The following is a 538,343-nucleotide window of genomic DNA, read 5'->3' on the forward strand; positions in this document are numbered from 1 at the left end:
CTCTGGAGAAACTAAATGTGCATAGAGTTACAAGAAAAGACATTTCGTGACAAGTACTATGAAAACGCTACTGGCATAACTAATGTCACAATAAGCACTTGAAGGGTAAAAGTTGATTGAAATTGTATACTGTGAAGAGTACTTTTTCATATACACGACTTTAAACTACTATACGGGAATTCTTGTGCATCACTGGACTTCAGGTGCATTAAACTCGTACAAATTTTGTGCAATTCATGGCATTGTGTGCCACTGGCAGCATATGCCAATCACATCTAGTTTCTTGATGAAAAATACAACATTAATGGCAAAGGCAGAGCTTTTGTGTTTACTGATCTGTGGCAATGGCACATCAGTAAAAATAGCTTTAGTGAATACTGAAGAATAAACTTCAATGCTTATGATTCTTTCAATATATCTGAAATACCAATGAAAGAATTTTTTCATTCCATTCAAATAAATTAGGTTTCCAAAGGTAAATGTTACAAAGATTTATATTACCATTTTTAAGGAAAGAAAGTATGCACAATACAGATTCTAAGATGTGTGTTAAAAAGGGAATACAACCAGTTCCAAGTCAGAGAGAGTGGAAAAATAAGAAAGGCATTGTAAATGTTTGAGATAAGCAAGTACAGAATACGAAATTAAAGACAAACATAATTGGTCCTTTATTTCCTCTTTTTACTCCAAATAAATTCAGTGTTGTCCCGAAGCCACTAGTTAGACAGGACAGGGTACTTGTTGCCTGTCAAGGCAATTTAAGTCTCATCTTTAGACACCTTCTTTACAAGTGAGGAAATTGTGAAGCATGCCATTGGTGCATTTCAAATAATGTTTGCCCTAACAATGAAAATTATGGGTAATGATGGCAAGATATGTCCAGAGCGCACATGTAGAGTGTTACTGTATACAATGCATTAAACTTCTGAGACTTCAGACAAAGACAAACCCAAAGAAGGGCAGGGTGCCACCTATGGCATTTTTTCCCCAGAGTGTTATATGGTTATAAATATGGCACTATGCATATATTACTATGTTCATTTGCATTAGATAAGTTTGGACAGTGTCAGTTTTCATCAAGAAAATACTGTTTGAAGGTTTTAACATATGCAACTGATAAACTCAGTTCAGACCGAGTTTAAGATACTAACAATGGAACAAAACGTTACACATCAAACGTTTGAATATTTGTACTCAAAAGAGAGAAATGAATAAGGGGCTTTACAAATGAATATTTTCAAGCATAAGCAACCTGAAGTTGTTCATTTTACATATAGCAACTATCTACAAACGGTTTACAACAAAAAATACAAAATCTTTGCATTTAAAACACCAATGAAACACTTTAGCATCTCTTCAATCAGTATTTATACATTTTCTATATAAAAAATTTAATTTTATAAAATAAAGCCAAAAGTGCTGAACTTATTGTTGTGGATTTTCTGCAGATTCCTGCTTAGCCTTCTCTTTCCTAATCTTTTTAACAGCTTCAGCAAATTCGTCAAAGTTGGTGTCTTCTAGGAGTTTTGTCACAACACCATACCCTAGGGTGCCTCCACCACTTCGGATTGTGAATCGCTGACCTTGTTCCAGTACCATTCTTTTGTTCATTGTAAAAATTACTTTTGCATCTTCGCCAGGCATGATCATGTCTTTGTCCGGAATCTCAAAGTGTACGGGGACGTCCCATGTTTTACAGAACATCTGTGCTTGGAAATAATTCAAGATTGGCTTTGGACGACCACCTTCATCCTTGCTCAGCAAATACAGCTGTGCCTCAATTTTGTTGTGCATTGACAATGAACCTGGTTTACCAATGACGAGCCCTCGTCGCAAGTCCTCTCTCTTCATGCCTCTCAGAAGCGCTCCCATTTGATCACCAGCTTCAGCACGCTCAAGTAGCTGATGAAACATCTCAATCCCCGTAATATTTGATTTCAATTTCTTGTCATAGCCCATGATTTCACACACATCTCCCTTGTTTATGACACCTCTCTCCAGTCGACCTGTAACCACTGTACCACGCCCTGGTATACTGAATACAGCCTCAATTGGAAAGTAGAAATCTTTATCAAGGTCTCTTACAGGCATTGGGATATATTCATCTACATTCTTAAGCAGCTCCAAAATTTTTGTTTCACCAATCTCTGGATTTCTATCTTCGAGGACACAGAGAGCAGACCCACACACTACTGGAGTATTAGCACCATCATATCCAAACTCACTCAGAAGCTCTCGTATCTCCATTTCAACTAATTCCAGCATCTCATTATCTGCTACATCAGCCTTGTTAATAAACACTACAATGTGTGAGATGCCAATTTGTTTCGCCAACAGAAGATGTTCCCTGGTCTGCGGCATAGTACCATCTGTGGCAGCTACAACAAGGATGCAACCATCCATCTGAGCAGTACCTACATGAAGAAAAAAAATTTAACATGAGATTCTGAAGGAAAAACAATCTGTTACAATCATTCTTATACCAGTTATGGAGGTCATGGTACCATGGGATACTAGCATATTCATTATTTTTTAAAATGCAGACCACAGTAACTATATTCACATTAACTTCACAATACAGAAAATTGTCATCAATTTTTTTTATTGGGAGTGCTAATCAATTGATCTAATTAGTCTGGAAAGCAGCACTTAATAGGTTTCAGCTCATACTGCAGTGATGTTTTTCACCGATGTCTTCCTCAAATGAACTTCACATGAACAAGGAGAACCATACCCCATTTTGGTTCTCACAATCCACCATGGTCACAGATAAATATCATCCATTGAAAATGACAAGAGCAGAAATGCCATATTTCACAAAGATATGGCAAGGAAGGTCCATCATGATCAAATCCACTGAAAACTTTTAAATGAAGACCCTAAGTGCTAACTACTTTTAAATTAAAACTTAATTTACCTACTACACTCAGAAAAGCCTGACAACATATTGGAAAGATTTCTTAATTCTGTTTACAAACAAATCCGATTCCCATTATTTGTGTATCTCCAAAAGATAAAGTGATAGTAAATCCCATGAGAACTTGCAAGGTTTTGCTTGAGGTAAGTCTCCTCAACTGATTCAAGGGTACTGAGAATCTATTAAAACAAAGCAATCACACTCCACCATATCTTTCACTGTCATGGCTATTAACTTAATACTTATTTTTCATACACCAGATGAATGGTGAGCATAGGGTGGCCATCAATGGAACTCAAGAATACTGGACACACCTTTGCACACATGTAAAAGACCATGATACGAAGGGGACAGACCGGATGAAAACCAAACTATCTGGTACAGAACTGAATGAATGGCCACCCTAGGTAAGCAATTTGCAATCTGATCATGTCAATACAACCCCATCTCTCTTTACCCTGTGATGGAGGTAAGTCTATAATACAGCTAGAGTATGATCATTGATTACATAGCTCATCTCTGTGATGCTTTCATTAGTCTCCAGCAGCCACTGTAAACATTAAATATCAAGCAACAAGTAACTTAACATCATTCTGACAATGAAATGCAGACTGTGACTGGGCATAATCATTATTTTCTAATTTATCAAACTAGCGGTACTATCATAAGTTGATACAAACCAACGTTATGGGTTTTGGGGGTGATCTTTTGGATCATATACTTGAAATCAACCTCAGGAACTATTATCTTTGTCCACATCTAGAAACCCGATTTTAGCAAAGAAAATTACAGGCTTTCAGCAACCTTGGACTGACTGCCAATTTGACCACTATGGGTTTCCAAGCTCTCTTCTTATCGTTAATTACCTTTGGGCATCAACAATGCAATTTGTAATTATTTCTTTTGTGTGGGTGGAGGTGGGAGACTAGATTACTATATAATCATGATTACATAGGCTTCTTCTCATACTCAGTAGATCATAGAATATTTCTAAGTAAGTCTCAGCTGTCTTTATTACATTTTATTAGATTTGTAATGTCGAATTCGAAAACTTAAATTCTTATGATGAAATTATTTTAAAACAATTGTAAAATTTGTTATCAAGATCACATACATGACAAACATGTACTTCAACTGAATTCTTTTAGTAAATACAAAAGTACTGAGATCTGTATTACTGGATAAAGAAATCTGACACATCTCAAACTGTTTGAAAAAAGTAGAAAACGAAATATTGTTCTGTCATAATTTTGCGGAAAACCACCTATTCAAAGTTCTCTTGTGCCTTAAAGGAAAGAGTTTTGAATCTATATTTAGATTGAATAATAATAATAATAATAATTTCATATCAAGCAGTGGTTAAATGATTAAAAGATATTTCAGTACTTTTTATATACTGATATCCATGTTAAAACAAGAGATGTTTAGAACTGACACAAAATGATATTTAACCTAAACAAGTTAATTCAATCTTCAGTAGTCATGAATAATTACTAGGTGTTTGCCTTTTTATTCTTTAAACAGAATTAATCCGAGACCGCTGTTACAGGCATATGCACTCGTAGCCATCAGTTTAGAAAAAAAGACTATTACAACAACCATTTGTCCTCTCCAAATTAACAACAGGCGATTAACATTCGTGATTTGAAATCTGCCCACGTCCCATCAATTCTATGCAAATTTTTTTATCCCATCAGCATGTTCAGATATTGATAACATATATCAACATTCCTCATGTATGATTTAAAAACCACTTTTGCATAAAGCTTCTCTGCTGCTTCTTATTTTGATGACTTGGATTGAATTAGAGGTCTACACTTCCAGTTGTCATGCAGTGAAATATGTTACATTTAATCCTGATTGGTGGTTATTGTCTGTTCACATCCAGAAAGAAAAAGAACCAATAACCACAATCAGAAATGTAGCTTATTCAATAGGGGCCATCCATTTAGCAAGTACATACATATCTGGCAAAGCTTGACCTCCCCCCACTCCCTGTATACAAGCATACTTTTTTTCACACCACCCCACCTGCGTATGTACGCTTGACCACCCCCGAATTCTGTAGAATAGCATATATTTAATCCAGGCAGAAACAATCAAGGATTAATAATATTAATGTGTTTAATAAAACAGATAGTCCACCAACGCTGAATGTCTGCCTGCATCAAAGAAATAAGCTGCGTAACTTTAAATATACTAAATGGGTGGCCCCCTACTTGACACATCAGAAGAATTGCATCAAAACTTGATTCAAATTGACACAACACAAAAGATAAGCTTCACACAAAAGGAACTATTAAATGATCACTGAAGTATTTAATCATAACATGGAAACAAATTTGGAAGGTCTCCTTTTACACTAATACATGTAATCAGCAAATGAACATGATGATGGGATAAAAAAAAACAAAATTCACACAGAATCAACAAGGGAACAGAGTCCAATCCACTCGAGTCATAGTCACCTTGTCTTAATTTGTTGAAGCGTTATTGGGTGTTGTTGGCAATTTCCATTTTCACCAACTGAATTAAATGCACTGGCCATGGCAGTCATTTTGTATCTACATTAAGTACTCTGTGATAGATTTTGTTGTCAGTCATCTTTGCTTCATACTCGGACTTGTTCCTAATAAGATTTTCCCTGCTGGAGGAAACTGCACAGTTTGTATGTCTTAACGAAAATACCATAATGCCTTCCAAAGTAGTGATAATATGTTTTTAAAGCATTTATGCAGTGGGTGTGAACAGCCTGAAATGACCAAAAAGGTTGTATTAAAAACACTAATAGCTTTTTTTAAATATAAATCTTATGAAGGATTAGATGACATGAACAAGTAATAAGTATATATATGTAACCTGTCTACAGGAAATACAACCATGCAGGACCTCCATTGAAAATCTTTTTCTTTACGCCATGAAATTCGCCAAATTTAAAAATATGGAGCCACTTTTCAGCAAAGGAGCCATTTTATGCCATGATGAAAAGCAAGAATGAATAAGAATGTTTCTTTATAAATGATAATACAAAATACCGCTTAGTCTTTATGAACAATGTCACTGACATTTCATCAATATCTGCCTCATTTTTTTCCAAGATCATTTCTTAAATGCCTTCCTGAAATCAAAATTATCAACACTGGGCCTATCAACAGAAATTCACATTAAATTTTTCAGAGTAGATAAACCCATAGAATTTTGTAAGTTTGTTTTTATCAGATTCTGGTGAATGAACCCCCTCGCACAGTCTACAGTAGAAATAGGGGTAACAAATAACCTGGTAGCTGCCTTAGATGCAGCAGGATATAAATCTTTGTTTTTCTGGGCTACATTAGCCATATTCTTTTTGCTGGATACAGACTTGTTTTACTAAGTAAATTTTTCATTGATATAAGCAACTCTTGCTCTTTACAGTCGATGACTGGCATCCTTGTAGCGGCATCCTGTGTTACTGTTAAGTTCAGACCACAAACATGTGTTATCTAAGTAAATAATCTCTAAAACACTAAGCAGTCTCAAGTGCATCTCGCGCTCAGTTTGCAATAAACATAAAACAAACAACACATGAAAATATCACAGAATCTTTTTACCAACCAGTTCAACAATAGAGTATATCCACTGGTCATTCCATATTTCCTACTAATCACATTTAATTGCTTTTCAAAACCAACAGGCAGCTTGCAGTTAGCTGCAATCATGTTCAAATAATGTCTTATTCATCATCTATCAACATGATCCACTGACTTCCACAAACAGAAGCCCAGGTCATTTTCATCAATGAAAAATTTACTTTATGAAAATTTGTCATCACCAACTTTCTCGTCAGAAAAAAATTGCCACTTTCAAAATTCAAGAATTATTTTCCCATTTTACATCTACAGAAATCATTTAAATTAAATAATAAAAAAGAGAAAATGCACCAACTGATTACAGTATTGTAAAACCCAATTTTTTTTGTTATTATGTGTAGGGTTCTTAAACTATTTCAAATGCTCTTCTTTCTCCCTGGATTAAATCGATTTTTTCAAGGTTCACAGACTGCCATGTCCATTGAATAGTTTCATTATTTTCCATTTATAGAAACTGTACAAGACACATTTCCAAGAAGACAGATGGGTTTCTTGAATTTGAAAGTATGTGTCATAGGTTCATTATATTCTGATATGCAGGTAGTGTACCCAATCTGATTAAAATCAGATTTCCACTGTTATATATGACGATCTGACAGTGACCCCATAAGGGTCATGTTCTGATAAACTATGTTATTACCATAATTCCTAATTTTATCAGCCAATCAGATGAAAGTCTTATATATTCTCGAAGGGAAACTGAGTGGTGTGGATGAAGAGCATGAATGTGTACCAAACGATTTGATTCACTTTCAGATTTTTGAAAGCTCATTTCCATTGGCAAATTCAAAGATCACCAGAACATGACCCCTAAGAAGTCGTCATCAGATCTTCACGTAGGACAATGGAGACCTGATTTTATTCAGAGTGATAGTGGACCAGTCTATACCGAAAAAAATAGCACCAAATATTAAGCAAAACATTCTTTATCGATGTGACTCATGAATGTTATATGACTGAAAAATGTATGAGGAGAGGGATTTTGTTCAACTGAAGAACATATTTACCTTAGGACAAGAACAAATTAAAAGCACTTTAAAAATTTTCAAAGAGGAATTTGTCAGTGATGTAATACACCATTCAGAATTTGTGGATTTGACTTTACAACCATCAACAACATCCTTTCTGCAATTGTTTTTATTGTCTGATTAATAGCTGGTAAAAGTCCAAGTCAACATGCTGTATTTAAAGTTGTCATGTAATTGTGCAAATAATGACTGGCTTGATTTACCTGGAGCAAAATATCTCATCTCTGCCAACATAAATATAAAAAATTAAAACATAGTCTGATTAGTCATTAACCTACAGTGTATTATAAGCATTATGGTTTCAAGACAATATGATATAAATGCAGCCATTAGAATTAGTGTTCCATATATGACTTGTTTAAATGCAAGACGAAGTGAATAACAAATCTGTAACAGAGATATTAGCCACCAATAAAGATGCCAGTGAGTATCCAGGTACTCACCCATTGATAGTACCCTGGGTTATAAAATGAGCCATAGGGTACCTGTTGACTGTATACAAGTTTTCTGTCAGTGCTTGTAAAGGCATCACTCACTTTGTTTTCAAGTTGACAATCCATTTGACTGAGCCACAAATACATCTACTTTTTCTGTGCAAAGCAAAGGTCTGCCTCTTCCTGAAAATAGCTGACTGTAATCCCACAACTTGTAGTCCCTTGTGAAAACTCTTTCATTGAGCTGCAAGTGTGGTACAGTAGCAAGTAACAGAGAGTGGTTATTTGATCTTGCTGCACAAGTGACATGTATTCAGTTGCAACCTTGAATAGATTTCACAAATTTTACAATCAAAGTATTACTTAGAAAGCTGAAGCTATGGAGGATTTCAGAACTTTTAACACAATGAGAATGAATACTTTGACTTTGTACCTGATGACATTAGCTAGTGACATTTATAAGATACTATGGATTTAAAAATTGTGGACTTAAACTACAATTTCCATTTGATCAGGTACGCAGGAGATAGATCATTAGGATTGACAATGACAGGTAACTGGTAGAAGTTTTTTAAAATCCCAATGGCTTTAGCACCAATATAACTAAATATGCATATTAAATTAATGTACTGTTGAAGAAGTACTATAAGCTTGTTTGTGTGTGTGTGTGTGTGTGAGTGATTGATTGATTTAGATTCTTAATGTAGCTTTTTAAAAAATTCAGTCATACTACTACCATATCTGCGATGTGACAGTTATAGCGATGACTAGCCTGGGACATCATGCTGCAGACATGTAGCATCATGTTCCACCCAGTTACATTATTCTGACACCAGGCTGACCAGTCCTAACACTAACCTCTTAATGCTGAGTGCATAGCAAGGCAACTGTTAGTACCATTTTTCTAAGTCTTTGGTAGGCCGGACTCGACCCCATGATCTCCCGCATCTGAGGCAGACACTCTGACCAATATGAAACTGGAGTGGTCATATAAACCTGTAACAGCTTTTATTGCTAGTTGTGTGATAGATACATCTGTATTTGGGAAATAATTGTTATTTTAATGTATTTTGCTTCTTTAATAACTGATAATAAACAATATTTGAAAATTTGATTTTGACAGTAAATGAAGGTAATCACCTTTACAGTGTAAACATTTATTCCCACCCCACCTCCAAAAATGTGCAGCATTGTGCCTTTACACATTCATTACTAAACATGACAATAAAAATGATTTTCCGTTATGACAAAAACATTACAAGACACCATGCATGAACTCAATAACTCTGCTCATAACTGTCAATTTATCAGAGAATGACTTCACAGGATGATTGGAATAGCAAAAAGACTTGATAACTCCACCCCTGGTCAATCAAATGAACAAGTTAATTATTTGCAGGTAGTAGAAATTACGAAACACACATAAAATCGGACAAATTCAAGTTATTTAAATTGTGGGCCATTGGATAAAATGGAATAAAAGAAATTGCTGAGCAGAATCAGTAAGTGGAAAATACAACTTGAATTTATGAAAATAATGAAATATCAGGCCTATGAAAATATATACTGTGTCATTATTGCTAGTTATGCGATACAACAGAAACATCAGAGCTGAATTGTGTATATGTTTAAGTATATTTAAATATATTTTGGTGTATTTAGGTAGTATCTGTATGTATTTTGGGAAGTAATTGGTTGTTCTATGACAATCTTTGGGTAAAATATGCACTGGAAGAAGTTGCCCATTTATGTTTTAAAAGATTTATTTCCATTGATCAATAGAAAAGGGATTATACTTATTGTCTTAATACAAATGTATTTGGCTTATGAAGAAAAAAATATGCACAGGTAATAATTAGACCCTGGTAACTCCAAAAGAGTACATATTACTCGTTGAAAATGTATTTTTCGAAATACCCCGAGCAAAGTTAATTAAGAAATATAGTCCAATTATTGTACTACTGCTAATGATTTATAATTATACTGATTTACATAATTAATTCCATCGATGATCATAATGTGTCAGTGCCTGTAAAACCTACCCGTGATCATATTCTTTATATAATCTGCATGACCCGGACAATCGACGTGCGCATAATGGCGTTTATCGGTCTGGTAATCAATAGTTGCATGGTTAATTGTGATACCACGGGCCCTTTCTTCTGGTGCATTGTCAATATCTTCATATTTATGATAACTAGCCTTCTTCTGCTTCGATAACACTTTGGTGATTGCAGCCGTCAAGGACGTCTTTCCGTGATCCACATGGCCTATGGTGCCAATGTTAACGTGGGGCTTGTCTCTCACGTAAGTTTTCTTGCCAGCTGTCGGGGGTTTCTGTGACAGAATACTGCATAGCGAGAAAGACCTAACTCCAAGCTGTTGACAGTCTGTAGCAACTCTGGATAACAGCACCTTCCTAGTTATAGCGTAAGAACCTTCAAGGCAATGCCGTACGAGTATGGACGCCATTTTAAGTTTTGATGATTCCTTGATATCAGATCAAAGAAGCTCAACTAAGAGCCAGATTCTATCCGATTTAGAACCAGTCAAATAAGACTTTACTAATAACGCGACTCGGACATGTGGCCCTAAGACCAACAAGGAACAACTGTTAAAACAAAAGACAACTCTGATTCTTTCTTTGTAATGAACTGTTTTTATATATTGAATTCGTGCGAGATTTCTTTATAGGTAATTTGTTTAAATGTTTCCTGCGAAGATAAAGGAATTTGGTAGGACATTAAATCTGTATGATCACAACAATAACAATTTTGTTAAGTTTTCAATCTATAGTGGCAATAGAACCTTTGTGGCATTATAGAAAGATGGTTTTACAATAAATGTAACCTTCTGCTGATAAACTATAAAAAGTGATGAGGATAAACCATAATTTACATATACTATTGCAGTTACATTAGACCATTTCTATGATACAATTTAATACTACTGCTACTACTACTAGTACTGCTACTAACAACAACAACAACAACAACAACAATAATAATAATAATAATAATAATAATAATAATAATAATTATATGGATTTCAAACTTACCAAAGAAAGTGCCTTGTAATAATGGTTTAAACATGATTTAAAGTATGTGATAAATTTGTAGCACAAGTTAAGGTTCTTTCAATTTCTGCCAAGTTTTCAACTCAGTCAGCATACAGTCATTAAAACTGTAATAATGATGACTATATATTTCAAAGAGATTTGATTATAAACAATTTTAATATATTTTACATCTTGCAAATATAATGACTTAAACGTTTACAACTGAGTTAAAGCTTGATTTGTTATGTTCTTATTGAAAGTGTTTTTAAATTTTTCAACAGTTAATGACTCATAAATGGTCTGAAACATCATTATTATTTTTAAAAAAGTTCATTATAAATAACACACTGGTCTAACATATTAATTGAACTAAATTGATAAGAAAAGTTTGAACGGCATGATCGTAAAATAAGAAGAAAGACAAAACTGTTGTCATGGTTCTGACATGTTAAATAGTTATGGCACTGTTCAAACGAAGTTATACAGACATAGTCCGATAAATCAATCCCTCAGATCTGTGTTAATACTGATATGTGGTTCTCATGCCACCTGTTTATTAAAATGTGATATTTATTTATTTATTTATTTATTTTCAAGAATCGTCTCAACTCACTCTCATCTAGTGATTTAAACAGAACCAGCTTTGAAGACTGGTTTACTAACAGTAACAATTTACACTAGTTGTAAATGCAATGTATACCGGTCTGTCTGGTATCCAAGAGCATAAACAAGATGGCGGACGACCAACTGTCCGATTACCAAAATAGAAATCTTACACCAATTATAGATGATGGATTTGTGCATGTCGGTGGGGAATCTCACGTCCTGAATTATGATGCAGATATTCTTAAATTAGATGGGGAAAGAGAGGTCACAAATCTGACGGAATACGACGACGGAGGTGATAGAAACCTAAGTGCCCAAGGAAGAACACCAAAAGAGTCCCCGGAAACCGAAGATGCTGACATCGAGGTTGCTAAGACAGTTTTGCTTTAAAGTTATTTATTTAAGATTTTATTTGAGGCACCATATATGTATCCATTTGATATGCAGCACATTTTATACAATGTTATGCTAAAATCTTTCAATCTGCGAGTTTTTGTCATATGTACATCTCCTGAGGATCTCCGGAGAGAAAATTCGTCTCCATTTATTTTTTGTCCCATTTCTCTAGGATATAAGTAATTGCTTTTCAGGTCGATGCATTTCAGCTAGAATACCCCTGTGCTTATCAACTCATCCAACATGGATGTAATCTGTCATCATTTTGTCATTTTACTATTGAAATGTGATATAGTGCTGCCAGGCCTAGCGTTTCCAAGTTATTACTTTTGTGAACATATTGTATAGATGATTTTATTTTCTTGTAGCTACCATGGCTATTCCTGAATAGCAGTAATTCAAATGTGATACAGGCCCAATGCTTGTGTACATCTAGTGAACGGAATTTTCATTTGTCTGCCTTTAGTTTTAGACATAAATGTAATCAAACGGCATTAGAAACTGACATTTTCTGCACATCAGAAGTTAGTAGTTTGGTGAAATATATAATTTTGCAGGGTGCATGAATGCCAGAAATTTTAGCTGCTTTTTCAACTTTTTCATTCTTTAAGTTGCCGTTGCTGTTCTTATGTTATGTCAGTGAATTGCTGAAAATTTGTATTTACTGCTGTATATACACGCTGATGTTAAATCAAATTTACTTTTTCTTCTCTTCTCATAAAAACAAAATATTTTTCTAATGTAATAATTGCTGTATGTGCAGAAGTGGTTTATTTCTACATCCATTTACCATATTTTATAAGTCCAGTCCAACAAAAAATAACATAGACCCAGATCTGAATCATATGATGCACTGCATAGACCCAGATCTGCATGTGTTTTATGCAACAGCAGATCTTCAACTATGGTTCTAACTAATGTGTGAGGATATTGGGTTTTATTTATAAATAAAAATCTTGGCATATTTGAAGCATAAATTCAGTTACACTTACTTTAGACTTCTTATTCACAGGAAATTCACCCACGAGGATATTATTGCACTATAATGTTTATTATTGTAGAAAGTTTAATAAGCAGTCCATATCTTATGACAAGTTTAACTTAATGGTATTTTACTAATATAAATTGTTACTTTCAGGCATTGATGTTTTATCAGTATTTCTTTTTATGATAATAGCTTTCACCTGGAGGTATTCTAGATGAAGAAACCATTGCCAGAGGTCTCTCAAATCTAGGACGATCTGCTAATGGAACTGGACAAGTGTACCTCAATGTGACCATACCAGTATGTACTCTTTATTTTAACAAAATTTATTTCTGTACTTGCTGAGCTTTAGATATGAATTTAATATATTGGGAATTTTTCTCCCTGCTTTGGAATTGATTGCATTTTTTAAAACTATGGATTGTGACTTTCTGCAACCACAAAACACAGACTTTTGATAGCAGACTATCTTAATCAACAAGAAATTTATAATGGCCTTTAAAAATCATCAGAAAGTAATATGTGATTAGAATTCATCAAAAAGGATTTGTGTCCAAGACTAATTCAGGATGTTTTTGATTATATAGTTCTATTGTAGTGATTTTTTAAATTTGTATTGACTACTTTCATTTATAATGTATATGGAACATCTGAAATTTATCACGGTAGCATAATTAATATTGATCCATTGCACTATGATAAAACATGGACAGTACATACAGTAGAAGCAAATACACTAATAGTTGTGGACTAAATGTTTGGATTAAAATGTTGTATGCAATTTAAACACATTTTAAATTTTTTATGTGTTTTCGGTAAATTTATTAGCATGACAGTCTGCTTATCGTGATACAGGGAATTTTGGTCAGTATTTTTAGAAAACAATTCTTTGGGTTTAGGGTAGATTTGTTAAATAGGTGGAACTAGTATCATTCACACATTGTGCTACATTTAGTTGCTTCAGCTGATATGCCCTTATTATTAATTCATACCTGGAGAGAATCAGAATAAGAAAAAACTGTAAATTTCAAAGATATTGTGCAAAAATGTTATTTTTTGTGAATTTAAAAAAAGTATTTTCAGCCATATTATGGCTGAATTTATACCTTAAAAAGAATATATATTCTTAGAATTCACTTTGTTTTCCTGATTGTAATAAGTTTTCAAACTCACAATCATGACCATTGATAATAACCCAATTCATCACCAGCACATACATGAGGTTTTATGTACAGTTTATTTGGTTTTGATGAATTGAATTTTACTGTGAAAAATATAGCATTTTGTTTAAAATACTGGTATGTAGTCTTGCAGGTTAATTTATCATAATATAAAGTAAAAATTTCATTTATTCAATCAACGATATAGCTTATTCAAACTAATGTTAATAAAAATAAGATTTTTTTAATTTAGTCATCATTTGCATATGCCCATTCAAATTTTTATGTTCAACGATTCTATTTGTTTTGATAATTTGAAACTTATTTTTAATATGAATGTGATATGTTTATGTTTTAGAACTGTTATTTGATTCATTAATTGATTGCAGGGTTTCAGCCTGATTGATATCAGTGCCCTGGGCAACTACATTCATCTGCAGAGGGTTGAGATTCCTTACAATGAACTCACAGGTAAGTTGATTACCTAAAAATCATACTATTATTCTCATTTATAAATTGAGCCAAACTGCAAACAAGGGCCTTACAGTGAGGAATAATTTCAGAACAACTTTCCATGCACTGGGACATCATGCTGCAGACATGTGACATCATGTCCCACACAGTCACATTATCCAGATACCAGGCTGACCAGTCCTAACACTATAACATCGTAATGCTGAGCACCAAGCGAGGGAGCTGCTAGTACCATTTTATAAATCTTTGGTATGACTCAGGAGGGGTTAAAACCCACAACCTCCTGCATCCAAGGTGTATGCTGTAACCACTAGGCCATCATAGCGGTCTAACCAGTAAGGATGTGGTACTTCTTTAGTTGTTGCCACTTGATATCAGTGACACTACTACACTGAGCTTTAAAGCATAGTACAGACATTCTTTGAGCACAATGCTGGCATTGATTCTTTATATCATAGTGGGAGTAGATAGGCCAACTGAAAATTAAAAGCCTTTTATGGACTAAATCAGTAACTATCATCTTAGACTTAGTGATACCCTTATTAGTGTCAACACCAGGTTGTTGAGTAGTGATAACAAGGCAGAACATTATATCTGAGTTGGCATTTTTCTTTGTTGGATATTGTAAATTAATTACTAAGAACAATTAACTGACTGGTGGTAAAGGTAGTTTGAATTCAGAATAGTTAGGATAACAAGAATTTATTATTTTTGTATATAGTGAAAAGAAATGGAAATCCCTTGATCATCGTGTGGTAGAATTTTGAACATCCTGGAGAAGAAAATAGGCGTACAAATTATTCCAGGATGTCTGTTAACTGAAGCCCAGTTGAACAATTTACATTTGTTTCGTGTAGATTTGAAACAGTATCTATGGGTGTTTATCATTGCCTTCTTTTTTATATACTAAAATTATTAACAATAAAAGTGGAGAGGATAAAATGAAAATCATTTGCTTGTATGATGGACAATTTTTTTGTTTCGTTTTAGTTGATCAGTAGGCTGACTGGGAACAGGGTTTATCCTGACTTCAAAGTCACATGGAAAATCACCTAGTGAAAAGCAAAGTTCTGTTTTGTCAAATAGGATTGCTTTCTCTTTTCAAGGGAATTATACAGTAGGATTTTACATGTTTTACATTATTCACAGATATATCAATTACCAAATCAGTGATTTTTTTAAAGCCAAAATTCTGATCTTCGTGAATCAATAATTTTTACATGTCCAGATAGTATTCCAGTTGAAGTCATACATATTTCAGTGAGTTTCCTGAAACTATTTTTTCTTTTATCAGGCTGTGACCACGTCAAAAAAGGCTTATTTATGACACTGACTTAATGAAAACCATTTTACTTTTGTTCTCCCATTTCTGGTACAAATTAAATATTTGCTTTTCAGATTTATCTCCCTTGAGTAATTTGCCATACCTCCTGCTGTTGGATGCCTCTCACAACAAGATCTCCAAGCTTCTGGATTTCACACCTCCCAAGAACCTCAAGGAAGTGGACCTTTCTTTCAACCTGATTACGGAGATGTCAGATTTGTCTGCACACCACTATTTGAGCAAGCTCAATCTTGACAGTATCCTTGTCTTATGATTTTTGCATGCTTCAGCTGCACACTGCCTTGCATCAGCTGTATCATAATTTGCCCCTGTCCCTCCTTCTTTGGATCTGTCTGCATCCATCACTCCAGTCACTGTTGATATAGACAAGTAAAATAAAATAAAATGTGGTAACATCTTTTTATTTAACCGATTCAGCCCCGATCCCGTCTGTAGGCGTGATGAGGCTGTACCCTACTTCAAAGCCCTGCAGCATCGAGGCCATTTAAGATAGACCAACGTGGGTGGTATTAAAAAAAAGCAGACAGATATAGCTCTAAAATGGTATCAAATAATCTGGAAGTTCTAGTTGCACTACAAAATACAGAGAGAAAAAGCTCATTTTTTGGACCCGGTTTTTTTTCACCCAAAATTCGCTCGAGATCGGAATGCGATTTTGTGTCCGGATTTTAGACTTTTTGGCCTCAGATCTAAGGCATACCGGTCTTAACTGAACACAGACAGGTGAACCTTTGCAAAAACTAGGATAAGGTGGGCATTTGGAATAAATTGCGGTCTCCATACGAAAATGATGGGTCTATTAAGCAAAAAAAAAAAAAAAAAAAAAAAAAAAAAACTCCAACTTTTACCCTTCTGCTCATGCGCAAGCAAAATAACCAATGGAAATTGATGTTTCTAATACAACTAGGCATTATTCTCATGGATAATCTGTTGAAAACCACTGTATTACGATGTGTTCAGAAATAGCACCCCAAATCTCGTTCCTACGCACATTTCAGACAAAAATGACAAAAACCTCTGGGGCCGAATGAGTTAAGTATAAGTGAACTAATTTTATGCCATTTCTCTACTTTGCATCATCTAAACCTTTTGAACTTTGGAGGAGTTTATCATTTTTTTTACTGTAATATAACATGTTTCACAAACATGATGCTGTGTTTGTATGTTTTTAATACTTTCTTCCTCTTCAATCCATGCATGCAGTCTGTTGACTTTCAAACATATTGTCTGTTCACTTTCATGCATTTAGTCTGTTCACTTTCATGCATTTAGTCTGTTCACTTTCATGCACATAGTCTATTGACTTTTATGCATATAGTCTGTTAACTTTCATGCATTAGTCTGTTGACTTTCATCATATAATCTGTTGACTTTCTTGCATATGGTCTGTTGACTTTCATGTATACAGTATATAGACTTTCATGCAGATAGTCTATTGACTTTCATGCTTAGAATCTGTTGACTTTCATGTTTAGAGTCTGTTGACTTTTATGCTTATAGTCTATTGACTTTCAAGCATATGGTCTGTTGACTTTCATGCATGTAGTCTACTGACTTTCATGCTTATAGTCTGTTGACTATCATGCATATAGTCTGTTGACTTTTATGCATATTGTCTATTGACTTTCCTGCATATAGTTTATTGTCTTTCATACATGTTTCATACTGTTAATAGTAATTGCTTGTAATCATTTAGAAAGTCATTAAATTCAGAGTGAAAAACTCTATTAATTTATGTAAAATAAAATCACACTATATTTCAGTGTGTTTTGGTTGTAATTTGGTGTAAATTCATATGATGTAACCTTTCATAACATAGATCATTTAAATGACTTTAGACAAAAGTTAAACAAACTATTATGTCGTCATTTACCACAAATATTTTCATTAATTATAATCAAGACAACCAAATCAGAGAGATTAATGGTCTCCATAATTGCCAACGCCTCACAGCTCTCAGTCTGGCTCATAACAAGGTTACAAAAATCCAGAGACTGGATAACCTGCCAATACAGTTTTTGAATCTGGTTAGTATCTAAGTATATGTTTATTTATTACCTTTCACAACTTATATTACTAACTTTATGTTACTATTGAAACCTGCTTTAATGGACAGATCCATGCAAAGGACTCATATATACTAAATGTTGATTTCATCATTTGTGAATGAAAATGTCCTTGATATAAAGAATTCGTGTCAGTTTATTTACATGATTCAGATGAAAGTATGCATGCAGGAATGCAATGTTTCTAATCTCTACAATCTTAGTTTTGATGTATTTGTTAACTGCATTGTTATGTATTCTCTTTCAGTGTCACAATGAAATAAAGAAAATTCAAAACTTGGAAACATTGAGGAAGTTGAAGGTAATAAAATAATTTACCAATATTGTTGTGAAAGTAATTTAGTAATTCTGTGTATTAAGTGCACTGATTTGCAAGAATGTTGAATAGTAATTAATCTACTGGAACCCCCAGACTACTCTGTTGTATTCATAATTAACCTACTGGAACCCCCCAAACTACTCTGTTGTATTCATAATTTGTTAGAAACCTAAGACAATGTATACATTACACTTCAATGAGTATGTAAATGTACTTTGTTCCAACCATAAATTTCTGTCCATCCAATTAAGAGACAACCACCGCTCTGGTGCCCTAGTGGTTAGAGCATCCGCCTCGGATGCAGGACATCGTGGGTTCGATCACCGGCCAAGTCATACCAAAGACTTACAAAAATGTTACTAACAGCTGCCTTGCTTGGTGCTCAGCATTAAGAGATTAGTGTTAGGACTGGTCGGCCTGGTGTCAGAATGATGTGACTGGGTGGGACATCGTGCTACATGTCTGCGGCATGATGCCTCAGTGCTAGACAACACTATAAACTGCCACACTGTAGATATTATAGCGAAATGACTGAAAAATTGTTAAAGCTACATTAAAAATCCAAATCACACACACACACCAATTAAGAGACAGGGTTACATAAAATACAGATAAAAGTGGAATGTCCATTTTGAAAATAACCATAGGCTAGGTGCTTCATATATCAATAATCACATCATCAAAATTGAAAAAGAGAAAGAGAAATGTTATACAGATTCCTGCAAACAAGTGAATTCCCAACTTGCACATCTGTGGCTCTGTGGTTAGAATCCAGAATTCATGCTAGAATTGTGCAAATTCACATACCACCCAAGCCAGGCCTAACCATTCACAATAATTTGTGTTTGTTTTATCTCACAGGTTAATAGCTATTACATATTTGACACAATTCTGATTTGGCTTTTAGGTCATCAATTTATCTGGAAACAAAATTCGCAGCTTGAAAGGCCTCCAGGATCATGACCTTTTGGAATCTGTTGATGTAGAAGACAATGAGGTGAGTTGTGAGAGAATGAGAAAAAGTAACACTTCATTAAATTAGATAAACTCTGTTCTTATTTATTGCCATATACATTTACTTTACAATATGAATGGAACAACTTGTAACCTACGAGATAACATTCTTGTTTATGACAATATCAGGTTATTCTTGATGGTTTTATTATCAAAATTTAGTTCTATTGGTGACATTTAGTGGAACTGGTAAAATAAACATTTGCAGTGGTAAGTCCATCAGGAATGTCCCTGAAGTGAGTTTTACCAGCAGCATATCAGTGGAGCCAGTAAAGCAGATTTTTAAATGGTAAAACCACCAAAAATATCCACAAATTTGAGTGACCTCTGTTATGAATGACCACCTGTCATTTACAACTTAAATCATTGTGCACTGATAAATTTTACTACATGTTTCAACACTGCTATGAAAGACTCATAAAACTAGATATAAACACTACTGACCTTTATTTCATCCTTTGTAACTATGATTGCATAGTGGAGTCTGCAGACAGAGTGCGGATTGTTCTGAACTATAACAAAAATTGAGGTAAAATGCAGAGTCCTGTTATTGGTTTCTAAAGTAAAGTTGTATGCTGTCAAAAATAAGTTTTTCTGATACTACTCTTTGTGTGAGTTATGATGTCACTGCTTTATATTTTGATTTTAAATCAGTCAGAAAAGTGAACTTCATTCGCAGGTGTAGTATAATTATATTTTAAAAACTTATATTGTGTGTTGGCATAGAATGATCTTTGAGGTATGGTAAACTAAAGAGCCTCAAGAAAACAAGGGTATGGAAGGGAAACCACATTCTTGAATGCACACAGTCAAGGACTGCAGAGTTGCAGAATATTTGTGTCACTGTTGAACTATCTAGGTCCATGTAATGACACTGCTGACCCATACACACAAATAGACCACTTCAATTTCTGACCAATACAGTATCCATTTTATCTTCTAACCAATAATGGCCTTTTTACCCTCTGACCAATACAAGGGTTACTTTACCTTCTGAAGAATACAAGTGCCTGTTTATCTTCTGGCCAATGCAAAAGCCACTTCACCTTGTAACCACTACAATGGCCATTTTACTTTCTGACCAGTACAAGGGTAGCTTTACCTTCTGACAAATACAAATGTCACTTTACTTTCTGACCAATGCAAGGGTTACTTTAACTTCTGACTAGTACAAGGGTCACTTTGCCTTCCATCCAATACAAGCATCACTTTATCTTCTGACCAAAAACAAGGGCTAGTTTACCTTCTGACCAATACAAGTGTCACTAGCTTTGCCTAGCAGAAGTGATTTCACAGTATGACATAATATAGGTGAATGCATGTGAGCAAAATCTGGCAAGGTCCCACAAAACTGACTAAATGTACAGTTAATTCTGGATATAACCAAGTCCATAAGATCCATAAAAAATATCATTATTTTGTTGTCCATTTGAGACAAATATAAAAACATCACCTAGCCTCTGATAACTCCAACCATAGCATGTGTTGTTATAACTTTCCTGCCAAACTCAGCTTGTTTATTAATTGCAAATGTCATTTGGCATGGCACAGCCTAGAGTGTTTTAAGTTGCCCATCAATGGATTTTATGTATAATATATGGACCAGAGTCCTGAACATAGAGATCAGTTGTTGTGAAAGCTTTGTTTTCTGGATCAAATGTGTTTGGCATTCATTGAAATGTATGGTAGGCACTTTCTTGATTTTGGAAGAATGTGTGTTTCTATTAGTCATAAAATGAAACAGTCACGATATGAGTTCATCTCAACAAGTATGGTAATAATGATTAAATTACAACTCTTCCTTATCAGAACATGCTTCATTATAATGTGATTAGTCACTACCTCCATTTACCCCATGACCAAACTTATCTAAAAATTGTAGTTGATTCATTCTGTCAAATGTATGACAATATGGATTGAAAGAAAACAACATGAAGGTTTGTACTATATCTGTATTTTCTTTGTAAAACATTTTTATTTAAAATTATTAATTGACCAACAACAGATAGTTGCAAAAATTAAAGTTAATTAAAATAAATTAATAATATGTTTACTTGACCCACCCACCTGCAAAGCTCATGTTATAATAAAAGAGCTGTATTGCATCAGCATTGTAATAAAATGCATTATGTTTGTATGATGAGCTATGGGAACAGTTTTGGACAGCTTTTAAATTAGAAGTCATGACTTTGTTCTGCTAATGCATTATGACTTAGAAATTTTCAAGTACAAAATAAACATTAGTAATAGCATTTCTGACAAACAAGTTATCTAAAAGTTTTCAACACTTTAGAATATTGTCATCAGAATATTATAAACTATAGTAAATTTGTTCCAAGGACCTCTTATTTCCCATCAAAACTAACAGTATTTTAATAAAAGTTTTCCAGCAAAATTTTACTCAGCAACACACTTTTTCCATATTCAGTTAGAGACTAAATAATCCATAATTGGGGTGGCTAACTGGTCTAAGGTGCTTCTCTTTGCAAACCACTGAATTTCACCTCTGTCTGCATGGTTTTGAGTCTTGGACATGGCCAACATGGGTATGTGAGAAAGCTTGCCAGAAGCTTCCAGTGTGTTGATGGTTCTTCCTGGGGTTTTCCCGGGTTCCTCCTCCAAAAGATATACTGGCTGCCATATATAACTTATCAGTTGCTGAAAAATGGCATTAAGCCCATAATAAAAAACAAAAGAAAATCCGTAATTGATTTTTAATTAACTACTATCTGTACTTGGTTTTATGTAGAGAGTCCAACAGCAAACTGCACAGACCCAGATCTGCTATTGCAGATCTGGGTCTATAGACCCTTTCAGTAACCTAGTTATCTCCCTCTCATATTAGGTATTTACAACATCCAGTAGGTAATTAAGCCGCTGGACAAGATAACTGCTATCATCACCAAGGAATCCATCTTTGAAAAGTGTTTAGTATTTAGTTCTGTTAACTACACAAAACCTAGTGTCTGAGGAGGGAAGTACATGTCATAAAAAATATTCTGGGAAAGAAAACAAAGGGACCAGCTCCAGGGACCATGTGAATATGACCCACAATAAAATAATAAAACTCAAATAGAATAGAGCAACTCCTGAACAAAAATAATGTATACTTTTTTCTTCCAATTTTTTATATATATTTGGCACATAAAAACAATCACCTACACTATGGAGAATACCAAAACAAATAAAGCCTTTAAATTTTTTGGATGACTGTTGGGTGGACACTTCAAAAGCAGATGGGTCAACATAGCTAAAGAAACGAGAAGTGCCCATAAATAAAATAGTATACGGTTCACCGTTTGTAAAAGAAATTTGATAAATATCTAGTTGTTGTGGAATGTGTTCGATGGATTATAGATCAATATTACTAAATTATGCAGTGAAAAGTGTAATGCAAAGGAAATAAAATACGCAATGGAAAAATGGAATGCAATGGAGATAAAATAAGCAATGGAAATTATTTTTGTTTGTTTTTAATTTTTTCATTAGAAAAATCAAAAGAAATTTTAATCATCAGATGCATACATTTCTGTTTGGATTGCACATTTAAAAATATAATAAGTTTTTAAAACTACTGCTAATAATTGTCTGAAACGTGTGCATTTGAGAAAAGTATGCAATCTCCGTATGTAATGGAAATGATCACTCATGAAAAAATGTTTATTGTCTAATTTTTTTGTAGTATAAAGCTTCAGTGCAATGGAAACAAAGTACACAGTGAAAATTATTTATTTGTATGTGATTGTTTTATAAAATTAAGGGATCTTAACAGAAGAATTTCATCATCAGATTTGCATAATAGAGAACATAATCATTAATGAAGGTTCATAATTGACTTTATGAAATAAAATGCTACTTTCAACATTCAGTTTCAATTAGATTTGTTTCTTTTTTTCTTTTATTTGTTTGTGCCCTTGTTGTTGCTGTTATTAATTAGCCAAAGAATTGTGTTTCACTATTTTATTATCTCCAAATTATTTCTTCTTTATTATTTTAAATTCATTTACAAGTACCTGCACAGGTTATACACATAGCGTTTGATATAGGATTATATATGTTGTGCCATTATTTACTTTATTGTGCATTTATTTAGGGTGTTTAATTGGAAAGTTTGCCCACGGTGAGAAATATAATATCATTCACTTCATTCTGTGTTGTAGTCGGTAAATATCAGCCAGCAGCAATACTTACTGGAAATGCTTCATACGCAACCTCCATGCACTACAGATAATCAGGTTACAGTTTGTTAAGATCTATGAGTAGAACTATCTACATATACCCTAATCTGCTTGAGCATTATGAAATGGCAGATCAGGGTATGTGTTGTTTGATTGTTGACTTGTCTTATGCATATATGGCATTTGATAGTTATTTGAAGGAAGATTTGTGATGGTGTCCAATTTCTGCAGTTCTTGTTATTATAATTCAGGTTATTGATATCAGTGAGATCAAGTACATCAGAGATCTTTCAATGTTGTGGCAATTAAACCTCCTACGAAATCCAATCCAAGAATTACCAGATTACCGACTCAATGTTTTATTCAGGATTCAGCGTCTGACCAGTCTGGACAGGCATAAAGTGGAAGTGGAAGAAAAGGTTACATTCTTCTTTTTATATTTTTCATTGTTAATTGAGAGCTTACTCATTTGATCATGACTTTTTGAAAATGTTTATAGTGCATGTTTTTACTTTGGACACATCAGTAGGACCATTAATTGCCAGGTCACAAACAGTAACCACACCCATACTGAAATCCTACAAAAAGAAGTCAACATTTTATTTGATTTCTTGCAGTTTATTTTAAAAAAATTAAATTTGTGTGTCTGTCATAAGGATCATCATGAAATTAGAATGGAATAAATGGCTTATTGTTTATTTTGTCATTATAAATATTGACATTCAGGCAGTCACTCAGCATCTTATGCTTGTTGATTTGATAAAGAATTTGTTCTTTAATTTAACACTGCTAAAACATGGCTCTGATTGTTAAATATGCTTTTGGCAAAAGGATGATGTATGAAAAGAGATGTACCTTGAAGTGGAGAATAGTGTCATATATTATATGAAAAATTTGCCTCTCATGTTAAATTTCTGTGTTTGCAAAATATAACCAGCTTATGCATATCTATGTAAAAGACATCAGTATGTTGTTGATTTCTTTAAAAAAATCCATAAATACAGTTAGATCTTCTTTGATAAGATAAGCAGAAGAAAATTATGCAGGTTAAATCTAAGTATTTCACATGCTTGCTAATATGTCATATCCAACTGTAAACTGCACAGACCCAGATCTGCCATCATATAATGCACCAGCAGATCATGTTCTATACACTTTGTCATGAGTAATCATTAGAGCAAACAACAGAGACTCTGATATGCTGGTGCATTATGCATTATGCGACAGCAGATCAGAGTCTATGTTGTTTACAGATTGACCCATCTTATGAGCAACTGTATATGGTTGCTGAGACATAAAGTTATACATGTATGTTTTCTATTTTGCATCCAGGTTGCTGCCACCAACATGTTTAATCCACCAGCAGAGGTAATAGCAGCCAGAGATCACATCATGCATGTTGTGTACTCATTTCTGCAAACCAGCAGAGTTTGGGACAGGTAATATGAACATCAAGCAGAGTTCTGGTGGGAGGTTGATTAGAATCATTTTTGTATTGGAACTTCAAGTTTGGTCAGCAAGGTTTTATAATGAGCATGCCTTTTTCATATTCAGATATATATGATCTTAAATTAGAGATGAAGTTGTACTGTGTTATTTGTGTATTGGACACACATACCTGACTCATGCATTCTGCTTGAAAGGTAGATCTCATCCAGAGTGCATATATCAATTAGTGACCAGTGACAGTAGAACACATACATGTCAAGTATATCAGCTTCCACCATGTGAGATAGAATTTTTAAAAAAACGTGAATTCAAATTTGGAATTTGATGATGAAACGCCAAAGAAATATTGGATTGTTTGAGAAATGCATTTTATATAACACATTTTGACCATATGTTTTTTTAATATTTTATAATTTTTTGCCCTTATAATTTATTTCATATACATTTTGAAAATGTTAACATCTGTACCTTTTTATTTTATTTTGTAGTACTTCATTTTTACATTTTTGGAAGGGTTTATCTTCCTTAAGTTTTGATGAAATTTTTCATTTTTACATATTTGGAACTTTACTTTTAATTGTCACCCTATAGTCATTATTATCCTGAGTTGCCATTAAACACTAATATATACTTACTTCAGTACTTATTTCAAACTAAATTTATTCAACAATTTGAATAACTTCTTTCATTTTCAAATTTTGGCAAGAAAAAGATTAAAATTGTTTGATGAGTTTGATAAATATTATTTGAACTGAGGACAGCTGCAAGATTATTTTTATCACTTTACAAAAATAATATGTATTATTTTATTCACTCATTAAAATGCGACTTTTAAATTAGATGCCTCACACATTATGCTATATCCTTACATTTCAGTTGGATACCTGACACATTATGCTATTACCTTATATGACTATTAGGTTGGATACCTGACACATTATGCTATATCCTTACTTTTAAATTGGATACCTGACACATTATGCTATATCTTTACTTTTAAGTTGGATACCTCACACATTATGCTATTTCCTTATATGACTTTTAAGTTGGATGCCTCAGTTATTATGCTATTTTTCATCTTTATAGTATACACTTGGAAAAAAAATTGTACATATTATACACTTAAAATTCCTTTGTATTACCCATCTTTATAGTGTACACATTGAAAACATTAAGTATTACCCACCATTATATTATACTCTTGGAAAACTTAATGTATTACCCATCGTTATATTATACACTGTGAAAACTTTTTGTATTACCCATCGTTATATTATACACTGTGAAAACTTTTTGTATTACTCATCGTTATATTATACACTGTGAAAACTTTTTGTATTACCCATCATTATAGTATACAATTGGAAAACTTGAGGTATTACCCATTATCTTAGTATACACATGGGAAACATATTCTTGCAAATTTTGTTTCTTTGCTAAATGTAGATAAATCTTACGATCATGAAAATTTTGTGGTTTACTTTTACATCCATATCATTGACTCCATTTGTCCCTTTCCAGCACATTGCCAAGCATTGAGACCCCATACCCAATGCTTGTTCTTGTTGGTCCTCAGGGGTCAGGAAAGAAAGACTTAGCCCTGAAACTTGTGGAGGAGTTTAATGATTACTTTGGATATGGGTAAGATTTGTATAACCTTCCTGTTTATTAGTACTGTTCTGTAGCATCAAGCAGTAGTCAGTCATTATAAATTGATTTCATTGGAGCTATAGAGTGATTGCCCTGTAGTGAGGCTGGCTCATAATCATGTACATAATACATATAATTATGCTACCACATAATGATAGTATATGCATTAACATACTTACCTTATAAAAGGAACTATGTTATAATGAAGGACTTTATAATAAGAGAATGCTGTATTTATCACTTTAGCACAAAAACTAATTGCATTAAAACAAATGTACTTGAATCTACCAGTAATATTATGAATTGAATCTTCACTTTATATTATTAAATATGAAATGTACAAAACCAGTTGATTGATGGATTATGCCATTAGCTCTTGCAATGTATTAATCAGAGACAGTGTCTCATGACCTCTTAAATAAGGTCCTGTATCAAGTTATGCACTGATTTCACACTGCTTTACTGCTACATTCATTGAAAACCATAAACCCATGTTCTACAGTAACATGAATCATTTCATTTCCTGGTTTCTCTATAGTGAAATATCCACATGCAAAAATGAAGTGTCACTTTGTGAATTAAAATAAGTATGTGTTTTCAGTTTGATCTTAAAATCTTACACTCTTGTAATTTATGTCATTATCATCATTTATTTTTATTTGTTTGCACATTCATATTTTTTAAATCTCCTTTTTGTCGCTTTTCTTCTACATTAATTTATTAATTCATTCCTTTCTTTTTATACTTACTTTTTCACCCTGCTCTTATTTTTTTGTTTGTGTATTCATTTGTTTGTATATTCCTTTTCTAAATTCATGTTAATTTTCAGGATGGCTGGTGTTAATTACATATCTGCCAAGTGGCCCATGCTTCCCATATTTGTTCAGTATATTGGACCTGATATGGGTGTACATTTTTATTGTTAAGAATCAGGTTTTTTAAATTTAAAAAAATTAAGTACAAAATTTTCTTGCTATTTTCTGTTTAGAACAGGCATCCAGTTCCATTCTGAGAGTAAATGTATCACATGTGTATAGAGATATAGAGTTCTAGAATTATGATTGGTTTATTTGAAATCAAAGCTACCATGGCAGTCTTCAACCACCATATTGGATTGTGCAAAGCAGTTTCCACTTTCAGTGTATCTCATCTTTGTAATATTCAACTAATGGTTATTTAAAAAAGGAAAGCAAAAGATTCAGAAATTTCTCCAGCAAAGGAAAGAAAACAGAACTGGAAGGACAATTATGCAGTTCTGTTTAGATTTGTGAAATCGTCTAGTGAAGGAGAAAAGTTTGCATGTTGCAGATTGTACAGTTGTGATTTAACTATTAGGCATAGAGGCACCCATGATGTAAAACAGCTTGAAAAATGAAATAAATGTCTCCGCCCCCATGATGATCTCTTGCAAAAAATGAGATGTTTGAGGAGGTAGTCAGTAATCTTGAGAAAGTCACAATATGGCTTGACAAAAATTGATTCATTTTTTTCTTTAACAGGATTTATATAACATTCATGTTCTTTATGGTAAAAAAACATGTTTTTTCTGTTTTAATTGACGGTCACACTGCTGATGAAGTGTCTCTTTAAAAGTTTCTTGCAAGTATGTTCTTCATCAAATATTATTGATACAAACAGCAGTGTTTACAGCCATTCATTACTATCACACATGTTGTTCATCATATTAAAGATAGATGATGTTTTCCAATGTTCTTTACATTACTGATGTGATATGAGCACAAGCATAAAATATTATTTTTCTTCAAAGTATCAAGTTTCATTTAGGTCTCAGAGTTGTAGGTTATGAAGGCAATTTGTTGGTTGGAACCCACTGGACCATGCTGACCTCCATGATAGATCACACTAGAGCATTGCCTTGTGGTACCAGTGACATCACACACATTCAGTGTGCTTGAATTTAATGAAAACTCATGATTTAGCCATGAGTAAAATACTGTGTAAAAAATGTTCAGTGAGCTCTGTTATTTTTTCAATCACACCATATCATGGAAAAATAAAATATTTACAGTCCAAAGAGCTCATATAAGACAGGTTGTATTTGGACTGAATTTCACTTTAAAGTACAGTTCAAAGAATTCATGTGCAAGTATGTTCCAGAGGAACCATACACATTATTGGTAGAAGCAGAAGATTCCAGTAATGTCAAAGTAAAGAGGGGTATACTATAAATAGGTCTGTGCCAATCTAAAAGGTGTCACTGTTTTTGCTTATAAAATATTTATTTTACATTTTTGATTCATAATAGTTAATTTCCTTGATTACCTATTGCTGAATTTTATATTAAAATTTTAAAAAATCTTCTGAAGTTATATAACTTGTCTCTTCATTTCCAATGTAATGCTTCATATCAAATTCGGTTTCAGTCCATAAAGTCCTTTAAAACTTTTTGTATGGGACTGCTTTTCATGATGAATATGATGTGATGAGATGGACATGGGCAATGCTAATGCATTCATCATGGATATGGCTTAGATGTAAAAAATCACAGAAATGATTGATCTCATGTAAATCTTCATGATGAATAGACTATGATGTGATGAGACGGACATGGGCAATGCTAATGCATTCATCATGGATATGGCTGAGATGTAAAAAATCACAAATGATTATCTCATGTAAATCTTCATGATGAATAGACTATGATGTGATGAGATGGACATGGGCAATGCTAATGCATTCATCATGGATATGGCTGAGATGTAAAAAATCACAGAAATGATTGATCTCATGTAAATCTTCATGATGAATAGACTATGATGTGATGAGACGGACATGGGCAATGCTAATGCATTCATCATGGATATGGCTGAGATGTAAAAATCACAGAAATGATTATCTCATGTAAATCTTCATGATGAATAGACTATGATGTGATGAGATGGACATGGGCAATGCTAATGCATTCATCATGGATATGGCTGAGATGTAAAAATCACAGAAATGATTATCTCATGTAAATCTTCATGATGAATAGACTATGATGTGATGAGATGGACATGGGCAATGCTAATGCATTCATCATGGATATGGCTGAGATGTAAAAAATCACAGAAATGATTGATCTCATGTAAATCTTCATGATGAATAGACTATGATGTGATGAGATGGACATGGGCAATGCTAATGCTTTCATCATGGATATGGCTGAGATGTAAAAAATCACAGAAATGATTATCTCATGTAAATCTTCATGATGAATAGACTATGATGTGATGAGATGGACATGGGCAATGCTAATGCATTCATCATGGATATGGCTTAGATGTAAAAAATCACAGAAATGATTGATCTCATGTAAATCTTCATGATGAATAGACTATGATGTGATGAGATGGACATGGGCAATGCTAATGCTTTCATCATGGATATGGCTGAGATGTAAAAAATCACAGAAATGATTGATCTCATGTAAATCTTCATGATGAATAGACTATGATATGATGAGATGGACATGAGCAATGCTAATGCTTTCATCATGGATATGGCTGAGATGTAAAAAATCACAGAAATGATTGATCTCATGTAAATCTTCATGATGAATAGACTATGATGTGATGAGACGGACATGGGCAATGCTAATGCATTCATCAATGATATGGCTGAGATGTAATTAATCACAGAAATGATTGATTTCATGTAAATCAATGCTTTTGTTGAACATAGTGGACAATAATTCATTGAAGCTTGACTACTATAAGTCAGTAGTTCAGCATCATTAAATTATTTTGAATGTGACATATATTTGACAGAAGAGTCTGATAAATCAACAATCAGTTGAATTTGCATCCATATATCAAGTCATTTTCAAGAACAATATGTCCCTAAAGTTGGTTTTCTCACTTTGTTTTGAACACTTCATGCTTTTCAGGATATCACATACAACCAGAAGGCCATTCCAAGAAGAGACCCCTGGCAAAGACTACCATTTTGTCACACTAGAAAAGTTTGAAATGGATATCAAAATGGTAAGATTTAAATAGTGGTAACTTGGATTAGAGTTTGAAATGGATATAAAAATGGTAAGATCTGAAAGGTGGTAATGTGAATTAGAGTTTGAAATGGATATTAAACTGATAAGATCTGAAAGGTGATATTGTGGATTAGAATTTGAAATGGATATCAAAATGGTAATATCTGAAAGGTGATATTGTGGATTAGAGTTTGAAATGAATATCAAAATGGCAAGATCTGAAAGTGGTAATTTGAATTAGAGTTTGAAATAGATATTAAACTGGTAAGATCTGAAAGGTGATAATGTGGATTAGAGTTTGAAATGGATATCAAAATGGTAAGATCTGAAAAGTATAATGTGGATTAAAGTTTGAAATGAATATCAAAATGGCATGAACTGAAAGGTCATAATGTGGATTAGAGTTTGAAATGAATATCAAAATGGCAAGATCTAAAAGGTGGTAATAGATATTAAACTGGTAAGATCTGAAAGGTGATAATGTGGATTAGAGTTTGAAATGGATATCAAAATGGTAATATCTGAAAGGTGTTAATGTGGATTAGAGTTTGAAATGGATATCAAAATGGTAAGATCTGAAAGGTGATAATGTGGATTAGAGTTTGAAATGAATATCAAAATGGCAAGATCTAAAAGGTGGTAATGTGAATTAGAGTTTGAAGTAGATATTAAACTGGTAAGATCTGAAAGGTGATAATGTGGATTAGAATTAAAATGGATATCAAAATGTTAAGATCTAAAAGGTGATAATGTGGATTAAAGTTTGAAATGAATATAAAAATGGTAAGAACTGAAAGGTGGTAATGTGAATTAGAGTCTGAAATGGATACTAACCTGGTAAGATCTGAACGGTGATAATATGGATTAGAGTTTGAAATGGATATCAAAATGGTAAGATCTCAAAGGTGTTAATGTGGATTAGAGTTTGAAATGGATATCAAAATGGTAAGATCTGAAAGGAAGTAATGTGGATTAGAGTTTGAAAGGGATATAAAAATGGTAAGGTCTGAAAGGTGGTAATGTGGATTAGAGTTTGAAAGGGATATCAAAATGGTAAGATCTGAAAGGAAGTAATGTGGATTAGAGTTTGAAAGGGGATATAAAAATGGTAAGGTCTGAAAGGTGGTAATGTGGATTAGAGTTTGAAAGGGATATCAAAATGGTAAGATCTGAAAGGAAGTAATGTGGATTAGAGTTTGAAAGGGATATAAAAATGGTAAGGTCTGAAAGGTGGTAATGTGGATTAGAGTTTGAAAGGGATATAAAAACTACTCAGGCTCAGAGGTGTAGCATAGTTTGAAAGAGGTATCAAATTTGTAATTAACAGCCTAGGTTGTATATAATAAAGTTTGGATTTTTTAAAATGTCAAACTGAGAAAAACCTATAGGTAGAGCCCAACTACAAACTGCATATCTATGCAGTTTCTTGGGAGTATTCAGTAGAACAAACAGCATAGATGCTAATCTGCAAGTGCATTATGCAATGGCAGATGAGAGTCTGTGTTGTTTGCAGTTGGACTCGACTTATTAGTCAGTATATATTGTAACTTGTATATCAATTCATCATTTGTCTTTAATGTACAATTTGAAATCATTGCCTTATTTAGCTATGGAGTTACCAATATGCATCAAAATCAACAATTTTTAAAATGTTCTTTAAATTTTTTGAAAACGAACACATCATATTCAGATAATTCAGCTGTACATTAGCCATTTGTCATAATGATATACTCAAGTACATCAAGTCAAAGGAGTTGAACGTTTGTTCCAATCAAACCAACAAACAGTTAAGAAAGAAATGAAATGATAGTATTAATAAATTCATTTTTTACAAGGAGTTTCACCCTTTTTTCAAATTCAGCTGTTGCCTCACTGCTATTCTTTTGCCACAGATTTGCATGGAGATTTTTAAAAAAAAACAATACATTATAGATTCAACAGACGCTATTGCACTTACACACAACTGTCAGATAACCATTAATCAAACAAATTAGCCTATTCTTTTCAGTAATACTCATTCAGAAACCTTTCTGCTAGAATCTGGAAAGTTCCTAAACTGTTTCCAAATTTTCTCTGAATTTAGCATGTCTGCTTAAGGCTGGTGATGTAGATATGTCTATGGAAACAAGCATGAGAAATGTTAAAACTGAATAATTGGAAATAGCACATATTTCCAGTTATTCAGTTTTAACATTTCTCATGCTTGTTTCCATTTGTTTGTCTATATATCCATTATCGATATTTTAGTTTTTTGAGACAAAACTCTAAAAGCATTTAAGTTATCTTGTTGAAATTTTGTAGACTTATTGAACTGTTGGTGCAGGTGTATCCTTTGCTGTTGATACTGCTTCATTTTCAGTATTTTTAACATTTTCATCCATTTATCTGCTCATCCATTAATCGAATGTCTCTTTGAATCCTAGTAAACATATTAGACTAGTGGTCTACATGTGCCATTCGCTATTTGGATGTCTCTATGAATCCTAGTACACATATTAGACTAGTGGTCTACATGTGCCATTCGCTATTTGGATGTCTCTATGAATCCTAGTACACATATTAGACTAGTGGTCTACATGTGCCATTTGCTATTTGGATGTCTCTATGAATCCTAGTACACATATTAGACTAGTGGTCTACATGTGCCATTCGCTTATTTGGATGTCTCTATGAATCCTAGTACACATATTAGACTAGTGGTCTACATGTGCCATTCGCTATTTGGATATCTCTATGAATCCTAGTACACATATTAGACTAGTGGTCTACATGTGCCATTCGCTATTTGGATATCTCTATGTATCCTAGTGCACATATTAGACTAGTGGTCCACATGTGCCATTTGCTATTTGGATGTCTCTATGAATCCTAGTACACATATTAGACTAGTGGTCCACATGTGCCATTCGCTATTTGAATGTCTCTATGAATCCTAGTACACATATTAGACTAGTGGTTCACATGTGCCTTTTGCTATTTGGATGTCTCTATGAATCCTAGTACACATCTTAGACTAGTGGTCCACATGTGCCATTCGCTATTTGGATGTCTCTATGAATCCTAGTACACATATTAGACTAGTGGTCTACATGTGCCTTTTGCTATTTGGATGTCTTTTTGAATCCTAGTACATATATTAGACTAGTGGTCCACATGTGCCCTTTGCTATTTGAATGTCTCTATGAATCCTAGTACACCTATTAGACTAGTTGTCCGCATGTGCCTTTCGCTGTTTGGATGTATTCAGCTTCTCCCTTAAATACTTGCGTGATCACATTAACATTCAAAACTTTTGCTCCCTTCCAAAAACCTACCTTCCAGAAAAAAAGACAAAACAATGATAATACCCATCTATGTATTATATAGACAATAACTATAGTATTTATGGGAAGAAGCTCTTCCAAGATTACATTATAATTATCTCCCCATTTACCACCAGTTGTTTATCACAAGAAGTTTTCACTTGGTATAGCAACATTATATCTGTCACCTCTTGAAATTCACTGGATTTCTCTGGACATAATAGCCATCCACTTCTAAAGTCTGTATTGTGTTATCAGTCTCTCTTTACTTTTGGTATTTATAGCTTTATGTTTTAATTTTCATCCATAGAGCTTAATGTATCTTTTTTTTTTGCCACCTTCCTGGACTTAATCTCTGACCATTTGTTGTTGTTATGCATAACTTGAATAACATTTCTTTGTGCAATCACTGCTTGAAGTTTGATTTAATTTTGTATTTTACTTCTTACTCTGTCTTAATAAGCAATAGTTTGTACCTTAAATAGTTTCATTGTCAATATAGTCACACACTAGTGCATGAAATATAAGGAGTTCAGGGCTGTCAGAGGACAAATAAGACTTGTCTTGGTTTGCAAATTGTACTTCTACCAACCCTTGTAGTGCCTGTGCAAGCTGCTCAAATATAACTTGGTCTACAGTCATTCAGAAATAGTTGAAAGACAGAGAAGTGTATGACAACAAAGTTTTCTGATGCAGAAGTCCTAAGCCTTTATCCAGGCTCTGAGTAGGACTATGGCCCCTCCCCATCCAAGATTTATCAGACTTTGCCATGTGCTAGAGTTAATTCTGGTCAAAAGGAAGAAGAAAAGGGAACTATCAATGCAAACCATTTGCCGCCTTCTCGATCTTTTTCTGAGTCACATAGGAGAATAATTATCCAAGATGATATTCCACAGCTGGGGATTTTCTTATCTCATCTTTTCTTCTGCCTTTGAAAAACTGCCATGAAAATTTGCTTTTTCTGCCCAGTGCCCAAAAGATATCCTGTAAGCCAAAATGGGATAAGAGTGCCTGTCAACTTATAGTATATAGAGTTTCTGATTGACCTCAGTGAAGTATTCTTGCTACTGCACCTACCATTATACTTTTGTGAGTCATTCCTGTTCCTCACCAGTCCATCCACATGGCATTACTTTGCCTGATCAGAGGTTGGTTGCTATAATCAGGCCTCAGACTGGCAAGAAATTCTGTCTTCCACGGGCTATTGGTGGGACCTATCAGGTCAGTCTGTAATAACTGTGCCACATTAGGTCTTTGCCACTGTAGGTTTGCAGGCGTAGAACTAAACTCCATAGATGACTCTACCTCTTCCCTTACAATGGGCATGATATCTGCAGCAATGGAAGGCTTACCAAATAAAGATAAGCATGATTTTTCAAGGGTTTTCAAACAGAGGGGTACTTCTTGCACTGACATTTCATAAAGGGAGATTTTCCATTTTTAAGGGGGATAGTTCAAGTTTCTGTTTATGAAGTTAGTAGAATGAATATAATACTTATATTTCCACAAACATGTGTCATAAATGACTTTTAATGAGAAAAGATATAATGTACAATTATTTATCCTATCATTTGCACAGTACCAAAGATCTGTGTTGTGACAATGACACTACATGATATGTACTGTGTTACAACAGTGACACTACATGAGATGAGTTGTGTCTTAGGACAATGGTATTACATGATATGAATTGTTTGTTACAACAATGGCACTACATGATGTAAACTGTGTGTTGTGAAAGTGACACTACATCATGTTAATTGTGTATTATGACAATGACGTGTGTGTGTGTGTGATTTGGATTTTTGACATGATAGCTTTAATACATTTCTAGTCATATTGCTACGATGTCTGCAGTGTGGCAGCTTATAGTGATGTCTAGCACCAGGGCATCATGTTGCAGACATGTAGCATTATGTCCCACCCAGTCACATTATCCTGACACCAGGCTGATCAGTCATAACACTAAGCTGGTAATGCTGAGCACCAAGCAAAGCAGGTGGAAGTACCATTTTTGTAAGTCTTGGTATGACTCGGCTGGGGTTTGAACCCATGACCTCCCGCATCCAAGGCAGATGCTCTAACCACATAAGCCACTGGAGCAGACAATGAATCTACATTACAAGGACCCTGTTGTTGGCATCTGTTAGTCTCGAGAGATGATGGAAGTGTGCCCATGAGAGATGTCCTGGTTGGTGGTTGTGCAGTGTATGTAGTCCAACACGGGAGTGACAGTCCTTGCTGCACATGAAGGTTGTGTCTGGTGTTGGTTGGAGCTGCTTCTTCTTCATCTGTGATCATTTTTCATCAGCTAGCAAGCATAGCTTGTCCTCGCCGGCTTTCAGACCAGTAATCAGAGCATGTCGCCAGCTTGATCTGTCTAGAGCAGGCTCTTCCCAGGTGTTGGCATCGATGTGAAGGGCTTTCATGTCACGCTTGCAGACATCCTTGAAGCGGAGATGTGGCCGTCCGATCGACCTTTTGCCAGAGGCGAGTTTCGAATAAAGAATGTCTTTGGGAATCTGTCCATCATCCATCCGATGTACATGGCCCAGCCATTTGATGCAACATTGGCGGAGGAGTATGACCATGCTGGGAATCTTGGCACATTCAAGCACCTGGTTGTTTGTTACTCAGTCGCTCCAGATGATCCCGGGTATGCGTCGGAGGCATCGCATGTGAAAGGCGCTTAGTCTTTTCTCTTGTGAGGCCTTTAGAGTCCAGGTTTCACTGGTGTATAGGAGAGTGCTTAGCACGCAGGCACGGTACACTGTGATCTTAGTGTTCAGGGTCAGCATGCTGTTGTTCCACACTCTCTGCGACAACCTTGAGAGAGTTGTTGATGCCTTTCCAATCCACTTGTTGAGCTCAGCATCGAGCAAGAGGTTGTTGGTGATGTTAAAGCCGAGGTACATGAACTGACTGACCACCTCAAATTTGTAGTTGTTGATGATGATGCTTGGGGAGTCCGCATGGGTGGCTAGAGCAGCATCGTCTGTGAAGAGCATGTCCCTGATGATGACTTCACACACTTTGCTCTTTGCCTTCAGTCGTGCCAGGTTGAACAGTCTGCTGTCTGATCACATGTGCAGGTAGATCTCTTCTGTGGACGTCCCAAAGGCGTGCTGGAGCAGGACTGAGAAGAAGATGCCGAAGAGCGTGGGGGCAAGGACGCAGCCCTGTTTCACTCCACTGTGGATGTCAAAGGGGTCAGATGTTGAGCCATCATACTGCACTGTGCCTTTCATGTCATAGTGGAAGGACTGGATCATGCTTAGCAGCTTTGGAGGGCATCCAATTTTCGCCAGAATTGTGAAGAGTCTGTCTCTGCTGACCAGATCGAACGCCTTGGTGAGGTCTATAAATAAAGGCCAGGAAGATGGGTCTGTGTTGTTCTCTGCATTTTTCCTGCAGTTGCCTGATGGAGAAGATCATGTCGATTGTGGACCTCTCTGCACGGAACCCGCACTGCGACTCTAGATACACTCCGTCAGCAAGTGTCTGCAGTCTGTTCAGGATGACACATGCAAAAACTTTACCCACGATGCTGAGAAGGGATATGCCCCTGTAGTTGTTGCAGTCGCTTCTGTTGCCCTTGTTCTTATACAGGGTTACGATGTTGGCGTCTCTCATGTCCTGAGGCACTGCACCCTCATCCCAGCACTGGCAGAAGAGGCCGTGCAGGTGTCTGAGCAGCACGCTACAGCCACACTTGATGACTTCTGCTGGGATGCCATCCTTCCCTGGGGCTTTACTTAAGGACAGTTTCTCTAAGGCCTTCTTTAGTTCAGCTACAGTAGGTTTCTCGTCTAGTTCAGCCATGAGAAGGAAGTTTTCAGTGGCATTGAGGGCATCATTGGTCACGTTTTCTCTGGAGTACAGTTCAGAGTAGTATTCCACCCAACACTCCAACTGCTTGCCCTTGTTGTGGATGGCATTGCCTGTGGCAGACTTCAGTGGTGCGTTCACTTTCTTCATGGGACCCAATGCTCTCTTTATGCCATCGTACATGCCTCTGATGTTTCCGATATCTGCATCTGACTGGATGCTCTGACAGAGCGGAAGCTAGTATTCATTGGCACACTGTTGTGCTAATCTCTGCACTTTGCTTCTGGTAGACCTGTATACCTGTAGTGTCTTCTGGCAGGGGGGTCGCTTGTATTTTAGGTGAGCACTGCGATGCTCTTCTATGGCTGGCATGAGTGTGGTGGAGTTAGCCTCAAACCAGTCATTGTTCTTCGATTGCTTCTCACCAAAGACCCATGTGGCTGTGCTGTACAGTCTCTCTGATGTGATCCCATTTTTTTTGGCACTGCCATTGGGAGGTTCTGAATCAAACATCTTGGAAAGAGCATAGGTGAATTCCTCAGCCTTGTCTGGATATGACGTTTTGCTGACATCTATGCGTGGTTTACCCTCTTGCCTAAAGCGGTGGATCTTCTGCGGCTGAAGCTTCATTTTGCAGCACACCAACGAGTGGTAAGTGTTGCAGTCAGCACTGTGGAAGGTATGGGTAAGAAGCACACCCTTCAAGGCTGACCGTCTTGTAATGATCAAGTCCAGCTGGTGCCAGTGTTTAGACCAGGGATGCCTCCAAGACACTTTATGCTGTGGCTTTGTCTGAAAGAATGAATTGGTAATGCTGAGGTCGTGGTAGGAGTACATCTCTAGAAGGCGCTGCCCATTCTCATTCATCTTCCCAATGCCAAACTTGCCAAGACAGGAGGGCCAAGAGTCATGGTCGGCACCCACCCTAGCATTGAAGTTGCCCAGCAAAATCAAATTCTCTTTCTTGGGAATTTTGTCGATGAGCGAGTTTAACTGGTTCTGTCATCCCCAGCAGAGTGTTCCTGACAACCAATCTGACACCAAGCTCTCTGGCTTCGTCGGTGCTCTTTCCTTGCCAGAAGAGTGTGTAGTTCTTTTCTCTGAGGGACCCGGAATCAGGTAGTCGTGTCTTCTTTCAAACATCGCTGATTGCCTGGAGATCATCTGAAAGCCCAGTCAGCATGGTCCGGACATTCCAGGTACCTAGCTTGAGGATTGGAGGTTTCCTTATTGGTTTTCTTTTCTTATTTCTGGGTGCAGTAGTTGCAGTCCGCTTGTCAGGTACTCATGTACCTTAGTCCTTATGCACCCAGCAAGGCAGGCAAACTGTGGCCGGACGGCACCTTATTGGCTGGGGGCTGCCCAGTTTGAGGCAGGCGGTAGCTCTCTAGTGAAACCTGCTGGTCTCTCCCACCATCAGAAGCAACCCCTGGCATCTGGTTCTACGCCAATCGAGCGGTGACTTATAACCGGTAAACTGCTGCTTCCCGTGTTGTGTTGATGCTGTGGAGCGAAGCTGAAGTGTCGTCTCCAGGGCACAAACCTGGGCAGGGTGATATGGAGAATCAACTGTTGCCCATGCAGTTGATCCTCCCTCTCCATGCAGCTGGTGGATCCAAGGGAAAGGGCAAGCCGATACGTGATAGCACCAGCTGCATCGCAGGAGTTGCAGAGATGACACTGAAAGCAATGCCAAGTCGCCTTAGGGACTCCGTCTTTGGATTTTCTGTTGTGGTTTACTCCCTTAGCCTTTCCCATGAGAGGGTATAGTCGCAAGGCAGCGAAAGTTTGAAATCGAAGTTTACCTTCTCCTAGATGGGTGACCACCCAAGGTTAACAAGTCCCATCTGCCCAAAGCATCTGGTTTTGAGGCGCCAGAAACTCACCTGTCATCCCTTCTCCAGTCAGTTTAAACAGGTTCCACCACTCGTGAAGGCCTGGAGCTGGATTTGGTTGTCAGAGGCTGTATCAGATGCAAGCCAATGGAAGATTTCCAAGGGAAGTGGGTGCTTATCTCCCACATCTGCCCCTGGCGATGACAACCCTTGGAACCCTATATGATATGAATTGTGCGTTATGACAATGGCACTACATGATATGAATTGTATGTTATGACAGTGATACTAAATGAGATGAATTATGTTACAACAAGGACCCTACATGATATGAATCGTGTGATATGACAAAGGCTCTACATGATATGAATTGTGTGTTATGACAATGATACCAAATTAAATGAATTGTGTATTACGACAGTGATGCTAAATTATATGAATTATATGTTATGACAGTGACACTATATGATATGAATTGTGCATTACAACAGTGCAACTTCATGATATTGATTGTTAGGACAATGGCACTACATTATATGAATTGTGTGTTACAACAAGGACACTACATGATAAGAATTGTGAGTTACGACAGTGGCACTACATGATATGAATTGTGTGTTATGACAATGACACTACATGACATGAATTGAGCTGTGTGTTACCACAGTGACTTTACGTGATATGAATTGTGTGTTATGACAATGACACTACATGATAAGAATTGTGAGTTATGACAGTGGCACTACATGATATGAATTGTGTGTTATGACAATGACACTACATGACATGAATTGAGCTGTGTGTTACCACAGTGACTTTACGTGATATGAATTGTGTGTTACAACAAGGACACTACATGATAAGAATTGTGAGTTACGATAGTGGCACTACATGATATGAATTGTGTGTTATGACAATGACACTACATGACATGAATTGAGCTGTGTGTTACCACAGTGACTTTACATGATATGAATTGTGTGTTATGACAATGACACTACATGATAAGAATTGTGAGTTATGACAGTGGCACTACATGATATGAATTGTGAGTTACGACAGTTGTACTCCATGATATGAATTGTGTGTTATGACAATGACACTACATGACACGAATTGAACTGTGTGTTACCACAGTGACTTTACATGATATGAATTGTGTGTTATGACAATGACACTACATGACATGAACTGAACTGTGTGTTACCACAATGACTTTACATGATATGAATTGTGTGTTTTGACAATGACACTACATGACATGAATTGAACTGTGTTACCACAATGACTTTACATGATATGAATTGTGTTACCACAATGACTTTACATGATAATGAATTGTGTGTTATGACAATGACAGCACATGACATGAATTGAACTGTGTGTTACCACAATGACTTTACATGATACGAATTGCATACTAAGTTTAACATAATGAAGTATATCCCATTTCCACATTAACAAATTGCAATTACTAAGTTTAACATAATGAAGTATATCCCATTTCCACATTAAATACACCAAAAGCCCCATTTCCACATTAAACACACCAATGGAGCCCCATTTCCATATTAAAGACAATAAACAGAGTCCTAAAACTTGTCTAGTTGTAAATCTAACTGAAAACTGCATGTGATGGTTTGCATATTTTAATCTTGACAGGGCCAGTTTATACAGACATACCAGTACAATGGGAACTGGTATGGATTGCAGATGGAATCCATAGAGTCTGTGGCAAGGGAGGGACTAGCATGTGTAATCCATATGGAGTTAGAGGTCAGTACAAAATAAACAAGTAATTTTTTCCTTGTAATATTTTCTTTTTGAGTTAAACATTAAGATGACAGTGTCTTAGTGGTAACAATCATGAAGTAGTCATTGTTTTGTTTTACCTAATGCTTATGTGTGCATCACTTACTGATTGGAATATGGGATATCATGTTTCATGTGTGCATCACCTAGTGGTTGGGATAAGGGATATAACCTTTCATGCCTGATTATGGTAGCTGCAAATAAACAGTTAGCAACTTTTGCATATATATATATATATATATATATATATATATATGGTTATACTGATATACATCTAGTTTTATCAGTGATGATGTAAGAGGGCAGAAAAAACATAAAGTTTGGCAGTATAAGTACAATATATAACTATCAAGTATTAGTCAAAATGCAAATTTTCCACATCAGTACATCAGAGACAGAGTACTGATATTTTGTCAGAGTTATGCATCATGGATTTTCCTGCCAGAAATTTGGACCTTCAGCCATACTAAAAGTGCAACCAATCAGAAAGTATGTTACATTTGATGATGTTTTAGAAATATGAAAAATAACCTGTTCTTGCAAAAGTATCTACATTTCTTGATTATAGGCTATGTTTTGTAAAATCAGTATAAAGAAAACATGATCACTGAAATTCTGTTGCAGTGTTTGTATATTATTTCCAGTCTGATGCAATGTATATTTTATCACATGGTATAAAAATACATTTTTCAATATTAGAAATGCATCAATTTCTGAAAATACAAAATTCATTGAAACTTGTTTCAAAACAACCTTATATTTAGCATATTTCCACTTTAAGAGTTTATTTCAATTTATGTTCTTGTGTTTATGTGACCTTAGTCTACATTACTGTTTGGTCTATATTACTATTTGGCCTGTTTCAAGTATACCTCTGTAGCAAAAACAATGAATTTTCTGGTCAGATTAGGAATAAGTTCCACAGCATTCTGTATTTTGCTGTGTATTTTCAGGGAGTTTTAACATTGAAAAATACGTACTTTGAGCCTCGCTATGTGCTGGTGATGCCACTGAATGAGGAGGCACATGAGAAGAGGTTACGAGCTCGAGGCATTTATTCTGAGACTCAGCTTGAGTACACTTTAAATCGGGCAGAAATGTACAAGCAACACAACAGAGATCATCCAGGTTTTTTTGACATGATGATCAATAGTGGTAAGTTTCTTTATTAATTCAGCAGACCTTCCAAAATAAAGAAAAATATAATAAGAATGTACTTGGGGTAAATATTGATTTTGAAAAATCATTACACCATATTGCAGTGTTTAACGAAACATTGCAGTAATGTTGCAATACAGTCAAATCTGTCTGTATGATCACCGTTATATGTGGTAACTTTGTCTCAATGGCCATTCTAATTTCCCTATGGCAAATTTCTCACTAAATTTCCTTACCAAATAATGATTTCTTATTGCTTTAAGTGATGACTGGAGCATATCTACAGTCACCATTCAGTGTATTATGCTTAATGAGGAATACAGTATTTAGATAAAGAAATATCTTGTAAATCAATGTGGAAACATTGCTCATCTCCCTTGTACATGTACTTATAATTCCAGTCATGTTGTCAGTCAAACTCAGTGGTGTCGGTTAGGCTTGAAGGTTGAAGCAATCCATCTGCTGGATGGTGGGAAAAGTAGTTGTGTTATTACAGCAGAAACAGAGGTCAACTTTTATACCATTTTGATAGATATAGTTCAATTTCTTCATCTTATTGCTTGCAAATTAAAGCTGTTTCTGATGTTTGGTAAGAAATATGAGTTACATCCTTTTAATAAGGGTCAGTTTTCGTTCAATATTTAAAACTTGTCAGTAAAGGCAGGCAAAGCTTTAGTTCATGTGTTTAAAAGAATATAGACAGATATGGCTTTTATTTATTCCCTACTTATTATAGGCCTTTTGTATAAGTTGATTATCTTTGGAGCTTGATGAGTTGAGCAACTGGCGAATCCAGATGTTATTTTTAAAGTGTGAACAGCTGTTTCTAAGTGTAATTTATATAAGATAGCCACCGAAGAGTCAGTCCTCTATTTTGTAGTGTGTGTGTGTGTGTGAGATTAGGATTTATAAAATAGCTTTAACAATTTTTCAGTCATATTGCTACGATGTCTGCAGTGTGGCAGTTTATAGTGATGTCTAGCACTGGGGCATCATGCCGCAGACATGAAGCATGATGTCCCACCCAGTCACATTATCCTGACACCATGCCAACCAGTCATAACACTAACCTGTTAATGCTGAGCATCTAGTGAGGCAGCTGTTAGTACCATTTTTGTAAATCTTTGGTATGACTCGGCTGGGGTTCGAACCCATGACCTCCCTCTTCCGAGGCGGACGCTCTAACCACTATTCCACCGGAGTGGTCCTCTATTTTATAGTCATGTTAGCTTATAATTAGTAGTGAAATCAGTGTTTTGTCATGGACCACAAACCAAATTAAGATTAGTGATTATTTTTAAAAAGTCAGTGATGATTTATTTATTATACAGGCTGGATTTAAGTGAACAGGTATATGTAATCTTGTGGAACATATATTTGGGAGAGAACAACATATATATGTATTTTATGATTTTCTTAAATAGTGTCCATAAAAGCTTATTGATGATAATAATAATAATAATAATAATAATAATAATAATAATAATTAGTGTGTGGTATTTGTTTGAAAACCAATTTTGAAATGTGAACATGTATACAGAGGTCACCTGTGTACAAAGACAAGTTTTGCCTTTTCCCATGGTGGCCACTATTGACAGATCTGACTGTATATTTATTCTTTTAGAAACAAGTAATGATGCTTTTTTGTTCGAATTAAATGAATGCAAACACAGTTCAAAGAGTCATTTGTATCTAGTGAATACTAAGCGGTCAAACAGGGCTATGTCTGTAATGTGTATTCAGTAGTGTTGCTTTAGAAAATTACTTAAGGCATTTGCTCTAAACTTTTCTTGTTTGCTTACTTCAAAATAGCATTTTGAACTTTCAGAGAAGACTAGACATTTAGGGATAGACATCTGAAGACTGAAAATTGTAAAATATGGTCAGAACAGTTTGCAATATTTAGTGCGTAAATAGAGGGGATGGGCCTCTGTTAGAGCATGGGATGTTATGAAAAAAATATGGTATGAGATGTTGTTTAGTATTATTTTATATGGTATGTGGTGTTTGGTATTATTTTAATGCTTTATTGTGATATATATAATCTACTCAGTTAAACCTAAGCAATGAGGAACAAAAATCTGAAACCTTCAGCTGTGCTTTTGAATGTAAAATTTCTCCTCGTGTTCTTTCATATGAACTTGGTAAACAACTTATGATACCTACATATCATGTCATGCATAATTTCCATTCACTTTCTATTATTCCTTTCTGTTTTACCAATAATTATTAATAAACATTATTACGTATAATTTTCATCCTATTCTTTATGAAATTTGCAAAGTTTTAATAATTAAAAGTCTTTAAAAAGTTACAATTTCAGCTGTGGTGTATAAAATATTAGAGGGTACAGACACAATGATAATTATTACATAACTATGTATATGTGTTCACTGTCTATATTGCCACAGTACTCAAGAATCTGCTTGTGATAGTACTGTAAAGCACCAAATTAAACCAAACTAATAGGAAATCTGCAAATATTAATGGAATCTTTTCCAAAGGTATAGAGAACTTTAAAACTAGATTTATACACAGTTACCAAATCTCTGTTTCAGATGACATCCAGGAGGCATACAAACACCTGCGGAGGCTTGTCATGGACTACCTGGGTATTGGAATGAATACACCACCTGCCAATGACCATGGGGATGCAGCCTTTGACACACAGGGTGGAAGTGACCAGAATGTTGCCCCACAGCTTGGTACCCGTACCTGGTCAAAGCCAAGCATTCCAGATTCAGTATCTCAGACATTCATGAGAGCTAAAGCAAACCAGTCCCCAATCATGTCTGGTAGAGGTATTGTGGTAAGTCCTGTTTTGCTTATCCAACACAATTGTTGCATCTCTAATGTCCAAGGTTTGATCCTGGCCTCCAGCACATACAAGTGCAAATGACCACCACTACCAACTTTCATTGGTTTTCTCAGGTTTATCCCATAATGCTTCACAATAAAAGACCACATGATTGATCCATAGAGTTTGTTTGTATAACTGTACAGTTGATTGTAAAATAGACTTTAAGAAACTTTGATGAACATTCTAGATATGCTTGTTAAATTCAACTATGTATTTTTATGCCACAGCATAGATTCATTGCATCTGTATATAGCTACATATATACTGTTACTGGGCTCAAATATGGTGATACAGAGCAACTGAATTCTTTACAGGCGGTGCAGGGGTCAGAGTTAGCTATTAATAATGGTCACCTGGTAGTGATAAGTCAAACAGTTTCTTAAAATAGATCATGTGACTTAGTTTTCTTCTTTTCTTTTTATTCTGTTCAGTAGCCAGTCTTAAGTTTAATTCCAGCACAGTACAGTTTTTACTTTTGTGAGTCAATTTGGCAAATTTATTTGTGCTGGTTTTGTTCTTCTTCTATACAGTCAAGTGCTGATTGATTCTTAGAAGTGTTTTTTTTACTTTAAGGAATTGTTTTAACTTGTTTGTGACCTCATGTGTTTCCCATGTTGTGTTGATCATTAACATTTTTAATTTTATTTTGAAATTCATTTGTTCTTGGTTATGTAGTGTCAAAATTCTATGTTAGAAGTTGGAATTTTGAGCATTTGTTCATTCAGTGTCTGGGTCACTTTCTGCAGATGCCCAATGGGCAGATGGGAGTTTTTATTTATCATCAAGAGAAATCTCAGTTTGAATCACATGCTGTTGGGATGCCAGAGTGGCTCACATTGAACACCTATATGTGTCTTGATCATTCAGGATTTCTCTTGTACAACAAAAAAGCTTTTCGATGTTTTAAACATATAAAGGTCTAAAATCTTAATTCTCAAAAGCCTTTTAAGAAGCACCTTTTCTCTTTAAACTTTTCAATCTCAATCTTGAATACCATTATCAAATGCAATTTTTCCTCATGGCTTTGTTTGAAAACTTCATTGTAGATATTAAAATAAAACTATATGCTGTATCTTTTATAAATTTCAGGAAGAGGCATCCCTAAAGCGTAGACAGAGTGCAGCAAAGGAAGCTGTAGCTGGCTACATTCCACCATTGTTTGAACAACTATTGACAAGGTATATTAATAATGTTCTGTGGAACTCTTTGTCTCAACTGCATTTATCTCTGTTGTTTTATTTGACTTTAGAAAATTATAAAAATAATCATTCCATAGTTCTTGATTCTGTGTCCTAGCAATGTTCTTGACTTTGTGGCTGAGTTTAGTTCTTACATTTGTGGCATAGCATAAGTTTTGACTTTGTGGTTCATCTTTGTTCTTGACTTTGTGGCTTGGTATTGTTCCTAACTTTGGCTGAGCATAGTCCATGATCTAAGACTTAGCACAGTTCTTGGCTTTGTGGCTTAGCACAAGTCTTGAAATTGTAGCATAGCATAGTTCTTGGCTTTCTGGCTCATCATAGTTCTTGGCTTTGTGGCTTAGCATAGTTTTTGACTCAAAGACATAGCATAATTCTTGATTCTAAGACTAAGCATAGTTCCTGACTTTGTGGCTTAACATAATTCTTAACTCATTGGCTTGGCTTAGTTCTTGACTTTATGGCTAATTAGCATAGTTCTTGATCTTATGGGTTAGTATTAGTTCTTGACTGGTTTATGACTTGGCATAGTTCTTAACTCTGACTGCAGTGTAACCAGTGCAAAATGGTACTACCATTTTGCCATTTTTAGTGCAGATGAGACAAAATATTTATTCATAGAAGATGTAATGTAGCTGTATTTGTGTAACAAATTGTTTGAGGACTGACACTTAGATTTAAATAAGACTTCTTACGATCTCTAGTTGGTATTGTGCCAATCTGGCATTGATCAGTATTGATAATCTTATTGCTGCACCTCCAGAATGGATGGCTGTATCGACTTTAGACATCCATTATCACTGCCTTAGTGGCCATTTTGAAAATCACATTGCTATTCCTCCTAAATGGAAGGTCATTTCAATATGGGGTTTTCAGTGAAAGACTTTTAATGATGTCTAGTTGGTTCTATATGAAAATAGTGCTGATCTGGCATCCAGTATGGCCACCATGGCATCCATCTTGAAAATCTTGTTAACTCAACTACTTCTGATTGTATTGTCATATCATGGGACTTTTGCTAAAGACTTCTTGTGATTTTTTTTGTCTGTCGTTATTGAAAATAGTACCTCTCAGACAACCAATGTGAAAATCTTATGGACATATGATTTTCACAAAACCTTCTCAACTCAAAACTGAATGATAACAGTGCTGATCTAACCTCCAACATTACTGCCAAACCCTGTTATCACTTCTTGATGGATTTTTATTCATTTAACTTGGTTTGTGGATATATCTGAAGAATACCCTGAGCAATATCACTTATTTGCTGTTTGCAGTGTTTGAGAGAAGCTGGATGCTAAAGCTTAGTGATGCATTCAAGTTATTCAGTGTAATCAAGCAGTTCATGTTTGAGTTTTCAAAGTTTTACTGTGGTTTGCAAATTTTTCAGCTTCCCCAAGACAGCTCCTCAGACGGTGGAAGGTCAGCAAGGTCTGGGAGTGCAACAGGGTAATGGCCAACGCTCATTCTCTGCGCCGGTTAACAAAGCCCAGAGACCAAGATCTGCAGATTCCAGCTCTGACAGCTCCAGATCCAGTTCAAGCTTGTCTGGCCTTACATCTGCCAGTGACATGCAGCAAGAGGGGTCTAATGAGGGTTCAGTGCATCAAGAAGGGAAAGGGATACATTTGCCAACAGAAACTGTAAATCCTCTTGAGTTAATGAGTGAACCTGGTGAACAAAATTCTAGATCAGGAATACATGAACCTCGTCCACCCTCAAATCCTAGATCCCATTCACGTGGCTCCAACCGACCTGGATCAGATCGACTTAAAGTACTGCCACCTATTGGAGCTAGTTAGACTCTAACTGGAATATTCATCTTTTTTGCAGAAGTGACATTTTTAACATTGCACAAGTGACATCAGTAATATTATACACCAAAAGATTAACTATTTTGCTATTTATATGATAATGTTTTAAGAATTTTCCTGAATTATCATCAGCAGTTATAAATAGTTACTGTATATACTAATTTGTAAGTCAGTTTCAATGGTAAACTGCACAGAGACAGATCTGTCATTGCATAACGAGTTGGTAAATCTGGTTGTTTAGTTTGTAAGGAGTAACCAGTAGAACAAAAAACACAGACCCTGATCTGCTGGTACATTATGCAATGGCAGATCAGGGTCTGTGTTGCTTACAGTTGAACTTGACTTATAAGGGAGTATATGCTCTACTACTTATATATATATTTAACTACCACTGATAAATATAATTTTTCTCTTATGGAAATATTGACCACAAATAAAACAATTTGCTGGAGGTGGATTAATCAATGGAAAAGGCTTTCTTTAATCAAATTTTGCAAAATATTTTGTGTAATGGAGGAGAGTCATATCAGCAGGTTTTGGATTCACATGGGATAATTACACTACTGTAAAAAAATTTAGCACAACTTAAGTCCTGCTCTTGACCTTCAAATACATTAGGGGCTGTTCCAGTAAAACATTCGTGACCCAGGGAAGGCGTTCTGAATGTGAAATAGTCATCCATAGATGCAATTTATAATTTTGTATCATTTTCCTGGCATATTTTTGTGAAAATCTGCCTTCCCTGTGTACCATATATCTTTAAATGGAATAGCCCTAACATGAAATAATCTCAAATAAACTCGTACACTTTCAGTCTTTAATAAGAATGCATATGCCAACATTTTAGGCTTTGATTTATAATAAAAAACTAAGCTTTAATGTCAAGTTCTCAAGTGGAATTAGAGAACAGACATTTGATCGTTATCATTTTGTGTTTTCTTCTTCCATTTTTACATCATGACTTCTGAATGTATATCTCAAAAGAGACTGGCATGTTTATTACCAAGATACTATTGAATAAATAATGTTAAATACCTGGCATTTTAAATTGCATTCTTTCACAACAGTATAGAATTGGCATTATATGATATTACTGAATTAAATTCAATGTTAAATAACTGGCATTTCAAATCATATTCTTTCATAACAGTACATAATCGGCATTGTGACAGTTAAATATTTGATGTAGATAAATACAGTAAGGCATTATTAAGTTGGTTTGGTGTCAAAGCTTAGAAAGGTTGGTGAAATTGCTACATTGGCATGCAAATCTAACCCGATTACCTACATATACAAACCTAATAAATTTCATTCATCTATTTCAATTGACTTTTCTTTGTCATGCTTGACAATGTTTTTGTTCACAAAACTCTAATTCTAAAAGACATACGAGATTGTTCAGTTGGCTGACATCCTCCTAAAACGAAATGCAGAAACATCAGCCAAGAAATCTTGGTTAATAAAATACTTTCTGATAATTTTAGGTTTTTAAACTTTTAGTAATAGCATCCATATTATATGGTAGATCAGCACCATTAATGCCAACTTATATTGTCAACTTGAATGAACTGGTGTTTGAGAAGTTGTTAAAAGGGTTTTCCTTTTGAGTAACAATGGCCAGTGGATCACAATCTGTGTACAATGTAAATACCATATACCATGAGCTCTCTCTCTCAAATTCAGTCAACTTCTGCAGAATAATTTTGGGGAAAATGTTGAGCAATTTTTTAAAAGTTACGTAAATGCTTTTTAAACATTTCTAGTAATGGCTGCCAATGCAGATTGGCATCATCTGTAGAAACCTGAAAGGCCTTCATGCCACAGTGCTTTGTGATATTTGATCCATTCTGTTCAGTTACTTCTGAGAAAAAGCTGTTGAAAGGGTTTTCTATTAGTAACAGAGGCCATTTTTGATGACATAGCAGTATCATTTATACAAAACCATGCCAATTCCATAAACAAAATATTAAGCTGCCATTAAACTGGTCAAAGTCCAATAATAATTAAGAAACATATGATGTGGAAATGAAAGTGGATGAGGTCTCACAATCAAGGGTTATAACTCCAATAAACAATGCAGAATGCTGACAATCAAACAGCCAGGGTCTCATGAAAACCACGCTCCATACCAGATTTGGTTCAAGTCCAATAACAATTAATGGAGTTGTGTGGAAATTAAAGTTGGTGGGTGAAACAATTAGAGGCTATAACTATGTAACCATTGACACAGAATGCTGACAACGAAACTCATTCAAGGTCTTATCAATATGCAGCATAACAAATTTAGTTGAAATGATGATAATACGTAGGAATTTATTCTGCAGAAAAAAGTGAGTGTGTCTAACAATCACGAGCAATTCTGAAAAACAAAGACACTTAAGACGAACAAACAAACTTGGCTAAGGTGTAATAAAATTCAAGCTGCATACTAGTTGTATATGAAATCCAATAATAGTTATTATGCAGAAACAAGAGCAAGGGATTCGTACAATCAGAGACAATTACTTATCGACACAATGGTGCAGAACAGTTATCATCGGATCCCTATCAAGCTCTATACCAGGTTGTAGTGATATCCAATAATAAAGGGATTCATTTAGCTTACAAGTAATGGGATGAGTCCATCAGGGGTTATAACTCTGCTAAACAAGGCTCAAAATAGTCACAACTGACCTCAGCCAAGGTTTCATCAGTCTAGCAGCATACAAAATTTGGTTGAAATCATATAATGACTAAGGGACACATTGTTTGGAAATAAAAGTTGGAAGTACCTACAGACAGAATGGACAGTTGGGCCTAATTTATAGTTTTTACAATGGAACAAGAGGCCTAATTCTCAAGATTATCTCACCTAGTTGGCAGCCTATATTAATGCTGTTGCATGGATCTAAGTCTAATGGCTTTATTTACACTGTACTTACTGTAATACCTTTTTCCGTAATTAAATATGTCCTAGCACAATCAAAATGTTGAGTTTTTTCAAACTTGTTCAGGTGCCATTTTAGATGGTGAGGAGTGAAGGCAACTGAGAAATGCTAATGTTTGTCAACTTTCTGGTTAATGTTTTTTGATGAAACAAAACTTTCTGATAACATTTGGCCAATCTTTTCAACAAAGAGGATAATATGGCTTTATATAGACTGAAGAAAGACAAAAACATACAAATTTATGTTGACAATTTTAATTATGTTGCACAGTGGAATCTTTAAATACGCAATTTTTTAAAATCATTTTCAAATGGATTTTCTGGATTTTTTTGGTCAAATTCATATGGTCACTCTTGAAGTCCTAATGCCACCAATATGTGCAAAAAACCTTGTATGACGAATCATCAGAATAATACTGAATATTCGAAGAATTTGGTCATAAACATCATTGGGTTCAATCAAAACCAGATAATATTGACGTTTCATGACATTTTGAGCCATGTAATTCCTTCCTTGAACTGAGAAACCCTGCCATTTTTCACATGTATGAATAAATCCAATGTTGATGACAACATCTGTGGATCACTTTTAGCTGAAAGTTGGAACACAAGATTTGACTATATCACCGTTGTAAACATGTGAAGCCAACATCATGCTATGTCCAATTGTCTTCAGCCCAAGCTCGTTCTTCAAAGTATTCAAATGCACCAATATTCACCCGAGTCTTATTTTTATCCAATGCACACTTCTTCTCAGATCCATTTAAGAAAGATGGCTTTCCTTTCTTCATTCCCTCTCAGATCAACTTGTGTGTCATGTGCAAATCTTGTTGTCATTAGATTAGCCACCAACAGAATTTGTTGAATGTATCACATCACTACTTTTATAGCACACCCAAAAAAGAATGGAATTACAAGTGACTTCAATGACTGAATCTAGAGGCAGCACCTTTCTTTCTAAGCTAACATCTGAACGCTGTTAAAACCTAACATCTTATTTCAGAGAACAGTTCACATTCAATAGATTTTATAATAAATCATTTCCTTCCTTCCAGATTTTAGTTAGACTGGAAGAATGATGACACTTATGACAAACAACGATACTGGTGCTTTAAAACTGCAGCTTCAAAATGAAATTACTTAAGTTTTAATAAAAAATTTGATGGATTCGTGGTGTAAAAGGCATCATTTAAATGAATGCTTGTAAATACCAATTTTATGAAAAGATCAGTGTCCTATTTCTTTCGCATCTAATTTCTCAAGTCTAAACAAATATTAGTGCTAAATGAATCTCAGTTCTTTTTATAATGAACAGTATATGTCATTTAGTGATAGCAGTATTTATTTCAAAACGAACTAAGCAGAGGAAGATCTAACACATGAAATAGCTTGTGCATCGGCTAGAAATAACCATGCCAACTGGCTGCACCTTGCTAGGATTATTTGACTCAGAAAAATGCATGGGCTAGTCAAGAAGTCGGTGTTTATTTCACTAGCTTTTAAACTGGTTGTCAGAACATTCTTGTGTCAGCCAATTGGCAAGGTTTCTCGAGCACGCCAATGAATAGCTAGCTTTATTCATGGTAATTTATGCACAATGCAACATCCTACATTGTTATTATTATTAGTGGAATATTTTAGATTTTATTGCCATAGGGGTTTAATATCAATTGGTTAAAAGTCTGTCATACTGGGGGTCCATATGTCACCTGTATATATCGATGGTGGAGGTAAACCTGAATGGTTTTAAGAGTCTTATGTTGAAAAATCCAATTGATTCCCATCCCACTGCAACATATAAATTTTCTCCTGAACATCATTCATTACTGTCATAATGTGTTAATGTTTATAAATTTAAGTGATGATACAAGTATTTCAGTCTAAACAAAATTTTCATGAGATATCATAAGCTTTTATAATTATCTTCTCATGATGAAGGATTATATCCTTGGAAGTAAATGTCATCTAACATAAATATTATATCTAAAGAACCATACACATTCATGTACATGTATAAACTGCACGACTCCAACTATAAACAACACTGACACTACAAACGATACTGATCAGCAACAGCAGATCATGGTCTACATCATTTGTTCTACTGACTGCTCATAAAGACTGCACTGATCCAGATCGGACAGTGCATTATGCAATGGAATATCCAAGTCGATACAGTGTGTACTTGGATCCAACTCATTTAATGGAGCATATATTGTATAAAACAAACTGATCGTGTGAAAAATTCTTCAATGTACAGATGTCTGTCTTTCAAACATTAAGTTTATTCTAAATGGTATATCAATTATACCTTATTCCTGTAGCCCAATCTATACAGATTATACTTAATTCATGTGGCCCAGTCTATGTAACTAATACTGTATACAAGTAGCTCAATCTAATATCTAAAAATTATTTTTATCCATGTTATGAGAAAATATTCCTATCAATACTCCTCAATGTGTATGTGTGTGTGTGTGAAAATAAACTTTGAATTTTTTGACTGAATTCAGTGACACCTGTTACAATCAAAGCAGGAATTTAAAAAAATGACATTAAATTTGGATCATTCTTACCTACTACTTTTAGATTTTTGCTGCAGTGAGCAAATATTAACTGAATTCTGTACAGCGCTAAATTTCAGACATTATTAACAATTTTCTCTGCATTCAGCTGTTGAGGGTTTGAATGTCACAGAGTTTAATGAAAAGTGAAATCATTTATTTTCATGTTGATCGATTTTTTTTTGTGGTATTGGGGGAAAATGAAATTTGTATTGGTATGAAATCTATGAATTGGGGTAGAGTTTCTATTGTTTCCACAACAGAACTGTTATTTGTTGCAACAAGAAATCTACAACTACTGATGCCTTACTAAAAACAGCGACTTCACAGTATGGTGTTTTCTTCGCACCTTAATATGGTGTAAACTGCACTAACTGAAAGAATTGTGGACAACTTCTATGTGCAAGTAGCAGGATTTGCATCAGCAGCTGTTACTCTAGTTAATGCTGTAGAGGGTTTACTCAAAAGAGGGCAGACACTTTCTTCAAGGGAGACAACTCTTCAAAGAAAGCATTTATAGTAATACTTGTTGAAGACAAAAAAAACGTTCTAGTCAAGTAGTACAGCTACATGTTCATTCACAGATATTGTGTGTAAAAAGAAAAACAACTGTACATCACATTTATATGTGCATTTTGATTTTATTGTTTGAAGAAAATGTCATTCAACCATTGATTCTGAATCACATGCGTGAACAGAAAACTTATTCAAATATACTGGCAAACAATTCAAAATACATACAGAAATATAACTGAAAAAAGAAAATATATCTTGAAAATCTTGACAGAATATTTTGAAAATTAAACCAGTTTACAAACTTTAATAAATTTAAATAAACACAACTACAATATATTATTCTGGCTGAATTGCAATAAATATCAAGAACAATATGATAAATATATCCTGAATACATACAAAATCATTTTTACATGATTTTAAAATGACAAAATCAGACAAATAACCCCGGTACGATATGGACATATTTTATTAAGCATATATTGTACAGTAAGACTGCACACCTACTGGAAGTGAAGATTTCATTTATATTCTGAACTGGATTATATACTATATAAACATGCTTACAAGTCAAGACCAACTGTAAACAACATCAACCCTGATCTGACATTGCACAATGCACTGGCAGTTCAGGGTCTATTTCGCTCAATCTACTGAAGACTCCTAACAAATATGCTTACACATTATATGATGGCAAATTTTCATCTGCACTGTTTGCATTTTGACTTTTAAGTTCGTATATACAGTATAAAAGAAATATGTATTGTGAATAATCATGAATGCATGTTTGATACATGTAATTACCGAACAGATTGATGAACATCAAGGCTATATAAGTGTTTCTTCTCAGTTCGAGGCCATACAAATTCCATGTGCCAGCTAAATAAGAACAGACAGCCTTTGACACCCCACCCACTAGCCACAAGATGTCACTCATCACTATCTCCTGATCACGTATGTGACTGGTTTAGACAACCCTCTACTCCTCACATATTCACTGTGACTTTACATTGCTAATCACTTCAGTATCTCATTAAACTTTCATTCTGCAACAACTTCAATTTTTCTGGGTTATTGTTTCATCCATAATGTAATTTTTTAACATGTTTCATTCTTAATGTTCTTTGTAAAGTATTTCATCTGTAATGTTATTTGTAATGTTGCATCTGTAATGTTATTCTCTAATGTGTTTCATTCTTAATGTTATTTGTAATGTGTTTCATTTTTAATATTACCTTTCTTTTAGCACAAAAAAAAACTCATAAATGCTATACTCAATCCAATGGCTGATATTATATACAAAATGAACAAAAGAAGTCATTTTACCAATAATGCTATTAGAACAAAAGCTTATACAATATTGCACATTTGGCAACTCATTTTATTCTGCCCCTCACAATTATTTTCTAATTTAAAACAATAATTACATCTGACATGTATATAACTGACCTAAAAACAATAACAAAATTTGAATAATAGGAGAATATTCCGTGTGATCTGCCACTTGATATATCAGATTTTGTTATAAACACTTCATCTGTTGCAGTAAAGTGCATCATAATAAAGTTATAACAGTAAACAGTGTTTTTTATTTTTGGCTTTGCACGTCGGCAGTCTGTGTTATTGTTTTTTAAAATATATAATGTGTAACCCATGTGTAACTTGAAAATCGATGACACTAAATTCCATGGCCAAAAGTTTTACTTTTAATGTATACATTACATAACTTTATACTATTCTGCAATTATATAATTGAAAAGCCATCCAAGTATAAATTTTCTGTAATAAATTAAACAGCATTTTGTTGCTATTACTTGAGTACAAAAATAAGCGAATCCTCTTAAAAAATGAACAAACTGTGCATGAATGAAAAGTGCGTGCCTTCTGGAATCTGATTCTGTAAGTTTCATACCGGTATATCCAAATGGCAAAACATATATTTGAGCATATCAGAGAAATCTGATTAGTCCTCATATCCTTCCTGATTATTTTAATTTTTACACTGAATGTTAAAAGGTTTTCCTCATTAAAGATGTCCATCAACACAGCTATGCAAGCCATTTTGCTATTAAAGACTGATAGTCCACCAACGTCTTTAATACTTATACATACACAATAAACCTAGCTCTTATCAACAAACTGGTGGGGGGGTCCCGAGTGGCCGAGTGGTCTAAAGCGCTCACCGTTCCGGATCACTGCCATCTCACCTCTGTCTGCGTGTGTTCGAGTCCAAGGCTCGGCTAGCGTGGATACATGGGGAAGCCTGCCAGTAGCTTCTCGTGGATCGGTGGTTCTTCCCTGGGTTTTCCAGGGTTCTTCCTCCACTAGTTATACTGGCCGCCATGTATAGCCTATCTTGTGCTGAAAAATGGTGTTAAACCCTATAACAACAACAACAACAACAACAAACTGGTGCAATAACCGCCTTTACATCGATTATTTTATGAAACTTGTCCACTTTCATCCGAATTTCTTTTTCCATTTTCCCCTCCATGTTTAAGGATGAGTTAGTAGTGCATTTACTGTAAAATACCATATTTACTGCTCTAGAATGCACAAAGAACTATACTTGCTTACAAGTTGACGGTTTTTACTGACAATTTGAATCATGCAGAATAAGGGTCATCTTAAAAGCATGACATTTAAATAATTTGATAAATCCAGGCATAACATTCGAAACTCTGTTTGCAGCATTTACAAATGCTGTCAAAAACACTTTTATGCTTCCATGCCACTATTCCCATTCAGAAGTGCAAATATGGTATGCACTGTTTTTTTTATCAGTTTCATGATGTCTGGACTGTAATAATCGGAAAACTGCCCACGAATTAAATATTATCCACTGCAAAGTGAAGTGTCTGTCAATGTTGATTACCATGGGTTTTTACGAGAAAGCATATTGCTTATATTTTCATGCAAGTCCAAACAATCTGTAATTTTAATGCATAATGCTTCTGATATTGTTCTGAGCCAATAACAGGGAGTGGTTATTTGAACCCCAGTGATCTTGCCACACAACTGACACATTTTCAGTTGCATCCTTTAATAGATTTCACAGACTATGATCAAGATGCCACTTACTAACCAAATTAAGTACCTGCATATGACAGGAAAGACAGTCAGACAATATTTACAATGACTAGACAATGATGGACGATTTCAAACTTTAGTTGGTCACTCAAGCGTTGAAAATGAATTTGTGGCCTTTGTACCAGATAACATTAGATACTAACAGTTATGTGGTAGGAGACTGTGAATAAAAAAAGAATGGGTTTCATTATTTATTAGTAAGACCTGTGGAATTAACATGTGGGATACTGTGAATCAGACCATTCTGAGCAACTATTTTTGTACCAGTAGGTGACCTATAATATAACTCATGCATTGATAATGTCAAGCCTAATGGATTTCTATGGATATTATGACACAAAGATAAACAAAATATAAATTGCCAGTTTATTTATTACATATTCCAGTCAATAATATAATTGTATCTTACAATGGTTCTGTCTTAATTTTCATTTTTATCTATCCAACTAGTTTGATTTATTTTTCCAAAGTGTAAACTTGGACTCACTGACAACAAGTCATCCCTTCTGATGGCTCTAACTTGCCAAATACACGCTGACTTATAGCAGGGTCAAAATGAAATTAGGTTTTGCAGCTATCAAATGGGTAACTGATATATAATTGGGTATATGTGATACATTTATCAGTTCGTGGTCACATCTCTTTATTTTTCTAATGATCATGAACAAGGATTCAGCCCAACCCTCAACACATCTATATACACCTGCCACCATTTTATCCAGTTGATGCCATGTAAAATAACTTATCAGTTCATTTTGCAAATACATTTGCAAAATTGCAGACATTTATACCATTGCAACAATGGTCAAAAACACCAGTTACAACACACAAACAACATTTAACAGTACAGTCAAATAATGCATTACGACATAACATTACTCTGAAAAGCACACACACACACAACTGGACTTTTACAATCTTGTGCTTCTAAAATCCACAGAGTTTAGGTTGCACAATTTCGATGTTATTCAAATGCTTTTGACACAATGTTTTCAGACACAACTGTATATTACATTACGTGAATTAAATATTATAGATACACACATAACTGACAGCAGGAACAGAGGCAAAAAAATTACACCTATTTTCATGGTGTTAAATTTTCAAGATATTCCCATTGTAGCAACATACTGTAACCACATGCAATTAAATAATACTTTTGTTTTTGTTGACTTAAAGCAATTTTCATGCATTGCTGGCCATATAATTCCAGGGAAATGGAATTTCCTAAACGATTTCTTTCATTGTACTCCAGGGATAAGAACCTATCTCTGGACTACAAAGAAAGTTGTTGTTGTTGTTGTGGGGGTTTAACACATTTTTCAGCACACGATAGGCTATGCATGGCGGCCAGTATTTATGGTGGAAGAAGAACCCAGGAAAGCCCCAGAAAGATCCACTGACCCATGAGAAGCTACTGGCAAGCTTTCTCACATATCCACATTGGCTGAATCCAAGACTCAAACCCATGCAGAGAGAGGTCAGATGCCAGTGATCCATAACGGAGAGTGCTTTAGACCACTCGGCCACTCGAGGCCCCCGACTACAATGAAAGAATCATTTAGGAAAATGCCAAATCACACAAATATAACATGCTATATTTTCAAATCAATAAATTCTGGTACCACAATTTTATTTCTACCAGTACTCTGCTTCTTTTAAATACAGCGCAGGTACCTTAATAAAATGTACAATTTTAACTAGAACTATGTGTATGATCTGACATGCATACCACCTAGATCATTTCTAAGGTAAAATTAAACATCTGCTGTAAAAAGGTCATCATGAGTATAAAATCTGCTCGAAGTTTGTTAGACAACTATGTTTTTATAAAAACTTAATCACATTAAAAGCAAAAGTTCCTCAAAATGCATACCATAAACTTGCAAAACATGTAAATGTTATATCCAAAAATGTTGAATTAAATGATTTACAAAAAACTTTATATGATGCTTGTTTCTGAAGTTAATTGTTTCCTCGATGAGAGTGCACTGAATTCCATAAAGGCACACTTATTTCTCCTCTATGGGTAAACCAGTATGGTGAACTTGATACAAAGATCCTTTTCGTACATGATGTTTTAATTCTTTAAAGTCTTCATAGAAAAAATGGTTTAAAAAAACAGTTTTATAGTGATCACAGTTTTACATTCTGGTCTCCAGTTGTAGCATGAAGAAAAAGCAACCTCTTCCTGGTTTATCTCCCTTGGTATTTTCATACTCTGACTAGACATATTTTTACCCTACCCATAGGTGTCACCTACTGTAGGGGAATTCACATATCACAACTGGAAAATCAACATTTAGTCTAGGAATGGTAAGTTCCACATCACCCTGGAAAGAAATCAGTGTCAAGGTTGAATTCATTATCTGTATGTTTCATCACATAAAAAAACAAACGACCCAAGATTTTATTTATAATTTTACTACAACAGTCATACTTTCCAACCGCTTCTGACACACACACACAGAGATATATATATATATATATATATATATATATATATATATATATATATATATATATATATATATATATATATATATATATATATATATATATATATAAGCAGATGGTAAGGACTTGAAAATACTAACATTTACCTATCAGACATGTTTTGCACAATCAGAATGGTGAATTAACTTTGCAAAGTAGGATTTTTTGAGTGATAATGAAGTTTGGTTTTTGCTTCTTTCTTTTCCGATGTTCTATTTAGGACCTGGACCATATGTTCATTCTTTCAAGATCTTGATTGTGCTGACTCACTGCTGCATATCTAATTTGAAAGGGGCTGATATAAGGGCTAAAGTTGCCACAGTACAAAGCCTGGAGCAATCATTCAGATATATCATTTTGGGAAGTATAATGATCAGAAGACAGACTTTCACCTCTGCACTGTCTTTTGGTTTTGAGCAGTAAGGTATTAAATTAATTACAAAAACACAATTACTGAATAATAATAATAATTTTATTTAATAAGAATAACTCAGTTATTTACATCTGAGGCCATCAGAAAGAATAAGCTATTGTAAATAAAAGAAATAAAAAAGACAGTAAACCATGCACAAGTACATAAGTATAAAAGCAAAAGGTGTATATGAAATGCATTAACAGAAAAAAATTGTAGTGCATTAATTTCAATATTTACAAATGAAAATTTCTTTTCAAGATATTGTCATACAATTTGTTTTGAACACATACTGATTTGTTTCTGATCTAATGGTTTTGTGAAGTTCCTTCCACCGAATAGCACCAGAGTAAGCAAATGATTTGTTAAAAGTATTTGTTGTTGGAAATGGTATTTTGAAATAATCATTTGTAATTGATCTCATTTTAGGTCCTCAATACTGTTCTTCTGACTTAAAATAAAACATACCATGCAAATATTGTGGACAAAGTTCATACTCTGAACATTAATATGGACTTTGGTTGGCTAATTGAATTTAAATTTCAGATATTTCAATAATAGAATTTTGGATGGTGTATCAAATAGTAACTTTAAGATCATTCTTGCTGCCATTTTTTAAGTTTGTAGATCATTTTAATAATACCATCAGTTGTATTTTCCCAAATTGTGCAGTGTAAATTTATGATAGTTGAGTGGTAAATAAGATTGTATTCCCTGTAAAAGATAAATTCTTGTGTTTGCTAAGAAAAATTTCACTTGCTTACAACATGCTAGATTCTTATCAACATGAGCTCCCAAAAGGTTTGCTGTCTCAACAATTTCAATTGGATACATGTATAGCTCAAGATTTGGATTTCTACCTAGATGCAAGCAATGCTTTCCTAGTTTTTAGGAGACTGAAAGACATGTTATTTAGAAAGCATCATCATTCAAACTTACATAAAACTTCACACAATTCTTTGTTCAAAGTTACAACATTAAAATCAGACTCAAGCAAAGTAATATCAGCAGCATGGATAGGTTTCTGAATGTTGTACATACAGGGGCAAATCATTTATAAACAATATGAATAATATAGGCCCTAAAACAGATCCCTGTGGAACTCATTTGCTGATGGACATCATCTCTGATTTAATGTTACAAACAACAACTTGTTAGCTTCTGTCAGAGAGGTATGATTTGAACCAAGAGAGAGATAACAGAGAACATTTGGACTTTTTAAGTTTCCATACAAGTTTATTAAGGTCTGCTAAGTCAAAGGCCTTTTTAAAGTCAAGCTATACAGTTCCAACAAATTCTCCATTGTCAACTGCAAGCAACCATTTATTGAGTTTTTTAGTGTAGAGTGATAGGATAGTTTCATGTAAATCTACATTAGGATGGGTGAATTAAATGGCACTTTGATAGGTAACTATGGAGATGTTCTGAAACATGTGTTTCATTTTAGATATTTTTGGCAGAAAAGATATTGTCTGGATTTGACTCTGAACCGTTTTATAAATGGGTATAACCTTGGTTGCCAGACATTGAGATGGGAAGATTTCCTTAGTGATGCTTTGATTAATTATGTAGGTAAGAGATGGAGCAATAATATCAGCACATTTGATAAGAGGAATCAAAATATGTGGTCCAATGTAGCTGAATTTATCATAAACAATGCAGGTTTCTGAGAGAGTTTTGCTCTTTTTCTTTTTAAAGGACTGTGTCTTAAAAGTTCATTTACTACATCTGCAAATGACATAAAAGGAAAAGTGAATTTTACATTTTCTGGAATTTTAGACTTAATAAAATCTTGTAACTTGTTATTTTTTACATTAGTATCTGAGATATTGGAATTCACACTTGTTACATTAATGAAATGCTCATTAAATCTTTTAATGCATATCATCAGTCATTATCACGTAAATTATCAATCAACTGATTTGGGATCTTACTGTTTCTATTTGGAGTGAAATCATTCAGAATTTTCCACATTTGCATTTTCCTCCTTTTCAAAATATTTCATAAACAATTATTTTAACAGACAATCATAGCAGTTCATCTGTTATGCCAGAGTCAGTAGTTGTGCCAATGCCTGATGTTATAAAAACAGTCTTTATTATGTCAGGCTTCATTCATTTCTGTCATAAACAATGCAGGTTTCTGAGGGAGTTTTGATCTTTTTCTTTTTAAAGGACTGTGTTGATCTAAAACAGTTCATAACAGTGTATCAGGTTTCAAGGGCAACAATTGGGTTCTACAATTTTTACACCACTGAGAGGGCAGTTTGCTAAATCAGATAAACATTATCAGCATTACAGGTATCAACAGGTACCTGGGGTACTAGCCTGTTCATAATTACCTGGGTAATACAATTACCTATAAGGTACATGTTTATTTAGTTCATGTAAAAAAAATAATAAACAACCCAAAACACCATATTTCCAAGTTCTGATCAAATATTATATCTGGCAACATCAGATAAGAGAGACACAGAATAATGAGTATAGTTTGAGGCTGGTGTTGTGTGACTATTTATTGGCTGCTGAGCATTTATCTATTATTGATGCGACTTGTGGATGTTGTATGACTATAAATGTTAGAGGAGAGGGAAATTGTTAAATTGAAGAACATGTTACATTGCAAAAAGGACAAATCAATAATGCTTTACAAATTTTTAAGGGGGCCCCGAGTGGCTGAGTGGTCTAAAGCGCTCTCCGTTACAGATCACTGCCATCTCACCTCTGTCTGCATGGGTTCGAGTCTCAGATTCGGCCAATGTGGATATGCGAGAAAGCTTGCCAGTAGCTTCTCGAGGGTCGGTGGTTCTTTCCGGGGATTTCCCGGGTTCTTCCTCCACCATTAATACTGGCCGCCATGTATAGCCTATCGTGTGCTGAAAAATGGCGTTAAACCCTACAACAACAACAACAACAAATTTTTACAGAGGAATTCAACAGTGATGTAACACAGCATTAAGAATTTGTGGCCTTGACTTTCAGTAAAAGGTAAACATGTGATGCACACTAGTTAAAGTGAATGTTATCCATAAATTATTTATCACTTTGTTTTTTGTCTGTATTCTTGTATTAATCCATAAGGATTTAGCCGATTTGTGACAAAAAAATTTAACTGCAGATCCAGGTAAGTAGCAAAAGTAAATGTATGGTTTTCTGTAAATATGGCATGTAAAATATAAATTATTCTTTTTATACTTTAATTTTTTTTTATTTGTCACTCATATTAGTGTGTGTGTGTGTGTTGTGTGTGATTTGGATTTTTAACATAGCTTTAACAATTTTTCAGTCATATCAACATGATGTCTGCAGTGTGACAGTTTATAGTGATGTCTAGCACTGAGGCATCATGCCACAGACATGTAGCATGATGTCCCACCCAGTCACATTATCCTGACACCAGGCCGACCAATCCTAACACTAACTCTTAATGCTGAGCGCCAAACGAGGCACCTGTTAGTACCATTTTTGTAAGTCACTGGTATAACTTGGCTGGGGATCGAACCCATGACCTTCTGCATCTGAGACGGACGCTCTAACCACTAGACCACTGGAGCGGTCCACTCATATTAGTAATAATTATGCTTATACCTCGGGGGGGGGGTGTCATGTATGAACTTACAACAATTTTTTAAAGCATCTATATGAGATGAACTAATGCTCTGCATGACATAAATCCTTAGTATTTACTTTATTTGTAATACAAATTGATAATGGTCACTTACTGAGAAATATGGGACCTGTACTTCTTCAATGATATTCTCTGATTTACTACAATAAGCATGACCAATTGGTGTACTTGATGTTTCAGTGACTCTTGTAGGTGAGGTAACATGCTGTGACAGCTGGCCAGCTTCAATCTCACATAGCCATCTTGCATTCTTACAATCTAAGTAGTCTATGTTGAAATCCCCCATCAAAATAACTTCTAGATTGTTATCTAAAAGCTATCTCAATTTCAGTTTCAAACTTCTCAAACCATGTGACAAGTGAATCAAGTGGACTGTAGGCACAACACATTATTATTGACTTTGATGAGGCAAGACAGATTTTTTCCATAATGTCTCAAGCTGACCAATCTCAAGGTCATTTCTTTGTTTGTAGAAAGCCTGTTATATACAATTAACCCCACCTTTCTTTATCAATAGTTTCTGTCTTTTCTTTCAATTTCATATTATTCTAAAACAAGATCATTATTTTGTACATCTATACCAAGGTTGCATATAAGCCTAACAATGAAATGATCTATTTCTGATTCAGTATCAGTTTTATCTTGTCTAATATTGAGACTTGCCATATAAAGTCCTTTTTTTGCCAGACCTAGTAAAGCAATCCAAGGTGTAGACCTTGAGGATTCATTTTTAACATTTATAATAATACATTTACTGACATTATTCGAATCAATAATAGTACAAGAATTAACACTAACATCACCATTTACATTTTCACAATGTCTGTAAACTAAATTTTGCAATTGTAAGGCCTCAGGGGAAGTTACAGTAGAATAACATCTGTGAATATCAACTTATGAAATTTGATTAGACTGTAATGTGACTCATCTACTGCTGTAGCAGAATAAGAACAACTGGATATTTGTGCAACTAACTTAGTACTTCAATTGTTGCATTCTGTTTTTATTTTAGTATCATAGTGTTGTTTTTGAAATTTTAAAATAGTGGACTGGTGTTGTGCATTTACACTTAGTTTGATTGCAGTCTGTGCCTATTTCTGATAAAACATTAAACTTGTCATAGTTTATTTTGTTAGTGGAAAGTAATATTCAGACACTAAATATTCTAAATCCCTAAAAATTATTATTTGTTGAACAGAGCTTTTGCTTGTGGTCAAGTTCATTCCAAATATAGCACCCGATGGTCTTGCCATTGTGGCAGGTTTCTGTTACATGGCTTGTTTCGCCATGAAAATGACAATCATTTGATATTTTCCTCAAAATACGGATATATCCATTTATATTTCTTATTAATAAAGCAGTTCCTTTTTCACACAGACGAATCTTGTCCACAGAGTACAATTTTAGATACACTATGATACTTGTTATTTCCCAAAAAGAATGAAGGATACTGGTCTATATAATGTAAAATGAACTGTTCACACACATCAATAAGTACTTTATTTATTTGGCTCACCTGTGCATCGATATGAATCCCAGACATGTTGCTGGTACATTGAGAATGCATCAATATGAATCCCAGACTATTATGTTGCTGGTACACTGAGAATGCTGAGTGTAAAGAAGACTTTCATAATCATCTTTGATTTCACCCATGCTATTATGGAAACCCTATCAAAAATGTCTGACATGCTGAATTAGCAACTGGTCATTTCATCAAAAGATGGGCATGTTCACATGCTTGTCTAATTTCTAAACGCAACAACAAAATAGACACCTGCTGCTTCTGGCCATGCCATGGCCCTGGCTACACATACATTCTTTAAATCTCCCCTATTTATTTCAAAAATGAATCACATCCCTGTGTCATGTTATAAATATATTTTAAACTGTTAAACATTTTTTAAAATATACCTGTGGTTTGAGATTTTTCCATTTTCTCCTCATGGTTCGGCCAAACTCATCTCCAACTTCTTCATAAAATTCGTGTGCCAAGTCACCATCCTCATCAAAATACATAGACCTGAACCAACAAAGAAACATAACACTAATAAAGGTTTTAATTCTCAGTGATTGAGGGAAAAAGTAGTGAATACTTGTACTTCTTGCTAGTAAATGTTCTGCCACTTTCAGTTCTGATACCAAGAATCTACAACCAGTTCAAAATTATGTGAAGAAAAAAAAAGCACATCCTACTGAAGGAGTCAAATCATAAATATGTCTTGGTGTGTGTTTTGCTATTGGAATGGAAAACAGTTTGTTTCAACTTTATATTTAGTACTCCAGTGCATTAATAGCCTCAGCTTTATGATAGAATTCAGCTGAACCTGTCGAAAAAACATCTGAAAGGTCATTTAGGTCAAACCATAATTCTGGTCATAAACACCTGAATACAGCCATACATACTGAGTGTACTTAGGTCTACATACCTGGCATTATTATGTCAATTGAAAAGAAAAACCACTTCATGAATAAGAAATAATCCCAGCTATGAGATCATGACCTAAAACAAGTTACTCTTTTAAGTTTTGACCCTAGAGATTTTGGGGTCAAGGGTCAAATGACTAGAACTTTGAAATCTACTGAAAACCCTGTATTAAACAAGAGTCCCTCGAATGCTCTACCATTTCCTGTGTTCAAGATAAGACCATTTTTACTTACAACTGCCGAATGTTGAAACAATCTCCGATATTTTCAGCAATAACAAGATTTAGTAGCTGCTACGGTGGTCACAATGAATGTCATGTTGACACTAGTTCTATTTAGGACAAAGTAGACATTAGAAATCTTTTGGTGAAAACATTTGGTTCCATAGAATCTTATAAAATTTCAATCACAGCAATTTGTATTATGCCCGCAAGACTTATTTAATTAATTTGAAAATCTGAATCAGAATCAATGAAATGAGTTATTTTCCTTGCCCATCATCATAACCAGATTAAAATAAATTTTAAAACCAAAATAAAATTGGAAATATTTCCAATAGTCTATGCTCTCTTTACAAAACTCAGTAGCAACTATATGTAATCTTTAATGGGAGTGTATTAAAAAGTATACTGATCAGGTTATTATTCATAAAGTGTAAAAAAATATCCGGATTTCGACTCGAAATGCATATGAAAATGTGATTCCAAATGTCAATATGAAGACCCACTCCATGACCTTCTTGAACCGGTAACCCAGAAAATCCGATTTACTATGTATCTTTTAGAATCATACAAATAAATACATTAAAGATGGAAATGTATACTTTAAAACAATACTGCATTTTAATCCAAGTATCCATTTTTGCAAGAAGTTCTCCCACACGTACAGAATCATCTGCTATCCAACGTGTCAACTTGCCACTAGAATACAAACTTTCAAGAAATTCACCGGCATATAGTCTGTTTCTAAATTCTCAAGTAATTTTTCCCCATCACCAAGACGTTCCAAACAAATTACATCCTATACATTGTTGTTTCTCTTCCACATAATAGATTATTTTTTACAAAATGTTGAACTTTACTAACTTTTTAACAAGATCGGTTTTGTTTGCTTAATATATACTAACTTTTTAACAAGATCGGTTTTGTTTGCTTAATATATCTTGCCATTTACTGGCATTATTGCGTTGACTTGTGTAAAACTAGCCATAAACCTGACCTAATTACTCGACTGAAATGCTGACAGAAACAGTCCAAAGTAATGCATTTCATTTCTATTGCCCGATTAATAAATATTACATCTTTTCAACGTTGTGCGCAGAATAGGCCGACATATCGCGAGTCAGGAAAACACGGGGGTGGTATCCCCGGTGTCCAAAATAAATATTATTTTGAACAAAATATTCAGGTGAACATTGCCTCTTTTCAAATGGCAAGCATCGCTGTATTTTATTTTCGTCAATCGGTCGAATTTGGTATGCGTTTTGCTTCAATATTGGAGACGAAAACCTTCAGTGCGCAGAAATGTCCGAAAGCATTGTAAATATCAGGGTCGAATAGTGACACCTATCATCGCTGCTATTTCGAGCCAAGCTTTACGTCGAGTAATGAATTTGGTACCAATTTTTAGCTCAGGCATTTGACCTGTTATGCCTACACAAAGTATGACTTACTACCTCATCTTTAGGAATGCCAGACCATTTTCCCCACCCTACCGGTTGACATGATCGAGCCCAAGCTACACAAAACTACACACTGCATATCGCTTGAAACTGCTTATTACCCTGTCCGTTTGAAAACGAATGGGGTTACTTCCATTCGTCCCATTTTATCTGTGTTTCCGCATTCTTCAACTTGTCCCATGAAAATGGAAGAAACTGATCTTGTAACTTTCCTGGCAGCACAAGACAAACTTTGTCCCATTGTCCGTCAAATTTTGGGCTATCATTCCTCCATCGTTGATGAAATAGACAACTACTCTACATTTTATATCAAATACTGTTAATGTAGGTTTATCAACAGTAAAGCGGTCTGGCAGGTTATACAACTCTTCAATTTTGTTACCTCCCCTATATCATTAGTATGACAATGGATTTTCGAGATTATTCCCATCATATTTAACCTCGGAGCGTGAAGGTCTCATTGGATAGTTTATCTGGTGAATTTTCATCCGACAAGGACCTATTGCAGAAAAATGAGAATAATTTTACACTTAAGATACAAATAAAAACAAACTAATGATTTTTGTAGAAAGCATGTATGTGAGGTTTTGTCTGCGGCAATCAGGTTAATTTCACATGGTGGCTTTTATACTGAACCAACACTGCCAGCAACCCATTTTTTTACATTCATTTCTGACAGCCAAGGGCTATATTGAATATTTTCCTGTAACAATGCAGCTAAAAGAATCAGTATGTGCTTTATGCATGAATAAAGTTCACAAGTTATCGTACTTTTCATCACCCGTCAACCATCTCGATTTTTTTTTAAATATTTACCTCTGTAGCAGACATACGTAAATACGTAACCCAAGATGGCAGCTCATTTGCAGCCAAAGTTACGCATTTGATCTCCGGTGCTAGTCTGTGACAGGCAGTCACCAAACAAGCCAGCCCATTTTCAAGCCTAACTCAAAGTAAATCTAAACCACATTACAGATTTAGTATCTGTGTGAATTTATAAATTCTAGGCTTATGATAATTAGGTTAATGCCTTCCAACTTAAATTTAAAGTGTTAAAATACGAAACTATCCAGTGAGACCAAATTATAACCAGTTTCAGGTTACTGTCGGAAAGAGTACTAAGATCCAATGAAGATCCAATGAAATTATATGATACCAATATATCGGTCAGAATTGTTTTACTTCCTTTCTTACTAACATATTTACTGACATAAACTTTATTATTTATTTATTTATTTATTTATTTATTTATTTATTTATTTATCTATTTATTGAAAGGAATTATTTGCACATTTTGAGAGTATTTTTTACATAGTAAGTTTGATCAGATAAACAAGCCCTTGAAATTGATTCAGAAAATGACAGAATATCGGGGAAAATACGGGGGAAAAAAGAAGCTATACAGACTAACCTGAGATCCAATAGAATATCAGATTCATGACACAGCTCTGTATTTTCTTCCATGCAAATGCATTATTGGAAATCCAGGGGAAGTTTGTACTCTACGACAGCAACGTTGTTCCACTAGGTGATGATGGTAAAATTGGATTTGTCAACCAAGGCATGAGGCATTGTTTAGTACCGCCAGTTATTTCATCGACAGAAAGGAAAACGAAGCGATTCTTCACAACGTCGACGTTATTGCATCACTCCTTGGATTCGCCCGTTACGGTTATGATTACGAAAAGTCTGCTGGCGCGTATATGTTCATCAAAGACACTAGCGACCGTCCTGATCCTATCCCGCTCGTTACTGGACAAGTAAGAAACGCGGCTGGAGATAGAGCGACTGCTCTCAATGTTCATTTCAACGTTGAGATGCACAGCGTCGAGCCCAGATTCACGCCAACTTTACCACTCTCAGACATGTTTGGATGTGGTAGAGAATTTCTTGATTTTATTTTCGGGTCCAAACACACGGTCAAATAAAACAGGAAGGACAAAGATAATGATGCAATTTGGCGTGATAATACGACAGCTGAAGGCAACGCTATCTAAATTTATACTTCCAGTGTCATCAATGTGTCCATCAGTGGCTAGACATATTGTTATGGCATCTGGCGGAACGTCTGTAATTGTATTTATCGCGATAAAGATAGATTGAGCTAGAGAAGCACGGCTGACATATTTTTATGGCATCTGGCGGAACGTCTGTAATTGTATTTATCGCGATGAACATATATTGAAAACAAAGCGGCAGCTAATGAGAATTCTAATGGCAAATAAGTACTCAGCAAGGTGTCAGCTCACCGTGTCACTTATTTACAGTATTTGAGGTCTTCTACAATCTGAACAACCAACTGGATAGTCTGGTGCCCTGCGTAGTATGTCCCTGCGTTGCACTCTGCTATACGAAGTCAGGTGAAAGCCGACGCCATATTGGAATAGGGTTGCTATTTCGATCCTAATATATGGCAAAGTCTGGGATGTCATGTACAACAAGATATCAATATCAATATAAAATTGATCAATGAATTTATTGCAGCTATAATATTTTAGATGACTTGGTTTTAAGTGTGCAATATTTGCAAAACAATCGTTACCCTCATCCCCTCGTTAAAGAGGGGTGACATTTTCGTCTTAATCTTAGGCTATATTTAGGCTTTCGTACATCACCTCATATCAATTTCAACATAAATTGTAGTAAGGAATCGATTGGAGAAGGAATTTCTTAAGATGACTTTGTGTAAAATGTGCAGCATTAACAAAATACCGTTGTGTGTACCCTTTTCCTTCATCTTCGCCTACTAGTACAAATATTTGCAAAACTAATTATATAACCGAATTGGTGGGCAAACTTGAACACAAGATAACGACTGCTATAGTTCAAATCGAAAGTATTAGTAATGTTCACATTGTGTCACTAACCAACAGAATATTAAAGGGATACATATTCCGCGGTTAGATTAACTAGATCGCTCCATATGAGGCCATTTGTATTTAACACGATTAATATGGCGTCGGTATTCACCTGACTTCGTACAGCGGAATGTAACGCAGTGAGCATGATAAGCAGGGGACCAGGCTACCAACTGGAAACTCCAATGGTTGCAAAACTGTCGGTAACTGAGGTCTTCCTGGGGTAAAACGGTCACCCATGAAACTCATTTTCATCGACTTTGACAACAATCAAGTCGCCCGTGTTGATTATCGGCTGTTGAAATATCTGGACCGAGATCAAACTGTTGACACCTGCTTGCATATTTCTCAGCAGGACTTCACTCATTTGTATCCAAATACCTAGACCTGATTAAACAGTACGTGGTGGACTTGTACTTCCATGCACGTGTAGGAGGAGCCCAAGATAACGCTGAGTACATATGTATTGATGTGATCCTTTCCCACAAGAGTAACTTGATGCAGGGGTTGAGTAACCGACGTGGGATATTAACGTACCTATAGAAAATTCATAAAATGTTCTCAACTTTGTAACTGAACCTGTTACCTTTTCAGCTAATAATTTCCTTTCACGAAGTTAAGATTTGCCCTTGCCCAAAGCAGCTTGCAAAAATAAAGATCGTAATAGGAAGCGATTGTGGTGTTATGCTGAGGATTTCTCAGACAAAGTCAGCTGGAACAGTACCCGTGTGGTTGACCCAAACATAGCTTATTCAGCCTTATGCTGCCAAACAAAAGAACACCTCGAAGATATAACAGTTATTCATGTCGCAGGTGGCACACGTGCAAGTCACTGGTGGAATATTTCTATTCCTCGCAGCCGTTCCAGTGCTGATATCAGCTGCTGCTCAAGCTATTGCAAATGCGGCTACGTTATGGGCCGTTGGAACTACATCCGTGTTGGCTCTAAAAAAAAGGCGGCTGGGGGACGCATAGCAGAATAAAAGAAAATGAATTTGATTATCCAGTCGTCGGAGCCATTGGTTCCCCAGTGGAAGAGGTTTTCGGTTTTGGCATCGCTGCTGACAAGGTCACTGACCATTGTCGATCTACTTGCGATGACAAAGCGAGTCTTACATGTCCGAGGTGTCCTAATGCCGGATGAATTTGCGTCGATGATTCTCCTGCACATGGGAAACTGACATCAACTTGGATTTAACAACATGATCCGGAGCGCATTTGGTAGCGTACGCGGTGACACCCAAATTTCGATTTTATTTTGACACGTACGGGCTTGCACCGCAACTTGAAGTTGTTGATTATTCAACCTGGGGAGCTGGACAACAATCGCTGTTTTAGTCAACGCTGACGTTACAAATTCTGCTAAACGGCTCAATTTGCAGACATCTTGTCCTTAAAGCACTGTACGCACTTGGTCGTTCACTATCCTTGCAAACACTGAATGATTTGACAGTATCACTTAAAAACAACATTTAAGGACTTTAAACGGAAACATGGCTCATTTGCAGCCAAAGTTACGCATTTGATCTCCGGTGCTAGTCTGTGACAGGCAGTCACCAAACAAGCCAGCCCATTTTCAAGCTTAACTCAAAGTAAATCTCAAAGTACACTCTGCGACACCGTGTTGGCGGAAATCGAAAACCACCGACGTCTCCGAGCGCAGATACGGTACCGGGATATTAATGACCTTGATTTACAGGCAGTGATAATCGAGTAAATGTTTCCTAGTGTAATGAGGCGCCTCATAAGAACTTCATTTATGGGGCTATACTCGTATGGTTTCGGGATTCGGAATCATAATCACCACTCGTGTGGTTTCGTAATCGAATGATCGATATTTTGTAGCCACAAAGTAGTATGATAGTATCTCTTTATTTGCTTACTGGTCTAGGTTTAAGTCTTCTACCCCACAAACGTTTACTCTCGCAAAGGCACCTCTTGGTAACTTTGGCGAGGTTGCACGCGGGCTTGCATGCAGTCACGTGTGATGTGAGGACGAATTCATACGGGCTAACGGACTTTTACTTAGATCAGTAACATGTCTCAAATCGCTATTCTCATCCTGCTGACGTATATAATGTCAGTGCTTTTCTATGTTGGCACCGGAATGTGCAGGTGGGCGTTTTTAGAATTGTATTATATTTCCAGAGGTGTTTAACGTCGTAAATTCAATATTTTATCTAACTTGTAGAGCAGGGATGGGGGCATTAAGGGTTATTTTCAAAATCCTAAGTTCCGTTTCAGTGTGGGTTCTTATATCAATAGTATAAGGACACGTTAATGAAACCTGGCATCCTTAAGATTTCTAAATGATACTTTCTAGACATGGGGCACACAATTCAACTTTACAGGGGTTATGGTTAATTGCAAATTTCCATATACTATGGAATAGATCGACAGTTCAGACCTTTTCATTTACTAGTTCCCTCTAGTGCATTATAGTGGCAATAAATGATGCTTTCACCATCAAATTTCTTATACTAGCACCAACTTCTTTTGATGAATAGTGAACAACATTTATTATATTGCCTCCGGGCTTACGTGTGTTTTCTCATAGCAAATATTTTGTTTCCAAAACCGCGAAATGATATTTTGGACATTTGTACAATGATGTATATAACAGAGGTGTGATCATCAGACTTGTTGACAACAATTTTAGTAGTGTTAAATAGTAAAACATAAATGTTCAGTTAACCGTGATTCACATTGTCTTTGGTTCAAATAATCCTAATTCCAAAACTAATCTTGTGCAAAAAAACAAAAAAAAAACAATAGTTAATGGTTAGCAAAATTGTTCATATGACGTATCGAAGTGGTAGCGATTTGACTAGTCAAATCAAGGTTCGGAACCAGACTTGGGTTTGTGTTTTAGATCTTAATGGTAAAGATGTTTTAATCTCACTTTAGATTTTCAATTGCAATTATTTCTTGATAATTATTCAGTTATATTTGTACTCTTTTGTGATAATTGTGCTGTTCTAGTTTTAGACGGCAGGCTAGCATAAGTCAACTGCTCAGTGCAACAAAGAGAGAAAATCACAGTAAATATTTGGGAGAAATTACTCAATTTTTGATGTCCTAGTTTCTTTATTTACAGTTTCCAAATAAAAGGCGTAGTTTGCCGTTAGGTTACGATCGTAATTTTTATTTTTTGGAAGTCTATTTATCGTAAATAGTACTATAGGTTTTTACTCTGGAGACCGCAATTTAAATGAACAATTATCAAATCTTGCACCCTCCACTGCCAATGAAATAAAGTCATCAATTGCTGTGTTGCTAGCATTGGTAGATGATGGTGCTTTAGAAGTACAGTACTGATACTCATTTGGCATTTTAGCTGCAACAGAGCATTGAAATTTTTCAAAAAATTTCATACCAGGAACATATAAGATGTTTGAAATATACCGTAACTGGGTAATACAGAAACCTTTGTATATTCTTACTGCCTCCAGGCTTCTGTATCCTGTCCGATTCATAATTAATTGTTCGTCCATACCAGCGTGAAGTAATAATGTTGCACAAGCTTGTTTTCCTTACTGGTTTGTGTGATTCCCCCCCCCCCCCTCCAGCCTTTCCAGCTTACGAACTCCTAGAACCTAAGAACCAAACCTGATCGGCTCGACTCTCGTGTGATGAAATAAACAGGTGCCGATTAGTGCTATATAATCCTGGTACACATTTATAGAATTTTCTCCATACTCATAAACATTTTTCTACTAGAAACTTGTCAACACCTATTTATATTATAGATCCAATGCAGCTACTTGCCCGAGGTGAAACACAAAATAGATTGCCATGTACAAAGTGTGACATTAAATATAGAGATGCATAACTATAATAAATCAGAAAGCACCCCCAATTATATGGCGCTTCTCAGTTTGTAGTTTAGGACTACGACCGTATCTACTTTTGTGTGAATCAATACAGTGTCTTCTGTTTTATGCTGTCTTGTCGTATCTTTTGATCATAGAATTTCTTGTGCCTGCTGCTTGTTTGTTTCCATCATTAGATTCTTTGCCTTTTCATGAATGTTCCATATTCGAGTAAGTAGATTTTTCTGAGTCATCCTCGGTTTCATGTTCCACTTTCAGGGGAAGTACAAACATTAGATCAACAAGTAGCTGAACTTCGCGTCCCATCATTAACATATTCGGATTTTGACCTGTGCTTTCATCTGTATGCAAGGTAGTTGAACTTCGCGTCCCATCATCATCATATTCGGATTTTGACCCGTGCTTTCATCTGTATGCAAGGTAGTTGAACTTCGCGTCCCATCATTAACATATTCGGATTTTGACCCGTGCTTTCCTCTGTATGCACTGTAGTTGAACTTCGCGTCCCATCATCATTATATTCGAATTTTGACCCGTGCTTTCATCTGTATGCAAGGTAGTTGAACTTCGCGTCCCATCATCATCATATTCGGATTTTGACCCGTGCTTTCATCTGTATCCAAGGCAGGTGAACTTCGCGTCCCATCATCATTATATTCGAATTTTGACCCGTGCTTTCATCTGTATGCAAGGTAGTTGAACTGCGCGTCCCATCATTATCATATTCGGATTTTGACCCGTGCTTTCATCTGTATGCAAGGTAGTTGAACTTCGCGTCCCATCATTAACATATTCGGATTTTGACCCGTGCTTTCCTCTGTATGCACGGTAGTTGAACTTCGCGTCCTATCATCATTATATTCGAATTTTGACCCGTGCTTTCATCTGTATGCAAGGTAGTTAAACTGCGCGTCCCATCATCATCATATTCGGATTTTGACTCGTGCTTCCATCTTTATGCAGGGTAGTTAAACTTCGCGTCCCATCATCATAATATTCGGATTTTGACCTGTGCTTTCATCTGTATGCAAGGTAGTTGAACTGCGCGTCCCATCATCATCATATTCGGATTTTGACCCGTGCTTTCATCTGTATGCAAGGTAGTTGAACTTCGCGTCCCATCATTAACATATTCGGGTTTTGACCCGTGCTTTCCTCTGTATGCACGGTAGTTGAACTTCGCGTCTCATCATCATTATATTCGAATTTTGACCCGTGCTTTCATCTGGATGCAAGGTAGTTGAACTGCGCGTCCCATCATCATCATATTCGGATTTTGACTCGTGCTTCCATCTTTATGCAGGGTAGTTAAACTTCGCGTTCCATCATCATAATATTCGGATTTTGACCCGTGCTTTCATCTGTATGCAAGGTAGTTGAACTTCGCGTCCCATCATTAACATATTCGGATTTCGACCCGTGCTTTCATCTGTATGCAAGGTAGTTGAACTTCGCGTCCCATCATTAATATATTCGGATTTTGACCCGTGCTTTCATCTGTATGCAAGGTAGTTGAACTTCGCGTCCCATCATTAATATATTCGGATTTTGACCCGTGCTTTCATCTGTATGCAAGGTAGTTGAACTTCGCGTCCATCGTTAACATATTCGGATTTTGACCCGTGCAAGCATAGCCAGATGAAGATGACAATTCCAGTCTCGCTGATCTGGTGAAATATACTTTCTGAATATGTCTTCAATGGTGAGAGTAAGCCTTTCAACAAGAGTCTTGTTAATTTGCAATCTAAAGCAAAACTCACTAATTAGCTTTGACTGAAACTCACCACCATCGTCAGTATTTGGAATGCAGATGAAGCTATTGTTATCTGCATGTATTTTCAATATTGGTTTTGGTGCTGAATTTCACCTGTAATGCAACCATTTATTAACAACGTGTTGATTAATGAATCATTATTCTTGACTGTTTGCTTTGGTTGTGTTTAAAGATTCCCGGTTCATAATATATTTAATCTATATTGTAAGTTACAAAACTTTTAATCATTTGCATTATTTATGGAATATTATGAATTTATTATGCATCATATTTTACAAAATTATCTGATTCGGGTAAGCAAATTTACATAATATATCAAGCAATTGTAAACTTAATTGTAATTTTCAATAACGTTTGATAGGACATTTTGTACTATTCAACGCTTTTCTCCAACAATATTTGTTTTTGGTGTAGTTTTCATTAAATTTTACCATCTAAATATTAATACTGCAATTACACGTTAATGACTCACATTTCTTTATTTACTTGATGCTCAAGCTTCATTCTGGTCTGAAACAGATTTTTCTTACTTACAGATGGATCAAGTAGCATATGGCAGTGAATGGTCCAATTTGTCAGACGGATTCTTAAGTTATATTGAAGCTGAAATAAATGATATTACGCTTTTGCAGAGAGAAAAAACTTTCCCAAATCCACAGCGAAAAGATAGCAAAAGATGAGGTCCATACATCACACACACACACGCGCGCGCGCGCGCGCGTTAAGATTCCATTACAGTCTACAAGTGCTATATATCTAGGGAAGAAACATTTGAAGAAAGTAAAGCCATTCTTATCAAGAGGACTCGAGGCAACCATCATAGTGCAGTTTACATAGATGCTGACTGGTATTTCTCTAGCAGAATTTAAAGGATGCTTCATAGATCAAATGGAAGGAATGAAAGCTCAAATTCAGACTCAAACGTTTATGAACAAGACAGAAAAGTAACAAATAAAAGCTAGAAATTGTGTGAAGAAATATATGAAGACAGTATCAAGCAGAGTGGACGATACCTTATAGTAGATTTTGACAGCAGTTATAGAACATTGCAACATTATTACCGCTTGTGGCCAAGTTGAAAATAGCCATAGCATGTTAAACAGCAGTAGCACATACCAACCTGTATATACGGAACAAAAGGGTGGTTTAAGTAATGCTATTGGGGATCCTACTAGAGGCACGTGTGGGGATCTATCAACAGAGGTGACTGATTCTTCAGTGACTGATTTGGGACCGACATTGTTTGCTAACCAAAAATCAAGAAGTTATAAACCCAATTTATGCATTGAAGAGAAGAAAATAAAAGTAAACGAAATCTAAACGTCTTTAGTTCAAAAGTACATCTTGCAACACTGAAAAGAAACTTTCCTCTGAAATGCAAAATAGCACATTAGCAAAAACAAAAACAAACACAGTAACGGTGACCACACTCCATTAAAATGTGATCTTCCTGCTACCAACTGAAATACAAATATGCAGAGTGACTATGGTTATCTCCCATCATAGATAACTATACACTAACAGATTTTGAAGTAAAAATGAAAATTAGTTGGAAACAGAACGAATACAAGCAGCACCCGAACATCCAAAGATAGAAACTGCAAAAGGTGAGGAATACGTGAAAACACAAACGATGACCCAAACAAAATTACAAAAAAAAGAGACCAAATTCAGCAGAACAATTATATCAACGGGACGGACAATCTTTGATTTACAAAAATATTCTGAAAACGATCAGTCAGAGGCTGATCCTTTGAATTGCTCTCACAATGATAAACCAGTGGAACTATCAAATGCAGGGATATCAGTGGCATGTCCCAGTTTGAAAATAATGCAAAGGAAGATACCGAGATCAAAATGAATTACAGTTCTGGTCTTTAGAAAGCAATATGGCAGAGTATGAAGGTAACAAAAGTTCTAGGTATGTTGCAGAAATATCACACCATCCACCTGGACAAGCTTGTGGTTGGTAATATGACGGACAGAAAGACGACTAACCCATATGGCAATTGTTTAAATAGCTACTGCTTTAGAAGATTTACATGTCACCCAAGGATCTGAGGACTAAAAAAACCCTAATATCTAGAGGATAATGTTATACATTATATGTGCTTTGTTACTTTTACTGAACTAATAAATGAAGAAGAACAAAGCAGATTAATTGAAATGAAGAAGAATGGAGAGTGGACTTCAGTTATGATGAACTTTGTACCACTATGAATGACAAACATTTAATCGTTCACCTTAAACATTTTCAGCAAAATGATAGACGAAGTGAAGAAAGATGGACAGTAGAATGTAGATATGATAGACTTGTACCACTATACACGCTAAACATCTTTAATCGTCCACTTTAAATAATTTTAAGTCAACCATTCAACCCAATATTGGATGTTTAACCAGATCTGGTAACACCATCATATACTGAACCAATTCCCAATGCACATATTACAAAAAAGGGTAGAGCTCGTTATAATTACGTGAAATGGAAAGAAGGATGCAAGACAAACAAAGGAGACAGATGTCCAAACCAGCATAATGACGTGATCTCATTCTGTAATATGCTACTGATCCAACATGTTCCAGTAGTCGATGAAAACTGACATAGATGGTATATGTATTTCATCAGTTGAAAACATTAAGTTGTGACCACCAAACTAGAAAGAAAATGTCCTGGCAAGAAAAAATTAAAGATAGGAAAAGGACCAAATGTAATACAACTTCACACTTTTAAGCATTTGACTTGCAAGCTGTCCTGACAACGCCTTATTGCTTAGTATGAGAATTATATTATAAGAGAAAACTTTCTGTTACAACTTAACATTCTACTCACTTAGAGATGGTAATACAAATTGCTTCCTATGAGACGAAGCACAAGAAGCTGGAAGTTCATGCGGAATTGGGACATGTTTTATCTGAATTCTCTTACGAGCAGGACTTCAAACATCAAAGAAGTAATTTATTATTCTAATACACGTGGAGGGCAAAATCAAAACCAATTTGTAGCGTGTGCATTGTTATATTCCATTCAAAGGGTTAAAAATATAACCAAGATTAATAAGGAATTTCCAGAAAGTAGACATTAAGAAATGCAATTTGATTCAATTCATGCCAACAATGAAAATGCAAGGATGATTACCAAGTGACCAAGTACAAACCAGATCAAACTTCGCTCGTTGTGATGTTATTTTTGAAAGGTGAGCGGGTTGAAAACATATTCATACTGCCCTTTTATCCTGTTATGATAGAACCGATGTACTCTTTTCTTGGCACAGTTGAGTGTCTGGCCAAATTTGTACAAGCAATCGATCATTTGTTTCTTTTTTGATGACATTAAAGATGCAGATCATTCAGTAATCATGATCGAATACTCGTTGTTTAAACTATATTAGTATTTAATTTTAGAACACCAAATATTATTTAATTTAATTTAATTTGAGCAAATACTCATACATGACAACGTTGACATACACTTTACTATAGCGATTATAACCGTCCGCCTCAGGTCCATCTTCAAAATTATTCAACTAGAACATTTACAGTCTAGCTGAGGATTATTTATGTTCTTTTAATCTTGCATATTTCAAACCAAACACCAAAAACGTCTTCCGTCAAGATAAACGTTTTTAATTTTGTACAAATTTACCGACATGACAGTAAAACAAACAAGATCTGCAAGACAAACAGCCACAGCATAATAATATATGGAGTACAGTTGGACAAAACACACAGCATAATACACATATGCAGTACAGTTAGACAAAACACACAGCATAATACATGTATGCAGTACAGTTGGACAATACACACATCATAATACATATATGCAGTACAGTTGGACAAAACACACAGCATAATACATATATGCAGTACAGTTGGACAAAACACAGCATAATACATATATGCAGTACAGTTGGAAAATACACACAACATAATACATATATGCAGTACAGTTGGACAATACACACAGCATAATACATATATGCAGTACAGTTGGACAATACACACAACATAATACATATATGCAGTACAGTTGGACAATACACACAGCATAATACATATATGCAGTACAGTTGGACAATACACACAACATAATACATATATGCAGTACAGTTGGACAATACACACAGCGCATAACTAAAAATGTACGCAAACTAAGCATATTAAAAAGCAATGATTAAGCATGAATCTACTGGGAGTGGGCCCCACTCAAGAACACCCCGCCGGTTTGGGTAATCATTTTTTACTAGTCCAGGATAAAATTAATAATCAAAATGAATTAAAATTTGATTGTTCTCTAAGTGATTAGGTGTATATACCTCATTCCATGTAATGCCAGCTGCATATTTTTTTTTCATATATAGCTGTTTTCATTCTTGGGCAATATAATATATTTGAATATCTAAAATTAATTTTATTTTGTTTTTAATGAATCAAAATCATCCAGAATGCACATCATAATATTATGATATAATTTCAAACGTTATAATTTTTAAATCTTTTAAATAGACTGTATGTAGATAAGCCTCACTGCACAACGACGAAGATACTTTTCAGTTCAGAAAGGTCAACGGATGTAGCACCTGTCATATATACATCCGGGGGATCAATCAGTGAGGCGCAAAAACCGGAAGTTGTTATTGGGGTTTTTAAATGGCGGAAAAGCGAAATAACTCGCTGTCTTTCAAGCATGCAAAGTGTCCGTAGTAAGAGACAGCCCAACCATAAAGGTAAATAATGTACTTTATATACGATACATATATTTTATTCAGGATAATTATCTAAACAATTGCAGGCTTTGGCTTTTGTAAAATTGTTGGTTGCCTAAGAAAAGATTCTTATCTTTTACATGGTTGTGTTGTGATTCATGCCATGATCGATAAGTTCACTCTGAGTCATGTCTTTTGTCCTCTAGTATTGCTTCTGCAGCTGATGTGTGTGCTAATTGCGTTCCTCTATGTAAGGAAGTGGGTGGGGTGGGTAACGGTTACCTGAAAGCTAACGGTAAGTTCGTCTCACAGTCTCTCGATTCTTTCATTTCAATTAAAAGAGGGAAGCTCGTGACAACATACTCCTCAACTCCCAATTAACACAAGGTAACTAACTCAAGCAATGTGAAAGCAAACCCCTCAATGACACCGTGCTAATTGTTTTATACTATTTGTGCATTTAGTCACTATTAACGGGTTACCAAAAATATCAAAATACGCTCAAAAACCGAAATACATTTTTTAACTCATAATATTTATGAGATAAATGTATTATGATTTATATGAGTTTGAATAATGATAGACAAATCAATATAAAAGTTAAGTGATTTTTTTTTAGGAATTAGTTACATTTTTCTGTGTTTGGCTCCATTGATGCAATGAAGTCACATGGTTGTACTTGATTGGACAGCTTTTGCATTGTTTTTTTTGTGTGTGTCAGCTATGTCATTATTTACTTTAAAAACATACAAGTGTATGATAATAACTCCACTGAAAATATGTAACTACACATTTGGATTCACACAAATATCATTTCACTGTTACATTTTAAGTTTGTACCAATTTGCAATTTATCATGTCTGTCCTGTTGAGTAGAATAATGTATGACTGAGTGACATCATTACTTGAATTGGACTAAATTGGTAAAAAGTCAATAATTCATATCAAAATCACTTAAATCATAGATTTGCTTATCATTATAATTAAAACATGTATCACAATATCAGGATGTACACCAATATATACGTATTTTGGTGTTTCTAATAAAACCAGCTCATAACTTATAACCACCATGAAGTTGTAATTCCAAAATTCCCCCCCATGTATGATTTAAGTACCATGCTGAATATTTAATGCCAACTTTTATTAGTGTTTCCATATTTGAACTTTCAAAATGAGAACACTCCAAAGAGTGGGTGTATCTGTATCAATTATCTTTATACATGTAAAAAAAGAAAAAGAGAATTTGTCCAGGAAAAGAGGACATATGGCAATCCTACTTTTATTTGAAGTCTCAAGTTCTTCATGTCTTATCTACTTTAACACTTGTCTGGAGTTCAAAACTTAAGTGTTCTTCAGAGTAAATGCAACTATTGGGGCATAAATGTATATCAAGCATGAATACCGGAAATAAAACAATGTAAAAAAAAGATTTGGAAAATAAAATTACGTATAGTTTTTAAAACTAATCTGTTCTTGTATGATGTACTATATTAAGTTTGTGGCCCTTATGTCATTTGGATGGAAGAGCTATTGCAGAAACAATCACATTCTAGGTACATTTACTCTGATGAAGTAGACCAGACATTTTGCCTGTAACTTCCTTGAATTGAATGCCTAGATAACATATTAATGCAGGAAAAAGATAAAACCATAATACAAAACAAACAGGTGACCACTATAATTTTTAATTGAACATGTTGAAATAACAAAACATTGTTAAGACAAAAAGGGGTATCATTGGTCACAGTTACTGCTTTATTCAAATAAATTTGCAAACATTTTTTTATCACATTTATAGAACTAGTTAATAATAGTATTTCTTAATTTTATTTATGGATGACACTTAGGTGCTGGTGTCATATACTTTGGACTGTATTACATTATGTGAAATTTTTGTGCTGATGTAGAATTGGGATTGTTTTTCCTCCAAATTATAAGCATGTTTAAACTGATTTTAAAAAATTTAATATTGATGTAGTTTTTAGAATTGTACAGGTTTTAGTCAACTTGAGATACTAATATAGGAATGTACCATCATCACTCACTAAGCAATCACCTGCACATACATGAAGAAAGGATTTGTATTAATATAACGATTTTTTTAAGTGAAATATAATTTTGAAGAGTTAAAAATGTCTGCAAAAAATGCCTTTTACAGCAGGACAGTATTTGAAGTTTTTTATGTAGATATATGTCTCCTGTATGTGTGTGTGCATGCAAGATAGAGATAGAATAAGTGGGAGTATAATTAAAATCAATTGATGAATTTTGTGAAATGTGTAAAAGTTGTATTGCTTCCTTTTTTGGTTTTGCTTAGTGGAAGGGCACATTTGGAGATTACTATTTGGACTTATAGCTGTGCTACACACTTTAAGTAAATTATTATTATTATTATTGCCCTTTCTCTTTATGGTTTCACATTTGATAGAGCATTTTTCTACTATAATATATGTATCATTCCAGAATATCTTATCCACATCAGTTAAAGGTAAAATGATATGCCAAATCAAATTATATTTCATTGACATTATAGGCATAATATGGAGATGAACTAATCCTTATAGAATGGAGAGAAGCTCAACATATTTGGTTTACATGGATGCAGCCATATTAACTTTTTTGTTGCTGCATGACCCTACATGAAAGATTATACTAATTTCTGGTATTTTAACATAAAATTAAGAAAACAAATTTCATCAGATCTTAAATTATCTGGTGCATTAAAATCATATTTGATTTATTGATATAGCCTGCACATAACTACTTTTATCTTTTTCTCTACACACTAAATGTGTTTATGATTTCTGTCATTAATCTTTATGATTGTTTCTTAAATGTTCCCATTGTGCCTGCTACTAAAGATGATTTTGTGTCAATATTTGTGACAAAATTGTCCACTGCACTGATTATATTCCAGCTGTAATTTGCCTATTGGAAATGTTTCTCATATATTTTTTTGAATGATTCATGCTGCTTTTTCAAGAAGGTTCACTTTTATGCTTCTGTTTTAGTCTTTCCACTTTTCTTTCTCTCATGTCCCACCGATGAAGTACTTGTAAAATGTCTAACCTGTATTCTCTTTAGATGATTAGCCACAACAGCTGATATTCTCTCTATATAAATGCATGCAAAAAACTGCTATTTTAACTGATAGTAAATAAATATATTTGTAAACCAGTCTGTATCATCAAATATGCTTGCTCAGTTTCTTGATGTTTTTCTCTAAATGGAAAGTTTTGAGCAACCATTCATTAAATTCAAATTATTGTGCTCTAAATATAGGAATTTTATGGGGTATTCCAGTGCTTGTGTAAATCTAATTCATGGATAATGACATTAAATTATTAAGCTATAATTAGATTATTATGTGTTTGGCTGATAGAGACTCATTACAAAATGGATATTTTTGTAAGAATAGAGTAGTGAACAACATTTCTATCAATTATGCTGTGATGGCTGCGATGACTACTAAAGACACAAAATTGCCATTGATTTGACCACATATTTCTTTCCCCATTTGTATTCAATAATTAGAATAATATTTATTTCTTATGGTTGGGCAAGTGTCTTGAAAAGGTCAGTAGACTTTTCTCACCTCTCAAATAAGAGTGGATGTACAGGTATACCATGTTGGTACATACAAAAGTACATATGCTTTTTAAGCAAGAGTAACAATTAAACTTAATTTGACAGTATTCTTTGTACTAGAGCATGATGTATTACATTATTTCTGCTTCTTTCATTGAAAACCTGTTAAAGCTACGTTAAAAATCCAAATCACACACACACACACACACACAATGTGCACACATTTCATTGAAATTCAGTCCACACTTGTTGCCTATTCAATTTGGAACTACCAATAATTGGGTCACTTGTTTTGTCACATTGTTGATTATTAGTCAGATAATTTGACAGAAACAACAACTTGTCATATTTTGATTTTGACCTAAACACTCTTGCATATCACTTGACATATCTCTTCTTGAAGAGATAATGTACAGAATGTAAATTCATTACCCCATATCAGTATTGTGTTCATTAGTATAATTGTAAGAAAATCTGTGGAAGCCATTGCCTGTCAGAATACAAAATGTGCATATAGTATGCAGGGTTTTCAGTAGATGTGTACCCACAACTTTTGATGCATTGAATTTAAATTTGAACCATTTCTGACGTATGGAAATTCCAGCCTGTGCATATTATGACACATTGATTTGGGCCATAGCATCACTTTAAATTACCCTTGATTTGTCCCTGGCGTAATTTACTAAAATATGACTAAAACCCAAATGACTCTTGTGATTTTCATTTTGACTCTTTAGATTTTGGTGTCAAGGATAAAATGACTCAACAGTTTTGAAATCTGGTGAGAACCCTGAAGGTATGTGTAAAAAAAAATCTACTTTATTGCCGTTTAGTCTTAGAAACAGCTGAAATCACAATGTATCCATTCTTCTTTGCTGAATATAGTTTGTATTGCTAATAATAGTAACACACTGTCTGGTTTCCCCAATATTAAAACAGTGAACAGCATCAAAATTGAAAACCACTGGGACCCAAATTTTTTGTTCTTAGTTTTGAGAAGTTTTTGGTTTATTGAGGTTTTTTGCAGACGTGAACAGAGTCTCTGAGCAGTTGTGTGATGAGTGAGAGAGGTAGAGAAAGCATTTATGTGTCTGTGTGTAAGAGTGCACATTATGAAGAAATATTAGTTTTTAAATTTTATTTAATGAAGAATTAGCTGGACACTGTACATTCCTACTGAAAATTATATCCTGTCGCATGAATAAATACAGTTGATCCAGATAGAAATACAGTCCTTGTGACAAAAAATATTTGAGGAATGAGATACAGTACTTTTATAACTTTATTCCATGTCCATTGGAATTATGAATGATACTCCACCATGTTTAAATAATTTGTACTGTTGATAATGTTCACAGTTCAAGAAGCTGGCATGAAGAAGACGTGGAGTGTTTGTTGTTTCTTTTATTATTCTCTTACTAATGTGTGTTGTGTTAATGACTCAATTTCTTGTGACCTGGCCAGATAACGATCATCCTTAGCTATCACGAAGTTTTAAAGTTCTTTATAATATCTAATACTTAATGTTATGTCAGGTCACTGCCAGGTGGATCAGAACATAAATTCATCATATTCGTTGATTTCATCATTGGCCTGGTTGCTTTCATGAAACCGCAACGCACGTTCACAGTCCCAGACATCAGAATTATTCTCAACAAGAGCATCATCAGATTATATATGCACTCACGGTCAGTGTCCATTTATAATTTATGAGCCAGTTGAGCCAAGGGAGTATTGTTCTCATTATCATCCTGAAGTGGTGTTATCAATGTCTGTATTAATAGTGAATGGGGCAGCTTCAGAGATGTTTATAATATTGCTTAGTCAGTCACTGTAGGCAAAGCGTAAAAATGTAGGCCTTGTGTATGGTTAATAAAGCCCTTATATTTAGTTTATAATACAATGTTCTATTGATCATGTAATCAGATGAATAGCTTTAATCACAGTTTGGGATAAACATAGTCTTTCTCAAATGGATTACCTGTAAATATTTAGTTATTAATCCATGTAACTATCCTTACAAGCTGACTCTTGTGCATGGTATAAAGACTTAGATTAGCCTGTTGTCATCCCTAATCCGTGTTGACATATAGTTTAACCTCTTGTGTCTTTCACTTTTCATCCCTAATCCGTGTTGACATAGTTTAACTTCTTGTGTCTTTCACACTTTTTCTCAATCCTTGTCTCATAGGTCAGTCCACTAAATTACTTATCTGCACTTAATCTGTTCTTGTGTCTATCAGGAATTTAGTATCTAAAATATGTTACCAAGTTTCAACTGAGTTTTATTATAATGAGATTTGTTAAATGTAAAATTGGTGTTTGCGATGAAAATTTGTTTTGGTGTTCAGAGTTGAAGGGTTTTGGTTTACTGGGGGAATAATGGTGATATTAAGAAAGGCAAAATATGGGCAACAAAATTGGTCTTGAGGAGATTCTGGTATGCTGATGTTTTGATTTTGATGAGTTTCACTATACAGTGTATATCTGAGATGCGCAGTATTGCCAGTATACTGGTTTACCATGTTTCTTCAGTGGTACATATTTTTTCACTGTACTGGTACTTCGGTCGTTTGTTTCCATCAGTAAGGGAGGTAGGGAAATTCCTGAGTAATCTTGTTACAAATTTTATGATATTCACAGCATGTTTCAAATTTTCATGACAAAATAATTAAAAAAAGGGGTTAAAAAGTTTTTGCTATACAATTTTGAAAGTTAAAACTAGAACTAGAATTTTTTAATCACATGTTTGATATTGTCACATATGCCACCATGGTGGCAGAATAGGATGTTGGGAAATATATTTGGACCAAAATCAACTTTTGGAAAATTTCACAATTTTAGATTAAAAATGCAAAAATTCTCATTTGTTCAGCATACCACAGTAATAAAAAAAAATTTGTGTCATAACCAACTCTTTAGTAGAGCCAATGAATATGTCAAGGGAGGCAACTACAATTTAGGTAATGCCAAGATTTAGGTAAATGCTTATAATATAGTAGTTATGTCCCTTGATGTTTCACAGGTAGTAATAATTAAAACAGAAGTAACAATAGTTAAAATGCTTTTAAAAGAAATCATATAAGTAACAACTAAAAATTCTCTAGCGACAAATAAAGAAAATAAAATTTGTAATTAAAATATGAAGATATTTACAGATTTGGTTGTTAAAAAAAAAGACTATGAACAGCTGTAACTAGTGTATTTGGTTTTCTTTTCTTCTATCTCATCTTACATGTAGTAGTATCATTTCATTTATCCAAAACCATCAGTGTTTTAAATATTCTGATTGCTAAAAAGTGACCACAGAGAACATACAAAGGTTTCATTGCTGTATTTTATTGCCTGGTAAAGTTAAAAATGTTCAAAAGTTATGTATTAAGTAGATAAATAGCACACACCGAAACTTTAAATCAGAGTACATTGTTCTGGAAGCCTTTAATAAAATGAAAAATAATAAAAGAAACAACTGGTTGTTTATACACTTTGAATAGTATGTTGTCAATAACAAACAAATGTGGCTCATTTTCATTGTCAAATTATGAGTCTTTAAAAAAATATGTTCAGAATTCATAGTTAATTGATGGTTACTAATTACATTTCAAAATGATGAGTACACTGTACTTATATGAGGAAAACAATTGCCAGGTAATTGGACCTCTGATTAGAGTCTGAAGAAAGTTTGTAGAATCTGCTTGACATGAGACCAGCAAGTACTGACACAAATAGCAAAGTTCTGTCAAATATTGTTGGTCATTTCTAAAAATTGCTGAGGTTAGGCTGGTACATGTACTCTGGTATATAAATTACGGAAACCATTTTTAACCTCAAACCTTTCCTTTTAGGCATTGTAATTATGGCTACTTTAAAATATGACAATTCCTTGGGAAGTTATCTTGTCCCTCAGGAGTGTATGTTATATATATCTATGTTGTGTCTGTAATTCTTGTCCATCGTTGAGGCTTGTGCATACCAGGTCATTTTGTCATGATTCTAAGAAGTAAGCAAGATGCTTTCTTGAATTTGAGTTCAAGACCTGGGTTTTTCTGTTGAAATAATTATTGCATTGCCGGTCAGGTGAAATATTTATATGTAGGGACTTTGTAAACAAGTATTCATTTCAGTCCTTTTTTATGATCAGTCTCTGGAATTGTTTGTAGTTGTGTTCAGATATAATTATTGAAGAATTATTTATTAACATTATTAATTAGAATTACAAAGGGCTTGTTGACTTTTTGGACTAAAACACTAGTTTGGGATTTTTCAAAACACATTCAAAACATTCTGGATTTCTTCATAGTGTTATGTCAGGAACATTCGAGATTATTGAAATTCATTAAAAATATTGTGTATTTCTGGACTTGTAATGAAACATTTAGGAATATTTGGGATTTAATTCACAATGCTGTTAAGTCTCTTGAATTTTCACTTTTGTATTGTAAATAAATAAATTGCCTGTTGATTTTTGTTGTTCGTGTCACTTTTTTCTGTTATATATCTTAAGACCTCGAGTCATAATACTTGATACATGGAGTACCATGACCCATAATAGTTATGCGGTTATTGTACTGTATGTCAAGACTGGACAGTGTGTCATTCGATAGACGTGTCTATTGTATGCCTGCAATTTTTACCAAAGTTTCTAAACTTCTACATTAAGTGGAATGATAAATTTCAGTGAAATAATTAGACCCCCCCCCAATGTATCTGCTAGGTTTGCTGCATATCTACTTTGATGTGCATGTCATACCTACCTCAGCTTGTGATTGCTTCATTTACTGTACGTCTTCTGCCTCTTATAACAGGATTTAGTTTGTAAGACATGTCTTGTTAAATATGTATATATGAAAATTTCGGTACATATCCAAAGATCATTGTGATATTGTTTCCATCTGATACATACAGTAAGTACATTAGAGGTGATTATTGCCAAGGAAAAAAAGCATTGCAGTATGGCACATGCATGTTTTTATTGTGATATGTAGCAATATAAAGTGACAACTCGGATTCATTGTAATGTTATCTCACATGAATTATTTTGTTATTTAAGTGGAAAACAGTCTTCATGTCATAAAATAAAATTGACCATATCCAGCCATTGGCTACAAAAAAAATTTATGTTAAAAAAGTTAGTCCTTTTAATCATATTTACTCAACTGTCAGTGTATCCCCTAGGGATGAAAGACTGAGAGTCAAAAATCCCCTTGATGTCAGAATAAGGGGGTCAAATTAACATTTTGGGGGTCCCTGAAACACACATTTGGGAAAAGGGAAACACTGACTGTGCATTAAAAATCATGTGAATGTACTCACTGCTGCGAGTACTTGTTACAGTAAATCAAGATCTTGTGGTTATGATTACCACATGGTGTTAATTAGCACTGACCGGCTACACAGTGTGTAGTCCATGCTTTGGGCACTAGTATACTGGCACTTGTGCTCATACAAAATTATTGAAAAGAAATCGAGTACATAAGCAACTGTTCATGTTTGCAGAAAATGTAAAGGAACACTGAGTGGAAATGCTGTGGAGAGCATTTTGTTGTCCTTTGTCGCTGTGCATGAATCATAGCATAGTGTTAATAAGTGGACACAAATGAATGGCCTGAGCTTTGGGCACAGGATGTATCCACTTATGTTCCTTGAAATTAAATCAAACATATAAGTGACTGATTTTGTTAGTGAGACAAAAACTGGTATTTCACAACTGAAGAAACAGTCAAGTTTTTTATATATAAGAAAAGGCCTGGCATAGGAATAATGCAGTATGGCACAATGCTGTCCTAAAATTGGAAATGCTGATAGCAGGGCTCAGTAAGAGCACTCAGCCACTCATCTAGGCTGGGTAAAAATTGGCTTGGCAGTGTAAAACTTGCCATGTACTTGTCCCTGGGTCAAGTGGATGCAGAATCACACCTTGAGAATACATCTGAGTATATTTTCTACCCTTAACAGGTGTCAGAGTTCAACATTGCTTAACATTTGATTTGTGTCAGCTGTCAGGTGTGAACATTTTGTGCCTAATCAGCATACTTGTTCTCAGTTTTCAACATGTTGCAAAGATAACTGATGTAGGGTTGATACTAAAATTGGTTTAATATCATGAACGTGTTATATCATTGTTGCTTCACAATTAGCTGTCATTTCTTAACAGTGTTTGCATTGAGAGTGATGACCAAGAAATGTTCTAATTCTTTGTGACAATCAGGAATCTTCCTTTTTATGGTACCTGCATGTAGCTCACTGGAACGAAGGTTTGATGGTTGGAATTTGTTTTTCAAATGCAAATTCCTGAGAAAAGTATTAAACATATGCTTGCATCTTTACCTTGATGTCACATTAACAAAGCCACACAATCTTGATATGGGGCAAGCATAAAATGTTTAACCAGATGAAAATCAGAAAGATGTGTAATCAGTTGTGAATAACCACAAAGATATTAAGGGCTATGTATTTAGTAAAATTTATTGAGTTAATGAATCATGTGTCTTAGTATATGTCTCTCTACAGCACTGTGTATTAGAACTACCCATTTTCAGTATTTTGACCAATTTAAGTACATGTACCAAGCTTGTATCAGGTACTTCTGGATCTTAAGTAAAATCACAAGCAGTGTAGTGAAGAAGTGTACTGTATCGAGCATAATCAGGACTGGGACGAGGAATTATTTCAGCTCACGCATTCCAGGGATGAGTGATTTGGAATTCTTTTTCTTGAGTCCTGGATAGATATGTAGATAAAAGAAAAGGATGGTTAAAATTGCATATATATAGTTACAAATGATATAGATATGGATAGATAGCTAAGGATAGTGGAGAAAAAAAACTCAGTTTTTAGGTAACTGAATGATTCGAGAACCCTTGTTTTGCTCTGGTTTTTTTTCAGCCAGTTAGTTGGTATGTACGTTTTTTTATAATTATTACATAAATGTATGATGATCATGGCTTGTGGTTGCTGGACTTTCACACTTTTAAAGAAATCCAGGTGGCTAATCATTGGAGACAGGTGTCTTTCATTTAACACATTTGTGAAAGACATCTCACTTGTGTTTTATTAACAGTTGTCACCAGGTCACTTGAAATTGGTAGCATGCATCAAAACAGTTTTTGATATGCCAAGAATTTGCAAGCTTAGCAAATTCAGAAGCCTACTCACTAACTGTCACAAGTTTGTTTAGGACACAGAAGCTGATAAGGCCAAATAAAAATGTCTGTGTGGTTCTGGTTAGCTGGCTGACCCTCTGTCAGCCCAACATTTTTTATTGGATAAAAGACCTACGAACTGTGGGAAAACAAAATTCACAAATGGATTTAACTATGATTGAAGTTAAATTCAGGAGTCAAATGACACTTCCCCCGCTCCATTACACTTCATGTAAATCTGTCCAGACCAACAAAAAAAAAATTTTTTTTACTGACCTACATATAAACCATTTTTTTCCCCAGTGTAACTTGAACAACACAGTTTTTCATTTGGCCTATGTTAAAATAATATTTATTCCCTATTTTGTCAAACATTTTGTTTCAAATTGTAAATATTCACAATATTATGTCTGTGGAAAATGGATACTTTGCTAGCATGATGTGAAACATTGGATCAGTAGATGAAAAAAAACTACTGGCATCAATGTAGCTGAAGAATGTGGTACACATAAACATAAAATTAAAGTTCTGATATACATGCTCTGCTGAGATTGCATCATATATGTATAAAACTTGCAGAACATTAAGTATTGCAAACTGATGCAATCAACTTTTTGCTGTCTCTGTCTTCAGTTTTATTTACTTGTTGAAAACTTGTCTGAGCCAAATTTGACCTTTTCCCAGCCTTGTTCTCTCCTTTTAAACTGGTTGACAGTTATCAAATTTATTGCCAATTATACTGTGTGGTAGTGCTGCATATTAGTAGTAAAAATTCTGAGTTGTTTCCCATAAACATGAAACTGTTCTTCAGACTTTCACTTTTGGTTTTACAGAAAATCATTTTCTGTTTGTTAAATTTTTTTTCCATGAATGTTGTAGACATTGCAAGAAGCTTATGATTTGATTGATTTGATATACCTAAATCAGGCTTTTATAAATTTGATCATATTCAGTCTGTGTAGGGCAAGCTGATTGAGAAATGGAACTTTCCCTTGGGAAATTATAGCTTGCTCCAAAGATCATATCCCAACACAAGTATTAAAATAAGATAAAATTTTTGGTATTTTTTTAAGGAAATTGTGTTATATTTATTTTAACTTAAAGTTGTCAAGAAATACATATGTGAATGATGTAGATATGTAGATAAGAAGGGATTTAAATGCAGATAAAGTTAGAAGATCGAAAAACATTTCATTGTTCCAGTCAACTTGCTGTGGGCAAGATGACTTTTATAAAAATTTCTATATTCCAATGATTAGGCCTAGAAACTACTTCAAGTGTCCTTTTCTTTGCTTCGATAAAACAGCAGACACAGCTCATGAGCTTGTGAACTACAGCAGCAATAATGAAAGCAAGACTTGGTCATTTTTATTATTAAGTCATGAACAGCCATTCAGTCATGTTTGACTATAAATACTGTTTGTATTAATTTATTTACACTCATACCAGAAGAATTTGTGATTACTTAATTTAATAATTTGCTTCACAGTTATCATTTAGTTGCCTTTGAAATTGGTGACATTCATCAAAATATTTGACAAGGCGTCTTTTGAGATTGAAAATTCCTGGTTAATTGTTTGCCACGCAGTAAGTAAGTACTGGACTCTTGTAATTATCATGTGAACAACAGATCATAAACACTTCTTGTGGGTGTTACACTATTCCTACATCAAACTTTGAAAGAAATCCTCCTCCTGGTTAATTGCTAGAGATGAATGACTTTTATTTTCCAGCACACCTGTTAAAGAAATCTCACAAGTTATTAACATTTAACACCTATAAAATTGGAGACATGCATCAAAACAATCTTTGACAAGCTGATTTTGTTAGAATTGTCCTCAGTAACTGCCCTAGACTGGAACTTGAAAGCCAGTCAATCCCAGATACATGCATATATTTGAATTAAAATGTAACTATTATGTCTGCATGAGAAAATGCTAGACATCAGTGACATCGACTACAAGACAGAAATGGCTTTCAGTAGATGAAAGAAGCTGTAACCAATTACATGTATATATTAGGAGAATGCCATATATATATAAACACCAAATAAAGGTGCTGATATATGTATGTGGTAAGATTGCATGGGTATACTGCATGCAGAACATAAAGCATTATCATCTCCCCCTCTCTCTCTCTCTCTCTCTGTTTTTGTATAACAATTTTTAGACACGATGTCAATTTGTTTTCAAACTTGGAACTAACCTGATCCAATTTTAACTTATCTGGAGGGGGAGTCAGGCTAGATGATTGGTGAATCCCAGTAAATGTATTTTCTGCTCTTCAGTTAATTTATTTGTTTAACTCTGATGATTGAAGATGGTTGGAAATATTAGATTCATTTATGTTTTGTTTTGTTCTTAGCTAAGAATATTTTCATGACATTTCATGTTTATTCCTTATATTCATTATATTAAAACAATTGTTACCTTCAAAAATTCAGTAGAGTGCCTAGTGGTCTAAAGCGCTCATCATTACGGATCATTGCTATCTCACCTCTGTCAGCATGGGTTAGAGTCTTGGTTTTGGCCAATGTGGGTATGTGAGAAAGCTTGCCAGTAGCTTCCCGTGGGTTTGTGGTTCTTTCCAGGGTTTTTCCTGGGTTGTTCCTCCACCATTTATACTGGCCACCATGTATAGCCTGTCTTGTGCTAACAAATACTGTTAAACCCTTCAACAACAACAACAAAATTCAATCATAAAATAGAAATCATTTAACATGTGGTATGCAATTTCATAAAATCTCAATACAGACTTCTTTCCCATGAGCAAAGAAAATTTGGATTTTGACCTTCAAGCGTTTGGTGGAAAAAGTTTTCCAACGTGTTAATTAAAAAAAATGTTCAAGTTTCTTCTGGTTTCTTCTGAATATTTTGTCATTTTGTAAGTACCATATATATATTTACTTATAAGTCAGTTCCAATTGTTAATTTTACCTAGTCAGATCTGCCGTCGCATAATCTGCGTGTAGATCTGAGTAATCAGTGCAACATAAAAATAGACCATGATCTACCAGTGGATTATGCAAACTCAGATTTGGGTCTATGATGTTTGCAGTTAGACTGGACTTGTAATTATGTATATACAGTAAAAAATTGAATGCTGTTCTTCAGCAGATTGGATGCTGTTCTTCAGCAGATTGGATGTAAATGCTTTATTTTTTAAACATTCTTTTGGAAAGAATCACCTTGAGATGTTTGGGTATTTTCTTTATTTTGCGAAATATTGCTTATTCAATAAAAAATTTGTGTGTAAACATGGCAGATATGTTTTAGGTAAATTAACTCACAATTTTAAGCTGTATTTACTACATTTTGTGATAATTGTGAAGTAGGTGACTTGATTTACTACATATATACTCACTTATAAGGCAGGTCCATCTGCAAACAATAAAGACCCTGATCTGCCATCATTTAATGCGCTGACGATCAGAGTCTATGTATTATGTATTATTTAATGCGCATTTTTTTCTCTGTTAACTTTACATTATCAGAATCGTTCAATATTTTATGATATTGCACACCTTCATATTGCACCCACGCACAGGACATGTGTGCCCAGTAGTGTATTAGGAACCACTTTGCAAACAAATCATGTACATTCGCATAGTAGATGCAATATGTTTTGTTTGATTAAATTTGTTTCTGAATAACTAAAGCAGATGTTTCGTGGACTGCAACATACCAACTGTTTTGCTACATTCCACATTAACTTTTTGATACAATGTTTCAGATTTTGGCGATAGATGCCAGATTTCATAAAATTGCTTGGTACATACAAATAACATGCAAGCTATAAAGGCATAAACTGTCTCCTTTAGCTGGTAATAAGAATGTCAAAAAAATATCCTTACAGTTTTACATCCAGAATTTCCACAAAATGTACTTTCTTAGTCCTGCAAATCCGGATTACATGAGCCATGTCATGAGTTCTCAAGCTTGATTACACATTTCGAAATTGTACTGTAATTTCGACTATATTCCAAGTGCAATTACATCTTCCTTACAGTACTCAAAATGAAATAAACATCAAATTCAATAGCGTCTTTTTGATAATTGCAATTGAAATACTTCATATTTTTCCCACATAATGATTTCAGATAGTCAATGACAGAACAAACACACTTGCAGATGTAAACACGCTTCTCCTGCGCCGCTTCAGTCCGACCTATTTCATGCGTAATTTGCACAGATGAATCCAGTCCAAAATCACGAACTTTCATCGAATCGAAACAAAATACCAAAATATATTCATTGCAGATCAGATGGAAAAGTTGTTGCAATGCGCATTCATTCACAATATGACTGCAAATTTCAATTTTAACTCGACATGCCATTTTCTTTCAAAAGTTATGTCGAGCATGCGACTAAGTTCAGATTTATCTGGCCGGAGTTATGTGCGAGTTTGTAATGATGTTGTGTAATGATAAAACTGCTCTTGTGTATTTAGTTTGGAATACCGGGCATTCATTCATTTACGTTCTTTCTTGTAGTGTATTTTGTTTATATTATTAAGCCTTAGGTAGAATAAGAAAATGAGCATTTAATAAAAGGGTTACTGCATTTGTATGGGAAAATATGAACTTGTTTTGTCGGATGGATATACTGCACTCCCAAGGTCATGCAGTATTCCAGCCAAAAAACTCCATATTTTTCCATACAAATGCAGTAACCTATAAATACAGATTGTAACTTATTAGCATTATGCAATGGCAGATGTGGGGTTGCAGTTGGACTGGACTTGTATATGAGTATATACAGTATTTTAACTTTTAAAAACTCACCCATTTGTGACATTTGATAGGAAATAAAAAGCAAACAACAAAGGAATGGAATATATTATCTTTATGGGTCAGATCAAAGCTAGACCTAAAGAATTGTTTAAATGTGTTATAGGTTTATCATATACACCAGACAGGAAAAAAAGATGATTAGATTTCAGAAGCATTGCTTATGATAATAAATAAGCAGGAAAATAATTTTTTTTTCGGTACTGTACCACTAATAAAACTTTTGCGTTATCTAAGACTATAGTTAATATTTTAAGAAATTCAGGTATATTATGTTGAACAATGAAGGTATACAAAATTTGGTCAAAATATGCATGGGTAAGGAATGATATGCTAATATTATGTTCTGTCACTGATACATATTTAATTAGGCATGTTACTTTATAACCTAATGGTGCACTACAAGTGTTTTGTATTTTGTGTTGTTGATCTGGCTGTAGAACCAAGGGAAATAATAGTATTTGTTTTTTGGGGTGGGGTGGGGGTTTGATCTATCTGGCTGTAGAATCAAGGGAACTAATAGTATCAATATTTTTTTTATTTTTTTTGATTGACTGGACTGTAGAACCAAGGGAGCTAATAGTATGGAAGTGCATCTGTTGTGTGTTGTGCTTCCGTTTGCCAACAACTGATTATTACCACTCTGGAGATAATATTTCTAGTCCAGTTTCAATCATACTTGGAATATGGTTTATCATACAATCAATATCGTGGATACGTTCGATAGCAAGAACCATGCATATTAATGAGTTGACCTTGCACCTGATTGACATTTCATGTTACCACTTTGGAGGCCATATTTCTGATTGTATTTTGATCAAACTTGGAATATATGCTTATATTATTAAGATTGTAAACAAGTTTAGTTTAGAGTGAAATCTCTTATATTAATGAGGTGATATTGCATTAGAGTGACTGGTCTTGCTGCCATTCTGGAGCCTTTATTTCAGATCTGACTTTGATCACCTTTGCTTTCATCATTAATGTAGTGGGTGAGTGTAATAATGAGTGATGTTTTTTTAGATGTGCAATGATTGATATATTGATGCATCAATACTTTTTTCAATACCAATACACATATCGATACAAGAGGTGGAGAATGGGCACAAAGTGATATTTACTGTCTAAAGGTTACTTTAATATTCAGCAGGCATGAATAATCATCAGTTGTGTACCTTTCTGTTCTTTAAATTGAGAATTGATCCAAGAAAAATGGCACAAGCATTCATTTTTGACAGTTTAAAAAAAAGCTATTGACAAAGTGACATGTTTCATTTAGCCACCCCCCTCACCTCCCCACTTACAAACTAATTATCTCATACAAGCTGCATTAAGAGGGTATGTGAGAAAGCTTGCCAGTAGCTTCTCGTGGGTCGGTGGTTCTTTCTGGGGTTTTCCTGGGTTCTTCCTCCACCATTAATACTGGTCGCCATGTATAGCCTATTGTGTGCTGAAAAATGGCGTTAAACCCTACAACAAAAACAACAACAAATGATTTCTTCTGATGCTATATTATGAATTACGTTACTCATTATTTAATAACCACTTTTACACTTCTTGACTAAATTCACTATAATTCCAAATTACACTGGTCAACAGTGAAATCATTACTGACTTGAAAAGGCCCTAATCTGTAGTATTTTGGTGTGCCGAACACGAATATAACCGTGAAAAATTTGTATTGGCTCTCGTTTTGAAGATATTCATATACCTCATTTTCTATGTTTCACTGTGTAAATTTCTCCAGTAGGACTGCAGCAACATCCGGAATAATGATGTAACATTGCATAATACCATCATGCTCACATCATCCACAGTTGATTGCATCATTTTCTGATGCAATGCAATACTAATGCCATGCGGCTGCTGAAGTAAGTTGACGTCAGCAGTGTACTATACATGTGTAGGCCTGTTATACTAATGCCAGGCGGCTGCTGAAGCTGACGTAAGCAGTGTACTATATAAAGCCCAATCAGATAGGTTCAGCATTTAAAATATTTTAGACGTTGTGCGAGACAGTTCAAGCTACTGTTACATAAAACTTATTATTTTATCCATTTACGTACAATAAAGAACAGTAATGCCTCGAAAGTGTGTTAATACCGCGGACAATTTTTGCTATATTTGTGGGGAAGTGACATTTGCCAACCAGAAGAAAAGTATCAATTCTCAAGTGAAGAAGGCATATTATCTTTACTTCGGATGCAAGGTTGGTGACCAAGACAAGCCTTGGGCTCCGCATATATGCTGTGCTACATGTACAACACAGCTTTCACAGTGGTTGAATTGCAAAAGGTCATCAATGCCGTTTGCAGTCCCAATGGTGTGGAGAGAGCCAAGCAACCACCTAAATGACTGTTACTTCTGCTTGGTTCCTCCTCTTTCCGGCGGAATAACGAAGCGAGAAGTCGAGAATAGTCTACCCAAACATTCCGTCTGCATTGAGACCAGTTCCACATGGTGAGGGACTTCCTATTCCAGAACCTCCAGCAGAATATTCTCTTGATTCATCTGACGAAGACAAATGTGAGTCGACCCGTTCTTCTCCTGGTCCATCAGCATGCAGTGATCCAGATTTTCACTGTGGTGCATCATCAACCCCACACAGAATAACACAGGAAGAACTAAATGACCTGATTCGTGATTTGGACTTATCAAAGAACAAGGCAGAATTGCTAGGATCAAGACTCCAACAATGGAATCTTCTAGAAGAAGATGTCACAATTACTGCATATCGAAAGCGCCACCAGCAATTGGAGCCTTTCTTCAGAAAGGAAAGTAATCTGATATTCTGTTCCGATATTGAGGGCCTCATGAATGCTTTAAAAATCACTCATGACCCACAAGAATGGAGACTATTTGTGGACTCTTCGAAACTGAGTCTCAAGGCTGTGCTTTTGCACAATGGAAACATTCTTCCATCTATTCCAGTAGCGTATGCTGTCCACATGAAAGAGACATACGATAACTTAAGGCAGCTACTGAATTCCATTGAGTATAACAAGTACAGCTGGCACCTCTGTGGTGATTTGAAGGTAGTTGCCCTTTTAATGGGACTGCAGCAAGGATATACAAAATACATGTGTTTCTTATGCGAGTGGGATAGCCGAGCAAGGGAAATGCACTACATGAGGAAGGAATGGACTCACAGGCAGAATGTAGCCATTGGAGAGAAGAATATCCAACACCCAGCTCTGGTTGAGGCTCAGAAAATCTTGCTACCACCCCTTCACATCAAACTAGGTTTGATGAAGAACTTCGTGAAAGCCATTGACCGGACTTTGCCAGCATTCCGATACCTGCATGAAAAATTCCCTCGACTCAGCGAAGCAAAGATTAAAGAGGGAGTTTTTGTGGGTCCTCAGATTCGAGAGCTTTTCAAAGATGACCGGTTCAACAACTTGCTGGAAGGTGACGCGAAACAAGCATGGAATGCTTTTCGCCTAGTTTCTACAAACTTCCTCGGAAATGTTAGGGCAGAAAACTATAAGGAACTAGTAGAAGACATGTTGATGAAGTATAAGAAACTTGGCTGCAATATGTCTCTAAAGATTCACTTCCTTCATTCCCATTTGGATTTCTTTCCTAGCAACTGTGGTATTGTTAGTGATGAACACGGCGAACGTTTTCATCAAGATATCGCAACAATGGAACAAAGATACCAGGGAAAATGGTCCACTACAATGCTGGCTGACTACTGCTGGACACTCCTCAGAGATGCTCCCGAACAGCTGTACAAGAGACAGGCGAAGAAATCTAAGATGTAGTCAATGACTTGATTTTTTATAGGTAGGCTATTACAGTTGACCTTTTACTATTGGAATGCATTTTGTTATGTAAACATTAATTTCTTGCAGATTACAAAAAAACTAGAGCCAATTTTGCAATTTGACTGTCATATTCGTGTTCAGCACATAAAAATTGATAAGAATTGACTAATTTTATTTCAGTAACATGACTTTTGTAAAAATTTGTTGTCCAGTGTTAATGATTTAGTCCAAGAAATATTAATAAGTACTTTGTAATTCCAGTTAATAATTTAAATAAATAAATCAATCCAGATTATAAATTGGACACACCAATTAGACTGATTCCACCTTGGATGTTAAGGTAATAATTAATAATTTTGTAAGTAAACAACATTGTCATAAAAAGATAATAATAGAGCCAGGATATAGGACAGTCTCCTCTAAAAACATTCAACGTTGTCGACAAGTTTTGGAATTTCCAAGTGAGAAACATACTTCCTTCCATTAATAATTATCTGAATATTTAATTTATAATCATAGAGAAATATTAGCTATGTATTATTATATTTACAAAAGAAATGTCACTAGTCAGTTACACCATTAACTTGATTTTGGACAAAGGTCACTTGCAAGATACAGATACAGAACATATAACCATTGACAAAGAACAACAAAGAGTACAAATTAAATATACTTAACAAATGATTTTTCTTTGTTGTAAATGAGTTTTCTTTATTGTCAGCTATATAGTTTACATAATGATGATCAATTCTGCTAATGGTACTTGACTTGTAGATCACTCTGATATATCACTCTTTTCATGATTGGTCTTCAGACATTGGCTGTTAATTACTCTGATATCTCAGTCCTTCCTTGAGTGGTCTTCAGACATTGGCTGTTAATCACTGTGATATCTTAGTCCTTCCTTGAGTGGTCTTCAGGCATTGGCTGTAAATCACTCTGATATCTCAGTCTTGCCAAGAGTGGTCTTCATGTGTTAGCTGTTCAGATGTCAGTAATGTCAGCCAAACTCCTCCAGGTGGAGAAACAGAAAATATGCCTGCCAAGTAATGATGGTGATTCCTTAGTATAGTAGAACCTATCTTGAAAGACCATCTCTTTTTCTGAAACATTATGGTCTCTCAAGACAGGTGGTCTCTCATAACAGGTCAAAATGCTATATAATCAATAAATTTGTGCATTAAAATTGTGGTCTTTCAGGACAGGTGGTCTCACATAGAAGTGGTCTTTCAAGACAGGTTTTAATTTATCTACCCCTCCAATGTAGCAGCTTGATCTTGGAGTGAGCATAGATGGTATTAACTCCCCACAGTACTGTGTGCATAAATGATGAATTGTGTATCAGCTGTATTGTATTGTTAGAGATTGAGTGCCGTAGCACAAGTCAAGCTATCTAGGACTCCCGGTACTAATTCAGTTTCCATAGTAAACCTATGCAGACACCATGATATTAAAAATTCAATAATTTAAAATTTTTGAGTGCTTATGGTCAAACCTAAATTTATCAGTATAGATGAAACCTGGAAGTCAGCTTCTGTGTTCTGTGTTGAGGAAAGGATATGAGCTGTGGCATTTTTGGGACCTGCATGTGTTTGAAACATGTGCTTCAAATTCTGCACCGAAGAGTCAGGTGCTAATTTTAGTAATGAGTGTTTCAAACTCAAGGCTGTTAAAGGACTAAAATTCCATCAATAAAACATTGTGTCTATTTTTTCTACTTACAACTAGGATAAGCTCTCAAAAGATTCTTTTTCCTAAAACATAACTTACATTATTAACCAATCCTGGTCAGCCAAACCCATATATATTTTATTTTATGTTCACCCATTTTTCCATATCATTAGTACTGTGTGTCCTCTAGGTGCTGCTTTGGAGTCTTAGAAATATGGATGTGACAAAACCATTTACAAGACTGCAAGAAAATGGGCAAAACAGTAACACCTGCTGACATTTAAAGTTCTACAAATTAAAAAACACATACAATACAAACACTGTTTAAGAAGCATATTTCTTTCCTTTTTTGTTACAAGAGAACAAACATAAATGCTTCCCCTAATACCCCTCTGTGCTATGTGCACGTTTCAGAATGACTCAGAAGAAAAGCCAGTCATAACAATTGCACATATTAAATTGTATTGTTATATTATGTTGCATTATGTTATATTATATTATATTATATTATATTATATTATATTATATTATATTATATTATATTATATTATATCATATCTTCAACCCCATGATGGTAAAACTAAGGCCTTGAAAGTGCTTGAATTTATAGATGATTAAATGAAGGCTTTGAAAGTGCTTGAAATCTTAACATCTTACCTCAGAAGTTCTTGAAAGCCCATGAAGTTTTAGACAGTGGTCAAAATTAACTTTTATTATATTCTGAAACAGTTGAAGCCATGTTGATTATTTGCACTGATTGAAACAAAAAGCACCATGTTCAAAACTAAATGTTTTGTACTTAAAATGCAAGTAAGGAAAATTGACACGTAACTATTTTATAGTTTGTTTTACAAGGATATAAAAAATGATGTATATGAAATCATTTCGTGACCTTTCATAAATGTTGTCCTTGAAAATCATTACAATAGCCTTATAATCATTTAATTGTTACTTTCAAAACTATGAACCCTATTATGAATGTAAGGAAACTAATATGTTTACTATATATACTCACATAAAAGTTTAGCAAACTGCACAAACCCATATCTGTCATCAGATAATGCACTGGCAGATTTGGTTCTGTGCATTTTTTAGAAGTAATGAGTAAAATAGGTAACATAGACCCAGATCTACAGGTGCATAATGTGACAGCAGATCAGGATAAGTGTTGACTTCAAGCAAATATATAAGGTATATGCACAGCAAGAAAATGTATAGTTACATTTGTAATGGTGTGCAAGCTGTTGCATTTGAATGCAGTATGCATGTACTTGTAGCTGTCACTTTCTCTGTCAGATACAAACATTTCAGATTGGTATTCACCTTGTGTAGCTTCTTAGGTTAAATCTTTATGATATAAAAGCAATAGAATTACACAGACTCCATACTTTATTTAAAGGCATTTGGAAAATTTCCATGAAACAAGGGCAGGAATCAGTGTCTTCACCACAGGAAATCATTCCTCAAAAATTGGCATGAAACAGTATCATATGAGAAGCTCCTGAAGACTGTTTAGATCTACCCTCTTACTGTTTATTATACCTTGCTGAATTGTATCAAGCAAAATGATTCAGTGGAATACAGAGCATAGATGTACAGTTACAGGCCCCACTGCATAGCCCGGTTTTGAACTGATTGCTGAAAAGTGTGTGTGTGTGTGCGTGTGTGTGAAGGTATTCATGCCATTTCATTTCACTAATCTTTCAGAAAGTTAGGGAGTCTCAATCTTGAGCCAGAACATGTATGTGTGTGTATTTGTGTGTGTGTGTGTGTGTGGTCACTTGTTGCATCCAAGATTTATATATTTAAGTAAGGAAAATGACAGATGTGAGCCCACTCAGAGCAAGCAAGAAGTGCTACTACTTAACAGTTCCTGCTACTGCTGTTGGTAGTGGAGTACAGAGTATAATTACATGACTACATCACCTTAAACAATGGGCCTTTTGAACCCATAACTGCTTGCTTAGCTTTTGAAAAATTGGGAGGAAAGGTATTGATGGATTCCAGTCAGCCATTCTGTCAGAATGTTACAGAGTTGAGCAAGAACATGTGGGAAGCCACTTGTTGCATTTCTGATTTATTCATCAGCATACACACTGTACTGTACAGTATGTGCCCATGGAATATGTATACATACAATAAAAAACTGTATAAACCCAGACCAGTGATTGCATAATGCGTTGGCATATTAGGATATAAAAGCTGTTTTTTTTCTATTTTTAATCCTGCTGCATTGACCCAGAGATATATTGGCCTGATATCTCTTGGCAGATCTTCTTTATTCTGTTCACAGTTGATTTTGTATTCTACAAAGATAAGTATGGTATAGAAGAGAATTGTAACCCATTGGATCCTTCATCCCTTTACATTTCATGTCTGAGGAGGCAGACTAGACATAGGCTTATTCAGGAAATGCTTCCCTATTGTACCTCAAAGACCTTGGAAGCATTGATGTGGCTAAAGATACTGCTACAATTATAAAAGAGAATTACCTACAGACCTACTGCACTAAATCCTTGGAATATTCACACAGATAACAGCCTTGTAATATAGAAGAATATTACTTCTCTTCATTGCATTGCCGTGTGAATTGGTACATTACTAACAGGAACAGGAATCAATAAAAATGAAATATTGTCAGCATTAATAATAGAACATTTACATGCATGGATTTTATATGGGAAAAATACAACCGTGTATAGGTATAACATGCCGAAACTAAAAGGAGATTCTGTAATCATTATCTCTACTGATAAGGAAACATTCATGTTCTGGCTATGCAACTATTGTCATCGTGGATATTATTCATAATCCATACCATTGATTTACAATGAGCAAGTTCCTGTAATTCATCGGCTAGAATTTGGACTCAGAAAGTGATAATTGATGTATTTCCATATATATAATATGTGTGCAGGTATATGTGTGTGAATTTCTTTAAGGTAACTAATAGATTTCTGTACTAATGGGTTTAATGAACATAGATGCGTAACCCTGAGAGTTTGTTTGGAAATGGAAACAGAAGATTTTCTGGATTGGAATAATAAGCACTTCTTGGAATTGTAAGACAACATTTCAAGAAGTGATTGATATGGTTTCCTCAAGTTCATGCAGGTTTTCTGCCCTTTCATAATGAGCTTTGAGGATTTTTATTATCATTACAGTTCCACTAGCCTGTCTTAACAATGGTTTATGGAATAATGGTTCACTTGGGTCATTTATATATTTACATTCATTTTTTGGGAAATTTCTTTAGACATTTTTGCTGTTACCCCAAAATACAAAACAAATGTATATGAATCTTGTGATGAAAATGATCAACATATCTGATATGAAAGCATTGTGGATATAAGTAAAATGATACACCAGTAATGTTGACGTGGCACAACTGTCTGAATGTCATTTAATATAAAATATCGATTTCAGTTTGTTTCACTCAACCCTTTTTTGGTGTGGACCATTTTTCTTGGACATTTGTTTGACGATGTAAATATGTTGTGACACATCTCAGTTTCGTCTTGAATATCAATAACTGTAGTTTGGATTAAATGGAACATGAAATAGATTTTATGACTAGAGAAAACATGGGTAGGTCTTTTTTTTTGAACCAGTCAAGCAACACTGGCATGAAATAATTGGAATGTGTAATCACATTTAATGACTTTTTAGGGCTTGGGCCTTTTTTTAGTACTACTCAGGCATGTTTGAAATGAATTTGTTAGAAAATCCAGCATGACTGTTTCACCCATACGTGCTATTAATTGGGAACATTAAAATTTATTTATAGTAGTCGGTGATATGAAAGAAAATAATTATTGCATTCATCCATGTTATACAGTACTTAAAAGTTGCCGGAGCTGGATTATACTTACATCACTAATGGGGCATTTTGGTCTACTTTTTGGGACTACTTTGGTTGGAGGCACGTGAGGACACAGTCATTCATAAATCTAACTTTTTTTTTATAAGGCTTCCAGGTAAGAGGAAAACCAAATTACAGTTGATTGGGCTAAAGTGTTCCTTGTGCTCTGCCAGTGTTGGAACAACATAACCACTGATATTGTTTTGTGAATAGGAAGATCTCGAAGGAAGAAAATGCACCAGGCACTATTATTTGGAGATTTACAACTTGAATTTGTGACCTGGCTAATATTACAATCAACAGTAATGGGTAATTGATCTAGTGACTGCTGTGTTTTTTATTTACTTAGCCTGGTGGGACCTAAAGTTGTCTCACCAAAGGTTTAAATGACATTTGGGGATTTGAATAGCAAATTATGCATACCTTGGATTTAGCTTTAGGTTCTTGTGTACAGTAACTTATTCCAATACTTATATACTTCTGCCTCTGTTGGAGGATACAGACTGGGATTGGCATCTTTGGAACTAAAGGTTACCAAAATTCCAGTATGTAGTTAGTGTTCTTTCCAAAAATCAAGGCAAATAACTACTCCAGAGTGCAATTACATAGCACCTTCAGTGTTCATACCTGTAGTCAGTGAAAATTATGTGATAATCTTTATGTGGGGTTAGAGGTCTAACTTAGGTATTACTTGCATTTTGAAACATTCCAGATCAGACTTTGTCGTCGTGATCTCTCTGTGGAATCATCTTTTCTGTGAGAAAATTAGACCAAATACTGTTTGGTGGATTTTGCGTTATTATGTATCTTCTGTCATCATATCAGAGAAAATGTGTTAAATAACCAATCTTCATAGGTAGTCGATATTTTCAGTGTTTAAGAATTTGGATGCAGAAAATAGAAAAAGAGCTGTCAGAAAGATATTTACTATAGATGAATCAAACAGTGAAATTTGACACATTTTGCCATTTTATGTAAATGTGCATATTAGCTGTAAAAATCTACCATATTTTTTCTAGTGTCTGTGATGTAAATGAATGAAAACCCATTGTAGATGTTCAAAATTGTAAGTTTTTTTTCTTCTACTGATTTTGTTTGTTCAATTGCAGTGATACAATAGCACTAGAAACCTAGTTGAAGACTGCTATTTGTTTTCACATATTTGATAATGGGCGAGAACTCTATGTCTAATTTGTCATTATGATTACAGACTTCCTGTGGTGCTCAGTGACTAGAGTGACATGACTAAGTTTGCATTTGTTTGAAGGTAAAAATAATTGAAACACTTATCCAGAAGGTGTGGTTTAGTGGGCAGTTCTTCTAGGCCTGTTTTTTGTCTTAAATACAGTGTGCTCATGTGGGTTGAAGTGCCGAAATGGATATGTAGGAAAAAGTTCTTCATTATTCTTAATATGCTTTGACTTGCATGATAACAGAGTTGGTGTCCTTTTTGAAACAAGTCAGTTGGAAAAATTGTTTCTTTTCAGCAATTTCGGGTTTGTTTTCCAACCAACAAAAAGTACATTTGATAACAGTGGCAGTGCAAAAAGACCAATATCAGCTTTTCAGATCAGTGGGTGTAAAAGCCATTGTTTTTTTCCCCTAGTACTTTCTGATTGTTCGACAAAGTTTCTCTTGTCAGTCATGATTATTCCATGGACAGATGACGTCTCAGATCAGCAGTCAGGAGTTACAAAGAGAAACAACTAATATTGCTTGATACTACCTGGTTTGGGTGAGAAATCAATTTCACCATAGAAATTTGCACTAAAAATCCAATAATTGGAGAGAGGAGGTGGATTTGTGACTGATATTCCCAGATTAATGTGATCCAAGATCAATATTGCATGTGCTTGTACCCAAGAGGAATATTAGCCAACAGTATGATGTGGAAATTTGGCTATAGAGTTATCCAGCTGGGGTGTGGAATCCCACTAGCTCTTACATGAAAATCAGCTGATATTGACAGTCTTTGGTTGTGGACTTGGACAATTTCAATAATGCACAGTGAATAGAAACGCTATCATTATAGAAACACTTCGTATGGATTATTTTTGTAAACACTGACTTCAAAATTCCATGACTGCAAAGGATTACCTTTAGTTGCAGTTTACTCTAAATATTAGGGAATGATTTTTCTGTAATTGCTTATTATATATAGACTGTTGCTGTTTACATGAATTTTATGAGCGAGTTTGTCCAAATTATAAATAATATATAGATTAATGTGTAAATGGTCTTGGTAATTCAGGAAAAAACTCAAGTATTACAGGAAAGTGCCCATCTTGTTTTTTTAGTAGTGATCAACATTAGCGGATGTTGATCAATCACTAAGTAAGTGCTTTTGATATATGTATGTATTCATTGAAAACAGTCTTTTGAGCAGAAAATAAAGGAGCTCTATGTATAGTCATTGCACTGATATTTGTGGAAAGGAGCATGCCTTGTGTGGAGGAACCTAATGTTATTTACTGAGAAGGAGGAAGTTTATTCATTGACTGTTTTGTTATGGATGATTCACCATCAGACACGGAGTTTGTGTATGTTTTAAATTTTAATGTGGCAACTTGGTTTCTGGAAGATATTAGCTGCAGGAAGTACTTTTGTGCAAGACGTTTTAATATTTACATATAAATATTTAGTTATGATTACATGAGATCAGTAATTGAGCTTCAGCAAAGAAAGAAAAAAATGTCTGCATCTGAAAAAATCAGTCGTAAAGTAGGATTTTCTGAAGATTCTAGGAGAAGTGTCCGACAGTCTCGTTCTAGAGAGCGAAGTAGAGTTAAAGAGCGTCGTGCCAAATCCGTCATGGATGTGAATTCAAATGGCAAGGAAAAAGACACTGTTCGCAAGCGGGATCATAGTCTTATTGGATTGGTTAGATCAGGATCTCGGAGATCTGTTCACAGTCTGGTGAAATTTTTTGAGACCAGTCCTTTTTATGTAAGTATACATGTATAACTATTTGGGATTGGATCAATAAGTGCTAAATAGTTAAAGTCATACATTTTTGTTGTTTTAGTCACAGTTGTGTTTCATTTTTGGATTTCTTAATAGTTATTGATAATTTTTACCTGTTGGTTGACAGAAAAAGTTTGGATGGTCAATAAATCAAATAAAAGTGCTCAAGTTTGGATGGTCAATATATCAAATAAAAGTGCTCTAACTAAGAAGGTTGTTTGCATGCAAGTTGACTAAAATTGTATAAGAATGTTCAGATGTGTTAAAATTTTGGCGTTTAGTCCTGTGTTGTTTGCATTTTGATCCTGCCATAAACATAGTCCATGTTTGATTGCTGATTTGATCAATATGCAGTTGGGTCAGATTATGAATGTTCGGTACATATTTGAGATGACAGTACTTGATTACTACCAGAACACTTGCTCAGAGTGGCAAGTGAAAGCATGTTAAATTACCATATATAATCATTTATAAGTCAAGTCAAACTGCAATCTACAAAGAGCCTGATCTGCCATATCATAATGTGCCTGCAGATTTGGGTCTATTTTGTTTGTTCTACTGGTTACTCCTAACAAACTGCACAGACCCTGATCTGCTGGTGCATTATGCGATGGCAGATCTGGCTCTGTGCAATTTGGAGTACGACTCATAAGTCGGTAGATATGGTAGTCTGGTCACTAAGCCATTTGGCATGTTCTCAGACTTCTTAATGACATCATTGTGAAGGTTTGGTCTGGTGTAGTAACTTAATTGTGTTCATAAACATCAAATTCATTAAACAAGTAATTCCAAACAGGGAGTAAAATGCCCAGTTTATTAAATTCTTATCTGGAGCTCTGAATAAATAAATGATTTTTGTACAGATATCTAATAACCAACCTGTTCATTAAAGCCATTATTTTTTCCAAAGGTAAAAACATGCTTCCTTGCTAATAAGAAACCTCTCAAATGCAAACTATGTAGGTAATGTCCACATATTATTAATCCAGTGATTGGTATGAACCCTCCACTCCTTCCCACAAATTCATTATGGTGAGACATCTGTTTGCTTGAATTGTTCCAGTCTTTTTTTGTGGTCACAAAGTGTGACTAAAATGGTGTATTTAAATTTCAGATTTCATTATAACTCAAAGCCCATCCCTGTATTGATTATAAATACTACACCAGGGTAATTTTCCATATTCAGAAAGCCCTCTTCAATTTACAGTATTTAGTCAGCATAAAAGCACACTCCACTGCGGGGCATAGTGACCAGATTTGCTGCCCCATGGTATACCCAAGATCAGTTTTGTATGATGTTCACCTGGGGAGCTCAATAGGTCAGGTGGTAGATTGTTGGAATTGTAATCCAAAGGTCACTGGTTAAAAACCTGCTTGGGTCAGATGCCTCACTGTGTCCTTGGAAAAGGAACTTAGTTTCCATTTCCTCAGCATGATATAATTGTGTCAAAAGTGCAGTTAAAAGCCAACCAGACAGTGGCCATTTTACTTGATATCATTAGGTCATTTGTTTTTGTTTTTTACTTTGAATACATTATTGGCTATATTATGCAGATGACATGGGAGTTTTAAGTACATTTTCCTTAGGAACCTAAGTTGACCTGGTCCGGCATGTATTTAAACACCCACATCTCTTAGATTACACATTGTAACACTCTACTACCAAATGGGCTACCATGGTTCCTAGAATCAACAGAGGAATGAACTGTATTGACCCTGATCTCTTGTTAGAATCACAGCTAAACTGTGATGTTGACAGGCACAAATTATACATTGTAACACATACCAATATGGCACAGTATCCCCCCCCCCCCCCCCCAATGGGGATAAGACAAGGGGAAAATTATTGTTGATTTGGGTTTAAGGTCATTTTTCAGTGCAAGATAGGCTATGTATGGTAGTCAGCATAACTAGTGAGGGAAGAACCTGGTAAAACCCTGGTAAGGACCACTGACCCACAGGAAGCTACTATGTTTTCTCACATACTCACATTTAACCAAGCCTGAGACTCAAACCCATGTGGACAGAGGTGAGATGGCAGTGATGGGTAAAGATGAGTGCTTTACACCGCTGAGCCATCTAGGGCATCCAGGGGTGCAGCAGAATAAGTATGTGAAAGAGTGTAAGTTGGGCTTATTATCAGACATTAATACTTGGAAAGATTTGTGAACATTTTTAAAGTACATGTAAGTGGGGAGGTAATGGGTTTATCAATAACAGTGAGCCAATCATCAGATAAAAATGTACCTATAGTTTTCTTGAGGTATTTAATATCCTAAGATATATTTCAAAACAATGAGAAATCTTACAGTTATTTGCGTGAATCTTGTACATTATATTTTCAAGCTTATTTTAATATCTTGATTAAATTCCTCCGGTATTAAAAAAAATTCATTTTTCTCTATACCCACCATAAGGTTGAGTATATTGTTTTTATAATGTCCATCTCTCAATCTGGCCACCAATCTATTACCAATTTATTTTCCATGCAATAACAGGAGTTGTCCCTGATCATCAGGTATTATGGGGTTAAAGATGGCTGGTACTTGGGTTGAGGAAGAATCTATGGATTTTGGGGTAAAAGGTCAAAGATCACTTATTGAAAGAAGAAAATGGTTTCCACACAGTGATTTGAGTTGTTCATAATCTACTGTTACCAAACTTGATGGTTGGCTTGCACTTGAGCTAAGGAAGAACCCTATTAATTTTGGGATCAAATGGGTCAGGTGTTAAGGTCACTGAGATATGTTTTTTTTAGCAGATGATTGTACAGAGTACTCTTTTGCTCGTCTTGATAAATTGGCTGCAGACATCGGAAAATGTGTCTGCTGGATGCTTGCAGCCTCTTGATGCCATCTCAGAAAAATGCACATATGTATCCACCTAGGCAGCAGGAACTAAACTGAACTGGTGGGCTAAAGGCCTTTTTATTTATACTACTATTTAAGTTACTGGAAAGTTCTAGAAAGTTACTCCAATTTTACTCAGCACTGAATTTATCTGGAATGGTTTGGAAAATAGGTTAATTTCAAAATATCACTGTCCTGGTCACAAAAGGAAAGTTTGTGTGGAATAATAGCCATTTTCTATATTTTTGAGGCATAAGCAATTAGGAAATAATAGTTATGAGTAACATTTACTACCCAGGAACCAGAAAAGGTTTTTTACACCGTGTAGGCTGTATATGCAGACCAGTATAATTGGGGGAAGAAGAACCCAGTTAGTACCACTGACTTTTCTGAAACTTGAACCTATGTGGACAGATTTTAGATGTCTGATTGTTAACACATTAACCCCTAGCGACGACTTTATGGGGCAGGAGGTAGTAGCCTACTGCCGAGCTCTGTAGCATCATGGTCATGCATGATACACTAAAGTGGGTGGTACTATAGATAGGTAGATAGATGTAGCTCTACAATGATACCAAATAATCTGGAATATCTAGTTGCACTACAAAATACAGATAGAAAAACCTCATTTTTTTTACCAGACTTTTTTTTACGCAAAATTCACCCGTGGTCGGAATCCGATTTTGTGTCTCGATTTTAGACTTTTTGTTCTCAGATCTAAGGCAGACTCGTATGAACTGCAAACAGACAGATGAGCCATTGCAAAAAGTAGGATAAGATGGGCATTTGGAATAAAGAGTGGTCTCCATACAAAAATAATGGCTCCGTTTAGCAAAAAAAAAACCCCAGAAAACCCATTTTACCCTTCTGCTCATGCGCGAGTCAAATAGCCAACAAAAAATGATGTTTCTAACACAACTAGGCAGTATGTTATTGAAAGATGACGGGGGATTTGGTGTTTTCGAGTCTATTCAGAAATAACTTTTAAAATGTGTTTCCTACTCGATTTTCAGGCGAAAATGACAAAAGCTCCAGGGGTTAATGTGTTAAGGTGAGCTCCTTAGACTAATCACCACCTGGGGCCTCTTGCTTGAAAAGTGCATGGAGAAAGTGTTGGAAGTATCTGGGTAGGCTTTACTAGCAAAGTCCATTTTTGACTTGAGAAGACTGTCCAAATAGCAAGGAAGGTCATTTATTTGTCACACATTTTGTTTTAAAACTGCTCTTTGTATAATTCAGCTGGTCACCTCATGCCCACTGTTATTACCCATGTAAAGAAAGGGGACAGGATATCATCAATAAAAATACTGTTGATCTTGTTGGGTATACTGTTATTTTTACATTGTGTATTCCAGGTATACGATTTTTCTATTATAGTCAGTTTTTTCTTGAATGTAGCTAACACAGCCCAGTAATTGTAGAGGACACACTACACTGTATGTTGTGTGTTGCATTTTCCTATTAGTCAACCTTCTTGTCATAACACTAGGGGCTCCTTTGTATGATGCAAGTCTGAGAGGGACCATACCAATAAATGAGAAAGGCAGCCCATTTAAAGGTACTTCAAAAAATAAAAAGTCAGGCCTTTTGATAAACTTGATAATAGTTGGATAAGCAGGTTACATTTTGATTGCCTTTGAAATATATTCCTATTCTTGTGTACAGTATTGAAGTAGTTGTGTAAATAGAGTTCTATTTACTGAGGCTAGACTCTGTTCTGAAATGTCCACATAGAAACAACTTGTGAAATATATAAAAACTTTGTGTAGCATCGGCAGCTACACGGGGATATCTTTTTTTGGTGTGTTAGCTCTGACAGAAAGAACATTGCTGAATCTGATAGAGGATGGGGTTTGAGCCTACATGATGTGATTTTGTGATACCTAAATGCAAATTTAAGTTAAAAAACTTCAGTTTCAACAAATAGATGTACCAGACCGCTTTGGTGGCCTTGTGGTTAGAGTGTCTGCCTCGGATGTGGGAGGTCTTGGTTTTGATCCCCGGTTGAGTCATACCAAAGACTTACAAAAATGGTACTAACAGCTTCCTCGCTTGGCGCTCAGCATTAAGAGGTTAGTGTTAGGACTGGTCGACCTGGTGTCAGGATAAAGTGACTGGGTGGGACATCATCCTACATGTCTTTGGGAAGATGCACCAGTGCTAGACATCACTATAAACTGTTACACTGCAGACATTGTAGCAATATGACTGAAAAATTGTTAAAGCTATGTTGAAAATCCAAATCACACACACACACACACGCACACAAATAGATGTACCTCTTCATGGAATGATGATGTCAATTGACAAGCTTCATTTGATCAAACCCACCTTAGGCAATTGGCTTCCTTCCTACAGAACCAAGCATAGATTCATTGCATGAATTATACTTGGTCATACTTATATGACCCACTCCTACGTGTTCAAGGGTGAAGACCCACATTAGTACATTTCTTGCAATGCAATGAACCCATCACCATGAAGCACTTTATGATAGATTGTTTTGATCTCCAATCTACACATGATTGTTACTACAATGTTTAGCACATAAAGAAACTCTTTGATATGGTAAATGTACTTGTATTTGAAATTTATTGAAATTAACATTTATTCTAAAATTTAGCTTGTGTGCAGCCCTATGTCCTTTTTTAGTACATTTAACTAACACGTACTGTTACTGGCACTACCAATAATTCATCTTTGATTATTTAATTACCCTTTATACAGACCATTTACGATCTACATTGATCAGAAACCTTCATATATTTTCACCATCTCATCATTGTTTGTTTTGTACCTTTATCGCTCATTGGTAGTAAACCTTTATGATATATACATTTTTATCATATAACCGCTTTTGTTGTGCTATATAGCCTTGCAGTGCTGGTGTGCAACAAAATCCACAGCCAACAAACCAACCAGCCATTGGCAAATCCTCATGCAAATCTTTTCACATCCTGACCCTCAACAGGAGGAGGACCTTAACATTATACCTCTTAGGCAGATCATTGTCACATGGATAACCTATGAACCATGTTTGATGAACTTCCTGCCAGCAATTTAGGAGGAGGTAGTGTGACCAACCAGCTGATGGATGGGTGGATAGGCAAACAATTTCATAATGCAGTCACCCACCCACATGCTGATTTGTTGGAATAGCAACAGTGCCAACACTTTGTGCCAATAGGCAGCAGGTAGAAAGTCAGTTACAGAATTAATAGTGGTTTTACCTCTGATAGGTCGGGATTAAATTGAATAGCTGGTGATTAAAGAGGTTGAGAGCCATATAAAATCTGACCTAGAGAAGAGAGCAGGTTCTGGTTTGAATAAACTGCATGAAGCTGAATACACAAGGCAGACTGAGGACTGCTTTATTCAACTGTTTATTGTTTCCACTCATTATTATAGGCAGGTGTTTTCACCAGTCTTTGATCAAAGCAACAACTTGCTTCCAATAGTGCTGATTGCAGTACTTCATTCCTCCAGTACTTCCCATCAGCATTGATTTTCAGCCTTCGGCAGTCTACACACAGACTTCAGGCTTTAATCAAACCACATGCTTAATATTTGTTCCATTTTGTACACAGTAGGGGCAAAACCAGTTATGGCATAGTGCATTAATCACTATAAAAATCTTGGCAAAAACAGAAAAGTGTACACCTTAATTATCTTTTCCTTTTTTTTAACTTTATTCTTCAGGAATTTTGCAAGAGTCTTGCTAAGTAGCCTGAAAATGACTGGTTTGAGCTCTGGCGACTTTTTTTTCTTGGCTGAGAACTTATCATATACTACCAGAAATATGTATATATGTAAGTTTTTAGTTAAATGATGAATCAGGCCATGTAGTGCTGATTAAGTTAAGGTATTCAAAAATGAAGGTAAAAGCAAGAACAGATAGAATTCTTGAAACAAAAAATCTGAATTGTAAGTCAGCTTCAAGTGAGCTTATGGTACATGTATGGTTCTATGTTCCATTGTTCATGGTGTAATCCATCTCCTGTCCTTCAGCATTGACTGCTACTAGTTTTTTGTCATATTTCTGATCTTATCTCAGTCAAATGTAGAATTTACCAAGGTCTTGGATGAGTTTGATAATAGGTGAGGGCCTCAGATATAAATGGTGTGACCCTTTGATTTGCTGACCCTGTTACTAGTCTGGAGACCATATTTCTGATCCAGTTTGGATTAAATTTAGAAAATATATCTTTATATCATTGTGGTCCTGGAAGAGTTCAGTAATGGAAGAGTTCAGTAATGAGCTGCATGCAGTACAAGCATAATAATAATAATAATAATAATAATGTGATTTTGTGCCTGATTGGATGAGTTTGTTGTTACTCTTGAGGTCATATTCAATCTTTCAAGTTGCCCTTGTTTTTCCTACAGGTACTTTTCATACTTTTCAATCAGATTCCCAATTGCTTAATTACTTTGCCCGAAATGACCATACTTTCTTACTTTATTTCAATTTTTTGTTGAAACTCTAACACACACTGCATGAATGGTCATGACAACACTGTTCATGAGGTCTCTGTGATGTGGAACTGGGTGGTAATGGTGTCTTGGACTAGAGTGTCAGCTATTATATGAGTAGGCGCACACTTTTTTTCCTCTCAAGTTTACAACGGCAAATCAAGTAAAATTCAGTTTTTTTCTTTGCAAAATGTCCCCTACTTTTTCACAACTTGTTTCTAAAAGTTGCCCTTTTTTTAATTCCTTTTCACACATAATTGCTGAAAGACTGCATTTTTACAATCTGATTTTGATTAGACTTGGATATATGAGCTAACAACTTTGATAATGAATGCAATTGATGTGTGGCAATCAGATAGGCTGAGCTTGTTGCCATATTTATGAACTGATTTCAGGAAAACCATGACAGTTCAGCTGTTAGAGCATTGGAATTGTCAGCCAAGGGGTCATGGCTTCAATACCCATGCAGTCCAGCCCTGGTCTGCTGCCTCTGAGTCATTGTTGTTGTTGTTCTAGGGTTTAATGCCATTTTTCAGCACAGGATAGGCTATACATGGTGGCCAGTATAACTGGTGGAGGAAGAACCCTGGAAAACCCAGGGAAGAACCACCAATACACGAGAAGCTACTGGCAGGCTTGCCCACGTACCCATGCTAGCCGAGCCTTGGACTCAAAACCCATGCAGACATAGGTGAGATGGCAGTGATCTGGAACGGTGAGCGCTTTAGACCACTCGGCCACTCGGGGCCCCTCTGAGTCATTGTGAGAGGCACACTTAGTTCCCATTTCCTCTGCATGTTGTATTCAGTAATGTGTTGAAAGTGCTGTTTCAACCAGCGAAATACGGATGTACAGAATACTGATCCATTTTCAGGAAAACTTAGAATATAGACCTTATTAACAGGATCTTCGACAAGTTGAACAGATATCAGGAGCTATGTGATTTATCAGGTCTTGCTGTTGATGGCTGAATTTTGTAACCACTCTAGAAGACATAATTTTGGTATAATTTAGATAAAACATGTAATGTATGCTTAAATCATCAAAATCTTGGACGCCTATAAAAGGCAAGATTCATGTATATTACAAAATGTTTTTACGTCTGATTGGCAGAGTGCTAGTAGAAAAAGTAAGGGAAGTAACCTGTGATAATTTTTAGAATGGTTTGGGGGTCATGCACAGTTCTTCCCCTTGTAATTTTTTTATACAAAAAAATAGATACAAAATTAATTTTGGACTAAACAATGCATACATTTTAGTAGAACAAGGTATCCAAAACTTATATGTTTTGGCTTTGTAATTAATAATTGGTTGTTAAAACTGAAGAAAAATATAAATTATCATTACAACAGGTGACAATTTGAGTATATATTTATATTTATAAAACTAGTTCATTAGATGTGAATGAGTTTTTATTTTAATTTTGCAGATAGTGTTTTTTGCAAACAAAAGTAGCTGTAAAGGAATTTAGTAATAATGCAATGTAGACAGAACAACTGAAAACATTTCAGATGTAAGCCAATAAATGTATCAAATTATCAGAATTTATTTTTTAAGCTATTTAGTGTCATGAAACATTGTTTTCAGAACCTTATTCTTATAAAAGCCATGCCCAAATTCTACATTTATTTGTAGAGAATTATTGCCAGAACTTGACCACATTTGAAATTCATGCATATATGGTTATATATCATTCTCTGAATCCATTTCTCTATTGTAGCTTCTTATTTATGATTTTATATGATGGGTCTCTTTTTCTGGTAATTATACATTCAAGTTGAGTCACATTTTATTCTTAAGGACAAGGCCAGACTTATGTATTTGTCCCAGTGTGGTTGAGTTTTGAATCCAAAACTTTGTTGAGAGGACAAAATCTCAAAGAACTGAGATTGAAAAAAATGTCATCTTATTTAATTTGTGACATTACTAGAGGAGTTTCCTCAACTTTAATGATTACTATAAAGCACATGGAGCATGTGTGACTTTTTTTTCTACCATTAAACACCACCATTTTATCGATATTGGTGTATTTCATAAATTATTTGACTGAACTCGGTACATAAGGCAAAATAGAAAACAATATTCTCTTTCCTGTAAGTTTAACAGGCTTGAAAAAAAATTGATAGGTAGTATGCATTTTTAAAAAGAGTTTTTCTCAAATGCATGGATTATTAAATTTTCGATTAGTTGCCGTTGTCAAGCTGAAGAACTGAAGTATTGTGAGTAATCAATATTAAGTAATGAAATAGCAAAAGATACTAAAACGGACCAGAAGTTAAATTTTTGGAAACAGCATTTGTTCAAAAATATTTCAACAACCAAAAAAAAACAAGTCTTCGGGATTTTAGAAGTTTTTAGGTTAAAGAAAGTGCATAGTTTATTTTACTTCACAGCCAGTGTTACATGAACTGCCAACCAATGCCAGATATTGTGTTCTGAATTGCCCATTGGTTAAAGCATAAGAATATTGCATCTGTGGTATTGGTATTGAAACCCAACAGTTATTTTTCTTTTTCTTAATTTTCTAATACATCATAAGTAGCATTCTATTTATCAAATATTGATAGGTAATTCTGAACCTGTGTAAAGTGAATTAATGTTGTAGGTCATTTACATGCAGATCTATTAATAATACTGATGGGTTAACTGGATGTTTATAATTGGGATGAGTGGACTCGGACAAACAATCAAGACAAAGCTGTCTCTTCAGATCTGTTTTTTTTGTGTGTAATTTGCTATGATTTTTTTCTTCTTCAGATCTATAGAAGCCAATAATTGACAATTTTCCCAAATGTTAAATACTTTAAATATCATATGGAATTGCACAGTTTTGCAACTTCTTTAATGATGGACCAAGATTTTTTATTCCCAATCATGCTAGCAAAGTCCCTGAAGTTTAAGTTACCACATGCAGCAGCACATGTACATAGCAGCAGATAAAGTACATGTAGTTCAGTAAACAAGCATCATGTCTGCCCAGCTTCCTTCTTGAATAATCAGGGAAGGTGGTCTTACTGGGTGGGCTTTTAATATTCTTATTAACTCTGACCACACCCTTTAAATTGCTTTTGTCTGGTTTTAATGATTTTTGCAAAACAGGTCAACGTGGCATGTGTATATTTTTCAAAAAACAATATCTGCAGATATTTTTTTCCCCTCATACAAGTAATAACAAAAGTTAAAAATTTGCAAAGTGGAAAAGGTCCCTACTGAATTATAATAATTTATAATTTTAGCATTTTGTTTATTATGACTGTTTCACAGAGGTAGAGAATGCTGAAATGAATTTAAGTAGAAATATAGAAGTTTTGTCTTTTCACCTCGTTGACCACATGAACCATACACATTGATGTTTGGTCTTTGAAAATATGGATCAGTTAAAACTCTATCAGCCCCTGACATTTTTGTCCTTGAAATCAGGGTAGGAAACACATTTTGCAGGTTTATTCTGAATACATCAAAATACATATGCTTCCAGAGAATTTTCTTTAGCAAGATGCCTAGTTGTGTTAGAAATATTTTTTTATTGGCTGTTTTGGTTGCGCATATGCAGAAGGGTAAAAGTTGGGCCTCTTTTTATTTTTTGGCTTATGGGACCCAGTATTCGAAGTTATCCTACTTTTGCAAGGTTTGCCTGTCTGTGTGCAGTTCAGGCCAATCTGCCTTAGATCTAAGGCCAAAAGGTCTTAAATCTGTACACAAAATCCGGTTCTGACAACCGGCAAAGTTTTGGTGTAAAAAAAAGTCAGGTCTGAAAACTAATATGTTATTCTTTGTATTTTGTAATCTGAGTAGGAAGTCCAGATTATTTGGTATCATTGTACATCAGTCTACTTTTCTGTAATACCACAAATTTTGTTGTATCTTAAATGGCTCTCAATGATACAGAGCTTGGAAGTAGGGTACACCTTCATCATGCCTAAAGCATTGGGGCTTAACCAGTTACGAAAAGAGGTGGTTTGGTATGGTTTAGTGCTTTATGGAACAACAAAACAAGCAAGTTATTTAGATGGAAGGTAATTGGAGCAGAGAACCTTACCCAGGGACAAACCACAGCAGCTGTCACCCAGGCTGATCTGATGGCAGGACTGCTAAAAACAGCCTTAAGTTGTGAGTCCAGGATGCTAACAACTGAAATTGTACACAAATTTTATATCATAATATGTGAATGAATGATGTGAATATTAAAAATTTGAATCATAAATATACGTTGCATTATATAACCTCAATATTTCTTAAATGGAGTAACGACATTACACAAAATTGTTGCATGCTTGTAAACACTGTATAATTTTCATTATTTAAAAGTTGAACTTCAAACATTCATTACAGACTTGCATTTGTTTACAGAAATTATATATACAGTAGTGTCAAGTTGCTCTTAAATAAAATTGGTTCCAGTTTGAAATTCAATTATGGCCACCAAAAATAATGCTATGCCTTCTCCTAATGAAAAGGCATATTGACAAAAGCTCTTGCCCAAAGACTTCTGCTGATCTCAACTTTGACGTAACTGTAATTGGTGCCGATATATTGCTTCCTATGAATTGATGAACTTACCAGCATTGGGTTTTCAGCAAAAGATTTCATGTGATAACTACCGGTAATTGGTCCTGAGTGAAAATGGTGCGAATCTGACATCCAATATGGCTGTCATGATGGCCTTCTTCAAGGTCTTTTTTGCTGTTTCTCCACATTAGATGGTTGTACTGGAATCAAGTTTTCACCAAAAAACTTCAAAATGTATACTTGGTTCTAAAAGAAAATAGTGCCTTAAAAATAGTGCCTTTCTTAACATTCCATATGGCCACTACATCAGCCAAATTAAATACCTTGTTATTTCTCAAAAATATCTGGTAAAATTTCAGTAAAAAGAAGAAAGTGTCATGGATTACTGGAAATTATTTTCAGTTTGCAGGGCATCGTTCCCTATGAGGGGCTTTTGTTTTCCAGCATTTTTGTTGAGTAAATTTGCTTCAGACAGTTTAATTACAGCTTGGTAGAGAGTAAGACCCATAATCCAAGGGATGTGGGTTCAATACCCACTCAGACCAGCCTGGCTTGGCTGCCACTGTATGTCCTTGGACAAGGCACTTAGCTCCCTCTTCAAAGGCATGATATAGCCAATCATGCTCGAGAAAGTGCCATTAAAACCAATGAACAAAACTTGACGTCTGGAGCCAGACACACTATATGTAAAGACTATAAGTGACCCACACATTAGGAACCAGTTGTTTATAGCATCTACATGTAATGTGAATTATACATATTTAGGGGGACACCAATTTTTGTGTATTTCATGCATGCTACAAATGACAGAATTTAAAGACCAACAAATAATGGTCTGTTTGTAGAAACATGTGGCCCATTCCCCAATTTCACCTTTAGCCAAACTCCATGGTAGCTTTGATGGTAGAGCATTGTAGTGTGTAATCAAAGGGAAAGGAGATAGATAGTGTTTGAATGGAAATGCCGAAGGTTGGTTTTAAAATGCAACATTAAAATATGCTGTGATCTTTTATCAATGATAGTTGACATTCCTGAGATTTCCTCATTTTTCATGCGATGCATAAATAAAAATACATCATCAACAGATTATGCAGCAGTCTCCTGCACATCAATGAAAATAAGCATTTATCAATCAATTAGTGACTGCTTGGAAGATGCGTGAAAGTGATTTAGATTTTTAATGTAGATTATACAATTTTCCAGTCATATCACTACAATGTCTGCAGTGTGGCAGTTTAAAGTGATGTCTAGCACTGGGGCATCATGCTGCAGACATATAGCATGATGTCCCACCCAGTCATATTAAACTGACACCAGGCCGACCAGTCCTAACACTAATATCTTAATGTTGAGTGCCTAGCAATGTAGCTGTTCGTACCATTTTTAGAAGTCTTTGGTATGACTTGGCTGGGGTTCAAACCCATGCTCTAACCACTTAGGCTGCCGGAGTGATTTTGTGCTCAGAAGAGAAACTTTTACTAATTCAAATAGCATGAAAGGTTATCTTGGTTCACAGTGGTGAGAAAATTGTACTCGTACTTGCAGTGATAGGTTAAACAAATTAATACAAAATATATGTATATGCAGTATACTTGTACTTGCATTAAAGTCCAGTCCAGTTGCAAACAACATTGACTCAGATCTGCTGTTGCATAATCAACTGGCAGATCAGGGTCTGTTTTGTTTTTTCTGTTTGTTAATATAAACAAACTGCATAGACCTAGATGTATTGGCACAATTTGCGACATATTTGGGTCTGTTGTATGAAATTAAACCCAAGTTACTTGCATAGGTAAGTATATATGGTAGTATGGAATACTTCTAGAGTTTTGAGCAAAGGAAAAGTGTTCACTTATTACAGCATGTACAAGTATTACGTTTAAGAATGGTATTTGGGAAGTACCAAATAATAACTATGTTGTTAATAAGGTCTTCCTTAATTATTCTAAATTAGATGTGGTGTTCCTGTTCAAGTAGCTCATCAATTTTAAAGTGATTTAAATTAACGTTCATTGTCTTTCTGTATCATGCTTAACGAGGTATCTAAGTTGGCGTTTAAGGACCTATTTCCTTTTGAAATTTAGAATCATCACTTCCTTGTGCCTTCGGCTGCTAATCAGATTTGTTGATGATGCTTGTTCTTGTGGATCACATTTTTTTCCAGGATGTTAAATGTGGCATAGGCTTCTCAAGTAGTAGTAGTAGTTTTGAAATGAACTCTTTTTGGAAATGTCTAGTGTTTACAGCTTTAAAAATTGTTTTATACATTAATTTATCCTCCTTTTCAACTTGCATGTTTGTACTACCACTAGTGTTGATATCCACACTTTTAATAATGTATGTGCAGCCTCACTGTGTCTTTGATATTCTTTTTTCTGCTCTGCTACTAATAAGCTATAAGAGCTTATGGGATTGTCTGTTGTCCATTGTCCGCCTATTATGAGGAGAATTGCTGTGAAACTTTGCACACACATTCATCCTCTGGTCTTGTTTGTCCTAAACAGTAATAATGCTGTTCAGAAGTTTGATATGGGTGTCGCAGCAGCCATCTTGAAAATCTTGATATCACTACTCTTTTTGACTGCACTGCCATATAAACATGGCGTTTTTACTAAGAGACTGGTAATGATGTCTAGTTATGCTAAATGATAAAGATGGTGATCAAATGCCCAATATGGCCAGCACAGCAGCCATCATGAAAATACTGTTAATGCTATTACTGAATGAAAAGTCATATTGACATGGGGTTTTCACCAGAAGACTATTTTAAGATATCTGATTGCTCCAAATTGAAAATGGCACTGCTAGCACATCCAGTATTGCTGCCAAATTGGTCATCTTGAAAATATTATCACTGACTCTTTAATGGATGGTTTCAGCATATGTTTTTACTGAAAGACTTCCTTTTTTATTTAGTAGGTCTTAATTGAAAATGATGCCAATCATATATCCAGTACGGCAGCCTCAGTGGTCATCTTGAAAGTTTTGTTGTCAATTTTCGAGAATGGATGGTCATACTGGCCTGGGGTTTTCAATAAACTTATTTGCCTAAAGACTTTTACTGATGCCTAATTTTGCCCAAGTAAAAGTGATGCCGATCTGGCATGTAATGTATCTACCACAGCAGCTAATTTGAAACTCTTCTTAATGCTGAAGTATATCAGAGATACTTTCAAATCTTGGCAGTAAGAAAAAGAAGAAATGGTCTTGTACTGAACTCTTGGAAATTCATTTCAGACAGAAGAACATAAGGTCTTTTAAAAAACTTGGTTTTCTGGGTTCAAGGCAATAGTTTGGAGTGGGTTTCATAGCTAAAGGAGGGTAACTTCATACATGTACATTGTACATACTTGACTCAATTCTGGGTTAAGTTTGCATTGATCTCATATTGATAAAACATTCTGCAGCCTGCATACAGTATAAACTGTTGTAAATAGAATGATGAAACTTGGTGACGGGATGCATTTCAATATATACTACACCCTTATTTACTGAACATTTGTTCTTGTGTCCTGGTCATTTTATATGTATTTTCTTATTGGATGCTACTGCTTCATTTCTTTTTTCTGTTTATGTTTTTCTCTACAAGGTTCAGTATAGCCTTTATATTGAGTTCAGAGCACATCTGGCTAACTTTTTCTGTGGAGAAGTAGCTGGATCTCAAAGGGAAAATAACCTTGGTCTTAATAATTTGTAGTTCTGCTTTATCAAAAAAGTAGGCTACTGTGACCATATTTCATGCCATGAAACTTAACTTTTGTGTTTGAAGTCATGGAACTTGATAATGGTATATGTATGCATATCTGTTCATCATTCTTACAATAGAGGTTGCTGATCTAGGGTTTGCATTTAGTTTATGACAACCGTTTTTTTTCTCGATTATTGTTGGCTTAGTTAGTACTACAACCTTACAATCACAGGTCACTCGTCTATATTTTACATTTTGCTGCCATTGGTTCATTTTTTTTTGTTGCATTTAGCTTATGACGACAGTTTTTTTTTACATATACTGTGTACATTGTTACCAGAGGCCCCTAGTGGCCGTGTGGTCTAAAGTGCTCTCCGTTATGGATCACTGCCATCTCACCTCTATCTGTGTGGGTTCGAGTCTCAGATTCAGCTAATGTGGGTATGTGAGAAACCTTGCCAGTAGCTTCTCGTGGGTCAGTGGTTCTTTCCAGGGTTTTCCCTGGTTCTTCCTCCACCATTAATACTGGCCGCCATGTATAGCCTATTGTGTGCTGAAAAATGGCATTAAACCCTACAACAACAACAACATTGTTACCAGAAGAGTGAAACTTGGTATGGGAATATATCTCAATAAGTACTTATGGCGATCAGCGTCGTGATATGGGGCATGGTCACGTGCTGGGTTTCCTGGTCTATTTCGCAGAAAGACAATAAGCTTACTCAATATTTGATGACTAACTGCAAGGTTGTCGAAAGAATTATGTCTCTCCTTCTGTAACTATCATTCAGTCTGACCCCATACTTTGGTTTAAAGTTGACAAAGCTGGTTCTGAAACTGACAAGGACATTTGTTTTTTTTTTACTGTTTTTTTTTATGTTCATCCATCAAATTCAATATTTTATACTAAAGATGAAATGAATATGTTTGCATCCTAAATTACTATCATGTGTACTTCAATAAGCGTGTTTTTAAAGGAAGATTTTAATTCCACAACTCATAAAATCAATAATTATTTGGTAAAAGTACCTTCTCAAACACATTGATTTTGGTGCCAAATAGGTTTAGTATTTTTTCAATGATACCACAAAAATTCTTGACGAGTATAAATTGCCTAAGATAAGTAATACTAAATTAGGAAATTAATACCACTTTGATGATACTGATAAACATATGTAAAACAATAATCTTATTATGCTAAATGGAATATTTTTGACTATTCAGTTGTTTCTAAAAACTCTCTAAAATATGATAATTTCTGCATCCATGAACGTGACCAACTTCTTAAGTTGGTCAACTCCTTGTTAATTTACTGCTTTTAGTTTCTGCCATAAAACTAAGCAAATTTTACCTGTTGATCACAATAGATTATAAAAAAAAACTGAGATGGCAAGAAAAAAAAATCCTGATTTTAATAAAAATATTGTACCATTGTACTGAAAGAGGTATTAAAGAATACTCCTAATGCACATAATCATATAATCTACATTTTAGAATGTTATCACTCTCCTATTTATAATAATAATAATAATAATAATAATAATAATAATAATAAATGGTTTGGAACTAAATACCAAAAGGCACACAGAAAATGTCACTATGCAAAAAATATACAGGACAATAACCAAACAAACAAGTAGGAAATTTTGACCATCTTGATTTGAGTTTATACAGTACCGGCAGTCATATATAATCTTTAATGCCATTTAACTTTTGCACATAGAGAGTATGTGCTTCATTTGGTAACACATTTGCATCATATTTTGTCTTGTGCCTTCATGTTTCTGCCAACCAAAGCTCTGCACATGCTAATTGTGACTCAGAGATTCTCTGACAATTCTTATACCATAATTATTATAAACAAGAATTCTCTTCTCTTTGATTTATATTTTCTGTACTATCCCTTCATGTTTGTTTTACCAATACCTGTCAATGTCTTTTGAATCTCGTGCTCTCTCTAACAAGGAGGTTTAAATATCATCCCAATTTTTTTTAAAAACATTTAATTTAAAATTGTTGAAGCATTATCCGAGTTAAGTATCAGTGTCAGAAATGGATATTGTGACATAAGAAAATCCTCATTATTTTTAAGGGGATGGGTGGGTGAGCTCAGGTTCCTTTGGGCCTTTCGAAGGCAAATTATATTTTTATGGGGATGGGTGGGTGAGCTCAGGTTCCTTGGGGCCTTTTGAAGGCAAATTAACAATAGATGTTTCTTTAAACTGGATTAGTATATATGGTAATCTGCCAGCTATGACCTAGACTTGGTATAAAAGTTGATAGTCACCAGATATGAGAGAGTTTTAAGATGGACCCTTAGGACCTCCATTGTTTTCTGCAGAATAGCGACATAATTTTCCTTAAAGCGAAGTAGTATAAATATGCCAGCTGTGCCCATGATCAGGAGTAAAATGTTGCTTGACTGAGACATGTATCATTTGTATGTGACACACTTTGAGATGACCCACATAAACAATCCGTGTAGTACTAATTGTGTTCTGTATACGGTATATAACTTCATAGATGTTACATCATAAACTCATAAACTTGGCCACACTAGGATTGGTAAACCAGACTTCTGTGCATTAATAATTTGATCCCTTGTGCATGATTTAAAACTAATCGGTTGTCAATACTGGTTCAGCTTAGGACACCAGTGAGTGGTGATCAAATGCACTAAGCAGATGTACTACTACTACTGTACATGAAACATTGTAGCCAGTGAAAGAAACTTACAAGTGTCAGTGAAAAGGGATCTTTGTGTTGGAAGATGTTTAACATTGGTGTCTGATGGAGCTTGCAGCATGTGTTCTTTTGGGATCAAGTAGACAAGGCCATTAAATTTCCGTGAGCTGTTAACATGTACAAAATTGAATAGGACAGATTTTATGGTCTTTGCATTATACAGGTCTAGTCTATGGCAGTATTGTATGGTTGCTTTTGGTAATCAATTTTACAGTGAACTAATTCTGCCAAAGAGAGAAAAAAAGGGGAAGGATCCATTTGTATTATATTACACTCTCAACAGAAGAAGACAGGGAAATTCTTAGGGTTTGATATGTAACTGTCACATTATATGGAATTGGCTATATTGGGGAATTATGGTACAGTAGAGTAATTGATTAATTTATAGCTCTTGTACAAGATTAAATAATGGATGTATGTACGTGTGCCGAGAGCCAACGACTTGGCAGCTGGTTGGATTTAGAGGCCATTGTTTTTCAAGGCTGACAGTGATATGATAGAATGACCACTCGCAAGATTCGTCGACGTCTGACTCAAATATGGGTATTATTATTATTATTATTATTATTATTCATTTGACTTGACAGTATTTTATAGAACTTGTACATGCATGTTATTGGTCATAAGTCTCAAGGATAGTTCATGTATGTACATTGTCAAGATTAATGTCAAAATAAATTGGTAAAATACAAACATAAAAATGGTCTCCAAAGGCTATTTCACATAAGTGTACTTGATCACTTGTCAAAATACACAATTATAATTATGTGTTTTGATTTGCCAGATGGGATTCTTTATTTAATTACATGAAAGCGGTTTATTAACTCCAGGAGGTAAATATTTTTGTTATATATATCTAATATGTATAATGGCGATCCAGTTGCAAGCAACATAGACCCAGGTCTTCAAACCTATAATGCACCAGCACATCGGGGTCTAAGGTGTTTTAATACTGACGATTTCAAGCAGACATCAAAGTAATCTATCAACTCATCACTGACAGATCTGGGTCTAAAATCTGAGTACTCTAGCCTAGGTTGTCAGTTTCTGTTATCCTAGTTACATGTTGAACCCAGAACCCTTGGATTACAAGTCAGTTGCTTTACCAGTTGAGCTACTCGTGATCACTTGCTTGATAGTAAACCTCTAAGAGTTTGACATATTTACAACTCATATGGTAAGCCAGGATCTGTTCTAGAAAAGAAACTTTATTGGGAGAAAGATCATACTCCACTTGAAAGAAAAGGGGAGGGGAGTTTTTGAAAATATGTGATTTAAGTGGGAAAAAATAAGGTAATACTTGAAAACATAATGCATAATTTTTGTGCATTCTGCTGATTTGGTTGGTTTGTACTTTGAAAAATTGGCATGAGCCATGCAACAGATTATTAATGGGTCAGGGATGGCACTATCACATTACATGATTAACTTTTAGGCTTCCTGTGTAATTTGTTGTTATCAATAATTATTCTTGTTTTGAAATAATTCTAATTTTTTAAACATGTTACGTAGTAGCACCGGTCTCCTAGTTCAGCACCGCAAGGTAACTCAGAGCATTCTGGTAAATTCTGAGTGATCCTAACAGTTGATTTGGCATACCTTTACCTTTCATGTGTTGATGTGCTTTTAAACACCAGTGATTCAGTCTGTGAGAGTTGAAAGCTTTTGCATTACAAAATAGTGTGTAGAATGATAAATTAATTATCATGTGAGTAAATCAGAAAGGCAGAGGAAACATTCTGGAAACTATTAATAGATTACAACAATGCACATGCATTGCATCTTTTGTTTCTGTTATATAATCTCTGCAGTAAGTACATATACTAGAATTGACCATGTATATATTTATATTTGTATATGATGTATGTAGTCTAAGTTTACAAATAGAGATTGTTAGAATTTTTTTGTTAAAGGGGAGATAGTTTTTAATAAGCTTGCAGATTTTACTGAATCCTCACATATTACTTAGTGTGTAATTGTATCTAGAGATGTTTTTAGGGTGCACAGGGAATTGAAATATGCACGAAAGTAAGCAAATTATTTTATGTCTTGCTTGGACATACAAAAACTGCAACAGCTGAGTCCTTGGTCATTTTGTCTGTGAAATTCTCATTCTTTGATCTGTTTTAACAAAGCAAGTACGATTCATTCATGTACCATTCCAGCTATCAAACAAAGTTAAAGCGATTGTAATGTGATTATGGGGCTGATACAATTTTCTTTTCATGCACTTGTCCAGGACTTGTGGTTGCAGAAATTCATTTGCCTCGCACATCTTTTCACTTGTCCAAAAATATCAAAAGCTTGCCTAGATTCTATGAAATATATGCACTTTAATCCATAGAAGAAGAAAAAAATAACATGTAATGTATTTGTTTCCTCAAATGGCATAATTTTTCAGTTTTTGATTTTCAAGGCATTTTTGTATACATTATTTTACCTGCACCAATAAAGTAGCATCAGTACTTAGTATTGTAAGAATGGAAAGGAATTGACAGCAGTTCAGACTTTACTAACATCTTCTCTGATATGACCCGATAAAAATGGCAGAACGAACGTTGCATGACCCAAGTCTGTTGTTGTGAAACTGTACACAGCATTACCATATCAGAGAGTGGTTTTCCATAACAGGGTATAGTGTATGCTTTGGTAAAGAGAGCTACAGTGTATCTTTAAAAAAAAAAAAAAAAAAAAATTCTTTTATATTTAGTTTTAAAATGTCCGTTCCTAGTGGAATGCCAGCAACACAAACATTGGCTTGTATCATACATGTATTGTGCTGCACAGTATACAAGTCCAGAGCTGTAATGAGACTTGATGGGTTCTATCATGAATTTGTCAGTTCCAATGATAAACACACCTTTGAATTTGCAACCTGTGCCAGTTTGGAATGTTGTTTGCAATAACTGCAATAACTTCAGTGATTCAAGCCATGTATAATTATCACTTCAATGTGACTGTGATTGAAAATCTCACTGGCATCATATTATGCATGTGTTGCTGCCACAGTGTCTAGCTTACGTCTCTTTGGAGAAATTAGTTATCTCTAAGTAGTGGTGTTATGTTTTATCTCTTCACTGTCTTGTGACAGTTTCTTCTCAAAACATTCCCTGCAACCTTCCTAACAAAAATAATAAAATAAACTCGTGTTATCCCTATAGTTAAAGATAAACTTGCTCATCATCTACTTCAAAAGTGACAGAGGATACATTTTTTGTTTTAAATATAAACACAGAAAGCAATTCAAATACCGAAATCACTTAGCTTCAAACGAAATATTGCATTGTAGAAGCTGATCCTGTGTATAATCAATTAAAAACTAAAGAATCATTACTGTTATTTAAACAGTTCATAAAGGAAACCCACACTAATGTTGGTAAAGTGCCTTTTATTAATTTAATTGCATTGACTCACTGGATTGAAATGAAAGGGTGATCTACTTGTATCTGGGTTGAGTAAATGCAGTATAACAAGGCCCTTTAAAACACTGCTAATTAACCATACCGGATTTGTTTTGTTTGAATTGTTTTGATTGGCTGACAATTCAAATGTTTAGCCGAGTATCCATTCAGGTGGTATGATAATGTGCACACATGGGACAGTTATTAATGACTGCTTACTGTAGTATATTGTAGGATATGAATGAATAAATGAGAGGTGGATTTATTGTTCTTGTTGTTGTTGTTGTTGTGGGGTTTAATGCCATTTTTCAGCACAAGATAGGCTATACATGGTGGCCAGTATTAATGGTGGAGGAAGAACCCGGAAAAACCCCGGAAAGAACCACCGACCCATGAGAAGCTACTGGCAGGCTTTCTCACATACCCATATAGGCCGAATCTGAGACTCGAACCCACGCAGACAGAGGTGAGATGGCAGTGATCCGTAATGGTGAGCGCTTTAGACCACTTGGCCACTCGGGGCCCCAGAGGTGGATTTAAGTATTCAGTATGCACAAGGGGCATGAATGACCAGATAAAGGTAGATAAAGCAGGAAAATTCACGTTTTCCCAGCTTGTTTTAAAATAGGAAATCAGTACTTGTCCCCGACTAGTGTCCTGCAAAAGTTTACTTGTCTAACCTCAGAAACGAATAGTCCAGGATGTTGGGCTGTAGGATTTAGTCAGTCCTGGATTAGATGAAGCCATATAGGTTAGATCTTAATGAACAAGGTGATTCAGACACTTATTGATTATTGTTGCTTAATGATCATTTTGACCAAAATGCTAATTATTCATTGTGGGCTTTGTCACCTCTTTGTTAAACATTATTCGGCCCAGTTTTAATTCATCATATAAATCTTCATGCAATATATGGAACACTAACATTTTAGGAAAATTATGCCAAAAATTTCGGGGGTCATGTACTGTTTGTCGAAATAATACAAACTGCACTTTTAACCATCTTAACTTTTCATGAAATTGAATGTTTTTTTGGTGTCGAGCAAAGATATGCTTCTTTTTTCAAGTGATTATCATACATGTACATGAGTCTTACTGCAAAGAAAAAAAAATCCTGATCTGCCAAAGCATAATGCACCTGCAGATCAGGGTCTGTGTTTGTTCTGCCGATTACTCTTAACAAGCTGCACAGACCCAGATCTGCTGGTGCATTATGTGGTGACAAATCGGGATATGTGCAGTTTGCAATTAGGCTTGTCCTTTAAGTGAGTATATATGTTAATTTTGTTTAAAGCTGATAATGAAAATGTGTGGGATGTGATATCCATGCAGAGGTTATTGTCTTGTGTTGTCTGAATGTGTCATTTTAGTGAAATTAGGGCCTGTACCAGAGAATAGAATAAGCAGACTTCAAATGAACGTTGAAAATTATAATTTTACCTCGAGGTCTTTATAACTTTAGGTATGGTAAAGAAAAACAATTAAAAATAGAGTTTCAACATGCAAGTATTCTAATTCCCCCCCCCCCAACCTCTGGAAACTTAATAAAAATAAAAAATATATTTTTCCTGTGTCAAGTTCCTTTTTAAATAGCTTAGTAAGATTTATCAGAGATACTTTTAGTTACATGTAGAGGAAAGTCAATTCACTTAAATGAAGTGGCAACTACTGGATTATTTGTAAATCTCTCAGTGCCAGTACTATCTGATTTTTAATCTGATGATTATATCAGTCAGATAGATTAAGTTCTATTACATTCAATGACCCATCCTACTCAGGTATGTTACTGTATGTGTTTATCATAATGGTATAATCAAATGACAGGCTTGTGGTTTTCTGGAATGTTAATGTTAAGGGTTTTTTATGGATACTGGCCACCTTTACACACAGGATTGCAATATAAAACCTGTAATTTATTTAATTCATCCATACAGTACCTGCTTGTCAAGCCCATACATGTAATGTTGGATAACTCACTTAGGAGTGGCTGCTCCCTGATATATAGCTTCCCCCAAAGGTTCCTCAAAAGGGAGGCCTCTATTCAGGTATCAACTTAAGTGATTTTTCCATTGGCCAGCAAGCCAGCTCACATAGAAACCAGCTATCCCAGAAGAAAAGCAACTGCCCCTCCCAATCAAAGGTAATAATGACACCCGAAAATTTAACTAGCCCTGCTGCTGCCAGTACTAACAGTATTAACTATAGACCCATGAGACCCTGGGCCAGCAGCTAAACCAATCTCTCCTCTTGGGGTAGCTGAATTTTCAGCCCATTTCCAATCCAAAAAATATTTGTATTTTACCATTTTTGATCTGAAAATTTGTAGTTTAGAGGAGCCAAAAGAGAGTTTCAGATAGCAAATGTTATGTTTAATTTCTATTATAACCCCATTTTCCCCACTTTCAGGATCCACCAACCTGAGCAAAATATTCATGCTATACCACAGAAGTTTTTCAAATATGTGTAAGTAATTGCAGAAGAAATTGGAAGTTTTACATGCATTAACCAAGTTTTTGTTTTTACAAAAATATTTTTTCTTTGTCTTGTGTATCTAAATTGGTAAAGAGGGCTGCTGGAAAATTTTTGGTGAGTGCTACTTCTGACATTGAGGACTACAAGACTAGAAAAACTTGTGGAATGGTCCATTGTCATCCTGTTATGTCCATTAGCTACTCCATATAAACTACTTGGAGGATTGCCATGAAACTTGGATCACACACATATCATCCCAGGGTCAAGTTGGTCCTAAATGAGGAGGGTGCGACTTAAGACATCCAGTATGGCCACCATGACCGACATCTTAAAAATCTTATCACTACTTCTCTGGAATGGATTCTCCCATCAACATGGGGTTTTCAAAGAAAGACTTCTTACAATATCTAGTTGGTCCAAATGAATATTATGCCAATCTTAGGTCCACTATGGCGGACAGAGCAACCATCTTGAAAATCTTGTTATTGCAACTTCTTAAATGAAAAGTCATATTGACATGGGGTTTTCCCAGATGACTTCTTATGATATTTAGTTGGTATCAAATGATAATGATGCCACCACAGCGGCCTTCTTGCAAATCTTATTGTTACTCATTCTGAATGAATGATCATATCAAGTTTTTTTTTAAACCAAAAGAGTTCTTAACATTTTTAGTTGGTCCTAAATGAAAATGGTATCACTCAAAATATGCAATATGATAACCACAATGACCATCTTAAAAAAAAACTAAAAAACTACTTCTCTGGAATGAAGGATCATATCAGCATGGAGTTCTTGAAAGACTTCTTGTGATGTCTAGTTGTTCATAAATGAAAATGGTTGCAATGTAGCCTCCAACACATGACCCATTTGGTCACATCAACATTGTGCTTTCACCAAAGCACTTCTTATAATGTCTAGTTCAGGTGTTGGCAAACTATGGTACTCATGCCAACTATGGCACATCAGACTTTTTGGAAAGGCACACAGTACAAGTTGTAGTTTTGTGTTGCATGTACTAAAAAGGATTGTTAAAAGGATGAACATGACCTGGCATGCAGTGCTGTTCATTTGAGAGTGGACATTGCACCGCAGTTCTAATGTGTTGCCAATGCTTGGTGTAGTTGGTCCTAAATGGAATGGTGTCAGTCCAATATCTACAATGGCCTCCTTGGAAGCCATCGTGAAAATCATTGGTGTTGCTCTAACAAAATGGAAAGTAATATCAGCATGGTTTTTTTATAACCAGAACATAATGTTTTCTTGATTCTAAATTAAAATGGTGCTGATTTGACACTCACTATAGTCACCATCATGGTGATCTTGAAAATCTTGATATTGTTACTTTTCAATACAAAAGTGATATAGACAAGGGGTTTTCATTAGAATTCTTATTGCATCTAGTTGGTCCTAAATCAATGACTATAGAAATATGGGTTTTCACCAAAAGACTTAAAATGATGTCTGCTTGGTCCTAGATGAAAATGGTGTCAATTGGACATGCAATATGTCAATCAATGCAGCTAATTTGAAAATCTTGTTACATGTATTGCTGAAGAATAACATAGAAGGTTTCAGTACTCTGCAGTTAAAATGAAGAAATTGTCTTATCTTGAAATCCAGGATTTTTATGTTCTCAACTGAGCATCATTTTCTTTGAGGGACTCTTGTTTGATCTTTGAAGATCTTTGTATGCTAAATCCATCTTTAAGAAATCTGTTCTATCATATTTTGTCAAGTACTAGACTTTTTACTCCCATGTGTTTAATTTCCCCAAACTAGTCTAGTTTATAGGGAAATGATAAAATGAGTGTCATGTTTTTAGACAACTTGATGGATGGTGTTTAAATGAAAATGTGTTGACAAACCAACATTTGATGAATGGTGTTGTGCATAATGTTAGGGGTTATGTGTCTATATTTTTGCCATAATATGACTTAAAAGATCACAGCAGAAACGATACATTCTAATTACAAACAGGTACAAATATTTAATCAGCTGTCACTTAAATAAGCACATTAACTTGTTTTACTTTTTAAAACTTCACCAGAGAATGAAAAAGGTAGAAAACATTTCAAAATTTTCCAAGATTATGTGACAATCCTTGATGGAATGACAAATAACAGGGAAATGGACTGGTATTGGTGAATAAATCAGTTATTTAAAAAACTCTTGAAAGCTTTGCTTATTTATCATTATAATGTAATGCCAAATTTGACAGTTAAAACATTATTTGAATCCATTAGAAAATTGATTTAATAGGTCTTGTTCAGTGTAGTTCAACAACATATTCTTCCATCTGTGTAATTGTCCAAATGACCAGTCATTTGGACATATTAAGTACTGTGTGAAACATTTAATATTGCAGTCAACAAAATGTTTTATGGAAAGTGTCAGGCACTATAAACATTACGTTTAAAGTACTTTTATGGCTGTAAATCATTGAAGTTAGCTTTCATATAACCTGTCAAGTCCTGTCTATCAAATTGAAACTTTTGCATGGTTGTTTTTTTAATGACATTTTCAACACTTTATTTGCCTATATTGGGCATATGCACCATATTGCCCACTGGCCTGATTTTATCCATTGGGTGTGACTTAAAAAAAATCGCGTATTCAGCCTGCACCTTGGAGGAAGTTGTACATACCTGGGCTATATCAAGGTGAGGATATATTAGGCAACAAACTCTAGTTGGCATAGGCAGATACTGAAGCCATGAGCATTGGACCAGGAGACTGACACTCTACCAACGGAGCTATCATGGCTTTCCTTGACAGAATGATAAATGAGTTTATAATCATTCATGGACTGAAGGAATTTGAGACATCTTCCTTTTGGCTTTGATCATGCAGATATTCTTTCTCAGAGGTGTATCTCCCATGTTTCAGGCAGTTTCACTAGTTACTTGGTGATAAGTTGATTTTATTGCTCAGAAAAAAGAGCTCATAAGTTGAGTTTATTGCTCTCAAAACAGCATTCTCTCATTTGCTGGAACACTAAAGGCAGACAGACCGCTAGTTGTTTAGATTGGAAAGTCAGGAAGGGTGACTGAAAACCATCAGCAGAAATCATAAACATGGAGGTGGTCACTGGCCACATGTATATGTGCTGTGGTCGTAGTCAACTCAGTGTATCGTATTAAAAGTCAACTCTGAAGTGTTAGTGCAGTTTAACATGGGAGTTGGTTTTAAGGATATTTTAGCCCACGTCCACCCCCAAAACAGGTCCAGACAAATGTAACCTTTATTTCAGAAAAATACTGAGTTCATTTTAAGTTATTCTTGGTTCGTGGGAATACAGAATGTAATTTTGAAACTTGAGGGGATTGGCTTGGCAGGTTAGACATCATAACATTCATCATCAGAAATTGATGGTCTAGGTTTGGCAGATGCATCATCCTCCTGAACTGAGAGATTACCATGAATTCTTTCATTTATTGTCTTAGCTTTTTCAGAAAAATTAATTGAAGTTGTTTCCTTTTCCAATATTAATTGGTCATTTTTCTTGTAAAGCTTAGTATCAGCTGATCATACTGCAAATGGATCATGATTACTGTTTCGTTGCAGAGCTTTCTGGGCATTTCTCATTTCTCCTTACAACCAGGCAAGGAATGCATTCAAGCCTGAATCAATCTCATTTTAGGGAATGTACAGCTCAGCTGCAGTCAGCATAAATCTAATAATCTGTTCATATAAACTAATTCACTGGATGAAACATGGAACTTGTTCGAGTTGACAATTTCATTTAAACTTACATTGCAAAAGTCACTAACTTTCCACTCTTTTGTCTCACTACTTCGTGGGGGCCCCGAGTGGTCTAAAGTGCTCTATGTTATGGATCACTGCCATCTCACCTCTGTCTGCGTGGGTTCAAATCTCAGATTCAGCCAGTGTGGGTATGTGAGAAAGCTTGCCAGTAGCTTCTCGTGGGTCGGTGATTCTTTCCGGGGTTTTCCCAGGTTCTTCCTCCACCATTAATACTGGCCACCATGTATAGCCTATTGTGTGGTGAAAAATGGCATTAAACACTACAACAACTCACTTCTTCATACTGTATATAACAATGTAGCTAGTTCGAGAATGTTCATTCAGATTTTGTTTATGCCCATATATAAATGTAGCTTATTATAAATTAAATGAGTGTGTGTGTGTGTGTGTGTGTGTGTGTGTGTGTGTGTGTGTGTCTAACTTTGTGAATTATTATTATTATTATTATTATTATTATTACTATTGATTGCACCGGTGGCCTAGTGGTTAGAGCATCCACCATGGATGCAGGAGGTAGCGGGGTTGAATCCTGGCTGAATCATACTAAAGACTTATAAATATGGTACTAACACTGCTGCTTCTCTAGGTGCTCGGTATTAAGAGGTTAGTGTTAGGACTGGTAAGCCTGGTGTCAGGATAACATGACTGGGTGGGACATGCCTGTGGCATGATACCTCAGTGCTAGAGATCACTATAAACTGGCGCACTGCAGACATCATAGTGATATGACTGAATTTTTTTAAAGCTACAATGAAAGAAAAAAATCACACACACAACATTATTATTATTATTATTATTATAAATGTATTCAGCAAATGTATAATTCATGGCTGATGTGCTCAAAATCATGCATTCACTCATACACCTGGAAAAACTTTGTGGATGCTTTTTAAGTATTCAGCGGGCAGGGTAAGGCATCTCAATGAAGTGAAAGAGCATCTGGAATGCAAACACAAGTCTTTACATGAACCAAGGTCAGGAAAATGCATATTAATAGCTCTGTTGAGTGCAAGGTCCATGTGACTATGCAGGGCATTTCAAGTCTCTCTTTTCAGTGTTCATGTATGTACAGAATACTACTTCAAGATAGCAATTTTCAAAGAGGTTATGTGCTTGGTGCTATTTTCTAGCTTCAATTGTAATAAAATGAGAGATGGATATTGATACATTTTTCATATTACAGTATGTTACCATTCAGTATAGTGTATTTAAAAAATAAGTAGAAAGTGCAAAATGATATTAAAGAGAAAAATATTAAATCAAAACGTTTCATATAACTTTAAATTCTGTTAAATCTTCTATTTGAACAAAGGCTGGGGAAACATCCATATGTGGGCTAGTCGAAAATTACCATGAGGATCTGGCTTAAATATGCATACACAGTATGGTGATACACGAGTAAAACCACCAAACTTTCATTAGCACATACATCAAAGTCGGAAGTATTGTACTTAAACCAGTTTTTACTGCCATGATTGCTTGCTTTTTTTACATGTCTGTGCTTTGTTTCATAACACAACTTTAAACTGAGCTTGTCATTATCTATACAGGGTAGACTTTTTTAATGCCTCCACCATGTCCATGGAGGAAGCACGGTTGTATGTTTACCTATATCTGTGTTCGTCTGTACCTTTCATGTTACATCACCTCAGGTCAATCAAACATTTATTTTCTGTTTGGTAAATTTTAAAGAACTTGGAATGAAATCAAAACTAGTATGAAATTTTACATAGGAAGACTGAAGTCCGGTTTAGTTTTAACCATTTGTTTTGGCAGGATTTAAACAGTTGTGTCCCCTTTCAATTTTGTACTTTGCCCTTCAGTTGCATTACATTGTCGGTAAAGTAGTATCTATGTCAGGCAAAAACATTTCTAGTTAAACAAAGGAAGATCTGCTGTGCAGGCTTGATTGGATTCAAAGAAATAATAATTAAGATTGGCAGGTAAAATGGTATTGGCGTTGCTTAATTATTGACTGTTATACTAGCTAATACTGAATATATTTTAAAGCTAATATCTCAACCAAAAATGAAATTTTAGCAAGTTGTTTCCTGCAGTTAACATCTCCTTGTATGTACGGTTGTATTATAATCTTGATGTATCATCAGAATTTGATGTTTTTTCTGTGTTTTTCAGTTCTTCAGTTTGTTTTTTGTTAGCTTGGTAGACATACTTACCTGATTATTGTGGGAAATGGCTCTATGCCCAATGTAGTTAGAAGACAGTTGGAGATGCGCAGCCAACATTATACTCCCAACAGATTCAACTTGTGTTGGATTTTTTTGGGTTCTTTTTTTCACCTTTAATATTTATCTTAAGTATTTACTAATTAACAATGTGATGAGAGCAGAAGTATGTCTGAATGTTGCAAAGGAATGGTAAACAAGAAATGGGGAAGGGGAACATTCAGTATGTTTGAATGTTGCAAAGGAATGGTAAACAAGAAATGGGGAAGGGGAACATTCAGAAAGCTAGTTTGCTTTTTTATTTTGATGCTGGCAGAACAGTATGAAATGTAATCCATGGAATTAGTGCATTATATGTTTGCTGTAAGAGAAAGCACTATCAAAATTTTTATATGGTATAAAAGTAAGTGTCAGTCACAATTCTATTAAAAATGTCTGAATTTTCAGTAATATACACCAATTCATAAAGCTGGTGCTTGTGTCATTTATAGTCAATAATGGGGAAAACATTGATATATGTAATTAATCCAAAGTAAAATAAATTGAATAACTAAAATTCCCAAAACAGAATGTTACAGATTTTATAATATCTGCAGTGAGAGTTTCATGATAAATTGAAGTCATAATGCTTTGTTGCTTATTAAGAGAACAGTCTTTGGCATTCAAATTACTGAGGGGCCCCTGAGTGGCCGAGTGGTCTAAAGCGCTCTCCGTTATGGATCACTGCCATCTCACCTCTCTGTGTGGGTTCGAGTCTCAGATTCAGCCAACGTGGGTATGTGAGAAGGCTTGCCAGTAGCTTCTCGTGGGTCGGTGGTTCTTTCCAGGGGTTTTCCCAGGTTCTTCCTCTACCGTTAATATTGGCCGCCATGTATAGCCTATCGTGTGCTGAAAAAAGGCGTTAAACCCTACAACAACAACAAATTACCGAGAGGGCTTAACTACATATATTTAGAATCATGCAGAAATTTCAAAACAAAAGAAATGTAAGAATGTCCTAAATTTTCTGTTTGTAACATTTGTGCAATAGGTTTTTGCACCAGATAAATATTGTGGCATTCTAAGTAGTTCTCAACTGTGTCTGACTTTGAGAGGGAAGTACATTTTATGACTGAATTCATGCAAACACAAGTTGTAAATAGATAATAACAGTAGAATAGAATTTACAACATACTTTGGAATTTTGTACATCATTTTGGCATCAGGATGTTATGTCTCAGATTCTGTGTTTATGTAGAATGCTCATTTAAATGAGATCTAGTAATTTCTCCTGGATGTTTGCACGGTGAGGGAATAAACTCATTGACATTTTGTAAGTGGGGATTTTCAGTTTTACAGGAACAGTTTTGAACGAGAACAGTATCTGTAAATAGACTTCTTACATTAGCTTCGGTAAATGTGTCATAAACAACTATTAATGATTGAAACTTATGTTGGTTTATCTTCATTGGCCTATTGGCAACAGTCGTGTGTTAAGACAATGGCAATATGTTAAATTCATTAGAGCTGCAGAAAACAGCTCTGAGACATTGAGATTCATTACTGAAAACGTCATGTCTGCCATTGTTCAAAGTTTCCAAGTGCAGATGGCAAAACACTTATAACAATTAGAAAAGTGATGAAAGTGTCTCAGTGCTCCGTTGCAGTGTTGGCTAGTTCACTGTACTGTAAGACATTTTGGTGTTGATGAGCTCAGTGATCTGAAGGCTTGGGTTTTCAGTTGGTAAAAGAAAAGGTTTCTGAATCATCTTTTCCAGTATAGAAGATGTTCTAAGCCAGTTCAGAATTTAAAATTTGCAACTTCCAGAAGGTTGCTGTTACTGGGTAGCTTAGAGCACATGATTCAGCTTGGTTTACACAAACGATTATAAACCTTGCTCATGGCGTACTGTATGTAGGGCCCTTATTTAGTGAGAATATGTTGTGTTGGAAGGGAATAATGGAACATAATTGCATGAAACATAATTTGGGTTTATTTCATTCTCACTGTAGTTAAAGTTAACTGCATCCAAGTTGAGCTTAATTAACATACATGTAGAGTATATTACTGTCTTGTTTCAAACCTTAGCATGTGCTGATTCCTGTGGACTGCAAACCATTACTGTCTCTGGAAAAGGTTTGAAGTATCATGTGATTACAGGTGCACTGGAAACTTGTCAGACAATCAGGCTTAATGTTTGCAACCTTGCCTACTGCCACTATACCATATAGTCTTATAAGTCCAATTGCAAACTGCACAGACCCAGATCTGCCATTGCTTAATGCATCAGCAGATCAGGGTCTGTGCAGTTTGATAGGAGTGATCAGTAGAACAATTAACATAGACCCAGATCTGCAGGTGCATTGTGCTATGCCAGATCAAAATCTTTGTTGTTTGCAGTTTGACTTGTAAGCAAGTATATACTATATATCATATTCATATTTATGTCATCATAACTTCAACATTTTTCAACCATTCTTCATGAAATTGTCAGTCTGCATCACAAAGTCTCACTGGGTAAATGTCAACATAAAATACTCTGAACTTATATAATGTGTTATCCTAATGAATAGGCATGGTTTTCTCTCCTGGTGATAGGTCAGTTTTGAAAAGACTTTGGTGGAAATATCCAGAGGATTGAATTTACTAATGGATCTTGAATGCCAACCACCATTCACTTACTAATTAGATTTGCATTATTCTTGTTACTGTAAATGCCAAACCTGCTTATGACTGTGATAGGTGGGAAGCTAATGAGTAAACCCTCTATGATGTAAGAGCAGTGCTCTATTTGCTGGGATAGCATTGGTTTTTCTGTATGATAACTATGTTGCAGACAGTTTGGGAAGAGTATTATAATCCCACATGACTTGGCCACAACCTCATGACTAGCTGTATAAAACAAATCTCTTTCAAGATATACAAGGCTGTTTCTGGAGACTTGTTTAAGAACACTATAAAAGACAATCTATCCCACGTTTGGATGAGCAGAAATAATCCATCAGTTCTTCATACTATAGGGATCTTACAGTGGATTGTTATTCTGGACTTCATTCCTGTTTTTGTTCTTTGAAATCATGGATTGCCTTTCATGGGATACTTTTTGTTGTCAGGTAGGTAGAGAAAAAGGCATGTATAAGACCCATGAAATATTAAAAGACTTAAATTTGGATCAAAGAGTACGTTGTTTTTGTCATTATGAAAGGTGAGACATCGGTACGTCTTTTCTGATGCAAATGGCAGCAGCATAAACTAAACACACACACACCACTTGCTGTATTTAACTGCAGCTTTTGGTAGACATTGCTATTTGCATAAAGTTTATACCTTATTTTGATAGTATTCCTGTCTGCATCAGCTGTAAGGTCCATCATCACAATACAAGATACAGTTGGAATAACTGGAAACTTTCCATTAACATGCTTGACTTTAAACATGGCCAATTTTTACTGCCCTTGTGTAAGGGGTTAGTACATTAACAGTCACAGTGTCTAATTAATGTGTCATCTCATACAGGAATGTTAGAAATAGTTTGAGGCTATCAAATTTTCATGATTTTTACATTTTTTAATTTAAAGTTTGCAGGTAAAATTAAAAATTTAACACTTTTTAATTAGGATATATTCTTCATACATCTTTGTGTTTGTTCACCCAAAAATTTGGGAAGGGTCACCATCATTGCATCATGATTACTTTCTGTGATTCTGGGTTATTCAACTCTTATTGGAAGAGACCAGGGTGTTCCAATTGAGGTACACTAACCCTTGTTTTGGATTGATTTGGTGTTTAATAGTGCATCAGCACATGAAAGTTAATATATTGTGCCAAGGCAGTTAGAATAAAGAATCGTGCACAGAGACAAATCATGGTGCTGACCAGGAAGGATTTGAACCTACAATTTTTCAGTTAGGAGTATGTAAAGCTAACCACAGAGTTGCCATGATCCCCTTGAAAATGTGTGCTTTCCTTGTCTGGCTGTAAAATATTAAATGTCAGACCGCAGGACTCTTCATTGGGTATAGAATGTCTGTACAGGTATGGAATAATAAAATTACATGAAGTAATTGTGCAAGGTTATAATTAGGCATTATTTTTATTATAATATCTTGTACCAGGAGCAGTAGATAATGTGTCAAATTAAATCATCTGGAAATAGTTCTGAAAAAAAGATATTGATGGAATAACCTTGAAGACTGAATTCATTAGAGTAGTACTTACTGTTTGCCAACCTTCCATATCCTAAATGAAACTGTATTGTCTGGCTGCAGTACATGCCAAACATTTTTTAGCATTGATGGGTACAAAGCTGACGAGCTTCCAAATGTAAAATAGTAACTGCAGTGTGCACAGTTACATACCATACATATACTCCCATAAAAGTCAGATCAACTAAAAACTGCATAGACTTAGATCATTGTCACAAAATGTTCCACCAAATCTGATTTGTCTTTGCAATCTGTTAGGATTAATAAGAACAAATAACATATACCCTATTCTGCTGGCATTTTTTATGACGGCAAATCTTTGTCTTGTTTGTAGTTGGACCTAACTTGTATGCTTGTATATATGATACAATCCAAGAAATTTGTTTCATTTTCTCCTGATGGTGTAATAGGCATGAGCAGGAAGGTTGAATTCCCAACTGACAACATTGCCAGAAATTTAATTACTACCTTTTTTTTTGAGGCTTCTCTGACAGTTTCCAGGGCCAGGTGTCAGGTTATGGAAAGTAATTTTAAAGGTCATATTACTAGGATTGCAATACATTCTGACCATTAATTGTTGCTACCATTTGGGATAATATGCAAGCTTTGGATATTTATTCACTGGAATTTATTTCTGTAGCATTGTTTGATGTCCTGGATTGTCTTGCATTGGGATGCCTTCTGTTAAGTAGGTACAGATTTTATACCATATTTGATAAAAGGTGGAAGAGCAAAACAAAGATCTTAAGCTTTGCTATTTCTGGCCACCAAATGTAAATTTGGCTTCATGTCAAATTCTTTGCCTGGTTACTTGACGAAATGTGGTCCCTCTTTTCATATGCTTGCTGTGAGGCAGAGCGTGTCATGTTGGGATGTCCATCTGTCAGTATTTCTATTGCCTTGTGGCTGTGCAGTCTAAGGTGCTCATATTTACAGTTCCTAGACGTCACACTTCTGTCCATGTAAGTTTTAGACCTTGTGCAACTGTCGTGAATATGTGAGAAAGCTTGCTAGTATCTTACCATGACTTGGTTGTTTTTCCTGGGTTCTTCCTTTACCAAATATACTGACAGTCCTGCATAGCCTGTCTTGTGCTGAAAAATGGCCTTTAAGCCCACAAACCCAAACCTGCCTGTTACCTATTTCACTTAAATGCCCAATAACTTGAGTTGTGTGCCATCTATAGTTGCCGCATTCTGCAGTAATATATTGTCCAACCTCAATAGCCAAGGTTCTGATGTGATAACCCTATCTACACCTTGGTGTATTGAGCAGATATTTCTGTGCTTCAGGTCTGTGAATTTTGTTGGATGTAGTGGCAAGCCACCACATCCAATCAAAATTAAGTTGTTCAAATTGGAACACTGTTCCTACATGATCAAAACAGGGGGAGCACACAACTTGAATGGACTGGTAAATAAGCAGTTTTCCACTGTCAGCCCATATCTCCACAAATACCTTTCACCCTACTAGACTTGTAATGGCTTTCCTTTGGTATGTAGCCATACCTTCGATGTTAAACTTGCAAAGTATCCATTTTAGGTCTATTGCCCCCACCATTTTCAGCCAGTGTACAATGCACCATGCTATTGGTTAGTTGGCATTAGATACTAAGGGAGGCGACTCATGAAATCCAACAGATGTTGCTAGTACAAACCACCAGTATATCTTTTCAATCTGCCAAGATGTAGATAGTGTTATCATATCAGAACCTTGGCTAGTGAAGATGGATATGGTCTGATTTTATAGTTACTTGCTTAGAGATCAATCAAAGCAGTATGAGGTAATCCTGTCATTGACAAGCTTGCAATGTGGTGATAGTTGATTAAATCAAAGGTTTTGCTGCCTTAATTGACTTGCCTAATAAGTCAGGACACAGAAAAATTTGCAAATCATATACGATATTTATGTGCCTTTAATGAAATGCACTTGATATTTACATATGCCCTTTATTATTTTACTGTGTTAAAGGGCAGATTGGCACAGCCTGCAGAAAACACACAGGCAAGTGGACATTTAGCCTAATATTGCAGGTAATGATGTGAATAAATTGACTGACAGCAGTTTTAAGAAATATTGAGAAATATGAAATACCTCATAGATTTTCAGTAAGCCAACTTAAAGCTGTACATGTACTGATTAATCGGCCATACTCATAATTGGGCCGATTACTGGAACAATCAGTATGATCGGTATCGGCTGAAATAATTGGTGATGATGTAAATAATTTCCAAAATATAAATTTAATCATAAGTCATCTTGACATGGCTTGAATTTTAAATCAGAATTAAATAGTGGAAATTAAGGAATAAACATTTGATTTGGGGGTTAATTGAAAGACAGTATATCTTAAAATTAAATACTTTTTAACATGCTTGCTGTAAACTACCACTGATTGTCTGCTCACAGCAAATTATCAATACCATGTATGCACTCATCCCAATCACAGTAGCCAGCCAGCCAATGAGGCCTCGTGTGGCTGTTGAACTTCCAGCATACACATTACACTGGGATGGTCCTGGCTTTTAAAAACTTGTTGCCAAAAAAAAAATCGCCAATCTCAATATTTTGTTGCCAGTTTTCAAAAAATGTCGCAAGAATAAGTAGTAAATATTTTTCAAAGACTATTAATGTAATAGGCAGTGAAAATTGAAAAAGATGGGATAGTTATTACTTTATTGACAACAAGCAATACAGCCATAATATTACAAAATAAATCATTACATGACTCTTTTGCACTACTTCCATGGTCTTTGCAGTGCATCACCATTAGTGCATAGGTCTAACTTTTGTCACCTGAAATAATTGCATTATCAAATGTGAAATTTCTAATTTCCTTCAGTCTCTCTTTTTTTAATAGAAACATCAGGTATTAAGCAAATCTATATTATGCATATTATTTTCCAAATAATAGTTTTGTAAGAAACTTTATTTAGATAATGACATTTTAATACTAAAACCCTATGATTGTACTTTGCAATGTAAGATAAGTGACGTATAATGTGACCATTTATTTCACGCATTCAGGAATTAAATACCCCTCCATCCCCTTTTACGGATAGCTTCACAAAGTACATCTCCGTCAACCATTAGTTCAGAAATGTATTTTTGCCGTGCTAAATCCCAGGAATGATCACTGAATGCTGTAGATTTTTTCTCAACAAGCAAATTATGATCTCCATTCCCACCAGTGAAACTTGCACGTGTCAACTTCACCTGGCATTACTGTACCGTATATATAAGCATTGATTACCATCATTAAATTAAAAGAAGGAATGAAGAAACATATCACAGAGCATATGTGCCGCCTAAAAAACTATTTCGGAATAAATATGTTATTTAGTAAAGAGTTTTATTTGCATATATGAGTTAACAATAAGAAATAAGGTGGGATATAAAATGTGGGAAATAGTTATCACATGTATGGTAGCTTGAGACCACATTTGAACTGTTAACATAAATTCGCACCCATATTAGGCATTGTTAGTTATAACAACAATAGGGCATGGTTTATTTGTCAATCAAATGCTAGTGCTTTAACTGTACAACAGGCAGTTTCTTGAAATAATTGGTCTCATAATCAGTATTGGCAATTTTAATAATCAGCTATACGCAGTATCGGCATAATTGGCAAAAAGTGACTTCGGTACAGCTTTAGTTATTACTGCTCCTCCTCAACTGTGGAGGATTGCCATAAAAGTTAATGTGCACATTCACCCCATGGTCTAGTTGGACCAAAGAACAATTCTGTAAAAAGCATACTACTGACTCCAATTTTTTGATAACTGCTCTTGCGTTTATTAGGCAAATATCATCAGGTGAGCATCTCAGGCTTATTGGGGCCTCTTGTTCTTAATTTGGTAGCTGTACTGGGTATTGGCTTCAGTAACAACTTTAGTGATTGCCATGTACAGTGTGTACAAGCATATGAAAGAGGTTGTAATTCCATAAAAATTTGCTTGAATTTGACTTACAGTTCCAGACTAATTGTTTGAGATATATCCATTTCCAAAGCCAATGGTTCATGAAGAGTAATAGAAAAGAAAATCAGACAAGAGTCATGATCAATATAGATAATGACAACCACCTTCTCTTTGCTATTGGTATACAGGCAGTGTTAGAAATTGAGTTCAGGAGGCTACTGGACTTTAACTATTAAAAGAAAGAGCAAGTATCTTTGAAAAGTCAGCTATGAAAATTGCTGGGTTTTAACATGTCATTCAGATATTGGTTTTGGACATCCTCCCCTTGAACAGATTGAATTTTACATGGATTATATATTGTCATGGATTGTCTTTCCTTGGATGCCTTTTGCTGTCAGGTAAACAAATCAAGCCTTTTTATGGTATGATGTGTTTATGAGCTTGTACAAAATCTTTAATAAGTGTTGACACAGCTGCTGCTGTTACTGGCACTGACATTTTTTTGTCTTGCTTATGCTGTGAGAAAGACGAGCCACAAGAGAATTATCAGAATCTGGAGCATATGATTTTCACAAACCAAATTTTAGCATGGACCAGTTCTTGGATCAGATAATGTTAATGTCTAAGTTAAATCTTAGCTATTTTCACACAGTTTTTTTTCTTTCTTTTCTCTTTCAGTTGGTATTAGATTTGGGTTTCATGTTCACAGATTTTTTCAAGTTTTATTGTTAGTAAGATATGGATTTGAAAATCTAATCATTTCATTATCCAGAAAGACATAACTGTTGTATGTCTGCTGATGTGAGTTAGCAGACCTGTATGAAACATTGGCCTGTATGTGTGTTGATTTATTGGTTTTTCACCCCAAGATGATCCATGGTGGTTTAGTATTAAGCAATGCAAGATTGATGACTGAAAGGGTGAGGTTTGAATCCTACCATTGACTCACACCAAGTTGACTAATGTGGTTTGTCCATGAGAAAGGCATTTCACTCAAATTGCCTTGTCAGTAAATAACCTACATGTTACTGTGCCCCAAAAATAATAAACCAAACTCTATCCTTCAGGAAATTGAATTTTTACCACATCATACAGCACAACCTGATTATTCAAGTGTCATTAATATAGGTAATTGGTTTATCCCAGTCTAAACCACTTGAATTTTTTTTTACCAATTAGCCATCATAAAAATACTTACATTGAGTATTTCAGCGTGAAATTGCTTTAAGATACAGGAAAAGTCCAATGCTGAAGTATATGCAAGTTGCAACAGTAGTACCATATGATTTCCTTGTAGCACAAATTAAATAAAATGGCGTCTGTGCTTTTTACCTTGTGAAATGTCTCACGCAATGATATTAGTTTCTAAAAATAGTCATTTGGACAAGGTGAACCGGCATAATGGTGTCGAGGTTCTTTTCCGTGTTGTTGTTCTTATTATTTTTCTTGCTGAAAACCACGTACCAGGCATTAAATTTGTTAATCTGAATATGGATGTGCATTCCAATATTTAGTTACAGCGGGGCTTCAGCCTGCAGACTGTATAAAACATATAATCAATTTTGATGAATCTTTCTATCACAGTATAATACACAAATTGCTTGCATTTCATCACCGATAGATATACCCTGAATATTTTGAGACGAAAATATCAAAGTAACTGCCCCCCCCCCCTTGAATAAGGTCGATGAAGTGATTCATGTTTTAAATAGAGAGGGGTTTATGTAGGAAAGTAACTATTTCTTATATTTTGCTTAATGCATAAAATTAAACTCTCCTTAGTTGAGGTGATATTGTGCATGTATAATCTAGAAATGTTGCATATATATTCCACATATTTAAAAATAGTGCATCAATATTTTTGGGTGTGTGTGTTTGTTTCTTTTTGTATTATGCAGTAATGATTTTATTAACCTTTCTGATTCTGATGTGTTAATCGGTAACAAAGTTAAGAAAAGAGGAGAGAAAATTTATGTTTATTTCAATGTCTGTTTTACAAACAAATCGTAATTTTGAATGACAGTTTAGAACATAAAAGAAAGCATTATGTTCATTAGAGTTACAGTGTTGAAAAAAGCAGTACTGGTTGATTATATTTATACTACGTGGATGATACATTTCCTTATTTAAAAGATATATACAATTATATATGCAAAAGATATATACAATTTACTAACTGAAAAGGAAACAAAGGATATATAAATGAATATTATTAGTTTCAACACATTCATTTGGGACACACACACACACACACACACATTCCTTGAATGTGTACATACAAGTTTTACTCAACGTAGATATGAAAACAGTTTAAAAGGATGACAAAGAAATGTACAAAAATTATTACTGTACATTCTCATATATTATAGTTGAATAGATCAAAACAATACACAAGTGAGGAAAGTGAAAATAAAAGCAACTTTATTTTTGCCTCTGTGTTGTGAATTACTATGTGTTACTAAGTGTCTCTCACTGCTTTGTCCAAAAACAATATGGTGGCAGCTGGGCACATTGATATTGTGGTCTTTTTTAGCACTTGGTAGATTTAATTACAAGCGCCATTCTACTTAGCTTGGCCTGGGAAAGAGAAGTTACTAGATGCTATGAAGAACAAGAAGAGATGACCCTAAATCGAGAGAATATGATGAATGCAGTGATGATATATGACATATAATTTCATTTAGCTATCATTGTGTACATTCACTGGCTGCTTTACTATTTCCAGTGGGGCCCTCGAGTGGCCAAGTGGTCTAAAGTGCACACCCTTACACTTACAGATCATTGCCATTTCACCTCTGTCATGTGGGTTTGATTCTCGGGTTCTGCCAATGTGGGTATGTGAGAAAGCTTGCCATTAGCTTATTGTGGGTTGGTGGTTCTTTCTGGAGTTTTCCCATGTTCTGTCTCCACCATTTACAAACGTTTTGTCTTTCGTCTGAAATTTGGATAAATCATGTTTCATTCATTGTCTTTTCCCTGCATTTTGGTTAACTCTAGTTTCACTCTGTCTTTCCCAAAACGTCTGGACAAATTGTGCTTCATTTTTTTTTCTTTTGCGTAAGTTTAGAGAAATCATGTTTCTTTCTTTGACTTTTGGTAATATTCATGTTTTTGAAAACTTCAGACCTATTGATAATTTATTTAGGGAATTTCATTTATTCTAAAATGTAGACCCAAGTTCTAAGTGTTTATTTGCACTGGATTGGCTTTCATTGTGTTTAGTATTTGGCATTGATTAACTGTATAAATGCTAGTTTATGTACAAGGTGATCAAGGTCAGGGTTTTTCAGTCAGTAATTTGAGAATGTCCTTTGTTCAGAAAGAGCTGAATCATTTACTATTAGTTACTTTTTAAAGCTCTTCAAAAGGTAATAATGTTTAATGGTGGTCATATTGTTCGCTGTATGATTAGTAATGGTTAAATGTCATTATGCATCTTAAAAGCATCTTTGTTTCGTTTTGCAGTCCTCATAAAACATTTCTATTATGCGTCCTGAAGATCTGTTAGAGCTTGTAATCCGTGTATTGTAGCCAGATGTGAAGGCAGATTTGGAGAAGTGTTGCTACTACTTCATTTTCTCGAAACTGTTACTTCTGATAGAAAGTAAAGCTGATCTTTAAAATCTTATTATCATTACTACTTTTCAATCGATGGTCATATGAACTTGGAATTTTATAACATTTACTAGATCTTAAAAGAAAATGGTGCAAATCTGAAATCCAGTATGGCTGTCATGACTTTTAACTCTGTTATGAAAATTTAATGAAAATGGAATCGAAATGACCAAATTATCAAGAGTTGAATTTGTACTTGTTATATAATAAATTCTCTATCATATAACAAAGTCTATGCCCATCTCAGTCCTGGAAGGTTTTCCACAGCCACTCAATTTACTGAATGATTCAGTCCTAACTGATGATCAGATAAAATTGGTTAGGGGTCCATTGGAATCTCAGTTGTATGATAGTGCTGTTCTCTGTGATGGGTCAGTTATGATTGACTGATAAGAGGGTCTGTTAGCTTCCCACATGCCACATACTGTAATAGAATCCTAGGGAATGTTTACTCTTGTTTTATAACCTATATCAGGTGTTTGAGGAACCTGTGACCTTGTATCTATGAGAAAATTTTGTGGAGAGTATGTATGTGGTACATCAAGTCATGTTTTACTATTGTCCCCAAATCAGAGTGCAAATCGGAAATCAGTCAAATGCATTAAAGAGATCACAAAAGAATTCAGAAAGAAAGAATTCTCAGCTCGATAATATAAACCCTGCATATTGATACTGTTAGTGACCGTCAAAATCACTCTTTGTAAGCACTAATTCCATTAGCTTTTAAGGCGTGTCTTTTATATATCATCAAATTACGACGTATTTTTAAGGGATCTGTTGGCCAGTAACTGATAAATTTATTCTGTTATGGAGTATATTTTAATGAGATTTCTTCTTTACATTGTAAGTTAGGATTTCATGTTATGTGCTGTGTAATTTTGGTCATTTCTGTCATGGCTTGCATTATGCAGTGTGTTGGCAAATGAAGAGGACAGTTTGAACCTGAACTATGGGTTTTCTATGAAAAGAAGGATGATAAAATGAAAATAACTTTTGGGTAATGCCAAACACCTGCTGGTCTTATTCATCTGTTTTTATGTGTACATGTTAGTTAAGTAGTTATGTGCTATACCAAATTAGCAGTGAAGCAATTAGTCGTAATTTATCCCAAGGTAAAAGATGGGTTTAAAAGAAAGGAAAAAACAGAACTTAAGAGAACTAGAAAATGATCATCTTCACATATTTTTGTAGCTTTCACAAATAGACAAACTGCATGAAGACATTTCTAAATGCATTAAATTTACACAAAGCAATTTAAGTTTTTTGCTTTTTATTCCATGGTTGAAAGCTTATTGCTCTTACTGTAAGCACGTCTGTGCTGGGATGTTTGCACAGTGCTGTCTGAGTTCAAGTTCTAGATGTTCCGTGCACATTTGGAATGATAGTGCTTGGTCACTGTGAGAACGATCAAATAGAGACACATATATGATCACATGCACCAATAATTAGCAACACATTAAAAACCTTTTTTAGCATCTTGATGATGAAGACTGTCTGGTAGCAAATGTTTTTTTAAAAGCACAATTTAAAAAAAATTATTGTTCATGAAATAACGTCATCCAATTTTAAAGAACGCACTTATTTCTAAACCAGTTAGTAAAATACATAATTTAGAGCTTTGGAATGCCCGAAGTTGTACTATCGCTTTCAAAATTGTGATGTGCCTAATGTATAACATTTTAGTCAGGATAACATTAAACACCAAAAAAGGAGAATATTGTGCTTTAATTTGAATTTTGATCATACTCTGTTTTGTATGCCCCCATGGACAGTACTCTTGTTTTATATTTCCCCATGAACTGTACTCAGTTTCCTATTTCCCATAGACTGTACTGCTGTTTTGTATGCCCCCATGGACAGTACTCGTTTTATATTTCCCCATGAACTGTACTGTATTACTGTTTTGTATTCCCCCATGGACAGTACTCTTGTTTTATATTTCCCCATGAACTGTACTCAGTTTCCTATTTCCCATAGACTGTACTGCTGTTTTGTATGCCCCCATGGACAGTACTCTTGTTTTATATTTCCCCATGAACTGTACTCAGTTTCCTATTTCCCATAAGACTGTACTGCTGTTTTTTATGCCCCCATGGACAGTACTCTTGTTTTATATTTCCCCATGAACTGTACTCAGTTTCCTATTTCCCATAAGACTGTATTACTGTTTTGTATTCCCCCATGGACAGTACTCTTGTTTTATATTTCCCCATGAACTGTACTCAGTTTCCTATTTCCCATAAGACTGTACTGCTGTTTTTTTATGCCCCCATGGACAGTACTCTTGTTTTATATTTCCCCATGAACTGTACTCAGTTTCCTATTTCCCATAAGACTGTACTGCTGTTTTTTTATGCCCCCATGGACAGTACTCTTGTTTTATATTTCCCCATGAACTGTACTCAGTTTCCTATTTCCCATAAGACTGTATTACTGTTTTGTATTCCCCCCATGGACAGTACTCTTGTTTTATATTTCCCCATGAACTGTACTCAGTTTCCTATTTCCCATAAGACTGTACTGCTGTTTTTTTATGCCCCCATGGACAGTACTCTTGTTTTATATTTCCCCATGAACTGTACTCAGTTTCCTATTTCCCATAAGACTGTACTGCTGTTTTTTTATGCCCCCATGGACAGTACTCTTGTTTTATATTTCCCCATGAACTGTACTTAGTTTCCTATTTCCCATAGACTTTACTACTGTTTTGTATTCCCCCAAATTTTTAAGCACATACCATGTTAGCATGAATAAAGATTAAACAACTTGATATAGGCAGTGGAATTTGATAGGAATATTTACATTTGATGTGTAGATGAATGTGATATTTTCAAGCCATGCCTTTGAGTTTTCCATTTTGTTGTTGTTGCACATTTATTAAATGTTTGGGCAGACTACTTTATAATTAAAATGTTGTTTGCACAATTAAGCAAAATCCATTCAACATCGATATATGAAATTTAGTTGGGTGTGTTTGCAATGTATACACATGTAATTGGTCTGATTAGATTTTCGTGTAATTATAGCAGTTTTTACAATTTCGAAATTTTGTACCAGTTTTTTTATACAACAGTTTTTGTGTGCATGTCTGCAGTAGTGTCTTATGTGTACGTATTAATAAATAATATAAAAATTCAGATATATATACATATGTACTCTCTTAAACTGCAAAAAACAAAGATCCTGATCAACCATAGTAGTATAATGCACCTGGAGATCAATATTCTATATTGTTTGTTCTACTGATTACTGCCACACACTGCAGACATCGTAGCGATATGACTGAAAAATTGTTAAAGCTACGTTAAAAATCCAAATCACACATACACATAACAAACTGCACAGACACAGATCTGCTGGCGCATTATGCGACTGCAGATCTGGGTCTGGGCATTTCGCAGTTCGACTGGACATCATAAGTGATCATATTAGGTATGTTGCATGAAATAAGAATAGTTACTTGTGATATTTGTACCTTCCACATAGCCACTAATGTACTGGGGTACCATGTAACCCCTACATATATGTTGTCTAGGAACCTTTAGGTGACAATATGGATTACGGAGCATGTTTATTTTATTGCAGATGAATGAAGGACGAAAGGGCCAAGTCATATTACCAGATGAACGACGATTGGATATATTAATACAGGTAAATTTACATCTGTAATCTTATAACTTCAGATATGCAGGTAGTTGTAGCTGTAGACCATCTGTTGAAGCATACAGTAGTAAAATCAACAAAATCAATAGCTGTTCAGCACATATCAACATTTTCTTTGAGAGATCAGTTTTTTATATATATTTGAATACTTGAAATACAGTTTAAATAAGTTAAGTCTTTGGTGAACAAAGAAGTCAATTCTGATTCAAAGAGATTGATAAATGTTGTGTGTATGAAATTAGTACAGGTGTCATATTCAATTGATCACATTACAAACAGGACTGCCTAGTTGAATGAACAGCAAAATAGTGTAGTGGAATGATTTTTGCAGTTAATGGATTGACTTAGTTGCGCAAGATAAAACAGCTAAGACGCAGAGATGCTAACAGTCCCAATTTTGGCCATGTCATTAACATTTTTGGCTGCAATTTGTACTATTACAATCACATGTCAGCGGGGGTAATTTTAGCCACTGTCCTGCTGGCCCATGGCCTGTGTTTTGAGGTGGGCCAGTTAATACTAACAGCTGCAGACCCACAGCACCATTTAAATTTTCCAAGTTATTACCAAAGAAATTACATCAATTTGTGTACTTTCATCTGACAGTATTTTCCATTGCAAAGTATGTTCCATTGTTTTGTCAAACATGTTTTCATAATACTGCAGTTTAATGCATTAATAATGACTTTTTTATTTGAATGGGAGGGTGCACTGATTTTCTGCAGGGTCAGTCAATTTTATATGAATTAGTGCTGGCTGATGGGAAAATTTGTTAAGTCAACCACTGTATCAGATATCAATTTTCTGGTCAGACAAAATGTTGTATAGGTGAAGTGCAACCGAAACACCCATCCATCTAAATCACTGAAATGCTTGTAATGTCTGATTGTAATTTATTTATGAAAGCCTACCACAAATCAACTTACTGCTCAAATTCACATGAGAAAATTCGATAAATGATAATGAAGTGAAAGGAAGCAATAAGGATCATACCCTGATGAAAGTACATGAACTACACAAAATTAAAAAACCCCGATACACTAAGTATCCAATCTTGATGAGTAGCATCCCTTTGCAGTCTTTTTCTTAATGGATTTCAGCATGGCAAATATTGGGAAAGAAGAAAGCAGGAAGTACATTTCATCCAAAACTCTTGAATCAATAAGGTTTAATGTTTAAATAGGTTGTTGGATAATCATACACTAAGTATCCAATCTTGATGAGTAGCATCCCTTTGCAGTCTTTTTTTCAATGGATTTCAGCATGGCAAATATTGGGAAAGAAGGAAGCAGGAAGTACATTTCATCCAAAACTCTTGAATCAATAAGGTTTAATGTTTAAGTAGGATGTTGGATAAAAACATAAATATTCCAGATTTTATGTTTCGATTCAGATTCTTCAATCTGAACAGTCCTTTTTGACGTAGGTAGGAGTTGGCATCTCAGAAATTGCCTGTCTTGTATGGCTTGACATCTTTTTGAGAGTGCTATTCTCAAGTAAACCATTTTAAATCCAGTCAGGTATTGGTCAGTATGTTAACACATTAACCCCTAGCGACGACTTAATGGGGCAGGAGGTAGTAGCTTACTGCCGAACTCTCTAGTGTCATGGTCATGCATGATACACTAAAGTGGGTGGTATTATAGATAGGTAGACAGAAGTAGCTCTCCAATGATACCAAATAATCTGGAATATCTAGTTGCACTACAAAATACAGATATAAAAAACTCATTTTTTGGACCTGACTTTTTCTACCCAAAATTCACCCATGGTTGGAATTCAATTTTGTGTCTGGATTTTAGACGTTTTGGTCTCAGATCTAAGGTAAACCGGTGTGAACTGCAAACAGACAGATGAGCCTTTGTAAAAAGTAGGATAAGATGGGCATTTGGAATAAAGAGTGGTCTCCATACAAAAATAATGGCTCCGTTTAGCAACAACAAAAAAATCAACAAAAAAAAATCAACTTTTACCCTTCTGCTCATGCGCGAGTCAAATAGCCAATGAAAAACAATGTTTCTATTACAACTAGGCAGTATGTTATTGAAAGATGACCAGGGATTTGGTGTTTTTGAGTCTATTCAGAAATAGCTTTTAAAATGAGTTTCCTACTTGATTTTCAGGCGAAAATGACAAAAAGCTCCAGGGGTTAATGTGTTAATGGATTTCAGCATGGCAGATATTGGGAAAGAAAAAAGCAGGAAGTACATTTCATCCAAAACTCTTGAATCATTAAGGTGTAATGTTTAAATAGGTTGTTGGAAAAAAATATAAATATTCCAGATTTTATGTTTAGATTCAGATTCTTCAATCTGAACAGTCCTTTTTGACATAGGTAGGAGTTGGCATCTCAGAAATTGCGTGTCTTGTATGGCTTGACATCTTTTGAGACTGTTTTTCTCAAGTCAGCCATTTTAAATCCAGTCAGGTATTGGTCAGTATGTTAATCAGTACACATGGCATTTATTTAAAATAGATGGATCTGATAAAAGTAAGGGTTGGTCCCAGGTCTCTTTATCGAACAGCTTTTATTAATGCAGTTTGACATTATCAGCAATCAAGAATATAATTAAGTTAGAGATCATGTCAGTTTGAAATTATTAGTGCACAAAAGAATGTTTAATGTTAGGGATCCAACACTGTATACACCTGCCATGTATATCCATCTCTCAATCCCAACCTGGGGCCCCGAGTGGTCTGAAGCACTCTCAGTTACGGATCACTGCCATCTCACCTCTGTCTGCATGGGTTCGAGTCTAGAATTCGGCCAATGTGGGTATGTGAGAAAGCTTGCCAGTAGCTTCTCGTGGGTCGGTGGTTCTTCCTGGGGTTTTTCCGGGTTCTTCCTCCACCATTAATACTAGCCGCCATGTATAGCCTATCATGTGCTGAAAAATGGCGTTAAACCCCACAACAACAACAACAATAATCCCAACCCATTCTGTCCTGTTCCTTTTGTCTCACACATTTAGTTTCTGGTTGTTATTTTGAAGAAAAAAATGATTGTAGATAAGGGTCTGTGTTGTTTATTCTACTTCTTGCTCCTAACAAACTGCACAGACCCAGCTCTGCCAGCTTTTTATGCAATGGCTGATCTGGGTCTGTGCAGTTGGATTCATCTTGTAAGCGAGTACAGATGGTAAGCCATTCAATTTTATTAAGTCAGATTTAGTAAAAGATTTACGTGAAGAAAACCTAGTAGAGATGATATGGTACTAATGTTAGGAATTAATTACAAAAGTGTAGTTTTTGCTGTACTCAAGTGGTCAAAACCCATGGTATAGTGGTCAACATGGTGACATCAGCTGTAAGGCTGATAAAAAATAGAAGGTTGGTCAGGTACTCTGTAATGGGAAGCATGTTTTCAAATGCAATTGCCATAAGCACTAAGGGATATATGACATGGTTATTATACACTGGGTAAGGAACCATGAGATAAACAAAGCCGTCTGTGTTTTGTTTGTCGAAAGGAAACCGACTCTGCACAATGGTTAATAGTTCTTGTAAGTGTCATGGGAAGAATGGAATGCATACAAAGAAGGAAATACTGACATCAGGAATGAATTCTGAATAAACGTTTTAGTTAAAGTTAAATAGCTTGAGTCAGAAACTAAGGCAAATGTGCTGCTAACTCCCAGACTGGTGTAGAGATGAATGCACCCCTACCCCATAAACACCTTGAAGCACCTTCAGCTATGATGTATTTATGTATGACTTGTTCACCAATAAATATTTCAGAGTTCTTGTCTAAGAATGAAAGTGCTCTGTCTGAACGTTTGTGGACACACCATAATTAAGATTCTTCCTAAGTGTATATGCATTAATTATAGTACTTAAAAATTAAATTTGTTTCCTTGAAAAATGCCTGAATTTCCTCATGAAATAGCTGTATGTTAGATTATGGGATAGGATGGATGGGGCTGAACTTGTATTGCATGCAGTCCAAGCCCTTTTTAAGCAAGTGAATACAGTAAATAGCTTCAATGCAAGAAGAGAAGGTTAGATTGAACCTGGGTCACACACAGTCCAACTCGGAAATCAAAGTCAGAAGCATAATGGTGAACAGGTTCATGAATGTAGTTCCTGCATCTTTTCATTGAATGTGTACTATCACAACCAGTCAAAGCTAATCTTTCAGGAAGGTGCTGTCTCATCTAATGATCATACCACTGCATCTAACAAAACTTCTGTTGCATTGCTTACACTGCATGTACTGTGTAATGGTGCAGTATTGGTGCAGCATTTTCTTAATCATCTTTTTTTAGTTGCTTAATTTTTTTTTAGATAAAAGAGAATGAAATAAATTGTCAAAATTGCTGACAATAATAACAATGACTTTATTTAAGGAAGAGCCTGGTTTAATCATTAAACCCTTCTTCGAGGTCATTACAGTTACCATACATGTATATGATATGACCTACAGTTTTATAACTTAGGGTGTCTTTAGACAGCAAAGCTATTAAAATAGATGATTGATATATAGCTACAATAAAACATGTACCAGATGTGTACCATCTTTACTCACTTAGAAGTCAAAGTCCAGCTTCAGACTGCACAGACCCAGATCTGCTGTCACATAATGCACTGACAGCTCTTAATCTGTTTAATTTGTTAGGAGTAATCTGTAGAACAAGAAAGATACACCCTTGTCTGCAGGTGCATTATGCTATGGCAGATCAGGCTGTTTGTTGTTTGCAGTTTGACATGACTTAAAAGCAAGTATATGGTACTTTATACAGTATTCATATAAATAATAGCAGTGAATAAGGCATTACTTGTGAGTACATGAAAGTACATTTATATTGTTTTAAAAAAGACCAATATTGAATTACACAGAATCATACAAACAGTTGTTTCTGTTGATGCTAACATACTTCTTGCAACCGTTGCATGAATCAGCTGACCGTATCTAAGGGAATTAAGTAGTTTTGATCAAGAAAACAAAAGTGAAATTCTTTGTATAAAATTAAGATGCTTTTTACTTATATAGATTTTTGTTGAAGATGGATCATTGTTCATATGTATATTACATATTCTACATATTTAAAATTACTTGTAAGTTCTTAAGTTCTTGTTTGAAATGGAAGACACCTAAAGGTTTGGTAAAGATTTGTTGATGGCACATATACATAAGCATCAAGAAACTATACAGTAGCTGCTTGTTCTCTTATGAAATTTCATTAGTCTTGATTTTCAGCAACATATTGCCTCTAACATTACAGCAGTAATATGTTGGCATTGTGGAATATCTTTATCTGTTCTTGAGAGAGATAAAAATTTATTCTCTTCAAGGGTCAAATCTGTGAATTTACTATTTTGTTGTACTGGTACTGACTGTTTTAGCTTGTTTTCCAGGTCAAGATATTGCCAGTCACAATGCCAAGCAGTTTTTCCACACTATTCTATATTCATTGCAGGATTACTTGGTAGTTTTCTTTCTCCACTTTTAATTGGGCTTGACTATTAAATATCATGACTTTTAACATAGCACCTTTTATCATTATACCAGGGTACTCACACCACCTGTTTATTTTAACCAATTTCTGACAATTTAGTGCTGGGCCAGAATGTAAATAATGTATTTTCTTCTTAGAATTCTTGGGTGTGCAGCTAACAATTGATTCATCTTTCCATGGACTGTCTTGAAACTTGGTAGATACTATTGACAGGGCACATATCATTCTGTCATCACACTTTGATACATGTTACCACAGTTGTGTCCCTTTTGGGTGTTAAATTTAGAGCAGATTATAGGGAAAGTTTTAGTCACATTATGCCTGGTAATTGAGAACATATTAAGTATTATTTTATACAAGTTTTGTTGAAAAATGAAATGATTATGTTAAATATGATCATTGTTGTTAATAGTACCATTCTTACACAAGGCTTACAAAGCGCTTAGATCTGCATTCCACATGTGTGTCACTAGGTATAAATATCTAACATAGTACAGGTATTTAGGGGCAGTGTTATATGACAAGGTGTCACATGTGTGCTTTATTAGTTAAAGAGCCTGCAGGCTGGTGGTAACTCTAGGTGCTCATCTAGGAAGTTTTAAATTTCATGTGGAGAAATAAATGACCAGGGCATACAAATCACACAATCCCACTAAAATAAGTCCTCATGGAAACTGGCTACCTGTAGTTAAGAAGCACAGTAATGCCTCCAACCCTAAGTTGAGTTGACAATCTGTCATTTTAATTGTAGACAGAAGTCTTAATCTGTCGATCAGTCAGTGTCGGTATAAGATTTGAAATATAGAGTTAGAACCAAGTCATATAGGATTAGTTAAATCGGTTAGTTCTGGAGCTGAGGTCTGTTCATCATAGTGATGTCATGGATGAAGTCTTCAGTGTATATTTGGGTAAAAAAGACTGTTAATGAGTTACAGAATGCAGACATGATGAAATTTTATGGAATGTACCAGCTATATTTTTAATTCCTTATGAATATGAGCATGCTGTAGACAGTTGATATACCCACAGTATGAAATGTTTATAAAGAAGTGCACTTAACCAAAAATGAAGAGTTCTGAGCTAATTTGTCCAGGGTAAACATGTGCACAGCCAAACACTAAGTCATAATCCAGAGTTTGATAATTCTTACAATTGCAGCAAGTTCTTCCAATATGTGATGAATTGCCCTGAAACATTGTAGAAATGAGGCCAACATAGACACGTCATTATGTCACCATCCTCTGATGTATTATTCCAGAGTTACACCCCTTTTTGAAGTTAAATACCATATTTGATCATTCCTGCTTGTGCAGCTGGTCCTACAGCTTTGTGCTGAAACTTGGCAGGCATTATTAACATCAGGCAAACATGTTTTATTGTAATACTCCATTGAGTTGTTTGGAGGTAAGCAATCTGTTCTTTTTGAAAATTGCAGTTTAAGTGTCTGTTGGTATGTTTATACATACTAGAGCTGGATATCCTGAAAAATTTGTATACTGTGATATTTCTGAACATATCATGATGAATGCCATGGTGTGTCTAAGTCATATTGGGGACCAGGAATTTAATCTTCTGGGGCATGTGCCTGACACTCTAAAAATATAACAATTCCATCGGCCAGTAGCTGGAAAAAGATATTTTGCTTTGATTTATTGCAAAACAACACCATATTGGATCAACTTTGTTATTTGAAATAAAATTAATTATCTTGAGATAAAATAAAAACAAAATATTTCAGCTCTAAAAGAAAATCACAGTCCCTCCCCCCCTCAATTATATGGTCAATTCATTATAGTTAATATGTGTGCTATGTCTGTGTTTGTTGTGTATGTTGTCAACTACAAACTGTAATTAAAATTGTATGATTAAACTTACACTATTACTTTTGTCATGTAAAATACATTGTGTTGAGACACTGAAGCTTACAATGTACAAGCTACATTAGTGATATTACATGCTGGGAAAATTTGAGTGGGATGCCAACATCTATGCAAGATATTTATCAGAGGGGCAGTAAATATAAAACACATTGACTCACCAAATGAGAACTTTTTTGTGGATTTGAGAAATTACATCAAATTTAAATAGACAACAAGTGCTCTCCTGAAAATCTTAGGATATTTTGGAGTCTTAAAAGGAATATATGTGCTTAATACATTAACATATGCAGGTAAAGAACTTTAAAAAGAAGACTTTTTTCCTATTAAAATTTTTTCCCAAAAATTTCAATTAGGCTCATAACTTTCAGAACATCTCATTTAGCCACCAATTTGAATGTATTTAAAGGATCATAAATATAATTATATTTGTAAGATTCATAATTAATTTGTGACAGATACAACTGTGTGGTAAAATAAATGTAATAATTATTAAAAATGACAACATCCTATTAACATCACTAAATTCATAAGGTTATTGGGAAATTTCTGTATATTCCATATTGATGGAAACTACCAAAGCACAGGTACGGTGAAAAAGTACCATGTTACATACCACTGGAAAAAAATACCATTGTAAACTGGTATGTACATTGGTAATACTGTGCAGCTCTAATGCGTACATTCTGCCAGCACAGTATTGCATGTTTTTGCTTGCACCACTAATTGAAGAAGAGGAAGGAGTGCATCCCTGTCCTTTGGACAAATGTCTGGTCTTAAAGTTAAGTCATTGTTTTATACTTGTTGTAAAGAGCCTGTCAGGATGTTTGCTATTTTATTTCAATGGGCATATTGCTATTAAAGTTTCTGTATTTAATTTTCATTTCAGCCCAGACTCTATGTTCATGAGCTTTTAGACATTGCAGCATCTTATTTCAAGTTGAAGGAAAAGGAATACTTTGGTCTTGCCATTCTGGATGAAACGTAAGTACATAACCAGAAATTAAACACAAATTCTCGTGTCCACTGACACCTACTGTATTGTCTAACATTTAATGAGAACTTGGGTATAATAAGTTATTTATAAACCCTCAACCCTCAAACCATTTTTTCTATAATGAAATGTATTACCAAATATTCAAAATATAAAGAGCTGGATACAACAAAATAACATGCTTTTTTTAAAAGCTCTTCTGGTCATTAGACCTAAAGAGCTTCTTGGATGGCCTGTTGTCTGTCGCTTGTTTGTACATTAGCAGAAGTTTGTTATTGTTACTCTTAAATTTCTTCGAGAATTGCCATGAAACTCAGGTACACACATTCATCTCAAGGTCTAGTTGGTCCTAAATGAAAATGGTGCTGATCAAACATTCAGTTTGAAAATCTTGTTATTGCTACTCCGCCAGAATTGATGGTCATATTGATATAGGATTTTCACCAAAAGACTTCTTACCTTTGGTTGATTCTAAATGTAAATGGTACCAACCTTTTATCAGATACGGCTGCCACAGTGGCTAATTTAATAATCTTGTCCCCCAAGAACATCGTGTATTAGTAGGAAAGTCAACAATTACATTTATTTGACATCATGTCATATTGATTTTAGTATGTAGTATTTAGTATTTCAGTATGCTAGGTTCAATGATTGCTCTCCTCGAATGGAATTTTAAAAAAAACCCAATCAAATATTACATTAAGATGTGAGACCTAGCAGGATCATAGTTGAGAACCGTGTGTCATGGAATGGTTATTTTATTGTGAAAAATAAAACATTGTGAGTAAAATTGAATCGGACTAGACATTCTTTCCAAATATCAGTACAATTTCTACCCATGGGCATGAATGTCTCAGTAGGAACCAAGGCATGTTTTTCTTGATCATGACCTGATCTTTTGACCTAAATTTATATGCCTGACCAAAATGTAGGATTCACATATTTCTCTCATGGTCCATTCTGTGATGTGTAGTTGAAGATTTTATGCCGATTTCTACAAAATCACACAGAAAAATCAACCAAATGGTTGAAAACTGGGCATTACCTGCATTATTTCATTAAATTTCCCCTTTTGTACTCTGAAAATTCTTCTGTTTTTCTCAAAAGGAATAGGGGAATTTTCCCCTAATATAAAATTGTAGAATAGACTTTGTTGTAAATACAGTAGACAGGCCTTCAAATCCAAGCAAGTGATCATTAGCTCTGACAGTCCACAGTTCCAAATAAGCTTAATTTAAGTCAAACCTGCCTTTTAAAGTTTCATAGATAAATGCTCATGACTATATGGCTATGGACAGACACACATCACTCATAAAAAAGTTAGTACAGTAGACATTATTTCAGTTTCACTGGACAGTTTATTTGGTTAATTTTCATCCAACAATGACCTATTGCAGAAAAATGAGAATAATTTTAGACTTAAGATACAAATAAAAACAAACTAATGAAATTTGTGTAGAAAGCATGAATGTGAGATTTTGACTGTGGCAATCAGGTTAATTCCTTATACAATTGGTGGCTTTTATACTGAACCAACACTGCCACCAACCTTTTTTATATTCATTTTTGACAGCAAAGAGTTATTTTGAATATTTTCCTGTGACAGCTAAAAGAATCAGCATGTGCCTTATGCATGAATAAAGTTCACTAGTACTATAAAAAATTAGCCTACTTTTCATCACCCCTCAGCCATCTCGATTTTTAGATATTTACTTCTGTAGCAGACATACGTAAATACATAAGTGAAGTCGGCTGTTCATCTGCAGCCCAAATTAACACATTCGATCTCCAGTACTAGTCTGTGAAAGGCAGTTTAGAGCGTCCGCCTCGGATGCGTGAGGTCGCGGGTTCAAACCCCGGCCAAGTCATACCAAAGACTTACAAAAACGGTACTAACAGCAGCCTCGCTTGGTGCTCAGCAGTTAGGACTGGTCAGCCTGGTGCCAGGATAATGTGACTGGGTGGGACATTATGCTACATGTCTGCGGCATGATGCCTCAGTGCTAGACAGCACTGTAAACTGTCACACTGCAGACATCGTAGCGATATGACTGAAAAATTGTTAAAGCTACGTTAAAAAATCTAAATCACACACACGCACACACAGTCTGCTCAGACCACATTTGTTGACTTTGCACTGAATAAAGTTTACCTCATTTGAAATGTTCTTCAGATACTAAATTTGCATTTGATAATGCATGCTTCTTTGGTGTTATTGCGTATCATCAAATGGTGTTTTTGAATCAGTGTCATATAATGTTCCCGTCCTGAAAGCATGTATTAAAATTTAATTTCATATTACCATGCTTCCATCATGAAAGCATGTACAGGTACTCCCTGATATATGTAAGGGTTATGTTCTGTTCGTGGGACCTCTATGTATATCAGTTTTGACCTAAGTTCTGCTACATATGGTTCTGGCATCATGGTGAAGGGTTACTTCAACAAAACACAATAAAAATCCTTAAGATTATGAAAAAATGAAACAGAAATGATTTACATTTACACAAGAGGGGAAGCACAACTATACACTGCAGTTGCACTCAATTTGAAGATCAAAAACAGTCTGTGCACATATTTATGGTTCATTTCATATTTACGAATGTATGTATGTTGCAGTTTACATACCTAGGAGAGGGGGCCCCGAGTGGTATATAGCGCTCTCTGTTACGGATCACTGCCATCTCACCTCTGTCTGCGTAGGTTCGAGTCTCGGATTCAGCCAATGTGGGTATGTGAGTAAGCTTGCCAGTAGCTTCTCGAGGGTCGGTGGTTCTTTCCATGGATTTCTCGGGTTCTTCCTCCACCATTAATACTGGCCGCCATGTATAGCCTATCGTGTGCTGAAAAATGGCATTAAACCCTACAACAACAACAACAACAATAACCTAGGAGAGTATCAGTACTCAATTTTAGTGTTTATAAAAAGTATATGGATAAAGTATATGGATACTACACTAAGCTTCCTGGGTACATCAGTGGTTTGAATCCAGTACCCAGCTGACTACTAAATGACTGCAAGCTTTTTATCAGTCAAGAACAAACTACTGTACTTTTATGATTGAAACTTTCAAAACGTCTGAGTATGAACATAGTTTATATTGCATATAGTCAGTATAATACAATAATATTTGCTGTGAATGTTTTAAATTTGTTTTCCCCCTGTTTATACTTGATATCCTTTGTAAGTTTCCTGAGGAATTAAATATAGTACAGAATTTGAATCATCAAGTAAGAATTATGTATGTAAAATTTGTCAGTATTTCCTGAAACAGTCAACAAAGCTTAAACCTAATGCCTAGGTTAAATGCAGTCAGCAGTAGAGAGAACAATGACTGTGTGATGTTTAAATGCCACCATAATGTCCAGCTACTGGGTATTTAATTCCTGGAGAGATCATCAGAACAATTAATAAAGAGCGAATTTATTCTTCACCTTCAACATTCGTATCACGAGTGTTATGCTCCGAAATCCATTATCTCAAGTTTTGACCTTGCAAGGAAAATAAATGTGTTGACCTAATTCATTGATACAGGCATAAAAAGATAGTACCAATAGAATCATTAATGTAGTTTTTCGAATTTTATAAATTGGTTTGGTGTTAGAATGTTAAATCTCGGATAATTGTGAAATATTAGCTGCAGTTGGAAAGATAGCAGACATTGTCTGCATCAAGCAGTATTTATTTAATGACATTTATATGCTACCCATTTACATATACCGGTATGTACGTATTTATGATATCCTGACATCCTACAAAGCACATGCTGTTTTGTTGATTGGCACACATGAAAAGGATGTATGCCTGCATTCTCATCATTTTGCGTCAATGTTAACCATTTGTGGATGGAATTTTGCATGGAAGAAATGGAAAAATGGTATAAATAGTTACAAATTTGCAAACGGGTTCAATTTACATGGTATTTTACTTTAAATCAATGTAAACACAGTTCAGTTGTCACAACTGATTTTCAAGAGCTTTAGTTTTTCCAGCCTCACTTGCTGCATGATAACCAGTTTTATTCATGTCCATGTTACATACTTTTTAAATCTGAAGTCTTAATGATACCTTTTCTTATTGGATTGAGGTTGATTTCATAATAGTGGTTTTTTCAGGATTAAAGGAAGAGTTGTAATGTGCAATCAGTTTGAAGAAAAAAACATTTCTAGGTTACTATTCCAGTTGTACTTATCTTTTCATTTCCAGATGTATGTTCACTATATTCAGTCTGTCTCTTGAAAGAAATGAAATAAAGGAAGAAAGCACACAGGGTGGTGGTATTATTAAAATCTGAAAATATTATTTCAAAAACCAATTTTTATTGTACGGAGATTAAAAGGCAGATGGCACTGAAGAGGCATGTGATGGCAGTGATGTCGATGCCAATTATGATGAAAATATAGACATTTTTGTGGATAAAAATGAAATTTTAGGTAGATGGGGATCATGATGTTGACTTGATAGCAATACATCTGTAAATGATAACTGGTTAATGAGTTTTATTTACTCAGATTTTACTGATGATAAAGTCTTGGAGGGTTTTCTAGATAACTGGACAGTGGAGAATTTAACTGCTGGTAATGTTTGCCCATATAACAAGGGAGGAGTAATGATTCATCACCCAAACCAAGCTTTATCATGTCATTATTTTGATCATATATGGGATCAAGATCTTTGGCAGCATTTAATCAGAGAAACGAACCTTTACGCAAGAAACCCCTCCACCCTCTGCAGCAAAATGGACATGAGTTGTCATATTCCGACTATGAGGGCATTTATGGGCTTTTTTTGTGTGCATGGGTCTCCTACCCAGGAATGAATGTTGGACTGAAAAGGTATAGCATCATGTTCCGTGATAATATTTCAATTGAATATGGCATTACTTGCACCTGCAGAAGAATGAAGCTACACCACCACCAAAACCTGACAAACTCCTGAAAATATGTACGTTCCAGAATATTTGAGTTGGGAAGTTCATGTCGCTGTATATGGGTTGTTTTCACAGGTGTCATGATTGAGTATGTAAATACCCAGAATGCAACACATGTACGCTGCCATTTTGATTCCCTAAGAAACCTTTGTCAACATCAGTCATCACATATATTCAAGATAAAAATCTGATCTAAGTGTTGATAACGATATTAACTTCATCGAAATGTTTGATATATGATACTTGAAATTAAGTGTTTCTTTAGAACGAATGACAAAGCTGGAAGTTCCCTGGCATATATCGAAAGAATGAACTGTGAAGTTTAATCGCAATCATAAATATTGCTATCAAATAGAAATGCAGTTACCTTTGACAAAAAGAATATTGCTGTTTTAAAAGAATCTATTTTTGTATGATGTCCCTAGGATTCTCATCTTGTAAGAGTATTTTCAGATTATTATCTTTGGGATGCATTATCAGTTACAGAATTAGAATTTCATAGCATGTGTATTTTGTCTGAACTTTTGTGTACAAGTACTTTTCACGAAAATAAGTACTTGTGCCAAAGACAGCTGACAAACCAGTTTTAATTAGTACACTAAGATATTGTATTTGTGGTGGAGATGATGGGTAGAGGATGATATTGAATGAAAGCATGAACTGTTCAAAGACGTTTCATCATCAGTGTGTTAAAATGAAATGTACCTAATGGAACCTGACTTTGTGTCAAATGTAAAAACTGAGTATTCTTGAAATACTTTTAGAAATGAAGTTATATATTAACGATTGGTCAGTAACCAAATGATTGATTTCAGCTCATGAAAATTGAAAATCATTACGTATTTCCATTTGTTTGTGTATCCATTTGTTTATGCATCTGTTTATTGATGGATCTCTTTGTTTATGAAAGATTAACAAAGATTATTGAAATTTCAATGTTTTATTTGAAGAAAAAAGGAGACAAGTCACACATTCAGTCTCATACAGTTGACATGCACAACAGAATGTAGCGTATTAAGATATTCTTATACATAAAATGAGATTTGCCTTCATACATATGTGGGAAGAATAATGTTGCTAGGTGCCAATTTGTATGGCTCAGGTATCAAAATGGCAGATAACGAAGTGCACACATTTTGTGACATGAAAAATAACAGCTACAATGGTGATGCTACTGTTGATGAAAATATGGAGAAATTCAATAGTAGATCTTCAGGCGTACCTGCAAAAACCCATAAAATTAGGATTCAAGGATCGATCCCATTGGTGAAAGTACCACAGGGTGATATGCACATATTTCAGGTGTACATAGCAAAAGAGGGGTACCATGCAGGAAATGGTTTGCACACAGTGGTTATTAGGACACTTACAACACCAGAACATTCGGGTCTTTTTGGTGAATTTCTATACAAGCCCACCTTGCTTACTAAACTCCACATGAGTGGCATATGTGTGTTGAACAGTTGGCCAAATTGTAAATGTTTTTCTACAGAGCTTTTGTTGAAAGAGTTAGTACTGCCAAGAAAGAGAAACTGTTGTATTGTACATGGATTAAGGATGGACACAACACCAGTCATAGTGCTGTCAATCTGTTCAGATTCTAGGTTCAGTCAGTCATGGAGCTAGTAATTGTAGGAGAAAAAAACATCTGTGAGAGTTCCTAAAAGTGTTGAGGATTTCTGACACACCTGAGAGTATAGATATTCCTGACTAGATGCAGGGATATTACATGATTTAGCTGTGATCTAAGACTGGTGAAGAGGTTTATTTTTGCACCTAATGATGGCAGTCATTGTTACATTTTTGAATTCTGTATCTGAAGTATGTGCATATTATAAAATCTTTCCTGGAAATAAACAATCCCCCCCTCCAAACAAAATGCTGGTATTTTTACTGATTATGGAATGGAAATACTTAAGCAAAACAAACTATCCAATGAAAAATATGTCTCTACTGACTCTCTGATTCTCACATAAGTAATTTTAATACAATAATACAACTCAAATTTTAACATTCTAAACATATTATGATAAATTTTTCACAATCATAAGCATAAAAAAAGGCCCTACATTTTATGTAATAAGAAATTGGGGATAAAATAAATATTTCAGAAAGAAATTTTGCATTGAAAGTAAGTTTAAATAATAACAAATTTAAAGTTTACTAGCTTACTTATCGTCATCTTAAAAATGTTTTTGAAATCTGAAAATTTCAAGTTAAAATAAAGCACAGATCTTTATAGAGAATTTCATTTTTTAAAATGGTATATAACTTTGAAAAAATTATTTGAAACACTTGTCCTGTAAAGTCAGATTGATCAATTACAGCATTCTCTAATATACCATGGTTTGAAAAAATGTACAGTTCTACACAGCCTTCTGTCTGATCAACATTACAGCATTCACTAATATACCATGGTCTAAAAAATGTACAGTTCTACACAGCCTTCTGTCTGATCAACATTACAGCATTCACTAATATACCATGGTCTAACAAATGTACAGTTCTACACAGCCTTCTGTCTGATTGATCAACATTACACCATTCACTAATATACCATCGTCTGAAAAAATGTACAGTTCTACACAGCCTTCTGTCAGATTGATCAACATTACAGCATTCACTAATATACCATCGTCTGAAAGAATGTACATTTCTGCACAGCCTTCTGTCAGATTGATCAACATTACAGCATTCACTAATATACCATGTCTAAAAAAAATGTAGTTTTACACAGCCTTCTATCAGATTGATCAACATTACAGCATTTACCAGGGTCTAAAAAAATGTACAGTTCTACACAGCCTTCCGTCTGACTTTTCAGTATGAAATAGTTATTATAAGGACATATTGTGTAAAGTTTGCAATGTTACATGTACCCCACTGATTGCTTCCAGGGAGTGATACTCTGTAAGTGGATTTGACATAATATTTCTCATATAAAAGAAATGTCACAATGACTTGTCTGTAAGAATGTCAGTGAATGGAGAACAAAATGCTCCATCATACATTAATTGTACCTGATGATGTAATAAGACCATGATCAGTTCCAGAAATGTGAATTGGGAATGTAAAATCATTTCATGGATTTAACAAGGGACACAGACAAACCAAATTAAGGGTATGAATCCAGTAAAACTGCATAATGAGGATGTAAAAACATTCTGTTAACTTGATTCTTTTAAGTCAATGATTATTCATTTTGGAGACTCCTTTGATGTATTTAATGATAGTAGTGAAAAAGATTGTATCCTGTTAATGATCAGTTTTCATATACTGATTAATCAATATAGTAAGTAAGATAGGTTATCTGCAGCCTCTGTTATCAGTCACAACATTATTTGGATATTTTTGGTGATATTACAGAAATGGAAAGACTAGATTTCATCAGTTTGCATTACATCTTTTGTGGAGCTTCAAAAAGCCATGGCTGTAACAAAGGAGATGACAGTTACAATGACCCAAATTAGGAATATGAGCACAATAAAACTGCAAAAGAAGGATATAAAAGAAATCTTTAAAATTGATTAATATTTATTTGAAGAGTCCTCTAATGTGTTTAAAATATTTGGTGTCAGAGCAAAAATGGTATCCTGTTACAGTTATGTCTCCAACCAATTAATGATTACAGTTCATATATTGATCGTAATGATCAATACAGCAAGTAAGATAGTTTTTTAGGTGTCTCTGTTAGCAACACAATCACAGATATCAATTGGATATTTGGAGAGATATTGAAAATATTATGGGACTAAGATCCTATTGGTTTCTAAAATTGAATCTCCATTCATATGGAAACAAATTGCCCTTAATCTGGTATTTCAAAATTAGGTAACAGGAGCTACTAAAATTAGAATGAATTTTTTTTTGTACAGTATTGCAGCCTTCATGGATATAGCAGCTCTCTCTAACTATTGATTGAACTGTCTTTTTAAAAAAAGCTAGTTTCTCATGTAAATCTGTTCAACTTCCCATTATAATAACTGGTAATGTTTCCTCAACTGCTATTATCAAAAGATGTAATGTTTCCTTTCATCATTTCTCTACAGTCTCAAGTAGGATTGTTGTGTGTAATACATGTACTTTTTACCCAATCAAGAGACCAGAAAGTGATGAAATATTTTATTTATCTGTGCACCACCATGTTTTGATTTGTCTTAAAATAAGTTTTGATTTATATAAGTAAGCAAATTTTTTATTTATTTGTGTAAATACACTTCTCATGCTGTTTTCTTCCTGTTATTACTTTAAGAGCAAGGGTCTCACAGCAGGATGGGTACAAGCTACAAAAAAGGTGAAATGTTCCAGATCATTTAAAGAGATATAGTTCCAAAATTAGCACATGTTGAAGATAAGCCTCACATTTGCTAGTGAACCCTTGCAGTGGTAATGGACTGCAAAAAATAATTCCATTTGTGTGAAGCACAAGTTTGCAAGAGTTAGTTTTCCATTTTCAGCATGACTTGGCACTCAAGAGTTGGTTCCCTTTTATCAGTGTGTGTAGATTTATTATAGTTATCTCCCTTTTCTATTTGGAAGGCGTGAGGGATGGAATGCCTTCTATATCACAATTATGGTTGATTATATCTTTTCATAGCATTTTTAAACTTAGGAGAGATTATTTTTGTTTATTAAGGTATTTCAGTTGGGCAACAGATTTCTGCTGAGTAGCTTCTTTCAATGGGGTAAAATTCTGCTACAAAACATTTGACTTGCTACTTATTAAAGGTTGTTTTTCGCTCTACGAGACTTGAAAGATTGGTTTTTGCTCTTTGTTGTTGTAGTTGTTGTTGTAGGGTTTAACGCCATTTTTCAGCACATGATAGGCTATACATGGGAAAATCCTGGAAAGAACCACCAATTCTCGAGAAGCTACTGACAAGCGTTCTCACATACCCACATTGGCGGAATCCGAGACTCGAACCTACGCAGACAGAGGTGAGATGGCAGTGATCTGTAACGGAGAGCGCTTTAGACCACTCTGCCACTCGGGGTCCCCGTTTTTTGCTCTGAGACTTAAACCAATTATATATTTCCTAGAATGAAAAATGAAAATAAATTGAAAGACAATTTTAAAAAATTCACCATATTGTTGAGAAATTAATTTAGTCAGATATCATTGGCTCACCAGGTTCACTAAATGAGCTATTCTGTTTATCCTCATAGTCAAGTGCACCTTTATCTTTCATCCATCGTACACTCCTCTTCTCTAAACCTCTTGAATAGAAACCAAATTTCACAGATGGCATCACTTGTGTATCACTTTAGTACAGGTGATAATGATTTGCAAGCAGATATGAGTACCATTACTTAAAATAGAAGAAAAACTTGAAATAATATCATCTCAAACACTGCTGAGAAAAAAAATTGACCATATTTTATAGAAAACATCTGGCCATAAAAGGCTTTTCAGATGTGTACAAATGGTGCTGATCCATAATCAGATTATTAAAAACAGGCTTTAAATGCCTTTTCCAAATACTGCATAACAGAATGTGACCGAATATAATTGAAAGCATCCTAGCATGACTGGTCTCAGTTTTTTAGAAATGCTGATCTTTCATCAAGTTTGGCTGCCATGGCTAAAATGGAAAGCCCCTCAAATTACTTCTTCTAAGCTACTTTACAGAATTTGACCAAATTTGACTGAAAACTTTTCAAATTTATTACAGTTATATCAATCTGCAATCATATATATCTACCATTGCTACAAATGTATAAACTATGAAAGCAAATTTGTCTTTAAAACTGTTTAGCAGAATTTGACCCCAGAAAAGCATTCTGGCATAAAGGGCTTTCAAATTTATACAATTGATGCTGATCCCATCTAATATAGATTTCATTGCTCACAATATACAAACATTTTAACAATTGTATCTGAAATAAAAGATAGCCCCAAAAATAATTGCTCAGTTAAATGTGACCAACTTCAATTGAAGCATCTTGGTATGGAAGTCTTTCAGTATTGAGAATGCTAATGTGCTTTCAGAAGAAGATAATAAATTGCCCCAATTTAGAAGCAGCTGTTTTGATAATAAATGCATATATAAGAGCATTGGAAGAATTCCTACAAAAAAAACATTCTGCTGACTCAGATTTGTTTGCCCACTATTCTTGTGTTTGGCTGTTAATCAAAGAAAGATAGGTCCATTTTTAGTTTCATGCATAAAACCAAAAAAACGGGGTCTGTCTATGTTGGAATCATCTTTGTTAGCCAAGGTTCCGATATGTCTAAACCCTATCTACACCTTGGCAGATTGATCAGATATTTCTGTGCTTTTGGTCTGTGAATTTCACTGGATGCAGTGGCTAGCCACCGTGTCCAATCAAAATCAAGTTGTTCAGATTTGAAAACTGTTCCTTCATGATCAAGACTAGGCAAGCACAAAACTAGGACTCATAAATAAACAATTTTCCACTGCTGGGCCATGTTTTCACTCAAATACACTTGTAACGGCTTGTCTTTGGTACGTAGTCATACTTTCAATGTTAAACTTAAAAAATATCCTTTCGAAGCGATTGCCTCCACCATTTTCAGCCCGTGTACAGTGCACCACTGTTACACATTATTGGTTAGTTGGCATTACGTACAAGGGAGGCAACTCATGAACTCCAATAGACGTCACTCGGACAAAGCACTGAAATATCTGATCGATCGTCCAAGTTGTAGATAGGGTTAATATAACCTTGGTTAGCAAAAGATGTTTTGGAATAAGATTCATATTTACTCAGTTTTAACAAAAGTGAAGGAAGATTGAATGACATATCGGTAATCTTGTTCCGTCAAGAAAAAGACCATGTCAGCATTGTTGAAATAGCATGATATAGTACATATAGGAATGTACGCTGTATATAACTATTTAAAAATTAGAATTTGGTTTTACAACTGATCATAATTTGTGAACAGTATGTAAAGGAAAGCATTATTGAATCATGCTTCTACACTGTGTCCAATAGGTAGATACAAATATTGAGAGAAATAATAAGCATTCTAATGAGTGTGACGTTAAATACTGTTACCATTAAACAAAGTGAAATGTGAGCAGATCAAAACATTTAGATCTTTTTTTTTAATTCCTTTTGTTTTGTTAGGAAAAATTTATTAGGGCAGCAGGCATAGAGTAGGACTGGATAGGAAACTTGAAACGAATCTGTTATTTGTAGTCTTTGGCAGATATCAGTCAGATGAGTGATTACAATTTAGAATATACAGTGACTAGTGTTTATTCATGAATCATTTTTGCCTTTGTACTATTTTGTTCTTGAATAAACTTTGATCTCTATAGGGTTGTTCTGTAAGCTATCAATACTTTATGATGTCATATACCCACTAGGCATTGCACCATTGACCATATTTTTTTTGTTGACAAACATGATACAGCATTATTGTTTTTATCTTTATCTAAGTGATAACTTTTGTGTGTTGTCCAAGAGAGACTTTAAACAATTGTTGTGAAACAATGTTGTTATGGAAATTGGACTGACTGTTCCTGCCTTTATGCATTGTTTAACCATGCAAAGATGATGATGATGATGATAACAGCAACTATTTTAAATATTATTATCATTATTATTTGTAATTTGATCATTGTATGATTCATTGCAAATCTTTGTAAGTGAATTACAAGAATAAATGACATTTTAATGATAAAAATTGTTTAACTCTGCCCATTTTTAGTAGTGAAAGAAAAAACAACCTAACCCTGTTAAAAATGTTTTCACCATAGAGCTCAAGCTATTTCATCAATGAATTGTCATTTTATTACAAAAGTGATACTAAGACCTGAGGGCCTGGAGTCATAAAAAGACTTTTAAGTTCACATAACCTTTTTACCATGCACTTAAAAATGATTAAACAATAATATGTTGACTAAAATTAGGGTGGAGGTGGGGCGGGGGTCCATATGTAATTTCCTAACCAGGATGTTTTATACCCAGCATTTGTAGACATGCTATTGTATTTTCCGTTAACATTAGTTGAATTTAGAAGAAAAGAGTTACTAATGTTTATATTAATGTATTGTTATTAAAAATGAAAAAGTTGAAATTTTAAAATTGTTGAAAGAACAATAAAACAATATAATAAGAAAATTTTATAATGAGTATAAATTGGATCTTAAAATAACAGTTTGTGTACATAAGTATTACAGTGCATTAAATCAGAAGAGTAAGTTTATAAATAGTGTTAAGGAGATGTATGAATAGAACAGAATATTCGTACATATAGGTTGTTAGGCAGCAAGAAAAGTATTTACAAAGCAATCAATCACATTAATTTCTGCTTCATTATTTTGACTTAAAGCTAATTCGCTTTATCCACTTCCTCAAAGTATGGTATTTTATAATTTCAAATATTATTTTCTGTTTTCCAAAACTGCAGCTACTTTATATTTATATTTTTTAGGTAGTCATTTGTGACATCACACAAGGGCCATAGCTAAACATCCCTGTTGGGTGGGATTGTTGCACATGTGCATGACCCTGCTATGTAAAATAGTCTTGCCAACCTGACTGCTTAAAAAATAATGACCTATTTATTCTATCTGTCCTGTGTCACACTTGGTTTTTCTGCCATTGGAGGATATAGATGTATGGTAAAATTTTGGAACTTTTACTTGACATCTACTTTGATAGATCTAGATGGGTGGTTCATGAGACTGGTGTTAGATGGGTGCATAAACAGGTAAATCAAACCCTATTTTCAGTGTTTTCAAATTAAACACTTTCATTTTTTATATAAAAAGACAATTGATGGACTCCAATCCATAATACCTTTTTGGTATGTTTTTTTCTCTCATGTATTTTATATATTTGCCTCTACATATATAGATAATTGAGGGCTATAAGAGAAATAAGCTTTTATACTGATTGTATCAGCCTCATAAAGTAAGGACTTTATTATTGTTATTATTACTATTATTATTATAAGTTAAGAGGGTACACATTGGAGTGGGGGGTGGGGTAGAGATTGCAATTTTAGGCAAGTTTTAAACACCCCTTCACAAATTAAACCTTCATAGAAAAAAGTCCAGAACGATTATTCTCCATAAATGGAATACTGGTATGCTATTATCTAGTTGGCACATAACTTTGGGAGGCTATGGATTCATGACCGTAACGATGTAAGTTTGTGTGTGTTTTTGGATTTTTAACATAGCTTTAACAATTGAGTCATATCACTACGACATCTGCATTGTGGCAGTTTATAGTGATGTCTAGAATTGGGGCATCATGCTGCAGACATCTGGCATCATGTTCCACTCAGTCACATTATCCTGACGCCAACCAATCCTATCACTAACCTCTTAACACATTAACCCCTGGAGGTTTTTGTCATTTTTGCCTGAAATTCAAGTAGGAAACACATTTTGATAGCTATTTCATAATACATCTGAAAACAACAACTTCCAGTTGATCATCCAATAACATACTGCATAGTTGTGTTAGAAACATCATTTTTCATTGGCAATTTGGCTCATGCATGAGCAGAAGGGTAAAAGTTGGATTTATTTTTTTTGCTAAACGGAACCATTATTTTTGTTTCGAGACCACTCTTCATTCCAAATGCCCATCTTATCCTACTGTTTGCAAAGGTTCATCTGTCTGTTTGCAGTTCATACCGGTTTGCCTTAGATCTGCATAGCTGCCAACCCTCACGAATTTGGTGTGAATTTCACGACTTTTTCAGCGATTCACGTATTCACGCCACAAGCCAAAAATTCACGAACTCTCCAATTCTCAATTATTTTAAATCTTTAATAAAATAACTGATTTCTTGTTAAGCGCTAGTCATGATATTCACATTTGCCGAAACGGTCTGGCACTGCTGGTCGCAATATTAGTAGAACTACAGCCGATTAGTACAGTTGGCCCGGTAGCAAGCATTTTAGCCTATTTTAATCTCTATGTATAAGAGCAGTTTTACAAATGCTTTTGGGGGCCCCGAGTGGCCGAGTGGTCTAAAGCGCTCTCTGTTACGGATCACTGCCATCTCACCTCTGTCTGCATGGGTTAAAGTCTCGGATTGGGCCAATGTGGGTATGTGAGAAAGCTTGCCAGTAGCTTCTCGAGGGTCGGTGGTTCTTTCTGGGGATTTCCCGGGTTCTTCCTCCACCATTAATACTGGCCGCCATGTTAAGCCTATCGTGTGCTGAAAAATGGAGTTAAACCCTACAACAACAACAACAACAAATGCTTTTGAGAGAAACTGGGGCCTAATCGGATTTTTGCTCCGCGCATGCGTCACCAACACTGATTTGAGTTACCGTTTGGCATTTCATGTAAGATCTTGAAAATGTCTTCACCACCAAGGAAAAAGAAATGTATTGCTCAAAAAGTGAAGTTTAATTTAGAATATACATGATATGGGATCAGTTTGTAGCCTCAACCACAACTAATCAAGTTGAGGCTACGACATCATAGCTAGGTTGCAGAGACGATATGAGGAAGCAAATCGGTTGCAAAAAACACGTAGAAGTTGGGAAAATTAAGAATTCGCAGATTTCAGCTCTGGAATATTTTAAGCCATTGGCGGAAGACCTGCAAGCTACCAACGCTGAAGCATTATTTGTGAGTTTTCGTGTTGAACACAATATACCTTTATCAGCTGGAAACCATGCTAAACATTTGTTCTGACCAATGTTCCCAGACTCGAAAATCTCTTCCAAATTTTCCTGTGGAAGAACCAAAAGTGCTGCAGCTCATGTGCATTCCTCACAGCAACGGTGACAGCGAAAGAGTATTTTCTCTAGTGAGGAAAAATAAGACAGACTTTAGGGCCTTCGTAGCTGCAGAAAATTTGTCAGCAATTTTAGTCACCAAGATCAACCAGCAGGCAAGAAGTCTGAACTGTTTAGAAAACAAATTTATGATCAAGCAGTTGAGGAAGTTCAAGTCTGCCACAGTATCATGTCTTGATAAATAACCACAAGAACAAGTGAAGTTTATGAATACCATAATAAATAGAAATGCAGATATATTTCTGCATATATGTAGTGTTTAGTTTTATATTGTGATCTTGATATATTGTAGTATTGACGGTCAGAGTGGATGGAGTTATTGTCATGGTAGTTTTCACTAATTCATGTCCAAATTCATGACTTTTTATCCCTGTTTTCACTGATTGTGAGCCTGGAAGGTTGGCAGCTATGGATCTGAGACCAAAAAGTCTAAAATCCGGACACAAAATCGATTCCGACCATGGGCAGATTTTGGGTATAAAAAAATCGGGTCCAAAAAATGAGGTTTTTCCCTCTGTATTTTGTAGTGCAACTAGATATTCCAGATTATTTGGTATCATTGTAGAGCTACATCTGTCTGCCTTTCTATAATACCACCCAATTTAGTGTATCTTGCATGACCATGATGCTACAGAGCTCGGCAATAGGCTACTACCTCCTGCCACGTTAACTCGTCTCCAGGGGTTAATGTGTTAATGATGAGCACCTAGCAAGGCAGCTGTTAATACAAGTCTTTGGTATGAGTCAGCCAAGGTTCAAACCTACTTCCTCATATATCCAAGGTAGACACTCTAACCACTTAGGTCACTGGTGCGGTCTGTGATGTAAGTAATAGGTAATAAAGGATAAAGCTATATGCTTGCAGATAGAAAGCAAGACTTGTCATGACCAAACAAAATGAAAAATTCAGCCATGATCCACTTTCCCAAAACTCAGAACTCTGGCTGCTTGACAATGTATTATTTTCCTCCTCAGTTTTGCCTTTCATTTAACCTTTTCACAACGGTGAGAGAGAGTTTATGATTTCATGATGACTCAGATGACCACATAAGTATTCAATACATTATGGTTGGGCAAATATGGTAAGTGAACCAGCAATCTGAAATGCAATTTTGCTTTAAAAAAGAGTAAACAAACATAATAAACCAATTTCCGATTGTACTTGTCCAGATGTATGGCAGGTTGGTGAGTAAAGTTGCAGAAATGTCACTTGCATGCATGTGCGTGCACATACACACACACACACACACACACACACACACACACACACACACATGCATGCACACACACACACACAGTGGCTTTCTCTGTCAAAAAGATGTATTGCAGATTTACCATTACAGTTTTATGTTGAGATTCATTTGTTCTGAAGTGTTGACCTTTACCCCTGTTACCTTTCAGAGCCTCTGGTGCTTTTGACTTGTTACAAATAATACAAACAGCTGTGTGCCCTGCCTACTTCAGGAATGTGAACCATGTGGACTGTTGTGTATTTAATGAGTCTCCTCATAGGCACTCTCTAACTACTTGTCCTCACAATATTGATTTAACCATACATTGGCATGCCAAGCTGAGATCTTAAACATTTCATCAATAATTCTGTTCTTAGCAAAAAGGCAAGCATAGGACACTGGACTATTATCAAACATGATACATTTTTAAGTTCACTGAATTATTAGGCATCACTGTTTATGACAGACACATAGGACTTTTTTCTAGTGAGGTATGTAAAAATATGCTTTCATACAGACATTTTTCTTCATTGTTTAAAACCACTCGTGTGCATATCAAGCAAGTTGATTATTGGGGATCTTGAGGATGCATCAGCATGATCATTCGGGGGTCTGCACTGGTGCATGGAAATGGTTACTTTTGATCGTTATTTGTTCCTTATTCAGTGCAGGACTTTTTGTAATGACAGAAGAAATGGATAACACATAATGTGAGGTTAATGATGCCCTTACAGCTAAAAAACAATGCTTCACAGAAGCAAGGAAGCAAAGATAAGAACAGATCATACTAGAAGTTTATTGGTTCCTTGCAGTAACTGGTGCAGATCTTTAAATGATGGAGAAGCTTTTCTTGCAAATTTATTCAATTTACAGTGTACCTTTTATGTACAATATGAAAGAATTTACATTTTTATGATCCATAATAGGTAATTATTAAGAATTAATTTTGTTGATTTTTGTACAAGTCTTTATATTTTTATTTGTACCATACAGCCAGTATTTTGCTGGCATGATGCTACTGCTACTACTACAATTTACAGAATTTTGACATCTTTACCATTTATCTTGCAGTATGTCATGTTTCCATTGATTTAGAATGGTTTGTCTTTGTAAGGTTTGTGTGCCATTCTTTGTTTTTAAATTTTTAGAAATTTTAACTTATTAATACTGAGAGCTTATTTTATTTTCATTTAAGATGGAATAGAAGACAGAGTTTCTTTGTAATGTACATGTATTTCCAGTTGATTCCAAGCATGTCCATTTGAGATACTTTTCTTCTTTTTTTTTCTTCAAGTTTTGCCTGGGCATGAGCACTTTGGTGAAATTTGGGGTTCTTTTATTTCAATTTTTTTTATATGTTTATTTGACCAGAGATTTTCACCGATTCATTCTCCTTTTTTTTTAGAGCTTCCAAATTAACTACCCAGAATTTTGCATAGGTTAGTCAGTCCTTGGCTAACGAAAAGAAGTAAAAAATTAGACAAAAATTCTGGTTCTGTCTGAATACATTCAATAGATACTCATATAGGAGAAATTGGTATTTTGTATTCATTTTCAGCTCTGATCATGAAGATAAGACAAATCTGTATATTCACTTGTCAGTCACAGAAAATTGTGTAATGTTTTTGGTTAAAACAGTTTCATTTGTTTATATTTCCTAAACCCTTTGAGAGATTCTTATTCTGTTTGGCATGAGTCTTATGATGCTGAGACAATTTGTTCAGTGACATGTTTTCTTGCCCTAATGACCATGGAGAGAAAATGTGGCCACTAACTCTTAATTTAAGTAAATACAAATATTAAGTAATTACTGATATTATTCAGGAGTAAAAGAAAATAATCAGTGCTTGGGAGATTGAGACAATTAAAAATTAATGACACTCAGCTAGTTTTCTCAACATGAAAGCCCAGTCTAACAGCAGAAAAATATTTCTTTAAAAATGATAATGTCCAAAATTGTGCTCTTTCTTGTCAGTTATATACCAGAAACAGAATAATCATCAAAAACATTATGAAATATGGAAAAGGTATTTTTAGATACAAGTGGTATTCTGTTTTTTTTTTTTTTTTAAATATCTTGTCCATGGGAGCCTGGAACAATAAAAAATAAATGCGGGGCAGCTGATTTTTCCACTTTAACATTTGAGTATGGTAACCAAAAAATATTAATTTTGAATAAATGATAGGGTTCAGAATTAATACTGGATTTGATTTATTTTTTACTGACAAATATTTTATGATTAAATTGGCCATTAGTTGAATGTTGGGTGATTGGTATTTGTAAGAAGCCCAATAATCTACAGAGTATTTGTAAGAAGCCAGACGAATCTACATAGTATTTGTACTATTATATAGAGTATTTGTAAGAAGCCAGACTAATCTTCATAGTATTTGTAAGAAGCCAGACTATTCTACAGAGTATTTGTAAGAAGCCAAATAATCTACAGAGTATTTGTAAGAAGCCAGACTAATCTACAGCGTATTTTTAAGAAGCCTGACTATTCTACAGAGTATTTGTAAGAAGCCAGGCTATTCTACAGAGTATTTCTAAGAAGCCAGACTAATCTACAGTGTATTTGTAAGAAGCCAGACTAATCTTCATAGTATTTGTAAGAAGCCAGACTATTCTACAGAGTATTTGTAAGAAGCCAGACTAATCTACAGCGTATTTGTAAGAAGCCAGACTATTCTGCAGCGTATTTGTAAGAAGCCTGACTAATCTACAGCATATTTGTAAGAAGCTTGACTATTCTACAGAGTATTTGTAAGAAGCCAGATATTCTACAGAGTATTTGTAAGAAGCCAGACTATTCTACAGCGTATTTGTAAGAAGCCAGACTATTCTACAGCGTATTTGTAAGAAGCCAGATATTCTATAGCGTATTTGTAAGAAGCCAGACTAATCTACAGCGTATTTGTAAGAAGCCAGACTAATCTACAGCGTATTTGTAAGAAGCCAGACTAATCTACAGTGTATTTGTAAGAAGCCAGATATTCTACAGCGTATTTGTAAGAAGCCAGACTAATCTACAGTGTATTTATAAGAAGCCAGATATTCTACAGCGTATTTGTAAGAAGCCAGACTAATCTACAGCGTATTTGTAAGAAGCCAGACTAATCTACAGCATATTTGTAAGAAGCCAGACTAATCTACAGTGTATTTGTAAGAAGCCAGATATTCTACAGCGTATTTGTAAGAAGCCAGACTAATCTACAGCGTATTTGTAAGAAGCCTGACTATTCTACAGAGTATTTGTAAGAAGCCAGACTAATCTACAGTGTATTTGTAAGAAGCCAGACTAATCTACAGCGTATTTGTAAGAAGCCAGACTAACCTACAGTGTATTTGTAAGAAGCCAGACTAATCTACAGTGTATTTGTAAGAAGCCAGACTAATCTACAGCGTATTTGTAAGAAGCCAGACTAATCTACAGTGTATTTGTAAGATTCACCCAGACTATTCTGCAGCGTATTTGTAAGAAGCCAGACTGATCTACAGCGTATTTGTAAGAAGCCAGACTAATCTACAGCATATTTATAAGAAGCCTGACTATTCTACAGAGTATTTGTAAGAAGCCAGACTAATCTACAGCATATTTATAAGAAGCCTGACTATTCTACCGAGTATTTGTAAGAAGCCAGACTATTCTACAGAGTATTTGTAAGAAGCCATACTAATCTACAGTGTATTTGTAAGAAGCCAGACTAATCCACAGATGTGAATGTTCAGAACTACAAACCCATTAGGATATATCCATAGAGAACAGACTAACTAATGTTCGTCTTTTGTCAACAGACCAGCATAAGGTAACAGTTTCTTTCATCTTCTAGAAACGTGAAGGTCTGTGGTCCATTTGCATACTTTTTTTTATTGGTCTGTTGAACAGATGGACATTTTGCTGTAAACATTGTGACAGTTCTTTCTGGATTCTGACTTGAACTAAATAAATACGGCTAGTTCGGACAGTTGAACCAACCAGAATTGTTTTTGCATACTATACTGGCATGTGGAGAAACAAAAATAAAAAAATGACAACCTGTTATTTTAGAAACAGGATTGATATTATTGAATTAAATATAATGTGAACTGTAATGGTGTAAAGAAGGATATGGCAAAGGGTGACCCAGCTACTAGAAAGCAAATGTATTACAACACCAAAGAATTTAAAAAAACAACAACCAGAAAATGTGCAGTTATCTATTATTTCCTGATCTCAAATAGAAGGAATAACTGTGCATACTTGTGAAACTTTCAGTTAGCTGGACTTATGACTGATGAATTTCAAGTATTGTGTGCAATTATGACTAACCTGTTTTGTTTGTGTTGATTGTCATCAAACTTAGATCTTCATCAATTACTCTGTAGACTTATACCACATTTTCCAGACACAGGACCAATAATTACTACATTAGTAATACTAATATGTAGAATTTGAACTGGTTGATTCTTTGAAGCTTTTCGTTGATAATTTTAAGTCTCAAATAATTAATTTGAAGAACTGTGTCGAATGTTTAATACCTTGAACCAGAGACCAGTATCATTGAAAAGATCTATTACTTTTTTTTTTTATTCTAATGAAATTTATAAAAACTTTAAAATGCCGAGAAGAAATGAATCATTGTTTCAGTGGAGATTTCTGCTTGAGGTTTCCTCCTCTGGTAGTGATTTATGCAACAGCACATGTACACAGACAGAAATATACACAGATACATACACATGCATACAAGTAAATCAAATAAAGAGATAAATCATTCATTATGAAAAGCATACAGGGTGTATTCTTAAACAATGTATGTCAAACTTTCCTCCAGAGCATGGGCCAGATAGTGACCTAAATGTACCTATATGATCTAAAAGTATCTGGATAGCCTGCAGGCCATAGTTGCACAAGCCTGTCTGTCACGATTATAGCAATCATGTGAGCAGTAGTTTACTGGGCAACCAGATTTTCAAAGCAGTGACATCCAGAATAACCATGGATTTTCAAAATATTTATACCCTGACTCTTAATAATCAATCTTTTTCACTGTCTGTCCACAGGGCTTTTTTTTTTGCCTTGTGTACTTATTGTCATTTTGACAGCAGCCAGGACACAGTGGCCAGAAGGTCATTGGGGTGCATGATACCATCAAAATAATTTGTCATTTTGTCACTTTTTTCTGCTATCCTAATTGAAAAAAGGTTTCATGGTCTTTCATTATCTAACCTGATGATATTTTGTGACAGCAACAGTTGACAGTTTGTAAATCAGAGTGACAGCATACAAAAAAAACCTAATATTTCTATGATGGGGTTAAACCTTTCATTTATGTAGAGATAGTTCTTGTCATCAGTCACATTTCTAACAAAGGAGTTTCTAAATTTGTATAGTCCTTTCAAGAGAAAACAGGAGAAAGGAGGCAATACAAGTTGTGTATGAAATATTACATTGGAGATTTTAGGAGAGTGCCAGTTATTAGTTATATGAAAGAGAATTCTGTAATTTACTGGGAAGTTTTGCAGTTGAACAGTCTGTGGATGTAAGTAATCAGTATTTCACTTCATATAATCCTGTAAAAAGAGAGTTCAACTTAAACTTTTATTTCATGTATTGAAATAATAATAAACACTGAAGTGCTCTTGGATGTTTGAAGGTATCATTGTAGACATGGTTGTAACAGAATAGATAGAGCTACAGATTGTAGAATTTATAACGATGATAAGAGAATGAATTTTATTTTCTGTTTTTCTGTCCAGCGTACCAATAGCTATATCAGAACTTAATAAAATTGTTGAAGTAACAGATTGTAGAATTTATAACGATGATAAGAGAATGAATTTTATTTTCCGTTTTTCTGTCCAGCGAACCAATAGCTATATCAGAACTTAATAAGAAAATTGTTAAAGGCACCCATTTATGCTTATATGTCTTCACTTGTGTGAAAGTTGCAATACAGATATTATAATTTCCTTTAAGTATATTTATGAAGCAGTTAATATCAGGAAGATATCATTTTGGGCAGGGGTCAGCAACCTATGGTACACATGCCACAAGGTGGCATGTTGAGAAATTTTGTGTTGAACACGAAGGGCAGCCAAAAATCTTGATTGTAACATTGTTACTCTCTTCTGGTGGCAGGCAATCGTTAATTTTTAATTAATCCGGAAAAAAGGGGCACGCTATATAAAATAGGTTGCCAACTCCTGATTTAAGGCCTAACTCATGATCCTGGAATATGTTTGAAAATTATAATATTTTACTATTTGTCCCACAGTTCTCAATATATATAGCCTTCTGTATACAAATTATTGGCAATAACATAACATAAATACATCTTTGTAAGTAATTTCATTTGAAAAAACCATCTGTTTGACGAGATAAAAATTATTTTATGTGGTGCCAATAAGACATCTAATGGCTGCCACATAGTCCTGTCTTGAAAATTTATGATGGATACTCCTAAATAGATGGTCATATCACCATGAGGTTTTCACTAAAAGACTTCTTATAATGTCTGCTGGTTCTAAATGAAAATGTTACTGATCTGACATCTAATATGGCCTCCATAGCTACCATCTATAAACCTTTATTGCTACTCCTGAACTGAAAGTCATATTGAAATGTGATTTTCACCAAAAGTCTTTTTATGGTGTCTGTTTGAGCCTAAATGAAACAGGTGCTGATTTCAGGTATAATATAGCTGCCAAAGTGGCCTGCTTGAAAATGTTTATATATTCCTGAATGAATGGTTATATTATCATGAGATTTTCACAGAAGACTTAAAATGTTTTGTTGATCTTAAATTAAAATGATACTTATCTGATGAACTATATGTGGCCATGGTGAAAATCTTGATTTAGCTACTCTTACTTGACATGTGGTTATGGTGTCTACTTGGTCCTAAATAAAAACGACTAACCTTCAATATGGCCACCATGGTAACTATCTTTAAAATATTGTTATCTCTACTCCTGAATGGATGGCTGTATCAGTATGGAGTTTCACCAATGGACATCTTATGATGTCTAGTTAGTCCTAAATGAAAGTGTTGTAAGTCATACATCCATGATGGATATTGTGAAAATCTTGTTTGTCATTACTCTCCCTGATGGATCATCATTATGACATGTTGTTGTTGTTGTAGGGTTTAACGCCATTTTTCACCACATGATAGGCTATCCATGGCAGCCAGTATTAATGGTGGAGGAAGAACCCGGGAAAACCCCGGAAAGAACCACCAACCCACGAGAAGCTAATGGCAAGCTTTCTCACATACCCACATTGGCTGAATCCGAGACTCGAACCCACACAGACAGAAGTGAGATGGCAATGATCCGTAACGGAGAGCACTTTAGATCACTTGGCCACTCGGGGCCCCCATTATGAAATGTGGTTGTGACCAAAATATTTATGTCTACTTTGTCCGAAATGAAAATATTGCCAAGCTGATATGCAATATGTCAGCCACAGCAGCTAATTTGAAAATCTTGTTATCGCTGAAGAATATCAGCATGGTTTCAGTATTCACGAGTTAAAAGGAAGAAATTTTCTTATCTTGAATACCTGGAGTGTCCAGTAATGTGTCAGTCTCTTAAGGGACTCTTGCTTTTGTATTAAATTGGAATATGGTGACAGATTTGTTAAAGTGGCTGTTTGTTTTTGATACTTGTATTTGTTGAAGTAAACATTATGCATGTATCCTGGGGCTATATCTGTTAATCTTCACATTTTATTAATGAAACTATCACAAACATAATTTGGTTTCAAAGTAAGGCTTTTTTGTTAACAAGGAATTTTAAGACCAAAAAATTGCAATTAATGACAATGACATTGCAGCAGTGATCTGTGATAGCAGTTTAGTTCCAATTAGTTCATTGTGCAATTTAAAGAACCACAAATTTACTTTTTGTACTTCACATAAACGTGTATCCCAAAATTAACAAGAGCACACAATTTCCTTTACATTTATTTCACCCATTTCAGTTCTTGAATCCAGTTTTATGTGTTAATGGGTTTGCCATTTCCTGTCAATTATCTTCATTGTATATATGTCAATTTTTAAAAGGTTTTTTAAGGGATAGATCTGGATGAAAAGTAAAATTAAATTTTTGGCATATTAGATGTCATGAATGTTTTAAGAGGTGAGATAGCAGTGTATTTTGCATCAGCAGGTTTCATTTGATCATGATTACAGAAAATTGTGAAAACTTGTGTAAGTCTGTTAAAGCATTTGATTTAAAATAGATAAACCTTGCTCAATTCCCCAGATGTTTTGAGTGACTGTCATATTGCTGAAATCAAGCCATTTTAATTTTTAAAGAAGAGAACTGTTATTAGGTTTTATTATTCATTTATTTCATATGTCTAAGCCATCTCCAGATGTCACGGTGAAGAGATTTTCATGGGCAATAGCTGTAGAACCAGTGTTTTATTTACCCATCTGTCATGTGTCAGATACGCAGACTTTTCTGATTTGACGCACAAAAGTCGTCGATGGTGCGTAAATTGATGTACCCCAATGTTATGTTTTGCTGATTAGCACAAAACAGAGGTTTGGTCTAAAAATCATCGCCAGTATGTAAATCGATGCACCTTAATGTTATGTTTTGCTGATTAACACAAAATAAAAGTTTGCTCTCACTACTTTATTGGCTAGATTACAACTCTCCCAAACAGGGAAAATACACACATATCAGTTTCTTATGCTGAATTTATCATAATACATAGGGTTACAAGCGAGTGTGGAGCCTGGAGCTGATCCATAACTTTCACATCATTTGTATCAACAGGATGTTAGAACCATATAATTACCACACACAAGAAAGAGGTGGAAAATAAACACGTGATTTTAAAGCGATTCTCATGAGAAACTATTATTTTATGCGCATTCTTGTCACGCAAAAAAGTAACAATTTCCATTCGCTCAATTGTATGCCTTGCATTGTTCCAAGATACTGTCAGTGTTTGACTTAAAATGGTGTCCAAGGCAAAAAAATTAAAACAGATCCGAAACAAACAAAATTATCATTTTGACTGTGATTGTACAACCAACCATCGATGATAGTATTGTTATCGAACCAGTGGAGCCTTCATCATCTAAAGATGAGGTATCAGTTACTTGTAAGAGAAAACACAAAATTTTATGCAGCAATAGATGAAACCATAAACCTGGCCACGTTTTCAAAAAGAAGTTAAGTGAAGAATGTGGCAGTGAAGACGCCTTTATGTTTTGCCATATATGTACAGAGGCTATAAAAAACCTCCATGACCAAATGTGCAAAATAAAATTACTTTCAGAACAGTACACTGGCATGGCATGTTTGGTTGCCAGAACACAAACTGCTGATTGAAGGTCCACAACACCAGGCAGATTTGAATGCAGTTTTACAAACAAGACATAGCAGTGAAAGTGCTGCTTAAGTGTGTACATTGGCTGAGTGTAGAAGAGGTCCCTTTTCTGAAATACAAATCTCTTCTTAATTTAATACACAATGTAATGGCTGAAGAAATTGATGCCATTGACACTTTGAAGAATTCCACTATTCAGTATGACTCTGCTACTACCTGTTCAGAGTTACTGGAGAGCCTATCAAATGTTGTTGAGGATAGTCTTATACGTGACATGCAGAAATCGTCATTTGTCACAGCAATGGCAGATGAAAGCACCGGCATATCCAACAATAAACGGCTTGTCATATGAGCTCATATTATTTCTGATGACATGAAACCATCAACATGATTTTTAACAAATATAGAATGTTCAGATGCTTTTGGCAAGGGAATTGCCTTATTGGCTTTAGTCACATTATATAACTAATATTTTAGTTGTGTATTTAAACAATATAATTGTTTTTAAAAACTACTGAAGACTGATCATCGGCTTGAATAGGACTCATAGGTTTGGATTTTGACTCAGTTCTTTGCATTGACGAGTCAAGTGACTTGGATGAAGCCTTTTGTAGATAAAACACGGAGAACTTTACGTAGTGTCTGTTGACCTTAATCCTTAGTGCAGAAAAGTGAAAATACAATTTTTTAAAGCCAAATATTTTAATTTTCAAATCATTTTGGTTATTACTTAATGTTTTTTTTTAACACATAATAATAATACAGCAAAGTAACAGTCTTGATGAATTTTAGTGAATTGTAACATTGAAAGAAATCATGAACACAAGTTGCTGCCATATGAAGTATGTTACCAAGTTGAGAGATAGGCAGGTTCAAATCTTGGATTTGTAGATTATATTTAGCAGTACAGTACCCAGTGGAGCAACAAAAATAAACCTTTAACTGGGTTAATGTTGTCAATGAATTCACATTGATGTCTGTGGTTATCTAAGATTTTATCACAGGAAAGAATAGGCATGGGAGGTAACCCTGCTGTGACTTTACTTCTTATCCACAGGTCTGTGCAACAGTTTCTGGTGTTACAGTTTATGTCCAGAAATCTGTTAGGAAGTATATGAAAGAAGCTTAGCTTGAGAGTATTGTATTAATTAGTATCAAATCTTTAATGACTGAGAGAATTTATGGGTGGGAGTGAATGCATTATCCTGTGGCTTTGGAATGTTTTTATTATTTTACCATTCAGACATTTTGAGTGCATAAAGGGTTTTACTCATAAGTTTGGTTTCTTTTTTATTAAGTTATCCTCTCAATATTTTGTTGATCCCACAATATCACAGATCCTATTTTACCTACTCATTGAAAATTGATATATAGAAGCATCTCAAGGATGTTAAACTCGAACACACCAAAACTAGATGCATGTGACCTGATTTGCATGCTTGAGTGACCTGAGCATTTTTGTTGTGTTTATTACATTCTCAATAACAGACCCTATTTCACCTATATTCATGACATTTCTAGTGTGGACACATCTTAGTAGGTGTAATTCCATCATGCCAACAATAGGTCATTTTGACCATGTATTCACTAAAGTAACTTTTGTATATTAAACCTGTTGTTCGTTACATCCTCAATAACTTGGCAGCTATTTTACCTTTACTTGGATTTGGATGCATGTCACCTTCAGTATTGTGTACTGTAATTTACCTATGCTCATGAAAACTCAATGTGGAGGCATCTCAGAGATGTTGACTAAGGAATACCATTGGTCTAGGTTTTAGTTTCAGCTTTAAAAAATTTAAATTTTATCAGTAGCATTAGCTTGTCAAAATATTAGGTTTTGTACAGTAGTGGTGTTGCTGGAAAAGATGAAGGCCAAATAAGTCAGAGCACCATGTTGGGACCAGGAATAGCCTGCACCATCCTCCACTTAGGAGCAAGAAAATGATGAACTGGCTAAAGGTGTTGGTACTTTCAGAGAGAGTTTTTTTTGTTTTGTTGTCATGGTTTGATCTGGGGGATCAGATTAGTGAAGCTGTGATCATGCCATGAAATGATGCAAGGAGGAGGGACAATTTACTCATTTAAATGGGTAATTTAGTGTGCTCATAGGTACAAAAGGGCTTTTGAACCAGGTTAATTACCCAGCTATGTTTAATTTACACCTGGCTACTTTAAAAAAACTATCCCCAACAGGGGAGGTACCCCCTCATACACACGTGCACTTTGGGAACTCATCCTACAACTTCAGAATATAATGAAAGGCCCTGCAAAAGGTATCTGTTAAGTTGATATTGAGGGGCAGCGTTGGGGTTCAAAATGAATACTACTTTGTTATTCATGCCTGAAATCAACAGGTCATCTGTACACTGTCCATCACAGTCCATAGTGACCGCTCCGGTGGCATAGTGGTTAGAGCATCCGTCTCGGATGCGGGAGGTCGTGGGTTCGATCCCCGGATGAGTCATACCAGAGACTTAAAAAATGGTACTAACAGCTGCCTTGCTTGGCGTTCAGCATTAAGAGGTTAGTGTTAGGACTGGTTGGCCTGGTGTCAGGATAATGTGACTGGGTGGGACATGATGCTACATGTCTGCGGCATGATGCCCCAGTGCTAGACATCACTATAAACTGCCACATGGCAGACATCATAGCGATATGACTGAAAAATTGTTAAAGCTACGTTAAAAAATCAAAATCACATCACATCACAGTCCATAGTGGCTACACATATACACTGAGGTCATACCATATGTTTGTCTGCCTCTTACCACATGTCTTAAGCAGTGAGGTGGAAATGTACAAAACTTCATAAATGCATTATTTGTATGGTAACCATGCAAGGAGGAATATTATTCTTGGCCCCCTAACTAGGGTCCTTAGATGGAGGCAAAAGGTCAGATTTACATATGAAAAGACATGTCAGTTACATTTTTTAAAAACCTTTTGGACCAAAGTGTATGTTTGCATTGAGGAAAATACCATTTGGAAGCAAGATATTAGGTCCGAGTAGTCTAAAGTGCACAAAGTTAAGATCACTGCCAACTCACCTCTGACTTCGTGGGCTCGAGTCTCAGGTTCAACCAGTGTGGGTACATGAGAAAGCTTGCTAGTAGTTTATCATAGGTTGGTGGTTCTTTCTGGGGGTTTTACTGGGTTCATCCTCCAACATTTATACTGGCCTCCATGTATAGCCTGTCTTGTGCTGAAAAATGGTGTTAAACCCTACAACAACAACAACAACAACAACAAGATATTAATAGTGTTGTGAAGGTATAGTGTTGTGTAATAAATGGTTGGGTAGATCTGCCACAGAGAGTAATGAAAGTAGGTCCAGTATCTTTTGGAGGTATGTCTGGTGCTTTAGTCATTCCATTTGATTGGTTTGCTTTGGTATAGTTTGATGTTTTACAGCACAGCAGCACAAGTAGGTTATTTATTACTAAAGTAATTAGAATAAAGTTCCTTGCGAACTCACACCGTTGTGGTCACAAGTCCAGAATGCTAAACACTGTACCACCACAGCCCCTGCCTTCATTACTCACATCTCACACAGCTCCAGTCTCCAGTAGTTACATCTCATGCAGCTCCTGCCTCTATTAGTCACATGTCATGCAGCACCTGTCTCCATTAGTCAAATCTCACACAGCTCCTGTCTCTATTACTCACATCTTGTGCAGGTCTTGTGACCAATAGTCAAATCTCACGCTGCTTCTGCCTCTATCAGTCACATGCAGGAGAACACATAAGGCCTAATTTACACCCAAGACTGCGGGGGTGGGGGGGTATTTCACTTGACAAGATTTTCATACACATTTGTTTTCAGCAACTCTTATAAATACATGTAAGTTGTTTCAGTATAGCTTCTGTTGGATTCCAGTTTAAATGTTGAGTACATTAAGAACACAAATGGTCTTGTTTTCTAATAACACTAAACAGATTTAATCACTGTTCATTTAGTAATTAGACATGTACTGGTACTCACTTTATAATTACAGAGGTCACTACAACTGGTTACAAAACGACAAGAAAATCTTGGAAAACGATCTTCCCCGTAAAACTGCTAGCAGTGTTCTTCTGATTTATTTTGCAGTCAGGTAAGATTATTATTTTAAATAGAATTTGATTATCCAGACTCATTAAGCAGAATAAAGTTCTGAAATGATAATTGATTGCTTATTGATTTTTTAAATGTTTTGTTTTACCATATACTATTTATACTTGCCTTTAAGATGAGTCCAAAATGCAAACTGCACAGACCCAGACCTGCAGTTGCATAATGCATGGTAGATCTGGATTTGTGCAGTATGTTAGGAGTAATCAGTAAAACAAACAACATAGACACTTGTCTGCAGGCGCATTATGCTATGGCAGATCAGGATCTATGTTGTTTGCAGTTGGACTTGACCTATAAACAAGTATAAACAGTATTTATGCTTGAGGATATTGTGTTGTTGTTGTCCACCGATCTGTTACCACTTTGGTTTTCACAATAATTTCAGTTCACCATGAATGAATGGTATACACTAATTCTCACTGTGAAGCACATGTGTACAACATGGTTCCAGATAGAATACTGTATGATTAAGGATCCAATTACACGAGCTAAATTTATTTTGAAATTGCGTGGAAATGTATCTAATTTAATTTGAGCTCTTGGTTTAATCCAGCCCATCATAATGTAAACTGACCAAAATTAATATGGTTCTGTACATGTTTCTTACTACATCATACATGCAGTGTTTCCCAGTTTAAAGTGTCCTCACTTACAACACAATACGCTAGTGTGGTTTCCGAAAACAGTGAGGACCCACAGCAGTGGTAGAATTAATATATTGATTTGAAAGGACACTGTTTATGCCATACTAATACCATCTTTTCGTTTCTTCAGGTTTTATGTAGACAGTATAATACAACTAAGAGATGTGGACACTGTCGAGCTTTTCTACTTAAATGCAAAGCAGGCTGTTTTCAAGGTAAGAACAAAAGTAATCTTATTGTACACAGCCATGTTCATTCATTGTTCAGGCTTAATTTAATGTAATTAAAAGCCAAGCTTTAATGAGTTCAGATTTTGACTTAGGTATTTTCCCTCATCCTGGAAAAGAAGACAGAAGGAAGTAAAGAAAGAAAGGAAAGTTTGACGCAGCATTTGGGTAGGAGGGGTTTGAACAAATAGGGTGTACACATTTATTGTCTGTCCACAACTGTTTTGGGGCTGGTTAAGGTTTTGAGTACAAAACTTTGTTAGGATTGACTGATGAGTAATAAACTTGATATGCTATCCTTCAACTTTTGAGTTTGCCAAATTAATGCATTCAAGTTTAAAGGTCTATTCATGAAAGTTGGAAATGACTAGGTTAGTTATTTGGCTACAAACAGGGTCAGTATGCTTTTCAAATCCAGCTCTGTAGTGGCTGACCTCAAACTGAAACTTCTTTGTCCACATACAAGATCTTTGAACTACTTCGATACAATATAAGATATAGTTTCTTCATGGCAGTTACCTGACCAGTTTCTGTCAGCTTGGGTGGTAGACCCAGTTCATCGCAGAACTTACCAGCATACAAAGTTAACAGTTTGTTCTAGGGCCCTAGGTGGCCAAGTGGTCTAAAGCACTCACTGTTATGGATCACTGCCTTCTCACCTCTGTGTGGGTTCGAGTCTCAGGCTCGGCCAATGTAGGTACATGAGAAAGCTTGCCAGTGGCTTCCCACAGGTTGATGGTTCTTCCTGGGTTTCCCAGGATTCATCCTCCACCAGTAATACTGGCTGCCATTTATAGCATATCATGTGCTGAAAAATTGAGTTAAACCCCACGGCAACAACAACAACAAGAGCTTGTTCTCCTTTTGCCAAGGTGTGGTTTGACACAGGTGTAAGAAAAAATAAATTTTTCTTCATATATTCATTTCATCCATGGTATCTAAACCTTTTCTGAACCTACAGCCTATCTGTTCAACAACAACAACAGCTTGTTCTTCTTTTGCCAAGGCGTGGTAAGACACAGGTGCAAGACAAAATAAATTTTTATTCTTCTTATATTCATTTCTTCTATTGCACTATGTTTGGAATATCTAGCCAAAATACACATAGACTGGCTGATTTAAAAAAAAGTATTGTGGTGGTCAGATTTTGTATTTGTGGACTCCATGACCACAGTAGTTTCCATGGCAATAAAGTATTACAGATGCTCAGATTTATTATTTTGTATGCTCACTTACACAGTTTATAAGAAATATCACCAGAAATGTATAGGGCATAACCGATTAGCATTTTTCTACTGATTTCCGATTCCGGATTTTGGGCATGAAATTTTTCCGATTCCGGATACGATTCAATTAATCGGAAATGCTAAATTAAAAGGTTTTTCAAATTAACTTTTTAAACCGTGTTACACACGTTTTGCATATCACACCGATGTCACAAGGGTCCCGCCTAATCATTTATGTCGACCAGCTGCCAGTTCTGACCCATTCTTTGTTCAACAATTAGTTGATCTTGCCGCCAGGCTTTAATTTTCCCGCCTTAATCATTTATGTCGGCAAGCGGCCAGTTCCATCCTGTACTTTATTCAACAGTTAGTTGATCTTGCCGCCATGCTTTAATGTCGCGGTCAAATAAAAATAAAACAGGCTTTTGTTTGGTCCTATAAAGTTGGCCTCTTGCGGCGACTTAAATAAAAGCAATGAAATCTGATCGATTCTTGCATTTTCCAAAGTGATCGGTGATTGAAACAAGTTTATTGTGCTGTGAAAGTTTCCTTATTAACTTTATTTATATTTACGATTGTAAGAATCATTTTCTTTTAATACCTCATTAGCATGTGTCAATGTATTCAATATTATGCCTTCATTATTGAGGATGTTGACATAAATGGGTAGGACTGTATTATATATTTTAATAAATTTAAATCTTTCGGTCTAACTCAAGTATTATCGTTTCACCCCGTTGTGTTGACCATATTGGACTTTTCTGACTTCTTATTTAACTTTATTAACGCACTATCGAATGACACGCAGTGTTAGACACGGTGCTATAGAAATTCAACTTTATTATTTTTATTATCCGAATCGGTCGTTCCTGCCTTGTCCAACTCCGATTAATCGGAAGTTCATACTATCCGGTGGAATCCGATTTCCGGATCAAAAGTCGGTTATGCCCTAGAAATGTATATACTTGCTTAGAAGTTCATTCCAACTGCAAACAGCATAGACCCTATTATACCATTGCTAATACACTGTCAAGTAAGGGTCTATATTGTTTGTTTTATTGAGTACTCCTGCCCAACTGGATATACCCAGGTCTGCCAGCATGTTATGCAACAGCAGATTTGGATCTATGGAGTTTGCATTTGGACCTGACTTATAAGCAGGTATATCCTGGGAACAAGAATTACACAAGGACTGGTATCTAAACCCTTTCTGAATCTATGTCAGTCTCCTGTTATATACAGATGAGGCCCCAGTCACTGATTTTGCACTTTGGTCAAAAAAATACTATCCAGGGAACAATGGTTTGTAACTATTCCAATGGGCTATTTCCCTGCCTCTTAATTACCTATAAATGAGGTTTCCAAGGTATATTTGGCATTGTGATAAAGGGATAATTTCTTTCTCTTATTGCAGAATAAAATTTAAAAGTTGCTTTAAATTAAAGTGATAGAATGTCAAATCACTGCTGTACATGTTGGTTTATATTTTAACAATTAGTGTCTGAAAATAAATATACGTCATGAAACCATCTCCAAATATGACTTGTCTTTTTTTTTTTTTTAGTTGGAAAAACCCAATGGATAATGTGAATAAATAAACATTCAAAGAAAGTCACAGCTTTACATTTTTTATGCTGGTAGATCACACGAGTATTAGATGAGTATTAGTTTCAACCTGATGTTAGAGATACAAAAAGTACAGTCTTTTTTTATACAAGAAAAGGTAATATGCTATTTAGGAACAAACTTTTTGAGCTAAAAGATCTTGACTTTCATCAAATTTTGGGGGGTGGGTGGGTGGGTTTGGTGTAACTAGCTTGCAAATTCAGCGTAACTTATATCTAGACATTTTCATATCTTTTACAAATATAAATATACTTGTACAATCTTTCTAAATAAATACAGACACAGGTACTGTTAAGTAATGTGCCCATTGCCTTGAAGCTTCATTGGTATCACAGAGATATTTGGTGAGGCAGAGGAGTGGTATATCCTGTTTTATTTTAGCCACAGATATCTTCAGTAGGTTGTTACTTATTTTATAATTCTCTTGTTGAGGTCAGAGGTCAGTGTTAGGTAACTGTTCAACCTAAATCATCTTCTGAATGATACATACACTTGATGTTTACACTGAAGTTAAGGTGGTCCCAGTTTGAAGAGTATCGGAGGAAGCTTGCCCATAATTTCTGGGTTGGTCAGTGGTTCTTCCTAGGGTTTTCCCTGGTTCTTCTTCCACCAAATATACTAGACTTTCATGTGTTGAAAAATTATGTTGAAACAACAAATTTAAGTTGGGGCATGGTAATTCACAGTAAGAACTTTTTTATATTCAGTTGCTTCATGGAATTCTTTTTTCTTAAAGTGTGATAACCTATTTCTGTAAACTGGACTAGATATCAAAGTGTGATCTTCTAAGACTCTGCTGTTTATGCGAAGATGCTGTATTTCTCCCATAATAACACCAGGAGGCCAGCTTAATAAATGTGTCACAAAATAGGGCAGGGATCTCGCATGCCACATGAGGCCTGCCAAGCCGTGTCATGTGACCTGCAAAATGATTGGCATCACAGGTGTCATGAAAGATAACAAAGGTGGTGTGGCCCATGGGCCATCACAAATGCCCTCATGTGGTCCTCATTGTGGTTTGAGTTTGATACCCCCAGAATAGGGGGTGGACTTATTATTAAATAAAGTTACCTATAGTAGATATTTGACAAAATTGTGACAATAAACTGTTTGGTGGAGGTGGGGGTTATTCATCAAGCCTGAGCTATCCACAGATAAATACAGTACATACTGTATATACTTGCTTATATAAGCAAGTCTCCAAACTGTAAACAACAAATAACCTAATCTGCCATAGCATAATGCACTTGCATATCAGGGTCTATGTTGTTTGTTCCACTGATTACTCTTAACAAACTGCATTGACCCATATCTGCTGCTGCATTATGCAGTGGCAGATCTGGGTCTGTGCATTTTGCATTTGGACTCCTCATATAACCAAGTATATATGGTGCCTAATTTAGAAGGTCCCTTTAAGATTTTTTAGTTTACACTATTTGTGGTTCCAATTACAATTGAACTGTGTTAGTGTAAGCAGTTGTAGATTTATTCTGTATCTGTCCTCTGATATCCAGCTTCCATTAGTATGTCTTTTTTATCGCTTCTTCTAGATTATTTGGAGGAAAGTCCTGAAACTTGGCACACACAGATTTACTTTGGATCAGAATAAAAGCTGTTGTCCTTTTGGGTATTTAATATGGCAGAAAAGGTCAAACGAAATATATCACTGTCTGCCTATAATTCAGATATTCTTTGCAGCAGCTACATTTGTGCTCAAGGTTAATGTATTGGTGGTTTTCACCTTCAGCTAAGATTGGACTTGTTAAGCATCAATGGCCTTGTATATTAGAACTGTAAGACTGCATCTGAATTTTACAATTTTGCAAACTGTCTCAATTAATTAAACTGTTAGTTTTATCTCAGTATATTTATCAAGAAGACATTTATTCAAACTTTTCATCATAATAGGACTAAACGTGGACTCGTATATCGTATGTACTCACTTGTAAGTTGAGTCAAACTGCAACAAGTAAGATCCTGATATGCCATAACATAATGTGCCTGCAGATCAGGGTCTGTGTTGTTCTACTGATTACTCCTAACAAACTGCACAGACCCAGATCTGCTGGTGCATTATGCGATGGACTGGGTCTGTGTAGTTTGCAGTTGGACTTGTCTTATAAGCAAGTACATATGATATTTAATTTATTGTACAGAAAATGATCAATTCATTGTGTAACTTTTGTTTTTGCGATCACTTATCCATTAGGACAAGTTCTCACAAAATTGACCGAACCTGACTTGTTACATTCCCACGCTTGAATGTATTCAGCTCAATAGGGAAAGGGAGGAAAACAAGAGCTTCATGAATTTATATAAATCATTTATTTAAATGTAAAATATACAATACTTTATTTCTGTTTTCTTTTCAGACACCTTGTTTTTGTTTTCTTACACAATGTTTTCTTTTTCTAAACTTTTCTGACAATTTTAAATGTAATTGATTTTATGTACTTTTTGAGAAGGGTAGAGATGACTTGCTTTTCATTTGAAAATAGCTTTTACAAGTCACAAGCCAAATTGTCATTAATTGGGAACAAAGCCTCTGTTGTAAACTTAATTTCTTGTGATCTTTTTTTAAGGCTACATCCATAAAGATTTTTTTTTCTCATTGTCCTTTCCTTGTGAGCATTAAGTGAAACTGGATTTGTCATATATGTATGGGTGCAGGATAAGTAACAGTCGTGAACAGGAAAGCCTCATTCTGACCTTTGGATGGGATTTCTCTATCCTACATAAGTGCGTAAGATTTAGGGGTGAAACGATACGCCTGTGCCACGTATCGATACGATACACGATACACAGCCTACGATACGATACATATCGATACATGTATCAGACTGAAAATGGGATTATCACAGTACATTTGATTAATCATGTGAATGTATATGTTGAATGGTATTTTCAAGTTCAAACAGTGTCAAATATGCAATGTATCAGCAGTGAGTCACCTTGTTAACCTGTTATGTATAATGATAACAGAAAAAACTGGATCAAGATACAATGTCACAACTACTAACATTGTTGTTCTGTGTAACCAAATAAAATATAACAAAATCTTTGATGTGTTTCTTTATCCTTCATTCAATAAAAGTGAAATGTTACAAGTTTTGTGTCTGATTCATCATGCAACAACATACTGGAACAAAATAATATATTAAAAAGTACACGTAACACAAAAATACAACAAAAATTTAAAATGCTTAGGATTAGGAAATCATAATTATGCAACCTTTTCTAAGCTGTATACTTTCCTCCTTTCTTCAGTTCAAGAAAGATCATCTTAGAAAACACAAATGATAAACTTCACTGCAGCAAACACTAATTAATTTCACATAAATTGCCATGTGTGTAATTGAAGTCTATAGATGAATTAAAGAAAGTTCCTAATAACTGAAGATGATATCCTCATCAACTTAAATGCATCTTCCAGCAAATGAATAAATCTTCTTAAGTCACAAACTCAGTGTTCTAAAACTAGCTGACAATTGTGATGACTGTAAATGGCATAAATGAACTGAATTAGATAATTCTGCCTAACAGATGCACAGGACTATTACAAGTTTTGTGTCTGATTCATCATGCAATAACATACTGCAACACAATAACACACTAAAAAGTACATGTAATACAAAAATACAAAATAAATTTAAAATTATTGGGATTCAGAAATAATAATTATGCAGTGTTAAACCTGAGATCTGTTATATCAATCTATATCACACAAACACCCAACTGCAGTGTAAAAACTGAGATCTGTTATATCTATCTATAACACATACAAGCACCCAACTGCAGTGTCAAACCTGAGATCGGCTATATCATTTTACAACTTGCAAGCACCTAACTGCAGTATTGAACCTGAGATCTGCTACATCCATCTTTATCACACAAGCACCCAACTGCAAACAACGTTGAGCCTGAGATCTGTTATATGAATCTATAATACACAGCACCTAACTGCAAATAATGTTGAACCTGATATATGCTATATCAGTCTATAACGCACAAGCACCTAACTGCAAACAGTGTTAAATGTAATTTCACATAAATTGTCATGTGTATTTGAATTCAGTAACTGAATTAAAGAAAAGTTCATGATGATTGAAAATGATATCCTCATCAACATAAATGCGTTTTCCAGAAAATGAATGAGTCTTCTTAAGTCACAAACTCATTGTTCTAAAACTATCTGGCAATTGTGATGACTCTGTAAAAAGCATAAATGAACTGAATTAGATCATTCTGCATAACATATGCACAAGACTGTCAGACTACTCGTCACAACTTCCAAAGTTTCATATTCTTCTTCAAAAATATCAAAATATCCACATTCTCCCCAGTCAGAGAGGCTCTTTGTGCTGATACAACATCTCCAGCAGTTGAAAGGACTCTTTCAGATGGCACTGATGTTGCTGGAATAGTCAACAACATCTTGGCTAGTTTGGCCAGCAAAGGGAATGATGTTTCATTGAATTTCCACCACATCACTGGGTTGTCACCAATATGTATACTAGATGTCTCATTCCTGTAACGTGTTATCTCTGTGTCAGCCCTCTGAAAGAGGGACTTTGATGGCTCCACCTTGACCACGTACACATCTCCAAAAAGATCTTCAAGTGCACCCTTTTTCACTGGAGGCTCATCAACTTCAACCTTCGCTGTTGCTGCTGGTCTGTTATCTCGTTCTGTAACTTGTACTGCAGGAAGCTGTGGTAGTGGGGGAAGACTAGATGGTAGTACATGAGTGAGTTCATCAGTCTTCTCTGTCTTCACTACTGTTTCACACTGTAATAAAAATCAAAATTATATAATATGTACTCCTTAAGTTAATACGAATCTCGCAATTTTATGTTAATTAACATTTTAGCATTAATTCACTGGCATTTAATATAAATAAAACAACATGATTTTATCAATATAAGATCAATATGAATATTAAGAAATATTTGTGTATATGAAGTTATGAACTTCAAACAGTGAAATTATGTAATAGTTTGTGTGTTTGCTCTATGTGTGTGTGTGTGTGTGTGTGTGTCACTGTTTCAGAGGGAGATGGAGAGAATCGGATGACATAAGAACTTTGAAGGTGACTCTGGGGCATACCAAGATCAGTGGTGCATCTAGGGTAACCTTTGGGGAAAAGTGTCCAATTTTAACTACCAAAAGAAATTTCATATATCCTTAAAATCTTGAAAGGGGACAATAATATTATGTTATACTTCAACTGCTGCACGTAGATAACACAACGATACTCATATGTAAATGTTTGACTTACCTCATTGACCTTCACTGTTTGCATGACAATGGAAGCATATATTTGGATCCTTGTAGCATCGTCTACATCAGTTAGAGCCCTAAATCTTGGATCTAGGGCACAACTGTGCAGCAGAAACTGCTGCGTGTCCTTGTCATTGTATCTTTTGTCTAGGTCTTGGGAGATTGCCACCTTGACTGCCTTCACAAGTGCAGAGTCACTTTCTTGCACTTCCATTGCACTAATAATACGATGTTTAAGAGGAAAAATCATTGATATGGTAGGTGCTGCTTCATCGCACAATATCGTTGTAATGGTTTTCATTGGTTTGAGCAGTTTGAGAATATCCTCAGCATTTGATACATCATCCTCTGATAAAGTGTTTAAGTCCGTCTCCCTCTGTCTGATTTCCTTACTTAATAGAGTAGCTACAATGGCAGGCTGCTGCTCTAAAAATCGATCAATCATGTCATAAGAACTATTCCAACGTGTCTGGACATCTTGGATAAGTTTGTGTTTAGGAAGCTGCAACAGCTCTTGTTTGGATTTCAGCAGGGTAGTAGCAGTTGTACTGCGATGGAAAAACGAGACAATGTGCCGGATCCTCCCAAGAAGGCGTGACATCTGATGAACTTGCAACCCTCTCTGGGTTGCTAGATTTATAGTATGTGCAAAGCACTTGATATGTGGTGTGAACTTTGCCTCTTGAATAGCAACATCCATGTTAGCAGCATTATCTGTTACTATGGGGAGTAACTTGTGGGGTCTTTCCAGTTGCCATTCCTTACTGGCATCAACTAGTACTGCTCCTATATTTTTACCAGTGTGAGACTCGTGTAAAGGTCTCGTCTGAAGAACAAAGCTTTTCATGCACCATTCCTTATCAATCAAGTGAGCTGTGATTGTTATGTAACTCTCTGTAGCCCTTGAAGTCCAACCATCTGTAGTAATGGCCACTGATTCTGCCTCTGATATGGTGCTTTGCACTTCTTGTTTGGTGTGAAGGTATAGGTCTGGGATAAATTTCTCTGCGAAGTGTGTTCTTGATGGGATGGTGTAGCGAGGTTCCAGGGTACGAATCAGATTTCTGAAACCTAGCGAATCAACCACTGAGAAAGGGCGCATATCATGTGCAATAAACATAGCTATATGCTTAGTGATTGTCTGTGATCTTTGCGATGATGGAATTAATGGAGACTGAAAAACTTCAGTCCATCTGAGCTGACCAGTGGTTGTTGGATGTGATGGCTTAGGAGTAGGAGAAACACTGACCTTGGGAGCTGATATCTTGTCATCTTTAAAAGGAATTCCAATGGCAATGGTTGGGTGGTGCCGTTTTAAATGTGTAGACATATTTGTGGTGTTTCCAGTATTCCTAAGAGCTGTAAAACACAGTTTGCAAACACACCTGGACTTGTCTACTTTTCTTACTCCATTCTCATACTCCACAGGATATCCAAAATAGTTCCAGGCCGATGATCTTCTAATCGCAGGTAACTCGAGTTCAATTTTTCGACCTTTTGCGTCTGCTCCATTTGACCGGATGTTGGAATCACCTTGGTCACCCCGCTGTTTGTAGTTCATTGCATGAAAGCATCCCAAATGTCTTAGTGATTAAGAATGATCATAAGTTCTATCACCGGTTCCACACCCATACCGATAGTTTAGTCCCACGCAAAGAGAAAAGAATTGACACTTACATTATTATAATAATTTTAAGAAAAAAAATTTTCCTTCAAAAACTATTATTAATTTATGTCTTTGATTATATTTTTAAATTATGGTATTATTTAAGAAACAAAAAATAATGTAATTTCCTAGTACAAGGAAACTCTTATCTATAGAACTGGTCCGGGTGCGGGAACGGAGATGACTAACTGAATCTCACACGCTATACTTCCTGTGTATACAAAACAACTACCGCGACAGTTTGGTCTAATGAGCTCCTAATTTAATTATCATAACTGCTGAAGATTTATGTAGTTATTATAAGGTAGATATCGTTTTGTATCGATTCTTCACTTTGTGTATCGATATGTGTATCGAAATGGCAAAAGTATCGATGCATCAATGTATCGATGAATCGTTTCACCCCTAGTAAGATTGATGTGGAATAGGGAAATTCTACAGTTGTATACAGAACTGTTCAAAGCCTCATTCCTGTTTAATTCTGACCCTTGGGTGGGATTTCCCTATCCTACACCAGCACATATGGATTCCATTCTTGTATATCAGACAGCTATTTTTTCACTTATCCTAAGGGTAGATCAGTTGACATGCTGCCTGTTAGGTCATTCTCATTCTAATGACTTTTTTGATGCATAGTTATTGTCGTGAGTAAATGGTACACAGACCTTTAGTATATTCTGCAATAATAATGATTTAGTAGGCAAGAAAGGAATCACCCCCATAAGTGCATTCAGGGTCGTGAAGTCTAACTGGTGGTGGATATGATTTGTACCAGGATATTGGCCAGTGACTTCATCCTTGTTAGAAATATTACCATATTTATTCACTAATAAGTCCAGTCCAACTGCAAGGAGCATAGACCCTGATCTTCTGCATAATGCATGGCAGATCAGAGTCTGTGTTCTACTGATTATTCCTAACAGAATACATAGACCCCCACATTATACGGGAAAAGATTTGATTAGTCTGTGCTTTTCTTCATTTTTGTATTGTGTACATTTTCATAAAATAAGAGATCCCTGTAGACATTAATTCCAATTCTCTTTCAAGAGTCTAACTAGATGTACTTGTGTGAGTGCACAGTATAATTGATACTACATGTATTTATATGTGATGCATATTTCAGGAGCCCATATTTACATCATTTTAATATATATATAGTGTACTCGTACCAAACACCCTTGCTTCCTGGACACTGTCTTTTTTTATGCCATGATTTTCAAAATGGGAAGGACTTTCAGGGACCATAACTCACTGCCTTTATCCATACAATAAAAACACAAAATGGGAAGGACTTTCAGCGACCATAACTTGATAAGTCAAACTGTTTTAGGAAAAAGGCTTTCCATATTTCATTCAAAACTGAAAAGAAAAAGTAAAATTCTTTCTTTGCAAAAAATTGTATAATGAAGTTTTTAATAATTGTAAATATTGAGTTATTTTAGTAGAATTAGTCTGAATATATTTAAATCAAGCCTATCAGCTTGCCATTGAAGTTGCCTCGTCAATTGTTTCTGTGCTACATTGTTGGCAAAATACTTTTTAATGTGTCTATGCATAAATGCCACTTTGTAATAGCATGAAGGATTGAATAGTTTGTATCCATTGTGTAAATCTTCTGTATATGAGAAACACTTGATATTATTTACACACTGTACGTATTACTGTATTTCTTAGTGATATCTCAAGAAGAACAGCCCATAGCCAGCTTTTTTTTTTTTTTTTACAAAGGTTAGGAAAATATTTTGTTGAAGGAAGTCATATATTTTAAGTTGACCTCTTGGGGTTATCTTGGGACTGACAAGTACTGTATAAATCTGCCTTGTAAGTTGTTTCTGCCCTATAATGGTTGCCTGCCCCCCTTTAAAAAAAAAAAATATATATTTTTCAACATGCATACATTCTATATTTTAATAATATGAAGACTGAGTAGGTTCTAAAAAACTCACCTGTATTTGAGAACCACTTTACATGATATACCTGTAAGTATTATCATATTTCTACATCCATGCTGAATTAAGTCCATATCCAGCTTTTACTTAGTTTGTCAGAGTTTTTGTTTAAGGAAGTTGTTGTGCATCATCATTCTAAGCCAATGATGAATCCAACTGCAAACTGCACAAACCAAGATCTAATAATGTGCCAGTAGGTCTTGGTCTGTGCAGTCTGTCAGTGTAATCATTTGTGCGAACAACATTGACCCCAGTCTGCAGGCACATTATGCTACAACAGATTATTATCTTTTTGACTCGACTTATAAATGAGTCCATATGGTGCAAAGAGAACCTTATGTGGTTACATTGGGACTGATAAGTACTGTATGAGATGGCCTTGTTAGTTAGTGCCTTGTTGGTTGTTCCTGTCCTAAATTTGTAGCACATATTTTTTCAATGTGGCCTTGCAGAAAGTCAATATTTTAATGATATGATTTCTTGGGATTACAGTAAAAGTAATTTCTTATGTTTTATAAGTCTATCTAGGGTTTGTGCATGTAGCAGAGAGTTAAATTCCATTGGCCTGATGAGCGAGTTTTTCTGCACCTTGAGACCTGTACATTTGACCTTATTCTATCCAAATTGGGGAATAAGTGCATACACCTATTGGTTTGGACATCAGTGCATAAAAGCTTTGTGATAGGTGCCATGGATTAGAGTCCAGCTTGGACTGAATTATAACTCTGTAATGTTGAATATTCTTATGTTACTTGTTTAGGCTTGAATAAACAGTAACTAAAGAAAACAACAAGCTTTGAAAAATTTAACAAATAATTTATTTCCCTGGAAAAACACTATGCAAATGAAAAAATTAAGAAGTTACGGTATTAAGACTCAAATCTAAAAATAATCCAAGAATAATCCACGAGTTAAATTTTAGAAGACCTAGTAATGAAATGTTTTAATGAATTCAAGTTCGAATGCTGACAAAAAATCCAAATTGGAGGACAATGGCGTATACTGTAGTCTTTATGGTGTTGTGTCATCTACAGTTCTTTTTTATTCCACAGAAAATGATATTCTGGTATTTGAATTTCCGAATAAAATTTAAATAAATGTCTTTGTCGAAGAATTCTGAATTCTGTATGAGCGCTCAAATGTTTCCAGGAAAAAGAATTAATCTTTTAGAATCCAAATAATATGAATACAAATTGTAACTCCAAACTGTCACAACAAAATGAACATCTTTACGTCTCAGTGTTTAGAAGCCCCACTGAGAAATATCTCTATAAACAAAGGTTATAAGTAACTTGAGACGTAAAACAGATTCCTGGATGAGGGTCATATGATCACATTCTAGAAAGGCTTGGAAGGAATCTTCAAGTCTAATGGCACATAAACCAGTACAGCCTCGATTCCACGATTATCATTCTTGCATTAAAAATGAATTTTAAAAAAGTTGTTTACGTGACCCTCAATCAAGACCAGGAACTAGTTCATATAAGATACAAAGATAGGTGTTTACAACTAACTCTTGGGTCAAACTAATTTCTGGAAAATATCAAATTCCTACTAAACAAAATTACATTACTTTGACAAGTAATTGAAAGTAAAAAGATTTTAAAACTTGCAATTGAATTAAATCAAATATACGTAACAATATATTCATGACATTCTATTTATATTCTCTACATACTGTATATGCTCTCTTACAAGTCAAATTGCAAACAGCAAAGATCGTGAAATGCTGTATCTTAGTTTGCCTGCAGACCAGGATATGTGTTGTTTGTTCTACTGATTACTCCTAACAAACTGAACAGATCAGATCTGCTGACACGTAATGCGATGGTACATCTGAGTCTATGCAGTTTGCAGATGGACTCGGCTTATAAGCTGGTATATACTGTACACACACATATACACACTCACAGACACACTCACTGTAAATATTAGTGTAAAAGGTTAAAAGGTCACAATACTTTAATCTTTTCATTTTTTAGGTGTATTTATGATAAAAGTAATAATTCATACAAAAATCCGCTTAATAAAAGAATTGCAGCGTCTTAGAGTTTATTGTAAAGATATGTTTTTATTATTATTTTCATATCATGGTGATAAATGGAAACTACATGGTTAGATTGTTCACGAAGACAAGGAAGACCCACACCCAGCTAACTCTCTCCACAGATATACATGCACACTTTCAAATGCTAGTTATCAATTGCCCTATGAATCAGTCCTTATCATGAAAGTTAAGATGATCATGTGCTTTTTTTTAGCTATACTAGTGTAGATGTAATTGTCTTATCCTGTTTAAATTTTTACAGGGGCAGATAGAGTGTGATAGTGAGACAGTGTTTGAATTGGCAGCTCATGTTTTACAGGCAACACATGGAGATTACACAGAGTAAGTTCTTATTTACATCTTGTTTGTATTTATCTTTGACACACCCGTCCATTACCACCCCCAAGGATGGGAGACATGTTGGTTTTGTGCTGCCTTTCCATTGATCTGATTGTCTGTTCATCCATCCATCCCAGTTTCTTGTAAGCCGCATAATTAAAAATCTATCGAGCCAAACCAGACCAAATTTGATACTTAGAGAAGGTAAATGAGTCCCAAGGCCTGAATATTGATAACTTAACTGGGTTCCAAGACCTGATTATTGATAAATGGGTCCCAAGGCCTGATTAGTTATAGCTTAAGTGAGACCCAATGCCTGGTTTGTGATAAATGAGTCACAAGGCCTGATTAGTGATAACTTAAATGGGTCCCAAGGCCTGATTAGTGATAACTTAAATGGGTCCCAAGGCCTGATTAGTGATAACTTAAATGAGTCCCAAAGCCTGATTACTGATAACTTAAATGGGTCCCAAGGCCTGAGAAATGATAACTTAAATGGGTCCCATGGGTTACGTTACTATGGCCTTACTTTTGTGTGTGTGAGTAGGGCTTGATTTAAGGTCTTTTAAGTTTTCTAAGTCCCGTAGAAAGCAGCTACCCTATATCTAGTCTGAGTTGTTTCAAAAAATTCCAGTTTTCAGTAGGCAATACAGTCTAAACTTCCACCCCAATATAAATGTCAAAATATCTAAAATGGGGTAGGAAAGGTCAGAGGAAACTCGGTTTGCAGTATTTGACATTCAACTTAACTTAAGAATCTAACACAATTGGTAGAGATTTATACAACATCATTTTGAAATTTGATTTGCAAAATCCTCATTTTTTCTAAACCTTTTTGGTGAGCAATTGAATCTTGGGAATTTTATTGAGTAGCTTCAAGACTTATCGTTGTTTACAGTTGTATCTGAATTATAAGCGAATATAAAAGGTAATTGAAATAAATTAATCTGCAGTCAAACGAAACTGAAACAATGGGATGCATGATCAAGCTTGTGTTATAAGAATGGCAACTGTATACTGGGGGATTCTATTGCTAGGGACCTCAATAATTTGTGAAAGCCATGAATATTTGTTAATATCATCATTTTTTTTTCTAAATTTGGTAATGCTAACCTCCCCTTTCTCAGAATCCTTGTTCTTGGCTTTCAAGTGAAATATTCAGGCAGATATGTAAAAAGTTTTTCTTTTCATTGCCTGTGCATTACTTTTGTATCTCATTACAATGCTTTAGGTGAAAAGTCATCATTGCATCGTTTGCTCTTACTTCAAACAGGAGATGCTTCTCATAAAGGTTGTCCAAGTGCACTTCCTGCTTGCATTATCACTGCTGTAGTTGCATCAAATATAGTTAGGATGGAGTTGTTTGCCAGCACTTTTAGCAATTTAGGTCAACCATTTTATCTTTGTGCAGTGTGCGAACACAAAGGAGTTCATTTCAGCATAGAGAACTTTTGTCTCAATTGAATGTACTTGTTGTTTATGCCAGGCAGCAGTTTTGTTTTATAAATCATAAAGATAAATGTCCTATTTCACCCTGCAATGAAAAGATGTTAATGAATTGTTGCCCATATTTATAAACTTGTTTCCCAGATATACATTTCAGGTACCATATTTGATGTGTTATCCACTCATGCCTTAGTAAATATACATCCTATTTTGGGTCAAAACTAATAAAAATGTAGAATGCTGACAGCATGTCATAATTCCAAACATGTGTTGTGGGAGGAAAGTGGCTGCTGAAACCTGTTAAGAGCATCATTTTTATTAAACTTGTCACCCTGTGTCTGGTGTCTCCATTACTAACTAATTTTGTTGGTATAATTAGTCAACAATTTTGATGTTATGTGTGCTTTATTCAGCACAACCACGTTGGAAGAGAAGATGAGACCTCAGGGGGCAAGGGACAGTTTTTATGCACAAATTTAATGCTGCAATCACTAGTATAGTATGAAATATCATAAAAAATAAAATACACAAGTGAGGTCAGCAAGGTCCAAATTTTAGGATACCTAAATTAAAACAAAGCATAAGATTATCCACTTGACCAGAGAAGCCAATGGCAGTTCATAGTAGAAGAAGTTTATGAACCCCAGCCTCAAATTTATACCTGTAATTTTCACTTCTGAAGGTCATTTTTGACACCATGTGATGCTCACAGTGTAAGCACAAGCCCTTTTCCAAGATGATGATTCTGCAAAACCATGTGTACTAAACAGTCTGATGCAGTTGATAACAGTTGTCATCCAAGCTGTTTTTGAGATATTCTACTTGCCCCAAACCCACATGTTTACTGCTATGGGAGGCCTGCTCTTCTTCCTAGCTGACTATTTGTATTTCACTATATACATACTGCAGAGTAACTATGGAAGGTGTACATGTCTGACATCAGTTTCAAGAACAACACAAGCCTGAAACACCTAGTTCACAAATATACCTGTATCTTTAATTAGTAAACAATAATAGCTGAAAAAGTCACACCATAGCCTTAAGTTAAGAAATATGCCATGGGGCCAATTTATGAAACTATCCTTTGCCACCTCAGTGGAGAGCTCTCGGGATATATAAAGGGAGCTAACTCTTCAAACATGTCAATACACATGATAATAACATTGTTTGTGAGTCATTTGTTGTGTGCCTATCAGGATGAGGTTAACTTGAAAAAATGAAAACACCAAAATGTTTAGCCTACTGGTTATAGACCAGAAGAGTTTGTGGAATGAATGGCCTGTGGTCTCACCTTTGTTGTCTGATGTCCATCCATCAGTTAGCACAAATTTGTTATTACTAATCCTTCAAAAGGGGCCTTGAGTGGCAGGGTGGTTGAAAGCAATCACCATTTCAGATCACTGCCATCTTGCCCCTGTCTTTGTGGGTTCAAGTCTTGCACTTGGCTAATGTGGGTATGTGAGAAAGCTTGACAGTAGGTTCTTGTGGGTCACTGGTTCTTCCCAGGGTTTTCCTAGGCTCTTCTGCCACCAGTTATACTGACCAACATGTATAGCCTATCCTATGCTGCAGAATGGCATTAAATCCCATAACAACAATAACTCCTCCAAAAATACTTGGAGAATTGCATTGAAACTTATACCCACATTCATCCCAAGTTGTAATTGGTCCGAAATGAAAATGATGCAGCACCGGCATCCAGTATAACCACCACAGCAGTCACCTAAAACATTTTGTTGTCAGTACTCCGGATGGATGGTCATATCAGCATGGGGTTTTCACGAAAGTACTTCTTGTGATATTTCGTTGATCATAAATGAAAATGGCATAGATTCTATGTCCAGTATATCATTGACAGCAGTCATCTTGAAAATCTTACTATTACAACTCCTGAAAGGAAATTCTTTTTTCACCAAAAGACCTGTGATGTCTAGTTAGTCCTAAATGAAAATGGTTCTGCTCAGACATCCAGTATGGCTGCCACACTGGCTATCATGGAAATCTTGTTACTGCTGCTACTCGTGAATGGATTGCCACATCAACATGAGTTTTTCCCAGAAGATTCATTGTTATATCTTCTTGATCCTAAATAGAAACTGTGCTGATTTTACTTGCAGTATGAACATGGGTGTTTTGTTGAAGGACATTTTGTGGCGTCAAGTCGGTCCTAAATTAAAATTTGGCAATATGATCTCTAATATGGCCACCATGACAGCCATCTTAAAATATTGTTATTGCTAAATCTTATGAATATTGAACTGGGCTTTTCACCAGAAAGCTGCACATGATGTCTTGTTGATCATAAATGAAAATTGTGCTGTCCAGACTTCCAATATGGCTACCACTGTGGCCATCATGAAAATCCTGTTATTGCTATACCTTTTGAATGAATAGTCGTATTAACATGGGGTTTTCACTAAAGACTTCTTATGATGTCTACTTGGTCCTAAATGAATATGGTCTGTTCATCTGACATCCAGTATGGCCTGATATCACAGCAGCCATTTAAAAATCTTATTGTTCCTCCTGAACAGAAAACATATCAGCAGGGGGTTTTCACAAAAGGATTTCTTATTATTGATACTAAGTAAAAATGTTGCTAAGTTGATATCCATTGTGACCACCATAGCAGCCATCTTGAAAATCTTTCTATTGCTAATCCTCCTAAATAAAACATATCAACACGGGTATTAATGAGAAAACTAATTGTGATGTCTTATTTAGTGCTGAATGAAAACAGTCTTGACCTGACTACAAATATGGTTACCACAATGAACATATTGAAAGCCTTGTCTAAAATTCTCCTGGATGGATATTTAGATAAACTTGGGATTTGACCAAAAGTCTTCTATTGGTGTCTGGTTTGTCATAAATGAAAATGATACTGATCTTACTTCACTTCCAAATATGGCTGCAACAAAAGCTGATTTGAAAATCTTATCACTCGAGAATATTATAGATGGTTTCACAGAAAAATGAGGAAAAATGTCTTATCTTGAATTCCTGGAAATTCTTCTCATGACTGTGTAGTGTCAGCCCCTTTGAGGGACTCTTACCTTAACATGGTGGGTATTTTGTCATATATTCACTAATTTCTGTTAGAGTTGGAGATACTGGAAGGTTGGAAATTGCACATAAAGACTTTTTAGTTTTTAAATTGAACATGTGAAAATCTTTTTGTTCTTGAATAAAAGAGCTGAGGAATTCCTTTGATGTAAGGAAATTTCCTCGGAAGTAAAGCAAGACTCTTGCCAGGACAATTTAGATGTTGTGACTGTAATCAGCGATGCCTGTTGAATGTTCTGTGACAGTTGCTTTGTTAACTAACAAGCAAAAAGAAAAACTTCAAGAATTTATTTAGAAAACCCAATTTGAGGAATACATTTTGAGATGCCTAATAAAACTAGGGCCAATATGTATCTTGATAACAGTCCCTATTTGACTATATCACTTTGTTTAACTCATTCTTGATCAACTGCTGCCCCATCCCAATCCCATCATTTAGCTGGATTTTGTTAAAAGTTTCTGCTGTTGCCTCACCTCTTCACTGTGTCAGCAATACCATATGTACTCATTAATAAGTTGAGTCAAAATGCAAACTGGACAGACCCATATCTTGTATCACATAGTGTGCCATCAGATCTGAGTCTGTGCAGTTTTGTTTGGAGGAATCAATAGAATAAACAACACAGACCCTGATCTGCAAGCGCGTTATGCTTCTGCAGATGAGGATCTTTGTCTCAACTTGTAAGTGAGTATATATGTAAGTTAAAAATTATCAGTGAGTTGAAACATTTGAGTCATTATGTGTAAGAATATAATTGGATGTAATTGCTTACTAACTGCAGAATTATTCTGCTAGGTGTTGTGGTTCTGCATCTTCAGTCATTGTTCTACCATACATACTCAAAAGTGTAAACTCAATGGCTGATATGAAAACTTCAATTACCAATATTTGATTTATAGAAGTTTCACTTTTTTGTATTTAAAAAATTCTGTATAAATTTGGGGTCTTATCTTGTTTAAGAAAAACACATACTGATATGAAAATTATTTAAAATAATCAAAAGATACTAACAGCTAGAGCAAATTAGCTTCTTGAACAGTGTTTGTTGCTGAACAATCCTTGTCACATTTCTTTGTTTGGGAAGTTTTACTATTGAATGCACATGAATGAAAATTCCTTGGCCAACCCAATGCATCATCTTCTGCTTTAACATAAGCACAAACACATACACATGCACACATGCACACACACACACACACACTTTCCCTAATTTGTTCCTCTTGAACACTTCATTATTTGCAGACTGACCACATATTATTGTCCCAATAAAGTCATTCATATTTAAATTGAACCGCTCTGATACTTGCCACTTACAACAGATGGTCAAAACATTTGGTTCCAAAAGTGTCTGGCTTAGGGAAGTTTATGCCTCCTTGTGTATATTTCTCTTTCATATTCTGGTAACCTTTGAACATTGTCTGTCAAGCTGCCTTCATGTGGGCTCTACAAGTTGGTATGTAAGGTACACAGAAAGAGAAGCTGTTAAAGATCTCCTGACTTGTAAGATATATCAGTCAAGTACAGTGGGCCAGAAACAAGTGGCCTTCTGTTAGCCTTTCTTTTATACTACTCCCCATTGTTGTACAGTCAGATTAGTGTGTATTCAGTGGATAAAGGAGACAAGGAATTCCATGGACAGGAATTTTACTGGTATAAAACAAGCATCAGATAAGATTTTCAGAACACCGAACAATGTAATTCATTCTTCATTATGAACTATTAAATTGTCTTTAGTATTGCAGAACTCTGTTTATAACAAAGCTATAGTATTGGATCCCATGTTTAGGAAATCTCTTATTTAAATATGGGACATACTTCAGTATAAGGTGAGCTTACTTAGAACACTACACTTTAACAGTTCCCTTGTATAGCAGTATAATGATTGTCAGTTTTTGACTGCATTAGTGATGTCTTTATTGTTACATTGGATATCTTGAGCAAATTTGATGCATTGAGGAAAGCTCTCTTTTGTTTAAGGATAACATTACTTCATTACATTATTTCTTCTATGAGAAAGCTGGATGTCAGCTTTGTAAATGTTGTGAAAGGTTGGGTTCATTTCACTGTTGTGCCAGGGTCAGAATTTTTAGGGGACATAGTGTCCTCCTTTCCAGTCTTTTAGGGAACATTGAAAATTTTGAGGGGACATAATAAATGTACCATAATAAAACATAATCTAATATCTGTTCTCAAGACTATGTTTACATTTCTTACCCCTTTTTCATCAAGTAACCTTTGGAAATTTTAATGTTCAATATTTGTGAAAATGTCTAAAGATAACATTTCATTTCCCATCAGTAGACACAGTTGAGTTATTCACAGAAACTTCTTTCTAAGAAAAGCATGCTGACTCTACTGTATCTAAAGTGTTTCCAGTTATTGGCTAATTTTCTGAAGGGCTTTTCTAAGCAGAATCATTTCATCATGCTGATTCTTGTAATGAGGTCACTCACTATACATTATAACACATGCATGCAGTGACTGAACCGCTAAAACTGTACCAAAATTGTACCAGTCAACTGATTGATTACTTGACAGTCAGCATATTGATTCCACGTGCAATTTTGGGGCTTGCAGCAGCGTTACAAAATAATGTTCAGAACCAGTCATAGGACTATCAGCTAGACTGAAAAGAAATATTATTATGAGGACATCAAAACAGGACATGCAGGCTAAAATCAGAACCAAAAATTCGAGCACATTGTGAACACTTTTAGGGGACATTGTAATGCTGGAGTGTTCCCATGATGGTGCAATCTAGGCACAATACTGTCAGCTTGTATTTGGACAAGATTACATTGTATAAAATCTTACAGAAATCTGTAGAAGATGGAGTGTGCTTATCATTGGAGAAATAATGTACTTGTGGAAAAATGTACCAGCAGATCAGGGTCTATTTTATGTGTTCACCTGATTACCCCTAACAAACTATGTAGACCCAAATCTTTTGATGCATCACTGAACAGCATATATAGGTCTATGCAGTTTGTAGTTGGACTTGAAGCAAGCATAGATGGCATACATTATGGAAGATGTATTTAAGTTGAATTTCTATGTTAATATGCTGTAGATTTGTCTACTTTACCTTTGAATTACCATATATACTCACTTGGATCCAACTGAACACTGCACAGACCTGGATCTGCCATCTAAGGATGCACAGGGAGATCTGGTTTGATATAGTTTGTTAGGAGTAATCAGCTATTGTTTGCAGAAGGACCCAGTTTATAGGCACATGGTACACATTGGTAAATTACCTCAACAGTATTTCCAGGCCTAATATAGGAATCAAACCATTAATTAATTTCTCATAGAACTTGATGTTTATATATTTAAATAAATATTAATTTCTTTATTTGACTGGCATACAAATCACATCTTTTATTCATCAGAGTTAGTGATTTTTTTCTTCAGCCTAGAAAAATGGGTGTTTTACAGCATTTTCTTGTACCTCATGCTATAAATAAGGGACCCCCAGGTCTGCACCTGAGGACATAGCCTCACACTTAGAGTGTACATGCTGTTTTGTCATTGGGAAATTAAATATGGACTATCAAAAGAAAAGCAAGTATTTTGTTGTCATCTATAGTATATAGATTGAACTTTATGAAATGTATAATGGAAAAATTAAATCCATTTACAAACCAATGAGTGCATCATAAAATATTAAAAATAAAAATAAAGTAATTTACTACCAGCACACTGTTTCTCTGGCTGTACAGTAATTGTCTGATACCTGTTGGGTTGCATTTTGTCAAGTATATATGGTAAATGACATACAAATTAGTATATTTGTTTAATGATAATGAACAGGATATTGGACATGATTTTTGCTTTCTGTTTCAGTGATGAAACAGCCAGGGCAGATTTGAAGAGATTTCCCATACCCACAAGTGCCCTTAAAGAACACCCATCAATAGCTTATTGGTAAGTACAGCTTCTGTAGGATGTGATACAGATCTTTCTTATCTTCATTTCAATTTGATGCAGGAATTCTCCCATGATAAAACAAGGGAACCAGTCTGATAAATTTGTTCCTTTTCAAGGGGTGATCTTATTGTAAGACAAAGGTATCCTTTAGAATAATGGAGGATAAGCCTATTATCATGTATGGTTTATCATGGAATAAATGCATTGTTTGTACATTCAAATTGATTTTAAGATGCTGTATCAGTTTTGGAGTACAAGAACCAGAGCAGAATTCTTTTGAGAGAAGAAAAGGAAAATTGCATTCTGCTATCAAATTGCCTTCAGGTTAATCTCTGTGCATAAATATGCAATACCATATTTGAAAAACAAGTTTTCATGTCTGAGCTTCATTATAAACATACAAATAAATAGCCTATAGATTCAGTATTCTCCATTTCTACACTTAATTTCACAGTACAACCTGATTGAAGGGGCTTAATCAGCATCCTGTCTGTTTTCAGCATCACCTTTAGGCACAGATCTCTTGTTGGTATTCCCAAGAAAACTGATCAAAATCTGCTTCCAAATCTTCCAGAATGAAAGGAGAATTGTGATAGGCATTAGCCATTTTGAATTTTCTAGTTTGCTTGTGTTGTAAAACTTTTTTTCTACTTTGCTGCATGCATGGTTCATTATGACAGTGTTTATTGCAATAACCACTGACCCAGATAAATTTATGTTCACAACCATTTATGGCAAGTTGAAGTACCCAGATGTATAAGCTGCTTTCCTAAATTGTGGCAAAAAGCTGAGACAACCACAATGGAACCTGCACCGATCGTATGACTTATGCAACAAAAAGCAATTTAAGGGTTAAGAATACCGGCAAAGTGTCTTAAAGAATACTCATCTGTAAGATTGCTGGTATGTAAAATAAGGTACAGATCTTTCTTATTTTCATGATTGGGCATTTAAAGTTGATCTATTTGATGTATGCAGATACCCTTACCCACAAGCATCTTATTATAATATTGCCTGGTTTTAAGTACTGTATGTAAATACACTCACCCAACCACAGACAACATATCGCTTACAACCACAGACAACATATCGCTTACAACCACAGACAACATATATCATACAACCACAGACAACATATAGCATACAACCACAGACAACATATTGCATACAACCACAGACAACATATCGCTTACAACCACAGACAACATATTGCATACAACCACAGACAACATATCGCTTACAACCACAGACAACATATCGCTTACAACCACAGACAACATATTGCATACAACCACAGACAACATATCACTTACAACCACAGACAACATATCGCTTACAACCACAGACAACATATCGCTTACAACCAGTGTAAAATCTGTCATCACATAATGCTCCAGCAGATCATGATCAAACCTTTTCTTAGTGCTTGAAAACTTAAAATAGAATGAAGAGGGAAGGCTCTGGCCTAAAATGGCACATGATATGACAGCAGAATCAATACAGTTTGTAGTTGGGAGTATTTACACATGGATAAATACAACACAACCTATGGTAGATAAAGATAAGGATTTGACTCATCTCAAGACGCACCTTATCAAGTTCATCCATTTTATCTATCCATGCATAGTCTAGTATGAGTGTATTTGCTTCCTGTGATGTAACTGGTATATATTATGAGTTAAATGTGAGGTTAATGCAGAGGCAGTTGAGGATGTAGGGGAGACAGCTGTGACTCTGCTTTCTTTCCTTCATGGGAGGCCATACTAGATACTGTATTTACTTCCACACTAGTCTGATTCAACTGTGAAATAGACCCTGATCTGCATTTGCAAAATGCACAAGCAGAAAATGATCTTTATTGTTTGCTTTCATGAGTAGTCCTAATAATCTGTATAAATCCAGGTCGTCCAATGCCTCATCCCTCTTTGATGTTTGCAGTTCCATCCAACTTTGTTGGCCAAGTGGTCTTAAGCACTCACCTTTACCAGTCACAGTGATCTCACCGCTGTCTGCACATTGTTTGAGTCTTGGACTTGGCTATTGTGGACATGTGAGAAAGCTTACCAATAGCTTCCTTTGGGTTGGTGGATCTTGCCAGGGTTTTCCACGGTTCTTCCTCCACCAGTTATACTGGTTGCCATGTATAGCCTGTCATGTGCTGAATAAGGGGGATTAAGCCCACAATATCAATTCGACTTGTATACAAGTGAATACAGCAGATGATATTGTAAAATATTCATGAGATAAATAAGAGATGACATTCATTAAATAACAACAGCAATATTATATGCCTCAAAATGTCATGCAAGATATATGGCATATTGATAGATTCAGCAATTTTGAATCTGTGTTGTGAATTTAGATTTTAGTTTCTTTTTGTTGCCAAAGTGCAAGAACTTTGCATTATGCATTAACATTTTATGGGTAACATTGTTGGGTGTTATATCACAGTGATACATTACACAGTAACACTTTATGGGTAACATTGATGGATGTTATATTACAGTGTGACACGTTGCAGTAACATTTTAAAGGTGCCAATCTTTGGTCTTTGCATAATCATGAAGCTTCATTTGTGCATTCTTCTTGTGGTTTACTTTTCCACCTCTCATAATCAAGCCATATTGGTATTTGCCCATTCCACTGAATATGTTAACTTACAGGATCATGCAGTGGGAATGTGGCCAAGACATGTATTCTCGGGAATTCTTTTAGGAATATGTGACCAGCTTCACATGCACTGGTAACCTTGTCTGCTGCACATTCACATGGTAGACTCCATTATTCCTCCTGAGCCATGGTGGCTCAGTGGTTAGTGTACTGGGCTTAGGTTCAAATCTTGCCCAGGCTGGGCCAGGTTGTCAGCTTTTGTGTGTCAATTACTCCAAATACCTTTGCAAAATACATCCTTTCATGTGTTGATGTGCTGTTTCAGTTCTTTCATTACAGATTCTGTGAGGTGCATTATTAACTGCAGCATGCAACACTAGTCTAAGTAAAACAGGATTTCTCTATATTAAGGCATGATATCCTTTGGGGAGATCTCTGATTTTAGGGACCATTACTTGTGACCAGCGTCTGTAATAGTTTTCAAAACAGTCATCTTCAATTATTGGCTTAAGGACTACATGCAGCCTTTTCACTATCTTTTATAGTGGTAAGCTGAAACTGAAAAGTTGAAGGTTGGTTGCCATTAAACACAACAATTGTATAAAAAAATTGTCATTTGAACTAACAGAAAAAATAGATGGCTGATGTGGAAAAGTATACAGTAATTAGCCAGCAGCTGTTTGACAATGAAAAATGTGATATTTTGGTTCATTGATTGACATCTCGGGAATGTTCTGAATTTGTCACTCTCATGCCTTTTCTGAGTTTAATGTCTTGAAGTACCAGTCTATACAAGCCATTAGAATGTATTATTCAGAAAAACAGTTTCTTTTAAACCCAGGAACACATTTATTGCAATTTATTGTCATGCACATTTTAAAACCCAAATAATTTCTCCTAGATGTCTATTTCTGGGGCTGTTGGCAAGATTATTTTAATATTCTGTAGGGAATAGTGTAAAATATTGTCTGGTCAAAGTTTGTAGACTAGCTATTGTTGTAATAAGAGTTCTCTGTAATTACCAATTATTGCCAGCCAGAATGGTTGCCATGCTGTGCACCTACATTCAACAATTAATATATCATTCTAAAACAAATCATAGTTCCCAGACAACTTGTTGTCACCACTCAGTAAGGGAGGATATTTGGCTATGTTGCAGAATATTTAATTGAGACTGACAGGTTTCTGAAGGGTTGCCAGATTTCTCTCTTCTTCCTGTCAGTCAGTGGCATAGGTAATTGAATGAGGAAACCACTGTGATGAGACTACTGCTGTGATGGTCTTGATCAGAGTTACACTTGTCATTTGTATCCAGCCATCAATGCTTTCCAAATGCTCCACCATTAACTATGGTTGCCTATCTTGAAAAAAAACCAAAATCATTATTTTTAAAGATCTTGAAACCATGTTACAGATTTGAATAAGAAACTGCTAGCTCTGTGCTAAAGGAGTGTTACATATAGAACATGGAAATATATCTTTTTCATGCATGGGAATATACAGTTTCAGAATTACATTAATTCATGTCCAGTTTCCATAGATACTTGTACATTAAGCAATCTACCGCTCTGGTGGCCTAGTGGTTAGAGTGTCTGCCTTGGAAGCTGGAGGTCGTGGGTTTGAACCCCAGCCAAGTCATACCAAAGACGTCTAAAAATGGTACTAACAGCTGCCTCGCTAGGCGCTCAGCATTAAGAGGTTAGTGTTAGGACTGGTTGGCCTGGTGTCAGGATAATGTGACTGGGTGGGACATCATGCTACATGTCTGCGTCATGATGCCCTAGTGCTGGACATCACTATAAACTGCCACACTGCAGACATCATAGCGATATGACTGACTATGTTAAAAATCCTAATCACACACACACAATAAGCAATCAGGCAGTTGTTTGACTTTAGCTCTGTAACAAATCAGAATTTACTGTACTCATTTAATACTCAATGAAAAAATTGTTTGCCTTAATTGTTTAATTAAAGTTTATTATGATAAGCACACACTGATGGTGTCATAAATAATGTCACCATCACATATATCTACATGTGCTTAATTTATGGGTATTTTAATACAACTTTTGACCAAATGGGTGGGGTGGGGGTACATAAATACAATACCTACACATGTCAAAGAATATAAATTACCTAGTTATGTCTGACTAAGTTAAGGTTGGCAAATTTTTCAGTAGTTAGTGGAAGTACATTCCAGATATTATCTCTAAGGACCATAGAGTTTTTCCACAATAGTGAAGTAAAATGGGAGTTTAATGATTCATTAGCATGTATTAATATTGCATCATTTTCTACTGCATAGATATCATCCAAGTATACACTGCATTCTGAGTGTGACAGTACGTTTATGTTGTAGCACTTGAAACTTGTCGGTTAAGGATATGCGTGAATTAAAGTTAAGTAAGAAATAAAATTAAAGAGCTTTGTTTCTCTTCACTAAATTTATTACTTTGATGCTGTTCAGTGCACATCTCTAATTATACAGCAGATGCTATAAACAGAAGCAGGATTTAAGGCCATATGGGTTCCTTGGACCTTGTTAAGATCATTAGGAGGGTGTGTGTGTTTTATCTTGTAAAATTGAGCACATTTTACAGGTCATTCTCATCGCCTTGGCCTCTTTTGCTCTCACACAGTATTTTTGACAGTGTATCAGTTATGTATATCTATCTGAAACACATGTCTAAATATGAATATGCATCACCTTGTATCGATTGACATACACGTTTTGAACTACAGGGTCTATAAAGGCAGAATACAGTACATCCATTGAACAAGTTCAATCCTGTAGTGAGCCCCTAAGTTGAATTACTGAATTACTAAGTAATAAAGAGTTCCATCAAGATGTAGGATTTCCCAGAGGGGGGAATCTCTGTGATACAGGTGCAGACATCTCATAATTGGCCTCCCACATCTTGCTATCAGGATAGAATGTTGACAGTCCAGAACTAATTAATACACTACACTGCTGTCTGGAATACAGATTTAATTTAATTTAATACTGGTAAATTTTGTAATCACCAGCACTCAGTCTTGTGTATAGAAAGGTCTCATCTTTATTCTGCCTGGTTTCAGTCACTGGAGTGGGAGCTAATTACTCATTTGGAACTTTGGTTATGTAATGGCACACTTCCTTATTACAGCTGGCATTTTGTTTCAGTCATACTTGATATTCTTATTTCCTACAAATCAGGCCTCAATTTAAACTATGCAAGCCTTGAATGTGCAGTCTTGACATAAGAGATTTGATTGCCAATTATAATTTAAACTAAAATTTCATCATTGGAATTTAAATTTATATTTACAGTTAAAGTTCAGATTAGAGATTTGATGCATCATTTTTTATTATGGCACCTGGAATCATCAGCACAAGGACGTTTTATAAGTTCTTGAAAGAAAAATCTTGTAAACTGTTGAAGCGGATGTCTGATGTGGATATAACATCCTATTATTTCACTAGATTATTGACTTTTCAGTAATATATAAATCCTGTCTTGAAGGACAACTGCTGTTTGAAACCACTTGTTGTGAGAGACAGATTCTGAAAGTATTATTGATTATACTGTGTTTTAACCTGTCATGAAAGACAAACTGTTTTGAGTAGTGATAAATATGATCAAGACTACAGATATATAGTCTAGTCTTTCATAGTGCAAGCTTGACATAATGATCACTTGCTATCTGTTTGCACACCCATATGTCTGTTTGCTCCCCAGATTAATATGACTGTTACAGTTTGTTAGCTGCATATTTCCTGTCTAAATAAAAGGAGGCTGTGACAGGAAGAGGATGGCTACCTCAGCTTGTCCAGTGCTTAGGTAGTTGGCTTCCACTTTTAAAGCATGGAGTAGCCAAATAATGTACATATAGTGCAATTAAAAAACCAACCATCAAACAATGACATGAATTCATTTGTTAATGAGAATATATTGGGTGTTAGCAAGTGGCTCTCTAGCCTCCTGGGATCTCAGTTTTTCAAAACATTTTATTATAAACACACTTGTAACACTCCTGCAGTAGTATGTTTTCCCAGTGATTTAGCACCATATGGAACCTCAAATCATCTGTTTTAGCACTTCCCTTGATGTCCTTTTCAGAACTTTGCCCCTTGGGGGTCAGGAAATTTGTTGTCTAAAAAGTGATCTTGTCCAGTCTTTATTAGTAAAATGTGCGAACACCTCTTTATATGAAGTATCTGACGGGTCAGTATTAACTTGACAGGTTTAGCTCCTGAAGAATGGTTTGTCTATATTGACTATGTATACACCATTATCTGTCTACCCCAATTTAGAATGGCATACAGTATAGTTTAGCACAAGTAGATTGTGAGTTTTGCACAGTGGGTGGCATTGTACTGTCACCCTCTTAGTAAGAGGGGTGGTTAATTGAATTTGGCTGGCGTTATCTAAAAGATGACCTCCCTCGTTATTATAGCCCGGGGGGAGTGGAAGAGAGAATTTCAACAGAGAAATAAGCAAGAATATTGGGAAGAAATAATGCAATATGAGCCCCCTTAGACAAGAAAAATAACAAATTTAATCAAAACAAATTAATAGCGGCAATTCCAATTCAATCTAAATTATGTTAACAGAATTTAATAGCAGTGTCTAATTTGGATTTTATTTATTTTATCATAATAACAAGTGGTGAAAAGAGCGCAATGTCCACGACTGATTGCATCACCTTTCTCCCGTGACCATGTATCAGCATCTTCTTGTTTCCACAAGCCTTCCTATTCTCTACGCTTCACCCCATCCTAACAGACCAAAAAATTATTTCATGATACCCTTGTAATTTTTACACATATAAAAACCTGGATAGCATGCGATCATCAATACTATCAATGAACTAGTTACTGTAAAATTAAAGAGATAAATTGCATAACAACTCTAGGAACAACTGATTTCCATGGAATTGAATAAACGATACATACTCTGAATCCTAGTCATATCAAACACATTTGCATAAAACAATAAAAAAATAGAAAACTAAGTGTAAAATTAAAATTGCGTATCTTATTGCTGTTATTTCAGAAATTGTGTCCTAGCACTAAACCTGGTCTTTTCTTACAAGACAACCACCTGGTCCCCTTTTCTTGTTTAACGAGGAAAGCACTATTCTTTTTAGGCTTCCTTGGAGCCACTTTCTCTCAGGAATGTTAAGCCTAAAGAATTTTGACTAAGGTCGTCACTTTAAATTCACACTATTTTCAAAGTGTGCCTTAATTTACTCTGCCCAATCGTAAACAGCGGTTCCAAAAAATTTCCAAAGATAATCATTTCTTCCATCAGATCGCATACAGCATAGAATTTGTGAAATACGGGCATATCAATTTCCCTTTGAAAATGATAATTTGACATGGGTTCCTGTCAAGTGATGATGGTTGGTAGTTCAAATGTTTACTTTCGCAGAATAGCGTAGCAATGCCCTGGTCAATCTCACTGAGTCATAAAGTCTAGCCTTTCAAGTTTTAACACTGACATGGAGGGGAAGGAGAAAGGTCAAAGTGACCTTTCACAAAAACTTTTCTGGCTTAAACGTGATAAAATTTTAGTGGTCATTGCATTCAACTTTAAGGTTCAATACAATTCAAAATTCTACACTTTACAGGCATAGACTGTATTTCCTTAAAATAAGAAATTAAGCCAGCCTCAGAAATAAGCCCACATCATGAAAGTCCTCTAAAATTTCCTACATCAAGATTTACTTCAAAATGAGCCCGCCTTGGAAAGAAAAGTTGTCAAGGTTTGGCCCAGATTTCATTCACCAAGGAATTGAGTTAAATTTGTTTCACCATTTCTGATTGTGTTCTCTCCATGCTTTAGCAGGAGGAGATTGAGATACCCTGATCCCTCTCTCTGTTTGTCCATCTGCCACTCTTGTCATAACGGATTTGTTTGGTTCACTATTACATTTTTGGTGTGTGTGTGCGTGTTCCCGTTCTTTGCAAGTATAATTTGAAGCATTCTTTTATTCATTCATGGATCAGGTACATAATCATTTACCTTAATGGTAAAAGTGTGTTGTGACAATGGTCATTATGAGATAAATAGTGAAAAACTTGACACTGGACAGTTATCAGTCAGAAGTCTTAATCTGTCAGTCAGTGTATGTTCAGTATGTATTGCAAGTTAAGTAGTGTTCTCCCCCAAGGCCATTTCCATCGTGGTGTCAGTATGCTATCATTTCAGTCTGCGATGCTTTTGAACTTGCCAATTTATGTTGTGCAGCAGTGCTGATGTGCTCTTATATTTCCCACTACCTTCATTCTGTAAAATTGACATTCAGTCATTGATTCCAAGCCCTATCACTTGAAAGACAACTTGTCTTGTCACTTAATGATTATGCAATTAAGACAATATATGACAATTACCCGTGTGCTTAGACATTCTCTTGTGTACCTGGCTTGACCCATTTAACAGAAATTAAATTGGTATCTTGGAATTCCCTCAGAAAATTCACCCATCATCCTTGAAGGAAAAAAAATAGCAGACAAATATAGGTTCAGACCAGTGGAGTAATTAATGCCCATGAATGAATTCTTCATTTGTGTGACATAGGAGATGAACATGTTTTAAGAAGATACGAACATGTTTTTAGAAGAGATGAACGTGTTTTAAGAAGGTGCATGTTTTTTGAAGGCTCAACATGTTTAGGAAGGTACAACATGTTAAAAGAAAATATAAAAACAGGTTTTAAGAAGGTACAACATACAGACATTGTGAAATTTAGTGTGTCACCTAATTGGGACAATATTTTTAATTCATTATGTACAGCAAGAGGTGGACAGTTGACGTGCTTGTGTTTTTATGCCTTTTCTGTAAATAAATTATGTCATCACTAACATGTTGCATTTTGAACCACTTGTCTAGAGATTGGGATGTAGAATAGACACCAGTGTTGGGCTTGCGATGTATAATAGACCCCAATGAGCCCACCTGTCCAGGGCTTGGGATGTAGAATAGACCCTAATGTGCCCACCTGCATGTCATCATAGGTGATTCATAGATGCAAGAGCCTATGGTGACTCTCTGGTTCGCATGCCAAGCTCAAGATCAGCCATGTCCAGGTTCGAATCCTTCTATTCAGTCAGATTGGGTTGGTTAGTTTGGTATCTTTGTGCAAGGCACTTTACTTAAGTTGCATCAGCACTAAATAATCTACTTGTGTTGATGTGCCACAGAACATCAAACCAAATGAAAGCAGTGTTGTGAACTATTTCTTCCATGTGCACACACGATCTCAATGTGACATATGAAGAAAATATGTATGAGCATTTTATTTGAACAGTTTGGCCAAAAATTTGATTGATAAATATGACAGTTTGAACTAAGCTCAAAGCTTAAAAGGTTATACTTGCTGTATTAAATGGCTTACATTCTGAAATACATGTTAAAAGTTGGACAGATTTCAAGATTTTTCATTTGGTTTCAACTTGAGGCATGCTCCCATAATATTAAGCAGTGGCAAAAAATTGTGCCTACCATAAATACTCGTTAGTCCAACTGCAAACTATAGAGACCCAGATGTGCTGTCGCATAATGCGCTGGCAAATCTGGGTCTGTACAGTTTGTTAGGAATAATCAGTAGAACAAACATTATAGACCCTGATCTGCAGGTGCATTATGCTATGGCAGATCAGATCTTTTAGGGTTTTTTTTGCAGTTTGACTCAACTTTAAGCTAGTGTATATGGTATGTCATTTGGAATGATGGTTAAATATTTAATTGGGTAAATATGGTATTAGCCTTGGTAAGATGCTAATGGTGTTTGAAGAGTCTTGTAGGAGGAAATCAGATAAGCCAGTCTGCTTCATTAAATAGCCTGTATCAGACAGATAAAATCATTTTTCAGGAATAGAAGATCAGGCCATAGGAAGATCTTTGGTAAGGTTTCACAGTATAAATAGGCTGTTTTTTTCTCTTAAAATCAGTAGGTGAGTTTACCATGTAATAAGAAATTTATATTCACAGTGTACATATTTTTCAGCGTAAATGGTGAAACAGGTAAATCCATTTTACAAGTTTGCTCAGGATTTGGTGTCCCCATAGTTAAAAAAAAATGTTTTTCCTATTTTTAGTAACCTGATATAAATATGTTTCTTTGCCCCAAAAGCACACATGTAGATAACTTTGTAGTGTTTTACTTGTTACCTCTAAATTACACCTGCATTAACTATTTAAAATTAGACTCTCCCCTTCACAAGTAACTATAAAATTAGACCAAATTGCAAGTTGCTATGGAAAGAAATGAAATTTTAATTATGCAAAGAATGTTATAAAACATTTTGAACTTTCTTGATTCATAGTAATTTTATTTCTATAAAACACCTAACTTAAAAAATATTAATGTACAAACAATTGGCAGTAGAATTATATTATGAGATCTATTGAAGAATGTTCATTGTTTCCATTGAATCATGATTTACAGGCATCGATAAGGTTTTTTTAAAAGTCAGACACTATGGTGTAAATTAGTGGATAAAACCAGGATGGATCTGACCCTGAATTAATTCAAACTTCTTTCTTGGGATACAACAATTATACCTCCAATTTTATTGCTTTGTGAAGTTTGTCTTTTTTTGGACACAGTAGTCAGCATCATCTGTATTGCACTCTAATGTTTGTTTGTTCTTTAAACAGGCTACTGATGTATTGTTATAGGAAATATTGTGCCGATGTAATTAGAGTGCAGTTCCTTGCCTGGAGATGCACCACAGTCATTAACCTGGCATCTGGTCAGGGTTCCAATCTAAACCCCTCTAGACATGAGTTCAGCATTCTGTACCCTGAGCCACTATTGTTTTGTTCATTATCAGAGAATTATTATAATAACAAGATTGAATATAGTAAGGAACTCAAAATAGCAAACATTGTGAAGAGATATTCATTGACTAATAACATGAAATAAAGTCTACATCTTTCAGTAAATGTTTTATCACTTGCTGAAGTAGCTCATGAAATTCTGAACATATTTGAAATGTGTTGTGCTATTGAATTTTCTGTTGTGTATGTTACTCTCATGTAACTTTAGTGTGCACTCATTAAGGCATATATTATAATATATACCCATGTTCTATTTATTTTCTTTTCAGTTTAAAAAATTTATTAATTAAATGACAAATTGTCTATTTGCATACATTTTGCCTCTTTAAAATAGTTTGTCTGTAATAATATCAAGTACTTTTTCCTTTTCCTTTCTAACCTTTAGAATTCACATTCCCCATTTATGCCAGGGATTCTCAGAAATTGGCTGGGAACTCCTTAATTCCTCGACTGAAAAAGCAAGGACTTCTTATCCTGAAACTTGGTTGAAAGCCCTGATTTTGGCTTCAAAATAAATCAAATCATCCTTGAAGTAGATGTGACTTTAACCTCAAAAAATATGTTACACTAATGGCTGTGAAAGTCTTTGTCTTGCAACTAGACCAGCTATCACAAATTTGGAGTGTTTTCATTGCCATATACCTTGTTTCAAAATGGATATAAATTTGCATCTTAATGCTTGTATCACCTTACATGACTCTGGCCTTTGCTTGTACCAATATTGACGTGGATGGACATCCACTAATGAAAAGTTGTAGGCATATTTTTATATTCTTTCCAGATGTAAAAGCATGCTCAGATATGCACAGGGTGAAAATTTGGGGGACATAAGAAAATTGTATCCCATGCTCTATGTACAATTACACCAACTTATGTATTACGATGTAAATGAATGCAGATCGAACATAAAAGACCACTTCACCACTTATAATGATCCTGTAATTTTCCATTGATAAGCCTATGATTAATAACAATCTTATCCTCTTATCCACCAGTTTCAAACAATTTTGACATATTTTTGTTGACCTCGCATTAGTGGAAAGTGAGACACAGTGGTCTGCTTTCCAGTGGCTGTCTGAACAGTTTCTTCAGTGTTTGGTTAAGTTTTTCAGTAATGCATTGATTGTATGACAGTCTTGTAAACCCTGACCTTCTTGCTACATAGAGATCTTTCCATTTACAAGAGACTACCAACCCCTTTTCAAAGATTATATATATATATATATATATATATATATATATATATATATATATATATATTAGTGGAGACCACCCAACTTAACCCACCATTTGGACTTGTAGCAGGTCCAATTATAATTACACATACATTCCGTATGTTGTCTTCCACTGACATAAAATAACACTATTCTTGAGTATATACAGAAATAGTTGCTAATTTGCAGTAGGAAGTTCTAAGTGGACTAATTCCATCAGTGGTGAGGGTTTGGGGCTATTGATATAACTTACTGAAATGGTCTAACTTTCAGATTACATGTAGATAAAGACATGGGGTAGTTTAATATATAAATGTATTGTTTTATTAGTCTGTGATGATGGTATGAATGATGAGCGACATATTTATCATTGGTATTTAATCCCTAATTTAAGATTAGATAGAAAAGAGACAGAAAACATAGTGGCCAACTGTTGTTTCTGGATGTCTTATTGAAGTCATTATGTAGACATAACTGCAGCACCTTGAACAAGTATTGTAGCAACATATTGTGGTGATAATATAGGCAACATAGGGAAATAGCAGGTTGAGCAAAATAACAAACTTTTGGCTACATATTTATTTGTTACCCTACTAAAACAAATTCTTCTTCTAAATTTCCCCAATTATTGTTGCTGCCTTCTTTTATATCAAACTTGCAGACATCACAGATGACATCATGGTATCACATTTTCTCTTGAGTGTTCCTGGTATAGCTATCTGTGTTTTCTCTGTTAAACTAAACCTTTAATTTTCAATAATGATTTGTCTAGAAGTTGCTTTGTGAACATATAAATGACTGCATTTCTGATCAGACTCAAATGCACTTTTATCCTTTGCAGCAAAATATAATTGCGTAATAAATGTACTTTAAGTGTCTAAGCCTGGCAAAGATATCAGAGATTAAGTATAAAATCTCTATTTCCTTTAAAACTATGTGCAAGTTACTGTTGCTAATTAGAGCCACATAATCTACTTTCTTGTCTCAAATATCGTCACCATTTTCAACATCTAAATTTTATGTTAAAGTACTGTAAATGGCCCTTTAATTAATTTATATTAGCACACATTACTGTTGTATCAGGGGCCCCGAGTGTCCGAGTGGTCTAAAGTGCTCACCGTTCTGGATCACTGCCGTCTCACCTCTGCCTGCGTGGGTTTGAGTCCAAGGCTCGGCTAGCGTGGGTACGTGGGAAAGCCTGCCAGTAGCTTCTCGTTGGTCAGTGGTTCTTTCCTGGGTTTTCCAGGGTTCTTTCTCCACCAGTTATACTGGCTGCCATGTGTAGCCTATCTTGTGCTGAAAAATGGTGTTAAACCCAAGAAGAACAACAACTGTTGTATCATATTTTGGTTCTGCTCTTCACACCTTTTGTAGCTGAGAAGGCTTTCAAATTAACCATGACATTTCAAAATAAATGCAGGTGGAATTAATAATGCTTGATGGGACGACATTTACAACATCACTCCATTCCCCAAAACATAAAACAAATTGGCCATTTTACTATATGGTTAAAAAAACAAAGACATAATCCTTAAGCTCTTATCTTTGATATCTTTATCCATTAAATGTAACAGAGAGCATAAAAGGTATAAAACAAAGTTATCTTGATACTTTTTATGGTCATGCCATTATTTTGATGATGTGCCATTAAATATTAATACTGCACATACATATTGTATGGTTCCAAATAGTCGTGTATATTGGAGGGGCCCCAAGTGGCTGAGTGGTCTAAAGCACTCACCGTTATAGATCACTGCCATCTCACCTCTGTCTGCATGGGTTCGAGTCTCAGATTCAGCCAATGTGTGTATGTGAGAAAGATTGCCAGTGGCTTCTCGTGGGTCAATAGTTCTTTCTGGGGTTTTCCAGGTTCTTCCTCTACCATTAATACTGGCTGCCATGTATAGCCTATCTTGTGCTGAAAAATGGTGTTAAACCCTACAACAACAACAACATGTATATTGGAGCAGAATAAGTTCAGTATTTTCAAGTGTGGTTTGCCTCTATGATAATGACAATGCAGATAATATATCACATTACGTTAAGAAACTATATTTCATGTACGAGTCTTTGTTCAGATGCAGAAAAACTTTTCTTTGCAGGTTACTGCATTGCTCTTCTGGTGATTTTGAGACCCCAAAACACCACCAATTGCTATATTTGAAAATAATTTTTTTTTAAAAACTCCTTGAATTTTACACATAAGAAACCCACTAATCAGATGTGAAACTACCAATCAATCATTGCAGGTGAGGGGGAATTTTCCAAAGAGGCTGTTATGATAATGATATGATTGTTGTGTGAATGATGTTACTCACTAACCAGTCTGAGAGGCACAGATTTTGCTCATTAGCAACCACTGATATTAGCTTGCCAATTCAGCATGGTTACCTGTAAAGTTCTTTTCTTTGTGACTGTCCATTTAAAAAAAACTTTGTTCATAATTGTATCCCTCAAATTTTTCAGAACGGAAAATGTTTTCTAAGAAAATAATAATTTCACAAAATCTGGAATGGTTCACACCTCAATTTATAAGGTATATTTTGACAAAAAATTGGGAGTCACAAGTAAATTTTCATACATATGAGACTATCATTTGGATCAGTAAAAGCTAGTACTTACTTAAAATTGCAGTTATCATAGGAAAATGTTATTGTATGAAAAATATGATAATGTATCCACTTTCCTATAAGTTAATAGAAAGATAATGTTGGCAGTAGTAGGACAAACAAGGTTCTCCAAAACCTGCTTCTGTATGTACTAGGAATGGTTGTCATTTCACATCATTAATCTTTAAATTGGAAAGCATTTTATTTACATAGTCTATGTGCTAGCAACACATTCAACATTTTGCTGTGGGCCAGGTGGAACCTACCAGTAGTTTTCTTTTCTTGGCCATGATTGAATCAGCAGGCCAGAATTCAAGAACATAACTTGTATGTGCCTTATCAGATTATACTGCAGCTTTTCAGCTCCATCTGCCCAGCATTGGAAAAGTTCTGTTTTGGGTAGATAAAGCTGAAGCCCAGTTCTATCAGTTTGAAATGTACTTGGCTGATTAGGTGGCATATATAAAGTTATATTTAAACATTATAGTATTTTGTTTTGTTGTGTATTGAGGTTTCAGACTAAAGTACATACAGCACAAGAGCAGAATATTCAACTGTTCAATTATAGACCATATTTGCTGAAATTATGTTATGTGATTTGAATTTGATCAGTGATTTTCATGTAAAGCCCTGGTTCTGACAAATGGCTGCATTTCATCAGGTAAAATCCCCAGAATGAGGTTAAGCTGCAAATTGTAGTTGCCTTGGATATTTTCATGTAAACAAGATCTCTTCTTCCAGCAGGCCTCCCCACCAAAACAAAACAATGAAGATCAGTTATTAATATGCTTTTCTTTAATTGATATAAGAAATTTACAAAATCTATAGTTCTGCATGTATTTTTTATATCAAAAGAAAAAAATATGAAAAACACTTCTTTTTAAGACGTTTTCCCCATTATTTTGCCAAGTAAGTAATAAGCTTTTGTAAGAGTTTAATCTTCCACCATCTAGGAGATAAAACCTCTTGTGTGTATTATTGTGACATTTAGTTGAGAGCTTGTTGCTTTGAACATCTGGGTCTTACATCAGAATCCCTTGATATGATCTTGGGATATGCTTCATGGTTTTCACAAAATTTCACTTTGACATATATTTATCTGCTTCAGATTCAATCTATGGGATGAAAACTGCCTAAACTGGGACTTCTATCAGTTAACATATAGAACTATATTCTCCAGCTTTTGAATTTGCAGAACTGCTTCAGAAATAATCAAAATTCTGTTTTTTCATTGCTCTGTACCTGATCTGACAAAACAAATTTTTGTATGCCTACACTTGCACAGAGATGCCTTTTGCTAGATAAAATCTCAATATAATTTGAATGACTACAGCTCTTTAATTTCATCTAAATTGGTTAACACTTTTGGTTCCTAAAACTATGCATTCACTCTAAGCATATAGTTTCACAACTGAAGGATGCAAACAATCATACTGATCTTGATACCTGCAGCATCTGATACAAATTGATGTAATCGTACTGATTTGGGTACCCATAGTATCTGATACAAATTAATGTAGTCATACTGATTTGGATACCCACAGTATCTGATACGAATTAATGTAATCATACTGATTTGGATACCCACAGTATTTGATACGAATTGATGTAATCATACTGATTTGGGTTCCCATAGTATCTGATATGAATTAATGTAATCATACTGATTTGGATACCCATAGTCTCTGATACGAATTAATGTAGTTATACTGATTTGGATACCTGCAGTGTCTGATACGAATTGATGTAATCATACTGATTTGGGTACCCATGGTATCTGATACGAATTAATGTAATCATACTGATTTGGATACCCACAGTATTTGATACGAATTGATGTAATCATACTGATTTGGGTTCCCGTAGTATCTGATATGAATTAATGTAATCATACTGATTTGGGTAACCATAGTATCTGATACGAATTAATGTAATTATACTGATTTGGATACCTGCAGTGTCTGATACGAATTGATGTAATCATACTGATTTGGGTACCCATAGTATCTGATACGAATTAATATAATCATACTGATTTGGATACCCACAGTATTTGATATGTATTGATGTATTCATACTGATTTTGATATGCGCAGCAGCTGATACAAATTTATGTAATTATACTGATTTGGATACCTGCAGTGTCTCATACGAATTGATGTAATCATACTGATTTGGATACCTCTAGTATCTGATATATATTATAGCTGTACTGATTTAGATACCCAGAGTATCTGATACATATATTGTAGTTGTAGTGATTTGGATACCCACATTATTTGATATGTATTGATGTAATCATACGGATTTGGATACCCACAGTATCTGATATGTATTGATGTGATCATGCTGATTTGGATACCCTCAGTATTTGATACATATTGATATAGTCATACTGATTTGGATACCCTCAGTACTTGATAGATATTGATGTAATCATACTGATATGTATACCCATAGTATCTGATACATATTGATGTAATCATACTGATTTGGATACCCACAGTATCTGATACATATTGATATGATCATACTGATTTGGATACCCACAGTATTTGATACATATTGATATGATCATACTGATTTGGATACCCACAGTATTTGATACATATTGATATGATCATACTGATTTGGATACCCACAGTATTTGATACATATTGATGTAGTCATACTGATTTCTGATATGTATTGTAGCTGTACCCACTTTTTCTTTACAAATTTAATGCTGTGCAGAATATGAAAATGTGGACTGGAACCCATGAACTGTGTTGAAGTGAAACATTAACATGTATCTGTGCAGGATATGCAACATTTTCCAGACTGTCAGACAGAGGAATATGAAACGTTGCTTATTGAAATATAAAACATTATTTTCTAATGTTCACATCAGCTTTTAATTGAAGTTAGTAAGATGATTTTATTGGATTGGTTGGGAAATAATTATACCTCACTAGATAGCATGAAATGAAATAATTGACAATATGGTGGTTATCTGATAGCCTTGCACTTCACTGCTGATAGTTATTTTCACACCAGTAATAGGAACAGTTGCAATGTACTGTCATTTTTCGCCTGACGTATCTTTTTAGTTTGTGCTTGAACTAAAAGAAAATTAAAGTAATTACTGGTTTTCAAAATTCAATGTTGTAACCAGTGGTCAAATTTAAGCGTTGTAACTTGAATGCAGTTAGATTCCCTTTACTGTCGGGCACATAAAGTGTTACATCTTTTTATTTATTAATCAAGTAGCATTTACAGTAGATGTCCATGGAAACCAGAAATAGTTGAAGGCAGTTGATGTCTACAAGTTTCAAAGTACATAAGGCATTGGATTTCTCTTGAACCAGACCAGAATTTACAAATCATTTATCAGGTTCAAGGCCCATTAGTTTGTGGAAGAATCATGATCTTTGCATGGCATATATTGTTGTTAAAGTTCGATTTTAAGAGACCACCACTATGAAGGAAAACCACACCACTATACAGTGAATGGGGTTTGTAGTGTTGCCCTTCATCACCTTTCACTTTTTCTGTCCATACATGTCTCATTTGTTTTGTTTTGTTTTGTTTTGAGGTTAGTTTTCAGTCACTGTGATGGGGTCTCTGTTCCATGAAACAGTTTGTATTTAGCTTCACTACAGACTGGAAGAGCTTTTGGGATGGCCTGTCCTCCATTGTCCATCCATTCATTAGGACAAGCTTGTTACTACTACTCCTTCTAAACTACTTGGAGAATTGCAAATAAACTGTATACATATAGGGATAATTAAAAAAAACCCCACAAATTCTGATAATTCTGTGCAACTAGTTTCACATTTAATGTATGCTTCTTCAGGCACAAAATGTTTTGAAAGAAACGGATGATGTCTTTATATTTAAAATAATAATGTCATTATGTAATGTCATAAATGATATGCATATCATAACAATTTTTTATATATATGACAGGATACACAAGTCTGTAATGAAACCTGAATCAACAAAATAATAAAATAAAATAGAGACAAACAGTCATACATATAATTATATTATAAAGGATATACAATTTATCAATTAAAACATATTTTGTACAATTTTATATTGGTATTAAGGCCATTAGGATACACAGTATTTAACTTAGGAATCCAAAGTTTCTTTTATGAGTCTATTCATGTCTCCATCCACAATATCTATTGGCATGAAAGAAATATCAAGTAGAGAGTGATCATTGGTATTAAAGTGTGTTGAAATATTAGAGGAAAACTGAGGATCTCTATAATTTTATATATGAAAGCAATGATTATTCATTCTCCTAGAAACTTGTTGAAGTGTTTATCCAACATATTGCATGTCACATTTAATGAATAATCATCTGACATCCAATATGGCTGTCACAGCAACTGATTTAAGAATCTTGTTATTGTTTAAAATATATCTGGATAGTTCAACACTCAGCAGTTAAAAAGAAGAAATGGTCTGATCTTCATTTCCTTGAAAGTCACCTTGGTCAGGAGAGCTCAAGCCCCATTGAGGGACACTTACTAAGTGTAGTGTTATTACAGCATCATTTGTTAATTTTCCTAATTATCAAACTTGCTTGTGTTTTATCACATACAATACCCAGCTAAAATCATCATAGACCCAGATCTGCCATCACATAATGTATACAGTTTTATTTAGTTTTGATTTTAAGTGTACATTTGTTAATTTTCCTAATTATCAAACTTGCTTGTGTTTTATCACATACAATACCCAGCTAAAATCATCATAGACCCAGATCTGCCATCACATAATGTATACAGTTTTATTTAGTTTTGATTTTAAGTGTACATTTTTTGATCCTGATATGCATTGTAAATTATAACTCTGTATAAATTTTGGGGGCAAGCTTTAGAATCCATCAAGAATTTCAGACGTCTTAGTGCAGGGTTTGATGAGTGCAGAGTATGTTGTATATTTTTTAGGTCAGTTTTAAAAGTCTGGTACAAAATGGTATTAATTTTATATCATAGCATCCATGTTTACAAGTTAATATTGAAATAAATGATGTACAGATCTTAAATTTGGTAGGAGTATGCATATCAGTCCATAATAATAACTGCAAGCCATTATAGTCTTAAGAATTTAAATATCACCTTAGTTCCCATAAAATCTGTATCACAAGAGAACAAAAAAATTGAATTGAACTCGTATTCAGAAGTTCAAAATTAAATATCATATTTAGAACTTTCAATCTTATTGAGGACAGTTGTAGTTGCTCAGTGATAAAGGTAATGGATTCGTGTCCAGGAGGGTATACAGGTTCAGTTCCCTCAAGTGATCAGCATGGATTGACTACTGTGGTGTGCCATCTTGGCAAAACAATTAACTCAACTTGCTTTGGAGTGATGTAGCCTTCAGTGTGTTGCTGTGCTATAGAACAAAAAAAAATCACCAAACATTTTGTTGAAATCTGGCATGATTGTAGAGATAGAAATGCTTGTGTTGTCCCATTTTTTAGTTTCTAACTGCTCTTGTAAGGAAACTATAGATGTTTAAAATTTATTTTTTATGGGGCAGTTCAGATTTTGTGCTGAGAGTATGGTGAGCACGGGGGTCGGAAACTACTTAAGATTTTAAGTGATCAGTATTGGCCATTGTTTGCAAGTGTATACCATGTATACTCACTTAAAAGGCAAGCCAAACTGCTAACATCAAATATCCTGATATGCTGTTGCATATTATGCCTCCAGGTCAGGGTCCATGTTCTAATGATTACTTCTAACAAACTGCACAGACCCAGATCGGGTGCATTATGCAGTGGCAGATCTGGGTCTATGGAGTTTGCAGTTGGACTTATCTGATAAACGAGTATATATGGTAATTCCTGCAGGTTTAGTTTATGGCTTTACACTGTTGGATGTGTCATAAACTCCTATACCATATGTACTTGGATATATATTGGGTCCACCAGCAAACAACCCAAAGATCCTATATGCCATCATATAATGCACCATTAGATCAGAGTCTATGTTGTTTGTTCTACTGATTACTCCAAACAAATGGCACAGACCCAGATCTACCAGTATATTTTGTGATGGCAGATCTGGGTCTGTGGAGTTGGATACAATCTATATACAAGCTTACATGGTAAGTATACATTAGCTCAACCATACTGCTGGTATATCATTGGGATAAATCTGCTTTGGTGCAAAGTCTAATAAAACCATGTATATACATACGGGTAATCGAACATTTCAATTGGGTTTTTATTGTTTTCCTTTTCAGTGAAGAAAGAGTCATATCCTACTTTAAGAAGTTAGCAGGAACTGGACGTGGATTAGCTATTGTAAAGTAAGTATTTAGATACATGTATGGATACTTTATATTTATCTTTTGCATGGTAGTAAATTTTCTTCCTTATTTTCTTTTGCAAAGGTTACAAAGCAGTTGTAGAACTATTCAGTCCCTTTCATTTATAAAAATTTCTTCAGTCTTAAGGAAGAAAGTATGTGCCATAATTTAGCAATTGATAGATGAGAACTTTGGCACATTTGACCCCAGATTCTGGAACATGTCTGAGAATAAAATGCAATTTCATCAAACTCTTAAGACTGTATGAACAATATAATTAAAAATTAATTTGTAACAATAACTATTTTGAATTAATTTATTATTGTTGATAATAATACATTGTGTGGTTTTGCAGAAAAAAAGACATTTTTGTGATTTCTTAAATTCATGGATTGGGGAACTTATTGTTTCCACAGAAGGATCACTGTTCTTTGGATCTTAAAATTTGTGGCATGTGATAAGCATGAAGTCCACAAACTTTTGTACCTCATGCAGTTCACAGAATTTAGGACCTATTGAATCCCACAAAATTTGGTACCTTATGAAACTCACAAAATTTGGTATCTCATGAAATCCACAGAATTTGGTACCTCATGAAATCCACAGAATTTGGTATCTCACATCCACGGAATATGGTCTCATGAAATCAGCAGAATTTATTACCTCATGAAACCCACAGAATTTGGTACCTCATATCCATGGAATATGGTCTTTCATGAAATCCACAGAATTTGGTACCTTGTGAAACATTGAGAACTCAAAGTACAATTGATCAGCTGAGCAATGAAATTTATTCTAAAACAAAATAAAAGTCAGAATTTTAAATTTCTGTCGATTGAGTTCATGTTTTGATACTTTGTGCTCAGGAAGTCAAGACTTGTAATGGCATGGTCATCTTCAGACTCAACCAAGGTGATATATATACTTGCTTACAAGTCATGTCCACCTGCAGACAACATAAACCCAGATCTACAGTCACACCAAGCACCAGCAGATAAGGATCCATGTTATCTGTTCTACTGGTTAGTCTTAAGTAGCCACGTAGACCCAAGCTGGCAAATTATGTGACGCCAGTTCAGGGTCTGTGCAGTTTGTAGTTGGATCCGACTTATAAGCAAGTACATATGGTACATTGTAAAATGTCAACAGATGCAGATAATGCTGTAATGCAGATCAGTTCACAGATTGGTTCACAAATAATACTTGTATTTTGTTGACAAGGCACAACCTGAACAAACCAAACATGCATCAGTCACAGGGAATTAAATCACATGGTTTTAGAGAGCTACTGCATTAAATCTGAATTTTTATTCCACTTCGCAGTTGGATAGCATTCACATCCCAGTCTGTACCATTGCAGCCATCTGAATATATAGTAATGATGATTCTATACAGCAGCTCAGCCACTCTTGGTTGTTCAAGAAATATGAATTTTGGTATGTTGAGGTGTGATTTTTATTTTAAGAATGGCATAAAATTTAGTTTTTCCCCAATTTAAATTTTTTTTTTTTATATTGTAGTTGGTTTTTTGTTTGCTTTGATCTCACCAGGAATAAATTCCTGAGAAATACCTTGCAAGATTATTATACAGAGTCACTTATGCTGCAATTGATTCATTTTTATTACAGATATTGTCAACAGCTTTCATGTCTCCACCATATCTATAACATTACCCATATCCATCTGTCCTGTCATGTCACATTAATGCTCTGTAAGTTTTGAAAGATTTAATGGATTGAAATTAAATATATATGAAGTTTTAAGAAAACATGGGTCAGGTTTGAGCTGTACCATTTCACAATCACACTTAATTGAGTTTTTCCCTTGAAATACATTGTATTGATGGGAGCATCTGTGTTGTATGGACACATTTTTTAGTTTAGTGTCTATTTAATTCAGAAGTGCTATTACACTAATGCTTATACTGGACTCTTCTCGTGGGTCGGTGGTTCTTTCTGGGGTTTTCCTGGGTTCTTCCTCCACCATTAATACTGGCAGCCATGTATAGCTTATCGTGTGCTGAAAAATGGCATTAAACCCTACAACAACAACAACAGCAACTTATACTGGACTGACCTAATGATCTAGAGTCTCTGATGCACAACGCAAGGGTTTATTGTGATGACAGCTAGGAGGTACGTTGATGAATTCTATCAGAATTTATCACCAATATTGATTCAGATTTCCTTGGAATTACCTTTTTGGCTTGCCAGTAATGAATGTCATTTACCTCAATAACATGTTGATCGAAAATCTTCAGTATAATTTTGTATGAATCCAACTTTTTATCTCATTCTATTCCAGCAGGCTGCAATTTCACATTGAACAATGTATGAGATAACATGCAATATCTTTTATGATATGTGGAGAAAAAGACAAAGGTCAAAGTTGTAAAATGCCATTTTGTGTGGATTGCTATAATTTGATTTCTCTTTTTAAAACTCCAACAGCTTTGTAAGGGTTATAAAGAAATGATTTTTTTGTACAGCAGAAATTCCTGAATGGGGTTCTTTGGTGCAAAATTTAACATTTTTTGGGCCACATCAAAAAGCTGAATAACTCCATAAAAAATACAGGAAATATTAGAATCCTTAAATTTGTTTGGAAAAGGCTCAGGCTGGAGAACAGGAAATGTACTTGAGAAAAAAAAACCACTTTCAACCATTGTTTAATTTTCTTTTTCTTTTTTTCAGTTATCTTACAATTGTCGAGAGGCTTCCAACATATGGTATCCATTACTATGAAGTAAAGGTAGGTTAGCAATGTCTAATACTTTGAAGTAGAAGGTAGATTATCACTGTCTGTTACTTTGAAGTAAAGGTAGGTTAGTACTGTCTGTTACTCTGAAGTAAAGGTAGGTTAGCACTGTCTATTAGTCTGAAGTAAAGGTAGGTTAGCACTGTCTATTACTATGAAATAAAGGTAGGTTAACACTGTCTGTTACTCTGAAGTAAAGGTAGGTTAGTACTGTCTATTACTCTGAAGTAAAGGTAGGTTAGCACTGTCTATTACTTTGAAGTAGAAGGTAGATTAGTACTGTCTGTTACTCTAAAGTAAAGGTAGGTTAGTACTGTTGTGGCGTTCTGTCGTATTGGGGTGGGGTTCTCCCAATATAATTTAATTAAATTAAATTGAAAGTTCCACCCTGGCTCGTTAGGTTAGAAAGTTAAATTAGTGATGATGTAGATTTACAGCTCTGAGCCCCCAGTCAGCAATGCCGACGGTTAAATTATAGAGAACACGAAGATGAAATTCAATCAATAACAATTTAATAAATGTGATAATTTAAAAACGATAACTTCCAATCACTCATCTTTCCCTCGACCAAGTGACAGCCTAATTCATCCCGTGATTTACAGTGTGAGTTCGATTTTCCCCCTGTCCTTGCATCTACTCATCTATTTCTTCCCACTGATTCCTTCCTTCTTTCCGTTCCTCTAACTCCTCCTTTGTCTGTTTCCCTCTCTACTATCTCCTCCTCCAACTTCGCTCCAGACTTCACTTCACCTTTCTCCTCTCCTTTCTTCTCCTTTCCTCCGTCTCTATCCGAGACTACGGGACCAAACTGAAACTGGTCTGTCCCTCAAAGCTTCCGTTTGAAGCTTTCTGTACTTAGACCTTCCCGCTCTAAGATTTTCCCGCCAATAACGAATGGCTATTCGGAGTTACGCTAACCTCTTCTCTGGGTAATTTCTCTCAGCGAACTAACTCTTGCCGGAAAACGCAGGGATATCATTCTACCCAAATCAAGGTCTCCCCCCATCTCGATTCTGATTGGGTGGCGCTGTGCCCCTGTCCAATCGTCTTAGCGGCCAGTTCAACCTGTCTGTCTGTTTGCAGGGGAAAGAAGTTAGGACACTCCCACTTCTTCATGCAATTTCTTTTGATCTTGGAAACATTTCGACAACTAGGTGATAACTGGCTATCGGGCGCCTCGCAACTCCGATGTCCGGTTCTTCTATTCTAGCCACAACAATCTTATGTAACGGATTAGTGCCAGCCTTCGGCAATGTTCGACATCAAACAATGACCCATCAGAATTACCTTGATTATACATGTTTCAAACTGGGCTTCTCTGGGTTGGGGTAAACATGACAACTGTCTATTACTCTGAAGTAAAGGTAGGTTAGCACTGTCTATTACTTTGAAGTAAAGGTAGGTTAGTAGTGTCTATTACTTTGAAGTAAAGGTAGGTTAGTACTGTCTGTTACTCTGAAGTAAAGGTAGGTTAGCACTGTCTATTACTTTGAAGTAAAGGTAGGTTAGTAGTGTCTATTACTTTGAAGTAAAGGTAGGTTAGTACTGTCTGTTACTCTGAAGTAAAGATAGGTTAGTACTGTCTGTTACTCTGAAGTAAAGGTAGGTTAGTACTGTCTATTACTCTGAAGTAAAGGTAGGTTAGTACTGTCTGTTACTCTGAAGTAAAGGTAGGTTAGTACTGTCTATTACTCTGAAGTAAAGGTAGGTTAGTACTGTCTGTTACTCTGAAGTAAAGGTAGGTTAGTACTGTCTATTACTCTGAAGTAAAGGTAGGTTAGCACTGTCTATTACTTTGAAGTAAAGGTAGGTTAGTAGTGTCTATTACTTTGAAGTAAAGGTAGGTTAGTACTGTCTGTTACTCTGAAGTAAAGGTAGGTTAGTACTGTCTGTTGCTATGAAGTAAAGGTAGGTTAGCACTGTCTATTACTATGAAATAAAGGTAGGTTAGCACTGTCTGTTACTATGAAGTTAAGGTAGGTTAGCACTGTCTATTACTATGAAATAAAGGTAGGTTAGCACTGTCTGTTACTATGAAGTTAAGGTAGGTTAGCACTGCCTGTTACTGTGAAGTAAAGGTAGGTTAGCACTGTCTATTACTATGAAGTAAAGGTAGGTTAGCACTGTCTATTACTATGAAATAAAGGTAGGTTAGCACTGTCTGTTACTATGAAGTTAAGGTAGGTTAGCACTGCCTATTACTGTGAAGTAAAGGTAGGTTAGCACTGTCTATTACTTTGAAGCAAAGGTAGGTTAGTACTGTCTGTTGCTGTGAAGTAAAGGTAGCTTAGTACTATTACTATGACGTAAAAGTAGGTTAGCAATGTCTATTACTTTGAAGTAATTATTTCAGTGGTTATTTCTATGAAGTAAAGGTAGGTAACAGTTGTTACTACTATGAAGTAAAGGTAGGTTAACAGGATTTATTACTATGAACAAGGAAGAAGGCCCAGTTGACGAACTACTTGGTGACCAGGTGGCAATAAGAAGCCAGGAATTTGACAATATCCCATTCAGGTAGAAATCTATCACACTCTGGAACGCCAGTTCTCAGACAGATGCAGTGGAATATCACTCCAATATAAAGAACCTGATAGCAAGACACAGGGTTGTATAGCCAAGTGAATTCTGCTACAGTAGGTTAACACTATCAGTTACTATAAGGTAAAGTTAGCCTAACAGTTTCTTACTACAAATTGGGTTCCTGAACAGATCTGGATTTCTAGAAAAGGTCTCAATTTTGAAAATTGCTTTTCCAGGTGTTGAAAATGTCTGAAAAAATGTAAAAATGACTGAATGTCTTGAAAAGGTCTTATACTTAAATTATTGCAACTGTCTTAGTTGGGAACTATAATGTGACTGCTCTTTTATGTTTGGGAGAAACTTTAGTATATAGATTCAGAGCTGTTCAGGAGATGTGGACATTTTTGTTGTTTGGTCTGGAAACAGTATGGAAAAGGTCTGGAATCTTTTTCTGAATTTGTGGCAGGAATCCTGTACAAAGTAAAGGTAGGTTAACACTATTACTGTAAAGCAAATTTATGTTAACACTGTCTGTTACTATGAAGTAAAGGTAGGTTGACACTATTACTGTAAAGCAAATTTATGTTAACACTGTCTGTTACTATGAAGTAAAGGTAGGTTAAGTAACACTAGTGGAACTTATTCAAGTCAGATCTAAATTTGTTATATAATCAGTACATTGAATGCATGTTATGCTGAGTTATTAAAGAATGAGGAAGTCAGTTGCTTGAATACAGAAATCGTTTGGGTGGATAAAAAGAAAGCAGAGGCCACTTAACCCATAATTGTCTATTCACTTGATACAGTTGCAGCAGCAAAACATATCCAATCAAAACCAGCCAGGAACAGTAGGCATCATATCAAGTACACTAGGAAACCAAGTTAATGACTCTAGTGATTTGTAGATATAAAAAAAAATCAGAATTGGATCCTGCTTACACTACTTCGTCCAGAAATCTCCTTTGAAGCTCTTATCTGCTTTTCATCATTTTTAAATCCTATCACCAAGTTCATACGCTGCAGTTATCTAGGTTCTGCCCAAAATGGGTTCCTAAATCCCATAAAATACTGTAGATGAAGGCCACTTGTTAGAGGCTTAAAAATAATTAGTAGCTGCAATACATTGAATGTGTAGTTAAAATGTATGTCTTTATTTTGACCTTTTTAACAATGAATTTTACAAGTTATAACAGCATACATTAAGTATGCACATTGAATTAGTAGTAGATTTTGGGGTTGCACTTTATGTGTAGGAAACCAGGAACTGGGGATCAACATCCCTATGTGGCAGTCACATAATTGTACATGTTATAGAAAAGTTAGCTACAAACAATATGTATGCAGATCATTCGTTGCAGTGTAACATTTTGCAATTCCTTTATAATATGCTCAGGGCTTATAGCGCCATAAGTTACCATTTGATATTGTGAAATCTTTGATAATTGGTTGTAAATGTATTTATTAGATTTTGTGGACTCAATCTTGTTTGGGGCTTTTTCCCCATTTTTTTCTCCCAAGTATATTTAACAAGCTGTGTCACATCATGATTTTCATTTAAACAGTGGGAGACAGTGCAATTGTTGGAGAGGAAAAGTGCTGAGATTATTAGTAAATAGGATGACATCAGGATCAATATGCTTGTAAAATAGTTATACATAGAAATTAGCATGATATATATATCGGGGTATATATCATATTGTGATACATATTGTATTGGCACATCAGAAGTGATTGATGCATGGTCTACACATAACAAAATCTTGAGGTGCTAACACTGCACTATCCGAGGTTTTTTGTTTGGCACTTAACAGCAAATCAATACATGTAAGGTTATATCATGCTGTGGCAAACAGAGTCAAGAGTCTAGCCTCTAGCCCAGAGATACACTGCAGCGGCCTACCTGGCATGGTCTGGGCAGTATTTTCAGCCCATATCCTTCCAGTGATGAGTACTCTGACAAGTGAGCCACCAGGGCTAGAAAATGATGTAACAAACTACAAGCTATTTCAGGTCACAAGTAAAGTATAGTGTTCATGGGTGAAACTCTTTTGGAAAATCTGTTTTTACAGCGTGCTTTAGAGGAACAGGAATTGTGGTTTTATTTAATATTTTTAATCATTTTTTCACATAAAAAGATTAATTGCTCTGTTCACTTTTTCAGGATAAGAAAGACATTCCATGGTGGTTGGGGATCAGTTGTAAAGGGATTGCAGTGTATGACAAGAACGATAAATCTACACCAAGACGGGTAGGTAGATTCCATTTTGCTTCTTTTAATATACATGAATAAAAGTCTGTGTTAATGCATAAAGTTTTTCAGTATAATACATTTATTGAGATCACATTGGTTTTGTACAACAGCAGCCTATGCAGCCAATTTACAGCAGGTTGTAAATACCAAAAGATTCCTAAAGGTAACATATACTTTTCATTTTCTTTCATAAGACATTGTGATTTTTAAAATTATTTAAGAATTTTTCTTTTTCACTGTTTAATAAACCACTCCGGTGGCCTAGTGGTTACAGTGTCTGCCTAATGATGCAAAAAGTAGCAGGTTCGAAACCCGGCTGAGTCATACCAAAGACATAAAAATGGTACTAACAGCTGCCTCGCTAGGCGCTCAGCGTTAAGAGGTTAGTGTTAAGACTGGTCAGCCTGGTGTCCGGATAATGTGACAGGGTTGAACATCATGCTACATGTCTGCAGCATGATGCCATACTGCAGATATAATAGCGATATGACTGAAAAATTGTTAAAGCTACATTAGAAATCCAAAACACACACATGTTGTTTAATAAGAGGCAGATATTTACATCTAATCTCTTGCCAGGTTAGTAGCATTATAATAAAGTTGAGTAATAAATACTTTGTATCATTGACGTAATGTAATTAATGATGTTATATATATTTTATTTCATTTATATTGATTTAATTTAATTGTTTTTTGTTAAGTTTTAATTTTTTTTTATTCCATTACTAGCTATTGTAATGTGACTTTATTTACTGGAAAAGAGTTCATTTCAGTTTTTTAAAATTATTTTTGACGTAAACAACTTTATAGAAACATTGTTTCTAATGCTGACCTAGTTCCTGCTCTTGATTCAGACCAGTGATAGTTTGTACTAAACAACTTTTTTAAATTTTTAAAAAAATTCTTTCTCAGAGTAAGATACATAAAGTGGAGTCGAGGCCATACTTGGAGTACGTGACAAATAACATGTATAAATTCGGTTTTTCCAGAGGATTGACCCACATCTGGGAATCTGTTTTGTTTTAGCTAGATTTATTATTGATGTTTTTGGGAAAGAATAGTCATTATTGGTGCCTTAACACTTGAGAAGTTAAAGTGTTACATGTTGTGACCAATTTTGGGCTAATTATTTTGTTTTCTTCAATTTGTTTGGATTTCAGGCTTGTTTTCCCTGGAAATACTAGTGTTCTAAATTAATTCTTGGACAAAGACATTTATCAGAATTTACACAGAAATAAAAAACTGGAATATTATTTTTTGTGATTCAACAAAGAACTATTGACACATAAGTATGACGCTGACCACAGTATATGTCATTGCCTTCCATTTTGGATTTCATCGGGAATTGAACTAAGTTTCATTAGGACTTTTTATTACTAGGACTTCTATTTTTTAATTCTTTGATTAGTTTTGGATTTTATTTGTAAAACTGTAAGTTCTTTTTCTCATTTGTACCTTGTTTTTCTGGAAAAATAAATTGTTAGTTAAATTTTACACAGCTTGTTGTCTTCACTTTTTTCTTGTTACATTTTGTAAAAGCCTAAACATGTAACAATGATCACATTATTTTTTGATTGCACAGTACATGTTGAATTTTCAAACACAGACATCTTTAAGCCAGAACACTCAGACATCTTAATGCCTGTCATAGGCTATACGTCATGCGTCACATAAGCCATTGTGTTGTTATTAAAAGATGACATTTTATCCACAGAATGATCTGTGCTGTCCAAGAAAAATGCCCTTTTATGCTTTTTAAGAATGATCCAGCAGTAAATACTGCTCTTCTCAGCCATTCAATATATCTACTGTAGTTATGCATTTCTTAGTATTTCATTCCAAACTGAATTGAAAATCAACATCAAAATCTTGTCATTGCTACTCCTGCTGAATCAGCATAGGGTTGTAAATGGAAGTCATCTTATGGGGTCTAGTTGGTGTTAAGCAAAACTTGCGCAAAATCCGATATCCAGTAAGGCTGCCTCCGTGGCCATTTAAAAATTATTTCTTCTCTTTGATGGTAACTCATATCAACATTAGGTCTTCACCATGAGATGTCTTAATATGTCTACTTGGTACTAATGAAAATGGTGTCGATCTCACGATCCAGTATGGTAACCATGGCAGCCTTCTTGAACATATTTTACTGTTTCTAAATGGAAAGACACATCTGCATGGGGTTTTCACAAGACAACAAATGTCCAATTGGTCTTGTATGAAGATGGTGCTGATCTGACCTCAAATATGGCCACCACAATGAACGTATTGAACATCTTATTACTAATTCTTTTGAATGGACAGTGATGGTGACATGCCAACATGGGGTGTTCACTGCATATCATCTACTGGTGTCTAGTTTGTCCTGAATAAAAATGCTGCTGATCTTATATTCAATATGGTTGCCTCACCGGCAAATTTGAAAATCTTAGCACTTGGTAATATCAAAGATGGTTTTAAAACTCATAAGTTAAAAAGAGCAAATAGTCATATCTTGATTTCCAGGAAATTCTCTTTGGACACAAAAGTGATAGTCATTTCTAGGGACTAATGTTTACACCCTCAGTTTATTGACCTAATTTACCGTAACTTTTGAAAGTTAGTACAAATGTACATCTTACAAAGAGTATCTTGGCAGTGCCAACACTGAGAATGTGTGACCATATATTTATGCTTGAGTGACTTTTACTTTTTGTTCTTTGTTGCATCCTTAATTTTTAGACCCTATTTCACTTGCACTCAAGACAATTTTAATTTATCTGCATATTAAGGTGAGTAATCCAACCATATCAAATCAAGGTAATTGTAACCTAATATTGACATCTTAGGGACTTTTGTGCTTAAGCTCACCATTTATGGTACTCTAAGTATCTTCGACTATGGTTCACCTGAAACCTAACATGAAGAGGCATCTCAAGGAGCTCAGTTCAACCATGCAAAATCTAGGTCACTATGACCTCATTTTCATGCTGGAGTGACTTGTGTTCATGACACTGGATATTTTGGACCTTGTTTAACCTAACATTGACATTCATTACAGGTGATACTGGTATTTTACTCTGTACCACTCAGAATATTGGTAGCCCACTCCAGGTATGCTCCTCTTGGTGGGAGATTCATATTTATGCATAAAAACCATGTATTGATAACATGAGCCCATATACCCAATATTATAAGAGCCATAAAATGTTAAAATTTATGTTGCCTCAAGTAATTTAGAATAGCTATTTTAAAAAAATCTTCAATGAAAAAATACTGCTTTGTTTTTTGTGAGGTAACAGTTGTGCATATACATCCACACAGAAATTAATACTATTTTTAAATTGATAAAATGTGAAGATAAAAGTACAGCTACTACTACAGAGATGGAGTGTAAATATTTTAGTAGCATGCAAGCACAAATGTTTATCTGTCTAATCAGATTTTCATTAGCCTGAGATTATTGTAGCCTGCAATGAGCCTCTTCAACAGGTGTCTGTGCTTCAGTAGTATCCTGTTTCTTGATAGAGAGTAGGAGCTACATTCCAGTTTGACATGGTGGTTTTCATTGCCTAGTAGGTGGTCATAATGGTCAGTACATGAATATTTTGAAGTGCCATTTGGACAGCTGTTGTTTCTTGGAGATTCCTAAAGATGTAAGTGGGCAAAACTTGGCACAGTGTAGAATCCAAATCTTTAATACATGCGGGAGAGATTGTAGATTTGCCACCTGTTCATGGACATAACATAATGCATGGATTTTCATTTTTATTTCTCCTTGCATGCAAAAAACAGTTTATTTTACCAGAAACATTGTTTAACCTGTTTGATACAGCTTTCAGTCTTGTTAAATTGGACATAGCATGTCATATATTTGCAGTACATGAAATGATGACAGTGTTGATGTAAGTTACTTTAGGTAAATTTAGTTATTAGTCAGTAGGCATTGTTCCAGTCAGATAAGCCATGTATTTATCCAAGGACTACCAAACACAAATGCTTGGCTCACTAGCCTTTTTTGAATACTGTGCCTGAAGCTCTCTTGAACTTCTAGATCCAAAGTTATAAGGGTGAATGAATTTTTTTCATGTTTTGAAGTAACCACTGAAAAGATATTCAAGTTTCAGGATGTCTTCCATAAAAAGACCAATGCCAGGCAAGCTTTAACAAAAATTTTGAAAAGAAAGGAGTGGGATTATTTTCAGACAAATATATATTCTTAGTAAATATTTGCAAAAAATTTCTGAAAATGTGAGGTGGTGTAAGCTTATCATAAATCATACAGTATGTGTAATTGTTTCCATGGTTATTTTCTTTTAGAAAATTGTTGAGAAATGATCATGAATCCCGCAATCGATCATTCTAAAGTAGATCCTGCCTTGTTCTGAGTTGTTTGAAAACATGGTATCTGATGATGTAAAACATTATAACTGGTTCTTAACAACTTAGAACTGAAATACAACAAAGTCATAAAATTACCAATTGTAGAACAAAATTTATCTAATAAAATCCATACCTAGACTCACATTATTAGATGGGCAGTGTTATACAGAATGACTTTATAATGAGGGACCTCTATAATTATTTTTCTTCTTTCCAGATATTTATATGGAAGAATCTGCAGAATTTGTACTACAGAGACAAGAAATTTTCCATAGAGGTACACGACCCCAAACGGTAAGTTAAGTGAATGATTTTTGTCACAAATGCACAATTTGATCTGAAGTCAATAATCACTAACTTGAAGGGTGGTTTTTGTCCAATATGCACAATTAGATCTGTTCTTATTTTGCAGGATATATTTTTTTAGAATATAATTATGCAACATTTCAGAAAGTATTGCCACAAAGTGAGTCAGTATATCAATTAATGAAAATTAAAGTTTTAAATATTGCTTCATTTGTCAGAAGGATTTATTCCAGACTAGTTTAACTTCCAAGCTTCCATTGATTTCTTGAATATTAATATTTCATTCACACAAATTTTGGCAGCGTTCTGTTCCTGTGAATGTATGTTAGTAAATTGCCAATGTGATGGAAACTGTTTGTATGGTGTCTTCAATACCCTACCAATTTCACACAAGCCTTCAGACTAATTTCTTAGTAAAATGTATTGTAATATGAATTCTCAGCTCTGACATTACCTCAGGCCTCATCTTCAGAGTCTGTATTTGCTAAACCCTTTGCGCAAGAAACTCAAATTCGATGTCACAAAACATTCTAGCTTTATTTATTTATTTAGAACAAAATCAGAAACAGAAATTTCAGATTTTTCTTAACATTGCTCCCTCTACTAGACTACTTAATTTCTTTGACGTAGGTGGACCCTTGATATCATATCTGGCCCCATATTGTGTATTTACTGTATAATTATGTTGAGACACTATTTGTTGGGATACCATACATTAATTTTTAAAGTAATTTTTTGGTGTGCACTGTATGTACTGGGACACATTGAGTTTTTTGGGACATCTTATTAATCATTTGAAAATTACAGGTCGGAAAATGCACTCCAACTGAAATTTTATTTTAAAAAAAATATAAAAACTTTACTTCAGATGAAACTCTTTAATCTACTGTCACATCGTCTCAACACAGCCCTTCTTGTGCACATGTATAATCCATTCATTCGGTGCATGAATATTTGTTCATGGTGTGAAAAATTATTGTTGGATAACACATCTCCTGAAACAGAAACTGCAGTGACTCGAGTCAGATTTTTTAAATCTGCAGCAGTCATGCTAATTCTCATACTTTTGACCCCCATCTTATCGTCAGTCCGCCCAACAATGAGATCAGAGTACACTAAAATTCCGTCCATATTAATGATCATATTGTTAGCAAAATCATCTTCTCTTCTGGCCTTCAAAAATTCATCAAATGATTTTATTTTCTCTGAATCTTCTGGCTGATGCTGGGTCATCGATGTCCATGTACGTTCTATTGTTTCTAAAAAAAAGATCTAAATTCCCGTGAATATCTGTGAAAATGAACCAAAGTTAGCTTCCATATCTCGGCTGACTTTATTTTTAAGAAAAATATATTTTTAACAAAAATCACCACATTTGAAAGAATAAAAAGTCAGCTTCCAAGATCAGCTTTCATTGTAATAAAATAACCTTTGTATTGATACCCTTTGTTTTGCTTCTAATTTTTTGTATATTTTCCGTATTTAAGTAGATGCAGAATTGTTAATATTGACAGTGTAAGCTTTACTTGTTTGCAATATTTAGTTTTAAAGGGACATTTCTTGGTTTAATATACCTGTATGCTTATGTATACTGCTATATTAAAGTTTCAATATGTATTGTACATTTGCAATTAATATAGGATTTAAATTGACATCCCTGTTGAGGGTGGCTTGGTTTTTTTCTGTGTGTTTTGAATCAATTTTTTTATAAAGACAAAGGTCATAGCAATTGTAATGTTTCAATCATTAATGACATTTACATTTTACATACCATTATCTGGAAATTGTTGCATGTTTTTGTTGTAATGTAGTTGATAGCAAGCTTGCACAGATCCCTGTTTATTATTCATAACGGTTTTACTATTTCCTCTCATCATAGATGCATCAAAATGGAGTTTGTATTGCAGGCATTGAAAGATAATGAGACATAAATATCATTGTTCCAGCAGTGGATTTATTAAAGATGAGATTTCATGTTAAGTGTTTGAAAGTTATATTATTTTTAAATCAATGGCAGAATAAAATTAGTTTTATACACTTTTACTCCAAAGATCATACCTGAGATGCTAGTATGTGTTTATCACCTTTCTTTGTAGATGCTGTCATTGTCTTAGCACTCGTTACAGGTGTAACACAAGATTTTATAAACCCTTGTTTTGTGTTTAATTTAAATGCACTGAAACATTTTAAGAGGAAGATATTGTACAAGATAATGAAAGTCAAATGCTGACCTTTTACTGCTTTCATTATTAATATCATTACATGTGAGATTTGTTTGCATTTGCTTTGCTTGAATTTTTACCCTGCTTGTATAGCTTCAAAACATCATTTGTTAATGTTTTTTGTTTAGTACAGAAAGGCATTTTGATGAAATTTTAACAAATCTTGCTGCTATTCTGCATTGTTTTCTTTACTATATTTGAGTGTTTTGCTTCATGCAGTGGACCCTATGTTTAATATTTTAAAGTTATGCTTTGATTTTTGACACATTCGCTAAGGCCCTTTTTTAAAAAAGTTATTTAAGTGCATGAAGATTCTATTGAAAAAACTGGGGGACACTTGAGGATTGGGTTTTTCAGGCTAGGTTGATTTGTTCAGATTATATATACAGGGAACCCTGGTTTAATGCTTATTGTTATAACACGAATTAGAATATAACAGTCATGTCATGTCTTAAGATTTTTTTTTGTATTCCATGTCCCATAATCCTCCACACAGGGACTCAGCCAAAGTAACAAACAGATAAAAATAATTCAGAATAGTTTCAGAAACCTAAAGCCAACAGATCATAGTTAATGTTCATACATGGCAGTGATTAATTTTCATGGAGCCTGGGTGTATTTTAATCCAGGCTGTTATATAGATTGGCTGGTAATAAATAAATCTAGCATTTTATTTATTCTCCCACCACACCCCAACACTTGTATGTATATTCATCTAAATTTCTGCATAATGCATTCAGCAGTCATGGACTGAAACTGCCACTGCCATGTTTCCCTGTGTGTGTGTGTGTGTGTGTGTGTGTGTGTGTGTGTGTGTGTGTGTGTATATATATTAAATTTTTTGTTAGGAATATTGTATATGCACCTCATCAAATGTAGGTCGGTCATTGTATTCCATCCTTAATAGACCATGTAAAAAAAATTTTAATTGACTTTTGACTTCTATGGACCTTGATCTTTGGTGGGTGTAATCATTATCTTACTTTTGACTGGGTCTCTGTCTTTCCTGTAGGGTTGTTCACACCCTCAGCAGCTTCAACTTGTACGAGGACGCAATTAGAGAATCCATAGACGAGTTAGACGAGTTGTCAGATGCCATTTCAGACCCGACAACTCAGTAAGTAATTGGCCCCATAGTTATCCACATACCCACCTATTACACAGCTTGTCGTGGAATGGGGCACATTGGCAAATATTAAAACACTCTCGAGTAATGATATGGATTACGATTTTCCTTTGTTGAGTGTTTTGATGGGAGCTAAATGTGTGATTCCAGGGTTTTGTTAAAACTGCATATAGACTAGTGATTCCGTAATCACAGTTGATCTAAAGGACAGTATTCACCCACCCATCCTCTAATTTTTGTGTGTGTGCAGATTTCTTCATTTGGGTATAATGGTTTTGCTTTCCTTTTTCCTCTCTTTTTTTATTTTGTTTTTGTTGTTTTTTTTATTGATTATATGGTCTTGTTGATTGACAAAAGGGAATATAGAGGATTGTACGTATTGTATTGTAATTTAATGCATGTAATACTAAGCAAACACTGTTTCTAAAATTATCTTCCTGCTATGTTTTTTTGACTTAATATAGTAAAAATATATGTATTTTTATGACCCCAAATTTCAGATGTAGATGAATTGAGAATCACAGGTGAGATGGAGGTATCACTTGTATATTAACGACCGTGTTGGCATGAGTGGCAACGTTTTTAAGATGCACTCTTAATATTTTTTCAAGTGACCTATCTTCAACATCAGTGGCTGTATCCACCTGCAACTTTGGCAGATTATTATGTGCAATGTTTGTACTGAAATATGCTAGGAGTTTCTGTCTCACCTGCTAAAGGAGATACAGAACATTGCTTATCATTGAGATTCCACTTTTGGAAAACCTAGTTTTAGAAATGTTGCTGTTTTGATGAGAATATTATTTCAAAGTTTTGGATATTTGGCATATGCCATGTAAAGACAACCTTTTGAAATAAATTTGCTGTATGCTTACTTGGTTTCTTCTAGATGCGTGACGAAATGGGTTGAAAACTTGTTTTCAGATAGGTTTTGTGAACTTTGAGATACGCAATGATGTCAGATTCTGTTGAACTGAAAATACCATTACATAGCTAAAATAATTTTCAGCCATATTTTTGGTATGTGCTTAAGGAACTAAATATTGTCTTCCCAGTAGTGATGTTATCATGAACCTAAATTTGTTTAACAATATTGCCATGTTTTTACAATACTGTTTTGATAATATGATATTAATGTTTCAGATCAACAAAATTTGCAATTAATTCTCTTGAAGAGAAATATATGACCATTAGCATCGTTTAATGTGGGTTGTTTTTTGTAACACTTTTATATAATGCTTGTACAGGCAAATCACTGCGTCTTGCATATTTTATTTTTGGCCTTTTTGGCCTGCAACTGAATACATTATATGACAGAATTGTATGAATGCAACTTGTTTTGAAGATGTTTTATGCATTGCTGTGAAACTTGGTATAGATTATGGTCATCGTTTAAAGTTATGCTTAGTTACAGACAGATTTGAACTTCCACAATTTTTGTTGGCAATTTTGACTTGAAGAAGGATGCAGTATAGTACAGAATTTTCTGATTGAAACTTCTCTCACTTGCAGTCTTCTTTGGATTGCTTGAAACTTGGTCCATCTTATGACTCGTCAAAAATATGCATTTTGACCAGTAATTGTCTTCATGCTGTCTTTCAAAGATTTGTGCTCTTTTTCTTTACTGTAGATGCAACCTCCATCATGGGGAATATGAATGGGATGTGGGAAAGGTGGGGTTCATTTATGTGAGTGACTATTCCTCATTTCCACTGACCTTTATCTGTAGACTACTGCTATTCAGTTCTGATAAACATTAATGTAAATGCACTACTGCAGTCAACACAGTTGTATATGGCATAAATGTTGCTCATTATTAGTGCTCTGTATGGCAGCAAAACTGGAAATGGATTTCTATGTATGATTGATGTGTACAACATTGCTGATCTATATGTGATTCAGTATTATAATCATCACATCAAATGCTAAGACATTATGGCAATATGTATGACATCACTTCTTCCTTCTGTGTTATTAAATGGTGGGTCATGTTTCAGGTGGTGACAGCAGTACAAAATTCAAGTTCAGATTTTGTATTAAGTATTTACAAGTTGCATAGAAAGGGTGGTGAAGGGCATCACTGCATAGGTTGCAGGTGCGGCATTGTGTTCCATAAAACCCCTATATTTACCTAGATGCTGCTTGCTTGAAATTTCAAAATCATGCTTTTATTTCTTGACTGTATCAATAGAATTTGCACAAGATTATTTTATTTCAAAGCATTTGTTTGCTTAAGAAAATTAATCTGATTACACATAGTTCAATTTAGCCTAAAAATATAGACCAAAATATTTTCAGTGAAAAGATGTTGCTTTTCTGTTTATTTTTCTTAATTGATAATGTACAGTTATATTGAAATTCATCAGGTAAAGAATAGAAACTATATATTAACTCTTTTTTTACAAGAACCCCATTTGGACAAAGAATATCACACCCCAATCTTATTGGTAGTAAGTGAATCCTGCACTGATCATGTGATGCTGTTGCTAGGTAACAGAGCATGTTGTGTTGGGTAATTTGGCTAACCTAGATGAATAGTGCATGCTTTTGTCAGTGCTTTTTTAATGTTTGGTTGTCATGGTAACTAATCTTGGTATCTACGATTCACTTTTTGATTGATGTTGTTTAGTTACATTTCAAGTCATTTGTTTCATATTTTTCTATTCAGTCACTTTGATTACATTCATCCATCACCTTCAGGATATATAATTTGTGTCTTATGTGTCATAGTCTTTTTTTATTTATATAGGTCACATTTAAAAGATGAATCTTCACTTTGCAGGGTATCTGTTAGTCGGAGGACCTTTGGCCCAGGAAATGTGAATGTCCATGCATGGTTTGCTGCCACACAACAGCTGACAAAATGTATCTGGTACATGTCAGTCACGCAACACCAGTTTTACCTTGATAAAAAACAAACTAAGGTGGGTGCTGTTGTATGTAACTCTCTCAAAGGGAGAAAGACAGTGTTGATTTTAATGACATAAAATATGTGATTATAACATGTCAATTAACCCTACTTTCACTGTTTAGCTTCATTCATATATATATATATATATATATATATATATATATATATATATATATATATATATATATATATATATATATATATATATATATATATATGCAAGGTGGCAGAGCACAGTATGATGTCTCTCCATCTGTCTTTGTTACCAGTTTGGATTCTGCACAGTAGTTTTAGTTGTCCACCATACAGTTGTCAAACTTTATGGATGGCTGCCTTATCATTGGATTAATAGAGAACCCTGTTGATTTTGGTTTGAGAAGCTCGAGGGTCAAAGTAACTGACATAATGAAGGAAAATGGTTTCAGCACAATAACTTGAATTGCCCGCCATCTACTGTTACCAAACTTTCTGGATAGATTGCACTTGGGACCAGAAAGAACCCTGTCGATTTTAGGTTCAAAAGGGCAAAGTTGAAGGTGACTGACTGATGCAATAAAAATGGGTTCCAGACAATAGTTTGAGGTTTCCGTGATCTACAGTTGCAACACTTTGTGGATAGTTTGCAGCTGGAGCAAGCAAGAACCCTAATGATTTTAAACTCAAAAGGTGACTTGTGAAAGTTATTCTGAAAGAGATCTGGTTTCCACACAATAACTGGAGTTATCCAGTATCTGTGGTTACCAGACTTTGTGGATAGCTTGCAGTTGGTGTAAGGAAGAACCTTGTTGACTTTGGAGTTTTAAAAAAATCAGAGGTCAAGGTCATTGTGACTAAAGTAATTAAAAAACAATGCTTTCCATACTCTAACATTAGTTCCACATGACATACTTCAGACTTTGTAGATGGTCTGAACTTGGGGTAAGGAAGACGACTATTGATATGCGGTTCGAAGGGTCAATGGTCAAGGTCACTGACTGGAAAAGAGAAAAATGATTTCCACACAGTAACAGAAGTTCCAAAGCATATAATGTGCCATTCACAGTACTGTTCATTTTCAGTAAAAGGGCCTGGTGTCAGACTATACCAGAGGTGGGCAAACTTTCCAGTGCAAGTGCCACATACACAGATTTACACCTTGTTGCGGGCTGCATAGTTCATTAAGTAAAATAATTAATATTTGAAATAGCAAAAACAAAAGGTTTTTCTAAATAACATCTAATTAATATTCAGTTGTTAATATGTTGTTAATATTTGAAAACTTAAACTTCAAAAGAAGCACATTTATTTGATAAACAGAGTAACATAAACAGAGTCAGTGTGAATGATGACTTGTTCCTAGGCCGCATGAAAACCCTTGGCGGGCTGCATGAAAGCCCTTGGTGGGCCACATGCGGACTGCAGGCCGTAGTTTGCCCACCCCTGGACTATACCCAGCAATGGCATCAACAAATAACATTTACATTGCTGTAGAAAATACTTTTTGATTTAAACTTGTGTAAGAAAAAATGCAAATTAAAGATTGAATGCTATTGTTTTATCACTTGTGAGGAGATAAATGCAGTAGCTCTCTCACATTTTAACAGATTTCATGCAATACTGTGTTCATCAACTCGTTTTTAAAAATAAGTTCTCCTTTCTATTATGGCAGCTATATAAGAGACTAGTGTTGAATTTATTTAGTAATTTGAAATAATGATATCATACTTTCATCATTAATATGCTATGAGGAAAAAAAAGTAAATGAAAAACTGAAGACAAAAGGTGAATGAGTTTGTTTTAAATGATCTTGATGTTCATGTGTTTCTGTAAAAGCATAATGTTAAAAAGAATAAAAACAAAGATGTAACAAAGAACTGTGGTTCACTTTCATTATACATAGTTGTTCTCTGAGTGCAAGGAGGATATGACACAACAGAAAACAAAAAACAGCATTGATGCGTAACAATTTTAAATACCGTTGGTTTTAGACACCAGAACAACTTTGTTTCATAATGATATTTTGACCACAAGCTTCTGTATAATAAGACAGATGAAAAGGTCTTCTTGGAGCATGCTTCTGCAAATCCGAATTTGAGTTTGATTTTGCTGAATTGAACATGTATCCTGCAATTTCCAATATATCAGCCCATGTTTGATGTCATTTTTATTGTGCGATTCAGAAATTTATAAACTCTGGGACTTTAAACACTTTGATTGTATATTGAATGACTCATTACCAAAAGAGAGCCCGCGGTGGCCGAGTGGTCTAAGGTGCTCGCCTTTACATATCACTGACTGCTCACCTTTATCCGCACAAAATTGAGTTCCGGGTTCGGCCAACATGGGTGTGTGAGAAAGCTTGTCAGTAACTTCCTGTGTGGTGAGTGCTTCTTCCTGAAGTTTTCTGAGGTTCTTCCTACACCAGATATAGTGTATAGCCTATTATGTGCTGAAAAATGGCAATAAGCCAACAAAAGCAATAACACATTACCAAAGTCAAGAAATTTTATCCTAGTTTATTTTTTCATATTAATGGGAGCAGAAAATGGCCCTAATTCAATATAGTCAATTTAATCCTTAAATGATTTTCCACGTTCTCTTAGGAAAGTTGTACGATTAGTCTACAGTTAAATAATTTCCAAAGTTGTCTTAGAATAGGTATTTAATTAGTCTACAGTAGGTATTTAATTAGTCTACAGTAGGTATTTAATTAGTCTACAGTTAATAAGTTGTGAGTCCATACAAACTTTAAAACAAGCAAATAGATGTCTAAGACAAGTAAATGTTATATACATGTTTCATTAGTTTTGGTCACAAGAGTTTTTTTTATTTAAATATGTATATCTTATGATAAGCTATCTCATAACATTGTCAGAACCTTGTCTCTATTACTTATATTATCTCTAATAAGAACTTGTATTTTCAGATATCTGAAGAAAACAAAATTTCCTCATGAAAATGGCTTTTATGTTTTGAAAAAACCAAGAAAATAGTATTTTCACAATCAATTTTGCTTAAATTAACCTGTCAGTTACATACCACTTTAGACTGGTCAGTGTTATTAAATTGAATCATATTGTTTTCTTCAGGGAAACTTACCAACAGTAAAAAGTGTAAGTGATCTAGCCTCTGAACTGTCTCGCAGCACCACGTCATTACACAGTTCTCTTGGCTCTGATAACAGCCGCAGTGGCAGCTCTACCAGCCTACCTAGTCTTGGAGCATCTCGATTTGATCGTGAGTATCATTTTGCATAGTCCTCTCCATGAACTACTTTTTATTTTTTAATTTTATGTTGATAATTAATAGTGGAGTCCTAGTGATCAGTCAGTATTGGTGTCGCAGTGATCAATCAGTGATGGTGTCCCAGTGATCATTTAAAATCCAGACTTCATTATCGTCTAATTAAGCTCATTTCTGAGAGTAAATTTTGTAATAATTGGAAAGAAAATGGAATCTGCTAACAATTAAATTTTGTTTTAATATGTGAATAAATCATCCAGTACAACTATTCAGATTAGTTTTGCATATGACTGCCAAAAGATGTTTATAGACTATAACGAAAAATATGTTTGATGATGAACAACATCAAAATCAGATCTATAGCTACCCGAGGAAAAAAAGCCCTATTTAAAGTGTGGTGACTTTAGCACAAAAAAAAAGGTCCTGCAACAAAATTTGGACATGATGAAATTTGCATTCAAAGATAAATAAGATTGTATTATTTCAGTGCCGAATCAGAATTTTACAGGCCCTGCTCAGTTCTTGCCTTTTTTGTAGCCAATTGTATTTTGATAGAGCTGGTTTTCAGAATGTCATGCTAATTTAACTGATGTATTCATTTACTAGTTGCATGTATGCTACCGAATATCAGTTGTAAAATTTCAACTGACTTCAGACACTGTTAGTAAGGGATATATTATACCAGTTTTTTTCTTCTAATGATAACAACACAACATTGCATAGGTAAGATGTACATTAAAAACTGGGAACAGCGGTCATTTGTGAGAAAATATTATTTTATGTTATTATTATTATTATTATCATTAATATTATTATTATTATTATTTTTGTCATTGTTGTTAGGATTGTTTTATGTGCACTATTTAACAAAGTTATACAGTATGCAGATACATTGTTCACAACAAAGTTTGATATATTCTCACCAAAATATATGCTCCACACAAGTTTACTGCATTCTGTTCACTTTTATACATCCTATATATTAATGAATCACTGACTTTAAATAATCACTTATCTTTGTTTCGTTCACCATGAAAAAACACTAATTTCCCTACTAACTTAAAATTTTCCTAGCCAGCTTGTACAATTTTCACTTTTAAACAGCTTGTCATGCTTTAAAAATAATGTCTGGATAAACCAGTTGCTCAGCTTGTTTGAAATCAAAGACAGATGGCAAATGTATGAAGCTTGCGGTGAATATGAAATCCAAAGATGTACATGGCTACTCTTTTGAACCTGAGTGGTCTAAAGCGCTCTCCATTACGGATCACTGCCTGTGTGGGTTCGAGTCTTGGATTCGGCCAGTGTTGGTATGTGAGAAAGCTTGCTAGTAGCTTCTCGTGGGTCGGTGGTTCTTTCTGGTGGTTTCCCGGGTTCTTCCTCCACCATTAATACTGGCTACCATGTATAGCCTATCTTGTGCTGAAAAATGGCATTAAACCCGTCAACAACAACAACAACAACTCTTTTGAACCATAAATCAAAACTTTGTCTGACTTGACAGACCTATTGAATTACTCCTGACCCTAATAAAAGTGATGTAACTTGTATCTTGTCAGATATTAATTTTTTCGTCAGAGATATCTTTCATTCACAAGCAAACAGGTATTAAACTATACCTGTCAAACTGGCACAAAAAGGTGAATTCCATTTCTTCTGTGATAGCACAACTACATTTTCCATCATCCAGCAAACAAATCTATGTACCCTAATGATAAAAACTGCCTCACTCTTGCATTTATCATATTGACATCTTTGATTTACACTGTCAGCATGACTGGAGTTATGACTACAAGCAAGGTAAGACATTTGCATTGATTCACAAGATATTCCTTTATCTAAACAATGCCTTCCTTGTGAGGCAAAAATGAGCAGTCAGTGTAAATATGTGCCAGTGACCACATCAGGCAGGGAGAAATCACTGATAGGTTAGGAAATGTGTAACTGTTACATACAGTCCATTTATATAGGAAATTTGGTGGGAAAAATTTGGAATGGTGGTTGTAAACAGGTAACCACTGAGTAAAGGCAACCGTTAGAACAGGTATGACAGTAGTATTCACCAGAATACATGTTCTTCTTGCTTCCAGCTTCCCTCACATCCCCTTTTTTATTGTTTGATCTGCTCTTTTACTTGGTCTGATCAGTTTCAATAGAATAAACCTGTCATAGAGATGTTTTCATATAAAGGATACCTGTTCACATGGGGCAATATTTAAGCTTCCCTTCCCTTATTATAATAATTTGTTTTGCCACTTTGTAAAGTGTGTTTGTCCATAAAAGATGTTTATATTTTTGATCCCTTGAACTGTTTCTTTTTAAACACAGGTTACATTCTGTATCAATGAAAATATCTTGTATCAGCTTATCAATGTTTTACTAATAGTTGCTTGGTTATATTCGTAAGGCATTCTAGTTTTCACTCACTGAAAACTTCATCTTCTTGCGATCTATGTTATCAGTCTGACTAATGTACATTTGGTTAGTCAAGTATTAAGGGGGTTAACACAAATTTTGTTGGGTACATCTGTTTTTCAGATAATGAATTTTAGTCATTTTGGATTTAAATTTATGGAAAAGATGACATGGTGGGATCTGAATAAGCAAACAAGTCTCAAGCCGAACGATTAGCACCTAAATAAATAGCATTTACTGGAATATTTGCTTCAGGGTGTATGAAGTTCGATGAGAGAATATGGAACAGTGCATTAGCTCCAACCCATTTCATGCAAAGGCATTGTATAATCAGTTTGCAATAGTGACATTCACTCCTTACAGAAAAATTGCTGTAATTATTGTCTATTATTGACAAAGATGTGAAGACATGTGGAGCCTACACCCATATTTTTGAGTTCTGGTTCAAAACCTGTGTTTGTTTTGATTTGTACAAAGTTGCAGCAATGGCTAATTGAAACAACAAGTGTTATTTTGGTCTGAATTCAGGCATAAGGATATGTGCTATTTCAGGATTGGTTCAGAATCTATGTAACTCATACAGGCAGCATATATATATAGTACATTCTTTGTCTTCATCATATTTTCACCCAGTTCATTGAAATATTGGCTAATTTGTACATAGGTAAAATTGGCCCATATTCAAACTTAATGACACCAATGTCTGTGTCTTCAGTTTGAATGAATTTACAATCTGAAGCAATTATAGTATGTTATGTCTGACAGTCAAGAAGTAATTCTTCTGCTTAATTTTCACACTGTGCAAATTGATCAGTGACTAGAGACTTTTGTTGTGTACTACAAAATGGTTTTTAACACGGACTTCTTATTCAGTCATGTATAATTTGCATTCATTGGTGAACATTTTAGAGCCAAAACTATCACTAGTTAATGTTATATCTGTGACATGGTTTCAAATAAAAGTCTGTTTTCTAGGAAATGTGGCATGTACAGTTATTATAAATAGTAGATAAGGAAACTGTTGTACATACATAGCCAAATGGTTGCAAATGTCGACAGCTAGTACAGCCTTGTTTGGGTTGCTTTTCTGATCAGTATCAAGCACCATGATTTTATATGTGACAGACATGCAGATGAAGACAAGCAGAATATTCTCAACATTTCCTATTATCCTTTTATACAACAATATCCACCAACTTGACCAATCATTAATGGATCTACTTTGCTGTTTGGGGGGGGGGGGGCGTCTCGAGCATTTTCACATGCCTTAACAAAGTTAAATTGGTCATGGTGTTGGCAAAATACACAGTGTTTCTCCAATGATAGACCCATACCTGATGATAATACCACCCACCCATCCCAATTGTACAGGTTTTAGCAACGTTTATGTATGAAAATCATGCCTGATGTTAAGTCCATTCACTACTTTCCAGCAAGTTTACTAGGCTGACCACAGTGCTCTTTGTGAGATAAATTCTTTTGTGATGAAATAAAATAAATTTCTGTCACATACGAAGACAGCCATTATGGATTTTCACAAGTGTCTATTCTTGTAGTTCTTTTAGCTTACTCCAAGAGCTCAGTGTAGTTGCAGATTTAATGCCATTGATATTACAGAGTAAATACCAAAGTTGACATTTTTGCATTCAGTCTAGATAGTATTAATCCTATTGCTTTTAAATAAGACTGCACGTCATACTGCCATTCATCAAGTTGATGTATGTCAGTCCACATTCAACTGTGTTGCATGTAGTACTCGATTGAATGTGATACTGATTGGTTTAATGTGGTATAGTGTTGTTCAGTCAGACATTTTCTAGCCAGTATGTACTTGTGCACTATAGCTATTACCATCAGATAAAAAAAATTCAGAAATTAACATTTACTCCTTGATTAGGAATAATGTTCTCATTGACTGGAATCTCTGTTTGCATGCATGCATTCAGAATGCATGAGGGAAATAACTTTAATTCTTAGATATTTGGAATTTGATATGATCATTATTTTGTTTTTGCTGTTTTAAAATGCACTTCAACACATTATTATCTGTATCATGCCAAGGAAATTGAACATAAGTGCCTTTCCCAAGCACACTCTAAGGCATCCAGCCTGGGCTAGCCTAGAAAAGAGACCCCCATTCTTTTATTTATCTGATCAGTATGCTTTAAGAGACTTAAGTGTAATTAATACCTGAAAATGATATCTTTAAAAAACGGGATAGAGAACAAAGATATTACTTTCAGACTGTTTGGCCCTGTCAAATGGTATTTTGATTTATTATTACTGAGATAATAAGGTATTCACCTGTCTAGAAATGTAACCATTAATTCCATGTAGATTGCCGAATAGATCATGAGAATGACTATTGTGGCCTCTTGTATAATGCATATACTCGCATTCAAATCAGGTCAAACTGAGAACAACATAGACCCTGATCTGCCAGTACATCATTCAGTGGTAGAACTACGTCTATCCAGTTTGCAGTTGGATCTGACTTGTATGCAAGTATACACAGTACCTACTAAAAGATCTGGCATTAGAGAGTACCTTCAAAATTCTAAATACAGTGCTTAAAATATGTTCAAGAATATTTCCACCAACAAATATCACAGTATTCTGTAATAGAAATTTTTACAAATTCTACAGATTCAAATAGACTTGTCTGGTGGTTAGAGCAGCCACCTTGGATGCAGGAGGTTGCAGGTTTGAACCTGGCCAAGTCATACCAAAGACCGAAAAAAAGGTACTAACAGCTGGCTCACTAGACGCTCAGCATTAAGAGGTTAGTGTGTGGACTGGTCGGCCTGGTGTCAGGATAATGTGACTGGGTGGGACATCATGCTATATGTCTGCAGCATGATACCCCAGTGCTAGACATCACTATAAATGGCCACACTGCAAACATAATAGCAGTATGACTGAAAATTCGTTAAATCTATGTTAAAAATCCAAATCACTCACACATACACAGAGATTCAAAGACCCCACCCCCAGTGATAGAGAGTTGTTGCCATTCATTATTATAATGGAGCCTTTCAATTGAATTCAACTCCGTGTTAATGCAGAGGCTTCAAAGTATATTTGTTTATATGTGATGTGCACCCTATAGGTCAGTTGGTGGAGAATTGGACATGGGATCAATCGGTTGCAGATTCAGTACTAACCTAGGCTAGCCCTGATAGTCTTCCAGTCTTTCTGAAAGGTGCTTAGCTTGCATTTTCTTGGTTTGATGTGGTCAGTAAAATAATAAGTTGAAAGTGCCATTAAATAGCAAGCAAAACATGCACTTACCTACATTTGTAAAATCTAGGTTTACTACACAGTTTGAAATGACATGATCGGTGCATTATGACATCAGCATGCATCAGTTTTCACCTGGTTGTATCATAGCACTTGAAAGCTGGGTACAAACTAGATGTAAAATCACATGGTTGTTACTTCTGTCTTGAATTAGGCAACAAAAAAATGTGTTTCCTATTCACTGGTCATTAAAAATTAGGGTAGATTGGTATTTTTTTTATTTTTTTTAACTTTATATATATTATGATGATTAGTATATATAATGTACCAAGCACTTCAAGTACTGTACTAAACTGACCCATTTAGATGCTGCAGCCAATTTTCTGGAGAAAATTTTTTAAATTTTCTTTTCAAACATAATACATACTACGATGATTAGTATATATAATATATTAAGTGTTTGTAGTACTGGACAAAATTAGCTCATTTAGATGTACAAAAGAAATTTTTGGAATTTTTATTTTGTTTTCATTTATTATTTTTTAAGCATCATATGTATTATGATGATTAAAATATGTAGTGCACTAAACACTTCAGGTACAGGACTCAACTGGCTTAAGTATCTTATTTTATTTTATTTTGATTTGTAATTTTTTTTAACCCCTTGTGGGGAAAAAGGTGCATGGGTTAGCAGCAAAAACAGATACAGTTGGCTGACCAGAAACATTTTTTTGCCTTAAATTAAAAAAGAAATTCTTATAGTTTTATTATTTGCAGTAACTGGCCTCTAAAAGAAAGTCAATGAAGAGTATTGCAAGACCTTTGAAAATCTTTAATGATTATAACCTGCTGTAAATTGTTATGGAAAACCAATGTGATCTCAATGATGCTGATAATTTACCTTATCAAAATTTCCGGCTGTATTTGTTTATAAGTCGAGCCAAAGTGCAAACAAAGATCATGATCTGCCAAATGTGCCTGAAGATTTTTTTGTGCATTTGATAAAGGAGTCTGGCCTTCAACCATTGCAAAGTTTAAAACTTCTTGAGCTAATATTTGTGGGCAACTAGTGACAGCTTTCTTTTTCCCATACTTTTCTATGTGTTGACCTGTGTTCGGCTAAGAGTAGCACAAGAAAATGCACACCAGCCTATACATTATTTCGTGATCTTGTATCCCATAGACCCTTATATATGTAAAATATAAATTATTAAATTTGTTTTATTTTGCAACATTTAACAAGCAATCATCCTGAACTATAAATATTGTAGACCCAGATCTGCAGCTGCATAATCTGCCTTGCATATCAGCTCTTGCACTGTTCAGGCTCATATTTGCTATGACAGCAGCATAGGTCCAGATTTTCTATGACAGTAGCATAGGCCCTGATTTGCAATGACAGCAGCATAGGCCGTGATTGCTATGACAATAGCATAGGCCCTGATTTGCTATGACAATAGCATAGGCCCTGATTTGCTATGACAACAGCATAGGCCCAGATTTGCAGTGACAACAGCATAGGACCGGATTTGCTATGACAACAGCATAGGCCATGATTTGCAATGATAATATCATAGGCCCTGATTTGTTATAACAACAGCAGTCATAGGTTCTGATTTGCTATGACAACAGCATAGGCCCTGGTTTGCTATGACAACATATATGAATTTATGCTGTGTACATTATGAGGAATGTTGTGCATTGTAAAAACATTCACCAGATGAAGTTTAATTCACAGCTTACTCTCATGATGGGGGGCTCCAAATGGTCTAAAGTGCTCATTGTTACAGATCATTACCATCTCACCTCTTTGCTTGAGTTTGAGTCTTGGGTTCAGTGAATGTGTTTATGTGAGAAAGCATGCCAGTAGCTTCTTGTGGGTCGGGGGGTTCTTTCCTGGGGTTTTCCTGGGTTCTTCCTCCACCATTAATACTGGCTGCCATGTATAACCTATCATGTGCTGAAAAATGGCACTAAACCGTACAACAACAACAATTTCAAGTAAACAGTCTAACACATTACCTGTGTTGTTAACCTCAATTGATGGTTCAGATACAGGTAAATGGAGACAGAAAATGTAGTAAGCAGTATCAATTCTTTCAGTAGGTCTTTCTCCATATATATGAAGTTTTATGAACAGACTGTCCTAAGAAGAAAATGAATGTGAAAGCTTTCCATCAGGGAATTTAAAGCCAGACAATATGTAGAGATACAAAATATGACCTTTTATAATTATTCTTTAATTTGCTATCACAAAAATCTGAAGTCTTTTGTCACCATCTGCAGTTAATTCCCCACTAAACAGTTTTAGCACAGTGCCCAATTCAGTGAAATTATTAGGGCTTGGCAACTTCAAATTGTAAATGTCACTAAAATTTTGAAGTAGGCTGTCATGTGGCTACAAACATTTGATAGGAATTTGGATTGCTGTATGTATAGGTGAAAAGCTACAGCTTTATCTCCCGTTTTAAAACTATTACACTATTATTCATCCTTTCATTCCAAGACACTCCTTCGTAAGTGGTGTATAAATAAATACACAATGAGGACATCCACCCAATCAATTGTATTCTGAACAGGAACAGGAATAATGCTCATATAGTGGTTGTATTAGGATGAAAATGACAGGAATGACTAGTACATGTAAGTATGTGTTATGTACCATATATACTTGCTTTTAAGTAGGGTCCAACTGCAAACAACATAGACCCAGATCTTCTGTTGCATAATGCACTGGCATATCAGGGTCTTAGTTGTTTGTTCCACTGATTACTCCCAACAAGTTGTATAGCACAGATTGACAGCAGATCCTGGGTTTATGAAGTTTGATGTTGAATATGATGCACAAATGAGTATATTCAGTATATTATATGCTAAATATATAAATCTAGATTATTACTTCTAGGATTCAGCAGTGAATATGGATTATATGATTAATCTGACAGGGAACAAAATCAGTCTGAGAGATTAGAGCTTTAAAATGCTGACTGTTGAAGGTACCAGTTATGCTCTGATTGACTCTGTGTGTGTGTGTGTGTGTGTAATATATATACCGTATTTTCCCGCATATATTCCGCAGACGCAGATAATCTGCACCCTCATATAGCCCGTGGGTTTTGGGGTTTTGTGTAAAAAATCGTTGGCATAACCCGCACCTTTGTATAACCCGCAACCATAGATTGATGAACTTTTCTGTGTATGTTCACATTGTCTACCATTACTGTTTTTAGAAGGACCGAATTCGTCAATGCTCACACGTGGATGACGAACGATACTACAACTACTACATTTTCACTCACCCGCCCAACATGCAACTTTGTATTTAGCTATCAAGTCAGTCGGCCCCGGTCCATATTCATCCCTCTGCATCAGTTCAAGTTAGTCACCCTGCCTCCACTATATTCCGGCTGGCAGCCGGCAGATTTGAATTTTGAAGCCAGGTACTTGTGAGCCGGATATGCAATGGTGTGAGGTCCTAAGGCTGAATGCCACAATTGTCAATTTCGAATGTAGCTCGCATGACGTCAATTAACTACCGGTATTCAGGCTCGGTACACAGTGCTTGTGCGCGTTGGCTGTCTATAGGAGCTGTGCCTCAACTACAGGCTACATAAACGCGGACATTTCTAAATAATCTTGTATTCTTTTTAATTGTAGATTCGAGTTTAAATAATTTCTTTCTGTTTAATTTAAAAAATGCCGAAACGAAAGTCTTACACAGCTGACTTCAAGCTAACTGCCATTGCGTATGCTGAAGTGCATGGCAATAGAGCCACAGGCAGAAAATTTGATATTGATGAGATTGTAATCCGAGGTTGGAGAAAAGAAAAAGGAACGTTGGAGAAGATGAATCCACGAAAACGTGCTCGTCGCGGACCTAAAGCAAAATGGCCTCACCTTGAAGCTGACCTGAAGCAGTGGATCGTGGCCCAGCAGGAAAACAACCGACCAGTCTCAACAGTTGCCATCAAACTGAAGGCCAAACTCATGGCGGCAGAGAAGTACATTGATGATTTTAAAGGAGGAGTGCATTGGGTATATAAATTTATGAAGGGGAACCAATTGTCAGTCAGAACACGAACAGACCGTCGGCCAACATCTACCCAAGAATTGGGAGAAGAAGATGGATGATTTTCGTGAATTCGTTGCCAGGGAAATATATTGAAATATTATTACGTGTAAAAAATTTGTGATATAGCCTGCACCCTTATATAACCCGCACACACACACACACACACACACACACACACACACCCCACGGGGTTTGTAAAATCTGGTATAACCCGCGGGATATATGCGGGAAAATACGGTGTGTGTGTGTGTATATATATATATATATATATATATATATATATATATATATATATATATATATATATATATATATATATATATATATATGTGTGTGTGTGTGTGTGTGTGTGTGTGTTTTTATCATGTAGGACACATGCTCATATTTAACCAAGCACATGTAGTACTCCTTATAACACTGTTCATGGGAACCATGGAGTATATGGAGGCTGACTTGTAATGAAGTACATTATACATATTGCTGACTTGTAATGAAGTACATTATACATGTTGCTGATTTGTAATGAAGTACATTATACATGTTGCTGATTTGTAATGAAGTACATTATACATATTGCTGATTTGTAATGAAGTACATTATACATATTGCTGACATGTAATGAAGTACATTATACATATTGCTGATTTGTAATGAAGTACATTATACATATTGCTGACTTGTAATGAAGTACATTATACATATTGCTGATTTGTAATGAAGTACATTATACATATTGCTGACATGTAATGAAGTATATTATACATATTGCTGATTTGTAATGAAGTACATTATACATATTGCTGACTTGTAATGAAGTACATTATACATATTGCTGATTTGTAATGAAGTACATTATACATATTGCTGACTTGTAATGAAGTACATTATACATATTGCTGACATGTAATGAAGTACAGTATACATATTGCTGACTTGTAATGAAGTAGATTATACATATTGCTGACATGTAATGAAGTACATTATACATATTGCTGACTTGTAATGAAGTAGATTATACATATTGCTGACATGTAATGAAGTACATTACACATATTGCTGACATGTCATGAAGTACATTATACATATTGCTGACATGTAATGAAGTACATTATACATATTGCTGATTTGTAATGAAATGAGGTCCACGATTGTACTTGTACGAAGAAATGGAGTTATCATGAAGAACCTTGCAGTGTGGGAGTGTTGTGTGTTAAAACCCAGCATATGAGATTTTTATTATCTTTTTCATTTATTAATACAAAGTATCTACTTTTTCTAAAATGAAATTTCCTTATAAATGGAATTTTTATGACAACTGTGTTTTTCTTTTCCTTTAAGCAGAAAATGTGTAGCCCTGATGAAGATTTTTCTTCAGGGACCCCCATCCAAATGTCTTGAGAGTCCCAGGGACTCTACATTTGAAACATAAATTAAGATGGCTGTTATCTCAGGACCATTTTAAATAAAAGTTCTATGATACAAGTTTGTTCATCCTGTCCTTTGAACAAGTCACTTGCATTTCTGATCATTGTGTACTATATGTGTAAGAACCATGAACAAAGCATGACAGAAATGACTAAGATTAAACACGTGATTGCCTGGTGTTTGGAAAATAACACAGATATAGGTCTGAGTAGCTGAAAGATCAATCTTCATTGGTGATTTGTTGCATTGATCAGTTCTGTTGATCATAAAATGACTTCTTTAGGTCATTCACTTTAAAGCCCAACACTATACTACTGTCTCCTCTTGTGACATGGGTGTGGTCTCGGTCCTAGTCATGTATGCCATTAAATTCAGTAAATTTTGTTTTATCATTGTTACTAGGGAGCCGTGGTGAGAATCAGACTCATTAATAAAGGGTAACAAGCTTGTTTCCTGCTTTAACCAGCCTGGGTTGGCTGCCTGAATGAGCCTTTTGGAAAGGCACTTCGCTCCCATTTCCTCTGCATTAAATAGCCAATAATGTGATAAAGCCCCAGTGCTGTCATTTATCATGAATTTCACCATTCTTTCAGTCTATCTGTTGTTTGGAAGGATGGAAATGATTGGTTAAAAAAATCTATCTGACATAAACCGTTCTTTTAAATAATCAAGATGTTAGGTTTAAATGAAGTTCAGATCTTCAGTTTAGAATTAAAGGGTGACATACCTTAATTCAGTCAATGAAGTTGCTCATAATTCATTTTGTTTTTGGGAGTTCTCCAAAAGTAGTGATGTGATACATTCAGCAAATTTTGTGTGACTAATCTAATAACAACAACAGTCACACATGGTGTACAATTTAAATCAAGAAGGAACAAAGAGAGACAAACCCACTTTTTTTAAAAGTGGATCGGAGAATAAAAAGCATGAATTAGATAAAAATAAGGCTGGAGAATATTGGTGCTGGAGTGCTGGAATACTTTAAAGTGTGAACTTGGGCTGAAGATAATCCAACATAAAATGGTGTTCACTTCTGACGTTTACAACAGTAATATCATGATATCTTGTGCTCCAGGTTTTGACTGAAATCCGTTGACCCAAGGATGTCACCAGTCAACATTGGATTAATTAGTATACGTCAAAAATGGCAGGGCTTTTCATTGAAAGAGAGAATTTATATGGTTCATCGGGCCCAGAGTTGCCAAGTGGCCTAAAGTGCTTACCATTATGGATCACTACCATCTCACCTCAGTCTGCATGGGTTTGAGTCTCAGGTTTGGTCAATGTGGGTATGTGAGAAGAAGCATGCCAGTAGCTTCTTGTGGGGCAGTGGTTCTTTCCAGGGTTTCCCTGTGTTCTTCCTCCACCATTTATACTGGCCACCATGTATAGCCCTTAATGTGGTGAGAAATGGCGCAAAACCCATCAACAACAACAACATGGCTCATAATGTGATGACACATCAGTGTTACCTGGAACCCTGTGAGGTTTAGGATCAATATCTTTCAAGACTCAATATTATTCAGATGATTTTGAACATACGACTTTTGCACATAATGGTGGCATTGGAGCTTTAAAATTGCATTTTAAACTGAAACGAGCAAAATATTATCAGAGCTACTTAATCGGTTTCACTTTTTTATGTTGTGGCAAAATAAACCATATCTACTACGTTCCACATCATTAAATAACCTACTTTTGGTTGTTTTTGTGTTCATTTGTGGCAGAAGCCTTCTTGAAATAAACCTCAGTTTAACAGTGGTCACTACATGGATTGCATTAACAGTGTAACAAATGGGTAGTACAGCAACACTATAGATATAAAAGTACACTTTATAGCTTGTTTACAGTAAGAGCTAATGACAGGAGAGAAACCAACATATTTACACCTTAACAGGTGTGCCATATATACTTGCTTATAAGACGCAAAACTGCAAACAACAAAGATCCTGATCTGCCGTAGCATATCAGGGTCTGTGTTGTTTTGTCTACTCATTACTCCCAACAAACTGCACAGACCCAGATCTGCTGGCACATTGTGTGACAATACATCTGGGTCTGTACAGTTTGCAGTTTGACTTGACTTATAAGTGAGTACATTTTTATAGCATGAGGATTACTAATAAAGCCAAGTCATAGCTGTGGGGCATATTAGGCTGACTTGTCATTTGTTAGTGTGTGTATTTTAGTCACCTGTACCATAATGATAGTATATTGTCTGACAGAAGTGCAAATTGTAAGACATCTGTCTGTGTTGTGGCTACTGTAAGCTCACTAATGGTGTTGTAGCCAGGATTTAAAAAAAATGTAATTGATATCTTAAATGGTGTTTACAAGTTGTCTGTACTCATTCACTTGAAGTGGTACTGTACTTTGTATTAATCTGTTAGACTACACTGTTTGTATGACAAGTGCACTCCTTAAACAATTATATTTTATTGTTTTAGAAATATATGTATGTAGTATTATGGGGTCTTTTTATCCCGTTTCAAAGCTTTATTGAAAATAATTCCAAAATACCACAAATTTACATTGAGACTAGTGAAATAACTTGGCAAGTCAAATTAAACAATTTTATGCTACTAGAAACAGGCCTATCAAGGCATTGTTACAGTTTCAGAAAAGGGTCAGAATTTGCAAGGTGCCAGAGAGAATAGGAACCATATTAACTTTGATAGGTAGTGACAGACTTTATGGTCATGTATTTGATACCAATGCCCATCACCAACAACAAGACAGCCCAGGTTAGCTGCCTCAGCGTGACCTTGCAAAAGGCAGTTAGCTCCCCTATCCTTGGCTTGATATAGCTATTAATGTACTAAAAGTGCCATTAAAACTAACAAAAACAAAACCATCACAGAAAAAAAATTGTGGAAATGATAGGGCATCATAAGGCCAATTGGTCTAAGGCACTTGCCTTTACTGATCATTGAACATCTCACTGCTGTCCGGGGCCCCGAGTGGTCTAAAGCGCTCACCATTCTGGGTTACTGCCATCTCACCTCTGTCTGCGTGGGTTCGAGTCCAAGGCTCAGCTAGCATGGGTACGTGGGAAAGCCTGCCAGTAGCTTCTTGTGGGTCAATGGTTCTTCCCTGGGTTTTCCAGGGTTCTTCCTCCACCAGTTATACTGGCTGCCATGTATAGCCTATCTTGTGCTGAAAAATGGCATTAAACCCTAGAACAACAATAACACTGCTGTCCAGTTGTGTTTGAGCCTCAGATTTGGCCAGTGTGGTTATGCAAGAAAGCTTGCCAGTAGTTTCATGTGAGTAGGGGATTCTTCACTGGGTTTTCCCAGGTTCATACCTATTGGTTACTGGGGCCCCGAGTGGCCGAGTGGTCTAAAGCGCTCTTCGTTACGGATCACTGCCATCTCACCTCTGTCTGCGGCGGTTCGAGTCTAAGATTCAGCCAATGTGGGCATGTGAGAAAGCCTGCCAGTAGCTTCTCGTGGGTCGGTGGTTCTTTCCGGGGTTTTCCGGGTTCTTCCTCCACCATTAATACTGGCCGCCATGTATAGCCTATCGTGCTGAAAAATGGCGTTAAACCCCACAACAACAACAACAACCTATTGGTTACTAAGTATAGCCTATCATGTACTAAGACCAACAACAAATATCTTGAATAATATCCAGTTCAGCCAGACATTCCTCCCTAATGACATTAATAATAATAATAATGATAATGGATATAAAAGTAATTAGCATATAATTTAGTCAGGGAATGCATATTTGTTGTTCTTGTCATTGGGGGTGGGGCAGAATGCATACTTGGACAGTGATTTTTCCAGAGCTTGGTATAGAGCGTTGGTCCTGAAAGATGCAGATGGGATGGGATATATTGATAGTTTCAGATTCTACACATTTTTAAAACTCACCAGGGTTGATCATTATGAAGGTGTGAATGCAGATCTGCCAACCCTCTAGACTTGCATTTAGCAAAAAAGGTATAAAAATTAGTGAATTTTGAACACAATAAGTGAAATATCATACCATGACACAGTTCCATCCACTTTAATGGTCAGTACTGCATTATATGAAAATCCCAAAATATAACTAACACATTATTTACACTAATTACATATGCTAATTTTCAGCAAAAATTACACAGAACTTCACACTCTTTGTCATGATATGATGCCGTGGCATACTTGAACTTCTTCAATTGGGCTATGGTAAATTTGTTTTCAGAACAGTTCAGGCTTCTTGCCAGGTGGTTGATTTTGCTGTCTAAAATTGTTGGAAATTTTCAGAACCTTTTCACTGTCGCTGATCTCCAGCAGAGAAAGGCAGATTATGTTCAACAAAAAACCTCAATGTTTTAGCAATGGTAGCTTGCATATCTTCATTTGAAGGCTTGAAGTATTCCAGAGCTGAAATCTGCTGGGTACACTAAATTTTTCCAATTTCTATTTGCTTTTTGCTTGCAATGTGGTTTTTCACATTGTCACATGCCCCACAGGGGATCGTATCATTACTTATAATTTATCTACCATACATGTACTTATAATAATATTATTATTTAGTAGATATATGACAGATAAATTGCATGCAATGATATGAGCCCATGTGCACATTCCCAATTCTAAAATTTATGGAACACTGTGAAAACCTTTTAACTGTAGTTTAGCTTCATTATGAAATGGTATTAATCCAAAAGATGAGACATCAGACAGCTAATGATTAGTGGTGATGGCGCATGTGTAGAAAAAAATGAACTCAAGCAAATTACAGTATATGATAGTCTTTCAGTATCAAAAAAATTCCTACTCGAAAAAGCTGTCTTTAGTGTCTAAAAAAGTTATAGTTGCTATGAGTATGTCTTTTTTTTTAAAACTCCAGTTGGGCCCCAGTTTTTGTCAAAAGTATTTGTAAAACTTATTTTCAAAATATAGATTAAATACAATACAATGATTGGTACAGGGCAAACTAACAATTTGATATAGTTTTATTAACATCGCGACTAGCAGTAGAGGACCGTTATTGGCATCAATGACCACTTCTGATATCGTGACTAGCACTTAATGGGATACAAGTTATTTTCGTTCCTGATTTAAGCCGATGAGAATTGGGCAATTCATGATTGTTTGTATGTGGCATGAATTGCTATCAAGAGTAATGAAATTCACACCAAAATCTTGAGGGTTGGCAAAAGTTGTTGCTTTCTCTTGACTGAAAAAATGGTGACAGCGCAAGATGCCACCCTGATACGCAAGCAGTGTGTGTGTGTGATGACATCTTACTACTTGTACAAGCAGTGCCATATAGTTCATCATAGGATTGACTGTAATGATAAAATGCTTAATTTTTGGAATTCTCTATGATATGGAAATATTTTGAGAGCGTGACCAGTTTATGTTGAGACTTGGTCATATTCTCAGATCAAGAAGTTCCCCGTCCATGAAAGAAACTCCCTAAGGCACTATATATTAATAATATTGTGGAGTCTTGTCATAATAATGGGTCACTTCTATACCAGAGCAGTTTTCTGTGATCTTATCTTGCACATTTACAAGATTACCTAAATTCTTTTGAAAAAAATACTTTGTATGATCATGCAGTAATCTGCATGCTTATCACTTTTTTCATGATATTCAAAAAAATTTCATTTGTTGCTAGGGATGTTGGAGAGTTGAGTGAAAACTGAGCACAAAGGTTAACTTTGCAGTAATAGTGGTCTGTTAATGATTCATGTTCATTAACTGAGAGAGGTGGAAAATTAACATACAATTGTTAATTCATCAATAGATCACTATCCATACCTGTGCTTACAGGAAATCTTCCTAATTTATTAACAAACAGACTCTTCTGGAAATAAGGATTATATTGGCATATTAGGGCACTTAATCAGCTATCCTTTTAATCTGCATACCACTAGTGAGAGTTCAGGTGAGATAATTAGACCAAGGTGTCATTCTCCTCCCAGTCATATAGGTCAGTTATAAACTAATTATCATGAAATTAACTTCATTCACTACACCCATGGAGTTCTTTAGTTCTGTGTTTGTCCCTTATTTACAGCTGCAGGAAATCTATTGTTGTACAGAACTGTTCCCTTTTACCACTACTTCACTACCTTTGAGACCATGTCATTGCAGAGGAGCTCACAGTATATTTTCAGCTACAAGCCTCTTGATGGTTGCCCCAAAAATTACATTGGCTTCATGTTTTAGTATAAAATTTGTGCTGTTGCATGCAGCCATCTTAAAAAATCTAGTTATTATTACTCCTCCTGAATGGATTGTGATATCAACATGTGGTATTCACCAAGACTTCTTTTCATGTCTAGTTGGTCCTAAATGAAAATGATGTTGATATGACAACCAATACGAATTATTAAACTCTTGTTATTACATCTTTTGAATGAATGGTCATATCGGCATTGGCTTTTTACTAAAAGACTTTTTATGATGTAGCTGATCCTCAAAGAGAGAAATTGGTACCGATCTGAAATTACTATGGCCACCAGCACAGCCATCTTGAAACTTTGTCATTGCTACTCCTTCTCAATGGATGGTCACATCAACATGGAGATTTTATTGAAAGACTTCATATGATTTCTGGTTGGTGCTCCATTCAGATGGAGCCAATCTGATGTCCATTGCAGTAGCCATCTTAAAAATGTTGTTGAAGATTGCCAAACCTAGCTGAAACACTGCAAAAACACATGACATGGACTATCCTGGATGGTTATCAAAACCTTGACTTTGAATTACGAGTCAGTCACTCAACCAATCTACCAACCTTGACTTTGAATTACGAGTCAGTCACTCAACCAATCTACCAACCTTGACTTTGAATTATGAGTCAGTCACTCAACCAATCTACCAACCTGGACTTTCTGTTTGAAAAGTAAGGCAAATCTTATTTTAGCACAGAATTTATAATATCATTAGTTCTTGTTCAGCTTAGTAAATTTAAAAGAATTGTAAACAATATCTATAAATTGTTTTTTAAAAAGCAAATCAAAAATGCATAAATTGAAAATATGGTTCAAAACCAACAACATTAATAATAACAAAAGAAAAGAAACAAGGGTCTGAAAAACATGCTGGCAGAAAAAAATTTGGTATGAATTCTACAACAGTATCTTCAGAATGATAACAATGTTATTAATAATGGCAGAAAGAATGACATGAAAAACTATGCAGATATCAAAATGTTACTAAACATTATAGGGCCCCGAGTGGCCAAGTGGTCTAACGCACTCTCCGTTACGGATCACTGCCATCTCACCTCTGTCTGTGTGGGTTCGAGTCTCGGATTCAGCAAATGTGGGTATGTGAGAAAGCTTGCCAGTAGCTTCTCGTGGGTCGGTGGTTCTTTCCGGGGTTTTCTCGGGTTCTTCCTCTACCACTAATACTGGCCGCCATGTATAGCCTATCGTGTGCTGAAAAATGGCGTTAAACCCTACAACAACAACAACAACTAAATATTATATGGCACATATACTCACAAATATTTTGATTCCATCTGCAAACTGCATTGATCCTTATCTGCTATCATAAAATGCTCCAGAAGATCTGGGTTTATGCAGTTTAAGTAGAACAAACAAGACACACCCTGATCTACCCAGACATTGTGCAATTTGATAAACCTAATAAGTAGAACAAACAAGACACACCCTGATCTACCCAGACATTGTGCAGTTTGATAGACCTAATAAGTAGAACAAACAAGACACACCCTGATCTACCCAGACATTGTGCAGTTTGATAGACCTAATAAGTAGAACAAACAAGACACACCCTGATCTACCCAGACATTGTGCAATTTGATAGACCTAATAAGTAGAACAAGCAAGACATACCATGATCTACCCAAGCATTGTGCAACAACAGATTAGGATCTTGCTGTTTGCAGTATAACCCAACTTATATGAGTATATATGGCACCATAAATGAAAATGCAGTGAATTATAAAATTATATTATTCAATGGTAGATATTTTGCATCTAAATAAATTTTGTTACTCAAAGATCCTAAAGAACTGAAAGTTTTCATGTATATCTCATAGTATTTATTTTTTGTTCTGTTTTATGCAAACAATTTCAAAATGCAGACATCATTTCAGAATTCGTTAATTGACATTGTGCAATACATTTTCAATGACAAATGAGCAAGCGTATTTGCCAACCAGGGATGTGGCTGGCAATTGTCATGTGATATGTGGTTTTGGTTTGCCTTTGTGTTTTATGGCATAGTAACATGATTACTAATCATGACAATAATGATGAAAGTCTTGTGCGAATATTATGGTTTGCTCAAAATATATAACCCTTCATAAATAGATATATGTATCAAATATTTCTTGGTTAAACCAAGTATAAGTAAAAGTTCTTAAAACGATTAAGTATAACAATATTAAGAATATTATAAACCGTGCAAAATTATCAACAAAAGCATCTGGTCATGTAATATCCTCTGATAGATGCCATAGTAATGTTACTGTGGGGTTTTTTGGTGAGGTTTCGCTTGAGAGTTATTCATAGTAAAGTTAAATGTTTTTGCATTATGAACACTTGTATGCATTTATAGAAAAAAAAGATTTATGAAGATGCACCTGTAAATGGTGTGAAATAAATCAGGCCAAAAAAAATATATGCTTCTGGTCAGATGACCGTCCCTGTTTATCGTTGCTGAACCTAGCACTTTTTCGCCGTAGGGAATAATATATATATTTTTATTTTTTTAAAATTTATTTACATTATTTACCTACCTTAATTTTAAAATTAATCTTTTTTGGCCTCATACTTTATGCCTTAAATGTTGTACCTTGTTTTTGAAGCAGAATTTTGTTTTTAAACTATGGTATGACACACCATGATGAATCCCCATGCATTTTATTACATACCCTCACTCCCTCCCATTCAGACCTTGATCAAAGGGTTGTTGACCACAATATTAAAAAAAATATCACTACAATGGCAATATTTATATATTTTATCTTTGAATTCTCCTGGGGTATGGGTGGGGGGGGGGGCATCCTTGTAGAGGCCTAGAGATGGTGCTCCATCTTGTTTGTAATATGCTTATGTACCAAGTTGTTTAATTAGCTGCCAGTGGTATTGGAGGAGACAAGAGTTATAGCAGGACAGATGGAGGGTATCACAATATCTCCAAATTAAGCATGGAGATACAAATTTAAATTATTATATCTTGCAAATATCTGTGTCAAATACCATCATAAAATTTACATACTGCAATACTGTACTAATGATATGTCTAGCAGTATGTAAATAATAAGATTACAACAGGAATCCCCTTGGCTATATTGGAAAATAGGAAATTTGGTGACTTGATGTAGGTTTTTGTTTGGTTCTATTTATTTATAGCTTTATGTAAACTTCTGCATTGTCAGATTTTGCTATACTGCAGTAATTCACACTCAACATCTAGTGTCAGATTGGTCCTGACTTCCTTCTTGATTTTGGGTTTTATTTTATCTTTTGATGGATGTGTAAAAATACTGAAGGTCTCTGTTAGTGAATGTGAATTGTGTTGTTGCGAGCTATTTACAAATATTGATTGTTTGGTCACATTGAAGAGAGTGTGAGTATATACTGTTGCAAGGAAGTTTAGATTTTGCCCACAGTGTCAGTATTTATTCTAGACTGCCCTGAAGGGTTCATGCCAAGAAATCAGTCAGTCAGAAACAGTAGGTATTAAAAACTGACAAAGTGGAAAATTACTTTTATTTCTCAACTAGCCAATCAGTTCTTATCTGTGTCATATATATGATTTACAATGGCTAAGTGAGGAAAGGTATGCAGTGTTAGCCAGTACAACAATGCTCTTATGAATGGAGGACACTCTGGATGAAAAATTACACAATTGATTACTTATTTAGCTCTCACCTTGTGCTATAACATAATATATTTTTTCTATGGGAAAACCAGAAATGGATGTATCTTGTCCTAAAATTAACATTCCAGAACCTTGTAGAAATCAACATTTTTGAAAGGGACAGTGTTTGTACTGGAATTAAAATGGTTGGGTTGAGACTAATGGACAGTTTTACAGCATGCTTTGTAATATCTCTCAGTCCCAAGCCAATGCTGTTATTTTTACAGAAAGTGTTTTGGTACTACATGCTTCCATGTAAAGGAAAGTTTTATTAAGAAAGGAAACTTCACTTACACAACTGTAATTGTTGTCTCAACCATTTATGTTGCAAGACTGTATCATGTGCCCAGTGGGAAAATGAATGGAGGGATAATTGCAAGTAAATGGATTAATTAGAGGCTACAAGATCAAAGTGAACACCACTTCAAGGAGCACATGATGCAGAGGAAATCTACATTTTGAAGACAATAGTACAGGTGATAATTTGGAGGACATAATAGACCCTTGCTGAACAATTGATCAGTGAAGCTTGACACTTGAGCATTACCTAGGCAGTGTAGAGCTGGTGTGGTCATTTACCTGAGAAGTGGTTTGAGTGAAACTTGCTCCAGTTTCTTGCTGTGGATTATTACTGTATTATTTGGAGGAATGGAATCTAATGGATTTAATTTGTGCTGAGAGTAATGGGTTGTATTGACACCATTTTTATGTTGAGAAAAAGAGCAATATTTCATGCTCACCATTTAATTTGTATTGCAACATGACAAACTCTATTGTGAAGATGAATGTTTGTTTGACACCATGTTTTGATCATAACATGAACAAAACTCAGGATGGTAAGTGTATATTACATACAGGATAATGTTACTGTTTAATATATATTTATGTAAATAATATAAAACATTTGAAATATTTAATACAAGTTTTTTTCTTAGACCATAAAAAATATTTAAAAAATTATCAGTATTTTAAATCAGCAGACTAATTATTAGAAATGTAAAGTTTTATCATCAGTGTTATTTTTACAAGTTTTAGAACTTTAGTTTTAATTGGCACCTTATAGCCATTTTTACACTGAAATACCATGACAATGCTACATACATACATACATACATACATACAGACAGACAGACAACCATCCTGGGACAAACATAAATATAACTTTCCAGCCATTTTTGATGCCTATAATCACATGACTTTAGACCAGTTATTTTCCCTTTTTGTTGTGTTTACATAACCCTTAATTATCGCACATTGGGCACTGATAGAACTCTGTAACTTACTGCACACATTAACTCTCTCAGTGCATGAAATCCTGACAATTTCACCAAGGGTTATCTAGCATTTTTTAGTTTTTGTGTTAATATGTTAAACAGACTGGCTCAGGGAAGTAACAAACAATGCTTTAATTACATGTAAATTCACTCTTCATATATCACCGTGTTCATTGCCTTGCCTTGAAGTCTACTTTTTATTATCAGCATAGCTTGTAAGATTTAACAGTAATCTGGTATAAATGTGCCATTTAACTTCCCACTATTAATTTTGGAATATCTTCCTGATTTTGGTAAAATTCAAGGGAAGCTAATTGGTTCAGAGGCCAATGAGTTCCTCAGAGACCTCTCCATATTTCAACCAGTAAGTCTCATAACCAAGTCCTGATTAGACCAACATGTATTTGTCCATTATGGGTAAATCCTGGATTACATAGTTGCCATATACAGTTTATTTAGACAGTCCTCTTATAAAGGATCAGAGAGGAATGGCCAGATTTCCTGTTCCATCCAAACAATGATATGATTACACAGAACCAACCCATCCTTTTATTCTCCCCCCCCCCCAGTCTAAATATATATTACCTGCACTCTTGATCTATCTATAGGTCTGCCTGCTTGCTTGAGCTAATTTATGTGTACATTTCAAGTTGAAAGGATTTACATCACAGATGAGTCACATGCATATGGAGCTGAGTTCTACAGTCAAATTTAGTTCAGTAGAAAGTTTCTCTCAGAGACCATACTAGTGTTTTGGAGATTTTGTTTAAGTTTTGATCAGTGTCTAGGAGAGCAGAATGGGTGCTTCAGGTAAGGCATGTGCTACTTGATATTGTGAATTTCTAAGCATCAGTTTTTGGGTACTGAAATATTGCCTGGTATTTTTTACACCTCCCCCACCCCCAAAAAGAAATATTTAGGCAACAAGATCTTAATTGTATGTATCATAAATTTATTGAAGGTTATTGTAATTTGCATTTTCTTGCAGTCAAAGACCATTCATTAATTTAACAAGATCTTGCTATTCGAGAACAGCATCAGATATCATAATGTTGATGTTTTTTTATGACTGAAAGCTACTTATTGGAGAAAACCAAACTCCAGGCTTCTGAAAAATTGCCCTCTTTCTTGTGGATTTTCATTTTCTTATTAGCTGTAATCATCTTTCTTTTGAGCTTCTCAAAACTGTATGTAGGAATGCCTTGTTCAGAAAAGGGTTGGCATAGAAATCATGTGTTGAATGGAGTTTCATAATAGCATTGGTTTTCTTCAGCAGTATATTGTTTTATTTTGATGGTATGAATTCATGTAAAATTTAACTTACATTTTGGTATTAAAAAAACTAGGAATCTGGAATGGGATGTTTGGAAATTTGAAATTCTGTGATATTTGACGATGAATTGGGATTGAAGTTACACAGTTTGCTGTAAGATGTTTCAGATGAATCAAAATATTAATATTAGGCAAAAAAAAAATGTATTTCCTGCTGCACTGGTTCGAAAATAGGATATGTAGGTATTTTTTTTTATTATAACATTATATATATTATAATGATAAGTATATATAATGTACTAAGTGATTCAAATTACTGGTCAAAACTGGCTCAGTTAGATGCACAAATCAATTTTGGGAAATTTGATTTTTAAATTTAAAAAAAATAAAATATTTTTTTTCATTTTTTCAACATGGTGGGGAGAGTTGGCAATGAATAGCAAGGTTGGTCAGCTGACCAGAAACATTCGTTTTGGCCTCAATGAATAGTTTTTAAAAAATTGTTTCATCTATGTTTTCAACAACAGATTTTAAAAAAACAGTAAAATATTAAGTTAAAAAGACCTCTTAGAGATTTTAATGAAAGAGGTAATTTTCAAGAGCAATTTCAGCAAGTGGCCATTTTGATTGGAGAAAATCCATGTGCAGATTATTCAGCATAGAAACATTGCCCCTACCCTTACAAGTGGCTACAACGATATCCAAGACTTCATATATTGTTTACTCAGAAAATGAGAGTAGTATGTTCTGATTGCCATATTTGTTATTAAGAGTCATATAAATATTAATTTATTCCAGAAAGATTTAACTCCATTGAAAAAACTTGTTACAAATAAAAAGATTTTTAAAAAAAGCTGATTGCAGTTGAGTATTTTTTTTGTGTGCTATCAAATTACAATTTTTTGTCTTGCATATAAACACTCTTTTATCCCATGAAAACCTATTTACAGTTCATTCAGCTCGTATCAAATAATGTTTGCATCAGTAGCTCGAGTTTCCACAAGATCATCTTACCTTGCAGATTAAAGTACCTAATTGCTTTGTACACATGACTTCAGCATCATTTTATATCAACATATAGAGCAACACCTTATTTGATACACATTGAAAAAGTGGTACTGTATTTGTAGATGTAACGTGCCTTGTAGATCTTTCAGGAGTTGAGTATTTGTTATACAGGACTGTGCAGTTCTTGATCTCTTACGTCTCGGGTCGACAAATATTGTTTGCGTCTCTAGTTTTCTTGAAAGTATTTTAAATTTGACTTGTCTGTTTATGATAGGATTTGTCAAATCAATAGACCATATTGGTTTACCTGTGACACTGACAGCTCAGTCTTATATAGAAAAATGATGTAAATATACAACTGAGATCGTCTAATTAACAATCAGCAGTGGATACCTGGGACCATAATACATGTATGGATCTGCTTTTGTCTGGATGCAGACTAGATACCTAAAATTGAGAAGGCAAACTGATAAAATAAATCTTCTGTGGAACAATATATCTTGTATGAAAGGAATGCTATCTGAATTTCTCTAATCATCTTCACAGCTTATTTTGTAATTTTATGTTGCACAACATCCGGATATGAAAGAAATGGAATCTTATCAGTGCAATAACATTATAACTGAAAATTCCATAATCTCTCAATTTTCAGTGAATTGTGACCAGGTGGACGCCAACAAGGTTCAACGAGAGATGTATCAAGCACTAAAAGCCCGGCGTGAGGCGATGGAAGATTTACTTAAGAAAAAGACAGAGGAATTGAAGCTTCTCTGTATCAAGGAGGGGGTAGGTGTTAAATATTAATGTTGTGTACCTTAATTAAATGATAACCACCTTAATTGAATGATAACTAATAAATTTGCCCTTCTTTTCCACAAAAAAATCAGATCTTTAATTTAAAGTAGGGCAAGTTTATAACTCATTTTGGTCATTCTCGTAACCTACAGTTTATTTTTCCCCATTGTGAACAACATATATTGAGCTTTGCCAAATTTTTAAATGTCTTAATTACTTATGATTTTTGCAGGAACTAACAGGAATATTACCAGAGGAGACACCCTTAGCCCCCGGAGAGCAGCCCCCACAGATCCGCAGACGAGTTGGAACTGCTTTCTCCTTGTCAACCAAAATTGTGGATAGCGATAATGAGGTATGGGTGGTACAGAAATTGAGAAGAATTTAAGATTTCTTCTTATCATCTGTGTGCCTGATATCAATAATTGGGTATCATTATTTTAGATTTAAGTTTGTACCCAATTTGAATTTGCTGAATTTTTTTTAATATTAATGTCTTTCTTCTTTAATGCATTGAATTAGTGAAAATAATTCACTAATGATATACCAGTCACATGCCAGGTGACATGGCCATGAATTTTAATGTTTGGGATGGGCATTGCTTGCTTCTGTATTAATGACATTTTTTATTTGATTAAATTACGGTATGAATGCTTAACATTTCATTTATTATGACATAATGCTTCATTCATAATGTTCACTACTGGGATTAAGCAGTGTATTTGTTTCCTCACGTAAACAGTCTACACACCAGTTTTATTTGTTCACAATAAAACAGACAGGTGGTGTTTGTATATGTGTGTGTGTGTATGTATGTATGTATGTATGTGTGTGTATATATATATATATATATATATATATATATATATATATATATATATATATATATATATATAATGAATTGTTTAATATATGTTAGTATTGGGATTTTTTTAAAAAATTCACTCAACTTCTAAGACAGAGGAACTTGCTTAATTGCTTCACTCACTCATATCTGACATTGAGGAACTCTTTTGATCCATACACTGACTGTTTAAGATTAAAGAACCTTGCATGTTAACAGTTTAGGGAGAACACATCTCAGGATCAAAATTCACAGCAGTTCACTGTCAATAACTGATTTTAGACTATAGTACCTTCCAGAAAATTAAAGAAGCCAAACTGGATAACCAAGTAATAATTATATATGTTATTAGGAGTTTTACAGAACATGCTTATGTATAATTAAAAATTGTTTTGAAGTAATGGAGTTTAAGTATTAAAAAATGTTCCATTTTGTCTTCAGGCTGCCAACAACCTGTCAAGGTTAGAGCTTGAATATGAGCTTCAGAAGCAGATTACAAATGCAGCCATGAAATTGGCCATGGACAAGTCTGTTGCAAAAAATATGCGGAAACAGCGGAAACAGTGCCTTGTCAAGGCTCAAACCAAGGTAAGTTCAAAAGCAAATAGTAATTGAATTGGGTTATTGTAAATCTTTAATCAGTGCTGTAAGTTTGATTTCTGTAAATTGTGTAAGATATCAACATTGTGCATTATACAGTATACATTAAATTTTTAATATTGGCTGTTCAGTTGAATGACTGGTGTTGAATGGCACAATTCATTTTAGCCTTGGCAACAACTGTTAAATATGCTACTTGGTCATAAATTTAGTACATAGAAACTAGTGTAAAATTTAAAGTCATTACTTATTAAAATTTAATGATTTTATTTGGAGAATAAGATAAGATACTTGATTAAAATCAGTAACATAAGGTAATAAAGATTTCCACAATTATCTAGTGTTTGACTCTGAACATTTTACCGTTGCAGCTGAAGGAGATGGAGAAGAAGCTGAGTGAAGTTCGGAAGTCCGGTAAAAATGCTGTTCGAGTGCAGCCAAGTCCAAGTGGACCAACATTCGATGGTATGTACTGTGTCAATCCCATGGTTGATGGTTTATCTCGATCCCTTTGTGATGATACATTATTAACTAGACAGGGAAAAGGCAAACACAGACTCTCAAAATCCCATAGAGAGCAAAATTTAATTAAGCTACGGCTGAACAGAACTTTGGATGAAATTTCCACCGAACTGAGCACACCGGTGAACCAGTCATGTTATGAGATACCATCAGACTCATTATATCATTCATCATATCATTTTATACCAGAGGGCCACACGTTGGAGATTTCTGATCTTCGATCCCAGATGGAAAATGAATTTCAAACTGTATTTGATACAAGTTTTTCATCTCCGGTCAAAAAGCGAAACAAGAGAGCATCATGGCATCATACAGTGTTCGAGAAGGTGTCATCCCATATTGTGACTCCAAGCAAAGAGACAGCTGTATGACATATTAAATCAAGATGTAAAGAATTATATCAACCTGTGAACAGTGCAATACAGACCATGGTGCTAAACACTGGATGTGTTATCCCTTTTGATATTTATGATGTATATATATATTTATCCATTATATGGATCATGTTATTCGCAAAGCATGCACATTTAGTAAAATGGACCAAACTTTAGTAAAATGGACCAAGCGTGGATATAGGCATGAGCTGTACCATGAAGTAGTGTGTGACAGGAGGATTATTTCTTTCAAGTTATGTGCAAGAATCACCGATTTCATCTTAACATATACACATTTGAGCAGGCCTTTTTAATTCTGCATATCATATCTTCTACCTCTCTTACTTTACATTACCTTGACATATCATTTACATTATACAAAATTCACACATTCGAATATCATATTTTGACAGTATAAAAAATCCCTGAGGAAGAAAAGGTGACATGGAGAACCACAATTCTTGTCTAGCTCCACATGAAAGAAATACTGTAATTTGCAGTTTTCACAAGAGTAAAAATATTTGACTGGTTTGAGGAGACCATTTGATAGGTCATATTAGCTACTATGTTACGGAATCTAACATGGTCATTTTAGAAAGCAAAATTCATTGTCACCTAATTGTAGAATTATTCTGACTTTAAGACACACAAATGTAATGATTATTGAGCCCACCTTGGTGGAAGCATTTTTTAAACAGTGGTCAGTTTTTGTTTACTGATACAAGGTGGACTGGAAAAAGGTGTCTTTTGTTTTTAATAAATTAACTTTGCATTCAGTTATCAAAAGAAAGCTACCTATTTGCTTCCTCGAATTTTCATTTGAAATATTTGTGATCATGAATATTAGTTAACTGGCTGATAAATTCTTTTAATCAGCAATAGTTCCATTTTTAATAATATCCATAATATTTTAGTGACTTTAATTTACCCGATAGTCCCAGGATTTAAACTCTCATATTGATACTAAATATAGGAATCATATTCTGCAGAGGTCAGAGATGTGACAAAAAATGAAGTTTTTGTGATTGTTTTCTCTTCACAGAAGATAATGATTTCAAATCGTTTTTGAACTGCTCTCAGCATTCCTAGCACGTTTTGAACAGAACAACTTTGAAACTGGCAAAAACATGGTCTTTACAAATATTTTATGGCTGTGTTAGCACTAACAATTGCTAAAGTCACCAGTGATAATAAATGATGGTAAATTTTAAGATGGCAGTTTATTTCAATAAAAACAGTATAAATGGTAATTGAAAATGATGGGGCTTGTTCTGATCTCGGCAGAGTTTTGCCTTGAAGTTGACGTCTGTGTAACATTGTCATAGTTGTATAAATGATTTAAGGGACTATATTTCTTAAGGGACAGAATATAGAACAATGCAGAATTTTTAGCAATAAATGAATGTTCCATTTCAAAGAAAGATTAGGTTCAGGAGTTGAATCAGAGAAAGTAAATTTTTGTCAGTAATATGGACTGCATTTGAATAGGAGTCAGATTTGGACAGAAAAGTCCAAGTGCATATCTTTTCTGGGACATAAGATAACTGAACATATCAGTATTTTGAAGCCAAAAATTTGGAAAGTAATTGGGAAAGTTTAGCAACAGAATATTTTTTAATATATATTTTTAAATACTGGAATATGTCTTGCATAAAGTTGGATGTCTTACTGCTCCGGTAGAAATGTTCTTTAAATGCTGGTATCAGAAAATTGACATGCATACATTTAGTCAGTAGTTTGGAGCATAATTGTATAACTATATGTTCTATAGGTAAAGCTTTGTTATCAAAAGTCTTGCACAATTTAGTAGCAGGAAGAAAAGTGAAAACATTTCAAAACGATGCTTAGATGAAGGTCTATACCTAGCACTTTTCACAACACCTAAAAGTGACATTAAATAACTTGTAGAACATTTTGAACAAATTAAGAAAATATTTAGCACAGTGAATACTGCAAGCAGTATATTTTAAATATCATCTCAGTTCATGATTGCAGTGTTTTATCATAACATTTTTTTTCTTTTCTGGGGGGCAAAAGTATTTAAAATTTGGGAGTAACATTTACCACCTGTCTTTCATAATTACATTTAGCAATGTTACTTGTAACAAAATTGCAGTCCTTGGCTTACATTTCTACTTAGCAATAAGATTATGAACATGGCATAATGCTCAGTAACATGGCATTTATAAATATACCCATAATTTGTTTTTATATTGTGTAGTGTAAGAAATCGTCATACATAATCCTAGCTTACCTAGTGTTTGTTACATTTCTGGTCAATTCTTTTCATAATCATGCTTGCTTTATGTAAGACAATCATGTACTGCATATAATTCTGCCTCATTTTTACTAATTCCTTGCTATTGTAATCATTTCATATAATTTTCTTACTTTCATATTCATTACTCTATTATTTATGATATTTATTTTTTTGTTTGTTTGTCCATGGGCATGCTTATCTTACCACTGTAAATACACAACTCTCTCACTTTTCTTTATTTCTTAAAACATGATGCCACAATGTTCTATCTCTCTGTCTGCATTTCTCTCTCTCTCACCTGTGGCATTTTTCAGCAGAAGGAGTTCTGTAAACCTTCAACTGATTGTTTTAATTTTTTTATATGTTGAAATGAAAACAGTTTTTTTATTATATTAAAATTAAATCATCAGATCACAAAGGTTGTAAATACTGTTGAGTTGCACATTTATCTTGACATTGGAATCAGAAGGACTTGGGAGGGCACTGAAGTATATCTCCATTTTGTCTTTAATAATGGGTTGGTGTTTTATGCTTTTGAGTTCTTCAAAAGAGGACAGTGTCACTTGTGGTATAGAATTTTGATACACTTATGAATATTGTATGGGCATTTAGATAATGTGACTTGTTTAATCTCAGCAAGTTAAAATTTGGGTTATCATCATCATCATCATCATCATCATCATCACAGTACAGGCAGCAAGTATGATTTCAAAATTGACCAGTTAATTACAGAATCGACCAATACATTGAGTACTATAGTTGTATCAATTGTTCAAATCTGTCTCAAAGGGAGACAACCTCATTTTGTCTCAGATTTTTTTTCCCCATGTTCTGCTTTTTGTTTTGTTCCATTTGTCAATGATTTTGCTTTCTTTTTAATCCTCAGTTTGGTTGTGTAACAGATGGTTGTGTTCTCTGTAATTGTGATGTTTATTTTGTGTTTTTTTTTTATTTCCTCTGACTACTTCGCTTTGCAGATTTTTCAGAATTATAATTAAATTTGTTGTGGATATAATCTCCTTTCTATTTTGATCTCAAAGAATTCTTTTTAAAAAGATGTCCACTTGTTTTTGTCTAATCTTGTATGCCTGATTCTAACATTTACTCCAGTTAATGTGAGAAATTCATTCAATTTATAATTTGTAATGGAGGAGATATCATATACATCTTACATTTTGCAGTTTAAAAAAAACTGTAAACATGGGAATACTACGTTGTTGCTTTTAGAAAATACTCAGAATTATTAACTATATTTTTTTAATGTGAAAGTTTTGAAATTTTTCATAATTCAATTTCATGTTTTCTCTTTTCTTCAGGTAACCATATTGATATTAAGTATATATTCTTAAAGATGTCTTTTTGTAATTTAGATTCGGATTACCTCATTAAAATGAATAGAAATTCATCAGAGGAAAATGGCCTAGTTCTGAATATGTAATAAATATATTTATTACTTTCTAAGAATTTTCTTGTGATTCATAATGACGTTTGGATCAAGATATTTGATCGTTAATATAACTATTTCCCAGTATGGTTTACAAATTTGCTTTAAAATTTCATTTATTCTCTGAGTAAAAAATAATAAGCTTTGAAAGAAAATCATGATGTCCCTTAATGTTTCACTTTTATTAAGAATAAAATCGATGGATTTGGTTTGAAAATTCAGTAGGTAAAACCTGGCAAAACAATCCCATCTATAGCCAGGTTTTCTCAGCAGTCTTGTCATTTATATCATGCCCAATAAGACTGACCTGATACTATTTCAGCTATATGGCTACCTTTAAAACAGCCATAGTTTTTGGTGCAGATAGTTTTCATTTTAGCCCAGATTAACTGTATACTAAGCCTTAGCCTAGAAAACTCTTAGATTATAAACTGCAGCATACATATACTTTGGGCTATACAAATAGTGTGAAGTCACTATTTTTTGTATGGCACCAGTTTTTGTAGATCTAATGCTACAAACCATGATTTTGACTAATTGAACTGTAATGTTTCTATGGAAACAGTAATACCCCATCCCCATTCCATGAAATGAAATATCAACAAAACCAGAAAAATTGGTTCCCATAAAAGGAAATGAATTTACTGTATTTTTATTTTTTTACTCGGGCATGAAGATTATTGGAATATTCTTACAGACAATTCCAATCAAATTTGACATCTGATTAGTTATAGATTGCACTTGAGCCAACCAGATATCAGGATTTTGATCCAAGTCAGTTTTTGTGGGAATGCTTTAGAAAGACCTTATTTACGGTGAAAGTCTCATTTGTGATTGGTGGCTATTCTATTCCTCTGGCATGTACATACTAATTTATTCACATGATAAAATGTTGCTATGTTGTCCAGTCATGTTAACCAGCAGTAAGTTAATCAAGTTACTCCAATTTGATGAGTTTGAGCAGTGAGTTACTCCAATTTGATGAGTTTGAGCAGTAAGTTACTCCAATTTGATGAGTTTGAGCAGTGAGTTACTTCAGTTTGATGAGCTGAATCTATGTTTGATTTGTCCAGCTTACCCATTTTTTCCACCTTCCGTCTCTCCTGGACATAACCTTCAGTCTCTCTCTTGTATCAAGAAAAATGTGAGGAACCTTTTTATCATATTTGAATGGGATGAAGAATGAAACAAACATCACTTAGCTAAAATGGACATAATGCTATTGATTGTTTTAAAAATTATATTTGAATCTGATATAATCTTTTGTTGACTTGAAAAATGTGCTACATGTGTAGATTTGGTGCAGTTATTTTTATTGAAGTTAAATATGATTGAGTATGTTTGATGGCTAACATGCATACACATAATACCAAACACTGTTCATATAACTCCATCGTCACATTTAGCAACATTTTTTGGAGAAAAGAAAGTGCTGAATCGCATTCATTGACTTCTGGAACTTGAATAGTTTAGAGAGATGTTTGTTTTAACAGGACATCTCAATGTTTTGTCTTCATTCTGGATTCCTTCCACACTGAAGATCTCACATGACAGTTTTGTTATAAAGAATTTTGATGCACAAGAGATTGGTGGTTGTGCGAAGATGCAGGTTTGGTATAATTCAACCATGATTTGTAAACTTCCATTTATATTTATTTTTCATGTCCTTTTTGGGGTGTTTGGACAGTGGTTAAAATCAAGATCTCCAGCATGGTGATCTAATATGGAGACCTTTTGGAACAAAACTTCTGAGTGGCACTGTATAGCCAAGTTTGTGCTGATGTGCTATTAAACCCGATAGATATATAAATCAGATAATAGAACATTTGCATGTCATACTAGGTAGAATTGTTGCTAGTACATATTTTTTTTGAATGATGTTTTTCCACTTCATAAAAAGCTGTAATTTAATGAATGAATTAAAAGTAAGTAGATTACGACCACTGGTCCTGTGCCTTATTTTCAACCTCATTGATCCTCTCTTCCATAAGTCAGACAGAGAATTCAAGAAAAGTGGAATCATTAAACGATTTTTATTTTGTGAATTTTGACCAAAGAGAGGTGTGTGTGCATATGTTTGTATTATGTAGAATATGGTGCTTTCACTTTTAAGTAATAGAACTTTAAGGTTTTTGCATGAACTGGATTAGAAGAATAGAAAGTCTTGGTTCAAAACTGGACATGATACAAAGTATTCTCATAGTTTTTGCTTTTAAATGACAATAAATTAGTCATGATAAATTAAACATATATTATGCTTACATTTAGCATTGCATGAAACTTGCTTTCTTCCCTTTATTGTTATCCTGCCAGTGGCAGTGTTCACTTTTCTCCAAAAAGAAAATACAGAAATCTTCTAGATTTAACACCATGGTGGATTTAAATGGAGAATAAAAAAATTTGTTGGGTGACATTATTCACCATAACACAAAAAAAAATGCAATTTTTTTAGTGGTTGGTTTAATTTTATGGATAAGCCATACCCTGAAAATAAAATATTTAATTCACAATGAATATTTGCAGTTATACTGTAATTAATAACAAACCACTGGCAGGGTTAAGCATTGTCAGTGGTATGCATGCTTAAGCTCTTCTTTTCTTCAATGCTGTGGGTCTTGCTGCATGATAATAACTCCTTTCTGATTCAGACACGATTGTAAGCATGTATAGTATATATAAATTAGCACAATATATGCTAAAAATGCATGCATTTACACACACACACACATGTGTATCAAAAGTCTGTTCATCTATTGCATAACAGATACAAGAAGTTCATAACCAGGTAAAAGAAGTAACTCTGTGCGTTGTGAATAAAGGTAACTAATTAGGCCCAGTAATATCTTGAATGAAAAGGGTCCTTGTCGGTTACTCTGAAATTATGTGCTTTTTTATATAAACAGTGTTGAGACTCTTTATAAATGTCAATAAAAAACACAAAAGCTGATTTTGTACGCAATCTTCAGTAACAGAAAGACATGATCTCTTTTAAACGATGATTCTCTCCTGTTGCTACAGTAGCTGATATGTAACTGAGCAAATGTTAAATTTTTACATCTAGTATGTAATATGTACATGACTGGATATGCAAGCTCTCAGTTTTAATTTAACTTTTTTGATTTATTTGAGGACACTAACATAAGTATAGATCCTGTGTTTGCCTTTTGTCTTTGAAAATGATAGCATGTTTTGGAAACAAATTCTGGTTTTGTTAGTATATATCTCAAGTTGACTTAAAGTATACCTGTAGCTGAAATTAGTTTCTCGGAATTGGTCTGACCGATGACGTTTATGATATTATTGCCTTTTTCCAAGGAAACTGTTCTTCAGGAGTGCGGTCTGGTGGGTATTGTGCCCACACCTTTATCTGAGATCCAAAACCCCACCAGATAAGAACGGTGCCAATGGCGATGACAGTAAATGATTTAGTATATCATAATATCAAATCATATGATGTCGATGCATGGTAGTTGTGTCTGCTGAAACCGGTGTTATAACTGTAGCCAGGTATCCCTAGTGAAGGGGAAATGTCTACTGCTTTAAAATAAAATATCATAGTTATCTAATTGGAACTTCAGGATTTATTATATTTAACTGGGGGGTGTGTGTGTGTGTGTGTGTGTGTATATATATATATATATATATATATATATATATATATATATATATATAGTCAAGGGGCCTGGATAGCTTAGTAAATGTACCCTCACTTTGCACCACTGTAGCCCAGAGGTTTATCCCCAGTTTTGAATTGCCAGATAGTTAATCATCTTGTTGGAATAGCAATTTATGTATGAAAAAATCTAAACCTTTATTAAGACAAAAACTTATATTGAAAGTAGGAATTTTCACTATTTACTGAAAATTTGTATGAACATTGGATGAAAAACAATTGAAGTTATATATGTTTGAATTGTTTTGGGTTCATTAGCAATCATAAAGGTACATTTACTTTACAGGCATGTCAGGCATTAAGTTTTAACATGCTACATCCTGTTTTGTCCCATAATATTCACAGCAGCTGATTAAGTTATCATTTTTAGGGGTATAAGGGTTTATATGAAATACGCGCATCAAGTATTGATTTCTGTTGCACATTCAATACATATATGATCAAACATGTAAATGAAGACATAATAATGACTGAATATTTAATATTAGAGAGACAGAGAGAGAGAGACCCACACACCAAATACCTGTTTAAAAATGAAACCAGCCTAATTTTAGCATTTATGAGTATATGGCTTACTCCTAGGAAACTTGACAGGCAATATCAATAGAAATCAAGCCATGGTTGGTTGTAATCTGTTAACTGGTCAGATGAGCTACATCAGGCTTTTCTCATTTTCAGCAGAATATTTATTTGCTTATCCAAGGCTGCCAGTTTCCCCAAAGTTGTTTGTTTCCTCCACCTAAAAAGACCAATTGACTTCTGTTGTAATTGATTGATTTGTGAATTAGTGATTGTTTATCAGAGCACATAGGCACTTTAATGGCTATTGCAAAAGTGTCATGATGAACAAGGTGCATAATCTGTAATTTTAAATGTCACCTTGTTTTAACATTGACTCCCGCAAACTTAGATCCAGTTTGACCTTTGCATAATGGTTTTCTACACTTTATTTCAGTTCATCATCGTTCTACGTCATGGGCATTTGGTTTAATTCTGAATTTTCTGCATTAGTTTTAAGTCTTAGATAATTAAAATATTTGATCCAAAGTGTTTTGAAAAAATCTGGAAGACCACAATGGATAGATGGCTGCTGCTTAATTAAGTGTCTTTGGTATTCTAGATCATTTTCATGAAAAACTGCTTGCAGCAAAATTTGAGGCAAATGTTCAAAGATCGTGGCATCTGCTCAAAAGCAAGCTTTTGCCCTAATTTTACTCTAACCATTGGTTAGTGGAAATAAAACACACTGAAGTATTAGCTATTCATTTATGTTTTTAACTTGCCGGCTGTTGCCCCACATCTGTTGTGGATTGTCCATCAGCATTATCACTCTGGAGTCACATTTCTGATTTGATTTCAGTCCAACTTGGAATGGGGGCCCCGAGTGGCCGAGTGGTCTTAAGTGCTCTCCGTTACGGATCACTGCCATCACATTGCTGTCTGCGGCGATTTGAGTCTTGGATTCAGCCAATGTGGGTATGTGAGAAAGCTTGCCAGTAGCTTCTCGTGGGTTGGTGGTTCTTTCTGGAGTTTTCATGGGTTCTTCCTCCACCATTAATGCTGGCCTCCATGTATAGCCTATCGTTTGCTGAAATATGGCGTTAAACCCCACAACAACAACAACAACAACAAACAACTTGGAATGTGCATTTATATCATAAAAATCTCAGACAATGTCAGTATTGAGTGAGATCAATGGATATTATTGTTATCACTCTGGAAGCCATATTTCTGACCCGATTTGGATCTAACATGGAATTAATGCTTATATCATTAAGATCTGATGGGAGTTCAATAATGAGTTAGATGTATACAGCGTAAAATACAGGTTGATTTTTACATTTCAAACTGCACTGAGAGGATATCACTGTTGATTGATTAAAGAGATTTACGCTGTTGGCAGTTGTGTTTGCTTTACTGCTGACTAGTCTACAATGTAATAAAGAAGATACAATTCTCAGTATAAATTACTGATTTTAAACTAGAGTCTTTTATGCTTTCATCATGTGAGAAATTGAATGAAATACATTTTTAAAATATCGGATAGAGGATTTGGAGATAGAATTCATGAACTTACAGGTGGGAAAAAACAACAACCCAGGATATGACCCATTGCACAACATATTTTGGAGGTTGGAATCTGGTACCTCTAAGATACAAAGTGAGGTCTTTATTGGAACGTTGTTCAGGCTGCAAAGAACATGTATATTTCCTACATATTATATATATTTCATCCCATTGAGTCTGAATGTGAAAATACATTGTTCTTGCAGATATAAATATGTGAAATCAATTTCATTCTTCTGTGTGTTTCATGATTTTGAGGAAACTAAAACAAAGAAAAAACCAGTTGAACATGTTGATTTTGTATGATATTTCATATTTACTATTAGTTTGGTAGACATGCTAATCAATTGTCAAGCAATCGAAGCTTGACATAGTCGTCACTTTGGTATTAATGTGAATGCTCATGTCTGTACATCTGTCTACACCCTAGATTAAGGGTCTCACTCAAATCACATGAGGACCGCCTCAGTTCAACCTTTTCAGTGAAAGAGGCTCATATAAAATGTAGCCAGTGGAAATGTTGGAAACGAAAAGTAATTGATGTAACAATCAAATTTATATCAAAATTAGCTGGTCATGAAATTTTTTAAACATTAATTATTGTACAAATTCCATGTGTCATTGCAGGCCTCAGGAAATAACTCCACGGGCCGCATGTTTGAGACCACTGATTTAGATTAAGCTCATTGATACATTTATAACTACAATATATACTTGTTATAAATCTGATCCAAATACAAGCTACATAGACCCTGATCTGCCATTGCATAATGTAATACCAGATCAGGACCTTTGTTGTTTGTTCAGCAGATTAATACTGACCAATTGCATTGACCCAGATCTGTTAGCACAGTAGTATATCGGGTCTGTGAGGTTTACAGTTGGTTCTGACCTATAAGCAATTAATTACATACAATAAATGGCAGACTGATTTAAATTGCTCACCATTATGGATCACTGCCATCTCACCTCTTTCTGTATGGGTTCAAGTCTCTTGTTCGGCCAATGTGGGTAAGTGAGAAAGCTTGCCAGTAGCTTCTCATGGGTTGGTGGTTCTTTCTGGGGTTTTCCCAGATTCTTCCTCCACCATTTATACTGGCCGCCATGTATAGCCTATCTCATGCTGAAAAATGGCATTAAACCCTACAACAGCAACATACAATAAATATAAAAGTGGGTAAAAATGGAGTCTTTTGAATGGATTTCATAGTTGCTACAAACCATGAATTGAAGGACTTCTGTCATAGCAACAGAATTGATACCCTTTAAATTCACACTGGTATATTATAATTTTGGAGTTTGCAGTTCTTTTTGTAAAGAAAATTGTATCATGGCAACTACATTAACTCCAAGAGAAGATTTACAGAGTCTGTCAAAACCAGTAGTAAAATTCTTCGATTCTAAGATCGCAACAAAAGCAGAACTAGATACACAAATGATAAGAGGACAATCAGGTAGTGCAGACACAAGCCTTTAATTTCAAACTGGAATAAGAAGAGCACTGAGGAGCCATCATTTGTCTCTTGTTTTGTTATCACTGTGATGTACAGTACATGTGTATGCACATAGTAATCATGGAGGTGCTGTGCAAGGAATGATAGAATAGATGCATGCAAGGATACCAGTAGACAAGGAGAAAATTGTAGCATCAAAGAAGTCTTGGACTATTGATAAGAGATGTAGAATGCATGTGGAATCTTGTATTAGATTAAATGGTCCAGGATAAGAGGGTTATGAAACAGATCTGTTGCTGGACTGCTGGTTGAGGAAACCATTGAGAACTGAAGAGATATCTACATCACCTCCATTATTTCCTGTGAAACCAGGGGGATTTCCACTTGGAGATGACCAGGCTGTATTGATCTATTTTCAACTACCGTCAGTGGAACACTATCATAAATATGCGGGTACATTCAAACTCAAGTTCATAATATTCAGAACGTCATGTATCAAATTTATTGACATCTTGGTTTGTCAAGATGCATTTCATTATGGCTCAGGACAACACTAGATCAAAGACAGAGCTAAAGCTTTTCATCCTGTAAAAGTGAAACCATAATTGAATGCCTTGAAGATCTTATAATCAAATCAGGCTTTTAAGTAAATGTCGAAGCAATCAATGTTTGTTAGTATTTTGTGAATAGCCTGTAAATTAATGACCTACAAAAACATGAAAAAAAAATAAAACTATTAAGTACATTTTTATAAATTTCATATTAGTAAACTTTATACATTGTAACTCTTAATGAGCTGTTTCTGCTAATATTCGAAAAGTAACAATTTTGAAATATGTTAGAATCCTTGAATTCTGTTTAGTTTGTTTTGTTAGCCTGCAGTGTGGTAAGTTTTAGAGTTATTGGCAGTGGTTATTATGAGTGGTTGCCATCTCTAATGTCACATTGTGCACTGTTCTTTTTTTAAACTTTATTATTGTCTCGTCACTTTTCAAACTGTCCCCACTACAAAAAGAAATGCTGTGATACCTTATTTCTCTGATGATATGTCCATGCTCAAAAGTAGGCCAATCCTGCTGCTTCCACTTTGAGAAAATCTTAGTACATGTAGTGCACATGTCCCAGAATAAATCCACCTTGACTACTGACCCAAGGGTGATCACAAAATGTTACATGCAAACATTCATAAATTTCCCTTTTTTGTATCTGGAGTGTTATAGCATTAACCAGAGACCATAAGTCACTATGTGTAACGAGTTGAAGAACACAGTGCTTTCATTGCTAACATGCCATCTTGATCTGGTTGAATCAGAATCTTTGAAAAAGAAATAAATGGATCCAGGTCATGCTATCGAATGACGCACCATGCATGAAACAAAACAAAAATGGCATTCCAGTACTTGTAAATTTTAAATCAGATAACATACATGAGAACAGGGAGGAGTTTTTAATGATGGTTATTACTTATGCTAAATATTCTCAAGTGAAATCAATTCCTAGATCCATCCTGCTGTGTGTGTGTGCTTACAGATCTGAGTAGTAACTACAACGGAGGATCAAGCACTACATGTACTTTGTTGACCCAGGGATAGAATTTGCAAATAGTTTTTAAAACATGAAAGTGATATCCCCAGTACTTATGAAGATAGTTCACTTTAAAGGTAAATAAGGAATGATTCTTGTTTTGCTTCACTGCCTGGAATCTGATGAATATTGAAGCACAGCATAACTAGTAATTGGACTCTAACATGAAAAAACCCTGAGAATAAGCCCATCCCCCACCCCTTTTGATAATTGTATTTGGTCGGCACACTGGTATTATCATGGGAGAAATATGGTATAGAATTCAAAATGCACATGCACATGAGTGTGCAAATAAACAGTTCACCTTGTTCAGGGACCAGTGCATATGAACTTCACCAAGATGGCTAATAATAATCTTTGCACTAAAGATTTAAATGCATTCACACAAAATAACTTGCTGAAAAAGTTAATACTTCTAGAGCTGGTTTAATTTTTTTTATAGCTTAACTTGAAGAACTTATGGGATGGTCTGTTGTCAGACATCCCATGTCCAGCATCCAGCCTTTGGTGCAAGTGTCTTATTTCCACTACTCCTAAACTGTATGGCAGATTGCCATTAAACTTTGCACACATTCATCCCATTTTCTAGTTGGTCCTCAATGAAAATGGTGATGCACAGACATCCAACACGAGATCTTATAGTTGATCTTCCCCTTTGCAAAGTCATATTGACGTGGGATATTGACCAGAAGACTTTTTAAGATGTCGGCTTGGTCTAAATGAAAAAATCTTGTTGGTACTTCTCCTGAATGAAACACATATTGGCACAGGATTTCACAAAATACTTCTTATGGTATTTAGTTTATCCTAGTTCAAAATGGTAATGGTCATTAGTCCAGTAAGGCAGCAGTGTTGAAAATCCTGTTATTGCTACTGCTCCTGAAAAACGACGAAATGAGCATGTTATTTTTTTTAGCATAAGACTTCATATGATATCTAGTTGGTTCTATATTAAATTGGTGCTGATTTGACTTCCGACATGGCTGCCAAGGTAGCCATTTTGAAAATCTTGTTTTTGGTACTCCTCCTAGATTGATGGTCATATTGACATAGTTTTTCCACCTGTGAACATCTAATGATACTTAGTTGGTTCTAAAAGAAAAGATTGTTAATCTTACATATTATGTGGCTGCTACTACAGCTAATTTGAAAATCTTGTAATTGCCCCCAAAACTAAAAGAAATAGTCCTGAATTCCTGGAATTATTTTCAGTCAGTACTCAATTTTTGGACTATTCCTAATACTTTGTGGGTTTTTTTCTTCTGAATGTTTTTAAATCAAATCATAGAAATTAATAAAAATCAGAATTACTCTACTATAATAGTATGTTGACAGCAGGTATGAATTTTTGTAAAATATTGGTTTTCAATAACCAAGAACTTGAATTGCAGTTTAGAAGTTCTATCACATTATTATGTTTTATTGAAGCATTTTCAAATTTGTTAAAATGTGATCTTGTTTGTAATGAGGACAGTATTTTAAGAATTTCAGTTGTTTTGAAGCTCCATAATTGATATACTTTGCTTGTAAATGCATAAATTATTTTGAACTGTAATTAAAAGTTATAGGGCACCATGACTAGTGTCAACCTTACCTTTTAAATAAAACTTGAAAATTTGAGGGTGTGTGATTTGGATTTTTAACGTAGCTTTAACTTTTTTTTGGTCATATCGCTATGATATCTGCAGTGTGGCAGTTCACAGTCACGTCTAGAAATGGGGCATCATACCACAAACATGTAGCATGATGTCCCACCCAGTCACATTATCCTGACACCAGGCCGATCAGTCCTAACACTCATCTGTTAATGCTGAGTGCTAAGTGATGCAGCGGTTAGTACCATTTTTGTAAGTCTTTGGTATGACTCAGCTGGGGATTGAACCCACTACCTCCTGCATCCAAGGCAGACACTCTAACCACTTGGCCACTAATCACATACAAAGAATACATAAGTATCAGAATACATGTGCCTTCACTATGACATCAGTTTTTTTTATTCTATTGGAATGAAGGCATTTATTAACTTGACAAAGTTTTATCAGATTGTATCCTCTTTGCCTTTGTTGTTGTAAAGTTGTTTTGAACATTTCAAACCAGCTAGTTAAATCTGTGCATCTTTTTGTTGATATTTTTAATAATAAACTTGAATAGTACAGTGGGTTTTTATTTACTTATTATAAAATTTGGGGTATTTTTGTTGTTGTCCATATACCATTAATGTACTATCTCACAATGAGGCCATATTTTGCAACACTTCCTGTTACAAGGCCTTATGGTCTTGGATCCCATTGATCAGGTGGTAGCAAAATAATATATCTGTCATGTCCTCCATTATAAGGCACCAAATATACTTGCTTATAAATCAAGTCAAACTGCAAACAACAAAGATCCTGATCTACCATAGCATGATGTGCCTGCAGACCAGAGTATATGTTGCTTGTTCTGCTGATTACTACATACAAACTTCACATATCCAGATCTGCAGGTGCATTATGTAGTGGCAGATCTGGCTCTGTGCAGTTTGCAGTTGGAATTTACTTATAAGTGATTATATATGATAGACAGGATTCTTGCAGTTACTTAATAATTCAACTTCTCATTGACACTATCAAAGAATGATGATTGGATGCTGGTTTGTACAAGTGGATTTGTGATTCACTGTTTATAAAGTCAAAAAAGAGAAAATTAGTTGAGATAAATAAAAAACGTGCCATCGCTCTGTTATTAAGGATAATTCCAAAAGGTCTTAGTATTCTTTTCATAGATTTCGTAAAGTAGTATTTTTTAAAATTTAACTGGCACTTCTGAATCTAAGACCAAATTGGAAATAAAAACGAAAAGAAGGCATCATGTTGTGATATTGTAACAGAGAGGTGTCCTTTTATTGTTACAGATGTCTAAAAACAAATATGTAGTCATTCAAGCCAGCTTTGTAGAATGCAGAAAACCTACTTAGAATACGTATGCAGGGATAATGTTTCATTTCTCAGCTGTTCCACCCTATAATAGGTTATACCTTGGTTAAAGTTAGGCCACTGTACATCTTAAAGCACTGAAGATTTACTGTATGTAACCTCACACATCAGATCTAACTGCATAGATCCAGATCTGCCATCACATAATGTGCTGGTAGATTTACATCTGTTTAATTTATTAAGATTAATCAGTAGAAAAATCAACATGGACCTTGATCTGCCAGTGCATTATTCAATGGCAGATCAGGGTTTGTGGGTTTTTTTGCAGTTGGACTTTATGCAAGTATATACAATAGTTAAACATTCTTGATGTGTGATTTTCCATTTATCTGTTTGGCAGTGAGTGCAAAAATATAGACCTTGTAATCCAAAACAACATTAAAGTTTCAGCATATTTTTATCCAATTACTTTAATTTTGGTGTTTTCAGTGTTACAGTGAGTAGCCTCTCATTCCTTATAAGATTTTATCCCCTTTCCATTTCAGATTCTGAGAGAGCCACACCTGCACATTCTCCCCCAGGCCGTCGTGAAGTCAGGGAGTACAAGGTTTGTAGTAACCTTTTCCCAAAACATAGATAGCCCTGCGAACTCATTAGCTAATGAAATTTCTTAGAAGATTAAAGTTTCTCTTGAGAATTGATTTGTATGTAGAGATGTCCAAATTTTATGAAGCTTCTACCGGGTACCCATAGATCCTAACGATCAGTTACCTGAGTACCTGATCCAAAGGAAATTGTATTAAATGTGAACCTGAACTGCTTTGTTGTAGGTTCACATGAGCAAATCCCCAAGAGAGGTATAAGCATAATTATTACTAATATGAGTGGAAAAAAACCGTGAAAAATGTACATTTATATTGCTACTTAACCAGGCTCTGCAGTAAAATTTGTATCACAAATCAGCTTAATCCACATGGATTAGTAGTTAGTATAAGAGTTTAGACACAAAAAGAAAATGATAAATTATTTATGCATAACACTCACTTGAACTAGTATACATGTCTACAATATCTTTTGTGAATAGTCGTAAAGTCCACAAATAATGTTGTACTAACATCACTGTCGAATTCTTATTTAAAATTTGTAAAGTGATATTGATTTGTCCTTATCGGAATGTAACGTTTTTAAGTTCAAGAAAATCACTCTCCTAACATTTTTTAGTTATATAACATCCATCAGTCACATTGATATCTGGCACCATTTATTTTCTGTGACACATTGTTTCACATTCAAGAAACCCATCTGTTTTCTTGGAACTCTTTTATGTACATACTATAAATAGAAAAAGGAAATTAGGCGGAGGTCTAACAGTGAACACAGGCTTGTATCGTTGTTTCCAATTTAATTATCAGTCATAAATATACTATATAATAATACAAAAATGAGTTGTGAATATGTTTAGTACATCATTTTCCTTTGCCCAATGAGAGGGCAGTATTCCTTTCAAAGAGTTGCACTTGCGTATTAACGTATTAACCAGGTGTGATCATGGCAATGTTGATTGGTAGCATTGGGAAATGTTTCGGCATTACTTAAAAGGTACGACACTAAGCCAAACTTTGGATGGGTATACAAAGTCAAATGCCTGAGCTAAGTATTAGTGCCAAATTTATTATGATACTCGAAATTGAGCTTGAAATATTAGCATTGATTCTTAAATAGGTTGTGCGTCCTCTGTTGTATTATTATATAGTACATGTATGATAATTAAATTGTAAGCAGTGATACGAGTTCCTGTTACGATGAATAAATGGGCACACGAGCCTCGAACTGTAATTGTTATTCTGTGTCACGATCTGAACTTGGCAAACTTTTTATTTATTTTTAAAGGGGTACCTGGTTGTCCATTTTATTACTTGGGTAATTATCAATGGGTAAGTACCTGGGTTCCCATTGGCATCTTTATTTGTATGTACTCACTGTTTACATCAGGGCCATTGTGATTTTATACTAACCTTCCATCTGTCATGAGAAGCTCATTACCATATTTGCATAAAACCCACATAATGTAAACAAATGCAGTTTGAATGCATATGCGTAGATGACTTGATTAGATTTTCCTGCTATAAAAGCAATCTGTACCATTTTTATCTTCCTGGTATGTAGTATGGATTGATATGCTTGTTGCCGTGTTCATCAATCTGTCAGACACACTAAACAGGTTTATTTGGGGACTAATCCTAATTACTGCAGTTTATCTTTTATTATCTAATTAGCATTTATACACACCATTTACATCCCCCGTTGATTGTGAACATTCACATATTATCCACATCATCTCATGTTTTTTTGTACTTCTATCGCTCATTGGTAATAAACCTTGAGGATGCATAAATCTTTATCATGTAACCTTTTATGTGGTACTATATAACCTTACAGTGCTGGTGTGCCATAAAACCCACAATCATCCATCCAACCATTTATTCAGATATTACAATAAAAAATGAATTGTGCTTTTTTATATTATTATTATTTTTTAAGTTATTTTCTGTTTTCTTTTAAATTGTTTGCTTAACATGTTCCCACACAGTGAATAAACTATCCAAATTACAACCTCCATCCAGTTTAGCCTTTTTCATGCTTTTCTCTTAAAAAATACTGAAAAATGATGCACAGAACAAATAGAAATGAAAAGATCATGAAAGAAAACAAACATTTAAAAAAATCTAATTAGGCATTCAATCTTAGAGCAAGACATCATTTTGTTCATGTTCTCAAATTTTGTATTCTTTAAACAATTTATTACAGTCACAGAACTAGCCAGTTCCTCTATCTTTGCATAGCAGAATACAGGTCGCTGTTAAAGGTTTAAACTGTATGGGCATATATGCAGCATTCCAAAGTTCTGTTCAATTATTACACTCTTCATATGTATCTCTGAAGTTCTTGAAATACTACATTAGCACTAAATTCAAGTGTCGGTATGATTATGATTAATGCCACCACATATAAATCCTCTGACATAATAAATTTTGAACTCTTATTAGGTAACATGAAATTTATGATTATTTGAATAGATGATCTTAATAGAAATTAAGCTATGAACCAAAATGGTGCAACGTATGATTGGTATGCAGAGTAGGGGCAACTGACAACATGATTATCTGCTAGAAATAACCTCATGCATACACTGTGAGGTTCTTGTAAAATGTTGATAGTTAGACTGGGTCTCAGTGTTAGGATGAAAAATTCAAGAGGGCTGGCTAACATTGTTGTTTGTTGAGACTAGCAGATTACTAAACATGTTTGGAACTGTAACACTTTACAGAATTATAAATTTTGTCCATTTTTAGAATTAACAAGTTGGGACTTGGTACAAAATTTTCCACATGCTATTAGGTCCAATTATTTCCATAGCAACAAAATAAATAAGTTTTTGTTTTTCTTTTTTTTCTGTAGGCTAATCCTGAAGCATCTTCATCTTATGTTCATCGATCAGCTACAACACCAACAGACCTGTCTTTGGGACCCAGGGGGTCCTTGAGTCCCTCTAGTAGCAGGTATGGTGGCCAGATATTTGCATATTGGTGTAGTTACTGTTTAAAAAGAAAATGAAAGTCGTGCAGAGCTCAGCTCAGATGGCTCGCTAGAGCTTATCTGACCTGCTTCACCCAATAGCTAGCCAGGGTCACTAGCCCATTTCAGCTTTCGTTGCTGTATATCCTGGCCCCCCACCCCATTGCGGGCTTGGGGATGTAGAATAGGCCTGATGTGGTCTCCTGCATGTTGCAAGACATGATTAAATGAGGCAGGAGCCATGTTGGTGCTATGGTTAGCATGTCATGACTGGATAGGACTCCTGTTTAAATTCCGTCTGTAGTTGCAGTGTGTGTAGGGCAAGATTAGAGCTTATCATGATTGCTGTGGATTTGGCATCAACATCTTAGGATTCATGTTTAAATTCTGTCTGTAGTTGCAGTGTGTGTAGGGCAAGATTAGAGCTTATCATGATTGCTGTGCATTTTGCATCAACATCTGATTCATCGATTACATAATGCCTTGAGCACAAAATATGAACTTCCACTCACAGCTCAAAAACCTTAATTTTCAGTAATGTAACTTTGAATTTAAATTACAAGTACAACAGTTTCAGAATTAAGTTAATACTATTTTATTAGCAGTGTGTTCAATGCAGATATTTCTTGTTGTCTTTGAAAAGAAAAAATATGGGAAACAAATTGAAACTATGTGTATCAAATGTTTACATTGCTTGTACAGTTGTCATAGTAGTAAGGGAAATATGTGATAAATCATCCTTTTATTTCTTCTTCCTTCAAGCCCAAGCCTGGATGGAGGGAGCTACACACCTAATGCTCTATATTCAACCAAGACCCCATACAAGCACCAGATATATCCAGCCTTTAATAGTCGCAGCCAGTCAGCAGGGAGTCAAGCAGATTATGAGAGTGGTCACATGGGTAGTCGGCTAGAGGGTAGTGTTGACTCAGGATTTAGTTCATCAATTAATATGTATAATGTACAGTCCCGAAGGACTTCTCGCTATGATAGCAATGATGAAATTAAGCCAGTTTCCGATTCAAATCATTATGAGACGTTGGATGATGCAGTCCTGGGTGTGCCATCTAAGCATGGCAGTCAGGAAGGATCACGTCATAAATCCCAGAACAGTTATGGGAGTCTTGAAAGAAACTTTCGCAAGAGGAATGATCGTAATATTGAACGAAAGTTAAGTGATAGTGAATCTAATTCAGATGATGTTCATAATTCAGTGTATGGCAGTAAAAGAGGGTCTCGGTCAGAATATGACCTATCTTCAAGGACTAATTTGATTGAAGTGCCTGTTATGCATGAAGGATATCCCAAAAATTTTAATCCAGTGGATAGAGTGAAGAATGTGGAAGAAACATGGCAGGATTCTTTATCCCCCGAACCATCTCCTGTGGTTCAGGGATCCAGATATAGCAATTCCAGGGAGCAGACTGTGGATCCACATACAACAAATTGTTATAGTCCTCGTTTATATGAGGGTATGGGTGTAAGTCATGTGAGTCACCATAATACCCCCTTTACAGCTGAACACAGTATTAGTATAAAGAGAGTCGAATCTCCACGAACAGTGGCATCAGCCAGCACCATCGTTACGGTTTCCAGGCTTTCTTCACCTCAGACAGAAGTTTCAAAACCATTTGAAATGTCAGATTTTTATAAATACAGTGAAAAGTTACGAAGGCTGAGAATGGTTGGAAATTACCGACAGCAAATTTTAGGGATAGATATGGGGACAGGCAGCCCAATTTCTGCATCACAGCATTGTGACACTTCTGATCCATCAAATTCAGTTTCCTCCACACTCTACCATCACTATCCATCGCATCATCCCACTGACCCAAATCATAACATCAATAGCCCACACCATAGACACTATCACCCGTCAGGGTCCTCTTCCCCCTTTGGGTCTCCTGTAGGAGCGCGTCATGCAAACCCCCATGTTCAAAAACAAACTCAGCAGTATGAGATTAAGAACTGTGATCGAGGTGGAGGTACTGCCACAGTGTCCTCCACAACAACAACATACCACACAGTAAAGGAAAGATCTAGCTCCTCACAAGTGCAGATTTCCACATCTACATCCCAGGGTCGGATCATGTACAAAGCACGTCAGGAGAGCAGTAAACAGTCTCAGTACCAGGCCCCAATGCCCTTGAAATGTGACCCTGTCAGGAGTAGTTCAACTTCAAGTAGTTCATCTTCCACAGGTGCAAGGTGAGAGAATCGGAAAGCACCTGCAAGCAATAGATGACCTTGACCTTACCCATGATCTGGTCATGTGACTTTGTTCAGTATGGTGGACAGGTCTTGTGATATGTGATGAAAGGCTTTTATATTTAACTGTGTGCCAAATCTAAGACCTTACTCATTCTGATTCCAGACTTATGCGGCCCTGTTTTTCTGTTTAACAAGAGCTTCTTTTCTTATAATGTAATGGGTTGAGTAAACATTTACAGTGATGTTTTTATGAGTGAGAAATGTTCAGTTTTAAATTGGTTGATGGAGATTTGTATATAGTATTTTTTTAACCATGTGCAATTTCTTTTACTGCCAAAGCTAAACATTTTCTTAAGTGGATCATTTACAATAATTTTGTAATTTTAATTTTTATATTTTAATCTAGCTTTTTTTCATTCCTAACATTTTAACATTCATCCTTTTAATACCTCAAATATTTTTTTTAATGCATTTTTTACCTTGCATCTGCTTCCTTCAATCACCATTGACTAACTTACTGCATAGACCCCCCTTACTCCACCATTGTGTGTGCATGTGTGCATTGGCTGATGTGAATTTCACTATGGCAACCAATGGCATGGTTACCTTTACTAACCTCACAACCTTGAACTTCAAGACCTGTAGCATACTGGACTTAGTCTGTATTGTAGACATCTAATGCATGTAAAGTGCTTGTATAATGTGTAGATCTTCCTTTTCAGATTTTCAAAATTAAATCAGACCTGGATCTTGATATTCGACTCCCAGGCAATCAAATATCATGTTTGAAAAAGTTAAGTCTTTAACAAATGTCTGATGAAAATTCACAATTTTGAACATAAGTTTTAATGTTATATAATCTCCAGACCAGATCTGACACAAAATAATTTTGAGTTGGTGCTGGAAAAAATGTTTTACAGAAGTGGATGCAACTGTTTCAGTTATCATTAACTGAGAGTTGACACTTTCTGATGACATTTTTTAATTCTTTTTCTGTCTTAATGTGGAGAAATGACTTTGTACTGTTAGTCCAAGGCTCTTCTGGCCCTCACAGCTTTTTATATCTTTCAGATAGATGTCAGAGAGGGCCTGAGACGTAATGAAATTGGTAGAATTGACATACTATGGAACACCTCTGAACTTCTACACCCAACCATGATACAGGTTGAGGTGTTTCAGTCGAATGACTTTTAATGCCAACAAAATACTCAGAAAGAAAAAACATAACACAAAGTATTAAGTTCCAAGTGTCATCCATAGATATTAAATTCAACCGATTTTGTTACGTAATGGACTCAGCACTGTGTGCCAACAAAAAGATTTTAAAGCAGCGAAGGCAAGAGGAAACTCTATTTTGGTGTATGAAGTTTGCTAAGAAATTTTACTACACTGTAAAAGCTACAGTTTTGACAACTTATTTACATAAATTTGACCCAAGCTTATGTTTAATAATAAATCAACTAGTCGCATGTAATATGTGTTGCTGTGACTGGTCAAAAAGTGGTCACAGTTTGTCTCAACAATGCCAACATTAATTTGCCCAAATTATTTAGAATTGTGTAATGAAAACCTTTTACACATGTACATTAGGTACTCAGTTTGAAAACATTTCTGAACATCTCATTTTATCTTCTTGCTATTTCCTCTGAATTGGAGATGAGGGTCTAGTCGCCAAATTTGCAAAACTGAATTGAAGCCATATATTTTTTACTATGAAGAATAGAAGACTTGTGTAATTTAATTCTAAATATCAGCAAAATACTGTAAACTCTTTTAATTTTTTTTTATGTGACCATTTTAGTTGGGAAGGACCACTATTATTTTCAGTGAAAGATCATAACAATGTCTTTAAATTTTTAGTTTGTAGCTATCAAGAAATCCACTAGAACCTGTCCCCCACTAAAAATAACAATTTTACACAAGCTTGAATATGGGAAACAGTAGAATAACAGTGAAAATGATATCTGGGAACCAAGAAATTAAGCAACTGCAAATAAAAGTAAGTTTGTTGTAGTCATTGATGTGTCGCATATAGGTACATTTGTATCAATGCTGTCTCCTTTCACTTCAGATACTGAAGTACTTGCTTTTATTAGGTCCGTGTAAGCCGTGTTCTTTTAATACCATTCACAGGCAAGATGTTCCATTTTGCAGCACTTTATTTCTGGGTACACTTCATTCCATAGCTATATTGTTAATAATTTGATAACAAGGTGTGAATGCTGCAAATTGTACATGCTTAATTAGGTCTGCACATATTCTAGCTTGTAGTGATTAATTCTGTGTGGTACACTGCAACCTGTCTATTCTTGTAGTGATTAATTCTATATGGTACACTGCAACCTGTCTATTCTTGTAGTGATTAATTCTATGTGGTACACTGCAACCTGTCTATTCTTATAGTGATTAATTCTCTATGGTACACTGCAACCTGTCTATTCTTGTAGTGATTAATTCTATGTGGTACACTGCAACCTGTCTATTCTTGTTGTGATTAATTCTATATGGTACACTGCAACCTGTCTATTCTTGTAGTGATTAATTCTATGTGGTACACTGCAACCTGTCTATTCTTGTAGTGATTAATTCTCTATGGTACACTGCAACCTGTCTATTCTTGCAACCTATGGCACTGAAATAGATCCAATTCTAAAGTAACAGACACATTTCAAGTTCTGTAAATTATGCCACAATAAGAGTTGTATACTGCTGACCCTAATTTGGGGCTTGAGCTATTAGCTATTTAAGTCTTTTAGTGTCACAGGCAAGAGAACACTTTATTTCACAACTTATGCTGTGCATTTGAGTGAGTGATGATTGAGTTATTGGAGTTTTACTGTAGTTTAGCATCATCAAATTTGTTTGTATATGATTTGATCAGCATGACTAGTGCCATACATTTGTAATGAGTAACTGATGCATGATCTTTGTTCTCAAAAGCAGTCAGCTTAAAAACCTTTTACACATTGTGACAAAGTGCTGCAATACTTTTACACTGGTGTAAAAACATTTTTATATCTCTGCTGAAGAGCCAGTGGGATGGTCTGTTGTCTGTCCATCCATTAGCACAAGTTTAATATTGCTACGTCTCCTTAACTACTTCAAGCATTTAATGAAACTTTACCCACATTCATCCCATTGGTGTGATATCAAATATAGTTTTAATATCAAACAATTTGTTAGCCCTCCCCATGTGTTTCCTGTTGGTCTTCTGTCCCTGTTTCTTCTTTTTTCTTGACCCTAGCACTTTTTTCTCCTATAGTAAAAATAAAATTTACAAAACAAATATTGAATATATGTTTTTAAAAAATAAAAATAAAAGACCTACCTACCCTAATATTTAAACCAGAGCATTAGAAAATACATGTATCTTTGGGGGCATTATGGTGTCTAGTTGGTCCTAAAAGAAAATTGTAGCTGTTCAGATATCCAATATGGCCACTACAGTGGCCATTTTAAAAATCTTGTCACTACTCCTGAAGGACTGGTCATATCAGCATAGGGTTTTCACCATATTTTTAGTACTTGAAAATGGCAAGTCATATCAATATTATGCTTTCGCCCAAACATTTCTTATGATATTTAGTTGGTCCTAAATGGGAAATGGTGTCAATCCAATATCTAGCATGTTCATCTTGGCAGCCATCTTGAAAATCTTGTTATAGTTACTCATGCAAAACAAAAGGTAATATCAACATGGGGTTTTCAAAAGAAGGTCTCTAATTATGTCCAGTTGATCCTAAATGAAAATGACACCAATCAGACATCAAGTATACCCTCTACAGTAGCTAATATAAAAAAGAAGTAGTGATATTATCATGAATTCTTGGAAATTCATTTTGGCCAGTAGAGTGTCAGTCCCTTGTAGGGACTTTTCTTTTGTTTTATTATACATAGTGGCATTAACTAAGTCCTTCTACTTTTGAATTGGATGGACACCTGCTACTTCAAATATAATTAGAAGGCTTCATAATACTTTATTGCATATTTTCTGTACACATTTTGTTTTTTCGCAGATTTATACATCATGTAAGTTTGATCCCACAACAAACGACCTAATCCCTGATCTGCTGTCACATAATGCACACGAAGATGGGAATCTATGTTGATTCTTCTGCTTTGTAATCCTAATTAACTGCATGGACCCAGACCTGGCAGCTCATTATGTGATGGCAGATCTTGGTCTTCTGAGTTTTTCATTTGGATTGGTTTATATGTATGTATGGTAGATTCCATGCTAAATTTGCCATAACTCTGTGATTTACAGTATAGTGCAACTTATAAACGATGTTCAAGGGGCATCCGTGGTTAAATATGAAGGAGGAAAATTCAAGTTCCTTTATGAACAGGTGTCCTTTATAAGAAAGTGTTTGCTAAGACCAGTTTCACTCTACCTGTAGCTGAACATTCCATAAATTTGAATTGCCATTAGGAGGCAGAAGCATATCTCCTATCATCAGTTAATGAGTTAAATTGAAATTTTTTACAGAATGCTAAATATGATATTAATTATCTGAAAGGGTACAGTTTCAAATTTTGTAGTCGTTGCATGTTGTTGTGTTTAGCTTCATTTGCTTGTTGCATGAGTTCCCATTATTATGCTACTGATAAACCCACATGTGGTAGGTGTAGTAGCTGTTCTTGTTTTTTCAGCATACTATAGGCTGTGCATGGTAATTGGTGGAGTAAGAACCCAGGAAAACCCTGTTAAGAACCACCTACTCATGGGAAGCTTCAGGCAAGCTGTTGGGTGTAGGGATATGTATGAGTTTTACTATTTTTCTTTGCTACAAGACAGATTAACTGTGTTATTATCAAAACACAACCAGGGGTACTTTTTGATATTCTGTCAAGTCCATCCGGATGAATTGCAAGTATTTAATGTGCAAAAGAAAGAGTGCCAAAGGGTTGCCTTCCTAAATTGCTGCAATTTTGCCATGGTGATTGATTAATAGATTCAGGGGACATTTTTGAAAATGTCAAAGCCTTGCAAATTTGAATTGACATTACCTGCCTTAGATTTATTTAAGATCATTTGTTTCAGCCATGTTACGAGATAATAAACTCCTAATCTTAATGGGGCCTCGGGTAACTGAATGGTCTTAGGTATTTGCCTTTGTAGATTGCTTGAATCTCACCATATGCATGGGTTCAAGTCTCAGGCCATCAAGAAAGCATGTCGGTAGCGTCATTTATACTTCTCAGGGTCTTGCGAGGTTCATCCTCCACCAGATATACCAACTGATATGTATAGCCTATCATGGGTTCAGAATTAGCGTTCAACCCACGAACCACACACTCAATATTAACAGCAGTTAGCCAGGAGTATTTCTGATTTTGTGGAGCTGTGGTAGATCAGAGGTTAGCATTCTACTAGACTTGGGGACAAAAAGTTGAGGTTTCGAATCATACTTTGGATCAAGCCAGATCCACTTTCATGGTGTATCCTATGGCAGGGGTTGGCAACCTAAGGCACGCGTGCCACAGGTGGCATGTCAAGAGGTTTTTTTCGTGGCATGCAAAGGGCAGCCAAAAATCTCAATTTTAACAGTGTTACTCTTTTACTGGTGGCACGCGCTCGTTCATTTTGTAATTAATTCAGAAAAAAAAGTGGCACGCTATGTAAAAAAGGTTGCCGACCCCTGTCCTATGGTACAGCGCTTTACTTCAGTTACCCCAGCACTATATAATCTCCTTGTATCACTATGCCCTAAAAGACCAAACCAAACAATTGTTAGGATTTTGTGCAGAGATCATGTACATAATAATATGCTTGCTACAACCAAGACATATCATTTACAGAATCCTTTTTACAGGTATTTGTGTGTTTCAGATGTTCACAGATAACGATTGTTTGATTGGTATTTTAGCACACAACAACACAGGTTGGCTATTAAGAGCCAAGGCAAGTGGAGTAAAGTACCTTGACTAAGGTCAGACCATTGTAGCCAACCCAGGCCATCCTGGCTCCACTGGTAAGATTTGCACCTGTACCTGTTTGGTCCAGCATGCTAACCACTGGGCAGCTGTGGCTACAAATGATGAATGACCAAAGCAAAGATAACCATGCATACTCATTATCATGTCACAATTAGAATCAGTGATTTTTTTCTGAATTTTTTCACACATTATTAGAAAGTAATATTCAGTTCTTTAAAAAAAGATATTGCAAATTTGATGGAAGATTCTAGAAATACAAGAGATAGAATTTGTACCTGTTATGTTATAATGGAAACTGCCATGGTATTGGACTTGAATCAGCTGCGCAGTTCATAGTCGGACAAGCATAGGACCCTACATATGGTTATGTACCAATTAATATAGCCCATTAGAGATTGATAACTGGTCTAATTTGAATTTTGTGGAAAGTACAATTGTCCAACAGATAGTGGTATTTAGGTGGATCTTTGCAATCTGTCAGTTATCATTTGCTCTGAAGGCCCCATATTCTTTCTTGACTATTACCAAGTTATTGGATGAGGGTCAAGATTGTAAGTACCTTAAAAGATTGTTTGTTGTGTGTAACAGATACATGAAGTCTAAATTACATGGTCTTTATGTAATCAAAATGTTCACAAATTTTTCTGGACCATAAGTATTATGGCACTGGAATAAACAAGTGCTGGAATTGGCAAACTACAGCATACATGTACAAATGGTCAGATTTGTATCTTCTTCACTTTTTAACGTTTCTATAACATCAGTCATACTATTTCTGATGTTAAGTTTTTGAGTAATACAGAATTATACTGCCATTCCTATATGCTAACTATACTCATTCCATTTTATTATTTTATTTGACCCCCACATAAGTATTTTTGTTATGAAGTGGAATCGATAATTGCAATAATGAAATAGGGCAAATATGGATAAAATAATACGCACTATTACATAATTTACAAATGTATGATTACATCTGTTGTTTTATCACAGCATGGTTTCAATGCAGATTAATGCACACTTATTAATTGGGGTTTAAAGCAAGATGATACTATTTTGTTGCATTTGAAATAAACAAGCCCTTTCAGAAGCACGTATATATTGCTTGGAATCTATGTCATTGACATCCTATATACAATGAAGAAGTCCTTTCAGAAGCACACTGGTCTTGCCAAGACAGTATCAGTGGCATAATATACACCGTTAATGAAGTCCTTTCAGAAGTACACAGATCTCTAGGAACCCACGTCAGTGACATATTATATATATATATATATATATACACACACACACACACACACACACACACACACACCTATCTAGTTTAATTGTTCTGCTTTTCACATCATCTATACAAATTTACATTTGAAACCCTTCCGATGTGGTTTTTCACTTCAAGTGTCAAATCGCAACTGTTTAAAAGTATTGGTGTTGATGCAAATCATAAGTGATTACACTCCACGAATAATTGTTTACTTCTCAGCTTGAATGTTTTGAGTAAATTTGAAAGCACAAACTTGTGAAAAAAATCCAGACTGAGAAAAAAAATTAAGACGTTAATTGACAGCAGTTTTTAAATACTGGCATATATTGACACTGAGTTGAATTGACCCTGCTGAGTAGTACAAGTTAACTACCAATTTACAGTTTTCAGGTTCAGTTAATATCAGAAAAATTGCAACAATGTTCCAGTGCTGTTTTGCATCCATCTGATGAAGACATGCATTAAGCAGATTGACAATACTGTGTTGGTTGAATAGGGCATTGCATGTCCTGTCTCTGGTTGAATTCCATTTTCCTGTTAACATATAGGTCAACAAATTTATATTGACTCCATGAGTAAGGATGATAGCAAATGTTATGGAACCTCAGTTGTCTTCACTTTAAATGTGTGGAGTACAAGTCAACCAAAATTTCCCATTTTAAGTAAGCCATGCAGAGACTACAGCACTTCAAAATTGACATCTATACTTGCTCAGAAGTTGGTCAAACGACATAGACCCTAATCTGCCATCACATAATACACATGCAGATGAGGGTCTGAACTTTTTGTTCTACTGATTAGTCTTAAGAAACTACATAGACCTATATGTGCCATTGCACATTGCACCAGCTGATCTAGATCTATACAGTTTGCAGTTTGATCCGACTTGTAAGCAAATACATACAGTATCTGATAGTGAAGACAAAGAGAAAACATGTTTTCTGTTCTTCCTTTTACTCTGTGTGCTCACTTAATCTAATCTAGCTGAAAACTGCACATTCCCAGATCTGTTGTCATATTATACGCCAGCAGATCTGGGTATGTGCAGTTTGCTAGGAGTAATCAGTAGAGCCAGTAGCTTCTCGTGGGTCGGTGGTTCTTCCCTGGCTTTTCCAGGGTTCTTCCTCCACCAGTTATACTGGCCGCCATGTATAGCCTATATTGTGCTGAAAAATGGCGTTAACCTCTAGAACAACAACAACAAGTAATCAGTTGAACAAACAACACAGATCCAGTCACCCTGATCTGCAGGTACATTATGTTATGACAGATCAGGATCTTTTGCAATTTGACTCGACTCATAAGCAAGTATATATGGTATTCCATGTTTTACATTTCTATTTTTTATGCTGGTAAAAGAATCAGTTTCAATTGTCAGGGTAATATTAATCAAAAGTTCATTTTTTTATCAGTTGTGGTCAAATATGGTTCCAATGACATCCTCTTTTAAGGATGAAAATTGGGAGCACCACAAGGATGATAATGTTCTTTGAAGATTCCATACACCATGATTCTGAATGTTATGAGTTTTTTCATCTCTTGTTGTATTTTACGTTTTAGAGGCATAATACATGTTAGCCTTAACTGAAAAAAACACAACAATTTCTACATTTCATCATTATATATTGTCGTTAAGTATAACAGATTATCATGCAAATGAAAAATATTTTCCTGTGTACATAGCAATGATTCTTTTAAAGTCAGTGTCATATTATTAAGTATTTAAGACATTTTTAATGATGTTGAATAGTATACAATATGACCTATTAGAATAAATATGTTTATTATGCGAAGTCTTCAGGGTGTTTTCATTTGTTTTGACTGGTCTTAAGACCAGAAGAGCTTATGTGATGATGTGTTTTCCCTTGTCCATCCATCCCAAACTGCTGGGAAGATTGCCATAAAGTACACATTCATCTCAAGGTCCAGTTGTTCCCAATGAAATTGGTGCAGCTCAGACATAAAATATCACTATCACGATGGCCATCTTAAAAATCTTGTTATTGCAATTTCTCCTCAATGGATGGTCTTGCTGACATGGGGTTTTCACCAAAAGACTTTTGATGTTAGGTTCATCCTAAATGAATGTGGTGCTGATTATATCCAATATGGTTGCTTCAGATTTTGAAGATCAATTTGCTTAAGAATAATGGAGATGGTTCAAATGCTCAGCAGTAAAAAAGAATAAAGGGCCTTGTCTTGTATTCTAGTAATTCATTTCAGCCAATAGAGCTTCAGTTCTTTCTTGGTATTCTTGTTCTTTTTCTTTTTCTCTTTCACTTTCGGTCTTGGATATTTGGAATAGTGAATTGATAGGAACTTATGAATCTTCATCTTTTTCTCCTCTACTTATTGCATCAGCATCTGAACAGCAGATACAAACTGCTTTGGTGGCCTAGTGGTTAGAGTGTCCATCTTGGATGCAGGAGGTCATGGGTTAGATCCCTGGCCAAGTCATAACAAAGACTTACAAAAATGGTGCTAACAGCTGCCGCGCTTGGCTCTCAGCATTAAGAGGTTAGTGTTAGGACTGGTTGGCCTGGTATCAGGATAATGTGAATGGGTAGGACATCATGCTACATGTCTGCGGCATGACGTCCCGGTGCTAGATTTACTATAAACTGCCAGACTGCAGACATTGTATTGATATGACTGATAAATTGTTCAAGCTACATTAAAAATCCAAATCACACACACAGCACATACATATTTACTCTCACTCAATGGCATCCACTCTTCATAGGTCCTGGACAACAGTTTGGTGTGGGTTTCATGGCAGCTTCCTATTGAGAAAGGGGTTGAATTTGGCTAAATTGGTATTTACATGTAAATTAGTTGTATATTCTTGGTGAAGTTTTTGCATTCAGTTCAAGACTTTTGCCCACAAAAATACTGATATACATTTCATTAGAAACTTTGTGAGGAGATTCATCGTGATGAGTACTACATGCTCATTGGAAATGTAGGTAACTGCCTTATATTTCACGCTTTGGTTACTTTTTTTTACATCAGGTTTGTTTTTCAAGCTATGTTCACAATAGAATCATTATGGTATGTTTATATTAGAATAGAATCATGAAACTTGTGGAAGCATCTTCATGAGCACTGCTCCGTCATTTCAGTTGTATGTTAGTGTTGACCATATTTTATGCTTCACTGACTAGGATTAAATTTTGTGCTTGTTTCATTGTATGTTGTTTCCTACTGTTACATATATGCACATGATCAAAAAATCAATAATGGAACCTAATGTGCTGTCATTGGATCTACGGTAATTAAGAAACTATGTAATTTGCAAACTTTAAATGGTGTTTCTTTAAAATAAGATTTGACTGGTCCAAAACATGCTACTGTAACTTAAAGCAATTTCTGTCATTGTTATCAGTAAATTAGTCTGATGTATTGTTGTTTTGTACATTGTCACCAGTTATCATCAGCTTATCTGTTCCTTGCAATGCCACATTAGATGTGAAAATTGCAGGTATATACTCTAGAACAAAATTAACAAAAACATCCTAGTAAATGTTTCTCTTGAGCAGAGATATGGAATTATATAATTTAATTGGAACCCTGTAATGACATCTGCATGTATGCTTGTTTACACATTTACCAATACATATAAATATTTTCATGCAGTTAAAGTCATTTACAAGTTAAAATGTTGCAGCCTTAATAGAAAGTAGCATTAAAGCCTAAATGGAAACTAAAATGTTTATTGACCTCATCCTCTGTACTACTGCATATGATGAGAAAGCAAAAAGGAGTGATTCACCAGGTTCTGAAATGGTCATATGTACTAAAAATTCCATTTAATTCTTTCATAGCCCATAGACTTGCAGAGTGCATGTGGTTTGCTTTTGTTTATTTCCCCCATGTCTAATGTCTGTTTCAAGAACAAGTTTGTTATCATTACTCACCTAAATTAATGAGAGGATTGCTGTGAGGTTACAGATACCTTTATGTCACGTTATAAGTAAGGAACAATAGCCAGATTGCAACATGTATATGCTAGACCCTGAGGCTAATTATTCGCTTCATAAATGTTGCGAGTGTAAGCCAACATAAAAAAGACAGGTGGAAAGCCAGTTGTATATAACATGGCTCAAAGGAATATCGAGTGGGGGTCATAAATCCACCCTTGACAGACTGCCGGGGAGGGGGCAATGTCTGCTAATTATGTAGACCATGGGTGAATCGACATCCACTTGGAATTGAGCAAGGCTTGGCCACCATTGGAATCGCAAGTTTAAATCTAGTGTTTTGAAACTAAACGTCAGTAGTCGCTAAACCATCTCTGGGAGACAAGAAAAGGAGAGAACGGAAGTGGAGGAAGGGTGAAGGGTGAAGGACGTGGTTGTTCGACTGAAGGGGTACTAGGTACCAGTCAAGAAATACCACAGATGAGTAGAAACACAGGACAGGAGGAAAATCTATCACACTAAGTCAGATGATGAAATAGGCCGTCGCTTGGTCAAGTGAAAGATGAGTGATAGGGTTTTGAATATTGAATTTCATTTGAGGAAGGACAATCTGTAATTGAATGGCATTAAATTTGTTGTTTATTTGAATTTCACCTTTGTGTATTCAAGAATTTAACTGTTGGCATCGCTGACTGGGGGCTCAGAGCTTTGCATCTCTATCACTACTTCAATTTCTAACAAAAATGAGCCAAGGTGGGTCTTCTGTAATAATTAAAGTTAATACTGGGAGCACCCCACCCCAACCAAAGGTAGTCTACAACGAGACCCTTTACACTGTACAGTTTTACCCAAAATCTATTTAGTTTTAAATAAAACTCAAAGTGGCACCTTTCAGGCATACAATATGACCTTCATAGTAGTCATCCTGAAAACCTTTTTATCACTACCTCTCCTGATTGGGTGGTCATATTGACATTGAGTGATCACTACCTCTCCTCACTGAATGGTCATATTGACATTGGGTCACACTACCTCTCCTCATTGAATAGTCATATTGACATTGGGTCACACTACCTCTCCTCATTGGGTGGTCATATTGACATTGGGTCACACTACCTCTCCTCATTGAATGGTCATATTGACATTGGGTCATCACTACCTCTCCTCAGTGGGTGGTCATGTTGACATTGGATCATCACTACCTCTATTCATTGTGTGGTCATATTGACATTGGGTTTTCACTACCTCTCCTCATTAGGTGGTTATTTCAACATTGGGTTTTCACTACCTCTCCTGATTGGGTGGTCATATTGACATTGGGTTTTCACTACCTCACCTCATTGGATGGTCTTATCGACATTGGGTCATCACTACCTCTCCTCATTGGGTGGTTATTTCAACATTGGGTTTTCACTACCTCTTTTCATTGGGTGGTCATATTGACATTGGGTCATCACTACCTCTCCTCATTGGGTGGTTATTTCAACATTGGGTTTTTGCTAGCTCTCCTCATTGGATGGTCTTATCGACATTGGGTTTTCACTAAAAGACTTCTTATGATGTTTAGTTGGTTCTAAGTGAAAATGGTGACAATATGTTATCCAGTATATGTGCCATGATTACCAGGTTGAAAACCTTCTTATCACTATTCCTCCAGAAGATATAGTTGTTTTGACATGTGGTTTGGACTAAGACTTTTATGTTGTTTTGTTTGTCAAAAAAAAAGGCATCCAAGACTTTGAAAATCTTGTTCTGACATAATGTTTTCACTAAAGACGATGATTTCTAGTTGGTTCTAAAAGAAAATAACACTGATCTGACATCCAACATGGCCGATATAGTGGCCATCTTAAAAATTCATTTTAGCTACTCCTGAATGGATGGTGTGAGATGCAGTTTTCACTGAAAGAATTCTTACGATGTCAAGTTGGTCCTAAATGAAGCTTGTACTGATCAAATATAGCTACCATGGCATCCATCTTGAAAATCATGTTATCACTACTCCTGGCAAACAAATGGATCTATCAGCATGGGGAATTTCATTAAGATTTCTTTTGATGTCTAGTTTGTTCCAAATGAAAATGATACTGATCTGACATCCCAGATGTCTGCCATGGAAGCCATCTTGAAAATCTTGCTATTGCTATTCCGCTGAAGTAGAAAATTGTATTGACAAGTGATCATCGCTAGAACTGTACTAGTTGCCCAGATAACCACAGACTCTGTGTATGTGTGTGTTTTAACGTACCTTTAACAGTTTTTCAGTCATATAGCTATAATGTAAGCAGTGTGGCAGTTTATTGTGATGTCTAAGCTGGGGCATCATGCCATAGACATGTAACATCATGTCCCACCAAGTCACATTATCCTGACGCCAGGCCGACTAGTCATAACACTAACCTCTTAATGCAAGGCAGCTGCTTGTACCATTTTTTATAATGTCTTTGATATGAGTCAGCCGGGGTTGAAATCCACAACCTCCCATAACCACTTAGGCCACTGGAACAGTTGTACTTGAGCATTAGCATTATCTAGTTACAAAATTTGGTAATCAGTTAAAAAACATCTCTCTCCACTTCATAATATTATGTATAATTAGTAAGTTGCTTAATGAGTAAACAAATTAAAAATGTGAATAAATTCTTTCATCTTGGCCTGTTTTTTTAAACACAGCATTTAATTATAAATTGCAACATTGTATCACGTCTGCCCCAGTTGTAGTCCTCTGTCGTACATGTGCATTTACCACAATCTGCTATTCTAACACATGATACAGAATAATCCTAATTCTGTCTTTACTCGGACTTTTAATGAAGTAGTATACACACTTGCATTCACAAACACAAGCCCAAATTTCTTCGTTGGACAGTCCAGGCATTGTACAGTTTTGCATCTAAATCATTTTAATGATAGCAACATCCAAGTTCAACAATGAAGAATCAGAGATAGTTGCAATGTTATCCAGAACTCCAGTTAAAAAGCAGAAACTGCTTTATCTTGGATTTTTTAAAATTCTTTTTGACTCATGGTTGTTTTTGTGGGTTTAATGTCATTTTTAAGCACACGATAAACTATACATTGTGGCCATTGGTTTATGTCTATAAAGTGACTATAATGCCCCATATGCAGGAAGTTGCTGGTTCGAACTCCGGCCAAGTCATACCAGAGACTTATAAAAATGGTACAAGCTTCTGCATCACTAGGCACTCAGCAGTGTGAGGACTCAATGGGTTGGCCTGGTGTTAGGATAATGTGACTGGGTGGGACATGATGCTACATGTCTGTGGCATGATGCCCCAGTGCTAGACATCACCATTAACTGCCACACTGTAGACATCGTAGCAGTATGCCTGAAAAATTGTTAAAGCTACGTTAAGAATCCAAATCATACACACACATGGATCCCATCTTCATAAGAGTAGAACCACTGCTTGAGAAACATTTGATATTACAGGAGGGTTTTTATTCTTGCTATAATATGACTAAGCATATCATTGTAACTCCTGGTACCCCATCTTCATTGGAAGGAAACCGCTATGAAAAGCATTTGATAATAGAGTCATTTTTTTGTAAAGCAATTCATTATAGTGCTGTCACTCATGTAATACTGATATGGTCATAAAACCCATCCTCTTGAGAGGGGAATTGCTGTATGAAACATGTACAGTAGTTTCTGTCTCTCTTCCTATAAGGCGAGTCAGAATAGCCCTGTAACTCTTAAAACAGTGGTAGTGTTATAGTCATGAATCCCTTTGGGGCATTTAGTGAGATCATGAGACTGAAACTACCTCATTATCCATGATTTTAACATATATGTAACATTGGGCTAGACTCATTTTCAGTAGGTGAAATTGGTTTTGGTTATTCAGGTCTTATCCATCAAATTACCTTTAAAGTCTTAAATTTCATTGTCATTAAACTCCTCATAATTAATTTTGGAAAATCTTTGGAATAAATTTCAATATGAGGAATAAATATTTCATATAATGTATTTAGTTCTAAAGTAAAATTTTCAAGCTAGAGGATTTTGCTATCAGAATCAAAGGCCAAGTGGATAAAAATAGTCACCTTGTGGAATGAGCTGACTGCCAGACTAAGTGATGATGTGTCAGTAATATCATGGATAAGGTGAACTCTCATGTAATACACAACACTTTCAAGCCCCTCAAAAGGACTGAGCATATGAGGGGAGGGGCTAGGATTTTCTTTCAAGCCAGGAATTTTTTTTTTCTTGTACCTTTATTTTGTTTTTTTGACTAATGGATAAATTAGGTTTAACTAATATAATGGATAAATTAGGTTTGATTTTTTAAAACTCTAGATTAGAGTAAGGTTGTTTTTCTAGCTGTCTGAGAGATGGATATTTTTTTTCCAAAAATATGAAACCCTGACACCAATCACCACCTCACCCCCCACCGAACTTTGTACATAGGTTGCCCATGTGGTAGCCATCTGGGAAAAGGGTGTAATTTTTAGGTTATTGCCCTATAGTCAGAGGAAGGGGTACAATTGTTATAGATTTTAAAAATTGAATTAGTGACATTTTTTGTCGAGCCATTATTAGTGGGAAGTGTAACATAACATCCTCTTTGCCTGTATTTCCCAAACCTCTTAAAGTTTCTCATCATACATGGTATGAAGCATTGTGAAGCAGAGACAATTCATTGTTAAGACATGTTTCATCTCTGATTTGACTTTGGAACTTTATGCCTGCACTGGTAGGAGAACATCTAATATACTAATTTATAACAGATTTTGGGTAACATTCTCCTGGGTCATGTTCTAGATGAGAGGGAGTTGGGTGTCTCTATGTGTAACATATAACAAAACCCCCGAGAGTTGCCATGACAAGCCATAAAAGTAGCTCTGCTTTCACAAATGCTGTTGGGATGGACGATTTGTCACAATGGTGATTGTCCTCGATAGTTTGGTCAGTTTATATATTATGTATATTTAATTTAATTGTTTATTTGTTAGTTTTAACAAAATATTTTTTTTCATTACATGCTTCTGTAATGCAGCATTGTATACTGGACTTGACCTTGTCCAAAATTGAGTTCATTTCTGCTTGACCTGATTGACTTTTTATACATAGCTAAATTATTCTCTATGTGTATGAGCGTAATATCAGGATTATTATTCAGGTAAACAAGAGGGAGTAAATATGTTGATTTGAGTCAGAGTTTTTGGAGATTCCTAAGTGAATTTTGCAGGTTATTGTGTTGTAAGTAAACCAGGCTCATTAGATCATTCTAGAAGGTTATTTCCCATTAGGTAATGGGTATTTTTTTTTTTGTTGAGAAAATGCTAATTGTGACCTGAGGTCAAGTAGAGAACTACATAATCTTGTGATTGTGAAGATTTAGCCAGTTATGCTTTAACATCTAACACCTTCAAGTTATATTATATTGTGACCAGTTTGGGCTGAAATTTATTTTCTTCAAATTATTGAATTCAAATGATTATTTTCTCTGAAAATACAAAAGTGCTCTGATAAAATTCTTGGATAAAGACAATCAGTGGAAATTAAATTTAATTCAAACCTGGAATAATATTTCTGTGATTCAACAAGAGCCTGTTGACACATCAGCAATCTCATGGCTATCACAGACACTTCATTGACTTCAGTTCTTGGATTTCTTTGGGATTTGTACTGAATTTTATTCAGGACTTTAAATTACTCGGACTTGTCTCAGATCTAATTCTAGACAAATAAATTATTTGTTAAATTTTACAAAGCTTGTTATCTTTCACTCTTTTCTGTTACTTATTTTAAGATCATAGACTTATAACATCAGGATGTGATATCTTTGCTTCCATTGTCTTACTGAGTTCCAAACCTGCTTCCCCCCCCCCCATCTGCCTACCCCCTCCCCATGGGGGTGAAACATAACCAAATCAAGACAAAATCAATACTGTGCTTTGATAGCATGGATGCACTATACTACAGGGAAACAAATGTGGTTGTACATCTGATTTCTATATAAACATCAATACATTGTATCTATATTTAAAATTAAACACTGATTTTTATATAACAAATCTTCGCCATGTCTTATAAAGGGGGATTTTACATGTTTTATCATTAATCTTTTATTTTGTGTGAATAACTTTTACATAATTTAATGTCTTTATCCTTTTCATTCTGTTTTGTACTTAATGTTTAAATTTATTTGGACAGACTTATCTCACAGGGTACAGAAAAATCCCCTCTTGACAAAGTTCCCAAGAACAAAACCCCTTAGAACAAAATGCCCCAGCAAGATGAATGTGGGACATAATCCCCTAACCTAGTAATGTATAAGTTTAGCCCTTTTTAAAGTTTATTTATAGTCACAAATGTACAGCCTTGTATGTTATCTTTTGCCTTTTGAGGTTTTGTGTCGGCTACCCTTGCGTAGATAAAAGACGTATAGAGTGTGGGTTAGATGTTTACAGACAAGGAGGTTAAGATGCCTAATAGATCATTCTAAAGAGTAATTGCACATGCATGTGCTTTGTCACCTCGCTTTCATAAGCATCACTACATACGTTTAAGCTAACACATTAAATCTTTCCGAGATGCTATTAACACTTGCATTGTATCGTGTATGGTATGTAGAAAAATAGGGCCAATATTTTGGGACTTATTTTGTTTGTTGGAGGAAAACATTTTTTGTCATAAATTGTCATATAATAAGCTGTATTTTTGGGTATGTGAAACCACTTGGAACTTAATAATGATTATGGAAATGTCAGGAGTAATAAGGGTGGTGAAAAGTTGTGCTAATACATGTAACAAAGAAGGCTCAGAATAAAGTCCAAATCCGATGGGATTGCTCCCAAAGGAAGTCACACTAATGCAAGGACACAGCTACTACAAACATTGATCGCAGTGGTTTACATGTGACCATCCCGCACAGCTATGATTAAATTAAATATGAGGTATATTGACGATATGTCACATTACTTTTTTTTCTCCCTTTCCCGTTCATAGTAGGCCAGTACCAGATCGTTTAAGCAGATTCTATAATGATAACATACAGAAAACAAGTTACCAGTATAGATGTTTATTTTCGATTGTTTAAACATTTAAAAATTTAGACTGGGAGAGGGGATTGTGTCCTATCTTTCACTGGGTGGGGAGATTTTGTTATGGATTTATTATTAGATTGTTTTTTATTTCCATTTACTTGGCATCAGTGATAGGTACTATTGTGCTGATATGCCATTAAAGGCTACTAGATACATGGACATTTGACAGATATACTAACCCTGCACTGCTCAATAATTAAAGCTGCATATATGTTGACTACAAGAATCAAGGGAGCTAGTGCATGCTTCATGAACACTGTAATGCATCTTTTAATAGAGTGAAATTTTCTGTTTACATTTTGTTTTGGGGGCCCCGAGTGGTGTAAAGTGCTCTCCATTACGGATCACTGCTGTCTCACCTCTGTCTGTGTGGATTCGAGTCTAGGATTTGGCCAATGTGGGTATGTGAGAAAGCTTCCCAGTAGCTTCTCGTGGGTTGGTGGTTCTTTCCAGGGTTTTCCCAGGTTCTTCCTCCACCATTAATACTGGCCGCCATGTATAGCCTATCATGTGCTGAAAAATGGCGTTAAACCCTACAACAACAACAACAACATATTTTTTTTTTTGCAACCTGGATTCTCTGACAAGAAATACAGTGCTTCTTCCTGTCGAATAGGCACTGTGGCTTGGGCCAATGAAATATTGTTACTAAAAAGTGTATACACAAAGATAGAGTCATATCCAATGTCAATAGGTTTATGACAAATGCCTAGGGCCTACAAGGACCTTAATCCAGCTCTGGATACAGGCATATAATGGGATCAACCTAATATAGACTGGTGACCTATCTAAGGGTAACAATTATAAGCCATTGTGTGTAACAATCACAAAGGGTGAAAAACATCTAATGAGATTAACCTGTTAGTGTAGACTGGTGACCCATCTAAGGTTAACCATGTCAGCCAAGTAGTTGTAACAAGCCACAGGCTGTGAAAAAAACTCCTCTGTCTTAGCCATTAGTAGATCAGTAAGAATTTAGATAAGAACACAGGCATTATATTGACTGATGACCCACCTAAGGTTTAGTATGTTGACCCAGTAGGCATAGTAATGTAGAAACTGAGAAAAGCGACCTGCAATTTTGCTATATTTGGTAAGAATACAAGCATCTATTGAGATCAACCTGATATATGATATAGACTGGTAACCTATCCAGAAAGGTCTTAATGTTTACCCAGTAACCATGCCAAGCCAGAAACTGAGAATAACTCCTTCCATAGAAGTCATTAGTAGACTAGGGAGGAATATAGGCATTTACTCAGTACTTGGCTCAAGCTGTTGATCCCATCCAAGGGCAGTGATGTCAGCCCTCTAGCCATGCCAAGCTAGAAACTGAGAATAGCTCACTTATGCTTCTAACTACAAACTGCACAGGCACCGCTCTGGTGGCCTAATGGTCATCTGCCTCAGATTTGGGAGGTCGCTGGTTTGAACCCAAACTGAGTCATACCAAAGACTTACAAAAAGGGTACTCGCTTGGCACACAGCATTAAGAGGATAGTGCTAGGACTGGTTGGCCTGCTATCAAGATAATATGACTGGGTGGGACATCATGCTGTCTGCGGCATGATGCCCCAATGCTAGACATCACTATAAACTGCCACAGTATGATATGACTAAAAAATTTTTTAAAGCTACATTAAAAATCCAAATAACACACACATGCACAAACTACACAGGCCAAGATCTGCCATCATATAATGCACTGGCAGATCTGGGTCTGTGCAGTTTGCAACGAGTAACAAACAACATAGAACCTCTTCAGGCGCATTATGCTACAGCAGATCAGTTCTTTGTTGTTTGCATTTGGCCTTGACTTGTAGTTGAGTATACACAGTAAGAATACAGGCATTTACTCCTCTTTGCTAGCCAAGGTTCCGATAACCCTATCTACCCTTGGCAGATCGAACAGATATTTATGTGCGTCGGGTCTTGTCAATTTCACAATTATTTTTTGTTTATCTCAATGATACCCATCTTCGCTAGCCAAGGTTCTGATAACCCTATCCACACCTTGACAGATCAAACAGCTATATTGGTGCTTTGTCCTAACTTCATCTATTGGATTTCATGTGTACCCTTCCTTAGTATGTAATGCCAACTAACCAATAGCATGGTGCATTGTACATCAGCCAAAAAATGCTGGTGGCAATTGACCTAAAAAGGATACTTTGTAAGTTTAACATTAAAACTATGACTGTGCAAGCGTGAAGCCATTACAGGTGTATTTGAGTGAAAGGTATTTGTGCAAACATGGACCGGCACTAGAAAATTGTTAAAGTTGTGTGCTCCTTTTGTCATGATCACATAGGAACAGTATTCAGATTTGAACAACTTAATTTTGATTGGATGCTGTGGCTTGCCGCTGCATCCAGTGAAATTCACAGACCCAAAGCACAGAACTATCTGCTTGATATTCCAAGGTGTAGATAGGGTTGTTGGAACCTTGGCTAACGAAGATGGCATCTAATGGTTTCAACCTGATATAGACTGGTGACCCATCCAAAGGTAGTAATTTTGAGCCTATTGCTGTATCAAGTCCAAAACTTAGAAAAGTTCCTGCTGGGTAAGACCTTTATCCTTCAACCCAAATTTATCATCCAAGCAAATGTCATATGACCGTAAGGAAATTCTGATGATTTGATATTTTCAGAACCCTCACAACACTGTATAAGCAGGTTATTGTAAATGATACTCAGAATGGTATTGCTAAACTGATATTTCTTTCCCCATAGGCCACTACCACCGCCACCATCAATGCACTACAATCCATCCCCACATTCCTTGCCAGAAAAATCCAGCAATCTGGACTTCAGCCTAAATCTTGGATTGGTAGATGGCACCACATCCAATGAATTCCAAGAAGAGATGTTAGAATGGTATGACAACAATGATGGAAGTTCACCCACTGTTGTGTAACATGTCGATTTCTCATGTGACATCTGGATTTCTCAGGTAAATCCTTGACAGTTTTCAAGGTTTCTTTAAGAATAGCTCCAGAATAGATCTTACAAATCAATTATGTCCATTTACACAGCTTGGGCATTGCTGATATATAAGTACAGTGCAGTACTGTTCTTTATAAAGTGACCTATTTTGCATGCATTGGTCTTTCACAGGTTGTATTTTGTAAATGTACTGTATGTAGTAGAGGTATGCTCTATTACTAGTACACCAGTTTACTGTGATATATTTTTTTTCAGTAGTACATACATACCATAGTGCTTTCTCAGTATACTGGTAGTTCGGTATTTTCCCTCTGTAAGGAATGTACAGAAATTTCCATTTAATCTTTTTAAGAATTTAATGAATTATATTATTAGCAGGTCTTTATTTACCATGACAATATAATTCCAAAAATATGTTTTTCTTGGACAGAGCAGAAATTTGTATTTGTCACAAATTTGACTGTTACAAAAAATGATTATATTTATGATCCTTTAATCACATGGTGGACTCTTGTCATGTATAGTATGATGGCCTAATGGGATGTTGTGAAAGTTATTTGGGGGTAAATCTGAATTTTGTAAATGTTTCAAAGTTTAAGCAATGTCATTTTATAGTTGTTGACTGGCATATGTTAATATAAGTACATGTATTCCTTTGTAAGACTGCAAATCATCATATGATTTTCAAGAGGGTGGTTGTTTTCTGTTTGAATTTTTTGTCATTCTCTAGTTCACTAAATATGTTCTCATTTGTTGAATATGTTTCATGTTTACTGGCCCTATCTGATAAATACCTTGCCCAGGTGTTGGAATCTCAAAGTTTTCCTGCCTAGTTTATTTAGTAATTGCAGTTTTCAATGTCAACACTTCATATTTTAATCAACAAGAACCTTAATTCAACACAATGCCTGCACATGGTGTCAGCTATAGTATAAACTAAATCATCTCACTTTATGCTGTTACATTACAACATGCTAACATACACATAGCAAATTCATCTGCTATAAGGTAGACCATTTCATTTCTGGGAAAGGGGAGATGGGTGTTGTAATTTTCTTCTGAATGGAGATAGTTTCTTTTCTTTTATCTCAAGATAATGTCTTCTTCTAGATAATATAATGGATATAATATGGCATTGTTTTGCTATAAATCAGAGTAAGACTTTTTTTCTCGAGCTACTGAAAGATTAATTTTTTTAAAACACCATCAGGCCTCTGCCCTAGAGCAATAAATTGTTGGTCCTTAGAATAATTACAGTTAATTATATGCTCATTGTTTTCCCCGTTAACTTTACATTGTCAGAATCATTCAGTATTACCCGATACTGAACTCGCATGCCAATACACATATATCATTCACATGCATAAAAGAACTACTTTCTATTGTAAACAAACAATGGACACAGACGCCAACACTTTTGATTTGTAAACAAATCATGTACACTCGTATCAGGGGCGCTTTACATTGTGGTTGTTTAAATTTGTTTCTGAATGAACTAAAACATGTTTTGTGGACTGCCACATACCAGCTGCTTTGGCACATTCCACGTTGATACAATGTTTTGGATTTAGGCTAGCTACAGTATACAACAGACGCAAGAAAATGTCCTTACAAATAACATACAAGTGACAAGTCATATACTGTCTTCTTTAGCTGGTGATAAGAATGGCAAAAAAATATACTTACAGTTTTACATCCTGAATTTCCTCAAAATATACTTTCTTAGTTCTGCAAATCCAAATTACATGAATCATGTCATTGGTTCTCAAGCTTGATTACACATTTCAAAATTGTACTGTAATCTCGATGACAAATGCAATTACATCCTCCTTACTGAATTCAAAATGAAATAAGCACTAAATTCGATAACGTCTTTTTGATAATTGCAGTTGAAAGACTTCATATTTTTCACACATTATGATTTCAAACATTCAATGACAGAAACAGAAACACATTTGCAGATGTCAACACGCTTCTCCCTAGCTGATTCATTTGCAGATGTCAACACGCTTCTCCCTAGCTGATTCAATCCCATGTATTTCATGTGGAATTGTCACATACAAATCCAGTCCATAATCACGAAATTTCATAGAATCGAAAAAAATAATAAAATCTACTCATTCCAGAACAAATGGAAAAGTTGTTGCAATGCACATTCATTCACAATATGACTCCAAATTTCAATTTTGACTAGACATGCCATTTTCTTTCGAAAGTTATGTCGAGTGCACGACTAAAGTTCAAATTTATCAGGGTGGAGTTATGTGCACAGTAATAATGTTGATATTGTGTAATGATGAATATGCGCTTATGTATTTAGTTTGGAATACAGCATACATTCATTTACATTGTTTCTTGTAGTGTATTTTGTTTATATAATTAAGCCTGAGGTAGAATAAAAAAATGAGCATATAATAAAATGGTTACTGCATTTGTATGGGAAAATATGAACTCGTTTTGTCGGATGGATATACTGCACTCCCAAGGTCGTGCAGTATTCCATCCAAAAAACTCATTCATATTTTTCCATACAAACACAGTAACCTATAAATATTGTGATGCATATTGCAATATGTTCTGAAATATCATGTAATACCATGAGTACCAAAAACAAATTGTGTCCCATCTCTAATATATAGGTCAATTTTCTCATTATTAGGAAGTACTGAAAAGAGATCTCGTTTCAAGAGATTAATAACCTTCTCACAATGACAACTTTTCATAATACATTAGACCTTAATTCGATGGGTTTTAGCAAAATCTTTCTTCAATTTGTGTGCTCTATAATTACAGTTTGGGGCCCCAGGTGGCTGAATGGTCTAAAGCACTCACCTTTACTGATCACTGCCATATCACCTCTGTCTACATGGGTTTGAGTCAGGGGCTTGGTCAGTGGGGGTATGTGAGAAAGCTGCTAGAAGCTTCCTGGGGGTTGGTGGTTCTTACTAAAGTTTACCCAGGTTGTTCCTCCACCATGTGCTGAGAAATGGTGTTAAACCCTAAACAACATCAACAATTATAATTTACTTTTATTAACTTTTCTGCAGTGATAACATTGTTGTCATCAGTGTTAACATTTCATTTTTAAATGGGGTAGTGATGGATACATCCTGATATGGATGCAAGTTTGGCACCAGGTTCTGTGAGCACTAGTGTTAGACCATTATAGACTTGCTAAGAAAAAGATTTAATACACAAGGTTGAAGAAATAAAAATTTTGAAGATTTCCAGACCAGGTTGAGTCAGTTAATGAGAAAAGGTTAGACATGTTACATATGCTTTCCATTGGTCATTTGACTCAATTTACAGTTTGAAGATACATATTTCTTAATTTATATGAAATTTACCCTTTGATTGTATATTAATATAATACAGATAATTGCTTTGAGCCCCTTCAAATGTTTTATTTGTTGTTGTGTTGTTGTTGTTGTTGTTGTTGTGGGGTTTAACGCCATTTTTCAGCACGATAGGCTATACATGGAGGCCAGTATTAATGGTGGAGGAAGAACCCGGAAAACCCCGGAAAGAACCACCGACCCACGAGAAGCTACTGGCAAGCTTTCTCACATGCCCACATTGGCTGAATCTTAGACTCGAACCGCCGCAGACAGAGGTGAGATGGCAGTGATCCGTAACGAAGAGCGCTTTAGACCACTCGGCCACTCGGGGCCCCCGTTTTGTTGTTGTGATTATTATTATTAGTTCACCTGGCTGATATGCCTTGTGTGTTTATGGTTAAGGCCTTGTGTTATTTGTCCATCCATCAACAAGTGCTTCTTGGCACTCTGGAGGCCATACATCAGATCTGATTTTAACTAGTTTTGGAGTGTGATTTTAGACAAGTTCAGTCATGAGGTGATCTTGCATCTCATTGGCTGTCCTTGTTAATTCTCTGAAGACCATATTTCTCTTCTGATTTTGATAAAACATGGTAATTAGATCAATATCAAGATCTTTGATTGGTTTGCCTTTATATATGGGATCAATTTTTATCCAGCTATTTACAGTAGGTAAAATTAATGTGATATAAAGGTTGGAATATTTTTATACAAGTCATGTTCATAAAATTCACCAGAAATCTGCTTGGTACATATTATTATTATTATTATTATTATTATTATTATTATTATTTCAGGTGATCTTTCTAGAGACCTGCGCTTGAGATGGCAGGAAAACTTTGAATTGGACTAGTTCTAAATTTTAAGGATCAAAACTGTGATATTCAACTTTCTGAGTCACCATGCGAGCTAGTTCATAATGCTCAGATGATGTATATCTCCCAGTGGCTACCTTGTGTTACATAAGTAAAGGGACATTTCAAAGCAGTATGATGTGTATCACCAGTGGCTACCTTGTGTTACATATTTAATGGGACATCTCAAAGCAGTATGATGTGTATCACCAGTGGCTACCTTGTGTTACATAATTAATGGGACATCTCAAAGCAGTATGATGTGCATCGCCAGTGGCTACCTCATGTAACATAATGGAACATTTCACTGCAGTACGAGAAATGAAACTGACAGATTTTGATTTGTGCTCGTGAGCATCTATTTTTCAGTGTACCAGCTTAAATACATTTGTCATAGTATCAAATAAGACATTAAATGATTGTATAATAAACAGGGACACTTGACAGATGAAGTCATTAATATCACTCTTCACATAATAAACTTTCATGTATGATTCAATTCACCCTTCACCAGCAAAGTTGAGAGGGAATATTATATTTTGCCCTTTTGTTTCTATGTTTATTTATACATTCATATTTTTCATTTATTCATTTATTTTTTTGTTATGCTTTCAATATGTATCACACCAAAACAAATGAAAATCTGGTCTCTGTGACCCAGTTTTGACATTTGAGTGACTTGCCTATTTTTAGTTATTTGCTTGTTACACCTATCTTGAATCATGTTTCAACAAAACAAATTAATATGTGTATGTGGATGTATATCAGTGAAAGTAACAATCATATCAAATTTATGTCACTTTAACTTAATTTTCTCACTTTAGTTACATTTGTATTTTCAGTTCTTCATTCATTTACACCCTCAATGTCTTTGACCCTGTGACATGTACGTTTATGAAAATTGGTATGTACCTGTAGAGACATAACAGCGGAAGTAACACAACCATGCAAAAGCTAGATCAGTGTTATCCAGTTTTCATGCCTGAGTAACTTTTGTTCTCAGCTATATCTTCATTACATTTACAATTTGTTGGACTCTGGGCCTATACTAATAAGAAAACACAGTGTATAACAGGGGCCCCAAGTGGCCGAGTGGTCTATAGCGCACTCCATTACGGATCACTGCCATCTCACCTCTGTCAGCATTGGTTTGAGTCTCAGAGAAAGCTTGCCATTAGCTTTTCAAGAGTCGGTGGTTCTTTCTGGGGATTTCCCGGGTTCTTCCTCCACCATTAATAGTGGCCACCATGTATAGCCTTTCGTGTGCTGAAAAATGGCGTTAAACCCTACAACAACAACAACAACAACAGTATATAACAACCATAGAAAAACTTGTATCATGATCCAGTTCTCACAGTGGGGTGTTTTTTTGTATTATCAGCTATCTGCTTGCTACATTCATCAATATCTTCCATCTTTTTTCACCAAAACTCATGGGAATTGACATGTGGCTGGCATCTGAAGCAAAATAACTTGACTTTACAAAAAAAAAACCCAGATCAGTTTGACCTAGTTTTCATGCTTTATTAAATTTTCAGTTTTCCATTCTTTTGAAGACTCTTTGTCTTGGTTCCTGTTATGTCAACGACTCATGAAAATTGATATGTGAATGCATTAAAAAGAATTAAACCCAAACTCAGATATGGTCTGTATTTTATAAAGGTCTGACCCTTGACTGATTCAGAAGATTTTAATGGCTTCTAATTTTACCTATTAGTGTTCAAGCTTCATATTTAACAGGCTGTTCAGTGATATAAATTTCTTGATCAAATTTGTGACCAGTAAGGTCAAAGCTTAAGATCACCAACACTGATAGAAGAAAATTGGCATCTGCAAAAAATGTAATGGTGGACGTATACTTTGTCATTTAATGTTTTCTTTTTTCTTTTCATTTTGTTGTGTCTTCAGCATTAACCGTGCCTATAATATTATTACTTATTAAATAAGAAACCCTTATATCTTGCTTAAAATCAAGTTTATTTTAAAAGCTTAACAAATTATTTTAGGAAATATTATATTCTGTGATAAATGTCCCTCATAGAAAGTAATTGCCATCTGATCTTTTATGTCACCAATAATCAGCGCACAACAGATAAATTATTAATCCTATGTGTTTCATTTGAAAGATAGACAAATTATTATTTGTATGTGTTTCTTTAAAAGATTTAACATAAACCAACAATTTAAAAATATATTAAACGTTTTATGGGAAAATATTATACCTTAGTCACTATAATAAACAATTAGTGTATCAGTGTCAAAGTTACCATTCCTTCCTTAGACTTGCTTATGTATGAGAGCAGATGTTGTGAAGGAAAGGATTTGCTTCATTTATTTATTCATTTGTTTATTCTATCATATTTCTTTTTTCTGTGCAGATTCTTGTTTCAGTTCATATATAATCTTTTATACAGCCTTATTTTTTGCAAGTATCCAAATCATTATGGGATTACTACAAATAACATAACTTTGTGGCAGCTATTTCTTTTTAAAATGTTTAAAATATTTCATAAATGTGCTTCTATAAAAAGCACTTGATTTGTATGAGAGATGAGAGAGAGGGGGAGAGAAATTTTATTTTCTTGTGACATGATTAACAGTGTTACTTTTATTGAGTGATTTCTTGGTGGTGTGTAAGTTAATTACTGCATTTATTTGTCTGAAGTAATGTGTAGCTTTCATTTTAATTGTGATTTATTACTCCTTCAAAAAACTGTTTGCCATCTTTTTACTTTGCAAATTAATCATCTTTGACCCAGCTAATTAGAAATAAGAGTATGGTTCCCACTCTAAAGTAACTGCTACCCATGCTTCTGTTCAATCTAATACCTCATCAAAACTCTGTTATTTCTTGCATTTTTAGTCAAAAGTGAGATTATGGTATGGTCCTGTCTCTGTTACACATCATGTGTCCATAGTACACAAATTGCTAATATAAACTGTTTCACAAAAACCACTGGACAGAGTTTAACCATGTTTGTCATAGATCATCCTAGCATGGGGCACTTTTAAATTGTTTAAATTGACGCTCACTCACCATGACCCAATGTACTGTAGCATCCTGTCATGAAGGTCTTTCAAATCGGTACAAATAACGATGATGATGATCTACCATCAAATATTAGAACCAATGCAAAAAGTCGAAAAGCTGTGAAATGATGATTTTTTTTTTAAAACCAATGAAAAGAATTTTACCAAGTTTAACAGACAGCATCCTGCAAAGAACAGCTTTCAGGTTAATATACTAATGATTCGGATACACCATCGCATATGGATTCCTTTAATTAATAGAAACACCTATAAGTGACTTCTCAAAAGCCTCTCGACAGAATTTGGTCAAATTTGACAAAATAAAAAATATTAGGACAATATGGGCTTTCAGATTTGTATAAAAGCAGCAGTTCCACCTTGAACTATGGACACTGTTAGTAAAATAATATAAACAAACTTACAACTACATCCCTTCAGAAAGCACTCGGTAGAATTTAGCTAAATTTCACAAAAAGCATCCTGGCAACAGTGACTTTCAGTCATGTACAGATTCAATCAGATCTAACCACTGCTGCAGGAAATTGCAAAGAAAATTCAACTGTGTTGTTTTCAGAAACTGCTTAAAAGATTTGACATTTGACAGAAAGCATCTTAGCATGAAAGGCTTTCAGGTTTGTACAAACAGTGCTGGAAAAACTTTCCAACAATTGTTTTCCTAGCAATGTCCATGCCACAGCATAGAAAGAAATTTCTTATATTAGGCTATTAGGCAGAAGTCTGCAGGTGAGTGATCTTAGGTCAGTTGTTATATGGGTTAACAAATTTTATTTGTTTTTGTTGGTAAATTGCTCCAATGATGCAATAACTTAGTACAGGTAAGCCATAAAGTGCACTATGTCATAAGTGGTTGACTAATACCAAGTACCTGCTAATGAGTCCAACTGCAAACTGCATAGACATATCTGCCATTGCATAATATGCTGGCGATTCTAGGTCTGTGCAGTTTCTTTGGAGTACTCAGTAGAACAAACAACACAGAACCTGATCAGCAAGCACATTATGCTACAGCAGATGAGGATCATTGTTTTTTGCAGTTTCACTTGAGTTATAAGTGAGTACCTCAATTTCAAATTGTATCCAACTATTGTATTTCTTTTTACCATTTTAACTTTTTTTCACATTTGGTTACAGAAAAAGTTCTTCTTTTGGTCTCAACAATTTGCCCTTTTCTTGGAAAAAGAGCACCACTTGTTCACCTATTTATAAAAATTAGCTTGAGCATTCATTACGTTTCTAGAGAATCATCTGTTATTTACATGTATTCTGTATGAAATGATTACCCATGGAATGGACAGCCATAATTTTTTTAATCAGTGAGGTCATTTTAGAAGTATTACCAAATAAATACACTTTATAAGCTTAATTTTAGTTAAATCCTGTGTTACATAGTTACAAGAAGCTGTATCACAATCATGGCGAATACTTTATACTTTTTTGTCACTAGCTTCATGTGTCAGCCAATTACAACAGTTGGTCAAGTCTTTAAAGAAATCATCTGCTCAGATAAAACAAAAGAAGCTGAAGCATGTAGCTTAAAATTTAGTGTTTCTGGTGCACTTCATCCATATGGTAACATTATTCCAAAATTTGCTTTGAATTACATGAAAAAACATACTCAATTTAAGGCAAGTTTTTTCCTATAGTATGTGTAAAGCATTTTGCTGAGAAAAAGGTGTAGTGCACCCAAGACATCGAAGTAGCAGGTACAACTGTTATGTTTTCTTATTGGAGCAGCTTTGATTACAGTATGTCAAACACTTCAGTCATATATTTCAGTAAACTGACATTTAATGAAGAGGAGCTTATATGATCCAAATAACTGAGACAGAGTATGGTGAGATTGTATTAGCATCATGAGAAATAGGAGATATGCATTTGATCCTGTTGTTATTAAATTTATTTTGTTGTTTTTGTTTGCCTTTTTTTGGTTTTTAAAACCAGTTAAATTTTTTGTCAGTTTTTATTTTATATAGCAAACTTAATCTTTTATGTACTTTAAATAGTACAGGTTTTATTACATTAAGTTTACAGAGTTAAAACTTGTATGTATGTATGTATGTATGAGTGTGTGTGTGTGTGTGTATGTATGTATGTATGTATGTATGTATGTAGGTACGTACGTACTCTTGTTATAAGTCGAGTCCAACTGCAGAAATGTAGACCCTGATCTATCATCGCATCAGCGCAGGCAGAAAATAGTCTGTGTTGTTTGCTGCAATTATTACTCCAACAAGTTGCATACGGATAGATCGATGAGTGCATTATGTAAAAGCATATCGGGACAGTTTGTAGTTTACCATCTATACTCACTTACAAGTTGAGTGCAACTGCAGACTGCTCAGACCCAAATATACCATTGCATAATGTGTCATCATATCTCGGTTTATGCAGTTTGTTAGGAGTAATCAGTTTGACTTGACTTGTAAGTGAGTATATACGGTAGTTTAAAACTAGCAAGTATATACAGTAATTATACAGATCAATGCCAGAATCAAGATAACCACAAGTACTCAAGTGTTTCTGAAACACTGACGTTTTCCGGTTTTAAAAATGTTACCCTTTATTACACAGATACTTTTATTTATTATCATTTTTATTCTTTAGTGCTTATTACAAATTTTAAAACCTGACTTACAGATAGTAATGCATTTGTTTTATGGTCAGTTTAAACAACGTTATGTGGGCCATCAGTGTTAATGTTACAATCATTTTGGCCAGTACATAGAGTTACAAGAAAGCAGTTAGACTGGTATTTTGTTTCCCTCTTGTTATCGTCACATGTTGAGTGCATTTGTATATGTAACTCAGACCAATGTGAATATTACAGTGACATGTTTTGTTAAGTTATAATAACATTACTAAGCATTAAATTAAATGAAAGAGCAGGTTTTCATATGTTTCTTTCTTTTCCATTCATTTATGTGACTTCTTAAATAATTCAGTTTTTTATCCAGCCTATGAAGCATAAACAAGAAATAGACATAACTTCTACAACAGCACTGTCATTGTCATTTCAGTTTTTTTTTTATGTCTAGCCCAATTTATTGAAAGCTTGAAATAGAAATCACTATGGCATCCACATTTATGTTTATACATTTGACTCTGTTCATCCAGGCTGTACATTAGGGTCAGTGTTAAAATGTTCTTTTTTTAGATTAAGCTGATGTTCTTTTACTGTCCAGCTAAATAAAGGGGAAGTCTATTTATTGGTTTTGGTAATTAATGCTGTTGTGTTTTTGAGATCATTGTTTATGTAGGTGACAGTATGAAGTTATGTCTGATTCATGGGCATGGGATTTTTTTTTTTTTTTACATTTCTGGATAGCTGGAAAAAGATATGCCCTGATTGATATAAAAGTAGCACCTTATTATATCCATATTATTAGAAAAAATTAATTATCCTGGGATAAAGGAAAATAAAAAAGCTTGGCTAGAAAAAAATTGCAGTCACCCACCCACCCCCATTTAAGTGGTCAGTACCATATAGTATATAATTTACAATGTGTGTGTAAATTGTTCTATACGTTGCCATCTAAAAACTGTAGCTAGTGGGATGATTAAGTTTACACTATAGCTGACACTCAGTAAAAGTCACTATGCTGACATTAAACAGCTTATTGATAAAATAGAAAGTAATGACACTGAAACATACAATTGACTATAAATAAAATGCGTCCAGCATAACTCCTCTAACAATGATGTGATTTTCTTAGGAATGGGTGGAAGCCCTTTATTTGACTTGTCGTCTGTACTCAGTCAAGGCAAACTGCAAACATTAGTGGCCTAAGTGGTTAGAGAGTCTGCCTCAGATACAAGAGGTAATGTGTTTAAACCCCCATTGAGTCATAAAAATGGTACTTACAGCTGCCTTGCTAGATGCTCAGCATTAAGAGGTTAGTGTTAGGACGGGTCGGCCTGGTGTCAGGATAATGTGACTGGGTGGGACATCATGCTACATGTCTGCGGCATGATGCCCCAGTGCTAGATACCACTATAAACTGCCACACTGCAGACATTGTAGTGATATGACTGAACAATTGTTAAAGTTATGTTAAAAACCCAAATCATACACACACGTGCAAACATCAAAGGTCCAGATCTGCTGTAGCATAATGTGCCTGCAGATCAGGGTCTATGTTGTTTATTCTATTGATTACTCCAAACAAACTGCACAGACCCAGATCTGCTGGCACATTATGTTACTGCAGATTTTGGTCTGTGCAGTTGCAGATGGATTTATCTTATAAGCGAGTATATACGGTATATACGGTATTCTCAGTTGCAGAGTCAGTTTCAATAAAGGTTCATAGGAGTGTTTCTATGTACATGTATATGCTTTATCAAAATGTTGTCTTGGGTAGCCCCCTTAGCATTTACGTGTATGGTGCTTCCTTGGCAACAAAGTGAAAAATCAACTTTTTCTCCAATATGAGCAAAAATTTTATCAAACTTTTATTGTCCAAGGTGGTTCCCATAGCACTCTTATGGCATCTGTAGCAATCGGGTAGGAAACCTATTTTCAGCATCTTGATACAATTTCACTAAGAATTGGTTGGAATGTCTCTTTGGAAACATTATAAGAAAATTAAATGGAATTTAGTATTTTAATACTAAAAATGTTAAAATAAACATTAATTATTGCTATCTTCGTATAATGTGCACTGTTATACTCTTAAGAGGGCCTCAAGGGAGAATAGTCCATGACTAATAAGTCAGCCTCTATAAATAAAACATCATTATTATTATTATTATGTCTGGATTAGCTTCCTTAGTAAAGGTGTGGCTTTCAGAGCAACAATATGCATATATGTCAACCTCCACATCAGAAGGGTTTTCCTCCCAAGATGCATGGTGTCTTGCATCCCTTCTGTCACTCACTAAAATCACCAACATACACAAAATTATTACTGAACAGTTTAAATTTTTCCAATCTTTTTTTTTTCTTCACACTTTGCTTCCACTGTGATTTATTTATGGTACTTTGTGTGATCAGAAGTAACTCTGAAAAGATTAAAGATGTTAATTGGTTATGGTTGGATTACTAAAGAGCCCAATCAGCATAAAAGAATTAACATTTCTTTGTTCCTTTCTGAAGAGTAATCTAAAGGGTAAGTCATGCATCATTACTTAAAATTGTAAAGATGGATAAAAGTATATACTGTGTGATCAAATGTATTTCAGACAGGATCAAAGATGTTAACTGATTGGTTGGATTATAATACAAAAAAGTACAAGCAGCATAAAATCAGGGTCATATTGTTTCTGGTTTTTAAAGTTTGTTGATATGTCTAAGTATGCCTTGTCTCGCAGTGCTAAATGCCAAAATCTAAGCAACGGAAATATCATATAAATTTCAAAGATGGATGGAATAGGGAATTTCAGTTGTTGGAATCAAGGACATGGATATACATTATGTGACAACAAATGCACCATTACTAAAATCCATGTTCACAGAATCTGCATCAAATGTGGCTAAAGATATACATGCTGAGACACTGTTTGCCGTCTTTATAGCCTAACATAATATCCCATTTATGGAAAGTCATATTTCCAATCTATTCAAAATAATGTTCCCTGACTCAGAAATTGCATATACAGACAAAAACTTCCCACACAAGTGACCCAGGTTTTTGGCTGTCATTGAGATTAGAAAGTTAAAACACAACGAAAAATTTATCATATTCGTTGAAAATGCTCTCACTTTTGAAGTCAAGACTCCTGACCAAATTTTGCAAATCACCTGACCTGTCTGTTTTGTCACATGCATAAATATGGAAAACCAATTATTAACTTCTCCAGAACAGCTGAGCTATTTTTGAGCCAACTTTTTAAGAATATTTTTCAGGAGATCCTTTATCGGAATCATTATGGGCTGACTCACCTAGCATTAATGATACTTTCATAGCAACTATATGGAAACCCATTTTAAATTTCTTCTACAGTTTAGCCTAGCCAGTTTTGATCAAACATGGTAGGAATGTTTCTTCAGACATGCTTACTCAAAATATAACATATGTCCTTGGTGTCTTACTTAGCAATGGTACAACTTCCTTAGCAGCCAGGTGGGAAACCTATTTTGAGACTCTTCACTAGAAGGGATTACCACACTAATTTTGTTTCCTTTTATATTTCATGTCTTTTTTCTACTTTTGTTTCTGCTGCAAGTGACATTAAAAACCACCTGTTTACTTTGTGATCCATTGCAAATGTTAAGACGCTGAACTTACTCAACATTTATTTTCTGTTTAGGATTTGATACATCTTTCTAATGAAAGCAAGCATCATTCTTTATTAATTAGCAAAACTCTAGGAAAATTCTTACAGAAGATACAAATAATTTTCTTAAGGACTACAGCAGGATACAGTTAGCAGCTAATTGGCGGATTTAATGTAGCAATACCTAAAATGGCTGAGTATATTAATATTGTATCTAGAGTGGCTCCACTGGCAGCGTCGTGGCAATGTTGTGATAATTTTAGCTATAATGTTCAAAATCTGTTTTTGACTTAGTTTTTAGAACAGCAAAACAGTTCTAATCAACATGGTAAAAATGTTTGTTAGGACATACTCAATAAAATTTATGATAGGAGTTGATTTCCCTAGCAATGGTATGCCTGCCATTGGAAAAGTATCGGGAACCAATATTGAGATTGATCTCTAGAACTACTAACTCAATTTTGATATATTTGGTTAAACAAATTTTTTTAGAACATGTTATTCTAGAGTTATGTCCAAGTTAGCTTCTCTAGTAGCATGGCTTCCTCAGCAACCAGGTGTAAAGCCTTGAAACGTCGCCCTCTTAGTAAGAGGGGTGGTTAATTGGATTTGGTTGGCGTTATCTAGAGGATGACCTCCCTCGATATTATAGCCCGGTGAGAGTGGAACGATAGAATTTCAACAGAGAACAGAGCAAGAATATTTGGAAGAAATAATGCAATACGAGCCCCTGAGACAAGAAAAATAACAAATTTAATCAAAACAAATTAATAGCGGCAATTCCAATTCAGTTTAAATTATGTCAACATAATTTAATAGCAGTGTCTAATTTGGATTTATTTCTTCATGATAACGAGTGGTGAAAGAGCTCAATGTCCACGACTGATTGCATCACCTTACTCCCTTGACCGTGTATCAACGTCTTCCTTTTTCCTCAAGCCTTCGTATTCTCTACGCGTCACCCCTTTCTGGACTTCCTAGTCCTTTATTCTGGATTAGTCACTCCTTTTTATCGGACTTCCGTCTTATGACTGTCCCTTCTCTCCCCAGAAAGCCGTTCCTTACAGGACAAAATTACCCCAAAATCTCTCTATGTACCACTTTCTACACATACATAAGAGTTCCTCACTTACGTTACTCAGAAGCATACTAGCTATCCACACTGCATAAATTCTGAACTAATCCGATAGAACGTCACCCTCGTTTCACAGCGACCAGCCATAATCAACAGGTTAGCCGTATATCTAATATTGCCGTATCCACATGCTCGATTACTATTGCATGAAATTCACAAAATTATAGCTCACAGCAATCCCTAACTTACAAGATTATTTCAACATTACAAAATCAGATATAAATATGCGATTATCGTTAACTCGCAATAATCAATATCGTCCGAACAGACCAAGAAAATTATTTCATATAACCCTATGAAATCCTACACATGTGAAAATTTGGATAGCATGCAATCGTCAATTCTATCAATAAACTAGTAACTGTAAAATTACAGAGATAAATTGCATAACAACTCTAGCACCAACAGATTTGCATGAAATTGAATAAACGATGCATAATATGGATCCCAGTCATATCAAACACATTTGCATAAAACACTCAAAAATAGAAAATTACGTGGAAAATTAAAATTGCGTATTATAATGCTGTTCTCTCGCAGAAATTTTGCGTCCTAGTACTAAACCCTGTCTTTTCTTACAAGACAGCCACCTGGTCCCTTTTCCTTGTTTAACGAGGAAAGCACTATTCTTTTTACGTTTCCTCGTAGTAACTTCTCCTCTCTCAGGATTTTAGACTAAAGAATTTCGACCAAGGTGGTCACTCTAAATTCACATTACTTTTAAAGTGTACGTCTTAATTTACTCTGCCCATTCGTAAGTAGCGGTTCCTATAGTATCCCAAGATTATCATTTCTTCCGTCAGATTTCAGACAGCATAGAATCTGTGAAGTACGGTGCATCTCAGTTTGCCTTTGAAAATGATAATTTAACATGGGTTCCTATCAAGCGGTTATGGTTGGTAGCTCAAATATTTACTTTCTCAGGACAGCGTAGCAATGTCCTTTCGAATCTTACTGAGTCATCAATGCTAGCCTTTCAAGTTTTAACACTGACACAGGGGAGAAAAAAAGAACGGTCGAAGTGACCTTCACAAAGACTTTTGATAAAATTTAATGCTTAAGGCATTCAACTTTAAGGTTCAATAAAATTCAAAAATTCGACACTTTACAAACCTATTTGTAGCTTGTTTTCTTGATCACCACAGCCAGTTTTAATCAAACTTCGTAAGAAAGTTATTAGGATATTCCCAACTAATTGTTTTATACGACTCTTAAAATGGCGTAGATTTTATAGCAATCACCAATTTTCAATAGCTCCTGAACAGCTACCGTATATACTCACGTATGAGCCGAATAATTTAGGAAAAAAAATAAAGGCCTGGAAGAGGGAGGTCGGCTTATCCGTGGGCCAATGTCTAAACTTGACCGTGTTTAGGTCTTTTTGTTGACTAATGTAATGGCTGTAAATCATGGGACACAGAACAACACTATTTTCCGTGTCCTAAGACATATGCATGTAAAAAATAACTTTCGGTTAGCCGACAATTATTAAACTGTTATAATGTAATATGATTGATTTTGTTATTATTTTGCATGTGAATATTTTCTGACTTCTCCAACACGAAATTAAATAAACGTAAATACAGACCTCATAATTTGCGGGCCGGTTGAGTTTACCTAGGCGACTAGACTGAACTATAATGTACAGTACTTACACGGTGCAAAGCGTGCATAGCGTCACTGAAATCATCATTTATTCCTAAACATATTAGATGCTGAGTTTTCTTTACTCATTGTTTCGACCAAATTGCATTCTTCCCGATAACATTTCAGCTAGTTGTTACAAGGTGTTTTATTTACGTTGAATCACGCGCTCATGAGTTACTCATTTTCAATGATATAAGAGTAACGTCTCATTAGAGCGCAAACCATCAGAGCTTATCCCACTAGAGCGCAAAAAAATATGTTTGTCCTACTAGAACTAATCTTATTAGGGCGCATCCCATTAGAGCGCGAATAACTAGTATCACTAGAGCGCGAACTAATCAAAAGAATTTTGAAGACACAAAGTATTTATTATTCTCGTTCGGGGGGTTGATCATTGATCTTTGCATTTTATTATTTTACGATGTGTCGTACTCATACTGTCCCTGGAGCTGGTTTCTTTGTTTTCCTTCCCGGTATATTTCTTTATGACAATTCTTCTTCAGACACTAGGTCTTGCGACTGGTTTCTATAACATGGTCTCTAAATTATAGTGATCTTGACCAAGGATCAATCTATTACAGTATTGTGTTTGTGTTATATATGTATCTATATTGTTTTATTCATGTAATATCGTATTTGTGCTAGGAATGACCACTTTATATATTTCAATTTGCATTACATTTTTTATCTACTTGATTATTTGCGTACAAAAAAAGAATAAACCTGTGTAAGGTATAATAATTGTATAAAATTATGCGTATTGATGGTTCTCTGGTTTCTGTCTAGTAATTATTTTCTAATAGTGACGAGACCGCCGTTTTTGTACATATTATATATATATATATATATATATATATATATATATATATATATATATATATATATATATATATATATATATATATATATATAACATCAAATGTGATGGCAATTCAATCTTGTTGAACTTAATTTTTTTCTCCGCGCCCTATTGGGAATGCGCTCTAGTGTTTTTTTTTTTTTTTTCGTGCCCTAATGGGATTAGCTCTAATGAGAAAAAAAATATTCAGCGCATCACTGAGCGGCGCTCAAATGGGACCAAACCGATATAAGCGATCCTACAAGTTGAAGTAACATTTTTAAAAAGGTACGCACATTTAATTGTACGAGGCACATAACCAGCATAATTTACATGTTCAGAAGAGTGGTAATAATAAAGGCTAAAATTCTCGCATAGATCGACTAAGATCAACATCAATCAATTTTAGCTTTGTGTTTTGGCTGAACAAACATCATAGCTTTCCTATGTTGATAGTCGGAGAATTTGACTTTTGTTTTGCGACAGCAGTACAGGATAGTTAATAATTAAACCCTGAAACTGGTGTTAGAGGAAATTTTGACCGGCAAATATACCAGTACATTGATGTGTATGTAATTTCCTTTTATGCCATAATATTAGCACGATTACCGTAGTTTTGTAAAACGGGGTGCAAGGCATATCTATGAACTTTTCAAAAGCAGCAGCAGAGAGGGTGAACAGACCATAGAATTCCGACAAAACAAATAAAACAAACAAATAAAATCATCTCGTAGAAAGGTCAAGATTTTACAAATGAACTTTTCCTTGAGATGTTTTATTTCTGTAATGGACGATTGTACTAATGAAACCTCAGTTCGAAATAGTATCTGAAAAAATAAAGTACTCTACGTGTTTATTTATTTCTTGTTTATTTTTTTGACGACCAACGTTGGTAGGTACCCTCTCTGCTGCTCCTCTTCTGCTGATATTAATTAAATTATTATGTTATAATAAAATGATACATCCAGAATCTCATACTGCAAGAACAGCTCGAGAACGATTAGAAGCAATTAAAAAATTTCTTCCTGTCAAAGACTCATTTAGAAAAAATCTACAAGCGCAGCAAGAAGCAAAAGTTGAGTATGAAGAAGAAACTAAAAAACTATTTAAACCCGTCACTGCAGCTACTGAGAAAGTTACAACTGTCATCAAAGAAGATCTTCTTCCGGTATCAGAAAAAATAGCAAGAAGAACTAAACAGGCAAAGAAGATTTTACGAGACCTTCCAACTGACATAGCTGCGGCTCAACCTCCACCTGTTGGTGAGGAAATACTTGAAGGTATTGGAGAACTTCGTACTGAAGTCGCCGATGTGAGAAAAAAACTTGCATCTAAATTCAAATCAGGAGAAGAGAGCTTAAAATTAATTGCAAGATTTAAAGAAGGAGTTGTTGATATTATTAGAAATACTGAAAGAGAGGAATTACCTGAGATGATATTAGATAATATATCTGATAAATCTAATTTTTTAAAACCCTTTTATGGAAAAACAAATGATGATGATTTCATTAAATGGATATATCGCGTATATTACAATAAAAAACAAGCTAGAGGTCAAGAATTTAAAAGATTTAATGAAGAAGTAAAAAGACTTTACAGAGAGAGACTGGAACAACCAAAACAAGGAGAGTCCTCCCAGTATCAGCTTCCTCCACCTCTGCAACAAATAGAACAACAGCAATCTTCTTCGCCGCATCAAAAGTTGAAGTCGGAAATTAAAAAGGCTAAAGAGTCACTTAAATCACCCCCCTCGAAGAAAATTCCTTCACCTTTACGTAAAATTTCTGCACCGAAAATGACATTTACACCGACAGATTCACCACCTGGATCACCCCCGGCCACCACTGAAGTACTTACTCCGGTAATGCAACCACCAGTATTTAAAACACCTCAAGATGAACCTAAAACAGGATCTGGTTTATGTCCCGATAATATCATCAATGACGTGTCACGGTTAGAAGTTCTCATAGGAGGAAAACGTGCCGGAAATAATTCACCAGAAATAACCAATGAAGCAGCTGATATTTGTCGGCGACTATTTCAAGGTGGTATCATGGATATTGGCGTTTACCGAGAACTTATTGATGAGCTCGTTGATGATTAGTCACCGCGATTAGATAAATGGTAAATAAAATAAGATGATTGTGCATAATAATCATCGTAAACCCACACAGGTTAGAGCGGTAAACTCACGATTACCAATCTATAGTGTTATTTACGGAAATGGACTTGGTGATGTTATTCAGGGATTATTTACAAGGATAGCTCCAAAAGTAGCACCTGTAGCAAAACAATTATCGATGAAGGCTATTGATATTGTTCGTGATAAAGCTCCTGGTGCAATTGTCAATGTTGCTGTAAGGCGTTCTCGGCGATCAAGGAAAGACTAGCACGATTATTGCGACGAAAACAACAACCACCGGTGAAACTGGCAAGTACTGAGGTGATGCCCGCAGACGTAAGTAAAATAATAAATCAGGCTGCAAATCAAAAACTAGCGGCGATATCTGAAGAAGCAGAAAAAAATATAACAGCAAATTTAATAGCAGGGAGCGGTCTTCGTCGACGATGATCATCATTTGAAAAATGGTAACTATAATAAAAATGTTCAGGCGCGAATCAGACCCAGCATTTGATATGGAGGCACCTGTCCTTAAGTACGAGTCGGTACGTGATTATCAATTTTATTCCTATGACGCAAGACTACCAAATCAGCGAGGGAGAATCGAATTACAGGTTCATGATACAAGTAGATATTTCTTGCCCGCTGAAGCGTTTATTGAAGTAGAAGGTATACTTGTAAAGGGGGATGATACGGCATATGGTGCCAATTTGCGTGTTGGTTTTGTCAACAACGGAATTATGGCACTGTTTGATAGCGCCACATACATGATTGATGGAAAAAATATTGAATCAATTCAGAAGGATGTTGATGTTGCTACAACAATAATTGGTCTAGCGAGATATTCTGACGACTTTACAAGATCAGCTGGTCCAACAATGATGTTTGCCAAGGATATCACCGACAACGCCAACCATAATCAGTATATCAAGTTACTTTCACCACAAAATATTTCTGTTGCTAATCAGGCAGAAGCTGCCAACCCCGATCGTGAAACTAGACCAGCAGCTGATTTTGAAATCATAAAAGATATTGCCACGACTTACAACCTGGGATTTGCAGCACGCCGGACGGCGCTGTCAGGAGATAATAGAAATTTTTCGTGTGCAATTCCATTATCTCACATCTTTGGATTTTGCAGAAATGTTAGAAAAGTCATCTTTGGAGCTAAACACACAATTGTGCTCGTAAGAAAAGGTGATGATAATGATGCAATCTGGCGAGGTGCTGGTGTTGCTGATGCTGGTAAAGTAGATATAACAAAACTTTCATTGTGGATGCCAGTAATAACTCCATCTATTATTGAGGAACAAAAATTGCTATCTTCTATGGATCAAGGCGGTAAATCATTGCTATCATGGTTAACAGTAACCACAGATGCTGCTCAAAGCAATATTAATGGTTTATTTACATGGCATATAGCATCACAACAGGGTGTTTCTGCACCACGACATATTTTTATTGCACTACAAGATAATGCTAGGATAAATGATCAACAACGTTCACATATGATATTTGATAACCTTGGAGTTAATGAAGTTTCCTTACGGATAAATGGAGATCAAGAACCAACAGAAAATATACAACTAAATTATGCACAAAATCATGTAGCGCGCGCATATCATCGTTTAATGTCATTCATGGGACGTGATCAAAATATAGATACCGGTTTGCAAATATCACAACTAGATTTTAGAGGTCTATATCCGATTTATTATTTTTCACTAGAACATCTTGATTTATCCAAACAATCTGTTGTTGATATACACTTTCGAGCTCATGTTACTAACCCTCCTCCTGATATACCCGGTCCACCAATTGTTCCCGGCTTCTACAGAGCGATCGCTGTCGTACTTAGCGACAAAGCCATGTTACTTGAAGGTTGTAGTGGTCGAATGAGAGTTGTTGATGCACCGGTGGAAAATCTTTAATCGTGTTATTTAGAAAAATATATTTTATATAAAAATGTCGTATAGTCATGTTAATGTTACTCTGACCCCCGGTCAGGTAAAAAAGCTTCAATCAAAAACCGCCAACAAATGCGGAACTAAAATATCACTAAAACGAGATCAGATTAGTGGTGGTCCAAACAAATTATGGTTGACAAATAATCAGATTAAACATTTCAATAAGGCCCTAGAATCAAAAACTGGAGTTCAATTCCATCTCTCCCCGAGCGCCATCAAAGACATGGTTAAAACCGGTGGTATATTTCCACTACTTGCGGCCATTCCGGCATTAACAGCTGCAGCTGCTCCAGCAGTAGCAAAAGCGGCCGCGTTAGGTGCTGTTGGAACAGCCGCTGAAATGGCACTAAAGAAAGCAACAGGGCAAGGATACAAAAAAAAGGGGCGCGGCTTAAGATTGCCAGGATCTCGTTGGGGGAGAGGCCTAAGGCTTCCAGGGTCATTTCGTTAGACGTTCCAGCATCAAATTTTGATTTACTTAATGCCGCTAAAAAATTAAAAATATCCGCCTTTAGAGGTGTTTTTATGCGAGATCAATTACCGAAACAACCAAACAAACTAGAAACAGGTATTATTAATCTCGATGAACGTTCTGGACCTGGTACTCATTGGGTATCATACGCGGTTGACCCGCGTGGAATTGTTTATTTTGATTCGTACGGGTTAGCTCCACCTGTTGAATTTATCAAGTATGTCGCACCACTTCACGCAACAACCAGAGGTTCCAAAGTTTGGTATTCAACGCTACCCACACAAACAATGACAGATCCGCCAATATGCGGCCGTGAAGTAATTAATGTACTCGACGCTATATCAAAATCATCCAGGCCGCCACATAAAGTCGTGCACGATTATACAAGCAACCGATTTGTTGCGCGTAAAGCATTTTAAACAACGGGTCTTATTATAATGGTTGATATTTACGGAAGATCTTCTTCACGCGTTAAGAAAAAGCCCGGCGACGTTGATCTGTCGAAGTATGTGACTAAGGATGACCTCGCTGATATCATGAACCTGGCTGGAGTTGACCCAGATGAAGTTGTTATTTTTCAGGATCGATATGGTAAACTAAAAACCAGCAATATCAAATGGAATGATATAGTCCGGCGAGTACTCGGTGCAGTTACGGATAATATTCCCGTGTTTACTGACGGTGGTAGAATCAGAGATTCAAGTATGTCACTTAAAACCATCAGAGATGAAATTGCAAAAAGTGTTGCTAATCGCGTGAGAAACACCGGTGACACAATGATGGGTGAACTTAGCATGAACGGGAACAAAATAGTAGTTTTAAGAGATCCAACATCTGACGAAGACGCAGCAACATAAAAATACGTCGACGTCAACTATGGCACCGTAGACGGTAAATTATCCACGTTACGGGCTGAGTATGACGTTCACGTGGGCGCTTTTGGAAGATTTCGAAGAAATTTTCAAAAAACCGATGAATCCATAGATAAATTCTTCGGTACTCCACGCGCCATTGACATGAAACTCGTTGATATAAAAAATAACCTAGACATAATCAAACGAACACAGCAAGACGTCGTAGCGGGAATTCCTGAGATTGTCAGCAAAACCAATTTGATTAAAATTCCAGCTGGAATAACTCCCGGGCATATTACAAACATCGTATGCACGGTATCATCGGGATTTGCAACATGGTCGCAGCAAAATAATACTATCAAATATACCGCAACAGTCACTGGCGTGTACAGGTTGTCTGTGTTTAGTGCTGCAAAATTTGAAATATTTACAACGTTTCCATGGCGTCATTCCACCGACAGGTTTTCCGGGGTTGTATCTGTTATATTAAATATCGGAACCGAAGAAATATTTATTCTGGAAGCAGATGATAAGAAATTAACCGCAACATCCTTCTGGTGGTGTTTGGAATTTGTAGCTGAAACACCTCAATTGGTTACTGCATAAAAATATATATGGACGGTGCACAATACAGATACAATCAAGCACGTGAATGGCAGGCGGCGCTAAAAGATCAAGTTGATCAATATACAGTAAAAGTAAAAAAATATCGACGACGATTGGTTATCGTTGATGTGATTGTTTATTCAGTATCCGCTGTTGTTGCTGGAACCGGTGTAATATTATCAGCGTTGACAACGATGGCACCAGTAGCTGTAACTATTTGTATTTCAGCAGCAACAACTATTGCAGGTGTGCTTAATATCATCACAAAAAAAAATATGTACTTGTACGAACGAAAAGTTATCCGATTACAAAATAAAATTACATACAGCGACGGTAGCATACTCGAAATTATCCTCGTTGTTATCAGCGAGTCTCAGTGATGGAATTATATCTGATTTCGAATTTTCAATGATAACTAAAATATACGACGAAGGTATTAAAGATACAAGTATCAATAATGACAGAATTACTCCAGCAGATCGTGACCAACACAACTCCGCTAAAGATAACGATGATCTCGGTAAGTTCAATTAATCCTGAATTTAGTGTTAATTTTCCCACTGCAATTCCAGTAAAAGAAATAGCACTAGCACAATTACGAGTATATTACAGCTGGCCAAATATCAGATCAAAATCATTTAATGGTACACCAGCAAATAATTCGCTCGTATTTGCTAACAACAACAAACCCGATGGAACACCTGACTGGGTTGTTGTTGGAATACCAACCGGCAGTTACGAGATTGAAGAGATCAGTGAGGAATTTGCGCGTAGAATAAAATCAATAACGGGAAAAGAATCAAAAATATCAATTAATGTTCATGAACCCACCCTGTCCTCGACGATTGAAATAAACTCGCCTGATTATGCCGTTGATATTTATCAATCCACGATAAGATCCGTACTAGGTTGGCCTGAAATATCACCACCGATAACACCGATACCACCAGAACCGAAAAAGTCTGATTATGTCACAGATAGACAATCATATCATGAAATTAATCCATCATACGGGGAAAAACTACGTATTATAAAAAATAAATCAATGCTTCACATTTTTTCCTTCTTCGGTGAAATTGAGGCATGGATTTTTAAAAATCCGGGGGAAACAGGACGTTTTAAGGGTTTTTATCGAGATGAGATTATTAAATATTTTCAGGAAATCAATCAAGAGTGTAAAAAACAACTAGATCAACTAAATCAATATTTTAACGAACATATTTTTGACATATCAGCGTCATCGCGTGAAAAAATCATCACGCGTGTGGAAATATTAAATCAGCTTATATCAGATATGGAATATTTTAATAACCGAATAGTTCAAGAGATGGTTAGTCTTTTAGAATCACCTAAAAATCCTGATGCATATAAATGGTTAGAAAAATATAAATTAACAGAAGCCGATGTACCAAATTATAAATTTCCCGGGTATAGTGTAACCGAGTTAAGAAAATCTATCAATGATGTCATTGATGAGTTTTTTTCCTAAAATACTCGATGCATGGAGAAAATTAATTCCACCAGCAGCTGTTCTTAGACATGATAATGATCCACATGTCGGCGGAAGACACATATCTCCGGGGATCGTTAATATAACACCGACGGTCGCGGTCAATCTGGTTTGTGACGTAATCGATGGCAGCTATCAAATAGATCTCGGAAGATCAAATCAAGCTCAACAAGGATACATCCTGTACACGTTCACACCACAAGTCCCCCCTGGAAGTTTAATCGTGCAAGAACCAACTAATCCTGTGTATTTACGGTGTCACAATAATATGTTAACACGAATCAATTTTAAGCTCACAGACCACCTTAATCGCTTAATTGACATACGTGAAGAAGAACTTGTAATAAATCTGTATGTGAAATCTTAAGGATTTCTGTCCTAAGGACTTTTATCGTAGATCTTCATGTAATGGAGGGTTTTTACACACGAGGATTTCTTAACAGTTAGAAGAACATTTGTAACAGAGATCAGACTCAAATTCGATCAACTTAAAAAAAATAAATAAAAAAATATTTTATTATTACTGGCACAAATTTGTGTTTGGTACAAATTAATCGGCCTAGGCAACTAAAAAAGCTGGTCGATGAAAGTAAAAATTAAAATTTCTATCACAAAAAAAAATAAGATTTATTAATTTTCCTGATTTTTATTATTTTTTTACTGAAATTGTACGAATTACTTGATTTTGACTACCAACTACCCCGTCAGAAAAATAAAAATGTACGAATTACTTGATTTTGACTACCAACTACCCCGTCAGAAACATAAAAATGTACGAATTACTTGATTTTGACTACCAACTACCCCGTCAGAAATAAGAAATTCTAACCTTGTCAAATTGTTCCTAATAAATTTTATTTATTATAAATTAATTTTATTTATTAATAATATTATTTTTACTGAGGATTTATTTTTTTTTTACTAAAATACAACGAAATTGCTCAATTTTCCTGATTTTGACTACCAACTACCCCGTCAGAATCAAGTAATTCGTGCATTTTTCTTGATTTTAGTAAAAAAAAATAAATCTTCAGTAAAAATAATATTATTAATAAATAAAATTAATTTATAATAAATAAAATTTATTAGGAACAATTTGACAAGGTTAGAATTTTCTTGATTTTGACTACCAATACACGTGGTCAGCGTTGACATGGACCCCAGTTACCAAAACTTTCATTTTCATTATCACCAGTAACGAAGTTACTCTGGATCGTTTCACCAGTAACGAAGTTACTCTCTAACATAATTTTTCTTAATAGTCTTATACGGGTACTAATCGTTTTCTTTGCCTCGTACTCGTGGGATAATAACGATTTAATTCTTTCTATGGCGGCAGAGAGAGGAACGAACTCCTTCACATGATCATCTTCTACGGTAGCTAGCGACTGAAACATTGCCGCCTGAATCCGTTTCATGAGCCTGTATTCAGATGATAGTGTGTGTGTTCCCTGGGTTTTACGTTCTTGTAAAATCTCAAAGTCAGAAACTATTTTTTCAGGATTAAGTTCATCAGATATATTAATTCCATCTTTTTTCAATTTTTTAATAGCAACAATTACATCATTGATATTTTCATGGTTCATTATATAATATATAAATCTTTAAAATAAAAAAAATATCCCTAGAACACCTATCGAGTGTTTAGCGAGTTCGTCGGGATGTTTCAGGGACAGCACAACCAAGAACTCGTCGCTTGCCACCGCAATCTACCAAGTTCATTAGGCAAATATTCCCTCTACGAGAGCCCCTAACCCGCCAAACAACGGTCTAGAAGGCCCAAGAGGGAGGACGGCACAATCCTCATTAAACTCGTAGCTTGCCACCGCAATCTACCAAGTTTAGAGGATATACACATAACATATAACTAACTAAGGACGGCACAAGGACAGCACAATCCTCATTAAACTCGTAGCTTGCCACCGCAATCTACCAAGTTTAGAGGATATACACATAACATGTAACTAACTAAGGACAGAACAATCCTCATTAAACTCGTAGCTTGCCACCGCAATCTACCAAGTTTAGAGGATATACACATAACATATATACAATGAAATGGTTATATACAATGAATGAAGAGCCCCTATCGAGTGTATTAGCGAGCTCAGATTATGCATTGGACGGCACAAACATATAACTAACTAAGGACAGTACAAACATACACGCTCAGCAAAAACCCACCCACAATAATTAATCAATAAGTCAATATTGTGGGTGGGAATTTTGCTGAGGGGGGGGTTGCGGTTCCCCCCACTATTATAAAAATCGCAATTATGCGTACACCACCGACAAATTGTCAGCCATGGGGGTTTGATCCTGGACCGCGAGCGTCACAGTCCAATACCATACTGATTGAGCTATCAAACCATGTTACGAACATATGTTTTGGAAGTTAATATATAGTTAGCTATATAGCTAAGGAACCAATATTTACACTAAACAGCGGTTTCTGAATAATAACAGTTTCTGTATTTATAACAACAGTTTGTGAATAATAACAGTTTCTGTATTTATAACAACAGTTTCTGAATAATAACAGTTTCTGTATTTATAACAGCATTTTTCCTAAGCAGACTGAGAATCAATAATAGCAGTGGCATGAACACACCTGCAGATCGATTACCATGACAACGGTTTCTGTTCTACACACAGCTTCCTGCGGATCAATAACATTATCATGATTTCTCGTAATGTTGTATGATGGGGAAATATTTAAAAAACATAAATAATACTTCTACGAGTAATTAATTACGATGTAATTAATTACGATGTAATTAGTTAAACTGACTAATTACGATCATAAAAAATCAAAATCTACGAAGAAAACTATATATTACAAAGTAATCTCCCTTTTATATAATCAAAATTCAGTAGTGTATGGAGGACCTACTGTGACATAAATTAAAAAAATTAATTCAATGTGGTGATGATAGTTAATAATGTGGTGATGATAGTTATTGATACTGAAATGTAATTTTCTGTTTATATTTTTTCGAGAAGGTGGTTTTATATATATTTTCTGCCGCTCTTTGTACTGATTGCGAGTGAATATCAAAATATTTCGCAGCCGCGTTCATAGACTGAAATATAATTTCTTTGCCAGTTTCTATGTTTGTGGAAATTACTACCCTCTTTCCGATTGTCTTACATCTTCCTGTATTTCCACGTGTATTATTCTCGCTGTGAGAGATAGCTTGTAAATTGGATAAATTATTGTTTTGAGTATCCCCGTCAATATGATCAATAATAAGACCGTCATTGATCATCCCATTATGACATTCATACGTAAATCTATGACATAGATAATGTTTCTTTCCCCCCTCGCATGTGAACATTAGATAACCAAAATTATTAATATAACCAACTTGTCTCTTCAACTTGCAGTGTCTGATGATACCATTAATATTTGATTCATAGTTTGTTATGACAGGATGTGGGACAAATATATTTTGCTCCATTATAATAATATTATACGTTTAAGTCATTGTTTGTCTGAAATCTTGATATATAATCCCTCACGGATTTTATAGCGTTTTCACCGCTATTATTTTTTTTGTCATAATATCTTTTAAGTTCTCTGAACCGTTTTTCGCCGCACTTTCCACATAATTCTGTTTTTCCTCGCACTCCAATACCACACCTCAGACATGGTATTGGTCCTAGACTTCCTCGTCGTATGTTTTGTGAGTGTATCCAACAAAATTCCTTTCTACAGGATTTGTTGCATCGATTTACTGAGCCGATCATCAACCATCTACATTGAGACATTGTATATATATATATAATTTTCTTTATTTAAATATTTGTTTTAATTATATGAACGAGTTTGAGAGATTATCCCAAACTAGGCCTGTTAAATATAAATTCAACCTTGACAGATTATCTTCTGACTTGCCAGTACGAGATCTGGTTGATCCGAAAAATAAAAGTTTGATCTCGAAAATTCACGACGCCAAGAAAGAATTTTACACGGATGGTGCATCTCATACATGGTCAACGTTCAAGATCATACGCAACACTGTCACGGACGCCACAATGAACGACAAGCGAGCGGCAACTATCATTGACTACATCGCTGAATACGAGGGCAATCAAAAATATTTCTTCAGAGTAAAATTTATTGTATTAACAGAAACAGGTAGTTGGATTATCCGTGACAAATATGATCCTGTCCTTGGCAATAATAAAACTGTCATATTAAGTAAAAATTCCAGACCGGGTCTACTGACGGGTATTGACAAACCGTATTATGAGCGAGCGTATCCTGTAACAGCGGTTATTTATGGAATTTATGAGATAAATAAAAAACCCAACGTTGATAAACTAGCGCCGATGAAATTTTCAAGGTTAAATTGTGTAGCTGAACGAGTAATAGAACACTTTACAAACGCGATGCGTGGAAATGGATTAACTGATTTAAGGCGTGAAAAAATAAACTCGTGGGCTGATTCAGTTAAGGATACCGGTGCTACAATAAAAGATGTTGCTGAGTTAGGAAAAATATTAAAATTTCCAATAACTGTGGCGACAATAACGGGAGAAGTACTGTACCAGTCGAAATATAAATCGAAGGGAGCTCCAATAAATATTATCGATCATAACGCGCACGCATGGACTAACGCAGTAACAATATTTCCACGTGATCGAACTGTTAGATTTTATCCCACAGATATGGGGGCAGATATGTTTGATTTTATCAACGAAATAAGTAAAACCGATCCTGTATCGGTATGGTTATTTAAAAGTAATGAAGAAGGTGAATTTGATCAGTTTGTCAAACCAAACGGTGAAATATATCGCACAGAATCCCTCCATGACGAGATGAAAAATCTTGCGACGTTTTTACAGTGCAAGCACGCGGAAAATACTGACAAATTACTAACTAATTGTTTTACCGTTCCATCTGTTGCGGCTCATTTCGCCAGAGAACGAAATTCATGGAAACCAACACGATTTGATTTACTCGAGGACGTACGCGCAAGTTGCGTCGAATATGGACATGGCGGATTATGGAATACCAAATACAATTACAATGATGTTATTTCGGTTGATATGGTTGCATGTTATCCAGGAAGTTTTCTGGGATACGGAGATTGTTCTGTGTACTTTGAAAGATTTGGTCACCCTACAAACGAGATGACGCGAGTGGCAATTAATGGACCATTACCTGATTTTGATCTGACTGGATTCGCCTGTATTGAGTCATTCGAGTTTAACGAAAATCTTCACAAGATTTGTTATGTTTGGTTTGGTAGACATTTTTGTGAAAAACGTTGGGCACCTATAGTTTTGTTACGATATATGCTAGATTGTATGATACTGACATCGTTGGTGGTCAGTGAGGCAATTATATCATATCATGCACAGACCAAAGTTTGGTTGCCCATGTCAGATTCTGAAGTTATTAGCGAGTTTAAGGATGTTTCCGAAGATGATATTCCTAATAAACTCAAAACCGCAAAAGATCTCGGTAGAAAAATTATAGGTAAATTTACTCAAGGTGGTGCATATGATTATAAAAGACATCACGCACGATTAATTCTGGATGATGCCGAGTACGATTTTATAATCGCTGATACAACAGCGAAAAATATATTTGTAAATCGAGAAAGTGTTTATTTATCCGACGGAACAAAATTGGGTACGATCGTTAGTTACATAAATGACGTATCCCCACAATATACTCATCTAAGATCTTCCATGTTGGCTTATGTTTCTATAAATTTATTATCGATGATTAATAGATTTCCTGAGACCGCAGTCAGAGTCGCAACGGATTCGTTTTATATTTCAAGTAAATATTTAGAACCTGTTATGAAATTTACAAGTAATGATGAACGATGGGGTTCGTGGAGAATAAAAAAGGAACTATTACACAATTACACAGAATCAGCAGATGTTCCAATGAGAGATTTTTATCGCGAGAGTAATAAAATATCAGAAATGTCGAAAGCACCATCGTTGAGTGATCCAATAACCAGATATAAGACAGTATATCTCAATGGACCTGGTGGATGCGGCAAAACAACTCGAACGATTAAGGTTTTTAGAAATTCAGATATAATCGTGCTGACACCCACACATAGACTCGCACGTGAGATGAAACAGCGGCAAGTACAATCGTGCACGTATCATAGTTTCTTTCGGTGGCGCGGAGATACATGGACTCCTGAACGAATGGGAGAAAAATATATACCTAAAATAATTATTTGGGATGAGATATGTACGGTGTCATTGGATACATTAAAAATGTTTCTTGATTGGTTGTTGACAAAAAATACCGCCATAATAATGTGTGGCGATCATGGTCAACCGCCGCCTTTTGTTGGACCATCTCCACATGATTGGTTAAAAAATTTCGTTGATTATTACGAAGAAATAGATGATGATCATAGAGCTCTCGATGCAAATTTAAAGGAGTTTAAAAAATTAATCAGATTACAATCAAACAAAATTCAGTGTGAAATAATACGTGGAGTGATCTTAGAGACTTCAATGAGTGATTTTTTGAAATTATGGAGACCCACCGATTTGATCGTAGCAAGTAGAAAAATAATCAGAGACGCTTTACAACAGCAGTTATTTCAACTATATAAAGAAAAACACTCAGAATTACCCGTACCGTTGTGTTATAGACCATCAGATACACGAAAACAGAATATTAATGTTGATATTCCAGGACAGACTGAGAATCAAAATCTCGTATTAAATGATATTGTCGCCGTTGATATCAGTGTGGTCGAAGATGCAATACACGCTGACAAATCTCCATGGGTGTTGGGATACGCCATGACAATCCACTCGTCTCGGGGATTAACTATTTCTGACACACGAGTCTGGATTGTAGACGATCGCATCGAGTGGTCAAATTTAGTTTATTTGGCGGTATCGAGGGTCAGAAATATATCTCAATTACGTAGAATCATAATTCCTGAAATTGTTGATAAATTTAACATCATCGATGATGATATAATAAGAAAAAAATTAATCGGATACAAACAATCTGACAAAAAAAATAAACGTGACTTTGATCTTGATGTTGAATTTATTATTGAGTTAAAACAGCAGCAGAATAATCATTGCACCAGTTGTAATTGTATAATGTTATGGCGGTATTCGAGTAATGATTCAAGACAATTTACCGTAGATAGAAAAGATAATAGTCGCGGTCATACACGAGAAAATACCATGTTAACCTGTCTTGAGTGTAATCGACGTAGAGGCGCTAGCGCCTTGAGTGCAGACACCTTTGGCGCTAGTGCTAGTTAAGTGATCGAAATCACTGAAGTGATCGCGGTGGTAGTTGTGTATCCGCGGAAATTATTTGTAGTTGTTCACGTGTAAATCCACGTTGAGGAGCGGCCGAATCTAATCTGTAGATTGCAGGTCTGGAAACGCCTACGTTTCTTCCGGTGGATCTTGTCACGGTAGATATTTTGTGTGTGGTAACACTCCAAATAGGATCAGTCGCTCTCGCTTTACCACCTTCAAGTTCACCAGGCTCATATAAATATCTGACTGTGACATCACCTAATATTTTTTGTTTTCCAACATCTTTTCGTTGTGTTGGTATATTTTTTTTTGTGACCGCGCTAATGGGTTTCATGTTGGTTGTTCGTGTGATCTCATTATTTAATGCAGCTATCACGCCTGGTAATCTTGCAACCCATTCGCGAGATCTTTTATCCTGAATAAATTCCCTCGCGTATTGATATCCAAATAACCGTTCAGCAAGTGTTCGATTAAATCGCTCAACAATTGCTTGATCACGATGAATTGCAGTATGTCCTCGTCGTATTTTGGTATTATGTTGTTTCATCAGCGATGATACTGGACCAAGAAATTCCTTACCAGGATCAACCTGTAGTAGCTGTGGCCATCGCAGACCACCTCGTTGATAAATTCGTTCAAACGCATCGGCTACTTCAGATGATGTTTTCGCTGATAGCGGCTCTGCTTCTTTATATCTACTTGCAACATCAACTACGGTTAGCGCGTACTTGTACGTTTTTCTACGCACAGTATCATGCGGTAAAAACAGAATATCAGCTTGATGAACTTCATTAGGAACACTGACATCGAAATACGCGTACTGAATTTGTTTAGGACGTGGTAGATAAATTTGCCATATTGCCTGTTTAGATAACCACGCTTTAGCAGTAGAATGTTTAACCGCCGCTGCATCAGCGAGTTTACCAATTGCTGCTTTGCCTCTCCAGTATCCTCTCAGTGAATAATAAATTGATTCCATTATTAATTACCAGCCCCAATCGCTAATTTACCTTTCATCGAGGATCTTACTAACCAATTAGCTAATGATTCTCTAATATTTTTATTTTTTATAGAATTTAATGAATGAATTAATTTTACATCTGCAATATGCCTATCTTGTAGATTTTGACTTTTATAAGCTACATCATGAGCATGACAAGCTCGATCAATAGCGTTTACTGGTTCCTCGCCTGGTTTTGGTTGATCTTGATCATCGAGCCTGATATCGAGTCGAGTACCAGGACCGCAATAATTATATCCTGGTAGATGTTTTTCTCCACTGTATTTAGCCCATGGAGCACCTGGAAACTTTGACATCAAATTAGCAATATCACCACCGCGCTTATTAGGTAAAAACGAAAATTTCTTTCTACCGCATATAGAACATTTTCCACCGTACGCTATTTTTTTATTTTTTGTTATAACCGTAGCTAAATCAGTGGTTGGAGTTTTAACTTTACAGCGTAAACAATATAGATTCATGTTATAACATATATGGATATAATTGATTTCTCAGCAACTCGGCAGCGAGAGCCAGTTAAGCATCATCCTGCGCTACCGAATTCCATCAGAATGATTATCATAGGACCATCTGGATCGGGTAAGACACAATTATTACTTAATCTGATAATGAGATGGCTGAAATGGGATAAATTATATTTAGTAGCACCATCCGTTGATGATCAACGATGTTATGATGTACTTAAAGATTTCAATGAAAACGCACGATTACTGGATGAAGATAATGATGTTATAGAGTTTATAACCGATATTGATGAAGCACCATCCGTAGATTCCATAGACGGATTTATTAATAATTTAGTTGTATACGACGATGTGATGCTAGATAAACAATCAAATCCAGCCAGAATATTTTCCCGAGGTAGACACAAAAATACAGACGTGATCTATGTTACTCAACGATATACACAAATTCCGAAGGTGATCAGAGACAACTGCAACATTTTAGTTGTGTTTAATGGCATAGACACACACACGTTGCGAAATATTCATCAAACTTGGTGTGGTGGTGACATGGATATAATTAAATTCAAAAATTTCTTCTCACGAGCGCAAGCTACTCCACATGGATTTATAACAATAAATTTACATGATCCAAGAACAAGATATCGTGTGGGTCTTGATAAAATATTTGGGTAACAGGGGTGATGATAAAATTAAATTGAATTAAATAGATAATGAACAACTGTGCGTGGTTACGTCAAGGAACAACAGATAAATGTAATAAAAAATGCCGTGGAGAATATTGCAAGAAACATAATTATCTTATAAAGAAAAATCCTCATGCTGGTCCACGAAGTTGTGTTGGATGTAACAACGGCGTTAGAGGATTATATCAGATTTGTAAAAATTGCGGTGGAGATCGATACAGAAGTTTGATGATATATTATAAACACAGAAAGAACATAAATCCAAAAATAGAAAAACCACCATCAGAACTTGAATATTACTTGAAACATAGAACAAATAAAGATGAAACAGATGAAGATGAAACAGATGAGGAAAAACGACAGCGAGAACGAGTTGAAAAATATTCATCAAACTTGGTATGGTGGTAAATTAATAGCAGCAGAGAGGGTACCTACCAACGTTGGTCGTCAAAAAAATAAACAAGAAATAAATAAACACGTAGAGTACTTTATTTTTTCAGATACTATTTCGAACTGAGGTTTCATTAGTACAATCGTCCATTACAGAAATAAAACATCTCAAGGAAAAGTTCATTTGTAAAATCTTGACCTTTCTACGAGATGATTTTATTTGTTTGTTTTATTTGTTTTGTCGGAATTCTATGGTCTGTTCACCCTCTCTGCTGCTAAAGCCAAGTAGGGAGACTGAATAAAATTTTTTTATAAAGATTGTGACCTAAAATTGGGAGGTTTTTCGTGGCATTTTTAAAGCCTTATTTTCACTAAATAGTGATCGATCGTCATGGTCCAATATGCGTGAAATTCACTAAAAAGACTCGCCGTTTCTCCCTAAGAGGCGTCCTATTTTCCGCCATCAGGTGCCCTATTTTCATATTCTGGTCAGCGGTGGTCAGTCTGCACAATACCTAAAGATTAGTCTTAAATAAACAAGCAAGAAAGCCAGGGCGATTAATTAAAAGTTAATCCTTATCGATTCAACTATTTTGTGAAAACAACTGGCCCTCCGTCGTTATTCAAAGAAACAATGTTCTACACTATTTTGTGTTATGCAAGTACCAGCAATTGATTGGCAAATAAAGGATTCCCAATTTTGCTGAACTAAAGGTACCTAAATAGGCGGCCATATGGTATTGTATATGTGGCAACTATTTTCCCCTCGTTGTATATCCGATCTTATTCCCTTATTGTCAACCTAAAGCATTTAGTATTGTTTATTATAAACATGTATTCTGAATTAGTTTTTTTGAGGACACATTTGTTGCGTGGTATGTAATTTCATTCCTTTTTTCAATTTAAAGAAGGTAATTAACAATGGTATATACGGTATAAAAATGCCAGGTGTTCACTCGCGTCAGTTTCTTTCGTGTGTATGGCGCTATAGCGTATGGAGTTACATCATTCGTCGTGATATTCTTGGGATTTAAATTAATTGTGGAAGATTTTATTGTTGTGTTTTTTTTTTCTGGTTTATTTTTAAAATTTTTTTTTTATTGTTGTTGAGGTTAACAAAATCATTAATTTAGGTGAATACTGTTTAAATTTTACATTCTATTTAGTGAAGAAGCGAATTCTTTCTAGTAAAGTAATTATTTCGTCACGACAATAATTCACAGGTGATACAACAGAACATGTAGTACTTTTCTTGTTTAGAAGAAATGAAAATCGAAGACATAATGTAAAAATCGAGAGTTCTCTGCAAATATTAGAAGATATTATGAAATCAGGAAGTAGATGTGGAGCGACCCCAAAAATCGGATTTTTTTACCTCCCGGCGTGAAAGTTGACAGGTATGGTGTAAGGTCGCATACATACAAGCAAACTACAACTCAGCTTTTACGGTATTAGCATAATTTTCGAAGCATTACTTCTGAAACTTCATTATTGTGTTTTGGAGAAGTCATTAAAGTTTAGCGCAATGGTGCCCATGATTCGACTCTAAGGAATGTACTTCAGTGCGTAATCAAACCTACAATGTACATGCTGTGCCGCCATTATGTAAATACGTTCATTAGCCTAATTGCGAGCGTTGAATCAAACTGCATTGTTGTTTGTTGTGTTGTCATGCTTGGAATACCTTTAAATTAGGTATGGACAGTTTCCAAGCAAAGTAAAAACGTAATTACCGGTGCACTGGTATAAAATGTGCAATGCAGTAATGCATCAACAAAAAATAATCGAATCAAAAGGGAGAGATAGTGTTACAGCAACTCGCGATTGCTAAATTCTTGTCATCGTTCGATCAAATTATACCCAAATCTAAATCAGGCAGAAACAATAAAAAAATAGACAAATAAATTACTTTTCAAGCAAGTTTATACCATTTCTTTTTAGTAATCATGCACACCAACCTCGAGATATATGTAATTTTTTTTTTTAAATATAAGTTTGCCTAACTAAATGCATTTAGAACTTACCTCATGCATCTTGAGATGTCTCGGAGTTGTGGGTCATGCACTTTTTAGTGTTCATACCTGTTCAGTTTTAGGGTCGGCGTATACGCGAACGGGCTTATACTCAAGTATAGACGGTAAGTCAATGTAGATAAAGCTTAATGGGCCATGTTCAATCAGATTTGCATTGAGGACGAATCTTTCAACAATAGTGTGGCTTCCAATAGAATGTGCAAAAACCTGTTTTCAATTTCTGTAGAAGGGTTGAGCAAATTTTGATTAAACTTGGTATGTACAATTCTTAGGAATCTTCTAGATTTATGTTAAGAGTGGTTCACCTAGCAATAGATGGGCATTCTATGCAAATTCATGTAGGTGGCCAACCTATTTTCAACTCTTTCTCAAGAATGGCTGAGCTTATTTTAATAAAACTTGGTAGAACATGCTCTTTTAAGTACTTTGTCCATGTTGATTATCCCCAACAATGGTGTGGCTGCCATAGTAATAATGCAGAAAAACCTGTTTTTCAACTTTTCTTCTGCTAGCCGCCACCATCATGGCTCAGCCAATATTCATAAAGCTTAGTAGGCATGTTTCTTATGATATGTTCACTCAGAATCATGTTTATGGTGGCTCCCCCATCAATAATGTTGCTTCCATTGTAACCAGGTGGAAAAGACACAAATAATGATACTTATTTCCCATAAATTATAGCTTTTGATACCCTATATAAACAACCATCATTTAATGATTTTCAAAACTGCCGTACGAAGCTACTTTGTCATTTGATGTTTTGTCCTACCTTTCTCTCATAATAGTTTATATTCAAATTGTGACTTTCTGTACAACATTCGTATTTTCTAAGGTAAATCTCATGTCAGTAGTAAAATAGTAAAAGAACATAAATATCAGAATAAAAACGTTAAACATTCCTGACAACCCTGTATTATATGACTAGATGAAGATTTGTATTTATCATTATAAACATACTGAATAAATCATCTGGTTATCATTTTGTTTGGTGCTCTGTGATTTAGTGCCAAAGCAATTGGCATAAAGTGCCTTCCCAGGGATACACCACGTTTGGTGACTTGTGTTGGTTCAATGGTAGGATTTGAATAATAATAATAATAATAATAATAATGATCTGTATTAACAGTAGCATAATCCATTTTCATTCATATTGGGTTAATAATTGGGTGGGGTGGTTATCATGAGACTAATTCACTGCATGACATGTAATATAAATTAGAAATTTACATTTTACATTCTATGCTGTTAATTCAGTGGACAAACACACACACACACACACACACACACACACACACACACATGAGAATTACTTTTCAGTAAGTATTAAATCCTTCTTTATTTACTTTTAAAATCTTATTGATTTTTAAAACTTTGCATACTCAGCAGTGAAAGTAGCATCATTCACGCGGTCCAACCATAGTGCATCCCCCTGCGGGTCCGGGGTTGTAGAATTGGCCCGACGTGCCTCGCTACGTGTCGTAAAAGGCGACTAAGTAGAGGCAACCTGTTTGCCGTGGGTTGCGTCCCGTGTCGGAGGAGGAAAGGATCCTGGTAGTTGAGCAGAGGCTTTCCCTGCAACACACTACTTTGGCCTCTACTTCTCTTAGACGGGTGGTCGGGATGGGCCCGGTTCCGACAAATCGGCTGGTCACGCCGAGCCCTAGGAGGTCTTTATTTACTCTCTCACCTTCTTTATCTGTCTCCTTGTATCTCTCTTGATACCACCGTTGCCCCTAAATTCTCTTCCTTTATCTTTCCCTTTTCCAAGTCTTAGAAGACTTCCTAGAAGGCGGTGGCTTAACGGGTCAATCGGGGGGTAATTTTACCGACCTTAGAAATTGGCGACTTCAGGGTCATTCAAAGGTAATTTTATCAACTGAGTATGGCATCTGTGTATCCCTGACACTTGAAAAGTGTCCCCTTGTTGGGCTCCTTGGTGGGTGGGGAGCACGGGTGCTGAATTTTTAATCTAGCCAAAATGGATATTTCCAAAAAAAATCAAAATAAACGTACGAAAACTTTATCTGACTCGGACGACGAACCATGTAGTGTTGACACATTTCCACGCTTCATGGTAATACAATCTAAAGATGCCGCAAAATCCCTTGCTTCACTCTCTCCGTTTGTGATTGAGAAAACAATTACAGGTTTGATTGGTACGCCAAAGAGCGTCAAAAAAATGAAATCGGGTTGCCTTCTCGTGGAATGTGAGCGACGAGGTCAGTCAGACAATATCGGGAAAATAAAAACTTTCTTCGATATTCCAGTGACCTCATTCGCTCACACCACACTGAATACGTCCAAAGGCGTGATTCGCTGTCGTGACTTGGCTGGAGTCACCGACGCAGATATCATCGAAGGAATGAAAAGTGAAGGTGTCACTGCAGTCCGTCGAATACGTATCAAACGTAATAATAACCTGCAGGACACCAACACCATTGTACTCACCTTCAACAAGCCAACGGTACCCAAAGTGGTCAAAGTTGGCTTCTTGCAAGTGAAGGTTGACATCTACATTCCAAACCCCCTTCGATGTTACAAATGTCAAAAATACGGCCATCACGAAGACCGCTGCTCTAAAACCCAAATATGTGGCCGATGCGGAGAAAATTCTCATCAGGAAGCTGACTGTAGAGCAACTCCGCATTGTGTCAACTGTGGAAAAGAGCACCACGCAAATTCCAAGGATTGCGATACCTGGAAACAGGAGAAGGAAATTCAGAGGGTAAAATACACAAATAATATTCCCTATCCAGAAGCCAGAAAACTTGTACAGGCAAAAACAGCCCATCCTGGCCCATCCTTCTCCACTGTAGTGAAGAGCAATCCTAAAACAACGAAGGACGCTCAAACACAAACAGAAGCACCCGATTCAACACCAAGCTCAAACACCCCTCATTACCAATCACAGAGAAACACGGCATCTACACAAACTACATTCAGCAATACCCAACAAACTAAATCACCAAAAAACAAAAATAAATCTCATGGAAACAGGCAACAAAAGGGGTCAGATGACCCCATCAAACTTTATAACAGGTTTGGAGACATCGAGAGCATGGATGCAGAAGAATCTGCTCCATGCGCTCAAGGGAACTCCAGACCTACAAACAAAAAATTCACCCCCGTACTTCCTCCAGAGAAATAACAAAACAAATTCCCTCTGCGAAAGGTCTAACCTAGCTCCACAATCTTTAATTTAAATTTATAATGAAAAACACTATCATACAATGGAATTGTCGAGGACTTAAAGCAAATTACAATGATCTTCTCCTGCTTTTAAACGAACATGATCCTGCGGTACTATGCCTTCAAGAAACCTTCTTGAAAGATACGGACAACATCACATTTAAAAACTACTCCCTGTTTAACACCTGCTCTCCAAATGTTGATAGGGCATCAGGAGGAGTTTCTGTTATTGTGAACAACAGAGCTCCTCATAGTTTCATTCCTTTAAACACCAATTTACAAGCCATTGCTGTAAGCGTCACTCTACATCGAGTGATTACATTTTGCTCTATTTATTTACCACCAAACACTAACCTAGTACCAAACGAACTCGATAATCTTGTTCAACAGCTTCCCGCACCCTTTGTTTTACTCGGGGATTTTAATGCCCATAACATTTTATGGGGATCGAATCATGTAAGTGACAGAGGTCACAAAGTTGAAGACTTTATTTCTAGACACGATCTGTGTCTATATAATACCAAAACACCTACATATTTACACCCAGGCACGGGTACATACACAAGCATCGATTTGACAATTTGTTCTCCTTCTCTGCTTTTGGACTATGAATGGAAGGTCGCTGATGACCTTCACAGCAGCGATCACTTCCCAATCTTTCTTGTAAATCTTAACTCTACAGTCGATGAAGTAATTCCACAATGGAATTTAAAGAAGGCCGACTGGGCCAAGTTTGAAACACTCTGTAAAACTAGGCTGAATGAGGATACAGTTTTCAATGTTGACGACACCATTCAGCATTTTACATCTATTTTAATAGAGATTGCAGAAGAATCCGTTCCCAAGTCCTCGCCATATTGTAAAAGAACCCCAAAACCTTGGGTCACTAAGGAATGTAAGGAAGCCATTAAACTACGCCGAGAAGCATTAAGGAAATTTAATAATCAACCGACGCCCGAAAACTTAAATATATATCGCATTACCCGGGCCAAAGCTCGCCGCATAATCAAAGAAAGTAAAAGAGCATCATGGAAGAAGTATGTTTCTTCTTTAAACTCTCGTTCCTCTGTTAAAAAAGTTTGGGACACTATACGCAAAATAAACGGAAAGAGAAAGCAAAACCCTCTCCGACATCTGACACTGAACAATAACAACTTTAGTTCAAAACGTGACATTGCAAATATTCTTGCTGACAGTTTCTCGAAAAATTCCTCATCATCTAATTATTCAGAAGCCTTCCAAAAACTTAAAACTCAAAAAGAAAAGTCACGTTTAAAATTCACATCCAACAACTCGGAAAGTTACAATCAATTGTTCTCACTATCGGAGCTTAGGGAGGCTTTAGATAAGGCCCATGATACATCCGCTGGGCCTGACGAGATACATTACCAGTTTCTGAAACACCTTCCAGAATCATCATTAACATCTCTTTTGAAACTCTTCAATGATTTATGGATTACTGGTAATGTACCAAAAATCTGGAAAGAAGCAACTGTAATACCAGTCCCCAAACCCGGTAAAGATAGCGAAGACCCCAACAGCTATCGACCAATTGCACTCACAAGCTGTGTGTGCAAAACAATGGAACGAATGATCAATTCTCGGCTTGTCTGGTATTTGGAAACTAACAATTTAATATCTCCTTTCCAAAGTGGCTTTCGATATGGCCGGAGCACCAATGATCATCTGGTTAGACTAGAAACATTCATTCGCGATGCATTTATTAAGAAAGAACATTTAGTAGCGGTTTTCTTTGATTTAGAAAAGGCCTATGACACGACATGGAAGTACGGGATACTAAATGACCTGAACGATCTAGGTCTAAAAGGCCGTCTGCCCTCTTTCATATCCAACTTTCTCTCCGACAGAGAATTCAAAGTACGAGTGGGCTCTACCCTCTCAGATCTGCACGAGCAAGAGATGGGTGTGCCCCAGGGCAGTATTTTATCTGTGACGCTCTTTAACATCAAAATTAATAACATCACCAAGTGTTTGACTCCTGGTGTGGATTGATCGTTATACGTTGATGATTTTCTAATATGTTATCGGTCAAAGCACATGCATACAATTGAAAGACAACTGCAGCAAAATATAAACAAAATTCAAAATTGGGCCAATGCAAACGGTTTCAAATTCTCGAAATCAAAAACGGTATGCATGCATTTCTGTCAGTTACGAAAACATCACGATGAACCGAACCTCACACTGGATGGAACACCTATTCCAGTTGTTGAGGAAACCAAATTTTTAGGTATAATCTTTGACAGAAAACTGACCTTTATTCCACACCTAAAGAACTTAAAAGCTAAATGCTTAAAAGCACTTAACCTACTTAAAGTAGTAGCGCACACTGACTGGGGTGCTGATAGAAAAGTCATCCTAAATTTATACAGAACGTTTATTCGCTCCAAACTAGACTATGGTTGCGTTGTGTATGGTTCTGCCAGAAAATCGTATCTTAAAATGCTTGATCCAATTCATCATCAGGGAATAAGACTGGCTCTGGAAGCATTTAAAACATCCCCCTGTGAAAGCCTTCTAAGTGAGGCGAATGAACCACCGTTATCGCATCGTAGAGAAATGCTTTCCGCACAGTATGCTCTCAAATTAAAATCAAACCCTCTGAATCCTGCTTTTTCGGCTGTTTTTCAACCCAAATACAAAACTTTATACGAAAATAAACCAAACGCCATACCTTCCTTTGGCATTAGAATATCATCCAGCCTTGACACTGCAAATATAGATCTTTCAAAAATTCAGAAAACATCCATCTCCGAAACACCACCCTGGCTAATTAAACAACCAAAAGTACGTTTTACGCTACACGATGGGAAAAAGTCCGAAACAAACCCTTCTATCTTCCACAACTCTTACCATGAACTCCTCACCGAATTTAAAAACTATACCAGAATTTACACTGATGGATCAAAGGATGAGGAAAAGGCTGCTGCAGCCTTTGTTTGTGGAAATCACACAACGCAAGTTCGCTTACCAAAGGGAGCATCAATTTTTACAGCCGAAATCAGAGCAATAGACCTTGCTCTGCAACATATAGAAAAGAACCGTATTTTAAACAGTATCATCTTCTCCGACTCCCTATCAGTACTCCAGTCGCTACACAATAGAAAACTGGAGAACGTATTATTGAAAAACATACTCGTAAAAAATACCGAGCTGAGTGTCTCCCACAATATAATATACTGTTGGTTACCTAGCCACATTGGTATTAAAGGTAACGAAAAAGCAGATCGCGCTGCTAAAATGGCCCTTTCTCAAGAACCATCTGATTTTAAAATACCATATACTGATTTTAAACCTTGTATCAGAAAGTTCTTACGTCAGAAGTGGCAGGCATCATGGAATGATGCTGTAAATAACAAACTTCATGCAATCAAACCAACTCTAGGAGAATGGACTCCTTCCTACAGAACCATTCGTAGGGAGGAGGTAGTCATTGCAAGAATCCGAATTGGTCATACTTATATCACCCACACCCACATACTAAAAGGTGAAGACCCACCAGAGTGCGTTTCTTGCAATGAACCATTCACTGTCAAGCACTTTATGATAGAGTACTTTGACCTACAACCTACGCGCGATCGTTATTACATTGTGCATAACATGCAAGAACTTTTTGATAATATAAACATCACTCGTATTATAGAGTTCTTGAAAGCCGTAAATATTTACTCTAAACTCTGACTTTTATGCTATCACCTTGTGCAGTTTTATGCAATATACATACCGTCCCATTTTAATACCTATTCATCTTTTTTACATCTCCCGTTGATCGGGAAGCTTTATTTTGCACCGTTACCATCTTACCGTTTTTAATTTCAACCATTTGTTATTTTATATCGCTGGTCGATATAGAACCTTTTATAAGTTTTAAAAGATTATACAAGTAACACTTTGTTTGGCGCTAAATAGCCTAAAAGTGCTGATGCGCCGTTAAAAAACAAACAATCAATCGATCAATCAATCAATCATTCAATCAACCAACCATAGTGCAACAGTCTCCACAACGGACACAGTTAGCATCATTCACTCGGTCCAACCATTGTGTACTGGCTCTCCACAACGGACACATTTGGCATCATTCACTCAGTCCAACCATAGTACATGTACAACAGTCTCGAAAAGGACACATTTAGCATCATTCACTCGGTCCAGCCATAGTGCAACAATAAAATAAAGAACGTGATACCCATAATGTATTTGAATCAGACATTCATAGGTTAGTGTTAGGACTGGTCGGCCTGGTGTCAGAATAATGTGCCTGGGTGGGACTTGATGTACGATACCCCAGTGCTAGACATCACTATAAACTGCCACACTGCAGACGTTCTAGCGATATGACTGAGAAATTGTTACAGCTACGTTAAAAATCCAAATCACACACAGACACACACGTTGGAAATAAATAGTAGTACAAGCGACTGAGACTACTTCAGTACGTGATAGCAGATCAGGGTCTATGTTGTTTGCAGTTGGACAAGTACATGTATGTACAGTAGTCTTAATATTTGTTTTTTCATTAGGACTGTACTCAAAGATTAACATTTCAAATGAACATTTTATTGTGTGACTAAATTAAATCAATAAAACGGGTATCTGCTTCCACGTCTTTAATAAGTGTGGATTATTTTTAGAAGTCTTTGTTTTTAGTTTACTTGCTGGCAACGTATATAGTGCAATGTATTTTTCGGATTGTCAGCAAGCTATTTGTTGTAGACCAATATAAGTATCTTCTAATTTTAGAACATTGCTATTTTCTATATTTAAGCATGATTTTATTAATATTTTTTAATTATCAGAATATGCTATTTAGAAAATACTAAACTGTTTTACGTTTTTGCGACAAGTGCTTTACATACAGGTAAGTACCGATTCTATAACCAAGATCCATTATCAAATGAATTACCGTATGTACTCGCTTATGCAGTTGGACTCGACTTACAAGCGATCAGACGGTAACAGTTTAATCTCCAAGAACCTCCTTTATGACAGTTGGCATATAATTTATTCTTATAATCCTTTAAAATGTGCGCAAACATTGGACCAAATCACTCTACTTTCAATTCCTCCATTTTATGTACTCTTTGTTTTATATTTTTTCTTCTAAAGATATGCAAAAAATTTATATACCCTGACTAAAAACTTCAAATTTCCGCTTAAAGCTAGGCCTATACCTTTTGTCGTTCAATATTTTTCCCCCTTCCTTTGAATATCCCTATTTAGGACCGTGGCATCCAAATGATTAATTTTGACTACACCAAGACTAAACAAAAGTTACTTTAAGGCTCAAAACTCTGTATGTGTGCGTCCATGCTACAGCATACTGTTTGAACAGTACAAACCTTAAAATCAGATTTGTTCATTTGCACTTACTTATAGTTTAAAACTTTGATAAAGGTTGAACAATAGGAAACCAAGTATTATCTGTGTATTTTTGTGTGGATTACATGCGCTTTTGATCTTCGTATAATTAGCACTGGACTGGGTTAATTTCAGCTTTTAACCTGGATGCTACCTGGTTATGTAGATATCAATCTGACAACATCAAAGGCTTGATATATCCTTGCTGGAGACAGGGCATCTTATGTGACTTGCGTACAGGAAACAGAACAATGCTCCCAGTTTATTGAACTCCTTTGGCTGACTTGATCACAAGACCCCCAAGGGTCTTCATGCCATTAAAGCAGTTAACACCTGATAACACTTTTGCCGCGAGCATCCTAGCAGGTTTACATATGGCTTTTCAATTACATGAAAATTAAAATTTTGAACTGATAAGACAATAAAAAACCCAAATATAACCTCATGCTACGGCATAAGGTACAAATAAGCAACACGCACACATAAACAGAAAAACAACGCATATCAGACATCTTATTTATTTTATACTTTTGGCGAGGCTTTTCAAAAACGATAATACTTAAATAAGGAACGAAACCAACTTTAATTTGATCTAGATAATGCCGTCCATACAAAAATACGGGGACAATACACATCCCACCAGCAACACACATTGTACAATCTGACTCTGGCAGAGTCACTAATAAAGAAATTAAAAAGAGAAACACAAGGGGAAGAACACCATCTCAGGGCTAATATTGTAACGTGCCAAGGGTCAAAGTCAAATAAAATGGAATAGATGGACAGCTCACGCCTTTTTCAGTAACTAGACCTCTCCATTGTATTGTAGTGTCAAGAAATGTGTGTTCACTACAAAAGTTCTTATATAGGTCATAAAAGCACAAAACAAAACAAATATAAATAGTCAACACAGTTTATTATAATGTGTTACCTCACAAAATATAGTGCTCAGAATAGAGAATTATGTGATTTGCCAATTTTCAGAACAGATGTTTCATAAAGCATGTTGAAATGACAACAATAATTTCAGTGTTAAATTGCGTGTGAAAATCAGCATAAATGTTCCATTTGTCCTAATTCACATGATCTCTAACTCAGATAATCCCAATTCCCAAACGAATCTTATACAGAAAAAGAAGCTAATTATCTCAAAATTTGTTCATATAACGTACTGAAGTGGTAATGATTTTGTGCACCCAATCAAGGTTCGGAACCAGACCCGGGTTTGTGTTTTAGAGTCTAATGGTAAATATGTTAGAGGCACAGTCTGGAACCGGATGCTAATAGTGTGTCGCGTTTGTTGGCTGAGACACAGTGTGGACATAGTACACAATTAATTTTACTATATGTTCTCTACATTTGTTTCTCAGTACTGACCTTTCCACTGTGTGACAATCAATGCAAATCATATGTTAATCTAAAATACCTTCAAAGATGACTTCACGGTGAAGTTCTTGTCAAAGGTTGACCTGCTCTTTTTTTAGATCATTGACTGTCAACAGCATGTAACCAGAACACGTATTTCACTTCCGGATCATCACCAAGGCCTTATTACTCACTGTGCACTGTCGCCAAAATACATACAGACAACAACACCCTGAGCTCATATTATCAAGAATAAACAGTTACCTTTAAATCCCTACCAAAAATGCATAAATAAAACTCTTCTATCACCACCAAAATGAGAGAGAGGAAAAAATGTTCTAAAAATAGACTAGAACTACATTCGTGGGTACTGAACTGGAAGTATTAATTGTGATGTAATTCCAGTGTGTCGTTTTGAGCGACACAGTCTGAAACCGGATGTCGATAGTGTGTCGCTTGAGTTAAATGCGACAATGTGTGTCGTTTTGAGCGACACAGTGTGTCGTTGTGTCGGGTATATTATTTCGACAACTAAATGACACAACCACTACAAAATGGATGGAAATTTGTGTTTTCAAAATGTTACATGAAATTGAATAGGAAATTCGATAATGCCAATCGGAATATTAAATTTCCAATGGATAGCAGACAGCTGTGTTGATGACGACACAGTGACAGTGTCGTCAGCTAAATCCCTCTATGGGAGTTTTTATCTGATATAACGAGGAAATAAACGTTGAAACAATTTCAGAGAAACTTTATAGTAGTCATTATGAGTACAAAGTTTAATGTGTCGGTAGTAACTAGTCTACCTTGTTTTTAAGGCTTGAAATTATCAGTTGAGACTTTTTGCTTGGTCTTGAGACCTTTACTGGAATCCAGTAGAACCACAACTGCCAAAACGGCGGTTCTCACCCCTATTTATAGGTTTTGGGGACACGCTAGGGAAATTCATGACAAAGTTTTCACGAATATAACTAAATATGGAAGATTTCGGAAAGATTAACCTGAGCGCCTCCTAGTGGAAAGCCGAGCGCACAATACACACAGTAGTAAAAATGGCGCCCGATTTCAAACGACAAAAATAGCAATTATTTCACGATAAATTATACAAAGATTCAACACTGATGATGAACGGTTTCATCACACTGGTGACGAAAAATTATGAACTTACATGAGTCTTACCTTAATCCTGGAGAAAAATGGATACAATTGCCTATTTCTCTCGCAAAATAGAAGGTAAGTGATAACAGTTTACAATCCTGTCATGTACACACTGAGCTTCAAAAATCTTTACCCAGATGATAAACACTTAAACAAATCATTGTTATATGATTTACGTATTGTATCTAATCACTTTTCCTTTGTCCAGGTGTCATATTACAAAAACTGATACTACAGTTACTATTATTTGCATTGGAAACAGAGGTACGACTTTCTAACATGAAGGGAATGTAAACAATAAATGGAGATTATAAATTATCTCCAACATTAATGATATGTGCAAATGCACATTATAAAAATACAAGTTGACAGATAGTCAGGATTGTATCCCACTTCGAATGGTTAATTTGTCTCGTAGCTCCATTAAGCTCTGTAAACATTCATGTGCTGCAATTTGTGAACCAGTTGCTTCCACTTTTCATCTGGAAGAAGCAGAGAATGATGACCTTGTAGGAAAGGTAAATAAAATAACCACCACTGCTTGTCCTCTGGAACCAGAACATTTAAACGTTTTGATTGATGAGTCAAGCAAAACATTATCTGAGGCTCAGCATGATTGTCTACGAAAGCTGCTATGCAAATATGAATCAGTATTTGCCAAGTCTAAGAGTGATCTTGGTCGTACAAATATAGTTCAACACAGAATCAATAGTGGTAATGCCACTCCTATAAAACAGCATCCCCGAAGACTTCCTTTGTCTAAGCGACAAGCTGCAGAGGATGAAATCAATCGAATGTTAAAGGATGGCATAATTGAACCTTCCAAATATCCGTGGGCATCACCTATTGTCCATGTCCAAAAGAAGGATGGGTCAGTGAGATTCTGCGTAGACTACCGCAGACTAAATGATGTAACACTGAAGGACAGTTATCCTCTTCCGCGTATTGATGATACCTTTGATGCTCTGCGAGGTTCCAAATGGTTCTCAGCTTTAGACCTTGCCAGTGGCTATTGGCAAGTAGAAGTTAATCCGAATGATGCTGAAAAGACTGCATTTACCACAACATGTGGTCTCTTTCAATTTAAGGTTATGCCGTTTGGACTCTGCAATGCCCCAGGGACTTTTGAACGACTGATGCAATATGTCCTCCATGGACTACAGTGGAAAACATGCTTAGTCTATTTGGATGACATCATTGTCTTTGCTGATACTTTTGAAGAACATCTCACTCGTTTGGAGGAGGTAATCTTGAGTATCCAGAAGGCTGGAATGGAGATATCTCCAAATAAGTGTTCCTTGTTCAAAGAAAAGGTTGTCTTCTTGGGCCATATTGTTTCCTCTGAAGGTATTTCTACTGATCCTGAAAAGGTCGCTGCAGTAAAGGATTGGCCTTGTCCAAAGAATATCCATGAGCTGCGAAGTTTTCTCGGCACCTGCTCATACTATCGCAAATTTATCAAAGGATTCTCCACTATAGCTAAACCTCTTCACCGCCTGACAGAAAAGAATGTTCCTTTTCACTGGAGCACAGATCATGAAATGACTTTCCAAAGACTGAAGGAACTCCTAACACCAGCTCCAATTCTTTGCTACTCAGATATGACCAAAACATTCATTCTTGATACAGATGCAAGTGGTCATGGCCTGGGCGCTGTTTTGTCACAAGCATTTGATGGCCGAGAACATGTTATCGCCTACTTTAGTCGAACATTAAACAAAGCCGAAAGAAACTACTGTGTAACTCGCCGAGAGTTGCTTGCAATTGTGGACAGTGTTAAGCACTTTCACCACTATCTATATGGAACACACTTTACTGTCAGAACTGACCATAGCGCGCTGACTTGGCTGTTACGTTTCAAAAATTCAGAGGACCAAATTGCCAGATGGTTGCAAGTACTCAACACTTACACCTTCAAAACTGAGTATCGGGCAGGCAAAACTCATAGCAATGCTGACGGGTTGTCAAGGCGACCTTGCATGTCATGTGACCACTGTAAGCATCAAGAACAGAAGGATGCATCATTTGACCAGGCGCACACCCTGGAAACAGAAACAAACACAATCATGGCCATCCGTAAAGCAAAAGCCCAAACTTCAACAACAGATCTATACAATGATGATGCAGTTGAAGAAGTGGAGTCTGCTGCAACGTGGTTTGCCCAACACAAAGATCAATTCATTTCAGATGCACAGTCCAAGGATGAAAATCATTCTTTGATCATGAAATGGAAGCAAGCTAGAGATATAAAACCATTCTGGGAACATGTATCTCCATGCAATTCAATAGTTAAGACTTATTGGTCTCAATGGGATCGTATACAGCTTCTTGATGGAAAACTCTACAGAAAATGGATAATAGTAGACACTGGTGAAATCCGATGGCAACTTATGTTGCCTAACAGCCAGAAAAATGAAAGATGCTGCATGATGACCCCAGTGCTGGGCATCTTGGCGTGACTCGCACCATTGCAAGAGTACGAAGTCGTTTCTACTGGGTCGGCTATAAAGAGAGTGTTAGACGATGGTGTCGCGAATGCGAAATATGTCAATCCCGCAAGGGCCCCAAGCTACGCCCAAGAGCAGCTATGAAACAATACATTGTTGGTGCCCCATTAGAAAGGGTAGCCATGGATGCGCTGGGTCCTTTTCCAAGATCAAATAGAGGAAACAAGTACGTATTAGTAATTGCAGACTACTTCACACGATGGACGGAGGCATTCCCTATGCCAGAACAAAACACTGAAACAATAGCTAATCTATTTATGGAAGAACTTATTTGCCGCTTTGGGTTACCACAACAACTACACACTGACCAGGGTGGTCAGTTTCAATCAAAGCTATTTAGCAAACTCTGTTCCAGACTGCAAATCGACAAGACAAAGACAATAGCCTTTCATCCTCAAAGTGATGGTCTAGTTGAAAGGTTTAACCGCACTATTGAAGATATATTAAGCAAGTATATTACGCACGATCAGCGAGACTGGGATGACCATCTTCAACTAGCTATGTTTACATACAGATCATCTGTGCATGAAAGCACTGGTCAAACTCCGAATATGATGATAATGGGACGGGAAGTTCAACTACCTGTTGATCTAATTTTCGGACCTCCGCCAAAAGTGGAACAAGAAACGGTTGACGACCCAGAAAACGAGCATATCAAACATCTACTTACCCGAATGTGGAAAATTCATGACAAGGCAAGGAATCATATGATGCAAGCAAGCAACAGGCAGAAAAGATACTATGATCATAAGATACAGGCAAGACAATATAAAAAAGGAGACATTGTTTGGCTCCACACAAAAACAAAGAAGAAATGTCGTAGTCCAAAACTGCAAACAAACTGGGAAGGCCCATATCATGTAATCGGAGTGTTATCTGATTTAGTTTATATAATACAGAACGACCCTAAAGCAGTACCAAAAATTGTCCATCATGACAGATTGAAGCCATTTTATGGCGGGAACCGCATGGTTGATAGAAACCTCTAATTTGTGTTGAGCCCGACACTTTTTGTTTAACAAGACACATAGATAGGGTATGTAAGCCCTGGTATTCTTGTGAATTCTATTTGTGGAGTGAACGGGACTCTTTTTGGGTAGCCAGCATTAATGTACCTATTTGCTTTCTGAGGCATTAGTCGACAAATGCTCTCAGTTATTTGTGCCGAGGTTAGTTGGTAGTTTGTCATATTCCCAGCCACCTGAAGGAAAGTCCTGGATAAGAATGTCAGAGAAACGAGGACTCTCACTTCTGAGGGCTCTGATGTTGGCATAGTGGATGGATGGACAAATTAGTATTTTTATATGATACATTTTGATACATTTTTAAGTAGGATACGGGCATTACTGTCCAGTGTATTGTGGGGTCGTTTTGGTGGTCTTGATCAAAAGAAATTTTGGTATTTTGAATAGCACTCCTTTTGCATAATTATGACAGTAATGGCAAGGTATTGCTTAAGCCTTAATCCAACAAGCAACAACATGCAATTCTATGAAATAACTCTCTGCGTATGGTGGTTTTACTTTATTGAGTTTGTTTCATTCTTATAAATTAAAAAAAATGCTTGTAGGCTCTTGCAAGCCATATAGTATAGTTTTAAAATTGTCCTAGGACTGAATAACTTTTAATAATACCTCTCTGGACACTTTTCAGAATGGTTGTCCAGTGTGCTGAATGTGGTGTGTCCTGTGCCAACTGGCAGCTGCTCCATAGACACAACAGATACCATCATGGAGATAAAATACACTGTGAATATTGTACATACACCGTGGCGAAGAACACGCAATACCGGATGAGGGCACACTATGCGACCAAGCACCCTGTAAGAGCCTCTAGGTATAATAGGAGGGAACATACAAATCCCGGGAGAGTCTCGCCAGCCAGATCCCGTGTCTCATCAATTTCAAGTTGCCCAGAATTCAGGAAGATTCCCAGGAGATCGTATAACAGAGAGACTTCAGTGAGCACTCCAGATCACCCCTTAGCACCACTGACACCGCTGAAATCACCTACCCCCATTTATCTGGAAGATTTTCCTTCAACGCCAGAGCGGGAAGCCATGTTGTCACCATGCAAGAGGAATCTCTTTACATCACCCCAGAGACCTCAAATCCAAATTGGATCTGGAAATGAACCAGTGGTAATGGTTGCTGCCAAAGAAGTAGAGAAATCTATGCACCAGCCAGCTCTGGCAATGAAATCATCTTCTTTACCTGACTCACCCTATCAGCCGTACTTGGGATCCTCGTGTGTGGAAGTGCCACCATACCATCCAACACCACTAGAAATGATGCAGCCATGCAGCCCCCCAAGAAATGTTGTACTTCTGCGGCCAGCGCCCACTTACATGGTCAGGCCTATCTATCTAGAGACGTCGCCACAAGGAGCCCTGTATGAGTATACAAACCGTCTTCCCTCCCTCCATAATGCTGATCCGAGGGAGGCATTTGTGGGAGCTCCCAGCATATACTCAAAAACTCCCCAGGCCGAATGTTTGAGGAGAATAAGGATGAAGTCCAAGTTGTCTGGACAAATCTCTAATACATACCATTACGACCCAGCTCCTGAAGTGTGGTTGAAGAGAGTCGAAAAAGCAGTTCTCACAGATGGGACAATATATGAATTGACATCAATGTGGTTTCCTGATCCCACTTTCATCAGAAGGGAGAGCCAATGCACCATGACTGAGTATGAAACACCCTTAACTGGACATATGGAGACACAGACAGAGGAATCTTTACTATCAATAGCACTGTCTGCCAAAAGCACTGAAGAAAAGGAAACACAGTGTTCCATTTTCATTTTCAACTTGAATTAGGACAATTATATATATATATATATATATATATATATATATATATATATATATATATATATATATATATATATATATATATATATATATATATATATATATATATATATTACATTAGTGTTAATAATTATTATCCCCAAAATTTTCTTCTTCTTGGCATTATCGAATTTCCTATTCAATTTCATGTAACATTTTGAAAACACAAATTTCCATCCATTTTGTAGTGGTTGTGTCATTTAGTTGTCGAAATAATATACCCGACACAACGACACACTGTGTCGCTCAAAACGACACACATTGTCGCATTCAACTCAAGCGACACACTATCGACATCCGGTTTCAGACCGTGTCGCTCAAAATGACACACTGTGTCTCAGCCAACAAACGCGACACACTATTAACATCCGGTTCCAGACTGTGCCTCTAACATATTTACCATTAGACTCTAAAACACAAACCCGGGTCTGGTTCCGAACCTTGATTGGGTGCACAAAATCATTACCACTTCGGTACGTTATATGAACAAATTTTGAGATAATTAGCTTCTTTTTCTGTATAAGATTCGTTTGGGAATTGGGATTATCTGAGTTAGAGATCATGTGAATTAGGACAAATGGAACATTTATGCTGATTTTCACATGCAATTTAACACTGGTAGTCAGCAACACACATTGGACAATCTGACTCTGGCAGAGTCACTAATAAAGAAATTAAAAAGAGAAACACAAAGGGAAGAACACCATCTCAGGGCAAATATAACCCTCGAAGGGGTTAGTACGCTACTGAAGTTCAAAGCGCGGAAAATGGAAATCAGGCCCATTGCCACCCCAGGCAATGGGAAGAAAGTACATCTTTCCAAACTTAATGGGACAACAAACTTGAAATACTTGAACAAAACAAATAGCAACCCTGCTAAATTTTATTCATTACCTTTATTATTTTTGAAGACACAAACACTTATAACACAATGGTGGGTGGACAGGGAAACCCATAACATACATCACTATTTGGAAAAAGCTAGGGTACCACTTCTAAGTCCTAACCAACTATATATGTTGGGATGGGGCTAAGAGGTGTTAAAACTCTCTATCACATGAAAATATACATGCAAAGTTATGAGTCTTAGGAAATATCATAAAAAATGGCAATTTGGGGAAAATATCCAATCGCTTTATAAATATTTATCAAGTTTGTTTTACAGTTTATTTTATCTGAATTTAAACTGTTTTAAATCAAGAATTTGATAATACTGAGCATTTCCTTGAATTTTTTCCCGTTTTAAGTCTTATTAAAAGTAGTCCAATATGGCGGACCTAGATAGTGTCTGCATGCTGCCATTCAGGCCGGCAGAAGAGGCAAAGTTTCACACGTTTTCTTAATTGCAGTATAAACGGATGATTGAATATATTTCTTTATGACATATACTTCCTTCTTCAGACAATAGGTCTTGCGACTGGTTTCTATATCATGGTCCCTAAATTATAGTGATCTTAACCAAGGATCAATCTATTACAGTATTGTGTTTGTGTTATATATGTATCTATATTGTTTTATTCATGCAATATCGTGTTTGTGCTAGGAATGACCACATTGTATATTTTAATTTGCATTACATTTTTTTATCTACTTATTTATTTGCGTTAAAAAAAAGAATAAACCGGTGTAAGGTATAATAGTTGTATAAAATTATGTGTATTGATGGTACTCTGGTTTCTGTGTAGTAATTATTTTCTAACAGTGACGAGACCGCCGTTTTTGTACATATTATTGTTGTTGTTGTAGGGTTTAACGCCATTTTTCAGCACAAGATAGGCTATACATGGGGGCCAGTATAATTGGTGGAGGAAGAACCCTGGAAAACCCCGGGAAGAACCACCTACCCACGAGAAGCTACTGGCAGGCTTTCTCACGTACCAAAGTTAGCCGAGGCTGAGACTCGAACTCACGCAGACAGAAGTGAGATGGCAGTGATCCGTAACGGTGAGCGCTTTAGACCACTGCCCCCCCCCCCCGTACATATTATAATATATTTATAACATCAAACGTGATGACAATTCAATCTTGTTGAACTTAATTTTTTTCTCAACGCCCTATTGTGAATGTGCTCTAGTGAGATTTTTTGGGCCCTAATGAGAAAAAAAATATTCAGTGCCTCACTGAGCGGCGCTCAAACAAATGGGATGCGCTCTTGTGAGACCAAACCATGTGCATTTGTATCAGAATGAAAGATTGGGCATAAACCCCTCCCCACGGCGAAATTTAGCCCATTTAGACCAATACAAATAAACATCTTTGTGCGTCGGTTTGGGCTTTTTGAAGTTTTGTATCGGCCTGCCTTTAGTAGATAAAAAACGTTTAGTATGCGAGTTAGATCTTAACAGGCAAAGAGCTTAAGATGCCTAATATTTGTTTTATTCTAAAAACTAATTGCACGTGCATATGCTTTGTCATCTCGCTTTCATAAGTACTGAGTTTATTGTATTTGACTGTTATTCTTGTAATTTCGGGAAGTACATAAGAGCTAAGCCATAATTTAAATGGATAAACACGAAATTCCATAATTACATTAAATATTGGGTATATTGATATGTCACATTCCTTCTTTTTTCCCGCTAGTATGTCATCGTTTTGATGTAATTGTACGCTCGTGTGCTTCGTCACATCGCTTTCATAATTACTGTGTCTACTCTATTTGTTGTTGTTGTTGTAGGGTTTGACGCCATTTTTCAGCACACGATAGGCTATACATGGCGGCCAGTATTAATGGTGGAGGAAGAACCCGGAAAAAACCCTGAAAGAACCACCGACCCACGAGAAGCTACTGGCAAGCTTTCTCACATACCCATATTAGCCGAATCCTAGACTCGAACCCACGCAGACAAATGTGAGATGGCAGTGATCCGTAACGGAGAGCGCGTTAGACCACTCGGAGCCCCTCTACTCCATTTGATTATTATTACTATATTTTGGGACGTGCTTAAAAGCTATGCCAGTTTTATTGGATAAACATGAAATTCCATAATTAAATTAAATACGAGGTATATTGATAATGAAGAACGGACAAAAGCCCCCTAGGACAAAAGCAACTTGGGATAGACGCCCCTTGACACGGGTAGGGCAAAACTCCCTGGGACAAAAGCCATTCAGGGGAGAGGACAAAAGTAACCCCCATTTATATTTCTTGAAATAAATAATTGTTATGGTTTTAATGTTTTAATTTGCTGTGAATCACCACGATTTTAAGGCGCAATAACACTGATCATTTGACCAAAATAATAAAAGAATATTTATAAATTTGTTTTCTATGTAACATAATTGTTAAAATATAATCTTTTATTACCGCTCCGGTGTTCTAGTGGTTAGAGCGTCCGCCTCGGATGCGGAAGGTCGCGGTTGTCACGGAATAATAAAGAAGGACAGATAAAGAAGGTGAGAGTTAATAAAGACTTCCTAGGGCTCGGGATGACCAGCCGATTTGTCGGAACCGGGCCCATCCCGACCACCCGTCTAAGAGAAGTAGAGGCCAAAGTAGTGTATTGCATCGGAAAGCCTCTGCTCAACTACCAGGATCCTTTCCTCCCCCGACACGGGACGCAACCCACGGCAAACAGGTTGCCTCTACTTAGTCGCCTTTAACGACACGTAGCGAGGCACGTCGGGCCAATTCTACAACCCCGGATCCGCAGGGGGACGAGGGCGATTTATGTATATTGTACAATATTTCGAAACAGTGAGTTCGGTTCATCCTATGCCACACATGCGGAAGTACTTTCAATGGGAAAAGCCGAATACTTCCAGCGTACAGATGATGTATGATTGTATCCTCTGTATATAAATGCCTCACTATAAGACTAAATATACACATTACGGAACGTCTTGTCAGTGAGCTGTCTACTTAAGGACTTGAACATCTTCAGCTGTATAGGTATGTGAGTTATTTATTAATTTCTTGTGTCTAAGTTGTCACTCTTGTAGTACCACGTTTATTTTTGTGTATTCTCTATGTAGATTCGGTATACGTAGTATAATGCAAATATTTTCTATTCTTGTTTGTGATATAGCAAGAGATTTATATTAACAATATAAAGTTGCATTTTTAAGAAACTTTTAGTACCGTAGGATTTTTATCGGGCACGGGTACGTTCACTGATACAAGCAATACCATCGACAGGCACAACATGAACCAAAACAGTGGGACAGGGATTGATTTTACTGATTAAGGACCATATGATGGTGCGATGCCTAAGCTACGTGACTCACGCGACGTAGCACGGATCGTATCGGATCTCCCCAAAGGTAAGGTCAAATTATAGAACATTACGAAAACACAAATACGCGGGTACATATACAATCAACTAAAACTATGAGGTATAAAATGCACAACATACACACACTCAGCAATAAAAATAATTTCTTTCTTTTTTCTATTCTTGATTATTTCATTCTCAAACTTATAATTTCGTCTTCTATTCTACACACATCACTTTCACATTCGATAAGGACTCTAAGCATGGAGATGGATGTATTGGCCTCTCTCACGGAAGCATGTGAACAAAAGCATTGAATCACATGCCACCGCCACATGCTAATACCGGACCTCTCTAGCTGGAATTAATTTTTTTCTTACATAGGAATCCTCATAACTAAAGACAACTCTTAACATAAATGTGATTTTAGAACCAGTCCATGCATATATATATATATATATATATATATATATATATATATATATATATATATATATATATATATATGAAAAAACAAAAACGGGAAGCATAGAGTACATATAGCTTATGCATATAGCATACACTGGACAACATAGGTCCCTGGCAAGGGTCACTAAGATAATTAAAGCTCCAAAACCAACCAGTGTTAAGGAGCTATATAAACACGAGAATAGGACGGTGTACAAGACCCTAATCCAAATGAATAAATCTATCAAAATTCTATTTGAATATACACGCAGTATATATACTATGGGGGCAACAAAAACATAAAATCATTCAAATTTCGGCACTGGGGGTGCTCTCTACGATGGAGTCTGAGGGACAACACCAATAAAATTTAAGGACTTGAACATCTTCAGCTGTAGAGGTATGCGAGTTATTTATTAATTTCTTGTGCATAAGTTGTAACTATTGTACTACCACGTTTATATTTGTATATTTTCTATGTAGCGTCGGCTGACGTAGTATACTGCAAATATTTTTTTTCGTTGTCACTTAGCAAGAGATTTATATTAGCAATATAAAGTTGCATTTTTAAGAAACGTTTAGTACCGTAGGACCCCCCCCCCCCCCCCCCCAACACACGAGTCCGGGATTGTAGAATTGGCCCGAGGTGCCTCACTACGTTTCGTAAGAGGCGACTAAGTAGAGGCAACCTGTTTGCCGTGGGTTGCGTCCCGTGTCGGGGGAGGAAAGGATCCTGGTAGTTGAGCAGAGGCTTTCCGATGCAATACACTACTTTGGCCTCTACTTCTTCTAGACGGGTGGTCGGGATGGGCCCGGTCTCGACAAATCGGCTGGTCACGCCGCGCCCTGGGAAGTCTTTATTTACTCGCTCACCTTCTTTATCTTTCTTTTTGTATCTCTCTCGATACCAATGTTGCCCCTATAGTATATTCCTTTATCTTCCCCTTTCCCAGGTCTTAGAAGACTTCCTAGAAGGCGGTGGCTTAACGGGTCAATCAGGAGCTAATTTTACCGACCCTAGAAGGCGGTGTCTTCACCGGTCAATCATAGGTAACTTTATCAACTGCGTATAGGATCTGTGTATCCAGGGCACTTGCAAAGTGTCCCTTTGTTGGGCTCCATGGTGGGCGGGGAACACGGGTACTGCATTTTATACAATCCAACATGGAAAATCAAACAAAAAATCTACATAAACGTACCACAGCTGGATCTGAGTCAGATGATGAACCATGTACTGTGGAATCCTTTCCTTGCTTCATGGTCATCCTATCAGCGCAAAGTATGAGCGTAAAGCATATACTGAAAATATCCACAAAATTAAAACCTTTCACAATATTCCAGTAACCTGTTTCGCCCACTCTTCACGTAATACATCAAAAGGCTTCATACTTTGCCGTGACTTAGCTGGAGTCAGCGATAAAGAAATCGTCGAGGGGATGAAAAATGAAGGTGTCACTGCAGTCCGTAGAAGTCGTATCAAACGAAACAACAATCTGCAGGACACCAACACTATTATACTCACCTTCAACAAACCAACAGTACCTAAAGTGGTCAAAGTTGAATTCCTACAAGTTAAGGTTGAGATATACATACCAAATCTCCTCCGATGCTACAAATGTCAAAAATACGGCCATCATGAAGACCGATGCTCCAGAAGCCAAATATGCGGCCGATGCGGAGACCTTCTCACCGGGAATCCGAGAGCATTGATTGATTGATTGATTGATTGATTTTTTAACGGCGCATCAGCACTGTTAGGCTATTTAACGCCAAACAAAATGTTATTTGTATAATATTTTTAAAAAATTATAAAAGGTCCTATATCGACCAGCGATATAAAAGAAGAAATGGTTGAAATTAAAAACGGTCTGATGGTAACGGTGCAAAATAAAGCTTCCCGATCAACGGGAGATGTAAATGTTCTATGTGAATGAAAAAAGATGAAAAGGTATTAAAATGGGACGGTATATATATTGCATAAAACTGCACAAGGTGATAGCATAAAAGTCAGAGTTTTGAGTAAATATTTACGGCCTTCAGGAACTCTATAATACGAGTGATGTTTACCGTATCAAAAAGTTCTTTCATGTCATGCACAATGTAATAACGATCGCGTGTAGGATGCAGGTAAAAGCACTCTATCATAAAGTGCTTGACAGTGGATCTTTCATTGCAAGAAACGCACTCTGGTGGGTCTTCACCTTTTAATATGTGGGTGTGGGTGGTATAAGTATGACCAATTCGGATTCTTGCAATGACTACCTCCTCCCTACGCATGGTTCTGTAGGAAGGAGTCCATTCTCCTAGAGTTGGCTTGATTGCATGAAGTTTGTTATTCACGGCATCATTCCATGATGCCTGCCACTTCTGGCGAAAGAACTTTCCGATACAAGGTTTAAAATCAGTATATGGTATTTTAAAATCAGATGGTTCTTGAGTAAGGGCCATTTTAGCAGCGCGATCTGCTTTTTCGTTACCTTTAATACCAATGTGGCTAGGTAACCAACAGTATATTATATTGTGGGAGAAACTCAGCTCGGTATTTTTGACGAGTATGTTTTTCAATAATGGATTTTCCAGTTTTCTATTGTGTAGTGACTGAAGTACTGATAGCGAGTCGTCGAAGATGATACTGTTTAAAATGTTTCTTTTCTATATGTTACAGAGCAAGGTCTATTGCTCTGATTTCGGCTGTAAAAATTGATGCTCCATTTGGTAAGCGAACTTGCGTTGTGTGATTTCCACAAACAAAGGCTGCAGCAGCCTTTTCCTCATCCTTTGATCCATCAGTGTAAATTCTGGTGTAGTTTTTAAATTCGGTGAGGAGTTCATGGTAAGAGTTGTGGAAGACAGAAGGATTTGTTTCGGATTTTTTTCCATCGTGTAGCGTAAAACGTACTTTTCGTTGTTTAATTAGCCAGGGTGGTGTTTCTGAATTTTAGAAAGATCTATATTTGTAGTGTCAAGGCTGGATGATATTCTAATGCTAAAGGAAGGTATGGCGTTTGGTTTATTTTCGTATAAAGTTTTGTATTTGGGTTGAAAAACAGCCGAAAAAGCAGGATTCAGAGGGTTTGATTTTAATTTGAGAGCATACTGTGCGGAAAGCATTTCTCTACGATGCGATAACGGTGGTTCATTCACCTCAGCTAGAAGGCTTTGACACGGGGATGTTTTAAATGCTCCCAGAGCCAGTCTTATTCCCTGATGATGAATTGGATCAAGCATTTTAAGATATGACTTTCGGGCTGAACCATACACAACGCAACCATAGTCTAGTTTGGAGCGAATAAACGTTCTATATAAATTCAGGATGACTTTTCTATCAGCACCCCAGTCAGTGTGCGCTACTACTTTAAGTAGGTCAAGTGCTTTTAAGCATTTGGCTTTCAAGTTTTTTTAGGTGTGGAATAAAAGTCAGTTTTCTGTCAAAGATAATACCCAAAAATTTTGTTTCCTCAACAACTGGAATAGGTTTTCCGTCCAGCGTGAGGTGAGGTTCTTCGTGGTGTCGTCGTAACTGACAGAAATGCATGCATACCGTTTTTGATTTTGAGAATTTTGAATCTCGTTTATATTTTGCTGTAGTTGTCTTTCAATTGTATGCATGTGCTTTGATCGATAACATATGAGAAAATCATCAACATATAGTGAGCAATCCACACCAGGAGTCAAACACTTGGTGATGTTATTAATTTTGATATTCAAAAGTGTCACAGATAAAATACTGCCCTGAGGCACACCCATCTCTTGATCGTGCAAATCTGACAGAGTAGAGCTCACTCGTACCTTGAATTCTCTGCCTGAGAGGAAGTTGGATATGAAAGAGGGCAGACGGCCTTTTAGACCTAGATCGTGCAGGTCGTTTAGTATCCCGTACTTCATGTTGTGTCATAGGCCTTTTCTAAATCAAAGAAAACTGCTACTAAATGTTCTTTCTTGATAAATGCATCGCGAATGAATATTTCTAGTCTAACCAGATGATCGTTGGTGCTCCGTCCATAACGAAAGCCACTTTGGAAAGGAGATATTAAATTGTTAGTTTCCAGGTACCATACAAGCCGAGAATTGATCAATCGTTCCATTGTTTTGCACATGCAGCTTGTGAGTGCAATAGGTCGATAGTTGGTAGGATCTTCGCTATCTTTACCTGGTTTGGGAACTGGTATTACTCTTGCTTCTTTCCATATCTTAGGTAGATTACCAGTAATACATAAATCATTGAAGAGTTTCAAAAGAGATGTTAATGATGATTCTGGAAGATGTTTTAAAAACTGGTAATGTATTTCGTCAGGCCCAGCGGAAGTATCATGGGCCTTGTCTAAAGCCTCCATAAGTTCTGATAGTGAAAAACAGTTGGTTGTAACTTTCCGAGTTGTTGGATGTGAATTTTAAACGTGACTTTTCATTTTGAGCTTTAAAATTTTGGAAGGCTTCGGAATAATTAGATGATGAGGAATTTTTAGAGAATGTATCAGCAAGAACATTTGCTATGTCACGTTTTGAGCTAAACTTGTTACTGTTCAGTTTCAGATAATCCGAGAGCAAAGCCACTCCGCATTGCGTCAAATGCCAAAAGGAACACCATCCTAATTCAAAGGAATGTGACATCTGGAAACAGGAGAAGGAAATACAGAGGGTTAAATACACATCCAACATCCCCTATCCAGAGGCCAGGAAGCTTGTTCAAGCTAGAACATCCCTCCCCGGCCCGTCCTTCTCAAATGTGGTGAAAACCGATCAAAAAGCAAAGAAAGACGCCCAAACCCAAACAAACCCACCTGATTCCCCTTCCAGCTCAAACATTCCGCATTACAAACCCCCGAAAAACTCAAGTCGCAAACAAATAGACAGCAAAAGGGGTCTGATGACCTCATAAAGCTGCACAATAGGTTTGGAAACTTTGAGGATATGGATGCAGAGGAAACTGCTCCATGTCCTTAAGGTGGCTCCAGACCTAACAATAAAAACACACCACCGTACTTCCTCAAGAGAAATAACCAAACAGATTGCCTCCGCGAAAGGTCTAACCTAGCTCCAGAATCTTCAATATAAACTTGTAATGAAGAACACCATAATACAGTGGAACTGTAGATGACTTAAAGCCAACTACCATGATATTCTTCTGCTTTTAAACGAACATGATCCTGCAGTAATATGCTTACTGGAAACGTTTTTGAAGGATACGGATAACATCAGACTTAAAAACTACTTCCTGTTTAACACCTACTCTCACAATGTTGACAGGGCCTCAGGAGGAGTCTCTGTTATTGTGAACAAAGCCCCTCATAGCGTCATCCCTTTAAACACAAATTTACAAGCCATTGATGTAAGCGTCACTATACATCGAGTGATTGCCTTTTGTTCTATATACATGTCACCAAACACCAACCTAGTACCAAACGAATTAGACAATCTTGTTAACTTCCCGCACCCTTTGTTTTACTCGGGGATTTTAATGCCCATAACATTTTATGGGGATCAAATCACATAAGTGACAGAGGCCACAAAATAAAAGACTTCATTTCCAGACAAGATTTGTGTCTATATAACACCATATCACCGACATATTTACACCCAGGAACGGGTACATACAAATGTATCGATTTGACAATATGTTCTCCTTCGCTGCTTTTGGATTATGAATGAAAGGTCGCTGATGGCCTTCACAGCAGTGATCACTTTCCAATATACCTTGAAAATATTAACTCTACAATTGATGACACAATCCCACAATGGATATATAAAGAAGGCCGACTGGGCTAACTTTGAAACACTCTGTAAAACTAGGCTGAATGAGAATACAGTTTTATACGTTAATGGCTCTATTCAGCATTTTACATCTATTTTAACCGAGATTGAAAAAGAATCCATTCCAAAGTCCTCAACAAACTACAAAAGAACCCCAACACCTTGAGTTACTAAAGAATATAAGGAAGCCATTAGACAACACCGAGAAGCATTGAACAAATTTAACAATCGTCCGACGCCCGAAAATTTAAGTAAATATCGTATCCTCTGGGCTAAAGCTCGCCGCACAATCAAAGAAAGTAAACGAGCATCATGGAAGAAATGTTTCTTCTTTAAACTCTCGTTCCTCTATTAAGAACGTTTGGGACACGATCCGCAAAAATTTTAGTTCGGAACGTGACGTAGCGAAAATTCTTGCTGATAGTTTCTCTAAAAATTCTTCATCATCTAATATCAGCCGAAATCAGAGCAATAGATCTTGCTCTGCAACATATAGAGAAAAAAAAACGTATTTTAAAAAGTATCATCTTCTCCGACTCACTATCAGTACTTCAGTCACTACACAATAGAAAACTGGAGAATCCATTATTGAAAAACATACTTGTCAAAAATACCGAGACGAGTGTCTCTCACAATATACTGTTATTTACCTTGCCAAACTAGTATTAAAGGTAACGAAAAAGCGGATCGCGCTGTTAAAATGGCCCTTACTCAAGAACCATCTGATTTTAAAATACCATATACTGATTTTAAACCTAGGGTCAGAAAGTCCTTACGTCTAAAGTGGCAGCATCATGGAATGATGCACTGAATAACTTCATGCAATCAAGCCAACTCTAGAAGAATGGACTCCTTCCTACATAACCATCCGTAGGGAGGAGGTAGTCATTGCAAGAATCCGAATTGGTCATACTTATATCACCCACTCCCACATACTAAAAGGTGAAGACCCACCAGAGTGCGTTTCTTGCAATGAACCATTCACTTTTAAGCACTTTATGATAGTGTTCTGACCTGAAACCTACGCGCGATCAGTATTACAATGTGCATGACATGAAGGAAAATCATCAGCATATAACGAGCAATCCACACCAGGAGCTAAGCACTTGGTGATGCTATTAATTTTGATGTTGAAAAGCATCATAGAAAAAATACTGCCCTGGGGCACACCCATCTCTTGCTCGTGCAGATCTGAGAGGGTAGAGCCCACTCGTACTTTAAATTCTCTGTCTGAGACAAAGTTTGATATGAAAAAGGGCAGACGGCCTTTTAGACCTAGATCGTGCAGGTCATTTAGTATCCCGTACTTCCATGTCGTGTCATAGCGCCTTTTCTAAATCAAAGAAAACTGCTACTAAAAGTGTTCTTTCTTGATAAATGCATCGCGAATAAATGTTTCCAGTCTAACCAGATGATCATTGGCGCTACGGCCATATCGAAAGCCACTTTGGAAAGGAGATATTAAATTGTTAGTTTCCAGGTACCATACAAGCCGAGAATTGATCAATCGTTCCATTGTTTTGCACATGCAGCTAGTGTTGTTGTTGTTGTTGTTGTAGTGTTTAATGCCATTTTTCAGCACATGATAGGCTATACATGGCGGCCAGTATTAATGGTGGAGGAAGAACCCTGAAAAACCCAGGGAAGAACCACCGACCCACGAGAGGCTACTGGCAGGCTTTCCCACGTACCCATGCTAACCGAGCCTTGGACTCGAACCCACGCAGACAGAGGTGAGATGGCAGTGATCCGTAACGGAGAGCGCTTTAGACCACTCGGCCACTCGGGGCCCCATGCAGCTAGTGAGTGCAATAGGTCGGTAGCTGTTGGGATCTTCGCTATCTTTACCTGGTTTGGGAACTGGTGTTACAGTTGCTTCTTTCCAAATTTTTGGTACATTACTAGTAATCCATAAATCATTGAGATGTTAATGATGATTTTGAAAGGCGTTTCGAAAACTGGTAATGTATTTTGTCAGGCCCAGCGGATGTATCATGGGCCTTATCTAAAGCCTCCTTAAGCTCCAATAGTGAGAACAGTTGGTTATAACTTTCCGAGTTGTTGGATGTGAATTTTAAACGTGACTTTTCTTTTTGAGTTTTAAGTCTTCAGAAGGCTTCTGAATAATTAGCTGATGATAAATTTTTGGAGAAACTGTCAGCAAGAGCATTCGCAATGTCACGTTTTGAACTAAAATTGTTATTGTTCAGTTTCCGATGTCGGAGAGGATTTTGTTTTTTCTTTCCGTTTATTTTGCGTATAGTGTCCCAAACTTTCTTAATAGAGTAACGAGAGTTCAAAAAAGAAACACATTTCTTCCATGATGCTCTTTTACTTTCTTTGATTATGCGGCGAGCTTTGGCCCGGACAATACGATATATATTTAAGTTTTCGGGCGTCGGATGATTATTAAATTTTTCCAATGGTTCTCGGTGTTGTCTAATGGCTTCCTTACATTCCTTAGTGACCCAAGGTTTTGGGGTTCTTTTACAGTTCGGCGAGCACTTGGGAATGGATTCTTCTGCAATTTCTAATAAAATAGATGTAAAATGTTGAATAGGGTCATTAATATTGAAAACTGTATCTGCATTGAGCCTAGTTTGACAGTGTGTTTCAAACGTAGCCCAGTCGGCCTTCTTTACATTCCATTCTGGAGTTGCGTCATTAATTGTAAATTTAATATTTTCAAGGGAGATTGCAAAGTGATCACTGCTGTGAAGGTCATCAGCGACCTTCCATTCATTGTGCAAAAGCAGCGAAGGAGAACAAATTGTCAAATCTATGCACGTATATGTACCCGTTCCTGGGTGTAAATATATCGGTGTTTTGGTGTTATATAGACACAGATCGTGTCTAGAAATAAAGTCGTCAACTTTGTGACCTCTGTCACTTATATGACTGGATCCCCATAAAATGTCATGGGCATTAAAATGCCCGAGTAAAACAAATGGCGCGGAAGCTGTTGAACACGATTGTCTAATTCGTTTGGTACTAGGTTAGTGTTTGGTGGTAAGTAAATAGAGCAAACTGTAATCACTCGATGTAGAGTGACACTTAAAGCAATGGCTTGCAAATTTGTGGTTAAAGGGATGACGCTATGAGGGACTCTGTTTTTTACAATAACAGAAACTCCCCCTGAGGCCCTGTGAACATTTTGGTAGTAGGTGTTAAACAGGGAGTAGTTTTTAAATGTGATGTCCATATGAATGTTTCTTGAAGGCATAGTACCGCTGGATCATGTTCTTTAAAAGTATGAGAATATCATTGTAATTTGCTTTAAGTCCTCGACAGTTCCATTGTATGATGGTGTTCTTCATTATCCTTTTAAATTGAAGATTGACCCGTTAAGCCACCGCCTTCTAGGAAGTCTTCTAAGTCCTGGGAAAGGGAAATATAAAGGAATAGACTATAGGGGCAACATTGGTATCAAGAGAGATATAAAAAGGAAGATAAAGAAGGTGAGCGAGAAAATAAAGACTTACTAGGGCTCGGCGAACCAGCCGATTTGTCGAGACTGGTCCCATCCCGACCACCCGTCTAGAGGAAGTAGAGGCCAAAGTAGTGTACTGCATGGAAATCCTCTGCTCAACTACCAGGATCCTTTCCTCCTTCTAATTATAATCAAAAAGTACTGAAGGAGAAAAAATTGGCACGAATGAAAACTTGAACCTTTTTGACCCTGTTGCTTATGTAGTTAGATCTCCATAAAATGTTATAGGCATTACAATGCACAAGTAGAACAAATGGCGCTGGCATTTGTTGAACAAGGTTGTCTAATTCATTTGGCTGTAGGTTGGTGTCTATTGCATTGGAAAGCTTCTCTTCAACTACCATGCTCATTTCCTCCTCCGACACGGGACGCAACCCACGGCAAACAGGTTGCCTCTACTTAGTCGCCTCTTACGATACGTAGTGAGGTCACGTCGGTTCAATTCTACAACCCCGGACCTGCATGGAGAGCCTTAGAGAAGTCACGAATTTGTGGAGGGATACGGAAACTGAGGAGACTTTTGTATCCTTTCCCCAAGATCAAAAGCATACCAGCGGGGAGCCCTAGTACTACTCCACTCAAGGGTAGGCCATGCACCAGTGGTTACTTGTGATACAATGGGAAATGTCTTCCTGAATCTGCCTTAGTATCAATTTTCAATCAAGAAGATACAGCAGCACTAGGTTCACCGCCTCCGATTCATGTACCAAATTTGGAGATTACACGACAGACGGTAGACCAGGCATACTTATTCCCCCCGTCCCCCAGGAGACCTGACCACATAATGCCACTGTAAAGTTGGACCACACCAATACCACTTGAACCAGTAGAATCACCAGTAGTGCGTCTGTATGAAAATCTGCAGCGACCCTTGTGTCAACTTTGCAGGTGCCCCTCCCTCATACAGCACTGGGATAGCTGCTGATTTACTGCGCCCAATGAGGGATCGAGCGTTAGTGTGCTCAAACAGGAAAGTTCGCCATGTACCTGAGGGAGTGGCATTGATCAGACGAACTGAAAGGTCTCATATACCTACTGTTGCAGTGTATGAACTAAAAACTCCATTTCTGATGGACCCGACCTACAGGATACGACTGGAAACCGGCAAAATGACTGACAGAATCCTCCAGACAATCTGTGAACACTGCAATACGGTTTGACAGAATTCAGTTTACGTATTATATATACGTAACTATGGCAGTGTGCAAATTGCTAAAGTGACTACGAGAATTCTTCTGAGTACTTTGTGGACAGGAATATGCTAGAGAGGAAAAGTGGTTTTGGATTTGAATCCTCCACTAGTAAGAGTGTCTTCCCGATGTCTTCTATCCGTTATTCTTGCAGTAAAAGAGGTCTTACGTCAGGTATATTCTTGGTTAGAAGGACCACAATGGAGAAACGTGAAGAAGTTGAAGCTGAGCACGAATTATATTCCCAAGACTACAAAAACTGAAATTGATGTAAAGGCAACGCTTGCCGAGGTAGGGGAAGGCAGGAGCAAAATCTACACTGAGCTCCTACCATCGAAGTCAACCATGGCAAAAGGATGAGAGATCTCACTACCCAAGACGATACAAGTCATTGGCCAACTTTGTCTATGCTTACAGTCATAGACAAATTGCACCAGGCCATAACCAAAAAAAAAAATATTGTCACCACCCAAGCAACATCAGGTGAAATGGGGTGGGTTTCAACCCGATCGATGCAATCTGCCTATAAAAACAACTTGTCAAGTTACCTCATCCTGAACCAGCTTGAGATGCAATTGTTGCTCCATTTAAGTAAGTGGTTGCGATTGTGATACTGGCGGAGGTGGATGATGACTTTAAAAGTGTTTGTACTAGGAATCTATATTCACCCAAACCGAGGACCCCAGTGAAGGCACCACGTGTGGCATATACACATATTTCGATCCTGGTTCTCAGGGTTCAACAGATGAAGGTGGTCCAGGATAAGAGAATCATAATGAATGCTGATTGCCAGAATTTTGAGACATCCGTTTCAACTTAACGGACTGATCCATGATCTGTTCTGGCACTCTCCTTTGAAGCCACACAACACTGACAGTGTGTATACTTATTTCATAGATCGTGACCACGGCCATTTCAGGTACATTCTAACTTATAAATGGAGGAAGTTACACAACCAACACCTTCCCACACGATGTTAGATACCTAGTAAACTGCAGGAGGCAGAATATTACAACCTACAGCCCTTCAAACTAATTATAGAGAGAGGACTTGTCATCCTGACCAGACGAAAAGAGGAACATATTTTTTTGGTGAAAATTAATACCCTTGGGTTACGTTTATACAGATCTGTAACTTCGCTGAATTTCAACATGATTACCTAATCTAAATTGATTTAGATCATTACACCAGTCTATATTACATATTTTAACATGTAGAAAAGGCGGGCTGGTAGCATTTTTTCTTCTCTTTTCTTCGATTATACAGATGTTTTCCTAAGTAGATCAATGTTTGAGTGTGAATGTTGTTGCATATAAATTGTCTTGATTGTATCTACTTCGGTTCGAGTCTTGGACTCGGTCAATGTGGGAACCTGAGGAAGCCTGCCGGTAGGTTCCCGCGAGTTATGTGGTTCTTTCTGGGGTTTTCAACGTGTTCTTCCTCCACCATTTATACTGGCCGCCATGTGTAGCCTATCTTGTGCTAAAAACGGCGTTAAACTCTTGAACAACAACATCCACTTTTTCATACATGAGAACAAAGTACTGAAATGTACATTTCTTTATTTTTCAATCTTTATGAACTGTTCTAAACTAAGAAAGGTAATATCTGTCACAATTTTTAATGTTTTTAAACCATATGTGCCTGCTTGCTTATACGCGTACTCAAAAGTTAATCGTATTTCAGATATGACCAAACAATTGTTAATTTGTTTTAGATGCTAAATGACATTCATGCTTAAATAACTTGATGTTACAGATATAAACTGTGTCTGGAAATGAAATCTACCTTTAAGCCCTGTCATTTATGCATCTAGATCCCCATAAAATTGTACCGCCATTGATATCCAAGAGTGTAACAAATGGAGTAAGGAGCTGTTGAACGAGGTTGTCTAATTCATATGGTTGTAAGTTGGTGTTATATAAATGAAACAAAAGGTAATCACTCGATGAAGAGTGACTCCTATACTTGTAAAGTGTATTTAAAGGAATGTCATTATGAGGATCTATATTGTTCACAATAAGGAAAACTCACCAAGAGGCCCTGTCAACATTTAACAGAGGTGTAATGTTTAAGTGTGATATCCGTGTCTTTTGGAAAGGTTTCATGCATACATAACAATGCTGCACGTTTATGCTCATACTGTAAAATACTTATAGTTTGTAATTCCTCGAATGTCATAATAAAGTCAAAGAAATACATTCTTCCCTCGCAATGTGTTGTGATGATGCAATTAATGAAGAGTCCCTCACATAACCGAAGGCTGTCACGTCATGTAAGATTGTCACGCTTCGGATAAGTTTCGAAACATAATGAACATATCCATAATTTATATTAAGATATTTAGTTACACTGATGCCAACTTAGTTAAGTATCACTATGATCGTATCATTAACATGCTTACTTGTTTTAACTTCAGCTGCATTCTGGGGCGCGCTATCATTTCAGTGATACACTCTCCTGTGTGGCGGTACTGAAATTATATCATGAAGGGAGATGCCACACGCGTTTTGATTTGTAAATTTCCCCTTTGCAACCGTATTTGTATATAAAGACATCTTCACGACTGAATGGTGGACAGACGGTCTGGACTTGGGTTTATCAGGCATCTTTCTGGCGTGTGTTCCTAACCTTGGATGAAACAGCTTCCCCTAAGCTCCTTAAATTAGCCCAATGGTGAAAGTATCTATCTAATTAGCAATTGCTACAAATGTCAAACTTAATTTAGCACAAACCTAATAATTATGCGAAAACATCATTCCCCTTATATCAAAAAATTTTCAGTAAACAATTAAACTAATTATTATCTATCAAATTAATAATAGGATTTAACCGTTTTTAACACATAAAAAGATAAAATAACAGATTTTTACATTAAAACAAATCTATACTAACCTTCTGTTTAATTAATACTTTCTCTGATCTACTACCCAAGTTATGCATTGGTATCGGAGAAAGGCCTATTTTTCAGACCCGATCAAACTAATTTCCTATTAATTAATTAGAAAGTATAACGCGGTTATAATTCTAAAAAACCCACCAGATCCAGCCACAAAAGGTGACACACCAATTGGAAAAATAATTACCCGAATTAAGAATAGTAAAAATTTACCCAAAAATATTTAATGGCATAAGGTGGTCCCAAGCCCAGTCCATCAGGCCATGAAGCACAAGGTGATAATTCTTTTAGACAACCACAAGTTCACATATATATAGATAGAATAAAAATTCCCCAAATAAATTTACAAGCTGGTCAAAAGCCCAGCCCACGATGTCCATCCGCACAAAGCGTATCAAAAACCTATATAAAACTAACAGAAACACCATATTAATATTATGGCCATAACTTCCCCAATACAAATAACTGATCTATGGAGATTAAAAACCCTAACCAGGCACGGAGGGATATAAACTATACCTAAAATATACAAAATAAAGGTGCATTATATAATGGACACGATCTGGTACATTGTAGCTTTGTCTAAGGCTAATAAGCACAGCTCTTGAATCGTCAGAATTCCGTGAAAGGTGACAATTTTGGAACGCAAGATCCCTCGATGAACTAGACCCAACCTGTGACATCACAGCCCTTGAGCTAGTTTGACGACCTGAATGCCGATGAGCTTTTAAATAATTCAAAGCAAAGGGAGGCAGTATTTTCGAGTCTTTGAAGGCGCGCGAAGGCGAAAAATCAACGGAAACATTTACGGTAAGCCATGGATGGTTTCGTCGGAGATTCAACCTGCATAATCAGAGTAACAGCAATGCGGCGGCAAACGCGGACGTAGAGGCAGCGGAAAAAAATTGTTGACCAATTTGATGAAGTTATCGAGAAAGGCAGCCACCGCCCGGAACTGCTTCAATGTAGATGAAATCGGACTTTTTTGGGGAAAAAAAATGCCCAAATGGTCTACATACACAAATAATCTAAAACAATGCCCACGTTGTTGTTGAGAAGAAATGTCGCTGGTTTCAAGTTAAAGCTTTTCCTCATCTATCGCTCCGAGAACCCACGTGCATTGAAGCAGGTTAGTAAGGACACACTGCCCGTTTACTATTGTGCGAATAAGAAGGCATGGATGACGCAAGGTTTATTTGAGAATTGGTTCATCAACTGCTTCAAACCCTCGGTCAAACATTATTGTCTGGTAAAGGGCGTTCCCTTTAAAATTATCATACTGCTTAATAATGCCCCAGGCCATCCCCAGCATCTTGATGATCTACACCCAGATGTAAAGGTGTATCTGCCTAAAAACACGACTGCTATCCTACAGCCATGGACCAGGTGGGCTATAGCTACGTTCAAAGCGTTATATTTGGGCAAAACATTTTCCAAAGCTGTAAGCAGCAACAGAATGTCATGAAGTAATCCTTCGTGATTTTTGGAAATCATACATTTTACATTGCACAAAGAACATCGATTCAGCTTGGGAGAGAGTGACAGAAAAGTGTATGCAAGGCATATGGAATAAAATGCCTAAAACGTTTCGTGAATAATTTCGAAGAGTTTGACAAAGACGAGCATACTGATGTCATATATAAAACACTTGTGTAACCTGCAGATGTACTTAATTTAGATGCTGAAGTGGAAGATATTGATGAATAAGTGGAATATGCCGGGGTGGGGGGAACCTAACGAAGATTAAATAGCGTTGGAAGCGCAGCAGCACTTGGAAGAGGAAAGAATGGAAGAAGTACAAAACAAGTTCATTGCAAAGAGGTTAGCTGGTGTGTTCTCGCAAGCGAATGCGGCTATATTAGAACTAGAGGATATGGATCAGAATGTTGAATGGTTCACGAAAGTGGAACGACAAATGAACGAACTTTTACGATGGTAATGTGAAGTTAATGAAGGAAAAAAGGAAACTTATATAGCAGACAACACTAACGAGATTCTGCTCGAATGATACACCCATGACCCCTACCCCTACAAGTACCTCCATTTCTTCGCTGTCATCTCCCTTGCTCAGGCCCTCTACAGCTACTGATAACTCCGATGATGACACTGATGACCTCGAACCACTACCACACTTTATAAACTTTAATTCCTTTGGTACATCATTTTACTAATTTCTGCTGATTGTATTTTTATGTTTTGTAATATGTAAGAAATGCAAATTAAAACAAAGTTATCAAGTTGGAGTTTCCTTTAGACCTTTTCGTTATTCAGAATAAATAAAAGCGATTAAGTTCCTCGCTTATTGACCAATTCGCTTAACGACCTAGTCGTAGGAACGAAACTCGGTCGTTAAGTGAGGAGACTGTTTTGAAAAAAAGTTCTTTTCTGGTGTGATCAATTCCAGCTGGGACTATTCGTCTGCTTGAAACAACATTAAAAGGACTTTTTGGACGTGTTGAAAGTAGTGTTATCGTTTTCAACAACGACATAAACTTGCTTTGTTATTATTAATTCTCATCATATTGTTTGGTTTCAAAATCAAAATTTGCCACCTGAATGTAATGTTTTATACTTAAAAGAAAATGTTTTCAAATTAGTCTTTAACAATGTATTCGTAAATATGGAATAATTCTTTAATATTAAAAATAATCAAGTTTCACACTTTCTTTGGCATTTCCATAAACTTTTTTTAAAATTTTTATTACAAAACAAAAAGTGTATTCTACAATAAAATTCAGGATGAACGCTCTCGCAATTGTTTATTTCAATTAATAAAATAAATTACAATTCTTGTTATGGGCCACTGTCTATAAATCGGACCCCCCCATGTTTAATAATAACCAACAATTTTATATAAATCTAACATTTTTTTCTTCCAAAAAATACATTTTCTCCATATTTGCCAAAATTTTGTCAAAATGTATACTCCTACCAAGGAGGCGTCCACTTCGCAAGACCCAGGCAATAGTATTACATTCGCTATTTTGTCCAACTCTCGTTCTTTGGTTAATATTTATGCAAAAATATATATAGTTTCTCTCACAACTTTTGCATATAAAAAGTATAAATTGTACAACCATAAGCAAAAGTAGTAATTTTTTTAATAGCAACCGGTTAAGAAACCGCTCACATTCCAAATGGGAACCAGTTTCTACCGCGTCTTCAATTTCAGAAGAAAATAAGTACGTAAACGGTTTCCCACTTCATGTTTACATTAGTTTGGATCGATTTATTCTGTAATAGGATAATCGTCATATTCATGGTTTTACATTTTTGGGAATATATTTTAACTGGTTCATATATAGGTTTGATTGCGCTGAAGTGCCGTTAAACGTTATTACATACGTCCGTACCAATTCATCCATAATTTTTAAAGCATGATATTCTGCACTCTAAATGCACATCTGTTATCCAGGATGAAATTCTGGGTAGCCATACATCCGCATGATGTCCGAACTGGTATTCCTTTGATTCCGTCAATGACGCGGTCAAGTGTTCTTTTCAATGAGAAATGCACGATCTGCCTCAGTGTAAATTATTTAGATAACTTTTTAAGGATATTACCAAGCGTTATTTGATTCTTTGATTTAAATTTTTTTTTAAAGGTCATAAACATATTTTGTTGCGGTTTTTGTGTCTTGAAGTTTGTATCGTCTGCCTTGAAATGGGGATCCGTTTATCTCAAATGCGATTGACCAGACTCTGACTTATAACTGCACCGTGCTTTTTCCATACACTATATTTCTTGGCACATGCATTCTCAAAATTCTGTGCATTTGGAAAGATTATTATTTTCTATACACGATTTGTACCCAAGTGCATTCGAAACTCTTTCAATTTTAATTAAATATTTTTTGTGTGCAGAACATAACATGAATGTTAATGACACGTTAGTTTTAAAATAGTTGACATGTAAATATTAATATTTCAGCATTCATGATGCAGGACAACGTAGTTTGAAATTGCGCAAGCAGCACATTTTAGCGACACCTTATTGTTTTAATATGAATTAATATAACCTAAGATTATATCCCGGATAATTCATGTTTATGTACTGATTATCAAATTTAGTAGATACTTTCGTACGATATTATAACAATCGGTATACGTCAGTGTTCCGCCACCTTGATGGGCATTTTGCTCTATTTACTTTGTTTTCATGAAACTATGTGCGTATCAATGTATGTTAAGAGTAGTACGTATAATTATAGTGAAAGTCACACAGATCACGTATGCATTAAACGCCGATTATTTCATTAATGGGCGTCATTTTATAGAATTTGATTCTACATACCTTTAAGTGACAAGTATTCACTTCATTTGGATTCTTATACAACGACATTTCTTTGTTTGGTAATTATTTACACGTCTCAAACAATACATACGGTAAAATCAATGTTAAAGTACGTAGACATGTTTTGGACGAAAGGCAAAAAATCGAAAGAAGAAATAGAATTAATTATTCATATTATGTAAGTTAAACTCGCAAAGAAGGATAAGACACGTGGAAAAAAAATGAGTTTATGTGCAAAGGACCTGTTCAAAATTCCATTGTTAGAATGGGGAAGTTATGGTTCAGATTTACCGAACATTTTACACCCAGATATTGTAAATTATTGGATCACAGAGAAACGTGCATACACTTTACAAGACTTAAAATCCAATATGTCATTTGAATCTTTCTTATTTTGTTAGTGGATAGATAACAGACATTCAGCAACAAGCTGACAACGGGCACTGCCTCGTAGATAGACGTAAACGTACAGAATTTTCGTGCTTGCATATACATTTCCATTAATTTTCTTGACTTACATTTGGGTAATGAAAATAAATGAATATGCATTTTAATCCGGTTGTGTCAGTTATGAATTTGCTGTTGTTTTATTAAAACGATTATTGGTTATAACTATTGTAAAGGTATCGTATACTACCTTAGGTTGGGGTGGGGTGCTTCCACTATTATCTTTGATTATTACAGAAGACCCACCCTGGCTCGTTTTTGTTAGAAATTGAAGTAGTGAGAGAGATGCAGAGCTCTGAGAGTAGTGAATAGGGCCACCCTAGCCTCAAGGGAAATTAGCATTACAGGACCCCTTGGGCCACTCTAGACTCAATGGAAATTTAACATGGGGAAAAATCATGGGCCACTCTAGCCTCAAGGAGAATTTAACATGGGGAAATAGTCTTGGGCCACTCTAGCCTCAAGGGAAATTGAACATGGGGAAAAAGTCTTGGGTCACTCTAGCCTCAAGGGGAATTGAAAATGGAACAGGGTCGGGACCCTATTTTAATAGGGTCCCGACCTGATGGGTCTATGAAAAGGGAACAGGCGAAAATTGAAACAGGGAGGGGTCTCTATTTTTTTAAAAAAAAATAAAAAAAGAAAAAAGGGTAGGCAATTGAAAGTCAGTCTCTTTTCGAGACCTATGAGTGGCCCTGAAAAGGGCCTTTGGGTTTCTTCTTCTTCTTCTAACTCCTCCACTTCTTCCACCAAGTCCTCACTTTTACCATTATTCCTTTCTTCTTCTTTTTCTCCTCTGGCATCCAGACTGGATGGCCCAAGGCTCTAAACTTTTCCTGGACTTTGATCCAATTCTGATTGAGCCTCTCAAAATCTGCCTGTTTCTTTTTGTTTTCCTGATCTTTTCTTTCTTTATTCCATCTCTCTTTAATCTTCTTTACCTCTACCTCCATCACTTTTCTCATCAACTCCTCTCCTTTCTTCAGTCTGTCCTGACCTCTCTCCACAAAAGAGCACTCTGTCCCATGTGACATATTTTCAAGAAAGCACCTGACTTGGCTTCCATTGTCAAGTGCTTCCTTTAGGCTTCCCACTCTGACATAGGTGGGATTTATCATACCTCTCAATCTCTTTTCCTACTCTTCTATCATTTCTGCTATCATTTCTTTTGCTACGTTTAGGCATTTAGCGTAGTCCAGATACTCTGCTATCTTCCATTCGTTTTCTAGTCTCTCCACTACATGGATACCATCCATTATCCAATTGTATATATGTACCAAGTTGTTGAACAACTCACTTGCAACCACCATCTTCGTTTTTATTATTCCGTAGAATGGTTCGAACATCAAACCTTGTGGGTTCTTATAGTTAAAGCGCGTACGTGAAGGAAAACACCCCCTAAAACAAAATTGATATTACCTCAATTATCACTTAAAACGCGCGGACGTGAAGGAAAACATCCCCTACTTTTCTCATTTCATATAATATACTATCCACATAAGTGAATCAGCAATTAACAAACCCCAAATCTACTATCCACATACGCAAAGCATTATAATGAAACCCAATCTACTACTATCCACACAAACGTCCGTGAGCGCTTACAAACACACACACACACACGGAAAAAAGAGTAAGTGTTTATAGTCACACTACTCTACATACACACATTGGCAAATCGATTGTTATTTCTTTTCTAAAGGTTTGGGTAGCCCTGAAAAGGGCTGTTTGTTTTTGAACTCCATGGCACCTGGTTAATGATGGCACCTTCCAGGCCTGGTACCACACACACATCTTCTTCCTCAGTCTCTTTTCACTCTTTTTGGGGGGAGAGCAGAGGCGGGATAAGTGGCTAGAGAATCCCAATTTTCTGTCTCTGGGATTCTGAAATTTCCTCTCTCCTTTTCTTCCTCTTCTTTGTTTCTTCTCTCCTCCTCTTTCATCCTTCCCTCTTCTACGATGGCCTCTGCAGCCAGCTCATTCACTATACGCCTGGCATATTCCAGGTGTACATGAAGTTCAAGCAGTTTAGCTAGTCTGGTGTTCATTCTGGTGGTGTTGATCAATCAACAAGGGTAGCTAGACTGCCGAACGATTTTTAATTTATACTGAAAGCGCGGACGTGATGGGAAACATCCCCTAAGACAAAATTGATCTTACCTAGATCATAACCAAACAACGCGCGGACCTAAAAGAAGCACTCACTTTTTTTATACTGCCCATCACTATTCTAAAAAATTTTCATTAAATCAATAATATACTATCCACATAAGCAAAGCAATCCAATCAAATCCCAAATCTACTCTCCCCACACGTCAAACAGCAAAAAACATGATCTTAATCTACTATCCACACAAACGTACGTGAGCACTTACAAACACACAATCATATACACAAACACATACACTCACACTATAAAAAAAAGAGTCGGTGTTTATATTCACACTACTCTACATACACACATTGGCAAATGGATTGTTATTTCTTTTCTAGAGTATTGGGTAGCCCTGAAAAGGGCTGTTTTTTTTTTTTGCTTGTGTGAAGTTGAAGCTAGGGCGATCTTTTAGTTTCTAAGAATGCGATGTCCTCTGAGAATAGACTTTCTGACGATAGGTCTGCTTCTTCGGAAAGAGAAGAAGAATTCTTTGGTGTCGATACGACAATCGACAAAGCCTCTGTCAGGTTCAGGTTGCTGCTGCTGCTGCTGCTGTTGCTGCTCTATCTGCTGTTTCTGAAGTCTGTACTTCTCTGTCCATTCTTCTTTCTCCCTGTTCACTTCTTCTCTGAAGAGCTCTTCTATCAGGTTTTCAGTGCCTTTTAACATTCTCACATTCTCTATGTCTTCTGGCTTCGGTATCAGACTGTGTCTGACCCTATGCAAATTCACGTAGGCTTCGTTTAGCTTAGCTAGTTTGGAGCACATCTTTGTAGGAGGATGAGTCGACAATGGATGGTTAGACTGGAGGCTAACCCTGGCTTTAAAGTCAAAGCGCGGACGTGAAGGAAAACATCCCTCCACGGTTTTCGAGCCGGAACGTTCAATGAGTGTCATGAGAGGGATAGTAAGAAGTCAAAGAGCATGAATCAAGATTCCTATAGCCAAACAAAGCATTTTTTTTCAAAACACAACATTTTTTATTCAAAATCACTTAACACTAACAAACAACTCTAACATTTTTTAACAATAATCCAACAATATAACATCAAACTTTTTTCAAATCTCAAACATTTTCTTCAATTAACACTCTACTTTAAACAGGGCTGACAACGTTGTGAATGAAATTGTGATTTCCACTGTTGGAAGTCATTAGGCCATTGATGGATACTACGTTTCCTAGCTTGAGACAAAAGATAAGCATAATGGTCACAAAACCATCGATCTACTTTCACATAATTTCTAGAAGAAGAACGAGGATCGAAATGAGTCACTAAATGTTCTAAGGAATAGCCCAGGCTGCGATGATGCAGAAAATACACACAATATTGTCCACACACCAAGGAATCTGTGCCTTGTAATTTCACATTATTGAATCGGGTAGTCTGAGCATTTCTTCTCATAAAGTCAATGATATTGTCTTGCAAAGGGGGCAATCCGTACGAATCGAAATATTCCGCACATCCTTCTTGAGGAAAGTAGACGGCTACCCAGTGGGTTCCTGGGAGATGACTGTCGTCCGTGTTGATCACATAAGCTTGATGGTCTTGAGGTTTGCGATGAGGGAGTTCATCTTTAGCACAGACGACAGGATTCCAAGAAGCCGTGTACGAACTGTGGTTCGAAAGGTAATAAAGTTCCCAATTATCCATTTTTTTGTGTTTTTTTTTCTTCTTCACAGGTAATAATAAGTCATCAATTCGATCCTGACTTTTTGCTTGAAAATGTCTGACAAATAACGGTTTCTTCGTTTCGTCTCCTCACTCTGATTCAGGAGAGCTTCGATACGATGGATCTCTTGAGTGGTTAATGATGGACAAGAATATTCACGCAAGTCTTTATACCACTGATGCAACACGACTTCGTCCGAGATGAGACTCCAAGCTTCGTCCAGATACTCGTCCAATTTTTCTTCTTGACTCGGCATCAGGCATTTATCGTGTTGAATTTGACTGGGATGGTCGTTTTGACATCCATAGCAATCTTTTTTGATCATTTCCGTCATTTTTTCGACCAAGTGTTTGGCAAAACAGGAGACTAAATTCGCTTCTTGTTCTCGCCATCTTGACTTCATCATAACTTCGTCGTCTTTGTCTTGAGATTCTTTTTCCACGGTTTCCTCACATTCCATCTCCAAAGTTTCCAAACTAGGTAAAGAGGGATAACAGTCTTCCATGGCTTCTAATAATCTAGAATGACTTCTCTCAAGCTGTTGATTTCTATGGTATTATCGAATTCTGCATACAGGATGACGTTCACTGTCTCTGGCAGAGGATTTGCAAACTGAAGTTCCACACGAATCTCGCCAGATTTTATAGGATGGAAATGTCCCTCGTCGCTGCCATGGTCAGGAGTGAAATCGAAGGCCCACAAAGCATAGCCTCCTGCGTAATCCTCGTACGTAATGCCGTGACTGGTGTTGGTCCCTAATTGTCCGGTGTTTTCGTACAGGGACAAGTACAATCTCAAGTAATTCTTGTTGGTAAAGTCAGGTTCGAAAGGTCTGGTACACAAGGTCTTGCCATCGCGACTGACTTCGATTTTCTTAACGTTGAAGTGTTGAAAGTGGAAAGGATTTTCAATGAAGACTCCGATGAAGGCTGAATTCTCGACCATACCAAGGATTAAACGCTTGGGTAACTGTCCTTGAAACAGATGATCTTCGATCATGGAATGATGACTAGCGGGAATAGTGAACGTTTTCACTTCCACACGTCGTGTGGGATACTTGGCGGTCGTTCTGCTCAACGTCTGACTGATGTCGTTTCCCACTTTAGGTAACACTTCCACGCGTCGTACGTAGAGTTTGGCCTCCTCGATTTTGCTTTTGGGATTGACGCCAGCACTATCAGCCAACAAATGGAAAGCGGTACTGCTACGATTCAGTCTCAAGCGGACATTTACACCGTTCAGCAAATATTTCTCTTGCAACCACATGTCCAGATGCAAACGATCCATCAGTTCTAGACTCTGTCCATTTAATATTTTGTCTCTTCGTTCTACAAATCCCTCATTGTGTGGTGTTTTGAATGCATCCGGTTCGAATTCGTTAAACTCGCCCGCATCGTCATTTTCCCATTATACGCAGGCATTGAGATGAGTATTCTTGGCGTCTATTCCGTACGTCAAGAGATTTTCCAGGTAGACACGGTAAGGGTAAGTATCCATGCTGCTGCTGACCAGTTTGTTATTCAAGTACAAGTCCACTGAGCTGAACAAGGAATGCATGAAATTGTTGACCGGAGCTACTTTTTCGTCTACTATAGTATCTCCTCCCTTATCTAGAACTTTGACTTTCAAGTACAAGTAACTGCTATTCCGATCGATGTAATCTTCGGGCTGTCCCTTGATTTCAAACTCGATGGGAGCGGAATCTGTCAATGAGGAGACAGGGTGAAATTCCACCCATTGGGATTCTTGCATCGTCATCATGGTAGGTGGCATGGCAAACAGATCCAGTTCCGACTTGGAACAAGCGCATGACTCTCGGTGCATCATTTTTTTCTTTCTGTATCTCAGTAATCAAAAACGTCTAAGTCTCAAACGGTTCTTCTTTTCTTTGCCTTTCTAGCTTTAGAAGTGTGAAGTCTGGTGAAATGGTGTTTTCTTCGTCGTCTCTTTCTGCCTTGTCCTTGCTGAATGCCTGACTCGGTAGTGTGCAGGGCATTTATAGGTGTTTCTCGTCGGCCCAAAAGGTCTTTGCCCGTTTGCAGCAAGACATTTTTGCCTGCCCTCATGAAGGCTTCTTTAGGGTTTTGTTTGTCGATGATAACATTTTGGAGAAATTCTTTGCCTTGCTTCAGTGCCGCATCTTTCAAGGCGTGCAATCCGCGTGTCACCATCGGTTTCAACACCGGGGCCACCGAACGAAAGGCCGATTTCAACATATCTCCTAAACCGTGTCCTCGCTGTCGTGCAACCCCTCGGTACACTGGATACATGACTTACGAGTCGTTAGAGAACCGTTTTCGAAAATGGAGTTTCACCGTGACTTTTCCTTTGGTGAATGGAATATTTTGTCCCAGATCTCCTTTTATAGCAATGTTGACCGTGTCCAAATACGACTTGCTGACAGGCAAATAGTGAGGATGTACAAATTCGCGGTGGACGTGATAAGTGTTTCCACCTTCCTCGTCAGCGGTCGTGGCAGAATTTACTTTGAAAGGAATGACACGCAGTAACGGCACGGAGGTGTGTCCCACCACGTTGTACTCCACCACATCGGAGTACACGAAGATCAAATTCAGTCCCTGGTTCAGTTCTACCGGGAAACGAAAATACCTCGCAAAATGCACGTTGTTGTCAATGGCTGCTTTCTCAATCTTTTTGGTCTTTTAATCCGTGACCAAATTGAGGTCTCCACCCAAAATGTCATACAATTCAGGGCAAAATTTAATACGCATACTTTTTTCCTCACTTTCAAATTTAATGAGTAGACGGTGAGACAGTTTGTGGTACTCAATGGTGACACGTTTATTTAGTTTAGTCAGAACTTTGTCAAATGCTGCATAGAATTTGTCAGCGATGGCCTCCACCAGATGTTGACCACTAAAATAATGGCCTGGGTTAATTTTAAATTCATAAACGTAAAAAGTAGGAGAAGTGTCACTGCTGCTACGGGGTATTGGGGTCTTCGCAAGTGATTTATGTTGATGAGTGGTCATCATGGTTTGCTGCACTGTTGGGTCCAGAATTTCGACCTCAAAATTGTTTTGAGTTTCAGTGATGTTTTTGATTTGTGTTGGGTAAATCATTTCTACCAAAGCCACTTCCCAATGGGCTTCGTGATCTAATGGGATGGCCTGAGGTAATTTGGCCGTGTAACAGCACAACGTGTTGTGGGGAAACACCTCCATGGAACTGTCACTGGGTAAGGTTAAGTAAAATTGGTTTTGGTGACTCATAATTCCAGAGTTCTGTGGCTGTCCGAGGGGTTACTGGACGTCAGAGGCGTGTCTCCGCCCAAAATGGGGTTGTTGTTGTTCGAGTGGTGACTGACACTGGCACTGGACACAAGGTTCCCGTGGTTCCCGTTCAAGGAGAATTTCAGGGAGGGATTGGGAAGCAGGTAACCGATGGAACTGCTCAATAAAATGGTCCACAATTGTTTGTCTCCTTGTTGCAAACTCAAATTGGCGATGGCTGCCCCGATGACACAATACACCACGAAGATTTTGCAGAAAAAGACGATTTGCGTTTTAGGCACACGTTCTCCACACCACACCCACAAGGGTTGTTTCTGTAAATCTTACAGAGAAGAACTGGGTGAAGGAGTGGTCGACGTAGCTGCGTCTGTGTGAAAGGGCATGATGGTCACTTCTTTTATAGTCGATGACTTGCGAAGCGTCGGTCCAAGAATCAAAACTGGGTGGATATCCTTTCCAACGTACTTTGACTTCTTTGACACGTCGTTTGCCTACTTTACGGGTTCTGCGTTCGAGATAGCTTTCGATGTCATACACGTCGTCTTCTTTTTTGGTGACACGTTGTAACTCGGGCAAATAAAACGTTCCTTTGAGCACTTCTCCGTTCATGTCTTCCAATTTATAGACGGCAGGATGACGACCATGCACTCGTCCAGTGACACGAAACAATTCGGTAGTCCAGTTAGGTAAGTAACCTTTGTCGAAAGTGCGTTTGGTTTTGCCAATGCGCACCCAATCTCCTACGGTCAACACTCCACTTTTCTTGGGGACAGCCCTCGTCGGGGACGTACCAAACAGGCGCTCAAACACCAGTACTTCGTTCTCGGGAGTCACTCCTTGCGGGGCACGTCCAATGCTTCGATGGTAAGATTGGTTGCACGCTTGCACCAGGTGCGGTAAGATGTCGATGTAGTTCAGAGTGTGGTGATGCGTAAAATATTTCCACATGCGTTCTTTCAAAGTGCGTTGAAAACGTTCCACGATGCTGGCTTTGGTTTCGGGATTCTCGGTGGTAAAAAAAAATGAATGTCACGTTTCTTTAATTCTTTTTGGAAAGCTTGGTTCAGAAATTCGGTACCTTTGTCCGTTTGCCATCGAAGAGGGTGACGACCTCTTTGTTTGAACACTCGTTGCAGGGCTCGCACTAACTCGCTGCTCGATTTGGAAGTCAAGGGCACGACCCAGGCAAATTTGGAAAAGACGTCGATGACACAAAACAAATATTTGTAGCCGCGATTGTAGCTGGCCAAATGAGAGACATCGGCTAAATCGGCTTGCCATTGATGATCGATGCCTTCCGCTTGGATGCGACTTCTGGAAAACTTGCGTCGAATGGGTTTGTGTAAGGTGTAGGTAGCTTGCTCTTGTAACCATCGTTGCACTTGAGGTAAACGGAGACTTTTCAGTCGCGTTTTGGCAGCACGATACAATTCTTGAACTCCTGCGTAACCTGCAGGAGGGGAGGGATCGTAGTAAATGCTGGCTAAGACTTTTTCCATTATTTTTGTGTTTGTTTGTGTGTTAATAATGCACCCACTCTTGGAAGAAGCTACTCTTTTTCTCTTGGGGCATTTTCTTGGATTGCAATGCTTTGCGTGTGCGACGGCAATAGGTGTCGAAGAGGAGGATGTCTGAACAGGAGATATCGGTTCTTGTTTCACTTCTGTCTTCACTTCTGTCTTCACTTTCTTTTTCTCTTGTGATGAAGAAGTGGTGGCCATCATCTTTTTAATCCATCCAATTCTGCAGGTAGGTGGTGTTGTTAACTTGCGTACTTTTTCTGGTGGAGTTTGAAACCCTTCTTCTTCTTCTCCTTTTTCTGTCTTGGTCACTGGTAGTGGTGGTGGTGGTACTGGTGTGGTCAGGTTATAGTTATTGGGACTTACGGCGGAGAGACGAGTGCAATGAAAACTATCCATGGGATAGTTATCTTAAAAGGACTTGCACTCGCACCGGCCGTCCCCCTCTCTCCTCTAGAATGTTTTTTTCTTTTAATATTTTATTTATAAAAACCATATTATGAAAGACTTTTGATCTCGGAAGTAATGAATTTAATATAATTAATCAGTTCGAGGGAGTGAAGTATAAAATATTTAAAAAAAATACAGAGCTCACTCGAATTTGGATAAATTTATACAAAAACTGTGAAGAGCGACCCATATATAACACACATTAAAGCAATAACAATATTTTTTTAAATAAAATGTAACACACCGCTACTTCACCTAAATTCCAAAATGTATTAAATTATTCTCTGAATAAATTTTAAAAAAAATATTAAAAAAATCCATTAATGAGGATCATAAGACAACTGGGAATGATACGACATATGACTATCCCTACATGGAAAACAATTATAGCACAAACAAATAGCAAAAACACCAATAGCAGACACGGGATATACGGACCTCTAGCCAAGGTCACAAAATAAAATAGGAGCGGGACTCCGAGTAAGGTGATAAAAACCTACTCGGAAGAACAAACCTGTAGGAGACACTAGGGATTTAAATTACCCCGGCAAAAATTTATTAAATTTTTGAACCAAATTCTTTTGGATAAAAAACACATTGCAACATATCGGGGGGGGGGGGGGGAATCAGTAACACATAAAAACATTTACTCATTGGTTAAGTGGGTGGAGGGCATCTGTCTGGTGCCCCTCCCCCCCCCCAAAAAAAAGTTAAAAGATTGTCAATTACACTTAAGTGAATGTGTTTTCAAATGATCATTTTTATTTGCGACATACTGTCATACATTAGACCTGGATATAATTCAATCTTGATTATTTTGCACCCAACACCGTGTCATGCGTGAATGGCGTCTTCAAGATATCGGTTGACTATTTCCCTCTTGTTTGCGATTTTGTTGGCTCCAGTTTTCAGTCGGATAATATGTTCAAACCTTGGAGCACAACCACACACAATTGCTTCGCAATGTTCATGTGAACAACGTGGTGTGTGGTATCGGACATAATTGATACACGCTACAGTATGGAATCCGACGCTTACGGATTTCGTGGAAATATTTTATTCTTAAATGCTCATGTTGAAAAAAAGGAATAAATGATAACAGCACAAGGTTAGTTTCTTTCTTTTTATTATCAATTCAACCTTTTATTTATCTATTTTATTGCAACGTGCAGTTTGGGGGGGGGGGAAGCACAAATGCAATACAATTTTATTTCGTTTCTTAAGTCTTGGGACATATGACCAAGGTGAAAATGTATCACCATAAGTTCTGGGACAGGAAAAAAAAATTATTTTATTGTGTCCCAACATATGCGGTAAATACGGTAAACCCTACTCAACTTGTCCCGTATTAAACGTAGAGGACATACCTCAGCGGGACGTTTGTTGCCACCAATTCCAACCAGCGAGGCTACTGTTTTTGGCAGAAATGTGGCGTCCAGATTATAGCATTCTTGTCCATTCGAATGTGAGTCAAATAACTTCCACTCTATAACAGAGGCTGCAGTCGGGACAACATGGTCTTCTGCCTATAAGAATGATATGCAATGGTAGTGATCTGGCTAGATATTCCATTTTTAATATACCGGTAATCCCTGTAACTTGTGCTTAATATTGAATATGTTGCAGTTTGTGATGTCAGTAAGAGCCGCGGCAACTCAGTTGGTAAAGCGTTGGTCCCATAATCTAATTGCCAAAACACTTGACTTATTCCAAAGGATAACAGCACTGCCACGACTATACAAATTAAGTGTTAGAATGCCACCTGGAGAAAACCGTACGCTTTGATAACTGCATCACATAGGTGACAAAAATGTATTCATGTAAAATTTATAAACCTTGTTACTATTTTCACTCTCCGGTGTTCTTTTGAAATTCATACATGTGATAGTATCTTTATAGGGGCTTTCACGGATCAATCAGAATCTTGAGAAAGGTAAAGTTTACCACATTTTCTGGATATAATCTTTAGATAATAGATATATATATATTGATTTGATATATATATATATATATATATTGATTTGAATATATCCACAAATCAAAATAAAACCGTAAAAGTTATTTTCCAAAATCTGTTAAGGAGAACATTCCTCCTTTATATCAAGCACATTTAGCATCCTAGAAATTTTAAAGACTATTATGCCGATAGATATTTCTGAATAAAAAATAACATAGCCACGTTGACCAATTTAAGATTGGTAATAAAGTATACAAAGTAAGCATTTTCCTACATAGATGAAGAAGAAAATGTATAACTTTTTACTAGTTTTCCGGTCATATCGCTACGTTGTCTGCGGTGTGACAGTTTTTATAGTGATGTGTAGCACTGAAGCAGACTGCCGCAAACATGTAACATCATGTTCCACACAACCACCTTATCATGACACCCGGCCAACCAGTCAGAACACTAACTTCTTAATGCTGAACGCCAGGCGAGGCAGCTGCAATTACCATATTTGTTTAATAAGTCTTTCGTATGAACAAAAATGTCCCGCATCCGAGGCGGACACTCTAACCACTTAGGCCACCTGAGCGGTCCTGAAAATCTTGAGAATAAATAATAACATGTTATTTGCAATAATAATTAGACCTAAAACGAACATGACAGTCCCAAAAGATTCCTATTGACTATCAAAGTAATGTCCTTATTGGATAAAAACCAAGGCTGCCACCCCTCTTCATATGATCCAAATAGAGGTTTCTGATTAGTTTAATGCCAATGATGACGGGAAAATAGCTAAATGGAATTAGTTAAATCAACCTTGAATTCAGTTACCAATATTTTATAATGCCTCAAAAATTTATAACACACGCAGTAGTGTGTGAAGTATGGTTTGATATGCTTATTACCTATTAGAGTAACTGTTGTTCTAACTCAGAATTTTGCCCGCTACATACGCACACGTGTCCTTGATAAATCCTTGTTGGTGCGAACCACGCACACGTGTCCTTGATAAATCCTTGTTGGTGCGAACCACGCACACGTGTCCTTGATAAATCCTTGTTGGTGCGAACCATTCTTTTGCTTATTAAGGTTGCACAACTGAAATCTCCATGGGTGCATCTCCAGAGACCTTTGACGCTTTAATTGATCGTTGGTCGGCCGTAATACTGATCATTCTCAGGAAAAGGATTGTGCAGGTTCATAAGTTCGGTACATGTTGAACATGGCGGTTTAATCTGAAAATATTCCTCAGAGATGAATCGAAACATTCTTGAATTAAAGCTCATATCTGCTCATCTCATGGGCGTGCTATTTTTGATAATTTGAGCTAGACCATTGCAATGCAATGAATGATAAATGTATGTATCCGAACTTTCATATAATATGCGACATTGAATTATATTTCTTTCAGAAACAATCATTGCACTAGAAAGAATTAATGCTCTACCACGAGTCATTTTACCAGAAAGCGACGTGGCACCCAATTCTAAAATGGATTAAAATTTTCATTGGCAGTGAAAGTGAGGTGCATTGTGTGTATTGTGTGTTTTTCGCAGCACCGGTAAGTTTGTGCATTTCTCATGCATGTTAAGAGTTTTCGGTGGTCTAATTGGTTAGAGCGTTACACGCTGGATCGAGAAATTTCAAATACGAAGCACACTCGCGTAAATTTTTATTTTTCTTATTAATGGAGGATACGGCAAACTGCAGCTGAGTTGCAGACGATTTGAAAGTCAAATCTGGCGGTTAACTCTCAATATATAGTTTAACTAATATGCATGCACAGGAAAATATATTTTACGCTAATCGATGGAGGCTGCTTAGTACTAAAAAACTAGTGCTTGAGAGACGCTATTCAACCTTTTAGTATTACTACTAGGGGTTCAACGTGTAGTGTGGTTAACAAAAGAGCGTTCGGATACTATCCAGCGCAGCATAGTCTGGTAAAGTGCCGAATAAGATTATACACACCATGAAATGAGAGGACAGATGAATAGTATTTTACATTAAAGAACCTTCATTTATATCCGAGTCAGTTGGCACAGAGACTCAATCAATGCAGAGGTGTTTGTTTTGAAAAACGTAAACTTCACAGTAGAACACGCCATTACGAATGTTGTAAATCTCACTTCCTCAGTTTACGTATTGGAATCAGCTCTTGAACATGTCTAAACTGCGGTATCATATTCAAGTCGCGTAATCAGCTCTGTCGACCTAGCGGAACTGTACGCAAATATTATCGTACGCGCCGGCGAAGACTTGCCAATGCGAATGAGAAAAACGCCAGCAATGCAGTCGACACCGTAGAGAAAAAGTCACAGAAAATCAATAACATGATACCTAGAATTGAAGCGACTGCTGTTTCCGATCCAGAAAAATAGTAATAATATTTCAAAACTTCATCCACAACAAGCATTCCTACCCTGAACGAGCTCCATTAATTGTCGCGATGCCACGGAAATGTTTTGTCGAGAGGTGCAGCAAAGGCATATAAACCTGCATTATTAGGCAACTTGGTACAACAGAAGCGCATTTCCTTATTAAAATTCCTTAACGGGTCACGCGGACCAATATTGCTCGTATGTAACAAGATAACCGGGTGGGATTTTGGATTTACAACAGAACGCTTTTGCTGGTGATAGAAATACAATCTTTAATAATGAACGACTTGAATTAGCAATTAATTATGATTAATATGTACGTGTATATGATCCAAATATTGGATAAATTAACATAAAACGCACTGACTTAATAATGCAAATACAAACGAATGAACCTACACAGTACAATGACAAGGGGTGAAATGATTTTAAATTGATTTCACAGCGAAAAGATTGATGTGTTTTACTCAAATACTAAAACAAATGTAGTACTGTAATCGTATAGTAAAATGTATTCACTCAAATAGTGAAATTATGTAAACAAAAAGGGACAGATATACAAATTATCTTTACAATCCCCAAAACAGACACTGGGTTTTACAAACCCCAAAATTAGCCCACGGCTAAAAGATTACATGTATGGAGTTACACACTTCGTCACCAGCACACTCGGCTACCAGCCCAATTGGCCAATCAAGCCGTTAGTATTCCAGGTTGGTCAATCAATCGATCAGCGCCCACCAATCTCGGTCAGCAACGCCCGATCACCTGCTACTCAACCAGCAACACCGTTTATTCAGCTCTACGGCTGCTATGGTTCAGTTTCATAGCTGCTATGGGGCCGACATCTTTGGTTAGCTCTGCAGCTGGCACCACGTCGACTCCGATCACTCCGATAACTCGGATCGCTTCGGTCACTCGGTTCACTCTGGTTAGCTGAAAATACATCAAACACCATGTACTATGCATGACACGGGCATATACGATAAAGCGTAATGACTTTATATGCGGTAACTTATACAGATTACATTATCGGCACAATAATTACAACAATAATAAAAAACAGGTTCAGAAGTGAACCTAACCGTGCCCGACAAGAATCCTACGGTACTAAACGTTTCTTAAAAATGCAGCTTTATATTGCTAATATAAATCCCTTGCCGAGTCATAAACCAGTATAGAAAATATTTGCATTATACTACGCAAACCGAAGCTACATAGCAAACATACAAAAAATAAACGTGGTAGAAGAATAGTTATGACTTATCATCAAGAAATTAATAATTCACATACCTCTACAGCTGAAGATGTGCAAGTCCTTAAAGTAGACCACTCACTGACAAGAAGTTCCATAATGTGAAGATTTAATCTTACGGTGAGGCATTTATACACAGACGAAGTCGTCATATACTGTCTGTGCGCTGGAAGCATTTGGTGTTTCCTTTTGAAAGCACTTAGCACGTGCGGCATAGGATGAATCGAACTCACTATTTCGAAATATTGTACAATATACATGGATCACCCTCGGGTGACGTTGTACACCAAAAACGAAAACCGAGTACATGTATTTAATAAATAAAAGGATTTATACAATTCCGTTACATTGTGTGTTTGCCGATTAACAACCGCCGCCGTATTGCAGATACTATTAGTAAACTGCGTCTTATTGCATGCCATTAAAGAAGTCAGTTTAAGAAATTTTTACATAAACATATATAACAAAATCAATAGTCGCCATAGCTTAAGTTTTGATCAAACCAACATTGACTCGAGAGAGGCTCCCATGAGGTCGGGGTCGGTTGGGGAACCTTAATAAAAAGTGCGGTCTCAGACACACGTTTGGTACTACGGCAATTTATCGCGAACACGTGTGCGTTTGTAGCTGGGGAAACTCAGGGAATACGGAAGGAGTTACGAGACATCTCAAATCTCCATTTTCATACTACTCACGCAATTATTCATTACTGCAGTCTCAATGAAACAAAATATATTGATTATGATAAGGAAATAAAAGATGAAATGATATAAATATGCTTTTATGCTTTGATATATGCTAGCTTGATTGGTTGGTAACTGTTGTAGTCTAAGGCTGTGAACATTTAAAGCTATAAAAAAGAAAACATTTTTAAGTTGTTCTAACGGTTTACAATAAATTTTACTGTAATCCAAATACTCAAAAGACACTCACTGAAGGGAAAACATAATTGGTGTTTGCAAAATAATATTTTAATGTATGTGTTTGTATATGTGTTACATGTCTTTGTTCATGCATACTGAATCAAGTTTATGCATCATCATAGTAATGTGTGTGTCTGAGAGAGAGAGAGAGAGAGAGAGAGAGAGAGAGAGAGAGAGAGAGATTTCCTATATCTTATTTAAAACATACCTTTATTTCGATATCAATGTCTTCAATTATAAAATGTTATAAGCGAGTATAGACGGTAGGTTCTCAAATTCAAGAAATAAATATAAGTTTATAATTTAACGGCTCAAAATTGTATTGGAAACACAGACTGCCTTGAAAATCAAGTCTCTGATTGAGAATGCAGGCTAAACAATTCGGGTCAATTGAACTTCATTCCAATGCCAGTCTGGAAGTAGATAGATCACCGTCAGTTTTGGCTTAAAAGTCGAACTAAACTGTGAACAACAAAGATCCTGATCTGCCATCAAAAATGCGCCTGCAGATCAGGGTCTATGTTTGTTTTACTGATTTCTCCTTACAAACTGTACAGACCCATTTTGCACTGACACATCTATACAATTCCATAATCACATTCCCAGGTCGAAAGTACAACTCTCATTTAAATATTGAAAGTTGCACGGCATTACACACATGTATGCACTTTAATTATCATGCAACGCTAGCGAATAAAATTCTTGTATGTTCTGACACTTGTGCAAGAACTTGTGAATTTTGCCCGAAATGATACGAAACAATGAAATGTATTTTGTGGTCAAACTTCATTCTACGTCCAGTTTACATCCGACACCGTAGTTCTGTCATATCATGATGTTTTTTTTTTTTTACTTTACTAATATAAACTGTTGTTCTTAATTTGGCCTTTTGACATCATAATTGTATTTTCTCTTCTTTCTTTTCTTCACCACTCGCGGTACGTGAATACTATTCTGGGAAGAAAACATCTTCATAGTTCATCGTCACAGGTTCCATCTTTTGATAGTCTAGAATCACTTCTCTGAGGATTTTTGTAGTAATTTCAAACTCTACATGCAGCTAGTGGAAATGAAGTTCCACACTGATTTTCCCTGATTTTACAGGGTGGAAATGTCCCCATTCGCTGCCTTGTACCGGTGTGAAATTAAATTACCACAAAGAATATTATTCTGCATAGTCGTCGTAGGAAATGACGAGGCTGCTCTTGGTTCTTTATTGTTCCGTGGCTTCAAATAGAGTAAAGAAAGATGTAAAGTAATTTTTTCTCGACAAAGGTAGGCTCAGATGGTCTGGTTCACAACGTCTTGTCGCTTCATGTGAATTCTATTTTGGACAAGTTTAAGTGTTGGAACTCGAAATGATTTTGATCAATAGCTCTGTTGATGGCTGCATTACTGACGATGCCAATTTAGCGAAAGTTTTGGTCTTTGATCTTGAATCAGAGTCCAGAGGTAATGTTGAAAGACTTTGCCACCATTTGTCGTACAGGATACTTTGCTGATATTCACATTTTGACCGATATGGTCTACACTTTCGGTAAGACTTCTACACGTCGTACGATTATATTAAATTAAGGATTGGTTTGGTCTTGTCCTATTTGAGGATCACCATTAAGTATATATAACTGTTTTTCAGATAAATGTAATCTGGAGTTTGATTTGATTTCAGAATCGACCAGTGATGAAGTGATTAGACGGTCAAAGACTTAACAAGATGCAATTTTATTCATTGGATTTTTGTGTCGTCATCATCGTCAGTGGCATGACAAACATATAAAACTTTGAACTGGAAAATACGCATGGATCTCGGTGTACCATATTTAAAAAAAGTTTATCATCTTTAAAGACATAAAATTGTATGACAGCTGTTTTTATTTTCTATTTTGTTTTCAATCATATCCATGCGGTCTGAATGGTTTTCGACGTATCTTTCTAGAGGAGGAATTGGCGCATTAGAAGAATAAAGCTAATTTATAGGAGTGTCTCGTAGCCCTGGGAGGTCTTATCCAATCCGAATTAACACATTTTTCATTCCTTTGATCGTGGTTTGTTTCGGTCTTTGTTGGTCGATGAGTACGCTTTGGGGGAAATTCAAGGCGGCATCTTTCAAAGCATGCAATCTTCGAGTCATCATCTGTTGTAAGAGAGGTTCTGCCGTACAAAATAATTATTTTAGCATATCTTACAAATCATGTATTCGATGTCGAACGACACCTCGGCACACAGGATTCATCTGTTACAATTCGGTATAGAATCGTTTTCGAACATGTAGTTTCAAAGTGATTTTTGCTTTCGGGAATATAATAGTTTCTCTCAGACTTTTTAATACTAACATTGACGCTGTTAGAATACTACCTACAGACAGGAGGATAGTGTGGATGCAAAAATTTTCGGTGAACGTGATACATGTTTCCATCTTCATCGAATGTCCATCAGTAACGGAATAGCTGTATTTCCTATAATGTTGTACACGACGGTACCAAAATATATCAACATCAAATTCAGTCTTTTTTTTATTCAATAGAGTTGAGAACATACTTGTAGAATCGCTCGTTTTTGGGAATATCGTTTGACTGCAGAGCTTCGTGCTTCCACCCAGATATCAAACTGGGAGAAAATCTGGCAGTGTTTTGCCATCAGAAAAATGATGAGCAATTATATGATATTCGATCAGTATACTTTGGCGAGTTTTCTCCACTGCGTTGCCAAACTTAACGTTGAAAACAGCTAAAATCATTTCGACGAGATGCTGAGCATTGAAATAATATCCGGTATAAATTAACATGGTATTTAGTTGAGGATTCGCTGGAAATGGCGTTTTGGAGGATAATTTTTGTTCAATGGTTCGTTCAATATTTTGGCGAGGAACGTGGCTGAACTCTAATCACATTCTTGACTTGAGTGGGATAAATGATATTTACCAAAGCCACCTTCCTACGAGCTTCATGGTCTTATTGTTTGCTTAAGGTAATTTGGCTGTTGTTGCGAAACATATTTGTAGAACCGTCACTTGGTAATGTTAACACAATATTGGTTATTCATAGTTTGATCGTTCTAGTCACCGAGAGTCAATCTGTGTCAAACGAGACTGACTTTTCAAGTGTTCCAGAAGAAGGCTGATATTGTGACTGAAAGACTTATTGTTGTGACTGGTATTGGCGAAGCTACTGTTGTTGTTTTTGCTACTGTCGGTATATTTCAACGAAGGACTTGGAGGAAGATAACCAATACAACTGCTGAGCTGAACAAAAATATTCCACAATTGTGTATCTCCGTGTTACAATATCAAATTTCCAATGGCTGCTCCAATGACACAATGCATCACAAAACTTTTACAGAAAAAGACAATTTTACATTTAGGAACTCGTTCTCAACAATACACACACAATTGTTGTTGATTTTGTGTAGTTCTTACAGAGATGACATTGGATAAGGAGATGTGGTCTTTTAAAACGTGCTGGTAACTTTGTTTTAATAGTTAATGATTTGCGAAGTTGGAAAACAAGAATCGAAACTGGGTGGATTGGTTTTCACGTTTTTAAGTCGGTGTTTTCTCCACCTTATGTGCCTTTGATATCGTACATGCCATCTAATTTCTTGCTCACTTGTTGTAATTCAGGCAGGTTCCTTTTACCACTATTCCGTTTATATATTCCAATTTATGGTTTTGTTTTTACAATGCGAACCATATTTAATGCGTTTAAAAAGTTTATTTTCTTCTCGGATTATGTGGCAGACGTTGAAACAATCGTGTTGCTAACACGCGCTGTACTCACAAACATACTTGCACACTACAACACAAGCAGGATAATTATAATGAAGGGGTTTGGTGTCTGTTTCATTTTGCAGTCATTTACGTAGTATCTCTTTTCCAAGAGATCTAAGCGGGTCTGGAAAGAGTTTTGTATGTATATGTCTTTCACACAATTGCTACTATCATCTGCATGCTTACAAGTAGAAATTGCTTGTTTTAACATGTTCAAACGCTCTAAATATTATCCATAAATTCTTTTCTCTTAAACTTGTGTAATTCTTTAGAAGATTGTGTTACAAACGGTTTGCCCTTAGAATCTTGAACATTGGAAATCAATTTGAAATAAAAAAAATAAAAATGAAAAGTGAAAGAAGTACTTGAATATGATGAAAGTTATAAAAATGCAAATTTAAAACAAAACTGAAAATGAAAATTTGAAAGATGAAATTTAAACTTTTTTTAAGCATAACAGATTTCAAATGAAGATTGTAGACTAAAGCTTTGAAAATTAAATTAAAATGACAAAATGAAAGTGAAAATAGAAAATAAAAATTGAAAAAACAAATTGTTAATGAAAATTGAACAATACCAAGACCAAAAGCGCTGCTTCTAGAAGAAGTTCAGAGTTAGTGCTAGCTTTAAAACTTGACTTAAAACAATTAGTCGACACCTTCTTCGACATCAAATAGAAAAGAAACCCACCGAGTTTCTTAGCCACCCGTACCTTCTTTTTTGATGGTATAAAATTATGTTGGTAGGTATAGTGTTTTAAATCTATGTAAATGAATTTAAACCTGTATATTTTGATGTCATTTACACAAATTATTTGTAATTTTTTTTACATTTTGGGGAAATATGCTTTTTAATCTCAAATAAATTCCGTATTAGTTACACGTTTTAGTATTTTTTCGTTTCGACCATATTTAAAAAATATTCAGGACATTTGTAGACTCATGAAGTCCGATGGAGTCTCGAAATTTCATTACTACTTTTAGTCTAGGCAATTTTTAATCAAATTTTGAAGATAAAAATTCTCCTCTAAAATCCGCGACAGTTTCGGAATTATAATAAAACTGTAAGTCTCAGCCGTTCCTGACCTTTTCTAGTCTTCACTAAAGGCACTGAGAGTTTTTGAATTTTAATCCTACTTTTAATCACGTCCATTTAGTGTTATTATGAGTTTATTCAGTTGCTTAGAGATATTTATAACTGCAGTCTTACAACAAGTACTGGCAATGGGTATATATACACATATGTGGTTGATTTCACTTTTTGGATAAAGAATGAAGTAAATTCCATATTTTAGAAGACAGACAGGCATATCTATTACTACTGATTATTAAATGCAGCACTCGCAAAAGTCTTTTAAAAAATTAAGGCTGAACATAGCCATCATTGAGCAGTGACCACCACATACATGACTTCAGAAAAATAATATGTTCTGGGGCCCAGTTATTATGAGCATTTTGAGCAGGTATGTGAGTTTTGTCCTGAGGTGACGTCTAGTGCAAGCTTGACTGTACCTCGAGAGTTCAAGTATCTTAACAAATGATCTATAACTGTAATGAGCGTGTGTGTGTGTGTGTGTGTGTGTGTGTGTGTGTGATTCGGATTTTTAACGTAGCATTAACAATTTTTCAGTCATATTGCTACGATGTCTGCAAAGTGGCAGTTTATAATGATGTCCAGCACTGGGGCATCATGCCGCAGACATGTAGCATGGTGTCCCACCCAGTCACATTATCCTGACACCAGGCCGACCAGTCCTAACACTAACCTCTTAATGCTGAGCGCCAAGCGAGGCAGCTGTTAGTACCATATTTGTAAGTCTTTGTTATGACTCACCCGGGGATCAAACCCACGATTTCCCGCATCCGAGGCGGACGCTCTAACCACTAGGCCACAGGAGCGGTTATAACTGCAATGAGACTAATTATTAATTAAAATCAATTAAAGTCAAGCAAAAGAACCTTTTATTCAAAATGAATATCATCATGCGAAAGCACATTATTGTTTGGCTGGATTTCCGTATTTTCGGATGTGGTTACTTTACAAACAAAACAGAGGAAACACGAACCAGAGCGCTCTGAAAAAAAAAAAAACAAAAAAAACAACAACATACAGTGATTATATGATTTGAATTTATGGATTATCAGAGGATAATTCTTCATTACAATGTTGTAGATTTAGAAGGAATGGTCTATATCTTTATTGGTTTTCTGCAATAAAATATTATTATATTATTTGTAAGAAGGATTGGTTTTTTATATTGTATATATCCTTTTAAATATGTGTACTAGGAAACATGGGTCACTTACTTTCTTTGCTTGGAATGCTCGTTTGTCTTGTGAATTGGTGAACCTCGTAATCTTTGCAGAACTCAGCAATGTTGTGTCCCGCAATAATCTCGACAGTAGCGTAAGATAGAACGTCCTTATTAATCATCCAGTGTTCTGAAGGTAGGAGTCTGTCGTTATTTCCCTGTGAAGAAAGGAAGTTTAACAAATATATTTGTAAAGGAATATAATAATATAAAGAGACATAAATGAATGGACTTTAATGAATAACAAATCAATTTATTTCGTAACATTCTTGAAATTTGAATAAAACAGATATACGAAGAAGTTAATATACAGCTGGACAGGGCTGGCATATTTAAACGTACATGCTGTAGAGAATTTTAATAGCATAAAACTACTTCTTTCATTTACATAACGTGAAAGGATTTTTTCGGGTATAGAGCATACATTAGTAGGATGATAGTAACTTTATTTTTAGCTAGATAATAATGTGTAGATTCTTGTATAATCCTGTAGTTACAAATATTTCAAAAGGTTTAAAATCAATATGATACCATTTTATCAACCCGAATCATTGTCATAGCATCCAGTAAAGTTTCATTTGAAGGTTTGATATAACATAATCCAGTGCTGACTTGTTTGAAAACCACCATGTTCTGAAAATAAATAATAAGTGAACATGAAACATGTAATTTATTTTATTAATAACAGCATATGTATGTTAAGCTATTTCATTATCTTTTCAAACAAATCGGAATTATCTTTTTTTGACTGATTTTCAGGGAGCATCGAGGGTACAAATGTAAGCTCATAATATTTTAGTATGTGTAGTCATTATACCAACACTGTGTGAAATATTAACCCATATTCATTATTGTTTTGTGGAGTACGTTATTTATGTACTTTTTAAAAGCATTTAGGTATTTTAATATCAACCGTTGGAAAGATGCATAATTTAGTGTTCCACCTTTTAACAAGGTATTTCCTTACTCGAAGACAGTTATTTCCCTTTAATATCTTCACTTAATAAATACCGTTCTGTAGTCATGAAGATTAACTGTGGTTGGACAACTAGAGCCGGGAACCTCTCCCACCGTGTATAATCCTGTCTGCTCCACCGTATTAATGACAATGTCCATCCAGGTTCTACCATGTTCTGAGAGTACGGATGCTCGATATGTCTGTAAGAAAAGAGATATTTCAAACGATGCACAACCATTCAAAGCTGATGCATCAAAATTAAAAAGTGCACAAGGGGAAGCTGTTATGAAACTATGATTTGAAATTCAACTTTGTTTAATTTCAGTTTAGACTTCCAATGTGAATCTGTAAAAAGTATCAACAGATATTTTAGAATTTGCCGCTGGAGCCATCTTGTACGGAAGTTTTGTTCTCCATCCTGGTGATAATACGTATAGATTTAATCCCAACTTGAAAAGCCACATGAAATTTCTATATCGCGTCATTCTATTTTACATTTGCACCATGATCGTTTAAGTTGTCATTATTCTTTTCAGGTTGCAAGCTGGCAATTTAATTAATTTTATATTATTTAAAACTAAAAGATACATTATGCGCTATGAAAGACAACCTACATATCTAATAGTCATTTTCTTGTACACTTTGTACAAATTATCTTGAACTAATTAAGCATGATGAATACCTACTGTATAAACAGTACTATTACAAGTAAACACACACACACAAACACGCACGCACACACACACACACAGATATATATATATATATATATATATATATATATATATATATATATATATATATATATATATATATATATATATATATATATATATATATGCGTGTGTGTGTGTGTGTGTGTGTCTTTAATTGTAATAATACTTCCCGTCTGTGATGGCGGCCATATTTTGTCTTCACATCTGAGCCAAAGGCAACTAGAGGCTTTCTCTGCGGCCCCGCCCAGTGCTTGCACAGCTCTCTTGCGTTCCATTCCCAGTGTACTGAGCACCCCTCAGACAGATTGTGCTGGAAACCCTCTACAACCCACTTCCACAGGGAATAACCATGATTTCATCCTCTGCCCCTGCAAGACTCTCTCTCTCTCTCTTCTTTTATATATATCACTGCATTCTCTTAGTATAATTACATATATATATATATAAATTCACATCACAGGATAGAAATAGCACTATAGCCAATGATATAGTCTCTCCGACCCATAGCTACCGACGTACTAGAATTATTATTTAAGCAATTGGATTCCGCAGTGAGGGTTACGAATGCGGATCATGATAAACAGAATTCCTTTGCACACAACATTCTTTAGTCTGACATTTGTGATGCAGAGTTCAGTTTCATCTGAGAACGGCTATATTACACATTTACATTTTTACTTACTAATTTTTCTGCAGAACTGATCAACATCAATACTGGAAACAAGAACGCAGTGAATGTACCCATTTTTGAATCGCACAAAATCTGGAATGTAACAAAACGGTCATAAAGCACGATTTTAACCCAGTTTAAGAGTAGGTTGAGCTTGCCTATCAAACCGTTGGGCTTTTATGTTGAAATTATATGCAAGATTTTAGAAGAAACTATTTACAATACTTTATCAACTTGATTTCAAAGGTTTCCTTTTCTTCACCAGCGAGACATTCAGGCCTTTCCGTCATAAAATGTTTGTCTGCATTTTGAGCAACAATTGTTACTCTAGACTTTGAATCGTTACTCTCAAATTACGATACCAGCTTTATGATTGGTCAGAATATATTTTAGTAGAGTTTGGAGTTGGGTAAAGTTTCATGACAGAAACAAGCCTCCGAGAGCAGAGAAAGACGACATCACAATCACATCTCATTGCAGTCATGTTACTGACACAGATTCAAGGACAGAACGATTGATAGACAGAAGTTACATGATTGATAATTTCTGGGGTTCTAATTTTTATGGATTTTTATTTTCTAGAAAGCTATAGTTAGGATCTTAATTTTTACGTTACGACTGATTTATTCATATATCTAAATCATATCACCTTAATAAATGATAATAATTTTAGAATTATTAACAATTACTATTTTATGGTATTAATTATTATTTAGTAATCTTAATTTTGGCCGTTGCGTTTAGCCAAGTACCAGCAAAAATTACTCTTTTGCATCAATTTCCGGTTATATGGTTGAGTATGCGAGAGAGGGTAAATTACTTATTTTTCGAAATATTTTCTATACATTACCATCTTTTCTTCTTCTAAGACGTATTGACAATTAATGATAACAATTATGAAACTAATTCAGAATGATAATTTGGACAAGATTAATTATAATGTTAAAACTATACTTACACAACTCTTTTTCTCCGTGTGTTGTCAGAACAATTTGGACTACTCGACTGCTTCGTTTTATACTGTCATATCACATGTTAAGACCATGTGAGAAGCAATGCTTCTTGAACATGTGTATTCCCCTTAGATAAGCGAAGATCACGTACATGGTCCAACTTATTGCACTCCCATAAGTGAAAACTTTACCACGTTTGATAACCGCCTCCCACATACATGGCCTAAATTTGGACCATTCATTTTGTTCGTAAGGGTTACTGTACACCTTGAAATTCAGAATGTCATGCAAGTACCTTTTTGTTCCGTCAATATATTTGTCATTGCGTAGAAATATATAAATATGTGAGGAAAATGCTTTTATTTCTTGACTTGGATAGTTAATAAGATCTTGACAACAGACTATGCAAGAAAGAGTAAGCATATTAGTATTTGAATGTGCTTAAAGGGAATGATAATGTGACAAATGCCGAAATCTACTGAGGAACACAGACAGAAAGACCAGGAGGTCTACCTTCAGACCAGCACACCATCTCACTGACCAGCACCCGTATCTACTGACCAACACAACGTTTGACTGACCAAAGCCCATAGCTATTGGCCAGCATCAACGCATGCTGATTAATACTTACCACTGCTCACAGAGGTTTAACGGTAGAATGTAATATTAGGAATTGAAAAAGAAAACAAATCCTAAAGAATAAAGTAAAACTCCTAAAACATCTATAATCCACTGCAATCCCTTATAAACAAAACTAAATCCATCACCTTACAAACCCTAGTAGTATATGAGGCCACCCTACGGACAATGGGACTTACAATTAAAACCAAGAACTGTGTCCTTATAGTTGAGGACGCCGTGTGGTGTGCGTCTTAGTGACTTCCTTTCTGGGATTTCGTGTACCAGCCGATTCTCTGTGGACTATATACGAACAGTACCAACCACAAAAACATGAGAGTGGTTCCTTTAAATGTCCAAGAGAGACTCATTCTGTCAAAAGCCTCGCGCTTTCATCTCGATACTTCTCTAATTCTCAGGGGAAAAAATATTCGTCTACTTTTTGCCACTGAGGATGTTTACGAAGATTTGTTTATAGCTTGTTACTTACAAACTCACTGGCAAGCTGTACGTGACTGAAAAAGTCTTTGTTTCGAGGCTTGGACAAAAGAAATGGCTGACTATACCAAAGATTTGTGTTAATAAAGTCAAACCTCCAAGCAAAAGGGTAACGTTCAAACCTGTGTTAGCCACAGTACCAAAAAAACCCGACACCAAGGAGAACCAATCCATTCAGGACAGGACTTTTATTGGCATCGACTCCCGCGAAAAACCATTCCGGGAGGACAACCGTGTGACTCCAAGAACATTATCCAGTGTCCCTAGGACGTCACACCTTCGATACTCATGTTGTACAGTTACTTGTTTATATTCCACTTTGATCGTTTTGATGTGCATTTTATCGATGTACTTAACCATTTGGCTTTTCTGTATTTTTGTCTTTCGTGTTTAATTAAATTTTTTTTGAATAAACGTTTCCTGAAAAAAGTAAACAAACTCTTGTCTTTTCTGTGTTTGCTTCAAAAGTGACATCACCTTCACTATGGCATCCTCTACTGTCTTTTCTACCTCATCCTCGACTTTCAAAGTCATCGATGAAAACTTTAATTGTGTCAGTTGGGAGGCCTTGTGTCTTTGCCATTCCTTTAACGCGTCAATTGCTGATCCGCGCGGTTCAGGCAAAACTGAATTTGTAAACGTTTGCTCGAACGTAAGTGATTTAATCGATCGTCCACCTTAGCGTATCGTGTGGTGTTACAAAGAGTGGCAATCGGCGTACAGTCTCCTGTGATAAAGTCAAAGAGATTCCACCGTGTTTGTGGAAGGCATTTCTCGCGAAGCCGACGGGATCGTGTTTGACTCAGTCGAACACATCTGGTCATCTTGGACGACATGTTAAGAGAAGACGAAGAAGAAATTAAAACTGGTTTACGCGCTAATGCATCATCGTAATGCTAGTGTTACATCACCCAAAATTTGTTTCAACAAAGTAAAGCCCATCGCACCATCAGCCTCAATGCTCATTACTTGGTGTTGTTTAAAAGCCATAGAGATAAATCGCAAGTGCAACTGTTAACCAAACAGATAGGAACTCCTTGACTGATTCATGCGTACGACGAAGCCACTCAAAGCCCTCACGCTTATTTACTTGTGGATTTAAAACCCACTACCCCTGGTGCCAAGACAGAGGACCTGTCGTGTACATGTCCCCATCGACTTAAAAAAATCTATAAAAACCCCGGATACTTCTGGTCTGTCTCACACATTGTCAACATAACGTCCCGTCAGTCTCATCTTCCCATCAAATTAATTTGTGCCTTGTACAACATCAGTCGCGAAAAAATCCACAAATACGTCATAGTGTCCTGGAAGCCAGTCTCAGCGAAGTCTTACGATGGTTTACGGTGTCAGCACGTCAACTACTTCATGGCATCATTCACATTAATCATCAAACCAAACGCTTTTTCGACAGAAACAAAATTGCCTTGATGCAACTGGCAGATCGCAGATCCCCGCATCGAAACTCAAATAAAAAAAGCAAATCATTTCGAAACCTTGAGGTAGCGGTTCTCTAGCAGGTGTCATCATTCGCTTCGTCTTAAAATGGGATCCTAATGCCCCAGCAGCGTCCCCGAAGAAAAATCCTCACCCAAACCAAAACGTTCCCAGAAGAAAACGACCAGTGGTGTCAAGACCAGGTCACATCCCCAGAAAAGAAAAGCCCCAAGAAAAGACCCCGGAAAACAGCTTCTTCCTGCAAGAGAGGCACTGCAGCCCTGACGTAACCTTACGTCTCCAAAACACGATCTGCAGCGACGGTGACCACGTCTCAAGTAGCCTCAGGCTCTTCCACTTCACCGCTGCTAGTGATGCCAGCCAAACCCAATTTGACACCCGTCCTTTCCCATTTGATGAAAAATAGAAACCTATGTCTCCAGGAACTTCTCCTCTAGCGGTGACATCCTCCTCCTCTTTAGTAGCATCGGCAGCTGTTAAGAAAGTACCTGCCCCTAAAATCAAAATCAAGAGAGATCGGGCATGTTACAGAGTTTACTGGATTTATCCAAGCAAGAACTGTCCAGATTTAGACCGTTGCGAACCCCTCAAGGTCGAGTGTTGCCTGTCATAAAGTTGACACGACGTACCGATAAGCACTGGCGACGCATTCCACTATAAAAAATCCGTGCCAGACGATGGGTATCAGTGTTTTTGTGCTTCTGAAGACAAAACGATGTCACCTACCAGAAGTGCAGACAACACTCATCGCCGTTCTCCTGTCCAAAAAAAGAAAAAGAAAAGGACAGTCTCGTCGTTTGGCTCAACATCCGAAATAACATCTAGCCAAACATCGACGTCTACCCAAGAAAAGACCCAATCGTCCAAAGCAAAAGAGGAGCAACCAAAGGGAGGATTATTTAATGGGATAGTCAAGGAGTTCGCCAAACAGACTGGTCGCAAACCCTACGACCTACTCAAGAAATATCTCCCCTAAAAATAAGATAAAAGGACGTGTGCCAAGTCATCGACGTCAGTGTATTTTTGTGTGTGCTCCAGAACGAACAAAGATGTCACTCTCCCCAGAAGCAATCCCTCTTTACCTCAAAAAGGAAAGAAAAGGAAAGGACTGCATCCTCGTTAGCCAAACATTGGAACGTGTCGATCCTGTCCAAAGCCCCTCCACCTATGCGTAAACAACTCATTGAAACAGCGTCAAAAGACTTCGTCAATACCGTGTGCGAATGTAGTCTGAATGTCTTCAAAGGAACGATATCTTTGTCTAAGCATCAGAAAGAACGCTTAGCCAATCATCGACACGTTCTTCGCCAAATGGTCAAAAAGAAAATATCCATCCGTCAAAAAAAAAAGATGTTGGTGCAACGCGAAGGATTTGTGCACCAGTTGTTAGGACCCTTGGTGAAAGGAATATTGGGAACAATGATTTCAGGACTCATAGAAGTTCATACTTCACAAAGCGATCCAAGATAAGAAAAAGGACCAAGAAGATAAAAGCGACCTCTTGGGTGAAAAGATCTCATACGTATACTTTGGAATCTGATGGAAGGACCAAAACTGACTTTAGTCCCTTACAAATGACGGATCGTTGCAAACGATCCATCGTTGGCAAGAACCACGCACCCGACATTTACCTCTTAATCCTCAGCTGATCGAGTTGTCCCAGTTACAACACGAACTGCAATCGTTGATGGATCTCAGCGATTTGTCAGAAACGGAAAAATCGCAACGGTACGGTCAAGTGTTGCAACGTTTTCAACACTTTTACCAGAAAGCTTTTGACGAAACAGCTCCACCGACTCTGAAAGATTTCAAGACTCTGATTTAAAGCCCATTGCTACCAACACCAGTGACCAAGATAGACACAGCCACGGGGATGACATAAAATGGAGAAGAAGAGTTTCAAACTCCACCAGAAAAAGTTCGTAAGTTAACAACACCACCTACATCAAGAATTGGTTGGATAAAAAAATAATGATGGCAACCACTTCTTCGTCTGAAGAAAAAAGGTAGGTGAAGACAGAAGTTAAACAAGAACTTATTACCCTTGTTCAGACATCCTCCTCGACACGTATCGCTTGTCGAACATGTAAAGCATTACAATCCAAGAAAATACCACACGAAGAAAAGAGTAGCATCAGTGAACAGTGGGTGACTTATTGAAGAGAGAGTCCTGATGGAAATTTGTTAGAAAGCATTTATTACGATCCATCTCATCCTGCGGATTACGGAGGAGTTCAGAAATTGTATCGCGCTGCCAAAGTTTTGCCCGTCACCCCTGCCGGGGTATGGCCGCCCACAAAAGATCGCCAGAGGCTTCTGTCCTGTGCCATCCCTTCAAGCTGACTCCAGGTGTTACCCATCTTAGTGATGTCCACCTCAGGTGTTTCTTGGTCGTCCCCTTCTACGCTTGCCTTGAGGGTTCAATTTCAATGCCTGTCTGGTAATGTTGGTTGGTGGCTTACGTAGGGTGTGTCCTATCCAACCCCACCTTCTCTTCTTGATCTCGTCCTCTACTGGAAGCTGGGAGGTTCTCTGCCACAGGTTGGTGTTGCTGATGGTGTCTGGCCACCGGATCTGGAGAATTCTTCTTAGGTAGCTGTTGATGAAGGTCTGAACTCTCTTTACGGTCGACTTGGTGGTTCTCCAGGTCTCTGCTGCATACAGTAGGACTGACTTCACGTTGGAGTTGAACAGTCTGATGATGGTAGTTAAGGAAATTTCTTTGGAGCTCCAGATGTTCTTGAGCTGTATGAAAGCTGCTCTCGCCTTTCCGATCCTTGCCTTGACATCTACGTCTGTGCCACCCTGCTGGTTGATAATGCTGCCCAGGTACGTGAAGGACTCCACCTCTTCCAGGGGCTTCCCTGCAGTGTGACTAGGTTGTTACTGTCATAATTGATCTTGAAGATCTTGGTCTTGTCTTTGTGGATGCTGAGGCCAACCTGTGCTGATGTGTCTGCCAGTACGTCGGTCTTGTCCTGCATTGGCTGCTGACTATGGGACAAGAGTGCTAGGTCATCGGCAAAGTCGAGGTTCTCAAGTTGACTCCACAATGTCCACTGGATCCCATTTCTCCGCCCGTTGGTGGACGTCTTCATAATCCAGTTGATGGCGAGAAGGAAGAGAAACGGCGACAGCAAGCAGCCTTGCCTCACGCCAGTCTGCACTAGGACGCTGTCTGTGTGCTGTCCTGCATGACTGACTCTGCAGGACATTCAGTTGTAAGTGTTCTTGATCAGGTTCACCAGCTTGGTTGGGATGCCATAGTGGCGAAGAAGTTTCCAGAGTGTCTCTCTGTCCACGCTGTCGAATGCCTTCTCATAATCGACAAAGTTGATGTACAGTGAAGAATTCCACTCCAACGATTGCTCGACTATGATGCGAAGAGTAGTTATTTGGTCCGTACACGATCTGTTCTGCCGGAAACCCGCTTGCTCATCTCGTAACTGTGGGTCAACGTCCTCCTTCATCCTCTCTAAGAGGACCCGGTTGAAGACTTTCCCTGGTACTGATAAGAGTGTGATTCCTCTGTAATTGGAGCAGTTGCTGAGGTCGCCTTTCTCTGGGATCTTGATGAGGTGTCCCTTCTTCTAGTCAGTCGGTATTTCTTCTTCCTTCCAGATCTTCTCAAAGAGGTGGTATAACATTTCCACTGAAGCATCTAAGTCTGCACTGAGGGCTTCTGCTGGGATGCCATCAGGTCCAGCTGCCTTGCCGTTCTTCAGCTGGGTGATGGCTTTCCTGATCTCGTCTCTGGTGGGATTGTCACAGATTATGGGGAGATCTGCATTGGCTGGGTGGATTTCTGGGGATTTAGTGGGGCTGGCCTGTTCAACAGTTCTTTAAAAAGTTCTGCCCATCTCTTAATTTGGTGTTCTGTACTTGCTATGGTCTTTCCCTGCTTGTCCTTTATGGGTCTCTCTCTGTTTTGCTGTACTTGCCGGACAGCTTCTTGGTGATGTCATACAGCTTCTTCATGTTTCCACTTCTTGTCGCTTCTTCTGCCTCTGCTGTCTTTCCGTCAACATAGTTTCACTTGTCTATCTTGATGCTTCTTTTCACTTCTCTGTGGGCTTCAGTGTACTCTTTTTGTACCTTTACTTTTGTAGTTCTTGTCTTACTGCTGTTTACTGCTGCATTTGTTTGTTTACTCTCCTGGATTTTGCGCAATGTTTCAGCTAGAAATCCGTTCTTTCTGCTGGTGCTTCATGGGGGCTATTACTTCTTGGCATGTTGATTTCATTGCCCCTTTAACTTTCTGCCATCTTTTGTTTGCATTGTTTTCCTCATCTTCAAGAAGCTCTTGTTGCACTTGGTACTTGTTGTTAAGCGTCAGTCTGCATTCTTCTTTAGTTTTTGCATCTTTCAACAGGCTGATGTTATACTTTGTTTTCTTCTCTTTGATGCCCATCCAGTTCTTCTTCAGCTTGAGTTTCAGCCTTGCGACAACTAAGTGGTGGTCAGATGCCACATCTGCTCCCCTCTTCACCCTCACATTTTGCAGGGATCTTCTGAACTTCTTGGCTATGCAGATGTGGTCAGTCTGATTTTCTGTCACATGGTCTGGTGATATCCATGTGTTCTTGTGGATTCTCTTGTGGGGCAAGATGGTACCCCAATGACCAGGTTGTTCAGTGCACAAAGGTCTGCAAATCTCTCTCCGTTTTCGTTCATCTCGCCCAGGCCGTGGATCCCCATGGTTTGTTCATACCCTGTGTTGTCTGACCCAACTTTGGCATTGAAGTGACCCATGAGGATGTTGATGTCTTTGTCTGGGAAGTTCTCTACTATATTCTGTAGTATGTTGTAAAACTGGTCCTTATCTTTTTCTTCACCGTCATTTGTTGGGGCGTAGCACTGTATGACGTTCATCTTTATTTTCTCCTTCTTGGTCCTAAACGTTGCCGTGAGGATTCTGAGCCCATGTGGTTCCCATCCTATCAGTGCATTATATGATTGCTTTGACAGCAAGATCCCCACCCCCTGTGTATGAGGCGCATTATCTTCCTCATGTCCTGAATACAGTAGCATCTCTCCTGTCATCAGTCTTCTTTGTCCGGATTGAGTCCATCTTGTCTCACTAATGCCCAGTAGGGATAGGTTGTAGTTCCTCATCTCTGCTGCTACCTGTGCTGTTTTTCCTGCCTCATACATTGTCCTCACATTCCATGTTGCGATGTTAATTCTCCTGTTTGATAGAAGGGTGGTCTGCTTTATGGCTTCCGTGGGCTCTCGGCTTTCACCACATAGCCTCATAAATCTTCCAGAAGAAGACCCTTCCTCCCTCAGTCTTTCACTTTCTGGGTTTTCTTCTGTTGGCGTTTTTGTAGCAAGGTGGGTTTTACAGGATCGGGTTGCTAGCCCCGCGCCCAACCCTCCTCCTTTTACATCCGGGCTTGGGACCGGCAATGGCGGAGTTTGGCGCTGCCAAAACCCGACTCAAAAGTGTACGCTTACCTCAAGTGCAACAAGGTTACAAGAACAAGCAACGTACACCTTACACAAACGCATTCAACTAAAATTGTATAGAAATCGAACCCGAGTGGAGGGCATCGATCATAAATGGCAAGCCGATTTAGCCAATGTCACTCATTTAGCTACCTGCAATCGTGGCTGAAAATATTTGTTTTGTGTCATCGACGTCTTTTCAAAATTTGCCTGGGTCGTAACTTTGACTTCCAAATGAGTTAGTGCGAGCCTTGAAACAGGTGTTGAAACTAAGTGTTCGTCACCCTCTTCGATGACAAACCGACAAGGGCACCAAATTTCTGAACCAAGCTTTCCACAAAGAATTGAGGAAACGAAACTTTCATTTTTTCACCACCGAGAATCCCAAAACCAAAGCCAACATCGTGGAACGTTTTCAACGTACCTTGAAAGAATGCATGCGGAAATATTTTACGCATCAAGACACTCTCAAGTACCTCGACTTCTTACCGCACCTGGTCAAAGTCCACAATCAATCTTACCATCGGAGTATCGGATGTGCCCCCGAAGAAGTGACTTCCGACAACGAAGTGATCATCTTTGAGCGACTGTTTGGTATGTCCCCACCTAATGCTGTCGCCAAAAATGGTATAGTGGTGACGATGGGAGATTGGGTGCGTATTGGCAAAACCAAATGCACTTTCGACAAAGGTTACTTGCCCAACCGGACCGCCGAAATTTTTCGTGTCACCTGCACCTGGCCGTCATCGCCCCCCCCCCCCGTCTAAAAATTGGAAGACATGAACGGCGAAGTGTTAAAAGGAACGTTTAACTTGCCCCAGTTATAACGATTGACCAAAAAAGAGCCGAGGTGTACATCGAAAACATTCTCGAGCAAAGAAAACGACGTGTCAAAGAGGTCAAAGTAAGTTGGAAAAGATATCCTCCCAGTTTTGATTCTTAGATCGAGGCTTCGCAAGTCATCGACTATAAAAAGAAGTGACCATCATGCCCTTCAACACAACCTCAACCACCACAGTGACCACTCCTTCTCCGAGTTCTTCTCTAGAAGAAAGTGCCAAGCTTGAAGAGGAGGAAGAGCAGAAAAAGAAAGAAGAGGAAAAGTAAAAGAAGAAAATAATTTCTCCTCACCTCATCCTGAGGCAAAGTTGTGACTCAAGCCAGTGGTGAGGAAACCACCACCATCACAAAGCCAATAACTACTGCCGATACCGCCGAGATACGCTGTTCTCCAGATAGAACACTTGGACGAGGAATTGGAAATGCAGCGCGGCAAGAGTGGGAGCCTCAACGACAGTGACAACATCCGCAGGCATACCGCAGAGAACGGAGGGTAAGAGCCTTTAGGGCCACTCAAAATGAGAATTGGGATAATGAGGCCACCCATCTCTCGTTTTCACTCCCAACAACAATAATGAACTGGGACAATGATTGGAGTCGCCATTGCGTATGTGGTACTCAACCTGATAGGTGCAATCATTGACAGGTGCAACTGGAGTTTAAAAAAACAGCCCTTCTCAGGGCTAACCAGATCCATAGAAAAGATAGACTGATCAATAATACTATTAGTGTTTGTTGGTAGTATGTGTGCATGTGTGTCTTTCCCTTAACAAAACCCTTGTCCCTACACTAATGAGTGTCTGTTTTGTGTGAAACTGGAGTAGTGTGACTATGAACACTAACTACTTTGCTGATGTAGTAGTAGCAGTAGTAGTGTGTGTCTTTGCCTTAACAAACACCCTTGTCCCTACACTAAAGAATGTTTATCGTATGTGAATGTAGAGTAGTGTGACTATAAATACTGACTCCCTTTGCTGGTGTGATAGTGTGTGTGATTGGTAGGATTGGTAATTGTAGGTGAGGGTTTGTGCATGTCTTTTTATGCAATAAAACCTTCTATTCTCCACTATGTCTTGGTAGGAAGTCATTTATTGGTTTATAGTGTGTTGGATTGTAAAAAAAATTTTTTTAAAAGTTTATTTTAGGTCGTCATTATTATCTCTTTGGGTTGTTTGGCATGTGATATGTATAGTTAGTGTAGGGGATGTTTTACTTCACGTCCGTGCTTGAGGTTAATAAAGTGTAGCGTTCGTCATTCGCGCCATTCAACATTGAATAAACCAAGATGGCCACTAACAACCTAGATAAAACGCAGAAGTTGCAAGGGGTGGTGGATGATTATGGGATGGTGGAACAAATGTTAATAAGGTTGGAGTGTGAATGTTATAGCCCACACAGAGTTAAGAGTGAGATAAATAATGAGATAAGCCATCTTCAATTCCCCTTGTCCGTAGAGTAGCCCACCCATGTTAAATTTCCTGTTGTCCGTAGAGTGCCGGGACCATGTTTTTAATGGTAAGTCCCATTGTCCGTAGGGTGCCTCCATATACTACTAACCCTATAGCCCTATAAACTCTAATGAGGTGAAAGAGATTCTGAATGCACACTTACTACTAACACACAATTATGATTATATAACACATTAAGAATGAATATAACGAAAAACTGAATTTCGACATTATTTTACGAGTTGCAAAATTACGCATTAATTAGAGTCTCATTGCTAGGAATTAGACGCCGCAGGATACCTACGAAATTGCATTTCTTTCGCCTAGTTTTGAAAAGCAGATTTGGTGTGTATATCTATAGTTTCTGTAACTGCTGTTTCATGGTTTTTCTAATTTTTCAAAACTTTTTATTCATGGCTGTAAAATAGTAGTAATTATCTTTAGTTAGATTTTGCCTATGTGACTATAGTCTGTTTTAGGAATATTATGAACGTAAAATTACATAAGACCTATACATAGATACTTTAGCATGTGTTGACAATTATTAATAATAATCTTTGGCAATTGTGGGTTCATTTTTCATTGGCTGGTGGATTTGGACGGTTCTAGAGGATCTAAGTAATTTCCCATTCGATGGGTTAGTCACATGACTAGGTATTTCGAAATATTTATCTAGTAGTGTCATCTGTCACGTAGCGGTATGTTGTGAAATATAGTCGTAATAGAAGATGTATATAAGGAAAGAACTGAGCAATCAGATTCATTCCTGTTTTTGAGTCGTTCTTGTTTCTTGTGTTTCTGTTGAAAGTGTGCAGACGTGTTTGATCTTGTATTTATATATTATCTGAGAGGAACAATTGTTGGGACTATTCAGTGGATTAGAAAGTGCTTAATTTGGACTATAATATTATTGTGGAACTATTGTGAATTATTCAGAGGAGTTCTGGACAACGCCATTTTGACAACGTCACAATTCTTGGCGGGTCAGTACATTTCCGGTTTTGAAAATGATACGGACCAGTTCATTCTTTTGGACTTTAATTAAAAAAAATAAGGATTTTTTAAGATTCGCTTCATAATACTGTAAGTTCTTCTCACATATTCATTGATAAAATTGATAATTAAATTGTTTGCTAAGTTTGACAAAACTTGTTTTTTTGTGTTGCTTTCCTGCTACTTAGTTTATGACCATCGAGTCGTAACAGGTGTTTGTCATTCGTCTATCCTGTTAAAATTCCCTTAGATGATGTACCATTCCAACGTAATATTATATTCCTATAACTGCAATAACGTCATAAAACGTGGGACTTTATGCGTCAAATGCAAAACGAAATCTGAAATATACTTGCTCTGATCATGTGAGCATTTTTAAAGTAATACATTTGTACACCATTCATTGATTACAGAGTCTATGCCTTTCCTAATGCAATTCATTTGAATCTGTACAAACTGCTCCGGTGGCCTAATGGTTAGAATGTCCGTCAGGAGAACGGGAGGTCGTGGGTTCGAACCCCGGCCGATTCCTGCCAAAGACTTATAAAAATGGTACTTGGCGATCAGCATTATGAGGTTAGTGTTATGACTGGTCGGCTTGGTATCAGGATAATTTCACTGGGTGGGACATCATGCTACATGTCTGCGGCACGATGCCCCAGTGCTAGACATCACTATAAACTGTCGCACTGCAGACATCGTAGCGACATGACTGAAATTGTTTAAAGCTACGTTAAAAATGCAACATACACACATTTAATCTGTACAGCGTAATGGTAAATGTGTTCTCACAGTTCTAAAGATAGATTCTAAATGTGCTCTTCTAAATATGTCCACATGACCTCACATTTTTGACCCACCGAGAAAAGTTAGTGGCAATGCAGAGACCATCTGGCGTGTTTATAGTACGATGTATATTATATTCCCATTCGTGAAGTTTCTCACCACAAATGTGAAATACTGTACCTGATCTTCTCGAAGGTAAATAAAGTCTGCTCGGTATGAATTGGGAACGGATCCTTCCAGACATTTGTACCATCTCCATTTGAACATTGCGTCTGTATTAATAATTATCCTTTGTTGATAAATATTAATGTTTCATATTCAGTGATTAATTAAGTTAATGTATACAAGTGTTTTACTAATATTGATAGTAATTATTGGATATGAATTGCTCATATAAATCAACAAAATGTAATTTCTTTACATGCTTAAACTTTTCTGCTGAATATTGTTACTTCTTTTAATAAATCCTTTTCCTTGGATGATTGAACTTATCTGACTGACATTGTTATGAACATTTCATAAGCCCTTTTTCTTTAGATGAGTACCTGATTAAATATGTGTTGTATTCATCATTTTGCTTCTTGGAGAAAGTGCCGCCATTATATTAGCCACTATTTGTGGTACATGTATAAAACAAGTATCGGTGGTCGCCAAAATGAGGGCCATGATGTGCTTTAGTATTAGCAGAATTCCACCCCATTTCCCTCCATGATCGGCTTATTCAGTTTGGACTATCTGTAGGATGTTTTCAATAACCTTTCGTATATAATTTATCAACTAATCAAAACGTAAAGTTGAAATGAAAAGTTGTATCTCTCCATGATTTGCTTCAGAATTCTGTTCTGTTTATTTATCAATAGTTGATAGAAATACATAATTTTCTTTAACATGCATTTAGGATCGAGTCAGGATCAGTATAATTTGCTACGTGTGATATAGAATCGAACTTGGTCACACGTCAGTGTGCGTGTGAGCAGGGAGTGTAACGAAATAAGGTCAAGAAGACAAGAATATTTGCAACTCACGCTACTGTTCGGTTTCGTCCGCCAACTTTATTTAGTTTTAATGATAAGGCGGACGATACATACATTCATCTTGTTAATTTCAGAACAAAGGTGTTCCAAAGGTGACTTTAACTTTTCGCATACTTTTGTTATAAATGCAATTAATCGATTCCTGGTCAGGGTTTCACTTCAAAACTGTTTTCTATTAGAAATGAGGGGCATCTAAGCGCTGGTAATTTGATGGAGGACTTTACCACAGCTTTCATTGCTTTTAATTCACTCTCAGAGAACTTCAAGACTGTCTTGATCGAGCCCATAAAACTTTAACAGGACCAACTGATATCGACAATAAACGTTTTAAATAGTTGCCTGAAACAGATCTCAATACACGACTTAAACGTTTTAATACAATTTGGGAATTTGACGACTTCAGGCTAATAGGAGAGAAGCAACAGTAAGTGTGTGTGCGTGTGTGATTTTGATTTTTATCGTAGCTTTAACAATTTTTCAGTCATATCGCTACGATGTCTGCAGTGTGGCAGCTTATAGTGATGCCTACACTGGGGCATCATGTCGCAGACATGTAACATGATGTCCCACCCAGTCACATTATCCTGACACCAGGCCGACCCGTCCTAACACTAACCTCTTAATGCTGAGCGCTTAGCGCTGCTGCTGTTAGTACCATTTTTGAAAGTCTGTGGTATGACTCGGCCGGGGATCGAACCCACGACCTCCCGCATAGGACGCGGACTCCTCTATTCCACCGGAGTCAACAGTGATATCTGTACCTAAACTTGAAACGGACCATATTGACTCTACAACGATAATATAATTAACAATCTGTATTTGCAAGACCATGGAACAGATGATAAATGATAGATTTATCTGGTATATAGAGCCCAACAAACTACTATCAGATGTTTAATGTAGATTCAGATGCAGGTGAATCACAACACCATCTTTTCAAACTTTGACCACTTATACCAAAGCTTTCATAAAGAAAAAAAATACAGTTGCCATCTTCATGGACCTGGAAAAATATGCAGTTGCCATTTTCGTGGACCTGGAAAACGCTTATGACACCGCTTCGAAGATTTGCACAATTTATTCAAAGAAAATCTAAAGGACCCGCCTACTACACTTCAAATCCAATTGTTTGAAGAAAAAAAAGAAATTTCAGAATAAAGCATGAAAGTACCCTTGACAATAGCTATCTTCATAAATTAAACTATTGTATGGAAACATATTTTTAAACATTTAAATGAAAGTTTTATAATAGGCCTATCTATTATTAATCAATAGTGAATCTTATAAAGATTTTCAAATGTGTCGTCGATTCAGATGCGTTTTTGCTAGTGCAGTTATTCCGTTAAAGTCACATTTCAAAATTATCCCAGTGATACACTAATCTGTTTAGATAGGTTTTTTCTTTTTCTTTCTTTTTTTCTTGTTTTGTTTTTTTTTTGTTTAGCTTGTTATCTTCATTCTTTCTGGTCTGATACAACACCCAAAAAATGTCCGGCACAATATTTGGTTTCGGTAATGCTGGTAATTTGTCTGAGTCGCAAGAGCAGAGCAAAAGTACAATGTTTCAGGGATGTTTATCTTTGTTGTTGTTTCCTTTCCCTTGTAATAAAAGCTACATTTGTAATGAATTGATTAAAGCGCTAACCTCCCAATTAGAAAGAAAATAAGCACATGGTAAAAGTCTCAATATTTGCCCTTGTATAATTTGCATAGATACATACATACATACATACATACATACATACATACATACATACATACATACATACATACATACATACATGCATACACACACATACATACATACATACATACATACATGCATGCATGCATGCATACATACATACATACATACATACATACATACATACATACATACATACATACATACATACATACATACATACATACTGTTATGTATATTTAATTTAATTGTTTGTCTGTCAGTTTTAATTTTTTTTATTTCATTACATGTTATTGTAATGTAACAATGTTTGCTGGACTTGACCTTGTCCAAAATTGAATCATTTCTGCTTGACCTGATTGTATTTCTTTTATTTTTTTATTATTTATTTCATTTATGTAAACAACTAATAATAGCTTCATGATTCTCTTTGTGTTTGAGTTTATTATCAGGATTATTATTCAGTTAAACAAGAAGGACTCAGTATGTTGTTCATGGTTTGGGTTTTGGAGATTCTTATGTGAATTTTATAGGCTATGGTGTTGTAAATAAACAAGGCTCATTAGATCATTCTAGAAGATTATTTTCCATTAGGTAATGGTTAGTTTTAGAAAATGTTAATTGTGACCTGAGGTCAAGCAGAGAACTATACTACCTTGTGACTGTGATGATTTTACCAGTCTTGCTTTGACATCTAGCACCTTAAGTGTATTATGTTGTGACCAGTTTGGGCTGAATTTTATTTTCTTCAAATTATTGAATTCAAGTGATTAATTTCTCTAGAAATATAAAAGTGATCTGAAAAAATTCGTGGATAAAGACATTAATTGGAATTTATACTGAATTCAAACCTGGAATACTATTTTTGTGATTCAACAAGAGACTGTTGACACATCAGCACTTCGCAGGCCACAGCAGATACGCCATCGCCTTCAATTTTAGATCTCTTTGGGACTTGAACTGAGTTTTATTCAGGACTTTTTATTACTTAAACTTGTATCTTTAATTCTTGGATTATTTTTGGATTTAATTCGCAATACCGTAAGTTCTTTTTTTTCATTTTTCACTTTGTATTTTAAGGAAATAAATTATTTGTTAAATTTTACAAAGCTTGTTGTCTTAACTCTTTTCTGTTACTTATTTTAAGAGCATAGACTCCTAACACCAGATGCATACCTACATACATACATACATACATACATACATACATACATACATACATACATACATACATACACATATTCATACATAAATACACGCAAACATACAGACAGACACAGAAAGGTACACATAAATACGGACGGAAAAACGTGTGCGTGTGTGGATAGAGGTCTTTTTAAATCAAGTCATTATAAGATTGCGAATATTACTGTTACAGAGATGAGTACGAATATGAAAGTTTTTTCTCTCATAAAATATGATTTCATATCAGGTTGCTGACAGTTGGCCCGTCTTCTTACGCACCGAAAAAGCAAACTCAAGTGACATGATAACACTCAGTAAAATATTTGTATGGACTTACTAACTGAATGCATCCGGACCTCTCTTTCCATACAGCCATGAAAATAGATCTGTACATCAGTAGGACCACAAAGGTGCATATGTGAAGATGTAAACTCAAGCTTATTTCATTAGAGTGCTTCACTTATATTTACCCTTATACATATGTTTATTTATCTGTTTCCATTTTGTACAAATTTTATAGCAAGCACACTCAATCAACAACGTGACACCGAATCATAAGATGTTTGAAACATTCCAACAACTAACGCGTACATTTTTGACTGTACTATTCTCTACTCAGAAAGTACCTGCATCATATGCATATCGCTCATGATAAGTTCTTAAACAAGTCCTAGTCGAAAAATAATTTCTGTTTAATTATTTACAATAATAACTTAATACACAACAATTGAATTTTAAAAAATCATAATTTAGAGAGAAACATATTAAATATTAAATTTGTTGCATTTGATACATGTACAAAAATCAGCATGTTTTACTTTATTTTACAAATAAATAAGATTCAGAAATTTTAATGTCTTATTTACTAAGCACACCCTTAAATACTGTTTGATAATTACTGAACTATTGAAAATTAAATCTTTTTGCGTAGAACATTTAATTGTCAGTACACTGTCTAACGTATTCTAACATCCATAATTCATTGCTGAAGACCAACATTCAACAATTTGTCTTAAATTGTTTCCTTTCAAACATTACATTTTTCATGAGTTTTATTTAATTAAGGCGAATCCTAGGCAAATGACTGAGAAAAGCGCTGAAATTAAATTTTATTTTCTCTTCAGAAGAATTTAGATAAAATATGTATTCGTGGCTGATTTCAAAATGACATATTCTATTCATTGGTGGTAATTGTAAACTCGTGACACATCGCGTGTATCACGCAAGACCTGTTATCCAATTTGCAATTCGCTAATTATCAATAATGTGATATTCATTTACAATAAAAAGGAACGAAAGAGGTGGCTAATTCACACTAAATTTAATTTCGCTGTTACTATATGCTTTACAGAAGTGGTTAACTTTATTCATAAACTCTTTATTTGATTTCCACTTCATTTGCAATACAGTAAAACACTGCACATGCAATAACTGATCTCCAACAGGACAAAATTCACTCGAAAGTTTTAGTGTGATTTCTGATCTTATTAACAAAGTACTATCTTAGCTTCTCAAATTTTACACTAGTTAAACTCAACGTAATTTGATTCTAACAGTGATATAATGCGTATAATTTCTAGCAAAATGTTACAAATCCACATGAATTTAAAATATAACACTCTGCGAAAGCTAAATAATAAAGGCTATCCATCCATCCATCCATCCATCAATCTGTCTATCTATCGATCTATCTATCTATCTATCTATCTATCTATCTATCTATCTATCTATCTATCTATCTATCTATCTATCTATCTATCTATCAGTCTGTATGCATTTCGATCCAGTGTTATGTATATTTGATTTAATTTATATTGGATTTATTTTAATTGTCTGTTTGTAAGTTTTAAATTTTTCATTTATTTCATTATATGTTAAAGTAATGTTATTTTGTTTACTAGAATTTGATATTTTCCAGAAATTAGTTTGAACTAATCGTTTGGCCCTCAAACACATAATGCTGGCCTAGTTCATGACCTTAATTCAAATTAGTAATTGTTCAAGTAAACAACTTCTTTTTTTAAAATTCTTAATGTGTGATTTATAGGGTGGAATCGAGGCTGACTGGGACTACGTGACTTTAGACGTAAATAGCTTCTACAATGTTCTAGAAATTCTGGTTTTACCGGAGGGTTGACCCTCATCCGAGTATCTGTTCTGCGTCTCAAGTTACGGTATTACCTTTGTCTATAGAACATTTAATCAGTTGGGCATTTTACCTTCGACTCTGAAAGATGTTTTGTTGTGACCAGTTGAGTTGAAATTTTGTTTTATGGAATTATTAATTCTTTTTCTTGGAAATATTTGAGTGCTCATACAGAATTCTTAGACAAAGACATTTATTTAAATTTTATTCGGAATTCAAACACCGGAATATTTTCTGTGGTTCAAGAAAGAACTGTAGACACATCCGTACTATAAAGGCTATAGCATACGTCATCACCTTCCATTTTGGATTTTCGTCGGGACTCGAACTCAAATTCATTAGAACATTATATTACTAGGACTAATAATTTTTAATTCTTGGATTATTTTTGGATTTGATTCTTAAAACCGTAAGTTTTTTCCTCATTTTTACATTGTTTTTCAAGGGAAATAAATTATTTGTTAAATTTTACAAAGCTTGTTGTTTTCACTTTGTCTTTATTTCTGTTTATGAGATCCTAAACACGTAGCACCAGATTTATCTGTCTGCCTGCCGACCTGCTTTCACTTCCGTATGTTTATTTGTCTCTTTGTGCGTATGTATCTGTGTATGTACATGTAAACAAAGAGAATAATTAACCTACCTTGTATGTGCTTATAGCTGCATTCAATGAAAAGAAATTGCCAATTTGCCTCAGTGCAATCGTTTTGAGATACCATTTTGTGTCAACATGACATGCTAGTCTGGAAGCCATACGGAGCTTGAAATAATAGAGTCAACATTTTGAATAATTTATGTTTTTATATAGCTACGAGTAAAAGCGATACAAATCACTTAAAATGTCCAAGCGGATTATGCATTTAGCTCGTAGTTGAATAGTCATCGGAAAGGAAAGGTTGTACAGAAGTAAAGAAAAACAAAGGATCCTGTCACGAATTGCCCCTTAAATAATAGGTTAATACTTCTAGGTACTTAAATATTTCTCACACATTTTTAAACAATATACTTCTCAAGTCACAATACTTAATGCTAAAAGTATGTTGGTAAGTGATTTTCTGTTCTTAGCATGACCCAATTATTAAAATCGTACCTATTTTCCGCAACATAAAGTATGCACATCTGATGTACATCAGCAAAGATTTGACAAAATTTCGTATACTAGTTTTTTCATTGATTTTCATTTTTTTTCACAGGATCGTTCTTTATGGCAAGATGAATTTAGGAAACAAGTGACCTCATGTCGTTAACGTTGTAATGTAATGATCGAAAAGAACGTTCCGAAATCACGTGCGAATGAGGAAAATAGTCAATTTATTAAATTTTGTCAATATCTACAAATTATATGTCAATAACGTGAAGGTTTCAAAGTACTTTGGTAAATTTTATTTATATTTAAATCCTACCGTAGACTGATTTTCGATATTAGTATACTACTACTGAAAAAAGATAACGTCTCAAACATTAGTAAACTTTTACTCAAAGTAGAGAACTTCTCGTTTTACATCAAGAAATCGTTAATACTGAAATGAGATGAAAATTGGGGTATAATAAATGTCAAAGTTATAAGCGCGCGCGTATGTGTGTGTGTGTGTGTGTGTGTGTTTGTTTGTGTGTGTTTGATGGAGGGGGCAGCAAACTTTTTCTGTCACTACGAACGTCATTATTCGCACTTTACATAGGATTCTGTGGGGTTTTGCTTAGAGAAGAAACGTTTTTACAATATTGCACCTATTTCCGTCATTCAGATTTTTAAGATATAGCCTGTAGAGATATTTTGAATTATATCGGTTTTGACAAATAAAGGAAAATTAGCACCAAGCCGTGATTGAAGTAAACATACGGCATTCTTTAATGCAAAACGTGAATAAAAGTATTTTGTATGTAAAAGATGCACTAGAAACACCTAATCAGGGTTAGTCTTTAAAATTTCAAAATAAATCAAGTAAGTAAATAAATTTAGAAATTTCTTTAATCTGAATGTGAGACAACAATTTATGTGAAAGCAACGTGTCTGTCTTAAGGTCACTCTCACAAAACTATTATTGGGTATTTTCTAAAGTGACCTGATTATTTAAAGTTGAATATAACTCAACAGCCCTTAGTTAGGTAGCTTCTATAAGTAATTAATTTCTGTCAATATTTGAGAGGTGGAAAAATCATTTTCGTAAGACCTAACTTAAACGTTTCGTATGCTTATGGGTATACGTCTGCCTCAACGTAAAAGCCACCACGGAAACGGATCAAAGCAAAGTTATAACGATGTCATGTGACTGAGTTTTAAAAAGCAGCATTTTAATATAGATTTTACATTATAGTCTTCTTAAACAAATATGACAAAGGATCATAAAAAAACCTGCAAATTTGTCAGCGGTTGCATCTATAGGATGAAGCCAACTTTAGATTTTAAATAATGGAAATTAGCTTGAATAGCCAATTTGGTGTCTGCTTTTATATCAAACGATACAAAATCAGCAGATAAACAGTAGCAAATAAATATCAGTCTTTTAATCAAGGTAATTGATATCACATACATAATAGTCTGTGGTTGCTCGTTATATACAGATGTTGCAGTTTTCACACACACACACACACACACACACACACACACACAAACACAAACACACACGCACAATCACATCAGAAAAGGAGTAGGTTTTTATAGTCACACTACTCCACATTCACACAAATTGGCAACATGAATAGTCTCTTTTCTAGAGATGCGTTTATTCCTGAGAAGGGGTGTTTTTTGAGCTTCACATACACCTGCTTATTGCTGACGTCTGTCAGGCTTGGCCCCTCACACGCAACGTCTACTCCAGTCATGTATCCAATTGACACTTATTCTTGGGAGCACAAAGGCAGATTGAGTGGCTTCATCGTCCCAGTCTCCACTTTGTAGAATAGTGAAGACTTTCCTCTGTCTTCTTTTTTTGCAGTCGGGGATGACGAGGTCGCCTTATCTCTGTCACTGAAACTTGTGGCTGTAGCTGACGTTGTTGTGGTTGTGGTTTTGGTTCTCTTGCTGGTTGTGGTGGAGGCGTCCTCACCTCAGGCTTGACCTAACACAGAGGCCTCATCATGAGGTGACGCAGTCTATCTCTTCTTTTCCTTCTCATCTTCTTTCTTCTTCTTCTTCTTCTTTTTCTTCTCTTCCTCCTCCTCTATCCTAGCACTTTCTGCTATAGCCTCCATGGTCAGTTCATCTAGTATGCGCCTGGAATACTTCAGATGCATGTGAAGCTTCAACAATTTCGCTATTCTGCTACTCATTTTCTCGAAGTTGATCCTTCAACGATGGGTAGCCAGACTGACGAACGCTTCCCTTTATATTTGTCAAGCACGGGAAGAAAAACATCCCCTTACATTGCCCAAAACATCACCCCTCCAAAAAAAACGTAGAACGCGCTGACCTAAAAGAAACACTCACTCACTTTTGTTACTTACAGTTACTAACTACAAACAAAAACACACAAACTATTTGACAAGCTACGGAACCGAAGTGCTTATAGACACACCTCTATGATTTCTTTGAACATAAAACAAAGAAACGAAGTGCTTATAGACACGCTTCTATTTTTTTAACGTACAGACAAACACAAATACACAAATTGTTGGCAGTTGAACTATTGTGTATTTTCTTGAGTATTGGGGATTATGGTAATATTTTATCATCTAAGATTGCGTTCCGTCTGGCGGCAGGCTTTCCCACAGGATAGGGCCTGCTTCTTCGGAGAGAGGTGAACTCTTTTGTGTCCACACGACGGTCTACAAAACCTCTGTCTGGTTGCTGCTGCTGTTGCTGCTCTCTCTGCTCTCTTTGCTTCTGAAGTCTGTACTTCTTCGTCTATTCTTCTATCTCTTTCTTGATTTCCTCTCTGAAGAGCTCCTCTATCAGGTCTTTGGTCACTTTGAACATTCTGACATCATCTATGTCTTCAGGCTTGAGAAACAGGCATTGCCTTACACGATTTAAATTCACGTAAGCTTCGTTCAGCTTGGCTAGTCTTGAACACATCTTCATAGGAGGATGAGTCATGAATGTATGGTCGACTGACTAATTAACTGAAATTAAATTAAAGTCGTTTGCGCCGATACGGGAATTTACGACTGGTTAATGCCCCCATGGGGGGGGGGGGCTATGATTAATTTTTTCGAGGGGGAAGCAATGATGCAACATCCCTCAACGCATTTCTGCATTCACTGAGTGCTGTTTGATTTAGCAGACTGGTCGTGGTACAATAAATCCCAATCGACCTGTATGACATGTTATCATTAGTGGGATTTGACCCATCACGCACTCAATGTAAATAAATATATGTATACTGCAGGATAAGACGTCTCGTAGGATTGGGCGATGAATTCCTGACGTCACCCCCGTTCCGTGAATACACGCTCATTGGGGCACCTGATTTATAGACGAGTGAGAATCGGCCCGCACACTCGTCTTTTGATGTCTGAGCAGGTAGGGAGGAGAGGAACCAGAAAGGGAGGGCCAAACGCCATGGCCTGCTTTATGTCAAATTACATGAAAAGCCATGGCCTGCTTTATGTTAAATTTTCCCAGTTCTATAATTGTTGGGATTCCCTACATCCAATTCCGTGTTAGCCACAATTGTAATGAGAATCGCACAATATTAATGTAGAATACACATTTTCCTATTGACTAACTAACCGACTTAACTGGTACATAGTGTACACAATATTATACCATGACCTTACTTATATAGTTTGTCTAAGGGCCACAAAACAGAGGTTCGTCAATATCAGGTATCGGTTTCAAATTTGAACGGTGAATAAAGGCTCAGAGCTGTATTTGCGGTTTAATCGAATTGGGATTCCAAGCCAAAATTCGGCTTGGAATAATGGAATAATGAGGCATTTTGAAAACCCTTAAAAGGTTGTTTTTTATGAAGGCAGGTTGAAAGTTCCACGTCGGTCTTCATCTTTTCAACATTGTTTCGCGCCTCGTGGTTCTTAGCTGGAGTGTACAGGGAACTCCTCACATCCGTGAATGTCTGACAAATAGTCAGCAGCTTCCACCAGACTGGAAAGGGGATGTTGTTCCCATGCCTGATGATACAACTGGGAGAGGATTCTGACTCCATACTGCCATTGCTGGGGTCTTGGATTCCTGGTTTTTAGAGTTCTCCAGGCAAGATATATGACAGCACTGATGTAATGGCCTGCCTTCTTTGTGTCCTCCTGAGCTTCTCCTAGTGCCATGACTAAACGCCTTTGTCTAGTGGTGTCAAAATCCTCTTCCTCTTTAAACATCTCCGGATCTATTCCCTCCTCCTTTTCGCCTTCTATCTCCTCAATCTCTTGCTCTTCGTGATCTTCTCAGTTAGAGGAAGACGAGATTTCCAAATCTGATTCAGCCGTTGATTCAGCTGCTCTTGTGGTTCTTCGGTGATGTTCTCTGATGGTAACCATACTGATATCCGTTTGAACCTCACGGTTCGTATTCTGCCTTTTTGGTGGTGTTTTGCTTTTTAGAGTTTGGGGTACTGTACTCGCAAATGTCTCCAATGACTGGTGTTGTTGTGTGGTGATGGTGGTGACGATGGTAGTGGGTTTTCCGGAACGTGGTCCGATTTTTCCTGGGTAGTCACGTCCTTTTGCCTGGCCGCTACATGTACTGTTACCTTTTTAGTTGGGGAGGTTCTTCTATGTGACTCAGTCGGATGCTAAGGTTTATTTTCTCGTTGAGTCGTTAACGGTGGGCTGCTCACTGACTGGGTCTGCCTATGTTATTCCCACTTTCGTTGCTGCCTTTTTCCACGTTTTCGACTCCTGAGCATTTTCCTTACTTCAGCTTGTTTGCCACATATTAAAAGCAATGCTATCCAGCTTTCCTGTGCTCTTAAGCTTAAAGCGGAGGCTACTAAGAGAACAAGGCCTCTTAGTGCGCTCAACGCTTGGGCAGGAATTATCTTCATCGCTAGCTCCATTGCTGATTGCATTACTTGCTTGTTGCTCTGTTATCTGCTGACTATGGTCCGACTATCTATCTATTATTGAATTAACGAGGTGTGCGCACATTATGTGCATGTACCTCGGGTTTATGACCGCACTGCCGCCTGTTAATTGTTAATGGGGGAAGAAATCAGTGCCTCAGCTTCCAGGCATTTATGTGTTCAAGGAGCACTGTTAATTTAGCCTCAGGCCGTGGGTTCATATAGGTCCCTAACTGCCTGAATGGAGGGCTGACAAGAGTGGGAATGGACCCAACAGACTCTCATGTTTTAGAAATAATAATGTTTCACTTGATGGGATGAGTGGGAATTGTACTCACTCACTCATATATTTATTTGGAAAGATTTATGCGCGCATTGCTTGCTGATAATTGGTGTCTGTTTGTGGTAATGGAGTAGAAGTGCGGGAAGGCAGGCTGTTGTCCGTTGTTTCCAGGTTGATCTAAGGTTACGCTATGCAGAAATTTTGAATTTATGTTATAAAGATTTTTATTGAATTTGAAGGAAAGAAAAGATTAAAAATAAAATTGTTAAATCGATGGTTAAATAAAGATTAATGGTTAATGCATTTTATTGTTCCTGATGTGGGGTTTACGGTTGTTTGGTTTATTTTGTCATAGTTTTATTGATGGACCTATTATTTTATTTCCAGTCTAAGTTTTCATTTATTAAGATAGATATCTTTGCCAAAAGATCGGGTCTCTATGACATGTCTTATTTAGTCCCTAGATTTTAAGTTTATTTGCTCTTTAATTAATATGATAGTTGATTTTGTTTTGCTGTATTTATGTATTGTCTTTTTATTTCAGGTTAACTATTTTTTAATAAGACATATATCTTTGCCGAATTACTCGAGTCGCTAGGACGTGTCAAGGATATCTGAACTTATCTTTTGGCCCCCCCCCCCTAATTTTAGGTTTGTTAGCCTGACTTCTAGTTATGGTTGTTTTTTCAGGCCTTTAATTAGAGTAGATAAAGTTTAGTGGAGGAGATTATTTGATATTTGTTATTTGGATACGGGTTTCTTTGCTGAAAAATCAGGTCCCGTTAGACGTGTCATAGTCGCCCGTCTCTTGTTAACTCCCTGACAAGGTTGTTTGAGGCTGGTTATATCCTATTTTTAAGTTCTGTTTTTTTTCTATGAATTTTAATATATTATGGGATGTTAATTGTATGTTAGGGTTTTTCAAGTCTAGGATTTCTGAAAAGGTATGAGGGAATCCAAGTGCTTTTTGTGCTTTTTGGAAATTGGTTCTTGCTAGTTGGAATTTAGTGCAATCATTTGCAGGTCTTCTACTGTGTGACAGTGGTAGCAGTTGTATATGTTTACATATTTGGGGCCTATGTATTTATCAAAACTGCCTGCAGCTGCCATTCTGGGTGGCTCAGCTGTTTTGGACCCGTCTGTGTATATTTTGGTTAAATAAGGGTAGTTATCTTGTATGTCATTTGCGATTATGGAGTTTATTTTATTTTCTTGTTCCAATTTATTTCCGTATTCTGTGACCATGGTGTTTACCCTTAATTTGGTTTGTGTCCAAGGTTTTTTGGTGTATTCTTCCTGCTGTTCAAGTATTGGAAGTTGTTCTCTAAGTTCTAGGATTACGTTTCCACCTGGTATGTTTGGAACTAGTTTGTGGCTAAAAGTGATGTTACATCTGCTAATGGCAATTTTAGTGGGATGCGTGTTTGGATGGTTAGCTAATCGAATGGAGTATCTGAGTAACATTTCTTGTCATCTCAGTTTTAGCGGTAGTTCCCCAGCGAGGACTTGAAGCTCGTCCGATGAGGTGGAGGGGAGTGTGCTTGTGCAAACGATTAGGGCTTTTCTTTTTCTGGGGACTTTTTATCTGTTTCTTTTTCTGGGGACTTTTTCTCTGTTTCGTTTTCAGTGGGCTTTTCTTTTTTCGGGGTGGTGACCGAAAAGAGGAGGGTCCCGCCACGGGAGAAGTTCTTGGAGACACGGGTCTCCTTGGGGACCTGGTCTTGACACCGTGGCTCTTTTTCTTCTTGGAGCTTCGTTTGGCTTTTTTCTTGGGGAGAACTTTGGGGGCATTAGGATCCCATCTTAAGAGAGAGCGAATGATGACCCCTCCTAGAGTACCGCTCCCTCCAGGTTTCAAAATGATTTGTTTTTTGGTTTGAGTGTCGATGCGGGGATCGGCCAGTTGGGTCAAAGCGACTTTGTTTCGATCAAAAAAGCGTTTGGTTTGATGAGGAGTCTGAATGATCCCTTGTAGTAATTGACGTGCTGTCACCGTGAACCATCGTAAGAATTCTTTGAGACTGGCTTCTAAGACACGAGCACGTATTTGTGGATATTTTCGTGACTGATGCCATACAAGGCACGAATCAATTTCACGGGAAGATGCGACTGAAGGGACGTCATGTTGAAACTGTGTGAGACAGACGAAAAGTGTCTAAGGTTTTTATAGATTTTTTTTGTGGGATTAAGTCGAGAACGGAGACGTGTACAGGACAGGCCCTCCGTCTTGACACCAGTGGTGAAACAGTTGGATACGAAATCGCAAATTATCAGGGGTAGTGGGTTTCAAATCGACGAGTAAATAGGCGTGTGGAGTTTGAGTGGCGTCTTCGTACGCATGAGTGAGCTAATGCGTTCCTAACTGTTTGGCTAAGACTTGCACTTGCGATTTATCTCGAGGGCTTTTAAACAAGACCACGTAATGAGCATTGAGACTGATGGTGCGATGGGCTTTACTTTGTTGAAACAAATTTTGAGTGATGTAAATAACACTGGCATTACGATGATGCCCTTTGCGCGTAAACCAAAGTATAATTTCTTCTTCGTCTTCTCCTAACATGTCGTCGAAAATGACCAAATGGGTTTGACGGGAGTCAGACACGATTCCATCGTCTTCTTTAGCAATGCCTTCCACAAACACGATGGAATCGCCTTGACTTTCTCGCAAGAGACTGTACGCCGATTGCCACTCTTTGTAACACCACACGATGCGTTGAGGTGGACGATCGATCAAATGATGTTTATGTTCGATCAAACGTTTGACATATTCGGTTTTGCCTGAACCACAATTTCCAGCAATGAGCATGTTAAAGGGATGGCGAAGATACATAACCTCCCAACTGCCACGATCTAAGTGTTCGTCGATGACTTTGACAGTGGAGGAAGAGGGAACAGAGACAGCAGAGGTAGCCATAGTGTCAGGAATGTCACTTGTGACACGAAAACAGACAAGACAAGAGCTTTTATACTTTTTTCAGGACACGTTTATTGAATGTTTTAAACATGAACACTAAAGACAAAAATGCATAAAAGCCGAAGGCTTAAGTAAAACGATAAAAGGCACATGAAAACGATCAACGTGGAATAGAAACAAGTTTCTGTACAACATGTTTTGGTAATGTTCTGACCAGTTTAACAGGGGGTAAGGTCACACAAGTGTCCTCCCGAAAGGGTCTTTCAGGAATGTCCACGACAGTCCTGTCCTTAGTGACGAGTTCTTCTTCTGGTACTGTCACTAACACAGGTCGAAAAGTGACTTTTTTCTTTGGACGTTCAAAGGAAGGATCACAACTCTGGAGCATACTTGGCCACTTCTTGGGTCCAAGCCTCAAAACGCCATTTTTACCAGGCACGTACATCTGTCCAATGGGGGTGTAAGTCACATCGTCATACACGTCTTCGGTAGCTAAAAGTTCACGAATCTTTTTTTCCTGTAGAGGTCGAGAAGTATCCAGATGAAAACGCAAGGCTTTGAGCAAAATGAGTCTTTCGTGACCATTTAAAGGCACCACTTTCATGTTTAATTGGATGGTAAGTACTGTTCGTAAAGAGTCCACAAGGAACCGGCTGGTAAACGAAATCCCAGAAAACAAGTCACTAAGACACACACCACTTGTCGACCCAAATTGAACGGAAACAGTTCTTGTAATAATTGATGGTAATGATCCACGGTTTGAATATGGTCATTGAGTTCCTTCCATGGAATCTGTTCAATCACATGTGATAAAAGTAGTGGCATGGCAGCCTGTTTTTATATTCTCTTTTTTCGGAAGCATTACACGTACTTTCTAGCCAGAGATCTTCGTTCTCCAGTTAGAAATTTAAATGCTTCAAACTGTAACCTACACTTCAGAGTTCGATTAGAAGTTTCCTCTTTCTCTAAGCAAATTCCACGTAAAATATGTTGGTAATCCTTTAACTTGTCTTCCTCAATTTGTTGCACTAATTAATCTCGAAGTAACCAAAATCACAAACATGTCGATCATTTGAGACTTGGAAGGATTGAACAAGGTCTGACCACTGAAACAATTTCTGACGAATCAGTTTTCTTATAGCTTTCAGGTACCAGTGGTTAAACATCTGGTGACGTAACGGATGCAATTGTTCTTTACGTTTGACTTGTATTTTGACCAGTTCTCGGTAAATGCGTTCTCCCAACTCCACAGGCAAAGCACGAATGTTCTCTTGTAAAGTATCCATAAACAGGTCATACTAAAACTCTGTTTTTTCGGAGGTAATAAGTGAATTTACTGTACAAATCTGATTGTACTCCAGTAGCTGAACCAAATGTTCTAGTCTTTATTTCACACACTACACATCGCAGAGAATTTTCCTCTGGAGACAAAATTCGATCAGGTAAAAGATTATGGTAATCCACTAACTTGTTGTAGAATAGTTAACATGTAAGTAGTAGGATGAGTAGACACTAAAGTCTTACTGTCCTTGTCCAGTTCAACAATATCTTTCTATTGAAACATTTTCAACTCAATCAGTCCTCTTATAGCATTCAGGTACCAGTGGTTCAAAGACTGGTGACGTAACGGATGCAATTGTTCTTTACGTTTGACTTGTATTTTGACCAGTTCTCGGTAAATGCGTTCTCCCAATTCCACAGGCAAGCCACGAATGTTCTCTTGTAAAGTATCCATGCATAGGTCAGTCAGTACAATTGTATTTACAATCTTTTCCTAGAGCAAAAGTAATCCACATAGTAAGTAATTTCTGACCACTGCCACTCAGGGTAACGTCCAAGAATGTCACTGAAATCTTTTGATGTAAATGGTCTAAATCAATATAATAGGATGAACGCACACTTGATCAAGAGAAATCTAACACATTGGTTGACTTCTTTCACTTTCCTCTTGTGAATTTCTCGGCACAAACGTTATACAGTTACCCATTGAGATTTCACTCTAGCAAGTCCCTGCCAAACTTCTTTGTAGATCTTCTCTTGCAGTTCTTTAGGTAATGATTCAATATCATTTTTGAAATGAAGTTTAAATACTGGTCTCGGTGATGTCCAACATTTGATTCCTAGCCAATCTGGTTTTTTCAACGACATGGTAAGTTACTTCAATGTCTCGGTCCCACTAAGGGTAAGTAATGACAATTCGGTGACCAACGAACGTGTTTCAGGTAGGCTGAATCTTATGGTTTTTAGTGGTGAAGTGACATACCGCAACTGAAGCACTTGACTTTATCCCCTTCACCCAAGTAGAAAAGTCCGGCTCTGGCTAATTCTTCGGGGTCTGGTCCTTCCAGATACTTAGGCCATTTTCCTTTGAACGATTGAAGACGATTTTCAAAGTCGCAGTATTCCGACAAACGCACAGGAAACGAATATTCGTCTTTCACAGGATCTCGATGAGGGTAGGATGACATGGACAGGAGTTTGCTCAGGGCTGGATGACATCCGTAGGGTGGTAGAGGTGAAGGTTGACATCCACATTTAAAATGAAACCCAGTAAAGTGTCCAAGAGAACGAGTGGCATCGCTTTCGCATCCATCAGGTTTGACACGCACAGCATCACTTTCCATGATAGGGGTAGTGAGAACAAAGTTCCCATGATGCTTTATGGCATCACTAAGGTCACAACGTACAGCATCGCTCACATCGCAAGACTCACAATCGCACTCGTCTGCAAACTCCGTTACGCAATTACAATGGTAACCGCATGGACACTTGCAGTTTCCTTCCGGACATTTTCCGTCGCAATGCATGGGTCTTATCCATCCAATATTAGTCACACTAGGGGAAGGTAAAACTTTTTTACAATTCCGAAACTGAAATGTTGTCTCTTTCAAAGGATTCATCTTGTTCGCTTGGTCTTGGTAGTCACAATAAACTATCGATCTTGGACATTGTCCCTTTTTATACACAGACAAATACCAACATGTCCATACGGCAACGTAAAGTGATTGGGACGTCGCACTCGCTTCTGGTACACGATTTGATAGACTTTTTCCAAGGGTCGACTGACGATGTGGTGAGTGGGTATAGGTACAATCTTGTTTGGCTGATAGGTGGTCACTTTAAAGTGTTCATCTTTTCCAGACAGCAAGGCTTCTTTCAATGCGCCAAAGTTCACCACTCGACTGGTACGATAATTCAGAGTCAATCCTTTCACTTTACACTTCGTGTGCACTTCTCCTTGTTTGTCCCGGTATTCGTAGCCGTAATTTTTAGGACCGCCACTTGCGAAACTTAGAATCTTGTCGTCGGGGTGCTCGTCTGTCTAGTCTCCTAAACGGTCTCCTTCGATGTCAGGGTGCTGTTGACTCGGATGATCGATGTAAATGCAACTGTCCGTGTCAAAGTACAGGACACGTTCCCCTAACAGTTCTAAAGCTTCGTACAATTTTAAGCGAGCATGGGCTGTCACGTAAGCCGCAATGATGACATTTCCAAATTCGTTGGCTTGTACAAAGTCCAGATCTTCTTCGTAATTGACCAAGATCAAATCCTCGCGAACGACGTCCACGTGTTTCATGTATTTGGTTTTGTCGTGAATCATCTGAAAGTAGCGGGAAGGTTCTGTCGAATATTCCGTCTTAGGTAAACACGGTCGTTGTGCCATTTTACCCCACAAGCAATTTAACATCACTTTGGCAAACGATCGCCTGCCTTCGTTTTTCTCGATGTGGTCTAAAGTAATGCCTTCTTGTGCCCAGTATTTCTCTTTGAATGTCTTTTGGTCTTCGGGAGTGTGACACTAGGAAGGATAGCCACTGGCTTCTTGTTTCAGTTTCAAAAAGGCATCCACGTAGTCGGCGAAAATGCCTTTCTGAGTTTGGTCACCCTTGTGGTATTGTTGTGTCTTGGGAAAGTGGCAAATTTCGTACACTTGTAACACTTGATATCCCATGTCCAGAGCTTTTAACAATTCCACGCTAACCCACGTCCCCGTCAAGGCACGTTCTTCCTGGGTGTGCAGACAAGGCTGGTCTTGGTTGCACGTTTCGGCACAAGTACGGCACAAAGGAAACATCAGTTTGCCTTGACAATGGTGAGGTAACACGGGATGGTACAAGTCCGTGGGAGGCAAAACTTTGCACTTGATCAAACCTTCGTATTGTCGAATGTTTTTCAGGTCGATGTGTTCCGTTAACAATTGCGGGTGCCCGAAAGATTTTTGCACGCCCTCTAGGAATCTTGCTGCAGTGAGGGCAATGACTCAGATAGGTTCTTGAATGCACTTCTCGTACGCTCGATGAGCCACGCAGAAAATAGGAATGTGAATACCGGTCTCTTGCATGCATTCGAAATCGAAAAAGATGAAATTGCCTTTCTTCTTCTTGTGACCATCCTCTTTCTCTTGTTGGGGTTGGTATTTTTGCATGTAGCATTGATGTTCCAAGTCCACGATTTGGTGACAAATGTGACATTTTTTCTTTCCTGGACATACGTGTGCCTTGGCATTTTTGGTAAGTATGCCTTGTCCACACGTAGGTCAAAATCTCAAGAGTTGGCAAGCACATCTCTGTTGTGAACCTTGCGTCTTGAGATGTTGTTGGTAACAGACAGAGCTGACAAATGTGCGCAGACAAGTAGGACAATGTACTCGTTCTTGTGCTTCCTCCAGACAGGGTTGAGAGTCCAAACATCCTGCGCATTTCGATTCGCAATGTTTGTGTTGCTCTCGATTGTTATAGCCATAGTCACATTTCTCACAGTAATAACTGTATCCCAGGAATGTGGTGATACTGGTAATGGTATTGAAATGTTCATCGTGATGATAGAGATGAATGTATTTTCCATCTTTAAAGTCTTTCCCTCGAAACAACAGAGGTCCGCGCACTTCTTGAGGGTGCACTTTCAAGGTGTAGCGTGGAGCTAGGACATCTTGCAACTTTTGTATTTCAGGAGTGCCACAAGGTGTGTCTTTGGTCAGGCCAGCTTGTTGTAACAGGAGTTCTGCTTCATTTCGTTGTTTGGCTGGGTCCGATTGTCGAATAGTTTTCCAGGCTCTTTTCCATTCTGCCGTGTCATTCTTGTTGGTATAGGTTCATCCCACCACGATGGCACGGGCTAAACACATCTGGTCTTGAGGTTGTTAATTCGGACGAGACTTGCTTTGGTGCTGCGAAGCTCGTCCACCAATAACATCTTTTTGCGTCCAGTCCCTTTGGGAGGAGAGACGTGGGTCATAAACAGTCGACGGACTACCCACCCTCCTTTCAAGATAAAAGGCAAGATACTTGCTATATCTGTCAGAAGAAAGAACATTGGTCTTCAGAGTGTCCAGACCGTCAAAAAAACAAAACAGGGATTAGAAGAGACAAAAGTCAAGATACCTGTTATCGTTGTCAAGAAAAAGGACATTGGTCTCCAGATTGCCCTAAGAAACAAAAGGAGCAAGAAGAAGAAGAGGGAAGTGATGAAGAGGAAGAAGAGGAAGAAAGCAGACAGGTGAAGAAACAGAAACAGGAGAAAAAAAGAAGAAGAGACGAAAGTGAGGATGAAGAGGAGGAAAAAGCTGTGAAAGTGAAGACATTTAAAAAAAGAAAGAGTGAAGAGATAAAAAGAGAAGTTTATGGACTTTTTAAAGTGATATGTGATGTTGTGAATTGAATTGTAAAATTTGTACCAGACTAGACAGTCTATAAAACGTAGGTGTCTCTTGATTTTGATTTTTAAAATAAGAATCTACGCTCATGCACTCAATCATTCACAGTACTATAGGGGTAAAAAAAAGGTTTTCTTTTAGTTTTAATTGATGGTGGCAAATTGAAATACTATCTCTTTTAGAGAGACATGGGTGGCCCTGAAAAGGGCCTTTGGGTCTTGGTGGGTTTTAAACAACAAACTTAGGAAGCAATCAACTTTAACTGTCTTAAGCCTTTGCCACGGCCAAGGCCTACTTCTGGGCTGCGTACTGTCGATGATGATGATTTGGTAGAAATTATTAAGGGTGGCACGGTAGGTGTTGACACAGGGTTGGGTTGTTTAGCTCTTGAAGGTCTTTTTCTCTTCTGTCGTAATAAAGAAGTCTGATACATTTGTTTCATACTTCTTAACTCCGCTAAAATGTCCAACAGTATCGTGACTGTTTGATCTTCACCATCTTGTTTCTTGGCTGCTTCTTCTTCTTGTTTCTTTCTTACCTCTTCTTCTTGCTGCTGTTGCTGTAGGAGAAAAGCTTGTTCCGCTTCCTTTTGCTGTTGTATAAATTTCTCCAATTCTTCTTTCTTTCTCTGTTTTAAATTCTCCATGTGTTGTAAAGAAGGAGACGGTGACGAAGGTACTGGTTCCGGAACAAATTCTTGCGAAAGAAAATCCACAAAATCCCAATTCACCTCTTCTGGAAGTAAATCCGGGTTCACTTGGGTAGTCTCCGTGGCCGGTGCATCCCAATTCATTGTCTTCTGAGTTTGCGCCATGTTTATGCTCACTGTGTCGCATGGATTGAATGCGCACAGGCGCTAGTGCCTCTATATAGGACATGTGACGTCACGGACTGCTTTCTTCCGATTGGACGCATGGTGACTGAATTTTGTAACGCGTGTTTGGATTGGTTAGTGAACTCAATCCGTTTCAATCCTCCCTCTCCCTATAAATACCCACAGTTCGCTGCATTCCTTCACCTGTTCTCGTCACCAACATGTAGACTGACGTGGAATCCTCTACTCTTGTCACTTCCATGATGTTTAGAACGGACTTACCCATGTACGTCCGATCCTCGTGGACTATTGTTAGAATGACACAAACCTGTGTGTGGAAAAGAAGAATATACGTGGAGAGGCAAGGATGTTTAAAGAGGGTTCTCATTTATGGCCCTGAAGTAAGAGAGAGTTTGAGGACAAGAAGGAGACCTAAGCGATACCCTCTATGTTAACAGCATGGTATGTTAATATAAACCCAAAGGCCCTTTTCAGGGCCCCTTCAATGCCTCGAAAAGACCTTGACTTTCATTGTCTTTCAAAAAATATTTTTAAAAAATATGTTGTATCTATGTTTATAATCCCACCATCTATTCCCATGTTAAATTCCCCTTGAGGCTAGAGTTGCCCAAAGACTTTTTCCCATGTTCAACTCCCCTTCAGGCTAGAGTTGCCCACGACTTTTTCCCATGTTCAATTCCCCTTCAGGCTAGAGTTGCCCAAATCTTTTTCCCATGTTAAATTTCCATTGAGGCTAGAGTGCGGGGACACTATTTTAACATCAAGCTCCTATTGAGGCTAGGGTGCCCCACTATACTACTTACATTACACTTCTACAAAGTGTAGACAGATATCCACATCCATGCGCTGATATATCCTTACACATTATACTCCTACAAAGTATACACAAATAGTAAAAAAAAACAACAACTATTAACTAATATTGCGCACAGCAACCATTATACAAAGTTATAATTCAATTCAGCATTTGCAAATCTAGAATATCACATGAATAAATGCACGAGGTTACTATAAATTAACCAAATAGCGAATTACAAAATTAATTCTTTACATAAACATTGCTCATATCTCAAAATATGCATGTAGATCCAACACTACAATGATAATCCTACGTATTTTTTTTTTTGGGGGGGGGGGCACCAGACAGATGCCCCCCCCCACTGGTCCCAAAAAATAAAAGGTGTGTTATGTGTAATTGTGTCCCCCTCAGATGTTTTGTTTGTGTACTTTATTCAAAAGAATTTAGGTCAAAAAGACTTTTAAGAATTTTGACGGGGTATTTTGATTTCCCTAGTGTATTCTATAGGGTTGTTCATCCGAATAGGTTTCCATCACCTAAATCGGGATTCCTTCCTATTCTTTTTAGTTGACATTGGCTGGAGGTCTCCTAATATCCCATGTGTGCTATTTATGTATATGCTATATTGTATGTGTGCTATACTTTGTTTTTGTGTCGGGATAGCCATCTATTTCAAATTTTCCCAGTTGTTCTAAGATCCTTATTATTGGATCAAATTTTTAAAATTTTTATTTATTTAGTCTGGTTAGATAATTTTGAATTTGGGCGAAGTAACAGAGTACTAAGGTTTTACAGAAACAAAATAATTTCCTAATGTATCATGAGTGCTATATGATGTGTTCTTCGCATTACTAGTTTTGGGAAATGAGATCAGCTGTGTCCGGGTGATGTCAGTACTCTATTTTTTATGTATATCTCCCAACTCGAATTAGTATGCCTATTTTTATTTATTAGTTTATTACCAAAATTTTTCTAATGGGTTTAGATTCCCATTTAAAGTTGAAAATTCTGTACAGTAAGGGAGATGTACAGTAGGAAGGTATTACTAAAAGAGATTTGGAACTTGGTTTTCGTGTATTGTTGTGTGAGTGTATCCCTATGGGGACGCTTTTCCGGACTCTTTCATAGGCCTGTTCATTTTGCGTGGCGCCATGTGACATAGCCCTATGATGTCATTATCACGTACATTTCCCCATAGGGGTCCCTGTTCCTCATCAAAATAGTAATTTGATTTTAGAATAGACCCATAAAGGCAGGCAAAGTACTTGAAAAAAATTAATTAATTAAATATTTGGAAAAAATAAATGAAAAAATTTAAACTTTTATTTTTAATTTTAGTTAAGTTAATTGATTATCCTTGGTTTTAAATTAATTTGGTTATCGAAAATATTTTGTTACCTTCATACGTTAATTTTTAATTGTTATCACTTGGCCACATGTCTTCTTTGTTGTAATCATGTAATCCGTAATTTTTCTTAGTAATTGTTTATCAAAATTTCCATCTAAATATAATAATTGCTTTCTTTTATACTTTTCTTTTTTTGTATATTTCCATTATTAATTTAATACTATCTTGTTTTCTGGTCTCACACTGTGCTATGGCATGATATTTGGTAAAATTGGCTACTTTGCACATAGGGCATTTCACATTAATTCGTATCATCCTCCTTCTGATTGCTACTTCACCAGTCTGCCATGAGTTATGGAGGTATTTGAAGAGCATACTCTGTATTTTCAGTGAGTCGATGGTGTCCCAGTGTCCCCAGAACCTTTCCCAATTTACCCCTATATTTTCTTCTTCTACTTTATTTTTTTATCCTATTGGTTAAATTTTCTCTATTCCAATTATATGTTGTTTTGTATCAATTTCCCATATTTCTTTATTTTCCGTATATTTGCATAATAGTTCTTTTATGCCTCTAAATGTTCTTGGCACCTCTAGTTTTTTCAGTAGTTTATTATTTTTATAAACATCCATCCTATTTTTCATTGAAAAACCAAACCAATAAATATATAAAGCCTCCAAAGGAGTTGACGGTTGGCTTTTCTTGAGATATTTGAATCTATTTAACATATTGGTACATTTTTATTAAGATGGGACTTGGTAAGGCCAGTCCTCCCCTATTTTTAGATCTATACAAAGATTTTTTTTACATGGTGTGTTTTAAAGTTCCATCTATATTTTATAATCACATTATCTATTTTATCCAGTATTTTGTTGGCTATATCTACAGAGTTTAGAAGATAATTTAGGTTTAAATAAGTTTTCTCTACTTGCGCGCGCTCCATTAAGCAAATTGGCGTAAGTGCCCAGATTTTGATATTTTCATTTATTTATTTTGTCACCTTTTTACAGTTTTCTTTTTCTTGGTTTTTCCCGAAGAAAATTCCTAATGCTTTTACTGTGTCCTTAATTAGGTGCGGGGTAACCCAGGGTGATTTCCCCTCCAGTTTCCTATTTTTAGTATTTCTGTTTTTTTCATGGTTAATTTTTGATCCTGATGCTTTTCCAAATGAATCATATTCCTTTTCTAAGTTTTTAAAGGAATTTGGATCCCTGATAAAATTGGCATAATCATCTGCGTGTTGGAGCATCTTAAATTCCTCTTTTAAATTCGGAATTTTGATACCTTCAATTCCTTTGTTGGTTCTAATTTTTATGCTTAGAATTTCAATTGCTATTAAATATAATAGCATCGACAGTGGGCAACCCTGCCTCACTGATCTTTGTATATCAAATTTACCCGTTATGGCCCCATTTACCTGCGCCCTTGCAGATATGTTTGTGTACAGGATTTTGGTCCAATTTAGAAAATTGTTTCAAAACCAAATTTTTCTAATACCTTTTGTGTGTAGTTATGTTCAAAGCTTTTTCCTGGTCGAAAAGTACCATAGCACATTTCGCACCTGTTTCATTAATAAAATCAATTATGGTTTTTATGTTTAAAATGTTACTTTGTATGTTTCTTCCTTTTCCCCCATATGTTCGATTTACATTTATTATTTGGTTTATTCCTTTTAAATTCTATTTGCAAGTATCCTACTTAATATTTTATAGTCTGTATTTAGGAGGGAGATGGGCCTCCAACTTTTTTAATGTTCCCTATCTCCATTCCCTTTATATATAATTGTAATTAGCCCTTCCCTCATTGAATCTGTCATTGTATCATTTTTAAGTAATATATTATTATACAAATTTTCATGAATCGGCGCTACTTTGTATTTTTTATTATAGAATTCCGCCGTGAGGCCATCTCTTCCTGGTGATTTACCTTTCGATAACTCATTAATAGTTTTTTGAATTTCTTCCGCTGTTTTAAATTCGTCGCACTTGTACATGTGTTCTGACGTTATTTTCTCACATTCCATTTCATCTAAGTATTTCAAAATTTCCTTATCATCTATTTCCTGTGATGTGTATAAATTTTTATAATATTGCCTTATCATTTCTATTATTTCTAATTTTTCTTTTATTTCTTTTCCATTTTCACGTAGTGTTTCGATAGTTTTTCCACCACCTCGTCTCATTTCTTCTCTCTTGTATAATCCTTCTGCTTTTGTATAAATACTGTTATATTTTCCCGCCTTTATGATTTTCCCATTTTTTCCTTTTTTAGAATTTGATTTTTTTGGTGTATTATTTCCTTGTTTCCTCTGTTAATCTTATGTTTTTAAGTTTAAAGTTTAATTCCTCTGTCTCCCATTGGTTTAATATTTTCATTTTTTTGAGTGGTAGATGGCTTTTATTTTATTTTGTTTTTAAACATATCCTAATCTTGAATTATTTTACTAAATTCTTTCCCAGATTCATTTTTATTTGGACAAGTCCCATTTTAATTTCGTTGATAAAATCTTCTTCTAATATTTGGCTACTGAGCTTCCACGATCCTTTCCTCCACTTTTCCCTATAGTTTCTTTTCATTTCTAAAGTGACTAGTTTATGATCTGATATCTTAAAATCAATTATTTCTGCCTTTGTTTATATACTTTCTTCAAATTTGGTAACGTAAAATTTATCTATTCTACTGCCTTTAATTCTGTATTCATATGTAAATTCAGTTTTGAGTAAGTTTAATCTCCTTTATATATCCACTAGTTTATGTCCTGTTAAAAGTTGTTTCATTATTTCTTTGGAGCTGTGATCATTTGTTGCTAACCCTCCTGTTCTATCTACTACTTCGCCAACCCAGTTAAAATCCCCTGCAAGAACTAAGTTTCCCATTGTATAACTGTATAAATGTTTGCTTAAATTTTGAATAAATTCATGTCTCGTATACCTTGTCGCCGGGCAATATACATTTACTATATGTAATTGTTTTATTTTTATATGAATTACTCTTCCTTTCAGATCTTCTCCTTCTTCTATTCGCTCATAATTTAAACCATTTTTATTTTTTATAATAGTAGCCACTCCCGCCCTTATGTCATCTTTTTAAAAATTATTTAGTATAACAATTCCATTCATTATTTCCTCAATCATTGCAATGAATTCGTCAGTCAATTTGTTATGTGTCTCCTGTAACAGTATGACGTCATATTCAGTTAGTTTTATAAGTTTTTGAATTTTATCCCTATCTATCCCATTTGTATTAATTGAGGCTATTTGGAAGTTTGTTCCCTCCAGTTTTGTTTTCCTCCAGGTGGCCGTCTCGTTTCAGGTTATTTTAATTTTGTTAGATATTTATCTAACATAAAATTGTGAAAATTTCCTATTTTAGAAATTATTCTAAACTAATTTATAGGAGCACCGGCCCCTCATCGACTTCTGATTCGTAGTTTGTTCTGATTTCTGTATTCTCTGTTTCTTGTTCAAGTTCCGTGTCCATTTCAGTTTTCTATTCAGTTTCTTCGTCGGAGCTAAGCGTTCTTACTTTGTATCTGATTTGCATCATTCCGTCATCTTCTTTATCGTCGTGTTCGTCTTTTCCATTGCCCTTTTCACTCATGTCGTTATTGTCTTTGTCCGTCCCTACGTAACTGTCATTTCCGGTTTCATTTGTTCCCTCATTTTCATGTCCTGTCCTGTCTTTAGGGTTTTTATCCTTATCGTTTTTGGCAAGTTGCCATCATTTTCCTTCATTGTTGAGTAGTCCCCTTTCGATGATTCGTCGCTAAGAGACGATAACGAGGGGGAGTTTAGTAACTTTCTCTTTCTCCTCTCAGTTGGTATTGGTGTTGAGGCTAGGGGAAGCAGCCCGCTCATTTCTGAGTCTTCCTGCTCTATTTCTAACTCCCCTTCCTCTCTTAACACTTCAAATCTATTCTGGGTTCCAATTTCTCTTCCTTGAGTGTACAGAGCTCTCCCTGTTGTGTCTGGTGTTAACAATTGTGTCCACCTGCGGGTCCGGGGTTGTACAATTGGCCCGATGTGCCTCACTACGTGTCGTAAAAGGCGACTTAGTAGAGGCAACCTGTTTGCTGTGGGTTGCGTTCTGTGTCGGGGGAGGAAACGATCCTGGTAGTTGGGCAGAGGCTTTCTGATGCAATACACTACTTTGGCCTCTACTTCTCTGAGACGGGTGGTCTTAATGGGCTCGGTCCCGACAAATCGGCTGGTCACGCCGAGCCCTAGGAAGTCTTTATTTACTCTCTCACCTTCTTTAACTTTCTCCTTGTATCTCTCTTCATACCACCGTTGGCCCTATAGGCTATTCCTTTATCTTTCCCTTTCCCAAGTCTTAGAAGGCTTCCTAGAAGACGGTGGCTTAACGGGTTAATCAGGAGGTAATTTTACCGACCCTAGAAACTGGCGACTTCACGGTTCAATCAAAGGTAATATTATCAACTGAGTATGGCATCTGTGTATCCCTGACACTTGAAGTATCCCCTTGCTGGGCTCCATGGTGGGCGGGGAACACGGGTGCTGAATTTTAATCAAGTCATCATGGATAATCAAAAAAAACCAACCAAAATAAACGTACCAAAACTGGATCAGAGTCGGATGATGAACCATGTAGTGTGGAATCCTTTCCTCGTTTCATGGTCATCCAATCAAAAGACGAATCCAAACCAGAGCAACCAAAAAGCAACGAAAGACGCCCAAACCCAAACAAACCCACCTGAATCCTCTTCCGACTCGAACATTCCGCATTACAAACCCCAGAAAAACTCAACATCGACGCAAAGAACATTCAGCAATACTCCACCACCAGGATCACCAAACAGTAAATAAAAGTCGCAAACAAATAGACAGCAAAAGGGGTCTGATGACCCCATAAAGCTGCACAATAGGTTTGGAGACTTTGAAGATATGGATGCAGAAGAAACTGCTCCATGTCCTCAAGGTGGCTCCAGACCTAACAACAAAAATACACCCCCATACTTCCTCCAGATAAATATCCAAACAGATTGTCTCCGCGAAAGGTCTAACCTAGCTCCAGAATCTTCAATATAAACTTGTAATGAACATCATCATATAATGGAACTGTATAGGACTTAAAGCCAACTAAAATGATATTCTTCTGCTTTTAAACGAACATGATCCTACAGTACTATGTCTTTAGGAAACATTTCTGAAAGATAAGGATAACATTACACTTAAAAACTACTCCCTGTTTAACAACTACTCTCAAAATGTTGACATGGCCTCAGTAGGAGTCTCTGTTATTGTGAACAACAGAGCCCCTCATAGTGTCATCCCTTTAAACACAAATTTACAAGCCATTGCTGTAAGCGCCACACTAAATCGAGTGATTACCTTTTGTTCTATTTACATACGACCAAACACCAACCTAGTACCAAACAAATTAGACAATCTTTTTCAACAACTCCCCGCACCCTTTGTTTTATTCGCGGATTTTAATGCCCATAACGTTTTATGGGGATCAAATCACATAAGTGACAGAGGCCACAAAATAGAAGACTTCATTTCCAGAAACGATTTGTGTCTATATAACACCAAATCACCGACATATTTACACCCAGGAACGGGTACATACACATGTATCGATTTGACAATATGTTCTCCTTCGCTGCTTTTGGATTATGATTGGAAGGTCGCTGATGACCTTCGCAGCAGTGATCACTTTCCAATCTCTCTTAACAACACCGACGTTACAATTGACGAAGCAATTCCACATTGGAATTTAAAGAAAGCCGACTGGGCCAAATTTGAAACAATTTGTACAACTAGACTTAACAGGGGTACTTTTTTAAACGACAAAAACCCTTTTCAATATTTTACTTCTGTTTTAATCGACATTGCAGAAGAATCCATTCCCAAGTCCTCACCAAACAGTAAATAAACCTCAAAACCGTGGTTCACAAAAGAATGTAAAGAGGCCATTAGACAACACTGAGAAGCACTGAAAAATTTTAATAATCGTCCAACGCCCGAAAATTTAACTAAGTACTGTATTGTTTCGGGCCAAAGTCCGTCGCACGATAAAGAAAGTAAGAGAGCATCATGGAAAAAATATGTCTGAACTCTAAATTCTCGTTCCTCTATAAAGAAAGTTTGGGACACGATCCGCAAAATAAATGGAAATGGAAAATACAATTCCTTTCGACATCTCAAACTAAACAACAAGAAGATCAATTCCACACATGACATAGTTAATATACTTGCTGATAGCTTCTCAAAAAATTCCTCATCCTCTAAGTATTCAGAAGCGTTCAGAAGATTAAAAACTCACAAAGAAAAGACACGGTTGAAATTCACATCGAATAACTCAGAAAGTTATAATCAACCGTTTACACTGTTTGAGCTGATGGAATCTCTGAATAAGGCCCACGATACACCCACTGGGCCTGACGAAATACATCACCAGTTTTTGAAACACCTACCAGAACCTTCATTAACAGCCCTTCTGGAAATTTTCAATGATTTATGGATTACTGGTAATGTACCAAATATTTGGAAAGAGGCAACAGTAATACCAGTTCCCAGAACAGATAAAGATATCTCAGATCCTAACAGCTATCGACCAGTTGCACTCACAAGATGTGTGTGCAAAACAATGGAACGAATGATCAATTCTCGGCTTGTCTGGTACTTGGAAACTAACAATTTAATATCTCCTTTCGAAAGTGGCTTTCGATATGGCCAGGGCACCAATGATCATCTGGTTAGACTAGAAACATTCATTCGCGATGCATTTATCAAGAAAGAATACTTAGTATAGGTTTTCTTTGATTTAGAAAAGGCCTATGATACGACATGGAAGTACGGGATACTAAATGACCTGCACGATCTAGGTCTAAAAGGCTGTCTGCCCTCTTTCATATCCAACTTTCTCTCAGACAAAGTACGAGTGGGCTCTACTCTCTCAGATCTGCAGGAGCAAGAGATGGGTGTGCCCCAGGGCAGTATTTTATCTGTGACACTTTTCAATATCAAAATTAATAGCATCACCAAGTGTTTGACTCCTGGTGTGGATTGCTCGCTATATGTTGATGATTTTCTCATATGTTATCGATCAAAGCACATGCATACAATTGAAAGGCAACTACAGCAAAATATAAACAAGATACAAAATTGGGCAATTACGAACGGCTTCAAATTCTCGAAATCAAAAACGGTATGCATGCATTTCTGTCAGTTACCACGACACCACGATGAGCCTAAGTTCACTCTGGACGGAACACCTATTCCAGTTGTTGAGGAAACAAATTTTTTAGGTATACTCTTTGACAGAAAACTGACTTTTATTCCACACCTAAAGAACTTGAAAGCCAAATGCTTAAAAGCACTTAACCTACTAAAGTAGTAGCGCACACTGACTGGGGTGCTGATAGAAAAGTCATCCTGAATTTATATAGAACGTTTATTCGCTCCAAACTGGACTATGGTTGCGTTGTGTATGGTTCAGCCTGAAAATCATATCTTAAAATGCTTGATCCAATTCATCATGAGGGAATAAGACTGGCTCTGGGAGCATTTAAAACATCCCCGTGTGAATGCCTACTGGCTGAAGCGAACGAACCACCGTTATCGCATCGTAGAGAAATGCTTTCCGCACAGTATGCTCTGAAATTAAAATCAAACCCTCTGAATCCTGCTTTTTCGGCTGTTTTTCAACCCAAATACAAAACCTTATACGAAAATAAACCAAACGCCATAACTTCCTTTGGCATTAGAATATCATCCAGCCTTGACAGTACAAAAATTGATCTTTCTAAAATTCAGAAAACGTCCATCTCCGAATCACCACCCTGGCTACTTAAACAACCAAAAGTACTTTTTACGCTACACGATGGAAAAAAATCTGAGACAAACCCTTCCGTCTTCCACAACTGTTATCAAGAACTCGTCACCGAATTTAAAAACTACACAAGAATTTATACCGACGGCTCAAAGGATGAGGAAAAGGCTGCTGCATCTTTCATTTGTGGAAATCACACAACGCAAGTTCGCTTAGCAAATGGAGCATCAATTTTTTTCAGCCGAAATCAGAACAATAGACCTTGCTCTGCAACATATAGAAAACAAAAGTATTTTAAACAGCATAATTTTCTCTGACTCACTATCAGTACTTCAGTCACTACACAATATAAAACATTATTGAAAAACATACTCGTCAAAAATACCGAGATGAGTGTCTCCCACAATATAACATACTGTTGGTTACCTAGCCATACTGGTATTAAAGGTAACGAAAAAGCAGATCGCGCTGCTCAAATGGCCCTTACTTAAGAACCATCTGATTTTAAAATACCGTACACTGATTTTAAACCTAGTCCTTATGTCAGAAGTGGCAGGCAGCATGGAATGATGCATTGAATACCAAACTTCATGCAATCAAGCCAACTCAAGAGAATGGACTCCTTCCTACAGAACCATGCGTAGGGAGGAGGTAGTCATTGCATTGGTCATACTTATATCACCCACTCCCACATACTAAAAGGTGAAGACCCACCATAGTGCGTTTCTTGCAATGAACCATTCACTGTCAAGCACTTTATGATAGAGTGTTTTGACCTGCAACTTACGCGCGATCAGTATTACACTGTGCATGACATAAAGGAACTTTTTGAAACTGTAAATATCACTCGTATTACAGAGTTCCTGAAAGAAGTGAATATTTACTCTAAGCTCTAATTTGTATGTTATCACCTTGTGCAGTTTTATTCAGTATAGATACCGTCCATTTTTAATACCTTTTCTTCATTTTTCATTAACATACAAAATTTATTTACATCCCCCGTTGATCGGGAAGCTTTATTTTGCACCGTTACCATACAACCGTCTTAATTTCAACTATTTTTATATCGCTGGTCGATATGAGACGTTTAATAATTTTTAAACGATTATACATTTAACATTTTGTTTAGCGCTAAATAGCCTTACAGTGCTGATGCGCCGTTAAAAATTGAATCAATCAATCAATCAATCAATAAAAATTGTGCCCATTGTGACGATTTTTTAGGTTCCCCCATCTATTTCTGATTGATTGAGTTCGGGTATGCTTGTTACTACCTCTCCTTCAGCTTCATTTCTGATTTGTTGTATCAGCCTGCCGACATTATCTTGTAATCTATCGTTGGATGTTTGTGCTTGAGTTCTTTTCTAGATTTTGTATCACTTTGTCCGCGTATGTCTGTGGCCTATTTTGTGTTAGTTGATTTGTGCACTCTTTAGGTGCATGGCCTATTTGTTTGCACCTGATACAGGGTCTCTCTCTTTCCGACCCCCTATACCATGATCTGAGCAAATATCTCATTACATAAAAAAAGTTGGAATTTGCTCTGCCTCTTGTCAAGAGGCTCTTATTATCCTGACCCCTGTTTTAACTGTTTGAAAACCATAAACAGTGGCCATTTTGCTGGATTGTACATTAACTTGGATATTAATTTGTCTATAACCTCCTGTGTTTCAATTTCAAGAGGGAGGCCCGATATAAAAACGTCTATCGTTCTGGCCTCAACCTCTCTAATAATTGGCTCTGCTTCTGTTATTTTGGACTTTTAGACCCTTTATTTCTATCTCCTTTTTTTTACTATTCATCATAAAATAACTCATAGCAAGCACGTGAAGTTTCACAAGGCCTACAACAATGCCATAGTTAAACGTCAGTAGTGTAGTGGGGCTGTTGGGGGACAATGGGACTTAACATGGAAGAGCCCCCTTGGCCTGTATAGGGACAAGACGTATATGGACAATGGGAAAATGCATTACAGACCCCCTTGGGCCTGTATAGGGACAAAGTACACTGAGACATGTATAGGGACAATGGGAAAATGCAGTCAAAAACAGAGTTGGCCTGTATAGGGACAAGGGAAAGATAGAGTCTGACGTCACGGTAGGGGGATTGGTAACAATATGGCAACTAGGGGAGGTGACGTCACAGTACTGCGCAAAGAGCGGGTGTATAGAGATAACACAGACAAGATACAAATACTTATACAACATTTTTTAAAATAAATTTGGGAGGCAAGAAAGTAATTTCTTTTCGAGACATATGAGTGGCCCTGGAAAGGGCCTTTGGGTTTATGTTAACATTATTCCGTTAACAGAGGGCATCGCATATGTCTTCTTCTTTTCCTCAAACTTTGTATGACTTTTGACCCGTAAATCAGAACCCTCTTCAAACAGCCTTGCATATCCACATAAATTCTTCTTTTCCAAACGCTTGTATCCGTCATCCTGACAATGGTCCACGATGATCTGACATGCATGGGTAAGTCTATACGGAACAGCATTGAAGATATGAGAGTAAAGGATTCTACGTTGTTCCACATCTTGTGACGAGAACAGGTGAAGGAATGCAGCAAACTGCGGTTATTTATAGGGGAAGGGAGGATCGAAACGGATTGAGTTCATTCACCAATCCAAACACACGTTACAAAATTCAGTTACAACACGGAGTCAGTCGACCAATCCAAAGAGAGCAGTATGTGACGTCACATTCCCTATATAGAGGCGCTAGCGTCTGTGCGCAGTCAATCCATGCGACACAGTTTTCAAACATGACGGAAACTAAGAAGACGATAAATTGGGGTGCACCGGCTGTGGAGACCAAAAGCGATGGATTAGCACCGACTACCCAAGTCAACACAGGCCTACTTCCAGAAGAGGTTAATTTTAATTGGGATTTTGTCGATCTTCTTTCGCAAGAATTTGTTCTGGAACCAGGACCTTCGCCACCTTCTCCTTCCTTTAAACAGAGACAGAAAGAAGAGTTGGGGAAATATTTACAGCAGCAAAAGGAAGCAGAACAAGTTTTTCTCCTTCACCAACAACAGGAAGAAGAAGAGGCAAGAAGGAAACGACAGAAGATTCAGCTAAGAAACAAGGTAGTGAAAGTCAAACGGTCACGTTACTTTTAGACATTTTAGCAGAGTTAAGAAGTCTGAAACACATGTATCAGACTTCTTTATTACGACCGAAGATAAAAAGACCTTCTCGAGCTAAACAACCCAACCCTGTGACTACGCCTACCGTACCACCCTTAGTGATTTCTACCAAATCATCACCGACAGGAGGCAGTTCAGAAGTATGCCTTGTTTAAACAAACAAATACCCAAAGGCCCTTTTCAGGGCCACCAATTTCTCTCGAAATGAGATAGTATTTCAATTGCCAACATCAAATAAAACTCAACAAAAAACCTTTTAAACCCATCATGTACGTGTGTGAGTGTAGGTTCTTATTCTAAAAATCAAAACCAAGAGACACTTACGTTTTATACCTGGTCTATTCTGTTACAAATTTTCTAATCCAATTCACAACATAACACTTTAAAAAGTTCTTAGACTTCTGTGTCTGTCTTCGCTCTCTCCGTTTTTTGAATAAAATTTCTTCACTTTCACAGTTTTTCCCTCCACTTCTACCTCACTTTCTCCCCTTCATCTTTTCTTCTCATTTTTCTGTTTCTGCACGTGTCTGGGTTCTTCCTTGGGAGAGTCTACCTCTTCTTCCTCTCCAGAATCCCTCTCTTCTTCTTCTTGCTCCTGTTGTTTCTTAGGGCAATCTGAAGACCAATGTCATTTTTCTTGACAATGATAACAGGTATCTTGACTTTTGTCTCTTCTAGCACTCGTTTTGCTTTTTTGACGGTCTGGACACTCTGAAGACCAATGCTCTTTCTTACATATATAGCAAGTACCTTGACTTGTATCTCAAAAAGAGGGAGAGTAGTCCGTCGGCTTGTCTGTAGAAATTTTTTTTTATGACACCTCGCAAAGCTCTGATCAAAAGTTCGATGTGTAGGCTCTTCCATCGTTCCGCTAGGTTTGAGAGTGAAATGAATATTGAGAGGCAAAACACATACCCTTTATATATACGCTGGTCTGAAGTGGATATAAAGTGGTCCATGGTGTTTAAAATCTAGTCATTTGACTTTTCTCAGGCAAGATGAAACGATCGCATCAATTCGTGAAGAAAGAAGAAGAAAAAGGCAGAAACGTGATCTATCGCCTCGTACAGTAGCTAAAGTTTTGGCACAAATTAATGCCAGTAATTTTGAAGATGACATGAATGAACCAGAATCCAGACCCAGAGAGTCTTCACCTAACCAAAGTTCACCAGTAAACCCTGAAAATTCAAGAGACAGAAAAGCGCTCCTCTAGACAATCTAGAACCACGGCTTACACCTACACGGTGAAGATTAAAGATTTCAAGTCCGACTTAGCACTGGAGAAAGCAGAGGGCTTCATCACCGAGGTGTGGGATTCTTTGTTAACCACACTGAAACACCAATGTCAAGACAAAGAAGACGATCGCTTGAGACTTTCCATTCATAACGACAGCTTGAAATACGCTGTTTTGATCGAGTTTATCAACCCAGCAGAACTGCCACCTTTCAAAGTCATGGACAAGATACAACACGTGCAACAATCCAACGACCAATTTCACATCACCGATGGAAAAGCGACACTGTTCATGACTCACGTTTCTCTCCCCAAGGGGAACGGACAACGCAGAAAGGTGTTATTGGTGGACGATCTTCGCAGCATTAAGCGTAGCCTAATCGAAATTAACAACTCTCAAGACCAGATGTGCTTAGCCCGTGCCATCGTAGTGGGACGAACGTATGCCAACAAGAACGACACGATAGAATGGAAAAGGGTCTGGGAGAACATTCGAAAATAGGACCAAGCCAAATAACGAAGGGAGGCAGAACCCTGTTACAACAAGCTTGTCTGTCCAAAGACACACACTGTGACATTCCTGAAATGCAAAAATTGCAAGATGTCCTAGCTTCACGCTACACCTTGAATGTGCACCCTCAAGAAGTGCGCGGGTCTCTGTTGTTTCGAGGCAAAGATTTTAAGGATGGAAAATGCATTCACGTCTATTATCACGATGAACATTTCGATGTCATTACCAGTATCACCGCATTCTTTTGATGCAGTTATTACTGTGAGAAATGTGACTATGGCTCTAACCATCGAGAGCAACACAAGCACTGTGGTTCGAAATGTTCAGGATGTTCGGCCTCTCAACCCTGTCTTGACAAAGCACAAGAACGAGTGCATTGCCCTGCTTGTCGACGCACTTTTGTCAGCCCTAACTGTTATCAACAACATCTAAAGACACAAGGTTCACAGCAGGCCATGCCTTCGAGCCGAATGCCTAAAACGTTTGGAATGACAGAAACGGCCAAAGGCTACTTTCCACACTTTTTCAATACCGAAGCTAAACAACATGCCGTTCACGATTACGACCCGGACAACATGCGTACCGAACAGCGAGAAGCTGTCTACGCTTGGTACGAGGCTGACGCCTCAGACCCTTTTGGACTTTCAGGAAGAGATGTTAAAGTATTTTCGTTCTGACGTGGACATTTTACGGCGCTACTGTAGAAAATTTCGAAAACTATTCATGGAACACGGCAGCTTCGATCATTTGAAAGAAGCTAGCACCATTGCCAAAGCATGTTGCTTAGTGTACCGCCAACGATTCGTGCCCCAAAACACCCTGGCTGTCATCAGTCCTCAAACGACCAACTTTGTCAAACGTCAATACTCAGTCAAAGCCCTACGCTGATTAAATTACTTGTGCGACAAGGAAGACAAATGGATTCAGCACGCCCGCAACGGACAAATGCCACCTGTTTTACTGTACCACGTTAATGAAGTGAAAGGAGAAGAAATCAAATACTTAAGTGTGTTCACTGTATCCCTACGTGTGCAAATATTGTCGCTTTCCTACTGGACACCCTCAATTGCTGATGGAACACATTGACCTGGACAACATTCGACAATACGAAGGCTTGATCAAGTGCAAAGTCTTGCCTTCCACGACTTGTACCATCCCGTGTTACCTCACTGTTGCCAAAACAAACTGATATTTCCCTTGTGCCGTACTTGTGCCGAAACGTGTAAGACCAACCATGTCAGCACACCCAGGAAGAACGCGCCTTGACGGGAACGTGGGTCAGCATGGAATTGTTTAAAGCACTGGACCTGGGATACCAACTGTTAGAAGTGTACGAAATTTACCACTTTCCCAAGACACAAAAATGCCACAAGGGTGACCAAACTCAGAAAGGCATTTTCGCCGACTACGTGGATGCCTTTTTGAAACTGAAACAAGAAGCCAGTGTCTATCCTTCTTGGTGTCACACTCCCGAAGATGAAACGACATTCAAAGAGAAATACTGGGAACAAGAAGGCATCACTTTAGACCACATCGAGAAAAGCGAAGGCAGGCGATCGTTTGCCAAAGTGATGTTAAATTGCATGTGGGATAAAATGGCACAACGACCGTGTTTTACCTTAAACGGTGTATTTGACAGAACCTTCCCGCTACTTTCAGATGATTCACGACAAAACCAAATACATGAAACACGTGGACGTCGTTTGTGATGATTTGATCTTAGTCAATTACGAAGAGGATCTGGACATTGTACAAGCCAACGATTTTGGAAATGTCGTTATTGCAGCTTACGTGACAGCCCATGCTCGCTTAAAATTGTATGAAGCTTTATAATTGTTTGGGGATCGCGTCCTGAACTTTAACACGGACAGTTGCATCTATATCGATCGCCCGGGTCAACATCACCTTGACATCGAAGGAGACCGTTTAGGAGCCTAGACAGACGAACACCCCGACTGGAAAATTTTACGTTTGCTAGTGGCGATCTTAAAAATTACGGCTACGAATATCGAGACAAACAAGGAGAAGTGCACGCCGAGTGTAAAGTGAAAGGATTGACTCTCAATTATCGCACCAGTCGAGTGGTAAACTTTGGAGTATTGAAAGGAGCCTTGCAGTCTGGAGACGATGGAAACTTTAAAGTGACCACTTACCAACCGAACAAGATTGTATGTTTACCTACTCACCAAATCGTCAGTCGACCCTTGGAAAAAGTCTATCAAATCGTGAACCAGAAGCGAGTGCGTCTTCCCAACCACTTCACTTTGCCGTATGGACATGTCGATATAAAAAATTGGTTGTAAGAGGATAGCCTCTAACAAGAAGGATGAATTCGCCACAGCAAGAATAGAGTGAGAAGCCGAATGAGAACTCCAGGTTCAAACCCTACCATTTCCGGTCTTCTTGCCTGACTATTGTGATTGTGCCCGTCGATTGGAAACATTTCAAAAATAGCCCACGGATAGGGAAGGATTACCTACTTCGAATGTTTTAGCTAGAACAGGATTTGTCTGCTTGAGACCTGAGACTGGATTGGGATACGAAGTACAGTGTTTCAGTTGCTGCCTGAAGTTACGAATGGATCTATGTATCTATAAAGATTCAGCTATTCTGGAACATACATAGTCTCCGCACTATCTATACCTTTCTATGGCCTTTCCACCCATTACACTAATGTACAGTTATGACGGTACCTTAGAGAAGGTAGCACAGGAAGAAAAAAGGAAGACTTCCAAAACTAGACATAAAAAGGAACGATGTACAAGCTTGAGACTTCATTGCGACTAGTATAAAAAGGGACAATATGCAAGATCGATAGTTCATTGTGACTATCAAGACCAAGCGAACAAGATGAATCCTTTAAATGAGACATCATTCAAGTTCGGGGATTGTAAATTATTTTTTACCGCCCCATAGTGTAACTAGTAGTGAATGGATAAGACCCATGGATTGCGACGGAAAATGTCCGAATGGAAACTGTAAGTGTCCATGCGGTTACCATTGTAATTGCGAATCGGAGTACGATCCTGTGTCTTGCAATGAGAGAGCGATTCCGTACGCTGTGACGTAAGCGACGCAGTAAAGCATCATGGGAACTTTGTTCTCACTACTACTACCACTACACATACCATAGAAAGTGATGCTGTGCGTGTCAAACCTGACAGATGCGAAAGCGATGCCACTCGTCATCGTGGACTCTTTACTGGTTTTCATTGTGTATGTCAACCTTCACGTCTACCACCCTACGGATGTTATCCAGCCCTGAGCAAACTGCTGTCGATGTCACCCTACCCTCATCGAAACGAACCTGTGAATAACGAATATTCGTTCCCTGTGCGTTTGCCTGAATAGGCAACTTTGAAAATCATTTTCAATCGTTCAAATGAAAATGGCCTAAATATCTGGGAGGACCGACCCTTGAAGAATTAGCCAGAGCCGGATTTTTCTACTTGGGCGAAAGGGATAAAGTCAAGTGCTTCAGTTGCGGTGTGTCACTTCACCAGTGGGAACAACAAGATTCAGCCTACATGGAACATGCTCGATGTTCTCCGAATTGTCACTATTTACCTTTAGTGGGACAATATCAATAATCAATGAATGGATACTTTACAAGTGAACATTCGCGGTTTGCCTGTGGAGTTGAGAGAACTTATTTACCGAAAACTGGTCAAAAAGCAAGTCAAACGTACATAACAATTGCATCCGTTACGTCACCACTGTTTTGAACCACTGGTACCTGAATTCTATAAAAGGACAGATTCATGAGAAAGTGTTCCAGTGGTCAGACATTCATCAACTACCCCTTGGTTCAAAGGACTGGTTTGTTGTTGATGATTCTATTTGCCCTAAGGTAGACTTACTGCAACGAATTCCAGATGGAGAGTTAAAGAGTTACCAAAATCTTTTACACAACGTCATCTTAGTAGAAGAGGAAACTTCTGAACGGTGTCTTTTGATGTGCTAGTGACTAAACTATTTAGATTCGCTACTGGAGTAGAATCATATCTGTGCAGACAGTACACTTATTGTCTCTGACAAAAGAGAGTTTAGTATGACATGATCACGAATACTTTACAAGAGAACATCCGTGATTTGCATCCATTACCAAAATCTTTTACGCAACATCAGCTTAGTGGAAGAGGAAACTTCTGAACTAAATCTGAACTGTATGTTAGTGCTTGGAGCATTTTGATTCCCTACTGGAGAACGACCATGAACAGCTTCCATGTAAGGAAATCAATGACATTATTCAAACAGTGGATGATTACCAGCACTTATTACGAAAACTGTATCCGTTGAATTTGGGTCGACCTGTGCCGTGTGTCTTAGTGACTTGTTTTTGGGGATTTCGTTTACCAGCCGATTCCTTGTGGACGCTACGAACAATACTTACCAACCAATCAAATATGAAAGTGGTTCCTTTAAATGTCCACAAGAGACTCATTTTGCTGATCTAGATACTTCTCGACCTCTACGGGAAAAAATATTCGTCAACTTTTGGGTACCGAAGATGTGTATGACGATGTGTTTGTAGCCTGTGAATTACACCGCCATTGGACAGATGTACGTGACTGGACAAATGGGGGATTTGAAGCTTGGACACAAGAAGTAGCCCATTATGCTCGAGAGTTGGGATCCTCCATTTCAACGTCCTAGGAAAAAAGTCACTTTTCAACCTGTGTTAGTGACGGTGCCTGAAGAAGAGCCCGTCATTGAGGACAGTCACTTCCATCAGGATAGGACTGTCGTGGACATTCACCAAAGACTCTTTCGGGAGGACACTTGTGTGACATTACCCAATGTAGAGTCTGTAAGAACATTACACATTGTCCCTAGGACATATTGGTTACCCAAAACATGTTGTACAGAAATTTGTTTCTATTCTACTTTGAACCTTTTTATGTGCATTTTATCGTTATACTTAACCCTTTGGTTTTATGTATTTTAGTCTTTCGTGTTTATTTTTAAAAAGTCAATAAACGTGTCCTGAAAAAGTATAAAAACTCTTGTCTTGTCTGTCTTCGTGTCACAAGTGACATTCGTTGCACTATGGTTACCTCTGCTGTATCTGCTCCCTCTTCCTCCACTTTCAAAGTCATCGACGAACACTTAGATCCTGGCAGTTGGGAGGCTATGTATCTTCGCCATCCCGTTAACATGCTCATTGCTGCACCTTGCAGTTCAGGCAAAACCGAATTTGTCAAACGTTTGATAGAACATAAACATCATTTGATCGATCGTCCACCTCAATGAATCGTGTGGTGTTACAAAGAGTGGCAATCGGCGTACAGTCTCTTGCGAGAAAGTCATGGCGATTACATCGTGTTTGTGGAAGGCATTCATATCGAAGACGACGGAATCGTGTCTGACCCCCGTCAAACCCATCTGGTCATTTTCGACGACATGTTAGGAGAAGACGAAGAAGAAATGAAACTTTGGTTTACGCGCAAAGGGCATCATCGTAATGTCAGTGTGATTTACATTATTCAAAATTTGTTTCAACAAAGTGAAGCCCATCGCACCATCATTCTCAATGCTCATTAGGTGGTCTTTTTTAAAAGCCCTAGAGATAAATCGCAAGTGCAAGTCTTAGCAAACAATTAGGAACGCCTTGGTTAACTCATGCGTACGACGATGCCACTCAAACTCCACACGCCTATTTACTCGTCGATTTGAAACCCACTAACCCCGATTATTTGCGATTTCGTACCCATTTGTTTCACCTCTGGTGTCAAGACGGATGGCCTATCCTGTACATGTCTCCGTCCTCGACTTAACCAAAAAAGATCTATTAAAACGTCGGACACTTTTCGTCTGTCTCACACATCGTCAACATGACGTCCATTCCGTCTCATCTTCCCGTCAAATTGATTCGTGCCTTGCATGGCATCAGTCGCGAAAAAATCCACAAATACGTGCTCGTGTCTTAGAAGCCAGTCTCAAAGAAGTCTTACAATGGTGTACGGTGACAGCACGTCAATTACTGCAAGGCATCATTCAGTTTCCTCATCAAACCAAACGCTTTTTTGATAGAAACAAAACAGCGTTGACACAACTGGCCGATCGCCGCATCAACACTCGAACCAAAAGGCAAATCATTTTGAAACCTGGAGGGAGTGGTACTCTAGGAGGTGTCATCATTCGCTCCCTCTTAAAATGGGACCCTAACGCTCTCAAAGGTCTCCTCAAGAAGAAAACCACTCCCGAAAAGCCAAACGAAGCCTCAAGAAGAAAAATAGCACCGGTATCAAGACCAGGTCACAACCCCAGAAAAAGATTAGCCCACATAAAACAGCTTCTTCCCGCAAGAGAGGCACTTCGGCCAAGACGCAACCTTACATTCGCAAACCACGACCTGCAACGCCGGTGACAGCGTCTCCGGTAGCCTCAGGTTCATCCACTTCTCAGTTGATGACACCATGGAATCCCGTGTCTCCAAGAGCTTCTCCTCCGCTGGTGACACGCTCCTATTTAGCGGCAGTGGCAGCTGCTCACAAACTACTTGCTCCCAAAATTAAAGTCCAAGAGAGATCGGGCATGTTACAGAGTTTACTGGATTTGGCTAAGCAAGAACTGACTAGATTTAGTCCGTTGCGAACCCCTCTACGACGCGTGATGCCTGTCATGAAGTTGATACAACGTAAAGACAATCAGTGGCAACGCATTCCAGATCCCTCTTCCAAACCCAAAGGAAAGAAAAGGAAAGGACTGCCTCCTCGTTTAGTCAAACATGGGGACATGTCTGTCCTGTCGAAAGCTTTTCAACCCATACGAAAAAACTCATTCAAACGGCCTCCAAAGATGTCATCGATACCGTGTACGAATGTTGTTTGAACGTCTTGAAAGGCACGATCCCTTTGTCCAAACACCAGAAACAATGCTTAGGCAAACATCGTAACGTTCTTCGCCAAATGGTTAAAAAAATCCCCATTCGTCAAAAGAAGATGTTGGTCCAACGTGGAGGAATTTTGCCTCTGTTGTTAGGACCTTTGCTGAAAGGAGTCTTTGGAACCATGTTGGGAGGACTCATGGGAGCTAGATAATAAAGGACTTCTGGAGTCCCAAGATCTCAAACGTGACCCTTGACATGAAATGGAAGGACGAAAACTAGCTTTAGTGCCTTACAAACCATGGATGGAATACCACCGTTGGCAATAACAACGAACCCCGCATTTGCTTCCCAATCTCAATTTGAGCGAGATGTCCCAGTTACAACACGAATTGCAGTCGTTGATGGATCGCCACGAATTGTGGGAAACAGAAAAATAGCAAAGGTACTGTCAACTCTTGCAAAGACTGCTACTTTTTCACCAGAAAGCTTTAGACGAAGCAACTCTACCCACTCTGAAAGATTTTAAGACCTTGATGAAAAGTCCATCCCCCACACCATCACCACCACTAACAACATACCCAGTGGTCATGAGAGACGTCACCCCACCAAAGCCTGAGGAAGAAGAGATACGAGAAGTCTTTCAAACACCGTCAGCAGCTCCCATTTCTAGTAAGATTGCAGCGTCCTTGTTGACCCCTTCCCCCACACCCCAACGAGAAGAAATGAAAGCTTGGGTTAAAAAGATGATGTCCACTCTTCCTTCGACAGAAGTGAGAAAGAAAGAAATAAAACCAGAAGTGAAAAAGAAAAGAAGACCAAATCCATTCCATTACCACCTCCACTACTAGCTTAGACTTCTACTCCGTGGCCCGTCGGACACGTAAATCTGTTTCCAAACCACCCTTTCGCCCCGTCCAAAGTAGCATCAGCGAAGAGTGGGTGACTTATTAACAAACAAAAAAAAAATGGAGAATGTGTTAGCTAACATTTACTACGATCCGTCCCATCTTGCAGGTTACGGAGGAGTTCAGAAATTGTATCGTGCTGCCAAAACTCGACTGAAAAGTCTCCGTTTTCCTCAAGTGCAACGATGGTTACAAGAACAAACTACCTACACTTTACACAAACCCATTCGACGCACCTTTTCCAGAAGTCGCACCCAAGTGGAATGCATCGATCAGCAACGGCAAGCCGATTTAGCCGATGTCTCTCATTTGGCGACCTGCAATCATGGCTACAAATATTTGTTTTGTGTCATCGATGTCTTTTCCAAATTTGCCTGGGTAATGCCATTGACTTCCAAATCGATCAGCGTGTTAGAGCGAGCCCTGCAACTGGTGTTGAAACAAAGCGGTCGTCAGCCTCTTCGATGGCAAACTGACAAAGGCACCGAATTTCTAAACCAAGCATTCCAAAAGGAATTAAAGAAACATGACATTCATTTTTTTCACCACCGAGAATCCTGAAGCCAAAGCCATTATCGTGGAACGTTTTCAACGCACTTTGCAAGAATGCATGTGGAAATATTTTACTCATCACCACACTCTCAAGTACATTGACATCTTACCGCACCTGGTTCAAGCGTACAACCTATCTTACCATCGAAGCATCGGACCTGCCCCCAAGATGTGACTCCCGACAACGAAGAGCTGGTTTCTGATCGCCTGTTTGGTACGTCCCCGACGGTGGCTGCCCCCAAGAAATGTGGAGTGTTGGCCGTAGTAGATTGGGTACACATTGGCTAAACCAAACGCACTTTCGACAATGGTTACTTACCCAACTGGACCACCGAATTGTTTAGTGTCAATGGACGAGTGCATGGTCGTCATCCTGCCGTCTATAAATTGGAAGACATGATCGGAGAGTGTTAAAAGGAACGTTTTCCTTGCCTGAGTTACAACGTGTCACCAAAAAAGAAGACGACGTGTACGACATCGAAAGCATTCTCGAACGCAGAACCCGTAAAGTGGGCAAGCGACGTGTCAAAGAAGTCAAAGTACGTTGGAAAGGATATCCACCCAGTTTTGATTCTTGGATCGACGCTTCGCAAGTCATCGACTATAAAAAGAAGTGACCATCATGCCCTTTCACACAGACTCAACTGACGCTACCACTCCAGCGACCACTTCTTCACCCAGTTCTTCTCTGCAAGATCTACAAAAGCAACCCTTGTGGGTGTGGAGTGGAGAACGTGTGCCTAAAACGCAAATCGTTTTTATCTGCCAAATCTTTGCGGTCTATTGTGTCACTGGTGCGGCTATCGCCAATCTGAGTTTTCAACAAGGAGACAAACAATTGTGGACCATTTTATTGAGCATTTGCATCGGTTACCTTCTTCCCAATCCTTCCCTGAAATTCTACTTCAACGGCAGCAACGGGAATCTTGCGTCCAGGGTCAGTCACCACTCCAACAACAACAACCCCATTTTGGGCGGAGACACGCCTCTGACTTCCAGTAACCCCTCAGTCAGCCACAGAACTGGAATTATGAGCCACCATAGCCAATTTTACTTAACCTTACCCAGTGACTGATTGATTGATTGATTAAAATTTTAACGGCGCATCAGCACTGTAAGGCTATTTAGCGCCAAACAAAATGTTATATGTATAATCTTTTAAAAATTATGAAAAGTCTCATATCGACTAGAGATATAAAAACAAATAGTTGAAATTAAGATGATTGTATGGTAACGGTAACCTCAGGCCATCCAATTAGATCACGAAGCCCTTTGGGAAGTGGCTTTGGTAGAAACGATTCAAACGACACAAATCCAAAACATCACTGAAAATCAATGTACTTTCCACGTCGAAATTATGAACGTCTAGTCGCAAGATGAAATGAATAAAATCTGGTTTTCAGGTCCCACAAAACCAGCAAGTAATTCACCCTTCATTATCTACACTGTGAAAATTCCGCCAGGCTATTATTTTAGCTTTCAACATTTGGTGGATACCATAGCGGACAGGTTCGAGTTAAAATTTGGCAAAGCCCTGAACAAAATAACCAAGAAGGTTAAGATTGAGTACCATAAAGTTGCTCGTCGCCTACTGATCAAATTTCAGGATACCGACACGTTGAGGATTATTTTTAATGGCAAATTTTTTGACATTTTGGGTGGACACAGAATTTGAGCCCAAAGATCTACAGTAATATGGAATTTTGTAGGTCTTTTGGAAACCCGGTAGAACTAAGGGCTGAATTTGATCTTTGTGTACTCCGATGTGGTGGAGTACAACGTGGTGGGACACACCTCGGTACCATTACTGCGTGTCATTCCTTTCAAAGTACATTATGCCACGAACACTGCCGAGGAAGGTGGAAACACCTATCACGTTCACCGCGAATTTGTACATCCTCATTATTTACCCGTCAGCAAGTCGTATTTAGAAATTGTCAACATTGCTATAAAAGCAGATCTGGGACAAAATATTACATTCACCAAAGGGAAGGTCACGGTGAAACTCCATTTTCGAAAACGATTCCCTAACGACTCGTAAGTCATGTATCCAGTGTACAAAGGCGTCGCTCTACAGCGAGGATACGGTTTAGGAGATATGTTGAAATCGTCCTTTCGTTCGGTGGCACCAGTTTTGAAACCGATGGTGACACGAGGATTGCACGCCTTGAAAAATGCGGCATTGACACACGGTAAAGAATTTCTCCAAAATGTCATCATCGACAAACACAACCCCAAAGAAGCATTCTTGAGAGCAGGCAAAACTGTATTGCTTCAAACAGGTAAATATATTTTGGGCCGACAAGAAACTCTTTTAAATGCCCTGCACGCTACCGAGTCAGGCATTCCTGCTTCCCTGACGACACAGTAAGGACAAGGCAGAAAGAGACGAAGAAGAAAATACCCCTTCAGAAGCCTTCACACTTCTAAAGCTAGATAGACCAAGAAAGAAGAACCGTCCGAGACTTAGACATTTTTGATTATTAAAAATCATAGAGACAAAAAATTATGCACCGAGAGTCTTGCGTCTGTTCCATGTCGGAACTAGATTTGTTCGCCTTGCCACCCACCATGATGACGATGCAATAATCCCAATGGGTCGAATTTCATCCCATCTCTTCTTTGACAACCTCACCTCCCATTGAGTTTGAAATCAAAGGACAACCCGAAGATTACATTGATCTGAACAGGAGTTACTTTTACTTGAAAATGAAAGTAGTCGAAAGGATCGATAGTGATAATCTAGAGGGCGACGAGGTAGTAGCTCCCGTCAACAATTTTATGCATTACTTGTTCATTTCTGTTAATTTGTACTTGAATAACAAACCGACCAGCAGTAACATGGATACTTACCCTTATCGAGCGTACCTGGAAAATCTTTTGACGTACGGAACAGAGGCCAAGAACACTCATCTGGATGTTTGCGTGGAATGGAAACCTGACACACCAACCAAGTTCAAAAGCCTAGATGACAGCAATAAATGTTTAAAGCCCGTAAAGAAAAATTGCTGGAGACCGTAGTTTAGAACTGATGGATCGTTTGCATTTGAACATGTGGTACAAGAGAAGTATTTGCTGAACGGTGTCGATGTTCGCCTGAGACTGAATCTTAGCAGTACCGATTTCCACTTGATGGCCGATGCTACTTCTGCCATTCGCAGAACTATCATCCAAGAAGCCAAACTGTACGTGCGACGCGTCGAAGTGTTAACTAAAGTAGGAAACGATATCAGTCACACTTTGAGCAGAACGACTGCCAAGTATCCTATACCCCGCGTGGAAGTGAAAACTTTCACCATTCCCGCTAACCAGCGATCCATGATCGAAGATCATCTGTTCCATGGTGAATTACCCAAACATTTAATCCTTGGCATCGTCGAGAATTCGGCCTTCAACCTAAGTTTGGTGAGGAGAAGAGTTACTTGAGATCGTACTTGTCCCTGTACGAATCCACTGGACACTTAGGAACCAACACCAGTCACGGCATTACGTACGAAGATTACACAGGAGGCTATGCATTGTGTGCTTTTGATTTCACTCCAGACCATGGCAGCAACGAAGGAATTTCCACCCTATAAAATCCGGTCAGATTCGTATGGACACAGTGAACGTCATCCTGTATGCCGAAATCGAGTATGCCATAGAAATCAACAGTTTGAGAGAAGTCATTGTAGGCTATTAGAAGCCATGGAAGACTGTTATCCCTCTTTGCATAGTGAAGAATCTTTGGACGTGGAATGTGAGGAACCCGTGGAAGGAGAATCCCAAGACAAAGACGAAAAGGACCTAGTGATAAAGTCGAGATAGCCAGAACAAGAACAACATTTAGTCTCCTGTCTTCCCAAATACTTGGCCGAAAAAATTACGGAATTGATCAACAAAGATTGCAATGGATGTCAAAACGATCATCCCAGTCAAATTCAACACGACAAATGTCTGATGCTGAGTCAAGAAGAAAAATTGGACAAGTATCTAGAAGAAGCTTGGAGTGACATCTCATAAGAAGTCGTGTTGCATCAGTGTTATAAAGACTTGAGTGAACATTCTTGCCCTCCATTATCAACTCTAGAGGTCAATCGCACCGAAGCTCTCTTGGCTCAGAGTGCAGAGACAAAACGAAGAAACGGTTACTTGTCAGACAAATTCAAAGAGAAAGTCAGGATCGAATTGATCACTTATCATTGCCTGTGAAGAAAAAAGAACACAAAAATGGATACTTGGGAACTTTATTACCTTTTGAACCACAGTTCGTACACTGCTTCTTGGAACCCGTCATGAGTGCAAAAAGATGAACTACCTCATCGCAAACCTCGAGACCATCAAACTTATGTGATCAACACGGACGACAGTCATCTCCCAGGAACCCACTGGGTAGCCGTCTACTTTCCTCAAGAAGGATGTGTGGAGCATTTTGATTCGTATGGATTGCCCCCCCCCCCCCCCTTTGGAAGACGATATCATTGACTGTATGAGAAGAAATGCTCAGACAACACGATTCAATAATGTTAAATTACAAGGTACAGATTCATTGGTATGTGGACAATATTGACTTCCAACAGTGGAAATCTCAATTGAATTCACAACGTTGTCAACCTTGTCCAAAATAGATAGTTAATTGAAAAAATGTTTGTTAGTTTATTGAATTGTTTATTTTAGAAAATTTGTTAATTGTTAGTTGTGAGTTATTTGAATAAAACATGCGTTTGTCATTTGTTTGCCATTGGTATCGTGAACCATGCTCTTTGACTTCTCTCTATCCCTCATATCAAACTATTTTAGCGTTCCGAAACCGTGTATGGATGTTTTCCTTCACGTCCGCGCTTTTACCATAAAAGCGGGGTAGTCTCCAGTCTGACCATAAGTCTGCAGCGAACTCAACAGCAGAACACATCAACAATGGAGCTAGCGACGGATATAATCCCTACTCAAGCACTTGGCGCACTACACGGCCTACAGCTTAAAGTTGCTACCGGCTGAGTATAAGAGCACAAGCCAAAAGGACTACGTTGCTCTTAGTATGGGATAACGACCAAGACAATGAAAAGCCCAGGACTCGAAGAGGCGGGAAAAAGCGCAACAAACAGAGGGAGCATGCAGTGCAGACCCAGAATGTTAGCAGCCCCACCACAACGAGTAAACCTAGCACACCTTGCCGACAGCAAACAATCCTGGTGACAGAACCCGCACCGGTGAGTGCGACTGTGGAACAAAGGGTTCAGGAAACCAACCCAGCTGTTCAGCAAGAATTAACACAGATATTGGAATTAATTAGGGAGCTCGGAAATAGACACGCTCCTTTACCAATATCACAGGCAGTCATACCTGAGAAAGAAGCCCCAACAATGGCGGAAGTATTAGCAGCTGACCTTGAATTATCTACCTCTACGGAAGAAGACCAAACAACATCACCGGTTAAAAATTGGGCAACAGAGGTAGAAGAAGAAGGAAAGGAGGACAAGGATATCGACCCCCTGGTGGAGAAATATACTGAAATGGGTCTAGAACTGCCACTGCATAGCACCAAAATTGCGGGGCAGTTCATTAGAGCGGTTCAATATGTTGCCTTCCGCTCATTAGACTCATTTCAGCCTCGACCTTAACAATGGGCCTTTGGAACCAGAGTACTCCCCCAGTTCCACACGCGTGTCTACACTGGTTACCCTCTCATTCTGCTAACGGAAGCTGCCTCGTACATCGCCTCGCACCATGGCTACCTTTCTCCTGATATACGGAAACAGGAAAAAAGAACAGCAGAGCAAATAGTGAGGATATAAGAGCGGCGTGGCACCTTCCAGGAATAAAAACATCCCTTTTTAGAGCTCTAGGATTGCCTTTAACATAATAGGGATCCACTTTGGCTTGGTATCCCTCCTCGATCAACTATTTTATATAACTAATTGGATTGCTTTGGTACCGCCGTCAAAATTTAATTCCTATTCTTTATTATGCGTGACTTCAACTATTATAAGTCATTTTGACTTAACCGATTGGTTTATTATCAGAATAAATTCATAAATAGAATACTCACAGGCAAACCCATGCTGGCCAACAGCTTCGGACAGTACATAGGACCACAACCACATAACCCTAACTGTTACCACTGCAGGGTCCCAGAAGACCTAGAGCACATTTTTAACAACTGCCACACACTTGAAAAAGAAAGGACTAAGTTTAAAATTAAACAACGTATTATTGGATCCCCAGTCACATACCCAGAATTCTTGATGAACACAAACCACAATATCAATCTAACATTCGAAAACATCATAAGTTTTATACACGAATCTAATCTAATTTTAAAAAAATTAAAAAAAGCATATCAAGACAAGTCCAAAATGTTACAAAATCACTGTTTGGGAATTATGACAGCCGGCTAGGTCTCGTGGGTTCACAGACTGACACAGCCGTGTATAACCCCGAATAACAAAAACCAACTAAGGACGAATCTAATCTAATTATAATTAACAGAAATACAAGTAAATCAAGACCAGTCAAAAATAATACAAAATCACTTTTTGTGAATTATGACGGCCGGCTAGGTCTCGTGGGTTCACAGGCTGACACAGCCGTTTATAGCCCCGAATAATAAAAACCAACTAAGGACGAATCTAATCTAATTATAATTAAAAGAAATACAAGTAAATCAAGACCAGTCAAAAATAATACAAAATCACTGTTTGTGAATTATGACGGCCGGCTAGGTCTCGTGGGTTCACAGACTGACACAGCCGTTCATAGCCCTAATAATTAAAACCAATGAAGACCACAAAAACTTAAAATAGGAAAATAGGAATTAATTCAAACAGGACTACATAATAACATACAAATAACTATAAAACAATTTTTCACTCCAAACCAATAAGACAAGGAATCATTATAAATAAGGAATTCAAGATGTAAAACTGAAGAAAAAAAAAGAAAAAAAAATTAAATATTCAAATGTAAACAAATTATTTAAAATTTTTTTTTATCTATACCTTCTTCCTACCTTACTCTTTAACCATCTTATAGTCTCTTGGCATGAAAATTAACACCTCTACGACCACATTCTAACCCAGGTGACAGCCATCAATCAACAAATAACTAGAATTACCGACAGGACCCTAAATCAGATCATATAAGGTGGACTTGAACACAGACCATCAGGATCGTCCTCACTAAAACAGATCAGGAACAATACGACCCCAAATTATCAATATATAAGGTGGTCTAAACTCCAAAGACTATCAGATCCCGCAGCACAAGGCTGCACAATATAAAAGCTCTCTGCATAAGGAAGTATAACCCCAAATTAACACGTATAAGGTGGTCTAAACTCCAAAGACTGTCAGATCCCGCAGCACAAGGCTGCAAAATAATAAACTCTCTGTTTAAGGAAGTATAACCCCAAATTAACACGTATAAGGTGGTCTAAAACCCAAGGACCATCAGATCCAGCAGCACAAAGCTGCAACGAAAAACAACACTAATTAGAATACTAAGACCCTAAAAACCAATACCAATCAAGGTGGTCTCAAATACCCAAGACCATCAGGGCCCGCTACACAAGGTGGCAACATCAAAACCCATGGCTGTCAACCTGGGTATCTATCCTTAACTTACTCTAAAAACAGCACAGAGTTATCCTCCAAATTATGCAGGACGACACTTTTAGAACTTATACCCTGGAACTTATAAACGCCAAAAATGTGCCATGAACCGCCTCCCGATCCACAAGCCTCTTCCTCCTCTACCACGACCGGACATCAAAACATCATGCGTGCAGTGCACGCCCCAATAGCAATATACACGAGTGCGCGTTGGGTCCAATCCCACTCGTCTCAATCAACAAAGCAATGCAACCTAAGCAATGAGTGCGTGCTGGGTGCAATCCCACTCACCTCGGCCATACATCCAGATCGCTAGGAACTAAATAGTACCCGATCTGACGGCCTAATTGATAAGTGTTCCATGAACACATAAAAGCCTGGGGGATGTGGCTCTCATTCCTTCCCCCAGGAGTAATTAAATAACACGCTGTGCGTGCATTAAACAGTGATACATGCTCCATTGGAGCTAAAATCACTTTAATCCAAGTAAGTAAGTAAGTAAGTAAGTAAGTTTTGGGTGTCAGGGGATGTTTTCCTTCACGTCCGTGCTTAACGTGATTATAGGAAACGCTCGGCAGTCTGGCTATCCCTGTTGATTTGTGAAGAAGGAAAAATGAGCAGCAGAATGAGTAAGTTATAGGAACTTCAGATGCACCTGGAGTACGCACGAAGACTGTTGGATGAGCTGGCTATGGAGGCCATAGCAGAGCAAGCCAGGACAGAGAAGGAAGAGGAAGAAAAGCAGAGGAAAAGAAAAGGCCGATCTTGTCTCACCTTATCATGAAACAAAAAGGTGAAGTGAAGCCTATGGTGAGGACACCGCCGCAGCAACAAGCACCACATCCACTAGCACCACCAAGACCCGTGGTTCCCGAGAGAGAAAATTGGGATGATGAATTGGAGAGGCAAAGAAGACAGCCTCAGCGACAACATCCACGGGTGCAGAATAGACGGAGGAATAAGAACAAGTCTTCACTATCCCAGAGACAGAAGATTGGAGTGCTGAGGGTAATCATCAAGCGTCCGTCATTTGCGCCATTCTACGGAATAAGTATAAAAGAAGAAAATGATAGCAGTCACTGCTTTATTCAACAACATGAAAGACAGTTGGTATTGGATGATAGATGGGGAGTATGTAGTGGAAAGACTTGAAAGAGAATGGAAGTTCCCAGGCAGCCTGGTCTTTGCTAAGAAGATGAAATTAGCCAGGGAGAACATAGAAGGGATGACAGAAGAAGAGGTAAATAAGTTTAGAGGTTACATCCAGCCTGAATATCTAAGAGTCGGAACGTTGAAACAGTCTCTTTAAATTGTTATCAAAGTCATGTGTTTTTAGATGATAGCTTCAATTTGACAGAGTGGCCATTTGTCAAAAGAAGACGGGACCAACTAAATGAAGCCGAAGAAATTATGAAAAAGGTCTTGGAAAAAGAAGTAAAGAACATTATAAACACATGGGCTAAGGAGAGGAAAGAACATGAGGACAGAAAGAAAAAAAGAAGCATTTGAGAGACTCAACAACAACTGAATGAAAGTCCAGGAGAAGTTTAGAGCATTGGGCCATCCAGACTGGATTAAAGAGTCGGAAAAGGAGAAAGGAATAATTGGAAAAGTGAGGAGATGGATGAAGAAACGGAGGAAATAGAAGAAGAACCCAAAGGCCCTTTTCAGGGCCACTCATATGTCTCGAAAAGAAATTACTTTCTTGATTACCAATATTTTTTATAAAAATATGTTGTATAAGTATTTGTCCCTTGTCTGTGTTATCTCTATACACCCGCTCTTTGCTCAGTACTGTGACGTCACCTCCCCTAGTTGCTACATTGTTACCAATCTCCCCTACCGTGACGTCAGACGCTATATTTTCCTTGTCCCTATACAGGCACACTCTGTTTTTGACTGCATTTTCACATTGTCCCTATACATGTCTCAGTGTATTTTGTCCATATACAGGCCCAATGGGGTCTGTAATGCATTTTCCCATTGTCCCTATATGTCTTGTCCCTGTACAGGCCCATTTTGGGTCTGCCATGTTAATTCCCATTGTGCCCCAATAGCCCCACTAGACTACTAACGTCCTGGTAATGCTTAATACGTTAACTAATGAATAGCAAGATTAACAAATTTCAAATGCAGTCCAACTGTTGCTTGAAGGATACATTAGCTTTAAAATAAAACAGTCTCTCAACATTGTCTGCCAGTAGACAACATCTATTTGACAAGGTGTGGCTTGCAGCGCTGAATAGACGTCACTCAGGATGAGTGTTGGAGGCGTTGCTTGATAACCTTGGGCGCAAAAATGGAGTAAAGGTAACCTGTCGGCATTCGTCTGCAACCATAACTCTTGATCAATATCCCTCGGGATACAAGACTCATTTAGAAATTTGTTCAATTGGTTGTCGATAAGAATTGAAGTACTGTTTTCTGGCTGGTTGTTGCGTGTTTGCATCGAGCCCCATGAGGTCCAGAAGTCATCAAATGCGCTCCTAGCTCCTTTACTGGGTAGATTTTCAGATTCCACTTGCATGCTGTTGACTGTGTCGGCATCTTGAGATTGAGATAACTGTTGCAATTTCCGCCCTAATTCTAATATTTTTTACTCCAGCTAAGAAGTTCAGTTTGAAACCTGGATCTAACCCTGTAGAAATTACAAAACGTTTTTTATAAAATAGGCCCAAAAGCCTGTGCTTCAACACTGATATAATTTCTGCAACCGTTTTCGCGATTGTGTGATCACACATAACTCTCTGCAGATACAACACAATGGCTCGTGTTAATGGCAATGCTATCGACAAACAAGCATATGTACTGCTTATCTCACGAGTCATTTGTTCAAAGGGCTTCATTAATATCACAACACGAGACATGAGATTCCATTGACTTGTCGTAAAACTCTGTTATATGCGGTCTTGATCGCCTGCTTCTACTCTGAACAACGAGGTTGCACGTTTGTGTTCTGCAAGATGATCTAACATATAAAATTTTGAATTTTGATCTTCAGGCAATCCAGTTCTTGTATATCATGAAGGCGAACATTTGCAGTCGAAGAATATTTAAAGTGCCAAACAATTCTGCGGACGGATGCAATAATCTATGCTGCAGATGGCTGGTAGAGAATGTCATAGTGAATAACAAGCAGCAATGTATATGAAGAGTAGTTAGCATTTATAGGTTTGCTTTATTCGTAGCCTTTACCATATTTGCACCATTATCACGTAATACAACATGTAGTTTCTCTCTTTCAATTTTCCATTCGTTCAACATTTATGTCAAAGCTTCTGCCAAACGCAATCCTGTTTCCTTTCCTGTAAAATGTGTTCAGTGAAGTACTGCAGTTTTTCGCTCAAAACTCTCATTAATCCAATGTGCTTTTGGCTGATGAAGGATTCGGTGCTATGATGAGCTGTCTACGTATCAGTCGTCAAACACATGAATTTCACTTCATCATTATGTGACTGGACATGAGCTCTGACACTGTTGTACATGTCAGGAATTATTTTCTTGGAAAAATATTTCCTGCTTGACATGATGTATCTTGGCTCCAACAAACCAACCAGAGACTTGAAACCGACATCTTCCACGATGGGATACGGCTGAATGTATGCTGCCATCATTTTGCCAATGACATGTGTTTGCCTCAGCATTATCTATTGCCCATGACTTATTTGGGTTGCACATTCAGTTAGCGTCATATGGATACTTGCTTAATCTGACGAACTAGCTCCAGCTGCAGATTTTTTATTTGTTGCTGGTCGTTGAGATACAACATGCTTGTATTCCTATGGATGTTTTTATGACAGGTGATTGTTGAACGGAGATGTTGTTAAGGTCTTAGATACAACACCACCCGGTGATATAACCCTGTGCTCAATTTGCACATTGCTTTGCTGTCACCCTCCTCACACACACACACACTGAAAAATGTCCAGGTTGGACTACGCTTTTCCATAACGAGGATCGTAGGCCTATTGCAATTTTTAATTCTAATTGCACAATACACCAGTGTTGAATGACTTAAAAACCGAAGTCCCACAGTCTGTATCCAATATAACAATCACAGTGTGACCGCCACTCAATATATGTTTTATAATTATATGCCAGTATTCCATAATTAATGTAATATTTGTGTATATATATATATATATATATATATATATATATATATATATATATATATATATATATATATATATATATATATATATATATATATATATATATATATAATTTCTTATAACACTGGTGCCTATCATACCCTTAGTTTAACTTAAAGTTATGTTAAAATGTAAAAATATGCCTAACTCTTTTGCACAGGTCAAACATTCACAGAGAATGAATGCTGGTTCACTTCAGCCATGTACTGTCAAATGAAACAGGATAGAAATTTGGTAATCTGCATTAGAAAAGGCAAACCAATTGTTTCAGAAGGTCATTTTGCTAGAGTTAGTGTGAAAATAATAATCAAGGCCTGTTCGAAATGACCGAATAATGTTTTATTTGAAAGGTCATATTCGAGTAGTCCAAAACGTTGTTAACTATGAAATCAATGGGTGGTATTATTTGTTCACGTCAAACAATGTATGATAATGAAAATGATTCAGTTATTTGGTGTAATAAGGCAGAATGTTCGTTCAAGTGGTTGAACTTGAAAAGGGTACCAAAAGGAAAATGGTACTGCTCCACACTTCGTTCTCTACCAGAATTTTAAAAAGACTCTAAAATGCAATTCATGCAAAAATGGATTTGAGATTTCGGTGTCAGGTTATTACAAGATTTGTTGTGTTCGTGTATCTGAGCATAGATGTTTTCAACTTAATTAAATATGGATGTAATTTGTTGAGGAAAAATCACATCTAGTTATGAACATGTATACTATGTTTTTGCATTGTTTTACAATTTTACAGTGACAGACCACTCAACACTTACATTAAGTTTCGAATCGTAAGTAATAGGAAAAAGAGAGGATATTATTTGACAATACAAAAGTAATATAATAAACATTATTATATGCTCATTTTTTTCTCCGTTAAATTTACATTGTCATAATCGTTCAGTATTTTGCGATATTGCACACCTTCATATTGCATAAACGTGCATAAGTGAACTACTTTCTATTGTAAACAAACAATGGACGCGGACGTCAGCGCTTTTGATTTGTAAACAAATCATGTACACTCGCGTAGTAGGCGCTTTACGTTTTGTTTGATGAAATTTGAATCTGAATTAACTAAAGCAGATATTTGTAGACTGCCACATAGCAGCTGCTTTGGCACATTCCGCGTTAACCTTTTTGATACAGTGTTTCGGATTTAGGCTAGCTATACAGTAGATGCCAGACAGAGTCCTAAAAAATAACATGCAAGTGACAAGGCATAAACTTGTCTTCTTTAGCTGGTAATAAGAATGACAAAAATATACTTACAGTTTTACATCCTGAGTTTCCTCAAAATGTACTGTCTTAGTTCTGCAAATCCGAATTACATCAGCCATGTAATAGGTTCTCAATCTTACACATTACACATTTCGAAATTATACTGTAATTTCGAATATAAATGCAATTACATCGAAATAAGCATTAAATTTTATAGCGTCTTTTTGATAATTGCAATTGAAAGATTTCATATTTTCCCCACACTATGATTTCAATCATTCAATCACGGAACAGAAACACTTACAGATTTCAACATGCTGTTGAAATCCAATATACTTCATGTAGATATGGCACAAATAAATCAAGTCCATAATCACGAAATTTCATATTTTTCCACATTATTATTTCAAACATTCAATGACAGAAACACATTTGCAGATGTCAGCACGCTTCTCCCTCTCTTCTTCAATCCGATGTGTTTCGTGTGGAAGTGTCACATTTAAATCCAGTCCATAATCACGAAATTTCACAGAATCACGGAATCGAAAAAATACCAAAATCTATTCATTCCAGATCAAATGGAAAAGTTGTTGCAATGTGCATTCATTCACAATATGACTTCAAATTTCAATTTTAGCTAGACACGCCATTTCTTTCGAACGTTACCATATATTTAGCACGCGACTAAGTTCCTATTTGTCTGGGTGAGGTTATGTGGGCAGCAATAATGCTGTTGCTGTGTAATGACGAATCTGCGCTTATGTATTTAGTTTGGAATATGACATAAATTCAGTTACTTTGTTTCTTGTAATGTATTTTGTTAATATAATTAAGCATTAGGAAGAATAAGAAAATGAGCGTATAATAAAAAGGTTACTACATTTGTATGGGAAAACATGAACTCGTTTTGTCGGATGGATATACTGCACTCCCAAGGTTGTGCAGTATTCCATCCGAAAAAAACTCGTTCATATCTTCCCATACAAATGCAGTAACCTATAATTGTAGAACTATATTCAAGTGATCTGTATTGCTCAATTATTAAATGAAAGAGACACTCTTGAAAATGTTGTTCTTGAAGCATTTGATAAGCATTTGATCTGAATATGGTTGTAAACCTTTATTTAAATCAATTCAAATTGATACAAAATCGTAGAAGTTAGTTTCATGAAAATTAATATACTGTATTTGTACCAAGGACGCTCCACAGAGTCCATTTATATACTTGGTACACTCAACTATTCCATAGCTTTTAATCCATCATACATATATTTAATGTGGTTAACAGTAAATGTAACTTCTACGTAGGTATAATTTTTTAATGCAGATTGGCAGTTATCAAATTAAATGATTAATACGAACAGATGTACACAACAAAATTAATATGTATTTGAATGGTTTAATAGATTCACGCAAATAAATAACAGCAGACAGCAGTAATTCTGTCTATAACAGGAATGCCATTTTCAGAACTTGTGATATAGTCTATATCAAGTGTGCCCTGAAGCAGCGTGTACTTGTTCTCAACTGGCCAATGACCTTTTCTAAATGAATTCTTAAATGTGATATTTTTCTGGATTTTTTAAGTTCCAAGGGTACATTTATCTCTAGCGTCTTCTGAATGCTGAAATGTTTGCCTCAGCACCTCTTAGTCCTACACATTCTATTATATTAAATCCACGGTCAGTTTAAATTATATCACCTTGTTTTAATTTATCCAGATATCCACAATTTTCTGTAATGAATTTATCAGTAGTACGTTCTACCATGTATGTGACAAAAATGATAGAACTCTCATTTGCAATACATATGAAGTATTTTACTGTGTTTGATGCTTTGTGATGACATGGTAGACGCTCTTGCATAAAGATTTGATCGGCGTTCTATCAAAATGTCAAAACAGTCAATAATCACAACTATTTTTGATCCAAATGACTTCCTAAATTCCATGGGCATTGTTTTTCGGAGTTATTCTATGTCAGGCCATTAAATTCAGAATTGCAATCATGAATAGAGGGCACTTGTCAGTGAAAGAAATCTTATTGAAACAGTTGTTCAGAAACATTTAATCTGTATGCTGAATTATATGCTGGTATGTTCAGACCCAATTTAATTGACACAAGAATAAAGTTTTCAAATTTAGACAAAGAACACTTTGAGGAATTATTGATGTAGCCTTCCACTAATTTATAAACAGCCGTTAAGATTACAGATGTTGGTAAACAAGTTTAATAATTCAAGTTTCATAACTTCCAATAAAAGATTCATAAGTTAATACTTTTGCAGATTATTGCTGCCTGAGTTCAAGGTTCTCTAATGTTAATCTGTTTAGTTCATTCATTGTTAATTTATTAATTGTGTTTCCATCCAAGATATTTTTCGTCTTGAAATTTTCCAAAACTATTTTCAATTGTACCCATTAAACAGAACCTTCACTTGAAAATCTCTACCAGAAACAACTAAAAGATCATCAAATTCAACATTTTCATAATAAAAGCATCATAACCTCTTTCTTTTTTTACGCTCTGCCGTTCTGCTGTATCGATTAGTTAGTTGTAACATTTACGTTTCCTAGTCGGGGTTTATTTCATCGTGAAGCACAACAGGCATAACCGAAAGCATATTAAGGAATACTCGTGTCCGAGTGAGATTGTTTTAGGCAAAATACTTAAAGATGACATCAAATATTACTTTGTATTGCTTAGAGCATTGCCAGAACAGTACTGTGGTTCCATTGCATGTACTTTTAATGAAGTATAAACATGCTTGGATATATTTCAGTATGCAAGACCAACTTTTACTGCTGAAGCATGCAAGACAAACTTTTACTGCTGAAGGATAATAATTATGCCGTTCCAGTTTCTTCAACTTCAATCTCTATTGCAATAGTTTCCTACGTGATCAGTCATAATGAATTACTGCAGATCATGAATGTCCAGATAATAATGAAGTTCTTTTACATTATGCAGGCAGTTAGATGCAAATATTTTCACACTATGTATAATTGCTTCAAAAAGCCCTCCAACTTTCTACCTTAAAAATAAGTGACAACCTTCCAAAATATATCAATAATGTATTGCTAATCAAAATTAGTACAGTGATTATATATGTAAATGATAAAACAAATGAAAAATATTCCTCTCCACGGATATAATTGGATATTGATGTGAAGGTCTTTGTTACGAATGAACCTCTGTTAACCTGTAAAAACTATAAATTTAAACAAATAGACACACGAAATGATATTGATTAAGTACACTATGAAATAGCTAAATATGCTAATGTTAAAGGTCACCCGCCATACTCCAACATTTTCCTATTTATATCAGATTTGCATTACATTGCATGATTAAAAATTGTTATACTCGCACAAAAAGAACAAAAAAATTATCAAGTGTAAAGAAGAAATAATAATTTAATTACTCGAAATAGAAGTATACAACGCTGTTACTTCCCTTTGGTTAAGATTTCCCACCTATAGAGGACGCAACCGGAAATGGCGTACATTTATCCCTACAAGACGAAGTACATGATTCTTGTTGTCGAAAAATAAAACACTATAAACTATGGAAAGGGAATATTTTAGATGAAACTAAAGAAAACTAATTTACTATTCAGCCTTATATCGGTATGCGTGCACGACGCACTAGATTGTGTCGCTTTTAAAACTGTTCCATTTTTCAATTTATTTTGAAAATTCCCGTTAATACGGGTAAAAAGAATCAATGCTGGCTTCCCTGTGTCAACAGACTTTACATAAAAAATGATGAAAGAAATCGGCATACTTAAAGAATGCAAAGGAACCAAACTTGACTTCCTTTTGTAGGCCGACTTCAGAAGAAAAAATCGGCACACTCAAAAAATACCTAAGTCAAGTTTCCGGGATTGGTTTGCATTGTAATAAAATAACCTATGGATATTTATTTGCGAGATACTGACTTATAGTTAACCTGGATACAATACAATCTGGGTCAGTTTGCAATGAATAACTTATCATGGGTAAATGGCAGGTGCCTTTAATCAATCGGATGATACTTTCGTCTCATTTACGATTTTTTTATTTGACATAAGCGATACACACTAAGGATGCATACGCAAGCCGGCATCCGCTACATATACGGAGTTAGTGGATATATATATATATATATATATATATATATATATATATATATATATATATATATATATATATATATATATATATATATATATATTTTTTTTTTAAAAATAATTTTCGCATGATGAAAAAAGAAGGAATACATGATAACAATGCATGGTTACTTTCTTTCATTTTATTTTCAAACAAGTGTCAGTTTATCAATTTATTTTGTACTTTGAGTGGGGGGGGGGGGGGGCACAAATTAACACAAAATTATTTCCTTTCTAATTTGTACGGAATAATGGAGCAAATATGATTGACAATATTGACCAGTAATGACAAGCTTTCAATTTACGCGCGCAAACACTAATATAACTTGAAAAATAAAAACAAACAATAAAATTAACTGGTAAGAGCTTCATATTGCAGCAACTAAATACTGACAAAATGCTCAACATTATTCTCTCTCTCTCTCTCTCTCTCTCTCTCATGTGTAATCTAGTATGCATTGTATGCAGCTGTGTTACAACGTGAAGCCTAAAATGAAGTATATTTGTTATAATATCTAATGTACACTACTTAGCAAAATGTATACATATTATGTAAAATATTATCTGTGACGTATTTTTGTTTTACAAATGATTATTGATAATTTGACCGGAAGATTTAAATTGAGAATGTCGTTGTGCAGATGTATATAAATATTTTAATTAGAACAAGCAATATATGTCAGTTTGTGTTTTCTCTCATAAATATGAACGTTACGAAGTATGATTATTTTCTTTCAAAGAATATCAAAATAGTTTGTTTAAATTTAGTTTTTTTTTCTTCCTAAAACCTATCTTACATACCATCTACTTTTTTGTTGAAGAAAAAGAACGTACGAACTATTGTTAAGTTTGGCCGATTTGTATTTAGAGTTGAAACGAATTGTCTTTAGGCCAAATTCACTATAATCTGGCATAAATGATACAACTTTCCCATTCCTCCCTTATTCGATCCCACAGATTAAATACACTTTCTTCTGGTAAACATGGTTTTTCGGAAAAAGAAAGAACTCTTTCCCATCATCACTCTTTTGGTTACATCCGTATGCAACACAGTGCATCATATTCGCTGCACAAAAGCGTGATCGTACACTATATCACATAGACATTTACGTGGGGAAATTAAGCACTTGAATGGCTAGGTTGAATAGAAGGGATAAATGTACGTCATATCAGGTTTTCGCACGCGGAAACAACCGATTGTTTACAGAGATTGCCGAATAATTTTTTCATTTAATAAAGCGGAGTTTTAAGTCTAATCAAACATTTTTATGGCGTGCATGCATAACCAATGCGTTTTGTTTATAACTATAATAATATCACACGTTTGTACAATATAGGTGGCCAGTGACCTTTAAACTAAGGCCTTATCTTTGTCCATGATGCCACTCGATCGATGACTGAGAAAGTTTGGCTTCCGCTACCTTTCGCTCCATCAATGGCATGCAAATACCAATACGTCTACCTTGATATGGTCAATGACTAAGGCATTGGTAATAACAAAAATCAATCAGAATGTTGTAAGACCGATGGTTCAAATATTCCACAAATATTTTATTTTGTTCAACTCCTTCTGCTGCTGGGTGATTTAGGAATGGGCAAGCCTTTGATGAACCATCTTTCATGCCAAGGTAATATTAGCAAAGTCCTTTTCCATTTTCAACTGCTTCATCTTCCATTTGCAGTAGATGGTCCCATGCTGACTATTGTGGTGTGGTGTGTTCACTGTCGTTGCTCTCTCATGGCTGTTCGTGGTTGTTAATATTAGGTAAGCCTGACATTTCGAATCAATATGGAGTTTCCTGAGTAACATAGCCATCATATTTGCAAAGGCGATGCTGTTTCCAAGCAGCATATGTAGTGTATTTAGCCGTCTTTGATAATTTCACTAATTACGTACATTTCGAGTAACAGGTCTATACAGGTATTTTGTTTCATTTGTTTAATTATTTTTATAAATATAAAACTAGACTGCAAATATTGGACGCAAACGTCACATTATTTAATGAATTAGACTATTCTAGACACCAGAAAAGGACAGCAAACAGCCTGTCTGTATGTTTAAAAGGAAAGATGATGTTGGTTGAAACATCAGCAAGATTATTGTGTTAGAGACCCCTGGGAACATGACCAGATATTTACACGTCCATATGGAACCTTCGTTTTTTTTAGATAAGCTTGTTAGGCGATCAGAAACGTGTAATTATACTGAAAATATTTGATAAATATGCCACCAAAGAATGAAAGAAAGAAGCATTCTAGAACAAGAGGAAACTTGAAATAACCTGAATTATCAAATAAATCAGATCCAGACAATAGTGAACAAAATTGAACTGATTATTTGATCGAATTTAAATGTGTAATGTGTATCTAGAATAAAAGGACCCGAAAACTCACCCGTTTCTCCCCGTGTTAAAATTTGTTTGGAAGGGTTTAACTTCCTCTGGTTTCGTACAATTTTTGGTTTATACATTATTGGAACTTAACTTGTAATAGGTAAAATAGAACCTTTAATTTTCTGAGATGCCGTAAAACACTAATATGTACATTACCACATTATTACTTTTTAAAGCACGTTTCCTCTTTTAATGCCTACGTTTGTTTGGAAGGGTTGGCCTCCCTGTGGATTTTGTGGAACTCTTGGTTTTATGCAACTTTCATTTCAGAAAGCCTCCTGTGTTTAGGCAAATAGATTTCACTTTAGCTCAGACGATCTAAATTTGATCTTAAAGTATGCTGCCAAGCTTCTTCTAATCCATCTTACAGGTCCAGACGACACCAAAACCTTGTAGTTTCAGACACCGAACTTCATTCCACCATCTGGAATACAAATTCGTCCGCGCTTAAGAAAAACTGCTGAAAAAATTGCACAGTTCTGTATTCCCAAATCACTAGCGTGGTTATCAAAACCTCTTACAATAATTCTTAACATTTGGAAATTCAAAAAGTTTTTAACCAATTCTCTCCTTGTTCATGATAAATTAAATATAAATAAGGATCTCCTACAGTAGTTGAAGTACGCTGAAACTTTTCAAGAAACTAAAGATCTATTGTGATTGGCTCTCCGCATTGAGTGTCTTACAGAATCATAGGTCTGACATCCCCTCAATATACCAGATATAACAGAAACATGATCTCATATTATCTGGGATATTTTTTCTTTATTGTTACCTGTCTAGTCATATTTGCAGGAGAGGTAATAAAAATGCAGGTAAGCAGTGAAATCGGCCCCTGCAGTCAACCGTTTCCGAATGGTAGGATCCATATACTAAATTTAATTCTTGTGTAAATCAGCATAGTCGTCATACTTGGTCAAATATGTGGTATGAAAACAACACAAGTGACCTTAAGAATGTCAAACCCACTGTAGGAGAGCGGCATCACTCTTAGAGAAGAAATCGGAGAGATGTGGTAATATGCTGATTATTTTTTGGGCAAACGTAACTGACTGGTTTATACCTCTTGAACGGTTGAACATCGACTTGACGTTGCCCTGACAGTGGAACACATTCTTCTCGAGTGTATCGATTTCCACCCTGTGAGAGGGAATTATTTCTTCGTAATCATCTGCACATTTTGTATTATATCTAGTTCTTAATTATGTTTTTGGAAAGGTTTAACTTGTATTGTGAAATTTTTTTTCTTTTATTTTTTTAACAGTTGTGGAGATTAATCTATTGTTGGTACTACATAGCCAATTTTACTGAAGTGCCTTAAAACACTACTACATAATGCATTAAATGTTAGCGTTACGTTTATGCTCTTAAAAAACGCAACAAGCAGATCCCTAATGTTTACGTTGTAAAACTATCTTCTTTCATGAAACTATTTTCTTTATTTCAGATAGTTGTATGTAAATCTTTATTCTGCTTTATCATAGTTTTCAAATAGTATTGCATCAATTGGAGTATTTTCCAATACTACGTCACATATGTGGACCTGCGACTGGTAATCCACGTGATTTACATGAAATATTTTGAAGGGTATCTTTTTTTCTCGCTTGCTTGCGTAATGTGCAAGCATTTTATTCCTAACCGCATATCATGGTTTTTCTTTTCCTTTTATTAATTCCTCCCACAATTATATATATATATATATATATATATATATATATATATATATATATATATATATATATATATATATATATATATATATATATATAATGGAGTTTAAGGGTTATAATATATATGTCTTAAATGCCATCAATGTTAGTCATTTAAAACGGATATAAAAAATGATCCAGAAAATAAATTATCCGTGATAAAATATTCTGGTGGCTCATCTAATATTTTCCCACTGGAATATATTGAGTGTGTGTGTGATTAGGATTTTTAATGTAGCTTTAACAATTTTTCAGTCATATCGCTACTCTGTCTCTAATGTGGCAGTTTATAGTGATGTCTAGCACTCTGGCATCATGCCCCAGACACGTAGCATGATGTCTCACCCATTCACATTATCCTGACACCAGGTCGACCAGTCCTAACGCTAACTTCTAAATGCTGAGCGCCAAGCGAGGCAGCTGTTAGCACCATTTTTGTAAGTCTCTGTTATGACTCGGCCATGGTTCAAACCCACGATCTCCTGCTTCCGAGGCGGACGCTCTAACCACTAAGCACTGGGCGTTCTGTACTAGGATTCGATTTTTGTCCAAATGATCAGTTCACATTTTCAGTTGTTACTACGTGTGCCCCCTCCAACAACTCGAGTTAATCTTGGAACCACAACCATGGCGCATTTCAATCAGAATGTTCGACCTTCTTTGTTTATGTCCACTGCACTTCAGATTTTCGTGAAACCTCAGTCAGATAAAAATTACAGATTATATTCTTGAAATTAGGTCAATAAGAACTGGCTCGCTCAAAGACACCGTATCTCATTTTCCATCTGGACTACCGTATCTCATTTCATTTTCCATCTGGACTACCGTATCTCATTTTCCATCTGGACTACCGTATCTTATTTTCCATCTGGACTACCGTATCTCATTTTCCATCTGGACTACCGTATCTCATTTTCCATCTGGACTATAATGCATATTACAGTGTTGGACTTAAAAAAACACACTCAATAAAACATCCCAATATTGATGACGCCAAAACTGTCATCTGTGCTACAGCAATATATTTCGTCTTTCAATGCAAGTACTGTCATCAATGCTAAGCCAATATCTATATTTCATCTGTCATCAATGTTACATCAATATATTTCATCCGTCAATACAAGTACTGCCATCAGTGCTAGATCAATGTCAGACGATTTTACCATTTCTGTTTTCAATTGAATTGTTCAGATGAATGTGTTTATGAGGAAAGTCATTGCCAAGGAAAAAAATGAAAATTGTGTAAATTGTTGTCGTAGCTGAGGTCCTTCTTTCAAAGATCGTTTATATATAGTTTTCCATTTAACACCTTTGTAATGTAATAAAATCCATCTAAACAATGCATTGGACAATATAAATGGTAAGCTATCCATTTCATTACAAATTATTTTGGTGTTGGGTATTTTACTATTTCCGGTCACCTAAAAAATGATAGCTTACTGCATATTCGAGAAGATTTAAACAATGAACGTATATTATTCCAGGTAGGGTTCATATCGTTAAGATGTACATGAATACAAAGAATTCAGTTAGAAAAATTTGGAAAGTACAGATGTTGTAGTTTTAAAGCAGAACTTTAAAGCACTCCGCGAAACAATTACAGTTTACAATTATAATTCTAAGTTGTTGGAACTATGGAAACATGTACTGAATCTGAAACAGTGTGTGGATTCATAAATAGTACACATTTATTTGATCTCAAATCAAAAGCACACTCGCGCGCACACACAGTCAAAATAATCACTGCTTCATTTATGCACTGTTCGTAGAGATTGCAGTCAGTCAGATTGGCGCAATGAAAACTTCGGTTTGACCATAAATGCCGAAGATGGAAACGTGATAAACTTTAATGTATGCTTTTCTCAATAAGTAATTAGCCTCAGGCGGTAAATATATCGACTGCTCATCTTCTTCTGGTAAACACTTCGTTCTTTTTAAAATCTCGAAATATAAGACCATAAGTTTTCCCAGTGAAAAAAAAAAGCTTTTCTGTTCAAGTTGTATCTTTTTATTTTCAAATTGTATTCTTTTGTTTTTTCTTTCCTGATCTTGTTTTTATGCTTTCTCGTGGGCATTTTGTTCATTAAATTATATATTTCATGTATTCGTTAATGATTCAAGTAAAGTCGTTATATTTGATATCGTTGTCAGTTATTGCTTTGTGGTCAGTATTGCTGAGTTTACTATGCATTGTTAAGTTTACTAATGTTACAATTTTCATGTTTTAAAATTTTATTGCGGACAGGTGTTTGCTTGAGAACTTTACCATACACTGTCTCAATTCCTATTACTATATAATGACAAAAGTCGTCCTTTGGTTTGAAATGTTTGGCAACTGGATCATTTTGTTTTCTAGTAATAATTATAGAACTGCTTAACACCATGTTTTAGGCCACCGTGAAAGCAGAGATTGATATACAATAATTAATTTTAATGATGGTGTCTTTCGCTTAGTTGTACTATTCTATTTTTCACATTCTCCAACATTTCTACCTATTTGTCCTCTGCATTGAATTTGCAGTTTTGCTTTAGAAGCGAATTGGTTATATCGCCTCGTTTTTCAGACAGAAATTTAAGTATCGTTTGTTCCATAAGCAACAATTAATAAGCACAGCACAGCAGGCTCTGCGTCACTTGCATTGGAATCTTCTTTCTGAGAAATTTACGCTATTAGTTAAGTAACAAGTTTTGTCGAGTTGAACTCCAAGCTATTTTATACAGAATCTTATAAACTGCCTACAAGAAACTGGAATAATTAGCTGTCCAATGTTTTAAGCATCCAACTTAACGGCAGGCCAATTCTTAACCTTATTTTTTTATATTCACAAGCATGTTATTTGCTATCATAAGAGCCGAGCTTAATGTTGCATTATTAATTTTGTTTATCTCTTTTGCTTGGTTCAAGACCGATCAAGTGCTTTAGAAGGAAAATTTGCAAAATCATATGAAAAAATATGTATCATTCAAGATGGCTAACTTCATCATCGAGACGTTGGTGCGAGGCACACATTGCCTCTTGCATAATTCTGGCAAGTATTTATGGGTTACTGGATTTGTATGGGAAAATATGAACGAGTTCTTTAGATGGAGGTACTGCACGACCTATCAAAAATACAGTAACCTTTTTGTTATATGCTCATTTTCTTAATCTACCTAAGGCTTAATTATGTAAACAAATACACACTACAAGAAACAAATTAACTGATTGTATGCCGTATTCCAAACTAAATACACAAGCGCAGATTCATCATTACACAACAACATTATTAATGCGCACATAACTCCGCCCAGATAAATTTAAACTTAGTCGCGCTCGGCATAAATTTCGAAAGAAAATGTCGTTTGCGTCTATTTAAAATTGAAATTTGGAGTCATACTGTGACTAAATGCGCATTGCAACAACTTTTCCATTTGATTTTGAATGAATAGAATTTGGTATTTGTCGATTCTACGAAATTTCATGATTATGGACCTGATTTATTTGTGCCAATTCTACATGAAGTACATTGGATTTCTGCAGAATGTTGACATCTGCAACTGTGTTTCTGTTCCGTCATTGTAAGATTGAAATCATAGTGTGGGGAAAATATGAAATCTGTCAATTGCAATTATCAAAAAGACGTTATGGAATATAATGTTTATTTCATTTTGAGTGCAGTAAGAAGGATGTAATTGCACTTGTAATATAGTTGAAATTACAGTGCAGTTTCGAAATGTGTAATCAGTCTTGAGAACCCATGACACTGCTCATGTAATTCGGATTTGCAGAACTAAGAAAGTATACTTTGGGGAAATGCAGGATGTAAAACTGTAAGTATATCTTTTGTCATTCTTATTATCAGCTAAATAAGACAGTTTATGCCTCGTCACTTGCGTGTTATTGGTAGGGACCCAGCAATTTTATGAAATCTGGAGTCTATCGCTAGCCTAAAAATGAAAATTGTATTAAGAAACTTAACGCGGAATGTGGAAAAGTAGCTGGTATGTGGCAGTCCACGAAACGTGTACTTTAGTTAATTCAGAAACAAATTTAATCAGCCAAAACGTAAAGTGCCTACTACGTGAGTGTACATCATTTGTTTACAAAGTAGTTCCTAATACACTATTGGGAATACGTGAGTGCAATATGATATGAACATGAGTGCAATATTGTAAAATACTCAACGATTCTGGCAAAGTAAAGTTAACGGAAAAAAATGAGCATGTAATAATGTAACAATCGTGGGTAAAGTTATGAATGCGTCAGCAAATAAAAGCAACCATCACACAGTTTATTCAACCATTTTTTCAGTATTATATGTTTCCCTGTATTCTTCTGACATAATTTAAAATATCTCGGTGTGACCAAACTATCACTCATGTAGACAACCGAATCCCAGTTTCGATAACATCATTTCTTTCGGTTAAATATGTACAGTATAATTTTTTATGTGTTCAGTTTATAACTGTTGTTTTCAATTTCAGATTAATCTTTAAAGTTTATCTTGAAGGGTGCTATTGCTGTTTGTTCTAGGTAAAATTCAGTATTATTTTAGCTGTTTAAATAAATGAAACTGGCAAAAGAAGGTAGTGATGATTTTGATGAACTTGCTGATGTAATGTACAAAACCGAATTCAGTCTTATGACAAGGTAAATTATGCCTGTGGTTCATCGCAGCTAAGTCGAGAATGTTTAGAAGATGTTGCACAAAATGAAGGCACTGGCATTTCACCCCTACTTCTAGTTGTTGAGCTGAACAAGAAGGATGCAAAGCGAAGCATTTAAAGGAATGAACAACAGGATGAAATTGAAAGAAAGATATCTCAGAGGTAAGACGTTGTGAATTACATTGAGCTGAACAAAGCAAGTTGATAAGTGGTAGATTGTCAGTAAATCTACGATAAACCTATTTTTTTAATAAAAAAATCAAAGTAACAACAAAAGACAGCCATTAACCATGTTTTCCGAACCTATGGTCTTAAACTATGTAATAATAAGAGCAAAAGCCAGCAAGTTTTTTGTTTTATAAAAAAATTGAGCAAACTAATTTATTTCCCTAGAATACAAGGTGAAAATTCAAAATGGTCTAAAAATATATAATACCAGTAACAACGAATAAAGTTCAAATTAAATTACAGTGGTGTCAGAAATAAGATCCAGAGCTGAAGGTATCGATGCGCCTGGGATCTTGAATGTACTAGTGGCCTGAAGTGTGATGATGTGCTAACAGTCTTGCAATTAATCACGATATTATAATCAATGATATGCTTGTATTAATCCACTTTAACTGCAACTTATTGTTTCTGTCAAAGAATATTAATAAGCACTTTGTAATTCCAGAGGAAAATAATTTGAATAAATAATTCCTCCTAAATCAAAAACTGATCATAATACAAATGATTCTGCTTCTGATGTTTTCGCAAGATTGAATCATTTTTCAAATAAACAAGATTATATATTTTATCAACTCTAGGACACAAAAAGTAGAGACAGGATGTAGGTCCCAATCTCATTTATATCAAATTCTTAGTTCCAAACATACAAAGTCTGTACAAAATTTTTAATAAAGAATATGGGAAACAAGCAGGTGAAAAAGGTTTTATGGGGAAATTCCAGTGTCCTAAACCCAGACGCAAAATACATATGTTTGCCTTTATTGATGATGATCATACTATTTAACCCATACTCCTAGAGAAATATTAACTTTTTATTATTTGTTTACAAAAGAAAATCAGTATTCCTAGTCAGGTACACAGTGAACTTGATTTTGGACAAGGTCAAGTTCAAAATACGATTATACATAAACTATAATCATGGAGAAAAAACTAACAAATACAAACTAAATATAAAGAAAACGTGTGATAATCAGAATATTTGACGCATACTACGGATGAATTCAGTGTGGAAAGCTTCCATCTGCAGTGAAATTGTTATTGTCTATACTGCAGAGAAATGTAAATAATGGATTGATTGATTGATTGATTGATTGATTGTATTTTAACGGCGCTTCAGCACTGTTAGGCTATTTAGCGCCAAACAAAATGTTATATGTATAATCTTTTAAAAATTATACAAAAGTCTCATATCGACCAGCGATATCAAAACCAAATAATTGAAATTAAAACGATAAGATGGTAACGGTGAAAAATAAAGCTTCGCCATCAACGGGAATGTAAATGGTTTATGTCAATGAAGAGTGATGAAAATGTTTTAAAAAAGGGACGGTATATATATATTGCATGAAACTGCACAAGGTTAGAGTTTAGAGTAAATGTTCACTGCTTTCAGGAACTCTATAATACAAGTGATGTTTATTGTATCAAAAAGTTCCTTCATGTCATGCACATTGTAATACTGATCGCGCGTAGGTTGCAGGTCGAAACACTCTATCATAAAGTGCTTAACAGTGAATGGTTCGTTGCAAGAAACGCACTCTGGTGGGTCTTCACCTTTTAGTATGTGGGAGTGGGTTATATGAGTATGATCAATTCGGATTCTTGCAATGACTACCTGCTCCCTACGCATGGTTCGGTAGGAAGTTCTCCTAGGGTTGGCTTGATGGTGTAATGACCATGACTAGAGTCACAATGACTTGGATAATATTTTCAGTCTTTGCTTCTATTAAGTTTGTTTCTATAAATATGATAAATATGAATTAGAATGTTCACTTACAAAGCATAGCAATTATATTTATCTCTAATGTCTATCGACTGTCAAACTAGCAGCCAATCCTGGCAACCGATCTTAACATGTGTAACCTATTTTCGAGGTAGATGTTCTTTCGGTTAAACGTCTTTGAACGTCTGTCATAAACTTTTCAGAGTGTACTGTTTAGCTTATCTGCCACATATAGTATGCTCTTATGCTATTACTATTTGTAATCTATGTAAAATACCTGCAAAATCATGACTAGAAAAGTCCATGTATATCCTTGTATCACGATGTCCGCCATTTTGGATTAGCATGAGTGTTTCGTATTTAGAGATTCTATACTTTCGCATTCGCAATTATTCTCTCTAATGATAGTAGGGTACTGTAAGAAGGTAATTTGAATGTTTTAGTGATAACATCATTGCAATACAGTTGTACTGATGATGTATGTAATTCATGTTTTGATGTGACAGTACCGATCGTCTGCATCAAGTGCAGAACCCGCATCTACATGAATCGATTCAATTATTCAAGACTTAAGTTATCATCATAAAGTTTAATTTCACATAAACTTGATCTCATAAAATGATCTTATTCATTTCATAGACAAGTCATACAGTATTGAAATACTTCTTGTTATGTAATTTATGTATTTGTAATGTTGACATGGTATACCATGTAAAACTGTATTGTTTACAATGCAATGCACGGCATACTATACAAGACACTGATTGGTTGCATGGGTTTTCCCGTGCATTCATCGATTGGTTGAATTGTGTCATGTGGTGTCTGGGGGAAGGTTATAAATAGGGGAGCGCTGTCATTGTTGGTGAGACAAACGACGAGTACAGTCGGCGTCAAAATCCAAAGTGACAAAAAGAAAAAAGCAAAGTGTCAAGTTAGTACATTTCGGATCTTTATAAATAGCACGTTTTACAATATCGAATAAACAAGAATAATATATTTATTCCAACAAAAATACATTATAACAGTTGTCTCCCACCACACCTGACAGCCCCCCCCCCCACTTCCAGTTTGTTATATTAGAATTACACAATCTGGTTGTACACAATAACTATAGCTCTTATTTATTATTTATTTATTTTCACAATTCATTAAACATTGTCAAATTGTTCTCGATTTTATGTTGATGACATAACCCCTCTTCCATCGTCCCAACCCCAAGTTTTTGATCTTTTCTTACATAACATAATCAGTTCCTCTGTACAAAAGTATGTAGCACCCTTAAGGACCAAAAAGGGCCTTACAATGGCGTGAAGTTTATTATTGACTGCATCATTCCTTGAGACCTTCCACTTCTGACGTAACGTCTCTTTGATACTAGGTTTAAAATCAGTATACGGTATTTTAAAATCAGATGGTTCATAAGATAGGGCCATTTTAGCAGCGCGATCTGCTTTTTCATTACCTTTAATACCAATATGGCTAGGTAGTCAGCAGCATACGATATTGTGGGAGGTACACAGCTTAGTATTTTTGACGAGAACATTAGTCAACAATGGGTTCTCCAGTTTTCTATTGTGTAGTGATTGAAGTACTAATAGGGAGTCGAAGAAGATGATTCTGTTTAAAGTACGTTTGTTTTCGATATATTGCAGAGCAAGGTCTGTTGCTCTGATTTCGGCTGAAAAAAATAGATGTGCCATTTGGTAAGCGAACTTGCGTTGTGTGATTTCCACAAACGAAGGATGCAGCAGCCTTTTCCTCATCCTTTGATCCATCGGTATAAATTCTTGTGTAGTTTTTAAATTCGGTGAGGAGTTCATCGTAAGAGTTGTGGAAGACGGAAGGGCTTCTCTCAGATTTTTTTCCATCGTGTAGCGTAAAAAGTACTTTTGGTTGTTTAAGTAGCCAGGGTGGTGTTTCGGAGATGGACGTTTTCTGAATTTTAAAAAGATTTTTGTACTGTCAAGGCTGGATGATATTCTAATGCCAAAGGAAGGTATGGCGTTTGGTTTATTTTAGTATAAGGTTTTGTATTTGGTTGAAAAACAGCCGAAAAAGCAGAGGTCAGAGGTTTGATTTTAATTTGAGAGCATACTGTGCGGAAAGCATTGTTCTACGATGCGATAACGGTGGTTCGTTCGCTTCAGTTAGAAGGCTTTCACAAGGGGATGTCTTAAATGCTCCCAGAGCGAGTCTTATTCCTTGATGCTGAATTGGATCAAGCATTTTCAAATATGACTTTCTGGCTGAACCATAAACAACGCAACCATAGTCCAGTTTGGAACGAATAAATGTTCTATATAGATTGAGGATGACGTTTCTATCAGCACCCCAGTCAGTGTGTGCTACTACTTTAAGTAGGTCAAGTGCTTTTAAGCATTGAGCTTTCAAGTTCTTTAGGTGTGGAATATAACTCAGTTTTCTGTCAAAGATATTACCTAATATTTTTGTTTCCTCAACAAGTGGAATAGGTGTTCCGTCCAGCGTGAGTTTAGGTTCTTCGTGATGTCTTCGTAACTGACAGAAAAGCATATATACCGTTTTTGATTTAGAGAATTTGAAACCGTTAGTACTGGTCCAATTTTGAATTTTGTTTATATTTTGCTGTAGTTGTCTTTCAACTGTATGCATGTGCTTTGATCGATAACATATTAGAAAATCGTCAACATATAACGAGCAATCTACACCAAGAGCCAAACACTTCGTGATGCTATTGATTTTAATGTTAAAAAGCTTTACCGATAAAATACTGCCCTGGGGCACACACATCTCTTGCTCCTGCAGATCTGATAGGTTAGAGCCCACTCATACCTTGAATTCTCTGTCTGATAGAAAGCTTGATATAAAAGAGGGCATATGGCCCTTTAGACCCAGATCGTGCAGGTCATTTAGTATCCCGTACTTCCATGTCGTGTCATAGGCCTTTTCTAAATCAAAGACAACCGCTACTAAATGCTCCTTATTGATAAATGCATCGCGAATAAATGTTTCCAGTCTAACCAGATGATCATTGGTGCTCCGGCTATATCGAAAGCCACTTTGGAAAGGAGATATTAAATTATTAGTTTCCAGGTACCATACAAGCCGAGAATTGATCATTCGTTCCATTGTTTTGCACACACAGCTTGTGAGTGCAATAGGTCATTAGTTGGTAGGATCTGCGCTATCTTTACCTGGTTTGGGAACTTGTATTACTGTTGCTCCTTTCCAAATCTTAGGTAGATTACCAGTAATCCATAAATCATTGAAGATTTTCAAAAGAGCTGTTAATGATGATTCTGGAAGGTGTTTTAAAAACTGGTAATGTATTTCTTTAGGCCCAGCGGATGTATCATGGGCCTTGTCTAAAGCCTCAATAAGTTCTAATAGTGAGAACAGTTGGTTCTAACTTTCTGAGTTGATGGATATGAATTTTAAACGTGAGTTTTCTTTTTGAGTTTTCAATTTTTGGAAGGCTTCTGAATAATTAGATGATGAGGAATTTTTAGAGAATGTGTCAGCAAGAACATTTGTTAGGTCACGTTTTGACCTAAAATTTGTATTGTTCAATTTCAGATGTCGGAGAGAATTGTGTTTTCTCTTTCCGTTTATTTTGCGGATCGTGTCCCAAACTTTCTTGGTAAAGGAATGAGAGTTTAAAGAAGAGACATGTTTATTTCATGATGCTCGTTTACTTTCTTTGATTGTGCGTCGAGCTTTGGCCCGGAAAATACGATATTTACTTAAATTTTCGGACGTCGGACGATTTTTAAATTTTTTCAATGCTTCTAGGCATTGTCTAATGGCTTCCTTAGATTCCGTATTGAACCAAGGTTTTAGGGTTCTTTTAGATTTTGATGAACACCTGGGAATGGATTCTTCTGCAATCTCGGTTAAAATAGTTGTAAAATGCTGAATAGGGTCATTAACATTGAAAACTGTATCCTCATTCAGCCTAATTTTACAGAGTATTTCAAACTTAGCCCAGTCGACCTTCTTTATATTCCATTGTGGAATTGCGTCATCAGTTGTAGAGTTAATATTTTCAAGGTATATTGGAAAGTGATCACTGCTGTGAAGGTCATCAGCGACCTTCCATTCATAGTCCAAAAGCAGCGACGGAGAACATATTGTCAAATCGATACATGTGTATGTACCCGTTCCTGGGTGTAAATATGTCGGTGATTTGGTGTTATATAGACACCAATCGTGTCTGGAAATGAAGTCTTCTATTTTGTGGCCTCTGTCACTTATGTGATTTCATTCCTATAAAATTGTATGGGCATTAAAATCCCCGAGTAAAACAAATGGTGCAGGAAGTTGTTTAAGAAGATTGTCTAATTCGTTTGGTACTAGGTTGGTGTTTGGTGGTAAACAGAACAAAAGGTAATCACTCGATGTAGAATGACGCTTACAGCAATGGCTTGTAAATTTGTGTTTGAAGGGATGACGCTATGTGGGGCTCTGTTTTTCACAATAACCGAGACTCCTCCTGAGGCCCTGTCAACATTTTGAGAGTAGGTGTTAAACAGGGAGTAGATTTAAGTGTGATATTATCCGTATCTTTCAAAAAAGTTTCCTCAAGGAATAGTACAGCAGGATCATGTTCGTTTAAAAGCAGAAGACGATCATGGTAGTTGGCTTTAAGTCCTCTACAGTTCTATTGTAGTATAATGTTCTTCATTAGAAGTTTATATTGAAGATTCTGGAGCTAGGTTAGACCTTTCGCGGAAGCAATCTGTCTGGTTATTTCTCTGGAGGAAGTACGGGTGTTTATTTTTTGTTGTTAGGTTTGGAGCCACCTTGAGGACATGGAGCAGTTTCTTCTGCCTCCATATCCTCAAAGTCTCCAAACCTATTGTGCAGCTTTATGGGGTCATCAGACCCTTTTTGCTGCCTATTTGTTTGCGATTTGTTTATACTGTTAGGTGATTTTGGCGGTGGAGTGTTGTTGAATGTTGTTTGAGTTGATATTGAGTTTTTCAGGGATTTGTAATGCGGAATGTTCTAGCTGAAAGGGGATTCAGGTGGGTTTGTTTGGGTTTGGGCGTCTTTCTTTGCTTTTTGGTTGCTTTTCACTACAGTTGAGAAAGACGGGCCGGGGAGGGATGTTCTAGCTTGTACAAGCTTCCTGGCCTCTGGATAGGGGATGCTGGATGTGTATTTAACCCTCTATATTTCTTTCTCCTGTTTCCAGGTGTCACATTCCTTTGAATTAGCATGGTGTTCCTTTCCGCAGTTGACGCAGTGCGGAGTGGCTTTGCACTCGGATTCTCGACGAGAAGGGTCTCAGCATCGGCCGCATATTTGGCTTCTGGAGCATCGGTTTCATGATGGCAGTATTTTTGACATTTGTAGCATCGGAGGGGATTTGGTATGTATATCTCAACCTTAACTTGTAGGAATCCAACTTTGACCACTTTAGGTACTGTTGGTTTGTTGAAGGTGGGTATAATGGTGTTGGTGTCCTGCAGATTGTTATTTCGTTTGATACGAATTCTACGGACTGCAGTGACACCTTCATTTTTCATCCCTCGACGATCTCTTTGTCGCTGACTCCAGCTAAGTCACGGCAACGAATGACGCCTTTTGATGTATTAAGTGTAGAGTGGGCGAAACAGGTTACTGGAATATCGTGAAAGGTTTTAACTTTGTAGATATTTTCAGTATGTGCTTTGCGCTCGCACTCTACAAGTAGGCAACCTGATTTTCTTTTGGACACTTTTTGGGTTGCCGACTAATCCAAGTATAGTCTTTTTGATTATAAATGGCGATAGTGTAGCAAGTGTTTTAGATTTGTCTTTTTATTGGATGACCATGAAGCAACGAATAGGATTCCACACCACATGGTTCATCATCTGACTCAGATCCAGTTTTGGTGCGTTTATGTTGATTTTTTTGTTTGATTTTCAATGTTGGATTGTATCAAATGCAGCACCCGAGCTCCCCTCACACCATGGAGCCCAACAAGGGGACACTTTGCAAGTGCCAGGGATATACAGAGGCTATACTCAGTTGATAAAATTACCTATGATTGACCCGTAAAGAGACAGCCTTCTAGGGTCGGTAAAATTACCTCCTGATTGACCCGTTAAGCCACCGCCTTCTATGAAGTCTTCTAAGACTTGAGAAAGGGAAGGATAAAGGAATATAATGTAGGGGCTACGGTGGTATCAAGAGAGGTACCAGGAGAAAGATAAAAAAGGTGAGGGAGTGAATAAAGACTTCCTAGGGCTCGGCGTGACCAGGCTATTTGTCGAGACCGGGCCCGGCCCATCCCGACCACCCGTCTAAGAGAAGTAGAGGCCAAAGTAGTATATTGCATCGGAAACAGTCTGCTCAACTACCAGGATCCTTTCCTCCCACGACACGGGACGCAACCCATGGCAAACAAGTTGCTTCTACTTAGTCGCCTCTTACGACACGTACTTAGGCACGCCGGGCCAATTCTACAACCCCAGACCCGTAGTGGGGTGTAAATAACGGGTTATTTACATGTTGTCAACGTCGTCAGTTTGATAACGGAATCTATGAGATGTAATGATAAAAAAAATTATGAAAACATAGAGAACAAAAAGAACAACAGGTTACAAGCCAAGAAGTGCTGGAAAATAGAAATTAAATTTGAGCAGATACCTCGATAAAACATTTGTAAAACTAAGTAAAAAATTCAATAGTCTCAGGAGAATAACCATTAGGTGAAAGGCTGAAATAACTGTGTAAATAAAATGCAGTGACAGTTGCCTCTTTATCTATATCATAAATGTGAAGAGCAAAGTCAGCCTCCCTTGTGACGTTCTACTCTAACAAGTAAGAAAAATCAGCGAAGAAACAATAATTAATGCACGCAAGAAATTACGTCATGTTGAGCTGATGTCCTTGTGATGGGCAGCAACAAAACATAATATCAGGATGGAAATCTGCATCTGTATCTGAGCCCAGAGTCGAGTGAAGTCTTCCTATGCACAACCAATTTTTACGCTTTCAGGACGAGTGCTAACCTGAGTCCGGACATGTCGTTTCGACTAGATCTGGATTTGTTCCCTCTGGATGCAGAAACTTTGCTAGATACAGAAATGTTACGTGGCATTGAGATTTGCTGGTGCTGATTGGCATTTATTTGTCTGCACTTATTAACTGACTGGGTGTTTGGTTTGATCAATGCAGTGATGATGCAGTTTCTGGATTAAAATATTTTTGGGCGCCGTGGTATATTTACATCTTGTCAGCCAGGAGACGAGCGTTAGTTTTTTGACATTGTCTTTTTAAGAGAGATTAGTTTAATTTATTCCTTGACATTTCAACCACGCTTGTCATAGGAATGGACTGCAACATCCATATGGTATGTTAGGTGCTATCTTGAAAAGCGAGTCGGCATTTCAATACACAATGGCGCGTTTATTTGGTATGTAAACCGTAGTAACTTTCGGGGCAACGTGATGAATTTTCTAGGTTTTTTCACATTTTAGGTTTAAAAAGTGGGACATCTCGCTGGTTTTGACCATTTCTCCGTTTAGTTTGTTTTCCACAATCTACAAGTAGGTCTGACCGTTGGAGTCTCGTTTTTCTTGTACATAATCTCAACACATATTTACATGTTCTAAGGACCATCTTAAAACCAAGTTAACTGTATTTAAAAACTTTCGATAAGTTTTTCATCAGTTGCATCGCTTAGTTGGCCAGATTTCTATAAAGTTTCAATATTTTCGTCAGAAATAGACTCCACATTTCTATGCAAATCTATATTTTTTCCTTTATCTGACTTTTTATTGTAATTTCGCAGAGAAGAAACAGGCGGGATCATCACATTTGTAAAGTTGCCATTAAAAACTTTACAGAAACCCTGATAGTCTTTTCTCATGGTTTGACCCATCGTTTCGTTTTTACATTAATAAAGAAGATTGCACGGGAGATTCTATAGTTTATTGGAGTGGGAGTGGATTAGATGAGTCTCTCTGTTATTGTTTGTCACAGTTTCTCTGAAGAAGGCCTTTAGCAGCTTTAGATCGTACAAGTTTTTATTTTTTATTTTTGCAGGAATGTTTGGTAATAATATCATTGTGAAATTGGCTTGTCTGCTTTTTCTTTGTTCGTTTTCCGAACAATGGCCGGCTCAATCGACAGATTTCGTGACTCAGCCTCAGGTGCTGTTAGAGGAACTAGTATGTGACTCATATCTGATGGAATCATGGCTTGTTTGCTGTTATTATCAAACCTCATTCGATAGCAGAAAACCACATTCCCTCTATTGTATGTTTCTATGACTATTGAGTTTCTATTGCCTGTATCAATCCTTGAAATGGATTACCTAATGCATTACTGTATGTATCCTAGGACACACATTATTTTAATATGTGGAATACATACCCAAATGTGTTACAGTCTTCCCATAAAAATATATTAGTAAGAAGAGAGGGCCATCTTTGTTCCATAATGGATCCATTGATATAGAGGTAGTTGTAAAGTGGTAAGACTAGCTAAAGAAGTTTAAGTAAGCAAGCAGTGGGCAGATCTTGTATAGGTCTTGTTTCGCATACTCTTTTACATGCATGGATATGGTGATTAAGAAAAACAGCATTGTATTAGGCGATAACTGTTCATTTGCTTTTCATTTTTTTTAGATAAATCTGTCATATTCAGAAAAAGGGATTGTAATTTATGAACATGAGGTATTATAGCATGATTCTGACAACAGAACCGTGCGAAAGGATGAGGTAGTCTTTTCAAGAATTAGAATTAGTAATACTAAGAGAACCCATTTCTACATATTAACGGCTGATTTTTTTTCTTCTATTTCCTACCTAAACGCGATCGTTGCTACAATGTCCAGCACATGAATTAACTTTCTGATACAGTAAATGTCTTTTATTTAAAATTTCTTAAAGGCATTTAACAATTGTTGTAAAGTATAGTTTGGGTGCAACCCATTTCCCTTATTATTTTTGTGTTCTATCACCCCAAACTATCTTATTATCAAACTACTCTTTGCACACACCATATATATATATATATACCCCGTTGATCTCGAGCCGTTATATATTGTCATCGCCATCTCATCGTTATGTTTTGTAAACTTTTATCGGCAATAAACCTCTTTTTGAGTCATAAATCTTTATCATACGACGTTTTCATGGCCTTACAGTCATAGTGCGCCGTACAAATTCAGAGTCAACAGACGAGCCAGATTGTGCGGCGGTTTACCCAACTTCCGGATATTATAGGTGTTCCCGGGTTCCCTTGTTTGTGGATTCTTAGGAGAAGATACAATCTTCTAAATCAATGTTTTCAAGATCTAAGTAAGCTTTTTCAGCACTATTTGTAATAATAAATGAAAAAAATAAAACATTCATGCAAAAGATAAAATATATAATTTGTCGGTTCATAGAAACAAATGGCAGAGCTTTCAGTTTCAACTGATTCCCAGCACTACATACCATTGTGAAACACAGTGAGCATCATCGTAAGCAGTCAGACCTAAGTGACCTCGATATTGGTCATCTGACACTAGCGATCTGGACATTATTGCTTCAGGTGACGCAAATATAAATGAGGCCTTTTTCAAACTTTCACCCGCAACATATATTTGTTAAAATAAGATAGTAAGTTAATGTTGATGCATTTTACTGGAATAAGTCAGACACCACTATTGATTTTCCTCTATCAAGAGAGATTTTCAATTGTGTCAGTAACAAAATTTAACTGGAGGAAATACTGAGAAAGTTAAATAATCTTCTATCTTTGACAGCGCACTTATCATTGCAACAAACCAAAAAACAAGCCTAGACATTTGAAAAGGTATTTTTGTCCATACATGTGTTTTTTTATTCTTCGTTTATTACCGAATCGGGCTAATTAGAAATGATTTACTATACTAAATAGGAAAAATGAAAGCATCCAATTAAAATACTGACGACATATCATCTTTCCGATGAATTAGAATTAAAGCATGAAATATTGAGACAATCGGTAATTTTACACACACGACAAAATCAGGTGGTCACGTCGACCCTTAGAAGTTCTTAATTTACTTCTGACTTTGTCTCCTTTTTGCTTGCAATTCTCTTGACACCACCGTTTCCCCTACACTCTGCTCCTTTTTTTCCTTTTCTTCCTCTTAAATGATTTCCTAGAAGGCGGTGGTCTAAGGGGTCAATGGGGAAGTAGTTTTACCTATTGAGTACAACCCCCTACGGATCCGTGGTTGTATAATTGGCCCGACGTGTCCTCACTACGTGTCGTAAGAGGCGACTAATTAGAGACAACCTGTTTGCCGTTGGTTGCGTCCTGTGTCGGGGGGAGGAAATGATCCTGCTAGCTGGGCAGTGGCATTCCAATAAAATATACTACTCTGGCCTCTACGCATTCTAGATGGGTGGTCAGGAGGGCCCAGTCTGGACAAATCGGCTGGTTACGCCAAGCCCTAGGTGGTCTTAATTTACTCGCTCACCTTCTCTATCTTCCTTCTTGTATCTCTCTTGATACCACCGTTGCCCCTACTGTCTACCCCTTTATTTTTCGTTTCTCCTACTCTTAGAAGACTTCCTAGAAGGCGGTGGCTTAACAAGTCAATCGGGATTAGCTATGCTTGCCTTTGTTTTACTCGGGGATTTTGATGCTCATAACATCTTATGGAGATCAAGTCACATAAGTGGCAGAGGCCACAAAGTAGAGAAGACTTCAAATCTATACACAATTTGTATCTTTAAAACACCACATCACCGACATATTTACACCCAGGAACGGATACATACACGTGTATCGATCTGACAATCTGTTCTCCTTCGCTGCATTTGGATTATGAATGGAAGGTCGCTGATGACCTTCACAGCAGTGATCACTTTCCAATCTACCTTGCAAATATCAACTCCACTATTGATGACGCTATTCACAAAGGAATATAAAGAAGGCAGACTGGGATAAGTTTGAAACATTCTGTAAAACTAGGCTGAATGATGATAGTTTTCAACCTCATTAACCCTATTCAGCATTTTACTTTTTTTTAAACAGAGATTGCACAAGAATTCATTCCCAAGTCCTCACCGAACTCTAAAAGAACCCCAAAACCTAAGGAATGTAAGGAAGCCATTAGACAACGCCGAGAAGCATTGAAAAAAAGTATCAATCATCCGACGCCCGAACATTTAAGTAAATACCATATTCTCAGGGTCAAAGCTCGCCGCGCAAAGAAAATAAACGAGCAGCATGGAAAAAAATATGTTTCTTCTTTAAACTCCCGTTCCTCTATTAAGCAAGTTTGGGACACTATCCGCAAAATAAACGGAAAGAGAAAGAAATTCTTTCCGACATCTGAAACTGAATAATAACAATTTTAGTTCAAAACGTGACATAGCAAATATTCTTGCTGGCAGTTTCTCTAAAAATTCCTCATCATCTAATTATTCAAAAGCCTTCCAAAGACTAAAACATCAAAACGAAAAGTTACCTTTAAAATTCACATCCAACTACTCGGAAAGTTATAACCAACTGTTCTCACTATTGGAGCTTATGGAGGCTTTAGACAAGGCCCATGATTCATCCGCTGGGCCTGACAAAATACATTACCAGTGTTTAAAATACCTTCCAGAATCAGCTTTAACATCTCTTTTGAACATCTTCAATGATTTATGGATTACTGGTAATGTATCTAAGATCTGGAAAGAAGCAACAGTAATACCAGTTCCCAAACCCGGTAAAAATAGCGCAGATCCTACCAACAATCGACATATTGCACTCACCAGCTGTGTGCAAAACAATAGAACGAAAGATCAATTCTCAGCTTGTATGGTACCTGGAAACTAACAATTTAATTTCCCATTTCCAAAGTGGCTTTCGTTATGGGCGGAGCACCAATGAACATCTGGTTAGACTGGAAACATTTATTCACGAGATATTTATTGAGTAGGAACATTTAGTAGCGGTTTTCTTTGATTTAGAAAAGGCTTATGACACGACATGGAAGTACGGGATAATAAATGACCTGCACGATCTGGGTCTAAAAGGCCGTCTGCCTTCTATCATATTAAACTTTCTTTCAGACAGAGAATTCAAGGTACGAGTGGGCTGTACTCTCTCAGATTTGCAGGAGCAAGACATGGGTGTGTCCCAGGGAAGCATTTTATCTGTGACACTTTTCAACATCAAAATCAATAACATCACCAAGTGTTTGCCTCCTGGTGTGGATTGCTCGTTATACATTGATGATTTTCTAATATGTTATCGATCAAAGCACATGCATACAATTGAAAGACAACTACAACAAAATATCAACAAGATTCAAAATTGGGCCAATACTAACTGTTTCAAATTCTCGAAATCCAAAAAAAGTATGTATCCATTTCTGTCAGTTACGAAGACATCATGATGAACCTAAACTCACGCTGGACGGAACACCTATTCCACTTGTTTAGGAAACAAAGTTTTTAGGTATTATCTTTGACAGAAAACTGACTTTTATTCCACACCTAAAGAACTTGAAAGCTAAATGCTTACAATCGCTAGATCTATTTATAGTAGTAGCACACACTGACTGGGGTGCTGATAGAAAAGTCCTCCTCAGTTTATATAGAATGTTTATTCACTCCAGACTGGAGAATGGTTGCGCTGTTTATGGTTCAGCTAGGAAGTCATATTTGAAGATTCTTGACCCAATTCATCATCAAGGAATAAGACTCGCTCTGGGAGTATTTAAGACATCCACATGTCAAAGTCTTCTTGCTGAAGCAATATAGCCACCTTCATCACAAAATACAAAACCTCATATGAAAATAAAATAAACGCCATACCTTCTTTTGACATTAGAACATCATCCAGCCTTAACAGTACCAAAATTGATCTTTTTTTTAAAATTCAGAAAACGTCCATCTCCGAAACACCTCCCTGGCTACTTAAGCAATCAGAAGTATTTTTGTATGCTACATGATGAAAAAAAATGTCTGATACAAACCCTTCCATCTTCCATAATGCTTATCAAGAACTCTTTGCCGAATTTTATAACTACACAAGAATTTACACTGATGGATCAAAAGATGAGGAAAAGGCTGCTGCAGCCTTTGTTAGTGGAAAACACACAACAAAAGTTTGCTTACCAAATGGTACATTATTTTTTTCCCCAGCCAAAATCAGTGCAATAGACTTTATTTTGAAAATAACGTATTTTAAGCTGCATCATCATCTCGAATTCACTATCAATACTTCAGTCACTACACTATAGAAAATTAGAAAACCCATTATTAACCAATATTCTCATAAAAAATACCTAGCTTTGTACTACTCACAATATCATATACTGTTGGTTACCCAGACAGTCTTCTGTGAGGATGTGGGGGCCCCGAGTGGCCGAGTGGTCTAAAGCGCTCACCGTTCCGGATCACTGCCATCTCAACTCTGCCTGCGTGGGTTCGAGTCCAAGGCTCGGCTAGCGTGGGTACGTAGAAAAGCCTGCCAGTAGCTTCTCGTGGGTCGGTGGTTCTTCCCTGGGTTATCCAGGGTTCTTCCTCCACCAGTTATACTGGCCGCCATGTATAGCCTATCTTGTGCTGAAAAATAGCGTTAAACCAGAGAACAACAACAACAAAAAACCCAGCCAGTATGGTATTAAAGGCAATGAAAAAGCAGATTGCGCCACTAAAATGGCTATATTCCTAAAACCATCTGATTTTAAAATGACATACACTGATTTGTAACCTAGTATTAAAAAGTCTTTACGTCTGAAGTGGCAGGCATCATGGAATGATGGACCGAGTAGCAAACTCCACGCTATCAAGCCAACCTTAGGAAAATGGGCTCCTTCCTACAGAACCATCCGTAGGGATGAGGTAGTCATTGAAAGAATTAGAATTGGTCATACATATATAAACCACTCCTACATTCTAAAAGGTAAAGACCCACCTGAGTGTGCTTCTTGCATTAAACCATTCACAGTTAGTCACTTAATGATGAATTGTTTCAATCTACAACCTACGCACAATCAGTACTACAACATGCACGATATGAAGAAACTTTCTGATACAATAAACGTCTCTTGCATTTTTAAATTCCTGAAATTAGCAAACATTTGTTCTAAGATATAACTTTTATGTTATCATCTTGAGTATTTTTATGTAATGTGTATATCATTGTTGATACTCATTACCTCTCTTATCTAAATCTTCATTGACTCACACCATTTATATTCCCCATTATGTAACTTAACGAAATACATTGCCAGCTTTTTAAACACTTTCCAGGACTAACATTAATCTCTCTCTCTGTCTGTCTGTCTGTCTGTCTCTCTCTATATATATATGATGGAAGTATGGAATAATGAATGACCTGCATGATCAGTGATAATATTAGCAGCTGCCTCGCTCAGCATTAAGGGCTTAGTGTTAGGATTGGCCGACCTAGTGTCAGGTTCAAGTGACTGAGTGGGACATGTCTGTGATATGATTGCCCCCATTTCTAGACATCACTAAAAATAGCCACACTGGAAACATCACAGCAATATGACTAAAATTGTTAAAGCTTTGTTAAAAATCCAAAATCACACACATGTACTGTTATATAGAACATTCTCTCTAAAAGAGAATTTAAGCTATGAGTGGGTTCCACACTTCCTAATATGTATGAGCTAGAAATGGGTGCCATAAATACCTTCAGCATTGGAATATCTCCCAGCCCAGACAATATAAAAATTGCTGCAGCTTTCATTTGTGGATATCAGACTAGAAAAGTTCATCTGCCGGATTGTGTATCTTTTATTTCCACTAAAATGAGAGCAATAGACCTTGCCCTAAAATATATAGAAAGCAAACCGATTTTAAACTCTACCATCATCATCACCGATTCACTATCATTACATCAGACACTGCTTAATAGGAAGTTGGAAGACCTACCGGTATGTATATTTGATTTAATTTAATTGTTTGATTGTTAGTTTTAAAAATTTTTTTATTCCATTACATGTTATAGTAATGTAATTTTGTTTACTGGAGTTTGACATTTTCCAGAAATTAATTTGACCTGTTTTTTTTTTTTTCAAACACATAATAATAGAACTTTGTATCAAAAAGCTGATCTAGTTCCTGACTGTGATTCAGAATCAGTAGTGTTGGAGTAAACAGCTTCTTTTTTTTAATTTTTTAAATTCATTGTTAGTGTGGATTTCTGGAGTGGAATCGAGGCTGTACTGGGTGCACGTGACTTTACACATATGAATAGCCTCTATTTCAAAATTCTGGTTTTACCTGAATTGGCCAGTAGTCAGATATAATAGTGATGTATTGAGAAATAATTTTAGTTGTGCTTTTAAACACTTCAACATCAAGGTAGTGTTTTTTTCTGTTGTGACCAGTTGGAGTTTAATACTTTAATTTTTCTTCAAATTATTTGGATTCTAATAGATTTATTCTTTTCCCTGAGAATATTTAAGTGTTCATACAGAATTCTTGGACAAAGACATTTATTGAAATTTTATTCAGAATTCAAACACGGGAATATTATTGTTTGTGGATCAACAAAGATCTGTTGACACATCAATAATATACTGGCTGCAGTATTTTTTGGTCATCGCATTTTTGGATTTGATTCTCAAAACCTTAAGTTCTTTTCCTCATTTTTCTAGAAAAATATATTATTTGTGAAATTTTACAAAGCTTGCTGTCTTCACTTTTTTCTTGTTACTGTTTATGAGAGCCTAAACATGTAACAACTGAACAATATTCTCATGAAAGATACCGAGCTGTGTACCTCTCACAACATAATATACTGTTGGTTACACAGTGATGTTGGTGTTAATGGTAATGAAAAAGCTGATCACGAAGCTAAATTGGCCCTATCTCTATAGACCATCTATTCTAATATACCATGAACACCATGCACTGATTTTGAACCTCGTATCAAAGTCTTTATTTAGTGTGTGGTTGTGTGTGTGTGTGTGTGTGTGATTTGGACTTTTAACGTAGCTTTAACAATTTTACAGTCATATTACTATGATATCTGCAGTGTGGCAGATTATAGTGATGTCCAGCACTGGGGCATCATGCCACAGACATGTAGCATGATGCCCCACCCAGTCACATTATCCTGACACCAGGCCAACCAGTCCAAACACTAACCTTTTAATGCTGAGCGCCAAGCGAGGTAGCTGTTTGTACCATTTTTGTAAGTCTTTGGTATGATTCGGCTGGGGAATCAAACCCTCCCACATCCGAGGTGGACGCTCTAACCATTATGCCCACCAGAACGGTCTTTATTTAGTAAGTGGAAGACATAATGGAATGATGCTGTGAATAACAAGCTCCTTGCGATCAATCCAACCCTAAGCCATTGGCCTCCTTCCTACAGATCCATCCATAGGGATGAGGTGTCATTGCAAGAATTATAATTAGTAATGCTTATATAACCCCTCCTACATATGAATAGATGAAGACCCGCCTGAGTGTTTCTTGCAATGAACCCTTCACTCTGAAATACTTTATGATAGATTTTAGTATTTTAACAAGCATTCATACTATTAATCACTCCTATTTTTTTAATTATCTTTTTAAGAATTTACAAAGAACATTTACATCTTTGTAGATCGGGAAGACTCATATATTTCCACCATGTAATTATTGTGTTTTTATAATTTTATGACTCTTCTATAATAAATCATTGTGACTATTCTTTTCGTCATACAACTTTTTAATGTAGTCTTCCAGTGCTAGTACGCTGTCAAATTCACTCTCAATCAATTAGTTGTCATATATCCTTTATTATCATCATCTGATGCTAATTTTCCCATAGTATAACATATACATGCAAACGTTTCATTGATAACAAAAGCATATTTTTAAAACAAAAACGTTTTCCAGAGTAACAGATTGTTCTAAAACCAGCTATTGGTTGTTGCTTGTCAGTTCTACTGTATCAGTTTCCTCCCAGGACAATGTCACTTTTTCAAAAACTGAATGCAATACAAATGTTGAAAAGTGTAACAAAGAGATTGGTTTGGAGAGAGAGAGAGATAGAGAAGTGGTTCTCTGCATATGGACCCATGTTATGTGAAAACCAAACCTTTTTACGCTGTAAATCATAAAGCATTACACCATACATCTCCATGTTTGCAATGTTTTCATATGTAGTAAACAAACACTGAAGACTGCCTGTGAAATCCACTAAGTAATTTAGGTACTACAATTACATTAAGATTTACGCACTGTATTTATGCAAATGCAGTGTTAAAAATGAACTGTTCATAAAGTATAAATCTCTTGACTAGCACATGTTGCCATTCTCACCATTATGTTTTTTCTTTTAAATTCAACCTATTTCAACAATTCCAACACAGTAGAGCATCACTTGGAAAGATTGTCCTATTTAGAGCTTTGGATAGAATCAAAGATTCTTTTTGAATCGGTGCTTCTGCAGTGGAGGACAGAACTACAAGTAATTTCATTTCTACATATGAACAATTTCCATAATAGTATGAATTTCTTCATTTTGATTGCATTATATCATGACACCCTATAATAGTTCAAATGTAATAAAACATATATATAGGTTATAAATGTACGATTCCTTTTCTGAATTCACCTTTATCAACAGTCAATTGCTCATGTTGGTAATGTATTGCAAAATATCATTGTCAGAGCTGTGTGTTTTCTGACGACACTTGATCTGAGGAAGGTACCTTCAAGTATGGACAATCATCCACTCTGGCTCAGACTGAATCAGACTCTAAAGGTCAAAGGTCAATCACAACAGAGGAGGATTCAGACTTTGTATAGGACGACTCTTATGAGGAAGAAGTGTCAGACTCTCAAGAAACTTCAGGAGACATTTCTAGAATAGTGTAGGTACAAGAGACTTTTTGTTTCATAAGTGGATGGTTTATTACATGTACGTATTTTTCATTTTATATGATAATACTTTTGGGACATATAGAACGAAATTGTTATTCAGGAATTGAGAAATCAGTGCATAGGTAATGTATGGCAATGATACTAAAAGTAAAAACAGTCATTATTAATTTCGTGCTTATATTTCTTTCATATTGACTATTAATCTTCTTACAGTATATCACATACAAAAAATAGCCATTTTTGTTAGTTGCATAAATTTGTTGACATAAATAAGCAATAGTATTTGCTGGGACAATGTTGGCCTACACTTAAAGGCAAGGCAAGGCATCTGACTAAAAACCATGGCAACAATTACATGATTTTGGGTCTTAGCATATATAGCAAAGAATAGAGTGAACACCGTAAAGGGGTCATCCATTTAGTACGTATGCAAAAATCTGGCAAAGCTTGACCCCTCCCCCCCTCCCTGTACACATGCATATTTTTTTACACACACCCCCCCCTGCGTACATATGCTTGATGCACCTCCCCCCTCTGAATTCTATAGAACGGCCTATATTTAACGCATGCAGAAACAATCAAGGATTAATATTATTAACATGTTTAATAAAACAGATAGTCCACTGATGTTGAATGTCTGGCTGTATCAAAGAAATAAGCTGCATAACTTTAAAAAAATGTATAGTGTCTGTTAATATTCAAATGCCAACTGAAACCAGTCGAACAGACAAATTATTATCGAGGTTTCACCCCCTCATTTCCTATGTATATGTACATTATCAGCAGACCCCCCCCCCCATGCAAGTATATGCATTTGGGTTAACCCCCTTCCATGCGTACATACTAAATGGATGGCCCCTAACGCACAAGAAGAGCTGTAGATTTGCCAATATGAACTTACTTTCCTTCAGTGAAGGAGATACAAGCGACCAGGGATAGAATGGAAACTGCAGTGTCTAGAGTCCTGACTGAAAATGTCCCATGACTCCAACCATATCGGACCATGTTCATCATCATATTAAACACAAACATTAGAAGGAATCAAGGCAAAGAAGTAATGTAGTATGTACTTACCCAATATTTACACTAAATTGTAATAATAATATTCTCATTTAAATGATTCACTGTCCATTTGTATTCATGCATGTTCAACATTGATATGTTAGGGCATACAAGTTGTGAATGTGTTATGTATTCCAAGTTTTCATGAAGCAGTTCTAAACAATTGCACTTTTAAGATCTGAGGTGAAGATGGGTTTTGTTTAACATTTGCAATCCATACCATTTTTGACATTCTGATGTTAAAAGTAAGGTGGTGCGTGCATTTATTTTGTGGCAAAAACACAGCAATATCAAGTGTTGAAAATTCTCTGAAGAAAATTATGTTTGTCACTTCAACACTGAAACTGCATACATTTGTTTGTAAAGTCATGGTTACAGCCATGGTACAAGTGCAGTAATAGAGTGTTTCATTTCCTTAGCTTAATTAATATTGTTGTGATCCCATAAAATCTTTTAACAACCACAGGAGTCGCGAGGATATTGAAATGGCTGCATGGCTATATTCTAGGGAGAGATAATGATTTTGTGTATGCCATAGTGTGCTGGGGTGGTGGTGGTGGTGATCTGACATGTACAAGACACATAGATGCTCAAAATGCAGGAGTTATTGATGGGAATCCTTTGCAAAGATTGGAGGCATTGGTGCCATCACCTGAAGAATTTCGCCAAAGAATGTATTATATTTATGACATAAATATTGAAGGGGGTTAAAGTCCCTCAGTTTTTAAAAAAATGATACCCGACTAAATATGAAAACTGGCTGAAAGGTACCAGTTTTACATGTATATAAAGAACATTAAAATGGAAGTAACAGTATGAAGTACAAAACTAACATGTTTAGTTTTGACAACAGTGCACATGTTGAACTAATAACTGTTTTTAACCTTACTGACTACAAATTTATCAACTGACAAACTCAAAACAATAAATGCGGACGTGTAAATTCTTGTCATACAATTATGGACTACATATAGCATACACTAATTATGGACTACAACATAGGCATATACTAATTATGGTCTACAACATAGGCATACACTAATTATGGACTACAACATAGACATACACTAATTATGGACTACAACATAGACATACACTAATTATGGTCTACAACATAGGCATACACTAATTATGGACTACAACATAGGCATATACTAATTATGGACTACAACATAGGCATATACTAATTATGGTCTACAACATAGGCATACACTAATTATGGACTACAACATAGGCATATACTAATTATGCACTACAACATAGGCATACACTAATTATGGACTACAACATAGACATACACTAATTATGGACTACAACATAGACATACACTAATTATGGTCTACAACATAGGCATACACTAATTATGGACTACAACATAGGCATATACTAATTATGGACTACAACATAGGCATATACTAATTATGGTCTACAACATAGGCATACACTAATTATGGACTACAACATAGGCATATACTAATTATGCACTACAACATAGGCATATACTAATTATGGACTACAACATAGGCATACACTAATTATGGACTACAACATAGACATACACTAATTATGGTCTACAACATAGGCATATACTAATTATGGTCTACAACATAGGCATATACTAATTATGGACTACAACATAGACATACACTAATTATGGACTACAACATAGGCATACACTAATTATGGACTACAACATAGACATACACTAATTATGGACTACAACATAGACATACACTAATTATGGTCTACAACATAGGCATATACTAATTATGGACTACAACATAGACATACACTAATTATGGACTACAACATAGACATACACTAATTATGGTCTACAACATAGGCATACACTAATTATGGACTACAACATAGGCATATACTAATTATGCACTACAACATAGGCATACACTAATTATGGACTACAACATAGACATACACTAATTATGGACTACAACATAGACATACACTAATTATGGTCTACAACATAGGCATACACTAATTATGGACTACAACATAGGCATATACTAATTATGGACTACAACATAGGCATATACTAATTATGGTCTACAACATAGGCATACACTAATTATGGACTACAACATAGGCATATACTAATTATGCACTACAACATAGGCATATACTAATTATGGACTACAACATAGGCATACACTAATTATGGACTACAACATAGACATACACTAATTATGGTCTACAACATAGGCATATACTAATTATGGTCTACAACATAGGCATATACTAATTATGGACTACAAAATAGACATACACTAATTATGGACTACAACATAGGCATACACTAATTATGGACTACAACATAGACATACACTAATTATGGACTACAACATAGACATACACTAATTATGGTCTACAACATAGGCATATACTAATTATGGACTACAACATAGACATATACTAATTATGGACTACAACATAGGCATATACTAATTATGGACTACAACATAGGCATATACTAATTATGGACTACAACATAGGCATACACTAATTATGGACTACAACATAGGCATACACTAATTATGGACTACAACGTAGGCATACACTAATTATGGACTACAACATAGACATATACTAATTATGGACTACAACATAGACATACACTAATTATGGACTACAACATAGACATACACTAATTATGGTCTACAACATAGGCATATACTAATTATGGACTACAACGTAGGCATATACTAATTATGGACTACATATAGCATACACTAATTATGGACTACAACATAGGCATACACTAATTATGGACTACAACATAGACATATACTAATTATGGACTACAACATAGGCATACACTAATTATGGACTACAACATAGGCATACACTAATTATGGACTACAACGTAGGCATACACTAATTATGGACTACAACATAGACATACACTAATTATGGTCTACAACATAGGCATATACTAATTATGGACTACAACGTAGGCATACACTAATTATGGACTATAACATAGGCATATACTAATTATGGACTACAACATAGGCATACACTAATTATGGACTACAACATAGGCATACACTAATTATGGACTACAACATAGACATACACTAATTATGGACTACAACATAGGCATATACTAATTATGGACTACAACGTAGGCATACACTAATTATGGACTACAACATAGACATACACTAATTATGGACTACAACATAGACATACACTAATTATGGACTACAACGTAGGCATATACTAATTATGGACTACAACGTAGGCATACACTAATTATGGACTACAACATAGACATACACTAATTATGGACTACAACATAGGCATACACTAATTATGGGCTACAACATAGGCATACACTAATTATGGACTACAACATAGGCATACACTAATTATGGACTACAACATAGACATACACTAATTATGGACTACAACATAGGCATACACTAATTATGGACTACAACACAGGCATACACCAACTATTCTTAAGGCAAACAAATTAATCATGAAACACTTCTTCTTTCTATATATAGCTCTAAAGACACTGTCATTGTCCCAGTGATGAAACACTCACTGCATTTTCAAACATGAAAAATCACACCCATTAAAACTAGTTCACAGTTACCTACTTTCTTTAGTAACTACATTAGGAATTTTTGTCAAACAGTGGATCAGGCAAATCATCACATTCAACACAATATTTCCTTTTTTGGTCTTTAGTTTACACTGATTTGTTTCCTGAAACCCCCATGCTGCAGGCCCACAAATGATAACTGATTTACTGTGAATTTATTTATCTCATTATAAATTTTCATGGTTTTGCAAAACAGTTTATTAGATTATATTTGATCATGTCTGATTCATTTTTTTTTTACTCTGTTCTATGTTGGCAATGTGAGCAGCAAATTCGTTCATTTCATTTCGATAAATGTACATTGAAGTGAGTAACAATTTAAGAGAGCAAGGTAACTGTCCATATGAGTCAATGATCAGCATTGTTATCTGGTTCTACCATAGGGTACTGACAGATTAGTGTCAATGTTGTCTGGTTGATTTTAAGAGAATAGTAGACCCAGATTTTCCAGCTCGTTATGAA

The 538,343-nt window shown here is 36.2% G+C and overlaps 6 protein-coding genes across 10 annotated transcripts; 2 read left to right on the forward strand and 4 right to left on the reverse strand.

Annotated features, from left to right (window-relative positions):
• Nucleotides 1-644: 644 nt before the first annotated feature.
• On the reverse strand, nucleotides 645-10,516 carry LOC149799675 (elongation factor Tu, mitochondrial-like). Its single transcript, XM_089959022.1, has 2 exons — nucleotides 10,051-10,516; nucleotides 645-2,414 (listed from the first exon to the last, which is right to left on the reverse strand). Exons 1-2 carry the CDS (start codon nucleotides 10,478-10,480, stop codon nucleotides 1,426-1,428), a joined length of 1,419 nt encoding a protein of 472 aa, XP_089815148.1. The 5' UTR covers nucleotides 10,481-10,516; the 3' UTR covers nucleotides 645-1,425.
• A 1,267-nt stretch (nucleotides 10,517-11,783) lies between these two features.
• On the forward strand, nucleotides 11,784-49,543 carry LOC149799676 (leucine-rich repeat and guanylate kinase domain-containing protein-like). Its single transcript, XM_089959023.1, has 16 exons — nucleotides 11,784-12,038; nucleotides 13,246-13,353; nucleotides 14,603-14,684; nucleotides 16,086-16,268; nucleotides 17,935-18,059; nucleotides 18,346-18,399; nucleotides 19,325-19,414; nucleotides 23,861-24,028; nucleotides 24,942-25,048; nucleotides 26,580-26,699; nucleotides 30,598-30,694; nucleotides 41,327-41,440; nucleotides 42,430-42,631; nucleotides 45,193-45,443; nucleotides 46,584-46,672; nucleotides 48,084-49,543. Exons 1-16 carry the CDS (start codon nucleotides 11,799-11,801, stop codon nucleotides 48,493-48,495), a joined length of 2,442 nt encoding a protein of 813 aa, XP_089815149.1. The 5' UTR covers nucleotides 11,784-11,798; the 3' UTR covers nucleotides 48,496-49,543.
• A 5,075-nt stretch (nucleotides 49,544-54,618) lies between these two features.
• On the reverse strand, nucleotides 54,619-68,547 carry LOC149799677 (tumor suppressor candidate 2-like). The gene is made up of 3 exons (XM_089959024.1): nucleotides 68,348-68,547; nucleotides 66,053-66,161; nucleotides 54,619-59,936 (listed from the first exon to the last, which is right to left on the reverse strand). Exons 1-3 carry the CDS (start codon nucleotides 68,485-68,487, stop codon nucleotides 59,859-59,861), a joined length of 327 nt encoding a protein of 108 aa, XP_089815150.1. The 5' UTR covers nucleotides 68,488-68,547; the 3' UTR covers nucleotides 54,619-59,858.
• Nucleotides 68,548-81,353: 12,806 nt separating this feature from the next.
• Nucleotides 81,354-340,208, forward strand: LOC149799678 (uncharacterized). 5 transcript variants are annotated; one of them, XM_089959030.1, is made up of 23 exons: nucleotides 81,354-81,441; nucleotides 154,609-154,674; nucleotides 162,909-163,003; nucleotides 193,243-193,341; nucleotides 194,136-194,220; nucleotides 208,292-208,371; nucleotides 216,728-216,808; nucleotides 238,322-238,387; nucleotides 241,081-241,138; nucleotides 245,829-245,915; nucleotides 250,495-250,571; nucleotides 253,818-253,922; nucleotides 256,714-256,855; nucleotides 259,911-260,058; nucleotides 285,268-285,401; nucleotides 285,643-285,765; nucleotides 286,696-286,842; nucleotides 287,226-287,319; nucleotides 303,693-303,754; nucleotides 306,607-306,707; nucleotides 307,486-308,931; nucleotides 329,868-330,087; nucleotides 334,216-340,208. In XM_089959030.1, exons 2-22 carry the CDS (start codon nucleotides 154,609-154,611, stop codon nucleotides 330,049-330,051), a joined length of 3,480 nt encoding a protein of 1,159 aa, XP_089815156.1. In that variant the 5' UTR covers nucleotides 81,354-81,441; the 3' UTR covers nucleotides 330,052-330,087; nucleotides 334,216-340,208. The 5 variants fall into 5 exon arrangements, with proteins under 5 accessions (XP_089815156.1, XP_089815152.1, XP_089815153.1 ...); XM_089959026.1 differs by lacking the exon at nucleotides 81,354-81,441 and adding an exon at nucleotides 108,415-109,191; XM_089959028.1 differs by lacking the exon at nucleotides 81,354-81,441 and adding an exon at nucleotides 127,281-128,016.
• LOC149799679 (E3 SUMO-protein ligase ZBED1-like) lies at nucleotides 201,366-204,374 on the reverse strand. The gene is made up of 2 exons (XM_089957070.1): nucleotides 202,363-204,374; nucleotides 201,366-201,872 (listed from the first exon to the last, which is right to left on the reverse strand). The coding sequence occupies exons 1-2, from the start codon at nucleotides 203,923-203,925 to the stop codon at nucleotides 201,366-201,368; spliced, it is 2,070 nt and encodes a 689-aa protein (XP_089813196.1). The 5' UTR covers nucleotides 203,926-204,374.
• Nucleotides 340,209-427,001: 86,793 nt separating the features above from the next.
• LOC149799680 (uncharacterized) lies at nucleotides 427,002-430,774 on the reverse strand. The gene is made up of 6 exons (XM_089957110.1): nucleotides 430,677-430,774; nucleotides 429,731-429,811; nucleotides 428,386-428,532; nucleotides 427,906-428,007; nucleotides 427,370-427,532; nucleotides 427,002-427,137 (listed from the first exon to the last, which is right to left on the reverse strand). The coding sequence occupies exons 2-6, from the start codon at nucleotides 429,791-429,793 to the stop codon at nucleotides 427,025-427,027; spliced, it is 588 nt and encodes a 195-aa protein (XP_089813236.1). The 5' UTR covers nucleotides 429,794-429,811; nucleotides 430,677-430,774; the 3' UTR covers nucleotides 427,002-427,024.
• Between the last annotated feature and the right edge of the window lie 107,569 nt (nucleotides 430,775-538,343).

This window comes from Sinohyriopsis cumingii, chromosome 5 (assembly GCF_028554795.1).
Source record: "Sinohyriopsis cumingii isolate HCF-2022 chromosome 5, ASM2855479v2, whole genome shotgun sequence".
NCBI lineage: Eukaryota > Metazoa > Mollusca > Bivalvia > Unionida > Unionidae > Sinohyriopsis > Sinohyriopsis cumingii.

What these genes read in the sequence shown, in the direction of transcription:
- LOC149799675 (XM_089959022.1), bottom strand. Translation starts at nt 10,480, where the DNA reads ATGGCGTCCATACTCGTACGGCATTGCCTTGAAGGTTCTTACGCTATA. An exon ending in TATAAAGAATATGATCACGG is followed by an intron (nt 2,415 to 10,050) that starts GTAGGTTTTACA and finishes TTCTTCATGTAG; the next exon opens with GTACTGCTCAGATGGATGGT.
- LOC149799676 (XM_089959023.1), top strand. Translation starts at nt 11,799, where the DNA reads ATGGCGGACGACCAACTGTCCGATTACCAAAATAGAAATCTTACACCA. An exon ending in TCCTTACAATGAACTCACAG is followed by an intron (nt 14,685 to 16,085) that starts GTAAGTTGATTA and finishes TTTGCTTTTCAG; the next exon opens with ATTTATCTCCCTTGAGTAAT. An exon ending in AATGATTACTTTGGATATGG is followed by an intron (nt 26,700 to 30,597) that starts GTAAGATTTGTA and finishes CATGCTTTTCAG; the next exon opens with GATATCACATACAACCAGAA.
- LOC149799677 (XM_089959024.1), bottom strand. Translation starts at nt 68,487, where the DNA reads ATGGGACAAAGTTTGTCTTGTGCTGCCAGGAAAGTTACAAGATCAGTT. An exon ending in TTCGTTTTCAAACGGACAGG is followed by an intron (nt 66,162 to 68,347) that starts GTAATAAGCAGT and finishes TTGTTGGTTCAG; the next exon opens with GTCTATGTATTTTGATGAGG. An exon ending in GGAAAAATCTCAAACCACAG is followed by an intron (nt 59,937 to 66,052) that starts GTATATTTTAAA and finishes ATTTCTTTCCAG; the next exon opens with GGTGATGTGGAACTTACCAT.
- LOC149799678 (XM_089959026.1), top strand. Translation starts at nt 108,898, where the DNA reads ATGAGATCAGTAATTGAGCTTCAGCAAAGAAAGAAAAAAATGTCTGCA. An exon ending in ATAAATCTACACCAAGACGG is followed by an intron (nt 245,916 to 250,494) that starts GTAGGTAGATTC and finishes TCTTCTTTCCAG; the next exon opens with ATATTTATATGGAAGAATCT. An exon ending in ATTTCAGACCCGACAACTCA is followed by an intron (nt 253,923 to 256,713) that starts GTAAGTAATTGG and finishes TTCACTTTGCAG; the next exon opens with GGTATCTGTTAGTCGGAGGA.
- LOC149799679 (XM_089957070.1), bottom strand. Translation starts at nt 203,925, where the DNA reads ATGAACTACAAACAGCGGGGTGACCAAGGTGATTCCAACATCCGGTCA. An exon ending in AAACAGTGAAGGTCAATGAG is followed by an intron (nt 201,873 to 202,362) that starts GTAAGTCAAACA and finishes TTTTTATTACAG; the next exon opens with TGTGAAACAGTAGTGAAGAC.
- LOC149799680 (XM_089957110.1), bottom strand. Translation starts at nt 429,793, where the DNA reads ATGGGTACATTCACTGCGTTCTTGTTTCCAGTATTGATGTTGATCAGT. An exon ending in TCAGTTCTGCAGAAAAATTA is followed by an intron (nt 428,533 to 429,730) that starts GTAAGTAAAAAT and finishes CTTTTCTTACAG; the next exon opens with ACATATCGAGCATCCGTACT. An exon ending in TGATTCGGGTTGATAAAATG is followed by an intron (nt 427,533 to 427,905) that starts GTATCATATTGA and finishes CTTTCTTCACAG; the next exon opens with GGAAATAACGACAGACTCCT.